Here is a 508,640-nt window from a genome sequence, read left to right as displayed (position 1 = left end):
TAGATAGATTTCCGTGAAAAATATATTTGTAGAAAAAATCATTTTAGTAGCCAGTTAGTAAACTATTTTTTCTGAAAATAGGCGAGTTTTTAATAACTTAAATTACTTGTTACTTCTGCCTAACATGTTATGTCGGAAAGTTCAAATGCATTTTGAGACCATTTATGATAAGGATAAGAGTTTACTGACAGTTACTTTTTTCGCTCTGCCTATTTTATCATTTTGTTATCAATGCAAGTGTTATGTACGTAAAGTGCTATATCAATATTGCCAAAGTTGTTATTTCAGGACCTGCCACCTGAAGGTTTTCTTGAGGAAACGCCTAATACGTTAAGTCAAATATTTTTTTTCCATGTTCAAAACTTTTTTTCAAGCTAGTTACATAACATAATCAAATTGCACAGCATATTTAAAACAAAAAACTATCTCGGTTTTTCACTTGACAAAAATGCAGCTAGCGTCTTTCAGAGTCATCATAGTAAACAATAATAAATCTTTCAAGACGTAATCTGTATGAAGCAGTGTGTCATACTAAACGTCGACAAACGATGAATGGTCTCCTGACCTGAATATTTTTACAAAAATTGGGCCAAATATACCAACTCATTACTCAGTGAGTAATTTATTAATTTTAGTTCGATTTCTTAATGATGATGAAATTATTCCGAAGAAGTTTAAGGTTGAGACTCGTTTTTATTGAATTGAATATCGATCTCTGTCTCTCTCTAGTTTTCTTTTCTTTCCAAAATCTTTTTTATTTGTCAAAATTGTGTTGTGTAATTCTATTTGGTCAAATTAAAATCTATGTGTCTATTTGGAAATAAGAAAAATGTGTAAGTAGTTTCTACTAACATAGGATTTAAAGGAATGAAAAAATAACCCAAATAATATTTAATAGCCCCAATGCAAACTTTGTTAAGAAAACCGGATCCCAACCACTCCGAAGCTGAAAATATGAAGAATGCAATAAGAGATGACCCATACCTATCGCCCACGAGAACATCAATATCACTCGACGATTACACTCTTACGAAATAAATATCCAGAGTGCTGTTTCACATTTCCACTAATAAAATATTATGAAAGCAACATCATCTCATGCAATCTTTTTTTTTATATTCGTCATTTTTGACTAGGTATATTCAAATTATTTTTTAAAATTTTATACAATGTACACACTATAGGTACATATATACAAACTTAAACTACTTAGCTTTATACAAAACTAAAAATAAAATACTATATACAAAATATATATAAATATAAAACAACTAATATTTATTTACACAGATATTTACAATACATATTTACAATAAAAATCAAAAACTATCCTAGTAAAACAAACAACTAAAAAGCGTCAAAAAATTCGTCCCCATCGCTGTCAACTGGGAGCGTGCCCAAGAGGCTGGCAGCATTACCTCGTTGGATCGCCATGCTGATTCTTTGTCCGAGGTAATAGCCAGCCTTCTGGTCACGAGAAGCGTCAACCAGCCGCCTTGAGAGATCTTTAAATAGAATATGGGCATATAAAACATAATATAAAGGAGCATCATTTAGCAGCGTAATTTTGTAAATCCTTCAGAATTTATTTTATCTTAACGTGATCTACATCACCAACGAACTAACATCACCAGGAACTTACAGTGGTGTTTTTAAACATATCGTGTATTTTAATTAATAAAATGGGTTTTCCTCAATAACAATCTCAGACTAGTTCATTAAACCACAATAGAAAATCATCCGAATACCAATATCGATTTTCTTTTCATAAACAATACTCCTGTTAGTAGGAATGTTGAAGCTAGGTATATTATTTACATACCATAAAAAATATTTCCTTCATCTTATTGAAATCACTGAATAATCTTTTATAATAATGATGTCAATCTTCTGGTATTTCAGGTAATCTAAATACTTATATTAGTATAATATTTAATTGTCATTTATTCTCTGTAAATATGTAATACCCATTTATTTATAATGTTGGTCGATGTTGGCTGTTTTGCAAAAATGCTCATTCTCTCATCAAGCATTTTCCCACACTGTGATAGTAAAGGGGATGAACCGATGAAATAGATTTAATCTTAACTTTTACAAGGACACGTTGGGTTCCTTCAAGATGACGATAAAGCGACAAAGCTATGGAAAGCTGTGAGCTGTTTAATAAATGGGTATGGGGACACCCTGACTTTACTCATACTGTACGGGAATTCCAAAATGCAAAGCAACAACCACGTGTATAAAAGTGTTTGTAATTCAAAATATTGCCAGTTATTTTTAAACCTTATGCAATGGGCCGTCATTGGTTATATTCATTCAGACTGACTAATTCTGAGAAAATTCCTATACCACGACCCTTTAGAGATTGGACAAACCGATCAATTCTTATAAGTTACCTTGTCTCTTTGAAAATCAGCACAAGGCGCTCAGTGGAAAGCATCTGATAGAGTGCAGCCTAATATTTTAAATGACTCGAGTGTTACTTATTAATTTTCATTCCACATCATTAATCATGTTATTAATAAGATAATCAGTGACAGACAAACATGGGAGTGAGACATTTAATTTGAATAATCATTTCATGTTTGGATTACAGTCATCTTTACTTCGTCGCTTCGTCATTCGCCTTTCTTCGTATTGAATTTCAGCAGCTGAACCCTGAAAATATACTCAGAGATTATTCAAAATATATTCATCCCCGTGAATAAGACTGTATAATCTATAAATTGATAAAGAAAGTCGTGTTAATAACACTACTTATAACTCAAGATTGGCTGAACCGTCGATAAGTTGAGAGGTGATACCTTAGACCCGGGAAAAGGACCCAAGATAGTTTTTGCCACCATCCGGCTACAGGAAGCAGTTATTGCGGGACGCGGGTGAAACCACGGGCGGATGCTATTTATTTATAAGTCTCTATAATTATGTAATAAGTAATGCATAAATAAATAAACTCAGCTCAAAACTACAATAAAGTGGTATTTTTAGTTTAGGATATCCGTCATCAGGACGACGTCTTCAGTTCCTAGGATTGCACTTTATATGAATGCAAATAGGTTTCCGTCACCCTACATAGCATTTGTCAATTAATCTGAATAACCACGGCATATGTTTCCACATAATGAACTCATGTGACCACAGTGCATCATTGCTGACTTCATCATTTTTATTAGTTTGATGACTATTTTATTCCCGTTTTCTGCGGTCTGCGTATAAAGTCTTGGTTTTAAGTTTCTGCATAATTTTCTAAAATTATTCTATAAATAACTCTCCGCAATATGAGCTGTATGTCAATGTAAGTCTTGTCTAAATCGGTCAGACTGTTTTGGAGATAACACATTGGGTGCAGATAGAAACGCATATAAAAAGGAAAAAAATTATTCTTCGGTATCATAATTTTGCATCTGATAAAAATGCTTTATTTTGACAAATCAAATTTATTTTTCATGTAATATTTATGTGATATGATCTCGATATGCATCTGATAAAAAATATTTTTTGACCTACAAATACACACTTTTATTAAGAGCCCCAATACACTGCAGACTAAACTGTCAGCCAATAACTATTTATAATAAAATATAAAATGATCGGGAAAAAAATATTAAGCGCAAATTTTTTTTCAAACATTTTAGTCTATCTTGAGTAAGAAATCCAATAAAACTTTTTTGCAAATTTAATATCGAAAGGAAACGTGATTGTTGTATTGTAATGTGCTCTGGGTACCATTGATCTCCATACTACATAGTACATTACCTGCTCTTTTTTATTTATTTTAAAACTTATTCAATTTTGTATCCATAAATATCATTTTACATAGTAAGGTAAATGTTTCCTGTTAATTTTTAAGTTATGGTAAAATTTTTAATTTTAAAATTTAATTCTGCACATTGGTTTGTGAGCCCGATGACACCATCGACCGACTAAAAGTTTGCAGTATGCCGCTTTTATTGAGTCTAGAATTAGGTCATACTATCAGCAACATAGTAAGCAAGGCCGCTGACTAAGAAATGCATCTGAGCGTAATATTTACGATCCATGACTGGGCTATTTGTTTTTCAATAACAATTGTATGAGTGATGCAACTATACGTTTTCGTTTACGACTTGTTTGAGTGCCGGCGGGTAGGGTTACTGTGAGTTTGCAGGTTTGAGGGACAAGTCTCAGTTCTTTTTACTCGATATTCTTGTCATTGTTTTGAATTGACCTGGTACTTTTAAGGGAAATAAATTTTAAAAAATGTTACAATAAGTATGTCGCAAAAACAACCAAAAAAACTGGATTCATTTCCTAAAATGATGAAAACGCAATGAACAGAAAAGAAATCTACAACTTTGTAGGTCAAATTCCAAAAAATAGGATTAGATTCTGTCAATATTTTTAAGAGAAAGTTACAAAATACATTAGGCATAAAATATGAAAACAAACATTATATGCTTAGTTATTAGAAAGTAAAACCCTTATGAAAAACACATCTAATAAATTACATCGACTATTAAAATTTCACTGAATAAATGTACCGTTTCCTTTCTACGTTAACTTATACACATATTTTGTTTTACACATTCAATCGTCCACAAGTGTTTAATATTTCCGGACAATAGAACACCAATTTCCTTAACGTTTGTAACGCATGGTCACCCTAGCCACGCGACACGATTCGTTACGTCATTATTAAAATAAAACTGTTATGTGTAACGAGCGCTCTTTGATGCCGCCGCTATCGAGGCTGGGGTAGTAGAGTCCTAGTATTAGCGAGAATACTACATCACCATCATCATCATCCTCCGAGCCTTTTCCCAATCATGTTGGGGTCGGCTTCCAGTCTAACCGGATTCCGTTGAGTACCCGTGCTTTACAAGAAGCGACTGCCTATCTGACCTCCTCAACCCAGTTACCCGGGCAACCCGATAACCCTTTGTTAGACTGGTGTCGGACTTACTGGCTTCTGACTACCCGTAACGACTGTCAAGGATGTTCAATTAGCGAGAATACTACGTGGGAACTAAATAAATTTTTTTGGTTATTCTACCGTCTGCGTTAACTTTATTGGTGTGAAAAAGAGTGATACTTTTTATAGAGGTATAGGAACCCTCTCAAATATTTATTTTATCCTAGATTTCAATATTTGTTGCTATTTTTTGTGATTACAAATGTACCACGGTTCATGGGTTACCGCTTGGTGACAGACGGACATAAAAGTCTTCGTAATAGGCCCCGTTTTAATCTTTGAGTACAGAACTTAAAAACCGGTACCTATAAAATTACTGTTGAATAAAAGTTCAGTACCTATAGACATAGTTACACGCCGTCACTGGAGCCCTACTCCGATTGCAACTCATGCATCACCAAGGGCGAGATATCAAGAACATTTTGACATCAATCTCCGGACACCTGACACTCGAAATCATATCGTAAATAAATCATTTATTATTTAAATAAATAGTTTATATCGGGTGTGTCGTTCCAAATCACGTTAATATACTGGTTAATATATGTCGATTAGCACAAAGAAAAAAATAAAATACGTAAAAATAAAAATAAAGATTTCAAACAAAGTAAATAGAATAAAAATATGCGGGAATAGGGTATTTTAGTCTAGATGAGAAAAAAATTAAAAGTGAATTACAATGATTGTTTAGAGGAAAAGCAATCGGGAAATGTTAGTTTCACTTCGTAAGGTACATAAATATATTTTTTATTGCAGTTTAAAGTTTTTAGGTTTTTTTATCTGTCTTTGAACACTACGAAATGTCCCCGCCATGCTAATGACGTCATTACGGTAGTGTCAGTTAAAATTTTCAATACATACCTATCAAAATATGTATTACTGACAGCTGTAGTAGCGTAATGACGTCATGACCAAAAAACAATCATGGCGTCCGTTGTGTGCCGCGTTTTCGCGAAATACGCGCGAAATTTGAAATTATGATAAAACAATTAATTTATATTCGTACATAACGTGAGAAAAAAAAATATTTTTAATTTTTTAGAGATATATCAAGACTAAAGAATTTATTTAAGATATATTTAAAAAATGCATGTAATACCCTATTAGAACACCATATAAGAGTCAGTCATTACAAACAACTGAAATTCTCCCTTGAAAACTGACAGCTGTCTACTGATCAAAACATGAAATACTCCTAACTTTATCTCTTCTTTACACATGATGTTGTAAATTATGAAAACGACAAACAAAAACGGAAAAATGGCTCCTGTGTCTAAACTACTGAATGGATTAGGTTATTTTTTTTTACAATTCGCCATAGAATATCATACAGTATACATATGTGATAGGATTTAATGTGATTAGGTACGACACACCCTGTGTTATTAACTAATGTATTATTTAAATAGGATATAGTTTATAATTATCCAATGTACAGGAAAGTTATTCAAATATTTATGTTATTTGACTTGAAGTTGAATGGATCAATTGTTTTGGTTTGATTGACTATAATATTGACTATATGAATGGAGGCCCAGAAATTAGCCGGAAGTCAATGACCTCATGATTTCTGGTATAAAGGCACAATATTTTAATTATAGGGTATAGTTTAAAGAAGTCACTTATAGTAGTTATAGTATACGTTACTTGATACCTAGCTGCTTATTTATTGCTAGCTTTTCTCCGGGTTTCCGCAAACATGTGGCCTCACACACCCGGATAAAAAGTTGCCTAAATATGTCTTTTCTCAGGCTCTAGACCTATTTATTGGTCCGGTAGTTTTGGCGTGAAAGCCTAACAGATAACAGACAGTTACTTTCGCACAAGAACAGTAATATTACTAAGGATAAAAACTTTGGAAGATAAAAGATCTGCGCTTGAAAAAGCCCACTTTGGCCGCAGTCTAAAGATAGGGTGAAAGAACTTTAAGCCTCTATAATCATACAGTCTTACTTATAAACGTGAATTTTATACTTAAGGGGTGTTTAAGAAAAAATCTTACTTATAAACGTGGCTAAATTACTTAAATCATTTCCTTAGCAATGTCTTAAATGAGCTGTCAAATTAAGTAGCCTCACACCCTTGTTTAACCCGCTAATTAGCAAAATGGCTGAATTCGTACCAGCTGATTTTTCATTTCCGGTTTATTGACAGCTCAACTTTTTAATTTTATATTTTACGGATGCCATTGTTGCCATTACACAACGTTTTAATGACAAATATTTTTTAAGCTACCAACATTCCGGTAGTGTTGAGAAATTAGTATGTTTTTATGTCATTATCTGTTGATTACTTAAGACATGCTTAAGCAACGTTTATAGGTCAAAATAATTTAATCACTACTTAAGGCTTTAAGTAGTAATTAGGTAAAACAATGCTTAGAAGATGATTAGTTGATTTTTATAAGTAAGGCTGATAGTCTTTTGTCGTACAAAAATAGTTCAAATTAATGACTTAAGTTTTTCTTCCATAACATTGGGTTACAAGAAATATAGTAGACAATGGAAAAGTTTTCACCCCTCGGAACTTATAGTCGTTTCAACACCCTCTAATGTTTCAATAGTGTGCTTATAACATTATACAAGACAGATTTATTATATGAACGCAAATTTGCATTTTAAGCACGTGGCAAAGTATCGACCATTAGGTTAAGCAACGTTTGGCGCGGCCAGTCCGTGCTAGGGAGTCCATCTCGTCAAGACGAGTTCCTCCGTTCATTCCTCCGTGGGAAGGTAGGTACATTAAATTGGTGCTAAGTTGATGTTGTGCAATTGCTCACACAACCTGCAGGACCCTAGCGATGTCGCCCAGAAAAACTGAGCGGAAAACCCGTTGGTGTGAAAACGCTGTTAATATCCAGATCCGATAGTATTGATAGTTATGTGCACAGTCCACGAAAGTTTAGAATTCTTCAATCTCAATATGTTTAACGGAATGACAGTAAAAGTGTAGCAAAGCAAAATACTCTTCTGGGGATTGTCCTTTTTATTACAAAAAAATATTTACCTGAACAAGTCGTTCTCTTGACGGGTACGGTTACAAAAAAACCTAGCTCTTAACCTAGTCACATCTTATGACGTAAAGGCCAAATCCAGTAGGTACCTACTCTAGTAACAAAGTTTCACTTTAACGACCAACATAGATTAACGATAATAAAATTAGCTAAACGTGACTCCTGTGCGAAATCAGACCCAGATCCGCATTATGGCTGCATAATAAAATGGATATGTAACTAGGTACTGATAGCTGTTTAACTGCATACAAGAAAAAATGCAGAAAAGCCACTCATAAATACGCTTTTTACCCAACTGCCGAGAGAGGTTATTAGAAAATAAAAAAATATTCTTATAGAAGATGATGGAGTAATAACTTGACATCGGATTATTTGCACTATCAAAATACATTAATTATTTGAAATAACTATTTTCTACCAAGTCGGGAATCGAACCCAGGACTTTGGTTGCTGCAGTCATTTCAGGACTAGAAAAAGTTGGTATTACGGGACTTAGTTTATATATTAAACTAATGAATTCTTTTTCATTAAATCTTAGCATTTTCTTGGTATATTTTATAAATTACATATATGTCTAACAATGTAATAAAATAACCCTCATTATCGGCGGGAGATAAGGCAGATTTCTTACCAACTCCTTAAAAGCTGCTTTTTAATGGAATATCGACCTTATTTCTAAAGCAATAAGATCTTAGCAAAATGGTCGTTAAGTTTGTGAGCAAGGACCTTGCATTTTTCAGCGCTTAGAATATCAGTCAGTGTGTTAAATATATAGTAAATATTAGCATGATGATAAGAATGACGCGACAAAATTGATGACTGTGTCAAGACACTTGAACGAAATACAACATATTATTATAATTTAAGAGAAAAAAACGTATTTTTTTTATATATATTCTTCATTATATAGCTAGCTTACTACAAAAGTAGTAGTAATAATTATTATTTTTATTTATTAAGTACCTTTCAGGGACAAAGAAAGGGTGCTCAAGTTTTACTTAGGCGTTCATTTTGTTCGGGTATTTTTTTTATTTGATTTTATAGAAGGTAAACTATTTGAAGGAACATTTACACTTCCAAATTTTGACTTAAAAATTTCCATTCTTAAACATTACTTTACTCTAAAAGTTATTTAATAAAATATTCGGAACAATTTTATAAGTATCTTACAAATCATACTGCACGGTAGACGAGCGCCATCTAGCTGAGATTAGCGTAAATATTATTATTGCTACTCGCCGGCAGATGGCATTTGTGATTATAATTTTTCTATTCGATAATAGATGGCGCTAAACTAACGTCCTTCATCAATGAGCTTTTAAATTGTTTTATGTTGATATAACTATATAAAAGACTAAAAAAGTTTTGCTAAACGCAAGGTGCATTCAAATTATTCGATACGCGAAGTAAATAGAATCCTAGGTATTCTAGTCTAGGGTATTGTTCAATATACACGTTATAGAAACTAAACACATTTTCAGAATCGAACTCAAAGAAAATAATTAATTGGGAACCAATAAAAAAACACAAAGTAATGGGAAAACTGTTCAAAGCGAAACTTGGGAAAATAAAATTACGTTCAAATGAAGGGCGCTCGGATTTCAAAGAACTTTGACGTAGGTTCTTATAGTGCAGTTTCAGACCTGTATTTTATAGTGCAGTTGTAATGGAATATCATTTACTTACCTTCCTATAGATTCCTCTTATCTATTCAGCTATATGTAGTGTATGCTTTGAACACTAGGTACTTATTTCGTCTTTCTGGCGTGGGAACTCTTACGCACCTGAATGAAAGCATTCGTAGCCTTCCTCTTTGAATTGATTAATAAAGGCAAATAAAGCTTATTTTCCTTGCCACACAAACTCATCATCTAGGCAACTGTTACTTTGAATAATATTTTTATTTTTAATTTAAAACTAGCACCATTCTTACCCGGTCTAATCTTGAGTTCTCGTAAGCCCTAGAACCCCAAACTATCAACTTTAGGTAAAAGAAACATACTAGAACATATATGAACAGACAAGACACAGCCACTATGCTCCCAATAGGACTTAAGGACTCAAATACCAGCTTCGTGCTCCTAAAGTAGGTGTTAGGTAAATGTAGACAGAAACCTTGGTCACTCTTTTATTAACACTACAATAAGGTAAACGCGGGTGAAGTCGTCATGCCCCAATAGTCGTCAATTAATCTTAAAACTTTTATTATTATTTTCTACTGAACTTAAAATGGGCCGGTTTATATATCAACATATTCTTGATAATATATTGCAAAATTGAAATAACAATACGGGGTTTAAACAGTCACGGCTTCTAAGATATGTTATTTGAAACATGTGTGCCCTAACAAAATCGTTTTTTCGTGAAGTTCAGCTGTCAAAAGTGAAACTCACCACGTGGTTTTGTGTTTTGATTTACATAACTCCAGTGGGGTCTGTGGTATGTTTCTTTGTTTAATTAGATAGTTAAGTTTATTTGCTAGCGATGTAATATGCAATTTGGAATACTTTTAACACAGAAGGTATATTTTTTTAATGTGACATCTATTGGTACTTCAAAACTCCCATTTGACCCAAAACCCGTCAATTTTACAATTATTATGACGACTACTGGGACATACTCAAAAGTTGCACCTAAATTATATTTTGTGTTTTACAGTACAAAATGCGAATAAATAGCTAATATCGGGACTTTTACAAAATTGATAACTGTTTAGAATAAACATATTTAAGGTTTAGACTACATTTGTTCATAAAACTGCGTTTCTTTTAAGCTTTTTCTTAGGGGTAAATTTTACTCTGCTGGTTCTAGATGCACGTACACAGTCATGTTATTCGATTCAATTCATATGTTTCTTAATGGTTAAATCCCCTGTTTTCTATAAGTATGCACGTTCTACGAGTATTTTTTCAGGTATATGTTGGCAGCTGTAGGCCTCCGCCATTCGATTAAGATCTACCGCTTTGGGTACAAGTAGGTCTAGCACTAGCCTTAGTTTCTACTAAGCTTGGATTAAAATTTGTGGCAAGCAAAAATTGACTGTTCTTACACTATGCTTTTTGTTCGAAATAACTGCATTTCGTCACGCGTATTGTACCGCGTCTTCCTAACGTGCCTTGATAGCGCCTGTATACAAATTATGTCATTCAACTAGTTTTGACGCAAAAAATATTAAAAGCAGTTTTAAAACTAAGATGACTTAGCTTCCATCGTTGTCACTAATTTGCTTGTCGTATTCGATATTGATGGGTAAAGAGTAATCTTAAGTAAGATTTTTTTATTTAAAATTGTCTGTATTTAGTGATAGCATGATCGTAATTTTAATAGCAGATCATGACTGAAAGAAACTACAAGCAAGAGGGCCTTTTAAAAGTCATAAAAGCTGTAAATCAAAGGGCCACACACACCATCAAATGCAGCAAGAAAATTTAAAACGCCCTTTTGAGACAACTTTAATGAAATGGTGACACAAAACCGACGATTATCCCTGTATATATATACAATGTGTCCCGGGGATAAGTGACCGCCCGAAATTTTTTGAATATTTGTACAAAATTAAGGATTATTTCCTTTATATTTGGGACTTACCGCCTTTGGTTTTTTTTTAATGATTTTTTGTAAATACTGTGACGTGCTGCAGTTTTTTTAAGATATTTCCTAAGTTTTTACATCTTTTTACATTCTTTTTTCTTTATTGACTAGCCGACATCATAGTTTATCAATTAAAATTATCAAACATAACAAAAATGTAATAAAACATTTATTAGAAAAAAAAGAAAATAAAAATTCAAAGAAAATAACGCCTTTTTTTCAGTTTTTTCAAAATAAGTCCAATAAATGCCCCCTTAATATCAGTTTCTTTTAATTTATTAATAAACTACATGATATTTCCTACAATAGCTCACAACAATGTTTGCTGCTATTTCAAACAAATGCAAAAATACAGTCAGTTGAAATTTGAAAAAAAAGAGCAAAGCCTGTTATTAACAGGCCTGACAATAATTTTTTTTTAATGATTTTTTTCAAAAATATAAATGAAATTATCCATAATTTTGTACAAATATTCAAAAAATTTCGGGCGGTCACTTATCCCCGGGACACATTGTACTATAGAAATGAACCCAAGGACAATCCCCGGTTCTGTGCTAAACTATTGCTAACTATGGAGGAAAACTACTTGGGCTATTGCGTTGGGATGTTAGTGAATTAGGATTTAGGAAACTATAGGAACTATGGCACCTGGAAAAAAAGTCGTGGTGGCCTGGTGGGCCAAGAATCAACCTCTCAAGTATGAGGGCGCGGGTTCGATTCCAGGTCAGGCAAGTACCAATGCAACTTTTCTAAGTTTGTATGTACTTTCTTAGTATATCTTGCAATGACACCAATGACTGTGTTTCGGATGGCACGTTAAACTGTAGGTCCCGGTCATTGAACATCCTTGGCAGGCATCCAGTCGTTACGGGTAGTCAAAAGCCAGTAAGTCTCACACCAGTCTAACAATCCAATACCCCTTGTATTGGGTTGCCTGGGTAACTGGGTTGAGGAGGTCAGATAGGCAGTCGCTTCTTGTAAAGTACTGGTACTCAGCTGAATCCAGTTACTCGAGGAAAAAAGTCAGAAAAAAACTCATTCAACGTCGGCCGTCATCTCGCCTTTGTACACTCGTCTGAGCATAAAGATGTTTCAGACGAACAAGACTGGAAGCCGACCCCAACATAGTTGGGGAAAAAAGGCTCGGAGGATGATGATGATGAGGAACTATGGCACCTGCCGATGACAATGTATAAAATATATGTTAAAATGGCAGGTGGAGACTCGCCACCTCACTTACTGGGCCCCCGGGAATCCGGGAATCAGTCGCTAAATTCGCAACAAGAGGGCAACAGGTACATGAGGGGCTGAAGGGTGAGGATACCTCGGCGGACTTTAAACGCAGATCACGCGCTCCCTGTGGGTCCAGCATCACCGGCCCACCCACCACTTACCACGAGGCATCTACCCTCCGAGCAGGGCTGCTAACCCTGCTCTAGCTACTCCACTCTGGTCGGCCAATGAAGGCAAGCCAAGAGGCGGGAGACCTTCACTCCGGCAGGCCGAAGATGGGGGACAGTATACTCTCCCCGGAGCACTCGGATATATAGCCCCGCGGGGTCGCTACTCCCCGTCATCCGCCTCAGATTATTAGATATTATTATTATTGGGTTTGAACGGTTAGTTTAACCTAATCATATTTTATTTTTTGATTGATACCTTTAAGACAGTAGACAGTTTGAACTGTCTATAGAGATTTTTGCAAATGGTACTTAGCATGCGCTAAGCAGTTCAGAAGTTTTGATGAATGACAACTTTACCTACATATCTATGAATGTTAGTATTAATTTGCGGAAAGCTATAAATGAATGTGGCTTTTATTTTTTGTGAACTCTAATTATTTTATTTTACAATTTAAATATTTTAAAAGTAATTATTTTACTCGTGCTACATATGCACATGACTGCATGGTTAATAAGATTAAGAATAATTATAACATAATTTATAGACTGGTTTTGTGATTCCAAGCGTTTGATAGATAGGAATATAAATTAAAATGCAACTATGTATCTGTTTTATTGAATACCTGCTCTTCTAACAGATTATGACCTGCTATTATAAATAGGAATTTGGTTTTTTATCTATCTACCTATCTAATGTTTCAAAAGCACAAGTATGCTTAACAAATTCAAGCACAAAAAAAATGTACATAACTTGAACCTTATGTTCAAGAGCAGAGAGTTTACATTAGCATTAAAAGTTGACGAGTACTGGGAATATTTGACGAGTATCCGTACAAATCAGACGACTATTGGTACAAATCGCCCTTTTTTTACTTTTGCCTTAATAAGTATATAAACCCATCAAAATTATTAAAAAAACATTAGTTATTTAGAATAATGAATAAATACTCTATCACGACATGCAAAAATTTTCATTTTCTATTAAATATTTAACACACAGTAGCGCTTCAAAGTCAGTGATTTCCGAAATCCGACGACTATTGGTACGTTTACCTTACAGACCAAAGGAAATCCCACAAATATTTTTATTCGGGTTCTAGAACAAATATTGGATTGTCTAAGAAATCCACAGAACATACCTCCATATGTAATGAAGTCTTCGTTGGCGTAGGTCTGTTACTTAATTTTGCTTAGCTTTGTAGAATATATAAACAATTTACCTGCTTAAGTAATCTGAACCTACCTATGAGATTTAAAAGGATCTTTTTTTACAAAACACAAGCAGACAACCTATGGAAACGCCCGCGCCAAATAGCTTTAATTCAGCATTATGCCAGAGATTATGAGGCTTTCAAGTAGACTATTTTGATATCCTACAATCACATTCGCTCCCGAATAGACAGTATTGTAATAACAAAGATGGCTCCAAGTTGCTTCGCATTAGGTATGCAGAAAAAGAACTACTTATCACAACTCGCAAACCACTTGATAACCCGCTAATCAGATACAAACCACGTCACCCGCGGTTAGTTATTCCCCTCACTAACCACGTATTCAAAGGCTGCATCGCTGGGCCGCCTACGCGGGTCGTCGAACGACCTCCCGGGCCCCTCCCGGGCCCCTGCCGGCCCCCGCGTGCGGCCTCAAGCGCCTCACGTCCACACGCATTTCGTATGCCTCGCGTCAGGTAACGTCAAGTCATCGAGGTAGGTAGTATATCTGCAGTTTATTCGCATATGAGGAAATTATAAGTCACTAGCTTCCGCACGATTTACACGTCTCCGGAGAAAACTAATTCCTGCACCCGAATGACATAGAGGTGAAGAATTCAGACCTCATGATCACAGTCATATATTATTCTCTTATGAGTTAAAAATATACTAATGCATTGATGTTAGATCTACTTCTTAGAATTGGACTCGCTCATCATCTGAAGGCAAGAGAGCTAAATAAGGTCATTTAATTTCATATATTAAATAAAACAGCACATAGTCAAACACCGCATATAGAGCATTACTAATCCAATATTATTTTAATAAGAATTCCCCTTGACCTATAAAAACTAATAATATTTCTATGTTTACTGAATTCTTAGTACAGGCGTATAGTATGGCACATTCCTTACCTAAATGCATTTAGTTTTCCTCATCACCGTTACAAAAGTACTAGAAGCTGACATCATTTACAAAAATAACTGGACTAATAAATATACAGCAATCATCAAAAAGACAAACATTAAATACAGTAGGTACCTACGCATAAATTCATCAGAATCCGTCCAGTATTTTATATAACTACCAATTGATGACACGATATGGACAAAAAACCAGATGACTTCATAACCTGATGTTATTTAGTCACCTTTTTCGTGAAACCTAATTGCACCATTTATAGGCTATACATATGGTTGTCTGCAACCACGCATGTCTAACGGTACAGGTCATCTGAGTGACATTATGACTGCCTTGTCATATATACCAATGTAACTTTTCTAAGTTTTCTAGATACTTTCTTAGTGTATCTTGAACATGAAAGACTGAGTAAAGGCTCCCATACAACCCATGGTAATTTCAAGTAAATTAGTTGTCACCGTCAGAATCACTGTCACACCTCAACGATCCCTAATCCCCTCTCCTCAAATAGATATGTATAGAGAGTTGCTACCTAATAGCTACCAGCTACCATCAGATGCAACCAATTGTTACCCTCTTGGTAACATGATCACAGAACTCGTCAAAGTATTTCGCGTGAAGCTTATTTATGAAGATGTGTCATCTCACGCCGTTAGTGATCATGACCGTGATGCTGATAATGTACTTGTTTCACTTGAGCCGTAGCATCACTACACAGCTCATTAACTGTGCCGTTAGACTCATTAGCTTTGATTTATTTTATGTTAACTGCAGTTTTATTTCATTGCTCATTGTCAATTATCCGGATTTTATTATGTCCAGCTTTTGTTATGGATACACGAGTAATTTAAGGATGTACAGAATTGAGAATATCTTGTTGTGTTAAAAATCACTGTCTTTTTGTTTTTGGAAATATACATACAATAAACGAGCTCATTAAACATAATAAATTAATTCCAAACATCAAAAGATACCTGACAAGCGTGCTCGTGAATGCTTGACGTTATAATAACTAGGTGTTGCTCACAATTCGACTATTATCGCCTGTGTAGATCACAGAGTAAGGAAAGATGAGCGGAGATGCCATTGTACAGGTAGGTTAGGAAGCTTCTTCTAGGTGAAATTCGTGCGGTGGGCATGAAAAACACCATCTGCTACGAGTAAACTAACGAGGCGTTCGGGGTCTTTGAGACATCTGTCAAAATTTTTTGGCATTACAACAAATGATCGGGTCCAAAAGGCGTGTAAGGTTAAGACGGTAACGTTCCTCGTCCCCCGCACACCTGCATTTCGGCACGCTTTTTTCTTCATAGATTTTCCGTTATGGCACCTCCGCTAGTCATTTAGTTCTCCATGATGTAGTCCCACCATTAGGTCTTATAGAGAAGGGAAAGGGCCTTGGCAAATATTTGTGTGGAACATAATACGCCTGTCATTTGACTAGGTGATCAATATTAGGAATATGCATTGGTCAGGTTATAATAGAAATGTTGAAATGTGTAAATATTGAAAATTGTTGATGTGTGTAAGTTACAATGATATCATTATCGTAGTTTATCAACTAACAACCTATTACATTAGTTTCCTAAGCAAAACGGACTTCCTAATAACACTGGTTTTAGGGTCATCCATCACAGATTTCGGACTTCAAATGACTAAAAACTGACCTTTCATTAAAAAAGTGATCATCAGAATCGCTGCCATTCTTCATCAAACCCCTCGAAATATGACCATACAGAGATTTGCTAATTAATTGCTACTTAAAAAGTACCAACACTAAGACATACCATATAACAAAAAATAAAAAAAAACATAAAAAAATTATCCACCACAAATTACATTAAGCAAATAAAATAAACGAGAAACGAGTTTGCACTAAATCCTTACAAGATAATTTCATAAGCAAATAGCCTTTACACAGCATAGCAAAGCTCATTATTGATGACTAAGTGCGCCGAGAGAGCGGGGCCTTCGACTGCAGTTCTGATGCAACTATGTCCTTATGTACCAGCTACAAATCATTTGAGGAAGGTATTTTGGTTAAAGCGTATAGAAGAAATCATTATAATCTCGGGATGATTGGGATTTTCATAGCTGGACATAGGAAATTCAACGTATTGAAAAATGTTCTTGTTTACCTGGAGTGCCTAATGCTTCAGCTGAAATATAGTATCAGATATTGATTGGATATAAGGAAATAAGTATATTTTTTCGTAATGAATCCATAGTAAAAATGATAATATCTTTAATTTACTTCAAAACTTTATATCTCAGGTAGCTAGAAAATGGTGTAGCTCGGGTGAAGTTGACAGCGAATTTTGATTTATTTCGTTGATTTCACATTTCCTAGCTAGCTTTCCGAATTAGTCCTGAGTTCTTAATTAAAGTTGCTTCTTGACTTACGTGTAAAGCAATTTAGCTGAATCTCTAACTTTCTTAATTGAATATTTTTCGAAATTGATGCCGTTTTACCAAAACCGTTTAACAACTTAATATGATTTCCTATATGATCACACTTAATGCATAGAAAAGTGGTGTTAATTCAGTCACTAAATGGCTCCAGCCAGCCTATGTATATTGTAAAAGTTACATCACAAAATATAAAATCCAATCTACCAAACATAAACGTCACACACTGCGCCAAAATTAATTACAACGCTACAAAAAAAAACAGCAGCTCCGCAATGTTTCAATTTGCCAAACCTCAAACGAACAAGCCCATAAATTTGTTCCATTTTAACACAAGTTTGTGACCAGCATCATACTCGTCATTTCCCACTGGGCGAACAAAAAACGCACCTCGGGTCGGCCATTTAATTTTTTGCTGCATCAAACTGAGTTCTGTCGAAAAAACGCGACGATCATTCTCCCGATACAAATATTGTGTCGTGTTTTGTTATTTTTACCTCTATCTGGTCCGTTTTTGCTTTAGTTTGAATTGGGTTCTATTTTTGTGCGTGAGTTTTGACGTTTTTGCGAATTTTAGGTAGGCTTTTGTTTTTTTTTCTTTCATTTTTGAGAAGATTGCGTTAGGTTACGTGTTTGATACTGGTTTGCCAACCTTTTTTAGGTAGGCACTATTTTTCTGTTTTGATTTTAAAACAAAAATGAAATTTTATGAAAGTCACACCAAATCATAATTTATTATTCTGATGTCTCTAAGTCACTTAAAATTTACATTTATCTTAGGTCCTTTATAGTTTTCGAACAACACTACGCCTAAATGCGCCATATGTTTGAATCGTCTTTCCTGGATCCCTCAATCACATCAAAATAGAGGAAGTATTCAAACACCCTTTTACATAAAAAGGCTGCTACATAACGGAACATGTACAGCCAGAGGCAACATCTGCCACCACCAGGCAATCGCACACAAGGCTGGCAAATAGAATATGTTTTAACTAGACCCACTTTCTGGCCGTACTATTGTTTTGCAGTCAAGTGAGAAAATATTTGGATGCAATGCAGTGTCATTTGAAGAAGATTTTAGTAAGCATGTAAGATATGGATTTAATTTAAGTGTAGTAGAGTTTTAAAACTGAAGAGTTTTTGTTAGATTGAACGCACCAACTTCAGAAATACTGGTCCGATTCGAAACTTCCTATTTGGTAGGCGCGCAACTAGCTTGACGTTTAGAACACCTCATAGGTCCAGTTGAAAACCAGCGTCAGACACTAGCTGTCTGGCATAATGCTGAACTGGACCTATTTGGCGCAACCTTTTGTTACTATGTATGGCTTGTGTCAATAAATATTTTTTCTTTCTTTCTTTGTTTCTTTCTTTCTTTCTAGAAAGAGCTTTTATGGGAAATGAAATTCTATGAAATTACAATTTCGTGTATCAAATGTTTGGTGTTTTAAAAATTATTTTGTGAAAGACTGATTAAAAGGTCGACACATAAATCTATTAGAAACCAAAAGTGTGCCGTGAACTCATAATCATGATTGCTATAAATATAAAACAGCTAATGTCAGATTGGATGACTGACGATCATTAATTTTGATTAAGCTATGAATATTTAAATTGACAATGTTTAGCTTATTAGTGAATGTTAGAGCTAAAATGTTCGAAGGTCGTATGAGTTAAAGGGGTTACTTCATATCTTAAAACAACTGTCAATAGATCAAACTAAAGATAAATGTGTTGTAAGCTAACTACAACGATTTTGTACAAGCAACCAGTCATTGCTATTTATATTTAAGATCTTACACGACGAAGTAGTCGAAAATGCATTTTGTTTGGCTGAGCGCCCTGACTTCAGAAACCACTGGTCCAATCTGAAAATCTTCTCTTGTGTTAGATAGCACATTTATCCAGAAGAGGAAGCAATAGGACGGACTACTTATTTCTAGGTGCATGGGAAGGATGGTTCTCATGAAACACACACGCAGGCCATTATTGAGTTTAGCCTTTACCGAACCGTAACTATAAAAAAGTAAATGCTACCGTTTTACAAAAACAAAAGCGTCATTATCACAAAATTTTACCACTATGTAGTTACCTATTTAGACAAACACAACTCAGCAGTTATAGTCAAATAGCTAGACAGCACGATCCTCAAACTATTAACCCTCATTATGATCTCAGGTCGAGCAAAAACGCTTCGTAATCCGTGACTTTAAAAGGACTAGAAATGGTCCTACAAGCTTCAAAGGTACTTAAATTTAACCCTTAAATTGGCAAATCAATTTATTACAAAAATTTAATTATTTTTTGTTATTTCCTGGTTTATTACGATGACAGATGACTGAAAAAAATCGAAAAAAAAATCTACCTATTACAGTTTTCGCGAAAATCTATGTACTCCGGGGAGTACGTTGCCAACTATAGTGGTTCTTCTGTTCGTACTACGTGGAGTACGTTGCCAAAATATGAATAAAACACATTTCAGTAAAATCTTCACTTTATTAATCATAATTCTTATCAAACTACATAATATGCATTTATTGCGTGTGAGATTAGCGGAAGCAATTTCTTTTGTTACTTTCTCCTACCATAAAACACAAGAGCACATTGCATTTCACGCAAAAAACTTTAGTTCTTCTATCTTTGCAAAACCTACAGCGTGATTGCTTATCTGCTATTTCTGGAAAATGTCCGACAGCATTTTCTGACACTGTCCACCGGCCGTTCAGCTGTAGGTTTCTGAATTATTTTCTCCTTCACCTACCCAAATTCCACCATGTACCGGACCCCTTTCAAGAGCCGACGTCTTGAAAGGGGTCGGGTGCAAAGATATAAGCATATCTGCTAAATCAGGTCGTTTCAGGTTCAAGCATTGCTAAAAAAGAAAAAGATGTTGCTGTATGACATACAATTCACAACACAACTGAAGTCATTTTACATAAAAACCAACAAACAAAGGCTAGTTTGCATTTCTAAGTAATAGGCAATGTACTCCGTGTATACCAAAGTTTATGTTGTGGACTTCACTACGTACTTGGCAACGGTATTCAGGGAGTACATACACAGTTATGAACTTATAAAATTGCGATTACATTATTTACACACAAAATTACGAATGATTGATATTATTTATAATGTTCCTATGCAATTTAAAGCCAAATAACCACAAGTCCTATCCAAAAAAATGTAGAAAAACACAAAAAACTTACCCGTGACCCGGATACACCAGACCGCTTCGAAGACATTTTGAATTTGACAGCTATTTTTCAATGGAACCACATTCAAATATTTTTTCTACCAAAATATACAATAATGACAAGCCAAAAAGAACAAAAAATTGTATTTTTTTAAAGATTGGTACTACATTCGATTTAAAAAAAGTTAATGTCTTTTGTGGAGTACACTGCCAATTTAAGGGTTAATGTAATCTCCATAGATAGGTACCTATGCTAATATCTATAATACAGAGGGAAACATCTGGTTGTATAAGTGTACCCCAAAGGCTCCGAAACTAGAACCTATTCGAAAAAAATATTGCTCTGTTAGGAAGCTATACTATCTCGCATGAAATAGGCAATATTTTGTCCGGCTAAGGAAAGTAGTTTCCATGGGATGCGGGTGAAACCATGGGGTACGGGTAGTATAGTACAGTTTTAGCATAATTTGAAGGCAGGTGGTTATGCAGGTGTATCCTGCATCTTTATGACAGCGTTTATCTTTTGCATATATCTTTATTTTTGGAGTTCTGCCTTTGTGTTAAAAAGATCGGGTGATATGATTGAGGGAGTCGAGTAATTTTGCAATCTTATGGTTGTTGTTAGTTGTCAGTTATTATGGTTCCATAAGCCAGTTGTAAAATCACCGAATTAACCAATATGCGGCAATTAGACGGCTGGTTTTGATTTGGTTGTCGCATTTTATTGCAATAACATGTGAAACTCACTCGTAGTGGGGTTTTAAATACCGTGATCATTAAGATAAGTTTTTGTTTTGTATTTGTAAATAAAAACTTCTAATATAACCAGGCCATAAACTAAAAAAGTAGTTTAAGTTATCGAATGTTAAATGTTTGTGATGTGGCAGTACTTTTTAAAAATAAATAAATAAAGAACGGGATACCAATTTTTTGACACCTCTGTAGATGCAGATATAGATACAGATTGCTGACTGTTTCTTCGTCAACAAGATAAAAAGTGTCAGCAATAGATTTAATGAAGCTTTAACTTTAATGGAGATTTGTGCAACTGACGGTTAGTGTGTTAAAAAGCATTGCTTTGTAAACTCTTTGCTGAATATCATTAACAAGAAAAAACCCAGCACTGCAATCAGAAAATCCTATCAATATAAACTGTTTTACTTCGATAGCCTGGACCTTCAAACAGGCATAAAATGAAAGGTTTAAAATCACAACTGGCTATAAAAATTGAGAAGGGTTTCAGTCCATTATGGAGTTCCCCTCGACTAACCCTGAGGTCAGGCGGAGACGATCCACTCGCCCGTTTTACTGTGCCCATAACATATCTATCTAATATTTTATTGACGATATCGACAGTTAACTAAACGGTATGTATGCTGTTTTGTTATTCTGTGGTCTTTTGCCGTCATTTGTTTCGTGAAGCTTGGCTTCTGTTCTGTGTTTTTTTCCTTTATCTGTTGATGCTTATTCAGATAGGAATACTTATGACTTTACTCTTCATCTCCTCATCTCCCAAGCCTTTTCCCTTTTTATGACTTGACTCTTATGGGGCTCATTTCAAATTCTATCTCCAGTAATTAAATCCACAAATGGATAGATTATTGAAATCCGCAGTTTAATGTCAACGCCAATGTGCAATGAGGACACTTTTTTGCAACAAAAAAGAACATGATTTTTGCAATTGTGTATTTGGAAAATAAAATATTGATAGGAATATATCACATATGAATCCTAAGTTTAAGTAGATACCTATTTGCTACCTACAGCTTCTCTTATGTTAAATTAAATCCATGCTATATAGCATCGGTCCAATAAAGCATGCTACATGCGATACCGTTACGTTGACCGGCGCGCGCGCAGCCGCTGCCGGAGCGTAAACATCTCTTAGAACATTATCTAGTTTTTGCTCACTGCATAGCGGATGTTTTCTTTTTTTTATAATTATTTATGTCTGTCGTAGATTGGATTTTTAAGTAAGATGGATTAACGTTATATTTCAATCCTCTTTTGTCTACAGTCAGTACATATCTCATAGTAGGTGGAGATTTGATGACAAATTAATAAAAAAAGTAAGGAAAGCTGCCTGAGATAAGAATCTGAATCACACTGGTATATCAAATAGAGGATATTTTGGAGTACTTAGCTACACCTTCACTACGAAGGGATAGGTTTGGAATATCAGTCAGTAGTATTTAGAAATCTTACCCATTAGGTACCATTGCTTACGAACCTTTGTAATAAGTACCTGGAAGTGCAAAAAATATAGATCCTCTTCTCGTGGCCTTCCACTATTGAAGGTTAGCCGACTAAGAAATTGGTCTTCAGTGCTGGCATGCAAAAACATATGCATAGTAAATAAATAACAGTAAACAATAATAACAAACAAACAAAAAATCTGACAGCACATTGTTTATTCATGCATCTGTCATTGAACACCCTTGACAGTCGTTACGGGTAGTCAAGAAGCCAGTAAGTCTGACACCAGTCTAACCAAGAGGTATTGGGTTGCCCGGGTAACTGGGTTGAGGAGGTTAGATAGGCAGTCGCTCCTTGTAAAACAATGGTACTCAGCCGCATTCGGTTAGACTGGAAGCCGACCCCAACATAGTTGGAAAAGGCTAGGCTCAAAATAAACAGCTTTGACCATTAAATAGATGAATATGCTAAAAACCTAATTTAATTATGACTATAATGAACTTTGTATTATGCCTCCTGTTGGCTTAATTACTTAGGCACGGTTAAATTAGTTTCGAGTTGAGTGAGGTCGATGTGCTAGAACCTAGTTTCATTATTAGTCATAAAAAATTAACTATATTTTCCATGGTTGATTTTCTGTGGAAAATAGTTGTGCCTACAGTGAAAGAAGAGCAAAAAAATGTCGGAGTGTCTAATTTTCAGATAAATTTGTATGTTTTTTTTTTTAATTTTTAAGGAATAACCCCAAAGAAACTAACGATAGAAAAAGCAAGTACTAAGTTTCATTCACCTTGTTAAGACCCGATATAAGTTAAGTTGTTAAGAAAAACTTTTTAAAAGTTTAATTCGCAAAATGCATATTTGTGGTAAACTGTTTAAGAAAATATTGTTCTTGTCAAGTGTTGATTCGTATGCAATGCAAATTATGTCTACAAAATCAAAAGTTTATGAAAAACTTGATTAAGTATAATTTTTTGCGCTTTCAAAACACATTTTTGATTAAATTACAATTGCATGTTATAGGATCAGTTTTTGAAGGAGACTTCATAAACCATACTCTTTATTTGTTTTAAAATCTTAACTTTTTAAATATTTTTTCTTATTAAAAGCACCCACATACTTCACACAATATTTGGCCCGAACGGTTGGTAGGCGATTTATTTTGGAGAGCATACTGCAGATTTATGGGGCAAAACTGTATAACTAAGTGCATACATTATACGTTCATATATTACCTATAGGGGGCGATAAAATAAGTGGTCAGCTGCCCTAAATGACGAAAACAAAACGCTACTTACGTCAGCTTCTTGTAATAAATGTACCAGCTATGCAGGGATATATTGCGTGTGCCAAGTTAATAGAGACCTTAATTCAAGGTCAGAAAGTTCGACCTTGACCTTGAGATCATTGGCGAGCCGGAGAGGGTAATTTTGCAAGTTAGTAGATTATATATATTTTATAGACTGCGCTATATGTATTATAGAAAACACATTTTGTGCCTCATTTCATAGGGAAGTATGAATGTATCTCTCTGGTTTGAAAAATAGGAGAATTAATTCTCATGATAATAAAAATGGTAGCTCATGATATGAATTTCGAGCAAGTTTGCTAAATACAACATGTTAATATCCAAAATCCAGCTACATATACTTATAATGAATAATGTCACATGTTATGTCACGTTAGTATAACAAGTAAAACCACAGCCGAATTATTTGCTTGCAAAAATTGCGAATTTTCTGGTCGTAATATGGTTTTCCCGAAATTGTTTTAATTATACCTCTCAAACATACTGTAAATGATATAAAAGAGACTACTATCCACTATAATAAAATAACCCTCTAAATGAATATTTCAACACTACCAAGTTCTAACCCATCACAAGCCCATGATAGTGGTCTAAAAATAGCGATAATTAGCCTCTAGGGGGTTAAGGTCGCTCGTATAGAATTAGTGCCGTGTTGAATCCCTTAGATTGTCTGGGGACCATAACTAGGGTTGGACAGGAGAGGGTTAAGATTAGATCAAAAGAAGGTTTTATGAAGGATCGTTTATTTATCAATATAATTATATCCTTCTAGTATCTAAGAGTGCCAGAGTTTAATAACAATATAACTTAACATTTTTCAAACGTATACCTACCTAATATCTTTGAAATTAAGGGTACCGTAAAAAGCTTCCAAAAAGGAGGTTCTCTATTTTTTTGGTTTTTAGGATAGGCCTATTTTCTACTATTTTATAGTTTCATTCTCCTACGTACTGTTCTGTCTCTTTTTAGTCGGTATTTGGCCCTAAATTTGCTATTGACCGACCCGAAATACCGATTTAAATGAAAGGTGTACCATTCACATGGTCTATAGAGAAGATATAGGCATGGTCCTGAGAAAGGATATAGAATATACATACTTTTTGCCCATATGCGGGAAATGGTAGCGACTTATCTCCTATTGTATGAAAGCTAAAAGATCACAGTGCCATAATTGCTGAAATCAATACCAACACAGTTACAAATTAAGAAGCAACAAAACTATCTACTTAGTACAGTAAATCTTACAAACTCACGCGGATCCTAAAGTCTAGAATCTAACACAAGTCCAGTGAAGTGAAACAAGTTCTTGGAGAAAGTTGGAGAGCTTTCTACTGAGCTTTTACCTGCGCTTATTAACTGTAATGCTGTATTTGCTAGCTTTATCAAGTGTTGATGCAGTTTGTATTAACCTGTGTTGGGATTTTTGTTATAAAATGCACTTGAACAGGTTGTCAGATTACCATATTATGAAAATTAATGTGTCTTTTTTCTCCTGCATACTTCCCGATGACCTATTCTTACTCAAAAACAAGAGCAATACAAGAAAACGAGCGTAAACAATTGTAATACAAGTACAATACAGCTTTGAACGCACTTAATTGTATTTATAAAACAGCTACTTAGTGCGTAATACAGTTTCTTTAGTTTCAAACATAAACGCAGCGCAGTTGATAGCAATAATAGCTTGAAAATGCGTGCTATCCTATATCTACTAACATTCACGCAAGGGAGAGAAAATGTCCGTCTGCTCATCTATCATTTAATTCTGACATTTCGTAGCTGAACCTATTTTGAAATAAGTCCAGGTGGAGGAGACCTCTAAGGCTTTCAAAAGACTAATTCTTGTCCACTCTTTTGGGATGGCTGGGAGCTATTTACCATTTCCGACTGAATAAGAATAATCGAGATTTTTATGTGAGTCAAGTAAACGGATCGTCTGATTCTAAGCGATTGTCATCGCCTTTGGACATCTTCAACTCCAGACATGTTGCAAGTGCCTTTTAAAACGAAGTGATTAACACGCTTCCTTAGAGTTCGAAGGACTTAATAATTCAAAATTATAACAGTTCATATATTCTTAAACCCCTTAAATACAAAATTTACGCAGCTCCACAAACAAAATCCCAGTCTCAGGCTAGTGCACAAAGCTGGTTGAGACACATTCCAGCAGTCGTCACCCTTGTGCGCACACCGCTACTTTTACCTCGGCTCGCTTATTAGAATATACCAACTGGTTTGTCGACGGACCTGCGAACTGGGGCCCGATTCTCCTAAGTTAATAAAGTCAAAATCGAATAGAAATCTAATCGCAATATGATCGCAATAGCAGTTTTAACCATATCGGGCATTCTGCTACTAATAAAAGACCAATCGTATTCGATTGACATTTGATTGGTTTGCGATTGGTCTGCTATTTTGGTGATTTTGGTATATACGGTAGTTTGCTCTACAATCATATTGCAATCGAAAATCATTTGCAGACAAAATGATTCATTATTGAATGACAGAAAAGGATAAAAACGTTTATTTCCAAGAAAAAATTGCGGAATGCCACATACGCTTCAATCGTAATCGAGTCGGGATTGGATCTCAGTCGAATCGAGTCGAACGTGAATCGTATGTTGCTTAAGTAAAATTAGAAGAATCGGGCCCTTGGTGACATTAGCTTGTTTATAAGGTACCTACCTACTTGGGTAAGCAGAAATGTAAGTATGATTTGTTTGGGAGTAATGTGTGAGAATGTGAAGTGGAATTTGACGATTGATGATGAATTTAAATAAATGATTTAGAATTGGTTGGCTCTTGCTTGTGGTAATGGCTGGCAAATTGTCAAGTGTGTTAGAGTCTGATGTAAATGTTGTCCTTGCTTAAAGCTTATAGAAGTAATGCTAAATATTCCTACATGATTGGTGTATTAATTGTGAAAAGTTAAGTTATTTCAAGGTACACCTAACTTTAAGGTAGGCTTCCCAATTTCATGCAATCTTTAACCATAGGAATAGACAAACCGTGTTTCGTCTAATTATTGATTCAAAGCACAAACCACATGATTTATGTCATGTTCATATTGTTCATGTAGTATAATATCAACTCAAGGACATCAATTCATTCAAAATCAAATCACTTCAATGAAGCACTCTCATTTGAAAACCACAACAAAATACATCGCTTCATTAGTTCAAAAATAAAATCCATTGACATTGACACCGACAAAAGCTTTAATCGTTCACACTATTATTCCAAATCGATTCCATTGTTGAGCATCAGAACCACGGAGTAAGGAAATAGGAGAGGAGATGCCATAATGCAGGTAGGTCAGACACCTTCTTATAGGTCAAATTCGACCGGAGGACGTGATCAATAAGACCATTACGAGTGAACTAACGAGGCATTTGGGTTCTTTGAGGCATCTGTCATCTGTATTACAAGAAAAGAAGACGTATAAGGACGAAAACATTAACATTCCTCATCCTCCGCTCACCCGCATTTTGGCGCGCTACTTTCTTAGGTTTATAGCACCTCCACTAGTCATTTTATTCTCCACAATCAGAACCGATTAAAAAATGCTAATCTATTCGATACGTGTCACCGAGTCTATTATTCCGTCCTTGTATAAATCAGCTGTTTTGTCTAAGTTATTACGCATTCTTGGCGCGTTAAATTCCAAGCATTAATGTAGTTGGAATAACAATCGGTAGATATAGTTCTCACGAAGGGTTTAATGCACGTAAGTTGCATTTGTTGCCAAACACTTGATCATGATCATCATGATTATAGGAGCCAATATATTGAGGTAGATTTAGGATTTGCTACTTCTGTGATGAAAGAGTCTATAATTTTCTAGCCCTTACCATTCACGTCATCAAACTATGTAGTCATAGCTAGCCAAAGATACATTCCAAAAATTGTGGCTAAGGTTTACTTGGATAGAAATCATCTTTCCGTTTCATGGCTAATTTATCTTGTTAGTTTCTGTTAAGTATAAATATTTTCATATACTGGGAAAAGTGGAATCTCTCAGATAAAATCTCAACTAACCTTCCAAGTGCAAGGTTATGTGCTTACCCCAAGGAACATTTGTTTGAGCCTTATTACAGAAATATAGAGCACAATTCTCACACACGTTGACATATAGTTAAACAAGGAAAAGGCTAGTAACAGCTACTCATGTAATGTATGCAATGTCTAGACATAATAGAGATATAATCACAAGTTACTATAAAGTATAAGTAAGTAGTTTTTCTATATTTAGAAGTAAGGCGATTTATTTATAGGTGAACTGGTGGAAATATTTAAATGGTTATGAGCATGTTATGGGCACACGCATGACCGTGAGTATTATGACCCTTGAAGAAATATGTAGGTACGTTTCAAAGGCATTGCGGTTTTGAAAGAATTTTCGAATTACCTCAAACTTCGGAATTGGTGAAACGACTGATTAACTAACACATTGGAATTCCTGAAATGACTAAAAACTGTACTTATGTACATTGCTATCAAATTATTCACTTGGGAATCGGAGTAAATATACCTTGAGCTAGCTAGGGATTCGTCATCGTGTTTTGTCATCATAGTCGGTTGGCCCATTGTTTCAATTTTTGTTAATTGGACAATTTTTTTGAATCAGGTTTACTTTCATCAATTCTAATAAACTAGATACTCTAAAAATTAATGTATCCTGTCCAATATGTGTCAAGTGGACATATTGGACAGACAGCGTTATTTCAAATTCATGTTTTAAAACCTGTTTTATATTTTTATACAAACTTGCATATTTATCAAATTAAAATTTATTTTATTAATTGCCTTCTGAATATTTATAAGAATGATATATTAAATGTCAATAACTATAAATCATTTATCTCAAAATTAAATTGCCAATAAATTATTATTAGGTATAATGTTGATTTTCTACTCTAATGAGAACATAAAAATACATTACACTTGACAAGTGAACCAGTTCACAGCGGCACGAGATAACTATTCATTAACAAAAAATAATTAAAGAATCCGCAAACAAAGTTTGAGATAAGAAGTTCCTAGTATTACATACTGACCGACAACGTTATAAGATCAAGAGTCACGCCACACAAGATCGCAATAATTGCTGTCCTTTATCTGTCGATAAAAATGTGGCTGGTGACGTCATCGTCGCAGGCGCAACGCAAGATTAACCGGGCGACCAACTAAATATAGAGTGTAAACATGCCTTAAGTGAATCATGTGCGCTCGCTTCAGCTGTAGTAAGTAAACATTTGTGGCATTGAATGTCATGATTGTTCAACTAAAACGCGCCTAGTGTATTTATTGTACTAAAATTTCTATCCAACCCTTGTTTGCGGCGTGCATTCGGAACTTAACCTCCAAAACTTAAGGCATTGTCCGGCACGTAAATAATGCAGGGCCGGTGTGGGTTTGTACGCACCTCGGACGGCGTCGTGTCGGCCCGATCTCGGCAGTAATTCTCGAACCTCGGGGCTGACGACTCGCCTCGCCGCGACCGGTTTCAAGTCACAACTTCTCGATAACTTATCAGCGAATAATTGCATGAAGTCATCGATTAAATTGAGTGCAGCCTAACGTTTGTAACCAGTTTTATTCCTTGTTTGAACAAAATTCTCATTAGAAGTTTGTTAAAGTTCAATGCTAAAGTTTGACAGTGGTGAACTCTACAAGTGTCCGTGAAAAAGTTGTGTGCGATCCGATTGGTCGGTTTGTTTTGTTTTGTTGAGTCGTGTCCGGTAGCAGGATGAATGGAACGCCGGCTAGGAGGCCTAAGAGCGCTTTCTCTGAAATGGTAAGTTTCACTTAAGATTCCCAAAAGTGTTATAGACCTTACTAACCAAATTTTTTTGGTAAAAATATCAGAAATTCCTCTACATTTTTATGTTAGTTAAACATCATTTCGTTAAGTTTTATTTTGTGGACCGTACCAATGAAGGCCGGACTCTTTCCCCGGACAGTCCCTTCCCAGTTCCCCGGCTTCGAAAGGGTTACTTACACTCTATTACACTGATATCTCGCAGTTCTCTTCTCGTCGCGAATTAATTGATCAATAAAATTCATGTACGATACGTGAATGATTTATTGTTTTGTTTACAGTTTGAGTAACTGATGAGTAATGCGTTCTGTTTAACTTTTACATAATTACTATTATGTGTGGTCCAACATATGTTTTAGTTTCAGTAAGTTTATGCTATGTTATCGGTCGGCTATCGGTGATAATCTCTTAGAATATAAACGGCTGTTTATCAATTAGGTCCAATGATAGACTAGGGTATATTAATTATCAATTATTGACAATTAATTTAGTTCGCTGCTGCTTGATTGCTTCGTTAATTTATCAATAACTGAACTGATAATTTAGAATTTATTATTGTATCAACATTTATTTATGTACCTTAAATTCAAACATTGTCATCACTATGTTAACTTAGAAAGCCAGCATAGTAACACAAGATCATGTTCACATGTTTTTTCTTATAACAAATGGTCTACTAGTTTAGTAGATGGCCATGAACCATACGACAGACGTATAAGGGAATGCGCCTTAAAATTCCGAGTATTGTACGAACATAATGGTCTGACTGGCCTAAGACCATTAAGAATAGATTACAAGAACATAGGAAGGAATTAACTGGCTAGGAACCAATTATATTGTTAGCTAGGTAGTACTTTAAAACAAGTTTTAGAAGGAATTACATCTAAGCATTAGATACTTAGAGTAGCTATAAAAAATAGTTATTTAAAGACTGATCACACGTTATATAGAGGTATATAAAATAAATAACAAATATGTTGTTTATTTCAAGATTGTGTAAAAAAACAAACAGGTTGAAAGAACTGGATTTTTGTTTACCACTTTATCTCATAATCATGTGAAATGAACGTGGAGAAAAAATAGCAGCTCTAGACTACAAAAAGACAAAATACCTTTTGACAAACCTAAACTCCTTGCAATATTAAATAAACACCTGGAGGAAGACCAAACAACAGATGGTCTAAACGATGACTTGAATAACAAGAGCACGAATTTTAGAAGGTATGACAAAAGACAGAAAAGAATGCAAGTGGAAAATATATTATGTAGATGATGAAGAAGAATTTTGGCAGAAAGCCGTCATGTTCTACTTTGGAAAATCCAAAGTACAGATGTAAATACCTGCCCTCCTTACTCTCTTACTCTTTTTTCATATAAGAATGTCGTCCATCATGTTAAAAATAATATATTTACACATATCTAGTTATAATACAAAGTGCATTTTGCTTTCTTAAGCATAAGTAGTGGTGGAAGTAAAGAGGCAGTAGCTCATACTGGTATATACTTATATATATAAAACCTTCTAACCTTATGCATATAACCTCAATATACAAGACATGGCTGGTACGAGTAGCTTTCATCTCAGCTTTTCCTCTCTTGAACAACCTTCTTTGGCTTAAAATGTGAAAATATTGCAACATTTGCATTGAGAATCGCACTTTTTTTAAGCCGTCTAGAAATTACATGAAATACAGTCAACCATATGAAACCCGAGTATAGGTATTATTCTCTAAAATAACCCTAATATTTCAGTCAATTCAAAAGTCGTGGTGGCCTAGCGGGTAAAGGACCAACCTCTCAAGTATGAGGGCGCGGGTTCGATCCCAGGTCAGGCAAGTACCAATGCAACTTTTCTAAGTTTGTATGTACTTTCTAAGTATATCTTAGACACCAATGACTGTGTTTCGGATGGCACGTTAAACTGTAGGTCCCGGCTGTCATTGAACATCCTTGGCAGTCGTTACGGGTAGTCAGAAGCCAGTAAGTCTGACACCAGTCTAACCAAGGGGTATCGGGTTGCCCGGGTAACTGGGTTGAGGAGGTCAGATAGGCAGTCGCTCCTTGTAAAGCACTGGTACTCAGCTGAATCCGGTTAGACTGGAAGCCGACCCCAACATAGTTTGGGAAAAGGCTCGGAGGAGGATGATTTCAGTCAATTCAGATAAACGTCCGATTTACGACGTTTCATTCTTACAGCTAGCGTTTCAGAAATGAAAACCTTCAATAGTCTAACTTTATTTGCCACTAATGTTCCTAAAACAACTGATTATCAAAGCTATGTTAAATTGACCCCAATAGGAGTTAAAGGGAATTTGCACTATAAGTATAAATATCACATTTGGCTATTAAAACTCTATCACAATTTCGATTCTTCAAAACAGTCAACTTCATAATATTCTCAATTAGAATTCTACATTTTCATCTCTTGAAGGCCCAACAGTAACATAGGACACATAATAATATTATGATTCAAGATATTACCTTCAAGGGACAAAGGGTTATTATTACAAAGCATTACCTTATAGACATTTACCTTGCGGTGTATTTATAGTTGGGTGAGACGGGAGCGTTGTCATGGTTACCAGTAAATATATTCTGTTGTAATATTGTGCAACTATATTGTTGTTAATAAGTGAGTCAGTGAGATGCAAACTATTTTTTGTATGCTTTTGAATATAACCAAAATTGAAGAGAATCTTTATCTTTTTTAGAACTATATTTAATTGTAAAGATAAAAAAATACACGTGTAATCACTTCTTCGGACGAAAACGTCTAGGAGGACATCATCATCACCATCTAACCTAATTCGTGAGTCATTTGATGATATCCCAGAAAAAGGTCGCGGTGTGGGTGCTGTGGGGGAGAGTTTCTGACTTCTACTGACTTATACCCATTCTTACTCCTTCTAGAGCCTTTCGTATACCAGGACCGCAGCAACTTTTTCGAAAAATCCTTAAAGTAAACGTAAGAATCATAGGCAGGCGAAACATACTGACCTATTCTGTAATTGAATGATAACATAATATCACAATATTTCCCATAAAAAGAATACCACATCGACTAACCCTAACAAAATACCCTTTCTTGTCAATATTATACCTTTCGATAATAAAGCAGTCGCTATTTAGTCTTTCTGTAAGCCACGTTAAGTCCGCATCGGATTTCATAGCCAATGTAAGGGTTATGAGAATATTATCAGGGAATTCCAGGGCTCAGTATCTTATTTTGGAGAATAGGTATCTTTGTATCATGACCTAGTTACCTTTCATCATTTTTATTTTAGGATTTATGTCATCGGAATAGCCGGTGAGACTTGAAGCCAATTACAATTTAGATGGGAAGTGCCCCGGGAGATGATGATGTCTTATGTCATCGGAATAACCCACTGCTGGACAAAGACCTCCCCGAAGTTGGGGAGATTTGCCCATACTCATCGCGTTGGGCATGCGTGTTGGTATGTGCAGTGTGGGATAGTTTTTTGGTTCAGATCGGATGGGAGATGCTGGTGCTGCCGAAGTATTCAAAAAGCCTATTTAACATCCCATTTGGTGCTGTGGTTATACGTCACTATTGGTTTAGAATAGGTGAGGTTGGCAATTGGTTCAGGATGATGTCAATTTGGCCCTTTATACTTGAAGGGATCTGTGAGAAAGTTTCTAAAATCGCACTCAGCGATTCAGCCCGACCCAAGATTGAATACCGTGCTTGCCTACGAGTAGTAGACACGCTATGCGAATACCAGGCCAACGAGGCAGTTTTTTCCCATCTCCTTGAGAGTGTCCTTAATTCCTTATTTGTTTACACTGCAGAACTAAATTGTTGATACTGAGCACTAACGGTTCTGCACATTATTATAATGACTTGTAACCTCTTGGCAGATGGACTGGCCTAAATAGGACGTAATAACCAAAAATGAGCGCATACCTAATAGTTGAATAACATTTAGGAAATATGTTGTGATCCCGTTTAGGTAGCAGTTATAGTATTCATTTGTGTTTTTGTGTCTCTTTACCCCAATTCTTCTGACTGGAATGTTTTCTTAGATTTTTATATTATACAAACACAAGCAAAGCCCACACAGAAAAAAAAACTATTTTTATAAGATGTCAAATGTGTATGACGAAACGCTACCTAATCCAAATCAGCTCTACTCGTAAAATCATAACGTACTATTCCATAATTGAAATCAAATAACAATATGGCGTCAAATTCGAAATTTGAATTGGAAAATGGAATTCGGAGTTGTATTAATAAACGTAGGCGTTCCGATTCACTTGATTATCAAGAATGTATTTTTTACCACAATTATGTGAGTTCCAATCGAGCTGTTAATGAATTAATTGTCGCGGTTTAATTTGTTATTTTTAAACATATCATGTCTTGGTACTAATTAAGCAATTAATTGTGCCATGTGTGAATTACTCGTACGTAGAACGGACCGTGTGGGATGATCCTTGTAAAATGTAGAGCAAAAAGTTCAGTTCGTTTATCAACATGATTTTATTGAAAGTTTCAACGAGCGTAGTGATAATAATGAAATCATAACTTTATCACACGTTTTTCCTAAAAATATTTTTTTTTATGAGACTGTATTTAAAATTGATAAAATAATAGTCTAATCATAATTGGTTAGCACGCTGTATAAATATTCTGCACTCTGCCTTAAAAGGCTAATCGATATCGAATGTTCTAGAAACAAGTTCCTGAGATTACAAAGATGGATGCAAAAACTTAATAGGTTGCTTAACCTATACCTTGGTAGGAAAATAACCAGAGTCTGACTCATGGCTATATTCGGCGAATAACATCCCAATCTATCAATAAGTACTGGCATTTATCCTTATGACTTTGAAAATAAAAGAAGACCTACGAATAAATAGAAGTTTGTAACATTAGGTACAAAGATTTATTTTACACGGGACTTCACGGATTTATACGAACATGTGTAATTAACACTAGGTTTATTTCTTCATTTCATCCAAGTTCTTAAGAAACTATGTTTATAACTTGCCGCTCCGAAGTCCACAAAAGGTAGTCGCGATACTCAAAATGTATGAACAAAACACTATTTTACTTCCATGACCATTCTATGGCTGATTTCTCAGAAGTAAAGTTACTTGAAAAAAGTTCAGCTACACATCTAAACCTTCTGTCACGAACATAATATTATACTCGTTCTAGTATCTTCAAACTTTAAACATCCTTTACAACAAATCTACTTCTAAACCCACTTCCTCCACATCGATCTTGATTTAATTACCACACAACATGCGTAAGAGCATATAAGAGCATAATGCACATTCAATGGCTCCCCTCAGCCGTGACTCCCCTGCATCATGGCAGGTGGGCGGGGCTGATCTTCGATATGCAGTGCTTCTTTATTGCATGGGCTCGTATTATTATTTTCAAGGCTACTTTGGTAGTTTTATGTGTTGCATTGCGTTGATATTGCTTTGTCCAGAACATGATTTGAACCTCTGGTTTCTTGATAAAGCTTTGCTATAAGTATAAAAAAGAAAAAAGAGACTATGACCCTTGAGCTTGTTTCGGCGTTTCTTCTCAGGGATCAGTCAGTTCGGAAATGCCGACCTCAGCGTTCTTAAAATGACGTGTAAACGTGATGTAATGTCCAACTTGCAAAATAAACGATTTCATTTAATTATAAGTTATTTTGGGGGTTTTCTTTTTTAATTTAACATGTACCTAGAAGTTAAACTTTTATAAATTATTTAGAAACTTCTCTTTGACTTCCTATGTCACTTGTGTAGTATGCCATCAGTTTTGGTCTGGCAATGACTAATTTTGATCATGTCTTTAGTCAGATTTCTTTATAGTCAGTGCTATATTTGATCATCCTTGCAATATTATAGGCAATTGTAATAAGTTGTGAAAGAGATTTTAAGTATCTAGAGGCGATTATCGAATGGATACAAACTGCTTTAGACTCAAAGGTAAAACAAGGACTTACGAGAAGCAAACTTGGACGGACGGTCCGATGATTCTACTTACTAAAGGCATGTTTAACAAAATTTCAGTCAAAGACAAAAATACCAAAAAATACCTGTTGAATAACTAATCGATATTGATCAATTTATTCCAAAATAAATGGCCGGCCGACCTTCGTGACTAAACGTCGAAGGTTTAATGACCCCCCTCGTGCTGTTATAAGATTATGTTGTAGACAAGTTTATAACACTACAAGTCTTGTAGTTTTCTTAGTACCTACAACTGTTTTTTGAAGGCTTGGACTTGGAGATGTAACACCGTATTCACTTTTAAGTTGATACCTATTTGTTCAAATGCCAACCTACCCGACTCTATAAAATTTTGCTATTGAAGAAATTTGACAGATTGCTGCAGAATGATGTGCTGTCTGTACTTCTAAACTATTCAATTTCAATTACATGACATACTATATTTTTTACACTGAACTTATTACGTTTACTATTTTACTACGCCAAATATGTACTAGCTATACAAAATCAGACCACTATTATACCTATAGAACTAAAGCATCCTGGAAGTGTCTCAAGCAACTCAGAATGACTCAGCAAAAAAGAATCAAGAACCAACCAGATTATTTAAATATGAAAAAAACAAGAACATTATATAATCATGGGTTCAATAACCCCTGCCTTTGCTAAGTCTAACACTTAAATGTGTAATGGACCAAAAGCAGTATAATTTTTTATACTACTAAGTTTAAATGACCATGTTATACGGTTGGTTTTAGAAGAATGTGCTGGATAAGCTATGTCGCTTCCTGTATCAGATTTCTTTACTACAGCAGTTATCAATGTAAAAAGTGCATAGCGTTTGTAATTTATTCGTTTCCGTATTTGATACGAATTCTTTGATGTAAGTAGGTACTAAGCTTCGTAGGCGCTTTTGACCTGGAGAGATGTTGTACATAGAAAAAGACCATATCTGGACCCGATCCTGCAATATGATCTAAGAATCTCGAACGTCACTTTAAGATATCGGTTGAATGTGTTCAAAGCTGGTGAGTCCAAAAAGAAATTGACATCATCCTAGTGACTAGATCTTTCCAATACAATTCGTCCTTAACTTACACAAGTAACCATAACAAACGCTGGACATAATAAAATCCAGATAATTGACAATGAGCAATGAAATAAAACTGCAGTTAACATAAAATAAATCAAAGCTAATGAGTCTAACGGCACAGTTAATGAGCTGTGTAGTGATGCTACAGCTCAAGTGAAACAAGTACATTATCAGCATCACGGTCATGATCACTAACGGCGTGAGATGACACATCTTCATAAATAAGCTTTAAAGCAGAAATACTTTGACGATTTCTGTGGTGTCAATTTTCTTTTTGCCACTTAGCTTAAAAGCGTACCTAATATGTCAACAATCTTTTCCCGCATTTGGGGAAAGATCCTTGTTGGGGCTATATCACTAGCCAGTCATTCCTCTTTTGCTGAAATTATAAAGGATAAATATCAGTAGGAAGGATATTAACAATCAATTTGTAAACCATATCCGTATTGTAGATTATTTAAATGGCCAATCTCTAGCTGCGTATTGAAGTGATAAAATAACATTTTCATCCCACCATCTCGGAAAGAGTATTTTTACCCTTTGATATCTGAGCGCAAAAGCCGTTTTTATCCTCTAGAGCGGCAAAGTGATTTGAATTTAGAACATCGTGTGCAATACTCCATTTGTGACAATCTTGATAAGACTTTTCAAACAAATACATATTAAACAAATAAAATACTGCTTTAAATAATTATTCAATTAATTCAGTAATTTTTATTATTGTTTTTAAATAGATTTTTGACCTCGTTTAATTTAAAACTGAGTTTTCAAATAAATGAACTTTAATAGGTACTTCTTTTTAATTTGATACTCATATGTGCGCGCCATTTTGTTTTTAAATTTCTTCGATGAGGTGGGATGAAAAGTTACGTGTTGCACTCGAGTGCAAAGATTTTTCACCTTGTGCTCTTTTGATTTGAAATAACTATTGTTATTTGTTATACAAGAGTGCAAAGTTGTTTTTTAACCGCGTGCTCAATTTTTAACGTCGTTTCATTTTTAAAGTGAGTTTTCAAATAAATGAACTTTAATAGGTACATCATTTTAATTTGATACTCGTATGTGCGCGCCATTTTGTTTTTTTTTGCATTTAGTAATTTCCTCGATGAGGTGGGATGAAAAGTTACGTGTTGCACTCGAGTGCAAAGATTTTTCACCTTGTGCTCTTTGATTCCTTTATCGCTCAGGATTCTAATTATTGAAACACTCGCTACGCTCGTGTTTCAATTTTAGAATCCTTCGCTTGCTCGGTCATCAAAATTGAGCCCGCGGTTAAAAAGCAACTTTGCACTCTTGTATAACAAATAACTATTGACATGACAAAAGACGGGAGTTATAAGTTTGACTGCTAGTCTGTTTGTGGCCAGCATCACCTTATACTTAATTAGGTTTTATATGCAGAAAGAAGAACAATAATCTAATTTTAAATATCGAACAAGCCTATCTCATCATAACAATAGAACACTAGGTACTTCTGACATCAGACGATAAGTGGCGACGTCACCAGTCCTCACACGACCTTTCAGACGATTTAAGCGCTTGTACAAATATTGTGAATATATTATTCATGAGTGAGACATGACATGCAAAGGTTATTCAGTACCAGGGATACCTAGAGTAATACAGAGTAGAACATGACCTAACTAATACAACTGCGATAGATACGAAGGTATTTATCACCCTTTAAAAGAGTTTATGAATGGGCTTGGTTATTATAAAAAAATTCACATGAAACTCGTTTAATAATATAGTAAAGATTGAATGATTTCTCTCTACTCTCCTACTGGCAACTATTGCTCGTAGAAACTTTAAGAATATTTATTTTTGTTACTGAGTAGGTATAAACAAATATTTAATAAAATGTGTAATTGCTATTTCCTAAACATTTGCTTTGTCTAATTCGGCAATATGTTTCCTACTTTATTAATATTAATGGCATCATTTTATTAATTAGAACGAGTTTCCTTCCTCCAGTTTTGCATGAGTTGCTCTGAGTAAATTAAATAAATAATGTGAACAGAATTTTTATTACCAAGAAATACAAAACATGCGATATGACTAGAAAAATTTTGCTTATGAGGACAGTAGACAAAAGAGATGAAGAGAAGAGAAGAAAAAAATCAAACGCCGACCCCAGATACAACTGGGATGAGTTCAGGAGGATAGGTACAGCAGTTTAAACATATTCTTAAACAGTATCTATATATCTATATTATTTATCATTATTATGTATTGTTGAAAATAAACAAAAGGCGATAAATAGCCCAAATATTAAAGCAAACGGGATTCCCCAACGGGGTCACGAAATCGGAAAAATTCTATACTTACGTAAGATTTGCTTCTCATATTATACTAAATGTGATAATATTAAACATGCCTACATTATCTTAAAACAACATTTGTCTAAACAAGTCTAGCGGTTCAAAGGCAGATTCTTCTTTATTTGTATTTATAGCGACGATTTTGCGAAAACAACTAATTCTTGTTGTATCGGGTTACGTCATCGGTTTGATGTTTCGTTATTATGTAAGTGTGGACAGAAGATCTACTCCATTTCATCTATAACTAGAGTAAACATGCACTCCTTTGCTTATCTACTTATGCGATAGGACGTCCACTGCCGAATATAGACCTAAAATTATCCATATCAAGCACAATTCCAAAAAGTTTTTTCCTCCTTGGCCCTAAGCAGCAATTTTTTCAAGAGAAATCACCAAATGATCGCTTAAAGTACTCACAGTGCAGCGTGAGGAAGTATAAGACTCTGACTGACTCTTAAAACCCAAAATGTTCCCTCTTAAGCCCTTTATGTACCAGGGCCGCGGGATTTTTCGAAACATCCCGCGGCCCCGGAAAGCTTTGGCCCTGGTGGTCTCACTAATAGTCAAATTGTGGCGTTAGATGTATATGATAATAATGCGGATATGATAAAAACTATTAACAATTCATCCATATACATATAGGTGGAAATGAATGGGCTAGAGCTGGAGAGCTTATAAGTCACCTCTACTTGAAAGTTATCATGACAATGGAGCTTCTGAACTGCACCTACTACATGGTTTTATGTTTAATTTAATACGGGGACGTTCGGTGGTCGCGTAGGAGCCAAGGTTGCGGCTTGTGGTGGGACCGGATGGTGCAACCATGCAGTTTTGAGCTACAATCATGTGAGAAATGGGAGGAGTCATAGGAGAGAGGTATGGAAGGATAGGTGCTTATGGGATGTATGGAGGGTGTGAGTGTTGAATGGCATTTTAATGCTAGCTTGGTACAATGTGTGGGTTTAACCTCGTTTATGAGTTAAGCTAAAAGCACTAGCTGCTTAGAATTTTATCGAAAATTTTGGGGTACGCTTCCACGCTAACTTTATGATGCTGAATACCAGCGTGTTACCAGCAAGTAGGAAACCCTCTTGTAAGCCTTTCTAGCTTCTGACCATCCGTAACGACTGAAAAAGCGGTACAAAAAATGAATGCACTCTTCATTTCTCTAACTTTAACCACGGATAAGTTCATAGGTTTTCAGAGCAGAGCTTAAACTTGGAGTTCAGCTACTGAAAACTGACTAAAGGACTCATTCTTCTCATAAGCCAAAGGCTTCAAACAAACTTCGAACTACTACAGAACGTACAAATATATACACTGCTTCATTTAATTTTATTCGGCATGAGCTACTTGGAGAGAAAATGTGTCTGAACAAGAAATAGTGCACAACACCGCATCGCTGGGTAACTTGAACGGCTTACTGACTCACTACATGTGATATTTATACCTCATAATGTCAAACCGTAAGGTCACACGCAAATACATTCGTTGAAGGCAATGGAGAATTCTTCACCTACTTTTAGAATATCAGCTATGGTATGGTATGGTTTGATCGGTTTTTGTTTCGTTTGATAAGCACGCTGAGCAAATTCGTTAGTTCAAATTCGAAATGGTGTTCATTTTCAGCCTAGTTTGGATATGAGTACGCATGTTTAAGCCATAAGTATTTAGTTGTGTTCTTATAAGAAAAAGGTTTCACACGTGCAATAAAAATAATTAAAAGTACTGAACATACACACTTCTGCAGGCTATATATGTATAATTAAGGCCTTATTTTGAAGAGAAAGTGATTCAACATTTTACAATCTCTAATTTTACCTCTGTTGTCCCGCTGTCAAATTAAAAATATGCATAAAAATATTTTTATAAAGATGACGATACACCATCGTAAACACTGGGTAACCTAACCAACCGTTTATGATAATCATGCCAGCAATATATTAATTGCTTTGCCAATAAATCTTCTTTATTGCGGATCGAATATTGGTGTAAAAAACCGCTTGATTGATTTGGACGTGTTGGCGCATGACAAGTTCGAAAAATGTTCAAACAAATGACGACTATGCAGAACTGCTGACCACAAGAACTTGGTAAGTATCACAACGCACTTTTCCATATACTATTGTTTTTTGAAAGTTACAATACCAATAAAATTGACATCATATTTAATTTATTTAATTCAATTATAATATTGAGATCACTCCCATAATTAGCTGAGACTGGAACTTGTTTACTCAAATCTTATGTGTTTAAATGACATGAACAAAATATGCCGCCATTTTTTGACAAACAATGCTGTGCTTTGATGTAGCTTTCTGTCATTCCATTTAACAATGTCTAATTGAAGGTGCTATTTTGTTTCACCAAACAGAGTTCAGTATTTCCCGGATTTTCGAATAGGAATTTCTCCCTAATACTGGAAATCAAAACCCGATAGAATCAATGCTCGAATCTGTTTGCCAATACGAGGAATATTCTGGTAGTAATGAATGAATCCTGTGTATTCCATGTAAATTCATAGATGCACTGTATTGTTTCCTAGAAATGTTGGAACACAAAAAGCGTGCATAGATTAGTTGTATGGCGTATCTAGGTATAACTTGATTGTGTCAGAGCTACAATATATCATGAAAATCGCAATTGAATTGACTGCGTACGTTCGAGTCCATACCTCATACAGAGTTAGAAATACTACCACATTTGGTACATAAAAGTAGTAGATGATTTCAAGTGAAGGCCATTTATTTTCATAGTTTTTCATACTAACTGTAGACAAGTTTGTTCACAGTCTTGTTGAGATAATTTATAATGGAAGAATACCTACACCAGCAGCCAGAAATCAAGATTGGTACCAATTCGATGACAATCGGCTCCTATTTGTAACATAGATCTCATACAAACACTTATTGGTAACAAAATATGAACTTGGCTGGCTACCCCTACCTAACTCTAAAAACTATCGTCACATCCAAAGCAAACAGAGTGAAAACCAACCCAGTAATTATAATTAATAATTGATAACTAGCAAAGGAAACCAGTCTCTATGAACAGCACGGCAGCTTTCTATACCAGGGGATTACTTTCACCATAGACTCATGGGTAATGCAAACTTCTATTATTAGGTGCCTGATGGCAGTGAACTTGAAATGGCATGATCGATTTTTAGTCCATGGTCAATCTTTTTTTGGTAGAAAATTCTTCATAAATGAAAATTATAAAAAATATGAGATGTGAATGATGTAGTTAATTGAACACACTGATCTAAACTTTTTTAGTTATTAAATCGTATTATTGTGAATAATCAATTATTTCTGTTTTTGAATGTGAGAATGACATTGTGTCTTTTTTCACGACATTTAAGCAGGTTATGGAGCTACTTTCATCGTACTTTTATTGTTTTTTTTGAAAGACATGTTCACTATTTTTTTATATCAAGACGTATGATTATATTATTTATTTATTTTTAATATAAAATTCCCCGCTCTATTTCACACAAACAAAACTTTTTAAAGGCTAGCAGCGTCAATTTGAATTACGCAACGTGCAGTAGCGGTTTAACACCATAATTTAAAAATTAATTTAATAACATCATCACAAAAATAATGTTCCGGTGAATGTACACAAGATGATCCTTGTAAATCCACTAGCGTATAACGAAGAATCTGATAAAACGCATCCGCCATGTTTTTCAACGATTTCCACCGCTTAAAAAAGGTGGAATCTTTTAAAAGTGGTTCAATCTGGTTATGTGTACAGTTGGCGGAATTACAGTTTCACGCAAAATATTCGCTTTAACGTTCTTTTTTATTTAAAAAGTCATGGAATGTTGATGTGGATTTTTAACATTTATAATTTTGGTGGATTCGAAGTTCTATATTGACCTAAGTGCTTTTCAGTCCAAGTTGAAGTTTCAATCCCGAAAATGATGCCTATATGTAAATACTAGCTTTCCGCCCGCGGCTTCGCCCGCGTGGAATTCGGTTCACCCCTCCCGCTGTGGGTTAGCAGCGGTGAGGGAGTGTCAGACTCTTACTGACTAAAATCGTCGTGTTCCGTCCTAGGCCTTTTATATACCAGGGCCGCGGTACCTCTTTCGAACAACCCGCAGCCGCGGCTGGCCCTGGCGCTACTGGGCCCCACTGATTTCAAAACACGTTAAGACTAATTCGCGGCGAACCTTAACACCATCAACCTTATCGCCATCTATCGAGCTATCGGGAAGCTCGCGATTGAACAATGAGCTACAGGTTAAAGCGCGAGATATCATTGCACTTCTTACGTATCTTAAAAAAAAACAACGTCACCACGTTTTAAAAAGCTATCATTCCACTTCTTACGTATTTTAAAAACACATCGTTACCACGTTTTAAAAACACCCAGCGCCATCTATCGCATACCTCAAGAACTAAATAACTTAACTAATACTTATACCAATTAGTAATTCGTTGAATTATAGTTATTTCAGGATAAGTAGATGTAAAAAAAACAGTTAAGACGATAAAACAAATTGTACGTCATCCCTCGGGAATTCCTCATTTTCGAGGATTCATTATCGTATCATTTAGCTTCTAAATTTATATGTTCATATTCGTTTGCAATATATAAGTAGATGTAAAAAAAACAGTTTAGACGATTAAACAAATTGTACATCATCCCTCGGGAATTCCTCATTTTCGGGGATTCATTATCGTATCATTTAGCTTCTAAATTTACATGTTTATATTCGTTTGCAATATATTACCTTGTTTTAAACGACACACAGCGCCATCTACAATCCATCCATCAAGCAAACAATATTTTTGTTTTCCCTCGGGAATATCTATTTTTTTCGGGATAAAAAGTACCCTATTATTTAATCCGGACTTTTAACTTTACGTCTGCAAAATTTCAAAGCAATCGGTTCAGTAGTTACGGCGTGAAAGCGGAACAAACAAACAAACAAACAAACAAACAAACAAACTCACTTTCCGATTTATAATATTAGTAAGGATGTAAAAAAAAAAACAGTTTAGACGATTAAACAAATTGTACATCATCCCTCGGGAATTCCTCATTTTCGGGGATTCATTATCGTATCATTTAGCTTCTAAATTTACATGTTTATATTCGTTTGCAATATATTACCTTGTTTTAAACGACACACAGCGCCATCTACAATCCATCCATCAAGCAAACAATATTTTTGTTTTCCCTCGGGAATATCTATTTTTTTCGGGATAAAAAGTACCCTATTATTTAATCCGGACTTTTAACTTTACGTCTGCAAAATTTCAAAGCAATCGGTTCAGTAGTTACGGCGTGAAAGCGGAACAAACAAACAAACAAACAAACAAACAAACAAACTCACTTTCCGATTTATAATATTAGTAAGGATTGCTAAACCAAAATCCAAAAGACCCTATTTAATAATGCCAATACTTATCCAATCCTTCCTCTACTAAAAGCCAAAAAAATACTTCTAGAAAATAGTTACTTCACATGTTTTGGCTAAACCCTGCACTGCAGTTTTGGTCCACCGCACCGCGGCGCGCGTATCGCTCGCGGTGTCAATCCGGTTCCGTCAAAGTGGTCCGGTTTCAAATCGGCCGGATCACCGGACGGCTTTCCAATGGATGCAGTGACTAGTGATGCGAAATAGTTGGGATGTGCCTACTGTATTTATTTGCTAGGGTTTTGTTTGAGTTAGTTTAGTTATACATAGAAATAAATGTGTTTTAACCCTTGTCTTCCTGTCTATCAAGACGCGATGTTTTTGGGTAAGACCTTTACTGTAAGGTGAAGATTTTACTCATAACTAATATTATTGTAAATGCGAAAGTAAATTAGTTTATTACACCTTATCTGGCTGAAGCGGAGTCGTAATTTGGCATAAAGATAGATGGCACGAGAAACCATGAGGCAGGTGGCGGATAACCAGATTTCAAGTGTGGAGATGGGGAAAACCAAATCTTTATGCGTCAAGTTGTCCTCGAAATGTACACCAAGTCGTTGGTAATAACAAAATTCTAAACCTAACCTACTATAACAGAATACAATATCTCATCAGGGCTAAATCTGCCTCCATTTAAATCTACTCAAGACATATTTGCAAAGGATTAGTTTTCCAGTAATACCATTGATAGCCCATATAGGCACCATAGCCCTTTCAATTAGGACTCCTATAGATATGGCCCAAACATGGTTGTCCAGACTATGAATATTGCTTGTACCGTAAAAGGTGACCGAGGTTTCAAATGGATATCAATTTCTATAGATTGCAACAGTTTGTCATTGATTTGCTTACTAGATCTAGATCTTTTAATGTTCTTATACTAAATAAAGGTGCTATTTACTTCAGGGCTTCTTCTATATAAGAAGTAGGTCAGTGAAATAAATAGTTCTAGGTATGGCAATACTTAGGAACATTACTAAAAAATGCTTTTTTATATGCACGGTAATTATTGCCTGTGTAGGTAGCTATTGGAATGTAATTTATTTACTGCATATAATTTGTTTATAAAAACATCTGACAAGCTATGTTTGTACACTCGCCGGACACAAAAAGTAGCACCTAAAAAGAACGAAGCACGAAAATATTTTTCAAAAATAGAACATTAAATCAAAACAGCTTTATCACACTGTAAGCACCAAACCACTTCAAAAAGTTCGTCTATCAGCAAATTAAACAAAACAACATCTCAAGCATGACTTAATCCTTATTTGTCGTGAGAATTACATCGGCCACGGCTATCTGCGTACGGAACGCATCAATCAACAATCACACATACACAACCGATGTATCTTGAACCGCGGCCATATTGAGAACTACATTACAAAGTGCATTAGTCAAAGAAGATTGGATCGCCGTTGACAAGCAGCGACGGTATGACGTGTCAAGTTAAACTGGTCAATGATTTGTTTACTAATTTGCTACGCTGCTCAATGGTGTGCAGTTTAAGCTCTTTCAGATGGATGTGTTATCGCCGCTGCGATGTGCTAAGAATTATTTGATTGAAGTGTAGCTTTTGGTGAATAGAAAAACTGGTAACTTAAATTTTAAGCTGATTGTTTTCGGATTGCGTCCTTATTGTCAAGAATTCCACTTATCAACAAGATAAGTAGAAAAGGTGACTACTATAAAACTCGATACGAAAGCGCAGCATAACTATAAATATCTCCAGCTTCTTTATCAATTCGTAGGTTCTTCAACGTTACTGATCTTACACATTTTCTTTTCCGTCCTGCTATCTAAGTACACCTCTTACTGCACATCTATGCCATCCTGCTGTCTTGATACTAGCAAAACTACTTTTACTGCACACAGCAGTAGCCCTTTGATTAGATAAACAGCCACCGATCGTCCACTACCGTCCGCGCGAATATTACCACGCAATCTGAGAGCACCTTTATTTTATCTGTAAATAAATGGGAATGAGTTTCAATACTGTGACGTTCCGACTGTATGCTTGTGTGCTACTGAGCTAGATCATAAGTGTTGACTGAGGTAGATTGTCGGTTCTGATAAGGCATCTCTAGTCTTTGAAACCGATCATTGTACATTTTATACGGCACATGCTATGACATAACTTTTGTAGTAGATAGGTTAGATAATTAAATCAGGCAAGATAAATAAAAAAATAGATCTTCAAGTTTCTTTTTTGTGAACTTCATTTACTTTGTTCAAAGTTGTTCATCATACAAATGCCATCTAATTATTTAAAAAATACTGGTAAAGCGAATGTTTTACTTGATCGTCATAGCAATAAAATTATAAGCACTATTCTCAGTACATTAACACTTTTGTGCACCATTTAACACAAAATCCCTCATAATTTTATACAAGAATTGTGCAACATTAATGCATTATTACCGGACATACGGCGGTCGGTCGAAAAACAAAAATAATTTAGATCGAGGCTATTTTATGTATGGTCGTTGTGGTCTGTGGTCAGTTGAAGGCCCATCTGTGGTACATCGGCGCAGTTTGCAACCACCAAGCAGATAATATATTTAAGTGCTCCATTTATTTTCCACAAGCTGTTGCAAAATTGCATTTTGAACTAGTAAGGAGAAAGAAAAAATGTGCTCTTTTTTTGGCAATCAAGTGTATAATATATGTCATAATTAGCGCTAGGTAAAAAAACATATTACTTTAGGGCTAAATAGATTCTTAATATTAAATAATTTTTGAGCCAACATCAAAATACTTAACATTTTCCAAAAGTAACCCCTTTATTTTTAAGAAGAAGATACGATTTTAACACCTTCTAGGGATAATTTCTTCCCTTACCCGAATAAAGCTGACACACATTTGGCTTAAATCTGATGCAATGATACCAAGTTTGTCAACAGGTAACCTAGCAACACTATCGAATGTCACGTCACTATCCCACTATGTCACGTCTATGCAATTGACGTGTGGACAGAGATAATCTATATCGATGAGGGCACCTCACTAATGTACTGGATTAGGCACTTCGAGTGCACTTTGGTAGACTTATCTCTGTTTATTTCAGTAGGCTGATAAAAATAATATACCGACGGAATAATATACTTGCAAAATATCTTACTCGCTGTTCCCTGTGGTTCTACCTGCCTCCTGAGGGTACTATTTCCCACATCAATATAAAAAGTCAATCTCTATCTGAGTAGCAAAATTTATCTTCCAATTTGTCAAATAGTTATACCATTCTGAAGACGGCCTTTTGACCCGTCAAAAGACGCATGCGTAGTAGCTTTGTTCGTACCCAACTTCAGAGCAGCAATGGTATTTAACGAGCACTGTAATTGAATAATTCCTCATGAAAAACATGCATCATGAAACCCAATTAAAAATAGGTAATCAAATAATACAAACTTTTATCACTCGTTTTGGGAGTAAAGTTAGTGTTTCCATACCCAATTTAGTACCTAGTTTCAGAACAACTTTTCTGACCTTGTCGGGTGAAAAAGTTAGGCACATGCAAAAAATTTTTTTGTGCTCAGCCGGAGAAGTTTGACAGGCAGTGTAAAGGGTGAGTGCCACCCATAAAGTAAATAACCATTAGAGAGCGCACTCGCCAATTTCTTCTAAGAACACGACTCACCACTGCGGGCGGGGGGACGCCGCATAATCCGCGGCTACTATTGGTCAGTTCAAGGTCGCTACTAAAGGATCGTACTGATCGTAGCCTTATAGTACGCGCAAAATCACTAACTTTTGGCGAGCGTCGGGGCACTGTATGCGCAGTCAAGTGGTTTTATAGTCTTTGGTGCCACCAAACAAGGTAACTCATTTTGGTAATTTAGGCTCCTGTGTACTGAAACTAAATTAATAAATTTTAGTGCTCTGCCATTTTACCATAACATAACGCTGATGAGTTTCTTTGCTTGAACGGACTCTCTCAGGAACTCCTAGTCAGATTTGAAAACAAAGTTCTATGTTAGATAGGCCATTTATCAAAGAAGGCTGTAGGATACACCTTATACAGGTCCGATTTTAAACATTCTCTCAGTGTTGTATAGCCCGTTTATCAAAGAAGGCTATAGGCAACTATTTATTTACACAAAAATGGCATTACCTATACGTATAAAAATATCTACAAGGACATATAAATCCACATTTACCAACTCCTCCTGACCCAATTAAGCCATCTACCGTACTACAAAAGTTGTCTAAGAAGTTCCCACTAGTTCTGCTGAAACTATGCTTAGGCTAGATTTCGCACTGTGAATAGGTGACCTGATTACAGGTATTGTGGACAGGTGTCTATGTTTTAATACGTCAGCATTTTCTGGCACTTCTAGAAGCGGAGTGGTCTAAAATGATATTGCATGTCCTACTAAAGTTTAAAACTATTAACTGTAGATATGTGATGCCACAATTGAATTAAATATGTTCTTTCAAAAGTAATCAGTAAAAGAATCCATCATAAATTGATTTGCCTATTGTAGCAAAAAAGTTGAATAGATTATATAGATAGGTTCACAAATTATTATCCATTGTTTTAACTTAAACCACGTATAATTTTGGTAGCACAGTACCTAAATACATGTAGTAAATATATTTAAATTAACTTTGAAAAAATATTTAATTAATACACATTAATTAGTGTTAAGTGATACTCGACAAGGCTACGGGTTTATGATACGGATGAAATTAGCAGAAATTCGCTTAAAATTTTTGAGGCGTAAAGTGTATGCTTCCTATGTTTTTTTCCGGTAGGTAATTAGTGAAATTAAGTTATTTTTTTATAGATTCTGAAGTTACAATACCTATAGTTTTCAGTTGGTGGGAAGGACGTTGAATAATTTCCCATGCTATGAAAGAGATAGGAGGGTTTCATTCATTCAATTTATTACTAAAATAGGCAAAGGAAAAGTCTGAAACAACTGTTCGTATTAACTATTAACCATAACTTGAATTAATATATTGATGACTTAACACCTAAGCAATTTAGTATTTAAGCTATTGTTTCCTCATAATTAATAATGTTGGGACACTCGGTCGTCAGTTATGATTCTTTCACAGTTAAAATATAAACATCTGAATTGAGATCGTCCTTTTGTGAGGTCAATCAAAAATTTCTGAATCGATTAAAAAGCACAAAAAAATGTCCTTCTAAACATACACTGTGGATTTAGATCTTAAAGACAAACAAAATAAGACCGTTCATCAGTTACACCATTTTAGACTATAAGAAAACCCCAGCAAGGTTTGGAAAAAGCTAGGCAAATGATATAAATGTCATAGTAAACATCTTCGGTAAAAACTCATCACCGCATTTTATAACGTTCAAGGATATGATGTACGTCCCCACAAGTGTCGCTTATGGCTAACCATGGCGGTATGATGGTCGTAAATTTTATATAACCCATCGGATGTGCAAGGCTTATTGTTATGAATGCAGTTGATAGTTTAATGTTCGAGAGGATAATGGAAACATCTTCATCGTTGTGTTGAAATAGATGTTATTTTCAAGGTTATTAGTAAGTCGGACTCATTTTAGCAGAGAGAAGTAAGTCGCATTTACAGGCTGAAGAGAACTGTCATATGCATGACAGTTCTCTTCAGCCTGTAAATGCAATTTTTCATACAGCCATGCGGCTGTAACAACAACGTGGTCTGGAGAGATGAAAAATTGCATTGTCATTTACAAAAGACATTGCACCCGCAGCCAAAGTCAAATAGGCCTATGGAAGCTCTTTCGAAACGTCAAACTAGTTGCAGCGGAAAGGGGTCATTTGTTGATTTTCTACAAAAAAGTGCAAAGGAGGCAAAAGCATCCTCAAATACAATACATGTCCTTTAAAAAGGTCATAAAAAGACTTCAGGCGGTAAACTGGTTTATGATTAACAGCTGATTGTAACGCTCTGTTTAACGCGGATTCTCCTTGAGGCTGACGTAATTTCGTAAAAACATATTAAAGATGATATTCATCTACTTTGTCGGTTTTTTGATAACATCAACAATCAAGTGCGTGGAATACTACTTGTCGGGAGTTTTGGATGTGGATGACATAGGAGGTCCTTTTGAGAACAAAAGGGTTAGTAATAATACTTCATCTTCATCTCGATACAACTGATTTTTTTTTAGATTTCAATTACATTTACTTGGTACTCAGCTGCATCCGGTTAGATTGGAAGCAGACCTCAACATAGCTAGAAAAAAGGCTCGGAAGATGAAGATGCATTACATTTACTTGATACAGTTAAGCACCTAGTCTAGAGTCTTCCCAGACATATTTTTTTTTTGACCGATCGAAGTCAATATCGACCATTTTAAAATGGGTACTAATATGAATGTATGTATGTACCTACCTGATAAAATATACCTAGCTACACAATTCACTTTACCCTCCTGTGCAAAGAAGCGTGATATAATGTCAAGTCTTCACATCTTGTTTTCTCGAAAATCGGTGGTGACCCATCCTAAATGTGATGTTAATTGAACCGTGCGTATTCATGGCGTCAACCCAGAGACGGTCGTTCCCACACCTAGGTATATAAGTATGTAGAAACTTATTTTTGGACGACCAGCGTCAGTTGTTCAGGTCAGGTTCATATTAAAAATTTACTTGCGTTACACTTACTACTACTTACTTCAAAATAGATAAGTACTACAAAATAGATGCTATGTTCAAAATAGATACTACCTACAAATAAAACTAGAGCAAAGATGAACTCTGTAAAGGGCAAAACCAAATAAAACCTTAGAACTCGTCTGAGCTGAAATTACGTAGCATATTTTGAATGCTGTAGTAGGGTGCATCATTTCAGCTTAGAAAGGCTATATACATATGAACATTAATAAAAAAGTAATGTAAATTTTTCTCGATCTCGATTCTAAAGATGTCATGTTATTCGATATCTCGTAGTCTCGATTTATAGTTCGCAATCGATGCGTGAAGACTCGCTGCACATACCATTGTTAATTAATTAATAATTGCTCATTCGAATTGAGCAGAACAATACTCTATGGTTTTATTAAGTCTATTGTTAATTTAATAAGCGTAATTACATGGATATGTATATAATATAATATACATATCCATTTTAGATTCATATTGATGAAGTTTTGTCTCAGCCACAGATTTTTGCAGTGTTCCTAAAGACTGGCACGAAGGGCTCAAGAAGAAAAATGGTGGGTTTTAGTCAGTAAAAGTCTGACACTCCCACACGCTGCACCCAGCGCTTAAACGGGTCATACGATGATTTGCGACCAAACATTTTTTGAATTATTTCTCAAAACTCTTTATCATTATAAAAACAACTTAACAACAATATTATGATAATACCTCCATCAAACCTTAGTGTTACCCTCTGGGACTACCCTAAGCTTATCGATCATGACCTAATCGTATCGTCCGTAAAACGATAATATCGATACCTATCATAATATCCGATACCGTTTACCGTGGCTTAGGTGAGCTCGTTGTTAATTAAGTTTATGTTCTTTACTTGATGCTGCAAATTGTTGGGAGCTTAGCTTCGCGTTAACATGTCCATGCATAAAGAAAAGTCCAAAGTCCAAAAATTGTTGAACTACAATATTTTGTTTTCAATTTTAGGATATATAGAAACACCGCATCTGCTTACCTATACTTCTTTCATGCTGTGGACTATATCCATTTGATTTAACATAGACCTACGTTAGCTTGAGTTTCGATTGGCACCTAGTTTACCTACAGCTATTCTTACCTACTTATCCCAAATAACTTCAAAATAGTTACCTATGTTTCATTAAACCATGGCCCATAAAAGCATATCATCAATATTTGGATATGCTTAGCTTCGAGATACCTAATACAAAATAAACACCCATAACCAAATACAGTCGCCTTCAAAACTCATTCCGATCATCAGCTAAGCCAAACAACTTTGCACACGATCACATTTTCGATTCCCATTTAAAATTCTCTGGTCATAAAGGAAATTTGGCGAGAAGCAAATGTAGCTGAGTGTACATGAGTGTCTGTATGACGATATGCAATATTTCCGGAGCAACGTCCAATGTGCTGAAGGACGAAGATTGGAAAGGTCCGCAAATGGAATTGCTAGGGTAATAGCAAATGTCCTTACCCGGCTGCTGTAAAACATGTTGATGCTTATAAGCATCCATAGATATTTGTGTTTCAACTAAGAGTTAGAGAAAAACATATTGCATAGTGTTATGTTAATATTGTCTCCCACGGTTTCGGTTTGCGGGGGAACTTCTGCCCCGCATAAAATATAGCCTATATTACTCGCGAATAGAAAAATTAAAATTCACAGTTAGAAAGCTGCATTCTAAAAGTGATTTTTTTAAATCGGTGCGGTACTTTTGGAACCTTTAAGGTACAAAAAAAATATTCATTTTCATTATACTATTGAAGAGTATAGATTAATCTGTCAACTTTAGGTGACTGAATTAAAAATATACATGAGTAACCTTGTATCACCAAAGAATATCTGTGACATAAACCTAATGACTCAATGTTTGTTATAAAAAAGATATCGATATAGCTCTTCAATAAGTAGGCTCGTTGAGCATCTGGTTAAATAAATGCGGTAACAATTGTGTGTTGGCGTAATTCTGTGTGCCACAGGAGTTTAAAAAACAAGCATTCAGCCAAAAATACTACTTCATGTATATAAAATACACCATGATGTTAATATCCTAGAAGAGATCGCTCTTGGCGATAAGACCGCCCATCATGTCATCTATGTAGTTCTACTTTAATTAGTTCGAAGATCAATTTTTTTTTTAATGTACTCAATATTGTGCCAAACTGAGCAAGAAGCGAAAACTGTAATCGTCCTTAAAAACGTAAACAACGTTAACCTTTCTAATTACCGTAGTTCTTTTTTATTAACTTTTCCGACATTTTTGATAACTAGCCACTTAACTAAACGGCTACTTATCCAAAATGCCTGCGACATTATGATGACTTCATATCCCCAAATCATACAAAAAGCTTTACGTATGTAGGTGTAAGTACATAATGTTACATTATATGTTTTACTGCTCTGAAGGCCAATGACACGCAAATATTGAATCGTAATGAATTACCCATATTGGATGAAAAAGGTCGTATGTGTTATATGGACGCAAGTGCAGTAATGACGTTATTATTACATAAATTCATTCTTGATGTTGATTTCAAAAATCTCTGAATCTTTTGTGGGACTCTGCAGTTAAATCTAGGACCTTGCGCTAAGCAAATAGAATCCTTTGTCAACTATACATGAGCTATGTACAGATTTTCATCAAATTATTAACTTGTGGTTCCAAATTGTTTCTAAATGGGATCCATTTTGAAATTGTCAAACTGGTAGCTGACTTTTCTTGCTTTTCAGCCTGCAAAAACCTATTTGAAATGAAAACTTTTGACTCTGAATCAATCACCATTTTCATCTATCCTACAGCAGATGCAGCAATGCAGTAACACTTAAAGTGATTCAATAAAATGACGATATTTCCTAAACTCCATCGATGTTGGTGTTAAGTGCTATAAGTTAGGATAAGCTACGTACGCAGAGCTGGCACATTGCCATAACGAGGGCTGGGGTTTTAAAAACAATTTATGCTATCGAAAGCCTTTTCTGTCTTCGTATAAAAATGTTTGTGCTTTTAGAGCTGGATATCTGGTCACAGTAGATTTATTTCTTTCATCTTATTACATTTTCAAATATCTCAAATTCTCCAACCGCAATCTTCCTATAGAGCAAGTGATCCTTCTCGAATACATCTATAGAGTACATACCAATATAATTTGGTAAGAGGTTTTAATGCATAAGATTTACAATAAGAAACAGGCTATAGAACTTGGGGGCAAACATACATTTTTATTTTACATACGGTTTAATACTATAGTCATATATGCTTTCTATGATTAAAAAATCTAAGATCATTTTTTCCTTGACGAAGTGCACTTGCCAATAAATTGCAAATGGAAGCAACATCAAAGGGACGGTCTAAAATATTAGAGATTTTACTTTGATACAGATTTTAAAAGTCGAGCCTTTTAGAGCGAAATTTGATATATTTGAAACTTATCTAAAGACAAGTTTGGAAGCCTATCCAATGACTTGCGAATATCTTAATGCAATGTATAGAAAAATACTTGAAGTTTAATTACGTAATTCGAAGCCATATATGAAGTGGCAATAGCCTATTGTATTGTTATAGGCTGGGCACTAACCCTGACTCCAGAATGCTACTAAGAAATTAAACATAGAAAATGGACTAGGTAGATTATTATTCTAAGACTACTACGCTTCCTCGTGTAAAAGTATGTTAATAAAAATCACAGAGAACAAAATAATTAGCAGAGATGTCATAACGCAAAATCTCCTAAGAAAGTACCGCGTCAAAATGCGGGTGTTTGGGGGATTAGGGATATTAGTAGCTGTGCCCTTTTCTTATTGAGAACCCGCCGATTTTTGTAGGACCAAATCACCAATCAATCAATAAAGCAATATATTTGACAGCCAAAATCGTAATACTTCTAGTAACTGCCTATCTAACCTCCTCAATCCAGTTACCCGGACAACCCAATACACATAGGTAAGACTGGTTGTCAGACTTACTGGCTTCTGACTACCCGTAACGACTGCCAAGGAAGTTCAATAACAGCCTAACACGTACTGCATACTGCATATGACAACATTATTCTTTGGTGACTATACTTATTCTATTTACCTGTTCTGGAACACAATTTAACTGGTTACATAACTGGTTTCTATTCAAAACTGCATACAAGTCTAAATTAGCCGTAGGTGTTTAAAATGAATATGACATTCAGAGATAAAGTTTAATAGGCGTCTTAGGTGCGCGAGCGCATACCAGACAATTTTCTAATGAACGGCCAATTGGCTGAGCAGGAAACTCGTTACCTCAACTATACAAATAATGTTCTCCTTAATGTTTGGTGATAAAATGTCGTATGTGTGGGCTGACACTTATTTGGCGAATTTGGACTTACGACCTTTGTAGCAGAATAACTTTTGGTTGCATACCTAGTGACGGCCTACTTAGAAATACGGCTTGTGCCTGATACACCTATAAATCTGTAACACCTATTACTTTGATGTATAAGACTTATTTACTTTAAAGCTTGTCAATATCCGTTCATTCGTTTTGAGTATCAGAAGTACAAACAAGTCTCACTATGTACATGAAGTGTGTGTGTTTTTATTTTAAATTGGAATGGCGCAGTATCTATAAGGGAGTGTCAAAGTTTTTCTAACTAAAACCTACCTTTGTACATTCTGTAGGCTTTTGTGTAGCAGGCCGTGGTAACTCCTTATAACCAACCTGCAGCCATGGTAGGTATATGATTAAGGCTACCTATTCTTTTGTACTTCAGTATGAGGTACACAAGTCTTCCCGTAACCACATGTGTCACCCACTAATTGGCGATTCATTAATCAATTTATAACACTGTGCAGAATACAAAGAATTCCATTATTATCCACTTGTCCGCCCACGCGGGTTTCATTGTGTGAAAACCAAACAGCTAATGATGTAACACCAAGTTCGCGTTACTTAGGAACGGAATTATTCGCAGAAATTAACATATGATATGAAAAATCTACTTTTAAATGTAGTACATAGTAAAGTTTGCCTTTAAAAGATTTTGTCTCTTTTATTGGTATTACTAGCTTACTACTTTATTTTGTTCACTATTGCATATTATACAGTTCTTTTCGAGTAGCTTGGTTTGTCAGAAGTTTTACAAAAAGTTAGGATAAACAAAACACTACTACGCTTATACTTGGCGTCAAACGCCTCACTGAAGAATAAAAGTTATAAACGGGAACGCTAATAAAGGTATAACAGTCAAGTTTTTTTTTCTTTGGGAAGTTTGGACAACAATCATTAATAACATTGCAAATAAAAAGTTAACAACACCTTCCAAAAATGTTGAACACAATTTTCCTTAGAACTGATGACTCTTTTGCATGAGTAATCGCTCACAAACATTTGTTATTTTTATTTGTATTTAAAATGAAGTATTTATTGATTTAGAAGTTTCCTCACAATTTGACCTTATATTACCTTCTGTCATATAAAAGTCCCATCATCATCATCATCATCATCTCAGCTATAGGACGTCCACTGCCACTTTTTCAGGACTTTTTCAGCCAAACATAGGCTGAAAAAGTCCCATGTACGTACATAATCAGGTCAATGGTGGACTACAGAAACTCCTAAATACGGGTATGTTTTCCAACGACATCCATTTTCGTTCCACAATTGACAAGGTCGAAAACAAAATAGCTTTCCGATTCCATCAAGGAACTCCAAAGAGGTATGTGTACGTCACTACTGAACATCGTACGTGATCGGAATCGCATGGACATCACTACAAAAATTAATAAGTTAAATCACAACGCATACTTGTCTGTGGTCGATTTATTATTGGCGCGTAATTCGTTCTGCATGGGCGTTTATTTGATTTCGTATATGGAATTATTTATGAATTGATTTGAATGTGGAATGGTTTAATCGTTTTTTGTTTTTTTATAGTTCGCTGTAATGTTAATCAATGGGAATTACCTTTTCATTAAATTAAGCTGAGCATTAACAAAAGCCACACTTTTCGACTTTCATCAGGAAAAAAATTAGGTACTTTTGTCGGTTAAAAAAGTAGTTTAAAACTAGGTTTCCACTATGTTTTTTGGAAAATAATATCAAACAACACAAACATTATTTAGAGCTGGGCCATCTGCCGTGTCCAAAAACCAGTAACCGAGTCAGGCTTATGGAATTACCCGCTTGAACAATTCCCAACATCGGCTTTCCGCAGCTTGAAATTTCTGACTTGTGACAAATTCTGATGCAGTATAAATATTTCCAGTCATTGAGTTGGTGTGACCCTTTGCCAACGTTTGGTCTGTCTCCATTTAAACATGGTATTCTAACTTAGTCCAGCAGTTTTTCTGTAAGACCGGTAGGCATATTTTCGGGGGAACATTTACCAGAAGAACAAATATTTGCTTTTTCTTTGGACTGCAGATAGCAGTTCCGGGTTTGTATGCCAATACTGGTTCGGACTCGCCCTTATATCTAGGGAATTACATAATGCAGCTCGTACTCAGCCATATTAACTACTCAACGATTAGCGCCTTTAGGCGCACAAAAAACAAACGAACTGTTCAGCTTTATAATTATAGTAGTATAAAATTCGCAAACACCTCATAATAGTATTCTCAACAAGGAAAACCAATGAACAATTAACTCATACACAACGAAACTGAGAACATAACACAACAATTATGACTGATTCACACAAGCCGAAATAATGATGATGCGCCCAAACACGGTGTCATGTAGGTGTAGTAATTATACTAATTGAAGCGCGACGATGATCGGTCATGCGTTGGAAGATGCTTGCCAGACTGTTCGGCGTTTGTAGCAAATTTGTACTGAGAAGTACCTACTCGCAAAACTTAATGGCATGTCGACTGTACATCTTCCTCACTTTCGCCACCCTTTAATACCTAAAAATGGTTTCTGCACAGTGATTCGCAAAATGTTCTGTGAGGTCAAAAACTACGGTACCTAGTACTCTCAAACACGGTGTCATGTAGTGGGTGTAGTAATTGTACTAATTGAACCGCGACGATGCTCGCTCATGCGTTTGAAGATGCTTGCCAGACTGTACGGCGTTTGTAGAGTTCTAAGATATAGTTCCTGCAAAATTTAATGACGGTCCGCAACTAACTACCGAGCATAACAAAGCGCAGGTAGGTACTGCAGCCACTGATACTCAAGTACCTAAAATGGTTTCCGAAGAATTTCGTGAATACATACATAAAGTTTGGCGAGAACTTTACTAAGAATGATGTGTATGATGAGTTATTAAATTAATAAATACGGTTAAAGTATATTATAAGCACTGGTAGTGCCGAAATAATGATGATGCGCCCAAACACGGTGTCATGTAGTGGGAGTAGTAATTATACTAATTGAACCGCGACGATGCTCGCTCATGCGTTTGAAGATTCCTGCCAGACTGTTTGGCGTTTCTCGTGTATTTCTTTGGAATACCTCTATAGGTCTCGCAAAATCAAATGGCTTGTCAACCGTACACCTATCGCACTATGGTCACCTTCTGATTCCTAAAGACTGATGGTTTCTGCACACAAAAACTATGGTAGTACTCCATGACACCATGTCTGAACATGGTGTCATGTAGTAATTGTGCTAATTGAACCGCAACGATGCTCGCTCATGCGTTTGAAGATTCCTGCCAGACTGTTCGGCGTTTGCATATGATTTGATCTGTAATACAAGAAAGTAGTATTTATTAATTAGTTGTCAAATAAGAAGTAAAATAGCCGTTATAAAGATGCACCTGCTTTGTGGTTGTTTATTTACTTGGTTGTCGTTTTATTATTACCTAATTTACTTACTTGGTTGTCGTTTAAAAGATTTCTGCTATCCGTCATAAGGTATGCACCAGTTATAACGGAACTAAAATTAGAGAAATAAAACTTTAAAATAACACTAAAGTTCACTTAACCACCTCTGTTGCCAAGAAGTACACCCACCCACAAGCTAAGCAAAGCAAGATTTACACAACATACCTACTTATGACGTCATTCTGCGGAATCTAAGACAAAAAAAGACATAAAACTTAAAATAAGAAAGAGTAAGTAATAAAGACAAACCAAGCACTTAGATACAATACTAATGAACACTGGCTGGTTGCCGAGAAAGTTTAAAAAAAGAACAGAAAAATGAAGCATTTTATTTATTGTCTAGATGCGGTGAGCATGCGTTGCAAGGCCTTTTTGGTTAGAAACTTTTGCAAGATCGCACTACCGCTCAAGTAACGAAAGTTTTCTCTCTAAAGCTGTGTTTAAATTAAACTAACAAAGAACTACAGGAAAATAGTAACTAATGTAAACTAATACCAAGCATTATTGCATTGTTCTGCCATAAAAAAAAATGTGAAGTGAAGCTTTGGATCGTTTGCTTCAAAAGGTAACACATATACCATATTATTACATATATAAAGCGAATATTTCAATGTCAAGCTGTAAAACTTAATTGACGAATTGATATTTTAGCTGACGATTACTTGTACCTGTACCTAACAATATCAGTGGCAACCAAAAATTATATACTTACTCACTGAAACTGTTATAATGGACATGCTCCAATCCAATACTTTCCTAGAAATTACACAAATGATATCCAATGCTTCTTTTGTTTTTCATTCAATAATATGCTATAGAAACAAAACACATTCATTCATTCGAGCGTCATTTGTTATTTCGCGAAATCAAACACTCAGATTATGTTATTCAGAATCGCCACCTACCTACCAGGCTAAGTTCAATATTCTTGTAAGACATTCAAGTCTCAGGTCACTCATTCATATGTATTTATGTATACACTCGCTGGCTATGGATCCGGGTTAGTTTGAATAATCATGAAGATTACCGATTGAACTTTTTTTCTGATTAAAATATAAATACAATTTTTGAGATACATGATTAGGTTTTCGCAACATAATATGTTAGTGTATTTCGGCAATCAATTTGAATACTCCATAGTATAATATAGCAAATGAACGAAAACTCAAAAAATATGTAAAATAACCAGAACCTAAGCCTAAATAGCCTATCGAACCAACACCCAGGACTTTGAATTGAACCCAGAACACAACATTGACTCACACTAGTCAAAAAGTTTTCCATCCATATTTTTCAACTGACCCAATTTTATTAGCCCCAAGTGTACAAAACATATCACGGAACATTCGAATAAACCGGAGACCGGAGACTAATAGTGAATGTTTGCCAACGTCATAGGAGACGGATGCATGAGATTCGTCAGCTGAGAGGCACGTCCTGTTAGGCACAAAACGTGCGCCAGATGACGTCGATTCTAATTTGTAAATCTGTGACCTTTATTCAATTTAGATAACTGGTGTTGGTTCCCGGCTAAATATTTTGGAAATACAGTGATTAAACAATCATGATAGGATTTTCCAGTTTTTTTTTATGTCAAATGTAAGTATGGGGTGGGTGCTGCGGGATTGTTCGAAAGAAGCCCTGGTACATAAAAGGCCTATGACGGAACACGACGGTTTTTAGTCAGTAAGAGTCTGACACTCCCTCACCGCTGCTAACCCACAGCGAGAGAGGTCATTTGATGATTTTTGACGTCGTTAAAAAAAAAGATGGGAATTTAACATGATCTCTCGATCGATCGGCTTGGTCTGCTAATGGTTTTAATGTCATTGTTAAGTAAATCATACAAAATATGAAAAACATCCTCGTGCAGCAGTCAGCATTCTAGATTCGATCAATCTATTAAGTATTTCGTTAAGCTAGACTTTACTTTAAATATCTTTTGAAAAATTGTGCGAATAGATTCACGTAAATAAACCACCTTTACAGAGAGAATTCATTTTTTTCATTATCGAAAATTGGACATATGTATTTTAATACAATACATTTTGGCAAACGTCTAGTTTGTCTTTCCTACATCCTCCAACATTGTTTGTACTGCAGGAAATACCTACTTCAAAAAAAATAAATTTTGATAAGTAGACGGTTTTGCAAGAAGTTGGCTACATTCCAAACTAAACGTGGGTACTTCAGTAACTTAGTTTATGTCGTTTTCTACTGCAATCCGTCTTTGGAATTTTAATCTCGGCCATTAGTGGTTAAATGAAACTAATTTTAATCAGAATAGTTGAATAAATAATTACAGATACTTTAAAGTTACCTTCAGATTTTAACCGACTTCCCAAAAAGGAGGAGGTTCTCAATTCGGACGGTTGTTTTTTTTTATCTTCTCGGATAAATACAAATAGCCTTACAGGAGATTTCAATAACCTTTGGATCTATGTATTTGTTTAATAGAGCGATAAGAATGTTATAAAACTTTTAGGGGGCTCATGTTAAAACCTATCTTTATCCTAAGTACTTGAAATACGTAGTTAGATGCTTCTATAATGATATCATATACAATTTTCCATGATGAGTAAAATTGCCAAAACACCTACCTAACCTAAAGTCGTTAACTGTTCTTAGATAAGTAAATACATAAACAGTAAAACACCAACAATTTTAACCAATTAACAATAAACCCAGAGTCATCAATTAACTCTCAACAAAGTCACAAGCCAACACTTCTATACACAGAGTTATTCACCCCATTCAAACATTACTCCTAATTATTTACCGTCTAAACTATAGGTACTAACTAATTAACGATAACTCTGTCAACAGTCTTTAGCGGTGAGATCATTGTTCAAATACTTATGAAGTAGCTACGCACCTACGTCTGATTACGTGTTAGCATGGAGAACAAAATGACTAGCGGAGACGACATAACGCAAAATCTCCTAAGAAAGTAGCGCGCCAAAATGAGGATGTTAGAGAGACGAGGAACGTTACACGCCTTCTATGGAACTCGCCCTTTATTTCCAAAATAAAATCACCATCAATCGAGACCAATTTTTGACAGATGGGGTTTTTGATTTGACAAGGTATCCGAATGTCTCGTTAGTTCTAGTTACTGAGCATCACGCCTACTGTACGTTATTTGACCTACAAGAAGGCAACTGATCTACGTTCCTTGCAGCATCTCTGCTATCTTTCCTTCCTCCATGGTGTTGATATACACTCACACATAGATAGGTACCTACAAGTGAAGCTGTGTGCGTGAACTTGTCAATGTTATGATTTGTTGGGAAGTTCTAGGTTACTCACACATTAATAGATTGTTTGAGTATGCAAGAGGCAATTTTTAAATACATACCTAGTCATATAAATCAGGTTTGAGGTTTCAATGTCTCCTTTTTATTCAGCCGAATGAGACTGATCATCATCAAGCAATAACGAGTATTTACATAGTAACCTAATATTATTGGTTAAATAAAACTGCAAAGTAAAATAACGTTGCTTAAAACTAACTTAGTTATATTAGTGTAGTAGCTACAATATGACTAAGCTAAAATTCATCATGGGTATCATGGGTAGGATAACATTGACATACTATGGCAAAGCAGTCAAGTGAATCAAATCGGAGGAAGCTTATAAACCAATACAATAAAACAATTACAAAGCTCTTATCACCCACTTTAAACAAACAAACACAGAAATATATCAAGTAAACAGTCTAGACAGTTCCCGGTTTCAGGACAGTAAACAAGTGATTAGCAGGTCAGTGATGCAGCGATGAGATCACCCTGTGTGTGTAATGGGCATTCACTTTTGGTACCTACGTTTGTTGCACCAGTGTATGGAGTTACACTGGTTTTGTCGCGGTGAATGGTGCAAGTTATATACTTTAAACGTTTTAACTAGCTGCTTCGTTGGTCTAGTTGTCGCATAGCGCGACAGTACGATTTCCGGGTCCTCCGAAATATTCAGGGCCAATCGGTCGGTGAAGAACAAGCATACATCCAGACGGAGATGTACCTACTCTCTATACCCTTACAGTCTAATGGGACAGAAATTCAAGTCGAATGGAGAGAGATCACACATGGGGCTCACTAAACCGACTACTATTCTTACGTAGCTGAAAAACGCGCTGTTATAAAAATACTAGAATTTGTAGAACTTTTAAAATCGTAGATATCATTAAGTTACGTAGAGTTATGATTTACACAGAAAAAATATAGCTTTCCCATTTTTTATGTCTTCCACTCTTCATTCTTACAAAAAACTATCTCCTGTCCCTTACACCACGCGCCATGAATCAGTCGCTTATACTCCGCGCCAATTCATTACCAGCTCTACTTGTTTGCAAATTAGTCTTTGTGTTAACAATAGGTCGCATGACATTATGGACGATGGTACTTGGTAGGACTGAATGACCTCAATATTATAAGATATACATACTATGCTTTATGTTTGCTATGAGATAAATACCAGGATACCTATGAATCCATGTTTTGTGTGGTAATTACAACTAATGTCAACAAAATGTTTTCCCCACATATTTTAGTGCAGGTACATAAGTAGGTAGTAACCATATAGTTTGTTGAATTTATTAAATTCTACATATTTAAAAAAAAATATCTTGTTTTTTTTTAAATAGCTTTATAGCTACCTACGTTTATACATATTCCCTGCCTTTTCCCTACTTTCCGATTTAATATTTTTTGGACTTCATTCGGCCGTCTGGAAGATATTAGGTACATGAATACATACAAAAAATGAGCGATCAAAACTTCTTGGTAGTCGGGTAAAGGGACATTTTTTGAACGTTAAAAAATATACAAAGTCAGTTTCCTAAACCCCCACCTTTCACCACTTCCTATGTGTTATTGCTGGGAAAAAGAAGTGGCGCAAGAAACTCCCCAGCAAAATAAAATGGTTGGGAATGAAATACTATCCAATAAATGCAATAGAAATTGTATTCAAACATGGCCGCCTATCAACATAATATTGTTATCAATAATAACTGGTCAGACGCATAATTTATAATAATACAAAGTATACGTATCGCTTTATTAATACATTGCTTATCAAATTGGGTCGCTTACAAAGAAATATTGCGATAATTTTGCAAACAGTAAATTACATAATAAGTAGATTATCTTTCAGGTCTACTATGATTATTTTTGACCCACATTTTTTTTGTGAACTGTGTTATAAAGTCGTGGTGGCCTAGTGGGTAAAGGACCAATCTCTCAAGTATGAGGGCGCGGGTTCGATCCCAGGTCAGGCAAGTACCAATGCAACTTTTCTAAGTTTGTATGTACTTTCTAAGTATATCTTAGACACCATTGGCTGTGTTTCGAATGGCACGTTAAACTGTAGGTCCCGGCTGTCATTGAACATCCTTGGCAGTCGTTACGGGTAGTCAGAAGCCAGTAAGTCTGACACCAGTCTAACCAATCGGTATCGGGTTGCCCGGGTAACTGGGTTGAGGAGGTCAGATAGGCAGTCGCTTCTTGTAAAGCACTGGTACTCAGCTGAATCCGGTTAGACTGGAAGCCGACCCCAACATGATTGGGAAAAAGGCTCGGGGGATGATGTGTTATAATATTCTAAGTGTATGCTTTAATGAAAGTAACACGTTTTATTATAAACAATCAGTACCCCAAAATCGTTAACGCAAGGGGCGTTAAAATAACATTAATTAATTAACAATTTAATAATGTAAACCGCAGCGTTTAAACACACAATACCGATCCCTGTATTTTCAATTTACACGGCGAAGTCTTAAAAATACAAACTGTATTTGAGTTCGAAATTCAAACTGCAACCAATGAAATCTCAAAGGCCCTGAAAATACACAGCCTTCAGTTATGTAATATAAACTCTTTTTCTTCTAAAAATAGGTAAAGGCTTTCAAAGTGGTGGAAGAATTTATTCTTGAAAAAAGCCTTGAGTGAAAGTTGCATAATTTTATTTCCACCTCCTTGCTTTTTATGGAGTTTTTGTATTACGGTTTCTCTCGAGTTTTAACTAACCCAATTGAAACCTAACTACTGGTTTCTATGCAAACATTTTGATAATGTTCGATAACAATGCTTGCTCACATGCATTAATTTTGAAAAAAATCATGCTGCGCCGAGTCCAAATAAAATTGGCATAAAGGCAGGAGGATGAATGGACGGACTGCCATTGTTGTCATCGAAAATTAAAAGCACATATTTAAAATAGATAATAAACAAACCGATAACTAAATGAAATCATATAATAAAGCCCTTGAGTACGGATATAAAGCCCAGTTCACAAACAGCATTTTCTCGGTATCAAAATAACGACGTATTCCCGCGGTTTTTCAGCAGAAAACGGCGTGAATTCGTTCCATGAAACTTAATTAGAAATTTCAGTGAATGGCTGTTACTAAAAATTGTGTTGCTTTGAATTGTTTACTTAAAAATTGTAGCTTAGATTATATCATGCGTATACAATAAACCTATTAGCTACTTCCTGTAGGTATTTTCTTCGTACAGAAGGATATTCATAATATGTCATCACAGCTGATGCTTATAAGTACATACTTTCATATTGTATTGGCATAGACAATACTTGGTATTCAAGTAGCATGCGGGTTAAAGTTCCTACTTCAAAATAATTTTAGGCACGTATGGTAATACTTTATTTAGGTCTAATGATGAAGATAGAGTTCATATTAATTCCTGTTATATCCAAAGAGTGACAATAATATAATACATCAAGTAAAATATTACGAAGCCCATATGTATAAAAACTATAAACCTGCTAAATTTCATCAAAATTCGTTCAGCCGTTTTCGCTTAAAAGTAACAAACATCCATGCATTAATTCTTTCGAACTAATACGCGGTATATAAGTAAAAAATATGAACCTAAAGTACATTAACTTCAGCCGCTATTTCCATTCTATTTTCGTATGACTACAAATACCCTTTTACACTACTTTTTCAGTTGTTTTACATAATTCACGCTGCACTGGAACCAAATTACGAATTTCCACTTATGCTATCGTATTCATGGAATTGTGGATTGCTTTCCTTCATGTAGGGAAAGAAAGAAAGAAAGAAAGTTGTTGTATTAACGAGTAATAGGGTAAACAGAGGCGAAACGAATTGTTTGTGAAGAAGTTACTGAAAGATTGGTATTCTGGTATGAGTAGCGAAGATTGTGAGTAGTTAAGTTAATGTTTTAGCAGACATTAATAAGGCAAATAAAAATACTGGGACCGTCCTTACTAAAATTATAATTGCGAATGTAGCTATGCCTGTCTCTCGTGCTTTCACACCAAAACTATTGAACTGATTTAATGTCTTCTTGCGGGAAGTGGTCCTCCCGGGACGTGGGTGAAACTGCGGGTGAACTAATACATATATCAGTCTATGGCTAACATTCTAACATTAGTTTTAACCAAAGCAAATGTGAGTACTTTGTTAACTGCGTAAGTTTTTAAAGTAAGTTGTCTTAGAATAACTTAAGTGCTCAGTACTGAAGGTGTATGACCGATCCTTCTAAGAATACTGACTTCGCTTAACGACGCGATTTCGCGCCGATATTTTAAGGTTACCAGTTTATTTTCAGTTTGGATATAAATGTATAAAGATTCCATGAATTCCATCTTCGCACTATATTAAAACTTTGGCTAATAAAACTTTTGCTACATCACGCACTCGGATAAAACGTATGCTAGGTTTCATCATTTGAAAGATTAACATTCTGATAGAACAATAATTGGTAATTTCAATATTTTTAATCCAGGTTTAGGTACTCCCGACGTTGTCCGCTATTAACAGAAAATGAAATGAAATAATAGGCACTTAAGTTTCTCTACTTATCAAATTGACACATACTTATTGATATTTGATACTTTTTAATATTTGAGTCACCATTAAACCCCGTCCACCAAAATGCACGCAGATACAAGGAAATGCAAGCAAATATTTTCATCAGATAACAACGTTAATTTATAGAAAAACTTGGTCATAACTGATATACTTAAATATTTAAGTTCAGAACTTCGACACACATTACTTGGCTAGATGCCAAAATTGGCTTGCTCTGCAAATTGGGCTGCATGAATTTTATTTGTGAACCTGGAGTTTTTGTATATTTATTACTTTTTATTTATTTATAAGTAAAATAAATAAGCCATATTATTTTAAGGCACAAATTCCGATACAAAAAGTTATATTCCTTATAAGTACTTTATATTTTTTCACTTTTATGACACTCTTTGATGTCCACTTTCGCCGACTGCTGACCAAAAAAGATGATTCAAGTTTCATTTCTATACCTTTACGCTTCTACCAAGAACAGTGTTTCATTTCTATCAAGCTTTGAAAATTACAAATATTTCACACTTCGCAATAAGACAATATGAAATCACCTTTCATGAAATGACAGAGGTACACTCATGACCAAAGCTCTATCAGAAAACATTTAACACAACACATATTCCAACTACACAATGCAATAGAACACAGGTACATTCAAGTACAAAAGTGTAAAGCACGCGGAAGGCCATTGTTGTCACATTCCTCTCAACACAGGTTTACTATGTACTGTGAACACACTCGCTCGCACCTTATACGGTAACTGGACGCGATTGTACTTATTACGGAGAAAGGACGTATGCTTCGGTTTTTGTACTTAAGTGTACTTGAACTGCTTGGGAATTTAAACAGTGAACTTATGTTAGAAGTACCATTTTAGAAGTAACTTCGTTGCTTTATTTAATTTTTCCTAAATTTAATTAAAATGTGTAATGTATGTGTAATTTTCGACGAATTGTAATATACTTACAATATTACACATTATAATTCTTGGTGCAATAAAATTACCATTGCACATTTGATAAGTTTTATCAGAATATTAACTCATTTATTTATTTATTGTTTCAGGTAAATATCAAATTGATGATGACGATCTACACACAGTGTTCGAAGATTATTGCATATCACGCATTGGATTAAGCAGTAAGACAGTATTGTGCTAACTTAGCCTACCTAGATATATACCATTATTAATTTGCACGAATATAATAAAGATTAAACGTTCTTTTGTGCGATTTCTAGCTTTCAGTACGATGTTTTCCATCATCATTCATGTATTTACTTAATCACTTTCTTTTACTCAATTTCTGTGAAATCCATTTGATTAACGATAGTATGGAACCCTGTAGATACGAAATATAACCAAAAGTATTAAGCCTGAACTTCAAGTGAAACAAAGAGCTGAACCCTAAAGTTTATTTCTACCTTTTTTGTCACGACTGATAATCACTGGTTCCAGTTACCTACTAATTAGTCCCAACAGACTTTGTATTGGCCAACAAAGGCATTAGGAGTTAAGGTCGGTCTTGTAGGTAGATTATACATCTAGCAAAAATCACCGGAGACCGAAATTTATGAAGTTTGTATTTCAAAAACTGTCGTATCTATTGATGATTTCTCACATAGCTTATTTATCATTTTGTTAATTCCGTATTCCTAAAGATCTGGAGAAACGTGTGAACTTTTCACTTCAACCAGTAAAAGAAAATGTCAACAAAGCTATCTAAAGTTAAGTAGAACTTAACATCTAATTATCCATAAAAATGCTTAAACTATTCTTGCCCGTTAACTACCAGCATTTTCAAACTACTCTTCAAAATACCTAAACTGCATTTTACACAAAAGCTCTTCAAAATTACCTGAGTTTTGCAGTAGCCAAAATATCCAAGCAAATATGCTAAACTTGTATCGTTAAAGATCAGCACAAATTGTACTAAAGATAACTGGGTAATTGTTAATTTTACTGTTATTGTTCATATCTGACAGGGCCGGATTAGGGAGATACCATTAACGATATGAACAAATCTTGATACACCTGGATATGCAATAGGCTTTATAAATATAGTAAGCTGTATGTAATTTAATCGCTCGAATGCCAGTAATTAAAAGAAAGTGGCGCTCTGGTTTAATGCACATAACTCATATCATTTAATTTAAAGTCTGTTAAGTATTGTGAAGAAAAATACTTATTATCTTATTGAACTTATGCCCCATGAGAAATTAACTTATTGGATAACGCAGATTTGTGTAGATATTTATTGAAAAATATACAACAACACGGGTTAGTCTAAGTCCATAATACTTGCACCCTAAACATCCACTTTTATTGCACATTGCCCCTACCCAAATCCGTGCCTGTTTAAACTAAACAAGCAGACATATGAACATTATCAAAATGTTGACTCAACTGTGATGCTCCGAGAACACTTTATGCAAATTTATTGATACCCTACACAAACAGCTAAACATTTGTGTAGAGAGTATTATTATTTTATTCATTCATAATAATCAATATTAATCTATAATAGGGAAATATTAAAACTAGGTATCAAAATATTCATCCGCATCGCTGTCAGCTGGGATCGTGCCCAAAAGGCTGGCTGCATTGCCACGCTGGATGGCAATGCATATCCTTTGACCGAAGTATAGGCCAGCCCTTTGGTCACGAGTGGACTCCACTAATCGCATACTAATTTCTCGAAATAGTCTGTGGGCACTTGGGCCCCATGGTCCCAGGGTTTCAACCCCAAACGGCTCAAAAATGCAATTGCCGGTGAGGTTTACATATTTGTGCCGCTTGAGGTTTTCCGCGGCCGCAGCAGCTGCACCGACACAGCTCGCCGTACTGGGAAGGTGGGAAGGTGCAAGGGTGTCGACGCAGGTTGCGTCCCACACCAAAGACCTACCCATCTTCCAAGGCATTATAGACATCCCGTCTGGTCTCTTGCCATCGTCGCGTGCCAAGCCTCTGGGTTCTAAAATGGCTGGCACTCCGGCGGTGACAAGAGCACGACGGATAATGTCATTTATGCTGGCGTGTCGTGCCATGCGACCAGCACTTTTGCTACAGGAAAGACCATGGTGCCCAGAGAGTATTGTTTATTATTGTGCAGTAGTGTTATGGAAATTCTGTTTGATATCGTGACATTTCTTGAAGTAGAAGATTTTAGAGTGCACTTGGTATGAAAACAAGTGCGATATTAAGAAATATTCTTTTAATCAGTTTTTAGGGTTGACTTTCAGTCTATTTATTTCTATTTTATTCCAGTCTACACTAGTTCTAGAATAAAATCTGGCGCCCAACATGGGACAAGTTTGACTTGAGTCTCTGATTACCTTTTCAAAATGACGCACATTCTATGACAATAGATAAAATCTAACTGAGACTTTACTTAACATTTTTAATCATCCATACAAACCTCAACCTCACATGTTAATCTTCAATAGCCCACTTCTCAATATATCCCACACAAAAGCAAAAATACAACATAATGAAATTTTAAATGTCAGCTGGTCGCACGGCCAATAGACAGCGAAACGTGTTGCGATCAAAGGAGCCGCCGACAGGTGTAAACGGATCATTAACTGCGGTCCAGTCGATAGACGGGGTTGGGGACAAATCTTGTTTTGGTAGAAGAGGAAGTGACAATGAATATTTGGGAGTACATATTCCCTTACTTATACAGTCTGCCTTATGTCTGAAGTATAGGTGAAATCGTTTAGAAACATGGATAGGCTCATTTCCGGTAAACTAAACTATTAAACACGCAGAAATGGTCTCATATGGATAAAGATGACATTAACTGATATGGAAAATGGCCCTTAGGGCCTTATGCTCATAATAATTGTTAATCAGCCCGGAGTCTACAAAATGTTACTGATACTCCCCAGCTTCGGAAAGCACTCTTTCGGGCCTGTGCTTGATTTCTCTTCGTGTCGAATTGCCGTCCCATCGGACAATGGGAGGGGAGTGCATCTGTGTTTGCCTGTGCACTACCTATATTATGCCTTGTGTAGCTGGCTGATCTCCTAAAAGAACAGTCACTGGGTAACAGTTGACCTGGCTGCCATTAAGCGACTGCTGAAAATACATAAACCTTCCTATAACCAGCCCATCAAAACCTAAGACGTAACTGACCACTCCTCACATCTACATGTACATACCTACCTAAACTGACCGTCACCAGTTCGTGCCATGAATAACTTAGCCGACCCTCAATCCGGTCGGTCGTCTCGTACGTCACGTTTCGGTAATCAGTCACACTGTGACAGATGGACGGGAATAGAATGCTAGGCCTTGGGATGCAGTTGTAGTGTGCTTTTGGAAATGCAGATATTGGGGGAACATCTGGTACTTGCCTAAATCTAGCTTGATAAATGTAGTATGCTGAAATGGTTGGAATTGAAGGAACATCTAGTACTAGCTTAGAGCACTCTATAGCCTTAGATTATGTTATGGAAATAATCTTGGGATTTTCAGCCACATTAAGTCATCATTATTAAGAGAAAATAGTGAAACCTAAAAAAGACATTATTTCAGTGTCTTCGGAAGTGCTCACAAATACCTTTCTTTTAAATTATGAAACAAGAAAAATATATTTAAATGTGCTTTTTTATTTAAGTCACAAATTAAGTTTTATAAAGTTCTGCATTAAACTGTTAGTGTTGGCATTTCTATCATTCCTGTTATTTTTAATATCAAATTCCATAGACCATAAGACATCTTACACCAAACAATTAAAAACATTTAAAACAAAACTGATAACAATAGCCTTGATAGCTTCTACATTAAAAAACAAGCGAACTTCGAAATTAATATCAAAAATTGAACCAAGTTCCCCTTTCAAAAGTTTTGGTTAAACAAAAACATAATAATCGGCAAAATAATGCAAAACTTTACAAAAGTTTTAATGATGTTACAAGATATTCACTGCAATTAGTGTATAAAGGGCTCAACTGTATTAACAATTTGTTCAAAACTTGCAACCTTGGACCTTCGGCTCAGACTAGCGAAGTTTCTTTGATAACTTTGTTTTTAAGTAACTTTTAATAGTGCTGTACAATCTTTTTGGTGGGCGTTTTTAAGGTCAGCAACTTAGCACGATGTTTTAGATACTTTTCTTTGAGGAAAATATCAGCCAACCTATCTTTGATCTTTAACCGATAAAAAATAGGGCTAAATTATCAGTTTCGATATTGAACACATAACGTTGACAAATTATTTATTTCACTTTCAAACAAGATAATCTATGCAGAAGAGCCTATTTATCGAGGAAAGCTATTTTATACCTTGATGCGTGAAGTTCTCCCGGGACGTGGGAGAAACCGCTGGCAGAAGCTTCTCTAATAAGTAACCTACAGCAAAGAAACAAAAGATAAATGGTCTAACCATTCAAATCACTGCTTCTAAAACTACTAAATCATCAATCTAAAATAAAGCTCAGTTCAGTCGACGTACACAACACAATACTGAGAACTACTCTCAATAAATTCTAAACAACATTTAAATGTTTATGCAAATCGTACATCGCGCCCGTCTGTCCGAGCCATTAGAAGCCAATGGACTGATCGTACGTAATATCTTGCAATGCATTAGAAATTGTCGTGCAATGTGTGTCGTAGCATGAATTTAATTATTTGTATGATGTTTTGTTGTGTCTGGTCTAGACTGTTGTTTATTTGTGTATTTACTTCAGTTATATCAGAGTCCACGTCATTTTAATAAGTCTTCTTCTTCTTCAGAAGACTTCAGAATAAACTTTATTATTTTAACGTTTGTGACCAGTCCATATGCGTAACTTTTCCATTTAAGGATGTCTGTACCCTAAAATACTAGGAAACTATCGAAGAAGCAAACGCGATATCAGGTTTTTTATAGTACCATTATACAGTGGCGGCGTAGCATCGGGTGGCACCCGGGGCGTACTACCTATTGAGCACCCCTCGTCCCTCCCAAAAACGACAAAATATAATCACGGGCTAAAATTGTAAATTAAAGTACTTACTTAAAAATCGTGTAGAAATCATTCATGGTGCTTTTTGCTAGGTTTAACATAAAGAAACCGGAGACAGATCACTGCAAACTTATAAAGCCCTAGCGAAGCGATCCCGTGTCATTTGAGTTTTGAGACTTAAAATATCTCAAACATGTTTCTAAAAAACCAGTGTCCAGTGAAAAAGCCGCGAGCGTAGCGAGCGCGAAATTTTTGAATTTTAGAACAGTAAAGTCCCTTAAAGAGTTTAAAAGAAAGAGGCGTAAAGTGGAAAAGTCGCGAGCGAAGCGAGCGCGAAATTTTTGAGTTTTACGACAGTAAAGTCCCTTAAAGAGTTTAAAATAAACAGGCGTAAAGCGGAAAAGCCGCGAGCGTAGCGAGCGCGAAATTTTTGATTTTTGGGACTCAATAATACCTAAAGCAATTTGAAAAACCACCGTAATGTGAAAGGCGCGAGCGGAGCGAGCGCGAAATTTTTTGAGTTTTGGTACACAAAAGTCCTCCACTTCCTAAACAACTTAGAAATCGTCAGCGTAGAGCGTCAGTTGTTTTTGCTACTTCGGTGCTTTAACTTTTTGTTAGATTGAGGACTCAAGAAGTAAACGCAGAAGAAGTTTTTTTCTAAGTTTGAGGAATTAATTTAAGTAAGCAGGAAACAGAACAAAAATAAACAAGAAAGAGAGGGGTGACAGCCGGACTGTGTCACCCGTCTCAGTGTTGCCTCGACGTCTCGCGCATGCACTGTTGTGGTTTTGTTTGAATATCGTGCATTTAGTGAACCTAGGCTTTGCAGATTAGAATGGCACCCTCAGTGACTTGTCAATTTTGCCCGCGCCATCCTGGTCGTGCAGATATGTGTCGACCGAGATGGCACCCCCTTAGATGTGGCACCCGGGGCGGACCGCCCCCTCCGCCCCCCCTTTACGCCGCTACTGCCATTATATCGCCTAAACAATGGATGGATTGTGTAAAAGTCGTCATGGCTAGAAAGAATGTTAGGTACTTGTGAGATTGCAGACAGAAGAGTCGACCCCAAATAAAAAGATGGGATAAGGGCAGGAGGATGATGATGATATATCTCCTTTACCTTTTTACCAAATTGTAATAGGTAATCAAAGTAGGCAGATTATAAAAACAACAATTTTTAAAGCATTATATCAAAAATCAATTGTCATACCATTCGTGCAATCACGAGACAAGATCTACATCATCTTGTTTACCAGCAAGCATTAGTTACGCGACTTAGCGACGGTGCGTCCACGATTCGCCACGCACGCCGCCGTGGCCTGCATACAAAACTAAATGCTCAGACAATGACTGACTTGACAATCCTTATCAGAAGGTAGACATGACTTACATAAGATACACGTCTTAATCTATGTATAAACAAATGCGAAAGTTAGTTTGATACGCTTTCACGCTAAGCAGATTCAAACCGATCGGGATGAAATTTTGGTATGAAACCGAGTTGTATCCTGTCGACAGAATACAATTTTTTTTCATCCATATCAAAGTCAGAGTCAATGTTTTCTTTCAAATAAGCCTTAGCAGGCTCCTATAAAACGTCACACTAGCTGCACGGTTCCTAAAGTACCTAGGTCTAAAATCTATCGAAAAGTTGGTCATGTAGAAAGTATTTCCCCAAAGCCAGAAAACGTTGGAAAACTGCTAGGATGATTAAATGTGACGGAATACCGACAAAACTGAGGAATGGACTTACACGAATTATTTATGAGTGTTAGACGGAGACTTGAGAAAAAGACGGACGTAAGTTTCTTCTGTTTATTTAGAGTGAAGTTAATCCTTATAAAACAAGTGCAAAATAAATTTTAGCTCATCGAATAATCAATCAATATTAAACTACATAAATCGTGATAAAATGTCCTCCTCACAAAAGGTTAATCGAACAGGTTATTAGAACTAAATATAATGCTTTAAAATAAACCAACAAAACTAACGATCTATTGCCAACATTACCAGTCTGAAAAGGTCATATGTGCACACGAAGTCGGTAAGAAATGTCTCTTCAGTCAGAGAACATTTTGAAAGTGCATGACATTAAAGTTGCGTTTGATATGTTACCTAACTAACTTAAGTTAGGAAGACTTTAGCGAAGGACATTTTCTATAACAGAAAGGACATAGGCTATTATTTGTTTGATTTCTATGTATGTATATACCTAGTCTTTCGTTGTGAAATAATATCATGGAATAGTGAGCATAGAGTTTCTTACCGTTTCTTTTCCACGACTCCAAGTTTGAAATAATTTGAATTTTAAGTTTTCATAAGCACCTTAAAAGGACTATTTAAAATAAAAACTTTTAACATTGACTTTGAACCTTTCTTCACCGTTAAAATGCAACAGACAGGCCAACAAGAAACCATGTGATCCTATATTGGTTTACTACTAACCATTCTCTATTATAACTCGCTTTAATGGTTTCGAATTCACATCCCCCTACTAACGTGACCCTTTAGGTCATCACGATACTAACATTTAGATAACAATCGCTCCATAGGAAATAGTGATAGTTTAGTAGAACGACCCGAAATGGAAAGCGACTGGAATACAATAGGAATCGAATAGCTAACATACAGGTATCGAGTAATTGATATCGATTATGGATAATTAGAGTTCCGAATTCAATATATTTACTTACCTACTTACATGCTTTTATGAGAAAATCAACTGTAGCTCTAAAAACATTGTGAAATACAGGAGGTACATCTTGATTTGGCTTTGGCCTATTTAAAGAGAAAAATTTTCTTAGACCACGACTAGGCCAGTCTAATGCTTAAAAGGGTCCATAGTTCAAAGAAAGGGTTCAGAAATCAAAGAACAAACTAAGTTAGTTCCGCTCTTAGTAAATTATACCGTTTAATCAATTTAAAAACTTCGCTCACAATCCACATATACCTAAAAGAATAGAGATGAAAAAAAATATATGCTCTATGTATTTTTTATAATGCCTACATATTTACCCTCTTATAACATATTGCCCTAAAAACCCTACAGTTGTTATTACCAAAGACATTAGATTTGATTATTACTGACATGGAAATCAAACCTACACACGCCGCCCAGTGAGTCACTAAAAACATCACACTCGTATGATAGACACTCAAGTATCTGTCAGGCTAGACGTTTTAGCCAGAAATGCAATACATGCAAACAATTATCAGTAGGAAGTTTCGTCATTCCCAGTCAATGACTACTTTACAAGTATCTGGGCATTTAAAGTAGGCAGCTACTACATTCACTTGTTTCTGGGAAATGGGACGTAGAAGAATTGATGACGAATTTAGTACTCATTAGAATATTCATGCATTCACGGAAATTACAAGAAAACTAAAAAAAAACAGCTGGGACCTAAATTTTCTGACGCAACATCCTCCTAATATTATAAATGCGCAAGTTTTGTAAGAATTGTGTACCTCACGTTAAAACTGAACGGATTTTGAGGAAGCTTGGCAGTAATATGGCATATTTCAAATTAAGATGTTGGCTACTTTTATCCATGTGCGGGAAATCGTTCTCTCTAGGCGAGGGTGAAACCGCTTCCAATAAATAAAATGAGACTCCTACAATACTGATTAAAGAACTAAAAGTGCCGTAATTAAAATTACCTAACTTTTGATTCAGGGTAAGTTATAGGTAACCGATATTAAAATTTGAAAACATTGCACAATATTTTCGTACAGAACATAACATATGAAAATATGCAATTTTTGGGTAAAATTCACATAGCAACACTAGTACATAAATAATATAAACATAAAATAATGTCTGTTGGTCACGGCGACACGCCAGGCTAGCGTGACAGAAACTCTTAGTTAATTATAGAGGTGCGGTTAATTCTTTTAGTTATAGCTTTTTAACTCGCTTTCTATGTCTGTGGGGCGTCAACTAACTACTTTGGTTACAGTATGCTAATCTTGACTGAAGGATACCTTGACCTAGACCCTGGTATATCTCTGATCTTTCCATCCACACCTACACAGTTTATTTAAAAACTTATAAAATTACCTTTTAATACTAAATTCTAAACTAAATATAAAACACGTATAAAATATCTATTAATTCTCAATCCTTCTCCGTGTGAGAGGAGGCCTGTGCCCAGCAGTGGGACGATAAATAGGCTGTAACTAACATTATAAAGAAAAGTTTGTTTCTTTACTTAAACGCGCCAATCACCGAAACTACGGATAAGATTTGAACCTTTTTCAGTGTTTGATAGCCACTTTATAAATGAAGGCTTCAGGTAAGTCTTATCCCGTTGCATGAAGCAGTTCCATGGGATGATAAATTTACCTATTTGCACTACAACAACCTTAGTTATAATTATCCCATGGAAACTATTTTCTTTTCAAAACAATAAAACTAGAGCGTCCTTTCGTAACAGTATGAAAAAAAAAACGAAGACTATTGAAGTTAAAAAATACTATTCATTTATACCATCTCGGCAATATAAAAATAAACTCGTATCAAAAGAATTTATAATTATATTAATTGAATTATTAAGACGCCATATATAATAATAATGAGTCATATTCCAGTGGTCTTCATAAGCAGCTTCACATTTCTTCAGCAAACTGAAAACACATGTTTCCTTTATTAGGACACAGTTTTGTAAACAAATGTTCACTGAATCACCGCGCGTCTGATTCGTGGTGTGTGGTCTAAAGTGTAAGCGGGTAGCGAATTTTTTTATTTATTTATTTACATGCACAACCTTACATCTACACTTACAGATTTTATTATCAATTATTCTGAATTTAGTGTTGTAATTTATTGACTTAAATTAAAACGAATATAAGTGAATTAACAATTTTATATTAAGAGATATCTTATTGGGTTAAATGACCTTTGAATATTAGGATAAAAATAACTTCGTCTAACTAGCTGTCTCCGGGTTTCCCCTGTGTCCCATGGAAAGTTTTGCGTACCCGAATAAAATATAGCTTGTTACTAACTGTAGCCACAGTACTTTACAATATTTATCTCAATAATGTAATTGTATTCTCATCGATAATTTTAATTTCATCCCGATTATACTCAGCGCGTTCGATTTTCGCGTTCGAATGGTCCCTCACCGCTCCCTCCTACCTCTTGCACCAATCACACTTCCCCCTATATGGTTCACAAGGTCAATCGAGTTGCGTAATCGAATATTTCGAGTTGTGATTCGATGTTTATAACGATGACAGCATCGTTTACGTGACACGACCGATGCCTTATAAGGAATAATATCGTAAAAGTGATTTACGTGATCTCTCCTACGCTGTTTGAGATGAGAGACTTTAGTCGGGATGTGAGAAAACTGTGCTCTTTTAACTTTAAGGTTGATAGGAGTAAGTTGTACAGAGTTACCTGGTTCAGTGGCGATTACATTTAGTTAAAATGCTGGGATATGACAAACCATGTTTCACGCAAACAAATATTTTTATTCTATGTTAAAATCTGTGCTTTATTTCTAAGGAAAACTTTCCTACAAGGAAATACATATATTATGACAGCTCTCGAATTAACATGAAAATGACTTACATAGTCGTTGAGTATAATTATTATCAAAAGAGAAAAAATACAGTCAACACTTATTTATCGTCTTTCCTTTCAAGTACATAAAAAGAGACAAAAAACAAAACCGAGACATATAGTTCAGTATTATATATTTACTTACAATTTAAAAATAGGATACATTTTCTAAAGGCTACGAAATTATTAAACCGATTTGAAAATCCTTTCACTGTTGTAAACTGTACGGAAAGGAGTAGTACTAGTAAAACCGATGGAAAAAATAATAATTTATTTATCTTTATTTATAGTAAAATATAATTTATCTTTTACGGTGAAGTACAAAGCTTTACTTCTAAACTAAATTAGTCAAAAGTAATTTATGCAAGTCACTAACGACTAATGTTCCAAACGACAGACCATTTATTTTAACGAATTCATATTTCAACTAATTGTTACCTTGATGATTTATTTACACTGAGTTTACTAAATAAATATACAGTTCCTTCTGTTCCTTTATTAAAAGTACGAAGTCACTGTTAAGGTAATCTGCGGTATTATTTACTTTTTAAATACTAACTTAATCTCTTATTCTTAACAATACTTTTAACAACCTATACTCCATTCAAAATAACATTAGAAATTTAAGTAAACCTTTTTTACTGTTTGTTCAACCGATTTTGACTTCTATTGCGTTAGTAGTATGATTAATGGCGGCTGCAGTAAATACTTGGTATTGTAACCACTATTTTGCTTTCAATTCCGTTCTTTTGTCTACGGAATAGAAGTCAAAATCGGTTGAACAAACAGTAAAAAAGGTTTACTTAAATTTCTAATGTTATTTTGAATGGAGTATAGTGACTTTTATGAACTACGTCTATAATGATAGTTAGGTCAGGGAATAGGAAATTATTAGGTAAGTAGGACTTTCAACAACATAATATTCCCTCTTTGGTTAAATTCAGGATACTATGTTAAAAGAATGTCTAAATAGTGAGGAGGAGCAGTCATCATCATCATCATCAGCCTATAGCAGTCCACTGCTGGACATAGGCCTCTGAGCAGTATTTAAATTTAATCTGTGATCATTTGACACTTCGGCCACCAAAAAAAAAACAATTTAGGTAATTAATCAATTAATTTACATTTTAATCAGTATTTTTATCACATCCATCTAATCAGGGCTGCATTAGATTAGGTCAAGATTGCATACAATTACTTATGTATTAACACATTCTGTTTAATCACTGTAATCACGGCGTGCATACATAATGATGCATTGATTGATGAATCAGCTAATTAAAGGATGTCTTGCATACTGAAGTGGTAGGCTCTTCCTTTCACTGATAAAACCGAAGACTAAGATAGAAAAAGACTTGAGACTGAGTTGTGAAACGACAAGATGTTGGAAGCTATGAAATGATCCATTTCGCTGCGGCTGCTGTAGAAAAGAATGTCAGACTATCAGTACTTAACTAAGATCTATATATGTTCCCTCTGCCTTCCGGGACCGCAGCCTGATACATGTACCTATTTGGAAATTCTCCTTCCTAGAATATTATCTCAATTTACGGCCATCATATATCTAGGTTTGTCTTCATACCTTTCAGCAATTCGAACCAAAGCTGCTGTGCTAACTCTTATTTTATCTACATAATAGTTGCCTAGCAACCTGACAATAAAATACTATTTTCAATGTATAAAAAATCTAAATTCAAAGCCAACCATACCAACCGCCACCTAGCGGAAGCAATTATGACTAAGAAAACAAATGAACTCGTTAAAAATCTCATTACAGTTTTTGCTACAGTTTTAAATTGAAAGAAGACCTTGTAAGCAACCACGTGTGCAATTGAAAGTTCACTTTCTTTATATCTAGAAGTTCTGAACTTTAATAGGAGCAACTTAGGACATAGCTTTTGTCAAACATTTGTAAAATTACCAGTCAGAAATGAGTAGCTTTGCATGCATAAAAAGGAGAAATGAAAAAAATAATAAAGCGTCTAAGCGTCGATCTCTAACAAAATTAAGTAGTCTTGCTTACTAAAATATAAAAATAATGTTGAAAGTACTTTACAAATCAACAAACAACGCTCAATAAACAAAAACCAATAAACAAAATTAAAACCCAAAATAAGTAACAATGATTTCTCAAAATTCAGTAAAACAAAGTTCACGGTAAACTTTAAGGAAAGAGCTAATAGTTTCCTTGCACAAATCAAACGAAATAGGTCGCAGGATGCATATTACACACTTGTGATTTATTATTTCAATAAGCTTACTACTGATGTTCAATTTTCCACGAGGCTTCTATCCACAGATTTCTATTCACCTTTTCTTCTTACAATTATTTTGATGTAAGCAAGATGATATGAACTGAAAAGCCTATTTAAATAATAACATACATAGTTTACAGTTTATTAAAGGTAGGTGATATAAAAATGGAAGTAAATATTATTTTATTAATTTACCAATGATTTTAAAATTGTTCATACAGTTTAACTTTCGCAATGGGAAGCCATTTGTTGAAAAAAATAGATAACCTTAATGACATCACTTATTTATGATGAGTTTTGTGTCGTGTCGTTCGATACTACCGCCATCTATTGCTTGTCAAACGAATTACCATAAAACTATTCCTGAAAGCGTAACTTATAAAAAAATTGAGTCAATTTATTTACGTGTCATTTGAGCATAATTTCAAATCGTTACACACTTTAAATTGTAATATTTAGGCAGAATGTTTTAAATATGCAAAATGTATGAACACAACTGTCATGTAGTCCGCAGCATCACAAATACAATATGTAGTCCAATACGTGCCTTGAATACGTAATAAAATCGATAAGCTGCAGTATCAAACATTTAAACGTCCACTCAAATATTTCCGCAACCAAAATAAGCGCCTATGTCCTTGTTCTCTTATTATCATGTTTACTAGGAAACTTAGAGGACAATAATATCATAATGCAGTTTTAGTATAATAATAAGGTAAATATGTTCTTTACTGTTCTAGTATAATTAAGATTAATTAAAACAACTTGTAATATACGTTCACAATAGTTACGCTACTCGATAATAGATGGCGTTAGCTCCGAGCGCGCTGTGTAGTTGAAACTTTTTAGTCATCTCTGAAACGAAGTTAGTTGCTTAGAACGTTTGCAAGATGGCGCTACAAGTACAATAACAAGTTGTTGTAAACATACAGTTTTAAACATTCCGAGACTACAATATGGTATTACTATAATTAAAAATAATAGGATGTAGTCAATTACCTTTCCATTACCATTCTCTATCTAACAATAACATTACCGTAACTCACAACAATCTCTTGTTTACAGCTGCGATAAATCTATTTATAAACCACACATCATGTCACTGACCCCGCAAATAAAAGCGCTAATAAGGGTAGAAATTTAACAGGCAATACTACCCAAGGGTGTTGCAATTTGTCGAGTCATTTACTGTGGACACATTTAGATCTGTTTGCATGGCTGTAAAGAGTCCACGCCCTTACCAACCACCCACTCGCTGCACCAGTTTACAAAGACCTCGCTCACCCCCCTAACTGTTCAATTAAACACCGACCACGGAATGTTCCCTTACAACCTGATGGGTCTTAGTAAACTGGTCTAGAAGAACATTGTCCACCCATTGGCAGGTGAGCACGATCACGTCACCTTCGCAATGGAATCGTAATCGTAAAACCTGACTAGTTTTCCGCGGACTCTGTAACGGGGAACTACCCTCATTTACTCCCTTCAGACCATTTAACTAAAAGGCTTGTTCGAAATACAAAATGATTTGATGTCGTAGAGACGGAAATGAACTGGAAGTCTCCAAAAATATTGGAGATCATAAAAAGATTTTTTGCTTCAAACTTGTGCAGGAGGAATAAGAAAATGAACAATATGAGAAGGAGAAGGGAATCAGTTGCTTCTGTTTACAGAAAAACTACTAAATTCCTAACAGCGAATACTGCTAATTTCCTTAAGAAGAAGCCTAACAATAAGAAATCCCAAATACTTATGGAAGCTGTAGAAGACTGCGAGGAACACGAGGAACAGAATGTAAACAAAGTGGAAGACACAAAAACAGATGATGACGACATCGGCGAACGAGACCTTGACTATTATCTAGGAGTTAGAAAGAGAGAGAGCTACTGGAGAGACCCGGCTGGCAAAGAGCAGATAAGGAAAGACTATCTAGTCTACCACTGCGGTATCACTGAAGAGGATTACGATAAAAATTATAAGAAAACGATAGCTTCCAAAGTGTCTTACGTCATACAACCAAGATTGAAACAAGTGCCTTTTAAGATTCATAGAAAGAGAAGAAGAAACGGTGATTCGAGAGACGACTCGTGGAGAGAGAAGTCTGGGATATTCAAACTATTTGCGTACAGGCGTGATAGCGAATATTCTACGTCTGATAGTTACAGCGAATGCGATTCTAATGAAGATAAACCTTCAGAGAGGCTGCGGTCCACTAACGAGGACGATATGGAAGATATGATTGGATATCTTAACGAACTTGATGCTTCGGGTGATAAACTTGCGGAGGTTGGTTTGATTGTGACATTTGAAGACTTTCTTAGAAATATTTTATCTACAAAGAACGATGAATTCAGAATATATCAATTCTAAAGAAATGATTGTTTCATAAAAAAATATGAATTGAACTACATAATACTTGATATCATTTGCCGGTTCGCGTGAAGGCTTACTAACTTCTTTTGAATAATTTATATTATTCGTTACAACTTTTGTTTTCATTTCATTTTCCTTTACTATTGTTATAAAATTTTTCTTTTCTTTCCAGGGCGTTCGGATAAAAGAAGTTTCCGAAGGGAGGCCCTGTGACAACTGTCCGGAATTGTGCCCCGGTTTCATCCCACACGCTTGGAGGTAAGTTTTTATCATAGAACACGGAAGCTATACCTTCATCATCAGACCTTGGATCATGGCCGACCCCGAAGAGTTTATAGCCTATACCTTGTGCATACAAATAGAGAAAATGTTTTCTCGTCTGTCGAGCATATCTGCATCATTTGCATATAGAGCTATCGGCGTCTTCCGTCGACATATTTGTGTCGAAGCCTCGGTTTCTTTGTTTCTCATGTTTGGTGTCACGTAGACTGTTTTCTGGCTTCGTATTTGGTTCACAATGATTTCATTTCGTGTGTTCACCTAATTTAGATGCTCCTTTATTCACGCCTTTGTCAAAAGTGTCGAAGAATTTGGCACTGGATGCACTTTATTGTTCTTCACGTTAAGGTACAAGTAATTTAGAATCTCTTTATGTGGCAGTCGGTTTTATCAGGCGAATAATCTCGTTTAATTTTCTGCTATAAATAGGGACTTATCAATAACTATGTGTATGTTAAAACTGAGAGTGCGCTTGCAAATATGATTACATCCAATAATAACAAACAGATAAGTAACGTCCAATAATGCCTAGCCATTACGTTATCTAATGACTGTGACCGGGTCACAGATACGTTATCAACAATCGTTCACGCCACGCCAACAAACGTGATCGAAATCAACTAACGAGCGGTTAATCAGCCTTGCGGTGAGGCCAGCGCGTGCGCAGCGCATCAAGAAAAATGTCCACTCTTGCTCCCGCGGTCATACCGAACAGTCGTGTCGCGCTCCCAACTCAAACAAACCCAACAATGTGTCTCTCGTTGAAACAATTGGAGTGGGCGGATGTGTACCGACGCATCACGGGAACAGATAAAGAGCCGGTCAAAGAGAAAAAGATACAGAAATTCCCTTCGAGGGAACGAAATTTTGCTGTGAAGAGGAAGTTTAACAATAACATGAGGTCTCATGTTAACTGCGAAAGTTGCGCCCGAGTCGCCGAGAAAGAAAACAGGTGATGTGCTGAAGTGGGTGTGAATGTGATGATTCAGTGGATCTACGGATCGATATTGTGAAAACAATGTGTAATCGAACTATAATGACGATCACTCAATAAGTTACATGTGATATTAATATTATAAAGGCTATAAATAAGTCGGTGCGAAGTGCGAAGAACCGGCTTTGTTAGTTGTCTCCGGCGTACTAAAGTTGGTGCTAAATCCTTTTTGCTCAACGTCATTCCAAACCTTTTTGTTGACTTGCTCAAAATGTATTTCTAAAATAACTCTCTGTGTAGAAGTTCGCGAAGTTTTATTGTTAATGAATATAATAGCAGGATGTTAGCAAGGTACTGAAGGAACTGAAATATAAACAATGTGAATAGTATTGTATTTAAAGTTACAAGGCTCTGTTCTAAGGAAGAGTTTTGGGAACAAAAGAAACTGCAACAAAAGCCAGCTAAAATAATATTGTTCTACGTTTATATTATTTTTCGGAAACAATGTATTAATGAGACTTGGTTCCTCATTAACTGTATTTAACTAAGCATCTATTTATTTGAATACTTCGCTAATGTTACATGATAAATCGTATGTCTCGTTAGTTTCCATACAATGTGTGTTATCATCAGTAATGCTGGTGTGACGATCCCGGATGTTACAATTACATGCAATTTTAAGTCTTATCAATGTCCTATATGGTTCATAATTGCATGCACCTTACTCTTTAAACCGGTTCCTATGTTTTGATATTCGCAAAAGAAATAAACAAATCCATATTTTAAAATATTGTTATCTAGCAGTGTAGGAGTATTCTTAATATATTATTTTGCGTTATGTAACCGTAAGGAATTGCATCCTAAGTGGTTTCTATTGAGATGAAGGCTGAATTAATATTGTCTATAAATAAACGAGTTCATGAGTTCATTTCATTGTTTTATTTCTTATCTTATCTTCGTATTGTACGCAAACATGGCTGTTACGTAAATTAGTTTATATATTTATTACATAATAGTTTGTTGAACTAAGTATAGACAGGCCAAAGGTGTTGTAATATTATCGTCTATAACTTGGCCCCTTTGAAAATGATTGGTAGATTTTTTGCCTTGAAAGAAATATAGTTTTTTTCAATGTTTTTTTTTCATCAAGTTTTTGTTGAATAGACGTTTTTATTGCTTCAAAGAGTAGTGTCGTAATTCTTCAATAAATTCCAATTTATTTCGTATCAAATTGAATGTGTGCTATATTGTGTTCAAATGGAGTCTGGCATTCTTCGTGTAAGAGGATGCGGGTTCATAGCTTGGCGAGCTAAGTCTTCTTAGCAAGTGGTAGGTATACTGGGTATACCAGTCCACGTTTTGAAATGCCTAACCCCGGAATAATGTTCATAGGTTCTACAATATTATTTTTAAATGTTTCACGTTACTTGTGCGAGGTCTTGGTTTATACGCATAAGAACCTGCAGTGATAAAAAGTCCTGTGTCATTCTAGGAATTTGTATTGCCTAATTTTATCCAGACATGTTAAATAATATCATTGACGTGGGTTATCAAGCAGAACAATAATAATATCAAACAAAGACACAAGATCCCGTTGTCTATACTAAATGCATATGAATTCAATTCCAATATTTTCCAAACAAAAAATGCATAAGTACCAATCTATCAGTGGGCATTGAACGTCATCAAATACATACCTATGACCCACAATATAATGCTTACAGTAGACGCATGTATTATTTGACCTCTCTGTATTGACGATACAAGTCATGGTATTCTTCAAATCTTTCCTTATACTTACTTACGTGCAGTATCGGAAATGGAATTTATCCTTATCCAATAACTTGAAAGAAAATGTTGTCTGTTCGTGTATTACTACGCTTATTGATAAACTATTCTTAAATCTATACTAGTATTTAAAAAAACTGAAGAGTTTGCTTGAACGTCCTACTCTCAGGAACTACTGGACATATTTGAAAAAAGTGTTCTCAGTTAGACAGCCCATTTGTAGAGAAAGGCTAAGAGAAACTACGAGAAGCTACGAGAAACCTATTAAGCTAAGACCATAACATAGCATAATAGTATGGCTTCTAGGCAACCATACTGAGGATTAAAAGAAGATGGTACGCAGTGGATGGATGCGGGTTACCCAAGACTAGGATGGTTGGCGCTCATTGAGGGAGGCCTACATTCAGCAGTGTATGACAATTGACTGACGATGATAATGACAAGCAAAGTCACGGTACTCATGGATTGTATAATGCCCTTGGAACAATTTACATCAATGTTAGGCATATACCTAGTCATGATTCTGAGTATAGCATTCTAATAAATGCTGGTTGGAAATTCTATAGAAAATTGAATGGTAGGCATATAGACGTAACTGTGGTAGGCATGTTAACATTACCTACTGATTGTGGTGTTCCTAACAATACAATTGTGAATTACTTCATGACCACATTTCCTTTAAATGGTAGACTGTTTCGACTGAACTTTGAAACGGCTTTCCCGAATTTCATGAGGAACTCTCTGATAGAGAAGATGGAAAATTAAGGAATGTACATATGTAATAGAATGTTAGCAATGGAAGAATGTAAGAAAAATAAGGGGAGCGGAATTTTGTACACGGCTACACTTATATCCAACACCTTATATCCTGGTGCAGGAAGAAAATGCCACAGAACACGATCGAAACCGCGGAATACTAGTTTAAATTAAAACAGGCCAAACAGATAACAATTAGAGTTACGCATACAGCAACGACAGGATCCAGTCAAATTATCATTGTCCAATGTCCCATGCAGATAATGTTTATGTACAATACAGATACATATAAATTGTGCATTTATATGTAGCTATGAAAAGAACCAATAAGGACCCTTATCTAAGGTCATTGTCCAATATACAATGTGCTCGTTGTAATGTACTGTCATTAGTTGATTCTTTTAAACGTATCAAAGTCATGTGATTAATGATTTTTGTTGGAATTTGGAAATAAGTATCTGCACGAAAATATCCACGAAAGACAAAGCTAGAAATTTCGAAATTGGGCCGATTTTACTTACTTACAACCAGAGAAATAAACGGCATAGGTACTTAAATACGTTCACAAACAAATATACATAGCTTGTTATACTTAATCATTATAAAACCCATATTTTATCAGGGTTGTAAATTGGTCACGAGCATGACCAAGCCTAGGTCTTAAGATACAATATTATTTATTATCTTAGTTTATTTTATTTTCTCATATCAGGTTACTAAGACCTTGGGTCAATATTGAACTGATTATTAATGTATTTCACGTATTTATTTTGGGTTTTGTCTCTTTCATGATACAATATTTTATGAAGCTACTTTTCTGGGAAATGTAAGAAAATGGCCTACCGACAAAAATGTTTGCAGATGTTGTCATTTAAGTACCAATCGCCGAGAACGACATGATCTATAAGGACAATAGACTAGGTAAAATCAATATAAAAACTGTGTTGACGAGACCAGATAGGAAAGACTGTTACTCAGCTGCATCTGATCCCTATCAGACACAGATGAAAGCCGACCCCAACATAGTAAGGAAAAGTCTAGACAGAAGATGTTGACAAAAGGATAAACTCAATTATTTTTATTGCCTATACACTTTTAATTTCAATCATTACTCATATTATGACATCCTTTATACATTTTACACTACCATTGTTCCACATAAGGATTTGGGAAGACCGAAAGTCTACTACGATTTTCCTGTTCCGATATTTCCTTCCGGATTGCCAAATATGTTTGAGGATATTTGACAGGGGGTAATACCTCTACAATGAAGTCTGGATATTACGTATGTAATAATTTTGGATATAGTGAATATGTACTGTTGTGATACGGCTGGATTTTGAGATGTATTAGGAAACGTCGCGTCGTTGCAAAAAAATATATACTAGCTTGTATGAGACGAAATATCATATTTCTTGGTCGATGCTATTACCCCTTAATATGATAGAATTTTGCTCAGATAAAGGTGAAGGAAAATAATTTAAGGAGATCTGGATTATAAAGTCTGAAATCAGCAAAAGGCTTGACTAATTATAGTAAAGCCGACGTCAAAAAGGCGTACGTGGCATATCATTCGCACCCAAAAACAAGGCAACATGTAAATTACAGTCTAATTGTTTCCTTTGTGACGAAACACGGCAGCTGTCACAATATTGTCAAAATGACATCACGGCGGTGTCTGGTCACTGACGTCCCATGCGCCTGAGTAGACTCGCGGTGACCGAATAGGCTTAACCGATGACGTATTGTCTATTGCTTGCGGTCCAACTTGACTGTTTAAATATGCATGCAGTTACCATTACCAGTCACCACTCTAATATGGTGGGCATGAAACCAGAGATATTCATATAATACAGCACTAGCCTTTTCCCTGTTCACCCGCTTCCCGTGGGAACTACTACCCGTACCGGGATAAAACATAGCCTATGTCGGCTACTCGGGAAGAGAGTAGCTTTACAACTGTGAAATAATTTTTCAAATCGGTTCAAAAGTTTCAGAGCCACAAACAAACAAAACAATGCCTCTTTATTACACTGGTATAGATACATGCAATTATTAGCACCAGACATTACTAAACTAATATGGTATGTATGAGACCAGACATGTTCACATATTACAACATACAGTACAGTTGCTTGCATGCATTCGTCTGAAAAGGTAAACTTATTTCTACACTTAAGTGCAAAAATATGGCTACATTATTTTGTTAAAGGTTAAATTTTAGGAAAGATATTTTATAGGTGATGTAATTCCGCAAGACAAAAAATTAAAGTCTGGATGTCGGATGTAATTCTCATGCATATGTATGTACATGCTGCAAAGGCCAAACTTAGCCGCCTCATTTTAAGGAATTCATTTCATTTGATAAATTATACTGAAAATACTAAATCCTGCCTTTCAATGTAAACAGCTTATAAAACTAGATTTACAAGTCAATATGACTCAGTGTCGACATCAATCTATGGATAAAATAAAAAGTGACAGCACTTCAAAATAAAACAAAAGCTAGTCAATTAAATTGCATAATTAATTATATCTTGACATATTACATGTCACTGGAACAATGTGCATAAAAACTTCTGTCTCATAAATTAATAAAAACAAAACAAAGACACACAAGCAGCTGAATTAACTGACAACCTACTTTATTAATATTATTGTTTGTTCATTCGTGTAGTGTCATGTTTCATAGGAATAGGTAATTGTAGTGTTCTATGCTACTTGGAAATTTATTTCATAATATTGATCTTTATACTTAACATACATACATATGTTGTACATACACAGTAACTCTTGGCACAGTTCGTAAATAACTTAAAATAAAAAAAGATCTGTCAATGAGTTTATGATATTACTAAGAGACTAAAGTTCGTTTTAGGCAAACATGTGGCTTCTGTTTGCTGTCATAATAGCACATCAGTAGCATTACTGTTGTCAATTAATACTATAGAAGTTTAACGATGTCTAACCACATTATTATTTTTGAAAATGTGTTGACCAAAATTAACTAAGATTATCTTAGTGTCACTGTTTTTTTCACATCCATATGACGTCAAGTTACATTGGAACCATGATAGTATCGCCTTACATGTAATTTAAAGTTTCATTCGCATCACGACCACACTCCATGACCAGTCATAAAAAGAATCTGGTGACATGATTCAGAAAAATGGAGCAGTAGGTAGGTGTTTTTAAGAACTTAGGTAGTAAAGTAATTAATTAAAATATTTTAAAAACAAAACGTTCATTCAAGTCAGGGTAATAAATCAGCACTTATCGAATAACAAAAACAATAGCGCCCAAAACACCTACCCTTCACCACTTCCTATGTGTTATTGCTGCGAAGAAGAAGTGGCACGACAAACTCCCCAGCAACACATATCTGTCTGTTAGCTTTGAAGTATTTTCGATATTAATTTTATCTATGTTATAATTTATACTAATAAGTGCCTTCATTGCTAATAAACCATAGACAACTAAAGCATACATCAATTAATAAATTCCAGAAAATTGTGTAGTCATTTGTTTTAGTAGAAGGAATGTATAATTTCTAATAAGTTGTGCCATGTCATGCGCAAACCAAGTTTGAATGATGCCTTGACCCAGTTCTTCTTGAAGCAATACCTAGTTGCCACTTAAAAGGTGCTAACAGTGTTGTAAGTCTAAGTGGCCTAAGTGTCAATGAACTTGAATTGTAATGACCCTACCATTGCAATGGAGAAAGTATTGTAAGGAATATAATTAGTATTGCAAATATACCTAATTAACGTAATAACTATTAAGTAATCTGTGCTAACACCAAGTAAGTAATAAAAATTATGAAGTTTCTACATTTATTATGACATCTCATAATTATAAAAAAAACTTGTTACGGAATCATTAATATGTCGGAATAAATATAAGGGCCAAACAGTGAGTGCCAAAGTTACCTTTTCAATTCCGTATATCTATACCTATTAAACGGGTTATAAAGTCGATCTTAGTACCTAGTAAGAAGTCTTCTGTTTAATTTCAGGTATACATACACAGGTTTCAACTTAAACAAGTGTAGGTAATGTTTTTCAACATTGCCTGACGAAATGTCGGCGAAGCGCCTGTTCTCACGTAGTTACATAAAGAATGGTGAGAGAGTCGTCACGTCATAGATACTTAGTTGGTTTGGTAACGAAATAGAAGTGCTAAGCATTTATATTATGTGTGAATGCTACCCAAGAATTAATTTTGAGCAATTTGAAAATGATATCTCCAAAAATGAAAAATTTTAAAACTGACCACTTTTCATTGTCCTCGAGTGTAATGACAATTTTTTGCTGTCTCAAACTCTCATTTGGCTAGTTTCACCAGATTTACTGATAAAGTCTTTGATAGGATATCAGGAACTAATCTGACAGATAAACTATAACTTTTGGTTTCACAGCAATATCTGGCAGAAATTAAAAACAGCCTTTATCTGGCAGATAGCATTACCTGTCGAATAACTAACTGAGTCTATTAATAACCAGTGAAACCGGTTCTTAATCTATCAATTTATCTGCAACTCGCGTAGTATTGCAAGGAATGCAACTTTGAAGTAAAAACTAAACAAGTTTGTATGCAGAATAAGGTAATGTGTGTTACCTCATCATAGGAGCGGCCTAACAGTACTTAAGTTATTTTAGTCACTGGTAATTAACACGACAATAAGTAATAAGGAAGCATTTTTGCAATTTTTTGTATAAATTATTGCCTTTCGTTTTTTTGAGCATTATGAAAAGGCTTTTTATTCAGAGACATTTAATATTGAGCCAAATTGCGAATACTTGTTGGTACCACTCAAAATGTTTTGCGAAGTAGATACCTACGTACGAATACGAATATATACTAAGTACTAGGTATCAATTGAACGTATATAATTTATTTATAACCGTGACATTTTTGGAAGAGACTTCTTATATTAATGGTAATCTGCCGCAATTTACGTCAATTTCTGCCAGATTTGTGTAGCTAGTGATGACACATGGGAAGATAAAAAACCAAAAACGTTAATTAGAGGCTGTATGAGAAAACGTCTTTGGCATGCCATTTTACCGCAAAATAAAGTATTCTAACACGAGTTCATATTTATACTAATTTGCATGTTCAACGCCACGAAATTTTACACAACATGATGTAAAACCTAGTGACATGAATTGATGGAAATAGTTCAAATCATGTAATAGCAAAACGAAAAGTTTGAAATAATATAGGCACACCTAGTCCTCTTTTTAAGTGTCTGGCGCTTCGAAATGCGAAGTGCATTTCTGATATTTTCTAAGAAAATAAGCATGGTAAGTAATCGTTAGAGGAAATAATTCCAACATAAAGTGTCATAATTCAATAAATGTTAATTGATATTATTTATTGTGTTTTCCTCACAACGTGGAAAATTTTGTTTACTATAAACATAAACAATAGTTCGTTCCTGTAATTTTAGTAGCAATAGTGGTTCATCAGATAAACAAAATAACTTAAACAACTTTGTATCATATGGAATAACTACAAAATCAAAAAAACTACATCATTATATAAGAACCATATTAAATTACCGTGTACTTAGTCTACTTAGGTTTACAGCCATTTTACTGTAAAATCGAAACATGCAAACATACCTGCGTATTTATAACATTAGTTAAGACTATTGAATGACAGGACAGGATAAAGACACGATACTTAAGATCATACAAGGACAAAGTACTTACATACGTTAGTGTTGACTTAAGTATATTTTTTGCCTTTAGGTACTTAAATTGTAAACAACTTTAACATCTTTTTTACCTTGGTACATGAAATTACAGGTAGAATACAGCTCAATGCATAAGCAGGTAATTTTGTATAATATGAGAAAAAGGTTGTCTTTTCCTAAATATGTATGTACCTCCTAAATACACTATGAAATAACGAATATACCTATGACGCACTATGTACCTAGTACATAGGCACCTACTTAAAAAAAACCTCAAACAACTACTACTTACTAATGCGACGATATAAATATACATATAATAACCTAGTTACCTAAGTTGCTCAACATTTTCAGTATTTATACCTACTTCAGAAAGAATAAAAGTACCGTCGAACTTGGTTTAAAAGCACTCACAATCAATATCATCTAATTAATACATATAAACAGGCGTCAATACATTATCATTGCTGTTCGTACGATTTAATACGCCCTAAATTTAAACGTAATTAACAGCTTGATTTAATTACAGAGGTAATTAATACGTAATCACAGCTGCGGGTAATATTGTGGAACCAAAATAGATATTGATTTTTGTTTCGAGCTTTTGCAGCGAATATTCTACACTGAGCATAACTCAATTATTTTTTTCGTAGTGAAAATTCGAGGAAAATTGCTTCATTTCCTTTGCAACTGGGATTTATATAGGAAACCTAACATATTAGTAGATTAGTAATTTTACCTAAATAAACAATCCTTAATAGAATAAATATAATACAATTATATTATGAATACTACAGAAAATATGATAAAACTGACTAATTTTGACACAGGTACTTTAGCTTCTCTTTTAATTAAATGCTCTATTTCGTTATTCGGGTTCAACTTAATAATATGACAATTAATCTTCTTTAGTGCCTTTGGTTACCCAATTTACCTGAGAAACAGGTGTGCCCGATACAATTCCGATATCGTAAATAAATTACGAAGTGTAGATCGATATCGCTTGGAAAATGCGCTACGATTGAGATAAACTTATGATATTTTGTCACATCACAATGATATATAAAAGAAAACTAATGAATCATTTTTTGTAGAATCATTGAACATTATTTTATCCTTGAAATATTACAACCGCAGTTGCAGTATTGTCAAAGCGCAATAAAATTTTATTTTTATTTTAGTAGGTACCCGAGTATGCGGAGTTATTTTCTCATGAATCACAACAAGACAATGCAAGTTCAAAGACCAACGCATTGTTTTTAGTTCTAATTTTCGTTGTACATTACTCATCATTTTCTTTAAATAAAAGGAAAATGCAACGAAAAATGTACTCGTGTTCAGAGCCATCTATTGTCGAGTAGCTGAAGTAATACACGTGATAGCGACATCTAGTGACGTATTGTTGTTTCATGATTTCGTGTAGTTTACCGGGAGATTTGGATAGATGGCGCTGTATCAGAAATGTTTTTGGTTTTATTGTAGCTTTTTATTGCTGAAAAGAAAGTTGCAAAAATACAGCTAAATTAAAAAATACCCACTGAATTAAAATTATTAAAAGAAAAAGGAATAAATAACAGTAAATTAGGTATTACTCTTACGGCCGTTATTTTCTGGGAAAAAATGTATCTGCTAAGATTAGGTACCTACAAACTGCGAAAAGAGCCGTATTGTGCTAAAATGTATACCTACCTAGGTAGGTGTACTAAGTGCAAACAGATAAAATAGGTATTTATTTTTCAAGCAAACAGCAACTGTTGCCGTCGCGATAACGCCTCAGATAAGATAGATACCTAATGTCCTAATTTCCTCACCTAATTCTATTATTATAAACCGATCGATTTTATATTAGTCAAAAGGGACCTACCCACCTACCTGGGTTGGTAATAAAAACACAATTATTACTTAACTTGACACTTTTAATTATCAATAGGTGTAACTTACTTAGGGATCTATAAATACCTGCTTCATTAGGTACCTAAGGTACCTATGTAGGTACCTATGACCATGATATAACATGGTATAGGTAGGTACCTACAGCATATTCATAGAACATTTGAAAAGATGAATTGAATGCTATTGAACTAGGTACCTATTGCTATAAATATGAGATCTCAAGTCATCGATTGATCGATAATCATAACAAATGACAGGCCAAGACAAAGAATGTTAAACTAAAACAATCCATTGTTCAGATTCAGTCGACATCGCTAGCTATCAGACGTTGATATCAACATAGTGGGTATGACATCACCACTCCTGTCTGCCTTCAACCAGTAGATTATAACAATTTATTTGATCGTCACTGCTGCAAAAAAAGATTATTACCAACGTAATAAGACACGCGATATATTAAATAACAGAAACAATGAGGGGTCAAGCTTGGTTGGACATTCACACGTTCCGTAGAGCCTAATCCCTTGAACTTGAGCAAGCGGAACGGAGGTAAACAAACGTCGGGCAACCCGTTGACGCGCATTTGTCATTTGGAACGCACGCGACTCGCTAGCGCCAGTGTCGTACGCGCGCGCTCCGCGATTTAATACGAACGCGACGTAAAATTCGCAACTTCGAAAAAAGTAAACAACGCCAAACAATTCGGTTTTCGAAATTCAAACGGTTCAGTGTATTCAGCCAGTGAGAAATAGATAATTCAAGTGTGTGTTTTGGTAATTTATTGAGTGATTGTGATTTTTTGTTGTCAATTTGAAGTCATTGTTGTGGTTCATGAAGGAAATGACGGCAGAATGACCGATAAGAGGCTGATACAGCGAGTTTGCATGCTGTTTCAATAAGCAGTAGAGATTTCGTTGGTTTGTTTCATAATTATTATTTTATGGCTACGTAAATTACCGGCTGCAAACAAAACATTCGATGTGTCAAATTCGAAAAAGTTTTAACTATGTATTTTAAATAGGAGTTCTAACCTCTTTTGATTGAAGAGTAATGAAGAGTGCTTGTTTATGGTGGCAATGCAAGCTGCAAATTCCGGAAGCTTACGTTAATATTACCTACCTCAAGAAAACATGGGTAACCGTTATTGTTATCGTTCCTAGGCAACCAATTGTTTGAGTTCGGTTCTCACGTAGGTATTTATAAATCTTATTAGATTATCTACCTAACCGGATCACTACTACTTTGGGTAGGTAAATAGGTACCTATGTAAAGAAATAGTGACATAACAAACACAGGTAATTAATACTTAAACGTTACTGTCGTGACGATGAATCGATCAGGTGTATAAGTAGGTAGGTACCTATCTACCTACGTATATGTACTTATGTGCCGATTTCCTATCCAATCGTAAAACTATAGAGATAGGTAAATACCTAAGTAAGTAGGTACCTATTTGAGTAATTCGAGAGAATTTCCTACAGAGTAATGAATGTGAATTTCTAGTCGTAATTTCACTCAATGGTCGCTTATTCTATAACATTTTTGCATTATGATCTTATCACCTACGTTATAGGCTCCCTTATCGCTATTGTTCTGAAGACTCATAAAGACCACTTCCTAGTTTACCTAGTAAACTGGGAACTCAAGGAGGTACTCACACACAGTCACCTGACCGCATAGTCATGGTGACAGTTCTTTTAATTCCACTGATAATTTTGTAGGTATTAAGAAAATTCTGACTAAAATGTTTTGTAAACACGGATGACATCGATTTTAGTATGGTTACCTTCTCAGTAGGTAACTAATACAGTTTCACCGAGTCCTGTGAAGTCTTCCGGAATTCGACTAAAAAAGTCTTTCCTAATAAATGAGCTACCTACCTCACACTGAAAGAACTTTTCAAATCAAACCAATGTTCCTGAGATAGCGCGTCAAACTCAAACTTGAAACTCGCGCACTTACCTAACTACCTACTTGTATAGGTACCGGTAGTAATGACATTTAACACTTTACTGACTAGATTTTGTAGTGCCAATTTGAATTACGTATGCAACTACCTACCTACTTTTTATTTAAATAGGTTCCCATGTCTACGCTACACACATAGGTAGATGCATGTAGGAACCACTTTTAAACCAATTGTTATTTTAATGACTGTTTTTCACAGCAAAGCTTAGTAAATTAGGATCTATTAGGTATAATTAAACTATTAACAGGTTCGCGTCTTAAAAAATAGGTATGTTCTCGACACTCGACACCTTCCGAATACAAAATGGTCTCGATTCATTAAATACCTCCATAGAATACAGAGCTAATGCCACCATTTTCATAGGTTCGATCATTTTATCCATAAATGTTGCACTTGATTAGACCACATCACTTAATACAGGTAGATATCTATTACCTACATAAATTGTACATATCTATGTAGATCGGTGATTTGCTATGCATACGTTGATTTATCGATCCACTACAACTACATAGAACAGGTCTCTTTCTGCATAAAAGATGACATGATATGATGTGTTTATGCATACTGTCCCTTTATTTGGTGAGCTATAAAGAATAAGTAGGTGCTTAGATATGATAATAGTACAGTACACTATGCCATACAGTACAGTATATTATACTATACCTACCTACCGTCTACCTGCACAGCAAGAGGTACTACTAGGCTGTGTACAAACCTCTATAACGCAAATGTATAAGGAGACGAGACCCTAGTTTAAATGGGAAAAGTAACCTCTTGGTCCTATTGTGGTTACTTGTACCTTCAGCAGCTTCAGCAGTTGTAACTTATTAGGTAACCAGGGCCTACGGTACTGTTAAGGGTATCTGTCACTGACTAAAATCCATCTATCTATTCTATGTTCCATTTGGAGCCTCTCTCTTTCGACCAATCCCTACGCTCCGAGTATTCCAACCATGATAGTTGGTTATTTCGGATAATTTAATGCATGCACGGAATACAAAAAAATCAAGTTCTTACCTGATTTTTCTTTGGAAACCTGAGTCACGAGCGCGCTTGACATTCAGCTATCCGTTTAAATATTCAGTGGCTATTCACGTTATTAGCACGAATAATAATTAGCTGTGTTCCAGCTACTTAGGCAGGCATTATACATAATTTAACTAGCATTTAGTATTTATTAGAATGCGAGCACATTTTGTGCTGTCGGAATTAATAGGCGTAGCTCTGATTGAATCCGGAATCCCTGGGTTGGACAGTGTTTTATTTAGGACGTTTTCTAGTAATAAGAACCTCCAAAGTAGGTAAGCATAAGGTCGAAATTAATATTCTTTCAAATTAAGCCGCGTTTGCATAAAAAGTCTAATCATTTTTACAATGGCTAATCCAGATGTGGATATTTCTTCTGCCGCATGCGTCCACAATGTTTGTAAACTGTCAAACGTTTGTCAAATACCATTTTCGCATTTTCGTGTGTTTGAAAAACATACATGCACGCTGTCAAACATATTTGACAATCTTGACGTCAAGTTTTATTCTGCCATTCAGTTTGTTTGACAATTGAACATGATTGGAGGGAAAAAATACAGTATTTTGTTCGTAGACTGTTGTTCTCTATTACAAAGTAAGTAGGTCCATTTACATGGCTTTTTGGACGGGTCTTTTTTGAAATGTTACCTACAGAAACACTTATAACTACCTGAAGAAGTAAGTATCCAATTTATCTCGAAAGAGACCTGAATTTAATCGGAATCAAATGCAGAAAAGTAAACTCAATAACTAAATAAAGTCACAGACACCACGATATTATAAAAACCGGCCAAGTGCGAGTCGGACTCGTGCACGAAGGGTTCCGTAAATTACAGTTAAATCAACCTATCTCAAAAACTATAAGAGATACTTTGATCAAACCAAAAATCGTTGAAAGAGTTAATTAGCATGCATCACCTCTATTTTTTTTAGAATTTTATACCCCGCAGTTATAAAAATAGAGGGGGGGGGACATACTTTTTACGACTTTGAGAGCTGATATCTCAAAAACCGTTCACTTTAAGAAAAATGTTTTTTAGAAAACTTTATATCATTTTAAAAGACCTTTCCATTGATACCCCACACGGGTATGTACATCGAAAAAAAAAATGTCATCCCTCAGTTACATGTATGGGGGGCCCCACCCCCAATTCTTTTTTTTATTATTTAGTGTCATATTTTTGTAGCGGTTCATACAACACATATTCCCATCAAATTTCATCACTGTAGTACTTATAGTTTCCGAGTAAATCGGCTGTGACAGACGGACAGACGGACATGACGAAACTATAAGGGTTCCGTTTTTGCCATTTTGGCTACGGAACCCTAATTAAACCTCATTTCATCAACTTCACAAATATCGCGTAAATGATCTCCCATTCGTCGAATAAACATGAACTAAAATATACTGCTAATAACTTGCCGTGTACAGCAATACAATTACTTATTTAACATTAAATTAGCACTGTTGGATACTTGGCACTGAATCTAGACTAATACTTCAGTCCTAATCTGTTAAAATAAGAGCTATATCTATCGCAATTTCTAGGACAACAATGTTTTTTTTTTACCGTTCATCCCTAAGGGTTGATTAAGGGGTGATTTATATTGTATCATATACGTATATTTATAAATCAACCCTAATTCGCTTTATGATTCTCCGAGCCACTATTACATTTTTAATGTTGTCTGATTTGTAGACTGAGATACTCAAAGAACTGTCGAGTTCCTTTCCCTCGAAAATTCGGTTATTTTTCTAAATCATTGCATCAGGTAGCTCAGCTCTTCAGGAAGATCAAAAATATCCAATTATAGTGGACCTGTCTACTTACGGTAAAAAATATGGCCATATGGTGCACCTGTACTGCAATAAATTTCAAACCATATTAATTACCAGCAAATCTTAATTACTAAATTAGTCTCATTTCGTTTAATAACGTTTCTATAACGCCGGTGCGTACGCGCAAGACTTGAGTCATGCTTTCACGATTCTGAGTCAACCGCTTGTTTTGGTGAAAAAAGAAGTAAAGCCGTATTATGACTGGTTAGGGATTATTGGAATTCTTATGTTACGAATAATGATGCTGGACTGGAATATTGTAACAAGGACTCGGAAATCGTTTATTTGTAAATGTGTAATTATTATTAACTGTTGCTGTGAGTTGGGTGGCATTCTATCGATATTAAAGAAAAGCAAACTTTCTTCATATAAAAGTAGTTAGTAAAACATTAAGTACAAACCTCCAAATCTACATGTTACTGTCTCTCTTTTCGTTCTGATGGGTAGGACAAATTCTCTACTGTGGCTAAACGGAGGATGACATCAAACCTCCTTTGACAGTTCATCTTTTTTCTGGATACAATATTGTGTGACTGCATTCCATTTTTGAATAAGTATTAACGTGTTAAATGAAATAATACAATCCTTTGACGTAGCACGACGTATTACAGTAACATACAAACACTTCAGTATTCCGTGATTTTCCTTAAACGTGACCACGAACAAAGTCCTTTAACACTATACTCCTTTCATTGAAAAGTAAACACGTTAGTTCTTAAGCTAATTGAATACAAAACAAATGTTTCTGCGAACTAATTCATTTGTAAAACAAATATGGCGATTGTAAAATTGTAACAATGGCGGCTTGTGATCAGCTGATCGTGTGCAATGCGATTATGACGAGCGGTTTATGCATTAGAGGTTGGATAAGTGCAGTGGGGAGTCAAATAGCTATTTTTAGATCAGTTTTCTGCTATGTATGCTATGTATTTTCTGTAGTCATCGCAATTTTTTTCTTTTTTATTAAAATAGTCGTTATCTTCATTACATAGTATTTTTTCAATTCGCATATGGCCTTTTTCGTACCAATTAATTAGACCTACATATTTATTTATTTTTAGATGACCTATTACTTTACTATTTTTAAGTAGGTACATAAATACTAAGTGAATATTTTGATCTCCTGACCGAGTCACTTCTGAAGATCAAATTTAATATTATTTTCAGTTTTTATCTGATAAAAACATTCTTTAATCTCACGGTATGGTACGGTACGGTACATCAGATACTGTATATTAATAATACTGGAAGCAAAGAAAATTGGTAAAATGAATGAAATGCTATTTCACGAATGCGCAGAAGTCGTCGAATCCTTGGCGGTTCTAACACTGGTAAAACGGTGCTTTGTAAATAGTAAATGAAACTGGCTACAAAACTGTACTATGTGTATAGTATAATTATAAAATCGTCAAATGAGACGCTGTTATTTTGTTACCAAAACAACAATCGATTGTTTTAAAAAATAACGTCTGAGATGACGAGCTCAAATATCGTATGCCGGATGAATCCATCATGAATGTGTTTACTGAACGAACGTCAAAAGAAAATATTTTTATTCCGACCTAGTAGAATATGTAGAATACAGAAACATTACCTATAACTTACATGTTATCTTCAAACTGTTTTCGGTTCGAAAAGAGAATTAAAAAAAAAATACAAGTATAAAATGAAACTCAAACACTGTAGTCGTTCAGAAGAACTACCATACACTTCATCTAGGTACCTAACATAAGTAATACTATTTACTGTTAGCTACCTATATTATTAACATTTTTAATATTTATAAACGTTGCACTTACGGGAAATTCACACTATTGTTAAATAATTTCAAACAGAAAAATTATCTTCCATTGGCTACCGAGGAAGTTTCCAAAGCCATCAAGTGTAGGAATTTGTGGTTTGTATTAGATTTCAGAACAATGCACTTTCTCTTGTATATTGACAGGACAATAGTTGTTTGTTACTACATGAAACGTTTGCCCAAACAATAGGGTTGTTTCCTAGTATTCAGTCAATTAAAAATAGGTATATCCACCGAAAGTTCACAACACTAGAAACACGATAAGCTATATTATATTAATAATAACTGACCACATAATTTTTAAATAATTTATGAAATTTAAATTTATCGTCTATTACGTCACGCCCTTGAAAACGGTGAATCGAGTCCGATGTCGTCACTTTACATTGACAATGACAAGTATTTGACAGTGACAGTCTATGACAGGTATAACCTGAGAATTGATGTGTTGTATTCTTCAGTTTTTATTTGTGTTTGAGCGAAAGAAAGTTAGAAAAGAATCATGGAGAAAGGATTTATGAAAGCTGATAGTTTTATTGTCGCTCAATTCTTTGCTAATAACCAAGATGACACAAATATAACCTCTATAACAAACACAAACTTTACGTTCCTTTGCACAGTTTCATTTTACCGCGTACACAACTCAAAACATTACAGGTATTTTCTTTTCTGCCCAATGTTTAAAAATAATTTAAATGTTAAAAATATTTGTTTTTGTATCTGTATTATAAGAATACATTATTACAATTTTAAAATCAATGAGTTCTTTCAATTAGTTTATTCTCTTTAGATGTGCAAAGTGTAAAGGAACACATAGTATACTCTGACGTCACAGTCACGTGATCGAGCGTTTTCTGGGCAATGTTTTAAGAAAAATAGAAAAAAATCGAATACATAAAAAGTAAAGAGATTTAAGACGCAAAATTATAGGAGGAGTGATCTTTAAATTATTTAGAAGCTATTTAAATAGATTTTCGAAAATTGGAAACAACCCTATTTACATAACCTGCTTCTAGGCTGTACTCACAACAATAAGAGAGAAGCGGAATTGATAAACTGGCTATTATGTTAGGTACTTGTATGATCAGCAATATTTTCGGAGCGGAAATGTCAGACTAAAAAAAAATTAAAACGTCACCCAAAAAACACTGAAAAACAAAAAAAAAACTATTCTTAGGTGCATCGGCCTAGAAATGTCATCGGTCAGTGTCTAATGGATGTACCTGAGCTTATACGCCACCGAAATCGATCCAAGCGTCTTCGGGTAATCGGTGAACATACATAAAAAAAATAATGAAAAAATCCCGACGAATTGAGAACCTCCTCCTTTTTTGGGAAGTCGGTTAAAAATATATGAAAATATGACCATGTTGTATGTAATCCTATACCTATATTTTTTACGTTTCCTTCTAGATATTCTTCCTATCTTAGTTTTACGATTGATCACGTCTTACTACAGCAGTTAATTCATTCAATCACTCACGCTGACCAGTAAACAAGCCTTCTGCTACACGTAATATATCAGTTTGCAGAATGCATGCATTCACTTTTACATACTCAGTAAAAAATAAAAAACACTAGGATAAATGAATTATTATATACAGTATACAGCTATCGGTCTAAACCTCTAATTGAGCACAGTGTATCTCGGAAAACAGAGAATAAGGTAAAACACGAGCATATAACCAGGAAACAACTTTGTTGATTCATTATTTTTATCACTCCTGTACAGGGAATACTAGTAACAATAGGTACCTACTAATAAAACTACGGCTTATGGCAGTTCAAGATCGTGTGATATTTTATAAGGCTTCTGGAAGTCACAAACACTAAGACCTGTTACCTAGTTAACTCGTTATTTCTGTACGTACAGCATAAAAACTCTTTGGTAAAAAAGAAAAAAATCATCGATAAAAAATTCGAATATCGAATATTCTGTATTGAAAATAAACGGTGCGTTGTTTACACAACAACTCAATCGAACGATCTGTTTTAGATCTTCAGCAGAGATTGACGCCTCCAATTACATGGTATCCACAATGTCTATCATCGTCAGACATTGTTATGCCGGAAAATTGGATTCTGTTTGATGAGTAAATGTTTCTTCACATATTGGCGTGCCTACACTTCGGATGATGTGACGTAACTGGAATCCGTAAATTGTAGTTGACGTTGTTCCGCAGATTGAGGTCTCGGTCCTTGATGATAGCTGTGAAAGAAATTAAAAATTATAGGTACTATTAGTAGGTGGTATTGGTATATTCAATTAGGCATAATAAAGCTCTTCCGAAACATCAAGCTAGTTGTTCATTTGCATTAGCAGTAAATTTGTAAGTTCAGTAAAAAAAAAGTTGAGCATAGATTACATAGAGGATTTCATAAATCACATATCACATAAAGTTTAATTAATTAATTTAATAAATAAAAGCTTTCATTATTCATATGAATTAATTAATTCTAATGAAATATCACGACTGTCATCACACGGGATGACTCAAGGCTGGCCACTCCCTTACGACATAAAAAATGTATTATTATTTTTACGCGCCTTTTTATTTACCCGACGCCATTAATGTAACTGTCATTTTATGTTGACGATAATTCAAATTATGGAATGTTTGATGACTTCTTTACTGCAAAAAGATTCTATACCTACCATCTTTCTATCTATGTTTTAGGTAGTTAGATAGAAGTAGACACTTATCATTAGGGTTGCCACCTTTTTTTTTGGCAGATAAAGTGCATTGGTAATAATAGGTAAGAAAAAAAAAGTACACAGTATCAAAATAAAGTACAATTTATATTTATTTATTATTTTGTTTAAAAACATATTTTTATTGCTTTTTGCGGTTTTTATCAAATTAGTATCAAGAAATTATTTAAAAAGAGTATTTTCGCGTACTTTATTGTTTTCATAAAGTATAAAGTACAATTACTTGAAATAAAGTACAATACTTTATAATAAAGTACGGGTGGCAACCCTACTTATCATAGATGCACGTCGACAAGGTACGAATGCCTTGTGACCTAGTGTGATGACGGCTGAGAATTATAATGCAGAAAACAGCTCATTACATTAGTTCTGTTCACAATAAACAATGCGTTTGTTAAACTGTCAATTACTGACAAAACACCATCGCATCGCAAAATATCAATAACTCCGCCATTAGCAATGCTGCCAAGGAAAACTTGGCATTCTATATTCAAAAACATATTGTTTTATCTGTGAACATTTTTAAAAATGCTGGCACTGTGGTCTTTTTAACTTAAAATGGTATCTTAAATTTCACAATCTTGTTCCAATTTCAAAGATTTTTTTTAATGCAAAGGTCGCTAATAGCTGCCCACATTAGATTTGGTAGTAAGCTCGTAAGCTGTCACAGATAACCTATATCTCGGGCACTCAGGCGCCGGTTTATCGCTGGTTTTTACGCGCAGCCTTGAACATACCTTCTGATACAAAACAGTAATGAGGAAGAGTGAAGAGTACGAACCACGGAGTAAGGAAAAATGAGTGGAGATGCAGGTAGGCCAGACGCCTTCACTTACATAGGTCAAATGCGTACGTTGGGCATGACCGAACTATTAGTTACGAGTGAACTAACTAGGAGTTCTGATTCTTTGAAACAAACGGCGGCGGGTCCAAAGAAAGCGTATAATAAGGGCGGAGACAGTAAGATTCCTCGTCCACTGAACATCCGCATTTTGGCGCGTTACATTCATAGAAGATTTTCCTTTATGGTATCTCCGCTAATGTTTTGTTCTCCATGGTACCAACATATTTCCCAATAATAATCATGCCAGCCGCCATCTCTTCGGCCCAAAACAAATATCGGTCCAATTCAATAAAACGCTTTAGAGAAATGTGACCTATTTAATCGTTCTAGGCTTTTTTCAAAGAATCACAGCTGGAATGCAATGGCTGTTTATTATTTTGTGCAAATTGTGGATTGTAGCGAAAAATAACATATGGAAGCCATTAAGCGCATGCTGTGAAATCAAATCGAACTTTTAAGTTTTAACTCGGATTGTGTATTGTTCTTTGAAATAAATGTATTCTTAGCGAATCGAACGTTGTATAAAACCTTTTTTGAGCGTCTGTTGGATGCCATTGTCTATGTTTCTTAAAAAAAGTTAGGTTATAAATTAAGTTTTGACAGAAGGTCATTCCTACTATTAATGAAATGGACAACGCGGAAGATAATGACAATGAAATATAAGTACCTCTTTGAAACTGTATATTTGTGAGAATATTTATTTGAAACATCAAAGTGCAATATATCGAGGACAACAATAATTTTGTTTTCCCGCCTTCACGGAACATCCGACAGAAAATGGGTTGACAACTACTCTATGCTCACCCACAGATAAAAAAATTCGTTTGAAAAATTAAAGTAATCAATTACCTACGCCTAGGAACTTATAAAAATCAGCTGACACAATAATATTGTTGTGCTTCTTTCATATTTTAAACGATTATTATATTTTACATCTTTGATCACGACATGAATTGTTATTTCAATTTTTATCGTCTCATTAAACATAGCGATCTAACGAGAGCAGTCACGGAACGACCAGCATATTCCTCATTAGAGACAGATTTTTTCTAGAAAAATCTCTGTGATTATCTCTCAAACAAGTAGCTGCACAGTGTGCAACGTGTAATGTAGAGCGGTTGAACACGAAACGCGTATGCCGCTAATTATAAAACAATAGAAAATCAATTGTGTCTCGCGTATTTCAGCGCTCCGGAGCCAGGGTACGAAAGTTTAAGTTTGCCGATGACATAAAAGTCAACATAAAAACAAGCGTACTTCGAAAATTGAACGTGAAAATACGTAGTGAACTGTAGTTTTATGGAAACTGAGTCTTATGTTGTGTGAAGTTGGGCGTAATTCATTCATGATTAACTTAATGGCCGCTAACAAGCACGAACGCTAAAACATCGTAAATATGGACACGTAGTGATTACAGATAATGGGTGTGAGTCGTTAAGTGATTTCGTCTAATTACTACACGGTGATAAGCGTAAGTTAAGTAGAATTAAATACGCGTTATTCTGTATTTTACATTGATTCCGTGAAACCTTAGAATGGTGAAGAATCATTTTGATTTAGCAAAGCTGGAATGATGAGTTTATTAACCGCAAAATTGTCTATGTGCCTACATATGTTTTTATTTATTAACGTAGGTTGTGAATGTTTCAACACTTACCAAATCATAATCATAATTCAAACTCACAGATACAACACGCAAAACGACAGTGAATATTTACGGCTAGTTACCGCGTTTTTTGACAGATAGGCCCATTTTTTATGAGTTTTAGTTGAGTTAAAATAAGATTTAATAATAAACTTGCTTTAAAAATTAAATGGTTTTCAATTTATTCATTGAATGAAACTCTGTAGGTACTAGGCAGATTCGAGTTTACACAAAAAAAAAAGGTTTTAAAAAATGTTGGATTTATTTCGACGTGTACGCACGAGAGGCGTGGTAAGAGTGCACCTAATCAAATTTCTAATACAAAAGTATTCAGGAGATACCAAAATACAGCAGCCAAAAATAGATTCTAATCTGAAAGTAATAAAGTTAAAAATTCGTAACATATTTACGTCATCTGTCACCGAGTGTTTTGTTTACAAATTCCTTGAATAGCGAATAATTACCAGAGTCGTTGCACTTAACCTTGGTCGGTGTAAATCAAAGTTGTCAAAATTACAATGAGGTCATGAGGTGAAGAATGACAGACAAAACGTCGCATTTCTTTATCAGTAACTGACACTGAAATGTAATAAACTGTTTATTATTATTTTAATTATTGGGTTTTTCGAAGTTTTTTTTTGGTGGCATTGAATTTGTATGTTAATTAATTTTTAATATTTTTAAGTTTTAATATTTAATAAATTATATCTTTCGATAATTTTCAGAATGAACCTAAACTATGCCACAAAATAATAGCAAGATACGCTTACTCCCGTAAGCTTCAAGTTCAAGAATAGGTAACTTACGTTGTATTGGACTTAGTTTCTCAAAAAAACTGGAGGTTAAACCACTAAATCCAATTAACAAGAACTTAATCAAATAAAAACCAGTACATGAAGTTTATTTAATTTTTTTCCGAGGATATGATTAAGCGATGATGAATATTATGTGTAACATTTTTGTCTAGTCGTAAAATATTTTGCACACTGTGCAATGACCGGGCTTGAGACATTTTTATTGGTTTGTTCAACGACAAATGATCTTGACATTGAATTTATTTCTCTCGTTGCATAGTTTTATGTCAAATTAATTTGACATTTCTGGCTTTCTTAGTTATGAAAAATGTTTATGACATCTGTTGCTATATGTAATAGCGTCAATGACCTTTTATTACTTGCTAAATATTTAAATACTTTCGAATACATAAGTACGAAGATAAAAAGAGATGTCACATTTTTGGTACACATACCTACATACATACAAATACCTATCGTTCAAATAATAAAATGAGGTGGTATTATGGCTATGCTAGTTTTATATCCCTTAATAAAATAGTTTTTAACGATTTTACTTAGTTTTAAATAAAATCTATGTTACGACCTACTCCGTCACTGAAACCTTACGTTGCAGACCTGATTTAAATACATAATATGTCTTAACCTACATGCTTAGACACTACTGTTCTAAATGCGAAAATAACTTTCTCTGTTTTTAAATGGTTCAAGTCAAGGACGGCTATTTAGATTACATTTTGTATCAGGTTTTTGAAGAAATGGTAATGTTTCTAGTCATCATTCTCCATAGAATGACCACTATGCAGACGATGTCTAACAAGACTTCATTCTTACGAAGGTTCTCTTAAAATGACCTGGTCATACCAAAATTTCTTGAAGCCGATATTGATGTTAAGAAATTGTATAAGTACCACGGATTATTATAAAGTTAGTACCGTAATAGACAGTCCTATTAAACGATTCTAAGATCTAAACAGTTACGAGCATTAGTCCACCATAATCACAGCTAGATTGAGTGATTATAGAAACAAGTGAGGATTTTCTCACGCGACCCATGAGTTCCAATAGATTGCTGCAGGTGCGTCTACGGCGAATGACAACATGTCATATGTGTACATAATGATGGGAGGATGCCACCGTAGGAAATATAAATAAACGCTTAGCGTCAATATTCTATAGAAGGTGCTTGTGAAACAATATTTTCTTGAGAATGGATGGAAATTTGACATAATTGGTGTGGGGATTATTTATTTCAAAACTCAATATCTAATCGCAATCGACGGACGTATTGGTTATTGAAATCCCCCAATAGCCTTCGTGGAGCGGTTTTGGAGGTCCAGTTTTCGTTACGGGGTAGTCAGTCGTTCTTTGGAAGGCCCGGGTAACTGAGCTGAGGAGGTCTTACAGGCAGTCGCTCCATGTAAAGCACTGGTTCTCATCTGAATCCGGTCAGACTGAAAGCCGGCCCAGAATTAGTTGGGAAAAGACAATAGAAGGAGATAGATGATGATGAAAACTATATAAAGGAAGTGTAATTCAGATCAAAACACCAGTTTAATGAGAAAAATGCTTGTGCACAACACATTTGCTTTCAAGTCAGTTTTACCCGACTGTCTCACGGTGCATTGCGACGTGATTGACTGACAAAGAGCCTGAGCAGTAAGAATTATAAGTTATTTACTCATTATTCTGTGAACCCATGGAGACATGAATACTGAATACCTTCTTTTAGCGTTGTGGGTCGTTGCACTCAGCAGACGTATTTTAAAAACTTATGTGAACGTGAATAAAACAGTTGAAAAAAGAGGCGTCTTAATCAAAGAAAATTTAGCAATTTGCATTTTCCTAGTTCATGTGCCATGCCAAATAATTTAAAATTACCATAACTACTTATGATTGTTCTAAACTGAACGGTTGGCGCGAAACTCACTTTTTATCTATACAGCATTTGTACGGAACCCTCGGTGCGCGAGTCCGACTCGCACTTGGCCGGTTTATTAATGAAAAAGAGATAAACTTTTTAATAAAGAAATAACTGAGTAAACATTTAAGTGGCAATGAAAATTCTTTTGAAAAAATATACAGGATGCGTACATGTACGATAACTGTTGATGTATCTATTCATTCCTCAGTATAAAAACTTAAATATCTCAAATACTAGACCGTTCCGCTATTACCCATCTCGTTTTAAATAAAATGTCACATAAAAAGTATGATTTTGCTCCCACGAACTCGTATTTTTCGCACATAATTAAATGTTATGACAGAGACAAAATCAGAGCGCTGTCAAGAAGTTTAATATCAACGATATTTTACTGCGTATAAATTGGACGTTATTTTTAAAAGTGCTTTTAGACACATTGACACATTTTGAACCTGTGCCCGTTATATATTGGCTATTAATAAGCAATAACGTGGTGTAGGTATAGTTAAGAGTCCTTCCCGTGGATTTAAATTATGATAGGGAATGATGTTAAAAAAAACGTAAAATTCACTTCATCTACGAAAATGTTAATATTTTTTTTCTGACTGAGAACTAAATGAAGCCCACAGTGCAGTGATATCTTAAACTTATGACGATCGTTTTTAAATAATCTCGATATAAATAAAGGCAAAATTATTACAATGCCTATAAAAAATTACGATGTCTAAATAACAATAATGCAAGGAAACCCGTAAGAGTCAGAACGTGACTATAAATAGTTCGAATGACACTCGCAAAGTGTTAAGTATATAATTGGATTACGTCATCAATGCTAAAACGTGAGCATTTTTCACTTGACCATCGTTTGACAGCCGCTGTCACGTAACGGTATAATAGTAGAAAGAGGATTTATGTGTATGTGTCAAATCAACTGTGCTCTGGTATTTAGTCTATTCAGTTTATTCTGATGTAGAGTTTACATTTATTAAACAAGAAATTAAATAAAAGGTGAGGTTATCTTCATCATACAATATTTTATTACAGCTAATTTAGATAAAATTCTTCACATGAAATTCTAGGTATGACTATAATTTCGAGCTCAAAATAAACGACTTTATTTATATTCTCTCAGTATAAAGATAACAACACCGTCCACATAATTAATTAAGTCGTCTAAAAATATTACGGCTATACGTTTTCTTGACACAAATTAATATTAATTTTTGTGGCCAGATGTCAGGCAGTTTGTCCTCAGTGCTATTTCTCTCCGTCATCTAACCCTACGATTATTCAGTGTCGCGTTGAAATTGAATTTTCACCAGAAACATAAAAATAATTTAAACCTTCCGAAGTTAGGTATGTATGTAGACAGATATTATCGGCATATAAATGTATTCACAAGCATGCGTTGTTTTTTTTATATTTTCAACATGCAATCTTGGACGAACGACAGATAATATCGAAACGTTTAAAACCTCGTTAAGGCCATTAAAATTTAAACGTAGGACATAAATTAAAGAAAATATGGACTAAACAGTACCGCGCCGAAGCTTATTCGATATTTAAACTTAATTGAAATGTAATCATACCATAGACAGCTAAACGGCTTTCCTAATACCGCCATTTTGTACCATTAAGTTTTATATTTAGCGTAAATGTCTGTATTTGGATATTTTATTTTCGTAGTGAATAAAGCCGCGGTCAAGGATTGCATAATGGCATTAACGTTGGAGAAATAGAACGCGGCGTTTGCGCACACTTGTGAATGATTCATTCAATTACGTTCACGTGAACGCAGCGAGTGCAGATATTAATGGTTTCGAGAGTTGCAGTTTCACAAAATGCACTTGACCTGAGAAAATGGTTGTCTATTTCTTCTTGTTATTATTCTTACTTCTTAAAACAATATCTTAACATTCTTAACTATGACAAGAAGAACGATGAACCACAATCAAGATAGTTCTGCAGTTTCTACGATGTGCTGGTCCTATGTTGCCAATGACAACTGCAGTTGACAAAAACATTTTTAGAGTAATTTATTATTTCAAAACAAGTCACGTTCGTAACTAAGCTTAACAAAACATAAAACGTTTCGTAATGCCTAATTAACCGCCTTATACGGACCTCGTTAATCCTCTACAAGTAAGCGCATACGACTGTCAGCCGATTACAAATCAAAAAAGAAAAAAAAACGAACTTATTTATTCTCTGACATGTCAGCAAATGACTGTTGATTATTTTGAGCTTTAATTTTTTGTTCCCAGTCTACTTTGAGACCTTATTAATTTAGCTCATAATGTATTCTTGTTAGCTTGCAATATTTTACGTGGGAACTGTTATAAGGTTCTGTTTTTACGCTTATTAAATTGTTTAGCAATTCATGTCGACTAAATACAAGTGCAATGCTAAATTAAAATGCATGAGACTGGACAAAAAATCGTTCAAACGTGATTAATAGAGTATTTTGCTTAGCAACTGACTTTGTTTGACAGTTACTCTGTCAGTTTTGACAGATAAGCTGCAAAGGTGCTACGTGCATGCAGCCTTTTGAAAGTGACTTATCTCTCAATTGTTTCTTAACTATAACAACGTTCAATGTACTGCCCTAGCAATAACAACAAGAGAACGTTTCTAATTACCGCTTAATCAAACTGCGTAAGTTTATACACATTGTTCGAGAGTGCGGAGACAATGGTCATAAACGGTGAATTGTTTAAATTAGAACTTCCTACGGCAGAGGTCGCGGGCAGCGTTGGCGACCGCTTCCTTTATTTGTTTTAATAATTATTGAGTAACAAGACAATGTAGGACACATGTGACCGATAGCCATTCAAATGGACATGCATTTGCTTAGTTCTCATTGTCAATACGAAGGTTCGTTTCGCACGTGGGAACCGTAACTAATTGTTATTGAAAATAAATCAGCAAGTCGGTCTTTGTCGTATGTAGTGTCTACGTATTGTAAAATACAACAAAAAATTACGCCTTTAAAATTCATTACAGGGAACGGAAAAATATTTTCCTAGTACAGATTTTGTTCGGCCATTCAGGTTAATGGCCCACTGTGCCTCAGCTTATACCTACTCTTTGACATGTGTCATAAAACAATGCTAATTTATGCAGACTTCATTTGTTAAGTACAACCTATGGTTTCAGGTCATTTAACTTCTGTCAATTTTGATACAAAGAAGAGTTCACGAAGCCTGTTATCCTTACCTGTTTCATAATGTACTATGGTATGGTAATATAAAATCAGATGTCTGTTTAATTTGAACCGCGAATAAAATCCATCCGTCAAAGATTAGCACAGAAATGCAATGCATGCATCACTAGCTTATCTTTTCGCACAAATTGTTTTACATAATGAAATATGTTAACATGCTAAATTAATATGTTGTTACGAAGTACAGATGAACGCCCGATCTATCTAAAACCTTGATAAATCAAGGGTTATTTTGTAAACATGTTAGGAACAAAACAGAATAAGTGGTATCCTTTTACATTTAGTTAGAGTTCCATACTAACAAAGTTTTGTACTTTTTCTGAATACTCCGTGCAGTATTTCCTATCCATTTTTGACTCTGACTTAGGATTTTCAACCCATATTGGCTTGAGGCACGAACTCGATAACTGCAGGCACCTAATTAGCATGTCAGCCATATTCAGTAATAGTCAATTTATAGTTGTTTTTCAACTGGCGATGCCCACGGGAAGTTCTCATAAGGCAGAAACGGGAATGACGTACAAGTACGTCGTTACTAGAGGTGAGCTCATATATTCGTCTTTACCCCGTAATATATCGTACGTAATAGTATCTCCCACGTATATCTTTCTTGAAATACATAAATTACGTACATAAGTATGTGTAAACTTCCGCCTTTGTATTGTTTCTGTACGTCTCAGTTCTCAGATTAACGGGTCTCAATGTCAATGTCCTTTTTTGCGAACTAATAAATAAAAATATATGTATTTTGTCACATGTACCTATTCTACGTCACTCTGTTTTGACAGGTTGAAACTGATACTTTCTTTGCCTGTGTAGGCGTTCAAGCAAAAGGTTAAGTGATTGAATATGAAAATGGAATTAGAATTGGTTCTCATTTGTTAGATGAAATAAATCTCTTTTGTTTGTGGATCTTTGCAATACCAAAAGTTTGAAAGGAATTTTCTAGTTTTATTACACCTATTGTTTGTAAGAAATGCATTTTAGTATCAGGCTTGAGTTTTTATAATGCGTCTTACCTATTTTTGTTCTTTGAGCCGAAACTGTTCACCGTTATAAAATCCCACGATAAGTAATCGAGATGTTTCGTACATTCTGTTCGAAGTAGACTCATTCCTTGCACAATAAAAGTTAAGCAGCGTGCCTGGCTAAGTCCTATAAAACAGTTTTATGCGATAAACATAGCGGATCGCATTATTCGGGATTGAACAATCGATCTAATTATAGGAATGACAATACTAACTGATTAAAACGATGAATTTCCTTAATATTTCTGATATGAGTATTAAATAAATGTCATGGATTGACGATATTCACAAAAACGTCATCATTGTCACTAAAGTTACATATTAGCCTGGACTAGTCCATCGTATTTATTAAACCATCTCTATCTTCGTCAAAAGAATATTTGAAACTAAACCAACGAAATCTCAACCAAAACTGCTGTCATTCTTCATACCTAACTATCAACCAACAGCCGATGTGTGATGACACCTGTCAAAACTGTGATACCAAAAGCAAACCAAAGACAATAGATTAATAGTTTAAATGCCTCCTACGGAGACCGCGGTAGACGGCATGTTGTGCCTGTCCCGTCATGAGAACTGCCCCTGGAGTGAGGCCCTCAAGTCTGCGGAAGTCAACTGGACAGGCCTCCAGTATACCTGCTTGAAGATCCTGCATCTGTACTGCAAGGTCTTCGAGAAGGAAGATGTGCTGGATATGGTTATTAGGTGAGTTTGATTTTTGTAGCGTGTACTGGCTGTTGATTTAAAAAAATCGCGTTTGACAGTTGTCAAATGTTATGTAGATTTATGGGGTACTAACAAGATTTTATAACTATGAATTAAAAGGGTTTCTATAGTGTTGTTTCCGTTTGAATTTAAATAAAAAAATCCTTTGAAAAGATTCCAAACGAAATATTACTTTTATTTCCGCCAGTTGTAGCAGTCTTTCGGGAATCGTTTTTTCAACTTCTCACGAACGACACATAAATCTTGAAGTTCTACAATAAATCTTAGAACGGAAACATGGAACCATTTGATACAACATTGTATACTAAATCTTGACTCATCAGCAATAACCGTCAATGTAAACAAAATCGCTGTAATATCAACAGCACTTTCTCACTTTAATATTTCATTAGAACGATAATTTTATCGTGTAATAGAGTCATCAAATTGGGCGGTGCGCCCACGCATGCTGTCAGGATACGTTCTTATAATCTCTAGTTCCTGTGCAATGGCGGAACAATCTAGAGATTGTACATTTTAAAATAATGCATCATACAATACGTAGGTATAAATACAGCAATAGCATTTTTGGGAATACTTTATCTTTCTATGTGTTTTTTAAACTTTGAGCAATTTGAAAACACTTGGTATATAATAATTAAATCTTGCAACGTTAAAATGCCACTTAGGTACTGCTAGCTGCATCTTCTAAAGGGCTTTTTGCTTTAAGCATACTATCTTTCAAAACGATAATCAAAATACACCCAAAAAAAACAAACGTTTCTTCCATCAACCACACACATTTGTACGAATTTAGCCACCAAACCCACAACTCTAAGAATTAGCCATTAGCCATCCCAATTTGTGGCCCTTAGTCACAGGCGTACTAAAAGTGATGGATGGCGTATTCCTAGCCAAAACAACGTCAGATATTACTCTTAAGATTTACTGCTTGTAGGAGTCAGATAATGGTATGGTCATGTTGATGGAACTAGTGTGGTGTCCTGAGTAATATTAGTGGCATATTACCAAGTGCTGCAGACCAAGATCGAAAAAGGAATGAAGGGGCGATGTTTAGAGTTGATAATACCTGTTCGTATTCGACCGTACCTATATTAGTTCGTATAGGCGTTCGTTCGTAGCGTTATTTAATTACAGACGGCGTCAAATATCTTTGCAATTTTCAGAATTACGCTTTTGAATCCTTGGGCATTTTTTTGGTGCAGGTGTTGTCGAAAGGTTTGCTTGTTCGAAGTTGGCTATTATTGACTTCACAAATAACCAACTTCAGAATTGCAATCATATGTGGCGCGAACAGTATGAGATTAAAAATATGAATGTAAAGATTTTGATACAAGTACCTATATCTGACTAGATCGCTATCTTCGTATTGCATGCGGTATCAAATTAGCATAAGACTTGCATTGCATCAGGGAGGTTACATTAGGGAATCAATCAAAGCAACATTAAATTAGTCGACAGACCTTTAAATGTCTTGTTTATGTACCTCTAATACAAATCCAAAGTTTGCTTAACGATTAATTAATTTATGTCATGAACTGGTGTTTGATTTATTCAATCAATATAGGAACAATACTACAATATGTAGCTGCCTAAAAATAAGTAGATACTACGGTAGATTAAATGATTTTAATCATGATTTATCCTTTTATCCGTAGTTACAGAGAAGGAAAACTATACAATTTTGATTAAATATTTTAATACTGCATAAAATATGATTTTTATGTAATCATCACCCAAAAATCACATGTTATTCGCGTCTTTCCTTATTCTGTTACCGACGAAAACACATAGGTACACGTAGGTACTCGTAGGAAATGGTGAAGGGCGTGCGTTTTGGGGGCTGTGTGTTGCTTATTTTCAGCCTACAATAAACTTATCTGTTCTTTACTTTTTGACTTTGTCCTCATCTGATTGTTAACTCCTTTCCCTATTGTTGTTGTTTTCCTTTAACGTGATTTTTACTTTGTCGTTAAATTGCCACGAAGCGAAGGTTTAATAAAATTCATTGTCCTTCTTCACGACTAAGTACTTAAATGTCTTGGTATATTTAGAAATGACCAAATCCTTTTAGAATAAATATCCGAATGTTTATAGCTTCCATTCAGGAGAATTAGATTTAATTTTATTGGTACTTGTAATATCAGCATTCCGAAACAGATTTAATAGGAGTATAAATCTTTCAGTACTGAAAAAGTAATGGCATTGGATGTTTTATCTAAATGTACCGTGTAAATATTCGTGTCACTTCTAAACGTCCGTTTTCGTGCTATTTCTTTCAGTTAGCCTTATTTCTTAATAATAGTCCAATTTTTAAATATAAATCTGAAAAAGATGCTAGACCCCAAGAAAAGCGCGTACAAAGACCACTTGAGGGTTAGCTCGTAACTGGTTTTCCATTGAATATCGCAATAATAAATTGAATTGTATTCAAACGAAAACCAAATGACGAACCGCGCATAAAAACTGCAGGGATTTGCCATATTGAAATATTTTTCTGACAAAACAATTGAATCTGATCATTACAATATATGTAAAGCTATTGGCAGATTCAAAATCATCCCAGATTACAAGGATAACTGTATACCAGCGAATCAGTCAAAACTTTCCTGTTATGAAACACAATTAGATCAGCAACGCAAATAATTTCAATCAGAAACGTTAAATTGTTCTAATACAATAAACGATCAGACATGTTTATCAAATCGTAAACCCGTTTAATGTTTAATTACCCGATTTTTATGCGTTTCGCTAATTTTATCGCTTAGAGCATTAACCAACCGGATTAGAAATGAGCACAAATCAATGCTAAAGTCTGCCAATTGACGCCTAGGAAGCAACAAGTAACCCACACATGCAATTTTAATGACAAATCTTTATATGTGCACTCGACAAAATTGACAAAGATAAGCATATTGCTGATGCACAGATGTAACATAATATGATCTAAAGGTTTGTTCGTGCAGTTTGCTGTCAATCAGTTCAAATCCTTTAGAAACGGAAAACAGTCAACTGCACAAAGTATACTGTGGCACAGTACAAGTTTGGACGGTGGCGTTCTGGTCGTCGTCTCTCTTCTTTGGCAGAAGGGAAGGAATTGCTGAGTTTTGGCGTCTCCGGTTAGTTATATTATCTAAGTTTTATAGGTATCAAACGGGGTTGTAAAACGGTTTTTGCGGGTGTTAAACTGCGTTGAGCCGGGATGACTCGGTCGTAATGTATTATGGCTTGGCTAATGAGGGCCATGGCATTACGAGTCTATGAATTTCGGGTAAAACAGGTGGAACTTGTGGGTTGATCCCTTTTATAATGTTTGGTAAAGGTTGTTATGAAAAATCTTCATAATTACGCTGGTTTATATCAGCAACATCGAATAGTACGCGTTTGCTACAAAACACTGCTTTTCACGGATGCATGAAAACAATATGATGTTACTTTCCTACTCTTTGATATAGCTCATTTTTTTTTTGTTTTTATTTAAGCGTACAGAATGCTAAGTGCATTCGATAATAAATCAGCACTAAACACATTTAAAATGGATTTGAATCTCTGATTTCAAACAAATGAGAATCATCAATTTCTATTTCATTCTAAATCAAATCCAAAAAACAAGCTACAATTCCTTTTGTAAACCACGAAAAAGGTTATCCGTTCTGTAGGTTATATTGCTTTACTATCTGATAATCAGGTGGCACAGATTTACAACTATTAGCCGTCGAGGGCATAAACCAATCAGGCTTAGATTTACATCAATACTAGTCCAAGTAAGCAGCCAACCTTCAAGCCTGGCCTTTGACCTAGAAGGAGTGACTTATTGCTATCTGGCAACCCTTAGAAATGGCTTGCCTCGTGACATTTAATTTACCCCGCCTTTATTACCTTATCGGTTTTTTCTAGGCCTAATTTGATTAAGGTTTTGTTTTTCTAGTAGTTGATAATACGACAGACAAACACAAGGGACTGGGTTCAATAGACAATCAGTAATTTTTGCCTGTTGCAATTTATGCTCGGTCAGCAAAAATGGTCATATAGTTTACGTCATTATGCGTGAATGCAGAAGAACCATCTGTAAGTCATTCAAAATTTCGTAGTTCGGAATTCAAACGAATCGGAAGAAAAAACATTAAATTGAAACACCTTGAGCTCATTACAGATTCATCTCAAATATTTATATTATTGCATTACTTTACGTCAAGAGCGGTCATCTTCAACTGACGCTGAACAGCTTATGCGTGCTAGTGTGCCTCAATGTAATTCTTTGTTTAGTTTTGAGCACGTTACTCCAATGGATGTAATTAATGTTTTTAAAACTCTTAAATTAAAAAATACGGGTGATTTTTGGGACATTTCCATCAAACTATTAGGTAATATAATTGACGTCATTGCTCCTTACCTTGCTATCATATTCAACAAGTGCATTGACACTGGTGTTTTTCCTGACCTCATGAAACACAGTAAAGTCATACCTCTATTTAAATCAGGCAATAAGTCAGACATTAGTAATTTTAGACCTATTTCTATCTTGCCTGCCTTTAGTAAAATTTTCGAAAAGTTAATACTCAAGCAGTTACTACGATATTTCAATTTAAATAGCCTCCTTCATACAGAACAATATGGCTTTACCAAAGGTCGTTCTACCACAGATGCTGGTGTTGCACTTCTAAAACATATTTATAACGCATGGGAAAATTCTCAAAATGCTATTGGAGTCTTTTGCGACCTTTCCAAAGCTTTTGATTGCGTCCATCATGATACACTTTTACGCAAATTACGGTTTTACGGAGTCCAAAACGGAGCTCTCAGCATAATAGAATCGTATTTACAACATAGATTGCAATGTGTAGATGTAAATGGTTCTAAATCATCAGGCCTTCCAGTTCAGCTAGGCGTGCCACAAGGCTCTATATTAGGTCCATTCTTATTCTTAGTATACATCAATGATCTGCCTTACCACCTCAATAATATCTGCGACGTTGTATTATTTGCAGATGATACGTCTCTCATTTTCAAAGTTGACAGAAATAGAGAGCAATTTGAAGAGGTAAACAGTGCACTCTCATTAGTTACGCACTGGTTTACCACAAACAATTTAGTACTTAATGCTAAAAAAACAAAATGCATTAAGTTCACTTTGCCTAATGTAAAAAACCTAGGTCCTAATGTTATCCTAAACAACGAGGTTCTTCAAACCGTTGCATCTACCGTGTTTCTGGGTATAACAGTAGATACAAAACTTCAATGGGGTTCACATATTTCTAGCCTCGCGGGAAGGCTTAGTTCTGCCGCCTACGCCGTTAGGAAAGTCAGACAGTTCACGGACGTCGACACAGCTCGATTGGTGTATTTCAGTAATTTTCACAGCGTTATGTCCTACGGTATTCTGTTGTGGGGCAAAGCCGCTGATATAGAGAATATATTTATTCTACAAAAACGTGCTATACGTGCGATATACCAATTAGGTACCAGAACTTCCCTCAGAGAGCTGTTTAAAGAAATTGGTATTCTTACTGTGGCATCACAATTCATCTTTGCCAATATACTGTATATTAGACAGAACTTACATTTATATACCAAAAAAAGTGAAGTCCATAGCATTAATACAAGAAATAAGCATAAACTGTGTGTACCCTTTCACCGGCTTCATAAAGTGCATGGTTCATTTCTGGGTCTAGGTATTCGTTTCTATAATAAACTTCCTCTGTCTTTATTAGAACAGCCGTTTAATAAATTCAAAGAACAAATTAAGGCTATTCTTATTCAAAAGGCATATTATACAATTAACGATTATTTGAATGACAAAAATAGTTGGTCGCCATGTTGAACGCAAGACAGCTATATTATAATTGTCTTTTTTTTGTGAATGACATCCTAATTTTACAATTTTATATTTTTATTATTGACATTACTTGGTTTTACATTATTGACAGGATACATTTACTGTATTTATTATATTTTATTTTAATCATCTATTTATATTATTTTTTTTCCTTTGGATTATAGTAAACTAGCTTTCCGCCCGCGGCTTCGCCCGCGTGGAATTCGGTTCACCCTTCCCGCTGTGGGTTAGCAGCGGTGAGGGAGTGTCAGACTCTTACTGACTAAAATCGTCGTGTTCCGTCCTAGGCCTTTTATATACCAGGGCCGCGGTACCTCTTTCGAACAACCTGCAGCTGCGGCTGGCCCTGGCGCTACTGGGCCCCACTGATTTCAAAACACCTGAGACTAATTCGCGGCGAACCTTAACACCGCAATACAGAAAAGCACAACGCCATCTATCGAGCTATCGGGAAGCTCGCGATTGAACAATGAGCTACAGGTTAAAGCGCGAGATATCATTGCACTTCTTACGTATCTTAAAAAAAACAACGTCACCACGTTTTAAAAAGCTATCATTCCACTTCTTACGTATTTTAAAAACACATCGTTAACACGTTTTAAAAACACCCAGCGCCATCTATCGCATACCTCAAGAACTAAATAACTTAACTAATACTTATACCAATTAGTAATTCGTTGAATTATAGTTATTTCAGGATAAGTAGATGTAAAAAAAACAGTTAAGACGATAAAACAAATTGTACGTCATCCCTCGGGAATTCCTCATTTTCGGGGATTCATTATCGTATCATTTAGCTTCTAAATTTATATGTTCATATTCGTTTGCAATATATAAGTAGATGTAAAAAAAAACAGTTTAGACGATTAAACAAATTGTACATCATCCCTCGGGAATTCCTCATTTTCGGGGATTCATTATCGTATCATTTAGCTTCTAAATTTACATGTTTATATTCGTTGCAATATATTACCTTGTTTTAAACGACACACAGCGCCATCTACAATCCATCCATCAAGCAAACAATATTTTTGTTTTCCCTCGGGAATATCTATTTTTTTCGGGATAAAAAGTACCCTATTATTTAATCCGGACTTCTAACTTTACGTCTGCAAAATTTCAAAGCAATCGGTTCAGTAGTTACGGCGTGAAAGCGGAACAAACAAACAAACAAACAAACAAACAAACAAACAAACTCACTTTCCGATTTATAATATTAGTAAGGATAAGGACCACTACTTAGCGATAATTGATCCTGATATTGAGTTGTGTAGCAGTGAGTACGTCATGCTCCCTTAGACGGCACTGCTTGCGGTAGCGTCGGCGGTCGGGTTGCCTCCCTCCCTCAAAGATGTGCGAGGGGGGCGATGGCTGATCCTCGCGTTATGCTCGTGAACGGGTGCTGCTTGTGGTGCCAGGTCGTCTTACTGACTATACTATAAGTAGTATTATATAATTTTGTAAACTCTTTTCTTATACTTCTTTTTTTCTTGCTGAGCGGTCCAATTTACTAGATTCATTACTTACCTATGTATGTTGTACATGACATAAGGTTGCAATAGAATATCACATGAAGGTGGGCACTCCCTCATAAACTATTATAAATATTGGAGGCTATACAATTTTTTTTTTCACATCATATTTATTCATTGCTTGAGTTAGACAAGTTACGTAGGGTGAGTGCTAGCTAGCATGTGGTGGATTTTATAAATCATTTTTAAATGTAATTTTATTTTATGACAATATTGCGTATTGCATACTGCAATATACTCAATGTACTTTGTTGAAAGGTTCTTTTAACCTACAGACAGACATGTGTTGCTGGGGAGTTTGTTGCGCCACTTCTTCTTCCCAGCAAAAACACATAGGAAGTGGTGAAGGGTGGGCGTTTTGGGGACTGTCTTATGTAATTTTTTTCTGACGTTCGAAAAGTGCTGTTTTGCAGCCAAGTTTGAATAAATAAGTTTTGATTTTGATTTTGATTTTGGACGATACCATAAGCAAAATGTTACAAGCTGCGAAAATCATTTTTCACACTGCATGTTTATTTCATTAGTCAAATGGGGTTGCAAGGAGGTCACAGAAAGGTCTACAGTTGTCTATGGCTCAGGGTTGCCACGTAATAATGATGGAATGGCTTGAAATAGAACGGAAATGTCACTTGGTATAAATATAATGGCCCAGGTACACAAGGGGGCATGTAAACGCATTTTAATGGCTTGATGGATTGGCAAATAGATAAATGGATATCTTGAAATAAAAGGATACATAGGAAAAGCAGTTGTGACTTACATAAAACTTAATATCACGTTCAAACTCAGTAAGTTAACATAATAAGCAAAATCAGATATCCAAATACCTAACGTTCTTCTGCAACTGGTGGATTTTTTCCTTAGTAGCGTTCTGACAATTAATATTTTTGTTTTACCTAGTGTTTACAATCAAGCAAAATATATTTTTCTATTCTACGAGCTTAGTAAGTTCAAAGGCTGTTAGGTCGCCCGGGTAATTGGGATGACGAGATCCGATAGGCAGTCGCTCCATGTAAAACCCTGGTACTCCGCTGCATCTCGTTAAACTGGAAGCCGACCCCAACATAGTTAGGAAAAAGGCTAGGCAGATGATACTTATTCCAAAGTAGACCTGTCGTTGTTTATCGAAGTAGTCTAAAAATAAAAAATGGAGGGACCATCGAAAATGTAAGGATTTAGTTATTTTATGATCGCATATAAAAGAAGCAGCCATTAAATCAGAAATGTGATGCAATTAAAATAAACATTCTTGCAGATATTTTTATTACGATGTTAAGATCTTCGGGATCGTAAAAATAATGTATTAAAGTAAACTGATTGAAGTATTCGGAATCTCAGTCTATAATTTTGAATTTTTTTCTTTTAATACTTATTTTATACATTTAGTCCAGTTTATGAAGAAGATTTTAATTCTCATGTCGAATCCTTTATCTTACAACATCCCGGAGCTAAAAAATTGCGATATGGGGTATCTCCCTAGCTTTTATCCTGCCGTGAACGTTTTTTGACTATGACGACAATTGGGTACTTTCGTATGGGACTTTTGATTCTCTTTTTGGTCTCTAAAATGTCCACTGTTCCACAGCCAGCCTTTTAAAAACCCTTTACCCCAAAGAGGTTGTACTTACTGAAACTAAAAGCTGTTTTCTAAGAAATGTTGAAAGTTAAACAACGCCTGTAGTTTGCATCGCTAAGTAAATGGTTATGGGCTCGGCGTTCCATTAGATAGTGGTAAGGTTGAGCTCAAGGACGCTTCTGGTTCTAGATGCGGCTAAAAGGTTTTCTTACAATGTTTATTCTAGCTGCGCTTGAGTTGACACGGTGAGCTTTCGATGTCGAAGATTAGCGTAAGTTCTGTAGAAAAATGAATTGTGGAAGTTGATAAAAATTCTGGTTACTATAAAGTTCTAAACCAATGCCAGTTAAAGCTCTTGGCAATGAAGAAAATGTTCTTGTAAGAAACAATAAACAGCTACAGGTGCCAATTTTAGGGATTATCAGAAATATAGAGGAATGTTCTAACCGTAAATTAGATATAGTGAAATACATCACAACACATACTATAAATATTAAATGAAATAAGTAAGACTCCTAAATTAGGATATTAACATACAGACATGTTTTGACGCTCAAGGCTAATAGCCTCCCAGGCGCCACTATTTTGGTCCTTACATTATATTCAGACCTTTTTATTCGCACAAATCATATTAATAGCTATAAAAAAAGTTTTTCTCCCTCGAGCACATTATTTCTACATTTGGATATTGGTGCTGCACCACAAACATCTATGCCATACTTATAGGATGAAAGGATTTGGTCTAAATATCATCATTTTAGGCACAGGCCTCCTCTCACACGAAGAAGGATTGAGCGTTAATCACCACGCTTGCTCAATTCGGGTAGGTGATTTCAAACTTATAGTTCAGGTTTCCTCGAGATGTTTTCCTTCACCTTCACCATCAGTCAAATTTTATAGACCCGTAAAATATATCCCGTCTTTTATATTTATATACGGATATATTTTCAAATAATAGTGTAGTAAAAGCCAAAGCACGTGAAATTGTTGGCATAAGTAATACCTTTTGTTATTATTTTGGCACGTAAAACTAAATTAGAAAATATAGTTTTATAATCAATTGGCAGTAAGATCAAAAGTGAACTGTAACTCAAATATGTTTATTGCAATTTTACTACATTTTACATCACGGTAGGTCATTCCCATAGCTTTTATCGTACAGTCAACTTCAGGTCAGTGGTAACAGTTTTATAGGAAAATCGTACTTATTACTATTGAGTTAAGGTGCATGGCAGTTACCACTGATGTGCGGTCTCCTGTACCATAGTGAGTTACATAAAGGCGTTAATGTATGTGTGGTAGATTTATTGGGAAGTTCCTAGTATTACATTGTTTATTACCTTGCATATAAATCTCACGTGCAAAACTGTACATCATATAAAAAAGTGAGGAATGGTCGGTATAAAATATTTAGAAAGGCATTAAAGAAATCACATGATGGATTTGAAATCTGACTGAACCTGCTCAAGCAAAACTCACATAAAGAAAATTGGAAAAACTCAATGTTAAATGAGCATTTTCCGACGAAGTTATTCTACTATGTTTGTTTGAGTGACGAACAGAATAGACAGTTCATTCAAATTCAGTTTTGACACGAAGAATAGATTGTCAGTTTGTTGTCTTAAAGATAGATATTGACTGACTGAAATGATAATAAACTCTTGTTATGTTTACATAAAGCATAGAATCTGAATAGATAACTAAAGCTAATGATGTTTCGACAGTATTCGAAGTATTTCGAAGACGATTTAAAACATTGGCCCTTCGAGTGCAGAATTTCAAATTGTTTTTTGCCAATTTTACATAATTATGTTTAGGCACTCTTACGACGACAATAACCACTGCCAAATATATTATCAGCGGATGAAGACCAGACTCCTTTAATATGCCTTTAATTATTCAAACAAAATCACGGAAATACGCACAACCAAAGATATAAAATTACAAACAAGATACGCCACATCATTATATCATTATATTTTACATATCTATCATCAAACGTAGCCTCGGTCCTTTGATCTCTGGCTATTTTTGCTCAGTTTCAATGAACTTGGTCAAAGTTACCGTTTTGGCTATCAATATTGTGGATCTTGGACGATAATTGAGCTGAATGCCATCGTTAGCCTTTGCCTGTTTGCCAAGATCATCAAACTTTGATTTTGTTTGTGGTATAATGTTGAGACTTTATATCCGGATTTAAATTAAGAATTTTAGCAAGAATTTATTAGCAATTACTTCGATTATGAATTAGCAGTATTTTTTTTGCAATAACTGTTTTTTTATTTATTTCTCTTTCGAAACCTTGTCACAAATGTGTCTTATTACAATGATTTCAGAGATGTTAGGAATAATTTCAACGATATATCAATTACAATATCGTGTCTGTGTAAGCCTGTAGATGACACAAAATGCAATTTTTGAAGTCCGTTGCCCTTTATACAGTTAAAAATACAATTAAAAAAGTAAAAATAAATAAAAAACACAACATATATTATGGCTGCAACCTTATCGTACTATCAGTAGCCTGACTAGGTAAACTTACAAACTGCAGCACATTTGGCGCTGATGTCACCGTGTCACCCTAAGCCACTTCTAGATAACAAGGTCTGTGTACTTTACTAACAGTTCTGTGAACTTGGACAAAATGTAAGCAATTTTATCAAAACTTGTTCTTGACATAGTTAATTTTTGATTTAAAAAATATATTTTTGTGCTCGTGGCCCAGAACTGCATAAGATGTACTGAGATTTTTAATCTGCAATTCAACTTAGGTACATTGGCGGATTAATGCCTCAAGGTATTCTATACCATTCAACCATCGGGTTAAAATGTGATGAAAAATACTTATGTACAGAAAAGTAAATTAAACGATACTAATAGATATCTGTTCCATTCAAAGATTTTTCATACACATTTTTCTTGTCAAAACAATGTCTTGATGGGATCAAAACAATGTCTGCCAAATCGGAAGTGCTTCAAAGATGATGAAAATATGACATAATGTTTTCTCATTGATCTTTATTTTTGTAGTGCTCAAATATTCCTGACTGTGTAAAAAAAACTTCAAGAACAATTAACTCAGTATCTTTGTATTAAATTATTTTCCAAACAAAAATAATAATGGCGTCTCATCATTCGAAATTCAAAAGAACAATATGCTAACAACATTCAAACAAATGACGACACATCTAAACAAAACGCAAAGCAAAGGTATTTTCATCATACATCCTTGTTGTCTTATTATGAGTAAAGTTTTATTTTCATTACCAGACTACACAACGCCCACGCTGCTACGAATTTTGTTTTATTGCAACACTGGCCGGAACCTTTGACAGGTGTTTTTCGCGCCAACCAGTTTGAACATGGAATGTAATCAGCTGTTTAGTCCGTCTTTGAGGTTATTAAAAGCGTGGACTATTTTTATCTATGGTATTTTGATAGAGATCCGGAATTTGCGTTGCTATGTTACACCTGCTAATCTATGAAACGTGGTGTTAGTATCATTTGCAATGGCAAAGTTTTAAATTATACGCTAAATGTTATAATGTTTTATTCTCGCAATTTTTTATTGTAGAAAAAAATATCGTTTGATTTCGCAGACCAGTTCTTAGTACTCTAGCATTAAATGCTTCCTAAGATAATTATACAGAGAATAGTATTTTACGACTAATAAATTATTTGTAACTACAACTAGCGATGACTCGCGACCTCGTTTTATTTATTGTTAGATAATATACTTATAGGTAGATTGTAATAAGTTTAGTTATTTTAAATTATTTATCTAAAAATATTTTTTTATGTCGACGTTTTTATACATAAAAAATTTGTACCTATATTTTTTCCTTAAATCTCCGTAGTTAGACGTTAGACTAAAGACGAGACTAACACAAACGTCATGAAATCTATAAAACTTCGAGATATCTATTTAAAGGCCTGATGTGGTTAACCAGAGCACTTTATAGCCTGAAATCACTGACGTGTATTATTGTATTCTCATGTGACGATTGCACACGAACAGATTGTTCTAGAATGTATCTTTATTCATGTCACTCTTACTGTTACTGTTACAGCCTTTTTATCGCCCCACTGCTGGGCACAGGCCTCCTCTCACACGGAGAAGGATGTTACTCTTAACTGTTAACTATAATTAAAATTGTCAGGTCACTTGTATGCTAAGATGGTCAGGATAATGACATTAGACACATACGGCCACTCAGTCACGTTTAGAGATTTGAAACAATCAGCGATCGTATATTTTTGATATTTTAACACGGTTGAGGAAATTCATCGTTTGAACCCATTGTTAAATAGGTAATAAGGAAAATACAGTAACTATTATTAAATCGAATGATATAATAATATGTTGTTGTAACAAGTTCATACCTTACATTTTTTTTAAAGGACCATAAATATATAGACTGCCACAGATTAAGGTGACGTTTGGTCTATAGATTTACAGAAGTGTCATGCCATTGACCCCAGGCATTTTCAGAAAATGGTGGAAAGAGTACCAAATATAATATTTAATACTATTGAAGGCTAGGTATACGGAAGCTTAATATTTCTGTAACCATTGACCATGATCTCACGAAGGGCTACACGTATGGAAGATACAAAAACAAACAAACCATTTTGGTTTTATTTCTACGAAGAATGTTTGCGTAAATATTGGAACATTTTCCGAGGAAGTTTTGTAAACTAGTGATGAGTAGGGAACTACAAATAATCATGGTAATTTGCCTTTAAAGTCTTTACAGGCACTTTGCACATGTTTGCTAAACTATTCCTCTTTTACATTATATGGTTGTACTTAAAACTATAGATCCTAATAATGCAGTTTTAAATGCAAGAACTTTCGCTAAAGTTGGCGCGATTCATAGTCTTAGCCGGCTAGGCTCGGTAACAGAAAAATAGATTTGCTTGCACCCACCAATATTAGATAGATGTAGGGCTGCCATTTCGAATTTCGCCAAACCCGGACAAATATTTAAAAAAAACCGGACATTTGGCGTAAATAGCATTTTTTCCCCGGACGAGTCCGATTTTTTTTGTTTAACAAAACAAGACCTAATTTTTAATATTACCATATTACTTAAATTCAATGAAGTCCTTCCTTACATGAAAAGTCAGGGCCGTCTCTAGCTCATGTAGTACCTAGTATTGAAAGATTGTGACTTAATGTATTTCGAAGGTCATAACTAAGAGGCTTATTCTTGATAGGTTAGACAAAAAAATGTTGAAAATACAATCAACTGTAAAGTGAAGTCGCCGCGAGCGCGAAAAGGACATTGTCCAATTTTGGCCTAAGAACCGATGTGAATATAAATTATATTATAATTTTTATTTATTTTTATATTGTTTGAAACATATTTTAGTATTTCACGGACACTTCAAATAAATAAATTCCAAATAAAAAGTTGGGTCACAATTATTGATGCCTTATAAAATGTTTCCGTCAGCCAGTGCTGCCAGTTTCGGAAGTTTTCACGATTTCGGTAAATACGGATCGAATTGAGAACCTTCTTTCCGAAGTCGATTATTAAAATTAGTTGGTAACACTTTATTCATTTATATACCTAAACTGACTAGCTAGAAAAAAACTAGTATTCTATATGTTTTAAGCGAAATCGCGAATTTCTAGCTTGGCACTCGAGTAGGATTATAGTTTTCGTAATTGGCAACACTGGTGTACTTCAGTCAATTTGCTAGAAGTCAGTTTGATTGCTTTGCGACTATCGTTTCTTTTGTGATTTTCTGTGCGTTTCATGGTTTTATTCTAACAACTTTGGCTTGATTACGGACTCCGATTAGATTGCGTACTTGGTAGACTCGGCTGTATGTAAAGGACTGGATTTTCCTGGCATTTTCGGATATTGCTCTGTCTGTGATCGAATTTAGTTGTATTATAATTACAACAATGGATGCAGAATATAGTATATTGTATAAATTGTGGATCTGCTGGAGGTTCTTTGGTATTAGAAAACGAAGATATACTTCGTTGCATACAACAATGGACTGTTCCCCGTATGGTAAGTGGTCTACGAAAGTGTTTTTCTAATTTTGATAAGAATGTTACTACCTACTTATGTTTTCATAAGCACACAATTTCTCGGTTTTCAAATCAATTGCCACAATTGCAAGTTACTAATGTTTTATTGTATTTATTTATTACAGGTTGAAGCTCATGACCTTATATGTACGACGTGTTGGTCTGAAGCAGTCGAGCATAATAAGATGCAATGCACTGTTGGACGCAGCATTACTGTTGCAATTGTATCGTTGGGCGTAGAACAGTGGGCTGTTGTGCCCACATAATGACTATTATCTGGTATTTAAGCTGGGCGAGATACCAAAATTCAATTGAACCCCCTGCTCAGTTCTTAGATAAGATATTATTGAGAAATATTGATGATTAAAAACCTTTAATTGAATATAAATATTGTTTTTATTGCACATCCTCGAAAACCTCTTTCATTGTTATTGGTAAACCTTACTTTAACTGTTAAATTATTTTGTGTGGTAATGACATTTTCAGTATGGTCTGGTCTGTGCCTTCTTGGTAATAGACCGCGGGTTCGATTCCCGCCTTATGGCATGTAGATAGCTAGGTAACTGTCTAATATAAAAGTAGTAACAATCATTTAAATAAATAATTCTCTATCGTAATAATATCGATATTTTATGAATTGTGGTGAATGGAACTCTTCCATTTTGGATACTTATGCGTTTTATCACAAATCCAAAGTGGATTCACTATATATTAAGAAACGTAACGTTGAAAGCAAAAGCGTGTAGGTAGTTGTTTTTCAATGTAAAATGTGGCAATGTAAAACCTTGGTGTAAACCTTCCTCTTGACCTACCTACTCTATCTATTAAAAAAAATCGCACCCAAATCCATTCCGTAGTTTTAAAGATCTAAAGCATTCATAGGGACAGACAGAAAATGCAACTTTATAAAATGATAGTTATCTTAAACTTTTCCTAGTATCTAGTAGAGTAGTCTTTTCCTAGATCTAGAAGAGAACATATAGAGCTGTACATAGTATTGTTGATATTTTGTATAGCGTAGTTTGATAATACTACTCTGATATTTCACGCAAGCTTGGTTATTTTTTATTTATAACCTCAAAATATTAACTTTTTTCGTAATTATTTTAGTTTCCTGAAGTGTCCGTTCGTGAAAACTTATTTCACAGGATTCCATATAATTTTAAGAGTTTATAGAAGTCACTTTCCATTCGAACGGTTCTTAGGCAGAACATGTATGGAGCCGGAACAATGTCCTTTTTGAGTTTTGGGTCACTAAAGCACCTAAACTTGTATAATAAAAAAATCCGCAAAGTGAAGAAGCCGCAAGCGAAGCGAGCGCAAAATTTTTTGAATATTGGGATATTAAAGTAAAAAAACGTAAAAAAAAATGTGTAATGAAAAGAAGCCGCGAGCGAAGCGAGCGCGAAAATTTTGGAGTTTTGGGACACTTCGACTTCTGCATTATTAGGCGCCCGGGTAATTCGCATACCCAGGCACCATAGGTTAAGATGGCCCTATGAAAAATGTCCGGGTTTTCCCCGGACACTTCTTGAAACCCCGCCCGGACGGCCCCCGGACGGCCTCCAAACGAGGACAAATCCGGGGAAACCCGGACGGATGGCAGCCCTAGATAGATGTCTATGCTTGCACAAAATTGATTTATTTGATTTGTGTGATCGTTGTATTACTAGCACCATCTTCGCTAAAACACAAAAAGAACATCAATATGCTAATTTATTACTTTCCAAATCCTTACAAAATCTTCGCAGCAAGCCGATATTCTCAAATCCCAAAACTAATCCTAGATTTTCGGGAATGTCAATTATTCCCCCGTATTTACATTATTCCAGTACAAATATCTCTTACTATTAAGAAACAAGACATAGATGGGAAGCAGCGACTGGAAGCGAGCCAAGTATTATAGCAAACATTTGTATAAACTGCGCTAATATATAAAAATAAACGGCGTCTGTTTGTTGTTCCTTCATGTTGAACATCAGGTGAAATGCTTATTATTTATGGATCCAAGAAGTTTTGCCAAGGGCGCCAGACTGATTGAAAGTGCAAAAAATAAATAGATTAGTTTACATCGCTAAATCATAGAGTGTAAGCGGTAAAGTGAGGAATTTATTGGTTTATGCTTCCGTGAATTTGCAGCGAAATTCGTTGAAAGAGAAGTTTCCTTTATGATTTTTTGTGTGTTTCTTATTGGATAGATAGATACATCGTTCCGTTCTCTCAATGAAATCTTATCGCACAGCTGTCATAGTGTAAAAATAATAGATCAATAATTTAATTAGACAATTTCGCCGTAATGGTCCTCTTTAGAAGCGCCTGTAACGACATATTTCGGTGCCCTGGTTTTGCACGCTTATGAGTGTCACGGCGGGCGCCAATCTGGACCTGGCGCCCCAGATTTTTCTCTCTACCAATATCAGCTTCAATAATAAAGCTACAAAAAATACATGACATCTTAACCAAATTTATGTTGCCATCGCCACCAATTATTAATATAAAAGGAACAATAATTTAAAAATAAAGACAGCACCACACATCTTGACTTCCGTCGTGAAAAATAAACAATATGGCCATGTGGTTTAAAATTATTAACGGCGGGAAAAATCCAGTTCCGCCATTGAATGGGATTATTTTTAGCGGGAATATATTTATTTTTATGTAGGTGAGCGTTTGGTGAATTTTATTGCGTTTTTCTTTTTATTGAAACACCACGGGCATAGAGTAAATAGTTTGTGCGAAGAGGTTTTAAGACAGTCTGTCTGGCCAGTTGTAAACACCTACTACTATTTTTGTGGCATCTTTGAACTAAAGCAGAATGTTTTAAATGTGTAATTAAATAAGAAAGAAATATACCGCATCAAGATCATTATCTTATGCTTTTACCAGAAACTCTACCTTTACCTAGTATGTACTGGGCTAAAGCACAATTAAACTTGCACAATTCTTTTCAACTTCCATCCAGTCTTCACAGTAATTATAACAATATCGAATGGACATTAAAAAGCCACAGTCTAGCAATACGTAATGCCTAACGCGTCCAATATAAACACATAAATCAGTTCCTAATTTATAATTCTCATTTATGTCTTCAGCGGTTGTGGCCAACTTGCTAAGTAAACATAGGATTCAATTTAGTAAGAAGGTTAACTTCTACGCGATTTAAATAATTGTGAAAATTCAAGAAATCCTCCATTCTTGATATTATTCAAGCGTATCATTCAGGCGCTAATAATAGGAAGAATATTTTCGTTTGAAGCAATTTTAACCATTGAAAACCTTATCACTCGAAAATATTTTTTAATTTTGTCATCCGGATGCAGCAACAGCATAATGTAACAGCAGTCTGTATAGGGCCTAAAAAGTTAAAACACACATTATACATATTAAAAAAAACTTCCATTTTTGCAATTTTCTGTGATATTTCTTGCATCCTATCCTTCTTTGTCACATTTAGAGCAAATTATGGACCAGGCAGCCAAGTTATTTGTTTAAAATGTCATTAATCAACCTTCTGTATTAATTTACACCGTTTACTCAATCGTAAATCAACAAGATATTCAAAGCTAAGCTAACATGTGAATTGTTTAAATGATACATCAGACTCCGTAGTTGTTAGATCAAACTACGACTGAATGAATGCACGACTTGTGTGGGTATAGACAAATTATGTACTGAGGTTTGGGTTTAAGGAGTTTTACAATTGGTATAAAAAAATTAAAGTTTGATACTGTAATATGGAAAAATACGCAGTACTGTGGCCGTTATATAAGACAATAGACATTGTTTCATTCATATTTTGTAATGAAAAAAAAAGCAAAATAACTGAAATCTAATGCATTTTCTGTAAAATGAAACTCATAAAATTCTTAAATGTCTTAGTTATGTATTGTCACGAACTCAATTAGTATAGCGTACTATGATGTAAGTTAAAATTTAAAAATACCACTATGGACGTGCCTCTGAAACTTTCGGAAAATAGTTCTGAAAACAAAACTAAAAGAAGAAATGAATACGCCCATAAAAAAACAAATGTCTTCAATATTCTAAATTCAAATCAAGCAAAGAGTCAATCGCGCGCCAAAGCCCGCATCACCTAAACTGAGAACACAAAACACAGTGCCCTTGCAGTCACTAATGCGCATGACCTAATTACTAGCAATAAAACTAGCCGAAATATATTTTATGACAACGTTAGACTTACAACGGACCGTATATAATTGCTGCAACTGGCGGTCATGCACGCAATAGTTGAATGAATTCTTAGGATTTGTATGCATCCAACCTCTTTCGTAATGGTTTTCAAAATCGAATTGATTTTTGAAATTCGAACTTGTGGTATAAGATCTTTTGATGGCCAGCTTTCATATAATAACATGGATGGATCACCATCAAGTCTAGATGAACGGTGAATGTGGTTCCAAAATATATCAGGAAATCATAAAATCAAAGAAGCATGACTTAGTGCAACAAGGTTGTAAATAATAATGATGAGTTCTGGTGACTTAGGTGTAATAAATAAAAAAAAAAAAACTATTTTATTCACACAATTAATTGTACACAGATAACACAAGATACAAATTACAACTATTAGTGTTACGTATTATCGATGAGCTCTGGCACCCCATGTAAGATTTAACTTGTGTTTAGGGTGCCAGCGATCTCCGTTACAGTTTGAACATGTGACAGTAGTTGTAAGACGTACAAAATAACAATAATTAAAGATTTCATGTCAGCTGATGCACCAATGGTGTGGCCCATTTACTTGTACTTATAGATGTGTGTGCGTGTGTGAGAGTATGTGTGTGTGTGTGTGAGTGCGTGCGTGTGTGTGTGTGTGTGTGTGTGTGTGTATGTGAAGTGTATCAGTGTGTGTGTATGAGTGGGGTAAGTGTGTATTTTTGTATGTATACTACATAAAAACTCGTGGTTATGTACATTTAAAACAAAGCAGATTATAGACTTATTACTATTATTAGGTATATTAAGCGTTGGATATTTTAATTAAGTCTTCAGTATCATTATATGATAATGTCCGGAGCCACTTCGTAACCCAGGATTTGCATCTGTATGAACACATAGGGACAATACAGCAGATTTTATTTATTTTATTATATAAATGGTTTGAGAGTATAGCAAAATGACGCTGAGCTAGGGCCGTTTTACATCCTCGAGTAGAGCATACTTGGAAATGTCTGCGCTTTTTAGAGGGTAGATTTGGATCGTATACCACAGAAGGATGTTTGCGCAGTATAGTGCCCAGAATAAAGAGTTGTCTCACAGTCAGAACCTGACATTCAGAGTAGAGAGCCGCCGTGGGAAATCTAAAAGGTTTCGAGGTCATAACCTTGAGAACAGCTCTCTGTGCTCGTTCCAAGGGTAGAAGTGTTGTCTTGGGTGCCCCGCCCCAAACTGTGATGCAATAGCTTATTATGCTTTGACACAAGGCATAATAAACAGTTTTGATCGTTACACTGTCGGCAGAGTGTCTAAGGTTTTTAAATATAAATATACACTTGCGAACTCGGGATATTAAATTAGTCAGGTGGGGTTTCCAGCTCAAAGAACTGTCAACATATACTCCGAGATACTTGACAGACTCACATCTTTTGAGTTGAGGACAGTCACATCGTGAGGAGGATTGTACGAGTGGGCAAGAATGCGCTCTAAGAACCATCGTATCTTGTGGGGGACAATTATTGGATTTTAAGGAGAAAGGTAAGTATACCGTTTTTTTTAAATTCAAAGTTAGTATATTATTTGACAGCCACTTCATCACTGAGTTTAGAGCAAGTTCCGCATATTTGAGAGTTTCAGGCCAATCACTACCATAGATTAATAGAGCTGTGTCATCGGCGTAAGTGAAAATAGAACAGTTCTCAAGTGTCATTTTGCATAGGCTGTTAACGTATACAAGAAATAGTGTGGGACCCAAAATTGAGCCTTGAGGAACGCCAAAACTCAATGTTATGGTGTCACTCATAACGTTATTTATTTTCACGCATTGGGTTCGATCACACAGATAGTCTTGGAAGATTTTTAAGGAAATTCCGCGAATGCCAATAGCTTCAAGTTTAGATAAGAGATGAGGAACAGACACAGTGTCAAATGCCTTGGAAAGGTCCAGGAATATAGCCAAGCATTTCATTTTACTATCTAATTTAGATACTACCTGATCTACCAAGTCAGCTACAGCATTTTCAGTGGACCTACCACGTCTAAAACCGTACTGGTTGCTACTTAGGAGTTTGTGTGACTCTAGATAGTCAACCAAACGATTATTCAGGATCTTTTCTAATATTTTAGACAGAGTAGGCAAAATCGAGATCGGCCTATAATTATCAACACTGTGTCTGACCCCACTCTTAAAAATGGGATGAACAACAGCCCTCTTAAAAACTCTGGGAAAACAGCCTGTGGCAATAGAGAGATTGCAGATATGCGTAATTACGGGGACAATGGCAGGCATACAGGATTTTAAAATTCTCGCAGAAATGCCGTCCCAACCCACCGCAGCATCAGTTCGTAACCCAGTGATGAGATTTGAGACCTCCATATCATCTGTGGGCAGAATTACAAGCGAGTTTGATGGTAATGCAAGAGGAGAAGATTCCGAGGTACGCGTGGTGAAAGAAAATTTTTCGGCCAAGTTCTTCCCAACATTGGCGAAATACTCGTTGACAACGTTGACCGAGGACTTTTCGTCTGTAGCTACTTTTAGAAGTTCGCTGGGGGATTTTGCATTTAGACTGGTGCCAATAACATTTTTAACAACTTTCCAAGTTGCTTTAGGGTTGTTCTTTGCCATTAGGAACTCATTCTTCTCATACGCGTGTTTTAAATTTTTGAGGAGCTTATTGCAAAAATTGCGGTATCGCTTATATGTTACCATGAGTATGAAATTTTCAGGGTCTGTCTTTAACTTTCCAGCCATGTTATCTCTATTTCGGATACATCGAAGCAGTCCAATTGTGATCCACGGTTTTAGAATTCGTCGTTTCGAAGACACGTAAACAGGTTTGGAGTGATTTGCAATGACAGAGCTAATGGCGGATACTAGGGACTCAGCAGCATTGTTTGGGTCTTGAATACAGAAAAAGTCACTAAAGTTCATGGATAAAATGTCAGTTATTGCAGCTGTGTAATCAACAGATATGCGATTTAATTTGGCGGCTGGAGGTGACATAGTAGTTTGAATGCAAATAAACGTCGGCCTATGATCGGTAACATAGGTATCAAGCACAAGAGTCGTACACTTCCGGTTTGATCTTAACATCACGTGATCAATACAAGAATTAATACGGGTTGGATAATGATGTGTAGGAAGAAGGCCATGTGAAGAAATAAGGTTCAGATACTGATGTGCTTGTTGGGAGATGGCATTTGGGATGATATCAATATTGATGTCACCCACGATCAGAAGATTCTTTTGTTCTGACATGGAAGTAAGGATAGCATCTAGGCCATCGATAAAATTGTCTAAATTTTGGGTGGAGGGGGAACGATATAATCCTAAAATTAGGGTATTATGAGAGTTTATGTTGCAGGTGAGACAGCTAGCACCAGATATTGAAGGTTCGGTGACGATATGGGGTAATTCTGATTTTATATATAATATTACGCCATCGTTTTGGTTAGCAAGTTTGCTCGAGTGGTATGAGACGTACCCTTCCAGAGGGGGAACTGTTGAGAGCCTCAGCCAGCACTCCGATAGAATCAAAATATCACAAGATATTTTTATTCTTGCTAGGAGCACAAGGAAACTATTAAAGTTACAATTCACGCTTCGTATATTTAGGTGTATTATGTTTAGGGACTTGTTAGTGTCATTAACAAAAAGACTACATGACTCTGGTTCACAAAGGTGTGAGTCGCTCATGCCAAACGAATCAATATCATTTAAAGTGTCAGAATCGAATACTAATGCTGGATGTTAAGTGTATAACGGTTTCTACTATATGTGTGCGGAATATTATTATGTGTATTTTAGTTTTATCGATAAGTAGCAATACTGCTTTGCAAGTTTCAGGAAAATGTAAAAAATATAAGGTCGTCATTAAGATGTACATAAATGCTTTGTAAGTGTTAAATATAATGTACAGGTTTAAAATTGTAAATATGTAAGTGTTATGAGTTAAGTGTGTGTAGTAACTTTTCAGTAGCTTAAAGTGTTGTTGACACATTCTAAAAATGTGCATAGTATTATATGTAAGATGTGTACAAGGTGCATGACACGATGCGATTAAACCTAGTGATATTATTATAAGGTAGGAAGTAATGGTCATAAAATAGTAAGAAAATGGATTATAAAAGGGTAGTAGTACTCGTGTTTTATATAAGTAAAAAAGTAAGATTCTAATATAATCTACAGGCATGCTAAAATAATATAAATGAGACGTTTTGCGATTATTTTTCAACGGTAAGTAATTTCTTAAGGCAGGCAGTTGACCTGATAATAACAGAGTCCATTCCTTCTGATTTACGAAGAAAAATTTTTCCGTTCTGGGACCAACAAAATTTATATTTGTTTGTTTTAGCAAAAGATCGCGCCTCGAAGAATAGTTGCCGCTGGGAGCGAGGTAAATGGTCGGCAATATAAACTGGTTTGACTTGACCGGGAACACCAATGTGACCCGTGTTTAGTTTTTCTGTTGATGGCAGGCCCTTGTTGAATGCACGGCAGGCTTCCAGTACTTGAATCTTTGAGGGGACAGTAAGGAACTCTGCAACTATTGGTCTGCTTGAGCCTTTTTTTCCTGGCAGCCGATATACGTCACGAAGTTGAGGTGTATTTTCCGACGGTTGTATGGTCTCAAAGGTTTTTAGTACAATCGATGTTAAGTCACCAGCTGTTTCCTTCTCAACTTCCGGGACATTTCTTATCTCGATACAAGCAGATCGCGAGCTCGACTGTAAATCTTCAATTTTTTTTTCAAGGTTCACAATATAATTGCGTTGTTCATTATTTTCGGTTTCTAATTTCTGCAGGGATTTTTTGATGCAATCATAATCCTGACTTAAGAATTCAACCGTTTTTAAGGTTTCAGCATTTGTTTTTTGTATCTCCACATTTTGGAGTTTAATTTCCGTCAACTCCGAGGTTAGTTTTTTAAGTAAGGACTCCTGGTCAGTTTTCCAAACGGTAAACAACTTCATTATTTTATCCTCAAAAGTCTTTACTTCACATTCCGGCGAATAGTCGGTTCGTTGTCGTTTAGGCCGCGAGGTAATATTCGCGGTGTCCGGCTCATTCGGTCTGCTGAAAAGGTCTGGGGTTGAGAAGATAGGTGGATTATTATCCGTTTCTTGAGGAGTAGCAGGCGGGGAACGTTGAACCCTCGGCATCGTATTTTTTTATATACAATGTCAAGTACCAGCACTACAAATACCTTTGGGGTGGCGCCACTAGTCACGAGTGATTGCAATGCAAGGCAACCACACTGCGTTTGTCGCTGGAACGCTTTAGCGCTGTTATGTTGGCAACTGTCACCGCCTGCGCACTCGCAGGACTTTCGCCGTTGTGTAGTTCGCGCAACCGTGAAGATTCCGTGCACCCAGGAGAACCGGCACTATGATATGGCACTTTTATAACAAAATCGTATAGTATTTATATTCACTGTTACACTTCCTAGGCGTCTGTAAACACTTCTTAGGTAATAGTACTACACCAGTTTTACATTTAGTAATAAATTGCGTCTATATTCAATCTATAACTATTTTTTAGTACAAGTTGATGTTAGGACACTACTGTGCAATCTTAGGTCGCGTTCCGTGATGACAAATAGTTAAAGTCATAAGTGATAATTCTTATTTAATAGGCCTTCTATCTCGGGGAAGGTCGAATACAAGTTGCATTGCTCATTTGCACAAATGTTTAGCCAAATCTTACAATCAATACAAATAAATTATTGAAAAAATAACGGAAGTATATAATGTGTTAATTTTACGTTAAGGCGAGGAATTGGTCAACAATAATTCCATAACCGGCACGCGCATCTAAGGCGCCAAAAGGGGTCGGAGCGTCTGAGCGGGGCGAGGATAACAATACGCGCGCTAGCTTATAACTAAAAGTCGTAAGCGACAAAATGGTTTTGTAATTTTATTATTTAGAAATGATAATTTGATAAAAATTCCTTCTACAATTTTAAAGAGTATGTATATACTCAACTACTAAAAAAATTAAGAGGCTTAAATCGGTCCCGTATGCCCATAATATGTGAATCTCTTTTTAAAAAGAGGTATGTTTGATATATTTTTCTCTGTTATAAAAGTTACCTAATCATGTTTCTAAAACAAACAAAATAAGGTTTATATCGTGAACTTTCAGATAACCAAGTTGTATTTTGATCCGTTTTGTATTTACTGAGAAAAATTGAAATCCTTGGGGCCAAAAATTCCAATTCGTCCTCTTAACATTCATTTCTGGATTAATTTAATAAAAGCATCAATCATGATGACATGACAGGCGTTTGAATTTGACAGCTCCATAATACCTCCACAGATAATGACAAGTTCTATTTACACCACAGAGCCTAAACAAAGAGGTTTGCAAGACAAGGTCGTACGACACACTTGTTTGACGAAAACAATTAAAGTGGCTCTGTTTTAGATACATTTTACGTGGTTAACGAAGTAGAGATAATGTGCAGGGACATTATTTTAACGTGTATGATTTTCATGGTGGTGAACTTATAGTTTATAGCTACTTATCCTTTAACTGTTGTCTCGTATTTATGGGATCATTATGTTGTACCGAAGTGCTTCTTAAAAGGGTTACTGGAAACAATAAACTTTTGGAAAGGATTTAGCAGAATAATAGAACATTTTTAAGGATGAGCCACGGCTATTAAATGATCATTATCGATCCATGATCTGCATAAGTCGGCCGGGTCAAAATGTAAATAAATTCTCTTGGTATGTTTCATTTGAAATAAACTAACTTGCATGGAGCTAGAAACGTTGTCTTTAAAAGCTATGTAGACATTGTCACAAAACGAATCTTATAATTTGTATCTAAGTGCAAAGAAGGGCATCAAAATTTAGCTTTTATAAGGAATCATACAGCATCATATAGCTAAGAAGGTCCAAAAAATCGATACCCTTCCTTTACAAATCAAAAAATCTACATAATGCAATACCTAATAATCAAGTACACAAAGCTAACAAGACGTCAACGAACCCTGCGCACACGCAACTATGTCCGCGCATACCAATTAAACGCATTGCTATTACCATGGGAATCTTGGCTCACTCATAACTTAGAAACGAGGGGGATAAAGGACCTATTTATAGGACACTTGCCACCAGTATTTAAAGTTCTAGAAATAGTAGAAGGATATAAAATGATAAGATTGCAGGATTGGAAGATTCTGGTTTATAGTGGATTCCTGGATACAGGTTTTATAAGCCCGTAATTACACATTTCTAATCTGCAGTACTCTATGTATATCAGAGTGAAGAGTGCAAAATTACTGATAATATGTGTTTGAGGCCAAAGATACCCACCCACTGCTTCTTCTTCCCGCCCTGTTCCTGATTTTATTTGATTCATTTTGCAAAAATATTTCATATGACATCATCTGCCTAGCCTTTTCCCAATTATGTTGGGGTCGGCTAGCAGTCTAACCGGACCCAACTAAGTTCCAGTGTTGTACATGGAGTGACTGCTTATCTGACCAGATCCAGTTACCCGGGAAACCCGATATTTTATATGACAATTCCTAAAAAATATATTTCAGAAATCAACGGTGTTCCCATTAACATTCCATCATTCATAAATTTCACGATCACGATATGATTGCTTGTTAACCACTAATCTGCTGATAAATCCTTCTTATCATTGATTAGATTCTTACATAGAATTCCTATTACTAATAGTCAGCACAAATAAATTCCTCGAAGTAGTGGCATACTCATAAATATTTGGAAATAGTAATCTAATTATCTACTCTATCTATTACTTTAGGGCATAGACCTCTTTCCTTACAAAGAACGATTGGGCGTCAATCCCCATGCTTGCTGAAGGTGGATTGGTGATTTAAGACCTTAAAGTCCAGGTTTCGTCAGTTATTAGAATAGTAATAAGGTTTACCATTTTTTCTAAACCTAGCAAATATTATGTATGTGTCTCCTATATATGTGTCGGTACATAATTCAATAGTCACAACAAAGTTCTGACCTAAATCGAAGAACCATTTCCATAAACTCCCCATCTTATAGTTATGACGTAAGCAATGTCATCTCCCTTCTGTCCCCTATAATCATTAATTGTTCTAATAATATCTTCAGCTAGAACAGCTGTTAACACACATTTCCGAACGTCTGGACCATATCTAAATCGGATAGTTTCGCCATCAATCTGAGGCTAAAATAAACTATACGGTCATGGTGAAGGTTCTTACAGTTTCCGCGTTCTGATGAAAATGTTTGAAACCTTTGATATGTTGACATTTTGATTTGTGGGCATTATTTTTATTGAGCTACTGGTTCTGTTTAGCACGATTATTCTATGTTTGATCTTCCATGTGATTAACACAGAACATCGCTTAATTTGACGGTTCTATAAGCTACGTTGCCTAGGTAGCCGATAAACAGGCTTATAAAATGTAATTAGCGAAAGGAGTGTCTTTTCTATGCCTTTTCCAAAGGAAATATTCTATATTGAATTTCTTATTTACAGGCATCCTTCAAGTTCACATTGTAGGACATTTTGAATTCAAGTTTAATTATTGTAATCATTCCTTTGTGTACTTATTTACCTACCTCCTCACACATTAGGTACATCTGTTGTAAAATCTGCGCCCACTCTTCTTCAACCTTCCATACCATATACTATAACCCATACACGGGGTTCATGGTCAAGGTCACCGATAAGAAGACCATGATAGGACCATGGCCCATCGTATAGATAACTCTGCACTTTAGTGGACGTAAAATTCAAGGTGAGGTTAGGTTGGCCAGTTTTATGAGAAACGGGTGCTGCCATCTGGTGGATAAAAACGCAATTTGATTAAAGTGTTTTTAAATTGCTTCTTATGGTATATTTTTTTAGACTTTTCACGGTAGTGATCGAGAAATACAGCATTTATCGTGTCAAGGATAGGACAATTTCCCAAATTTTCCTTTTAAGCCTGAATCAATACTAAATTATACTCTTTGAAAAAACTACGAATTCTTCTCAAATATTAATTTTAATATATCCTAACTTACCTTACTGTGGTCACTGACTCATCCCTAATCCGTATTCCGAATGACGCGACTGCGCAAACGCACGGATCACACAAACACTTGAATTTATCAAATTCCGTGTAATAATGAGTAATTCAGTTTACACAGACATTTGTCAGACATTCACTGAAATCCTGAAACCTGGTTTATTCTGACGTTCTGACCTAAATGTCAGTTTTGTTTATGTTTATTCATTCATTGTTAGTTATACTTTTATGATGTTTGAAATGTTTAAGAAGTTTATAGTCTTTCAAACTGCATTGGGTTTTAATATTACAAAAAAATAGGTTAGTAGTTAATGATGTTTTTTGATGAATGAACAGTGGAATTAGAAATGTTACAGACCAAAATTCTCAAATATTTTCATTTTTTTAACCGACTTCCCAAAAAGGAGGAGGTTCTCATGAATAATCCATAAGTAAGTAGGTACTAAGAAATAAAATGTCTTGCCTTAACCCCTTAACAGACTTAATTCGAATACAAAATAAGGGATTTTGCTCGAATGCCATTATATGTCGATTGTTAACATATATTTGCTTACGTTTCATTGAACAAGTAAATTTTTTCAGTAACAGAATCCTTAATTTAGAAGACTCGTAAAATAAACATATAATCTTCTCCATTGTTACATATTCACAATACAAGAGTCACCCTATATTTCTAAGGACCTCGACACGACAATCTCCGTCCTTACTCATCCCACTTATCCTATTAAATCAGTCTCGTATCCAGTCAATCATATCACGGGCATCAGGATCACTGAGAGTACACTACAGACTGCAGACTGCAGACTTTCAGTCGGCCGATAGTTTGTTTGGGCTCATAAACCAGTATGAAGATGAATGGTTGGTTGCGCGCACATTCTAAAGATTAGCCGTCTTACCACAAAAACTTTTAAACGTCAGTTTATGCCTTGTCTAAAAAAATGACAAATTATGACGTTGACATATGGTTCATTTTGCAGCCAAAATTTTATTAGACAAGTGTAAAACAGGGTTTAAAGTTTTTGTAGTAAGGCCCAATGTATTTAGCCGGTATTAGACCGACTAAAAACTAAGATTGTATGTACTTTCTAAGTATATCTTAGACACCAATGACTGTGTTTCGGATGGCACGTCAAACTGTAGGTCCCGGCTGTCATTGAACATCCTTGGCAGTCGTTACGGGTAGTCAGAAGCCAAGGTATTGGGTTGCCCGGGTAACTGGGTTGTGGAGGTCAGATAGGCAGTCGTTCCTTCTTAAGCACTGGTACTCAGCTGAATCTGTTTAAACTGGAAGCCGACCCCAACATAGTTGGCAAAAGGCTCGGAGGGTGAGACCGACTAAAAACTTCGATTGCAAACAAAAAAACTTTTTACTTATCAAAAATTGCCAACCATCGAGTCAACTGTCTTTCGACTGTTTAGTCTGCACTCTGCAGTGTGCTCAGCAGGGTACTCTTAGCATATCAATAATGGCTGCACATTGTGCTCCGTTCAAACCTCTTTAGTTTTCAATGGATTTATGCATTTATGTACATTATTTTGTATGCAATTTCGTTTGGACATGGAGAACAAAATGAGCGGAGATGTTATATCGCAGTCTCTTAGGACCAATCTTTGACAGACTGGGTTTCCTTACTACTTTTCCTTACGTTACGTCCTTAAGATTTTTCCCTCGTCTTTATATTTATTGGTTAGGTACCTTTCTTATGGCATATCCGCTACCTTTCTTTCCTCGGTGCGTTTAGCGTTTGTTCTCGAATTGTTTGGGATTGCTGTTTTCTTTTTGAATATCTTGATGTTTGATCTGATTTTGACAATAACCGGGGTTATTGTGGATTGGTCCTTATTTTTTCTTATTGCCTTTGTATGGCCGGACTAACTTCTTACAGGTGCTTGCAAGAAACGTTAAGCTAGTTTCAGCCCTTACCTCGGGACTACTAGGCGCAGCCAGATAAAAAGTAGCCTATAAGGCTTCCTCAATGAATCTAACACAAATAATTTTTCAAATCGGATCAGTTGATCCTGAGACTAGCGACTTCAAGCAAACATACAAACCCTTCAGCTTTATAATATGAAAAGGATAGGTGATTTGTAATTTAAAAAATCTGGGTTCAAATTCTAATTTCTGACTCCTCCCACAACTAGATGTGAGAGGCCAGCATAATGAAGGTTGTTTTAAATAATTTTAACACCTTATGTTAGCTCAAAACTTGATCGCAGTTACACGCTGATCTCATGATTACGTAAGCTGTAGTTACTTCAAGACATTAGAATTAATTCGTGGCTAAGCACCTGTTTTTGCTTGAAAATCGTGGTTATTTATAAGTGTGAAACGAGGTAATTGTTTTAAACAACCTAACTTGGATGTGATATGGCTAGGTAATTTTTGACGATGACTTGGGGAAATCCAGAATATATTTTGGATAGGTTTTATTAACACTGAAACGACGTATTTACCTACTTAGTGCTGGGTGTTTATGTTGCTGTTGATGAAGAATCAATTCGGACTAATAAGAGATCATATAAACAAGATTTAGGATTACAAGCATATCTTATGAAATAAAAAAAAACCTGTTTTACATACTTTTTGGTTGATCAGCCGTCCTCTTTAAGAATTAAGATTCCTTCTTCCTTCCTTACAGCCAAGTTATTTGGTGTCAGGGCCTAAACGCCTTGTTGACACTTCTCGTGACCCAAGGGCTGGCTTTTATTTCGCACAGAGGTTGAGCATTGCCATCCAACGTGGCAATGCTGCCAGCCTTCTGGGTACATTACCCGGTGACAGCGATGAGGAGCAATTTTTTGATGCAATGTATTAGTTTTAAGTTGTACATATAAGTTTATTTTTAATTTTTAAAATTAATGTAAATATTATGTAAATATTATAAAATAAATATATAAATACTTGCCCCAAAAAAAAAAAAAAGTGTCAGGGCAATATGATTTCCGCTTCCATTTCTCTCTGTCAGCCATCATTTTCATCATTCCGCTTTCATTCGTGTCAAAGGGGACATCAATCCATTTTTAAGATTTCTTCGAACAATAAATTCATTTGTATATTCTCAGTTACTTACATATAAAGTTCGCAGATGTAGAAGGACTAGTTCGACGGTAGATGTTATCAGTTGCCTTATAAGGCAAAGCTAGATATCAATGCTTTTGCATCCATATATAATGGTTGCCTGATGAATACATGCATGTACTTATTGGTACTTATATGGATGTAGTGTAGATAGGTGTAGTAGTAGTGTGAGTCATAGTTTAATGTAAATAGGTAGGGTTAGAATAGAATAGGTAAATAATAATGGGCACATAGGCCCAAGCTTTTGAAATTATTTACTCAACAATTAAAATGTGGCCGTTTTGTTCAGGTTAAGATTTAGATTTTAGGTACTGAGCGGGCAACCCCAGTTCCTTGAAGCATTTAATTAGATAGTTGTTTTTCTTTTTAGGGTCATCGAAAGGACCCCATTTTTTCTGGGATACTACCTAAATGCATATACCTTTAAATACAAAACTTAACTATTTTATGTCTCTGCAAACCTTTTGTGGCGTTTTTAGTATTGAAGAGATCAAAACATATTATAATCCAGAAAATATTACCTAGATATACCCCAATCAATTAGGACCAAGAAAACCCACATTGGCTTACATGCCCCACATTTTACAAGGCAGCTTGTTAAATTTTACTGCGTCCCCATTGGTCGACATCTCCCACTCGTGCGATAGTCTTATTAGGGATAAGCGATGCTCCTTTGTCACGGCATGTGACTGGGTTATTTTTAGTTAGTACTTGTTTACGTGTGCAAATGAGTTATAGGGAAGTTTTATCCTTATTGTGGGATGTATCCTTTGGTTGTGATATTGTAGGGGAATATGTCCCTATTTTTTTGTGGTGGGTAGTTTTTTTTTTCTGGATGTGTCCCGTGTCCCCAGGGTCTTGTACAAAATAAAGGTTTTAAACTAATATGTTTGTAAATCTTATCTTGCTCTTCAAAACAAATACACGGGGAAACTTTTTCTGGGATGTTTTTCTGGGAACAAAACGGTCTACCATTGTGTCCAATTGTCCATAATGTGTCTATGTTGTTATATTAAAATTCCGGTACAGAGTTTTCGATAAACTTGGTAAGGATCTATATTCATATCATTTCTGATATGAAGTTCTTTCCCAGCAGTACCTCTACCTACAATGCACATACCTTGTAATGTATACCTTTTTTTTAACGACGTCAAAAATCATCAAATAACCCCTCCCGCTGTGGGTTAGCAGCGGTGAGGGAGTGTCAGACTCTTACTGACTAAAAACCGTCGTGTTCCGTCGTAGGCCTTTTATGTACCAGGGCCGCGGTATCTCTTTCGAACAACCCGCAGCCCCGGCAGGCCTTGGCCCTACTGGGCCTCGCTGGGTTGTAATGTATACCTCAGACAAAACTAACGCACCTTTCTTTTGTTTCCAGAAAAACTTGCAAGTCATGTGGCTGCGACCGGCTGAAGCACTCGGTGTACCACGAGGAGTTGGGGTCCGTGCGCGACCGCCTCGGCCTCCGGGAGTCCAAGATCAACCACCACGCGTACGACAGCCCGCCGGGACTTACTGCTAAGCAGGTAATTACTAGCTTAGAGAGATGCCTTAGAGCATAGAAATATTAATTGTGAAAAGGTCTGCAACGAGGCAACGCAACGAATGGTGATCACTCAGGCATTTTCGATCACATCGTTATTGACAAAAACTCGCTTAGTTATACATTCGACCAATGCCTACTCCACAAGTTAGTTCAAATTAAAAATGGGACTTCAGTACCAGTTTCGCGTATAGCTAAGCTCGAGATGCCATTGCTGTGAACCAATTCCTATCAACTAGAAAGCTTTTTTCGTTTCAAATACACGACCAATTTGTACTCTAAGTAAGACGACTCTTTCCGTTGATTGGTCTTCTCGGATCGCGAAACTTGAGACTGAAAGTCCTTTAAAGGACAGCGGAGAAATTCGTTTGTGTCAATTGCTGTTATGGGAGAAATTGACTTTCTTGAATAGAGGCTCATTACGAGTGGTCATATATCCATTTTGTTTGTTAGTTATAAAAGGTCCCGTAGCCTACAATAGACGTCAGACAGGTTATTTTTACTTTTAATAACATCCCGTTTATGTACACAGATATAATTAGATCCCTAAACAAAAGTTGTCTGTCCTGTCATGTTTACGGGTATCTAAATATTTTATCTTTCATCTTTCATATCGCCATAGTCACTATGTCGATGCCACTGAAAATATTCGAATTGAAACCATAAAACAATATTCATGTGGGCGTAACTTTAATTGTTCATTTAGTAAGTTATTCAGTTGCATGCTGGATATAAATTAATAAAGATATATTTTCCCGTTTCAGACTGAACTGTACTGGTCGTCGTTAGCAGAACGCGCTCCGACCGGCCTAGGTGGCGCCACTGGCGCGGCTGCCTGGAGGGCATGGCGAACTAGAGCATTAGCTTCCCAGCTACCGAAGCAAGATCTATCTCTAGCCCATTGCCGACATATCGACGAAAACCACCGCAAACAATATGAAGACTTCGTCGCGGCTAGGAACGAAATTGCACTTGACATTGGTAACGAAATTATTAATTGAGTAGAGCGCCATCTAGTGGCGAGTAGCTGAATGTATGTATATTTGCTTTATGTAGGAACATTTGTTTCAGGCGTCGCTAGTCAATATCACGGTGCATCAGTTGATTGTGCTGGATGTAATAAACCTATTCGAAGCGGAAGTATCACCGTACAGGCGCCACGGATAGGAGAGGAAGTAAGTACCCTTATAAACAGTCAGTCCACTTAGTGCGGCTACTCTACAATAGATGTCGCTACTAGTAGCAAGTTACAATTTCTGATTAATATTTTGTTTTAGGCTTATTTCCATCCAACATGCTTCTCATGCGCGGAATGTGACGAGCTGCTGGTGGAACTGGCGTACTGCGCGTTAGATGGACGACTGTACTGCGTCCGACACTATGCAGAACGGTTGAAGCCTAGGTGTCATGCCTGTGATGAGGTAAGTTTATTCTTAAGCTCATGAGTATTGTATTTTTTACTTATTCATAAGATGCAGTTTTTGTGAGACCATATGCTCTTCTACTATTTGTTTATAGGAGGTATATTAACATTATGAAACTACGACAAATTCAAGTGCTCTTGGCGTTTGTTTCTGTTGAACGATTCTTGATTCAGTGGCGCCACCTGTAAAAAATCAAGTATTATTAATTATACGTTGTTATAAGTTTTTTTTTTGTTTTACTTAAGACTGAAGACTGTATTGTAGTCGGTACAGTAATATAAATGGATAATTAGTTAAAAACTTGCATTAAATGTGATGATGTAAATCACCTTAGTAATTAGAGGGCGACAATATTTCAAAGGTTACATAAATAAATGCCAATTCATATAATAAATTGCCGTGTTTGTGGTTTGTTACAAATCAATTTGGTGTCGTTCCAAATACACCATTAGTAGCGGTGTTGCTAATACATGTGGACTTTTGCGCGTCTGGCTATTCGGCTTTTCTGTCAGATACAGAAATTGGGTTTAGACAGATTCTTTACTTACAAATTGAATAATTTTTAACAGTAAGGTAAGTGATGTAAAACTCCACAGTTCCTGAAAAAAAATAAATTTTTTTAAGGAAATTACATAGAATTATTATGGACAAACCATTGTATTCATCAATCATTTTTGACATATCTACAACATCACAAAAATAGGTTCCCTATGAGGCCCAAAAAATATATTTAAAAAAATTACTAATGGTAACTGGAAATACTTCAGTTAAGGGTAATCTTATTCTCCCACAACCATTGTATACAAACACCATCAACATCTATAATTCCTCCCCTAACATTTAAAACCTACTCCGAAAATAAATCGCTAACAATCTTAGCGTTCCAAATATTAATATAACGACCGGTATAAATACTTAGTAGCAGTAACGATTAGTCTCGACGTATTCCAAAGAGACAACAAAACACATCACGCAGACTATTCCTGTCCCTCGATGTGCGATCTGACGGCCTGACATTTGCAACTATTATATAATGGTCCTTTAGATTGCATGGAGTCTGACTCTTAGTTGCTATAGGTTATCTGGCCACTGAGGGATTGTTCTGAAAGAATTATGAGTGAAGGAACAAGGGTTTTAGTGAGAAAAAGTGCTGGTCAGAACAGCTTTCTCCAGATAAACATTTGTGGGAACACAGAACTTTTCAGGCGTTGAAAAAACAATTCGTTTACCAAGTTCCTTTTATTACCTACTCTTTAATAAATGATGCTATTGAATTTCAGTATAATTGGTTCAGTCGTTTCAGTGTGAAAGCGTTACAAACAGACGTTAAAACACACTTGATAGAGGGCGGTATTAGTAGAGTTGACGAAGTCTAAGATTTACTCAAAACACTAAACGATTTTACAATTATATGCCATGCACCGACAACAGTTATGATAAATAAACAAAACAATAACGTTTTGTCGCTTCAATTAGTTTACTAGCTTGAACTATAAACATGATGCGTTCTGTCTCGCTTAGCTTTTCATGGGACGAATTTTATTTATTTTGCAAGGCCTTTCTCTGAGTTGGGAGTGCATCAGATGACTGGTGCAGCGGGAGTGATTGACAACCCATTCTTTCAGCAGCAACCATTGCGAACATTCCCACTGTCCCGGCAGATCTTTTGCCAGACTTGAACTGAATGAATAAATTTCACACAAAAGTTCATATCATGTTAGCTACTTCACTCATATCATGTTACAAAACCTACAGGTACTACAGGTTTTGTTCCTGTTTATTTTGTAATGTTTGAAAGGTGGTCCATTCTGAAGGCACCCATTGAGCCTCTTCAAACTTGGTATATTATAATGTGCTTCCAATTCCTATTGCAACCATCAAACAGGATCAAACCAACGATCCTTCTTGCGAATCAATAAATTCGAAATTCGACAGATATCTTAATGTTTCCTCTTGAAATATGATTGGTTGAGCCATAGTTTAAATTTAGCCGGCTACATTATAATGCATAACTGTGCTACTCAGTGCGTTTCGCATTAATGACAATATTATTGATGTGGCCAACTGTTCACATTCATTCAACAAAGCACGTATCGTGCCACGAAATTATTGTCGGCCCTTCAACAAGAGAGTAGTGAAGAACTAAGAGTGAAAAAAATGTGTCGATAATTTCTTGTAGCAGGCAATAATCTGTTGTTTACTCTCGAAATTGTCTAATTGTGACATAGTGTAAGTTCCTACACAGTTCTGCAAGTCTACAGGTACGTAATATAATCCAAGATGTTCGTCATAACCCTCACATATTTTGCCTCCAACATATGGCCGAGGTAATGCGTCATACGTAACTGCCTAAATCACGAGATAATGATTAAACATCCTTAACAGTGAAAGCTGCAGATTTTTCACGAAGCACGCGCTCTCGGCCCAAACATTATCGATACTGTTTACACCTTCTTTAGCCCAGCCTAATTTGCAACGCAAAGCTTTTCAATCGGTCAATAAACCAGCCGAATGAAATATGTTTGGTATGTGGTTACAGAACAAAAATAAACTGTTAACTAGTTACTGTTGAACATTGGTTCACACCTTACCACTTTAGTCAGATCCTACACACGGTACGGGTTTGCACGCATTTTTTTCAACTCCGACCTTTTTAGTTGTTGAAAAAAGTTCAGTTTGGTCTCTAGTCTGTGATACAGTTTTTAAATTTAAATTCAGTTCTTTATTTGAAAAGGTGAGGCTTTATTTTGTTTTGTTTTACCATAGAGTATTAATACATCGCTCCTAAAATACTAATTCACTGGCTCCATCAAAACTAAATTATAGTTATGAGTTATATAAAGTTTCCAATGTATCGTAATGGAGGCATCTGAAGTGGTGGCCTATATTCTGGAATGAACAAATTATTACGAATGTTAATACTCTAGTTACATTTGTATCTCATAGTGGAAATTACTAAATTACCCCTGTGCTCTAATAACACAGAAAAACAATTCTGTTTTATTTCAAAGTGAAGTTAGTGCGAATAATTCCGCATTCTGAACAAGAAGGGCTTTTGATGTTTCGCTGTCAGTAGTACTCTATTTTTGACATTATCCCTACAAGTTATTGACGATGGCGTATCGTTGGGGCAGGTGATGTTCCTGTCTATCGATCTTCGAAATACCGATCGATCTCTTTGAAGTGCCTGTCGTCCAAGCTTGTTTATAGTCACAAGCTGATGTAATAAATATAATCGACGCGCACACACGACAAGGACCATCTTACCGGACTGTTCGCCAACTGTGAACTCAATACTCTTTCGACAGCTACCGAGGACGTGTCGCCTCCAGCGAATATTATAATACCTTCGTCTCCAGTGTGATTAAAAAAATATTTAATTTAAATTTAAAAAGTCTTTATGCGACGGTCAAGTGTGATATCTTTGACCGAATACGAAATTCGAATTTGCGCGCGTTTTTTTGCCCGCGTTTTTTTTGGTGTGTTCGGATACGAGCTGATTAAGAAGACTGTTTCTGTGAGTGGTTGAAAAAGAAAGCATGGTCTTTTAATTGTGATTAACTAACCTTTGTTATGTTTTGGGGAAACAAGGGACAGTGGTGTGCTATTATAGTATTTTAAATATTAAGTAATCCTACAGCCTTTTACTCCGCAGAATTATTTTAGTTCACAGTGTGCATTGTTTCATTATGTGAATTAAAAATTCTTCATAGTGAATTTTTCATTAAAATGCAAGAAGTGAACAATACCATCTGTAATTATTTAGAAAAACTACATCTCAGCCATACACTAGCAAAAGCTTTTAACGGTTCAGCTATTCGACAACAGATGGCGCTAGTGAAGCTTGGTTGATTTAAAATTTTAATTATTCGTAGAAAAAAATCTTTAATTTTTTTTCAAATTAAACAGTTTTATTTTATCCAAAATTTATTGCATCCAATAAATACATATTTTTCATTCAAAATTAAATTTTATGTTGTCTGTAAATAAATTCGGATGCATCATCGAACCTTTTATGGTTATAACTTAAGGATGACATTTAAGCTTAAACCAACAAGCTTTAAGCTTGGTCACCTTCTAAAAATATTACGTAACCATCTCCAGTACAGTAGCCGCATACTTATAATAAAGTATTTCAGCAATTACATAGTACCTATATATTGTTCAGTAAATTGGTGATCATTAGAAAGATCATGTCTTTTTAGGTCTTTCTGTCTTTTTTCATCCTACCTATTATCCTTATTCGGAACTATTTGGGGTCGTCAAAGCATTTTCAGTTCAGTTTTCATATTAATATTATTTTTTTTACATTCTAGCCTTTTTTACATAATCATCCTTTTGCCACTATCCTAATTTTATTCATAGCCTCTCAAGTAACATTCTTTCCAGTCATTAGGACTTTCATACATTCCATCCATCGTATTTTTGGATTCCTTTCAATCCTGAGTGACACATTCCAAGATAATTCAAAAGCACCTTTACACATCAGTAAAGTGTCAATTTATAAAATACAGCTTTAAAAAAATTTGGCAACTTTTCGAACGCCCTACAAGATTATCGACGCAACACTGTTTTTCATACAAATCGGTAATTAGCCATTTTGAATGAAAACCATCTTATAAATGTACCATTCTTCATATTCACTCATCTTTAAAACCAAGAGACAAGGCTCAAAATTGAATAACTTTTTGTTTGACAGCTGTGGTAAGAAGTTTGTAATATTAAGCTTAGAGTGACAGCTTAATTTTGTTCAAGAGATTAGCTTGAATGTAAGAAGTAGGGATTTTGTTTCTGTCCAAATATTATAATTTATCTTCGTTTTAAGATGTCATGAAATAATCAGCGCTGTCTTTCGTTAAGTCCTACCTACACGTATTTACAAAATAACATATAGATACTTTGACCTCTAGTGCAAAGATTTCTCATTGAGTTTCTTAAAGACAAATTAATTATTATAGAAGGTCTGATATGACTTGTTTTTATCTTCTTCTAGTATTTATTAGCGCCATTTCTAGTCAGTAGTCTAATGTCACCATAAAGTTCATTAAAGTCAATAATTAAGACCGGTACCACAAAACATATTTACAAACCATCTGAAGTATTGAAGCACGTTTTGAGCGCGTGCCCTTCATACTAATAAGAAGCTAATTAAAAATAACTTACTTCCAAAATTAAACAAATAATTTGATCATAATCTGCATTTGTCATTGTTCTGCTCAGCTTTCCAAATTCAAAACGCTCTCACCTGTCCTGAGACAACATACAACCTTCTTTTATCTTAAAAAAAAAACATTGTGCACAAACTCTATGTACTAAAACTCTTTGATGGTGTCATCGACCCACGTGGTTGTGGTGCCAAAACCCTGTTTACCGGACATTGGTCACCTTCCGTCAAAACATAAATTCTATTTAATAATGTTTCATATTGTTCGCGTACTCTATGTAAATCGTTTGTAAATGATTATTCTGATTTAAGATTTAGCAATTTTCTTTTCTATTTTCAGTACCCATTCAAATGATCGGAGCAGATTCCTAGACGGTTATCTTTTACTAGAACTATTTGACCAATTGTGTTGATCTCCCTCGTAATACGGAATGCACCTATTGCCATAAACTAGGTAAAGGTGAACAGGTAACTTCTAAAATTTTCCATAATGTTAAACAGAACATATTCTAGGCAGATCTTACTGAAACTGAATTTAATGACAGCTGTTGTCTTCACCTGCAAACATGCATAAATGCTCGACGTTCGAAGTTCTGTAAAAAGTTTAAATAATTTCTTCTATTACTTTTGTTTTATTTAATGTTTCTTTCTGCATTGTGTATTAAATATTTTTTTAAATAGTCAATTGTTTTGTAGAAGGAATTGCCATGAATCTATGATTCCAAAGAGTTTTTAATCCATTGTAAACTACATCCATTAAAAATAAATCTAAATATGTAATTACCTTCAATGAACAATAAAAAATCACACGTGCGAACTATCAATCAAATGGATGATTCTATTAAATGTTGAATTCATAAATAACGTGTTATATTGTTGAATACTTGTGTTTGTGCGCGTGTTGCCAACACGTAAAAACTCTGAACGATTTTATGCGTTACACTGTAAGACAATGCTTAAGATCTTTGAGAGAAAACAGAAAAATAAATCTCAAAAATAGGAACAGTCAGTTTTGCCAAATTCTAAATATCGACATCGATTAAAACCCTATAATTGATCCTATAATTTAGTCCTAAGTATAAGTTTTGACAAAATGTTGATCTATGCTTAGAGATAACCATTAGTTATAATACCGAATTGTTTGAGTAGAAACGGAAAGCGCCAAGGTTACTTTTCCCGCAAATTCCCGGTTTACATAACATTATGTTTTCTACGCCTACTTAAATAAAACACATACAAACCTTCAGAATAATGTTCGGGGAACGCCCCTCGGTTGCCAATAAGCTCATTCAAGTTTCAGTGGGCGTCTTACATGAATGAAAAATACTAAGCCTATGTCTCTTATTTTTATTTCAAACATTCGCAAATTATGAGGCTTTTCACCTTTCGTTACGTAAAATTTATTTTTTCTTCGCAATTCTCACCAAGGAGACTGATATTTGGGACAATAATTTACTTCGCTAACAAACGTTTAAAATGCCCTCTTATTTTACCAAAAAAATAGCTTGTATATTTAGAAATAGACACTGCTATTTAGGGTAAGAATTAACCTCACCACCAATCTTCAAAACACCCCCTAATTTCACTTACAAAATGGCGGCCACACGTCAAAATTTTCCCGCTAAAAATTTTCCTTCCCTGGTTCCCTCTCGCCTAGCTCGTCTCTTGCGCACGGCCCGCGCATGACGTCACACCGGTGTCGGGTTTCGGCGCGCGCGCACCCAGAGCCGTACTGGGCTGTTACTTTCACTGCGACCTTGCCTTTGACACCGATGGTTGTAGTTATTTAGGTAAACAGGGATTTGGGCTGGGAACTGTGTTATTGCTCTTTAAAGAGTGGTGGTCTAGTTTGGGTAGTGTAGTTGGCGGGGTTTTTTGTATGATGCGTGGTAAAAGTTCGTTAGTTAACGGAAGCAATAGATTTACCTGTGGATGGTTGTATTTTTGAACCTAAGTGAATAGTAACAAAATAATATTCTTGAAACTTGCCATTTAGCTTTTTTGGATGAAAACAGATATAAAAGAGAGATTTGAAATAGGTATATCTCATATATCTGTTATGTATGACTGTATGAAATTGCGACTGCAAAAACTATCAAGAACTTTGTCTATTCTTTTCACAAAGCTCCAGCCACTGTTTTCGTAGACAGTTATAATACAAGGAAAACAAGTATTTTACGCAATGTTTACGTTTCTTAGAATACATTTACCGACTGCGTAGTGGGCAGTAATGTGTTTGGCGACTGCAGGTGTTAGGAGATCTGATGACATTTGACTCGTTAAAAATAAATGCAGATATTTCTAATACTTTTTTTTCTAAATTATTATGATAAATCTAATGCTGGATAGGACTTTCTTATGAGATGCCAGTTCTAACCACCTTAAGTTCCCTTTTTCCTAGATTTTTACTAGTTTAGCTCTAAAATGCCATCTCACAAAGGAAAAAATAGATGTTAGAAAAAATCCTGTTGTGGATAAGGTGATGAGTATGAATGTGAATGGACAGAGTGGAAGGACGACCAAAAAAACGGATGGATTGTGTGAAAGTCGACATAGCTAGGAAGAATATTACCTGTGAAATGACGGCAGACAGAAGAGTATGGCAAAAAAAAAAACATGCTGCGCCGACCTCATATAAAAAATAGGGATAGGGGCAGGAGGATGATGTTAGGAAAAACAACAGAATTTTCTTCTAGCCTTTTTATTTATTTTCCAACCAAGTTCGAAATATTTTTCTTTCTTTTTTTTCTTTAGCACTTCACATTCCTGTCAAAGTCTTGACGTTAATAGGTCATCGGTTTAAGTTTAGCTGCAAAAAGACAGCATCATTTACAACGAGTGGGTAACCGTTCTATATCTGTCATCGGGAATATAATTGGCAGTTCTAATATTTTATTAGTGAAACTAGCTATGCTGAGGGGCTTTACTCGCCTTTGAATGCCCGTGTAGGTACCTATAGTTCCTGGTCCCTTTACTTAGGAAGTTTTAAACTTTACAAATTCTTTTTTATCTTTTAATAAGGTAGCCGTTAGTCAACCATTCTGAGACGTATTGTATTAGTGAACCAGAAATTCGGATCTCAAGCATGTCAAAAATATCACAAAGAATAAGACGACTTCTAAAGTTTTACCGAACTTTCCACATAAATAAATTATAGGTACCTAAGCACTCTTATAGCTTCATAAACTACGTATATTTTTTTATTGAATTTGCGATATAAATTAGATTTAAATTCTACACACGTAATAACGAGCTTAAGATGTTGCAAAAAGAAAATCTTCTTGGATAATCATCCAAGAAAAATCTTGCACGAAATCGCCTTCATGAATCAAACCACCCACAGCCTTATGTAACTTATCAAACAAAGCGCTGAAATAAACTCCCGCGCATCGATCGATGTTCCCTAAGCCCCGCCCACAGTGTTCACACGGTACCTCTGACGTCACAATGACGTTACATCTCCGTAATTAGACGGTGTACCTAAATGAGTGTCTTACGTACCTATAGGAATAATGGCTTTGGAATGGTAAACTTTGGTAGTCAGTTTAGGAGTTTGGTAGTCAGATTTTAGTTCAGTTGTTGGGTGTATTTTTAGCCCTGAATTTTGGGTTAGAAGTTTTCATTATCATAGGAAAAATATGTATGTACCTACACACGACAACGACATTTATGAGTACTGTGCTTACCTTTTTTGCTATTGTAAATGTGGGATTTGTAAATACTTATATCTGATTTGTTACTAGAATATCAAGTTTAATTTTTATATACCACATAATACATATAATTAATATCTAAGTTCTAGAAGAGAAGTGGTTTAGTAGTTTTTCTGTTCGTATCAAAAGACTCATTATTATTTGATCTTGATTTCATCCAGCCGTTTTCTGAAAATTATGACATTTTAATTGAAAAAATACGAGCGAAATAAATGTACGTAGTAAATCAAATATCAAATAAAATCTTATAGAACTCAGCGTCACTAATCTTCAGTCCTGAAAATAAAGAAAACATTTTTCATGTTAGTATGATTAGAATAAAATAACAAAAAAATAAAATACTTATATTTGATCACACACATAAAAAAGTATAGAAGTGTATGTAATAGAATAAATCGGAATTGATTAGGTACTATTTAACAATAATGAAATTTAAAAAATACATAGTAAGAATTAGAATGAAGTCTCTGTATCGTTGTCTCATATTTTCTTCGCACATTCGGATTGTAAAATGTTAACAGGAAAAATCGCGGGAAAATTTGAGTCTACGCAGTTTTAATAATTACTTACAATAAAATAATTCTGGCATTCTGACAAGAAGACGTAAAACGTCTCTTTAAAAGAAAACATTCGGTTTTTGAAGTGTTCGAAGTTTGAAGATTTAAAAACATTAGTTACGTGTGCAACCGTTACTTTTTGTTATTTCACAAAGGTCGATGACACAGGGCTGGGAATATTTTCTTGGCGTTTAGGGATAATTTAACGACTAATTGTTTTGGCAACGAAGCTAGATACAATAGATAATATATTATGTCAATAAACTAAGGTTAGTAAAACAATATGTAGAATATCAGAGAATCCACAAATCTGGTTGGCTGACGACGAATTCTGCCATTGAATTGTAAAAAGTTTTGATCGGGGGGTCGCATTAACGCACCCCAATCATGGCCGCTTTTTCAGTCTATTGTTTCACAGGGAAATGGATAGGAACTTACATCGTATGTACCAAAATATTTATAGAACTGAAAAGCTATAAATACAGTTGAGTATTTAAATTAATAGTTGATTGAAAACATCTGTTTTTAACAGATGTTTTTCAGCCGTTCTGCAAATAGTGTTACATAATTGCTAGACCTAACGTTAAAACTTAAAAGTAAACCTTTTCAGAGTACTTTGTTTCATTTCATCAAATTCTATTAACTAGAAATTCGGCTAAGTATTATATTTGAACAACACTGTATAATATATCCCTACTATTTAGGTACTTATTATTTTATAATTATTATAGAATAAAAGCAAGCATTGTAGAAATTATTATAATAGAACTATCTAAAAACTAGACACCTTGAACCAACTGACCGTGACCTTTTTAAGAGACTTTTACGTAAATATGAATTCTTCAATTGAAAACACTTGATACACACTTACAGGAAAACTTCCCCAAAAACCACACACTATTTCGGAATTCCCATTATTTCAAAGTCAAGACTCGAACCCACGCACTCTTCGATAACACAGCTGTACTCTCTACGCACGATCCGACGTAAGCTTTGTAATATTAAATAAAACAAGTTGCATAACTTGTTATTACAAACTTGTATAAAAATAGCCGCTTTATATACAACGGTTATTCTCGCGGATTTTTTCAGAGCAGCGTTTCGCAAGTTTCCGCGAAAAATATCAGGCAATGAAGATCACATATCGGCTTTGTATGAAAGTTTTCACTATATGTATAATAATAATATACTTATCATAATTTAAATCTTTACTTACATTATAAACCTGCTGAAAATTTTGTTGATTGTACACGAGAAGTTGTTGTTGACAAGAACTGCTGAACCGATCTTAAAATCAGTGCTAGCCCATTTGTGGAGGAAAATTACAGTCTTTTTTTGTGTAAAATAGTTCCACTGGCGGAAGCTGGTCAAAAACGTACCTAATTCATGAAGTCCATAAAGTCATCATTTTATGTCTCATATTTTTTTCTTTCTCAAGTACATAGTTTATTATACTACTAAGTAAAGGTACACAACAAACATATTTACAATAAAATAAAATTTGCCTAAATAAATTAAAGGCAATTCCTAATTCATAAAGAATATCTTTGAAAGTTAGTGAAGTGACGTGAAAATTGAATTAAAATTACCTATTAGCTACTACTACTAGCGCCTTTGACGGTCGGTCAAGATTTGGCAACAATAGTTATACATTAGTCACAGCCTAAAGTGGGATGATTAATAAGACTTAACGTTCTTGTTGACCCACATTACGGTAGTAAATATTCCCTTAATATATCAGTATATGTTAAAGATACAAAGATTGCAACAATGTTATCTATGACCCCGTGTCTCACATAACCATAATTATTAGACCAGAGAAATTGACCGTTCCGAAAAAAAAAAATCCGAAACAACATCATTGGTTACTCACCTCTTAAACCCTGTTATAATATATCATCAAATACATCTTATCTCTTATGCGCAATACTCAAGTTAATTCCGTGATTGATTGATTGACATCGCAGGAAATGCAACTAAACTTATTGGTCTTCACGAAGCAACAAATTAATTCGAGTTTACAGTTCCCATAACTCACACAGCTACAATCAAACACGTACAAATCAATCATTGGCTAAAACATTTTTATAGTCTCGTAAAGCCGCGACCTTCGACCGAATGATCGAACGAGACATAAAGCTAATGTCTGGCCACAACGCCAAATGAATTCTAAAACGGGACACAAAAGTTTGGCAAACTATTACACTTTAATTTCAGTTGTTCAAATCTTGTCTCGGTGTAATAGCGCTGCACCGTCCCGCTCCCCGGAGACCCTTTTCAAAAGTAGCCCTTTTCCATTCCTTTTGACATAGGCGTGTTTGTTCGAGGACATTGAAATGGGACTCCTGCTGTCTGTCGTTATCTCGTACGCCGGCGCGCACGAAGCTATCGAGTGCGTGAAACACTTGCTCAGTGGCGTCATACCCAACTCCAATCCGGACTTCCAAGAACTCGCCGAGTACTACTCCAGCCAACTCAGGAAAGCGGCCAGCCCAGCCTCCGCAGGCGAATGGAGCAAAGAATGCGGTCAGGGATACCTATTATTAACCGAGGATAAAAATGGAAAACTAAAATCGGCCGCCGTGAAGTACTACGGTGACAACACAAACTCAACCGCCATACTGTTCTCCACCAAAATATCCAGCTTCGGCCAGGAGTCCCTCGAGGAGAGCCAAGCGAGCGACGACAACCGGAGCGACAGGTACAATACGACGAAAACGAAAACCATTCTTACGAACTCTTCAGGCTCGATCAATATTCGACAAAGGAGCAGATCACCTACGCCTCGTGAAACTATTTCAGATTCAAATCACAACAACTTTACTTCAAATACTGTCGCGCCTGAACACAAGGAGGACGAGGGGGCTGACGAGAAACTGACATGGCATTACAGACCACTGAGTCCCCCCCGCACCCCGCAACCACTGCCCGAAATACATTTCCAATCATTCGACGAAGACAAAAGAGGCGAATACAGCGAAGACTTCCTCAGGTTAATATTCATTGATATCAGCGGGCACATCTCTCATGTAGACTCTCATGTTTTCAGTTCGCTAGTGACCTAGCTGCATCCCATCATCGTGAGTGATCACTGCTCATCGGACACCACATATGCACGAGTAGAAAGCTAATTCATGGTACCATTCACTCCACCTGTACTATACCTACTCATATGTTATGAATTTGTTTAAGATCTCTTGATGGGATTAAGTTCCGACCAATACAACGACACGACCCGAGTGGCAGGCGACGGAGTTTCAAAAAGCGCCACTCATCGTCGTCGAATTCTTCCAAAGATTCGCGAGCTTCACGCGAGGAGGAACTTAGGATGTTCACGTCTCTCGAGGAAGCTGAGTTCGCGCGTATGAACAAAGACGACAAACTTGGAGGAAGCACGCCTAATCTATCAGCGCGTTCTTATTCCAGAAGTCGGTCGAGGGAAAACTCGAGGGAGAGAAGGAGTGAGCAATGGAGCGTGGAAGCGTCAGTGGACAGCGTGGCTTCCGATGACAATGTGACGCAAAAGCCGCTGTTGAAAGACGTTCCCAAACTCAACTCCTTCGAGGAAGAAACGAATGAGACTAAAGAGGTAATTGAAGAGGAGGAAGAAGAAGTAGATTTCTGGGGCACCGGGGACTAGCTTGGACCCTAACGCAGCACGCACTGCTGATGTGAGCCTCTGTACGCATGACTGAACATTAAATTATGATGCCCCGGTTTGTGTTTTGTTTTCTTTGACAACCCTTAGTTAATAACCTAAAGTGAGATCTCCTTTGTGACAGGATTTGAGAGATAGGCTCTAATTGTTTGGCTTATTTAGAAACTGAAATTGTGGAACACAGTGTTTCGAAAGAAACATGTAATTTTTTGAGACTGTATGGGATTGGCTTTGTCATTCTATTGTTAATGAAAAGACCGATAAAAGTCATTACACGAACACAAATTATAAATTTTTTATATACAATATTAAAATCAAATAAATAATGAATAACCACGAACACGAAAATGTCCTTTTGATTACACAATTAAATTCATATAACGCTCACGTAATACTGTTATTTACTATGTAATTTGTACTGTAAATACGTACTCCATTAGTGTACTGTACACTTTATTGGCTATGTTAATGTTAAACATTATATTGGCAACGAAAAGCGTAATGACGATCCTCAGTTTAAAATCGAATAGGTTTTTTAAATAAGACTGAAAACCACAGAAGAAGATAAATGATTCTGTAATTGATTTTAAAGATGACAAGAATCGAAATATTCTTGCGAACAATCCATAAATGGAACTGTCACAAAAAACAGCTGAAGGCCCAGACAATTAAATATTAAACTATAAAATCAACAATTATCAAAAGCAGGTTTACAAAAACTCAACACCCAATCATAATTATAAAGCCAAATTACCAATTAATATGAAAATTATGAACAGTTAATCAAAATTGTTGCACAATAGTCCGAAAATACTCGGCCAACCTCGACCTACTTGTGTCTCATTAAATTCAGGGCGTATAGTTCCTACGACCTTTGATTTAATGCCATCTATCGGAGGGGATTATGACTGCTACTAATAGTGTTGCTAGATTGGATTTTCAAAATAACATGGATAAAAAAAAATTGGGACAGTCCTGGGTAAAATATTTATATACTTAAAAAATATCGCGAGTCTCACACGCGCGGTCGTTTAGCCCCATGGTAAGCTATTTATTAGCTTGTGTTATGGGTGCTAACACAACTGATGAACTACATATACTTAACATATATTGACAACATCAACCATAACCAGAGGAGATCTCTAAGAGGTAAATTCCCGCCAAATAGAACGGCTGCTGTAATTTTCTGACACCCTTGAAATAATGTTCACATGAATTGGAATTAGCTGTAAGTTTGGAGATTTAGGGAATGATAAATGGAGGGATTAAATGTGGCAATGGTTTAAATAAATGGGCTTAAACTTTACCTTGGTTAGTTAGGAATACGGTGGCCTTTTCTAACTAAAGAAATAACAGTTACCTGCGTTTAGAGAGCACACACACGAGAAATCTAAAATTACTTACAGCTTCTTAATCCTAAAGGAGGCAAGTACTTAAAGTTTACTTTAGATCTAAATAATTTTGACTTATTTCCAAAGGTACTATGTAGGTACATACAAATATGGAAAATATCATACAGTTTACCTCACAAACAAAAAAGTTTAAGTAGCCATAAGCTCACACTTTTACAAAACATCAGAGCACACTGCCACTGCGGACATTTCTATAGAAAATTAGTCACTACATACCCTATTCATTACGCATTTTGGCCAATGATGATGATTATGTCCTCCTAGCCGATTATCGGCTACGGCGGCTGTACTCATGTAAGGAGATTAGCCAACTACGCAGGACATATTATAGTGCACGAGCATTTGCGCAGACACAGGTGCACTCACTATTCCTTCACTCTCATAACCCGATGGGACGGCAATCCGACACGACCGGTATGAGATCAGGCGCAGGACCGACATTTACGTGCTCTCCGATGCACGGGTGTATCAATCACCAGCTTCCAGGCTCCGGGCTGCTTTTTTTTTGTGAAAGTCTTCTAAAACCCACAAAGCGATTTCGGCCCGACTCGGGAATCGAACCCGAGACCTCGTGCTCAGCAGCCGCACTTGCGACAGCTAGACCAACGAGGCAGTCTGGCCAATAAAACAGTGCTGACAGTACATCTCTTCACAAATAACTACAAACAAGTGCCTTAATGAGTGCCAAAATTATCCAAAATCGTAAGCTTGGTAAATATGTGGGTGTCACTGAAAACCACAGACGTGTAAGCTCTTTAATCAACTCCTATTCATATTTGTGTAAATAACTGGCTGTGACGCTCGGTTTCACGCACATCTTTAGGAATTAGGAAATTGGTTTGACTATGGTAGTTAAGTCTTTGGGTTCATGTCAATTTGAATAGTATTGTAAACAAATCAATGGACTGTATTTTTTTTTAGTTTGTATTATATCTGTTATTTACAAACATATATGTAGTTAGAAGGTGCCTACAATGTCACTCGCATCGCAGTTCATACATACAGGACATAGCGCTATAATGAAAGCGTAAAGGAGCGCTTATCATCATCTATTTAGCCTTTTCCCTACTGTATTGAAGTTGTCCGACTCCTTCCAGTCTGAATGTCAATGTTTTACAAGGAGGGACTATCTGACCCTCTCAAAAAGCATATGATATACTTTACTGGAGCCACCAAAATGCTGCAGGCATTTTACAAATCTAACTGGTGATTCGTCCATACAGATTCACGTTCAAACAAGCGAACTAATCAGCTTGATAGGTATATATATAGGTGTAGCTGTACGTATGCACTTGAAAGCAAAATATATTTTAATAATCTTCATAATGGAAACTGATGAAGCATTATATTATCAAGTGCTTTCTTCTGTTTGTATGTCAATAATTGTAGGTCAGTATTGTAGCACATGTATTCATAAATGAAAACCATCTGAATTAGTGTGTAGAAGATAATTTTAGTATTCATTTGTCTTGATTTATGAGTTTTTGGAACTAATTTTGAGAGGAAGATTTGATACTTGAAATTTAAATACCAGTAATGCAGTGTGAAGTCCTAATTTTCTAAGAGATGGGTAGAAAACCTGCAATCTTAGTTAAAAATACGCTGTAGTATAACTTAACTTTAGTAATAAAATATGAAGTCTTAATTATAAAGTATATCTTACGATCCAGCATTTCTTGATGAAAAACAGCTGTTTCGAATTAGCTAGCTGCAGACTTTCCACAAATAATATTATTAACAAACCACAACGCTACAAGTCTTATATTCCTGAAACCACAACTTCCTTCTTACTTACTATTATTGCTTTACCACAAGATTCAAACTCACTCACACATACTCAAAATACACACATACTTAAGTACCTATACTCTTTTACGACGGGATGTATTACCCAAATTTAACTCTTTTCTCTTTGAAAAAACCTAATTTATGAGCACCCGATGTTCTTTTGTCTTTTATTTAAAACTTCATCTATAGTTTTAATAGGTTTTTCTTTGATATCGTTCGTCTTGTTTTTGTTTTGTATTTTGAATGTCACGTCTCTTCGAAGTGACTGTATGATCTATTTAATTTTTTTCTGGGAATTTGGTGATTTATAAGTAAAGTAGGAGTATAATTATTTGACTAATTATGAAGAGCGTTATTACTTTGAATTCGGTATTCAGAACAGTGCAGTGATAAATGAGAACCTCCTTCTTTTTTGAAAGTCGGTTAAAATATCTGTAACTTACATTTAACGGTTAACCAGAGCAAACAATTTAATATAAACAAACAAAAATAACCAGTGGTATTAGTAAATGTTTTGTGTTCAACAATAACAGCGGTTCTCCAAAAATACCTAGTTCTGGCTTTTGTTTCGGTTTAAGTAAATGTATTTTTATGATAACTTAACAAATCTTCTTTATTCATTGAGGATTAAAAGCATAAACTTTTACAGAATACTCTTAATACAAGCCTCCTTTTAAAACATCGATGCCGTGTAGGGAAAATTTCAATGCTTTATCGCTAAACCCAACTGTATATCTTCAGTCGCCCTATGCCACTTAGAGCTGCAGAAACCCTTTCAAACAATTCTGAAGCGAAAGAGATACCGCGGCCCTGGTACATAAAAGGCCTATGACGGAATACGACGGTTTTTAGTCAGTAAGAGTCTGACACTCCCTCACCGCTGCTAACCCACAGCGGCAGGGCTCATTTGTTGATTTTTGACGTCGTTAAAAAAACCCCTCTGTCAAAGGCTAGTCTACAAGAGACACACTCTCTTCCGTATTTATAATGAAAAATATACCAAGCCAAACCTATTATGTTATACAGGTAATATCTACATGTATGTATATTTAACTACCTTTACTACCCACAACAGTCGTACTACCAAAACATTTATTTTTAAACCACTCTCCCTAGCGTAGGCAGGCACATTATTTTAAGACGTCCCTAATTGTCAGTACTGTCCACCCCCTTTTGCAGCACCGTACATTATAACGTCACTTGTTCGTACAACATTTCTGAACGAAGCCAAAACATTATGCCATTTTTCATGCTGACCAATAAATCTGTACTTATATTATAAAGCTGAATAGTTTGTTTGTTTGTCTGTTTGCTTGCTTGAACGCGCAAATCTCAGGAATTACTGGTCCGATTTGAAAGAATGCTTCAGTGTTAGATAGCCTATTTATCGAGGAAGGCTACAGGCTACTTTTTATCCAGGTTCGTGCAGAAGTTCTTATGAGATGCGGGTGAAACCGCTAACAGGAGCTAGTCTTCATAGTCAGATGAAATTATCTAGGTATAACCTTTCTATTTTGCTTCGCGATTCGTTGTGCTAAAATTAGACAGTTACCGTTGCCAACCCGTACAGAAAAAGTTACATTAATTCTTAGAAGTTCAAACTAAGGAGGTATTCGTATTTTTAATATCAAAGCTGGGTTTATTTTTAGCTGTCGTTCGGGAGTCTTTCAATGTCGTTGATTTAACCAATCCTACCTTTTTCATAATCCTTCGCACCAGAAAATCTCTGTGGCATAAAAGTATCAACTTTTAAAAGAGGCGTGCAAAGAATGAATGAATGCTTTGAAAATCATGCGCAATCGCATTTTTTAATCAGCACACGACACTAATTCTGCAAGATTGCGTACTCTTTATTCTATTTAAAAAATCAGGAAACTCACTTACGTGCGTCTGTGATATTGATATGCAACAAGACAACTGAGTAGACATTTGTGGAGATTACTTGTTTATGAAGAAGAAAGTGATTGTTTTCAAAATATATACCTTGCCGTAAAATTACCCTGGCGGATTTTCTGCCCGCTCTCACTTAAAATATTGCCTTTATAGGTGCATAGCTTCCCAACACGGGAAGAAGTTCTCAAATCGGTTCAGCAATTCATCCATTCGGGTTAAACCCAAACAGAAATAAATGCCTTTCATAATAATTAATGTAGGATACTAAGTTACAAGCCGCTGATAAGCTAAAGGTCCAAATAATTATAAAATATCACCTAAACAGCCATTCATAACTAACAATAATGAAATAATCTTCGACCCCACGACGTGCCAAATGGCACTGGCAAGAACCACATTCGATCAGATCAGAATTAATTAAATGATAACACTATTGTGAACGTTTTGATTAATTATTGATTTATGAATGTGGAATAAATCTTTTTAGATTTACAAGTATTTATTGCTGTAAACAAGTCGCGGTGGCTCAGTGGGTAAAGAACCAATGGATCAAGTATGAGTGTTGGTTCGATTCCAAGTCAGGCAAGTACCTACCAATGCAACTTTTATAAGTTTGTAGTACTGTCTGAGTACCTATATCTTGCACACCAATAACTGTGTTTCGGAGGGCACGATAAACTGTAGGTCCAAGATGTAATTTGAACATCTCTAGCAGTCGTTAGGGGAAGTCAGAAGTCACTAAGTCTTACCTACGGGTATCGGGTTGCCCGGGTAACTGTGTAGAGGAGATCAGATAGGCAGTTGCTCCTTGTAAAACACTGGTACTCAGCTACATCCGGTTAGACTGGAAGCCGACCCTAACATAGTTGGGAAAAGGCTAGGCAGATGATGAAGATTTAGAAGTATTTATTGCGGTAAACAAGTTCGGACAAGCGGATGTTTGTGAAGGAATCGCTGGATTGTGTGACGATGGTACTAAGTGGGTGGGAAATGAAAGATGCATTTAGCTTTTACGTTGGCGATGACACAACTTTAAGCCCATTCCTGATACGATGACTATTTTTATAACATTCTTTTCATATATTGTCATTTTCTTTATTAAAATCGCCTGATTTAACCGGTACTTTCGGCAAAAAAGCCTAAAATATTTCACAGTTTCGACGTCTTAAAAATGTGACAGAGATAATTTACGTTCACGTGGGATTTCCAATTCATCTTTGAAGAAAAATAAATGTTGTTTTTGCCTCGAATAGATTTGGTTTTTGATTATTATTGGCCTGAGCGAAATTAACAGAGCAGACTGTGGTTTCGAAATTGGTTGGTGCGAATCTTTAATAGCTATCGTAAAATTTCGTGGTATGCAATGATAATTACGTTTCTGGTCTAGATAGATTCTAGTTTTATGTCTCCTACTCCATTTTCTCCAAAACATGGTTCAAAGAGCAGACAAAGAAGTAATTTAACACCATCATCATGCTTTATAATTTCTTCCGCAAAACAAATTCGAAAATGGAACTCAATTACCAGCAAAAAGGATCAAATTCCCATCAATCTTAAACGTCATCAAACCATTTCAATAGAACCAATTCAAAGGGCGATACCCCAGGTGTAAAATATCGGAAACGTAACCAAAAGCATTATAAAAATAGCCCAATGAATGAAGTAGCTTTGACCAAGACCTTGCTTCGAAGGTTCAGTGAAGACATCGACCGTATGACTAGACGAATGAAGGTAACTCACGCGGAAGCTAGCTAGCGAAAACTATGCGAGAATGTATGTATAGAGGATACTGAATCATTCATAATTTCTGCTGCAAGTAAAATGTAAACATTTTGCTCTGGATTTTATTTAACACTGGCGGTTACCCGTGGGTTTACTCTTATTGTAGAAATTCATGTTATATCATCAAATGGCATTATCCCTCTGTGGGTGCAGCGTAAGGGAATATCATTTTACTGACTAAAACCCACACATGTTCTTTCTGGAGCCCTATATGTACTAGGGCCGCGGTAACTCTATCGAATAATCCCACAACAAAGATTTTTTCCTAGGGACCTTTTTCGTCCTTATTTGAGTTTCAAATATACTTCAACATTATTCGTGTAAGGAGATGCAGACTTTGCGTCATAAAAACGTAATAGACAGTCCAAGTTATTTTAGTATTCAAAACGTTTATATGGGACTGAATCACTCATAATTTTAGTTGCAGTTGTTCGGTAAACATCCACGCGTTTTGCATATCTATGAGAAAGCTTTGCATGACAATACATCTCAAATATACATATGCTATGTTCTCAAAATATACTGGTAAAGTAACGAATACGGGTATTGCAAATATATTCATGAATATAAAAAAATATTTAGACTATCTCAATGGCTTTCATATAAATAACTATTTTACATGCGATTTATATGGGGAAAGTAAATCTAAAAATAATACACAGCAATGCAAACCTGGAACTATTCCCTATTATTTTAAAAAAATAACCAAAACAATCCGTAACAATAAGTCCGACAGCCAGGAACCAACTCTTATAAATAGTAGTTGTCCTAACGATGTTGATGTTACGTCCACACAACAAACATCCAATCAGTTTTTTCGTCTATAAACACGTTACAGTTCTTCACCAGAATATAAATGGGCTGATATCGAAATCTGGGCTACTAACATTAGCTCTTGAGAATGAAAAAAGTCTTATAGATGTGTTGTGTATCACTGAACACAATATGATATTAACTGATAAGAATACTCTAAACATCTCTGGCTACAAGCTAGGGTCTTGTTTCTACCGGAAAAATCGTCGCGGTGGTTCTTGTATTTTAGTAAAAAAATCACTTCCATGTACGCCAATTGAAGAAATTAGCAAATATTCTATAGAAAATATCATAGAATGCTCCGGCGTCGAAGTAACTGAACATAAAATTTATATAATATGCATCTATAGGCCACCTAGATCCAATTTAGAAGACTTAAATAAGTTCTTCACAAACTTTAGTACCCTTTTAAATAGATTTTGTTACAGTAAAAAACGAATTATAATATGCGGCGATTTTAATATAAATACACTCAATGCTACTTCTGACGCGATTGAATTTAAACAGATCCTTCACAGTTATAACCTAAAACTTAGTATAAATGAACCAACGCGCCTATCAAGTCGAACATGCATTGACAACATCATGTTTAATGTTAGAGGATGTACAGCAAAAGTAATCGAATTCGCATTGTCGGACCACACCGCTCAATTGCTTAAATGCCCAGTCAAACCCACTTTTATTCTTAAATCATGGCACATACAAAAACGAGATTATTCTTCAGATAACATTAAGAAATTTAAAGAATGTTTGGAATCACTTAAATTTAACGATGTTTATAGCCATACGAATCCGAATCTAGCGTTTAATGAATTTCACGAACTATTCACTCTTTTTTATAATCTTTGTTTTCCAATAGTAAACATTAAAATAACTAACAGACAACGGCCTCAATGGGTCACCAAAGGTCTTAAAATATGCTGTAAGCGCAAACGACAGCTGTTATGGCAGTATAGAAAAAAACCAACGGAGGAAAATAAAAATAAATTCTTAGCCTTATCTGCGCGATTAAATCGGATCATTAGGTTAACTCAAAAGTCTCGAAATGATTACTATATTAATAATGCTACTAATAAATCACAAGCCACTTGGAAGATAATAAACGCCAATAAATCAAATGTACCAACTAATCAAATACAACAAATTGTTGTAAACGATAATGTGATAAGTGATCCCAAACAGGTTGCGGACCATTTCAATAATTTTTTCATTGATCAAACTAACAATGTCTCACACGATCGAACCAAATGTGATATTCCGTACGAAAAAAACTCTGTGTTTGTTAGCCCAACTGTCCCAGAAGATATTTATAAAATTATTATGAGTTTAAAAAATACTAACAGTACTGGGTATGATGATATATCAACAAAAATTATAAAACATGTTGCCATTAAACTGTCCTATATTCTTAGTTACATAATCAACTTAAGTATCACGACCGGTATTTTCCCAGAAAAACTTAAACTGACACTAATAAAACCTTTGTTTAAGAAAAATGATAGGAATGACATGAGCTGCTATCGCCCGATAGCTCTTGTGCCTATCATCTCAAAAATTTTTGAAAAGGTTATCTATGATAGAATTAATAATTATTTCGAGAGCAAAAATTTATTTTGTAATGAGCAGATTGGTTTTCGTAAGAAGAAAACGATCGACATGGCAATATACAATTTTCTCAATACTGTATTAACAAACATGGACACATCTAAACAAGCATGTGCACTATTCATGGATCTCACAAAAGCGTTTGACTATGTCGACCATGAGATACTGCTAGAAAAATTATACGCTTATGGTGTGAGAGGAAACATGTATGACCTGATTAAATCTTATTTAAGTAATCGAAGTCAAATAACTCAGATAAGTAGAATATGCCCGATTGCTAAACGAGTAATAAGTCACTCTTCATCATGTAGAACAGTTAGATCAGGCGTTCCACAGGGAAGCGTGCTAGGTCCCCTTTTGTTTATCATATACGTCAATGACCTGCCCAAAGCTACTAAACATAATACGGTTCTGTTTGCTGATGATAGCACAATACTTTTTACAGGAAGTAACAAATCTGATATGGAAACCGAAATAAACTCTACTCTGAAGAATGTTATAAACTGGCTGACATCAAATAATCTACACATTAATCTAAGCAAAACTAATTTAATGACATTCAGAAGTAGACTGAATAAAATATCAGGTATGAACATAATTTACCAAAACCACAAGGTTCAAGAGGTTGATGTCGCAAAATTTTTAGGCTTAAACATTGATAATACATTAAATTATAAACAGCATCTTGAATCACTCTGCACCAAACTGAACACTTATTCATATGCATTGTTTATGCTTAGACGAACAGCCAGCATGTCAACCCTTCTTACTGCTTATCATGGCTATGTTGCATCTCTTTTAAGGTATTGTGTTATTTTTTGGGGTAATTCTACCGATAACGAAAATGTATTCAGAGCTCAGAAAAAGTGTGTGCGAGCCATAGCGAAAATAGCGCAGACGGACAGCTGCAAACCATTTTTTATAAAATATAGAATCCTTACACTACCCTGTATATACATACTTGAAGTTGTAATGTTTGTTAAGAAAAATATGCACTATTTTAGTAAATTAAAAAGTAAAAGGCATAATTGTCATATAAGTCTACCACAAAACAAAACAGCGCTACTCAATAAAAGTATCTTTTGCATGGCACCTCGGATCTATAACCATTTGCCAAGATCTGTTCTCGAAACCTCACAGATCAACATGTTTAAGAGGAAAGTTAAAACATTGTTATTGTCAAAGGCGTATTATAGCGTAAGAGAATTTTTAGAAGATAAATTATTATAGAATTAGATTAATAATTAGAACTATATGATTTCCCTTATTCCTGTTTTTTGTTTTGTTTAATAGTTTAATTTTGCAAGCCTTATATTGGTAGGATATGGTCAACGCTCTTTTTTTGTAAAATAAAATAAGATCTACATGTATGTACCCATATTCGCAAAATAAATAAATTTGAATTTGAATTTGAATTTGAATGAATCATGAACGAAAGAAAAGTTTGGAACCTCTGAGATTTTACTAGATTTCCGACTAACATTCTTCTGAGTAAGCGCACACTGCAAATTTTTAGTTGACCGATAGTTTTTTGAGATCATAAATCAGTATGAAGAAGACTAGAAGTATTTACATTACAAAGATCAGGTATTTAGCCGGTATCAAAACGACTGAAAACTTTGTGAATCAAGACTGTCTTATTGATTAAAAAAATTGCCAGCTATCGGGTCAACTGTCCGCCAACTGTTTTGTTTTCAGTGTGTGGGTCTCTCTCAGTCGTAAATATTCCTAGAATTTTCCTCATGATCAAGTAGTTAACAAATGACGAATACCCCATTTGTTTTTCTATCGTGTGTGATGCAGAAATAAATTTAGTGGCTGTAAAAACAAAATTGATTGTTATTTTTATTTAGGCTTCTACATAATATTTTCTTTTATTTTAACAGCTGTGTTCATTACATTTACAATTACTATGATAAATCAAATAGGTCATTATTATCATTTCGTATTAATCCATTAAAGACTTATCTGTAATTAGGATTGTTTTTTGGATCAAACTTTGTCTAAGTGCAAAATCCAAGACATAAAATATTAATCTCGCTCTTTTAACTACATGCATTTTGCAAGTAATGTAAGTATGTTTTAATCCATCAAAAATAATAGAATTTCGTAATAAATATTAGATAAATTCATTCATAGAGACTTTTTCCTAGCTATTTTTATTTATTTGTAAAGATATTTACGATAAATTTAAAATAACTCAAGTAATTAACAAAAATCCTGTTAATTATTGTAGTACCTACGACTAGCAACTGGGTAGTTAAAACATACCTACGACTATTTAACTCGGAATATTAATAGTTCAAACGCGATCCGTCAATACGGCCGTCAAAACAAGCTTTTAGTTAAGAAAACTACTAAAAAATATAAAATAAACGCTGTCGTTAAGATGTAGCAATTTCTTGGTTTGTTGTTTTAACTAATGGTGTATTGCTATTGTTACAATAGTTGCCAATGTATTATAATCCCCATGTCAAAATGGCGTATCGTCATGGTAATAGTAATGAATGGTGGTACTTTACGCCCTTTTTTATTCTCGATTATATGTAGGATTTTTTAAAGAAACCTTTTTTGGTAATTTACAATATTTAAATGCTTAAAAGGAAGACTGAATTATTTTCGTATTTATACATAATTAAATGTTTCGTCCGGTTTCATACGTGTCCTGAGAAGAATTAAATATAATTAAATTATTCATAATAATATTACAGTTACAGCCTTTTTATCGTCCCACTGCTGGGCACAGGCCTCCTCTCACACAGAGAAGGATTGAGCAATGTAGTAATAATTATATTAATTTATTTATAACTAAACGGTTCTCGTTTTTTTATTTCCCGTGACAAAAAAGTTCAATAAACTATCTTACTCATATCACTATTATATGTTCGGCCGTTCAGAGAATGCGTTCCTGACACCTATCAGTTAGTCAGGACTAGTGATGGGCACAACATAACACTGAGTTCGTTACCGTTCCCCCAAAATAAACCGCCGCATTATTTTAAGATTATTTTCGTTTTAAATTGGCGGAATCATTTAAAATTTATATTTTAGTTATTTAAGTGGAAACCAAAAAAAGGTAATATTCATATAATAAAATCGTTTTATTTATTCTTTGTTACAAAGTTACAATCTGTATTTCTATGCAATAAAGTAAGTACATTGAATTGAATGTGCGTACAGAATATTAATCAGACTCCGATTCGCTTGAGGAGGTGGTGTCTTCATCATCATCTTCGCCTACGTGTATAATTATATTAGGTATTATCAATAACAGAATCAATCCTGATATCTCGGTCAAAATCTTCCAAAATCAGGTTTACGAAACGACAACAAACGACTATTTAGCGTCACAAAATGACGGCCCATGATGCCATTTGGGGTTACCATTTTCAACCTAAATATAAAAATGCTACTTTCTTTCGCGCGTTCAGTTTGATCATAGTTTTATTTTTATATTTCATAAAAGTTATCTTATAGTTATATATCCATTATTTTCAAATTCTTAAAAAGAAAAACAAAACGTATTATTTTATATTATAAGTATAACTGTATAAGAACCATCAACCAGAACAGATTACGATACTTGCCTGTTATTTTTAGCACAGCACTACAAATATAAAGCGCTGACATAACCTTGTAATAGCGCAGTATAGATTTAGAAAAATATTGTTTACCAAGTTATTTGACACTCAATATGCACAAAATTACAACATTCATTGATTATTATTGATATAATAATGTTGTTTTAATGCTCATCAATTGTTAAAACGATAAACAACCAGCAAAAATATTTTTATCGTACTGCAACGCCATTACAAAGTTACGTCGTCAGTTCAATCGCGATGTGTCAGAAACGCATTCTCTGAGCGGCCGAACTATAGTATAAGTTAGTGTGAAAGTAGAGTTGTCAGTCAACAAAAGTACATTTATAGGTACGTCATTAAAAACATCAATGGCTATCAAATATGCAAGAGTATTGACGCTTAACTATACTACACACATATAGACGGCTTAGTTAAGTTAGGTATCTTGTAGGTCGTCTTCATGTAGGGCGCCTTTTCAGCCCAAGTCAACCGTTTGGGCGGAAAAGTAAAAAATCAAGTAACTTTTGCTTCGTATTAATTTTTGTGCTTCTCATATAGGATTGGTAAGTTGTTTCAACATTCTATTGCAAAATTTTCATTTTCATGTTTCGGTCCTTTCTGAATGAAACCCAAATGAATGGACCTTAGATACGTGCCAGCTAATCATTTAATTAACTGATCGTTATCACGTAATTTATCATTTATACACTTTGTACTCCGCACGCGTTGTTTATTCGGTCCTATCAAAACAACGTGTCAGAAGTTAACGATGAGCATCAATAAAATTAATCTGTGTCAAACGCATCAATTATAACGCCAACCAGTTTGCGTTGCATAAACATCAAAGCTTAATTATGCATTTATAGGTCGGAATGAGCGTAAAACTGTAATTATTCCCGCATTGCCTATTTGTAATGTCGGCTTCTAATAGCTTTGTAAGCTCCCTCTCGTATTGATATTTCGCGCTCACCGGCATATCGCTTACAAGCAGGGAAGGATAGCAGCGGATCTTGGATAGGAAAAAGCGCGGTTTCAAGTCGCCATAGTTCGGAAACGCCGCCCGCGCACCTGCCCTCTCCGTCACTCTTCCAAATTTAAATCCCAAACTCCCCCCACCGTCCCGAGCGCTAAACATTCTGGAATAATTCCTGCGATTCGGCCACCGTTGCTCGCCATTCGAATTCGGGTCGCGACCGCGTCCGGTGATATCGTATCTTCTTAACGAACAACCCCGACTAGTGCCATGGCCGACGTAGACGTACAAGTCCAGTATACCACCACGGAGCGCAAAACCAGGAAGGTCAAGAAGACCTCCAAGCGCAGGGAGTCTAAGGATGGCGAAGTCACCGTCACGGAAGTGGAACAGACCAACACGACCACCAACGCCGACGATGGGTATGTGTAGTGGTGGCCAGACCCTGAGCCGTGCCAGTGACGCAGTGTGCAAGTGCAGCCAAGTGTCGGTTACCGATCGCGTTCCTCCGTCAGTGACATGCACAGCGTGTGCATTGTTTATATGCACTCAGTTAGGCGCGAAATGGCCACCCTCACATACCCGACCTAATTTAAGGTATCTATCGGATGTTTTGGAATGATGTGTTACAGAATCCTGATTTACTAACCATTGTTATGAATAAAAATTATCACATAAACCTTAGTTAAGTTTTCCTAATTACATAAGCCTGTGAACATAACTGTAGAAGAGATCAAACTGCGTGAAAGCAAGCAAAGTTACGAACCCCAAAAGGGAGAAAAAAAAATGATCATGTTTGAATCCTCGGATTGCCATAAAGTTTTAAAAATAAAAAAGTACAGTCGTCATGAAAGCTTTAACAATTCACCAAAGCCATGACAGTAAAAGGTCCCAAAAGCTATCAGTACTAACAATGGCTTGTTTGTCCCCAGCTTATTTTCAGTGGCGAATACACCAAGGCGATGAACAAGGACTGGCACAGCGGTCACTTCTGCTGCTGGCAGTGCGACGAATCGCTGACCGGTCAGCGCTACGTCCTCCGCGATGAGCACCCTTACTGCATCAAGTGCTACGAGAGCGTCTTCGCCAACGGCTGCGAGGAATGCAACAAGACCATCGGTATCGACTCTAAGGTCAGCACCACTAAGTTCATTTTCGGTTGGCGCTTTGTCTGTCACTTCAGTCATTATGCAATGTTGTGCAAAGATATGGAACTTATTTGAATGTTTCTGTATAAGTTTTAGGTCGATGTCTTTGATTAATTTCACTTTCACTTATTCAGAATTTCTTATTTGTATTTTCTTGTCGTCTCCTTTCATATTGAATTAGATCGCATAAAATTTTACTTGAGTTAGTTAGGTTGTAAAACATTAAACATAGGTATTGTTTGGGTTTAGGATACGTCTTCGAATCCAAAATAGTTTTTAACTGCCATAAAAGTCAGAGATGTTATTTAGAGTCAATAAATAATAGCTCCGGGAGAGATATAATCTTACAGATACACTGAACAACAATTGGCAGAATACTCGGATTGTGACAGCTTGATTAAGAGCTCTTTGTAAACAACCCAACTGTCTATAATCGCTGCTAAATAAGACTTCATTTTACTGCCATCTCAAATCCACGCCCAAATTGCGTATGTATAATGTTTCATTGAAAATATCATTGACACAGAATTCCTGAGTGGTCGTATGTGTGGTATGAATAGGATTAGAATCCACGGCATTCGTCAGCTTTGTTTCGCCGATCAAATTTAGTAATGTCACTCCAGCCGGCCCAGATTCTTCGGGCGCACCTCTGCACACGGCCCGAGGCAGACCGCTGCCAAGCCAACATAACGTTAACGTTACGCCAAACATTATACATTTATCTCGACGAACACCCAATGACTTCTCCCGTCCACACGCAGCTGCAAACGCTACCTCTGTTTGTACTAACCAATTGTTCAAACACACCGATGATAAATTACATGTTCCATTTAATGAAATACTACCCCAAAATTGTCTGAAGAACCCTCGAATTGAAGCCAATCATATGAAATGGCATTGTCTAATCGCGCCAATTTGATTTCATTTTAATAGAAGAAAATCGAACTAAACGAAGCATTGTCTATAAACAATGGCTATCTATTAGAGAAATGACAGGTTGGATAGTGTCAAGTATTAGATGATGTGGTTCATAAATTACAAGTCCATGATGATGTTTATTGCGGCAGTCAAGAACACATTAGCGGGTTGTTTACTTGTGCCGCGTACATCGGCCAGACTGTTAGCATTACATCCAACTGTTTGCCGCTGCAGACGAGACTTTAACAAATCGACGATCGCTTACAGAAAACAAATCTCGTGTTTAGCACAAACTAAACTATTTCTGGGTCGGCTACAGATATGTTTTCGTTTAGACTCAACCTTGAAAACGCCTGGGTGGATCCGTCAGACGATTCTTTTAAGATTTACGCGATCCAAGAAGCTCTAAGAGTTTCGTAATCGGCCAAAATAAACATTCATATTTTATTGACATTACGACATTCAGTTTTAAATGTACGTTCTGTCGGTCCTCGTACCGACGCCAGGAATAGAATCCAGAATGAGGGGAGATTTATTTTGAAACTTGAACTAAACACGTCAAATGCAACGTGAGAGAATGTATTTGAGTTTTTAATTTAACGCGAATGCTTGCGATGACCTGAAATATGGAAATACTTGTAGTGCACGCCCTGAGGTTTTGGGTTAAGCTCGTTATTTGGTCAGTGAACTTGATATGAATGTAACAAATAGGATTTGCAGTCGAGTGTTTATATGAAATCGAAAATGTATGTTTATGAATCATGAACCGAAATAGGTTTGTTACGACTGTTGGTATTTCCAGCAATTGATATGTAGGTTGTTATGCAATTTAGGAGCAAATCTTAGGAATGACATCTGAAGTTAATGTCGTCCATATAAGTAAGAACTCTATAACAATTGATTGGTCTCGGTAAAGTACCAACAAGTTGAAGGTAATAATTACCACCCACGGTTAGTAGTCAACATCTGTCGTAGATACAAGTAGTTTTTTGCGTCTTACGACTGGTTTTTCCTTCCAATTGAAGAGGATCTGATGTGAAGACCCCTGATTAATGTTGTCCACGTCAGATTTAAACGAATTAATTATCGGTATCGTGATCCAAACCAAGATATTTTTTCTAAATCACGCCTTTATTTAAATAAGATTTTGTCATGTCTATTCGTAGCGTTTTTTTAATATTAATGTGTGCTCGTCTCCGGCTTCATTTTTGTTTTGGGCGAAGTCATTTATTTAAAATTGAATAACAATGTTTTTGTTAACATTCGAGTCGCGTTGTTACAATAACAATAGATTAACATCAAAGGGCCTATTTATAACGCTTAATTAGTTTCTGTCAACTTTTGGTTCTGACATCTTAGGAAGTTAATCTAAGTGTTTATAACTAGTGACACTGTCATTTGTTATTTTATCCTTAGCTACCTCATCACCAGAAACTTTACTCGTACCTAATTTATAGTTCCATGAGCTTTAACTTAAAACCCAAAGAACATTTTCTAATACTTTCTTCTTTATCTCTTCCTTCTTATCATCCTCTTTACTAACTTGATCTTCGTTCTTCCTCAGGACCTGTCTTACAAAGACAAGCACTGGCACGAGGCCTGCTTCCTGTGCGCCAAGTGCCGCGTCTCTCTGGTAGACAAGCAGTTCGGCTCCAAGCTCGACAAGATCTACTGCGGCAACTGCTACGATGCCCAGTTCGCTAGCCGCTGTGATGGCTGCGGTGAAGTGTTCCGTGCTGGTGAGTACCATCTTTGTATTAAAAAGGACCAGAATTTTTGGTCCTTTGTTCCTTCTAGAGCCCTCTGTGAGCCAGGGCTGTGGTAACTCTATCGAATAGTCCCGCAGCACCAGCTGGCTTCGGCTCTAAGGGCCCCGTTGGTTTTGCTGATGTCAATTTTGAAGGTTGACCAATGTTTGGATCGTTTTCGAAAAGTAGCTTGCAAAAGTTAGGACCAACTGTTTTATAAATAAAATTAATAGCTGTAAGTACTTGATTGTCAAGTATTAAATGTTCTGAATTATCAAAGATTTCATTTCAACACAGTGGTGTCAAAACGTATAAACCTTGATTAAACGCAATGATATCTATGGGAATGACTTCGTTTCAAATTATGCAGTCTTTTTATACGGGAGCTATAATAACATAATTTACTTGATCTACGTAGATTGAACGGCTTAATATGGAGTATCGTATAACGTGTTCACATATCCTTTACATTTTATAGTTGATTGTACATTAGTCACATGCCGAGCGACACTTATTTTTGATACACATTCATGTTCAGTGTGGCCAGCTTTGCGTTAACAATTCCCTTCTTTACTGACTTGTGTTGCCAGGAATGGAAAAGTTTTGACATTTCCCACATAGTTTCCCTTCAAAGAAGCTAGAAAGTTGGCAAGAGGAACCAACGTTAAAGTTTAAAACTCACATTTAAACCGTGAAATTGCAGTATGTAAGTAGAGCTATTGAAAAAAGTTTCTAGCTTTTCTTTTTCACACAAAAAAATATTCCAAATAAAGTCATTAGGCTTATTACGCCGAAACGCACTAAAAATTTCAGTAAGTACTAAAATATTTTCAAAGAACAAAACCAATAATCCAACAACATTAGACAAACTTCCCAACAATGTATAAAGCATAAAGTCCTCGTTCCTCTCCTTAAAAGGCTTGTCATTACCCTCCCTCGATAAGGCAACGTAAGGTAAGGTACAAGAAAAAACGGCCACTGTCATTGCCATCCAACCGTCACCTCGGAACGCTTCCATAATCATAAGTGGAAATGAAATTTTCGAAATCCAATATGGCGGCGCCTTCGCGCTATTTTTAAGACGGATTTTTGGGAACTGAAACATCTGGTGCTGACCTTTATTGAAGTTACCTTGTTGACGTAAATGGTAGAACGATATTGTGATTGTACTGAAAATTTATCCTTTTTAGGGCTTGCTGTGTATAACAATGCTTTTTCGTCAATTTGAAGCAAAATTCATATAAAATCAGCCTCTTGTTAAGATAACGACTAGAAACAAAGACATTGCTGATATATTAAATACAAGTACATAAGAAGTACTAAAAAGCCAATAAGTACCTATTCCGTAGTTTTCTAAGAAATCCTTAGACAACAATTTACAAATACACACACATAAGTTCACCCTAATCACGATGTAACAGACAAAAACAGTTGTAAATTGAAAGGCTACGACCAATTACTATGGGAATCAAATTACATGTAATGATACCTTACTAGACGGCATAAGGATTCCTACAATTAGGGTAATTGCGGCCAAAATTAGTGTTGTTCAATTTATATAGGAATCATGACATAGGTATGTAGTGTGTGGATGAAAATGGAGGAAAGTACCACAATTTTAAGTAACACTAATCATACTTTTTAACACTCTTATATTATACTCTTATATTATACACTCTTTATGTATGTAAGAAAATCTTGGAATCTTAATTTGACCCACTTCCCAGTCTTCGATTAGGATGAAATTTTGCACACGCTCTGAGTTCTGATGACAATACATGACTGGCTAAGAAACGTCATTACAAATCCAATTAATTAAAAAAAATGCGTACTAATAATGTTTTTTAGTTTTTTAAGCTGTAAATTTTTCGTTAATTAGACACTGGCCGGGTACCCGATCGTTGTACTTGACACTCATTTGTTTGTCCGATCCAATTAAGTACCAGTAGGCAGACTAAAAGCAGTATGCGGAGGCACTGAAAGATGATCCAAATATTTGTCATGAGATGAGTTATTTTAAATAACAGTTAAATAACAGTAAATCTCAATATTCCAAGAAAATCACAGCAATTTGTATGAGACCCAAATTCTTGGTAATAAACGCGGGATAATTACTGTAATAGCTATTAATTTGCCATTCCGATAGTTGAACTCATAGTTAAAAATAAATATTGATTCATGATGAAACTCACTTCTATTCAAATATAATTTATTTTTGTTTAATGTTATCTTTTCATCATGTCATAATTTTACAGGAACATTTAATGACTTAAGCCAATATGTAATTTTTATTTTTGGCAGAAATAAGAGCAATCAAGGTTTATCTATAAAGCAAACATACATACATACATACACACATTACACACATTAAACAGTCGTTACGGGTAGTCAGAAGGCAGTAAGTCTGACAACCAGTCTTACTTAGGGGTATTAGGTTGCCCGGGTACCTGGGTTATCAGATGGCAGTCGCTACTTGCAAAACACGGGAACTTAACTGCATCCAGTTAGATTGGAAGCCGTTGGGGTCGGCATAGTTGGGAAAAGGCTAAGCGGATGACATACATACATACACATAACTACCACCCATACTGTTCTCTCTCTACACTTAATGAACCCACATTTACAATAACACCTCACTTTCATCAAACCTTATTACAGCTGACCCAATGACCACAAATATTCTAAGAACCGCAAATGATTAATATAATTTATAACATCCTCCATCTAACGGGATGATAATACTGTACAAGTGTTGTACACAAAATTAATGTACAATGACACCCACACATGCACAAATATAACGATGACGGTTCTAACAAAAATATCCTATAGTCATAGGTTATTATAGAGTTTTTTAGTTGAGCTTTCAACAACGGTAATTGTATTATAGTGCTACTGGATAACTTATGAGTAATTGGTGAAATTATGCCTACATAAAAATAAATAAAAGATTCCGACGAATTGTAAACCTTTTCCTTTCTGGGAAGTCGGTTAAAAAATTAACGCGTATTTCTCTCGCGCTTTTTAGAACGAACTCGTTAGAGTCGTAACTGTCTTTTCAAATGTTTTTCATTTCAGCGTTGGTATGCCAGAAATGCTAAAAATATAAATCTTAAGCACAACATCCTAGCTTCTATTTTGGGCAACTATGCATAATTTGCTAAACAAAATCTAGATAACACAGAATAAGTTTATTTCTATATAAAAATTCCCAGCTCACAATATGACATCATCTATTTTGGTTTCATACTAAGCTAGCTAAAAACACTTGATATTCTATAACTAATTAACAGTCTTAACAGTTCAGTGTTCAAAGCATAAACATATAAAATTACTGTTCACGTTGTAGTCAAACCACAAATCATGTATGGCTTCAGATTCCGTAGCTATGCAATCAGAAGAATCAAATTACTACTAACTGACTACCAAATAATTGCTGTTGAACCCTGGGCTTTAGGGTTCAAGTGACCATACCCTGGACTGGACATATATGTCACTTAATTGGTTCATAGAGCGACCTGCGTCGCGGTATCAAACCTTTTTTACACCGAATGAAACCTCATTAAACAATTGCAGAGCTTAATTTAAAAACAGAAATTGAAAACACAGTATCCAAATCTTTCAAGGATTCAGAACCGTTAAATAACGGGGCTTGGAAAGTTAGTAACTGTTTTTTGATATAACAGTACACATTTTTCGGTTTAATTCTTAATTAATCCTGGCTGTAATGGACACGCCGGCTTAGTTCTCAAAGATAAGCCAATCAAAGGCCGCAATGACGTCATCATATTCGGTCATTTGGGCGAGTCCATCAATAAGGAGTTACGATATGTTTTTAATAAGATTCAATCATCAATAAATTTGAATCAACACCATAAACTTTTATATTCACATCAGCATGCTACTTTTATATCTATATTATTCAAGATTATCTAAGAAATCTAAACAAATGTGTAATAAATTATTCATATAACACGAACATCTTTCAGACCAATTTATTGGTATAAACAGATAAATAAGAGTATCGAAAGACCCGTTAATAGATTCAAAATATTGCGAATTAAGAACAGACAGCCCACATGGCTCATCTTGTTAGTTCAGAAAAAACTACGATTGTCTAAACCACGCCTTTGGTTTAACACAATAATCTATTTATCGGCGTGACACTAAGTAAAGGCTGACTCAGACGCGTGGGTGAAAAACACGCGATTTCTTAATGACATTAATGGCGATGTAACATCAATAATACGGACATCTTTGCGTATTACTATGGGAAACTGACCGGCCTTGCGAAGCTGTGGAACCCTTATATGAAACTTTTAACGTGAATCACCGAAATCAGGTGTTGAAGCTTAAACTTGGATGTAAAAAGGTCGCCTGGGATACGGTAATGACATTTCGTTGACAGTCCATTACATGCAGATTATATGATGACACACACACACAGAGACAAGAATATTTTCCATATATAGATACTACACGGCACATGACTACACGTACCATAAACACGTGTTTTTATTTTTATTCCAATACAATGTAAAAATCTGCTACCTATTTCGTTACCCGACTGCCAAGAATATTATTTCGTCTAATTATTTCTAAAGAGACAGCAATATAATGTCAAGTACGAAAGAGCATTTACCTATGCTTATAGCAGAAATAAGAATGTATACCTAAGTATAACAAAGTATACATATACATCATGCCTTTATGTAAAAAATCTTAGTAGTTTTTGTTGAGTTAACTCGTATTACATCATCGACTTAAAATAATGGACATAATTTACATAATGACAATTTCGAAACAAATTACACAAAGGACGTGGACAGTTATCATAATCAGATAATTACTACATACATAATCAGAAACACATTACATTATATTATATTTGTATTAAAATAAAAACACATTTTTTTACACAAGACCATATTTTATACACAGTAAGAATATACACATGTATCTTAACAGCAAGAAACTGAAATATTTTCTTTAGTTGTTTAAACTATTGGCCCAAAAATCGGCCCTAACTAAGAAGAGTTAATTTTTGAAAAATACTGCTTACGTCATTCCTAAATCTAGTCTTGACATCACTCGTATGCAGTTAGTTCATAAAATGCTCCACAAAGTATCATGCACGTAGGTCATAATACAAACTGAAAAAAAAAATCTCAGTCTTTGAATCCGGTAATGGGTGTCATCCTAATAAAAACGTTTTGTATGATTTAATATGAGTCGTAAATGTTCGTCCACAGATTACATCAGCCACTTGAAAGATATATGGCGTCAAATTATTATTAATTGAGAAGATTTGATTTATTTTATGACATTGTATGACGTGTTAAGGTTGTTGCATGACATTCGTCGGGTTAATTAATATGTTTAGACCTTAATAAGTTTGATTAGTCATTGAATAGTTTTGTACTAAATAATTTATGATTTGATGAATAGCTCATTAAGTTATGTAATGAACGTATAATGAGTTGAGGATGGAATCACTGTCAAACATCTTTTTATGGAAATAAAAAAAAGAAATACCTACTCAAATAACCATAGAGTTAATATTACTCATCATCCTCCGAGCCTTTTTCCCAATCATAGAGTTAATATTACTAGTTTAGAAATATCTTTTCGCATCTGTATGGTTCCTGGCTGGACCTACCTTAATGGATTATAATATCTAGCTAGATTTTACTGACCATATAAGGGAACTAAATAAGATGCACAAATTGATCGTAGGCAGCAATGCCACGTTACTAGGTCTCAGGAACAATAAAATCTTACTCAAATTAACATTGAAGATCTCAAGAACATCAACAACATTAAAATGTCTGAACAGTGATGTAAAGCATATGGTGTGCTTTTTGGAATCGGTATGGTTAAGCCACTTCTAAGTAATCCGATAGCTATGTTCCAAACTTCAAAGATGAAGATGTAGTGTAATTTTTTGTGTATCAGTTACGTTTTCTAATTGAACATGGCTTTCTAATTAGTCATTTTTAAAGTTGGTATGACATTTTGATATGTCAACTTTCTTTTTCTAGACATGCATTCTATCCAGCCAGTAGGAACGTACAATAGAGTTTGCAAGCAACCATCCTTCTTTTGACATAAAATACTTTTTTTCTTTTTAAAAGAGTTTAAAATCAAAATGATGCTACCGATTCGTTTTGTTTTATATTTACCAATTACTATAAGCCAGCTGACTATGTTTCATTTAAAACTAAAACATCTGTCCTCGTAACTAATTTCTTAATGAAGAATGCTCATTACTGAGTTTACGGATAGCCGCGTGGAAAACGTGACACCAGTTAAAGTTAGCACGTGCATTAGCGTTATCAGTTACATGTACCATTCATAAAGAACCTTTGTTTTTAATGCAACACTTGTTATGCATAACTGACTGCCAATGCCAAGTTATTGAAGTTAACTGACTGCTTGTAATTCCTACAAAGATACTAGAGGCTTTATAAGGTGTCTGTCGCTTAAGCTTTGATCAGAAAAAAAGTCACTAGTTTATGGGCCCCAAAAGTCAAAGAAAAAAACAAAATATTGACAACGGTAACTTCATACAAAGCCAACAAACAATATAAGCACTTCCTCATAACACCAAAGAGATACATCTCTGAAGGGAATCCAAATAATTTCTTATCGCGTTCAACCAATTAAGTTAATCGCCAGCCTACATCGTACCTCGAACGCGGTCCGACGGTGGAGTCCGTCATAATACCGCTCAGTACCGCACCGCGAGCCGCGAAGCCTACACACGCGTATCCGAACGACGCAAACGTCAAACTTGGCGCGCTTTTCACAAAAAAAAAAACATTAAAAAAGTAATTTGACATATACCTAAAAATGTCAGCGGACGTGTTGAGTGAAGATTTAAAATCTCGTCTACATTTAACAACAAAAACAGTAGGACAAGAAAGGATACGAAGGGCGCGGGAAAATAATGAAGATGTCGCGATTCTGTCTATGTTCCTCCCGAATGCGACCGCTGAGAGGGAAAACAAGAAGTTTTGTTGTGCTTTAAGAGATCAGTGCCTCCTTGGAGATGCGAGAAAAACAGTTGCAGGTGTTTATTTTTTTATTTATGTATTCCTTTTTTGAAATTTATTTGTGGCTTTACCGTTTTCGATATTTAAATAAACTTGTTTATTAATAGGTTGTGTATTAACGGTGGAACGTTATCTATATTAATAAATAAAGAAGAAATATTTTTTTGGTTTGTAAAGGTTCAGGCACTACTGAACTGATTAAAAAAAATCTCTGCTGGAAAGCTAGCCTAGTAACGTAGGCTATATTTTATCCTGATACATGATACCTGATGAAAACCGCGGGAAAACATCTAATCAAATATAAAACGATTTTAAAGTGAAAATGTTTGCTCCGATTATTCCAGAAGGAAAATAGAAATGTCCATGTAGTACCTAATTACGAGAGCCACACTTTCTATCGGACTGGTTTTGCTCAATTAAAACAGGTTTAGGTGCCATAGCGGTCTAGACTGACGGCCTACTACTAAGCCTAACAACACTATGTATAACACTAATATTTTTACATTCATCTTTTACTATAGTCAACACATCATCAACATTGTAAATAACTCAGAAATCAGAAAAAAACTTCACAAAAAATAATACCATACACCAACATACATACATAAAGGTGAAACTGAAAACCTCCTTTTATTCATTCTTTGAAAAAAAAAAATCTAAATCCTGGCATTCAATTTTTTTTTCAGTATGAAGCCATTTGCGTATTCTTAAAACTTAAAACTATAAACGCAAATGATGCTCTAAAAAGTCGTGACATGAATTTTTAAACTTAGAAAGATCCTATCAGGGCATTAACATTGTCGTAAAGTTTTATAAAAGTAGACAATTTAAATAAACAGTTGAAAAAGGTTGAATAAAAATAGTTTGCTAAAATTACGTACATTTAAATAAACTGGCCTGTTCTAGATAAACTAACAACATTTTTGATTACACTAAATGTTTTTGTCTAGACAATCTAACATAGGTACAATTCGGAACAGTAATAACTGCTATTATTGCGGAACTTTATTCTTTTTATGGCGAAATATTTCCATATGTGTCACGTATTTTTGTCCAACAAATACGTTGATTTCTATAGACTTTTGATGAAACTTGGCAGTGCCTAATATAACTTTATACATCTGAATAGCATATTATATGCGACTTTTTATCTGTAAATAGTTCCTACAGGAAGCGGGTAAAACCGCTGACGGAAGCTAGTCTATAAGACGCAAAAAGAAAAAGTAAAATAAAAAATCCATTAAGTACGACAGTTATTAAAAAGCTCAAGCAAAAAGTCTATTCTTCAATTTATTTCACATTTATTCGCAAAAATTAATTCGAGACACCATAACCGTTACTTCGTTAATTAATTGAATGACTGAAAGAACAATGAACGACTCTTTATCTTTTCATTCAATTAATCTTCCGTTAATGGAGGTCAGGTCTTAATTCATTTTAACGATTCATGATGTTTTGTTAAGTAAATGCTTTAGGAAATATTTAATTTGTACAACAGATATGTGTACTTAAGTACCTAATTAGTGAGTACATAATATGTGGTATGTATAATGACGTCATTTTAATTGGTAGGAAGTTTTACTTATTGGCTATGAGCTAATTGAATGTAATTTCTGGCGGGAAATTTGGAAAAGGAACATTCATTTTTTCACCGGATTCTGATAACATCATAATGACTTTGGATTCTAATTAAGCATATTTACAATAGATCAACATTTTACACTTTTTTACACGTAAAAATCACATTCCCAAGAAATCTTAAAACATTTTTCTCAAGTGCAATGCATGTTTGCAATGTTAATTCACGTCCAGATATTCAGCCTTCACCCTAATTTGTAATTCAGTGGTGGTTACGTCCTTTTAGCTTTAGACACCGCATGACGCTCACATTTACGGCAAAACAAATATTATGCTAATTTGTGCTATGTCTGTTAACCTGTTTTATGTCAACTATACTATGTAAACTTACTTTGGTTTTTGTGTAAACATTAAATAATATTTAGGTGTCATTTATCAATATTCTGTTATTACTTAGTTAACACATTACTGGTAGAGTTGCTGAGTTGACGTTACGTCAAATTACACAAGAACTTTTTCTTCTTTTGTATATAATACCTAATACTAAACCAAATCCCGATTATATGAAATCACAATAAAAACGCTTGGTCACAAAAAATGAAACCAAAAAGTTTTTAAAACAGCTACTTGAAAAATCGGTACAGGAAACATCAGAAGATATATCTTATTTCAAAAGTTAACTTTTAATGTACTTACAGATATTTTTTACGACTTATTCCGAGTTATAAATCTAATTTAGACTTCAAAGTATCGTGAGGAAATCAGAGTTTATTTACAGACGTTCGATTGGTCGGAAATCGACCTAATTCTTTTAGAGTAACAATTTATCTGTTGGTAATAAAAATATAGACGTAAATAGAGAGACAATAAAGGTACGATTACATTTCTTCTTTGAAGGTAACATCAATTCGACATTTATTTATAACAAGCAAACAAATCTACAAACGTAAACGACTCGGAAAAAATACAAATTATCTGCATTTACATGAAAAACAACTGAACTTAGTCGAGTTAAACCAGTCGGAAACTTAAACGCCCTCGTATAATTCCGTAATATCCGCCTGAGCTAAACGTTATTATGAATCCGAATAACAGCCGTATTCTAGAACGATTCTCAAGCAACATCGAGATATTAGTACAACCAATCGAATTTTCGAATCCTCACATATCATCGATTCAAAAAAAGATCGAATCGAGATTTGTTTTTAATCGTTACTGAATACGGCTGTAAAACGCACACATTGCACTATGCGAAACGAAACGTAAATACGTAACTTTACCATTGAACTTTACCGCCATCGTGTTTTTTTTTATGTGACGCAGTTTTACGTTCGCTTTTCAAAAGGTAGGAAAACGGAAATGCGAGTTTTTTTTTTGCTTTACGCACACGTAAGGGTGCTTCAGACTTTTTTCGACTTTTTTACGTTGTAATTTCAATTAGTAGTAAACCATGACTGTACTAATGAATGTAGACCTCGGTATTTCACTAGACGTCTATAAAAAAATACAGATTCGTAACTACAAAAAATAAGTTATTACTTACGGTACGGTTCATACGATTTGTTTGATGATAAAGTGTAACAAATCGTTTGTAATTTAAATACATATGTATGAAACTATACATAGGTGTGTCTGTTATTTCTTTTACACTAAACTTGTAGGACTTACGTCATTAGTTATTGATTACTCCACCCACTTGTGTAATTAAAATTATTATATTAAATCTAACCATGAGACGCGATAAATATACATTAAAAACTATAATTCAGAATTATAATATTTAAAATGGACAATATTTTTAACTATAACAAGATCAAGGTAGTCCACAGATATCATAAATTCTATTTTATTGACGGCCAGTGCGTGGGACTTTGATTGTCAAGTTCGAATTTGGATGACCCAAACATACTCCATTTTAGGAATTAAAGCGATTCGATTTACAAACTTAATATTTTTTTAGAAATATTAAATTGCCAATATAGTGTTTTTTCCTTTAGAGGTTGATTTAAATCCTTATAAAAGGCCGTCAAAAATAAACTTCTAGCTATTTTTCTGTGGTCTCACCCGCGTTTCGTAAGAACTACTGCCAGTGCTAGGTTAAAATATATAGCCTGTGCTAATCTTTCTAATAGCGAAAAAGTTTAAAGTTTAATAAGTAGGTTGAGTAGTTTCGGTGGCTTTTGGTTACAAACAAACAAAACATGTTTCTTCTTTATTATATTAAGTAAAATATGCAGTTTCTCGTTTATTATTTTCAGCTTTCTACATAATAAACTGTATTGTTTATTGCTAAAGCCATTTACGGCAATAACAATATGTGACCCAAATGCCTAGCACTCGTACTCGTAATAATTTGTCCGAACCATAATATCCATATTAAACGAATGTATATTTATTTTATTGTCCCGAAATGTGTGAGAAATACGTTCTTATGGCTATAGGTCAAGGGTCTTGGATTTTATTGCATTTTAACAATAATTTATTGAATTAAATGCTATTGAAATGAGACTTAACGAGAAATAATTATATAGCAATAAAACTTAATAAGCAATTATTAAGTCTGACAAATACTATGTTGAAACCGCAACAAAATAAGTTCAGCCATCAATCTATCTAAAGCAATCACGCACAAACATACATACATACATCCTCTTTTTGAAGTCGCTTATATATTCCCAACACTATCCTTTAGGTAACATCACACACTTAGTTAATTCAAACAACCAGTTACCCTATTCCATAAACCAGTTTCTCTGTTCCATACGACTGTTTATTTAGGCTGGCAACACCTGTACTACCCTCGTTGCTTCGTATCTAATTACAAAACCACATTACAATTACACGTACGGTAGACCGCACATCAGTGGTAACTGTCGTGCACCTTAACTCAATAGTAATAAGTACTATTTTCCTATAAAACTGTTACCACTGATCTGAAGTTGACTGTACCTCACACACACATGCATATAAACCACACACATTTACATAGATACACGTTCAGAAAAACAATTGGAAGTTAGGATTATATTGAATTGTACTAAAGGATATGGGATATATCTTCCTTTTTATATGAAATGAGAAAAGCCTAAGGCAATTCGTATCTGCCTGTTTTGTTCCGGTGATAATTTCGTTATCGTCTATCCCTACCGTACATTCTAATAAATATATAGATACATAAGTAAGTAATACTGAAACATATATTGGAAAACGCTTTTCTTTTGAAACTTTGTCATATTTTGTGTAGAAAACTTTCTTAGCTTATTTGGAGTTTCCGAAGTAAAGAACTTATTTTTATTTTAAACTTTATACTTATAGGTTTTCCAGGATTCTTTCAATTGTGATAGGTAGAATCAATTATTAAAAACTCAAAACAATCCTTAAACTCACATCACCTACTTTCATTCAACCTTAAGTCACAGTTCAAGGTACATTTCTCGACGCCAATTAAACATGACAAATGACGTCACCACGCGCCAAAAACACAAAAATGCACCTTACATTAACGGCTTAAGGTCGCAAATGACTTGACAGTGATGCATTACCTCTTTATATGGAGGTAGGAACAGATGGCAGATCACCATGACCTTCGGGCCCCTTATCTCGTTGGTTTTAACCTCATAAGTCATGTAATAGACAGTCAATGGAAGACAAGACTTCTATTTATAATGGACACGTGTTAGACATTCTGCCTAGGTTGTTGTTGAACTAAATTTAAATTAATTGTAAAGGAAATCACTAGAACTTGTCTATTTTATGCTAGACGCATTGACAGTAGTCTGTCTGCATTTCAAATAAAAATTACTGACGAAAATAGAGCAAGATATTTTAATATATCAAAGACTTTTTGTTTAGTTACAGGTTTCTGAACGTAGGTATTATATTGCCCCTTTTCCATGAAACTATTGAACAATATATCTGTCACCTGTCAATCGTAAATTCATAAATCGAACACAGTTTCAAACAGTTCCTACAATATGACAAACCTTCATGCAATATATCACAGTGTTTCCATAGAGTTACTCATATGCGGAAATAAGAGAGCGTGTACGTAAAACATTGTACCCTTCAGTTTTATAGTTTCTCGTGGATAAAGGGCCAACCTTGTTTACAACCAATCGAACGATTTTACGATGACAAAGTTCAAGGATAGGAAAAGGCGGGGACATTTTGGATTGACTGACAGTGACACATTTTCAAATTGAAAATCGAATTGGCTTGATTGAAAAAAGCGTGCAGACTGCGTGCAACTGTAAACTTTTTTGAATTGGGAGAGGTCTGATTGCGATTTCGAAATTCAATTTAATGACGACCATTTTGTTTCACTAATATTTTCAGAAATAAAATCTACATTCAGTTCATTAAAACTGGGTATAGCTGCCATATAACGAAGCAATGACGAATGTATGCATACAGTAGCTACAAAATACATTTTCGCAGTGAATTCCAATGAAAAACAATGGCACAAAATCCTCTTATCAGATTTACCTCACGTGCAACACATGTGCACGCTACACACGCTCGGACACGTGCATAATCAATTTAGGGAACAAAATGGCGTCAGTCGCCATTTTCATTTTTACCTTTGCAAAAAGTATTTGTTCCAATTCGCATGCTAGGAATTTCATTTTCAGTTTTATTACGACAATAAAATGAGAAATGGATATTATTTGAATTTTACTAGTACCGAATTACCAATTGTATTATAATTTTGAATATTGGAATTTTCTTGAACAAAAGGTTCCGACGAACATTTGTTTTCTTTATAGAAATTGGAAATGGAACGCTATTGAATTACGGACGTTCACGAAAGTAATAGAAATGTTTCAGATTGAGCACGATTTTAACAAACAAAAATAGTTATCAATTCTATGTTTAAAATATATTCAAATAAAGAACGATTTAAAGCCGGTTACATGATACAGCATTATTTTTAAAGAGGTCCTATATATCTAACACATCATAGTGGCTCATAGACAAACTATGTAGTAAAATAACATTCACATTGACGGAAACTTACAAAGGAGTTCGTCTTTACATCTATTGAGATTTCCGTACACAATGGTGTGTAAATTTTCATTAGGTTCGTCACATTACTATGGCAAAACAAATCAGAGGACGGTGTAAAAATAATGGATTTCGCTACATAAATAAACTATTTTATTATAATGGCATAAGGTTGAAAATTGCATGACAATTTCCGTAGTGTGGAGATTACGTCATGGCTAATGTGGAATTGAGATTTGTTATAGAAAAAATATCACGTGTTTTTGAAGGAAACGTGTTTTAAAAAGTACATGTTCCTAAAGTATCTCAGAGAGATTCATCATAAGTACCTAAATATACGACAAATCGAAAGACTCATAGGTAAAGTCAAATTGAATACAACGTAGTTTCGACAAGCAGAATTTATTGTTCAAGCATTTTTCAACAGTTCAGAACAACATTAAGAACGAAGTTACCTTTTTATTTCAATTTTCAACGAGCGATAAAAGCTCTGCAAAAATATTCACGAACAAAATTTAAAGCCGAGTGCTCACTCGCGAAACATCCTACGAATTTCCTAGGCGACTTTCCTCCTAATAAAAACATTTGTGGCGAAAAATGGCGGTATAAAATAATAGTGTTTTTACTACGTGCTATATTAAGAGTTCTCGTTAATATTTGCCCAAGCCTACACTGACCGGCTGACATCACCGCGGCCTTCAGACTTCATATTTGATCTTAACCGCTTGCTAATAACGTGGACAAACTGCTCCAACAATGCATCATAACGTAATCATTCAGTACTGTAAATTTATGCATACGGTATTACATTATTGGCTAAGTAAATATTATGAAGAACTTGTATTACAGGTCGCTAGTTTTTTTCGTTGACCACACATGCGTTTAATTACTGGACATTTAGGGCCTTACTACAAAAACTTTAAACCCTGTTTTACACTTGTCTAATAAAATTTTGGCTGCAAAATGAACCATATGTCAACGTCATAATTTGACATTTTTTTAGACAAGGCATAAACTGACGTTTAAAAGTTTTTGTGGTAAGACGGTTAGTAGTTTTACATCACTTACTTTTAACATAGTATAAGCCGTTCGCGATCAAATATTTTAACCGAGTTCAAAAAAAGGAGGTTCTCAGTTTGACCTATCCTTATGTATGTATGTGTGATTATCTTGCATTTTTAACTTTATTTTCTTAAAGTTAGGTTTACTTAACCGACAATTCCTTAGCAGCAACTATCAGATATCCGCTCGGACAGATTAAAATATCATTAATATTAAGCGTATCCTCATCCCACGCTCAGAAAACGGAGCAAACAACTTTCTCAGTGTCACTAAGAGCCAGCCACTAACGAGTTTCATTAATTACCGATGCACTGCCGCTCCCACGGGCGATATTTTAATATTGCAACTGTAAATAAACTTAAGGCTAAAGCTAAGCTAATTTGCATAGGACATTGTTCCACATTTTAATTCCTAGCTTTTATGTTTATAGTGTATAAAACCAACGTTATTTCTTACATTAAAACTCGTACGATTAGGAGTCTGTCTCAGTTTCACATCTGATTTAAAAAATACTAGGTATGATAAATTTTTGCTACATACAGAATTTCTTTAGAAGAAATTGTAGAATTTTGTGTTTAACATTTTTGGAAAAAAAAAATCACTAACATCCAAAATCTATAACTGTTTCCTACTACAATTATAATAATCACGCCTACATGCCTACGCTCGTGTACCCTACGCTTAACAGTAACAATTTGCAAATGAAATAGCCTAGTTATTATTGTCCGAAGCCATAGCTCCAGTGGGCGTAAGGGCCCTTTCACCACGAACAATGGAAAAGTGGAACGGTTTAACTGTAGTCTGTTCACAGCTTTATTATTTATAGGTGTGTTGATGCCTTTATCCAGTGATGCCAGATGGGGGGGATTCCCCCCAAATTTGGGGGTATTTTCTTCCCACGGGGGTTTTTTTGGGGGGAAGAATCCTTTGGGGGGATCAGTGGGGGGATTTGAAATTGGCTTGGAGGGTTTTGGAGGATTTTTCGAAAAAGTTTTATGACTGAACGACCATATTACTCACTACTTAATTTGAACGCACCATAGAACCACACACAAAAACATACACACATCATCATCATCATCAGCCTATCGCAGTCCACTGCTGGACATAGGCCTCTCCAAGTGCACTACATACATTTAACATACACACACTACCACAATAATGCTGCGTGCGGAGAACGACGATGAACGATGATACTATATTTATTTTACAGAAAAGAGCTGTTCGACCCATTTATAATCTGGGTCCAAAAGTTTCTCTTAGAGAGAAATTCAAAGAAATAAATATTCTGACTGTTGCCTCTCAACACATTTTTGAAAATTTAATGTACGTTCGTAAAAACATATCTAACTTTGTTCAAATGTCTGATGTTCATAGCATAAAATTATTAGGAATAAACATAATCTTGATGTACATGCTACTCGCCTCTACAGAGTAAGCAACTCGTTCATGGGTCAACGTATACGCTTTTACAATAAACTTCCCAAAACTTTTCAATTAAATGTTTTTCTAATTACTGGGGGTTTTTTCTCAAAACACTAACATTTTCGGGGGATTTTGGGTGAGATTTGGGGAGAATGCTAAATCATCATCTGGCAACACTGCCTTTATCTATGGTGCTATGAAGTGCTTATTATATTAATAGATAGCTAGAGTTATGGGTGTTTATGACCACTTTTATTATGGGTTATGAAAAATGTGCACTGGGCTACATATCGGTCGTGCAAGAGCCACAGAAAAATCGTATTTTGACCATAAAGACTTAACATTTACGAATTTTTTTTGCCATATTTATTAATTATTGTTTTTGGAAAATCGGGGTCCGATTATAAAGTAAATTCTTCAGAAAGAACACAAAATAAAATCCAGTCATTCAAAAGCCACAAAAATCACGTGAAACAGCATACTTACTGCAAGTATTCCCCAAATCGATATGAAATACGATAACAAAGTTCACAGACCCCAGCTGCAGATGTAACCCAAGACTAGTCACGAACCACAATGCTATAGTTTCCTATACTTTGACACGCGATACTTTGGCTGCCAACATGTTTTTGTCTTAGACTGTCTGTGCGAATTTAAAATCGGTAGCTTGTTTTTTGTTCGATTTCATTTTAAAGACAATATAAAATGTCTGCAAAAAGATTCGAGTGGACCTCTTTGGTGTTTGAAAAAGGAACTGAAAATTCCCTCCATTTTATTTCGAATTCAGAATCAAATCTTTCTTGACGAAACAAAAGCTAGTCATAGAGAGCGTTGCCCTTAATTTTAAATTAAATATCGAACAATCAGTTGTACAAAACCAAAAACTTTTCGCTTTTCAAACAAACTCGCGTTCAAACTTTTGCATAGACAACAAATACAACACTGATGGAAAACTTTCCCTATTATACCGTGTCCATAATGATTAACGGCCGATCCCAATATAATATCTGTTGTTCTATCTATCTATCTGTTGCTTCCTAGAGATAGCAATTTTACAATACTTGTATGGAACTAATGTCAAACTGCTATCTGTGGTAACCAAATGAAGACATAGATAGATTATTGGAAAGGAAGACCAAGTTGCGTTTCGTTCGCTGATTGCTTTAGATATCGTGGAACTTGGAAACTTGGACAGTTTAAACGCATTCAACATTTATTGCTAATGGCTACCATTTATACTGGCGGTGATTAATTTATCTAACTTGTGTGTTTGGGAAACTAGTGAAATGTGGTAATGTAGAAGTTTGGTAGAAAATGCTTTTTGAAATTGGAACATTGGATATGAACGTACTTTTGATGATTGAGGACAAAGTTGCGTCTTTCTAATTATGTACTAGAAATTAATCTCTACTTAGAAATATTTTTTATTACTTACTGCAGGTTGCAGTTGATAAAACAATTTAGTCACTTACAGTGAATTGCACCATAAAATTATATCGATAACCGAGCGATTTTCAAGTGTCAAATCGCCGATTTTACCAGTGGGCGTCAGTTTCACGGCTGGTTATGGTTTGTTCTCCAATTTTTTTGTAAAATTCCCATGATAGCTTTCGCTCAATCAGAAAAATCACGAAACTCAGCAATAAATCAAATACCTAATCACAAATTGTAGGGTGTAAAGCCGTTGTATGATAACGGTGCATGTTGCGTGCATCAGTCAAATCTCATTGTTACAATGTCACATGCAAACTCAAGGACGAATCGTTTGATTACAAACATGCGATCTTTACACTTTTACTGCATCGTAAAACCATAGATTAGGTATCGATATAGTGTAGTCATAAAAAAATGGTACGGCCAACAGTTATTAAGAACGAGAAAGTATATCTATAATATCTGTTGTATTGTGTACCTACCAATTTATAAAAAAATATTTATTTGTTGTGTTCAATGTTTTTATACGGAAAACGGATACAGCAATAAAATGTAACTTGTTCGCAATTTAATATTCACTTAATTGAATTGAAGTAACTGTATGCCAATAAAGTTTATTTAAAAGTTCTAAAACTAATGTCAATCCTTCTCTGTATGGGAGTCCCTGTACCCAGCAATGAGACCAAAAAAGGATGAAAATTAAAAATTAGACGCAAATATTATTTAAAAAATAGAAATAAAAGACTTAGAAAAAATTCAAGATAGCTTCGGCGCACGCTAAAATTCTAGCTCAATACACAAATTAACTGATTGAGGGATCCTATAAAATTTTAGTACAAAAATAAAATAGGATTCGAAATAACTAAAGTAATAAGTAAACTGAAAGAGAACACACAAAATATTTTTATGAAAACAAGAAAAAATATTTTGCCCTTGACCCCGCTGTGACCTGGTATTTATTTACATACCTACTTACGCTTAAGGCTATTAATATAGTAAAACATAGTAATTATAGTGTTTAATAATCAGTCTTCCCATATAAAGATATTTAATTAAAATATGATGATTAATCGCCATTGGTACCTTACTATAATATTTGCTGTTGTTTTTGTAGCGTGTCTAAATATACCTAAAAATTTATTTGTCATTCATTCTTAAACAAAAACTCGAAACAACTTCGCCCCCAAAATAAAATAAAAAAATGCTGTCAACTTTTCGAACTGCACTTTCAAAAATTTCCCGCCATAAAACGCGAACATGACGATGTTGACATTTGAAAGTGTCACTTCCTTGTCACGCCAACCTTGCCCCGTTTCGCAAGGACAGTCCTACCGCCATAGCATCGTGTGGTTCCCCTACAGCATTGTGATCGCATGATAATGTCCCCCGTGAATATATTAGAACATCGGAATAGATCGATCGGCTGATACAATGGTGAATTTGCATGATCTTGTCAACAAATGCACTAAATGTAGGAAGTCAGGGTTATTGTTTGCTATACGGTATACAATGGATAGAATGTGTTAAAGATGCTGATGTTTTCTGTAACTTAGCAGCTTCAATATCTTCGAAAAGCCAACTAAATTAAATAAAACAACAAGAAACTGAAACAAAAAATGATCGCTCCTTTTAAAACTACCGAAAAGAGCCGCTTCCACGACCTGGCCTTGTAACTATTCAACTTTTTATTTTTTATTTGCTATTCGAAAACATTGGTCAACCTTCTCGTATCTCAATATCCTACACCATTTACAAAACATCATCTACCAGAGAATTTTCAAATCTAATCTCTCCCCTTGTTTCCCAGGAACCAAGAAGATGGAGTACAAGACAAGGCAGTGGCACGAGAAGTGCTTCTGCTGCGTGGTCTGCAAGAACCCCATCGGCACCAGGAGCTTCATTCCCAGGGAGCAGGAGATCTACTGCGCTGGCTGCTACGAAGACAAGTTCGCTACTCGCTGCGTTAAGTGCAACAAGGTGAGAAAAGGAAACTTGTTAACTACGGATTCTATATGCTATCTGTCTGTTGGTTTGGTTACTAGAGATGGGATTTTGATATTGGCTCCATACGACTGATGTTACATTCCTATCCGCCGTTAGAGATTTCTTGGATGGAAATGGAGGGTTAACTAGTGGGAGGATGTCGGGTCATGTAAAATTTGACGAAAATTGGTAAACAATTTTTCAGCGCTTTTGCCTATTAGGGTCGCAGATTCATCTTCATTTGGTTTTGATGGGCAATATTTTGAGATGGGAGTCTTTTATCCGAATGATGACCTTATTTCATGCTCTTTATTTTGATTCTATCAGCCTTCTTTTCGTCGCCCATTTAGTTGATTCTCTAGTTTCTATTGAACCACTAACGCTCTTTCCGAACTCATGCAGTCTATTAATTGCTTCCTCATATTCCGAATTATTGGTCCACTTCGTTCATTAGTCTAATCCAGCCTCATTAAAAAATGGGGGCACTAGGTTAACAAGCCGACTGTTATGCAGGTACCGTAAATAAATCTTATACAATTTGTACCCACATCTCACCCACGAGATCGTTCTCTGAGTAGTTTATCATCGCTACAGATGTTGTTTATTGCAATTTTATAGCTTTAGAACGCAGTCACCTGTTTTAAGGTCAGATGAAAGATAATAGGAAGTAAATAGAGGTTATTAATGGAAAGGTTGAACGATAAATGAAGAAGTTGACATGACAAGTCACCTACTTCATGCGACTTCATTGATATGCTTAGTTTGTTGCATATCCGTATTTTATTGAATGAATTGCATCACTTAAATGTATGAATTAAAGAATCATCTATCACATAGTGATACGGTAAAATTAATATTTCACGAAGATTAAATTGTTAGTGATGCTACAGGAGGCTTAAATCTACTTCTAAAGAGTTTTTTCGTTTACAATAAGATACGAGTAATGCATCAAAATATTAATGGGTTCCTTAGCAAGTCAGATATATTATGTGTAAATCTACAAGAACTAGATAAATGTTCAAAAAATGTGGATGTAATTTGCTTAACAGAGCACAACATGAACAAATTAGACTATGTGCATGTAACTTTACCAAACTTTAATTTAGGTGCATGCATACTTTGCCAGAGAAAAAAGAAATGGTGGATCCTGTATACTTATAAAGAAGATTCATAAATATAAAGTATTACAAGATATATGCAATCTAAGTGTTTGTAATGAAACCGAGTGTTCAGCTGTAGAACTGACTGAACATAATTTAATTATAATTTGTATATATAGAACACCAAAGTATACCCAAGAAAAAATTGGTATCTTTTTTAACACTCTTAATGCAATAATGTATTTAGTACAAAAATGGAAATCTAAAAAAATTATCTTATGTGGTGATTTTAATATTGACTTGTTGAAGAGAAACCCTATTTCTTTAAGATTTGAACATTTAATTGATAGCTTTAATATGAAAATAGGTTTACGTGAAATAACTCGCCCAAGCAGTAAAACATGTATAGATAATATATTTAATAATGTAAGAGGTAGTAAATGCGAAGTAATTGATCTTGGTATGTCAGACCACACTGCTCAGATATTGACGTGTCCCGTCAAAAAAACTTGTACACTCAGATATTGGTATACAACAAGACGAGATTATAGTGAGGAAAACGTATCAAAATTTAAGGAATGTTTACAAAGCCTTAAGTTTCAGGAGGTATTTGATTCAAATGATCCAGAATTTGCCTTTGACAAGTTTTTTGAATATTTTAAGCTATTCTATGATCTTTGCTTTCCTGTCATAAAAATAAAAAATACATGTGTTAAGACAACAAGGTGGTTGTCCAAAGGAATAGGTAAATGTTGTAAAAATAAGAGAAATCTACTATGGGATTATCGAGCCAATCCTTCAGAAAGTAAAAAGCAAATTCTTAAAAATTACAGTGCACGCCTAAAAAAGATTATAAAACTTACTCAAAAGTGCCAGAATAATTATTATATATTAAACGCAGACAATAAATCAAAGGCTACGTGGAGAATAATAAATGCAAATAAAGCCAATTTTCCAAAAGAATATATTACACAAATTAAAGTAAATGAACAAATAATAACTGATCCCAGTAACATTGCTAACGAATTTAATAACTTCTTTATCAACGCGGTAAATGTTGATGATAACAATAAAATAAAATCTTTTTCTGAAACAACACAAAATGATAAAATTGACAGTAGTAGCAGACACAATACATCACACTCTTTATTCATGACCCCTGCGATTCCACACGATATATTTTTGCTTATTAAATCTCTAAAAAATACCCAAAGTTCTGGTTATGACAACATTACAACCTCAGCAATAAAATCGGTAGCGCACATCATTAGTCCAATTCTTTGTCATATCATAAACTTGTGCGTTGACTTTGACTTCTACCTAGTGGGTACAGACCTACTAAGTTCTTTAGGCTGCGAAGTTAGAACTCTTCATCGATTCTCCAATCGGACCTTTGCAATTACTCTTATAGAGTCCGTTGGAGTTTGTAGAGATCCCCTACGTACCTTAACTACCTATATTTCAAAATCTTCCCTCTACTTCCAGATCATCACGCAAGGCGGCGTGACCTACAAGAACGAGCCGTGGCACCGCGAGTGCTTCACGTGCACCAACTGCAACACCTCGCTGGCTGGCCAGCGGTTCACTTCCCGCGACGAGAAGCCCTACTGCGCTGACTGCTTCGGAGAGCTCTTCGCCAAGCGCTGCACGTCTTGCACCAAGCCTATTACTGGTCAGTTTTTGTTCAACAAATAAATTGGAACTTTTTGAGGAATTGAAAAAAATATCGTAGGCCATAACGGGTACATTTTGGTGTGAGGGAAGTGACGGAATAAATAGGTTGGAATCCGATTTTTTGGGGGCCATTCGGACAATTCGCCGAGGTTTCTTTGGTTCACCAAACTCACTTGTATCAACAGTGGATATTGTGTTGATTACAATGCCGCAAGTAGATGAATGATGTTCCCAAACAGTTAGTCACAGGGCAATGTACCGTATTCTACATTGTCTTCTTCATATGGTCATGTTATCAAAGCCGAAATAAAAGCAATCAAATTGTCATAATATTGAATTGATTTATGTTGAACAAAGAAGTGATGAATAACAAATATGTTTTGTTTGATTGCAGGTATCGGCGGCACCCGCTTCATCTCGTTCGAGGACCGCCACTGGCACAACGATTGCTTCATCTGCGCGCAGTGCAAGACCTCCCTGGTCGGCAAGGGCTTCATCACCGACGGCCCCGACATAATCTGCCCCGAGTGCGCCAAGCAAAAGCTCATGTAAATACGAACTCACGCACAGCTCCCTAACGCTTCCCCTCCTGGCAACACCGTAACACTATCGATAAGCTTACCATCGAGTGAATCCGCCAATCGATTTAGGAATCGATTCTCGTTACATCAAATGTGACTAATGTATTTTTGTGTGCTTATAGCGAAAAAACCATTCTACCGGTAGTCGCTAACGCCAGAGACTGGGTCGCGTCTAAAAAGCAGGATACTTCCAGCGATGTGCTTTTCGACCTCATTGACAACATAAACTTTCACAAGGTCAATGTCAAACCTTAGACGTTACTTAGACAACTTGTTGACGATATTTTTATACAAAAATTAATAACGAAAATCACAAAAAAATGTGAATGCACAAATTGTGTTATCAAGTATTTAATTTCGCTTTTTGAAATCTTTTATTTATATATATTGACTGTTTAGTTCTGACTAATTCAACCCTGTATCTATCGTTATGTAGGTATGTATTACGTGCTAATTGCCATATTATTTCGCTTTGGCTGTTGTATTAGTCTTTAGATTTATAATTGTCAATTTACCTAGTGCGATTCACACGATGCCTTAATAACATATCTAAGTCAATTTCGAGGGTATATTATTTCTTGTTGTAAAGCCACCTTATTTATAAATTTTGTGATCTAAGTCTTGCCTTTCTTTGTAAACGCTAAAGGACAATTTACTGTGTTCAAGGTTTATAACTAAAGAGGTCCTACAACGCTAGTCTGGTGTCGCCAGATATATAATTTCTTTTTATTAATAGACACCCTACTGGGTGGTAATAAGTGCTTGTCATGTAACATAGTATATAAGAAATTTATTGAAAGAGTAATGTACGTGTTATATTTTAAGTATTTATTTATACGGGAGTACGCACTTATTATCTGTGGGGACGCCGATGGTGTTGCCGTCACATTAAAAAAGAATGAGATTTTAGATGTAGTGTTGCCATTTACGCCATCGGTAGGTCGCTACCTAACACTATTGTTAAGTGACATCTAGTTTTACTAATAAAAAATAATAATATAAAAATATTTTTGTTCTCGAATAAGAATCAGTCGTAATTGAATGTTATCGATATTTTTACATGATGGTAAATATTTAGCGTTTAGTGGTTAAGTGAGTAACAGCTGTGTTTACATCGCGTCAGCGCCGACCATGCAATGATTGGGGAACACTTTATAAACGTTACTTGTTAAGGATTAAATTATTCAAATGTTGAATTATTAATTTATAATAATGTGTACACTTAAAAACGACCGCTTAGCTGTGTGATCTGATCTAATTAAATATTTCTATCTATCTATAGAATGTAAACTATGAAACTGAAATAAACGATTTAAAAGTACTTTTATTGTTGTTTATTTGTGTTGTCCTGTCATTTTACCCGATTATCTATTACTATCCCGATATATGGCGTCAACGCCAGATGTTAAACCAGAGAAACAGGACTTAAAGTCTACGCATAGGATAGTATTCCAAAAACATTGTTTGAAGGACTCGGAAGAGTTCGTTGGACAGTAATATTTATTAACATATCTACATATTTAATGGTTTGCTGGAAAATAAACGCAAATGGTGGTTAAATGCAGTAATGTGCAGTATTTATTCTGCTGCCTACGCCGTCAGAAAAGTAAGACAAGACACTGACGTAGACACAGCTCGACTAGTCTATTTTAGTTACTTTCATAGCGTTATGTCCTATGGTATGTACCCATTCACAGGCTTCACAAGGTGCATGGAACATTTAAGGGGCGTATACGATTTTATAATAAACTTACTCAGTCGTTATTAGATTAGAATTGCCATTTGATAAATTTCAAGTGCAAGTCAAATCATCCACATGTATGACTTTTGATTTGAACAGAGTAGTCCTAGTTCACCGTTTTCATTGTTTATGTTGAAAATGTGTTTTTTTTATATATATAAAAACACGTTTTGTTTCACATGTCGGTGGGTACGATATAACAAAATATATAATAAAACGATACCTATTTTCACTGAATGGAGGCATTATGTTCTCTCTTTTTTTTAACACATTTTTTGTAGCTGCTTGTGTACTAAGTATGGGTAAGGTACTAGCCAACATGATTACATGTTCACTTGCTTTTTTTATACTTTATGTATACCTATATTTTTGGGTGATATTTTTAATTTTTTGTATACGGTTCTTCAAACCATACAGACAGAATTGTGTTGCTGGGGAGTTTGTTCCACCACTTCTTTTTCCCAGCAAAAACCAATGGCAAAAACAAATAGGAAGTGGTGGGCGGGCGTTTTGGGGGCTGTCTTTTGTAGATTTGACGTTCAAAAAGTGCTGATCTTCAGCCTACTTTGAATAAATGACTTTTGATTTTATTATTGATGCGTGGACTTAGTCCGTAAGAAAAAACGTAGATGGCGCTAACACTAAAATGAACCAAAAAGCAAGTTGGTCTCAACTTTTTATTTACAAAAGAGACAATTCAGTGATAATGACTAAATACATTTAATTATCAACTAGTAACTTCTGGCAATATCACAAACGTATAGCATTTAACTAATAAATAGATCAATTTCACTTAATACTAAAAATCTAGAGATTTGGGTTAATATAAAGCTGTAATCTTTGATAGCTATTTGAACGACATCGAATAATAAATGTATACATATATTTTGCAAAAATATATATTATTTGTTATATGAATGTATAAAATTCTAATCGTGTTTGATTATCAAGCGTTTTCTTTCATGTTGCATTAATTATTGTAATTATCTCTAGAATATTTTCTCTGTCCTTTATATAATTTCATTCTATTGAATACATTCAATATTGCATAAATTACAATCTTGTAATCGCTACATATAGAGAATTCAAAACATAATTTATCGTCATAAAAATATTGTCATTACACAAAAATACATTAAAAATTGAGATTAATTTTCATGAAATATTGCTCAAAATTATATCCAAAATCATTCAATAAATAATGCTATTAACACAAAATACTTCACAAAAAATGCTAAAATAATAATAATAAGCTAACTAAACGTTAAGTACAAACTAAGATCCGTATTATAGATCGATTCAAGCATTGATAAATTTTATTAACTGCGAAATCTGTTATTGCATTTTATATGGACCGTGTTCCTGCCTGTTATGCCTCTAGACTGCACAAGACAAGAATAGTCTAATAATTATATGTATACTGCATTTCTACACTGGGGGGATTCCATTTGCAATAGTCTCTTATACAACATGACTGCCATTTGCCACTGTTACAGTATTTTCTTGATTTTGTCTAAGACAAAATGTACTATACAAAGTTCATGACCAACGATAATCCATGCATTAAGGCAGTTTCTTCTTCATGGAACACCCCATTTACCAATGCTTGAGTACAACCTTATAATACGGACCTAAAACTCAAACTCATCCTCGTATCAGTCTGTCCCGAAGTACTTCTGTCCGAAGTGGTTGGGGGCCACAGGGTGCAGCTCGGAGGTCAACATCTTCATTTTAGGAACATAGTCTACTACTGCCTGGGCAGCTGCTGGGGTGCAGAATAGGTTGGACAGGATTATTCTTTCTTCTTTTACACCATGTTGGGTTAGGACGTTGACTGCCTGGAAAATTAAATAAGATGTCAATGTAATCAAGCCGTATTTCAGAAAAAAGAGAAGAACTTTACTTTTATTAACACAAAATATTTTTTTTATGGAATTAAGGCTTATGCACATTAGAACCGAGAGGATTTTGATTATCACTACCAGAAAGTGCACACTGGCATCTACTAACTAAAGCTTATTAACTTTAGCTAGATAGGATCAGGGCAGAAGCTCAGTGTAGAATAAAATTACATAGTAAATCTGGACTTGCCCAACAGATTATAAATGATTAAGATGTATGACAGCCAACAATCACAACAAGAAAAATGGCAAAACGTCAACCAATCTCTATCAGTTTGCTACAACAATTCATTAAATAATTAGTTAGAATTACCTGCTTCACGGTATTGCCAGTGGACATTATAGGGTACATCAGCAGCACCTGTCTCCGGGCGATATCTTCAGGGAACTTGGCGTACACCACGTGAGCTTCGTGCGTGTCCGTGTCGCTCTCCACCAGGATCTTACCGATGCGGATGGAGCGGCAGCAGTCTCGGAGGCCCTGAAGTTAGCAGAAAATTATTATTAGGTATTTTTTTTATTGCCTCTTTGGTACACATAACGTTCCGAAGCTACGGAACTGATTTGTAAAATTCTTCTATTCCCGAGTAACATCGGCTAAATTAAGTCCAAGTACGGGAAGAAGATCCCTGGGACGTGGGTGAAACCGTAGTGTATAATTAAACAGTAATTAAGGAACACTTTTTATTATACACTAGCAATGCAGGCTGTCTTACAATAGGAAATACCTCTTTCCTCATTATTTATTCTATTCTATTCTATTCTATTTTTGGTTATGGCAAATTGTCGATGTCGATATCAACGATTCTGCCACTGACGAGTGAAATGATAAGCACGTCGTGATGCCAAACAAACAACTTTGAGAAAGAATAATAATTTAACTGATTGTAGATCTTGTTGGGTTAGTAGGACGGCACTGAAACAAAAATATACATATATAAATAACAAATATAAAAGGTTAGAACATTGAAATATTATAAAATATATATATAAAAAAGGGGGGGGGGAAACATTAAAATACCACATTTATCAAAACGGTGACCAAAAGTAGGCCACGGTCTATAATTTAATATTATTGCGAAGGATAGCAATCATGAGGACTTGGAGAAGTTCTGGGGAGGAATATGTTAAGAGGGAAGGGAAGTTAATTGGTACAGGAATCTTTAATTTTGGGAGACGGCTATATAAGTCAAAGGATGAGGAGTTGATGGGGCAGCTGAAGAATATGTGCTCCAGGCTACCTTCATCCAATCCGCACTCACAAAGAGATGAGTCCTGTACATGGATTTTTCGCAGGAAAACAGGAGTACAGCAGTGGCCTATACGTATTCTGCATAGGACAGATATGACAAACTTGGGGAACTTTTTGTAATGGAAAAACCAAGGTTTAGGTTGTATGAGGGGTTGGATAGCATAATAGGAAGTACCCTTTTTCCTACTGGACAAATTCCAACATTCCTGCCATGAAGTCTCAAGGTGCGCTTTTGGAAGGTTTAGCAGATCATACCCTTGAAGGGAGAAGTGGGCAGGATCGGCTGAGGCTGACGTGCAAGCATCTTTGGCCATTGCATCTACACATTCATTCCCCTTGATACCGCAATGACTGGGTATCCATACAAGGTGAACTACCTTTTGCTGATGTGCACAAGATAATAGGGACTTTTTAATATTTAGGATTATAGGACTGTGGAGTTTACTTTTGAAGGGATTTTGGGATAGGGCTTGAAGACAGCTTAATGAATCTGTAAAGATAACACTTAAACTGATTTCATGGGACTCTATGAAAAGGCAAGCTTCCAATAATGCCACACACTCGCCTGTAAATACGGACGACTCCTTTGGACATTTAAATTTTAAAATAATTTTTGAGTTCTGATAATAAACAGCACCAGTGTTGCTGCTTGACGATAATTTGGAAGCGTCGGTGAAAAATCTTTGGAACCCATTCCATCGCTCTCCCACCACCGCATTAAAGGTCGAATTCGCCGACGGGGATTTCTTGAAAATACCAATATCATAGTATATTTTTGGAATAAAGCAAAGGACTTCATAAGAAAAGTTGAAAATAGGTAATCTAGGATACTGGGCAATAGGGCAATTTAAATTTAATACAAAACGGAATGCTTTTAAAATGAGAGGAATTTCTTTATGCTCCCAGTATTTTGAGGTTTTACATAAAGCATCTAAATCTACAAGTTTAGGGATTAGGGGGTAAGAGGTTTTAGGAACCACCCTTAATAGGAAGCGGGACGCTAGATATTGCCTCCTCAAGGCCAAAGGAGGTTCGGCACATTCAACCTGTAACGCGTTAATAGGAGAGGACTTCATGCAACCTGAGATGATCCGAAGGCATTGAGACTGAATCCTTTCTAATCCCGCCAAGGCACCCCTGTTGCAAGGAATCAAAACAAATGAACCATAGTCTAATATACTACGGACCAAGGCGTTATAAACAAGTTTCATGGTGTAAGGATGAGCCCCCCACCATACACCAGAAAGAACTTTAAGAATTGGAAGCACCCTTTCGCACCTTTTAACCAAATAGCAAAAGTGATCGACACCAGTTAATTTTGCATCCAGATAGACCCCTAAAAATTTTGCCTTTTTAACAACAGGGATCCCTTGACCCTGGATTTTAATAGATACCTGAGGGATTGAGCGTTTCCGCGAGAAGATGACTACCGAACTTTTAGGAGCAGACAGAGAGAGGCCGTGGTCAAGAAGCCATTGGTGCAGAGAGTCCAAAGAAAGGCAGAGGGATTTAGCAGCATCGACAATCGAGGCTTTGGTTACGTATAGTGCCAGATCGTCGGCATATTGTAGAATACGGCAGTCGTTGTTTAGGCAGGAACCAATGTCGAATGTGTATAGATTATAGAGCAACGGGCTAAGGACAGAGCCTTGGGGAAGGCCCCTCCATGTGGTTCTTTCCTCAAATACCTCACCCTGCACTCTCAGCACCAAGGATCGAGACGTAAGTAGTCCACATATGCATTGAATCATCCTTACCGGGAGACTCAGCTGTTGCAATTTCTGCCTGAGTATGGGAAGGAGGACGCTATCATATGCGGAAGAAACATCTAGGGAGGCGGCTACAGCAGCTTCATTTTTAGAAAAGGCTGTACGAACATCAGTAACAAATGTTGCCACACTGTCCATTGTGCCAAGACCCTTTCTGAACCCAAATTGGTGGCTCGGTAGCAAACCCTTAGATTCGACCAACCACTCAAGCCTATTTTTAATGAGGTGTTCCAAAAGTTTAGCCAGAACGGAGGATAGAGCAATTGGTCTAAGGCCATTCGGATCATCAGCATTTTTGCCGGGTTTCAAAAGAGGGATAATGATCTGAAGTTTCCATTGGTCAGGAACCCAACCAAAATAATAACAATAATTAAAAATATTGAGTAAGTAATTTTTAGCATTTATGCTGGCATGGGTTATAAATGAATATGGAATGCCATCAATGCCCGGGGCAGAATCTCGAACGTGACGCAACACCGCATTCAATTCTTCCATTGTAAATGGATCGTCCAAAGGGTCACCCGCGGTACCCACAGGCGAGTGATCTAATTCTGAAAGTAAAGGAACATAGGCTGGAGCAATTTTATCGAAGAATAATTCAGCAGTATTTCTGGTTATAGGGGACGAGACAGATGGAGAGCACCCACGTCTGAAGCGGTTTATACTCTTCCATACTGCTGACACTGGGGTTGAGGGAGAAAGAGAGGTGCAAAACTTTACCCAACCACGACGTTTCTTCTTACGAAGAAGCCGTTGGGATTGGGCATACACTCGTTTGTACTGTAGAAGGTTGTCGATGTTCATCGCTTCATTGAACTTTTCTTCAGCTACCTTTCTTTCACGTATTGCTGATGTGCAATCTTGGTCCCACCACGGGGGTGATGGGATTTTGTTCTTAGCGCAATTGCGCAGAGGAAAGGTGGAATCAGCACTAAGGAAATGGCCGAAACAAAGCCGTCATAACAACTCTTAGCATGGCAGTGATCAGGAATTTGCGGGAAAGAAGAAGTTAAATTTGAAGTTCACTGATTTTCTCCTCCAATAGTGAAGCAAACCTTGACCAGTCCGGTTTCGATAAGTTGTACTTCAGAAGTGGGGGAAGTTTTCTCTAAATAAGTTTTGTTTAATAATGTTACAACAATAGGATAGTGATCGCTGCCATGCGTCAGAGGGGTGCATTGCCAATGAAACGATGCCGCCAACTCTACAGAACAGAAAGTAAGATCTACACAACTCTTCTGCTGTCCGGGAAGGGGTCTGCGGGTAGGACAACCATCATTTAAGATGCAAAGGTTAAGGTCATCGAGGATTTCTACTAAACCTTCCCCAAACGCATCACAACGGTTGGAGCCCCATCTAAAATGGTGACAATTAAAATCTCCCATAACTAACATAGGCCCATCTATATTGTTAAAAACGTTTCTAAGGGAGCCTAAAAAGTTTCGGTGTGGGTGGGAGATATAAATGGAAAGTACAGTAATGCCTTCGAATTTTGCTGCAACTACATTAATGTCACCATCCAGAGCAGGAAGAGACAGGGTCGAGAATGGGACTCTATTATTAAGGAAAAGAGCCGACCCTCCATATCCATCAGACCTATCACATCTCAAAATATTAAAATGTGGCATGCGAAAGCTAAGACTTGGTGTAAGCCAAGTCTCAGCAATAGAACAAGCCAAGGGCTTGTATTTATTAAGTAGAAATATGAGGTCGTGCTTCTTATGAAACACGCTCCTCACATTCCATTGTAAGAACACCTGATGAGGTGCCATTTTTAACATTTAGTAACAGATTAACAAGTTGATGGGCGACGTTGGACGGTATTTGGGAATTATTAGTCATTATAGATGACAGAACTTTAATTAAGATTTCTATTAAAGAGGATGTATTGTTAGAATCAGCATAAGGGTTATTAAGAGCGCAGCCATCTGGCTGTGAAAGTGAGGGAGAGTTAACAATACGCTGATGAGCAGCTTTGTCATAAGAAGGTGAGAAGGGAGCATGGGTCTTTGGCTTTAAAAATACTGTTTTGCGATATGACTGAGGTTGATTTGCTGTTGATTTAACAGCATTCGCATAATTGCGGGAAGCAGGTGGAACTGTTTTGCTGACCTCAGCATAGGATAAGGACTTCTCAGCCATAATAGTTTTTATGGCTTTCTGCCTGCCATGCTCCGGGCATGACTTGCTGTTAGCAAAGTGATTACCAGAGCATAACACACAGAACGCCTCATCTTCTGAAATGTTGCAACCATCACCGGGGTGATCGTGGCCACATTTACAACAACGTGGTTTTGAGCGACATACAGACTCCACATGACCAAACCTGCAGCACTTGCGGCACTGGATGGTGGGGTAAACATATTGAACAACTGGTAGGGAGGTGTAGCAGCAATAAACTCTATTAGGTAAAACCTGGCCATCAAATGTTACAACATGCAGATGAATGATAACACAGGTCTCTGTCGGTTTAAATTCTGCGATGCCATCATTGAAGAATTTACGGCTGATGCGACGGACTTTAAGGATTTGTCCACATCCTGAGGGCACTGTAAGGTAAGTTTTAGCTTCCTCTTCACTTAAGTCGCTGGGGACGCCACTAACAACACCCATACGTGTAACATTAAAAGTGGGGATTGATGCCACATAGCTGTTTTTAGAAAGGATGGCATTAATTATAAATGAGTTTGCATCCTGGGGGGATGAGAACTCAACAGAAACTCTATTGCGGCCGACTTTCTTAACACCGTCCCGAACAATATTAGCTATGTTGTTCTTGAGCAAAAACATGCCAAAGGTCACCGGGTGCAGTGTAGTACCAGTATTAGGCTGAGGCTCCAAACACGATACATGTACAATAAAGGGAGCTTTATCTGTTGCGGAGTATCTGCTGCGACCTACTTGGTTTCTCTGCTGTTTTGGTGGTATGCGACTATTTTCGGCATCTGCAGAGCGTTTCCTAGCGATCTGATTGGTAGGGTTCTGAGATTCGGGAAGGGATGGAGATTGGGACTCCGCGATGCTGCAAGCAACATCGGCGAAGTGGGAAAGTGGAAAGTTAGGGGATAAAGGAGCGTACGAGGAGATGTCAGGAGGATCTGGGTCCGGAGGTTTATTTCGGTCCATATTTACTAATAAAACTTACTTAGCTAGACGAAAAAACGTACACACACAATAACGCACACAAGGACAACACACAGTAACAAAAACAAGTCACAAAAAGTCACCAATTCACTGAAAATAAACAAAAACTCTAGACACACGTGCTAACCAAAAACACTCTGTGGCGAGAATCCTCTCATTATTTATTACTTGCACATATTTCTTATTGTACAAAAAGATGTCTAAAGTACCCTCATCATTGATTATACACAAAAGTGAGTTTAATTTTTAACATGATCATAAATTAAGATAATTTTTTATCAGCAATCACTATTATTAAAATGCATTAAGCACTCAACATGATAAGCCAGTTAGGTTAACTTCATAATTATGCTTTTATGTCAGTTGTAATGTAACTGACTGTCTGATGTGTATATCAGATAAAAAATAAACAAACATGTTGGAAAATTATGTATCATGAAAGATACTGACAAAATAACTAAGAAGGAAGCTTCTATTTACCTGCTCCATAGCCTCTCCGGACCTAACAATGGATACGCCGCAGTTGCCCGCTCCATACTTGAGTCCCTTATACAACGCACCAGTGGGAGTGACCACTTCGCAGTCGGTAAACGGCAGCTTGTTCAAGCTCTCCTCTATCACGAGGCGGATTAAACGGTCAGCATAGAACTTGAAGTCACTCCGGGATGTATTTCTGAAAACGTTTTCAGCTATTGGTTACCAGTAATTTGAGGAATAATAAAAATTATATCTAATCTCACAATTTCAATAAAATTGTCACACTTTGTAATACGTTTTGGTACATAGTCGAATTTGAGCTTAGTATTCCTCAAACATTTGCTTACCTGGCTGCAAGTTAATTAAGCATATATTCTAAAAACATAATTTCCTACTATGTCAGCAATTAATGTCTTTGCAAAACAACTTTATCACTCACAATGGGTTTAATTACATTGTTTTGACGTTTGCTTATTACCTGTTATAAGTAAATAGGTGGTATGACAATACCTGAATGTTTAGGAACAGTTATACTAAACGTGAGTAATTAAAACAATTACGACCACTAATTTAAAGCAATATGTACGATGCTATTAATATTTGTTGAGTCAAGCAAGCGTGATGCGGTGATACGATCCTTACTGATATAAAACCATAACTTTGTATTAAAATAAGGTTTATTTGTGATTCCGCCATTTTAAATTTACAATTATTTTTTAAAAAACAAGAAAAATCCTGCTTAGAAGCAAAGGTAAAAGCCACAAGGCCTGGTAACCTCACTCACTTGTCTCGTAGAATAGTCTGGAGCTCCTTTATATTGTCATTCAAAGGCAGTAGCGTAATGTTGTCACCGAATTGCTCCTTCACATCAGCAGCATCCCATTGCCTAATCTCGTTATCAATCAAATCCATATTAGATTAAATTTTATAAACAAAGCGTGAATTTATTGACGTGAACAGAATGGTTCATTGATACTTTGACATTTGTGAAAAGTCAATGAAGTCAGCTGCTGCCTTACGTTCGGAAACTTCATTCGAAAAGTTTTTATTCTTATCTACAACCTAAAAAATAATTATAATTTACGAAATATGATTTTGATAATATCTACATTAGTTGTGCACTCTTGTTTAGTGTATACTATATTTTTAGAAACCACATATCTCTGAAAAAAAAAACCGTAAACGACAATTTCTTTGAAGAGTACTTTTTTGTGATAGTATTCGAAGCTACCTACTTTACATCTCACTCAGATATTTGTAAAATCGTTGTCCTATAGTTTTTTGAGATTTATTATAATACCCAATAACGTTTAGCTAACAGGAAAGGTATTCCAAGGTATTAGATACTGAGACAGCTGCGCTAGCTGAGTAGCTTGGCATAGGATCAACCATTGGGGTCCTAAATCTATGGGATCCAGATTCTGGCAAGGTATTTATACCTACCACGTTTTACGCAGCATCATTATAGTACCTAAGATTGTGGCAGTTTTTGTCAGGTATCATCTGATGTGGGAGGTTCAGAGATTTTCTTGTTGCCTCGGATCATTTGTGTTGCAAACAAGAAGTTTGATGGAAGGGTGGTTTCAGTGTTCAAATAAAAAATCAAGGGCTCCAAAACAAAAAATAAACAAACATAATGATTACGCATAACTCTTTATTTGCCCAGAAAATACAAATGAATGATTGCAAGAATATTTCCACTTTAGATTACAATGCTCTGTCGCTATATTATAATCTTTAGATCTGCATGTTGTAACCACAAAACTTCCTTCACAAAAATATATTTATTAAAATATTTTATTGAATATGGAACTGTAACCGCTAATTAGTTCTACTGAGAACATTTACAACAACAGTTTTCTTTTTAAATGCGAAAATATATTACAAAATAAATAATAAATGCGTAAGTGATTACATGTTTATTTACTATTATTACCCTGAATCATTTCTCAGAAATGAAAGTCAGGTGGACAAGGTTACATCATAATCATTTTTGTTGTACACGAAGAAATAAGAGTTTTATGAAATACAATAACGTTCTGAATCAATTCAGTATACAAAAGTGCTTCAAGAACAAATAATAGTATAAAATATAATGCATTAATTGCAACTTTAACCCCTTGACCACGCAGGTTAACCCGTTGACGGTGCTAGAAAATTAAAGAAACTTGATTGATTAATTGTAATAAAAAATGTTGTGATGAGAAGTCGAGTTGAACACAAACTCGTCTGTCAAAGGGTTACATCAAGCGACAGTAGCTTTTCGTTTAGTCGGCACCATATAATTATTAATCTCCTTCATTGAATTTCCATTAGACATGATTAGGCAAAGAAAAATAAATAAAAAGATGATATAAAATAATAAAAAAAAAACAAATTCTTCGCAATGTACTTTCTTCTAGGTGGCGAAAATAAAGGCTACATAGGTAAACTGCATTGTTTTTGTTTGCACTAAGTACCTAATCCCCGATCCCGAATTATACCTAAGTCATTCCCCACCTTAGTCGATTGTTAATACTACAAGTAGTTCTAAAACTCACCATTCGTTAATGACAAAGCAATGAACTGGACAAAATAACAGCCTATTTCAAATAGCCTATATTAAAAATTGTGACTTCTATAAACGGTACTAGACGAAATTGACCTTCGCTAAAAACTATTCTAATTTGCACACTGACTCTTGTAAGGCCCAGTTTTAGGAGCTACCGCGACGGAACTATTTGATACTGAGCCTCATTTTTAAACGCTCCCGAAGTCCAAGATATTGGGACTTCGACGTTAAAACTAAGCGAATAAAAATGTTGCTGGACAATTTCCCATGCTCTCCCTTAAATTAGTTTCAGCTTATTTTTATTAATTATTGTGAGTTGATTTATCTACTAACTACATTTTCAAGGAGCATGGGAGCAAGTCGTACCAAACGTAACCCGCGCGATAGAGTAAACGCGAGCTTATACCAAAAAGGTCAATTGGCGGACAGTTACAGGGCATAATCTATACTAATTTAGTAACAGTGAAGTTAGAATACCGCTATTTAGCGTTCCATCGTTTATCCAAAGCTTTCGTGTACTTTTATTAACGGATAAATCGAGTCTAATGGTTAATATTCATCGCCGACGGGAAGTCGACATTAGATACACGTGAACGCGATTGGACATTGAATAGACGCCTTATATAATAATTTGTATGGGTCCAATGTGAGCGTCGCGGACTAATTCTAATTAAGTCTATATATTCACAACGACCGCGTTTACGTTACATAAATGCCGTCGGTTGTTAAGCTTTCACGCGGTAACGTTAACGCACAAGTTAACGTAAGTGCGTGGAAGTGTCCATTTGAACTTTGTTTCGCCCGTATATCCGCGGCGCGTTACGTTACAAACACTCGTTGTTTCTTAAACAAAGTCTACAAGTTTAAAAAAGAACGTTTGCCCATACTAAAATTAATTTCTTAATTTCTAAACGCGCCGAAACTGTAAATTTAAAGGAAACTTTCATTAATATTGCTTATTCCACTATCAGGAATTACATAATTACACTTTGTGCACTTGTTTGACAAGCATATCAAAGTATTACACCTACGCACCGCACTCGGTTTACATGAAGCGCAAAACATCGTTTAACATTTACAAAGTGTATAGGTAAAACTATCCCTTTAAAAATAAATTATTTAAAAAAATCACTAAGTTTTTTTCATTAAGTAATAAATACGACACAATAACAACAAAGTAGAGCTTTTATACAGGTCTTGGTGAAACAATAATTTAGGAGAGTGTACATAATTCCATAAATTTACAAAACAATTTGTACGGATTTCTTAAATAATATAATTCGCACACATTTCTATACCAGGAATGTATCTTCTATGTTTTGAACAATTTAAAAAATCTTATAAATTATTCAGGGTCCCTGAAAATCAATACTCAACTCCTAAATTAATTAAAATCCGAAGATTTAAAACTATGTCAAACTTAAATTCTTAATAACTTAATATGAGACCCTGTGGTAGAGTAATTTGTCAAAAATAATATGTACTACTATTTGCATTATACATCAACAAATAATGGCTCATTTGCTTCACATCATCTAATAACTAGTATTTACTAAACAAGTATTTTGCAATAAAACATAGTCACGAACTAACTGCATCGAAATTATTTCAGTGTTTCCACGTACCTTACAAAAAAAAAAACTATTTAAAAATTAGATGAATAAAAAAAGTGATGTACTCAAAAAAAGGCATTACAAAAATCTGAAAACATTGATCGATTGATAACTTACAGAAAATAAAAAATACAACAAAAACATGGCAAGATTGTGTCAATTCGACACTATTTACAACATTTGACACTTCGATTCGATTGTAAATGGACTGTACACGAAGCACTCGATAATCGAGTGTTACTGTATAAATTATTCGACTTTTTTCAATTCGATGCAGCCTTTACTCGAATAGCACACGTCCTAAATCATCGGTACACAGAGCCTATATAAAAGCATGGTATTTGACACCAGGAGATCGCCGCCATTTTCAATTGACCACTGACGAATTGACGACTGTTGGAATTAAAACTGATAAACGTTAAGTTAACATTTGTACTAGAATTTCCTTAAAAATGCCAATTATGTTAGGTTACATATTTTGATTACAATGAGTATTTACATCTACTTTGTACATAGCCAGCTAAAGGCTTATCGCTTATCTATATGGGGTTTGTCCGGTGGACAAATTCTCACGCATTAAAATAGTTTTTTTTAACAAGCACGTTATAGCTTAGAAGTTAATGTTTAAAAAACTGTTTTATTTGAAAGTCTTTTTGGCAAAAGGTTTTCAAATAAAACTTGAGTAAATCTTACATAATGTGTACTTAAGTTTGGTTTAATTCGGACAGTCGCCAGTAGTCGCCAGGGCTAGTGGAGCCTGACATCGGCCGCGAGCTAACAGTCGATCTAGCGTGGAATGTAACACGAGGCGACGTCTCTAGCGTCGGCTGACCGCGATTGGACACCACCGCCGATATATATAACAAACTTTATACTGCTATTCAGGGAACAATACAAAAATGTGAGGACAAAACTATTGCAACATCAGGAGTAAAACACTGGTTGTATATTGTCAAGGATCGCGCCTACCACTACGTTAGCGAGGTAGACATAGAACCGGCAATCGAGCCCAATCGTGACCAAATAAATAACAGCCATAACCTGTACAATATAACTAGTACATATCACGTGTGTCGTCGACTAGTGAGCGACAACGCCGTTCCTTTGCCGCGGGTAACCGTTGATCACCTTCTTGGTGACGGGGACGTCTCTGACGTCGGGGATGGGTTCGGTTTTGGCCTTCTTGCCGGTTTTGGGGGAGAGGTAGGCTTTGTAGAAGAACTGTGCGAAGAGGACGAAGTAGGAGAAGTACATGGCCATGGAGAGCTTGATGTTGATCTGGCTGATGTGGCAGCTGGTGGGGGCGGACGTGGCCATGTAGTTGTGCGCCCAGATGTTGATGGCGCAGCCGACGATCATCTGCGTGAGCTGCAGCACCGTGATGGTCATCGCGAGCATCTTGGGCGGGTACTTGCCCATGCTCACTAACGCGTAGTACGAGTACATTACACTGGAAACAGAGAAATAATACAGTTAGATTATGATTTTCTCAAGGTCTATTTGGAGTACTTTCAGAGGTTATTATTTTTCAGACTAAATCAGACACATCTTTAAGTGATAACAATTTGACTTTAATTCAATAGATATATTTATTTGGCTGTATCCTTAAACGTAAATAATACCAGTGCAACCTGTAGTTTCCTGCTCTACTGCTTTGTTTGACTTTTCCCGTAGCGTACTCAAAAATATTTGCATCAAAACTTGAAATAAAAAATGTATAGATAAAACATTTTTTTCCTCACCAAGCAATCTTTTTAACATACTTAACTTAATAACTGCTTCGAGTTATTAATCGCTAATGCTTGGCATAAAATAATTATGTTCAGATAAGGATTTTCCTGATATTATCCACGTTTTAATGTGTCTAATAAATACACTCAGCGGCACGGAATCTGGCCCAAACACATTTGAGCCTTATAACCATTATATATATGAAAAATCTGAAGTTTTATTTTAAAATTGTTTAATTTACTCATTTTCCAAAAGAAAATGACTAACAAACAACAGAATTGTGAGGATTTTCATTAAGTTTCATTGAGTTAGAAAACAGAGTCCTTACCGCAATAATCACCATAAACTTTTTCAATTCAACATTTTTAACAAAACAGAAAGTTATCGAATTTTAATAATGGGTGTTTCTTCCTCTTGATCTGATGACTGCCTGCATACGATCTGGCATGCTCTGGAGGATGTTTTTTATCTCCACATGAGAGATCTCCTTTCAGGCAGCTACCAGCGCGGTTTTCAGTTTACTAAGAGTCCGTGGTGGGTTACGACTTGCTTGGACCTGGCTTTTAAGCATGTTCCAGACATGTTCTACAGGATTCATGGCTGGGTTTCTTGCAGGCCAGTCCAATTTTTGAATACCGACCTCAAACAAGTAATCGGTTACTCAAAGAGCTGCGTGAGGTCAAGCATTGTCCTGCATTATACGAAATTCTTCACTTCCTATGAATCCCTGACAGGGTAAAACATGATTTTGAAGGTTCTCTTCAATATACCGCACTATTGTCAGACGATTTTCGACAACCAATAATTCAGTACGGGCTTCTGAACTTATGCCTCGCCAAACCAAGATGGACCCACCATGAAAACCGACTGTTTGCTTGGTAGTGGTGGGAAGAAACCATTCTCCGCGCTTTCTCCATTCACATTCACGGCCGTCTGGAGCTCTTAAGACGACTTTGCATTCATCGGTCCATAAAATTTTACTCCATTGGTCATGCGTCTAATTTGCATGTTCTCTTGCAAACCTAAGTCTGGCTATGCGATAGTGCGGGAGAAGTTCCGGGCCTCGAGTTGGTCTTCGAGCACGCAGATCTCGTTCCTCCATCCTTCTTCTTAATGTGCGCTTACTGACATCGACTTCTCTTGCTGTTTACAAAGGCTAGCGTATCTCTAACGCAGTGAGAAACCGATTTTTCATTATTTCACGTACGATAAATCGGTCGTCGTGCGCCGACGAACACCTTATACCCCCACTTTCTGGTCTTCTTGTGTAAAGGCCAGTCTGGTCGTACATTTTCTATGCATATCTTTAACTTGTAGACGGTGCACTTAAAGTTTCAACCATCTTCCGCTGCTTCTACCCTTGACGTCTTAGCAACACTACTTGAGCAACTTAAGCTGCAGTAAGGGTAATTTTCAGATCAAATTGTGATAAAAAGAGAAACAAAAAACGACCATAATCATAAATTTTTTTTGGAACGTGCTTAGTACTTCGGCAATTTTTATCCGAATTTAAACTTAACTTCCTGATTTGTGTTCCAACAACGGAATCTGTTTCTAGTGTTACAAAAATTAAACAGACACACATTTTTCTGTATTTTAATTAACAATTATGAAAGGACTGACAATATGTCATATGAAATTAGAATTTACAACAGCTATCTGGGCTGATATCTACTTGTATTTGTTTGGGCCAAATTCCGTGCCGCTGAGTGTATATTTATTATCTCGTTTAGCAAATAGTCATGTCCATTATATTTTCTTACACAATACAGTTTAATAGTTTTCTGAGTAGTAATTTAATTGTTAAACGCGCTAACAATTATTCTGTCACTCAACATACTGGTTTAATTAACATAAATTGCTTTAATTATTTCATTGTTTCGTTTATTTAACGATTTAGTATATTCTTATAATATGAGCACTTTATATCGCTAATGTTCTTAGAACTCGTGTTTATTTAAGCTATATTATATTTTGCACAAAAGGATAAAACATCAGTATGAAATAAAATCCTTGTTATTTTATGACATCGAGTAATATCGTAAAAGTAATCGCTTCACAGAAAATATTGTTCCAAGAATATTCGATTCATTGAATTCTTATCCGTTAAAATTGTCGAAAGAGATTGAGAATATTGAAGAAAACTTGGTTTTAGAGAAAAATGTACTCACTATGAAGGAGAAAGTATTTCTGTTTTCCTACCCTACATAACACCTATTAGTATTATAACTAACAAAGTGTGTCTGTATATCCAGATCTCTTTTGTAACAGAAAATCTAAACCGCAGAACCCATGACTGTTAGCTTAACTTTTGGAGACCCTAAACTAGTTTTCCCATTAACAATATCCTCATTCCCCATACGACTATAAACCTCAGTCTACAGTGTACACAGGTAAACAAGTAGCTAAACGATGATGATACCCGTTAGTAATACTTGAGAACGACATGACAGCCCGGGCTATGAATAGAGCAATTTGCTGAGATCAAATACCGCGGTACGACGAAACGCGCCTACTGGACCGTGCAAAGGAAACACTGCTTGTTAACGTGTGGAAATATCAAATGTAAAATGTGTTTTTTATAAGTATTATACCTATCTATTCTAATACATACATATAATGAAGAGAAATACTGTTTTGTTTACTTGTACCCTAAAAACTCGGGGACTATTGAACCGATTTGAATTATTTATTTTACTGTTGAGAGGGTAATGCACTACATATACCCGAGTAACTTAGGCATTTTTTGATTTGGTTACGGGAAGAATTTACCCCGGGACACGGGTGAAACCGCAGGAAAAAAGCAGTGCTCAATATAACGCTTATTTATTCTATGGAAGTCCGGCTTGCATGCCATTTAAAATATATCCTACTTACACGTTGACGTAATTATATAAAAACATACTATTTCCTTCTGATAGCAGCATTTTAATCCGTGCCACGCCTTTTATTTACAATTTCTTATCGTCTGCCGATATGCTTCGTTTAATCCAGGTGTTATTCTATAAAATTCGACCATCAATCATTTGCGATTCATTAACCACCCAAAACTAATACTTTTGTATTACCCCTTAGAAGGGATAAGATGAAAAGAGCGCCAAAAGGCCTAGTCATGTTGTTTTAATATTTATAATAATTTCGAACAAAATAAATAAATATTTATTTTGTTTGAAATTATTAGAATTGAAGAGTTTTGTTTGGAATATTTGAAGAAGCTGTTGTCATAATTTTTACCTAAATGGTAAACAAATAACTACACCCAGAACACTACTTTTCTTTTTAACGACGCGACGTCAAAAATCATCAAATGACCCCTCCCGCTGTGGGTTAGCAGCGGTGAGGGAGTGTCAGACTCTTACTTTGGCCCTGTTGGGCCCCACTGACCTAGAACACTACTGAATACCACTTAGATTAAGAATCTTCCCTTATTTGAATTCATTTAAAGCAGCACATAAGTAACTTATAAAGTACTCTTTTAACCGACTTTTTACTTGTCAACTTCACAAAGAAAGACAAATTCGGGTCGTCCTATGAGTCTAGCCCAAGATATCAAGGTCTGGTACCCATTAAAGCAATGAGTGGACTTCCTCTAAGAATAATTGGTTCAATTCAGAAGTTATCGACACTAAAGAAACCCAACGGGACATCCATATCTCTTCGTTAAATGCCGATGCCGTGGGTGGATCTTGAATAGCAAATGGCGACTGACTACATACTAGAAGTTTTAAGATTTTTTTGTTGGAATGGTATTGTATATATTTTTTTATGTACGTAGTGTAAGATTTAAATGTAACACAATATTCAAGTACTTTTATGTTATTTTCCAAAATTTGGTATTTGTATTTCAACTGATACACCTTCTATCGTTTTTACTTGTTATTTTTCTTTGTCAGTCCGGTTTGTTTTGCTTGGTTGGTCTGCTAGTATTATTATTTCAAAAATACGCAAACGTGTATTTTTGTATAAATTGTCTTTGCAACAGCAGCTCAAATCGTACATTCAAATATTGTTAACGCAAAGTTTATCAACGAAGAAGGTTTCTAGCCATAAATTAATGTAGGCTGTATGTACAATTTCATCTATGGTCGTATCTACGATCTACACAACTACTCTATACAATGAGCTACACGTTGGTCACGCCCCCGCGTTCATTACTCAATTGGGTAAACAAAACATCCATCAATAAAGGTAATTATTTAACTAGTATAGATTGACAGTTTGATGGAGCCATTAAAATTGATTGGCAATCAATACAGGAACCATATGTATGTATTTTGAAAGGACCGTACGTTTCCTTAGTCGACATTTCACATTCGATGTTTGTTAATATTTCTAGAGGATAATTTTTGGTCTACTCTTCAAGTTTCCATAAGGCTTGACTCATTTTTATGTTTGTAACAGCCGAGACTAAACAGAATAATTTTAATTTCATGGATGTATCGATCCGTTCTGCTCTTACTTACCGACCAAATACTCTAATATATGTACTTAAAAAAATAAATGGCGAAGTGTACTCACCTATGAACACAATAGTTCATGACGACGAACCAGCGCGCGGACGACGTGTACTCCGTGAAAGAGTACCAGGTGTACAGCAGGACGGTGATGTGATGATACCAGTGGAGGAAGATGAGCGGCTTCTTGCGGAGCACTATGAACACCGTGTCGCCGAGCTCAGGCAGCTTCGATAACACGAACATCCACGTCCAGAAGCCTGACACTTTGTCTTGTTCGATGAAACTGGAAATTGGAGAAAAAATACCATTAGTACATACCAATTTTCAAATTGGCAAAGGTCAAATAGAAGAACCGGCGAGATAAATCCAAAATGTTTAACAATAAAATATAACATAAAAGATAACAATGAAACCAAAGTTATCCGTGAAAAGATCTGGCCTTAAAATAGACAGAGAATAGAACTGTGGGTGGTCTAGGCATTTAGACTGGCTGATAAAAAAGGAACAACGGACGAGCCGAGCTAAAATGCCATCTCATTCGTAACGCCTACCGAACATGCTGAATAAAAACTAGAACTGAATTTCAAATTAGAATCTGTAGAAGAAAAGAAAACGAATAATCTGCTACAAACAAATGAACTAGGTATCAGAGAGATTGAAAAAATTACGACAGGCCGAAACATGGAAGGACTAATAGCAATTTGATTGTGTTACCAAGAATTAGACCACGAAAAACGATGACTAATTCAAACAAATCAGTATTGTGTCGATAACTAGTGAACAACTGTATGATTGATGAACACGAGTCCATTACGATCATTATAAGGAGTAATGTGGCGTATAAAGAGCGAATATTTTTACATGGCTGATAGCAAAACATCGCGTGCGCATGAAATAGAATTGGACACGCGAGCAATGGGAATGGAGCCGTCTTGTCTGTTAGGTAGGACGCTAATTTGTGTCAGTTATGTGAGAATGTGCTAGAATTAGCGATGATTGTAACAGTTATCTTAGTAGGAGCACTCGTATTTCAAATAAAGGTCTTTTTACTGTTCAGTTGTGGTCTTCTCACGCATATTTCGGCGGGAAGGAAATGAACGCTTACTTTGTTGAGATGATAAACAAATACTGTTGTATTGAAAATTCGAAATAAACAGAGAGCGTTTAATAAGAACTGACGAAAACAAGCTGAAGATCTTTTCTATTCTCAAAAGTACGGGCGACCTTTTCCTATGACTCAAGTTTGTTATTCCATGTGATACAATTTTGAGTATTTTGTTTTCGCAGACAAAAGTACGCCAAGGTCAGACCCTTGTCTGCGCAAGGCTTCATACGTAAGCACGGTCAGATTGGCTCCCGGTTCACGCATACAAGATTTAAAAGGGCAATGTAGACGGAGAGAATTACCATGATATAGGTCTTGTTTTCCCAAAAGGTTTATTTAGGTCACAGTACACACACGATCATTTTGAATTCTATGTAAGTATACCTAGGAACCTAATTTAAATCCAAACTCCCCGTAATACTCCTACCAAATTCCTAAAGTGATCTAGAAAATAATGTTCCAATAACGTAAACACAGACAGTCAAACTTATGTCATATAGACAATGTCCCTTTATTAATTGAGGCAATAGATAGGACGTATATTTAATGAATATGACATCATGATAGAAAGGGGTTCGGACGGACATGTCAGACTAATTACCGTCCCTCTGTGACTCAGCTTTGAGGTAAATTAATTACGTTAATTGTTTTGTGATACATTTGTTTAATACTGAGTGTTAGTCTTAGAAGTGATAGAAACGTTAAAACAAAAGACTTTCGATTGGGATAGGTCAGTCCGTAAGTAATAATAGTAGGCTTGTCTAATCGCGTATCTCTGATAGATTACATTGACCTATTAACGTGAAAATACCCTTTTTGTGTCCTAAAGAATCGAGACTAAGCTCAGGCTGATCAGCATTTAGCCATTTCTATTTTTCTCGATAGTTCTTCATCTCCCTATCTACATACTTTCACATTTTCCACACTGACTCATCTATATGGTACATAGCTTTCCTGTACGTTAGCTTAGCATACTACTAACCTTGAATAAAATTATAGATGCATCTGTTTTACTATTATTAGAAAACAGGATGTATTTAATGACTAAATCGTAAAGTTATCTGCGGCTCGCCGCAGATTACCTACGCCTGGTAAGATCATCGAATTTATTTATAATGTCAGTACCCAAATCGTAATTTATTTGCATTTTATAAAAAAAAAAACAAACATTCAAGCTCTCAGTTTAGATGTAGAAGCAGACGAAATACTCTTGACAGTCAGAACCTCTCTTTTCTAAACATTTGATAAGCTTAGCTAAGATAGGCTTTAATTAGCAAACAATTAACCTTTTCTAAAAACAATGAGGTCCCTATCAATGAAATGAATATACTGTACCCATGCAGACAATAATATTTCTATTGTATCTTACTTATTCATAATTATTGTTAGGCTTTCATTAAATTCCATATACATGTTACATAACAGACTGTTATTCAAAGGTAGTTAATTAGTGAGTACATTGTTACACAATTATACAATTACATAATGTCTAGGTTGCATTACTTTGTAAATAACTTCTTCTTTAAGATAAATGACTTCACTGGTATATTCAGGACATTTTACGTCCATTATTCTATGCGAACAAGACCCAGGTCTGCCCAATTTTTCGGCGCAAACGAATTCAAGGCTCCTTTACAAGGCTTTGTTCGAGAACCCAAATAAGTTTTTGTCGGGATAAAAAACCTCGTCGAATGAAAATTGGATCTACAGCCGTTTAGGTTTTTGACTAACCTTGTTGCCTGGCTTTCTTTGGTCAGCGGGTGAGATAAAAATGCTGTTTGTAGAAATCAGGATATTACGAGATACAGCTATGTTTATACTTAACACATAATACATACCATAACAGTCAAATTACGATTTTAGAACACGTCTATCCCATAAAAACTGAACATAACCATCAATAACAGACATCGCCAACGAAAGAAGACCACTAGGTTAATCAAACTAGTATTCAACGCGTAATCATGGCATTCGGCGCGAGCGCATAATTTTCCAACTGACGCAACGCTCACACACCACTTTCTATTTCCATTGAGCTATGGAGTCTGATGTAATTTTTACGTTGAAAAATGTTGGTTACGCCGTTTTCTGGCACAGTTCTACAAAACAGGTTGAAAGGGAAGGTCTGAGCTAGCGTGTGCTTATGTAATCGAGTCGAGATAATTGGATAGGTAGCAGATTCGATTTTAGACGAAATTCTTGGAAACGTACCCTTCGGGAACAGAGAACTGAAAAGACGCTTATGGTATAACACCCACGTCTTATAAGATTACAAAGCCTTTTAGGTACAACCCGATTGGATTAGATATACAATTTCTTTTGATCCCAGGGTCTAAGGAACTCTTAATGATACATGCGTAGATTTTTCGCGAGTAGGGTCCGTCGATAATCCGACAAACACACTCAATATGAGATGAATGAATGCGCACAATTTGAACTTAGCAAAAAATATGCGAAAACGTAACCATCCCAAGACAAGAAGTTCCCATTTATCTAATAGCGTGTAATTAAGAAAATCAGGCGCCATCAGAAGGCAAAGAAAAGCGAAAAGATAAAGGACATATCGTTTTACATTATAATCGAGGTACACCTATCTAAAATGAACATCTGGCAATAAAAGGCGAAAAAATGTCTGTTCCATTGAGAAATTAAGATCTGAGAAGGGTGTGTGTCCCCAGACGTAGATTGGTTGAAGATAAGTGCGAAACAGACTGACTCAGTGTATTATCAAGTCGAGAGAGCGCTTTTAGGCTTGCGTAAAATTTTCACTGTATCGGACTCTAGAGGTTTGTATTAAATTGTATGATTTTTTAAATATTTATTTCTGAGCTGTGCTAATATTGCTATGGTTAAGTTTAAAATTAAATAAAACCAACGATAAGTCCCAAAAGGCAAAATTGGTGAATCAATTGATTTTGACGTCAAAATTTGATGCCGAAAAAGCTAAAATTTTATCATATTAATAAAAGTCTGAACTTTGATATTTACATTATAATACGTCAAGAGGAAAGCAAGGCACTGAACTAACGTAATTGACTTCCTAGAAAAACATCACTTAATAACAAATGTCAATATAAAACCTTATATTTGCCTGAGAAACACGTGTTTCATCTCACGTTTCCTAGACTGCCAATACTAGAGATTACTTCGATATTACAACTCTGTAAATGGCTCCCAAAATATTGGTACTGAATGGTGTCAACTTACAGGTGTTCTTTTACTACAAGTCCTTATATCAATATTAGCTTTATTTCTTTGTCTCTACTTAACTATATCCTGTCAGATTTTTCCCGGGAGATATATAGGCGGAGAAATATATATTTACTCGTATTTCATTCACCAAAATGGCATTAAAAACTTCCCCTTACTTAAAACTACGAAAAGCATTCGACAATAAAACTTATTGAACAAACGGCCAATCCATCAGAGTGAACAGCTGAAATACGTTGGAATCCATCAATCAATTGGCGACGACAACCAAATTGAACCAATTCCTGTTTGTACTCGTATTCGGAAGATTCTGGTTTTGCCTGAACAAAACTAATGAAACTTGCCTTTTATAATATTTGTTGGCAACGTATTTGTGTCTATTTAGCAGAAAAGCTTTGTTTTGAAGACTGTCTTTTCTCAGTTAAAATGTTCAGTAAGTATAACCAATTTGGCTTAAAAAGTAATAAAGAAGATTAAATTCGTTATAAACAACTTAAATAAATTAGAATTTTTTGAGATGACTTTAATCTCCTAAAATAAAATAACTTGAGGCATAACAATTTAAAACCAAAATATATTGGACCTTGCGACCACATTACTTATAGCTACTACGCCTGCGTCAGATTTCATTCTTACTTAGACCAAACTAGGACGCTTAAAATTCAATGCGTGTAGCGAAACCATTGCGGGAATGAAATTTTCTTTACTGCGCGTGTGGGCAATTTTGGATTAGAAGGACCACAAGGGCATCAGAGAATTACAAAAATCCATACACCCAACAAAAATTAAAGCAATTCTAACCCCAGTGTGGTTTGAAAATCGTTCAGTACTTTTCCATTAGTTTGCCGAAGATCAAAATTCAGTTCAGATCTCATCTTAATCTCAAAAGTCGCTAATGGTTTTACCTTCTTAATTGAGAAATCCATCCGAATGTCAACAAAGTTGATACCAATTACTGTCCAAGATTAATATTGATGAAAGGAAGTTTACTGAAGTGATATTTGATATTCATAGGAAGTTATTTTGAAAACACAAAGTTGAGTGCAAATTGTAATTAAAGTTTACTAAATTAGACCCTTATATATTTAACGAAAAAATTACCCTTAATAAAAGATATGAAATTCCATAAAATTGTTGTGTATTATTGAGTGAGCACTAATAAATTTCTCGTTATAGCATGTCGCCCTTGGAGCTTACGTGAGGATGTGCTATTTACAGTACTATTAAGCAAATATGACGAAATTAAAACCGTCGATAATGGCCTGCCGCCCTTGCTTACGACCCGGGCACAGCCGGGGTTCGACATTGACCGTGACACTACCTATCGGTCTGCAAACGGGCTAAATCGATATTTGGATAGGGTTGTCAAATATAGTGTTAAACGGCCACTTTGAGAATCAATAATTGATTTGCGATGTTGAATGAAGGTTATGAACGTACTAAGTTATTTGACCCTTTCTGTGGTCATCGGACATTCCAAATTAGTTACCCAAAATATCGTGGTAAAATCCCAATAAGGCGGACATCCAGCGGATCCGATTACACTCTCGTGATCCTAAATGGCTATAAATAAATAAACGATGATATTGATGATACTACATGTGCCAATCAGTTTATAAATTGCGTACACGAGATAGGAATTATGATGTAGAGCGCTCACGTTTGCCGTAATGCGTAAACTCGCGTCAATGCCAGATGCGTTAGTCGGCGTGTAGCAACAAACAACATGGTCTAGAAATTGTGAACAACTATGACTTCTGATAATACTACAAAGTAGACTAATGCCAGTCTCCAAAATAAAAATCGAAAAATCTAAATATTTCATCTTCCATCAAATAATTCACTGTTCCTGTCGGCAGTTGCAAAGTATGATGCTAAATCATATCGCCTACGTAAATTAGAAACAAACATACAAGTTTATTTTAGAACTTCCAAGATTAGCTGTTTTATAAATAAGTATTACAAAGTCTAGGTATTTGTTGCCAGCCACAATTTCTGCTCTTACACATACTGTAACTATGTATTTCTGCAAAAGTAGGTACTATAAACTTTTGGCTAGCTGACAGCCCTATCATCGGTCTACACTAAAAAAGGGGAGTTACTGTAAAACTCAACGACATATGGCATAGAGCTCTTTTTTATGCCTGTAATAAAAGTTCTTTACGCAGCAAACTCCTAAACTTTTTGGCGTTTGAACTTTATTAGATCTCAACGTTTTTTGTCACGGAATAAAATAACCCTCCGATAGTATGAAAAATGTAGCAAGTATTTTAGTATTTTACGTACATATTTAGAATCGAATATAAACAAAGGACCTTATAAATATAAACTATTAAGGTCATACCAGTAAGGTTTGTTTACAAAAATAATCATTTGAATAATATGTAGGTGAACAAACGGTGACGAAAAGGTATTTTTGAAACGAAACAAAATAAAAAAGTGTGAGAACTTTAGACAATGAACATGAACTTTTCAAGTAAAGTCAAGGTTTTGTCAGTCAGACAATTTAGTAGAAAATATTATAATTTCAGTATTCAAGTTAAATGGATTGGATTTTTCAACTGATGAATTATTTTCTCTTAACAGACTAAAGACTGAAGAAGTCTATAAGGAGTGGTTTACGTCAACAATACAAACAAACAGGACATTAATAACATGCTTTGAATAATTTCATACATGTATTAATGCACTTTTTATTAATGATTGGCTATTTTTCAGGATGTTCAAAGAACAATAAAACATTTGCACATTTTCTTTGACTACATGAAAACTTTGTAAATATAATAAATTACATTGTCTGGTCCTAATATATTGTTACATTGATGACTTGCTAGCGGGTATGTAAGAAAACATTTTTGAAGAAAATTCAACAGAACATTTTTTTGATAATTAAACTCCTTTTGACTGTTTGAATGGATAAATCCCTTCTTCTACCTATTTGGGATCTTGTATGAAAAGTTCTGGGAAAGTATCATAGCTTCCGAATTCCAAATAAAAATTGCTTGTTATCTCAGAGTTAGGATCGAAGATCCTTTTGAGTGAAAAGTAATTCGGGATTGGATAGACACAAATCCACTGAGCTTAACTTTTAATTAAGTTAATACGGAGGATTTCATAAAAGAATAAGCATAAACCCAATTGTAATATAAAAAAAAATCTTGGATGATTCAAGAATCTTGACAATTAACAAAAGCGTTTGAAAAATTTAGTTTGTTGCAATACTTATTTTGACTAACATTGCATATGTTACAGCATCTTGTACATAATATACAACGAATATATCCGCTTCAAACAGGATGAAAAAGAAACACGTGACTACATCTCTAGAAGTGAACAAATATTAGCTCATCACTACACTAAACTAAAAGTCTAACTAACTTTATTTACACACACTCTTATCTGTAAATACAGTACGTATGTCTGTGTAACACGAGTTGTAAGACATTTCCATTCCATCATTGCGTATGTATAAAGTTTCCTTCCAATGACGTAGATTGGATTAAGATTTCTAGAAGTCCTTTTTGGTTAAAAGTCGTCGCTTGTTTTAGAGTCTCGAGTCGCCAAATAAGGTCAGATTTTAATGGCGTTTCGCCAAATATGCCATAGATTAATTCAGTTACCAGACTCATTCCATGTAGGAATAAAACCTAAAATCGATTAGTGTGGGAAATTTAAATCATTTATAATGCGACTTTATAAAGTATCCTTGAAACTTTTTTATAACGTAGCTACAAAGTCAAAGTCATTTTATCGACTAAACAAAGGGATGGTTTTCATTGAGCATTATGTAGATTTATCTACCTCTATACAAAAGTGACAAACCGGCAGTACCGTGGGTGGTTTCTAATATAAAACCAATGGAACCACATTAACATCTTTACGACTACCAGTAGAATGTGAAGTCGTCATTACTTTATTATGTAAACACACCTGTTGAATCACCATTGGACGACAAATGTCTATTCGCAATACCTAACTACTTAAGACTTTTACAAACCATGATTAATGAATTCATTTGCCGATGTCGAGCTCTTAACAGAGCGGAATTTATTTAAAAAAGTCCCTTTTATATATTTTTCTTATTCAAAAAGTTTCTCAAAAAACTATATAGATACGACCCATATAAGTTCTACACATAATGGGAACCAAGTCCCAATTCAACCAAACTTTTTCCGATAACAATATCGTATATGGATTTACGACTATTACTAGAGCATTAGATAGAAAAGGCCCGCCGCCTATTTGCCGATAGACCATGAACACCCAATAACAATTTGTTACTATTTACAATATACGAAGTTGGATATAAAAATGAAATGTTATGGTATGTAATAGACTCGGGCAGTGTTATCAAGGCGAGCTTTTAATAATAAACCGTGGATAGTATTTTTTGTTTTTTCACTTTGACAGTGCCACTGAAAGAGACTAGTCTCTGACCACATTCCATGTTTCCACATTCGCTGATCACCGCGGCCTTGGTACACATAGGGCTCCAGAAGAAACTTAGATGGATTTTTTGATGGATTTAATTCATTTTATGATATACAAGTAAAATCGATGTAATTGAATTGCTATGGAATATTCCATGAAGCAAGTAACTACACCATTACGAAAGGTGTGACGTAAGTTTCACTACCAAAGAGCAACGTCCCTTCAAGTTTAAATGCCACGGTAGAACCCCAGTTTTACAAAGCTCATTTCACGCTCAGGTTACCTTGAAACTTATTTTATTACCAGATCCTGGCTTTCTTGTACCTAGTTACCGTATGATATACGACATACTATCTTTCTTATGCTCCCTGAGAGTATACGAGCAATAATCATTGCGAAGTACTACAAAGACTGTCTGGTTACCTATTTTTTAAGCCTATTGTAACTAAAATAATGCGACGGTAATTGCTTAAGCCAAAGCACAAACAACAACACAAGCAATTAACAATTTCTTCATTGAGAACTGGCTTACAAATATCAAATAATCAAGCAACAACTTTCAAGGCCGTCTACGAGACAGCTGAACTTTTGCTCCCATTAAACTTTCATTTACGAGTTCAAACACGAAACGAGGAAGCCTTCAGTTTCAATCACTTAATATTAAGAGAGATTTCGTCTGAAGAAGTTTGGTCCTCGTTGGTATCTGGCACAGATCTTAAAACGTCAAAAGTGAATGCAATAACAATGCCTAACCTAGATAGAATGTAGAAAGCACTCGTTTCCCAGCAGTCACAATAGGTCGATGTCGTTATTTTAATGATAGCTTGCACATTTTAATCATATCGTGACTTGTATGCGTTGAGATAGTACAGATATGATGCTGGTATTAAATTGAACGATGCATGTACATTATTAATAAGAGAACGTGTGTACTTTCAGTTATTCATGCAGTCTGGAGTTTAAAGCAGCGTGGCAACTAAAAGATCTTTGGACTTTGATCCTTCAGTTAATAAGATAAAATGAAATAAGCAGTTTAGTAGTAAAACCAGAAATCGATAAACCTCAACAGTATTTATAATATACATGATTATAATGCATTTAAACCACATACCTTTAACTGGTTGTTACTAAAATAAAATAAAACCGCAATATTGAAATAATGTGTGGTAAAATCCCTACATTACTTTACCTGCACACCTATTAAGTTGCGGAGGTAAAATCCACTATTACTTAGATTCCCTACACATATGATACATCTAAATATTGATTGGAAAACAATAGTTATAGTTATAAGTATTGATTACATGAAAAAGTCCACAAATAACAGACAAACAAACGACATAGTTTTCTCCCCCATTCGTATGGAAAACGTGGGATTGTAAAAAATATTCCCTAGCTTAGCGCCGATGTTTATTTGTTCACAAAGCCTTTTATTTCAGTTCGGTTGGCCGTGAAATTGTTCGTATTCATAGCCATTCTCTGAACGACTCCGAATATAAACATATTTCCGCTGTTAAATCAACCGGATTTTGCTAGCCGTAACATTTTTACATCGTTTTGCACTATTGCCCTATTTAGTCTAAAGAATATGAAAATATTTCTGATAAGTATAAAATCACCAACCGTGGTGAAGCATGGTGATTAACGCTCAATCCTGCTCTGTGTGAAAAGAGACCTGTGACCAGTAGTGGGACGATAATGATGAAGAAGTATAACATTAATTAACAGAGTACTTTTCCTAGCTTTTTATGTTCTTTATTTGGGTTTTACCCTTTCACCCCTGAGTCTGGTAAACATTGTAATGAATGACGTAAGCCGATTGCGTGAAAGTGCGAGCGACCCGCTCAAACTTCCACTTATGCTAATTGAACAGAGATCGTTATGATAGATAATAAATATTTCTCAAGAACATTAAATAAAACTAACAAGCACTGTTAAAAATTTCAAGATTATTTTTTTAGATGCAAACCAATTTTTAACACACTTGAAATATTTATTACGAGTCATCGAAAGCTCTGGATATTTATGAGGGGACGTCTAAAAAACTAAGTTTACAGTTCAGCGCGTTTCGATACGCCTGATATAATTTTGAAATCTATCTAAATTCAAGTAAGCACCTTTCACAAATAAATAAAATGTTCCAAGCTTTTCAGCTGCTATAGGTAATTGATGGCGTACTTATTTCAGATTTATAGGGTCTTACATGTAATAGCGCCGATTTCTTATGTTCCAGAGCTTGAGCCCTTTTTCTGAGTATAATATTTCTATAGTCGTTGTGAGAACGTTATGGGTTACAAATGGTTATAGTAGGGCCATTACTTCTCAGTGCATGCTGCTGCAATCTTCGACTGACGTCAATTGATGCGTATTGACGTCAGCAAGACCTCAGACCGGTCTTCGCAACGGCCTGGAGTGTCAATGGGAATATTTCCACAGACCCTTGATTGCAAAAACCTGAACCTTTTAACAATGGACGCTATTTTTCCGCACTAGAATATAAATTGGCTATAGATTCTACAGATTGAAAGAGGAGCCTTTTAATAAATCAATATCTACACTTTTTCAGTGTTAAATGATAAATAAACTGAGGTTTAGCACGAAAAGAAGTACTGAATAATGGACTGTTTATTAGTTACTGCTATAGCAGAGGTTCACGTAATGCAGGCCTATAAATTTATATGGCCACTGAGACGCGGTTCAATTAATTTATGTTATTTTATAAATAATCTTAACTTTTACATTCAAGTTTACGCTACCTATTAATTTGAGCGATAAAACAATTTTACCATTCGCTATGATATCGAATTTGAATTATAAACATCCATATTTATCAGAAAAAAGACTTACTTAACTTAATTATCAAGGTATTATACGGGTATTTAAACAATGCGTCAATCTCATAGACAAGCCAAATTGGCTATGGCATATGGCGTTAGTTCCGTGTTTGTGTTAAAAATAAACAGATTTTTTGGACAAAAATTAACGTAGCTAAAAACTTAAATTGATGAAATTATCATAGGGCTGGGTAATTTAACACGTCGAGTGCAAAACAAATAGTTTTTTGTGAATTTACCTACGAAGGTTTTGGTCCTACATGGTCACGAGTTTAAATTATGATGTTTTCGCTATTATGATAATTATATGGTTTCATGTTTATTTCCCTTAGTCAAGTAGTAGTAGATCACCAGACTAAATTTTGAAGTTCGTCATAGTACTTCCCATTATGCGCTAAAGAATGAGAGAGGAATGTCATAAAACAGCCCTAGTTGCAAAGACAATCATATAAACAACCTTCAAACCAGTTAAATAATTCCGAATATTCATACAACTTCGTGGATTTCCGCGGAATCTAGTCGTCCCTTTACGAGTATTCGGTCAAGCGCAATAAACTCGTCGGTACTGAACACACTGTCTCTCCACTATCAAGGACCAATTCCGAGGCAAACCAGTACGAGTTAGGGCAAAACTACATTTTAGATTGTCAACTGGTATAATTTAGCCTGTCTTGTCCTATCGGTTTTTCTTATTTATTTCCAAATACCTCAGCATTTTTATCATAATTTATATCTCTATCGTATGCCAGGATTCCTTTCAATGTCTTGCTGTGGAGACAGTTACGCTATTTCATCCCAACAAAGTCATAACGATACGAGAGAGGGGACCGTCTAAAGAGATTTTAATTCTGATAAATAATTGCAAAGAATATGGCATTGGACTTCGGGTCACTATTTTACTACATATAATGCATAATTTAATAAAACTAGTAATAAAATGCCTGAATTATGCATTCAAATGGCACGCATTACTTATTAATTTATACGTTTTTAATACCGTGCACGTGGAGATACGTAGATAGGCAATGAATCGAGTAAAGTAAGCATATGAAACTAGTTCCACAACTGTCCAGTGTTAAAATTATAGCTTGTAAATGATTATAATCCGAATTCTGACGTAAAAGACAAGATTCCAGATTTATATTCTTTAATTGATGTGATTATCATCGAGATATAAAATAATTGGCATACATGTTATAAATACATGAATGGCAAATCCCAATCAGATTGCAAGTAACAATTGAAACATAAGTTTCTAGTAATTATAAAGTGCATAGAAAGTTCTCGAATAAAGCAGGGTCCTGAATATTGGTTGTGGAGATTAGCCGTGACCATGTAGCGGACTAAGCGGACAGAATGTTTCAATTTATTGATATGATTAATGTTCCAGACAATATTTTGTTTTATACACACTCAAGTAATAAATCTATACAGGTCTACGGTTCTTTCTAGAAAATGACATGTTTCATAAAAATAACAATACAAATGGCTAAGTAATTACAGATCTACCAAGACCTAGAGCATAGGACAAGGATCAAATGATTACATAAAAACAAGATATCAACAATTAGACCAGTATTCTAGAACGATGCGAGCCAAGATTACACTTGATCGTAGTACCTACCACTGCTGAAATGAGGTTTTATTCATCATTGCTAATATTAGTAATATGAAAGTAACTCGGGACTGCAATCGCACGGTTTCACACCAAAGCTCTACAGCCTGCTAAGCCCAGAGCATGAGAAAAGACGTAAAGCTACTTTCTATCGAGGTGCCTGAAGCATGGAGGCAATGCAAGTGGAAGCACGGGGAACGATTAAAAAAATATATTTTGAATCTTAACAGAACAGTAATAATATGCCAGATGAATGATGATAAAAAAAGATAATATTTGTGCTGCAAATGTGTTCCTCGAATTGTCTAGCCTAAAGGAAAGTTAGTATTGACTTTTGACAGAAGTACTTAGCAAGGCGCTTAAGTTACGTAAATTTCCATTATTCAATGATAAACGTTTCACTATTTCCATAGAAGTGACATCAACATTAGTTGGTACATTATCGGATCTTAATTCTTTAAATATCAAACAGGTTTAACGTCACGGGGTTTTTACTTCTCAAAGAATAACAGATTTGTATTTATAATTAATTAATTAGCTTTGGTGTGAAACACTTGATCATAGTACCTACCACAGCTGAAATGAGGTTTTATTCATCCTTACTAATATTAGTAATACGAAAGTAACTCGGGACTGCAATCGCGAATGCAGTCCCGAATATTAGTAAGGATGAATAAAACCTCACTTCAGCAATGGTAGGTACTACGATCAAGTGTTTCACACCAAAGCTCTACAGCCTACTAAGCCCGGACTATGAGAAAAGACGTAAAGCTACTTTCTATCGAGGTGCCTGAAGCATGGATGCAATGCAAGTGGAAGCACGGGGAACGATTAAAGAATATATTTTAAATCTTGATTTTGGTTTTGCAACAGAACAGTAATACTGTAATAATATGCCAGATGAATGATGATAAAAGATAATATTTGTGCTGCAAATGTGTTCCTCGAATTGTCTAGCTAGCCTAAAGGAAAGTTAGTATTGACTTTTGACAGAAGTACTTAGCAAGGCGCTAAGTTACGTAAAGGACATTGTTCCGGCTCCATACATGTTCTGCCTAAGAACCGTTCGAATGGAAAGTGACTTCTATAAACTCTTAAAATTATATGGAATCCTATGAAATAAGTTTTCACGAACGGACACTTCAGGAAACTAAAATAATTACGAAAAAAGTTAATATTTTGAGGTTATAAATAAAAAATAACCATGCTTGCGTGACATATCAGAGTAGTACCTATTATCAAACTACACTATACAAAATATCAACAATACTATGTACAGCTCTATATGTTCTCTTCTAGATCTAGGAAAAGAGATAGTACCTAGTCAAGTTTAAGATAATTCTTTGACAATGATCATTTTATAAAGTTGCATTTTCTGTCTGTCCTTACGAATGCTTTAGATCTTTAAAACTACGCAATGGATTTGGGTGCGATTTTTTTAATAGATAGAGTAGGCCAAGAGGAAGGTTTTACATTGCCACCGTGCGAAGACGGGGCGTGTGACTAGTTTTCATAAATGCTTAGATTTTTTTATGAAAAACAACTACCTAAACGCTTTTGCTTTCAACGTTACGTTTCTTAATATATAGTGAATCCACTTTGGATTTGTGATAAAACGCATAAGTATCCAAAATGGAAGAGTTCCATTCACCACAATTCATAAAATATCGATATTATTACGATAGAGAATTATTTATTTAAATGATTGTTACTACTTTTATATTAGACAGTTACCTAGCTATCTACATGCCATAAGGCGGGAATCGAACCCGCAGTCTATTACCAAGAAGGCACAGACCATACTAAAAATGTCATTACCACACAAAATAATTTAACAGTTAAAGTAAGGTTTACCAATAACAATGAAAGAGGTTTTCGAGGATGTGCAATAAAAACAATATTTATATTCAATTAAAGGTTTTTAATCATCAATATTTCTCAATAATATATTATCTAAGAACTGAGCAGGGGGTTCAATTGAATTTTGGTATCTCGCCCAGCTTAAATACCAGATAATAGTCATTATGTGGGCACAACAGCCCACTGTTCTACGCCCAACGATACAATTGCAACAGTAATGCCTGATGGTAGGAGCTTCTTACAAAGTACACAATTGCGTCCCACAGTGCATTGCATCTTATTATGCTCGACTGCTTCAGACCAACACGTCGTACATATAAGGTCATGAGCTTCAACCTGTAATAAATAAATACAATAAAACATTAGTAAATGTCAAGTAACTTGCAATTGTGGCAATTGATTTGAAAACCGAGAAATTGTGTGCTTATGAAAACATAAGTAGGTAGTAACATTCTTATCAAAATTAGAAAAACACTTTCGTAGACCACTTACCATACGGGGAACAGTCCATTGTTGTATGCAACGAAGTATATCTTCGTTTTCTAATACCAAAGAACCTCCAGCAGATCCACAATTTATACAATATACTATATTCTGCATCCATTGTTGTAATTATAATACAACTAAATTCGATCACAGACAGAGCAATATCCGAAAATGCCAGGAAAATCCAGTCCTTTACACACAGCCGAGTTTACCAAGTACGCAATCTAATCGGAGTCCGTAATCAAGCCAAAGTTGTTAGAATAAAACCATGAAACGCATAGAAAATCACAAAAGAAACGATAGTCGCAAAGCAATTCGATCCGTATTTACCGAAATCGCGAAAACTTCCGAAACTGGCAGCACTGGCTGACGGAAACATTTTAAAAGGCATCAATAATTGTGACCCAACTTTTTATTTGGAATTTATTTATTTGAAGTGTCCGTGGAATACTAAAATATGTTTCAAACAATATAAAAATAAATGAAAATTATAGTATAATTTATATTCACATCGGTTCTTAGGCCAAAATTGAACAATGTCCTTTCCATTATCTAATGGTGAACGTTTCACTATTTCCATACAAGTGTCATCAACATTAGTTGGTACATTATCGGATCTTAATTCTTTAAATATCAAACAGGTTTAACGTCACGGGGTTTTTACTTCTCAAAGAATAACAGATTTGTATTTATAATTAGCGGCCAATTTAATATTTTTATCGCTTTATTCATCTGAGAAGGTCAGATGAATAAAGCACGACTAAATTGGGATATAAACAAGAAGTGTGGAAAACACCAAAAACGAATGGTATTTACAAAACACCTTTTCAAGTCCTTACTTTTAGACATAATTACATCAATGTGCTAAAATACTAAACACATCATGTACAAACACAGTTGTTATATCGCAGTTACAACTGAAGTATCCAGCACATCTATTAGGTGTTAATTGACAATCAATAAATCAGCTGCTTTCTCTAACGAAACAAAAGGAATGTTCAACTATCTAATTGAAAGATCACATAGGGTTTCAGATCGTTCAATTGTACGGGATTCCCATCAATTAGAATTCGTTCGCGAGTTTAATTTCGCTAACAGTGTGGTGCAAACGATTATGGACATAATACTGCAGATTTTAAAGAAGTAATTGCACTGCAATGCAATCTAAGAGGCAAGCAAGACATTTCAAATGTTATTGGTGCAAATAAAAACACGAACATGGCTATTGATAGGAAGAAACATAGATCTATTTCAAATAATAAGAGTACTTGTTTGAAGCCATTACAGTGCAATTTAGATAGGAATCTATTGGTGTAATTACGTTCGGATATTAATGGAATGTTATTTTTTTCAACTGTAATCACTGTTATTATTTTGTGGCCGGATCTGTATACCCACATTAAGATAGAGTATAAAAACTATGCGGTTACACGGTACGTAGTGGATGATCGAGTTACGAATAGATATGAAGGTGGTAAATGAGAAGTGAATGATTTAATAGAAGCTGACAAGGAAGAATGGAATGACAGAGGAGAAAAAGTCATAACAAAGGGGACTCACAAAAACATGGGATTGATTTAGATAAGGACGTAACTAATTCAAAAGTAGGACCCATTTACATAATAACAACGATTTATCTAGCCAAAGAAAAACAAGTAAAACTTGTCACTTAGGACATAAAGTAGCAAGTCTACCGAAGAAAGCAGGTCATGTTTGTGTAATGTAGCAATGATATCGACCGTGATTACGCATCAAATCACCGGGTTCGTCCACTGTAGGCCGAAATCTCCCGTCTTGGTAAGATCAACATCTGTGGAGCAAACATCTACTTGTTTAGACGTTTGTTTGTTGTTATGTAACCTAACTAGCCGGCCCGAATCTTAGGGTACTACTTCATGAACTTCATAAATTATATTAGTCTTATAATCTTATCTAGGTGGTGCCCCGAGTAGTGTGTAAGCTTTATGTATACCAAAGTCTGTTCAAATTAATTTGGAGACCTTAATAAACCAACCCAGCTATATCACTACTAAGGAAGACATTACGTTAATTGTCACATATGAATTTGAATTGAATAATAAATAGAGCCGTACTCAAGCCCTTATCGATAGATTCACAAAATAGCAAAGATAATAAGACAACATGTAGAAGATAAGAATTGAAATAGACCTTTATATTCAGCACTCGACCGAGACGTTCCTGAGTTGAGAGCTCATTGTAATTATGTGAATAGTAACATTATCAATTAAGAAGCCACTGTGTATGTAAATGATAATTGATATAACAACAATACAAACTTGTTTAATCTCTGTCAGGGTTATCATTTACATTTCATCGAATAAAGATACCTCAGACGATAGGCAGACAGTCTGTAGACTTAATATCATCTGTTATAAAACCTATCGATTGCAATTTGCTGTCTAAAAATTTCATTTCGTCAAGGTCGACCTAGGGATAGATAGAATGAACATTGGAGGCCTGTGTTCTTGGAAGAGCGCCAAAAGCCTGGAACGCTGAAGATGCACAAAACCGGGCGAAGTTAAGAAAATTGTTAGATAACAAAATCTGGCTACAGACCCGGACGGAGCTTGGAAAAGACTTTATATAACAATAGAATTTGATTCTCTGTTCGCTTTCTGCAAAGCGCGCTCAAGTACCCTCGAGTCGGGAGACACCTTTGAGTTTAGCATGTCCGCACAGATACAACTAGACATAATAAAAGCTGTGAACATTTTCTCAGGCCTCAATTCCGCTGATGCAGACTATTGGGTACTTAATTCGATCTTGAGAAAAGCTAAGCCGCTAGCAAATTCGATACTTGGAAACATGGCTGTACATCAAAGGTAACTTAATCGGGTTATAACGTCCGAAGGAGATGTTATTACCTATATATAAATACTGGGAGTAATAACATAGTTGGTAACAAACTACATAGATCAATATTAACACAGAAATATTCTGTCCAAGACTTGTTACATATTATTACTATTCAATCATGAATTTCATAATTTTCTTTATAACCATTGCGATATTGTTTAGCGTACATTGTAAGAATATAACAGAATTGACTTTTTATGGTCACAATAACCTGATACCGCATATAATGCACTATTGTTCCATAGTTTTATTGCATTAGCGTGCTTACTATATTCTTTGTTTGTATTATCAGCCATACTGTGTAGTTGGATAACGGGTGAGATTTTATGCAACTTGTAATAAATATTTTCCCTATTAGCACTTTTCGTTTGAGGTATTATGGATTTGCACGAGTTCATTTTGATCCGATTAATCTATGAAGTGGATAAGCCTTTATCGTGAAATAGCTGCACTCACATTTATTATTATGCTGATGTAAGTGCACTATAAATAATAATAAATTACATTATCATAATATTTACATCAATTGCACTTTCTTATCATTATATTATTAAACAGCTGTTAGTCGCATGATTATATTAAATCCGATCAATAGAAGGCAAAAATAACAAATCCTTTGAGGAAATATTTACCATATAATAAATAAGGGAACTAAGAGGGCTATCACAAGTTTTCGCGAATTTAAACGTTTTATACGAGTTTTGATGCTTTGGATATAGTCACAATAAAAAAACAAAAATAAGATTCAGAAAGTTTGATCATTTATCTTGAAAGTGTATTAAATAAATATTTTAATTTGTCCACGTACATCAGTAAAATCTTTGTCTCTGCAAAGGATGTTTCATAAAATGTTGCTTTTGGGTATCTTTTGATGCTTCGGTACTCCGAGGATATAGCAATTTAACCATTTATAAAAATGTTCAAGATACAACTATATCTTGTACTTGGAAGTGCTTAAATCAATTTATTACAATTCATACAGTATTACACCAAAAATAATTCTATAAAACTGAGAGTTACTGACAATTTTCCGTACGAAACTATATTTTTTATCTATGAAAGTATAATCCAAATTCAAATAAAAAACATTTAATAATTAAGGTGGTATTGTTATAAAGCTTGAAAAAAAAAATTGGTCTATTTAAAAGTAAAACAATATTTTAAAATAATTTTTGTTTGCAATGCAAAAATCAATATAAATCTTGTGACGCGCGGTGTTCAACTTTAGTCAGCGCCAGGCGCTTACCGAGGAGGGACGTATCGCTCGCTGTTGCGCCGCGTAAACTCGCCGGAGTTCGAAAATATAGCGCAACCTACGCATCTAACACGTTTTGATACTAGTGAGTTTTATTTTATTTATTAGTTATAATGATCTGATTGAAATGTAATATACATAAGTATTAGGCCATGATATTCTAATTCGAAAATGTTATAGATTGGGTTATCTTTTTTTGATGTTGGTTATAAAGAAATATGTACGTAAATGTCATCGTCGTTAGTTTCGCTGTTGCATAATAATGTAATTGGACTTCTTTGATTCTTGCAGGATAATGAAAGCATATTTAATTCAGACTATCAGACTCAATTGAATACCAGTACAAATAATATGGTAAGTATTTTTTGTCACCCGCAAAAGGTATACGTGACATATTTGTTTTAATAAACTATCTACATTCCTAGTTTTCATTGTTGCAGGAAAATGAAGATACAATACATGGAAGACGAATTATAGATTTTAGTTTTTTTATAAATCAATTACTTATAATTGATAAACATGGTGAAAAGTTTGGTTGTCGATTAAATAATTTAATAATTGTAAACGATTACTTGTTTATTGTAACTCAATCGAGCTATTCTAGGTTATAAAATTCATCGGTACAAATAATATTTCATAAACTATAAAAACAATAAATTATTTCGGAAAAAAGTGGCAAAGTCTCAAGTTTGTTTGTGCCGCGTGGCGGTCCGCAGGTGTTCGTTGCGTATTTCACTAGACGCACACATGCGCAAGTGCTGCCGGCTATCGTCTAATTTACCTACAACTGAGCAATTCGATTTTGTAATAGCGCTCTTAATCTTCTACTCATGGAGTGAGGTCAAAGGACTCAAAGGCATATTGTAGTTCTTATACATTTTGAAGAATACATATTAAATTCTTGAAATTATGTGTATAAAGATCGTGCTTGTGTATTAGTTAACTGAAAACTGTAAGTTTTCAGTTAAAGGATGCATAATATTACTGAGTGCGTTAACCGAGTCTTGACTTCCAATAATATTAATTAATTGACATGTCATGTCAGTATAGGTCAGCAAGAAATTAATTACTTACATTGCGTTTAATACTTTGTTATGGATAAATATGCCAGTCATTTGTTTATTTATATACTAACTTTACGTATGCAAGACGAGTAGTCATTAAAACTTTATCTTACGTTTTAATTAATGTTGCGAGCAATTTATAGTTAGTTAAAGGATTAATTTTTGACTCGGTAATAAACAGAAGTTACCTATATGAAAGTCAGAAAACTTGTAACATCGAATTTAATTATCTTTCTATAATACCCGAATAGGTACATATTTGAAGGCTTCATCCTCTGAAAGTCTACAGCAAGCAGGTTTTCGACAGTGCTCTATCAATAAATTTCAGCAACTTATACAACATTTTCGCAAATTGTCAACCATTAATTTGTAACCCTAATTTTAATTACCACATTCCTGACACAATTACAATAGCCTATTGACGAAACCACGTGAACTTTCGCTTCGGACATCGTCAGAATAATATTAGACATGCGTATGTACGCGATTAGAATATATATACGTGAGAATCTTACCGTCAGACTGTCGAACGAACGTGACGGTTTTCGCCGACCTAGCGTGGCGATAGTCGATAGCGAAGATAAGGCGTTTACGTACTACAAGTTATGTAAATAATATCACATCGATTGACTATTATGTTCTTTCGTGAGATAAAGTATGATTTTTATCAGGAAATTATCAACGTTGATAAATGCATAGTCCTAGTAAATGATGATTTAAGGAATTGTACACAGCATCCTTCGTAAACGACCCTACTTACTACGCAATAAAATAAGTTAGCGTAGCACATTCGTAGCCGCGTAGGCCGTAGCCTAAGTTTTAACGGTCCAAGTTTGTTAAACCCTTTTTGACTTTTTAGTTACGGTTAGGCAAGTCACCGTTAAACTTCATGCATTACCAACTTATGCAGCTCGGATATTTTTCTAGCATAACTTATGAAACATTTTCACAAGTAACAACTTTGATATGGACCATTTATTTTGTTTTGTAAACAAATCTCTTCAAAAAATGCTAAATAAAAAGCGATTGAACGTCATATTCATATTTTTTACGACTAGACCTCAAATCAGTGAGCATAAAATATATTCTCGTAAACGTATCCGCATGTCAAAAAAGGGGCCCTATTCATATGAGCAAAAAGGTACGTTACTTCATTCGTTTAGGATTATATAAGAAGAAGTACTACCTCATTTTATGTAAGTGTAACCTGGAAAACCAATAAAACATTATAGTTCTAATATATTTACGAAAATATTCTTTACCACAGGATTTCCTGTGATAGTTTTGTCTGTAGGTTTGCAATATCGATCGCAAATGGTTATCATACATTCCGATCCTATAAGGAAGCTCATTTAACTATTAGTTTGCAAAAACATCGGTTGAGCAGGAATTAAACGATACATTGTCACAATTTTGATTAAGTATAACAACTGCGAGGGAGACCAAGGAAACGCTGGAGGGAAGACTTGGACAGCTTTTTCTAGCTTCTGGCGTATATAAATTAATAACAAAACCTACATAATTATTTAGAGCAAATTTTTGCGTTTTTATCTTTTGCTACAGAAACTACATATGGTAGTTTCTGTTTGGAGTTATTCCACCAATACCTATTATTACTCCACTGGAACTTTAATGATCTCTAAAAATCGAGCCTTTCGATTCGATACCTCCTATTACTAAATGGACTAATAAAACATTTTTAACCTAAATCTATAGCAAAGCAAAAGTATGTTTGACGGCCGCCAAAGAGGCTAAACATCAATTTTAGCCATTATTTCTGCCTATTCGCTCTTGTTTGGCCCAAATAGTCGGCTAGACAGACGGGCGGTCTAGACAATTCACCTTATACGTAATGTTGTTTAGATGACGCAAAATTTATGAGTTGCCTTTTTCTATTTTGGCGGCTTTATTGCCTAGCCAAATAAACAACTGCCGGTTTCTTTTGTCGACCTTATATTGCCAGATATAGTTATTAATCAATGTTGCCTTTTACCAAGGATATCCTTAAACCCTTAAAGAAATGAGAACAAACAAAAATTGAATTCTTGTGATTTTTGCCTTGTTTTTACAGGACTTTATTGTTGACTTTATACAGGAAAAGTATATTGATTGACTTTATTAAGTTAAATAACAATGCACCGCATAATATCCATTAAATTAAATGAATTTAATACTGTTTACTTATTGTCGTGCATACCGAATTAATGATAACGAATTGTCACTCGATTACATTTCCAAAATCAATGAATAAACATGAGACGGTAAATCCTTTATGCATATGCAGTTTTAAAATAAGGTTTTATTTTTGTTTTTAACATATTGACGTCAAGTAAGTAAGTAATCGCTATTCGTCTGAATCAACAGGACTATTGGAGACAGACTTCCTTGTTCAAGAATTCGATTAGATACGAAAACCTCATGTTTCATGCACAACATGTTATAACATACATTATCAACATTTATATCATTGCTATCTCTCAGGGTTCTGATAATCACGTCTATGTTTGAATTGTTGCATATATTGTTAACTCAAAAACTATGGAAATGAATAATTTTAATTAAATTGTGATTTCCATAAATAATTTCTTTTGGGGAATGTTATGCACTTAAATGTTTTGCTACTTCACCGACTGACGTAAAACAGCTATTAACAAACAAGTCACTATATTCGTATCATAAAAGGCAATAAAACCAATGACTTTTTATCTAGAAGTGACCGAAGTTAGTACCTACATGAGCGGCAGAAAGATCTAATAAAAGAGAACTGATACAATACTATTATGCTAACCTAGCTAGCCTAACCTATACCTATCTAATAAAATCTAGGATACCTAATAAAATAAAAAAACCTACCACATAATCAGGTCAGCATTTTCCATGACATGACCAAACAAACGAAAAAAATCTACAATTTAGACGCGACGATGAATATCTTGGCTGTGCTACAATTTCTTGACCTAGTCATATTTATCAAGGAAACAAAAAAAAACTCACCTTGGCACACAAATAGAGTGATAGATCCCGTAGTTCCGTAACACATGAATGAACTCCGGGAGCGTCCGACACGCGCCCATGATACTGAATGCTGCTAGCGAACAGTTCCATATCATTAGGGTCCGCCGTAACTCGAATCTGAGGACAAAGGGAAACAGAAATTAGTAAAAATGCAATACACAATCATTATGATGAAAACCTACAGCTCACTCTAAAAGAAGTTTATAATCATTTGGAGAATGAAGGATGTGGTAAAAGACTCACTTTAGATAAGTAATTTCGTATATGGTTTTGATAATTCAAAAATCATTAGTATCGTAAGTAAGGCATTCTCAACTATCAGCGGTAGAAGTGGTCCTAAAAACTTGTCTTTAGAAATTCATTAAATTCCTGTTCATGACAACTTAACAAGAGCGAATCTACTAAGTCAAGCATTGGACCCTGAACTTATGGCAATATTGGCAATGTAAACACATAATTACATTTTGTTTAAACTGATGAAATACCAGAAATAAGAAACGTACTAGAACTCAAACACCATCTCAATAAAGGCACTTAAGACAGGTCAAGTCAAACGTGAAGTGGCAGTTTATGGCACAATATTAATTGCTACCTAACTACGTCTAATTAGGTTTAAAGTATAGTGTACTGGGTGTAATTACTTGATACTAAAGTGTCTAAACTACTGGTAGTTTGACCGCTATTGTTAGGATTATTATCTTAAGAAAAGCCTGAGAAGTGGTTCAGTATCTTCCTTTCTTGAGAATGTTGGAGAGAAAGTGATTTTGAGGACAATGTGAATCTTGGCATCCAACCTTGCCATTAAATCTACTACTAAAGTTATAAAGTCCCGTCTCTTGGCATCAGTAGAACCAACATTACTATCACAATTCCTTTCTAACAAACATAAATCCGATTGGAGTCTATCTGTCACACTTTCACGGGTAAATCGCTGAAGGATTTTATCTAAATTGGGTTAGGATATGTATTGGAAGGACTCTTGTTTTCTATGGATTTTCTTTTATAAAACAATGTGTATCACGCAACATCTTGACGATGGGACTTAAAATCTGTAACCTGTACGTTGATGACATCCTCAGTGGCCATAGAGTGACCGAGCGGACAAATGTCAAACAATAATTAAAGGGTTTTATTTGCATCAAGTAATATAGCTGGGATTAATATCGTAAACCTATTTAAGTCAGGCCGATAAACCCCCAGCTTTATAAAGCATTAGACACAGGTGGACTGAAGCTACAATAAATGTGTCGTTGATAAGAGCCGATAATATGGCTGTGCGTGGAAAGGGTTCGCGGAATTACCGTTTAATACTTTTATATAACAAAGGTATATAATGTAATATAATATGAAAAGAGGAAAACCAAATTAATACTGTTAATAGGGATTGACCCCAGAAAAGATAATTAAAAGTAATTATGTTCACATGGAAACCAATAATGTTTTCATATAATTAGTCTCGTTATTTTCCATGTTTTTTTTTTATGTCTAAAAGATAACCTACAAAGAATTCATCAATTTTTGTTTATATCAAATTCAAATAATACATGCGAACAGAATAACAGGAACAGCTGTAATTAACAAAAGTATTCTTATAAAGGATACCATTCACTGTAAAAGAGAGGACATAATTGCGAAAATTCAGTCTTTTGTGGTCTTTTGCGGCGATTGTCGTCAAACTACAAAGGAGCCTCGGATACACTGTCGACGTAATAATAATACGACGATAGCTTTGTGAGACCAACAATGAATGAGGCTAATTTAATTTCACGGGACCAATAGACTTGAAGAGCTCACAATTACAAAATACTTAGTTGATTATTATTGTTCTTAATTTTGGCCAAAAAAAAACGAACAGAATGCCCATCCTAAGGGATATTCTGCACTTTGAAGTAGCCTTAAAATATTCTGTAACTTTTCAAAGGTCTATGTTAAGAACAGTGACAAACCTTGGCATAATGGTATACCGAATAGTAGTTCAGGTACCTCTTAAAAACAATTGAATGATTTGAATGTTAACAGTAAATTGTATTCGAATATTCCAGCGTAATTTAATCACATTAATTTGTGACAGACATGTTAATTTATTTCAAAAGTAATTGTACGCAAATTACAAAGCCGACTGAGGCATTTTCCTCCAAATTTTGGAATATGTAAACAACTTATTTAAATTAAACAATTTTGTATATAAATAAGTACGCCGCATTTTACGAAACTTTAATGTGCGTAGTGTCTTATTATAAAACCCGGCGCAAAAATAGGGGTGTAGTTTTTCAACATCTTAATAGGTGACTTAGGTGCTAAAGCGGTAAGCTGACACGAAAAATATTACGCCTGGTAATATTTAAAACTTTGTTAGCTTTTTGCTATGGGGGCTTTACAAATATGATCGATCATAACAGGGCACTTTCCCCATTCGATAAGTGGTATATCAATTTTAATTTTCAGTAAACACGCCGCTGCATACAACTGTTTCCATTCGCTAAGGTCGTTAGTAGATTATTTATTTTTAATTGAACTAGTGTTGTTCTTGCTTATTACGAATGTATCGATTGCATTCGGCTGTAGAGTCAATCAATATTAATGGTTGATTAATAAAATGTTTCGTTATGTAATACTGCACTAATAATGATAAGATCAAAATTGAAATCTGTTATTTAATCGATTGGTAATTTATAGAATAGGTACAATTGCTTCACTCGTTTCAGATGTGTTTTAATTGAAGGATTAATCATTTCTTTTTAATACATATTGATGAATAAAATAAAATCATAGGAAGCAGTTTCTTCGTTCACTTTTTTATATTTCTACTAGGTACATAATTTACTTTTAATAGGTACTGAACTCTCCAGACGGCATCTGTGACTGCATAACAACTCCCTAATGAGACATCACATTTGTGAAAAGCGTCACACGAAAAATAAACTCTGTCTAGAATAACTTCCAAAAACTAGCCATATTTTCTACAAAAAAAAATGAATATTAGAAACCCGTTTTCTATATTAAAAAGTTTTTCTTCAGATTTGAAGAATTCCTTCACTATTTGGAAGCTAAATAGGGAGATATGGTCCTATTTTATACAGTAGCAGTGACTCCGTTGGAAAAGCTGTTAATAATATTGAAGTCAGTATTTTTAAGCTAACTATGCACAAAAAGTTGTTCCACTCTTCGCAGAGCATAATCGACATTATAAAAAGCACATTTGCAGAGAAAAAGTTATAATGACGTCGGCTTGACGTGATTGTCGAATATAAAACTAAAAAGATTTAATAAATAGGTTAATAAAGAACTTTTTGCAATGTGAACAGTGTCAATGACTGGCAACGATTGAAGTAAGATAAAAAAAAATCTTATGAATGCCGATAATGTACTTCTAATTTTGGAGCAACCTGTCCTATAAATATAAGACTGATCGTTATCACACTTATTAATAACAAACATCTAAGGCTTTGTTGTTCTTTTGATTTTGTTTTTCTGACTCTTGGTCATACACACAATATACAGGTGTGCATACAAATGCACTCTCAAAGTCCAATACAAAATCTGAAACGCGGAAACATATTCACTATATTAATGTATTAGAATTTGCATTTGCATTCGTTTATTTGTGCAATTTATAAAACTAAACAGCTTAGTTACTACCGGTTTCTTCAAAATAGAAATGGAATGCAGACATTACATATTCCTGAGACTTGTACATACTTATAAATTGTAAATTTTCATTCATTCTTTCTTAAAAATATTTGTCTTGTAATGTGAAAATCAAATATTCATTCCGATTGTGAATGCAATTTAGAAAGGTAGATTCTAATACTATTACTAGACAAACGCTTCTATAGATAAACAGACACTATTTCGATAACAAAATAGAACAGCCCAATAAATCACAATAATTCCAATCAGAGCAATTAAAACTGACATTAAGCTTCTAATGAATCATTTAAAATCAATGTATTTGACACTTAGCCCGATACCTTGTACTATCAAGTACGGATAATTGATTAAAATTAATTATACAAGGTGATAAGTGACGATTGCTTGAACTGTCCGGTAAATCAGCCGACGGAATTAATTAGGGGTCATATTATTAGATAAGGTTGGTAAAGCAATAGTCATCATCGGGCTTTTCCTAGTTAGAAGTAAGTTGGGGCTGCTTCTCGATTTTATCCGGGGCAAACAACAGCAACTGTGTTTGAAATCGCTTTAGCTTTGTACACCAGAATACCTTGTATTTAGTCTTGTGCGGCTTCTACTGATCCAAAAGAATTGACTTTGGAAATATATTTTTGGGAGCCTCTAGCAATCTCTACGGTAAACAGACACATTTCAACCAATCCTCAGTATTGACCAAAATCAACTGTGAATTAATTATACGTTTGTTTACAAAAGCGAAAGTAATGGAACAATCCATTACGGAATGCGGAAATTAATTGACTACATAGTTTTGTTTTTATTTCATTGCCAAACAAAAATATTATGTTGTGAATTACGTACAAATTGGTAATGAAACATTATTCTAGAACAAATTGAAGCTACGCAGTATGTTAGAATTTCCCGGACTCGTTATAGGTGCGAAAATAATAAAGAAAAGGCTACAGAGCCTTAAATCATCCTAAACACTAATATTATGAAGGCAAAAGTTGTGTGTACTTTGAATCCGCCTGAAAGATTTTGATGAAACTTGGCAGTATCTTGAACTTCTTTAGAATCAGGGTGTGAAAAGAATTTCCCTCAGAAATCATGTGAAACTGCTGGCGCAAGCTAGTTATTTTTATGATATCGATTGTTCGGAAGATGAAAACTGTATTCCACGTAGCCAGTTTCTGGACCATCTCTTATAATTATTTACTTTTTAGATAATATGATAAACAAGCCCCGAAGATATGTAGGTCATAACATATACAAAGTTCTATTGATTAATGTACTTCTCTCTTTCATGTTTGGCATGACTTCAAGTTAGCTCTCGCTAGAATTCACGCAGGTTTATAAATAGTGTTAAAGGCGTATTGTAGTATCAGTATGTTAACATATTATTACTAAAGTACTAGTTATTAACCTTAGCTTTGTAGATGCTCTTATCAGATTTCAGAGTGACCTCTTGTCATGTGTTTGAGTTAAATGCACCTCATGACAGTTAATTGCGTAGATTTCTTTCATGGAATGTTTTTTAAATGGAAACAATTATATTTGGATTACGTATTTTGTAATTACGTAACTTGTAGGTGACACACGCATTTTATAGAATTATAAGTTAACACTGCAAATGATTAAGAGGACTAAACATATTTTTCGCAAAAATGGCACACAATAGGGTTACAGTACGAGAAAAAGTGGTCTTGCAGCTTGTAATATAAATCAAATGACTAATTGCGATGATAATAGATCAGATAGATAGTCATTAATCTGACCAGGTAAGTGAGTACGACGTAGATTCTACGTCATTAAGCGACCTTGTAGCAAATAAACTATAATTATTATGTACACAATACATTATGTATATTTGCGTGTACACACATTTAGTAAATTGCCATAATAAAACATGTAACATTTATTATGTACGTTCGTTCAACGTAACATGCGGAAAATTGCTGAAAACCTATTATTGTGTCCATGATCTTTACCTTAAGTACCAACCCTGAAGCGGTCGTGAACTTTTGACAGCTATGAATATTGTGATTTACTAGTACATACCGGCAGCGTAAAAAAGTTATAAATAACTCATGTGTACTTTTATATTGAATGAAAAACGTCACTTGGCTGTAGAAGGCATATACATTGTTGCATTTTGTAGTAGGTAAATGCATCTTTTCTAAAGCTTGCTTTCGCTGTCCACGAGCGTACCGAAGTACCTCTATGTCATCCAGAGCCTGTGTGTGTTTAGGTTCACAATATTGATTTTTTTTTTCCTTATTTAAAAAAAAGGTTGAATCCATCAAGATTATTCCCATTTGAACAAAATAATAAAACTCACAATTCATAACCGTTATAAAAACATGGGTCATTAGGTCAGTCAAGCGAGCTATTATACTTGAACTTGCTACATCTGTAATCAGTTGACCTGTCAATAGCTTCAGATAATAACCGTTTTCTGCCGATAACTGTTGAGAGGTGACACATCGCCACAATACGACAGGTGACAGGCAGCGAGATGAATTGATGATAGGTAATAATATGCAAATCTTTAGACCCACGAACAAAATAGAAGTGGAAAATCGTTCTATGAATTGAATGAAACGTTTTTTTCCTAAATAGTTTGTATTGCTGTGAAAAAGGGGTCAAACGACAGTTTTTTTTTTAATATTTTAAATCGTTTTTGAATGGTATACTTACGAAATAGTGCCTTTCGTATATGAGGCCAAAAAGTTCGCCCACGCTAATGATCTTGCCATACAAAAAATGGCGCAACCGAAAATTACCCAAAAAAGTGCTAAAGGTAATAAACCAGGGGCGTCGAAACAAAAAACTGGATGCCAAAAATTGCATTTAATTATGAGGTTCAAGATGGGTTATTCACCTTCGACATATTGTAATGAATCTTTATTTCGTAAAATCTCAAGGATACGATTTTAACGATGCCAATAACAGGTGTACCCTACTTCCTGATCTCCTTGTAACAAGGTTTTCTAGAAGGAAAACGTAATTGCCAAGTTAATAGTACATAATCGGTTTAAGGAAAATTCTAGTTAAATGTATAATATTATTTATTTAAGACGGCTGTTATTTGTATTTCTTAGATTTTGTAATGCAAGTCACGCACTCTTAAAGCATGTTGATATTTTAAAGTATGTGAATAATGTGTGGAACAGATTTTTATAGGCGTGTTATCACATTAAAATAACATCAAAAAATATTATCCCAGACTGACGCTTCCACGCTCTTCATGTCCGCACTATTTATGTATTTTATCAGCTCTTAGCAACAATAATTTTAGCTGATTTCACGTGCCGAACATTACCGTATAATTCACAACTCTCTCTGATCTCTGTGGTCAAAGTCCACCGTCCAATAGGCCAAAAGAGAACGCAGACTGAGAAGGTACGTTATACTGAAACGGGTTCAAAGTACAGTAGTGATTCAGTTAGTCAGTTTAATATTGTATGTAACCGTTACATCACACACGTGAAAAGCCGACCTCGGTTATCACAAAGATAGGCATTATCAACGTATGATGCCAAGTGGTGCGATTCTGATAAAATGGCAGACTGCCATTACATACGGCCCGTTGCGATGCAATAAATGTTTTAATCTAGTATTAATATGAGTTTTACATATTTATTGCTGAATAAGCCGATGTCCGGTTTTCGGTTTGATAGCGAAAGTCCCCGAGTTACAACAGATATATTGTATTTTTCGATTTGTCGGTAATTTTGTTCTTATTTTATTTTCTGATAGAGTATTTGAAAAATCATTGGTTTATTTATTTTTTGCAACATAAGCGTCATCGGCATATTTTATCTTGACTCAGTTTGACTTCAATCGAAATATAGTTTGAGTCATCCTGTTATTTTGTATTTAATTCTCCAATCACGTTTGAAGCACCTCATTCAAACGTCATTATTAATTAATTGTAAATACGTCATTACTGAAATAAAATTAACGACACATTTACAGCCTAAATACCGAAAAGAAATGCAATGTCGCCTGTTTACTATCTCGGGGAGATATCTAATCATTTTACTGATATGTTAACGAGAACTTCAGGAAAACGTGGAAGACAATATACATTTTTGCAATAAAAACATATTCCATTAACTTTACAGCGAAATATAGAGAAACGTAATATCTCCAGAAATTAGCCATATACAAGCATTAAGCAGGTATAACTTTAAACTTAATGAGTATGAGAATCATAACACCTCACTATCATTAAAGTAATACGACATAACACCTACTTACAAGCTTTGTAATGTGCTAATGATAAATTCAATTTTTAGCATCGCTTTTTGCCCCGACGACACGTAGGGGGAAAAACATATTAACAAGTACATAAAACATTATTCGTAGATAAACAACACCAAGTTCAGAATTTGCAATGAAACATTCGCAAAGCTATCTTATTTTCGCACAATAAGGTTTAAAAAAAACTAGACTACTTAAAACTTAGCTTTCACTTTCCTGCATCTGTCATTAACGTGATGCAATATGAAGTTTATCACTGCAACTATAAAGTTCATATTTGTTTACAAACGTGTATCGTATGATATGGCGTGTCATAATACGTCATCGGATTTAAGGCATTATGTAAACAATCAATATAATGGACGAAACACATTTTTTTGAATACAGGTTTTCAGTCACTGCGTAGGAAAGCTGTAACTTTCAATTCCAGGTCGAAGATTTAGAAGCCGCTCCAAATTATAGTGGTTGAGGAATACCAGGTATCCGAAGGCCACGTCAGAGTGGAGAAGAAAAATAAGGAAAGCTGACCCCAACATCATTTGGGAAACATAGCTGGAATGAGAAGCTGTTAGAAAATAACTGACTTAAAAGGACATGAAAGATGAGCCAAAAGACTTAGTAAGACTCGTTGAATATTAGATAAGGTTACATCTCAATTGCATCTCGTCCATTTCACAGATCTTCAGAAGAAAGATTTTAATGCAGCAAAAACAGTGCAATCAACCAGTTGGAGATTGCAGTTACTTTTCATATGATTTATGCCCTTGAGTTTGTTTCGGCGTTTCTTCTCAGGGATCAGTCAGTTAGGAAATGCCGACCTCAGCGTTCTTAAAATGACGTGTAAAAGTGATGTAATGTCCAACTTGCAAAATAAACGATTTCATTTCATTTCATTTCAGTGAATGTTTATGACCTGCAAACTATGTCAACATGTTTTGGTACAAAAATAACTTATTATTTTTGCCTTTATGTTATTGTGTAAACTTAGATAAGTGATACATATATACGACTGGACTTTGATACCGTGATTTCCGAAAGGCGGTCCATGACTTTCGCAGGCCTGTACCTATATATGTTGTGTTACACAAATGATTAACACGAATTGTGTAAACTTGGATAATACATTCGATTGGACTTTAACATCGTGATTTTCGACATTGCGAGAAAAGACGGTACCTGACTTTCGCAGGCCAAAGTCTCGTCATGTTGTGCTACACAAATTATTAAGTCTTATTGTGTAAACTTAGATTATATATTCGACTGGACTTTGACACCGTCATTTTCGACATTGCGAGAAAAGACGGTCCCTTACTTTTGCGGTCCAAAGTCTCTTTGTGCTAGACAAATTATTCTTAATGTTATTGTGCAAACTTAGATAATATGTAGCTGTATTGGACCGGACTTTGACAACGTGATTTTCGCCACAGCATGAAAAGACGGTCCGTAACTTTTGCGGACCAAACTCCATTTTTTAAGCAGCAGTATCGAACTTTGGATTTTATTATGCAATAAAAAGTTAATGTATATTATTAGCCCAAATACATATTGACAAATACATATATTACCTACATAGTATACAACGTTTACAATTTTGTCTATGATGCAGTCATGTAGTTGCTACTTACCCAACGAATTGGCTTTGTTACAACAATTTATTTCCGATGACAAACGATTCAGTCGTCATATTTATAATTTATAGGCAAATTAACATATAACTACTCGCCTCAATGTTTCATGAAGCTTTAAGAGAAATCAGTTAATGATTTCATCACTTGCATGTAAAAGGATTCCGAAACTAAGCCCATTATTATAGTACCACAACCATCTAGGAGTCGAACCCAAAAGCTGATGCTTAACCAAAGAAAAGTACGATGTCTTGTGGCCTAAGAAGTCTTCTTCACACATTGAGAACCATGGTCAAAATAATATCGTTAAGTTTAATACATGAATGTTCTATAATAAAAATAAACAAATGAATGTGCGAATCTCAAGTGTACTTGTTTTATTAACGGTATTTATAATAACGGCACACATTTATTATGCTTATATTTAGAGAAACCGGATTGTTATTAGAGTTATTACAGTTCAACTAGCAACAAAAATAATGTTCACTAATATTTATTATTGTTTTTATGGTGTCTAGTTGTCGACGTCATAAGTTTAGCACTTGGCAACTAGAAAAGTTATTTAAAAGTCGAAATGGATATTTAATTTTAAACCTGTATTTTACACATTATATTTTAAAATAAACTAAATCTATATCTAGATCTTTAAAACTTGTGTTCGATGATATTTTCTCTATTATTTTTTTATGGCACCCAATAAAATTGCTGCCTTAAGAACCATAAGAATCCGTGTCCCATTCAGCGTATAAATCACTGTCTTGAACCCAAGGAAACCGTTCATCCCATAATACATCATCTATATTTTCAAAGGAAGACATGTACTCCCAAAACTTTGCGCAAAACTGTCGCCATAGCGTACCTTAATTCAGCCGGTGCAATTTTAAAAACTTCTCGAAAAGTTCCAAGGCTCATCGCACTTTCGGCAAGCAATTTCAATAAATTGACAATGGAGTAAAAAGTGAGCATTTCACTCATAATTGTTACCTTCACAAATTACAGAGAGAACTCGCCTTGATTGAACCACTTTTTCCTTGAGGTTGTTGACCGATAATTAACCGTTGAAAAACTACAGCTACACGTAGTATTATAAGTTTTCGTTCAAGGTTCAAGGTTTCAGTTTATGGGGAGATTTTTCTATGCAACACCAAGGAAAATAAATGTAGCAGGTGCCTTATTAAATCTGTCTTTAAAGCTATTTGCCTTTTTACTAATAAAAGAACTGGTTTTAAAATGAATTTTATTACCGAAATACTAATGATAGACAATTAACACGTGAGAATATCACGTTTTATTTTCTTGTTTCACAGTAGGTATAGAAAATTACTGCTAACTATATTGTTTTATATGATTTACCTAAATGTGTAAACGTGAGGCTGTATCTCACGTGCATTGATAAGTTATCTCTTCAAGTTTTGAGGTTACAATTTGGTACGTTTCCGCTAAATGACACCTACTTTCAAATATTCTGATTTGTCTACCTACTAGTTACTACTAGGTATTATATTCGCCGCCTACAAATAATTTACATTAATTAATTACCATTACTATTGACTGTCGTAAACAAATATCAGCTACAAGAATAATATCACGCGAATAAAATTGAAAATGGTAAACCTCGAAATATTAACAAGCGGGTAGAAAATCAATACAAACGCCACTAAACAAATAACACTTCTAAACAGCTAACAGTCAGCATTATTCGCATTTTCTCGCGAACAATAAACTTTTGGATACTGTTCAACAATCCTCCATTTAAAATGAATTTCGCAGAAGCGGGTAGCCAGAAAACGGTTGCGGTTTCCCACCCCTCGGCCTTGATACCGTTTATCTCGATGTTCAAAACATCTGGAGTTTATTTCGATACAATAAACTTCTTTGTAGGTAAAATACGTTTGTATTTCAGATTTCAGAAGAAATTGGACCCGAAATCGGATTTGCAATAAATCCGGTCCTCAGATATGATCAATTTCATAAATAAGAAAGGCTTGTGTTTAAACACCACCCAAAAAAGTACCTATTTTACTACCAAAAAAATTCTAAACGGTTACCAAAATGGATAAATGGTCACCAAATAACGTTTCCAAAAATATTATTAAATAAAACCATTTTTTCGTATTATTGACTACTAAAAAAATATATGGACGCCTTTAAAATACACTTTAGACCTAATATTATATATTGTCACTACTTAGATGTTACCAATTATGTAATACCATGACTCCTAATTTGGTCATTTTTGTTAGGCTAAAAAAGCTAACGATCGCTAGAATATTTCCCAAATACCAATTAATATACTGGGGTTCCCAAACGTACGTCGCTTATTTACTGTTGTATGAATTTGAGTGTAACTCAGTACGTTTAAAATGTAAGTACGCAACATGCAGCAAGCATGGCTTCTGTCACGGCTCCGGCGCTGCGGGGCTCCGGCGGTCCCATGCGAGCTTATCGTCGCAGATGGTTTTCACGCTCACCACCGCAGCTTCGGCTTGCTGGCCGGCGGAGCCGGCCAGCCTCAGCCGCGGCGGCGAGCGCTGAAACTACCTGCGCCTCAGCTCGCAGGCCGCCTCGCCCCTCCGCGCCTACGCGGTTTTGAATTGCACTCTAGGGGTAGGGCAGACAAGACTACGTGGAGTCGGTTTTGCAGCGATTCGTTTTCGTCACTAACTTTGATTTTTGGTAGTAATATTAATCTTTTAGTTGGATAGAATTTGGTGACCATTAATCCATTTTGGGAACCAAAAATAATATTTGTGCGAGATTTGCGATTTTTCTGATGTTATTTTATTTTTTTTTAATCATAAAATTATATACTTTAGTGCCCTTTTAATAAAGTCAATTTATTTTTTTTGGAGTTGTTTATTTTATTTGGTGCCTCAGCTTAGAGTCTTAAAAATATTTTTGGTGACCGCCTAAATTATACCCAATAAGAAATCTGACAGGAGTGTCTTATGTATTCTAAGATTTGCTTATCAAAGATAATCCTTAGTGTTCAAGTAATCTGAGACAGTCAAACGAGATAAAAAAAATAATAAAAATATAAAAAGCAAAGAATAATAAAAATGCCTACATTAGGGTGTCCCAAGACATAAGGGGGATTTTTTTTTTCTCGAATTCAAATACGCATACCCTCTAATTTTTTTCGGCTTGACCTCATTATCTCCTATAATAAATATTATCTCGATCAGAGAGTGGTAACCCGTGCCGACTTAATGCCAAAGTGTTCACATGAAAATTTGTACTGACTTACTATGGAGAAAGGACAATGCTCAAAAAAAACCCAAGCCCGGCGCAAACGAAAAGTAACTCAAATTATAGGTAATAATAAGTAATGAAATACTGCATAGGAGGCATCATCGAAATCAATGGCTAAATGTATGAAATTGCTATTTGATTTTTTAAAGGGGTAACATGAGCAGCTGGGGCTTATAGTTTAATTAAAGTGCTATCTGAAACAACAAACAAGTAATATGGCAAGTAATAAGCTTCTCCAAAAAGATAAATCAATACCGAAGTACAGGCTGCAGCGACCACGTCATCGCGTCATGAGCGTTTTACATTACTTAGGGTGGGCTAGACATGAGGAACAGTTCGCGCATCCCGCAACATTTTTGGATCTCGTCGTGTTAGAAATAAAGAATCGATGACTTTTAAGCGTTATTATTAAAATGAAAAGTACATTCATATCCTGTTTTAGTTCTATCATCCTATTATCTTGTAAAAGTAGGTAGAATAGTGGAGAAGTTGCTATAAACATGTCATTATGTACACTCTTAAACCACAACTGTATCTGTTTGCTGTTCCTTTTACTAATACATTATGTTACCTCTAAAATCTTGAGTAGCAATGTACCGCAGATGTTAAAATTCGAATAGCAATTTCACACATATAGCCACTGATTTCGATAATGCCCCCTATGTAATATTTAATTACATATGTTTACCTATATTTTGAGTTACATTTCTTTTGCGCCGGGCCTGGGTTTTTTTCTCATACTTCATGAGCATTGTCCTTTAGATCTTAATTATTTTTACTAAAAATAAACCTCGAATGCATCCAAATAATGTTTTATCTTCTCATATACATTGAAAAATAATATCATTGTTAAAATTTTCATTTTAAAGTAGTTTTTTTTTACAGTCAGGATAAATTTTCCGATGTTCTAGGACGGTACCTAACAATAATTGTTTTTGTTCCTCATCTACTGTGATTAATCAATAAAAGTCTTGCATGAACTTCACCGATCTTTCGGCCACATCGTTCACTAACTCTCAGTGCTGAAAATTTGGTTTCTTGATACGAAGCATTATTTGACTAGAAGGTAGGACACATTCATGTAGAAAACTGTCATTAATTTTAAGGCGATCGATCAAAGAACTCGCTTTTTACTGAAATGTAGTTAAAGGTGATTTTGTCATACAACGTACAGCAAAGATCTTCTTTTGAAAAAAAAAAAATAACCAAAGACAAAATAACCCCTGAAAAACGATACATCCAATCGTTTTTCAAGAGTTATTTCCTCTTCGCTCCTCTGAGGCGCGTGCTTTCTGTAACTCGCGCTAACTATTAGGCAGGCTGCTCTCCTGGCTGTCATTTAACATCTTGGACAGTCGTTTCGGGTAGTCAGAAGCCAATAAGTCTGACACTAGTCTTATCAAAGGGGTATTGGGTAGCTGGGTAACTGGGTTGAGAAGTCAGATAGGCAATCGCTCCTTGTAAAACTTTAGTACTCAGCTGAATCCGGCAAGACTGGAAGCCGACCCCAACATAGTTGGGAAAAGGCTCGGGACATGATGATTTATTCTTATTAATCAAAATCAAACAAATTACATATCTAAGTTGCTGAAAAAGTCGTGATGGCGTTGCTTAAAAACGTCTTTGTGTCTTTTGTCCCTCCAAACTTGATACAAGGTGACGAGTTTCGTCACACAATTAGGCAAAGATTGGAATACGCGCCTTTTCCGAGTAGATAATGCATTCGCGAATAGTAAGATTTACGTTTTCATTCACAAATAAATTAATTTCCCGAATATCACTACATAGGTAGTATACAACAAAGTCGCTTTTTCTGTCCCCGTGTCCCGTTGTAAGCTTACCTAATTCTTCAAAACTACGCAACCGATTTTCATGCGGTTTTCTCTAATAGATAGAGTGATTAAAGAGTAAGGTTTACATGTATAATAACAAACATTAAATAGTGGAGAAATACTGTTATTCCGTGCGAAGCCGGAGCGGGTCGCTAGTTGTACAATGAAACTGCCAGTACTTGTCCATTAGACGGAAGTTTTGAGCCCGTCATTTGATGCTTTAGGTCCCCTAATTAAAAATATACCCTTTTTATAACTGCGTAAGTCTAGTGACATGTTGGCTGTTTGAAAAAAATTATTCGATCTATAAATAACAAGAAATCACAAGCACATCGCGTTAGTCTTAGAGAGCAAGTATGACATACATTCAAATGTAAGTCGGCACGGGTTACCGTGGTCCTACCATCATAAAATTTTATTTATAATAGTTTTGGACCAAAAGGAAAAAAATAGGAGGGTATGCGTTAAAAAAAAATGATTTTGATTTTTTTGGGACACTCTAGCCTACATGAACCAGTTCCATATTCAAATTAAAACAACCAATGAACGTGACCGTCTAGTTTGCCTTTTCATTTAATTTTAAAATCAACAGCAACTGGAAATTAAGTTATTCATATTCTGTAGAACTAGTGGGTACATATTAAACATAAATCTAATATTTACTGTACTCATTAGCGTGTTTGCACGCGTCCCTGAATGAAAAACAAATATGGGTCAAGCAGAATAATACATGATTTGTATATGATTTGATTCCTGTCTCTCTCGAAATCGTTGGACGAAGCAGGACAGCCCACAGCTTTAATATAGCAAATTAATGTGGGCACCTAATCGTCGATAAGTCGTTAGCTAATGAATGTCAATATCGATGACTATATTGGCCCTGGAATGGGGTGAATGACCTGATTAACTCTAATCCGGGCAAGTTCTAATCCGATTAATATCAAGTGTTTGTTGTGGAGGGTCCACGGGTCACTGCATAACCTCTGTATTCGAGTAAAACTGGCTTCACTTTTGGTCTGCGTAGAAAATAATTGGGATTCAGATCATAAAACTTGATGTTCGTAATTATTAAGCCAAAAACAAAAATAATAATTAGACAGGCCACGATAAAATTCAAGTTCTAGAAATTACAGATAAAATTTTGGTAACTAGTATTATGAAAATCGCTAGTAAAATAAACCCCATTTAAGCACATAAATGAAAATCGCAGACCCATTTATAACACTCAACTACTAAGGTCAAAGACCACTGACGTCAAATCGACAAATTGCTAAACAAATTGAATGTAATTCCAGCGTGAAAATAATTCCAATTAAATTCCAGTTGTAATTGTACCCATTAACTGTTCAGACATATTTTAAGAACATTTTAATACGCACTTATGAATTTTAGAACCAAATTGTTTAAGATCAATTTTTGCTTGTGACGCAAAAGAATTATGATACATTTTTTGCCTATTACAGTTCTGGGCAGTTTTCAAAAAACTGCTACCCAGTTAACGACATGAATAAAACATTTTGTGATAGTTAAAAACCTATTTACTTGGCGTTTACTTCCATATTTTATTTGGAAGTAGAGATTTCAATATTTCAGAAGTGGTTTGTTGATTTCACTATCGGAATTCCGAGGTAATTAAGTGCTGTATTTGGTCGAACCAATTAGATCCCGGTATAAGTTCTTTCATACTTTTGCCTTATCTTGATTTTTAATTAATACGTTGACACAAGTATCAATTAAAATATTCGGAATGATTTAGCCAAATCTCTAAAACTTACTAATTTCACTACTTCAATTTTTGGAGCGTGAACTGACTGTAACGCGTTACTAATTGCCCCTTAATTAAAATAAATTATTATTTAACAAACCAATTTGTTTCTGAGCAATCTTAGAAGACGGTTAACATTCTTCAAGTCTAGGCGAGAATTCAGGCGTGTAAAAATAACTTCTTGAAATATCTAAAATCGATATCTGCCTACACAAAGTCCGCCGAAACTCGGTGAATACAAAATTAAATACACACGAACAATGAATGGCATGGCCAAACTCGTCTTGAATGCACACGAATGAACTTCTGGGAACTGACGTCATAGTTAATGAAAAATGTTGCATTCTACTTGCTTCAAACCATTACTATTTATCTTGATGATTAATGCTCCTCCATTCTGGCCATTACGTAATATGACTACTGAAAAAAATATTTCTATGACAGTTTCAAGGTTCATACAATCTTTCACCATTATGAAATTATGGTATCCACTCGGGGGTGATAAATGCCAAAAAAGTTAAAACATTACAAATAATGATGTCATTGAGAAAAGAAACTCGTTTTCGAGAGGCTTAGCTCACAATTGAGGTCCACTCGACACCACCACACTTCAGCGTAAGAATCTGTTAGCATTGTTTGTTCCACAAGTGCATTGTAAACGTACTCTCGTTAAAATGTTCAAGTATTATCTAAATAGGAATATTGTGCGGCGTCGGAGCAATAAAAACATTGTTTACGTTGGTCGAATTGCTTGCCTACTCAACCATAGTGGCGACTCCCAATATGATGTCAATGTCAGCTCATAAAGAAAACATAAGAGGTCCGATTTCTCGTAAATCAACTTTGGTATTACTCTAGTTATCTTTCGATCCATCTTCATTGCTTACAACATATATTTTTCCAGCCTTTCAGTACTTGGTACATTTGGGAGAACGAACCGACTTCGAAGTTTCATTTATGAGAATTATTACTGGTTCCAAACTGATTTATGAAAATAAATCTTGGTTCAAATCCAATTACCCTGAGTACTCCAATAAGGTTAAATTAAAGTTCAATAGGTCTCGCTTTCATCAGATTACGTCACAAATGTACCATTTAAGTGGAGTATCTCGTAGTTAGCGTAATGCAACATTGAACGCACCGAGTTATGCGTTCTAAGCCTACGGATTACACTGAAAATAGACGACATACACCTTGACCCACATGTTACTGTTTTATAGTATTATTACAAGCAATCTATGACTTGAAAAATAAACTGTTACAACTGTCACCGTCAATATTGCTTGTGAAATTGGCAAGCGGCAACATTGAACCGTCTAGGAAAATATAGGACAATACTTTCTTAAATGCAAAGTTATTCAATATTCTTGCGAGCATCATATGAGGCTCGGACCACATGCAACGTCATACATAACAGTGTAAGTGAGACCAGTATTCACTGTGTTAAACTTTCACTTAATTGCTGACGAACGAAAGCGATACTTCGAAAAAGTTGCTCCCAAAAATAAAACCGTAGTTGTGTAAAATCATGAAAATGGGCAATATGAATGAGTGGAAAATGCAATGTGGCTGTGAAAACGGTTTTATTCATGAAAGCGTGCCAAACTGAGTTACGTAACGTTGCAGATCAGATGCGGAGTTTCATTCATGAGATACACCCCGGTGCCACCCCACCCGCCAGGCATCCGAGCGTCCCGGTCACCCACGCCCCACCATAATACAGTTTGTAAACATATAAGAAATTAGATAACCAAATATACTTATTACGAAAACGAATTTATGTTTACGTAATCACAAACACACGCTCCTAATCTAGACTGTATGAAAGTCAATTTCAAAGAGAACGCGTCGCTTATTTAAGATTTTAATCAAAATCTCTTTGAAAATGCAGCTGCACAACTAAATTGAGTTGATATTTTTAGTTGGCGTTATAAAAGTGCAAGTATTTAATGTCGTATACATAACACGGACGGTCCTGTACATTTCCACAGCTAAATATGGATTTCCCCTATAATTACGAGGCTTGGCAGACCGGTTGATGGTCGACCATTATGAAGATACATGTAAATCTTCATTACCTGTATCCATTAGTCCCACACGAGTGTTAGCGGGTTAGCTAGTGAGCTTCATTCTAGCTAAGCACAAAATCGCGAAGAATTTGGACATGGAACGAGTATAATAAATAATAGATACTCGTTCTTTTACATAACATTTATTGTCTTTGGACATCGGTCATAGTGAAAGTTAAAATATACACAGTTCGATTCGGACATGTATTGTACGTCAATCGATTCTTGGAATTACTATGCAATTTCTGATTATGACGTAAATCTATATTAGCTTTAACTAGGTATATTTGTTGCAAACAATAACGAGCACTTTGTTATGAATATTTATTGATTTTTTTGAAGGCATTTTCATTGTTTACATGCACAATTATTTCGTCATTTGTAGTTTTACGTGTGATTGCTCAGTGTTTTATTACCATTCAATACCCAACAATTTTTTACAAAATTTTGTCAATATTTTAAATGACGATATCTGTTATTTTTTTAAACTCACAGATAGATTTATTTACACCAAATACATACGATTACAAAACTCGTATCGGACATAACATGCAGGCCCGCCGCTAGCTGTTTGTTCGCCCGCGTGCGAAACCGATTATGCCGCCCTACGACTACATATTATACTGGGTTTTGTCAAAAAATATATAAGGGGGGGGGGGGTCCAGGGGGTCCGGACCCACCCGCCCATTCATATCCATTTTACTTGTCCAACAGAAAAAAATATGTAGGTACATGCACCGCTCTGATTGCAGAAAATGCACTTCCTTTTGGATACATAAATATTGCAATAGGTACATAACATATATTACACATAACTTTTTATTTACTTGAAATGCTCAAGTCTTAGAGTAACCTAAGAAGTCCTGGGTTAGCCCATAAGCAGACTAAGCAATTGCTTAGGGCATCAATGCAGTGCAATCATTACCCAAGTGGCCCCTATGTATTGAAAGATTGTGATTAATGGGTAGGTACCAACATAATGTATATCAAAGTGATTAGAACAGATTATAGGTAACTTAAACTAACGAACTTAAATTATCTACAGCAATGTTTAATTTCAGTAAAATATTTTATTAATGGTTTTTTGTGGGTTTCCCGTTGAAAAAATCAACGCATGAGACATATTTCATTTGTAAGGAAGCGCGAGCGAAGCGAGCGCGAAATTTATTTAGTCTATGGACACAAAACAAATAAAAACCACTGTAAATTAACAAAGCAAAGTCAAAAAGTAAGATATGCACAGAAATGAAGTGCAAATGTACATGAAGTCGCGAGCGAAGCGAGCGCGATTTTTTTCTTAGAGTTTTCATGAAGTAAACATACCATAAAAAGCCAAAGTGAACAAAAAGCTATAACGGACGTGCGCGAAAAATGATTTTTCGGAATTGAAGGCCTCAACAATTAAACAAAGATAAATTGCGATCAGTGCAATGAAGTGCAAATGTACATGAAGTCGCGAGCGAAGCGAGCGCGATTTTTTTCTTAGAGTTTTCATGAAGTAAACATACCATAAAAAGCCAAAGTGAACAAAAAGCTATAACGGACGTGCGAGAAAAATGATTTTTCGGAATTGAAGGCCTCAACAATTAAACAAAGATAAATTGCGATCAGTGCAGTTGGTGAATGCAAAAACACGTGAATGTGTCTTCTGATTGCGCGAACGAAGCGAGCGCGAAATTTTTTGTAATATTTTAGAACTCAAAACAAAAATTAGTTAAAATTTTGCCCAAACGTACATAACTCTTTGAGTTTTGGATCACTAAAAGTCCTAAACATATATAGTAAAAAGCGACTGTGAAGTGAAGAAGCCGCGAGCGAAGGGAGCGCGAATTTTTTTGAGTATTGGGACATTAAAAGTAGCTATATTGATAAAAAATTGAAGCGTAAAGTAAGGAAACCGCGAGCGAAGCGAGCGCGAAAATTTTTGAGTTTTGGGACATAAAAGTAGTGTTTCTTCGATAATTTCTCAAATTTAACGCCGAATTAAACACAAATTCGCCTTGGGCGCCCCTGAGCCCGCGGCGCCCGGGTTATTCGCACACGCTGCACCATAGGTTAAGATGGCCCTGATGCTATCCATTCATTTGGATACAGTTCTTGTAAGATGCAATCTTTGATGAAATTTAAAACAGAAATAGGAGTAACATACTGATCAAGGATAGGTTGGGGGCGCCTGCGGCGCCCCTTATATCCGGCGCCCTGGGCCGTCGCCCAACCGCGCCCAACCCAAAACCGCTACTGACTGCGATATCTGAAATGGAGGCGCGAGCGCAGCTAGCGCGAATTTTTTTGGGGATGCAAAGGATGAACCCATCAAAATTGATAGGGGACGACAAAAGCGAGGGCGGTTTTTCTGAAATTTTATTGCTAATCTACTCATCTATTTTTAGTAAAAATATTTTTATTACGTAATTATGGTTTAATTTTGCCGCCCCCTAAATAGTGTCGCCCAGGGCATTTGCCCCCCCTGCTCTTTCCCCCCACGCTACGCCAATTGTTGATCTCAAATCGTTTGTAATTATTTTTAATTTTGAAAATGATCAACAGATGTAACTAAAACCGGCAGTGTAAGTAATATTCTTAGCGCTATTGCTGTGTTTGGAAATATTGAAATCAAATAATTGGTAAAAAGATATTGTTTTTTTTTAATATAACGTGATAAGTCGCTCGATTTGCCGCCCCCTAGGATGTGCCGCCCGCGTGCGGTGCACGCGCTGCACGCCCGCTTACGGCGGGCCTGATAACATGTAACAAACATGACATAAGAAGCAACATTTTATCTTCCTGACTTTACAAGTCAGCGGTTCAACGGGTCAGTAATTTTATTAAACAAATGATAATTTTCAGCACATGATCCACGTGTGGTAATTGACACTTAACTTTTTATGGATAAGATATAAAGGTTAACCTATTCATCAGAAATTATATCGATAAAACATTTATCTGGCCAGGTATTTGCATTTTAATTTCAACTTACAAACCAAGAAGATGACGATTATTTTGTGAAAGATCAAATACTAGCTATTCTTGAATTGCAAATTGCACAGCGAAAATTTTAAGGAACCGTTGTTTACATCTAAAAACTAAAAAGAAATTACCGTTATGTTTGCATAACTGTACTGCCTGAGTCTATTCAAATGACAACGTTGAGATTGACGATGATTTAAGGCTAGGTACCTTCATACTGACAGACTTTATAAGGTGTAATGTAACATGTTACACGGCAAGCATTCTTGTGGTCAGCGTGCAATGTACCGCTCGATACTAACTGGCTGCATGAATGCTCGCAATGTAGCATGTTACATTATGTATCGTAGGCGTTCGTAACGTTGGTCAGTACACGGCTTTAGATTCAAAGACTAAACACACAAGACATTAGTATACAAAATGGCACGTAGTTGAATATTAATTTTGGCAGTATTTAAGTACTTTAGCATAAATACCTACTTAACAATATATGTGATTTGGTTAAAAATGTAAATCGTAGATTTTTGGATTGAATTAGGTGGATTATTATAGAGATTTAAGTAGCCAATTCGTTTGGTATCTTTGTTACCTAAAGTTTACAAAGTGCATAAGTATGACGTCAGAATAAGCCGAACTCGGTGTTCTGAAATGTCAAATTATTAACTTCTTAGAATGAGAATATACCTAAAACCTACTTCTGAGTATTTTTTCCGATTGATCTGCCTTTCGTGGAATTCTGGTATTCTTATATATGAAATGAACTAATATTGAACGGGGCAGGGGAAGAACTACATATACCTATAAAAGTTCCAATATCTTTCGACGTAGATATCATTCAAGTAGTAATTCTATTTCCTAGATTGCAATAGTATGTTGACATCAGCGCATTTTGCAATTGTGTATCAAACCATTGTTTATTTAATTAGTCAAATGAACCTCCATTTTTTACTTCATTGTTTCTGATTTTTCATGACTAAGAGGCAATTTAAATAAGAATTATGGATGCATGCTTTAATTCACAATGAATGGGCTAGATATTGAAATAGTAGCTGACTTTATAGTCAAGCAGATTCATTATTTTTTGAGCAAAAAGAAGTCCATTTTGATTACGCATTCAGATCAATATTTTTGTCACTGAGGATCAACCTACGTTTTACGTTACTACGTTTTCGGTTCAGGATACTTCAGATAAATTTTGTATTCCATTTAAAGTATCAACTGAGGTATATTTTGTATTAAGGAAATTGTAGGACATCTTTTAACAGACCAAATGATATGATATGGTGTCCCAATATTCATATTATCATAGAGTAGTACTGATACTATTGAGCTTTAGATAAACGTGAGTGAATCATAGCTTACAATTTGGTAAACAAAGGTCATAGATTATTTTTAACATCAGAATAGAAAAATGATTCATAGATTATTAGATATCAATGAAATAATATTTTAGTTGAAGAATTCTATAAAGCAAGGTCTTCTTAAAAAACATTGAATAGAAACTATAAACAGCAAAAAAGTTTGTATTTAAAAACTTTTTGTTGTTATTTCAAAATAGCTTTGATAATGAAATATTTTTTACTAGTTTACCCATAGATGATCTCGGTTGTTGTTTTTAGTAATAACCATTAAAAATATTAACAAAAACTTATTTTTAAAGCAAATTGAGACAAAATACACTTATAGTTTTTGTTTCTTTAATCGTTTTTCTATTGTAATACTAATTAACATACATAATTAATGAGAAATAAGTTTTACCGTTGTTGTTAAGAAAGTAGTAATGTAAAGATTTTAATACTAAGCCAACTTTGAGATTTATCATGAAATAAAACAGGAATTTTATAAAACACTGATTTTACTTAGAATTATAATCAATTGTTATGTTAATAAACTAAACATTGAAATATTGGCATGGTTACCATACAGCCATGACTTACAATTTGAGTAAATTGATAATTTTATATGAATGTACAAGTGTCCATGTAACATGTTCAACAATAATCATGCAACTGGTTTTTCTAATGCGTTTATTGTAATAAATAAATAAGATGATAAATAGGCTATAATTCAATTTTTGAATGTATTTCATAACAGACAACATTATGTTTTGTGCGCTATGGAGATTCTACTAGTAACATGTTTAAAACCACTCCTAGTTATGTGAAGCATAAGGATAATTTGTTACACCTACATGTATCCACATTGTTTTAAATTTAATTGAAAACAGCAGAACAAACTACAGATGTTTTTAAAATTGGCTTCATTTTAGAAAGTTCTATTACTCACTCTGAGCTACATGAACACTAATAAGCTATTTATAACCATTCACAACATTTTTAATTATAAAAATGACTAATTCCAGATAAGGAAATGAGAAATGTTATCAGAATTAACAAGCTGTGTACCTACATTACAAGCCCACATGTGTTCTTGTAACAGATTACATTATTTCCTGTATTACGTCAATTAATTGACGCCAGTGGGCTACTGGAACACTGAACTTGGGATCAAAGGAAGCATGAGGTACGTACCTGGGTCGGTTCTGCATGTAGTATTGACCGCCGAAAATGAACGCCATATACACTCCAACGTAGTAAAACGCCACAGTCCAATTTTCGGTCATCCATTTCCGATAGTCGGTATGAATAAATTCATTTTCAAATTCGAAAATGTACGAGTAATTCGGCGTTATATCGTACGCGTATGCCATCACCGGGGACTCCATTTCTTTTCTAACAGCTCAGTCTGAACACCGGTCACGAGACGAGGGCGCGCACAGTCCTTAAACTTCTATAATGTTGCACTGATCATCACACGAGACTTTTAACCTAAAATTGAATAACAGGATACCGCTGTATCGTTATATCACAGATGACTAAAAATGTCAATATTCCGAAGGGGCGGCAAGGCGTGCTACCTTTCAGACACTAATTTCGATAATGATCACGGAATGTCCTCGGTTTTACTATTTATTCGCAGTGACGAGGCGTCGGCTCGAGCCCGAACTTCTTTGACTCGTCACAGCGGCAAGAGGAAAAGATGAATGAACTCGTTTCACGCCACGCCGTTTGTCGCTGTCGCCTTCATTTTCTATTTGACAGACGAAACCCACCCGCCCGCTCTGCAGTGTTGTCAGATACTAGAAATTAAAATGATAGAATTTTTTTCATAGAAGCTTAAATCTAATAGGAAAAATAAGTCAGTATCGAATCGAATTATACAGCATGCGTTTGTTTAGCTTTGTCAAATTATAAAATATAAATGAATATTTTGTAAATTGATTATTTTTGATAATAGCTGCCGCTAGCGGTTCCATCCAAAGTGGCATATCTATTATATATGCCAGCAGTTTCATTAGCATCCCATGGGACCCTCTGTATAAATCCCGATAAAAATGCTTTATTACAAAAAGATGGGGTTGTTTTTGGTAAATTATTAGCCTAACGTAGCGTATTACTTTATTTTAGCTATTTTTAACTACTATCTACAGTGTGCAAGCGAATCGGTCAAAGTGGGACAAAAGAAAAGACAAAAAAAAACATCCAAACATGTTTATTTCGTACGTTTCAGAAACTACATAATACAAATATTCTGCACTATTGGCAACACTGGTTTATGATGCGTTCACAGTGTAGTAGCATTTGATTTTAATTTTTACTTACAGATTGTAAGGATTACATTTTTATTTGGGATTACATAATAAAATGACAGGGTGTTAATAAATGCTATTGCCTTGTCTATATAACAGAAAGTTTGATCGGAAATATGATGTTATATTTTTGTTAAGAAATTGTAAAGACTGGCAATACCGTTTATCCCGCGTGTTCACCCGTACCCGCAGCTTACCGGCTTACGAGCCCGCGTGCTTTCAAATTCTTGACAATGTGTGGATTATTTCAAGTAGTTTTAATTTACACTTTTAAATGTGAAAGCTACGATAACACATTGAGTCATGTAACTCACTTACTAATAAATTATGACTAGTAGCACAAAATACATAGGTACAGAAGTCAATCTCATGTATGTACTTTACTTTTCATGCCTAAACTCGGCGGTCGCGCTAGGGTTGTCAACTTTTTTATGCGCATAAAACTAACGTGGTAGTGGTACTCGTATCTAATTATTTGATGTATTGTTGAGAATAAAACAGGAAAAATGAAATATAAACCAATAATAATCAAAAAATTAATGTGGCATACAAGAGGTTAATAAACACTTTCAACGGAAATTCGTTTGAACGAGATACCGAACTTTTTCAGAAACCGCAATTTATAATTTTGTTATTCATACATATATACTTACCCTACTCTTTACTTGTGAAAAAAATATTTTTGTATGTAATGGGCTGGTACAGTCCCTGTTCTAAGCTTGCTTCTGCCTACAGAAACCTTGATGTGCGAGTTTTATTTCGTCTACCTTACAACATACTCTCGCCATGATCACAAAAATTATCAACTCCTACTAGTAATAATCTTTGAGGGTAGGTAGGCACGTTCGCCTGGGTCGACACTAGCAAAACTTATTTCGGCATTGGGCCAGAGGCCTCCCCGGGGGGCTTACCTACCCACCTAACTGTACCTACCTACTGCGTTTATTAATCGAACCATCGAAATATGAGAAAATAAGTAGGTACATAGGTACTAAAGGTAATACGGCAGGCTAAAAAAACGACAATTCACTGTTTATTTTTGTATAAAAACAACCGTCCACTGAACAATTATAATACGACTTTTTGTTGCTCCATTATTACTTTTTCTTTTGTTATTAAAATTAAAAATATTACAGTCAAATTACAGACGCGTGCACATTTATCTACCTTGTGTGTGACGCGCGTATCTCAAGAAAACGGCAGCCGCGCTCGCACTGTTTTGAGTTGTTTTGAGACAGCGCGTCTGTGAACACGCACACATAGACACCTATGTCTGCGTGACTCGAACGCGCTTTGTATGTAGATTGACTTCTGTACCTATGTATTTTGTGCTAGTAGGTTCAATGCTACCTCAAAAGACATCACAATAACATGTATGTACTTATTGGTGGTAGGTACCTTATACAAACAAGGTTGGTACATTTGCTTGGATAGTTACATTTATTCAACAGCGGAAGTTCTCCTATTTTCAGCAAACAATAGAATATTTTTTTTTGTGTTGACCGTTATTTGAAAGGTTAAATAATTCTGGTTCTGGCCCCTCCACATTTTTCAGGGAGCGGCCTGCCTCGTATTGTACATAACGAATTTCTGAATTTAGTCTAGTAAATTAAAATTATAATATGTGTTACATAATTTGTACCTGTAATTAAAATAGGTAGGGATTTTGTCCCTATTTTAAGCCAGCATAATAAATAGCTTTTTCTGATTTATGAGAAAACGCATTTTATTTTATGTCCATTTTTTACCATCGTGGTAAGTAAATCTAATGTGTGTATCCACGACTTTGATCCATGCTTAGCCTTATTACTTAGCTATTCTAAAGAAATTAATGAGAATATAATCAAAACACAATGGTACTTATGTACCTACATAAAGCATACAGCCATGAAATAATTTACCACTGAATAATTCAAGAAGAGCTACATTGTGAATATTTAAACAATTGAAAAACATTACTAACTACCAACTTGCCAAACACGAACATGTTGGTAAATCTTCTGAAAAGTTCTCGAAAGATCGGCAACTTAGTGTTATAGGCATTATTCTGATCTAAATTCACATCAGTTGCATTAAAGAAAGTGTACATATAAAAGGCGGGATCTTTCCCGACGTTCAGAACTCTGTGGAACATTCCAGAATGGACGTGAATGCGATGGCCATTGGTCAGCTTGAAGGACTGTCCTATTTGCTTTGTGGTCACCTCTGGCTCGAACACCACTTGACCTTCTAGGACGGTTAGCGTGACATTTTGAAGCTCCAGTGGAATGTACTTTTCTTGGTCGTAACCTGTAAATGTGCAGTAGGTATAGTAGGTAAATAAGTAGGTACTTAGCTACTTATTTTTAAACATTTATTTAGACAGTCATTTGTTAGGTACTTAGGTGCATACTGATTCAGGTACCTATACCTACATAGGATTACATGTTGACTGGCGACAAAAATAGACTGGACGAAGAGAGGTCAGTATATTTTTAAAACATTACGTAGACAGGTACCTACCTAAGTACCTAAAAATAAATATGCAGTTTATTTATAAACTGTTTTTGACCATATGGGACTGAACCACCGGTAATTTAGAATCTCTAATCACATCACCATCTATTTTTAACCCCAACTCTTAATGCGTTTTAAAACTAATAAGTAGGTATTTAGGCAACTTCAATTCTCACCAACCTGGAAAATCAGCAAAGAATATAACATCGCTATGTTCACTCCAAGAATGGACTTCGCTTCTTATTTCATCCATATCCTTTCTCCAATGAACTGCTTCATCTAACAAGGGCATTAGATAAGGAACTTCAGAAAATGGGGACCAATATGCTTTAAGCAAATCAGTTTTCGAATCAAACATTCTTTGGACGAATCTGCCGTTCATTGAGCACCAGATATCTACGTAGATAGAGATATTGCTGGACAAAGCCTTCGATGGACTATGCAATTTGGTTTTTTTCATTATTTCTAGATTGTTCTTGAGACAGTGAGCGTATTGAATGAGCATGTCGCCGTGTTTGGACCATCTGTCGTTGAGGGTGTAAAGTTCGGGGTCGATGTAGATTTCCTCTTGTCTTTCGTTGTCCACGATTTTGACGACGACGGAGCTGATGTCCCACGTGTGGACCATCATGTCCCAGGAGTAGCCGTAGAGCCCATTGGTCCAGTTATTGTAGCCCTAGAAGAGTACCTATTGAGTTTTATTTTGTCTTTCATATTTGAGAGTAGGTATACTGTGTGTATCTTAGAAAGAATGTTACTTGCGAGATGATAGATAGAAGAGTATAAAAGAAGAAAACATGCTGCGCCGACCCCAAATAAAATTGGGATAAGGGCAGGAGGATGATGATGATGATGATAATGTCTGTGTATCTAGAATGTTGCAGATGGCGTTTCCTAAATAGATCTGATACTGCGTTTTATTTTTTAAAAAAACTTAATTATGTATGACCATTGACTAAATTCCCCCGGGTAGTCCAAAACGAGGTTTCGTAATGCTAGTGCAGTCATTGAAGCGAAAAATACGGTCTAACCTCCGAATTTTTTTAATGTGAACCGATTTGCATGAAATTTTGGAATTAGGTTCATCTTACCCTTAACTTCAAAAGTGAATATGATTTGAACTCCGCCACCCCCCCTGGGGGTGGTTGACACCCCTTTTTTGGGGTGAATATTTTTTTTGCAAAATAACCTCGGATATCGATAGAAGACCTAATTTTAAGCTAAAGTTGTCTTTAAAGTTTTAAAAAAAATCCAATACTTTTCAAGTTATTGGCAATTGAAAATTCGCAATTTTTTCACGTTTTTCATCGGTTTTTTGCAAATATCTCCAAAAATATAGGTTTTATCGAAAATTATAAAGAACAAAATTGTAGCAGGTAAAACAACGAACAATTTGTTTTTTTTTATAAAAGGTCCTAAGTGCAATATTAAGCTAGATATTAAAGATCAAAGCCGTTTTTTATTTTGTCTGAAATTTAATCGTTGTGGTCAATGCCATGTAGCGGCGAGTAGATGCATTTTATACATTCTAATACAAATGGGTTTTGTAGTGCTTGAAATAAGCTTTAAGATGAGCACTATTAAAAGTCTTTTGCACGTAAAATAAGTGAGCTGTATTGCAAATAAGGGGAGCATCTTGTATTTTTTCTTTTAAATTAATCGTATTCCGCCTAGGATTAACTTTATTATGAAGAGTTTGATAGATAGTATCAGTTTGGCTGCTTCAGGACAGATATTTTTAAAAAAAGTCACGATTAACGAAAAGAACAAAATTTCAAATTAAAGAAAAACCCACTTGTTTTTCATAATATCTCAAAAATTACGACAGATACGTATAAAAGTGTACTGATAAAAAAATTAGGTATTTTTCTGACAAACAATTTGGTTTGTTTGTTTTTTCTGTCGAACAAAAATTGACGGAGATATGATTGTTTAAAGAGCGCGTGGCAGCGCAATCACAGCCTCTCTTAAGCCCTTTAACCCATCACCGTTTTAGAAAAAAGTTCTTTACTATATATTGCAATGATGGATGTTGTAGCTCTCTTAATTACTTTTACAGTGGTTTTTTATAAATTGTGATAGCATGAAAATTGAAGGAGTTACGGTCCAAAACTTGTCATATTTTTTCTACTTAGTAACTGAAAACTTCAGTGTCAATATTTGGAGCAATGTGAAAGTAGGCAGTATAATAAAGAGTCACAACTATTGTAATGTGTATATATGTCACCGGAAAATAATAAAACTGGTAAATTGATCAACTTACTAAAATAATAGATGGCATAAACTACGTCGATTAAATTTCAGACAAAATAAAAAACGGCTTTGATCTTTAATATCTAGCTTAATATTGCACTTAGGACCTTTTATAAAAAAACAAATTGTTCGTTGTTTTACCTGCTACAATTTTGTTCTTTATAATTTTCGATAAAACCTATATTTTGGAGATATTTGCAAAAACCGATGAAAACGTGAAAAATTGCGAATTTTCAATTGCCAATAACTTGAAAAGTATTGGATTTTTTTTTAAACTTTAAAGACAACTTTAGCTTAAAATTAGGTCTTCTATCGATATCCGAGGTTATCTTGCAAAAAAAATATTCACCCCAAAGAAGGGGTGTCAACCACCCCCAGGGGGGGTGGCGGAGTTCAAATCATATTCACCTTTGAAGTTAAGGGTAAGATGAACCTAATTCCAAAATTTCATGCAAATCGGTTCACAGTAAAAAAAATCGTAGCAATAATGCTTCAATGACTGCACTATGCACGCTAGTGGCGATTCTAGGTCAAATATTCTCAAAAGCTTTTTAGAAATTTCAGCGCTAAACGCCCACGCTTACCGCCCACGGATTTAATACTACTTGCAGCTGAAATGACCCTTTTCATGTTCCCTTTTTTAGTTTTATGTAAGTTCGACTTCAAAGCAACGAGGAGGGAATTCATAGAATTTAATATTTATATTTCATAGTATTTCATGTAGGGTACAAAATCAAAGCGTGTTAAAAAGTGTTCGATGTAATGAGTAGGAAAGTACAAAAGAGTGCGTATTACATAATGTGTAATTCACTATGCTGTAACCGGCCATATCCAGCTAAACTTAGTCGTATCCTCTAATTCGTATGTTAGAAATTGTTACCTTAAAATTATTGTATGCCATTATGGCGGGTCATAGCTGTGTACAATTTTAAAAACCATGTAACAACTCACTGTTTACCTATGTGCCACAATAGTGGCACAGTATTTGTATTTGTAATCTGAAGAACTTGGTAGCCTTAGTAAGCCTTCAATAAATATAAAAGTTGTCTCAAAAAGAACAGGTTTGTAATTTATGTTCGGATTAGACCATTACCTCAATGCAAGATTATGTTTTAATACTGGCACTAAAAAATCCATTACCTATTGACAATTAACTACGACCTGACAATGAGTTAAAGTTGGTAACAACTGTCCAATAATTGCTTATTTATAAATAAACTATTGCCAACTTAGCAATAAAATTAGGAATGTAAATAATTTTAGAAATCTATTCAATGATTGTTATTCTACTTACCTTTGTTATAAAGTGTGAATACGGCAGAAACGCTTGAATGAAAACGTATAAGAAAATTAGGTATATTGTTACTTTATTTTTATTGTTATTATTTTCAATACTACTACTTTCAGGTCTTTCATTTGTAGGTTTTTGTTCATCTATTTTAGTCATTTTGTCTTCATTTTGATCAAATACGTTGTCGATATTTGCTTTTTCATTACAATCATTAACTTTGTCATCAGGTTCAGTATTTGTTTCTGCACTTTTGATGATTTGTTTGCTTTTAGACGAATCTTCTTTTTCATCAACATTCATAGTTTTATCTTCTTCCTTGTCATTATCAGAATTGTTGATATTGCAGTCACAATCGGAGTTCTTTCTGTATTGTTGAATTTTGTTGCAAACACTACGTTTGACTTTAGTATAATAGTCGAAAGCGTATGATGCGATTGTTTTCGGCCAATCAAATGGATAGAATAAAGGCATTGTAGCCAGGCAGACCCATGGGAACATTCCTGAAAAATAATTAAGAAGATAGAATCGATCGACTTCAAACTTTAGGGACAAAAATGTCTGACAAAATAGAGACCCATTGAAGCTTAAGGCTATATCATCATCTACAATATATCATCTATGAATGAGGTAAAGCAGCACAATAAAACTCTTCATAAAACAATCCATATTCACCAATTTTACACTAAGCAACCAACCTATCCGAAACAGGCGACTGTTCATCAGATGGAACAGGGCACAGAACACCATGGCCACGTGCCTGGTGATAGACCACATCATCCACAGAGCCACCGTCAGGTCGAAGACGAACACGAACCAGTGCACCACCAGGTAATCTGTCTGCTGGACCGTTAGGAAGTATCTGCGAATCATTTGTTTTTTTTGTAGTTTTCGTACGATGTAGGCCTAAGTAAGGATTGGTTTAATGAATTGCAAATTCTGGTGGTGATGAATTGTATGTATTTGATTACTGATGAATTGCTAAACACGCACCAATTGTGTGATAACTATTTGGTGTTAATTGAGGTAGGTAGAGTATCTTTGAGTACCTAGCAACCATGTTGGTGCTGTCACCTACCATCTCTTGTTTACTAAGGTGACTAACTGATTTCACATCACACACATCGATTTATTTCAAAGTTTACTTTGAAATAAATTACGATGGAGACTACATTAATCAAAGTAATTAAGCGAAGAAAATGGGCAAACACAATATAATAGGAGCAATCTTCATGCAATAGCAAAAAGATGTAGAAAACAATAATAAAAAGTTTTAAACTTACTTAAAAGGGTCAAACACCCAATGTTCGCTAAGATTCTGGACGGAATACCCAGTAAGCCATTCAGCAGTTCCCTTCTTCATTCCAGCCATGAAGTACAGTATAAAGAATTGGTATTTCAGTACAAAATAATTCCAGTATGGAACTGTAGGTTTCCGCTTGCTTGGGTCAAGGTATGCGTCCAATGACCTGAGGGAGCAAAAGTATATTCATTTAAAAGTTAAATTCAAGTAAAAATAGGAAGTTCATTGACACTAGTCTAGCCTAAATTAGGTATTTTTAATTCTACTGTCACTAAGACGAAACTTCTTCTTAATCGGACACTCTTGGCAGAGTGGTCGTGATCATGGATTGTCTCTGGTGGCTGCCCTTGCGATTTCTCTCCACTTTTCCCTGCTGGTGGCGTTCCGTGCGCACTCCACAATTGAGCTTGATGTTACAGATTTTATGAGGTCTGTCCATCTGGTTGGCGATCGTCCACGAGGACGCTGTCCTTCTATTCTCCCTTGCACAACTAATCGTTCCATTGAGTCTTCATTGCGGATGATATGGCCAAACATTTTAAGTGTTCTTAGTTGCACAATCGAAGAAAGTCTTTGTTTGATGTGAAGCTCTTTTAATATGGATACATTAGTGCGGTGTTCAGTCCAGCTTATTCTCAGTGGCCGCCTCCAGCACCACATCTCCAACGCATCTATTCTGCTGCGATCTTTTTGACGAATAGTCCACGTTTCAGCTCCATATAGAAAGATAGGAAAGACTAAGCACCGCATCAGTCGGACCTTGGTATTTTTGGTTATGCGCCTGTCTCTCCAGATCTTCTTGAGCTTTTCCACAGCTGAACGCGTCACAGCACATCGCCTTCGTATCTCTTCCTCACAACTTCCGGTGTTGTTGATGGTAGAGCCTAAGTATATGTAGCTCTGGACAACTGCACAGTTACCAATGTTGTGGATCTCTGGTCTATTATTGGTCTTGCGATCCACAATCATCATTTTGGTTTTCTCGCGGTTTATAGCCAAGCCATACTCAAGACTGGTACACTCTAGAAGTTGGAGAAGGTTTTCTATATCAGGTAGTGAGGAAGCGAGAAGGGTAGTGTCGTCAGCGTACCTGAGATTTGAAATCATGCGACCCCCCAAAGATATCCCTTTATCCCACTGATCTAGCACCTTGCGCATGATATATTCTGTGTATATATTGAACAACAACGGGGAGAGAATGCATCCCTGCCGAACACCCGCCTGCGTCTTGAAATTGGCTGAGTCAACCCCATCTACCTGGACTGCTGCTGTGCCGTCTTCGTACAATCGTCTGATGAGATACACTAGATGTTGCGGTACACCCATTTCTAGGAGTATATTCCAGAGTTTACTCCACTTGACTGTATCAAATGCTTTGCGAAAGTCGACAAAGCAAAGAAACAGGGTTTATTAAATTCTCTACTCTTTTCAATTATCTGTCTCAAGATGAGAATTTGCTCGCGTGTACCTCTTCCTTTCACGAAACCAGCTTGTTCTTGAGCAATTTCTCTGTTCAGGAATGCCTGCAGCCTTGTGTTCAGGATATGTAGCAGTATCTTACTTCCGTGTGATATTAGGGAGATCAAGCGGTAGTTGTTACACTTTTTCGTCGATCCTTTCTTGTGGAGTGGTATGAAGACTGACTTTGACCAATCTCTTGGCCATTCTCCAGTGTCCCAAATTTTTGTGCAGATGATATGCATGATATCTACACCGATATCGCCCATGTCCTTGATTATTTCAATGGGTATTTCATCGACGCCGACTGCCTTACCGCGCTTCAGATGTTTAATGGCGGCAGCTACCTCTTCTCTTAATATGCAGGGTTCCCGTTGTGATGGATAACTGATTGTAGCGTCTGTTGCATTGGGACTGTCGGTGAAAAGGGACTTACAGTAGTCCTCCCATACTTTCACAATCAGTTTGATGTCGGTAACAGATTCACCAGCACTATTCTCCACCGCCCAAGTTTTGGCTTTAAATTGACGCGTGATGACTTTTATTTTCATGTGCAAGTCCTTGGTTTCAAACTTTTGCGAGTGTCTTTCCAGCTCAGTGCATATGTTTTTAAGTTCTGAGTTTCTGTCTCTGCGACATGCAGTTTGAATCTCGGAACCCAAGTCATTTAGTTCTTTTATGCTGGCACCGTTGGCTTTTGCATCACGTCGTCGGTTGACCAATCTCCACGTATCTTCGGACATCCAATGTTGTCGCTTATCACAAACTGGTTTCGGTTGGGACTTTGCACAGAATTTTTAATGTAGTCTTTGGCAGACTGCCACAGAGAATCTGGTGTTTTGTTCTCCTTATCGGTCATCCACATGTGCTGTCCATCTTGGAGTGTTTTAGCAAAAGCCTCCTTGTCCAGTATTTGCAAACGCTGTTTTGTTCTTCTAGCTACTGTGTTTTGCAACTTCATCTTCAGGGTAGACACTAACAGCTGATGGTCTGAGAGACAGTCTGCTCCCGGTAATGTGTGCGCATTAGATATTGAGCTTCGCCATCTTGATCGGATCATGATGTAATCGATCTGATTACGGTAGTTGCCGTCTGGACTAGTCCACGTATACAGTCGTCTAAAGTGATGTTTGAAGACTGTGTTCATAATAGTCAGGTTATTATCAGCCGCGAACTGTATCAGGCGTTCGCCTCTTTCGTTCCGCACTCCTAACCCGTACTCTCCAACTATATTACGTAGGTTAATATCCGCCTTAGTACTGCCCACCTTCGCATTGAAGTCACCAAGCACTATCAGTAGTTCCCTATTTGGTACTTTAGCGATGCAAGTTTCCAGCTGCGCATAAAATCCTCAACAGTACCGTCACTGGCGGCGGAAGTAGGTGCATAAACCTGGACAATGTTAATCGGAGTCGGTGATGCGCTCAGCTTTATCGACATTATCCTTTCACTTATGGGATCATAGCCTAAAACAGAACCGTTCCACACTTTCGGTATCGCTATAGCTACTCCAGCGAAGCTGCTATTCTCATTACCGGAGAAATAAATGGTGTGTTTCTCGGTGTCAAAGTGCCCGCTGTTCTTCCAGTGAGTTTCGCTTAATCCGGTAATAGTGGAGTTGCACCGCTCTAGTTCCGCTTCAAGAATTCGCAGTTTGCCTGCAGCTTGGAGGCCTCGGACATTCCAGGTACCGACGCGGAACTTGTTGCGCAGTTTTATTTTTGGCCTTCCAGTATCATTGTTTCCAGGGGGTGCCTGGTTGCCTGCACCAGCCTGGCCGGTAGCCGATTTCACACCATGCTTCCCGGACAATTCATGGCGCCGGTCGCTACGCGGATCACTAGGCAACACAATCTCGTTTCCTGACATTTCCATGATTCTCTTGGGATTTTTAATACAGTGGTTTCCCGTTGCCTTCTGTATCGGTTCTTTTAGGGGTTATTTGACCCCAAGGCCCCCGTAGCCTCACCCGGTATCCAGGTGTGTGGTTATCCCGCCACTGCTCGGTCGCCATTGCCTCGTCTGTTGTCTAGCAGGGAGCACCACGGCTGCCTGTCGGCCACCGCCGCCTACGGCGCGTGCAGGTGAGGTTGACTTTTGGGTCGGTGTTTGATCTTAGTAACCGTTCTCCCCTTACCCCCTTACCCCCTGAAGACGAAACTGTTTAGCATTAGATTTGGTCACAAGTCTAGGAGTCGATAACTCCGTAGGTACCTATATTTTGTGAGGTCAGTCTAAAAATTACGTACGTACATTACGTTCGTTACTGGCTCATAGTAAACTTTTGCTAGCCTTCATGAGGAACTACGATTCTAAGAAAGAGGACTACGTAAAATGATGATTTCATTTGATCTCTCTTTCCTGCTATGTATCCTTCATGATTTCCTTATTATTCTTCTCCTCTTCGCTCTACTTACAACGTCACTTTCAGTTACTCCTTCATACCCTTCAAAACTACATACCTTAATCTAGTTTTGGGACGGGCCATAGATCTTCGAAATTCCTTTGGTAAATCACTTATATTCGTTACCGATACCGCTCACGGGAAGAATAAGTCATAATTTAAATACCAGTTCTCAAATACAAGAACAAGACCTTAACTTAAGGTTTTACTCTTACCAATAACACTCAGCCTCCGTACAGCTGAGTAGCAAAGCAACCAGTCCGAACAGGTAGCTGTGGTTGTTCCAGAAGGACTTCTCTATGAGGAGCAGGTACCAGTAGCAGATCGTGAACATCGGCGCGGTAATGCGGAACTTGTAGCCAAGCATTATGCATAGCGCTCCTAGAAAACGAGAGTTTATTGTGACTGTTTTGATTGCTGAAGAAATAACTTCCTAACAGTCTTAATTTATCCTCGTATTTGCCGAATTTATTATTTTGTTCGGTAGCGGTTCTTAAGGTCTATAACTACCTTTCTTGGGGTTTTATTAAAGAGTCCTTTTTCCAAATATTCAACTGACTCAATTGTATTTAGGTTATTTAAACTTTGATGAGTTTTTATCTCTACCTAGATACTTAAAGCATATTCAAGGGCTTGGGAAAAAATCTAGGGGACTATTTTAGTCCATGAGGTTTTAATCAAGACCTCTTACCATCTTTCTTGTATCATCATCAACTGCTACCTACTTACCGATCCACAAGGCCGCATATACCAGTGCCATATAAGGCATGCCGACAGCCGTCAGCCCCGGGAACAGCGGGAAGTGACAGGTGTTGGGGTCTCCCCAGCGCTTGTCCATTGTAGCACCCCCTCGCTCGTCAGGGATATCGAACAGCATTGCTAGACCTGTGATAGGTGGTATAAGGTAAGGATTATGGTGGTAGCGATTGAACTTCTGTTAGGTTCAGGTATTTTACTTACCTATGGTATACAATTTGGATCCCTTACCTGCGTAATTTGGGTTGTTTGACACGTTTGTTTTTTTTGGTACGATTTGAAGAGTCATAGAAAGATATACGTATCGAAAGACAATAAAATGACAAATCAGTAATCACATAGGAAGCCGGTGCGGTTGATTACTCAAACCGGACAATTAGGCATATATTATTTGCAGAAAATACAAGACTCGGTAACTTACCAAATAGAATCCTCGTGACAGCCAAACTGGAGGAATCCTTGGGAGTATACATGTAATCCACCAGTTTATCCATACTCGCTTCCTTAATTTTAAATCCAAACTGTTCATAGAACTTCTCATCTACTTTTTGATACAGGGCTTGCATCTTTTCTTTTGCTTTCATATTTCTGTAATTTTTATAAGATATTTATTTAGGTATCCAGCTACCTAGGTGTATTGGTTCTCCCAATGATAATGTCTCAACGAAACAAAAGTGGAGGACACAACATCGACGATAGTGAAGTTCTCTAAGTAGTAAGTACCCATAGTGCTTTTAGAGGATAGAGATCCCATGAAAACCTAAATAGGTATGGTTATGACTCTTAAGGCTATGTGCCTTGGCACAACATGATGTAGCTACAAGATAATCCTGTGATTCCTAACTATGAATGAATTATATAAAAACATACAAGGAAACTAGCGGTGACTTATGAATTGCGTCATCATAAGTATATTGACGATAATATTGATCCCATATTTTTGTGATAAAAACGCGCTTTACGCACCTACACTATATCAATATTTAATTTTGCACCTAATAATGCTAACTCTTGAATTGATTTAGACATCAATGGAAGAGTTTTAGTTTTCCTTATTTAATATTCTCGTGGAAATTTACAGAAAGCTATGGAAATCTACCTATCACAGTATGCAATTAAACATGTAGATAAATTACTTATAATTACTTAATTACGGCACCATTCCTTCGGAAGTCACCGACAAGACAATTTTTTGCTTTAATATTTCAATAGGTATCATATTTACATCATCATAAGAGGATTTATTTGAAGTGCGAGTGAAACCATGGGCGGAAGCTAGTGTTTAATAAGCACATAAGTTTACAACTTACCAATTTGTCAATAATAATTACCACAGAGAAAAGCTTTCTCACCGAAATCACAAAACCGACTGAAAGCAGTTTCATAGGATTCTAAGGTGCCTACAATATTCAGAATATTCTGCACACATATTCCAGTTATTAAATATGAATTATGTCACATTAATTATGGGCAGAAATTAGTCAAACGGTGTGTGAACGTGTGTTCAATGTTGCCTTCGATTATGTTAATTGTTAGGAAATTTTAATATAGGTAAACACTTTCTCAGTATAGAGAGAATAGTTAATACTCTCTCTCTAGGTAAATACTCTGCTGGGAAATTGCTTTGCTTTTTCTTGACGACGATCCTTGCCTTCTTTTGAAAGATCATCATCATGTATTGAATTAATTCATCTGATTTAAAACTTCCTCTCAATTCTCCAGTCGAAGTTGCTGAACGTAGCTTGACTCCTTTCAAATCAGTGATAACCAGTACAATGGTAAAAGTAACTTTTCCTACAGTACCTACTTTTATCAAGGCGTCGTTACTGATCTAAAAGGTATAAAGTATTAGTTTTGGTTTACAGAAAAAAAACAGCATTTATCCTAAGTTGTTGCTCTCATTTCAAATAGCTGTGAGTTAACATTGATATTGCAGTCCAAAATACAATCCCCATACTATGTTATTGTTTTCTGCTCAGAGTATGTCAGGAAGGAAAGTTTTTCTAAATCGTCTCCTGGGTTTTTGTAGATATTGTTTCCTAATCTCGCGAACCTAAGTTTAATAATCTGCACCAGTGAACCTAAATTAAAAATTTGTAGGGCATTTGAGGTGAAACTAAGAAAGACAGTTAAAAACAACACATATTTGCTGAAATATTTATTTCTCCATTACAATATTCGTTACATGTTTCGGTTCCTAATAGACATTTATTATTGTCAATCATAATTCATATCATATCTTCCACAATTTCAACAAACTAATATCTAAAGGACTAATTTCGTCAACATTTGTCTAAATATTATACACATTAAATATTTTTTACTATCAAAAGGGCGTACAAGTGAAATTTCGAGTGTTTTTGGGCGAAGTTCAGTAATTGACGCGAGACCGTAAGCGTTGTTTAGAAACTAATTGATTCAGGCATTATAATTAATCATCTACTTATAAGTCATCATTCGAGAAAATTCTAAGTACTCACAAATATATTAAGTGTTAGATTGACGTCAATGTTACGTCTCAAAATGTTTTAATCCATTAACAAGCGGAACAGGATTTAAGCAACACAGTTTGACATACCTAGTACAAATTATTTAATTTCAGATTTGAAATAGTTTATTCAAAAAAATACCTACTGCATCCAATTAAAATATGCATAATCAAGTTAATGATGACATTTATAACTTGGGCTACGACAAAAATACGTAAGTAGGTGAGTAAAAAAAGTAAAATAAGAAAGGCAAAATTAAAATAAAATATTTATTCAAAATAAAATCAAATTAACAAAGGAACATTAAATTAAATACTAAATATATTTTTAAATAATTTTGTGAAACTTAAAAAAAAACGACTTGATGAGAATTTTAGATGTTACACTATTTTACAGTAAATTGGTTAAACAATGAAACAATTACAGCTTATTGCTAACTACACGTTTTTACAATGTGTGTTATAATTAATTATACAAGAATAGTCTCTTCAGATGGACAGAATTGTGATATTTAGGTACCGATACTTTCAATATTTTGTAATTATAAGCATAAACAGAAAGCTGAAAAGATTCTACGTAACTTTATAAACTTGGAAAATAATTTTCTAGTAAGCTAGGAAAATAACTACACTCTGAAGAGACAATAAACTTATTCGATTACGTAGGAACTTCTACACATACCAAGAACATCTCGTTTATAATTTCGTTTATTTTAAATTAATCTCATCACTGTAAGTTACATCACAGTTCAAACTAAATTATATTATTACAATAACACATTTATTTTTAGTCCCAATTGCACCATTGCTCACAAAAAATTGATTAACCACTAAATATGTTTAGTGACGTACATTTTTTAACATACTTAGTGTTACCTAATTTAGCGATCAATGGTGTAACTAGCCCTAAATATACAATAACACATTAAAACATTTACGTAAATACCATACATATTAACTGCTCAAAAGTTAGGTGTATTATTTGTTAGAAGCTTTATTATTTATTAACTTTTCGATAAATGCTGTTGATTTTTAACTAGTGCTGATCTTTTGAAAAAGTAGATTTTTTGTAGATAGAGCAGAAAGATTAATAGTTCCTTTTGCTTAGACCGTTTAGTAACACTTATAAGCTTCGTACAACAATAATAATATACATTTCACATAGAATACTGACTACACGCCGTACACTCTAAAACAATAACATTAAAAACATATATAATTTAACCAACAATGTATCCAGTTTATATGACACGAGAGATCACTATCCGTTCACAATCATTGATATTATAACGTAATTTTATAAACACATCACTTTTTTACAATGAAACGATGAATGTAATACAATAGTGTACCCAATTTAGGGTAAATATAATTACTATTAAAATAAATTTACATTACAATCAAATATTTAGCGGTAAATTAGTTTACTGAGCAAAGGCTGTAATGGACATTAACTCAACACAAAAGTAAAATAATGATTATATAACTTTTCAAACACAAGAAAAAAAACTACTTGTGATTCTTCTTTTTTTGCGAAGAAGAGCAGGCAATATTTAATTTACCGTTGACGTCATAGATTTTTTTATTCATCGTCTCATTGTAAATAATAGATTTGATGCGAATCTATGCGTAACCAAAACAATATTTGGCATGAGATATGTATAATTAATGAAAATTCTCTCTAAAACGTAATAACGACCAAAAAGTCTAAAAAACGGAATGTGATTACACATAAAACGATTATATCAAACAGTATAATAATATGGTATCTTAAAATAAAATTAAGATCTTAAAATAGTATTCGACAATCTACAAAATGTACGTCAGAATTACGTAAGTCTTCCCGAGTACCATTGTTTTGTGTTCTCGGCTTTTTTTGCTTAGAAATAGGCTACCTAGTGTTTATTTTTAAATAAGTGTTTAATTTCAATTTATTTTTGAGAAAATGTTTTACTTCATCCTTGTCAAAATCTATAACGTTGTTCGTAAATAAGGTGCGCTCAAAATATTAAAATGCTCGTAGTTTCCATTATTTGGAATACATTTTATTATTTTTTGCGACTAATCGGCTCTAGAGCTACAAAAAAATCTATCCGGTAGCCTATTCATAATGATTTTAGATAAACAAAATTTAAATTACAATGCAGCTTCAAATATTATTGTCGCTCCGTTCAAATTGATTAACTAAATAAATAATTTAAATATAAAAACGTCATATTCAACGACTATACATTGATGGAACTTGATGATGATAACATTGATTAAAATTCAACTTTACGCAGTTGTTAATAAGATCTAGTTTTGGTTAACGTTGGTATATCGAAGCGGGTCTATGCCCTAATGTTCTAACAACGCAAATTTATGTTTGATATAAGATATTATTTTGACGACTGCATGGACAAAACCTTGAAATGATGTTTTTTTGAATGAAATTAAATACTGTTCTTAACATTTTATAATCTCAATTTAAACATACAGTCGTCATTGGGACGCGAATATAAAGTGATATTATATTACATCTCCGTCACAAAGTTGTGCTGATATAAAACCGCTATACACAATGAGCCTTCTATCGCCCATTGTGTAAAGGACAGGACCTAATATGTATAGTAGCGTCAATACATGATCGCCACGTCAAATCCTGAATGCTGAGTACGAGGTTACAAGATATCGATATGTAAATTAGAACAATACCAAATTAGCACTAGCCTTTGAAGAAAATAAAATAATAATTTTCAATTACTTATTCCATGCCTTATGATGTGTCCTTAACGCGAAAATAACACAGTCGATTTTTTTGAATCTTTGTATCGCTTTTACGTTGATACACCCACGTAGGACACACCCTTACACTTTGAACGATCTGAACTTATCTCTTTAGCAATGATTTTTCGAAAACTCAGACATGAAACCCGTGTCAGAATACCATATTTCTACATAACTTAGTGATGTGCCAACCTACATATCGATACGACTTATGACTCATACTCGGCGAGTTAAATTGTTCAATGGTCGTAGATAACTCCGCCGGGTCCCGGGAGTGTAGACTTGCCGGAGAGGTATGTGTCGACTGCTCGAGCCGCCTGTCTGCCTTCTGATATCGCCCACACTACGAGAGATTGGCCGCGGCGACAATCTGTGGAAGATTAGTGAATTAAATATGTAGTAGTTATCTATACTTCAATAGTCACATAGAAACATTCAATAGAAACATTTTGTTTCTTGTACCTTAAAGCCTCCGAAACAACTGAACCGATTTAGATTTTTTTTCATTATTGGGAACATCATCACACACACAAACATGTTACTAATTGAACAATATTGTATTTAGTAAGAGGATTTTCTACTTTTATTATCCGGTGATATAAAGTGCTAGATTAGTACGTACCTCCAGCAGCGAAGACATTGCTGACGGGTGTCTTGTAAATGTTAGATTTCTCGGTCTCCACGTTGCTACGCGCATCCAAGGGGAGATCTGCAAAAACAATAATACATTAATATGAATGTAGATATGCAGTACCTACAAAAACGCATAGTTTTAAAAAGATATATAGAAATTGGTTAAAATGGAGTCTGCTCGAAGCGCCGAGTCACACAAAGACATTGAGCAGCGGCATATATATGGCCCACCCATTGTCGTGATATTTTAACTTATATTCAACCAACCCAGCTGATTGGCGACATATCTCTCGGGGCCCAGGAAGCCCATAGCCAGCAGCACGAGGTCGGCCTTGTACACCTTGTTGGTGCCGGGCAGCTCCTTCATCTCCCATCTCCCGCCGGCTCCGCGAGTCCATTCCACTTCTACTGCTGATACGCCGCATACGTTGCCTTCGCCTGGGGACGATAAAGAAATAGTTAGATGTGGCTATGGTTGGTCAAAATTTTATATGAGTAGAATCTGTACTAAAATTATAATGTTCTATTAATAATTTGTTTGCTTGAACGTGGTAATCTCAAGATCTACTGGACCAACAACAATTTTGAAGTGTGAAATACCCCATTTAACAGGGTATGCATAGGATTTTTATCCGGATGCGTCAAGTAGTTGCTATGCAGGTTAAACCGCTTTTGTTACGAATTGAGTTTTCGAAATGTCATTAAATAACTGTGAATTACTGGGTAAAGGATATCAGTGTAAAAACATTGCAACAAATACGTGAATACGACTATTCAAACATGCAAGCTTACCGTCATCCAAGAACTCTTTGGTGAGTGTGGAGAACTTCCTGGGGTCACTACCGAACTTGACTTTCACTTCCTCGTGACCATAGTCCACCCTGAACACTCTAGGCCACTGCGGCCAGGGGTTGTCCTGTCCGCGTGTCTTCTTGGGTTCGGGGAGGATCTCGAACGTCGTGATGCTCTTGGCGCCCTGACGCAGCGATGTCGCTATGCAGTCACAACTGAAACGGATAATTTTGTTTTTATACTGCACTTTGTATATTGCAAAAGTACCAAGGCGATAAGTCTTCACTTCCAAGTATGACAATGCAAGATCAGACAAGTACAGTCAACTCTAAAAGTCGATAAATACAGAAATTGCTGCACAATGTAAACCCCAGAATTCATTTCGCATTCTAAAAGTTTATAAGTAGATAAAATTCAGTTGGCGAAGGAAGCGTAGCAAAATTAATTCTGGTCATAACGAGAACATTGGACTTTACGTTGTGCAGCAGTTATTGGTTTTTGGGGTTCACGGTACCAATGTATTTTTTCTAAGTTATATTTACATTCTAAGCATATACTGTAGTGAGACAATAAAAGGCTGATGACGATTTTCCTACATACCCGGTATCACCACCCCCAATAACCAGCACATCCTTATCCTTAGCGTTAAGCTCAGGGTTGTTCTGCTGATGATGCTGGGTGGATCCCATCTGCTTCTTCTGCCAGGTCTCCAGGAACTCCATGGCGTAGTGGATGCCGTTCAGCTGCCGACCCTTCAGGGGCAAGTCCCGAGGCCAGGTGGCGCCCATGCACAGGACTAGGGCGTTGTATCTGGTGAATTAGAGAGATATTTGTTAGAAGGTGTAAATAATAGGTTACAATCTTGCTAGCAGAATAAAATTCTCATTTTTGGTGAAATGACACCAGGTCAGGCCAGGTCTTGGCACCAAAATGAGATTTCCACTATGTTTGGAGCTACATTTTGACTATTAATAAAGCCATTTGGCTGCTGTCGACTTTTACAGTATCTTATCAATAATCTCAGATAAAAGTTATAACAGAAATAAAAAATGAATAGTGGTACATTTCTATAACTGTAAACTTGTACATTACTCAGTGTTTAGACGTGAATGTGACGTGAGATAAAGAGGTGAAAAACGTACAATTTAAAGTTGCTCACCACATCATTTTGTTACGTCAGAGTTTGACAAACGCAAATAGCATGCACGTTAACGTGTTATTACAGCCAATTCTAAAGGATATTTTTCCTTTTCAATACGTATATCTATATTTCTTGCAAAAGCTATACTCACTCATTAGCCAGATCACTGGCGGAGATATCGCGTCCGACATCGACGTTGCACTTGAAGGCGATGCCCTCGACAGTCATGAGCTTGATGCGGCGGGCGACCACTTCCTTGCTGAGCTTCATGGTGGGGATGCCGTACTGCAGCAGGCCGCCGGGACGGTCGTTGCGCTCGAATACTGTTACTGTGTAGCCAGCCTGAGGGAAAAAAATATGTAAGTTAATTATTGTATTATGTAAACCACGTTTTATGTACATAGGTGATATTTAATTAACTAGGATCTTTGTTATGTTTCTAAAACATAACAAAGCGAATCTGTTCAGTAGTTTTCGAACCTTAGGGCACAAAGAAACCAAAAAATTAATGAATATGGTAAAAGTTGACTTCAACATGACAAAAATCTACCTTATTCAATTGATGAGCGCAGGCTAGACCAGCGGGGCCGGATCCGACAACTGCCACCGTTTTTCCATTTCTGTATGTAGGAATCTGAAAAGAAATAATTAAAGTAAGATTCAATAACTTTACTATGACATATTTGAGGATGTCCCATTTTTACAAGCTTTTATTTACTTTTACCGATGATTCTGTGGATTTGATTAAATCTTGTAACTCTAGTTTTAAGGTTGATTAAATCTCAAACGATGTCTATGTTTTATGACTGTCATTTATATTAACTGTCGCATATAACATTTATCTCCCCACTCAGAGACACTAAGTCACTCCTTAGTGACGGAATGTCATACAAATCCTTCACTAAGGAATGGCTTAAGTAACCATTAAATGTCTCTGAGTGGGGAGGTTATAACGTATTTATTCCTAAAAATACATCCATATATGTATTACTTACATCAGGCGTTATCCATCCGCTTTCAAAGGCGTGGTCAATGATAGCACACTCAATGTTCTTGATAGTGACGGGTGGTTCTGAGATGCCTAATACACAGGCACCTTCGCACGGCGCTGGACATACACGACCCGTGAATTCTGTGGATGAAGTTTTGTGGTTTTAAAAGTTTTGTTGCTTGCAATGGAAAATATAGATAGTAAATGTGTCTCCAGGGGATGTTAGTGGTTTATATAAAAAAGATAAGAAAGAGCACCATTTATGTTCAACTTCTTGGGATGGTGGAGATAACATAGTATGGGTTAAGAACTTGTGCGAGAAGAAGAATATATCACACTTTTTTTTGGTTTTTGAAGTGTGGATTTATTAGAAAACTATTAGTAATTCGTATATAAGAAAGTAATCCACTAACATTAAAAACTAAAAAGTTGTATGTATGAGTATTAGTTCCTTTTTCACTCATAAAAAGAATAAAATATAAGTTACTTTTGATCCATATGTGGGAAGTAGTTTTCTGATGAAACCACGGGAGACAGTTTGTAACTATTATTCTTGAAGATTTTAGTTACCTGGGAAATTATTAGTCTGCAACAGTTGCTGCAGCGCCTCCTTCCAGTCCCCGCGGTACACCAGATCGTTCCACTTGGGCACGATGTTGCCGAGCGGACAGCCGTGCCCGCTCTGACAGAACGGCACGCCGCACTCCATGCAGCGAGCCGCCTGGAGGGAATGATAGTTTAGTGGTGGTGAAAAGGTTAAAGGTTCAGAGAAAAGGCCTGAATTTTATTGAAAAATCCACAGACTTAATGATTTAATGGTTTGAATTTTTTTCCTCAAATATATGTAGGTATTTACTAAAATAAATTAAAGTTCGAATTAAACTGCCGCCGAATTGCAGAGTCTATGCATTACGTCTATGAAATACAATAAACTGTGTTACGTTGGATAATATTCAGCGGCTGATAATCCATTTGGTTTTAATACCGCATTAATGCCACACTGCGGAAGATCGTCAATGTATGTAGTTTTAGATCTCACACATTGCAGATGCACTTACAGCTACTTATCCTCAAAAATATATTTTTAAGGAAACTAACTAAGCTTCAAAGAGATCTTTATAATGTGACTGGTCTAAAAATTCTGAGATGTGAGGTGGAATGAAATCCTATTTTTATTAATTATATTTATGAATCGTACCTGTACTCGTACGCCGCGTCGCACGTGTCCGCTGTTGTAGATCTCCTCCCAGTCGCGGAGACGCTTCTCTGCAGGACGGTACATCGTCGTCTCGCGGGGGTACTTTATGAAGCCTCTGAAATGGTGTATGGTTTGTTTTAGTGATAAATTGATAAGGAAACATAGTTGGGAACCAACATTACATCATACTTCCGATCTAGGCATCACTTTTCTAACTATGAATGTTTAATAATTATCTTGCAATTTTAATTTATTTGTTACAGTAAATTCATTTTTTGGCAGCAGTTTTTAAATCAGTGGATAGTCATATGTAGTCATTATATTTAAATGAATGAAAAAGTGTTATAAAATTCAAGAAGTGACATGTATGTAAGACATTATTATATAGGTACTAATTCATATAAAGTTGCATCATTTAGTTAAAAATAACTTTATCGCTCAACTTTTGCACCCAATTTTAGTACTCTTAAATTCACTTACCTAGTCTTATCCAAAATTTTCTCCAAATTCTTAGTCTCGAGTTCAACATCTTTGACAGTTTCTTCAATATCCAGCACGCCATTCTCCGCCTTCCCGTTAGTTTCCACCTTGCGCTGTGTAGGTTGCTTCACCGCCATGGACTTGAGAGCGCGTTGGTATTCGTAGGGGAATACCTTTATGAACTTCTTGGCAGGCTCCGGCCAAGTTTTTAGGAATTCTTCTGCGATTAGTGAGCTGGAAAGAAAAATATATATTAGTTGTAATAGTGCGTCGTTAGTTAAATTGTTCAAAGTCGATTAAGCGTTGCAGCATTAGATTCCTAAACATTACTTTTAAAACCGGGATCAATAGTACATTGTGTTTTTTTTACTTCATTTTTATTTCAACCAAGGTATTGATGAAGAAGAAAAATTATAAGACGAACAAATAATTTTGTAATTAAATCTACTTTTAGATTTACTACTTATTCCATAACATTTATGGAAATGATAGGCTATCCGTTTGTAGAATTGTAGAAGTTCTTTAGGATCAAATAAAAGCTCCGAAAATGAATTTGCTAGGGTTCAAAATTAACTAAGACAAGAGTATTAAGTGTAAACTCACCCAGTATACTCGTGGAACTCTTGCAGCAACTGCTGCACATAGTCCAGGTCATCCTGCAGCTCTAGAGGCAGCAGTTCCACCATCTCGTGGTTGCACTTGCCGGAGAACGAGCCGTCGATGTCGTACACGTATGCGATGCCGCCTGAAAGGTGTAGGTATGAAACATTTTACTACTGAAATGGGAAATGTAATAAATACATTTTCTCTATGTTTGATATACAAGATGCCACTAGTTTTTATTTAGTTATTGAATATGATGCCACTAGTTTTTGTATAGTTATTGAATATGACTTTGAAGACAGAGGCCGTCAGACGGATTTAAGAAAATTCGCACCAGGGTTTGTTAGGTAATTAACCTGCAACCCACGTTACGGCACAAATATCTACTCATATCTACTTATATATGTAAATATTATGTTGTTTATGGTGTGTGTGTATGTCGTGTATGTGCTGTTATAAGCATATTTTCTTTTTAGTTGTGGAAATTATTTTTACTGGCTTGAAGGAATCATGTGAAGTGGAGTCTATCTAGACATCTTATTGTGCAAGTTTTACATAAGCAGCAGAATATAAAATATGCCAACTCACCGCTCATCCCTGCAGCGAAGTTCCGTCCCGTAAGTCCCAGGATAAGCGCAGTACCGGCCGTCATGTACTCGCAGCCGTGGTCGCCCACGCCCTCCACTACGGCCACGCAGCCGCTGTTGCGGACGCAGAACCGCTCCGATGCTATGCCTCTGTGGAACAACAATTTATTAGTGCCTGTTGGAAAGACGAAAAAAAACAAGGTACGTGGTACTTGTATTTGGTGAGAAGTATAATTTGCAATGTCACGTAAGTTTCTTACATAATATATGTGACCACAATTACATGCAATTAAAGTTCGGAAATGTTCGAAAAGTTCGGACATGTAATTAAAGGATATATTCGGAAAGACAGTGTTGACAACTCATTCATTAACACACTCATGTCCCATGGGCACTAGACAACTTATATACTTTTCTGTTTGGTAAGTAATACAAACTCGTACAGTTACCGGCACGGATATTGAGCTCTCGGCGGAAGAGTGGGGATCGCTTTGCACACCCTTACGTATAAGGCAATAAGGCAGTAAATCGCTTCTGCGCAGGTGAAGGTCAGGGGTCCGTGCCGATAACTGTAGATGTTATATTGGTGGAAATACTTTGTAAGAGTTCAATCCCTGTACTCTCAACCATCCATTCTCTTTCACTATTTCTACTTCTTTTTTGTGTAATTTCATGAAAATGAATTCGTAAATAAAATGCATAAGTACCTGAAATAAGCGCGTCCAGAAGTAGCTCCATACAGACACACATTGCCCACAATAACGTTGAGATGTGACTCGAACGGCGACGCCTTTGGCGGGTAGATGATCACTTTGCCGCCTGACAAGCCCTTACCTGGCAAATAAATAATGAAGTTTGGCTGATTATTTATAGAGAAAAGGTAGTTTGGATAATTTTTTCAGTATTTTTATACTCTATTTGAGTAGTAGTCATTTAACTAAGTGCAAACAATCTTCGAAAATCAATCTCAGTGGCGTGCACTTGGAGAGGCCTATGTCCAGCAGGGGACTGCGATAGGCTGATGATGATGATGATGATGAAACAATCTTCATAAAGTACTGAAAGTACCTAATGATTCAATTGGTAAATAATTCTTCTTTACTGCCATAGTCGTTTTAAACCAAGTTTTTAAATACCAATTCAGGATTGTTCATGGTTAAGTGTCTATTGCAAAGGAATATAAATTGATACCTAACCATTTTACTGTGTATACCAATATTTATTGTGTTCAAATGAGGATCTCTCTGTGCAGTACTTCCAAGTTCATTCCTAAACTATCTTTCGTCAAAACGCCATAACTCTGCGATATACTTTTTACGTAAAAAATACGTGCAATTAGTTAGTAAATACTTACCAACATAATCATTAGCATCTCCCTCGAGCGTGACAGTGATGCCCTTAGACAGGAAGGCGCAGAAGCTCTGTCCGGCCGACCCGGTCAGTGAAATGTTCACAGTCTTGCCGTCTGGGAGACCGTCGTCGCCGTATTTCCTGTAAAGCATAAGTTTTACATATTAGAGTTATCTTTGTAAGAATTTTATTATAATGGATGGAAAATAGTTACATCAGATGCAAAAGAGGGAAGTTATAAGTTTAACTGCTATGTGTGTGGTTTAACAGTAGGGTTTTAACGGATGGTCTAATTTAGATGAAAACTGGTTGAATTATAGATTCTATGATAAAAATTGTGTATATTTAGGAATTAAACACCTTTCGAACTATATTTTTAGAATTTTCACAATTAGTGAACTATAGTATTACGATTGCGAAGTGCTTAGCGACGAAACGAACGACAGATGGATTGTGTGAAGGGCGACATGGCTAAAAAGAAAAAATACTACTTGTAAGACGACGGCAGATAGAACAGAATGAAAGAAGAAAACATGCTGCGCCGACTACAAATAAAATTGTAATAAGTTCAGAGGACGATAATGGATATTGCTGTATGCTTACATGGCGATATGATAAGACAGCGTGGAGGTGAAGGCGCGGTCCTCGTTGGTGATCCTCATGCTGATGTCCACGTGCTGCGCCGAGCCGTCCCACAGCGCCGAGCACTGAGATATCAGCTGGTTGTCCAGACGCTTCTCTAGTTGGAAGTCCTGTAAGTAAGAAGATTAGAATTATGAAGTTCGTTAAGATGTAGATTTAGTTAATAATCTGAGAACAAAAAATTTAGGAACACTTAAAAAAATTGATCCGAATTCTCACAGATATCCTTGCTGACGCTAACACGCAATATGAAATACAAATACGTATTTCATACGTTTTACTTCCTCGAACCGATATTGGATCGGCACCCGATATCGATATTGGATCGGATAATGTGAACACCCTGAGTATAGTCTTGGTATTTTTGAATTGTTCGTTCGATTTTTTTCATTAAAGCACTTTAAAAATAACAACATTTACCTGTGACTTGGAGCCTCCAATAATATTGACCCCCGGTCGCATGTGTAACGCGTTCTTCAGTATGAGGCTGAGGTTCAGCATCCTGGCTTTGGGGTTGTCGTTGTTCTCGCGCACCTTCAGCAGGTCGGTGCGACCGATCAAGTCTTGGAAACGACGGACTCCGACCTCCGCCATGTGTTGGCGGACCTGCGGAACATGGATAAAAGTATTAAAGAAAATTTCATCCTAAAGCCACTTGAACCACAAGCTTAAAAGTCCAGTGGGATTGCAACCTAAATACTGGAATGTTATACTTGAGCAAGTCAGATAGGAAATTGCTCTTTGAAAAGCTTTTCATTTTACATAACATACATTTTACTAAGAAAGTAAATACGAGTACTTAAATCTCGCAACAAGCTTTTAAAACGTATAAATTGTGTCAAATATGTGAAATGTCGTTATTTTACAGTAAAGTTAAGTAAAAGTTATTTTTTTTGTTTTTAGCGCATTTAAATAAAAGTTAAAGATTTTTTTACCTCAATTTTTTGGTATAATTTTTGAAATCTTTGTAAGTTAGAAGAATAAAAAAATCCTGAGTAATGTACTAGTTATTTATAAAGAATTGTATTTCATTTTCAGCTTTTGTACGAATAATGTTACTCAGAAACTACTACGAACACTGTTAGGTTACAAATGGAGATGGAAATAGTATTAAGTTATAGACGAATATAAAGTTAACCTACCTCTTCAGCCAACATAAACAGATAGTTGATGACATGTTCAGGCTTGCCGGCGAACTTCTTGCGCAGCACGGGGTCCTGTGTCGCGATGCCGACCGGACATGTGTTCAAGTGACATTTCCTCATCATTGTGCAGCCTGCGGGATGATAAACAAGGATATTATGTTTCTGGGGTAAACGTAAAAATGGATGGTTCATTTGGGAAATGGTGATAGACACAAAACTGTGGATATATTATTTTGTATATAGATGACTGATTCTTGCATGTTCACTCTTCATCATTTAAGCTGTAGGAAGTCAATGCTGAACATAGGCCTCATTCATAAATTTTGAATAGGGCCGGTGTACGCGGGAATAATTTAATTTGATGTGTATCCATATAAATACATTGCGGGAAAATTATATAAGATCTCAAATCCTTTTCAATAGGTTTTATTTAGATTTATTATAAAATGTGGCTTAAGTATTCATGATTGTGATTTAGGTAGATACTCACCCAGTGCAATAAGTGGTGCAGTACTGAATCCGAACTCGTCAGCACCGAGGAGCGCGGCCACCATCACGTCGAAACCTGTCCTGATCTGACCGTCCGCTTGTACTACCACTCTGAATGAAATAGAATTTTATTGAATATATGATTTAATTTTTAATAGGACAATGGCCAGATTTGTATGCTACAATACTTGGGCCAGTCTGCCCATTGTCCTTTGTTTATTCCTAAAGTTAAAAACAATATTTTTGGAAAGACCGGTACTCCTATCAGATTTTTAAAAATAAAATTTCTGTCGTCTTTACGCTGCTCGTATTAGAAAAAAATACCTATATACACTTTTTGCACTATTCGGTTTTTGTAAGTAAAGGCACGAAATCTAATTGTTAAAATATTAATAAGACGAGCAGAAAGTGAGTCGAAAGTTGTCGGGAGCTACACTCATAGGGCAGCTAGATCTGTTAAAATCCTTCATCTGTAGCATCTGTTACCTGGATCGCAGATCATTAAGCACCAGCACTTGATGTGTCTCAGCGACTCCCAGTTCCCAGGGTAAGCCAGCACTCTTGATGCCCGTCCACGAACTAGCGCCTGTACCACCGTCGTGACCGGAGATCACTATGTGTTCCGCTTTGCCCTGGGAAAAATTATACAGTTAGTATATCTTACAAATACATGTCTAACAGGATAGTCACATATTCACAAAAGTTGATAGAACTGTTAACTTGAAATAAAAACCTTTGATGCTGAGGTGAGATAACATTGGAACTTATAATAAAAACTGGAATTGTATTAATTTCATTAATTATATACCAGCGACTACGTTTGCCATATAGAACGGGATCTACATCCCACATGGAAAAAATAAAATTGATCTTATCTCCGTTTTCAGGGTACTATCCTCCTCCAAGCAGAATGCAATCTAATCAGTTCAGCCGTTTCAACAAAAACAAAACAAACACAGACAAGTAAGGATTACATAAATTGGCTTATTATCCAGGTGCGGGAAGTACATTATACTGAAATTGAAACACATACCTTAGCCACACCCGAAGCGACAACACCAACCCCCACTTCAGACACCAGCTTCACAGATATCCTGGCTCTTGGATTAGCAGCCTTCAGGTCATAGATGAGTTCAGCCAAGTCCTCGATGGAGTAGATGTCGTGGTGAGGGGGGGGAGAGATCAGACCCACGCCGGGGACTGAGCAACGGGTCTTTGCTATGTCTTCTGTTACTTTGTAGCCTGGAAGGTAATAATGTGTTAGCTAGGAGTATGTTACGATTTAGTTAAGGTAAATTGTAGAAGAATGCGTTGCTTCGCAATGCCTATTTTTTTCCCAATGCAGTAATGTAATATGCGACATTTTGCGACATTTGCATTTAGCTGAATTCGTTTCTATGAGAATTTGGGCATTACTTCTCGTAGTTTAGTTCAAAAAAGAATAGTTATTGATAGCGAAAGATGTTTATTTTGTATCCGATAGTACGGTCACAGTCGTCATAGGAGGCACGGCGACAACGGGCAATCGGTTTACTGACGCGAGCGATGCTCCAAGTGCGTATGAATCGTTATATAGTATCCATATTTTGCTGGTTTTAGGGCGGAAAAAAAATACTGATGATGGCTTTAAGGTAACCCAATTCTGGGTTAAGCTCGCCATTGTACATAAACTGTCTTTATTCTTTTTATATATATTGTTAAGTGCGCAAAGAATAAGAATGCAGATATTATGTTCTGTTAATGATTCTGGACCACCAGATTTTTGTTTTGCACTGCTTAAAATTCATTCGTGTATAGCAATATAACAGTGTGTTACCGGGCAGCTCGCCGCCCTCGCCGGGCTTGGCGCCCTGCGCCATCTTGATCTGCAGGTCGTCCGCATGCGCCAGGTACGACGCCGTCACGCCGAACCGGCCCGACGCCACCTGCTTGATGGCCGACCGCTTGTTGAACTCGGGGTCCTGGGGGAATATTATAGTTACTTGTTTATTTGGGTCTATCATATTATTGAGTACCCTGTCGGCAGTTGAGAATTAACTCAAAAATAATGCTTCCACATTTACTTTTTTGGATGGATTTTAAGGAAACATTAAGAATGTAATATCATTTCCCAGAACGTGGGTAAAACTGCAGTGAACCTAAGACAAAAAATAAAACATATTGCCCATAGCTGTTTAAACTTGTGAAATTAACTGCAACAAATATGTTACTAAGTACCTGGTTGAGATATCTATCAGCATTTTCACCACCCTCTCCGGTGTTGGACTTCCCACCGATGCGGTTCATGGCGATAGCCAGCGATGTGTGCGCTTCTAACGAGATCGAACCGAATGACATGGCGCCTGGAAATAAATGCTCAGCAATTAATAACATGTTGTACCTTATTAAGCAACCAGACACTTATGAAATGTCAGTAAAATAATCTACACTGGTTATGATCCTTATTATAAATACGAGTTTCTCCTACAAGCCAACACGCCAAGGGAAAACTGACCTTTTTTTTTTGTGTCAACATGTATGTAACTTCGTTTTTAAAAAAAAACTAATTTATGGCAACTTTTTTTTATTTTTAAATAGTGTATAGATTGAAATTAACGAAAATTAAGTTGGAACGCCAAAAATATAGCTAGAATAATAAATATCCGAATACATAATGGAAAAAGCTATGTGATCACTTCCAGAACGTGACTCTATTGAGTATGATATTAACAAAAAACTACACAAAATATTATTAATATTTTTATTACTAATTAAAGAAAACAATCTTGTCGAAAGGAAAAAACACAAAACACGACAATTCTTTGAACGTTTTATAACAAAAATCAAACTTCAATTTCAATTATGTGACTTTTGATGCACATCGGATATTAATTTTTAAAATATTAAGCTATAATAAAAATATATTTTTGCAGTGATCCCTAGTTATGAATCAAAATTAAATTCCTGTCCATCGAGCGAAAACAGAACAAAACAGTATTTTATTAAGAATTTTAAATATTTTTTTGTTTAAAATAGAAAACAGGGACAGTCACGCAACTGAACGTCTGAAAAGTATAAAGCTTCATCTACATGGGCGCTATTATTATAATTATGTTATATTCCAGATCAACATTATACATAATAATCAAGAAATACTATATAATACCTTATCTTTTCAATAATGGAACAAATAATAACAAAAAAATATTGTACCTCGTTTACATAAAGATTGTAAACATGAATAAAATAAAATTGATCCCCACAGAAAACTATTATTCTGAATTTCTGAAACAATATCACTGTTTCCATGTAAACTTAACTTTATAGGATCAGTCATGTTGTTACTTTGAGCTCAGCCCGTATGTGACCATAGATTTGGTCACAAAACGGAAGTCACATTTTCATACTTGCCGATTAAAAAAAAAATATAAATAATTATTTGTGGTTCTTTTCCATTTGATGTCATTTTAAACAGTAACTTAAAGAAATGGCGGTTTCTAGAAATAAACAGCAATCCTAATATTTGGTTACCCTGTAGTAAAATTCAAACACATATCTGAACATAAATTCCGTTTCTGTACGGAGCCAGCAACAAAACGTCTACGTTCCTCAAAGTCCTTTTGACTTTAATAGTAAAGTAAAACGCAGTAGTATGTCTAAATAGTGCCTGTTTCAAAGTATTAGGACCCAAAAATTGTGGCTTAAAGTACTATAAAATGCGGTCACAATACTGAATGTTCAGGGTGGATCAAAATTTCATCATCGTAATTTTATACGTTTTTTTATGTAAATAAGCCAGAATATTACAAATGAATTGATGAATATTATTAAATTATGACATTTAGAAACGGCTTATTATTTTCCGGGTGACTAATAACTGAAAAGTCGACAAATGTTGGCAACAAATAAAATAACTTGCCAGCGATTAAATATTTTCGCGACTATTATAATATGTAAGGTTCAAAATTAAGGGTGTTATAAAAACTAAAAACTAGCAGCTGCGTTTGGGTAGCAAATAAACTATACCAGTCAATTGAAATATTAGGTGAGGAGCTATTTATAATGACTTGGCGACTAATAATGTTAGTTGGGTGGCAAAGATAATATGTTACCAACTATTTCGTGCCGACTAAAAACCCAGTTTCAGGCTTCGCTTTGTGGATAGCTCTAAATATTAAAAGGAGTACAATAAAAAGGAATAAGAGTTAATTATTAATATTGTGTATCATAATTTCATGAAAACGGCGGAAGGTGCGGTGGTATTATCTCACTTGGCGCACTATGAAGATGGTAGAATTTAATTTGGATTCATTTTATTTAGCATATTGCCATTTATAACCTTCAATTAAAAAAACATTGTATTAAAAATTGAAGTTAGTGACGAAAACGAATCGCTGCAAAACCGACTCCACGTAGTCTTGTCTGCCCTACCCCTAGAGTGCAATTCAAAACCGAGTAGGCGCGGAGGGGCGAGGCGGCCTGCGAGCTGAGGCGCAGGTAGTTTTAACGCTCGCCGCCGCGGCCGAGGCTGTCCGCCGGCCAGCAAGCCGAAGCTGCGGTGGTGAGCGTGAAAACCATCTGCGACGATAAGCTCGCATGGGACCGCCGGAGCCCCGCAGCGCCGGAGCCGTGACAGAAGTCATGCTTGCTGCATGTTGCATGCTTACTTCCATGCCTATAATTTTGAAAATAACAGCCGCAAAATATTTTTTCTTCATGCCATTTTAGACTTTATTTAAAGCTATTAAAAAGTCGCACAATATATTTATAATATGAGCTAGTTTATATTTATTCTTCATCCAAACAATTTTAAATAGAACCTGGTTTGTATTGTTTATGAATGCCCATATTCTATTTTATTGTCATCATTAAGTTTTCGCTTAGATATTAATTCAGTTGCCAAAAGAAAAACTTGATGCTAGTTTAAATTAAAACGGACCTCATAACTGATATATTAATATGCTACCTTTGACTTATTATGATACTCCTTATTAGCTGCCAACCCCTTATAAATGGTACCCACTCTATTATTTTTTAAAACCTATATTCGTTTTACTTAGTCGCCGCGTTAAATACATGCCTTTAGAAACTAAACCCCTTAAAAAAAGTATATCGTCCGTAAAAAAATCGCTAAATATTCTTGATCCAATCATACAAATTCAGCTGGGGACAAGCAAAAAAGCCTACTCCTGTTTATTTAAATGCTGTTAAAACAAAATAATGAATAATTAGAACAGAAACCAATATAATAAATTAAAATTAAATGTATTTTTAACCGACTTCCCAAAAAGGAGGAGGTTCTCAATTCGGCCGGTATGTTTTTTTTTTTCTATGTACATATGTACGAGTACATCGATTACTCCGAGGTTTATAGACCGATTTACGTGATTCTTTTTTTGTTCGACGTGGAATAGCTGCCAGTTGGTCCCATGGTCATCAGGTCAGGATCTGATGATGGAAACCCTGAGAAATTGAGGGCAACCTTCGAAAGTTGTAGTCATACATAGGGTAAAAACTTGACACTCAGGTGTATGCTTGAAAGCACTATTGAAGAGTGAAGGTTTGGGGCTGACCTTATGATGGAGACCAGAGAGGGTCGAGGGAACTCGACAACTAAATATGTAAACTACCTCGTGTTTGGGCTTATATTATTTGTATTGACGAGACCTTTGCAGCAGTGAAGGTTTGGAGCTGACCTGATGATGGAGACCAGAGAAGGTCGAGGGAACTCGACAACTGAATATGGAAAATACCTCGTATTTGGGCTTATATTCTTTGTATTGATGAGAACTTTCCACTTATTTGGATAGTGACAACTATGCGGATCACTGAAAAGCTGTAAATAAAAAACTTTTTTACAAAAAAATTAAACCGACTTCCAAAAACACTAAAAAGCAAAAAAAAAAATAATTTTTGGTGCATCGGCCTAGAAGGCGGTGGCAAAATTAACTTAGTACCATCCGTTAGACACCGACTTCTAGGCCGATGCACCAAAAATTAGTTTTTTTTTGCTTTATAGTGTTTTTGGAAGTCGGTTTAATATTTTTGTAAAAAAGTTTTTTTCTTTGGTCCAGTATCTTTAAAAACTCAAATAGTTAATGGGTTTAAGAATGAAATTAGGTCAAATCCGGGGGACAAGCAAAAAACGCACTTTACACAAAAAAAAAAGCTCAACTGAATTGAAAAGGTCAGAGAGATAGTCGCTAAAGTGCTGAAATGCATCCATTTAGAATGAAAGCGGATTCCGATTTAGGAAAAGGCTAGGCACATGACATGTATGGTTTTCATACATTATTAGATAATTTTGTTATTTTATATTTTATGTTCATACCTGTAGCGAATCGCTTGACGATCTCAACAGCGGGTTCCACTTCGCTCAATGGGATAGGTTCATCCAACTTCACGAGCTCGAGCTGTCCGCGCAGAGTACACGCACGGATAGATTCTAATGCGCTCTCCCTGTTGATAAAGAAGATTATTTAATACATATTGTTTCTCGTGGTTGAAAGTAAGGTAATATGATATTCCGATAGATAAGCTATATTACAGCCAAGTTTCATCAAAGTCATTCCAGTAATTTTGACGTGAAATAGGAACAAACATCCATACATACAAAGTTTCACATTAATCGAAGTATGTAGTAGGATTTATATGGGAAGATCACATATATTTTTGCTCAGCTTATTTTTCCTCAGGTTTAACGCAAGTGAACTCTAAGCTTAAGGGTTTAAGATTGAAAATCACCTGTATTTATCATAAGCTGACGAGCTCTTGTTACTGGCAGCTTCCTGCAGATTAGCGATAGACATCGGATCGTTGATGTGCTTCTCTCCACCCGCTCGCCAATGGTAGTTACCGGGGTTCCTATAAATATTAAGATATAACGTAAAAAAATAAGATAAAAAGTAATAAAAACAATTTAAACTTTTCACTTAAACCTTTATACTGGCGGATTTTCCACGCGTAACAAAACCAAGCGTCTATGCACGACTGTCATTCAGACTGGCAAAAATCAGTTTTCACGGTTTATAATGTTCATACAATCCCAGCGTTATTTCTCTCTCTCTGAATAACCGAGCGGAGAATCCGCAAGTGTGAAAATGCTATATACTATACTATCGATTAATGTAACAATATGTACTGACCTCAAAACAAGAGCGTCTTTGACTTCACCATAAGTCAATGCGTGCCTGTCAAAGATTTCCTTCGATAGGATCTCAAAGTTCACGCCACCTGAAATAAATCAAATATATTATTTAATGTTATTGTTTTTTTTTATTTGTCCCTAAATACACCAAAAATACTAAACTGATAAGACAAACTCTTTCTTTCCTGGAACACAATGTGAAATGTGACCTTTTCCCTGGGTGAGCCCAGGGAAAAGGTGGTGAAAGGTCACATTTTGGTAGGATACAGAGCCCAGAAACCGCGGGAAGCCCGGGAGTGTACAACTAAATCTCATCACTCTTAGCTTCTTAGATATAGTTGAACCTAAAATCTTCACTCACCAATCCTAGAATGTGTGCCTCTAAAGCACTTATCAATGACTTCTTCACACAAGCCCACTGCTTCAAATATCTGTGCACTCTTATATGACTGTAGGGTACTGATCCCCATTTTCGCCATGACCTTAGCCAGGCCTGTCTCTATGGCCCCTTGGTAGGCCTTGTAGATGTCCTCGTCGGTGAGGTTGGGGTCCAAAATGTGGTCGTTGCGAAGGGAGAAGGCCAGCTCGAAGGCCAGGTAGGGACAGATTGCGTCGGCGCCGTATCCTATAGAAAAAAAAATTATATGGTTTCTTATAAGATGATCAACTGTAGAATCGATATTCGATAGACATGTCAGTTCCGAGAAGGGTAGCTGATAAATACGTCTGTTGAAATTAGGCTAATTAAATCAGTACTTTTTCACGTCAATGTGGACAACGCCTTTCACCACTTCTTTGTTTTATGTGTAGAACCCGTCCTTCAGTAGCTTTATCATGTGATATGATGGTGGAACAATATATTAAAGCAAATGGTGCAGGCACATATGAAAATACACAGTACGTAGTTTCTTACCTAACAGAACGCACATGTGATGCACTTCCCTAGCCTCAGCAGTTTCGAGGATAATCCCAACCTTCATGCGTTGACGAGTCTCAATCAAATGATGGTGGACAGCACCTGCAAATATTAATAATAGTGTGTTAGGGTATATTTCGGATACGAGTGGATGTCGCACAATTTCCTAACGCGAGAGTTCTTTTAGTATTTACGGTAAACATTTATATAACATAAGTTAATCCCCCGCTATACGGCCCAGTGCTGGCTCCATGCCTGATGGTCCTTCCAGGTACTCGAATGTGCAGTCAATGACTGTATTTCTTACCTAAAGCTAGTAGAGTGCTAACAGGCACCCTGCACCGTCCAGCCTGTCGGTCAGACAGTACGATGAGCTGGTACCCGCTGGCAGCCGCCGCATGAGCTTCCCCCGCTATACGGCCCAGTGCCGGCTCCATGCCTGAAGGTCCTTCTAGGTAGTCGAATGTGCAGTGGATCACTTATATCTTACCTAAAGCTAGTAGAGTGCTAACAGGCACCCGACACCGTCCAGCCTGTCGGTCAGACAGCACGATGAGCTGGTACCCGCTAGCAGCCGCCGCATGAGCTTCACCAGCTATACGGCCCAGTGCCGGCTTCATGCCTGCAGGTCCTTCTAGGTAGTCGAATGTGCAGTCAATGACTTATATCTTACCTAAAGCTAGTAGAGTGCTAACAGGAACTCTAAACCGTCCAGCTTGTCGGTCAGACAGCACGATGAGCTGGTAACCGCTGGCGGCGGCAGCATGAGCTTCCCCGGCTATACGGCCCAGTGCTGGCTCCATGCCTGACGGCCCTTCCAGGTAGTCGAATGTGCAGTCGATGACTTTTGTCTGCGGAGAGAATATTGGTGGTGATATAAAAACAATAGGTTAATTAAAACAATAGGTACACCCATGTTTTTAAATAAAGTATCTTGTATCTTGTATTATGAGCCTTATTAAGTCCCAGTCCCAGATTCATTTATACAAAGATGGTCAGTGGTGATTTCAAGATACACAAAATGTGCTAGCACATCAGGCTTCTCTGTAAATCTCAAGAAATCGAGTTAAAAAATTATTCATGATTGATTGATAGATTGTTGCGATATATTCGAAGCGGGGCCGATCGGGCACAGTCAGTGGCGGATTAAGAGTATCCGAGGCCCTAAGCACAGAGCCTGTGTAGACCCTCTATTGTTTAAATGGAAATGGAACGAATGGAATGGAAGGTAAAAGAAATTGACCGAGCGAAGCGAGCGCGATGCCTATGTAGTTAGAAATGCGCGAGCGAAGCGAGCGCGAATTTTTTTTCGGACTCGTACGGAGGTAAAATGTATCCCAAACGTACTTAACTTTTTGTTTGTTGACAAATGCAAAAACGAAAGCACATAGTTTCTGAATACGCGAGCGAAGCGAGCGCGAAATTTTAATTATTTTTAAGACTCAGAACCAAAATTACGTACAATGTAGCCCAAACGTACTTAACTTTTTATTTGTTGATAAACGTAAAAACGAGGACATATAGTTTCTGAATACGCGAGCGAAGCGAGCGGGAAATTTTGATTATTTTTTAAGACTCAGAACCAAAATTACGTACAATGTAGCCCAAACGTACTTAACTTTTTATTTGTTGACAAATGTAAAAACGAGGACATATAGCTTCTGAATATACGCGAGCGAAGCGAGCGGGAAATTTTGATTATTTTTTAAGACTCAGAACCAAAATTACGTCAAATGTAGCCCAAACGTAATTAACATTTTGTTTGTTGACAAATCTAAAAGCGAGGGCATACAGTTTCTGAATACGCGAGCGGAGCGAGCGAGAAATCTTGATTACTTTTTAACAGAACCAAAATTACGTAAAAGGGCTACATTTCAAACCATTTATTTAATTTCATTTTTTTTCTGTTGGACAAGTAAGATGGATATATACGTAAGATCGATAACAACGTCGCGAAGCAGAGCTTCGCGGACCACTTGGAGTGCCTCCAGGGACCACCAGTGGTCCGCGGACCACCACTGATCTAAAGCATCCAAAATTTTCGGATGTGATTGTTATATTGCACTCGTAGTTACAGCGTGAGCTTCCCAACGAGTGTCCGATAGCGACTTCAGAACGCTATCGTTGCCTATTAATTCTTTTAAAACTGCCCAACGATGAGTAGAAGCCGAAAAAAAATTGTATAATAACAACTGCACAATTGAAAAAAAATTCACTGCGATCGTACAACAATCAACAGCACTGCGACCAATCAAGTTTAGAGGCGGGGGTGTATGAAGGGTCACTCCCGAACTGCTTGCGCCTTGTGATTTCGGACATATTGTGGATGAATCTCGATAAAATGTAGGTATAAAATGAAACGCCAACAGAGGATGGAGGCCCCTGGAAAACAGGGGCCCCAAGCACGTGCTTGTTGTGCTTATGCGTTAATCCGCCACTGGGCACAGTAGTGACATTACTGTGTTCTCTCTTTACATAGAGACATCCTCACCTTCCAGCCTCTGTGAGTGGTATGCTTCAGGGCGTAGAGGTCGGGCAGCGACAGTATCGGCTGCGGCAGGAACAGGCGGTGCACGAACTCCGCGCTCGGCTGCAGGATGTTCGGAGCGGGGCCGATCGGGCATAGTAATGACATTACTATCTTTTCTCTGTGGGGGTAATTACAATATTTCAGTAAATGTAATGGCTCAAATGCTGCTTCTTTCCACTAGCTGTTATATGTCTGAATGTGGCACCAAAGCTCTCAAACGGCTGAAAGATTCATCAAAATCAAAATAATTATCATTTAAAATCATCAGCAGTTTTGTCAAGTGCAAAATGACAAATGTAACGCTATATTACCTGAATGGATCAATAGGTGGGTTGGTGACTTGAGCGAACAGCTGCTTGAAGTACTCGTAAGGCATCGGCTGGAACTGCGACAGGCAGGCCAGGGGGGCATCGTTACCCATGCTGCCAAGAGCTTCTTTTCTGTAATACAATATATAATTAATGAACAAGGGTTTTCATTTCTAGGGCTAATATCCTTAACCCTTAAATTAATAATGTAGGATTCAGGCTATATCTATGACTACATTGATGTAGGTGGGAAAATCGATGTAGGTAATGTCTGAAATTAGACTTAACTTACTCAAAATCAATATTTGTCTTGGAGACTGTTAAAAGGTCTCATCTTATGAAATCAAGAAGCTCCAATTAGACAACTAGTGATTTGATGAGAAAAATATTTCAGTGTTAGATAGCTTATTTATCGAGGTGTCTGGTGTCTTATTTATCGAGGTAGACCACAGTCCATACTTATCCCGGTACGAAAAGTATTTTCCTTTCGATGCGAGTTAATCCTCTGTTGGAACATAGTGTTATTTAAACGCGCATGGAGGATACTTTACTGTGTCGATAAAAATATATTATGTCATATCCAAACTTACTTATTCTGAATCATAGGCAGCAACAGCATATATATAGACTCGGTCGTATAACCAAACAATCCGAGCCTCTTGTCAGCTAACCCCGTGATGACTCCGCCGTTCTCGTGGCCGTCCGTGCCGTTGCCGTTGGAAACTACGGCACTGCTGCCGTTCTCGGCCGTCACGGATTTGTGGATGTCTTCCATTGTTATCTGTGGGTTGAAATGTGGTGTTAAGTATTGGGAATAGAGGAGGTTAAAGTGTCTATGGTAGGCTATGAAAAGAATGTGAGATCAAAAATAACTTTTGTAATTTGTTAGTTTTGCAAGTTTTGCTTGAAACAATTTCGCAAATAATCTTGAACTTGTTTTGAATTTTTAAAAGCTCTTGTTGATATTCAGAGACGCCAAATTGGTAACAATTGTTGTGCAACATGTACAAAAATAACACTTTAGCAATGTTGGCAGTTCAGTATTACCCTTTTTTTGTTATATTAAATTTTTACATATACTTTTAGCAACAAGGCTCATTGTCTCATTTTATCGTCGGCATTATTCTTTAACCAGAGCATTTCTGCTTACATTCTTTTCATAGTCTACTATAATAAAATTCGACAACAACAACAACAAAAAAATCCTACGAAGCTGTAAAGAAAACCTGCTGTATGTAAAACAATAAAAGCTTAACACGCCTGTATTGGTCCGCCCAGTCGTGATCATTAACGCTACAGTAAAACGATGTTAGAGTAAGCGAATCCTGAAAACATGCATCTATTTTTAGTAAACCGGGTAAAAAGTGATTAACGTGTTCGCGCGATTCCTGGTAATAATCCTAGGAAACGAGTGTCAATTCGGCATTTTTCCTTTTTAAGCGACTTCCCAAAAAGGGTAGGTTTTCAATTCAGATGTTTATATTTTTCAATTAATTGTCATAACTGTAACTCAATCTACGGCTGCGATACTATGATTGGGCTAATACAAAAATGGCAACTGAATAAATTAACTCTCCTTACGCTTTCATATACGTTACAAAGCGTGACAAAGCGTGTAAGTATAGTGTAAGTATAACCTACATAAAAACGGTTATGATTAGTGATAACTGATAAGCATCCCGTACTGTCCCGTACGAAATCAATTCAATTCGGCAACAATTTGGAACTTTGGAACAAATTCAAAATGTATAAACAACAGCAATTTGAAAACCTGGCCATGCGTGTAACCAAACTCACCATCTGATTGTATGTAAAAATGTTATCCCCACGTACGGTAATGCATAGAAAAGAGAAACAAATGTTAGGAATGTAGATGTATGTATATTTAATGCATACCTGAAATAATGTTTCTTTTTTGTTTTTCATATAAAAATATCGTTGAATAATAGACTGAAAAACTGCGCTTTAGTTTACTTCTCCTATGGCTATACTTGTGCCATAGAAAAATTATTTGAAAAATCTGCTGTTGACTGGCATGAAGATAATTGGTACTCAGTTGACCCAGGTACATAATTATGTAGGCCCTTGGTTTTTAAACTTATCAATCAATCTAATACTCAGCGATTACTATGAAGTACAACGGCTTAGAACCCATATAGAGCTATGAATAAATAGAGTGGATGATTTAGATAAGATCATTATGTTTGCTGGTCTTTCTCACCTTATCCTGAAGCCATTCAGAGTGAGGTCGGCTTCGTGCGATCTCCATTTTGAGTTCAGCGTCCTGAACCAGTTTCTTTTCCTCAGTGTCAACCAGCAACATACGACCGGGCTTCAAACGACTCTGGAACATAAAATTTTAAATTACTATTGTTTTTTGTATAAGGATAAGCACTTTATTTTAAGCCAGAAGAAGACTTCAATAAATATACTTTTTCTAAATCACAGAATTATTGAACTTCTTTTTATTTGATTAATACTAATAGCAATCATCCTTATGATGTGATCTATGGTGTTCGTTGTAAATTCATACTTAATATAGCGGAATATGTATATTTAAAATCTAGATTAAATATTACTAAAGATTTTTACGGTTATTTTAAGGTAGCTAGTTCAACTTACAGAAAACTTTCATAAATATGCTTAGGAAAGTTCTAAAGATGAGTGAGACTATTGCAAATACATATTTTGGAAATGAAAAATTTCACATCTTCCTTACCTTCAGTATGACCTTGTCAGGGTCCACATCGTAGACACCGACTTCAGAAGCCATGACGAGGATATTCTCACTCGTCACGTAGAACCGAGATGGACGCAGACCGTTCCTGTCCAGAATGGCACCTGGAAACAGATATTTTATAGGGAAGCTACTTTCGAATAATGATGTTTATGATCTGGTTTAATAGTATCTTTAATCGTATTAAGAATAAACTGGGCTTGGAACAGCCATCCATTTATACCTTTGCTAACTAAGTTGGTTATTTCTAAACCTCTGCATAAAATATTTAACTTACATATGAGCAGTTTACAATAAGATCGTTGAAAACCCCAATACTTTGCTACCAAATACAGAAATCTGTATGTTATTTAAATTTACAAAATTCTGTGTCTAAATACGAAAATAGACCAAACAAAAAAAATCTAACCGTTTCTGAAAACTTACCAATGTACCGTCCATCAGTAAACGACACCAAAGCCGGTCCGTCCCAGGGTTCCATACAAGACGAAGCCCACTGATAATAATCCCTCTTTTCTTTAGGCATAGTGACGTCATTCTGCCAGGCTTCGGGCACCATCGTCATCACAGCCTCGGGAAGGGACCGCTGGCCAACGTGGAGAAGGAATTCTAGCACGCAGTCAGCTGAACCGGAGTCTGAGAGGTTCGGTTCTACGACTGGGTATAGTTTCTTGAGGTCTGGAGATAATAAATTACTTTGTTACATACTATAAGTAGGTATATAGATTAAAGTGTCCCAATTAAATCTAGTTTCTTTGGTGCATATAGGGATAATACAAGCCGACCCCAACATAGTCTGAAAAATCAAGGAGGTGATGATATGGTAAGAGGCGGCTTTCCCCGTAAGTGTAGCCGTTTCTGAAACTACCAAAAAAAACTTATGTTTTTATACACACACATATTTATGGGTATATCTGTATCCATTTATAATTTTATCTCATGATTCCAGGCTTTCAGAAGCGTTGTCTGGAAGATAGTATCTGTTACGTTATTAAGGTCTTACCTTCTCCAAAGAGTTCGCTCTTCATGACGCCCTCGCGCGCCTTCATGAGGTTGACATTACCTCGCAACGTATTGATCTCGCCATTGTGAGCGAGGACTCTGTAACACAAACAATGGATCTATAAAATAAACCGCTTATAGCTGTCATAATGTATGTTGTCCATACTATAAACGCTCTGTATTAAATTGCTGGGAAATAAGCAATTTTGTGGTATGCAATTTTATTTTGCCAGAGAGCATTAGATTTATAGTGGTTCTTCTAGCTTTCGAGTTTAAATAATAATACGATATTTTTGTTAACATTATTATATGTATTTCATGTAGAGTTAAAAGTTAGGAAGAAAGTTAATAACTTTCTTTCAGTTGCGAAAATACTTCTGGTTGAGACTGGTGACCATTTCGGCTGAAAAAATTTAACTTGAAGTGTCTATTCATGTCGGTTCATATATGTATGTACACACCTCAGAGGATGAGCTCTTTCCCAACTGGGGAAAGTATTGGTGGAGAATCTGGTGTGCACCAACGCAAGGTACGTGGTGAACGCAGGGTTTGTCAAGTCCTTGAAGTACTCCTGTACAAAGAACATAATACTTAAGTACATTATAGGTAGCAATTTAATTAATAGGTTATTTGCAAACCCTAAAGCTTCCTTGCATTTAGAGAGACCCTATGTATTTTTGAACATATTTTTTCTAGTCTCTTCTCATCTAGGTTATTTTCTTTTTACCCCAGTTCGAAGCTCAATCGTTCTCTGTGTGAGAGGAGGCCTGTGCCTAACACTGGTAGCAAAAAGGCTGATGACGATCAGAGGTAAAGTCCACTCACCCATAGCTGCTGCGAAGTGAGAAGTCCCTTGTAGACAACGGTCTTGAGCGCAAGACTGCAGATGTAGAACCTGGCTCCTGGCACCACCAGCTCATGGGACGCTCGCTTGCGCAGTACGAATATCTGAAAACACGCACACACACTCCAGATCCTGAAAATACAGCACATGGTGGGATGCCTGTATGGAAAAGATGGTAAGGATTTTGACACGGAAAGGTCCTAATTAGAGGTGTCACGATATCGTGATGCGATATTTATCTACGGTATTATTCTGTTTTTAAAGTCTTTTTTATTTGATCCGCTCTAATGGCACTCAAAAACTGGATAGAGTCTCCTAGAAGAATAAGCAAAGTACTTCGTAAGTACGCTCATTTAAACTATTGATTCTAACCTACTTTAGTAAACTTTAATTGTGTTCAGTTGTTGTACCAACTTTTGAATACAAGCATCCCACAGGGATTATGTAAGGGTATATAAAATTTACGTTTGGCACGAAGTGGTCGCGTCCGGCCGGCCAGTGTGCACGCAACGATCTGAAAAAACACCTATAAGAGTTCCTTACGTCCTAAGTTCGCGCTAACTACCACTTTACAAGAGAATGAAATCGCAATTTTATATTGCAAGTTCATACTCCCCATACCCTGTTTCGTTCCGGTGTTATCTCCGTCTCGTTCTTACCTGTCTGGCTAGAAGTTCGTCGTCAGAATCTCCGGTAACAAACACTTGACGCATAAATGGCTCCGAATTACGAGCCACCTGACCTGAAAGCGAGCCAAAACAGCCCATTACTAACTTCACCAAGGGGATCTGTCAACTTTATACTAAAAGATTTATATCCTACTTAAAGCTAACTTTATAGAACACTTCAATGGCATAAATCGAATGGTATCTCGAAATGTCATAAATGCATAATGCAATAGGTTTTGTATGTAATTCCGATTGAACAGATGGCAACATTTATGACTAACTGCATGGAGGGACACATGACAACATTACCATTTAAGCGTTATTTAATGACAATGACTCGATAGGTTTAAACTTAATCAAATGTTTAACTCAAGATTCAACAAAAAAGAATAACTATGCAAGAAACTTTTTCACGTAAATCATAATAAGCTAAGAAATATGTTTCTCTAATGAATCTTAAGTTAAAAATAACAAAAAAAATTCTTAAAACTATATATCGACACCTCCTACGTATATTATCGTAACTAACAAAATGACGATTTTGATTTTTTTACATAAAACGACTTTTTTTATTTCCATTTATTTATTTTTAAACATATATTTTACATTTATGTTATATTTATTTAAACAAAGTAGTCGTGGTGGCCTAGTGGGCAAAGAACCAACCTCTCGAGTATGAGGGCGCGGGTTCGATTCCAGGTCAGGCAAGTACCAATGCAACTTTTCTAAGTTTGTATGTACTTTCTAAGTATATCTTAGACACAAATGACTGTGTTTCGGATGGCACGTTAAACTGTAGGTCCCGGCTGTCATTGAACATCCTTGGCAGTCGTTACGGGTAGTCAGAAGCCAGTAAGTCTGACACCAGTCTAACCAAGGGGTATCGGGTTGCCCGGGTAACTGGGTTGAGGAGGTCAGATAGGCAGTCGCTTCTTGTAAAGCACTAGTACTCAGCTGAATCCGGTTAGACTGGAAGCCGACCCCAACATAGTTTGGGAAAAAGGCTCGGAGGATAGTTATATTTATTTAAACATATATTTAAAAATGTAAAATATATGTTTAAAAATAAATATATATATATGTGTTTAAAAAATATATATGTATATGTTAAAAAATAAATAAATGGAAATAAAAATAAGTCGTTTTATGTAAAAAAAGCAAAATCGTCATTTTGTTAGTTACGATAATATACGTAGGAGGTGTCGATATCTTTAAAAATCTTGTACTGCCCGAGCATCTGGCACTACGTATAATTAATTTTCTAAAAAAATTCTATTAAATCAACAACTTGATTATCTTCGATGCTTGCGACAGTACTTAGCGTAATTATTTGCAATAATTTTCCAAGCGTATCCACGTATTTGCAATGCAAATCAAAACGACTGTATTTCATGCAAAATCATAACCCTTACTCGATAAAGATACTACAAGCGAAAAAGTGGATACCCTGTGGAAAATGTTATAAGAACCGACTATGCGTAATAAAATCACTCGAAACATTAAAAAAGTACCGAAACAATGCTGTAACACAAATTGCCTGTGCCTTATGGAGCAATAAAAATGTATTGACACTAGAAATTTGTACTACGGTATTGCTTCGAGTGACTCAACAACGCATAGCACCGAATCTGATGTCAAATCGAACAAACCGTTTGGTCAAGCATCGTATGACCGCGTTCAGCCGCGTTTAAACGACCCGACATTACTACGAGTACGACCTGCAATGATAGTCGCAAAAAAAAATCGCAACGCCGTAACTAGCCTTAAGGCGCGTACGCACGTACGAACACGAACATAGCGAACACAAACACCAGACCCGAACATTTGGTTCGTACGTATGGACGGCATATTAGAACACGAACGCAAACATAGTTCGAGTCGAGTTCGCGAACAACAGTCGTGAACTCTATCTTAGTAGCCATGACGGCGCCGTTGGAAGTGGTCGATTGTGAAGTTATTAAAGCGCTTCGAACACTGTCCATACAGAACACACTACAAGGATCGCCGCGAACATGTTTGACGAACAGAGTGTTCGATGTTCGATAGTGGTACGCACGTGCGAACCAAGTTGTTGCATATCATGTAACGCAACAAATTTGTTCGTACGTGCGTACGCGGCTTTATATCGAGCGACGAACATCGGTGGTATGTCGATTGTGATCGACAGAACAATATAAATGATAATGTGCTTTCAGCTTACGATGGTTTGCTACTGAGAACATTTTTATTATTTTCCAATATCGACAAGTGCTGTTTTGTAAGTCTGTATTTTAAGAATGTGACATAAAATAAACAATGAAGTCAGAATTATCTTCCATCTTTATATTAACTGTATGCTAGTTATTAATAAAATCAATAAGCTGGCTGCCTCGGCCAGGCAACCAGTTGTAAATTAAAACAGTGATTTAGTTCAACTAGCCGACCATTCCTATTGGCTATGATTATTTAGACGCCATCTTGGTTTTCAAATGTATGTCCTTTTGCTACTGCGTAATAGTTTCAAACAGGCTACTTAAAAAGGCTCTTAGTTTTGTCTATTTACTGTTCCCTGATATCAAATCCAAAGAAAAAAAAATTGCTTAGTAATTATTTAATGTATCAGTTACCAAATGTTCTAGATTTTTTTCTAATATGCTAAGAGTAATGTTATGTTGAAAAGAGTAGATTAATCTAATATGGATAACTAAGCCTTTCTACATTATTCAAATTAAACTCTTTGCGGCTAGACTCGGTTCTAATTTAATTAAAACTTTTGCATGAGAAAATTCTCTCTGCGCTTACATTGGTTAAATGTTGACTTAATTAAGTTAGAGGTTTTATAATTCTTGTTGCAATTTTACCTCTAGAGGTATTTCTAGCTTCACTATGTAGAATAAACTTATTTTGTTCATCTAAATATTCAAATGATCATGCAGATCTCGTCACAAAAATTGATGGAGACATGACCCCTTCCCAAATTACATGCATGATTCGTCCCTTCTGATATATGAAATATGACGGTTAAAACATAGAACATACATAATGTAACTATTGACATGAACTGATTTTAAAAGGTCCTGACACAAATGAATGTTCCTACACGTACTATTGAATATATGGTGTGTTATGTCTTACCGATGGTGGAATTATTGGTGGGAACCGTGCGCCAGCATAGCACAGTCAGACCGAGGCTCTCGGCCAATTCTCCGAACTTCTTCTCAATGTCCTGGTGGTGAAGCTTGTCGAGGAAGAAGATGCCGGTGGCATAGCGACCGAAAGGAGGCAAGTCGATCTGATGAGTATCTCTGTGGAAGAGAGAAAAAAGGAAATTATTGCGTGTGGTGTTAATGACAATTAAGATCGCAAAGGTTACATATAGTACGAATCTTCTAGATTCAAGTGTTTCAACTTTTTCTCTTTCGACTTCAATATTACAGCAACCTTTGAATAGTTTATACTCCTTCAACTGTTTGTTTAGGGTCATAAAAAACTTTTTCTTTAGGTACTAAACTACTTCTATGTAATCTATTTTGATGGTAATTATTATGTAATTTGTGTGCAATACTGTTTTTGACGTCAATAATAATGAGAATATATTTTTTCCATAACATCCGATAACTTATGGCTTGGTCAACATAAACATATTACGCGTGTGTGTGTGAACAAAGTTGACTTTATCGTAAAACCATAACATTGCGTCAAAATGTGTCCTTAACACTATCGTGTGACTACTAAATACCGATAACAATACACATAAAACATAAACTAATGAATTACTGGGAACACAGAATAAATTAGAGCTAAAACATCCCACGCAAAAGTACAAGCTTGGGATGTTATGTCTCGAAGATTGTTTTAAACTTTCTCATAGAAATTCTAAGTAGTTTTGAATTCCTCTTACATTGCAATTAAAACAATACTCCTTAACTAGTCCTTGAGACTGCTACACACTTTAAACAACAGACAGTACTTGATCTAGTCAAAACAAAGACCTGAGTACGCTTTCCAGAACATTCACGTTATCCTTTGCTAGAAAAAGCAACGTCTGTTGTTTTTCACATACCTATTGAGCTCTGATTTTAATGGCTACTGTCTCATTCGTCACTTCCCATCATTACATCATAAGCTACCCAAAGCTTGGCTGCCATGTGCTCAGTTATCACGTAAAGGTCACAGGGACGGCTGCGCGCGCAACTACGTCACGTTCGTCGCAATATTGACCAACAAGCCGGCAGCCGGGCGATACCGGTATCTATGATAAAATATTGCAAATCTAGGTATCTGCGTCATGTGGGCACTAATTGTTTGTCGAAGGTTTTTGGGCGTGTCATATCATATCAATACTGCAGGTATTTGCAAATTCATGGTGTTGATGTGAGCAACCGCAATTCTAAGATTGAATAAGAGCTTTCCGATGATACCTTCTGGGATTTTAACAAACCTAAATATGCTAAAAAGCTAAAAGTACTGAGGACTTGTAACATCTAATTGGCTTCCTTTTGCGCAGTAAATTTTCGGATGGCGATACCATATTATTATATGTACACAAAACCATCAATGTTTTAGTTCAGCGCTAAATACTTTTAACACACAAAAAAAACAAAACCGGCCAAGTGCGAGTCGGACTCGTGCACGAAGGGTTCCGTAAATTACAGTTAAATCAACCTATCTCAAAAACTATAAGAGATACTTTGATCAAACCAAAAATCGTTGAAAGAGTTAATTAGCATGCATCACCTCTATTTTTTTTAGAATTTTATACCCCGTAGTTATAAAAATAGAGGGGGGGGACATACTTTTTACGACTTTGAGAGCTGATATCTCAAAAACCGTTCACTTTAAGAAAAATGTTTTTTAGAAAACTTTATATCATTTTAAAAGACCTTTCCATTGATACCCCACACGGGTATGTACATCGAAAAAAAAAATTTCATCCCTCAGTTACATGTATGGGGGGCCCCACCCCCAATTCTTTTTTTTACTATTTAGTGTCATATTTTTGTAGCGGTTCATACAACACATATTCCCATCAAATTTCATCACTGTAGTACTTATAGTTTCCGAGTAAATCGGCTGTGACAGACGGACAGACGGACAGACGGACAGACGGACATGACGAAACTATAAGGGTTCCGTTTTTGCCATTTTGGCTACGGAACCCTAAAAATGGAATAACTAAAGAATAACTAATCTCGAAACTGAAGTTCCATTAATCCAAGTATGAAGGATGACAAGTAAAAAGTGTTTTTAATTTAAGTATTATCGAAGCGAAGACTCTTTCACAGCCCATTCAAATGAAATCTTGGATCATTGAATGTAATTGATATTGATGGCTTACTGAAGAGCCAAATACAAGAATAGCTTGCCGTACGATGATTTATGTGTTTTTAAATAAAGTGTGGTTTAATTTTAGGGTATATTGAACATGAATAAGAACGACTGAATGAAAGACAAGAATAAAATCAAATATGTAAAGTTCAAACTAAGGCATTTAAAGTCGTAACTCAAAGAAATAAATTGCAGTACCTAGCATTTGATTGGATTGGACAAGGACAGTTGTTCGTTCATTCATTTTATGAAACAATGTCTTGTTATAAGATACTATAAATTATGTTAACTCGGTATCTTGGTAGTCTGTTAACTCAATGCCTAGTAGTATTGAACCAACTTCTTTCTTGAAGAGTCGACGGGTAAAAACTGCAGCAACTGTTTTTTCAGAATCGATTACTCATTTAAAACTTATTACAGGCATTTCTCAGCTTAATTAGAAGCACGAAAGGCTGACAAATTCACTTACATAATAACCTCACCAGTGCGATACAAACAAACATCCAATTCGCAATCACGAAACTCATTTCCAAAGTAGCGGAAAGTCCCCAAAAGCCCGACATTTCTTAAAATAAGCTTGTCACTTGGAGCCGTGAGTAAAACCACAACACCTACTGGATACAGGTAAATGGTGACATAAAATAAGTCCAGTCGATGTCAGTGCTTCATAAAATACCAACAAAACGACAAATACGACTGAATCAGAATGTTGGAATACTGCTTTGGCAGATAAACTGGATGACATGGTCTTAAGGGCCGTGTGAATGAAATAATTGATGTAAACGCAGCTGTTTAAGATTCTTAAGGAACTGGTTACAGCAACCATGATTGCTAGGGGGTCATTTCAATACAATTTAATATAGTCTCAACAGATCACTGTAGCAATGATCGAAAAATGAACAATATAATAACAATGTTCTTGTCATTATTACTAGCTAATCCAGAATAATATCGTTTCCCATAACATGAGAGGGTGGATCGATAAAGACTACTTTAATTTCAGTACTTCGTATCAGTTCCAAACGTTTATGAACAGCCAAAATTTTCCAAAACACTGGAATTTTCGGGAGAGTTATGCGTAGTTCGCGACCCATTTCAATGGCCGAATACTGAAGAGTCAGTATTTACGGCTCGCCAGGAATTCTGAGCGGGCTCCGAGTTCATTGAATTCTTTTTGGGAGCTCTTGTCTGCGTATGGTGACAGGAAGCCTACTGAATCATCGATATGTGACAAGAATTTTCGACTTTTAAAAACAATGCTTTTAAGACTCCACATAGTTTATTGATCAGTTTCCTTAATAGATCAACAAGAGTTACCCTGACGGCAGTTCAAGTAAACATCTCAGTAATAAACGAAGTCTATCGATCTGTTTACATTTTACTCATGAAGATTTTATTCAACTACCTAATCAAGTATTGCACAATGATATTCCTTGTCTACGATGAACGTAGCGAGTTTGTTTACAAAACATTATAGCTATTACGCTTTGTATAGCATTCCTCATTCCTTATAGGTATGTTCTATTACATTGGCAATAGACGAATCTTACGTAGAAAGACTACTTTCTTTTAGAACATTTTCCTTGATAGCTTTTAGCACTTAAGAGCTCTAAGGACGCCAGTCCGCTCGAAAGCTTATCTTAATGGGCGTCTCTAATTGCAGAGCCAGATGTAGACGACATTTCTTGGTTTTATACACGAAGACTATGAAAGGACTTATTTGGCCTATAAAGGAGATCTGTCTTAAGAGACTACTCTTGCGGATTCCGTTACCTACGAGCTGAGTACGTCAATGTCAATTATTCAGAGTGATGGAACAACAATGTTTCCATTTCCGCACCTAAGCTACACAATTACGCCTTACAACTGTATCTACATCAATTAGTACTTAGTTAAGTTTGTAAAACAAATAACTACGATAATATTGACAATAAAACGTCAGTGTAAATGTCACAACACCGTGTGCAGCTAGATAAGCAAGATGCTTACGTTTCGGTGGCCGCCAACATCCGTTTGATAATGCTCGCATGAATGAGGATAGACGGACTCGCGTTTACTTGATAGGGGCAGAACAATGCTTTTACGGTTCCATAAGAGTTAATGAAAATGGGGCACGGAATGTTAATAGTAAAGAGTATGCGGAATAAAGGGAAGATAGATGTGTGTGGCTCAATTATTCCATATGGCATATATATATTCAACTAACAGTTCCTGAAACGGCCATTATTATAACAATCGTTCAACACCACAAGATATATCAAAATCAGAGCGGTACAAGGGAACCGACAGCAGTTCTGTCGTGAACAAATTGCATCACCTTACCACAAACAACATTAATCCCGCATCATGATGTACGGAATCCCAGCACGTGACCGCGCACATGGCGTGATCTATGTCCGCCATAGGAGACGCCGCAGGAACGCTTGGCTTGCTGCCAAGATGGCGGCCAAATCGGGATATTTACAATAGCACTTAGTGTCGCCGCGGACGCTGAACTTAGCTTGCACTGATTGTGTGATTAATCGCCAAAATTTGCCACTTACATCAATACGATGTGAAGTAAATACCTAATCATAGTACATATTTACTTCATACCTAATGAACTATACGCTCATGTTTTACTTTACATCTATAAGAATAAATATATTGGGTCATCATCATATATTGTTCGAAGCCAAATAGACATAAATCATCATAAATGTAACGTAAAACGATCATCTCGTAAATTTATGAGAAGAAAATGCGTAATATTAATAAAAGTCAATCAAAATCATGTAAAATTAGTAGTACGATTCTACTCTACTAAAGACTCGGGAAAAACAACAATTGTAGAAGATGTTCTATTTGAACAACTGCACGAAGGACAAAAATAATATCTACCTACGTCAGCTTAGTAAGTGGATTTGGGTTAACATTGTTTTGAATGAAGAAAAACAAATTATCCAAAATTACAAGAACATAGAAAAAAAATAAGTAAAGGAGATACAAAAAAGTAATTAGTAACTAAAGACAAACTAAAGTCATCCAATGTGGCATGACTTTAAATCCTTGGAATGAAAAACCTTTACAAAGTCAGCAAAGGTTGGAAGACGGTCTTAATCGTTGCATCGAGAGCAAACCTATCACGATCCTCATTCAAAACCGCAGCTTCACCTGTTTATGCGCAGATAAGGACCAGTGTCACTTTCAGTGACGTAACTGAAGTTCATGTGAGTCAATGAAATCGATACAGCATCGTGTACAGGTTATCGCAGCTCGGTTAACGTTGAATGACCGACAACTGACCCAGATTGGACCCGTTCCATAATCAATATCAGAAAATATTTTATAATTTGTACAAGTAAAAGTGAACTGCATTGAAAATTATTTTTTGGTAAAAATGGCAAGGACGATGAAAAAGAAAGGAAAATCACTGCAAAAATTACAGAACAATCAAATACAAACATGAAGGTCAAAGGACATCTAATTTACGTAAAGACATTTCTACTTTAGCTGTATCTACTATGAACTAGCAAAGACATCATCATGAGATGCTCGCCACTCGTAAAACGAACTCAAGCGGAAAATTAACAAGCAAGCGCTAATTTCAGCGAAGCAACATCTTGATTGTGGAGTATTTCATTAAATGTCACGGGAGATAAAATAGGATCATGTTCTAGGTTCGTAAAGGTCAAAGTTGAATTAAAATGTGCCAAGATTGCATGTGGAAAATTTTACGGTGGGATATTAAAATTGTCGGGGTTGCGCTCCGTTCATATCTGAATGAGTAATTCATTGTACTGGATCTTCAAGAAAACGATTGTAGGAGGAGTAGTAGTAGGAGTATTGTTTTATATTGTAGGAACCATGTGATGATAGACATGTCTACCTACATATTCGAATACTGTCAGCGAATTATATTAAGAACTCAAACGGATATTTACAGACAGCTTCGGTTATTTTTAGACTTAAATAGAGATCAAAGAAGGATCCGGGAAAGGTCGCAAAATTTAAACAATATGGTGTAGACTATGTAGAACATTGAATCTATCAGTAAAGACAATGAAATAAAATACGAACGGACGTTGAAATCCCGTTGAAAACGTGACTTCGCGTATGCAGTTAGCAGAGACAATTCTAAATTGAAAATGAGTTCTATTAATAGATAAACCTGACGTGTCCGCAGATCTGAAACCTACGTTAAACTGTAAATGTTTTACAGAATCTGTTAATACATAGAATGTCGATACTGATAAACTTACAATAAATATCGATGCCAATATTAAAAATGGAATGTTGTGAGAGCTTTATCGATTTTCCTATTAATAGCCTATAATTATGAGAGTGTGGGAAATACACAATACACCAATGGAATTTGTTTTTCAAGATATTCTGCACCCACTTTTATGTTTAAGAAATTCTTCAGATGCTTCTGAACTGTCTCTTGGATCAAGTTTATTATGGAAAAAATATCTAATAACAACGGATATTCTTCCTACATATTCTTTTTGATTCTGAGAACTTTGAAATTTCTTTACAACCGTGCCGACGAGCGAGCAGCAATATTCCGTTGAATCTTTTTGTATTAAGAGCACAGAGGAATTTAATAAGACTCGAACATCGTAGTTCATAAGACTTCGCTAGTTCTGCAATTTATGTGTTCCGAGATCAAAGTCCCAACCCGTATAATTTGCACAACAAACCGTCAGCAATCTAGTATCAATTTGTGCGGGCGTTGTTATTCTAACCTCTCCAAGCGTCGTGTCATCGTCTTTTATGAACAAACAATCGTGGCTTTTGCCAACAACTTGCCTGTTATTCATTAAGATGACATTTAATACACCTGCCGTAATATCATCGAAATTAGTAGCAAATCTTAATGATAATAACTTCCCTAAGTATTTAAAAATGCTTGCTGGCAGTCATCCAAATACATAAGAATATTATTTACATGATTGTATAAAGTATAAAGTAATGAACCGATTAAATAAATATAAGACTAAACGTTACACCATTAGACGTCACATTTATTTACACATTTTCTGTTATAGCATCTGTTTTTCTAACCTAGTCTACATGAAAATCGTTTCGCAAATTGTACCTCTAAGTCAAACGTTTGTAAATGAGAGCTCTTCATCAATTTCATTCAAGAATTTAGTGACATTGTTCCATCAGAATTCTTGAATGAAGATACAAGCTTTACTTTACAAATACTTGTAACGATTGCCAAATTGTCTCCTATTACTCAAGAGTCTTCTACTACTGTTTCAAATGCTTTAACATCGTTTATTGTATTATCAACTTTACCTTTGTCCAGATTTTTATTACTATCGTCGTTGATCAGATCATAATTAAAATCTTTATCAACAATTGCATAATTATTTATTCAATTATCATAAAAAGCAGTGATTGTCTTATTTGTTTGTGCAATTAAAGTTTTACCTACAAGATTTATAATTAATCAATTTGTTTATCTAGTATTGCGTCTGCACCTTATCCGTCTGTCTGTGTTTCGAGTGCAAAGATGTTATCAATTCACACTTACAAAAATATTGCGTAGTGTCTTGTTTTTCGGCTGCAAATTAAATGACAAGGTCTAAAAATAAATTCAAGATTGTGGAAGAGATGTTCCTACCATGGCATCGTTTGTCCTTGTTTTAATCCAAATAATTCTTAAAAGAAATGTGCAACACTTAGACTTTGAACTTTCAATTGGTTGGAACACATTGCAATTTCTGGAATCTATCCAAGTCCAAGAATGCTAGATACTACTGGAATTTCTTACAACAATAGGTATAGATTTAATGGTCTATATTTTTTGTGAAAATACGTTTATTGATTTAGTGATGGACATAACAACGGAAAATCGATTTCATATTGTTTTGAATAGCAATCAGTCATATCATCCCTGATCGAGTGATCACATCGATAGCCTTATCTTATCCCAAGTGGTTTACATTTACATTTATTTCCCCACAACTACCTGTAATACCATCATAATGCAATATAATATTGATAATCTCGATAATCCTGCAATCGTGATTCTAATCTTTTAATTATGCCGGCTTTGTTTCATAGTTACAAATGTATAACTAAACGTTGATAACTCCGGGAGACCCGTACGGAGTTAGTTCTATATATAGATGACATTAAGACTGCACCTATCGATGATTTAAAATTAATCAAAAGCAAAAGTGCTATGAACTGCTATCTAAAGCAAGAACTAGTACAACAGTAGCCAACTATAAAACTATCGCAGCTAATCGGTAAAATGGCCAGACAGATAAAGATACTAAAATAATGAAAATAAAAAACAAAGATAACGGAATCCCCCACGCGACTAGCACGTGGTAGCTGCGTGCAAACGTAGTGATGTTTATCTAAAACAATAAATTGTTTTATCGATACTCTCCAACTGTTACTCAGCGGTTGTAAAACGTGGGAAAATTTATAGAGTACTGAGCCGAAAGATATGTAACGGCTATTAGTGTACTGAAATGACTTATTTTCTTTAAAAATCCGATTAGAAGCTGTGGCAAATTCATTAAATCTAAAATGAGTAATTTTGATAACCCATTGTAGTTAGGATAATACGTGCAATACTTTAAAGTAAAAGAGACGAATTTTATTGATTTGATACACAAAGAGAATCGAGTAAATTGAAACTCACTTAAGTAAAGGAAAGAAGCCTTACATAGACGAAACTCAAGAAACCAATCAAATAAGTGCGAAGTAAGAAGAAGAAAACTCACATTACCTCTTACCTTCAGCACCAAAAAAGGCGGACTCAGGATATTTTATTAAAATGTTAAAGTTCATGTTACGTTTAAACGGGTCATTGACATAAAGCCTCTAATGCCTAGGTTTACATTTGTATTTAATGTTGGTCGAATTATAGGCGATAATCAGGTAGGTAACCTTAATCACGAAGGCAACGCGTGAGCACCGTCGCGCCACCCGTGCGGTGGTAATCCTTTATCAAGGCTTAGGTAACATAATCTTTATACCTCTGAGTTCCATGATGAGCATGTTAATAAATAAATAAAACAAGTCCCAAGAAAGGTCGTAAACTTCGATGTAATTACTTTGCCACCACCTAATTTTGATTATCGCTAAGACACTAGCGGAACACTAAGTCTTACTATGCCCAAAGCTGATCAAGATGAATTTTAAGGAGCTCGAGCATTTACAACGTACTGATTATCAAATTTAGAAGTAGGCCCTAAAGCCTGTTATAAGATTTTAATATCACGCCTATCACAAACAATGTTAATTAACTGAAGCGTTTCAATTGCACTCGAACTAATTGATGGGGCTCCTATCGATCTAATTAGAGAATGTTGTTACGCTCGTCAATCATATCTGAAGCCTGAGCCATTATGGATGCATCAATAATTTCCTGTGTGAACCGAACATCGCGACGGTGCGCTGCGGAATAAGGACTATTAACTCCAGACAATGACGCATTAAGCATACTACGTTGGATTTATGATTTGAAGGGCAGAGAAAATAGCCAGACAGGACATTATCTTGTGTGACTTATAAATGTATTCGTTGAAAGGACTAAAGGACAGAATCTTGACAAAAATTAATAATTTTATAAAATAAATTAATTAGTTAAAGAAATGGAAGACGTTTTAGTAGATGAATCTATTTTAACTTGTTCATGGTAGAAACTAAGACCAGATTATGATTTTAATTAACTTTAACAATCTTAAATTAACAGTATTTCGATTGGAGGTTCTATTGGTCTATGCCTAGAAGAATGGAAGGACTAGAATTTTACCAGTTTGTTCAAGTGAGTGAAACAGATTTGTTAAGTTTGAAAAATTGAAGAATTCTAGAATAAAAATACTAAATGTCATATAACCGGTAAGTGCAATTACATTGGATTAAACCATAAACATAGAAACGTAGTAATCAAATATATATCTACAAAGGTAACAATAAAGTTTACGAGGCCAAGAGATTACAGTTGCATACTCTCACATTCCTGAGGTGTAAAACTATAAAGATAATAAAATGGATCATTCACTGAAAGTCACTGTTTATTCACGTGAATCGTGATCAAAGGTTGGTAAGTTAAAGTATTGATTAAACATTAAAAATAAAACACGGCGTGAAAAAGTTATTGCCAACCTTGACAATTTAATCGCAAATAATGAAGAAGTGTTCCGTGATAATAATACATTAGAAAGAAATAAGCGGACCGACGTCATCCAAAACCGTTGTCACGATATCAACAAGCACGCAGAGTCAAAAGACAAACAAATTATCATACGCTTACATTGCATCATTTGATTACTTCAGTCTCGCGTTTTTTTCCAGGTATGCCTCAAGGAACTTGCCTTATTACATCTGTAGTATATCAACTGTTACTCCTAACAATATTGTCTCATAATATGCATGTCTGTAAACATTTTTATCTTCAGAACGCAGTATTGTCGTTGGGAGGTATCTATTGTTGACATGTGATACCCTGTGTGAACTCTGGAAAAGCATATTGAACAATGAGCGTTCGGCAAACAACCTCACATCTGATCTATCGCTTTGTTATGTAATGCCATTCTTAGAATTATATTACCATCGTCATTAACGACTGTGTCTATTTATAAATTAAGACCGTCGATATGCAATTTTATTAATAAAGTGGAATGATCTTCACTGTCGTCATTTACATCAGTATAGATTTACAAGTTATTTCTTACACTACAAAACACCTAGTCTATTATAATATCGTGCCATGCATTACTTGTAACAACGTCTGTCGTCGACAACATTAAATATTTATGTACGACAATAACCAGTTTCCTTCAGTTATTTTTTATGTTCAGATTGCAAGTAGCCGCATTACCTATATTGTTCAGTTTACATGAGTACTGCTACTATATCTTGATATTGTATAATGCATAAAATTGCAGATTGGGATTATGATTTTGTAAAGTTTTAAAGACAGCTGATCAAAGTAATCTCACGAAGAAACCTTTTCGAAGTTGTCAGTCCAACAACGATTACAATCTTTGAGAAGGTGGCTTATAGCTCAGTGATACTGTTACGTATGGAAGTGACATGGCAGCAGTGTGAAATTCTCCATTATGAATATACAATACAAACAAGTACGACCTTGTAGTAACTACGCAGCACATTGCATGTGGTCACACATGAACTGTTCTAATGAGCACTAATTCTTCGACTACATCTTAACGTGCTGCTCACGTTACTTTCAAATGCAAATTGAAAACAAATATAGAAATAAACAAGTACTTGATACATTGACAAGCATTTGCCTGCATAGACTTCACACAATAACTACCTTTGATAGAGACATATCTTTATGTAGAACTCCATACAGCTAGGAATTCTGCAGAAATGTGAATAAGATAGATATAAAAATTCCTCGATCTGATATCTCGATATCAGTAGCAGGAAAGGATGACGAAAACAATTTCTTTCCGTCACCCTTTTTTGCAATGCTCGATTTATGAAATTTCTGAGAAATCGAATAACGTAAAGCGAAGAGTAGTACAAAATTGAATTTGTCATATAACTTAAATGTACTAACTGTGACGAAGTGGAATTTGAACCTGTATGTAGATTTATACAATTTATAACAAGGAGGACTTATCGACTTATATAGGTACTAAATACTAGGCTATTACGGAGTGATAGCCTATAGTCTGTTTTTTAATCTCGTAGACTAAATTGACACTTGCAAAATGTCAAACTTTCTAATAATTTTGCTAGCTCTGTGGTGCAGTGTTGTACTTACGATACCGGTTCGTTGAATCGTAACTTTTTACAATAAGTCATCCTGAAATAATGGGCTTATCCTTGATGATTACGCATGGCTTTGCGTGGTCAGATATCCCTGGCAGTTTGTAGCACGTCGTACAGCCATGTGTACGTACGTGAATTTTAAATATAAAACTTTGAATGAATATTAAATTCGTCTATTATAGATAAAAAGTTACGATTCAACGAACCGGTATCGTAAGTACAACACTGCACCACAGAGCTAGCAAAATTATTAGAAAGTTTGACATTTTGCAAGTGTCAATTTAGTCTACGAGATTAAAAAACAGACTATAGTATTGAAAATACTAAATACTAGGCTATCACTCCGTAATAGCCTAGTATTTAGTATTTTCAAACCTAGTATTTACGTCACAGCCAGATCATGTAGGTCTAAAAAAGCAAACTCAACAAATATTTAATGTCTACTCGTAGGTGGTAACTAACGATCCTATAATGCTAGAAGGGACCTTCAAAAGTGCTAATCGATGCTGTTACATGAGCAGTTGACATTACAGTTCACTTAGGACATAGAGTGAATAGAATAAACTCGTCTGCTTCTTATACCAGATCGATTTGGTTCAAGCTAAACAGATTCAGGATGGCATTACGTAATTTTCAGTCTCGTGTGCTAACGTACCTAGTACAGATTTACTAGCGTGTAAATAGTCTAAATAGCTTTTAAAGCCAGAGCTAATGTGTAACGAGCATTCAGGAATTTGGTTTCTGAAAATTTATATTCGTTCTCCATTAGCTACAGTTTATTTCTAATTCAAATTTTAATGAGCTTGAAATAACTGTTAGTTTGCTAAAAGTTCAGACTATTGTTCACCAAAAGTACACGTGGAATGCTAGGACATAACTATCTTTAGTACTCTTTAGGACCATCAAGAAGAGCACAGAAAAGTCGAAGCTTTCTTAAGGTAATCGAGTAGAAAATGAAGTTCAATGGGGGAAGTAGATAGAGAAATATGTACGTATATCACTCCATTCACACCACTCCAAGATAAGATGTGGCGCCGCCCGTGCCGTGTGAAGATCTTTATTTCTATAACACTTATCCATGTTTGCGCACAAGCAGATAATTTTAACAATAATATCCAGTTACATCTAGTTGTGGAATCATTTAGGGATAATGCTATCTCAAGTAAATATTTTGATATCATGCGTTTAGTGAATGATGAGGACATTTCATTTGGCTGTCAATTTCGTGGTGATAGTATTAAAGAGCGTGACTTTTATATGAACATTATTCTCGAAATAAAACTTTATTGGGTAAAAGATAGAACAATTATGATAAATACATAGGTATAACGACCCACTTTTGATTTTGTAACATTGCAAAATTGCACTCTATGCGATAACCAATTTTTATGTCCAAAGTACACCTATTAATCGAATTTACGAGGCGGAAAATGTACTTTTGATAAGATATCACCTTCAATAGATGATCAAGGGAAAACTCGTAAAATCAAGAAGGTCTTGTCAAAAAAGATGCAATTTAACATGGTCAGAAGCAACAAACCTTTGACAGTCATTCATTATTTCTAACAGAAGCTTACAAAATTATTATCGGAAATGGATTTTAGATAAGTGACACGGTGCTCATTAATACACGACGATCTTGCAAAGAACCCTTTCAATTCAAAAGCTATTTGCAGAACGCGAAGAAATGAAAAATGAATTCCATTTTATGCACAAGAATTCTCCCGCAGCTAGACTTCCTTTTCCAACTATCATCCGAGCTCCATTAAACAGACACTGTGTCGGTAGCACGGAAACACGGAGACAACTGCGTCATAACTTGGAACAAGCGTCCTTGAATCTGCAGTTCTATTGAGGAGCTGAATAGCTTCGTTGGACACTTGAAGACCCGTAATTTAAGGGCGTGTTATTTGTATTACCAGCTTCTTTTTCTATAGCCAAGGTCGAGTTATCAGGGGTAATGTAATAGCGTGTTTATGTAACTGCGAAACAACTTTATTATGTATCCGGAGCTATAATATAGTTCAGGTCTGCGGTTTCAAGCCTTTGTTTTGGAATACATTTGTAACCATGCGAAATGGTGATGTAGGTGTTGCATGCAGACTTTGGATCCATCAAGCCGTTTCCAACTTCCCACGCCCTATCACTATCGTGTGAGAAATTACATATTATTTAGAAAACAAGGAAATACGTGTAAACATCATTAAGCTCTCTTCTTAGATAACGTCCAAGGTCTTGCTGCAAGGCTGTCCTATATTAGAACACAAGTAATGATATCGAATAGTGAGGCGACATGATTCGAGTATATTTATTCAAGAATGCGATAAATTCTATTTTGCATATCAGTAGTGAATGTAAGTTTAATGTCAAGATTGCTAATGGACCAATAAACGGCCTTAGCTTACATAACAACGTATTCTTCCTGTTAAATTGCATCTGAGATTCTAATTAATTCCATGATGCACCGTAATATATTCCATGAAGACAACAGCTAAGATATTGACTTATGCTTACGTGAAGTGTTTACTTTTTGATTAATGTATTATATTAGTAGCTGTGTAAACATTATCTAGTTGATACAGATAACAGAGCATGCATCGGAAGCTACGTACTTGATATGTAGTTCTTCATAGCAGCTGATATAATATTTGGAACCGAAATTGCAACGAGGAAATATTCCGCTGAACAAAGTCCTTGAATAAAATACCTTCCCGTAATTGACGATTAACTTATATTGGTACAGAAAGACTTTTTAACAAATAGTTGTTCTAGGCACGAAGGAATTCCTTCAGCAATACCAGCTCAAAGACGGCGCACAAAAACAGCAAACCAAATCTCCCACAGAGCGTTATCGATAAGCTGTTCCCAGCACTATTGCATAGATAAATCAAACAACTGCGCAGCGATTCTGCCACAGATCGTGGCGGCCATTATCTATTTGTTAGCGAATAGGTGACTGGGTCAGACAAATTGACTGTTGATATTGCGGGCACTACATCGGGAGGGGTCTATTAGACCTGCTATGACTATTATGTAATTGACGTCTTTGAACTGGCACGAGGGGCATGGCAAACAGGTTGCAAAAAGGATTTCGGACTGTTTTAACTTCCAAAGTTTTAATGCTCCCACGAGCTTGTAAATGAATAGTATAAAGAACGATAGCTTCCAGAGTTCCGTTGTCTCTTCAGAGTCGTGATTTTCCATAGTTACGAATTCCATCTTTGTCAGTAACTTGGTTGTGAATATTTCAGCAACCGAGGGGCCTCTATTAGGTAGGATGTCCATGCGAGTAATGAAGTTTGTACACCGCAAAGGGGTGTTCCCACATGAAACGGTGTTCATAATCACATTATTGAGAGTCCAAACATTGGTTAACTATGTGTTCTAGTTGTTTCTGGAACATATTTTCTGATATGATGTGTCGTTTCAGTCTTTGGATGAGGTAAAGAAGGGTATATTAAAGTAAAGTAAAAAAAAAATAATATATTTCTTTGGATTTCACTAATAATTTTTAACGTTTTGACAACCATGCAAATAACATTAGACTCACAAGCCTTGCGTTGCTTCCGACGGGAGCCTAAGCGAGGCTTCACATCTCGACACGTCTTGACACAATGGCTAGTTAATTAGACTTCAGAGGGCGCGAAATTATTCCACATAAGTTGGTTACCCAAGTAAGGTTTTCAAGATTTATTCCTTGTTATCAATGGGTCTTTGTACCTGAAGCAGGCAAGCTATTGAATCATCATTCCCCTGGTCGATAACCCGTACACTTGTTCCATGTATTTATCTTTTCAATAACGTAGTTCCCCTTTTTATCGATGTTTTTTCAACGATAAAGGAATTCCTATTACAGCGCAGTTTCCTATCTGTGAACTCTTCTAGTTCTTTTGAATTATTTAACATGCTCTTCAAAATCTTTTGTGTACCTAACGGTATTTAAATAATGTAGTCTGAATTCAGTGAATATAAGTTGCTGGTAGTTTTAATACTCTTGAAAAGTTATAAAAACTATATAAGTACAGTTTTACACAATGTTTTCTTTGTATTTATGTATTGCCGTGGCCTTTAACGTTTGAAACATTGAACTTGACTGTGTACTACTTTAACTGGTTCTACTCATGTTATACAATGTTACGGTAACATGAATTGACTTATGGTAAATATACTTACTTATTTACTACAAAATATTGACGAACTAAGTTTTCAGATATACAGGATGTATTAATCAAGATTTGAAAAAAGTTCTCAGATATATCGAAATATGCCTATAGATAAGGTTGATTCTAAATGACACATTTTTTATATTAATACTGGAGACTATCCCTCAGAATGGGCATAGTATACTTCGCTAGTACAACCGAGAAATATTAGTTCCAAAATAAAAAAGTCTACTCCAAATAATTGAATTTACATCTTGTCTCTTTCCCATTCCTATCGGTGTTTCTATTGGACCATTCTCTCAATACAATTCCCAGCTGGAAAACGGTTGCTCCAGTTTGTCATGTCGTATCGATTTCCCGTCAGCCAGTCTGGCGGAATGCCAAGTGCAAGCCTGTGAGCATGATTGTTCTAACACTGGCACAAAGCCAAATGCCACACTTTTTAATCGATAACTAAGTCAAACTTTTTAATCGTTTGTCAAGGATTTCTGATTTGTGTAAATTAATCTTTTCAGTACTGTATTTTTCTTTTTGTGTTGATCAACCAATTTCTGTATTGTAAACAAGCAGTTCTTTTGTACACAATAGGCTAGTTTCCTAAAAAATAATAATTAGTCCGTCTTGTAGATTGTCCAAAATTAAGCGATACGTATTTTTTCTTTTTTAAATTGGATCAGAACTTGTTAAGATATAGCGTGTTAAAGTTGAGTGTGACGTCACAAGTTGCTACAATTTTCAGGACACTGTGACGTAAAAGGCCCCCACTCCTAATTTTTGATCTTTGTCATTTTATGTTTAATTAAAAAAAGAAAAAATACGTATCCAATATTTTTTGATTATCTAAAAAGCGGACTAAATATTATTTCATTATTTCGACCCTGGACACTACCCTATTGTTTTCTATTTGATGTTAACAGCGTGTACATAAATTTTAAAATAAATAAATAGGGGATAATTAAAAAGCATAACCAGCGTCTAATTTCCTTTGATCATGATCATGCACACATAATATTTATGGTTTAGAGCAGCGGTTCCCGAATTCTTTTGGCTTCGGAACCCTTTTCGTTTCACCATTTTTCGGCGGAACCTTAGCTTAAGTAAGAAGTAAACTAAAGACGTAAATACACTTAGGTACGGCTCATGGCGCGTTAGCGCACCAAATGGTTATATGGTTAGAGACATATTCAGTATACTCCGGCGTAGCATGGCTATCTGCCACACGGGCCAGAAAACAATTCAGCCGCCCTAGCGTTTGTGTATTATGTGAATAGTTTTCAGTTTGAAGACTGACAAAGTAAGCGCAACAAGAAATAGATTGAGTTTGTACAGGTGCGAGGCGAGCGAGCGCGATTTTCTTTAACTAAAAGAAGAAGTTCCAAGCACCCGCTAGCATTGAAAGACAGCCAGTGGTAGCCGGTATCGCGAGCGAAGCGAGCGCGATTTTTTTTTAGTTTAAGTACCCACACAAAATAAACAAAACCACTGTAAATTTATAAGGTCTCAAAAAGTACAATATCAACACAAAAAATGAATAAGCAGCTAGCGAAGAAAGCGCTATTGCTTTTTCTGAACCAGAGGAATAAAAAATAAACATCAAAGGAAACCTCGACGGAAGAGCGCGAAATTTTTTCGGTGTTGGATACTTGAGCAATTGAACGAACACAAAAGCATCACACGTAACATGGAGTCGCGAGCGAAGCGAGCGCGAAATTTTCGGATTCGCGGAGGTGCAAAAATTTGAAATAATGTCACACTTTGATTCATGGTAAAAATAGCCACTGGAAATACTCGTATGCCGTGTCAATTCACGTCCTGTCAAATGTATGAAAACGTATAATCCTGGCGATGAAATAAGCCCAAAAAATGCGGTGATTTTTGGCCGACTCGCTACCTACTTTTGCCGATTGCCGAAGATAGTTAATCTTCAATTTGTAAAAAACGGAATTAAATTATCTGCTGCCGTGGCCTTACCCCGCCACTTGTCGCACTTGTTGTATTCAAAACAATTTAATTGAAAAAAATAATAATAATTAAATATTGTCAAAGTGAAACGATTTACCATATGGAAATCTTGAATTTTCCACGGAACCCCTGAGGGCCTGTCACGGAACCTCAGGGTTCCGCGGAACCTCAGGGTTCCCATTTGGGAACCGCTGGTTTAGAGAACTTTACTCTGATTTCAGTAACTATCGGTAATTAAGTTCATTAGTCTCGGTACTAACTAAACTAGTACATTGATGACGCATTGTTTTGACCACGAGTCTGGCTGCCAGCCCGACTGTATTTTGTTTTTATTTGTTTATAATTTACCGTAGCATATAGCTTCTGTATTATCCTACACAGCGTAGTTTAACACCGATATCTGTCGTCTCGGTTATGCAAAACGTTAATAGTGCATTCATATAATAAATTCAGCTAGTTGAGACCTATCAATTGTTTTGTGCAGTTAAGTTCTGATAACTGACAATAGAAATCGAACATACAGTCAATTAGTCCCGAAAGTGAGAACGTAAATTTTCATGACCCAGAAAATTCTTTTGTTTTGTTTCTCGTATATTTCACATGGAAACCTTGTTCAAAATTATAATAAAAGTTCTCCATTAAGTTAGGTACTGACCTGAGCTGAGCGCAGTAGAACTGATGCGGGATAGCGGTTAGAACTCCCGCGCCATCCCCCGTGTCATTGTCGCAGGCGCACGCGCCGCGGTGCTCCATGCGTTTTGCGAGAGTCTCTGCATCTCGGACGATCTGTGTACAGAAACAAGCATTAGAAAAGTTTGAAAATAAGACTATGTTTTACACTTGTGTAGTAACAATGTGTGTAAAACATTTTAGAATAAGATAAATAATGTCGAGTAGGATCCACCATCTTCAAAATCTGAGGCAATTGAAGTACATTTTAGAACTTTTAAAAAGCAGTTACAATTTAAATACCTAAGTAACAGGAGAAAAGTAAGAAACATCCATCAGAAATTATGGACAAAAAGCCTGATTCCATGCATCTATAGATAGATTTATGTCGCAATTCATATATTGGGCAGTATGAATTATTTATTCAAAGGCAAGATTTGGCAATATTTCTTCTAAGGCAATACTTAAGATCGAGTGAAGTTGGTTAGCAACACGCTAGTAATAACGTGTCTAGGTGAATGTTACGCGTACTACGTCATAGAAAATTATCAACTTCCAAATATAATTCACTCGTGAAATACACAAGAGGTTTATCATCAGAGTTTATCTAAATATGTAGGTAGTAGCATAGCATGGAGTTATGGCTTGAATTTATCAGTGTCAAACAAGTCAAGGTTCAAACTTATTTGTTTACCATTACGTGATTTTTAATTAATGTTCAGATCATGTGTAAAGACGTCATTGTATTTGGAAAGACCTATACTATACTATAATATTTGATTCAGATGTCTGAATTAGCAGATATGGAGAGGAACATATCACTGGTAATCTTCCATTCAACTGTTAAGACAAACAAGATAAATTGCATATAAATTCGCCATAGAGATAATAAACGTAAAAAGTCGTGGTGGCCTAGTGGGCAAAGAACCAACCTCTCGAGTATGAGGGCGGGGGTTCGATTCCAGGTCAGGCAAGTACCAATGCAACTTTTCTAAGTTTGTATGTACTTTCTAAGTATATCTTAGACACCAATGACTGTGTTTCGGATGGCACGTTAAACTGTAGGTCCCGGCTGTCATTGAACATCCCTGGCAGTCGTTACGGGTAGTCAGAAGCCAGTAAGTCTGACGCCAGTCTAACCAAGGGGTATTGGGTTGCCCGGGTAACTGGGTTGAGGAGGTCAGGCAGGGCAGTCGCTCCTTGTAAAGCACTGGTACTCAGCTACATCCGGTTAGACTGGAAGCCGACCCCAACATAGTTGGGAAAAAGGCACGGAGGATGAGAGATAATAAACGTGTTACCTAGTACCAAAATAGTGTAGACTGTAGACGATTAATTAGCTTTTTGAACACCGACTATGGAAGAGCTATGTTAACAGATTTGACATCAGAAAGTCATTCTCAACATTGGAAAAAGGCTAGGCAGGTGATGATCACATCTAGAGGTGGCAATATTAAAAATCATCAACTAATACAAAAGTTTGCATAGCTTAGTGTCTTTACCAATCAGCCTAGCCTCAGCATTGTAGGATGCAATTGCATAGTTCCAAATGGCTTATTGTTTAATTCGGGACTGGAACTGGGGCTGCCAAGAATATACCATCGAGACGAAGCGCAGTCTCACTTTGGATGATCTCCAAAACAATATGATGTTAAAAATGTCAGTTTTAGCCATAAAATGCTTGCGGATTTGCTATGGTTAATGGATGAAAGCCAAATGCAGTTAAAAGAAGAAATATTTACATGTACAACGAATAAGATTTCGTCATTTTGGTACGAAAGAAGTAAACTTTAGACTCAAATGCATTTGCAAATAGCCTGACATAATATTTGCGAACGGAATTTTCTTTTTAGTCGCATACTTAAATGAATTGTTATTGCTATCCCTTTTGAAAAGGTAGGCTAAGCAATCAGTCGGGGGCTTTAACATTGATCCTTCAATCTATACAGAAGATAGAACTGGACAGGAAAGTGCAGTGCTCTCGTCAAAATTCATCAACGTTACTAGGCAACGGGAGATTGGGGTGCTACCCTATTATAAGCCCAGCAGCTTGATTGATTGAATCGAGGTGATGGTACGTTAAGTAAACGTTGGAAATTGTTAGAAACGTGGCTGGCAGTGTTATTAGCGGTATTATAAGTTGAACTACAACCTCTGTCATTGTACCTAAAATAAACCGAAAACAGGCAATCTTTTGTGGAAGAATGGCTCGTTACGCGAAATATTTCTGAAGTGGAAACATTTAAGGGGTTTCAGGGGTTATGTAATACAGGTACTTACTTTATGGGTACGTTTTCCGTCGATAGCAACAACAAAACCAACACCGCAGGCTTCGTGCTCGTTCTGAGGGTCGTACAAGCCTTGCTTGGGCGGCCCTTCCCACTCCATACCTGGGTCAAAAAAGGTCATTCAAAAATTTAGAAGATACGGCTGACAAAGAGGTCTTAAAAATATGACATTTTAAATGGGGAAGATACAGTTATGTATTCAAGGAATCTTCCAGATTTCGTAGCTCCGAGTTCCGGAATCACGGATTTTCAGTAGTATTTTTTGAAATGTTTATTTGATGTCTTGGAAAAGTACGAGAGCTACTTTTTAATACACCTACAGGAAAATGTAAAAAATAACTACAAATTTTATTTTCCTTTTAGGTATGCAGACTGAGTCAGTTTCAATGCATAAACTCATTCATAGAATGAGGCATGGCGTGATACAACTTGCTATGGTCACGTACGAAGTTTTACAAGGTTTAAATAAAAGCCATTTCGCCTTGTCCTACAAATTGCAGGTTCACTGACATTTGTACTATAAACAATATCGTTTGCACACTAACGTGGTGGAGTTTAACTAGCGTGTTTACGATCGTCGACTTTTTATGCCATAAAACTAGATTAGAGCATTTTATAAGAAAATTCTTGATTTTTTACAGCATTTTTTGTTTTATTTCCTGAAAACCGGGTTCAACAAATGAACGAACCTAGAATGTGGATGCAAAGGTACTTTAATCCAACCCTACACTTTTTTATCAAATATCGAAGACCTTGCTCCACCCATAGCTATGCAAAATCAACAGATAAGTGATACACTGAAGTAGGTATCACTTTGTCAATTGATTCGCGTTGAAGAGTCCATCCAATTTGGGCAAGCAATTCACAAACAAAACAGTCACTTTAGCACTTAAATCATAACACATAGATGACAGTGACAGATTGAGCTTACTGCTAGAATTACAAGCCATTTCATAATGGAAAACTTTGCACTTTTCATTGATAACTACATAATATAATAATAATATGATATTAATATCGGGACTGCATAACTGATAGCATAATGCAGCGCTGAGCTTCCCACGCCATTGATACTCGTATATGAAGAAATGACACCTAATTACGTATTGTCAGATGTTTATTGCTTGTGACTCAATTAGCTACATGGGTCAATTGATCAAGGTTAAGCTACTGTTGCAGTTGGTATGTGGATCCTTAGATTTTTATTGATATCCTATAGATGCAAAGGAATTGATCCACTTAGTACCTAGTGTGATTGTCATTTTTTTTTAAATTTTTCTAGGCAATAAAATTACTGAAAATCTGGGAGCCAATATTGTTTAAATAAGAATATGAAGTTACTCACTGTCCAGGTGTGAAACATGTAAATTAATGTAGTTGGTATTCATATAGCTTACTAACGATCTAGGTGCTAGGTACATAAATGTAATGACTACCAAAAAAGTGGAAATTTCCTATAATTTTGCATATTATAAGGAAAACTGTAAATTAATTAATTGAAAAGTCTTGTGCAAGTAATATTATATAAGTAGGTATTAAACAATTTATTACAAGTTCTCATTTTCCAGCAAATAGTAAAACGATAACGTTACAGGCTTGCTTCTGGGCATGAAAATGAGCTGATTCTGAAGTGATGCAAGTATTATAACGATATGGTGATACCAAAATTATTATATGATGTAGGGACACTTACGTACACACCTATGTAAATGCATGTGCATGGCTGTGTGCGTAGGGCGTCGTATCATATTGCTATTCCCTCCTTAAATTAGAATATAAGCCAGTCTTCGTATAACGGTGTGCCGGGCCATTTAAGGTTTTAGAAAGATCTACGAAAGTATTTAAAATTCAGTTACCCGAACGCGAAGCATATATTTCAATAGATCGATTGAAACCTGCTTTCGTAATTAATGAAAATGAAAGTTCAGTAAGTAATAATGTACCTATCATACCTAGTGACGATTCCCGGTTGTCACATAATACGCCACAGGTGTTGTTAGATAAGCATAAAGTAACACGATCAGGAAGGGTAATCAGAACACCCGTGCGATTTGCGTTATAGGTAGTTGTAGTTCTCATGGGAATAAATTAGTTCGTGACTCTTTTAGCGCAGTAAGCATTTTTAGCTATGTCTGTTATTGAATATTCATTATCTTTCCTATGTTTATTTTATTTTAGGACTGTCATAATAAAGTTATATACCCTTGTAAAACTTATGTTTTTATGTACACGTTTATATTCACGCATGCTTTACATATATACGCATTCTTTTACATAAATAAGTAAGCGATGTCGCTGGCATGTTAGTGTATGCAGGTCACGTTTGTATAAAAATGCAATTCGATAATTTGACTGTATGAGGTTTGAACAATTTGCTAGGTAAGATGATATTGTTATTGTTCAATTTTAAATAATTGCAACAACTTATACTTACCTAATGATTTTATGAAAATGTGTGATAATTAATTTTAGCGTTGTGAAACTAATTATTGCGGATTAACAAAATAATTTAGTTTTTATTATTTGTATGTTATATGTAAGAGAATATTAGCTACGTTAGCATGTATTAATATTAAGTAATCAATTGTTAAACTTTAAGAGCCACTATATTTGATTCATTTTGCCTCAGACTCTCTGTAAGAAAAGTTCTTATCAGTTAAATTATGGGTAGTTACAGCTCTAAGGAAAATGTAGCCGTAGCTCAGGCCCAAGTCAACACGGGCGAGCTGACAAATAAATTAAATAATATGGGGCTGTTACTGATTGTTTTGGCAACGATAGTGGTGGGCGCAATCATCTTCGGGATGCGTCAACATTGCCATCATAGAGTAAAACTTGGCTCCGACGGGAAGTCGTCCTAGCCAACGTAAACCCGCCCGTGGTTCGTGTCCAGACCGTGCCGCAGCAGCCGGCCACGGCCGCTGCTGCTCCTCCTAGCGCTGGTATCACCACGGCGTATATTTAGTGTTTAGTGTATAGTGTAGTGTATGTGTGTAGTTTTAATTAATAGCATATTATGATTGTACTTTTGTAATTTCTTGTAGTTTCTGTTTAAGTTTTATTTTTATTTAGAGGGGGAATGATGTAGGGACACTTACGTACACACCTATGTAAATGCATGTGCATGGCTGTGTGCGTAGGGCGTCGTATCATATTGCTATTCCCTCCTTAAATTAGAATATAAGCCAGTCTTCGTATAACGGTGTGCCGGGCCGGAACTTTTGTAAAACCTAACTTTTGTATAATCATTTTGTGTGTCTTGCTTGGAACAATATAATTTACCAGTGGAGTTCTGAACTTTTATTTATCTCTGATATTCAGATAGACTCAACCCAAAATAAAGCTATTTATGAGCAAAATTAAGTTAAAAGGTTTACTTTGTTTTTGGTTAGAAACAATCAGAAATACATATAATCTTATGCTAATTAATCTACCTTCTTACCCTATCTATCAAAAGTTCATTCATGTCTCCATTAATTAGATCCAAGTTCCCTTTTATCTCCGTTAAATAGATCCAAGGGCAAAATTACACAAGAAAACTATAAATTAATTAATCTTATCCATTTTGATGAGCAAACGCAATCCAGACAATCTGTCTATGAATTTTATATTGCTCCGCTAACAAAGCTAATCCTTTGGTAAAGATGAGATTTCTGTATAATTACTTAATTAAGGTTTTAATGATGTTTGACGAATCTGTCTGCCTTTTATCTTAATTACTTGGATTGGCTCGTAAAGAGTATTTAGTTCGAGATTTCGGGTTGAGGTCAAATGTTTGGTGTTAAGATTATTCTTAATTCATCATCCTCCATCCTCCGAGCCTTTTTCCCAAACTACGTTGGGGTCGGCTTCCAGTCTAACCGATTATTCTTAATTCATGTGCATAATAAGATGGTGAATATAGAGGCAAATTTTATTGGAGAAAATTATTACAGTAAAAGATTCTTTCACAGGCAGAAGTTCTCCCGGGATGCAAGTGAAACTGCAGAAATCATAAGTATTGTTATTATATTGGACTTGTTTCTTATGTAAGAGGTGCAGCACAAGAGGTCACCGATTGTCTAGGGTGCCACCTCACCTCTGAAATGATGATCACATCTACTCCATCAATACAGTGTGATGACAAAGAAGTTCATATAGGTTTTTTTTTTTGCTTGTAATTTTTACTAGTGTATGGAATGATTATGGTAGGTAATGTACTGACAATGTTCTTGTGAATACATCTTCATTATTACATAGTATGTAATTAACATTACTTAATGACTGACACTATCATTAAACCAGGAAAAAACACTGGTAAAGGGCAAAGGGTTACTATGACATTTGTTATTTATTATTACAATACAATAACATAAATAATTATCTCACTGATTAACCAAAGAGAAACAAAATCTTATTTTAGAAGTCAAAACTTTGACGAGAATTAAATATCGGAATTTCCATCTGAAACTTAGGATGAAGATTTGAATATTTAAATTAGGAATTCGAACCAGCTGACAGATCAATGACCGCCCAAATCTCAGGTCATTGAAGGCGCTTCGACCGGTTTCCGATAAAGAAATAATTCTATTTTTTTAAATGGAATACGGGATAGCTAGATAACGGCAATATTTGGTCTTAAGATGTGTTTTTATTTTACTTTTAGTAAAATCAGTTGTTTTTTATTTATTGTCAGTTTTACAGTCCACAGTGCACATACGAAGTAACGTTTGCACCGGCAATTATTTTTAGAACAGTAGACGCTGCGAATAAATAAGAACGTCAAATACGGACTCCACGATTTGCAAACGATTAACAGGAAAATAGAATCATGTAATACAAACAAAAATGCGCATGGTGTGAGAAAAATATTGTGAGGCGCAATTTTATGGAATATAAAATTGCATCATTTTCAGCCGATGACACAGATTTTACACCACGTATTCATTACACGTGGAGCACCAGTTACTTGAGAAAGACGTGCCAGACATAACCCGTGAAAATATATAAAGAAAGCAGCAAAAAAAGTCCTTACCTCAAAGTACTTTCGGGAAATTTAACAAACTGTTCTCACCTACTTCACAACTTTACAGTTCTCACTTTCACACACAAATGTTATCAAATAACAACAAATGTGTTGGATTGAGAACTTGATCAAAGGACACTAGAGATACCGGTAACCACGCAGTGACCGCTCTACAGACGACTACGACAACCGGCAGAACGCGAATGACTGAATGAGTGAGCATGTGAGAGCTATTGAAGCTTGAACGTGAACTATTTCTAGAGCTTTGTCCGGATTGGCTAGTGCCGGAGATTGACTGAATGGAACAAAACATAGGAGTGTTTTGATTGGTCAAAGGATAATAGCAGTGTTACCATGAATGACTTTTCCAATCCGTACAATTTCAGATTTTTTTTTCTGTATAATTCGTTTTGTACGGATTTTATAATGATGATGATGATACACAAGACTTTGTAAGATTTAGTATATTGTTAATTTTGATTTCATATTACGCCAAATCGTTTGCATTATTCCAATTAGAAAATTAAATGTGGGGAACATTAGAAATCGATTTCAAGTCGGATCAAAAGCAACAATAATAAGATACTTAATTATAATGTTTTGACTGTTTTTTCTTGTATATAGATACAAATGAATTGATGATTATAAAATGTATGATTATCTCCTGAATTTACCTGAATGTACTAAAAGTCTCTAGTAAGTGGTAACACCTATGTGGGTTCGATCGATTTTTAGGGTTCCGTAGCCAAAATGGCAAAAACGGAACCCTTATAGTTTCGTCATGTCCGTCTGTCCGTCTGTCCGTCTGTCACAGCCGATTTACTCGGAAACTATAAGTACTACAGTGATGAAATTTGATGGGAATATGTGTTGTATGAACCGCTACAAAAATATGACACTAAATAGTAAAAAAAAGAATTGGGGGTGGGGCCCCCCATACATGTAACTGAGGGATGAAATTTTTTTTTTCGATGTACATACCCGTGTGGGGTATCAATGGAAAGGTCTTTTAAAATGATATAAAGTTTTCTAAAAAACATTTTTCTTAAAGTGAACGGTTTTTGAGATATCAGCTCTCAAAGTCGTAAAAGTATGTCCCCCTATTTTTATAACTACGGGGTATAAAATTCTAAAAAAATAGAGGTGATGCATGCTAATTAACTCTTTCAACGATTTTTGGTTTGATCAAAGTATCTCTTATAGTTTTTGAGATAGGTTGATTTAACTGTAATTTACGGAACCCTTCGTGCACGAGTCCGACTCGCACTTGGCCGGTTTTTGAAGATGAATCTAAATGAATGATGATGATGACTTTAGAATAGCCGACAAAATATCAATACATTTTTAGTATAGAATTCAGAAGCTGAAGAATTGTAAAAAATCTTATGGGCGAATTTGAATTTCGCCTCAGTTGGTGGAACAGATTCGTTATATACTTTTGTTAGCATTTGATAAATTATAAGGTGGGTATATATGTATATGTCTAACTAAATAACTAGTAGATAAAGACTGGTGCCTACCTACTATTCCTGCCTTACTGAAATAAGTGCTTACCTATTTTACCCCTACCCTATTATTATACTAAGTATTTTTGTGTGTCCTCAAACTCACCTAACTAACCTAACCGTAAGAATTGAACTCATCATTTTCACACATTGCCATCGAATAAAATACGATATGAGATACAATCTAAATATAAAAAATAATAAGTACCTACAAAAAAAACACCAACATCTACCACTTCAAACACATACTAGTGGTCCGTCCATTCAACTTAAAGGTTACCATAAAGCGAGATAGATGTCGCTGATGATGCGTGCAAACGAGTTTAAACGCATTTTATTTTTCACTGGGTATTCTCCTACTTTCCACTGCTTGAAGCTGTAAGAATAAGAATATCTTCAAGAACTCAAATAAATATTATCTACCCTCAGTGTCCATAGTGCGTTTCAATCTCCTTATAAACATACATACCTACATACTATCAATTTTTATATGTTTCGTTGAGTGGTACCAGTGGTACTAACAGATTTGGTTTCCACCTAGTTTACCTACCTTTTGATACATAAAGTAATGGTATAGTCGAATCACACTATCATACATATTACTTACATAAAATCACACTCTGGTAATCTGGGTACAACTAAATGCAATCCATCTATCTTTCTGTCTGCCCACCATTGTGAAAACTTCAATCCCCAAACCGCGAATCAGCAGGCCTGACGTCAATCAGTTCATAGACTTCATTCACCATTCGGTCAGTCAACCGATCACCCGCGAAAGTTGTGCACGTTCGTAATTCAACGTTCAAAATTATTTACGAAATAAATTCTGTCTTTGCAAACATTGCATAGGATATTGAATTTAGTCGGAAAGTCTATTTTGTGCTACTTAGTAAATTTATTGCGTTAGTCATCTTATTTGATGCAGAATTTTTGTATTAAATTGCTGAATTTGTGCAAGTAGTGTTTGTTGTGCAAATAATTACTTTCGCGCTTTCGAAATTCGAATTGCGTAGTCGTTAGTATTCCCGGGTCGGTGCAGTTCATTGGGAAAATGAGTCTGAGTCGTTTGTGTCGCGTTGTGAAGTACGATTTAGTGAAAGTTCAGTCATCTAGTGCGTTGGTTTCGAAACTTTGGGGACCTTGTACTGTGAGGGAAGTGAGCACATGTAATACGCAGCGAGCAAGTGTTGCCCAACACAACTCGAAGCCGGACTGGAATCGAGCAGTGAGTGAGGCGGAGAAGATTGTCGGATATCCGACCTCCTTCCTGAGTCTGCGATGGGTCCTGAGCGATGAAATTGCGAACGTAGCTTTACATCTGCGCAAATTGGTCGGGAGCAACCATCCTTTGCTGAAGACAGCTAAGTATGTGGCAGGTTTGATTAGTACGCTGGTAGTGACGTAAATACGTATGTAATTCGTAGGTGCGAATCATCTATATTCGTCGTGCCGTCAGTCGATGCCGATGTTAAGGGCTTCGATTATCACACCACTTAATTTCAGAATTTAAATGTTCCAATTTGTTATAAATATAACAGCTCGATTAGCTGATTGTGCCCAAATATAAACACTTAGGTATATACATAGAATGAGAATTGCCACTTATGACGTATAGTCCTTACCGCGTTGAATTGTGTTCAGGAGTTCCTCAGGGGTCTGTACTCGGTCCATCCCTAAAGAAACACTGTCTATTGTTGATTTATTCCCGTAAACAGCTGCACAAAAATATCATTAGAGGTGACAGCTTAAGGTCTTTATTAGCTACAGAAACAGAAACAGTCGATATCCCATCGATACCCTTTGTGTCTGTGATAATACTTCATTACATAAATTCTTCCTTAGTCCTCAAGAGTATTTCGTAATTACTTAATCACGACATAACATGAAAACGACTTGACCGATTTGGCTGAAAATTAGAGGGGAGGTAACTTAGACCCGGGAGAAGGTTAGGTTAGTTTTTGTCACCATCCGGCTACGGGACACGGGTGAAACCGCGGGCGAAAGCTAGAACTCATATAATGTAGCATGAAATCAGCTCAAAGTGAGAGCCAAGTGAACTTTAATATGTAGTATTTTTAGACCCACAACCTGCCCTTGGTTTGGAATGGACTTTATTTCCCCGTTATACAGTTTTCGGTTATAAGTTGTAATACTTACCTATAAATCGAATAATTTCACCTTCGTATTATTTTGTAGGTACTGAACAAATTTTAGCGGACCTTTAGATACTGGTTTTAGAAAAAAACCTTGAGAATTGAAGTAAACGTACCATTACCGTTTATCGTGCAACAAAATCGTCTAGACTCGGATCTTGATGCAGTCAAGTGCATTTATGCCTCCTAAGGACTTTTCAAGGATGTCATAATGATATTTGGTTGCCACGATAACCTTCTGTAGCTACAATTTCCGGACAAACTGTGCAATAATAACAATTTTTGATTTTGTTGAAAAACAAGACTTTCTGAATGTCAACAAAGTACTCAAACCATTTACCAAAACACTGTTGTCCTCCAAAAGCTCATTTAGATATTATAGCAATACTAGTTGCTCCCATTGTTTTCAGCCGTATCGCATCCTGCTTCACACACCCTTATACATACTTCGTCATCTTCATCATCATCTCAGCCATAGGACGACCACTGCTGAACATAGGCCTCCCCCTTAGATCTCCACAGATACCTGTTGGAGGCGACCTGCATCCAGCGTCTTCCGGCGACCTTTATAAGGTCGTCGTATAAGGTCCACCTGTCGATACATACTTACTACAAACAAAGTATTCCATATCCATCCCCATGTTTTTATCCTCACAGCCTTTTCCCTCTGAGAGTACTTACAGGAGTAATAGATAAGGATTTACATACATAATTCATATCCTAAGTATGTAGGTTTACAGAACTACTTTAAGCCATATCGTAACATCGCGTGCAGAGGTTCCTACCGATTCGCGTTCAATGCATTCCTTATTGCAACATTGCACATCATCGCTCATTTAATCACTTGTGTTCATCATTAGTATTCTTCAAACATTTAACCAACATCACGAAAAGGCAGTAATTTTACGTCATACTTCCTGTAGGGTCATCGTCATCAGAGAATAACATCGTGTCCTTATTAAAATGATTTTATCAAGCTTTTGGTGTTACTGTTTCAAAAATTTTACTTTTAAGTAGTAGGTGAACATTAATAATGAGGTTGTTTTTGAACAGATATTCTTATTAGCTTGGTATAGGTCAAGATTTTAAAATAACACTTGCATCAATTGATAAATGACTACGCCCGCCAGCTATCGGTGGAGCGAGAGGTAATATTAGTACTTTACTGACTAAAACCTGTCCATCGATGTACCTTCCACTACTTATATGATAGGTCTGAGTCTGAGGACCTCAGACTGAGGTAACTCTTTCCGACAATCCTCAGCCCTTATTATCAAACATGTTCTGTCTTCTACTCTTTATATTCTAGGGCCATGGTAACTGTATCAAACCATCGCCTCCGCCGCTCTTGATATCCAATTATCCCGAATCTCATGTTATTTAGCAGTCCAGAAAGAAAGAAATAAATATAGAAACTCTTTTTGTTCAGGAACTTAATCTACAATGGCAAGAACAACATGCAAGCGTGGGGGCTCATCGTGCTTCTGGTTTCAAAAGCAGCCGGCCACAGCCCCGAGATCCCAGACATGGAGCAGGACAAAGCCGCTGGTGTCTTGCATAGGTAAGTTCTGGAAGAAAATGTGAGGAAAAAATAGAGAGATGCTCTTCACAAGTCCTTTAAGTAAGAGCTATGATAATGGTTACCTACTGGGGTGGCGAATTTGGGCATAGGAAGTCATAATTGGACTACCTTGAATGACGTGGATGCAGCACATGTGTTCAAAAGTTCAATCATTATTGACCAATGCCACGCAAGGTATACAATGCTCGTAACACAGAGTTATACAAAAATCAGATTTATTCATCAAACCACAAGTTTCATAACAAGAATTTTCGTCATCATCGTCATAATTTTCGAAATCATCCTTCAATCCGAGAACACGGAACATTTTCAATAAACTCGCATTATCTGCCTCTCAATTCGGTCATAAACATAATTTTATGCGTCCTCAATGTTTTATAAGGTGGACATAAACCGTGGAATTTGTTGCATAGTGCACCAGTATATTATTTAAAGGGCATCGTCCAGTCGAAGGTCTGAGAGTCTGTAGCTTCCTTATTTATCGAAACCAGCTGTAAAACTTCCTGTGAATGTAAAAAGTGATTAATTGGTAACTTATTAATTCTGCCAAGTGACATCCTACCTGATAATGTTACTGTATAGTAGGTACGGAGGTGGATTTATGAGCAAAAACATGTTCATAACAAGTAACCTTATATTGGTTTGTACTTTCAATTATGATTCGAAACAACGCACTTAGCAACTTTCAATAAAGACATAAAACTTGTAAGAAAGGCGTTATCGACATGTCCAAGGAAATACTTTCAAAATAAACGATCTTGCTTTCGAATTATCGCTTGTCTTAAGTAACAGGAGCAAATAGGAGGATGATGAAAATATAAGAGTAAATAAAAAAAAATGAAATCAGCAATACGATTTCAAATCACATTGTTGTATTATGGAAATGTTCCTGATAATGCCTTTAGCATCTAAAGGAATACCAAGAAATATAATTGAAGATTCACACTGATTCATTCACAAGCGTTTTATTTTACTAAATCACCTAAATCAATTCTCCGTTAAGCAACCAACACCGTCATTCTCAACATCAATCTAATCTTCTTCTTTCTTCTCCGACAGTCAACGAGCTCTTGCAGAAGTAACAGAGATGATCCGCACCTCTCACTTGGTGCACAAAGGGCTGGTCAACATGAACTCCAGACAGCCTATAGCGGCCGAACCTGATGACATGATGTTCGGCAACAAGATAGCCCTGCTCAGCGGAGATTACCTGTTAGCTAACTCTTGTTCTGAGCTGGCGAATTTGAGGTGAGTGAGAATTTTTCTTTTGTATCAACTTTGGGTGTGATAATAATAGTAGTCGGTTTACAATGTCTTAGCTTCGCCGGGAACCTTCAAATGGTCCCAAGAGTGTAATAGATTCAATACGTATCGTCTACATTTACAGCTAGGTATGTTGTGGATACGTCGGTAGATTTTTGAATTAGCCTTGTAAAATAAATTATTTTTTTAAATGATGTATGAAGTACAAATGAGCGATCTTTAGAAACTCTAGAAAATACAGAAAGAAGGAAACAGTGACAAAGTAGAAATTGCTAACACATCTAACAAACAAACCTTTATCGAAGAAAACTTCAACGAAAATCAATGAAAGCATTGGTGTCAAATTATAGGAAATTATTATTCAACATGAAACATAATGCAAATGAGCCCGCCATGTAGGTGAGAGGTCGCATTAATCTTGTATTTCAATACATAAGACGAGGTGGGGGATCCAGTCGTGTTGAAAATGTATGATAATTAAGCGAAGACAAGACAGCTAGATAATATGTAGTCAAAAGAGGTTCATTCACAGTATAGATCCGAAGACAGCTATCTATACCGACACCGAAATATAAACAATCGATTTGGTTGGTTTATTACATAACCCATTCAATACATATTAGTCTAGACTCTAGACACGTAAATCAATAGGAACTGATGCAGGATTTATCACTTACTTTGTTTAATTTGTTTTATTTGCTGTTTATTTTTGTCTGACTTTTGAGAATGATTGAGATAAGACAGAAGAGCCAACAACCAGGTATTTGTATTTTAAAGCTCGCTTTGTTTACTACAGCTTTTTCGTATTTCCTTAATTTCTCTAGAAGAATTTCTTTATCAAATTAATGATGCTCGTGACCTTTTGAAATCCCTTTGGTCATGAGGCCATGTCAGTGACGAATGACAGTTGGAACAACACGCATGCATTCAACACGACGAGAGAAAACTAAGAAAGCGCGCCTCTAAAGGTTAAATTGTAATTGGTAATTCTTTTGTATCGTTTGACAGTGATGACTCTCAATCATGAGGAATGGTTAGAAAATGTGGTTTCTGCATTCAACAAAATAGTTTGTGGGTTGTTGTTCATCGCATAGAGATATACGTGAATATGTTGGTATAAATTGAACACATACTCGTAGTTACATGAGTAGGGCACTAAAGTTCCTCAAACATTTTCTGATGAATACGATATTCTACATTACCACGATGTAGCAGTTACGGAATCGCATATGCAGTGACACGAAGGGTCTTGCTATAAGCACACCAGTCTACCTTTAATTCACATTCACACTTGAATCTGACTCAAATTAACTATATTATAATGATCTCCGATTTATCTCTCTTGTCCCACTTCTACCCCACGTAACATGACTATAAACTTGACCACAACACCAGCTGTAGGTGCTGTTGAGAACGATGCTCAATCCGGTATCGCCATAACGTAATACTTTACGCTCCGACATTACGCAACCTGCCGTTCATTAGTATCTTTGCTTGTAACAGTGAAAGTGTCTGTCTGTATGTTTTTGTTGGTATTTTGTGTTATATGCATTGAATGGGATGATTGCAGCCATCGTATTTTGTTTTTTATTTAGTGACAAGGTGAAACTTGCTACTCCTCAGATTAGAAGTCAAAGTTGGTATAATCTAAAAAGTCTCATGCTGTTGAGTACGATCACGATGCTCGATCGTCGACGTAAAGTTATAGACGTTATGGCGTATAAATATCTCTATAAATAGAGATGGTTATCTAAAGTGATGCCACAGACACACACCTTTTTCAAATGAGACGTGGTCAAACATTTTTGGAGCTGAATACGTATTCTGAGATGTTCGCTGGCTGGTACTTAATAAAACTACAGCATTTAAACATGGATATGAAAATATTTTACACGGAGCATGCACCACAACGGAAACAGCCATCACATAGGAAAATTATATTTGGTTCTAACAACCGATTCGTTAGTTTCGCATGAGTAAACTAAAGCTACTCGTAGATCAGTGTTGTCCCAGATATCACGGCCCTGACTTTACAAGTTGTGAGGTCGCGAGTTTTGAACTCGGCTCGCCATTTTACTACCTCTATAGGTACTATATACATACTTATGTATAATGTTGGTTTCCACACGTTTGCTCTAAATTGTGATGGGTAATGTGAGAAAAGTTTAACCGTGTGCTGCTTCTACGAATGTTGACTTTCTTGCTGATTCACCTGGTTCATCGTTTTTCTGATTTTCCACCACAATTCGTACCAATCGGCTAGTTTGTAAACTACTCGTTAATAGATTAAATCTAAAACTGACTTATGTCGTGATCTTCGGTCAAACATATTAAGATTAAAATGACGTTCAGAATTATAATACTTTTGCACAAAACGTTCTTAGGTCTGACTGTTACTTAATTTTTCACTTTTGTTAATGTTATCCTATTCATAGTTCGTAACGCGTGTGACAACATAACTTACAATAGAATTATTAGCACGCTCTAGATATTAGGATTTTATTTTTCATACATTCTCTTGAGGTCTAGCAGTACGCATTTATTTATAAGTGTGTACAAACAAACAAAAATTTGTGATTTCCTATGTATTTTCGGGATCCTCTATAACAAGTTTTTCAACTATAACGATTAGTCTGCAAACGAGATGCTCCTCCCTTATACATACTAATCAATAATTGTGCAATCATCGTCCTTTACCATAAAATGAGGTGGCAATCTGTCATATGACCATAGGCCATAGTGACCTATTGACCCAGCTACGCAACATAGTTGGCAGAACATGACGAACTCATTGTAAATTAACACGCGATAACTCTTCTATAGAGCTAATGGCGATAATTTTACATTTCGTAATTTATAATGATGTGTGGCTAAATTGCGTTTTAATGATGTTAATTGTTTTAGTGAAGATTTATCTTGTCACGCGTTAGAACGAAAATTACTGTCTTGGTGACAGTGTGTCTATTTTACAAGCTAATTTAGAAGTAGCTAGCACTTAAGCTTAATTCCTTAAGTTTTCACTTCATCAATTACTAAACCATACTCTTCAAAACAAGCCACGTTTTGCAATATTGTCTATACTTTATTATTGTTATTCCCGATTTCAATCAAATCCCGATAAAATTCGCACAAAATTAGGTGCCAAACCAACGCTAGCTTTACTAAACTAAACCTTCTGTCTTCGAATTTTTCAGGAACCAAGAGCTGGTAGAACTGATGTCTTCAGCAGTACGAGACCTGGCTGAAGCGGAGTTCCTCGGTGAACGTGATGAGCAGAACAACCCATTGCCGTCGAGACCACTGCCTAAGGAGCAGATACAGGAAGCTTCAGGTAATTTGACTTTGTTGAGCCACTTGAACATTTTCCATATCTGTTTATTGTTCATAAGTTTGTAAAAGGACTCTAGGATTAAAAGAAAGTATGAATGCGTAGGAAGTAAACGTGAGGTGTGAAGGATTTTGAGGTACCAAATCGGAGGTAGGTACCGATTTCAATAACTATTGTATCCTTTTACCAATACGTCCGCCCGCAGGCAACAATAACAACAACTGGTCACAAGTAGCCATTTTCTTATTCTCTTCATTAGGCTCAGTAGAAACGGTCACTAAAACACCAACAGCTCAGTACATTTAGTTAAAACTGGTTCTATTTGCACGGATGTGGGTTAAGTAATTAACACCACTTAAAGTTTACTTAAGCGAAAACAAATTAAGGCGTAGCTAAAATTATTATTTGCATGCTAGCTATACATATTCATCACCTTACAGGTTGAGGTTGCTGATTTATTAGTATTAGCAATTCGACGAAAACGTTTAGTTTCATCTATGAGTTGAAGACACCTTGTACCTTCTTGATTTAAAATACTCGGTTTTGATTCTTATTTATTTAAGAACTAGCTGGTGCCCGCGACTTCGTCTGCGCAGGTTTAGTATTTCGAACAATATGTTTACAAATTGTAGCCTATGTGTTATTCTGATGTATAAGCTATATTATTGTAAAGTTTCATTAAAATCCATTCAGTAGTTTTTGCGTGAAAGAGTAACAAACATCCATACATACAAACTTTCGCGTTTATAATATTAAGTAGGATAGATTTACGTAGCATCATAATGCTGTCTTTCTGTCTTTTTGGTGTATCTTCGTAATCTACCTTTCATAAGCATTCGACAACCCAAACCATTCTTCAACTTAAATAAAACAAAGCATAAAACAGAAACCAACACCCACAAATAAATCGGGTCCACAATACATTGGAAATCATCGCATTCCGATCTAAAAGTGGTACATTATTGTGGTACATTCAGGGTACATTAGTATTCTTGTCGCGCCTGTCGCAAGGAACTATGCTGCGCCCTCCATTCGGACGTGACACTGGCGGACAATGGGGACAGATGTTACTGGTTCGACCAATTGCTATTTGTTTTGCGACTTTCGGTTTTCTTGGTTTGTTCCGTGTTGACGTCAGTTTATAGGTTGACGTGATAAAGCTAGGAAATTCCTTGATTTTGTTAGTCGTTTAATTGAAGAAGAATAAAATTACTAAAGTTCAATGAATCGATTCCGCAATGAACCTTTCTGAGTATTGAATGACACTGTTCCGGTTATATAGAAAGAGGTAGTTTTAAACTTCGGTGAACTTTCATTTTATTTACGTAAATAGTAAATAATACCGTACGTACATATTATGTAAGCACTGTCCTCCGAGTATAATTATTATCTGCCTTTAAATACTATTACTACAGTTCTTAAATCATTAGTTCTCAGTTCCCGTAACGTATTACATGATTACTGTCTTACCAAACTCTAATTCCACCACCATTTCCAAACCTTCCAGAATGGGACATAATAACAGACCCTCTCCCAATGGGCGGAGTGATCGGTTGCGCTGGCCGCGAGTGGTCAGCTCGTCACGTGTTGGCGGCAGGCGCTCTGCTGGGTAAGAGCTGCTCTGCTGCTCTGAAGCTGGCTGGACATAACCAGGAGTTGCAGACGCAGGTACAGTCACATTGAAGTTTGAAGCATAGGATTGAACCTAGGTCTTATTTTAGAAGATTAAATATACTGTGTGTTAGGTATGACTGTTTGGATGGAGGGAGAATGTGAGAGGAATACCGAAGAGGAGATGTATGGATTCAAGTTTGAGGGACAACATGAATAAAAGAGAGTAAATGTTGGTGCTGGCCTGCTTGACAGCATCATGAGCTTCATAGTCTTCATGTTCTTCATGTTTGGCTTTTGGCATATTATTTTCTTTAACATTTTGGCACAAAATAGTGTTGCAGTGATATTTATTCTTCACCTTAACTGGTGCCTGTACTGTCGCCAAAAATTAACCATACCAATTTTCGAAATGTTGTCCTTATTCTTAACTGCAACTTCATCCCCAGGGCTACCTCTTCGGCTGTCACCTAGCACTCGCATGGCAGGCATTCCTGGACCTTGAAGCGTTCACAGGCCCCGAGCCCGCCAGCTTCTCGCTGGTGGGGGCACCGCTGGCTTTCACGCTGCAGGCGCGGCCTGAGCTGTACGAGTACATTGAAGCTGGCAGGAAGAGCGTGCATGATGTTGATTATCATGCTGTAAGTTTGCCTTATTCTTGAAGTTTTACTAGGGATTTTGTTTAATAACTAGCTTCTTTTTTAGCTGCTACCCGAAGGAACTACTTCCCGAATGTGGATAAAATATCTAACAATTCTGACAAGCCATATTACTGCCCAGTTTCATCAATATCCATCCAGTAGTTTTTCTGTAAAAGAGGCACAAACGCCCTAAACTTCTCGCGTTTATGAGAAGGATTAGGCTGTAATAAATTGCTTATCATTGTTTCCCTGCCAAACGTTGTCCATCTATCTTGACGCCCAAAAAAATGTTGTTATTTACTCCATTCAGACCGGTTATTTTATGATTTTCTAAGTCAATAAAGCTTTGTCGTTTATATGGTGAATTTTAAGGCATGTTTATATTTTTCCAGCTTTACGAAGCAGTGTTATCAGGGCCGGGCATCGAGGAGACGCTGCGCCTGCAGCGCTCGCACACGTCCCGCGCGGTGCGCGTGCTGGACAGCTTCCCCGCCTGCGACGCCCGCACCGCGCTCGCCAACATCATCGTCGCCATGCATCATGATCATCTATAGTGTCAGCCATACACATAGTGCTATCCACAGCTATACAAGCAGTAATAGCACGGCATAGAGAAGGAATTCTTCACTTTTGTAGATATTTACCTCTCTAAGCTAACATTCCGTTTCTAATATATTGTGATCTGATGATTTTTACCGCATGCGGTGTCCATCCTCTCCTGGCTAGCATCATTATCACTATGGAAAATAAATGTAGTGTCTTCTTTATTTTTGTAGATATTTTTTGTAAGGACTGTCTCTCTGAGAGCTCACATTCCGTTTCGAGAAGATCGCTACAAGTTCAATATTTTCCCTAAGCTATATACTACTCTCTATCATCATCGTCGTTAAGCATCATGCCCACTTCTAGTATGAATCATGCCTTTATTTACATTTATTTTGTGTTCCTTAATTTTTGTACACATTCCGTTGTCACAAGAAAAACAATGTGTAAATTCCCATTAACTTCAACATTAAAATAAATAGCGCGTTAACTTAAGTACATTCCTCGAAATGTTAGTGTAGTGATCCGTTTCACAAGAAAATGAATCGATAACCTTCAAGCAAGTCGCCAACCTAGATATTTTTTATAAAAATCTACGAATATACCATTGCCTGTATAATTCCCATTTAGTTTTTTATATAAAAAAGAAGGAAATGATCATAATGCTTATTCTTTTTTATATAAGATTCTTGAATTGTGTATACTGTTATAATTTAATTATAATTGAATTTTACAAAAGATAGAGTTACCATTTGACAACTCAAGGTATAAAAGACAAATTATGAAATTAGTTTTTAAGAGAAACATGTGACAAGTACTTAATGCTCCAAGTAAATATATTTAGGAAATAGTAAAGTTAGTCTGTTTATATTATTATACATATGTAGGTATATAATAGGAGTAGTTGCTTTAATTGTATTATATTTTTGAACACTCCAAAATATACAGTTTTACATTTGTTAGTACGAATCTAGACTAAAGATATAATTTTAATAAAAAAATATTTTGTATTAAAGTATTAACAAAATTGTCTGTAATTACCAGGGTACTTATGTAATATTTTGATACAAATAAAAAATATACAATTTATTAAACCAATTTCAGTTTTTATTAAGTGAAGTAACCTAGTCCCGAGTTGCTGTGAGCTATTTAATTATTTAATTTAATTTACTAGTCAATGCCTGTTTTCAATAGGTACTTTTTTATTATTATTATTCTTAGCCCGTACTGTCCCACTGCTGGGCAAAGGCCTCCCCATTTTGTCTCCACACCTCTCGATCTTTTGAGACCTCCCACCAATCAGGGTTGTAGGCATCCAGGTCGTCTCACCATGTCTTTCGGGGCCTACCCCGCCTGCGATGACCATCCTGTGGCAACCACTGGGTGACGATGTTGGCCCATCTGTCAGGATGCATTCGGCTGACGTGCTCAGCCCAGTTCCATTTTAATTGAGCTGCTTTTCAGCAATTGCAATAGGTACTACATAATTATGTATATATTTTTTTTTAATAATTAATAAAATGAGCAAGTTATTTTTCCCGCATTTTAAAACATTATTTTGCTTATTTAACAAAGGTAAGGTAAAGAAAATAATAAATACTTTGACTTTGTAACTGAGGGACGACTGAAGTGTAATATACCGCAGCTGTCTTTGCATGTTGGGACTATCTGTCTTCCACAATTCTTGAACACTAGAGCCTTTGGTAACTGGTGGTCAGATTTTTCGTGAAGACTACCCCACCCGTAAATAGGTACCTACATTCGTAATCACATAGTTTTTGCCTTATCTGAATTCCTTGAAAGTAAATAGTTTTCCAAAAACAAGACTTACCTAGTTTTGAATATTGGTGCTAAGTGATTACTTATACATAAGTAGTTTTATTTTTTACTGACAGTATTGAAGCCAAAACTCACATTTTAATTGTACGTAGTGTACCAGGTGTGTAAAGTGATTGTAGTGTTATGATCAGAAATAGGATTTCAAACAAATAAAACAAGAGAAAGTTTTTTAAATTAATTGTATTAATAAATAATGGTAGTTCTATTTACATGACACATTCGATTACTCTTTGTTTTGGCAGAAGACAATAAAAATATTGTTACACAATAAGTTCGCCTAACTCAAACGTGGCGAGCATTGAACCCGCGACCTAACACTCTTATAAACGACATTGGTAATAAACCCATACCCACATCATAAGAATAACATAAAAAAACATTTTTGGTTACAATCTGACAATACTGGTCGTTTTGGTTTTGAAAAGTATTCAAGTTTCGCAATAATGCTTCAGAACTTCAGACGCGTCAATCACACTGAAGAAAGACATACATTCAAGCACTCTCGCAGTTAATGTATATCACAGGCTTCTAATGTGACCTAAATGATACAATTTCATACAAATGAGGTTGTCCAACAATTTACAATTTAAACTTTTTGGTGTCAAAACTTTGCCACTGCAATTATGATTCTATAAAGTTTTACAAATATCCCAACTGTACTGTTACGTGTATACCATTTAAAAATACTGTGATTGCTTCTGATATGTCTTTTCACACAATGCATTGAGAATTGAAGAGTTACAACGATTGGCAACTGTTTAATGGCAAGAATAACAGGGCATGTTACCAATGCAATACACAAATAATATCCGAATACAATTTAGGCATATTTCGGTATGTAAAACGTCAAGCGTTACCATAAGACCGTCGACAATATCGCACCATTCGTTAATTTTAATATTTTCACTCCTACGTTACAATGTACATAGACCCCGATGTCTATTATTGCTTAGTTTTATAAGTTTTGTTATATCCAAAACTTGTACCTATAAATAATTTTCACGTTCGTCCCAATAAATTTACCATTCAATAAATACGTACACGTAAAAAATATAAACTATATCAATAGTTTAATCTTTAAAACAAACTTTCCTTACTCTAATTATATATTAATAACTATTCATCAGTATGGTTTCATTCATTTTCAATAATATGCCTACTTTATAATCTTTCCAAGCGCCTGAAAATTGATTTTTTAACCTTGCAATATTCTATCTTATATAAACGTATGTAATTTATTATTCATCTTTTATTGTATGGTATCTAATTTTATAAAATTTTATCGTCACTAAGTAAGAAGAATGTTCGTATAATGCAATCGCAAATCTTAAACAATAACGTCACAATTTATAATAATATAGTCGAAAAATCAGATTCATCATATAATATCAATTAATATTTATAGCCAAACATACAGGCACTCGATTTGACAAATAAAGAAGGCGATCTTGAAACATGCATAAAACAACCTGTAATAATTTAATGATCGAGCCGTAAAGCAAATATATTAAATATTAATGTCTACAGTAACACTAAAATTATTACAAAGAAAATGATACGATAATGGTTCACGTAATACAATATAAATAAGTTAAATATTCTAAAAAGTTAAAAATACACACGTCTTAACCTAATAGAAAAGCACTCGTATCTTTGTGGTAAAATACTAAGGCGCGATCGCCCTCATTTCATATTTAAATCCATTAAAATATAAGCCAAAACAAATGTTCAGAATGACAGGAATGGTAATTAACATTACAAATTAAATAAAACAACTAATTGACAGACAAAGGTACAAAAATATGAATAAACACGACCGCCGAATGTATCCGCCACCAGCCGGCGCCATGACGCCGGCCGCGGCCCTTCGACCGCTCTCAATGTAGTGTTTTGTACTTTTGTTCTGATAAACTTTACATAATGTAGGGTTAGTAGTTTATGAGATCATTGTGTCGCACAAAACTTTCGATTATGCGCTTAATTAGAAAAAAACATCGACAAAATATGCAGACAAAACCTACATTAACGTCACTATTTTATACAGCAATAGTCTGTTAAAATTAAACTAACCGCTCTGTGGTCGGGTCAACGATCGTTAACTTAAAACATACGACAAGAATATACAAAAAAATCTACACGATTACGGTCATTTTGACAAAATACACAATCGATACTAACGTAACGTAAGACTAGCTGAAATGCGATAAACACTATTTAAAATTAAAACTTAAAGTTACATCTTTGATTAAAACTCACTCGGTATACGTTTTAAAAAATATTTCAGTTACAAACGGTACTCAATTCCAATTTTTAAATGCATAAAGGAATCGCTGGATTTTCAACCGCGCAGCGCAGCGGACCAGTGCCGCGCCACACACAATACTTATCATAATCGAGGAACTACAAAATATATTGGAAAGCACGACGGCTCTAATCGACGATTAGAAGACTTCTAAAATCGAAAGGCAACATAGAGCTTACATAGCTAGGGAAGGGACGTCGGAGCGTCTCGTGTTGGTGTTCGCGCGGGACGGCGCGAGCTTGCGTCAGGTGCTCGACTCCTGGTAGGGGCCCGTCACCGTGCACGGGTGCATCGGGAACAGCGTCGTCCACGACATCGTGGTCTGCGTGTCGGCCCGCAGCCGCACCTCCCCGCGCCGCCGCGCCGCCGCCGCCGCCTCCACCAGCACCGACAGCGGCGGCAGCCCCGCTGATGCCTTCTCGGCGCGTTCCGGCGTTGGCGTACCAGCGGGCGACACGGCTGCTGAGGCCGGGGTTGGCGTACCCGGCGTTGGAGGATTCAGCCCCAGTTTCTTTAACCTCATCTTTTCCTCCCATTCTTCAAGACCATGTTTGGGACGATTTAAATTCCTGTGTTGGTAGAAAACAAGAGATATTCTTGTGGGATTCACTCTGTTCGGACTTTTGACTGCAGTTGTAGAGTGCATTTCATGCTTCGCACATTCAAACAGAACGCTTCCATGCCCCAGTGCTATAGCGACGCCACCCATCTGACCGTCTTTGAAACAATCTAAATTTTCTGTGAATTCAGTTACTTCGCCAATAGGTTCAGCTTTTGGCGGTTCTGGTGGGTATGGAATGGAAAATGGTGGCGGGTATATGCACCAGTTTGGTGATGATTGGCACCAATTTGGACTTGGATTTTGATAGAAGTTAGGAGCAAAGTTTGGATTATATTGGTACCCATAGGAGTTGTAGCAATGTGGGTTCCTGAGAAGCTCTTCCCTTTTGTATTTCTCAGCATTGTAATACGCCAAGCTGTTGTAATCGTTGTACGTATTCTCATATGGGCTGTAATGTCCGTACGGATTCGGTGGGAAGGAATAGGCGTTCGCAACCTGCGGGTAGTTGCCATAACTTTGTATCTGTGCCTGATTGCCATAAGTGTTCTGATTGACGGGGTGGAAGTTGTTGCCAGCAAACTCGGGAACTTGTTTATTAGCGGCCGCCTGCATGTTCTGTTCCTCATGGTTAATCGTGAAGTTGTTTTGGGAAGTAGATGTTTGTGGCGCAGTATTGTTCAATCTACTGTCATATGGACTCCTGTGCTCGTAGCCTTGGCTTAAATGAGGCCTGTCTGAAGGCGGATATGGTTTTAGAAAAGTTGAATTCTCAATAGCTTCGGGTGGATTAGTATGTTGTGACCTAGATGGAGGTCTTGCTTTTGGTACTCTAAATAATGAGTTCTCGTTTTCAGGTGTTGCCTGATCTTTGGGTTTTGGGTCCCAATTCTTAGAATCCGGTGACTTCCACACGCTTTTACGAGCATCCGAATTCATTAATTCATTGTTCGGTGACTTGAGTTCTGGGATCTGCGAAGGCGCTGGAGAAGCTGGCGTGCTCTGAGAGTTTTGTGATATCTCAGTTAACCGCGGTGAAGTGGGCATGTCAAATTCAGGAATTTTGTTTGTGATGTCAGCTATTAGATTTTGTTTCTCAGGCTCTGGGGTCACTTTTGGCAACATTGGATCTGAATTAGTTTCGCTCCTGCTCGAATCTGGGCTGTAATTATTAGGAGCAACGTTCAAATGTGCAGTAGTAGAATCAGGATCCTCCTTAACAACATTGTTGAACAATTCCGTGTTAGCGAAGTCCGGCCATTGGTTCTGAGGGGCCATTTGGTTGGGGAACTGTTGCTCCCTTTCTGTAATCCAGCGGCGAAACTTGGTAGTTGATTTGGGTTCGGATTAGGATTTTGATTCTGGTGATTCTGAATTGGATTGCCTTCAACTATCGGCGATACATGATTTGGATTGTAAATAGCATTTTGATGGTGTAAATTATAACTTTGATCGTATGGATTGTATGGCGAGTCTAATACAGTGCTGGATATCTGATTGCTTTGTAGCTGAGCATCTGTAAAGTTATCTATCATCGTCGCCATGTCTAACAGCGCAGGGTTGCCTAAATTGGGATTGATAAGTCCTGGGTTCTGGTGTTGCATATTAGGGTTGACGAATGCGGAGTTGTAGTGTGAGTTATTAGTGAACGCTGAAGGGTTCGATTGGTTGAGTGCTGGTGTGATGGCCCTGGGTGACGCGCTACTCTGACTTCGAGGACTGGCATTATTCCTTGCATCAGCCGGCTGAGGAGTCCTAGGCGCCGGAGACTGTTGAGATTTCTTCTGATTATTGCCAGGGCTCTGTGAGTTATTGCTGTTAGTTGATGTGTTTGATTCTGAATTCTCGTCGTCTTTTCTCTTCTTGCCGTGACGGCGACATGGTTGCAGCGGGACCGATCGTACTCGCACTTCCATAGGGTACCTGGAAATAAGTCATCAATTTATTAGTTACTGCTCTATTTAAAAAAGCCAAATCTGTGGTATCGGAAATGGATATAAATAAGTCATTGAACAGTAAGAAAACTTGTACATCACCACTCACTTATCGAGTATCTCAAGGGCTCCGCTCTTCACTTTCTCATCCTGTCCGTCTTTGGAGCCGAACTCATCAGTGGTATCCAGGACATAGAGGGGTAGTACATGCAGTTGTTCATCAGGCGGTCTGGTGAGGGAACGATGTTTCGCGAGCGTGACGACGGCGGTGCAGCCATTGTTCATATTGTGGAGATCACGATGGGCGTGAGCGCAGAAGTCGATGCATGCTGTTACGCCTGGAATAAGACGAAGATTTTGTCAGACAAGGACCTTTAAAATATTATAAGGTATGATGAAATTGGTGTTATGGGTTGGGGTTCTTCAACAAACATTGTGGACGTAACAGAGAGTTAAAGAAACGTTATGGATGTTACAGAGAAGATACCTCATACATGTTGTTAGAGCACCACTTGTTAGAGCACCCTATGTAAGTAGATAGATCTACATACCTGAAAACGGTCGTCCCGGCTTAAACCCAAGCCTGCAGTCAGATGCCTCCTTCTCGAACTGAATCTGGTTCTCAAAGGCCTTCGGTGCGAGGTTCATGTACAAAGGGCTGAGTAACGTCGCCAACACATGGATGCGTTCTTCTATCTCGCTTTCCTCAGTCTTCACAGACAGACGGAATTTGCGAACGGTTTTTGAACGGGCGTATTTGCATCCATTGTAGTACATCGACCAGGAACAACCGAAGCTGTATGAGGCACCGCAGGTCTCTGGTCCAGGCCTGCAAGAGAATAAGGATTCTTTAGATGTTGTTGATGAAAAATTTGCTTGGCATGGTGAGCTATCGAGTGTATTTTAGTTCACATTTAATCTACAATCATATAACAAATATGAAAAATCTTACTGAATAATTGCAAACAAAGTTAATCAATTACTAAAGATTTTCAAATTGCAAGATTCTTGTCTTATAACTTCAGCAGATTTTCAGCTTTTCACGTTTGCCATATAAAAAGTTAAGTATATGTGACGAAAATACTTACCTTGACAAGCACAGGTTCTATTCTCGTTAGTGGCACATCGGCGGGTAGTTGGAAGACCATATCTATTGAGCTTGTGTGACAGAAGTGTGTAGTCCAGATCAGCTTCAGATTGCGGAATGCCTTCCCAGGCAACCAGACAAACGACGATCCAGGAGGTGGCACATTTGTGACCGTTACGGAATTTCACTACTACTAATACTTTTTCTGTGTAATTTGCACGTCTTATCACCTGTAACAATACGATTAAGGTTTGAGTAAAATATTCATTTCTAAAGAATAAGATGAATCAGCTATGTTCGCTATATTTACACTGTTAAATATTTGCTTGGGTTAAAGTGTTGATTAGTAAGAATGAGTTTTGGGATCCATACACTCACCCACTTAGCCATCGGGCAGCCCTGTGCCGATTTCCCTTTTCCAGTATAACAGATCTTCTCTATCCTCAACTCTTTGCCAGATAAACCAGTTCGAGCTTCTAGATCCTTCCTTAGTTCTGCTAAAGTTGATGCAGCCCCTGAACAAGAAAGCAAAAGAATTATTGAAGTTTCCTAGCTGAAGACAGTAGGTACGTTGACTGAATTTCACTTACCTAAATGAGTGTAATAACTGCCCGGTTCCGGAGGATTTTTATCAGCCGGAAAACAATTGCAATCAGGAACTTCGGTTCTAGAATTGTTTCTTAACCTTTCTAGATTTTCAAGGTATTCTTTGGAATAATTGAACTGGTTCTCTTTAGGTTTTGCTAAATCAGGAACTGGAGTGCCGGGTTTTGATGGAGCTTTAGGATCACCTTTCTCTGCATCTGGATCATCCTCTAATATTTCATCTTTAGTCTGAAGTCCAGGGCAAGCGCCGTCTCTTAGATGTTCAGGTGGCGGTTTCTTAGTAGATCCTTGGCGACAACAAGAGTACCCAACCTCGTTTCTAATAGAAGCTGGCCCACCGTCTCCCGGGTAAAGATATGGCTCATTCCTTGGAGGCTGGTTGTAAGGCAGGTTTTTGTATATTTTATGCCCCGGTGGAGAATGTTCAGACTTTATCTGTTCTATATAATACGGTGGTTTCGGATCAACTGGAGTCGTTCTATCAGCAGGCTTTTCTGGCTCCTTATTCTTTGGATCAGTGAAGTTACGATGGTATCTTTGGAAGCCCATATTTTCCTGCATTCGTGGTATTTGTGCGAAAGTTTCAGCCGGTTCTGGTCGCTTTGCAGGTTCCGAATAAGGGAAGTTTTGGAAATTCTGATATGGCTGAGGCTTTTGCCCAAAATTTTCCTGTTTGATAGTCGATATCGGAGGCAGAACGGTATTTTGTTGCGGCCTTGCTGCGCCGTTCGGAAACTCTCTGTACGTATTATTGATAGGCATTTCATTTGGTTTTAGATATGTAGCCTGATTCATAAGCCTCTGTGGCTCTGCTTTTAATAATCTATCATCCTTATGATATTGATAGGTATCAGGCATCTCCAATTTAGGAATTAAAGGTGCCGAAGGATGCCTAAATTTGGCGTCATATGCTTCCCTACTTTCATAAGCTCTTCTTTGTGCGTTTGTGTCCCTAGGTGGGTTACAGTTTTGTTGATTCATCTCCGATACTGGTCCAATGAGCATTTTTGATTGAAAATCCTTACTATCTTGTTGAGTATAACTTAAACTACTATCATTACTATAAACTTCTGCATACTTTTGCGCTTCATAGGGTACGTTTGAGTATGTACCGTATTGTCCTCTCATGTCTGCGTAAGACGGCAACTTTGTGGAGCTTTAGTTACGTTCTTGGTCGAAGCGTGTTTATCAAAGTTCTTGGGACCTCTGTCCCCCTCCCATACTTGGTGGCCACCACCTCCGAACTCACCCGCGCCATAGGCTTGGGTGTTTTGTGAATAATTACCAGCGACAGAATACGCCTGTTCGCCTAAGCGGTAATTATCTCGGAGATGGTGGCTATACGATAAAAAATGACCGGTAGTGTTTCTATCGTCATTGACAGTGACGCCTCCGGTCTTCCTATCGTCAATTACCCGAGGCGGCCCTTCTCCTGGGTCACCTTTGTCCGGCGGTGTGTTAGTGCCGTCCCGGGTGTGGTTCTGTTTGTTTAATATCATCGTTTTCAGTCTCGAGTTCAAATTCACCCTGTCTGATTGCGAGAACATCTGCTGTTCATCCTCCTGCTGCCTCTGCTGATTCTGCATCTGTTGATTCTGCATTTGTTGGTTTTGCAATTGATTCTGCAGCTGCTGATTTTGCAATTGCTGTTGTTGGTTTTGCATTTGCTGGTTCTGTATCTGTTGCTGTTGGTTTTGTATTTGCTGCTGTTGGTTTTGCAACTGTTGGTTCTGTATTCTTTGGTTGTGCTGCCACTGGTGTTGTTGCCATTCGTTCTGGTTCTGTGGCTGCCCGTTCTCTCTGTACTGCCCGCTATTATAGCCGCCCGAATACCCGCTACAATCGAGTGAAGCTCGCGGACCGTTGCTCCCCTGCAGGTATCCAGGCTCGGCGTTTCCCGAATGCTGTCCATTAGGCGTATTTTGTTCTTGTCTCTCGCCCTCGTTGCTGGTATCTCCCGACCCATTTTCAGGGTTGGAATATTCTTCTTGATGTTCTTGAGAGTATTCTGTGCGATCGTAAGATTGTTGACTGACAGTGTAGCCAGCTGCTGTTGTTGGAACGGAATTTTGGTAGGATGCGGCTGAGGCTGGTCGTGAATCATTGCCGGAGGTTGCCCCGGTGTTGCTGCCTGAGCGTACTGTTGTTGGTAATCTGTTGCGTAGTGAGGCGCTCTGGGCGATGGCACGTGTGTAGGCGCCGCGGTTGGAGGGCGGCCGCTGGGCAGGCACAGACTGGATGCCAGCCTGGTAGTACGTGTTATTGCTGGCGTCGAAGGCGGTGGCGACGTTCTGGACGGTGTACGTGGTGTTGGCTTGGTAGTGCGGAGATGTAGCGTACGCTGTGTGGTTGCCCTGGTAGTCCAGCGTCGTCTGCCCAGTCTGTGTGGGAAGTTGCTGGATGAACTGGTTCTGCCAACCTGTAAAATAAATATGCTATTTTGGGACACCACTCATTTACAAAAATACCTAGTATTAGTTAATGAGAATGAGAAAATCGTTAGTCGACGAGAAGACGGCATCTATAGATGACTTCATAGTTGTTGAGACTTCTGTATATGGGATTTTCCAAAAATCGCCTTCAACATTCTGATTGAATATACTACTCATATGAAACATTATAAATCTGCAGTGATATTACCTTGAGACGGATCTGTCTGCCACGCCGTCGGGAAGCGGTTCGGATCTCCCGCGTAGAATGGCATTGGTGCCTGCAACACAAAACACTGTTTTAAATTATTATTCAAAACCATTACAATTCTACATTTTTGTTACACAACCTTTTTCAGTAAAATCTTTACGTATTTATTTATATACTTGATAAGTTTGTTGATTTATCCTGCTGCTGTCACTTTGAATCTATATATTTCAATGATCATTCGAGAACAATCTTGGGCAGTCCTTGGTCGTAGGATAATTTTCAGTCAGCCAGATATAACAATATTTTCCTACGTTTAACATCCATAAACAATTTAAATAAGTTAAACTTAACCACCGCTGTCCTTACCGCATTTTTACAATAGTCATACCGTTTTAGATAATTAGCGCACAAGTCATTTAATATTGTGTTATGTGTGTCGAGGCTACAAGCATTGTTTACTACATTATGTATCGTGTGAACTGCCCTAACGTAATCACACGATGACCGAGGCCGTCAAACTGTTTGTGTTAGCGTCATACTGAGTTATATGACCAACCGTTGGATGTAATGACGAATATATTTAGGCACTTTACTCTTTTGTTAGAGGACTTTGTAATTCTAACACATGTTTGAAGTAATTTAATGAAATCTTATAGTAATTTTCTTGAAGTTAAAGTTAGTCTTTGTTTCAAATGAAAATAGACACAGCCTGAAAAGCTATTACAGTACTTTTTTCTAATAACGCTTTCTTACAGAAGGAAATTATTAAATTACAAAACTTAAGCATGTTAAGCGTCGACAGGACCAAGTAAATATGTTACGCAACAAATTATAATGTAATGCTTCTTCGGAACTCGTTGAAGTTTCTAAGATTTTAATTTCAGCACGAAGGGGGATGCCTTTTACGAAGTTGAGTAATATTTTATTAACATGCCGACGTACGTACGTCGTTCGTAATTAAAACTTTGTTATGTCGTCGTAATGAGATTCTATAACGAGGTTATTCTTGTTTACGAGCATTACTGGGCGCGCTGTTTAGGCACTTTCTGACTGATTACTTATTCTATGGTACCTGTCAACCTGTGATGTGTAGTGTGATAGGTTTCACGTTGCTAACATTTTATAAACTATACTCCTAAATCATGAATACGGAAGCAAATATCACATGACACAAAAAAATTGGGCTTTGCCGTAGACAAATGTTTTTTTTTAATTCTGAAACATTACAAGGGAAATAGTTTGAGCATTTGACATTAAAATGCTACAGCGCCAACGGTTTAAAAAGCTTGTTATTTCTTCGCGGGAAATTTCTTTCATTAGGTACCTACCACAGAATCTTAATACAAGATCAGACATTCGAAATTCGACTACAGATATTCACTTATAATATACAAGAGCTTCAAAATTATCGGGTATTTCCCGATATTCGTTGCAAACAATGAAGGAGTCAAGTTTTCAGGTTAAAATCACGAGCGCGAAGCGCGAGTGATTTTTCCTGGAAAACTTGACGACTTTATTTGTTTGCAGGAACCTTGAGGGAAATGCCAGAGAATTTTGAAGCTCGTGGTATCGGGGATTATTTTTCCGTCCCAAATGTCGGCCACAACCTGTCAGTTTGACATAGCAACGACCAGAGAAAATATTCAAAAAATTATCAGTATAATACCATGTAGGTTGTACCACGTGACGTCGAATGGTGCAATTCTATTGGTCGATATTTGGGTCGGAAAAATAATCGAAATAAAGACACAATAACCAAATAGACGCGACAACAGCTAGGTGAACCTCTATTTATTACCCAATTACAATGTTACCGTAAATTACAGCGCTATACGTAATTACATTGTGAACATAAATGAACACAATTATACGCCATCTCTCCCCATACGATGGAGAATTTATGACTAAGGAGATAAAAGATAATTATTAAAAAATATGGGAAGGGAATATTTTTTTGTTCAGATTTAATATTGCGAAAAATTAAAGCATCATTTTCGTATTCAAGATTTATTAACACGTTGTATAAAGGTCAGTCTATATATCCGAAAGTTATAAGTTTATATTCCCAATAAAAGGCAAATAAATACTCCACAAATAATATATTATCGGACAATAAAGGACAATTTATCGTGTTTGTTGTTATTAATGAATTATATCGCCGAACAATGCGCTCTCTGATAACTATGGCGATTATTGCCAATTTCTACCATGAATGGACATTCCGTACATTGTCACACTCAAATTGAATTTATTTGTAACAACTGTCTGTGTTTCTAATAGAAATTGTTGTTAGCGGAGCTTCCTAAACTTAATATTATTTCCTTTTATAATATACGATTTTTATCGTCAGTTTTTTAAAGAAAAATATACATAAAAATGGTAGGAAATGTATAAAAAGGAAGAAAAATAAAAGCAAGGTCTAAAAAAGAACACTTATTTGAATTTAAAATGTTTGTTTTAAAATGAAAAAAGTTTTTATTCATTACGCAAAGTCGACAGTCTTACGGCCATATAACTGGCCGGTTTTAAAATAAAATAGAAAAGCGTACGAACGAATATCATAAATTGGGCGCCTACTGCACTGAAATTGCCAAAGTTAGCCGCGGCGCAAATTAAAAATTTCCCACTTTGACATCTTGTTATAGAAGTAGTAGTTATTTGAACTAGACGTAGTGCTCTCAATGTACCCGTTGTTAGAGTTTTCAACTTCAAATAACCAAGTATTGGAAATATTAATGACGTAGTACACAACTATGTAGGTTATTACAAAGTCTGATTTACGACCTTTTCAATATTTACTCCTGTTAATATTGCAAAAGAATTCAAGGAGAATTTAAACATCTTTCTAATTTATCATACGGAAAAATTCTCATCACGAAATAAAACCTTGTTTGAACCGACCATTTTTTACCCTTCCATTTCAAAAAAGCAATAGCCCAAACAAACTCAATTATAATTATATCAAAACAGTCACAAAGACATTTTTGTCAACTGCAAACGAAAAGGAACAAACAAATTGAATAACTTTGTTTGAGCGCATTTACCTACGAAAATTTAACAATTCAATTTACTTAGTTTCGGGGAATTATTTCTCTTTTTGTATTGTATTTTTTGTCTTTCGAGATTAGGTCTTTAATCCTTTTTATACGACTTAGTTTTATAATTATGTTAAGTAGATAGGTATTAAGGCTTATTTCAAAATATAACACTTTCGAAATTGCTCCCTTTCTACCAAGAAATGTAAAAATTGCTAGAAAATAAACAGTCCATAAACAATCTTATAGTATTAGTTAGTTAATTACATACAATTTACGTGTCCAAATGTTGCGGAAGAGATAGCTGTACCAGTCACTAAACCTAATTGTTGTAAACCTGGCCTTCACTGGCTACAAACCAAATTAAAAAACAACAATCAGCCAAATTAAAAAAAGGTTTAATTAAAAAGTTTTGTTTGATGAAACACGAAAAAAACAATGTGTTTCTGGACTCTTTTGTTTTTTTTTGTTATTTGGATACTTTGAATTTCGATTGACAATTACGAAAATTAGAAACTACGAGATGGCTTTCATATGCATAACTACAGGATGTTTTAAAAACTCTATAGAAATTATAAGAATTTGCTAGGTATGCTAAAACCACTGACGCATAAAAGCTATTTACTTACTAAAACAAGTACAAATCATCACCGGTGTTCCAACCATCGTTAAAAATATACCTGTCATACGTTTATTAAAACAATTACTATGTCCGGCCCCATAATTACTTATAAAGCAATCATGCAGCTTGTTAAAACCGAACATTAAATGACAACGATTATGGTAATGGCTCGTTATGATACACTTATGCAAATCCCTCACTTTACTGTTATAAAACCATAATCATGTGTTATTCCTCGTGAACGCTTGTAATAACGCTCCGTTCCACGACACAATTTCGCAGCGGCTTTTATTTCACAAATGTTAATTTCGTGGATAAAGGCGAGCGAATGTGTCATTATTTTAAGGTCGACATGTCAACTGGCCAGTAAATATTACGATTAACTTAATTATAAGTGGAATACTACTGTTTTAATACGGTATTAATTTTAACTTTTGGACTGAATAACTTAATGATGGCGACCATTCACAATAATTGCAGTTGTATTCAAACAAAATGTGAAAACAGATAAATTTTTACGACGCTGTTCGAGCTGTTAAAATATGTTTTACGAGCTCAGCAAGGTTGTAATGCAAATAAAAATGTCGATAAGTACATAGTAAAGTTAGTTACTTCGTTAAGATTAATTGAAGAGCCATAATACTAAAGGAACTTTCATAGCTTACTACCTCTACGTAGCTACCAGTATATCAAATTGCATAATTTCGTTATACAGGAATGGTAACCACTAACGTGCATCCTAGGTCTTAATTTGTGCAGAACCTAATCAAGTCCAAGATGAAGATTGACTCGAAGCTAAATTGGATCTATCATTTCCTTTTAGCAAAATGAACGGGAACTGCATTGTACGTATCTGCATAACGTCGTTTAGAACGATGAAGGTTCTATATTACTTGAGTTTATTATTGGATTAACAGACTCTAATTCGTATCGCTTAGATTCTACAAGAAGTACTGACATATGCAAGGAAACTGCTTTTTTGCGTAAGATGTCTTTTTTTAGTATTAAGGCATCTAATATACCAAGACTATCCATAGGCTCGTTAGTTCGGCAAACGAAGATAACTAAGAAGATAACGAAGAGAACTAAGGGCCGACTACCTACGACTACGACGAAACCTGGGAGAGTATGACGGGCCAACCGAGGTTCTACATATGAGAACCGATACCCATCTCCGATTATTCGGAAGAAAATTACTAAGTAGATCCTTACCATGGGCTGGCTAGGGTGTTCCTGCTTCATAGCGGGCGTGGTTGCCGGGGCTGGGCTCGGCGCTGCCGGTGCTTGGGGCGCTGGGCTCGGAGACGCTGCGGCGGCCACGCCTGGCACCCGCCGCCTGCCACTCCCGCTGTACCTCCGAGGGGCTTGCGACCGCGGTAGCTCTGTGGAGAACGATGGAGATTAGATGATGGAAAAGCAAAGGGTAATGTTGATAGAGGAGTAGTCCATGTTAAAGGCCACCAGACAGATTTGATAAAACTCAGACACTAGGGAGGGTTTGTTAGGTGACTAAACTTGCAGCTCACTTGATAAGAAGGTAGAGGAGTTAGAGATCATTATAATGACAGCAAAATTGCTGAAAAGGTTATCTTATTTTAGGTATATGATCGCAATAATCCTTTATTCCTGCATTGCATATTGGTAATAATACCATAATTTAAGATATTTAGACAGTTGCAAATAAGATGGCGAAAGAAGTACAAGGAAGGAGAAAGCAGATTTCTTCGTAATAAATAGGTAAAAGACTGTTAAGTAGAGTCAGCCGTATTAATTTTCTAAGAAAATGAGAATGAGTGACAATGAAAAGAAGGAGGAAAAGACAAAATGAATTGACTCGGTGACCAATGATTAAAAAGATACATTCAATCGAGTTTCAAGAAAGAAAAACAGTTTTAAAATGAAAGATCTAATCGAAGATCCAATGTTTAAAAGTAAAATAACTTTGTTCCGTTTTTCAGCTCTGTGGCTCGAACCGCAATAAGCTGGCAACTAAAAGGTACTTATATGGAATTGAACGAAATTGGATCCTATATTTTCAGACATTCCGTCTAGGAAAAGTTAGGATTGTAATCCCTAGATGTTGTATAGTTTGTTTTGTTGTTTTGAACGTTATTTGATTGAAATCAGTAACAATGTTCGTAGATCAATTAATTCTAGAATTAAAAAAATATACTACAAATATTAAATGCAAAGCTCAAATTATACTAGACAAGTAAAACAATAATGATTATTAAAATAACAATCATGTAGGTTTCCGAACAAGCACTTTCACACAAAACTAGAACCATAACCAATATTATTCCTTATAAAGGTTTCTTCAATAAGCTGGCCGGTAATAACCGACGAACATTAACGGTAATGCAGCCTATATATCTCAACAGCGTCTTCCTTTTTCAAATCGAGCGCCACGATTGGCCGATTCAAACCGGCAACGACCGAACTCTAGCCGATTGCGCTTCGTAATTTTAAGATTGGAAATAGAAAATTCAAAATTACACGTCAGACGTTGTTATTAGTTATTACATGGTGTAATGAGGCCTATTTACAGTGATTCGATGTGTTTGTAATATAAATAGCGGTTTACCGGTTGGATTGCGTTGTTAATTCGTACCCTGCAATGTTGCTTGGCTATACTTAGCTGGCTATTGAGTAAAACTGTTTTTCTTTACCGAGAATTACATGAACATTATACATAACGAGATTAACATCCAAAGATACTTCATCTTAAAAGAGAAGAATCTAATGGTCTTTCTAATCCAATAGAGCAACAAAAACACATGAGCAATTTCTTAACAAAAAAATATCAATTTAGAGCTAACGAAACGTGAAACGGTGTTACAAATAGGAATGCATGATTGAAGTGATGTGAAGATGTATGGTTCCGTGGTCAGAGCGGCGTGCGATGGTCGCACGGTAGACTGCACCCTGGTTATAGTATATCGGTTACTAGTATATTGCTTATTAAGTATAACCCAGTTTTACAATCGACCAATTGTGAAATTGGTTACATAGAAGTTTTAATTGTAATTTTGGAGAAATAAAGCTTTAGAATGTTTAGTATGAAATATTTCCTAAACACATTAAATATCATATTACCAAATCATGTTACCATATTGCGTTGTTATAATTCCACGTCAGAGGCCGTCAGGCGGATTTGAGAAAACTCTGACACTAGGGCTTGTTAGGTGCTTAAACCTAAGCTCACTTGATTAGAAGAAGATATTACCAAACCTATCTTTTTATTAAAAAGTGAAACGAAATCTTTACTTTTTAATTTAAAATAATCATGACAGCGTAGAAAAAGGGTACCTATAACAAACGAGTATTGTGATCAATCAAACGGAGGCTACATCGTCGTAATGGATTAGCCGCTTTTTGAGATTTAAAAGATTAATTACTTTTTGCATTCCAAGTTCCAACGTTAGATATAAAGACTACAAATGTACATTAAATTAGGTACTTACATTTTAAAATATTTTTCAGTGAGGAATTTCATAGAACATTTAGGTAATCTCGCTCATGACATAGGGTTTTAATAGTTCTCCAGTTTATTTATAGAGTTTACTTTCTACATTGATATATAGCATCGTTTTAAGTGCCAGCTATAAAAAAAAAACTGTATTTGTACTAAGTAGGTTCCTCTTTCAAAAACTTTTATTTACAAAACTTTTTATTCTTCCCTTCGTTGCACTATTTGAATGCATTTCAATCTTCGTTAACATTAGAAGCAGCTGTGTTCAAAATGATTTCTTTTGAATTATAAAAATATGAAATATAATATTTCTGATGCTTAAAAATTGAATGTTATTGAATTCTATTATTATGAGTTTTTATGCAATTGTTGAGGAGCCGTTTAATGGGATTATTGATAGTTCTATTGAACTTGGTATCAGGTAGACTCGAAGGCCAATGCGGATAAGCTGGATTTTTTTATTTATTCTCATACGGCTGGGAATTAGCAATACCCAAGGATAAAATCTTGTTACTAAAATTAGGATGAACGTAAAAAAATTTGAAATGAAAATGAATTGTACTCATTTGATTCCTTCATGCTATCTAAATATTCAAGAGCCATGAACAGTCAGGAAAAGTTTAATTTTGCTGAAATACTTTTAGTAATGATTTCAAAACTTTTCCGCGATTTTCACATGGAAGTATCGAGAGGGCTTTCAGTTATTTTTGACTGTGAATATTTGAGACGTATACACACCGTCACTTCCCAACAATAAGTCAAAATTCAGGCACAATGACAAAGCAAGCCGTACATTAGTCGTAAACAAAGGACTTTGTCCGGGCCACAAGTTGCCCGGCCCGGGAACATCGCTTTTGTTCAACTTTGTGTAACTGGCTTTAGGCTTTATTTAATTGTCTTTGGGATCTAACACGGACTGGGATCATAATCCGCTGGTAAAGTCCTAATGTCGACGGCCACTTAACTGCTATTTATCGTCCACAATTGTTTAACTTATGAACATTTATATCTCATTATTATTTATATTCATATTCATATTATTTATTTGCATTCCACAATGTATAAAATAGGTGTAACAATATGGCTTAGAGCTAGGTACAATTGTGGACCCTGTAGGCACAGCAAAATAAAATTAAAATTAAACTTACAACTAACATAATAATTAATAAATCTATAGAGAGAAAAAATATATAAAAATCCAACAATTGAGCTTATTATTAAACATAAAAAAAATTGTGTAGGAACAAGCATAAGACTAGTCAACTAAACTATAAAACTATAGGCTATAAACAATTAGATAACACGTATTCACTAAAAATACTAAAACAAAATATTGCAAGATCGGAAAGTGTGATGTGTTATGTACTGTGTTGTGTGTAGACAATATTGTTATCGTTCATGTATTCGTTTATTGAGTAGTAGGCTTTGTTAGTAAGGATGTTTTTGAGTGCGCGTATGAATTTATTTTGGCTTGTTTCATTTTTTAAAGATTCTGGTAATTTATTGTATATTTTGATAGACATTACATAAGGGCTATTGGTGTGAAGTGTCATGTGTGAAGAGGGAAGCATTAACATGTTTTTGTGTCTGACTGGACGATTGTTGTGTTTATTTCCGCGGGTTATGAAAAAGTTTATATTATTTCTTACAAATTTACATATTTCCAGGATATAAATAGATGGTAGTGTTAATATTCGATACTTAATATAAATAGGTTTACAACTGTCGGTTTGCTCTATATTTTCTATTATTCGGATTAATTTCTTTGGAGGATGAATATTTAGTTAAAAGTATGAATTTAATTTCAAAGTTTACTACAAGCTACAAATAGTGTGTTTACTTCAAGAAATAAACATCTTTAAACTATATTTGGATTGGGACACGGCCTTCATTCGAACTAGAGCTTCAAGCGGAACAAATATTTGTATGGCCTAGAAGTTCCGAATCTAGCATTTTATGAATGCTGTACTGTTCTGCTGTAGGAAAAATTCTTGGTAAAAAATAAGTTTTTTTTTTTATTATAGGTAATATAACATACAAAGGTGCTTCAGTATCGCGTGTTTATCAGTGCATGTGTTCTTCAAGGTCAGTTCTTTGATCTTTTTGGCAGAATATCAAAATCCGTAACACATTTCTTGTGACTAGTCATTAATATCGCACAGTATTTACATTTTCTACAATTCATTGTTTGTTTCCCCGCAATGATTTACGTCGGTTGTAATTCTTACGTTAGTATTTTACGTTGTTTTATTCAAAATAAATATGGCGACGGTTATGGCTGAATAAATTTTATTTACGACTCGTCCATCACGAGATTTCTGTGATAAATATTAAGAATTGCATAATATTGAATTTATTTATTGCAGCTGAAAGGAGAATGGAGAGTCAATATTAATTTTGATGCCGATATTACAATATTTATTAATAGCTGTCATTGATGTACCCTTTTGAAAGGAAATCATTGACCCTTCGTCTCATTTGTGACGTTTTGTCTCCAAAATGGTAGGCTACAGAAATATACTTTTTATCCCTTAAACTCAGCAGTATACCGTACCTATGTAGTACCTATACTATGTAACTACATATGTATGAACTATGGAAGATTAAAATTACATTCTCATAATATAATTGCATTACGGAACTAGACAGAATATCTTTCCTTATTTGCACAGTTCAAAATAACCATGGTTCTTTCCATAGGGAAGCGATTAACGTTATTTGATAGTAGTTATCAAAATAGGTTGTTTGCCGTGATCGATCAAACGTATTTCGGGTTGGCGTAACCGCGACCTACTTAGATAGTCTTATCGCTACGTTCACATAATTAATGGTGCTATGATACCTTGCCTTCAAAAATATGGCGCAGTTTTCTTGGATGGAGTTTTGATGGTGTGAATTGCAGGAAAAGTATGCATTATGGTGTATAAATTACGGGGCATAGGTGTGATATATAATTATATATGTACCTACAACGTGTACTATTTAATGTTTTAATAATACTGAAGTCTGTGAAGGTTTATTTTATAATGTATCGAACATTTTATAACTAAAGCTTGAATACGGAAAACTATTTTCTGTTTAGGTTATAAGCCCTGTAATCCATACTTCCAGTAATGACAATCCTGCGAAGACTTCTTTAGGTGCCATTTCAAATTCTTAAAACCATCCTTCATTAATATTTCTTCAGCCACATAGTCAGCTCATTATGAACAAAACAAAAACTGATAGACACAAACCCCATAGCCGTTTATTAAGTACATCCGTATCGTGCACAATCCCCCATTAATTCACCATGGAAGTAAATGAATCACCTACAACGACATTACAAGTATTCTCTAGATACTAATCGTTTTACATACATAATATAATATTTTGTACATTTTGTAGTTAGTAAATTATATTTGCATCCCCCTTATAAATCGTGCTTCGTGCGAAAGATTTATGTTTTCACTCCACGGTAATATATTGTTAGATTGCTATTAATTTATCTTGTTGTGTGTTATAACTTTGTAGATTCTAATCGGGGAAATGAGACAAAATTATTTTAGTAGTGACTAATATTCAAATGTTAAACTGGCTTTTGAAATCTTCCTGCTCAGTGACTTTCATGACATGGGTGCTATTAAAACGAAAGAGTGGTTGAAAACTTGCAGTTTCTACAAATGAGACATTAGTCGCTTATTCCCAAATAAACGTAAATAGTGAAGACATCAACAATCTTGTAAGACAGTTATCATCTATCACAAGTCTCATAAACCATCGCTCAAAATATTTGCTATTTAAACTATTTCGCTTGCCAAGCGCATTTGTATCTTTATTTATTTTAGCAACATTTTACTAGTTTCCTAAAGTCGTTGATGGAGAGTTGCGAATTCAGCTATTCAATTATTTTAGTAACAAAATGCGTCTACATATTTGATAAATGTGTGATGGCCATGATCATGCTCTTCACACTCTTTCCTTCCTATAAGAAGGACTACAACCAATATTTGGTTAGTTATTTTTGTTACAAGTTTTACTACGAACTCACCACGTGTTGAACGTAAATCTACTATGGATAACATTAAATATTCAAACTTTACTACTACTACTATACTACCAATGTCACCCATTAAAGCCCTAACAGATGGTTCTATTATTTCAACTCCCGAATTAGAAAGATAGGTCACACTACAGGGGTTAATCACTAAATGGGTGGAGGAGAAAGTAAAGATGATAAAAATATTTTGGTGCAAGAAACTAAATATGTATTTAGTAAGGCTATGTTTGAGCTATGATGTGTATTTAAAAACTAATTATAGGTACACATTGTGTTAGACCAAGAAACACTGTGTAATGAGAATTAGGATGATGAAGATTGTAAATCAGGAAAAACTGAAGGTACTATGATAATCAGAAAACTTCAGAAAGAAGACAAGATGGTTTGTAACGAAAGATTTGATTCATTAAATAATAATACTGGGCACAAAGTCCAAAGCAATGCAACGAACGCAAAACCTTAAAAATCGGAAAAAGAAATATCAAAAAGAATCAAAGACAACATTATTTTAAAAGGTAAAATGAAGACGTTATTCCGTATTGTCATACGTCACATTCAGTCCCAGGTCAGGCGAACACATGTAGGTGTAGTAGACATGGATTACACAAGTGGCAGTCATTGTGGGACACGTGAACCACCACGTTGGCCGGCGGCTATTCTTGAACGCGCCGGGTGTGAGCGCAAGTAGTGTAAGGTATGGGAGGAGCGGAATGAACTTGGATTGATATTATGAAAGAACTACTTTGAAAAATAATACAGGGAGAGAATGTGTGATTGTATGCGATTTTGAAGAAGACATTGACATTAGATACGTAGAAGACGTTAATGATGCTAGACTGTCGTTTGTTTTGGATGTCTATGGAAATAAGAATGAAGATACTGTCGAAGTTCTTGGTTTCTTTTCTGAGGAACGGGGTCTAATAGAGTATTTGTAGTTAATGAGATTGAGGAAGAAGGTTAAAGCTTTAGTAGAAAAGTATTTAAAATAAATAAAATCTGATGAACTAGACGTCAAGAACATGAGAAAATAATATTTTCAACCAGCAGTTAAGTTGGCAAGAAATAAAATCGCTATTTCCTACTGCCTGCGCTGCACCTAGCCTAATAAGTATATTTCAGTGTTGTAGTTCGTGAATGGCATATGTTTTCTCAGCATATTGCACAAGTTATTAATTTATTTCCTTCATTATTGCAAGGCACATGTTAATTCCTTGTTGTTTCATTTGTACAGGAGTTAATATTCGTAATTGAGTTGTTGCAATTTTGTAAAAATTATGCATAAGAAGAACTGAATTGTAATTTTAATTTCCATTTGCAACTTCCAGTTACAGTAATGAAATCATGATGCAATCTTTATCGAGGTTGACAATCAAGACAATTCAAAAAAAGAATCTATCGATAACTTTGAAAATGGGTATAAGAGCAGGGCTACGAATTTGGCTAACATTGGTAAACCTACGGCCATAAGAGTAGAGCAAGCCTTAAAATCAATTGTAGCAGATACACAGACTTTATAGTTATTGCTCCAATATCCACGAATAACAGGTCCATTTTCTATCGTCGTTTCAACGAAACCGCGTATTCGTGGTCGCAGGATGGTCGTTCCACGCGGTGGATCGACGAACCACAGGCGACCGAACGACCAACAATGGCGCCGCAGTTTGCCGTAAACTGTGTTCAAGGTTTTGCGCATTTGCTCAGCAGCGGTTTGGCGGGCGGACGCCTAAATGCGCGGCTTACCGCTGCCCCAAACGATTTTACCTTCAATAAAGCGCGAAATAAATAGTAACAGGTTGGTTTTCCTCGGCGGGTTTCAACGCCTTTTGCTTACCTAAATCTGGAAGGTCGCCATCATTATCGACTGTGTTATTTTCAGCAACTATTTCGGGATTGACATTGTCCGTACTTAATTAATTACTGAATAAAATCAATCAACTAATTCAGGGCCTGTCACTAATTATAGATTTTTCCGCTAATTAATATTCCGTGACCTTTTCATTTAATTTAGGCTGTGTACGTTGTTATTTTGTTAAGAACTAATTGAATTCTAAACAAACTATGTGCACGTGCCTAATATGCTATTTTAAACTGCCATAAGGATACAGGAAAAAATCAAGGTTATCAAGTCAGAAAAGTTTTTTAGACATGTCTGGACAAGTTAAGATATTTTTTTCTGGCAAGTTTTAGCCTGTGCGTATTTTGAATATAGTTACTAAAACTATAGACACATTTGATTACCACATCGTTACACAATTCAATAAATCGGATAACAACTTAGAAATCATGACAAATGACAGTCGCAAACCACGACAGAGATATTGTTGAAGACTATTTAACAAGAAGTGGCACATTTGTCTCAAGACAAAAAGAAGAAGAAATAAAATTACCAAAGACACTTCCATTCCATAGAACGCAGTAACTCCGTGATCAGTTTAACTGAACACGAAGGTTACTAGCATTGTACTTCGATTGATCCTTAACCTTCCTACATTGGGTCTATTGTGGCGGGAATTGATTGCTTCCGGTGTTGCCCGATGTCTTTTTATTGTGTACGCAACTAAGCTATTTGCTGGACGACAAGTGGCTCAGCCGTACAAGTCTGGAATGTTCCAGAGATTCTAGAAAGAATTGAGGTATCGTTAAGTCTTTAAATAAAACTTGATGAATCGATCAACGAATTGGAAGAGTATGAAGACAAAGATAAGAATATAAGTGAACATAATATATAAGTAAATAAAGACGCTACATTAAATACGTCGATAGAAAAATAAACATCCAACAAAACAAGAAGATTTATACGTTTCCTTATTAGGAAGCACTCGTTAGTGGAGACCCAAAAACGAATGAAGATAAAGAAGGGAGACCAAAACAAAACAATGTCGATGCAATCATATTGAAAATAACAACGGAATATCTGAAAGTATAAACAGGTAAAACGGTCTCGAAATAATGCGATTTGACCAAGGTAACCGGCGTCCCAAGGTTACACCACATAACACTGATGTGACTAATTGAATCCTCCTTGAGGATGCAATAGAGATGACACCGTTCCATTAAGTAGATTAAGGACCAATTTGTCCAACACTCCAAGTGGACAAGTATGAAAAAGTCATTTGTCAAGAGACCGAAAAGTTTTGACTTCAAGTTTTTTCTGAAGATAATTTTGACTCATGACTACGAAGTCACTAAAGAGAGACCCTTTTTTGAAACAGGAAATATTTCGAAATGGCTGCAAAAAGCTTTAAAAAGGTCATATCAAAGAGGTCCATCAAAATTCAAATTCGAAATCCAATCAAATTACAGATTCACAAATCTGGCCCATCAATTTGATGTTCCAATATTGTCTAAAACGGGCTCGAATACCCAATATTATTACGGCATCACGATGTTTGGATATCATGAGCGGATGTTATGAAAATAACCAGGCAAATTATTAGCAATTGTTGCCATGATCATTTGTTATTTAATAAACATCACAGCTATTGTTATCACACAATAACATAACAATAGAATGTGGTAGAAAGTACTGTTATACAATACCATTTTGTCTAGCTGCTATAACATAATCAATTTCATTTATTTTAGGTCTACATATCTTAGATGTGACGTTTTCTGTCTTTGTAGGTTCATTTTTGTTACTATTTAAATCAACTATTTTGCGATTATGTACTTTCTGTTCCATCTTTACAGATTTTAGGTCAACGAAGATTATTTAGGCAAGCACTGCAACAAAACTTTTGCAAAACGTTTTAAAATGCAACGGATTCGGGAGTTTCTCAAGTTTGACTGAACTTTATACTTTCTTATATTTCCATTAAATTCCAAATACTTTTAAGCTATATCACTGTCAAAAACAGTTCAGAGAACTTTCGAAAGGGAAAACCGAGGCTAAAAATACAGCACAAAGAATACTTCATTTTAGTCACATTTCCAGGAAAGTTCCTAGTCAAAGAATAAATGTCATTAGCATTCATAGACTCTGCAATCATAACAAAATTAGCAATAGTTATGTATGAGGGAAATTAATTATGAAAATATACGAGAAACGTAACAGCCTATTATATCTGTTTAGTCGTCATAATCTTATTCAAGAGTACTCCATAGCCTATGTTTTGACTTACGGCACAGATCCTTGAGACATTTTGAGATAGGTATGCAAAACATCATTTTTATTAAGACTATAAATCGTCGTAAGGTTTCTTTTGTAATATATTTACCTATTTGTAAACAGGAGTGTATGACCATTTACATATCAAAGACAGCAAGCAGGATACTTGATGAAGTTACAAAGAAGGTAAAATCAAAAATACCATATCACATTAGGTCATCAGAGAACAAATTTCCTTTGCCTTACCCTCCCGCCCATTTTCCTTGCAAGCTATAACTCAACAATAGATAACATTTAGACACACTGTGTGGTGTACTTACAAATCAGTCACAGGCTGGCTGGTAAATCTAACAGTGCTGAGATAAACAGGACATTTGCATTGGACCCCACACCAATCAACATTTGGCATTGTGAGACATTGCATTTATTTAATAAATATTACGATTTAATATCAATAGTGTGGCATTTTAGGTAGAACATGAAAACAAATTTGAATGGTGCAATTCGGAATTTTAAGTTAAATCTTGTTGGCTAACAAGCAGGGCTTGTGCAAATCTTGTTCTGGCTACTAGTTGAAAATACTTTGAAAGCATCTGTGAGTTTATTTGAAAACGTCAAATATATCATGTATCAATATGATACACAAAAATCAAAGAAGGTAAAAACCAATCGACTCCATGTTTATATAACAAAGAAAACAAAGAACTGAAGCACTTTAGAATACTTTCTATTATCTCATTTATAAGATGAAAATTAAATTCTCCCTTATTAAACACTCGCTATAGAACAATGTAGGTAAATTTTAATAAATAAATAAGTGGGAGGAGGGGAGGGTGGCATCGAAATCCTCCCGAGGTCGTTGACCCATCGACTGCCCCCTCCGTGCAACCCTCACGACGTATGAACCTTCGCGGATGTGATGTGTCTTAGTACCTATGTATTTTAAAATATTCTCCATACATAGGCAGCAGTTTCACAGAATATCTTGATTGAAATGAGGGTGAGAGAATTACATGAGAATAAAAGACGAAGAGAAACTTAATCTGAAATTGAATGAAAAACCAGTTGACACTGAGACCGTATTGGCGATAAATATGAGTTGGAAGAAAGTAAATATTGAAGCTAACGCATAAGACATGCATATACCCTAAAACAGCTGTTAGACGAAAGATACCTTTAAAGACAGGACATTAATTAGTACCTACTTTCAAGCATCAACTAATGAGCTAATTGTTACTAAAAAGAAAAACAGGAAACATTAAACGTCATATACACAAAAAGTACTGACGATTTACAAAAGGTAACGAACTACAAATTAGTAAAGAAAAAGATAAGCAAATGTTATATTGAAAAAGAAAACAAAAAGAAAAGATAAACGTGCAAAAAAGAAATTGCAACTAAAAAGAAACGAGACAAAGGTGCGAGAAACAATGCGTAAGACAAGGATAAAAATATATTTACCTTGATGTCTTTTATTTGAAAACTTGTAAGACCTGTAAACAACAAACACGGTACATTAGTGTTGTTAAACATTACATTACATTGTGTAAGATCATTGAACATCTTTGGCAGTCGTTACGGGTAGTCAGAAGCCGCTGTTAAAGTCTGTCAACCAGTCTTAAAACTGGGTTGCCCTGGACAAGGTTGAGAAGGTCAGATATAGTCGCTTCCTTTTAAAACACTGGTACTCAGCTGCATCCCGTTAGACTGGAAGTCGATCCCAACATAGTTGGGAAAAAGGCTCGAAGATGATGATGTTACCAAACGTAACTTTAGATTTTCAATTCCATCATTCAAATACCAAAACTCTTTATAAATCCAGTAAAAACTTTTCACATAGGTGTACTTCCAAATACATGGCCACTATAAAGTTAAAAACGAATGCTCTAAATTCAAATTCGAAATTCGTTATCCAACTGTCAGAAACGAAACTCCAAAGTCAGCCATATTGAATAACAAAGTTCACAGAAAGCTCGCTATCATAGTTAATTTGTAGTTAAGTTTAAATAAACAAAGTCCTGATTGATAAACTTTGACCATGCGGGCCGGGTTATCGACCGGACATGTCTGTAAACCCGGGTAACTGATAAAACCGGATGAACGTTGTCTAGGTAGCGCGAGGAGTATTTGTTGCGATTGTTATTACAAGTGTAGCTTATCATTTTACGTGAAAGCTTATCGCTTATTTTGAATGTAAAGACTCACATATATTTAAGTATTAATGTTAATCTATGCTAATATAATAAAGAGGAAACAATTTTGGTCTGTTTGTTTGTTTGTACCCTAAAGCCTCAGAAAGTATTGTACCGATTTGAAAAATACTTTCAATGTTGGAAAGCTACACTCTTCTCGAATAGGCTTAGATGTAGGCTATATTTTATCACAAAACTCAATATTTTTCATTCTATTTCGTGTAGTCTAATCGTGAAGTAATTTTGTAAAAATAAAATCTCCTTTGATTATTTATGTAAACTGAAGTCCATGACGTCATTGACGAGGAATTAAGGCAAAGTTTAAGTGATTCATACAATGATGAATAGAGAAAGGCATTCTTTGCAATTTACTCATCGAACACAATAGGGATCGATAAGTTTTAGCGAATATTACACGACGATATATTGTAGCTGCTCAAAAATTACAAACGCTTGAGTCATTCTCATTACATTTTATCTTTAGACTTTATAACTATTTTAAATTAACTCTTATATACTACTTAAACGCACAATTGAATATTGTAAAATATACTTACATATAGTTCATATTCTCAAAAGCTACGAGCATTTTACACTGAATAATAATTTTCATAACATCTACCTGAACAGGCTTGACTGAAAAGTTCTATAGCTCTCTCGCCTTTTGTGTCTATTTATATCAGAAGGTCTTCCAACTCAAGGTAGGCATAATAATTTGAAGGTTTTACCTCAGGCGCGCCTAAAATGTCGTAATTTTCGCCATTTTTATTTTTACTGTCACTGGTTGAAAACCGCTTGAAATGTTCTTCTTTCGAGATTCAAATGGTTTATGTTTCATTTTATTTAACCTATTCCATTTCCAAAAGCAGAGGTTTAACAACCAACCAGCTTCTAAAAAGTATTTATGTATATCTAAAAAAGTTTTGTAATTTAAAACAAAAATTGAAATTAGAATCGTTGAGAAACTTTGTTGTACTGAAAACGGTAAGTTTGATATATTCTCCTCAAGTATCGTTAATTATAAGGTCGATATCCGGAGGCGGTCCGGTTATCGACCGGTTGGCGAAGTGACCCGGCTGAGACGGATTTCAACCGGGCATAGTCGTTTGTTGTTGCCATAGGTCCGGGACGTTTATTTATCTTTACTTGAAAATTATAGAAATCTACAAGGATTATAGTCTTTCATCTAGATTTGCATCTTTTATAGTCTTAACTGAAAATATAACTTTAGTCATTGGGCATGTTAAAACGGGTCTTGAAGAAAAGCACTCCAATACCACAATAATCTTAATCAGAAAATGTCAAACGCAACTTACGAGAAAAGCAACCAAAATGATTGCTCCAAGCGATTTTTCTTTCCTATCCTCTAAGCTTAGAGTTTTATATCCCCAACATTTTCATCAGGTGAAGCATCATAAAATCCCTTGTCACAAGTACATGCATATACACATAACTCATCTTTTGTTGCACCGTCGGATAAACAATACCACTCGATTTATTATTACTGCCCACAGTTGTCAGAATTGGAATAAAGAAAATAATGTTTCGAACAAATTGTTCTTTCGTTTTGTACCACGGAAAATTCTGTTTGGACTGAGTCCGTATTTTATTTAGTTACTTACTAGAAATTATGTTTTGTAAAAGATGGCAGCAAAATTTCCTATTTTTAGATCCCAGTTGTGTATTAAATATAACACTCTTGCTTTGCAAACTTTAATAGAGAATTTGCCCTATTTTTTACGAAAAGCTAACAGAAAAATGAGTCACAATAGCACGTCTATGTCAGGAGCGGTCATCGATAAGGTAACGAGAGCCAAACAGACGGTTATCCGGGTCTCGAACGTCCGGCTATTTGTCACCATGTCGCAAGTGAACTCCGGGACAATACAAGATAAAACCACTGATATCTTCCTTGTATATAAAGCATTTTACAGGCAAACTAAGGTCATCTATATAGAAAAATATGACATTCAGTGGTCCTCTATAATTCATTAATTTAAAACAATAGCGGACGTTGCGTCCTCATTATAAAACAATTGGAACTGAATCGCCACAATGACAGCGAATGGGTGTCATTCAGAACTCTTGAAATATTCCTAAACTACATGTGATAGATCACTGTGACGTGCATTAGTCTGGTCGCAGACGGGTAGCGGAGAATGTGTAGCGGCGGCGTGCGACGGCTCACGCATAGTTTCGCACATCCGAGCTCCACGGCCGGGTAAGTCGACGGGTAAAGTTCAAGGGCCGTCTGCCGCACGTCTACGCGTATTCCCGAGCGACCGGATATATTTCACCCGCACTTGGCACCCGGCTTACCAGTTCTTTGCACGAACACCCGAGGTGTAAACACGCCAGAGAAAGTTCACACGTTCGTGGTTTAACGACGGTTTTATTGCCACTAGACTGCAGCTAGACTATTGCTAGTTTAATTTTATATTTTACTTCGCGGAATTGGCCATTCAAAACGTTGTACTTTACAATTTCTCGGCGCGTTATGGTTGCGCGTTATTGCGAACGTTGGCGCTTATACGTACTACGTTTCCGTCGGCAACGATAAGCCTATCTTATCTTGGAAGTTCGTGCGGAAATATTTTCAAGTTATTTTTCCTTCTGGCGAAAATAGAACAGTAAATAAATCTGTATTGAAATAAACGGGCAAAAGAGGTAAACGTCCGTATTGTCGGCGCGTGACGGCTCCAAGTTCAAGGCGGGATCCGCAGGAGTGCGGGATATCTTACGCTTGTCACCCGATCCGATCCCGGGGCCCTCGCTCGGGAAATATGAGGAGGGCGCCCCGGAGCCGGACCGTGAATGAAGTCATTTGGCTCTGTTTGTAAACAACGTTTAGGATTGCTCTTTGATTGTTTGTACTGATAAACTTTGAGAGACGGCTGTAGAAAATTCTAACTTTCTCTTGGAAAGGTTAATTGCATTTTAAATGTCGGTTAAGTGGCCTAGTGGCATTACGATTATCATTTAAGGTGTTATTAATCTTGCAGTGTAGCATCTTATATCGACTCACACAGATAGCTCCAGTTTTGGCCAAGGTCTTCTTAAATCCCAGCCATAAACTGCAGAATAGCAGTGTTCGTAGTACAAGCTAGTGAGTTCTCTCGGCACGTGGCGCATGAATGGAATAATATGGAAGTGACGTCGCATGCGTGACTGGACGCCACGCGGTCTCAACCACTTACTTGCGATTACGTTCATATAAAAACAACTTGTTACTATCGATTGCTTTTTGTTGTTGTTGTTTATACGAGTCAGCTGGTTGCTCAACCAGTTCTGAGTCACTTGGTTAATTGGTTGAAGTGAACCTGCTACTGTATTTTCAATTTTCACACCTTATTGACTCTCTTTAAAGAATAATGTACAGTCTATTTATGTCTTTAGTTCCTGTTTGTTCGAGAAATTATCTATCAGATAAATATAGCTATCTAATCGTTTATTACAGTGCAAGTTTATAAATAGCATTATATTTTTCTTTGTAAGGACCTTTACCCGCTTTCCACGTGTCTAATACCAAGAGCTAGGCTAATCAAATTCTAAAGCCGAGTATAAAAATACTTTTTGCTACTAGAGAATGTAAAGAGCAAAGTAAACAAAAAAATGAAGCGTTGAGGAAAAATTAAAAAGCCATTACGGTAGCCCGGGCCGCTTTGACACAACTTATGACGGTTTTCACAAAAAAATATCACCTCATTTCTTTGTACGTAGAAAGTTCATGGTGAAAGTACTGGGTTCCGCCGGTACATAGGAACTGTACCTACGCGTACTTAACCCTTATGTGCCGTACCACGGTTTACTGCCATTCAAACGATCGTAAAATCTATAAAAGGTGAACTTCGCAGTCGTTTTATGATCACAGTATGATATATTGAGACAAGAAGTAATAAGACGTATTTTATAGAATTTACGACTAAATTCTACGAAAAATTGAAAAATATTTCCCAGGCCTACTTAAGTTTGGGATGAAAAGACCTTTTGTTACAAATTAAGCTCGAGCGAAACATCTTTGTCAAAGTTTTAAATACTGCCACCTTTAGTGAAGTTCTCGACATTATACCGGCTTCATAATCTTTTGTGTTGGAAGTGCTCGAGTTTTTAAGAAAACACTTCTTGTTTATAAAATTAAATCTCGCTCGCGTTGCTAGCTGATCTCGCAAGATTCACATCTAAAGATAGAACCTTATTAAGTTCAATTAAGATGTTAATTCAGTGAATGAAATACACTAGCATCACGTCTAGCATCTCAGTTAATATTTCAAAAGCAAAATAAACACAGTAAAGGTGGCAGGAGCCGCGAGACCGGCTAATTGCAGTTGATATGACTCGTAAAGTCAATTATGGCGCTCGTGAAAATGTCCAGAATTAAAATTTACGTTTTCGGTTAAAAGCCCTATGTACACATTTAACTGTTCTTTGTATTTTTTATGATATCCAATGCTTAATGTCAAATAGGTGAGACCACACGCAGGTAGAAGTACAAAAATAAACAGCCTAAAGACGGAACGGGTTTCGTCATCGTTTTTTTTCAGAAAGTTAAGCACGAGCTGCATCTCGAGACGAATCGCTATCGACAGAATCGATACTTAAATCTCGATATTATAGCACCAACTTCAGATAAAATATGTCCAAAGTTTTAATGGATATAAATTAAATTACAATTCCCAACAAAAACCACGGGAGTAGCATTTTGTTTTAATTTATTATCCTTAATGCAACACGGAAAAGGTTCTGCGTGGACAAAAGTGAAAATTTATAGCTTTCAACGTGCAGAGAATTTTCCAATTATCCAGACTCCTGGCGTCGGGCTGCCGACATTATTGATTTTCACTTTTTATGCGACCGCTTGTCCGCAGACAGCTTTTATGGTTTGTTTTAAAAATACACCGGCTTATTAAAATAATGCTTCGTTCGTTAAATACAGGCGCGATCACTCATTCTGATAGCCGTTAAACAAAAAACTCTCTACAAAGTAGACACAACGTTTTTTGTACTTTTAAACAATTTATTTATGGGTCCAATTTTCATTACTGATTCTTTTCTACCTGAACGAATGCATGAATATTAAAACATTTACTCAAGAAGTCACGGTTCGGAAATGTATTAACAAATATTAAACGTGTAGTGCAACATTTTGTTAATTAAAACGTGCCGGCCACGTATCGCGCCGTCAATGAATGTTAATTCCATTTAGCGCTGTGAATGGGGAAATAATATAGTGCGGTTTGAGCGTAGTCCGAACCGATTTGTATTTCCTAGTAGCGAGTAGAGGTTATCTGTTGGCGGCCAGATGCGGGCCACGTGTTTTATTTACAACAGTATCAAACATCGAGCCGGCATAACGCACGATCGGCACGAGCTCTCAATGAATCGAGGCCAGCCACCGAGACTGACCTAAATTTTTATTCGCCACGCATAACTACAAGCGTGTCGTCACATGGCAACATTGGTCACTAGCACCAGCACTGCATACCCCACGCGAGACTTGCTTCAAATTTAGAACGCTATCGGCAGCCATGTTTTTTTTTAACCAAGGAGGTCAGAGGTCATAACTGAGGAACTTGGTAATAATATTCTATTAAAAAAGAGCGAATCAGAAAGCGGGGCATTAGATAAGCCATATCTAGAGTACACACACACAATCTAAATCGACTATGTTGTGTAAACTTTACATCACGATAAGAGATAAGGGAGAACTATGAATCAGGCGACGAATATTACTTATTGACGAGACCTAAATATTTTTAGTTGAGAGGAAATTTTTATCTTATCGATTTGGGACTTTAAAGAGCTTAAAGCAGTACTTATTTTGTTATTGTTTTCGCTGATTCATCTTCTAGTTATTGTGGAAAAGTTCTATTTTAGAACGGAAATGCCTTAAGCGTGGATTCGGTCCATTTTCATATGATGGAGTGCGTACGTGACGAATAACAGAAGTGTACGGAAATGTGTTCAAATTGTTGAGATAACGATGAATATTAAGTGCCTATTTAAATTTATTTTTGTAATAAGTATTGTTTGAGGAAAAAATGATTGTTTTTTCCTGAAATCTAAATTATTCAGATGGGTGTCGGGCTCTTTGTCGTTCATTTGAGATTTAGATTTTCTATTGAACTAAGTATGACTAAAAGCTTTCAGGCAATAGAGTTATTTCCTATTAACACTGGAGCAAGCATATCGCCTGATATCATTTATCATTTCATTTTTATCTTGTATCTAGCACAAAATGCAGTGTCATCGCAGCGTCGTAAAAAGAACTGCAGTGTTACAAACTAGAATTAGCCAGTTAGGTTTTAAGTTTAATTCAAACTCATATTATCCAAAGATTTTGCTCGGGAATTCGTCTGCATCTCGAGAGGTGGTACTTCATCCTACACTCAGAAAAAAACCTAGCCTATCTCCGTTTACCAGAATCTGAAAGGTCTGAAATTTTATCTCAATCGCTTCAGTCTTTTAGCGTGAAAGCGTAACAAACAAATAAACACTCTTTCTTAAAGGATTCTTTAAAACATGAGGAAGCTATATAAGTCTCCTAAAAACAATTTACAGTTCAGATGTACATTATTTGACGAATTTATTACGAACATAAATTGTGACGACCTTGCTCAAGATTTAAATGTACCGTTTTATTACCAGTAAATCAAATACACGTTATATCAAGATACATTTCGGTGTAAATTAAAAATACTTATTTTTTACTTTATATTTTAAAGAGAGCCGTAAATACCATTTTACTGTACTTCTTCAGAAATGTGTTATTATTTATTATTTTGAAGCGTATTGTTTTATGAATTTTTATTTTTATTTCACGCTCTTGGAAAATGCTTTTCCGTAATTTTAAAATGTATCTTTTGTGGGTAAAGGTGTTTTTAGATTGCTAACAATAAACATCAAAATAAAATTCTTGACCATAAAATTATGTGTGTTTTCTATACTTTTTCTTTGGAAAATATAGGAAGGTAAGAATCTGTATCTTCCTTACGTTATCTTACCTATAAAATTACATACTTAAATAATACTTAAATACGGAAGAAAATTTCAGGGATAGTTTTATAATACTAAAAACCGGAACTAAGGATAAGGCTGAAATAAATTGTTTGAAGGATCTATTCCATAGTATACATTTTTATTCGATCATGAAACCTTTATGATAAATAAAGAGAGCGGAGGAAAAATTTAGTGATGCCTCAACAACAAAATTAAATCGGTAATCAAGTAAAAGAAGTATAAAAACTCTACCCAAAAAAGCGTTATCTGTAACAAACATGTCGAACAGCATTAATTAAATTAGTTATTTACCGCTGTTACGGCAATTAGAATTAATTGCTTAAATAACCATATCTTATTAAGATTAATTAAAATTTAACAAAGGTACATGCTGTGAGTCAGGAACCTGACAATTAATTGTGAATACAGTCCGACGTTGTATGGGAAGCCGCGATATTCCGAGTTACTAGTGAAGTGTATGTGGAGTGATCAGACGTCCGTCATGGTATGGTCGGCTCCAGCCGTCAGCACAGCACGACCACATCGCTCCACATTCATCGCAGCGTCTTGCTCGCGTGCCACCGGGAGTATTGACCTTTTAACTAAAGCGATTTAGCGCAATCGAACCGGTTCCATTTTCCCATCATAGATTTTTACCATCACTAATAAACTAACCATAAAACAATACAGCAAAAGTTGAACCCACCTCGGAACTTCTGAGCGAAGCTTGACCGACAAAATCCAAGGCCTCGTCACAAAATAAAAAAAAAAACACAACACACGCGACGTTGACGTGCAATCCAAAATCAAATTTGCGCGGGAAACCGAGTTATAGTGATGTGCATCGGGCGATCGGCGATCGATAGGTGCAGCGGGAATCGATATGTTGGGTAAAGCGCGTTGTGGGCCGGCGTCGTCGCACGTGACTGCTGGCCGTGTGACGGGACGAGCGGCGGCAAGCGCGCCCCGCGCCGCCCGCTCCCCCCGCGCCCCTACATACCTATACCAGACGTTTGATAAACAAATTACAAATTTTAGATATACGTCGAGATGAGCTGAGCTTTAATAGCTTGTTTTACAAGTCTTTTATAAAAACGTGTAGAAGAGGCGCTTATGAAATTCTTTCACTTCGTTATTAAACTTGTAATGAAGTTTTGTAAGAAAGTAAAAGTTTTGCTGTAGTATTTTATGGCTGAATAGGTATTATGTGGTTGTAAATAGTTTGAATTGAACGTTTTACTTATCATTGGAGCGCGTATTATGTTTGCTTATGAGTCATGATACCTATTTGGTACTTCTTCTAAGCACCTACTCTACATACGGAAATTTTCTTTTCCTCAACCTATAACCTACTTTTCGATATTTCCATCCTTGTCTGTCACACTAGCAGTAACTGGCAACTGCCGATGGTAGACTATTTACCTTCTTACTATATCTTAACTATGTAAGATAAGAACTTGCAAGTTTTAAGCTGGGATCCTCTAGAAATTCACTGAATACTAAAATTATCTCGATTGTAACGGTCGACTGCGTTTTAAATTCATACTCGATAAAATTGTTCGAATATGAATATGAAGTACGTTACTATCGACAAGCATGTTTGCGTATTTGAATTAGCTTTTCAATAGCACTCATTAATGCACTCAGAATAGAAGTTTTTGTGCTTTTGCAATAAAAAAATACTAGATTTTCAGTTAATATAAAATTATAAAACCTTTTCAGAGACTTTAAAAAACTGATTTAATCATAATCATAAATCCTAAATCATTATTATGTGCAAAATCTCGAAAACATCCCTAAAAATCATAAAATGTTACCGAATTTTCCGAAAACGTCGCGTCACGTTTTCCTGTCGTTATAATACGGCGGATCTATATACGTATAATATCATATATACTTATGTACGTATAAAGTGATTAATGAACGTACATAGTCATATACCAACGTATATTGTCGTTTCTCGGAGCGGCCTCGATTTTATTTTGATCGGATCGGCATACTATATTGAATATTGGTAGGTCAAGGAGAAATGTTAATGCGAAATTTTGATATATCTAACGCTTTAACAATGAGGAATAAAATATTCAAACTTAAACAGTAACGGAACTGTATTTCAACTAAGCGTTGACTACAAAACAACTTTGATTTACACTCGAAATAAACGCTAAATTGAATCAGCTCGACAATTCTTAATAACAAATTGTTACAACATTAACTAAAATTAGAGTCAAATTTATTGTGTACCAGAATTATATTTTACATTTATACGACAAATTTGTTTTCATTAGCGTCACACTTAATGAGCAATTAGATCGCTACGAGTTCCGGCGTAGCGGCGGCGTAGCACATCGTAGAACCGTTTCACTCGAGTTTCGCCGCGGTGCTTATGCAAAAGAGGCCAATATTTCATCGCTCCTCCGTCTATTGCAGCCAGCATTATCATAACAATCGCTTACACTATGTACAAGTGTTCCTCATATAATAATCATGTCCATATATTTACTACGACTGCTACGTCGTAGCAATTCTATTAGATTAATTTCTTACGACCGCTTGTGTCAACATCTAGTTCAAACGGTCAACGATGTAATAAAATTAATCGATTCTATATCGATTGCTTGTCTCATATAGATAGTATCGGTACAATGGAAGCGAGATAGAGCGATACGGACACCATTACTGACAGTGCACGCTCGGAAACTTATTTTTTTTTAAGTTTCTTTAAACGGCGTTCGGTAACTGCCAGTAAGGTTTGATTTTATTTTAAGGTTGTATAGCAGAGGATCACGAAAGAGCTTATTGTTAAATCAGCATTGTATTAATGTGGAGAAGTTTGGACAGACATAGACGTCGTCTATATCTATGTGGTGGACAGAATTATTCAGCTGAATATGCAATTAAACGAGGGCAGTTGTGCAACGGAGCGAGCGAGACGGCGCCCGCCACTCGATATTATATTGAACAAGTTTATAACTACGTGTATTAGACGAACGAGTTCCTACAACGTTTTCTCATTTCCCGGGACGAAACTTTTCTAATATTATAGTTTCATTCATATTGTCGGTAGTTTCGCGGAGTTTTCTTTCGTGGAAAATGAAAGACCATTTCCATAACTATTATTTCGCTTTTATAGCTTTGTTAGTTTCTTTCGCTTCAAATAGATTTGTTAAAGTTTTCTACTTTATCGTTCGGAAATAATATTTGTTCTTCGGTGTTGGGTTATTACTTATAGGCTGAAGGAATATTGATCGGCTGCCTGATTATAATATTCTTGATGAATATATTTAGATAAATCGTTTTATTTTGGTGGACTGAATGTATTTTTTGTTCACATTGACCTGTTTATATTAGAGCGAAATGCATAATGCATTTCTGTATTCATGATTCATAATGTATTAGTCAAAATTCAAGGGTCTGACACAAGTTAAGAGTTGGTCAAATAAAATATTGAGGTAAGAGACGAAACCTGATTAAAATAAAAAGGTATAGGTATGATATAAATCAATATACCCGAAACTACCGGTTTGCGAGCAAAAAGGTTCGCAATGCTGGAATTGGCAGACGCTGATGAAATTTTGTCTCTTCCATTTTTAAATATCGATCCTTATCTCGACGAATTTCTGCCATATTATTACAGCATTGCATTGAAGGGATAAAACTCAGCATAAAACCATCGTTTTTAAGTTTAGCACTCACTTTTTTCTAACAGCTTATTTTTAAAAAATATTTTGCCTAATAAGTCGAATCGTTTACCTTTTAATAAGCATTCAATTCTCAATCAAAAACTCATATTCTGTCGTATACCTACCACAAAATAGTTCAGCATGACCAAAATAGTACCTACTATAGAATAAACTAGTTTAATTGATACAGTTTACATTGTATTTTTCCTCTTTACAATATTTATAATAGTAACTATTATGGTAGGATTAATTGGTAGTAATTTCAAGCTGTGATTGGCAACATTACTGGGCCCTACTCCGCCATTATTTCAATTATGACTATTACATAAATTGCCGGTATCGACTGCCTAGTTTACTGAAGCCATTATTTTATTTAAAACCGTAGTTTTGTAGCTTTATTTACTTACTTTGTTTTACTTTTAATAAATAGCTTAGTGTTTAAATCTTGTACCTAAGACATTTTAAAATCTTTCTTGATATTTTCAGTTCCACATCGTGTTATCAATCAAATGGTACCTAAATCATGAATTATGTAATAGTATTGGTTTTGGTAATGCAATTAGTACTTTTCTTATAAGTATTAACCTTCATAATAGAACCTTCGTTGTCAAATGAGAATCTCACATTAATGTTGCCAACAGCAAAAAAGTTAGCGCCCATCTTCATGCTTCAAAACCATAACCTCAATTCAATTTCTTCAACAACCCATAGATAGGTACCCATTACATGGAAATCATTTATGAAGACCAAACAAGCGTCGTAAGAAAATAACATCGAGTGAACCACCAACGAAGATGGAATTGAATGTAAATGTTGATTTTTAATTATATGGAGCTCTGCAATTTATGCACAGACGTGTCTCAGTTTTCTGTGTAAACACACGAACAAGCTCAATTTGTGTTCGAAAATGTGCAGCTAACGAACCAGATACGAAGGTACAATTTATGTTTTTGTGGAAAATCAGTTGTTGTTTTCTTCTTAGTGATTTTTGGTGGGGAGGAAATGTGCGCTTGTGAAAATATGGGGTAGAAAAGGGAAGACTAATTAGAAAAGATATAGGTATGCAAGAAACCAAACTTCATTAAAAATAAACGTCTCCTGAGTGAATGCACCTCATTTAAAAACAAAAACTCGCCCACCTAGATTTCTATTTAAACAAAAACTAACTAGACCAACAAGTACCTCAGTAATAACGACACCGGCGGCCAAAGTTTCATTAGAAAAAGTTCTTTTGTCGTCGACTTAAACTTAGTTCACAATGGTCGTAATTAAAAGTTGGCGGGAATGCGCTGGTGACAGCGGCAATCCGCCATAATCCCGCCGCCAGAGGGCGCGCAAAAAGGGCGCCAAACTCGCACAGATAAACAAGTTCCCGCGTTTTGTTGCATTCACTTTGATGTGGTCTAATGCAGTGGTTTGTTTTAATGGAGTTTGTTGAATGCTGATATGTTGGCATTGTCTTTTGGTGAGCTTCTCGCTGGCTCACTTTTAAGGCTTCGCGTTCTTTTTGTTTAACGTAAACAACGGCTGTTTATACAGGCTGCTGCATTTAACTTTTAAATCTTATTCGATTCAAATACTACGTTTCCTTTGCACCACAAGCAAATTCTAATTACAACATAAACTGAACAGGAATACATAAATTCCGATACACATATTTAAACCAAATATCACTTTACAAATTAATGACCATACGATACGGAAATTAAGCGGCGTACAGGCGAGCGAGTGGGGTAGTTCGCCCTCCCCCAGACGGAGTGGGGGGTTAGAATAGCAATCTAGGGAGCCTGAATAGTCTGGGCGGTTGAATGAAATATCTAGCGTTGCGGACTGGCCATCAGGCCTACGAAAATGCATTAGGCTGGTAGATGAGCCTTGCGTTTAGCGCAGGACTAAACGCACGCAGAAATAGACCGTGCGGTATCTCTTATTGATCGCCGAATACTCGCTGCGTTAGAATTATTGTACGTCCTGACTTCCTTACATCACGTCTCGCCGGGATTTTAGCTCGAGCATGTTTTTTTAGCGTGGTTGGAGTTATTGGCTAGGTCTTTAAAAGTATTTCTTAATAGCTTTTTGCGTTTTTATTTGTAAGTTATTTTTTAATAAATACAGATAGAGTTCTCTTTAATGAACACAGTTTTCTACCGACGTGTATTCAGAGGTTGTTCAAGTTCGTAAAAAGCGACATAAACTTTTATTGAAGAAAGCAATTTAATTGGCACATTTATTGGGCCCAGGATTCATGATAGTAACGTTCTAATTAACGTAATATATCTCGCTATCTAATAAGAATTCAAATTGTTTCTAGTACAAACATTATTCCATTATTAGCGACGGCCAACGTGATATATTATCAAGTTAAAATTAAATTAATTTCATCCCCTCTCCTTCTACATTGAGGCAGGGTTGTCAATGAAGATTTTTTTGCTCAAAATGTACTTACGCGTTTATGTTGGTTCACAATTTTGATATGTAAGTAGCGTTAATATCTGTTTTAGCGGCAAAGGATTCTTCATCATTTATTTTTAAAAGTGTCGATACGTATAATTATTTTCTAATAGCTAATAGATACGTATAAATATTTTCTTATAACATTTTTTCCAACAAGATTTTCAACCGTTTTCTTATTCATTCAGAACCGCAGTAGTTCCAACAGCAAATATAATTTACAAAACCTAGATTATCCATCGATTTAAGGCATAGTTTATCGATTAATTCTTTAGGGAAAATATCATAAAAATCCCACAAAATATTACCTATATTCTTACATCAAAACTTCCGTCCAAATCCAGCCAGCATTGGGCGTTGACAGTTATCCGTAGCAGCCCTACACGAGTCGCTATCTCCCTGATATATAGAGGATGTTTAATTAAAATATCTTTAAGTGATTTACGACACTATCGATAATGTTAGGTTCAAGGCTGATTTATCGGACCCAAGATTTATATACGTCCGTAAGATAGTCATTATGATTCATTTGTTTATTCTCCGTTTGAAGTTGTTTGAGTTACGTCTTTATTACACTGTTCGTGTAGTACGTAAGTAAGTATCTTATAGAAACTAGTGCAAAATAGAGTGTTGAAAAAAAAAATCTAACGTGAAAAAACAACTTTACTATTTAGGATGTAAACACCATTATCAGACTGGCCTATGCATATTATTTATGTTATAAAAGATACTTCTTAGGTACGTTTTTAATACTTAAGAAAAATGTTTAAAAAATAGTAAGTAGTAATCATAAGCAATGTTTTAAAAGTATAGCGAATACCTACCTATTCTGAAGGAAACAAATCCTTGCATTAAAGAATCTAACTTAAAAAACGTTTATCTAAAACATACATAGATCCATATGCTCGTATCTTTCACAGATGTCTGGGAAAAATCTTACAACCGATTCCCATATCAGTCTCAAATTGTAAACAATTTCAAGTAAATGCAACGCGTTTTGATATAACATCTTTTGTTTTGCAGTTTTTGAGATTGTTATGCCACAAACGATCGTGTTGCTCATGTTGGGAGATCTTTGAGCTAGTAAATACTAAATAAACTTTTCCTTTATTTCTGATTTAGATAGGGAATGGAAAGTATTTTTTGTGAGAAGGACATTTAATAAGTAATTCTTTTTTTACACACCCGACGAAAAAAGGGGAGTGTTATAAGTTTCCTCTTAAACGAAAAACAATGATTTAAAAACAAAGATCTTTGAACTTCCTAACTTAAAAAGTTACTCCACAAAATATAACCAAAGTATATTTTTCACATAATACCAGGACTCATCATTTTTATTAGCCGCTACCAACAATGGGTATTTATAAGAGTTTTATCGGGAAAATTCGATTCATTGCAGTACCGCCGTGCCCCGGGATACCAATTTCCCGAGAAAATTAAATTTTCCGTTCACCCGGAAAAAGTTAAGGCCCCGAACGGTGACTTGTACGTTTTTATGTTTCTACGGCCGGTTTTACCCGGTTTACAACTATCGTAATTCAATATAAAATGTGCTATTTTTAGATACATTTGTTTTGAAGGTTTCTTCAGGTATAAATAAAATATTTGCAGCCCATTTTTCTATATTTATTTTATACACGGAAAATGCGTTAGTGGGGTCATTTCAGCTTAGACGATCTGTACCTACATTTGATTATGAAGTGCTCCACCCCTCACTCCAGTTCAAAAAAATATTTGACGATCACATGACGCACTTAAGCAAACGTGAAAGTAATATCATCGCGCAATACAAAGGATTACCAAATACCCAGGACAATTTGATAACATAAATATTGAAAACGGCAGTAAAACGCACGGTCGGATTTTACGTTATATACGAAAATTTAAGCCGGTAATAAAACAGATTTCCGAGCGTACCCGGGTAATCCACGATATATTAAAGTCGTCTGTTAAGCCTCTTACGATACACGAGGCGTTGTTCAAGAGAATAAATACCGTGAAATAATATATCTATGACAATTCTAGGGATGTCCTAAAATTTTGAGAATCCCTCTCATTCTTTCTCATTTTCTCAACCGCAAGAAAGAAAGTTCAAGAACTAGAAAAACGTGAATGTTTTTCTAGTCCTTGAACTTTTTCCTTTTCAATATTATTACATATCAGTAAATACTTAATATGGATCTTAACTAACTTTATAGAAAACGTAAAGATTGTCAGTAATTAAAAAACAAAGATCCCGATAAATTGAGAATCTCCTCCTTTATTCAAAATCGGTTACAAAACGTTGCGAGAAAATTCGCGCACCTTATCAGTACAATCTAAAAATGATGTAAAAAGTCTTCTAAATTAGGCATGTGACCTAATATTTTTTTTATCGACAGAATATTTTTTGCTACTTCTTACCTAAAAATACAATTTAAAACGTTTTGCATATCGTACCTAATGTCCGTCGACCAACATTTTTCATTCGCGGTAAATATTTAAATGAAACATAAGTTTTTTTCACGTAGACCAGAGATAACATGTAAATGCGATGGAACTTTCTGGATATATCGACATGTGACATGAATTATTCACGTACTGTTACATTATGTATATTTTATTATGTAGAACAAAGATCGTTTAAAGTATGTTATTATCTTTTTGTTATTAAGATTAAGTACTTCATTTTGGGAATAATTTATTTGATTGTTATTTTTTATAGGTTCATGGATGTTTCAAATGTTTTGATGTATGTCAAAAAATACGTGCTTTTCATGACTATAATTCTCACTTCATTAACATTCAATCGTCTATGAAATAAACCGAAAAATCCATTTACTGAATACCATAATTTCACGCTAAGCAAAACCCCAATAATTCGCAACAATTTCATAATGACTAAATTATTACCGACGCACTCATCGAATAAAAATTTGACGTGCCGCCAAAATCGATTTGCATTAAAATGTATAAAATGAGTTCCCGGGAACGTGACTGTGAGGTACATCACTAGCGCTACGTCATCGGATATGTCGTCCAATTTATGCCCCCACTTGTTGCTTAGATTCTTTCAACGACAAATCGTACGTTGCGGTTTGTGTCACATATAACACGAACGCAGTGTGAACTTCGATGTTCAATTCTTTTTGCTACATTGCTCCTTCGTAAGGGGCTCTCGTCTTGAACCGAGGCGGGGTTAACCCCGGGATTGCTGTATTTTTGAACAGAAATTGCACGCGGGTTTAAGCTTGGGTTTAGGGATGTTTTTGAACAAGGAAAAGATTTGTCAATGTTATTTTCATGATGTATGTAGCTTTTAGGCTATACGATTATAAAGTAATCTGTTGCTATACTATGTGTGTTTATTACAAAGTTTTAACGAAAATATGAGATTTCTCAACAAAGGGATGATCCCATTTAAGAATATCTGTGTTAATCAATACAGAAACACAGCTCAATGATTCTTCAATATTCAATTTACATTTCAAAGTTGGACTTTTATCTCTCCCCCGTGTAACAAAGCATGAACAAGCCGCAACTCACTGCCGATGGCGGCTCGGTTCATTTGGCGCGTTCTTAAAACCGCGTCAGCCGCAACCCTAATCGCCTCCTGAGGGTTGTCACCCGTGTCTTATTAGCGGTGGGCTCAAAAGTCACATCGATTCACTTGTTGCACACCTCTAGTGCTAACGTTTCACGGTGGCTTGCGCCCCGGGACGTGACAACCCACGGGAATCCCGGAATCCGGGTAAGTGGTTGCGGATTGTACTGCGGCAAGCACTATTTCAATACGCTTGCCGCGAAAAGCTGTTTTATTTGGAGTTTACATAAATGTTTCGTTTCTTTTCGGCCAACGGTAGCGGCTCGACTTTATTTTCATTTGTCATAATGGGATCTTGAGATAAGTCCTAAAGTGTTGGATAATAGCACAAAATTGGATCTTGTTAACAAGTATTTAAGGCAGCATTTTATGGAAAGCTGATGTCTATGTAGTCAAAAAAGGCACATGACTATTGAGCCTTACTTTTAGTACTCGTAAGGTTCATTCTTCAAACAACATTTTCATTTATATGGCCAACCAACCCTCAAATTGTGAAACTAATAAATTACAATTTATTAAATTAACCGAGACAAATTAATGTTTGCCCAAGAAAATATTAATTTAAATCATTAATTACAATTGCCTAACTTACCAAATTAACAGTAATTAGGTCTAGACTTTGGCAAAATATTATTTCGAGCTCCTTCATTTTAATACAATCATAATATAATCAAAGAGAATAACTATTCGCATTAAAATTCAAATTATTTTACGTATTTTGCTTAATTTATGCCTATAAGGGGGGAGAGAAAAGGGGGAATGGAGCCATTATTAAATTAAATTTACGCAGAAACTGGAATTTCCATATTTCTCAAAGACTAGGCATATGTTCGCGAAGCAATTTGAGTGATTTTATTTGCGAACGAGGTTATTCAATTATGTGGTACGATCTGAGATGTGAAGAAAATTAAATAGGGACGATGAAACATGTTTTATTCTTTAAAAATAATAAGGAAATTGAGTCCCATAAGATTTGAAAGGTGAACTAGATATTGTTCAACGCTTAAAATCTCCGTGTGTTATGTTGAAATATAAGCCAAAAATAACATAAGAAAAATATGTGTTATTTGGAAAATGATAATATAATTAGAAGCTGAAAAAATATGGACAAGTGCCAGAGTTCTGTCAATATGCCATACACACTCAGTGTTGAAAGCTGTCTATCCTTCGATGGCGGATCACTTTATGAAGAGATCACTATTTATTTTATACTGAAACTGAAATTAACCTTTCTTAAATAAATAATGATTCGTTGGGAATTTCTATTACTTACGCACTATAAGCTGTCGAGTTATCTATACCAAAACAATAAAGAGGAAACATTGTATTGTTTGTTTGTTTGTACCTTGCTACGAAACTACAGTATCGAATTGAAAAATTCTCTCACTGTTGGAAACCTACACTCTTCTTGAGTAACATAGGCTATATTTTATCCCGGTACAGGCAGCCATTTTCACGGAACGCGGGTGAAACCGCAGGAAAACGGCTAGTTTTTTTATGAAACAGAAGACTTTTAAAAAAAGAATGAAATACCAACATCACCAAATGAATCATAAAAAAAACGTTCGAATAACATTCAAAATTTGTCCAACCTAACGGAAGCAGATTGCGGAGCAAAATACCTTTTCTTGAAAACGGCGCAATAAAAATGTAATAGCGTGTTCTATCGGATTTTTCCAATTCAGAGGCACTTTAAAAGATATCCAACGATAGCCTTTGACCGGGACACCATCCTAAAAGGCTAACAGCTTATATTGAAATAAACTTTTAACATTTCTAACGCGTGTTTAATCAAACAATTTTAGTGCAAGTTAATTTGAATTCCCCGTATTAGTTTGCGAAGATAGATAAGTTTGAAGACTGCAGACGAAAGCATCAGCATATTGGCTCGTTAGTAAGACAGACTGGAATGCACTATACATACAGCCTGTAGTCTATGCTACTACAGCTTTTGTGATCGTTTCGTACGTGTATCCGGGCGTGTGTGAGTGCAGACACGAGTTACAATAGACTATAGACCATTGTTGGCGGGACTAGTTTTTTTAGCTCCCGTAAGTTGCCAGCCTTGACTTAATTGACGCCGAAAAATTGGTAGACGTGAAAACGATACCTTTGAGTTCAAATGCGTTTGAAAAGAGAATCACTCTGTGAAGGCAAATATGGCAACTGTCTGATCATTTTGATATACATACGCATATAGAAGATTTGAGGACTTAACCAACTCAAATGTTTATCCAAGAGAAAACAAGTCTCGATATAAAACTATGACATAGTTAATAAAACATTTCCACGTTCTCCGTTCCACTTTTCATTTAACGTCATTTTTATAAACTGTTTCAGTTATTTCTATTTACGTAGAACTCTTGACGCAACCGGGTTGACGTTACGTATTTACGAAATCAATTGTAAAGGTACTGCTATATCCCGAGGGCTGTAATCAAAAGGAGCAATTTCGCAACAACTGCGCCCCAAATAAAATATTTAACGACTCTTTACAACATTGAAACAGTATGAAAAGTTATGAAATTCTGAAATATCAGCCGGATATTACGCGCGTACATTAAATATAGAGTAAGTACGCACACGTTTCACGCCCGGGTAACAATGAGATAACATTTATTTAACAAGACTTTTAAATCCTCTTTTATACGTAAATTATTCAGAATAATTTCGGAAATAATCACAGCGTTAATTATTCCATAAATTGCATTTTGAAAACGGCTGTCCATATTCATATTTTCATTCAAAATAAAATTCTTTATGCAAACGTAACTTTAACATAAAATTACGCATTCCGCAAAGCAATAGAATACCGAATATTGCATAAACGAGGTAATAGAATGCATTAATGAAAGTTTCAGGCAATAGTTTCGAGTAACTATCCAATAGGAGCGGGCGGTCCCACCCCTAGGCACCTCCCCGTCTTGCCGACACAATTCCTATAAAAAAATATTTCCCTTCTATTTCTGAACGAACTCATAAAATACAAGAATTCTATTTTCAAAAATGTAACCTCACTTTGGCATTTTGGCGCGCAAACTGTTATTGTATTAAGAAAAAACAATAATAAAGTCTTGGCGTATTGATCGCCTTATGGCGCATGCGCTCAGTTAGGAAATTTGCAATTACAAAGTGCTCTGTGCAAATTTCGCCCGAGTTTATAATTCGAAGGCGGACTCTAGCGTCGATATTCGTGCTCGCGGACTCAACCACGGAAAAAGAAGGAGATAGTTCGAATAAATTCAAGTTGAGTTTGGAATTTTTAAATTAGGAACCTTGTTTTTTTAAGAATATTCATTTACCAATTCACAAATTCAAATGTCAATTCGGACTTTTTGTTGAATTGAAAATGTGTTACGTAATTTTCTTACCGTTGCACGGGAAATGTAGCTAGTATTAACGGATCATTTAGCTTTTATTGTTTGAATTTTGTTTCCAGACGTTTCATGTTTACAGCGATGGTCACGGGCGGGTCAGACACGGCGCTAAACTTTCCCTAACTATAACTTTTATTAGACACTAGAAATATCGGAAAATGAGGTAATAAAACTTTATCATAATATTTTTCTATTTTTAAACCTTTATAGCTGTGAGATTGCGAAGGTTTCGTTGCTTTTGCAGACTTGAATTTGGAACAGTTTTCTTTGACGTTGACTTTTGCTAGCGTATAGTCAGCTGATATTATTCCCATGGATATTCATTTGTTTTTAAATAAAAGTTCAATTTAAGAAAACTTATTTAAAATCTTTGATTTTTGTTTCTTATACATTCATCATCCTCCTCCTTTGCAATTGTATTTAAGGTCGGCCACAATTTTATTTTGACACACAATTTGGTTTCTCATACGTAATCTTCTACATTATTTGAAAATTCTTTCTCGTCAATAATTTGAGAAAAATAATAGTTACAAGACTCTTTTAATTTGCTTAAAACAACAATATTAATAATTTATTTTTCTCAATGCATTACCAAAATCCCTTACCATTTTTACCCATTCACATCTCATGATCTAGGAAACTTTAATGCCAAATATACAATAGACAAATCTTTTCCTACATCCTTACCTATACCTAGGTAACGTAAAGGCCAACTAATAGCAATACACGACGATACCGCTGTCCTTCCGTCAGTCTGGCTTGGCAATCAGGCGTGAATTATTTGTCCTATGGCCGACAGATTACGGGATGCGATAGGCTTTTAATGGTTTTTGCTAATTCATAGGGGTTTATAGCCGTTTGAGTGACTATGAATGAAGGATATGGATTTTTTAAAATGGGCTTTTTGTCACTGGTAACAGTTTTGATGGTTGTTTTTAGAAGAAATACAGTGTTGCCCATCATTTTGAAAAAAAGATTTCAAAAATATGTCTCAATCTGGCAAACATGAAGTTGATAAAGTGATTTTCTTGTATCATAAGAACATCTGTTTATAATACTTTGAGGATTTCTTATCCTTTTATAGCAAAGGGAAATGAACGGAAGTATTGACACGTTGCAGATTCAGCTTTTCCATAACATAAAATGTGTCATTAAAATAACAAAATCACAATACCAACAAATCAAAGCTAAATAACAGCCTCTCAAATTGAATCTTCGTCAATAATTTGAGCGCAGAAACACAACTATTCGTACGTATACATTGGGCGAACTATGGGCCGTACTGTATAACAACCTTCTACATAGCTAAGTCTAGCCTTTAGGAAGTGCAGCGCAAGTGCAGGGGGGGCTAGGGGCAGTCTCGTTGCCATGGCAACGCCAAGATGGCGGCCGCGAAATTAGTCCGTCTGCAGCCTTTATGTGCCCGTCTTCATTATGTAGGATTTCAATTTATTTCCGAAATGAACGGTAGGATTAGATTTTGTTAGTAGTAGTTTGGTATGTGTGTTTGAATGGTGATTGATTATTGAAGGGGTATTAGTAAAGGCTTATGTAGACAGGTTATCATTTGGTCGTTATATTTTTTCATGAGTATCTTTAATTACCTACCTATAGAAACCGTATTTTTCAGAGCTTACTTTCTGACTACTGATACAATTGCGTCTCCCAATATTGGAGCTACCATGTGATAGAAAATGTCATCGTAATTGGTTTCCCGTAACACATAAACCGAAAGCATAAATATAATCATTATGAATCATGGTATTTTCTTTCAATAAATTTAACAATACTAATAAACCTTTTCCCATCAATTAAAATCCAAAACTTCTCACATAATTACACTCAATTGAAAAAAAAGACAAACATTTTGCTAGAAGTTTTGCTTCCCTTTGAAAAAGTTCGGTCTTGCTGCAGACAATCTTTTTGTCCGCGACTAGCAAGCTTTTGTGTCAAATACTGTATAGTAAAAGCCGGGATATACAACGATAACTTAAATTGATAGTGGTATTGGGAATTGGGATTTAGTTGTTTTTTTATGCAATATCTTAAATGGTTTTAGAAGAAATTATTAGAAAGGACTATTTAATAACATTATAGAATTGCTTTATTTATTGCATACCTAGCTTCTGCCAATGGCTGCGCCTGCTTTCTGAAGGAACTACTACTTTATTGACAAGATTTACTTAAAACTCTTGAGCGGTTTGTACGTGAAGAAATACCAAACACACTAAGTAACTTATAATGTTGGTGTGATGTACATATATTGCAATTACTATGACCCGTAAGTACCAGTATTAACTATAATTTACATTAATAATTTGTAAAATGCGGGAATCGAACCAGCAACACGCATTGCGGCATACCTTCAAGAAACAAAAATTAAGGGAAAATTAAAATAGATTTCTTTGAAATACCAACCACTAGCTGCTCCCGCGATTTCACTCACGTCCCGGGACAACCAATTTCCGCAACCGAGTAAAAAGTAGCCTAAGGTCTTTCTCATACGTTTCTCTTGGCGTTACACTACCTCACAACTTTCAGTAATTTCAGCATGAAAGCTGGACAAACAGACTTTACTTTCGCATTACAATATTAGTAAGGAAACTTCCTTATACTCACAATCAATCACTATGCGACTAAACAATATATTATATACCATCTAATATAATCGACGTACAATATACATAATGACTCAATTACACCCCACCGCCCAACTGACCACTGACCACCCTCTAAAGCTTGCATTGTTTAGACGTACTAATAGATGCGGTAGGAATTGACGTAACTGACGTTAGGGCGGGGGTGACGTTTGACGTTTGATTAATGACGGTTCCGTATTACAGTGATTATTTTTCCGACCCAAATATCGACCAATAGAATTGCACCATTCGACGTCACGTGGTACAACCTACATGGTATTATACTGATAATTTTTTTTGAATATTTTCTCTGGTCGTTGCTATGTCAAACTGACAGGTTGTGGCCGACATTTGGGACGGAAAATATAATCCATATTACACGAGCTTCAATTCTCTGGCATTTCCCTCAAGGTTCCCTGCAAACAAATAAAGTCGTCAAGTTTTCCAGGAAAAATCACTCGCGCTTCGCGCTCGTGATTTTTTAACCTGAAAAGCTTGACTCCTTCATTTGTTTGCAACGAACCTATCGGGAAATACCCGATAATTTTGAAGCTCTTGTGGTATTATAAGTGATAATCGACTTTTATGTTGTTGTGTAGACTAGGCTTTTTATGCGGTTCCACTCATGTAGACTTGACAATCAAAAGCGTTTTGAAAATGTGGACAACTTCCGTTTATACTTGTTGTGGTTAAATAAATACTAGATTCTGTATAATATTTTGTAGTAAATAATGTTTGCTAACTAATCGAAAAACAATACTAAAAGTTCTTGTCATTGAAATATTAAAATAACTATAAAAATGTCATCCTTTCTCATACATTTCATATTTTATAAGCACTCTATTGTCAATTTAATTCCATTATACCCAAAAAAAACCTAATAAAATAGAGCGGAATAACTTAAAATTCCTTTTAAACTAGAGTCAAAGAGCGGGGGATCTTAAAATAAAGATATTGGATTTTCCAAGTTCTTTGTAAGTTGAAGTACATTAGCTAATAAAATGTCGTGCTGTTTGCTTTAAGGAGCACTTTGTATGGAAACTAGTGATGGCATACTGAGATGTAGGAATCTTATGTGTTCATTGCTTTGACACTAAGATCTAGATCTAAGAAACTCATGTGTTACATTTTTAGCTTTAAACAGTGACGGCTTATTTAATAAAAAAATATATTTTGGATTAACTTAATCATCAGCTCAGAGTTAGTATGTCTTTTGCTGTACATAGGTCTATCTTTTGACTCCGTTCAACTATTTCTTTCTTAAGAATAATATACTATGCTCTTTCAGTCTATCTTCACGCATATTAAAATTGACATCGAGTCAGACGTTTTACCGTGCGATTATAACGGACAGACAGATCTTTTTTTATTTGTATAACGGTGTATGAGGTGTATGATAACCTAAGAAATTATTATAATAACTTAAGCATCCGTGACATTACTTCGCATTGGTTTTGTTCAAAGAGTACTACATATTCATAAGTACTTTCACATCTTGGAAATATTCCAATAGATTGAAAACAACCGACAAGCTAGATGTCTCGATCACCAATTTTATTTGGCACGCGGTTACGCCAATCTGCTACGACGGATATTCGTAGCAACGCGTAGCGAGTCTACGAAAAAATATTCGATTCGTAGCACTTTCAAATAGAGATTCTTATATAAGTCTTGTCAATCAATCCATATTTTTCTTTATTTTCAGGTATGGATCCTGTTTCATCGAACTTTATCTTGGAGTAATCAGTCGAGTTTAAAAAGTCCAAAATTCTTAATTGATAATGTCAGGAATCCCGAATAGAACATTTGATTAGTAAGCTTTCCATATAAAATTTGATTATTAAATCTTAGATCATTTCCTACATCACAGTGTTTTATACTTGAATCAATAGAAAACGTAGCAATATCCTTGTATATGCCATGACGCAACATTCATATAACCAATAAGTGACATACAGTAAGCACAATAACCTTTACAACCTTCGACATAAAGCCTATAAATAAATAACTAGCACAGCACGAAATGTCACAATCACAAACCAGTAAATAGGTGAACGACACCAAAGGACCTTGTTGAATAATCTTTCAATTAATTTACAATTCGCCCACTCGATACACTGAATGAAACAGGTGGTGTTCGCTGGTATGCGGAAAAATATCCTACCGAAACCCGTCACTATTATACGAACATAACTCTTAGTACAACATACATTGCCGTCTTTGTTTGGGTACGAAAGCATGAGGTTTGAACGAAACGCGCAATGTATATGATTCATTGAAAACTGGTCGCTCTCAGCCCGTGTTAATCTCCGTGAATGGGGTTTGTTTACGAATGCTGAGTGGCCATGAACCCGGGTTACACTTTATTCCTCTATATTCGGATATTTCGTTTCGAAAGCGAGAGTGGCCTGGTTTTTGTTCGCGTTTGATTTATTGTCGTTATGTAACAGCGGTCACGCTGTCATTGGCGAGTTCAGGGCGACCAATGATCGGATTTTGGTTTGGACCGAAATTTGAGGGTCGTTGGTATCTATGTCGGGGTTGAAGGTTGCTATCGATAGACTGTTTGTCGACATTTTCGTTGGGTTTCTCAGGATTGCGATGATAGCCTGAATATCGATATATGTAGTTTGAAGTTGCTCTGACTACACTATTCAATGCATTTAACTATGTAGTTATCGATTACGATAGTATTTTGTTAAGACGGGGAAGCTTCTAAAAAAGCTCTATGCGACATGAAATTCATGTTTTAATGAAATAGTTTGAAGATATTAAGTTTCAAGACAATAAATAGAAGGTAATTTTTATAAAGGTACTATATGACTATTTTATCGTTAGATTTTTTGAAATTGATGCATGAGTATTTACCGCGTATTTACAGGATAAAAATAAGACGGATATTCAGTACGAAATCATTCTCAAATAAGAAACACATGTTAATGATGATTGTTAATCATTAGTCACCAAAGGGTACACATAACATGAAGGAAATGAAAAAATAAAAAAACAAACAAACAAAAGAAAAGTTTAGAAAAAAATATTAAGGTACTCACGGGTGTGGTACTCGAGCGCCCTCTGCCGCGTCCTCTCCGAGACTCGCTCTTCACTGTCTGCAAGGTGCCGTCCGGAGCCAAAATAAGCTATAACAACACAGACACACCACGGACTTAACATAAAGCAAAAATAAAGTAAGTAAAACAAAGGAGAAACGTTAACACAAAATAAGGGAAAAATGAATAGACAAACATGCAATGGAGGTAAGGTTAGATGGCGACAGATTAGTGTTTTAGTATGAAATAATACGTTATTTACGTACATTGATTATTTACTGAATGCATAATATTAAAACTTATTCTTTTTCGCATTTATATTGCTCAATTTATAAAACTGAAATATCGTAAACGTTATTGCAAGAAATCCAGTAAGCGCCATCTGTGTTTGCATTTACGAACGAATGCGAACATAGAGCGCCGCGTTGATTGTGTTAGTAGTAGTTTCACTACTCGCCGCTAGATGGCGCCCTATGAGGCTATCCTGGAAATGTTTAGGTTGTGCGAAATGTTTAAAAAATATTTTTTTATTGTTTTTGCAATTTATATAAGTGAATTTGGTTTGCCTTGATTAAATATGGTAATAATACCTAATAATATGGTAATTATATTTTTGCGTAGTTTTCATATGTGAAGTAGAAATGTACTACAAAAAATAAATTAAACTGTTTATTAAAAATACTGCAATAATTAAGAATTAAGTATTTATTTTTGTCTTTCCTTTTTGAGCGTTAGACGAAGAAGTTGAGTGCTTGACGAAGCTTTTTACGTCAAGTTCTTAGTCAGATTTCTATTTAATGACCATCTAAAATATCGGAAAAATCTGCTTCACTACAAAAAAATATTGATGAAACGTTCAACTGTCACTCACAGACAGCTGTCATTGTCAAACCTACCGAGCTTTTTCATTATCTAGCCACACTAATTAAATAGGTTACTTCAACTGAGGCCACGAATAAATAAATAGTTTCTGTTACTGAGCACATGGCACGACTCACACCTGGCGTTTTAGTTCGTTACTCCTGTTTTTATGTTAGACGCAAACGACATTTGTTCCATCGCCGTCTCTCTCTATTGCCCTTCTCTTACTAACGCTGTCTATTCTTATTCAAATCGCGGGATTTGTAATTATCCTTGTGAACAGGTCCGGGACTCATTTTTCGTTCGCTAGAGAGATTTTAATAAGATGAATAAACATTAGGAAGGTCTTTATAGTAAACGGCTGCATTTTGGTCTTTTGGGAAGCTTTGGGTTGAAAGATGCAGGAAAGATGTTGTGACCGTTATTTTTGCTATTAGTTCTTGTTATTCTTGGGTTGTATTTTGTGTTAAGCTATTTACAATTTTTAGGGTTTACATAATGACTAATGATTGCATATAAAATGTAGTTTGCAATGAGATGACAAGTTTTGAAAATTTTAATTTTGTTGTATTTTTTTTTAATCATAAAAATCTACACCATGATTATTACTAGAAGTAATTCTAATTATTATATATTCCATCCTGATAACACAAATACGAGGAACTTCCTTCAATTTATGACTCGCAACATTGTGACATACTTTTTAAAATGCTAGGGGAATATCAAAACATGACTACCGTTATTTAAATATTAATTATCAGGTAGCATCATCGTCAAATATTACACTAACAAACGGGTTTTATAAATTAGAATTAGTACACCTTCAAACATCTGTCAGTTATTAATAACGCTTCTAATTAATACTTTCATATTTGATAACACCTTTAAAATGAAAGCTCATTGATTATTGCGTGTGATTGGTGCCTTTTAATAAAAATATTTAATTGGTTTCGCACCTTTTTCAGTTTTATTGATGTGATTATAAGAACATCAAAACGTACTATCAAAATAATGTCGTAAACCTATCATCAGAAATCTCCTACGAGGTCTACCCGACAAGTTACAAATCCCAAAGGACCAAAAACACGGCTCGCTACTCACGAACTTGGTCTCCTCACCTCGCGTGTATTCGTAAACAAATTACTTACTCTCGGGAGATCATACAGTAGTACTCGTAATTCGGCTCGTATTCTCGTATCGTGGGTGCGTGAGGCGTGGGTTTGTTGAGGCAGGTCGTGTCCGTCACGCGAACCACTTGATTACCTCATTGACGACTGTTGAGACATGTTCCAGATATTTGCGACGTTGTTTTGATGATATGGTTGTTTGGACGCCTTTGCGGTCAAAAGTTTGGTCCTTTTGGAAAGTGGCAATGAAATGGCAGGACGCAATTGGAGTTTTGTATTTGTAAATATAGAATATGGCATTCACTTGTCTTTGATTTGATTTTCATAATGTTTGAGCCGAATTCCGTTATAAGATACGAGGTTACGATAAAACAGCACGACGAGGTTACAAAAATATTGTTATTTAATCCTAAAACCTAGAAATTAAGGTTTGAATTGCAATATTGCATGATTATTATCCATACATTTTTTAAAAGGTATTGTAAAAAAAATATCCATTGTTTAAGTAAATAGATGTCTATTACGACGAGTTATTATAGTCTACAGTTGCAGACGACTTTAATAGTCCAACTTGAAATGTTAGGTTCTACTTAACCGATCATTCTATCGCCTATAATTCATTTAAGTGGGACACTTGCTATAAACGTAAAAGTAACATGTTTCCTAATTATATTTAATGTTAAATATAATTCATCAAGACAACCGACCATTGAATTGTACCGCCATGATGGATTGAAATGGCAGTTATTTAAAATCGGTTAAAAAGGCAGGTGCATCGCATCGCCGAAGATAATAAAGGCAGAAGATAATCTCGAACGTTAATCTGTACAGTAAAAATAACGAGGTTAATTGGAATATGTTTTGTTTCGTTTTGGTATGTCCGTTTTTGCGGACCGTTAGTAAATTACAATGGGCCCGTGTTTAGTGCCGCTATTCGACGACAGATGGCATGCAAACTAATTTGCGGAACTGCGCTCCCTTGAGTTTTGGTCGGACAATATTTAGTAAGAATTTATTGGCGTATTTTGCTAAAAGTGAAATGTAGTGTACTGTAATTTGAAGCAAAATTTAGACGTACAACGTGATCATTATAGGAAAGTACAAAATGTTTTGGAGCTGCCTCGTCTCGCTCGAAAATGCGAGGTAATATGCACGTCAACGACATACTATAGGCTAAGTGAATCTCAAATTGGCGATATTCGCCCCAAAGTGCCGATTCGACGTGTCTGTTGCGATTCAGCGGTTTTATTTGAATGGGAATGCGATTCGCGCGACAATATCGAGTGCGTACCTTTTATACTTTGCTAGCAAATAGTTTTAGAATACAGATAGATTTTTGTATTGTATTTTCAAGATTTTGTATTGGAAAAAGATTATTAGATGGTTTTATGAGTTGTGGCAGGCTTAATGGCAATTTAATCTGTTTCGCATCCAGATAATAAACCTACAGCAAAAATAAATTTGACTTGCAATTTTCCTAGTTGGCTGAGCGGATTCTATTTTCATTTCAAACTTATTCAAGTTAAATTACGAACACAAATCACAAAGTTTATTAGCATTAAACTCTAAAACTATTATCTTGAGACTGCCAAGTTAGCTTTTACTTTCAGCGTATTCTTTCGACAATGTTCTCGAGCACAATAGAAGAAGTTTATTTAGCAAACAATTACATTGTATAAGAAAGTTCACCTATAAATTATATCATGAATCTCGGGATGTCTACAGACTAATTTAACACCCGAGTAAGTTTAATCAAGTTGAATATGAAAACTAGAAGTAGTCTGAAAATGTATCGGCCTGACTAAGGAGATAATTTATTAACACGGACTGTAGGAGACGGGACCTCTATGCTGTACCGAGACTTTGCAACGGTTGATGATGATGACGATGCTTCTTTTAATGCTAGTAGCGTTAACAAATATTAATTAGTGTTTAGGATAAGAAACTAAATAATGATAAAATTGCAAATTCCAAAAACCTGTACTACGATGTAAAAAACAATATCAGCCAACTTAACACATGAATACGCCTCCATCGAGTAGCAATTTCCAATCTCGACAGTAATTCATACGCACCCAATCAATCAGTAGGTAAACGGGGCCTAACAGGTTTTAGTCATATATACCTGGGGTCGCCGGTAGCTGGTCGCATGGTCGCCGGGGGCGTTAGGGTCGCAAATTGGTCAGAAACACCCTCCCCAGTGTTTAACCAGATATCTGCACATCAATGCGCGTTACCCACTAAATGTATTAAGAGATTACCCTTCGGCCGAGAGTTCGTGTACCTATTTCGGTTCAAAAGTTTTCAAAACACTAATGACCTGATTTTTGAAGATTTTCTTTGTTCAGTTTCTGGTCTATTTAATATGTAAAGCCTAGAGACGGCTTGGTACTCATTGTGTGCAGAAATGGGTCAGAGGTCTAAAATTTCGTATGGTTGTAATCAAACATTTAGTTTTAATAGATCGGATAGTCAATTTGATTTGTTGATCGAATCATTTGGGAGGGTCTTCGTAAAGCTATGTTTCGTTTGAGTTATCAGAATCGTATGTAGAGTACGATTAGTATGAAAAATATTTTGAAATTGAATTTGAGAAAGAGACTTCAAAATAAATCAATATCGTCTAGTATAAGATATCCCAAGTAATTAACTTTAAAAAAATAGCTAAGCAGTTCTTTAACTTATCACCTAATATGACAGGCTTTGACAAGATACACGAGGTATCCTTAAGTAACAGGAGAACAGAAACCATGTATAACGATGGTGTTAGCGTGCATGGCAAGTCGACAAAGCCAGCAGTGGTCGGACAATTCAATCAGACAATCAAATTGACTCCAATGGCGCGACACCCGTAAGCAGTTTTATATCGAAACAAGAGCGACAGACATGTGAAATAGGATTTTATGGGTGTGTTTGCAAAGATTTGGATGTGTGGTCTGTATTATGCCCTAAGATGATTTTATTGATAGGATGATTAAAATTTACCAAAATAAAATGTGTGGTTCCGTTTCGGAGCAAAGGTTCGTTAAAAATTAAAGAGCATTAAGGACTAAAACCACGAAACCATTATCCTAAACACCAATAAACCGACCCAAAACCCGAAAGTTAAACACAACGGCAAACCCAGACTCGAAAATCGATCGGATGCAACCAAATCACTTAAATATTTAAGCATGTGTCGTCTTGTCGCGTCGTTCAGTGTGCACGCCTCCTAAAGCTCTACAGAGACCGCGATTGGCTATTGTTTAATGCCGCCGAGGACACGGCCGGGTTTTTTTATCCTGTCGACGACGGAAGCTCAATTCAGTGCAATCACGGCGCACTGACGCGGGACGCGATGTAGTTGCGCGTGTGCGACGGTGGCGCTCGCGGCGGCGAGTAGCGGAACTATATTTTATGAACTTTAGTAATTTTTGATGTGAAATGTTTTGGTAAAGTTGAGATGTATGCGAGAAAATAGGAAATAAAGTAGTTTTATTATATAACATTATTTATGGTATTTTATTCGATAAAGTTTTAGTTTTATGACGCAGTTATTGGTACTTCAGCAATGGATAACGCATGTTAGACAAATGACGAAAATTCCCGTCCTACATATCGGGCAAGTGAATCTGTGCATAGCGTGGAGTTTAATTTAACAAATTGAACCGCCATCCGGCGACCAAGTGGCGGATATGTCATGATGCCGCTCTCATGACGCACGTCAGCGGCAACGTGTCCAAACACAAAATATACTTTTACCCAAAGAGGATTTTATTGGCTGTAGTCTAAACTCTTTTCTATAACTCATTTATGTCTGGCCAAAAATAAACGTACCTAGTTCTGTTTTGAAACATGATTAGAAAATATGGTATTCTAATTTTGAAAATAAGAAGCACTATAAGCATTATAATTTGAAGTTCAAAATACAACGTATTTATTTTAATTTCTGCCTAATAAAGGTTTAATATTTTTATTTTTGGTTTACATTCGAAAACTCATTTTTCGAACACTAACAGATTTATAAACAAAGAACGCGGCAACATCCGAATGATTTAAATTTGGAATTGGTGTAAAGCTCGCATTGATTGGCGGGTGAGTCAGTATGATGCATTGTCCCATGCTTATGGCTGACTCATGGTTCACAAAGTCATTCTTTCGGCTCACGGCTCGAACAATAAAATTATCGGTATTATGCTAATTTGTGAAAACAATATCTAAAAGGTCGAGGTAATGTAGGTCTACCTACCTACTATATCTTCTAAACCATTCAGTACTTTTGAATTATAATTCTAGCCGTTTTACTGATACTGCACCGAGATAAAATATAGCCTATCTTACTTGGGAAGCTTAGTAGCTTATTTATAACAGTGAAATAATTTTTCAAATCGGTTTAGTAGTTTCGGAGCCTTTAGGGTAAAAATAAACAAAGGAAAAATGTTTCCTTTATCATTTTATTAGTAGAAGTAAAACGCTTAGAAACTACATACGCTCATACTCAAATACTTAAATACAAAACCCAAACAAAAATAAACACCAATCACAATTCTCGTTCGATTTTCAAAAGCAACAATAAACACACAATATATTTAAAGCCAGTCCTATCGTAAAATAAAGAGGTCGTATAAGGAAAACCCTTGGACCCTCGTCCGGGTGTAAACGGTCACAAAGTACCGGGTATACCCGTGACCGAGGTCAGACCTTGGGACCTTGAACTTCATGGAAACAGATATGGTTTGTTTACAAACATACCATTTAAGTATTGAAAGAAAAAAGGATTTTTATTGATAGGGATTTTTTTTCTTAAACATTTTTTTTCGTAAGGCATGTTCCTTTTAAGGGTTCCGTACCCAAAGGGTAAAACGGGACTCTATTGTTTTCACTCCTCTGTCCGTCCGTCCGTCCGTCTGTCAACAGGCTGTATCTCATGAACCGTGATAGTTCTCTAACTGAAAAGTTGAAATTTTCACAGATGATGTATTTCTGTTGCCGCTATAACAACAAATATTGAAAACTGGGATAAAATTAATATTTTGGGGGGCTCCCATACAACAACGTGATTTTAAATAATGGTACGGAACCCTTCGTGCGCGAGTCCGACTCGCACTTGGCTGGTTTTTCAAATGTGTCTTCATCAGCATATCATTGCTGAGCGAGTATTTTTAATATTACATACGTCAAAGATCAAAATATTTCCGTTACTTTTTCCTGTCCTTTTCCTTTCCTTGTTCTATGAATCAGTTTACAATTTTCAAATTGTCGCCGTGATCAAACTCATGTGCGCCTGTTGGTTCCAGTTATGATTGAATCTAAAACCTGAGAGAGGTTCGCATCCGGCAGTTTGTCAATAGACGAAGTAGGTCGAAGTGAAATCGTGACAGGATTTATTATAATTTTATTAAATAATAAATTGTGACACGTTATTTATGATACGTAATATAATAAAGAGGATTTTTTTGTTTCTTTGTACCCTGAAGGCTCCAAAAATACTAAACCGATTTGAAAAATTCTTTCACCGATAGAAAGCTATACTCTTCATGAGTAACATAGGTTATATTTTATCCCGAAAAGCACCAGTTCCTACGGGCGAGGGTAAAACTGAGGAAAAGCGGCTAGTCTAATTCAATTTTAATTTCAGTTTATGAAATGCCTACAATTATTTTATGCTGGTCGCAATTTCCAGGTATACAGTAAACTTTATAATGTTAAGAAACTTGTTGGAAAATAAACAAACTGTTACGAAGGACTTTTGATGTTTTGACTTTTAGGTACGGTTTTTCAAGGTCATTGCAAAGGTAAGCTAGCTACTTTGACCTTTGTGTAACCAGTAGGTACTTTTTTCTTCAAAGTTTTTTTCTGTAGGTATGTTCAGAAACTCTTTTCCGGGTTCGTTTTGACGCTTAAAACGTGAGTTTATAAGTTAAACAAAGCTTTTTCATTTTAGCAGGAAATGTCGAAATCTTGTTCTTTATTAATTACGAAACAAGTACCTATGAGAAACCAAATAAAATCTTATTCGGATATTATTTTCGAGGAAAAAAGTATTTGTTTTGATTTATGAAGACCCAAAAATAATTTAATGGTTAGCAAAGTTTTGGACTTAACTCATTAAATTATGTATTACTAAATACTTATGGCTTAGTTGAATGTGGAATGCATAAGCGGTCAAGAATATTATAGGTTTGCAGTTGACAGCTGTCAATTTTCTAAGGAAAAATGCATTTTCGTACTGACTGACAGAATTGTCAAATGCGCCAATAAATCGGTCAGACCATAGTGTCTTTTATGAATTGACCAAGTAAAATCATAAGATTTTAAGTAACGCATAATTTAAATGAATCCGGAGCTTGTCGCTAGTTAAACACCAGCCAACAGAATGTTAAAATTTAATAATAGGTAAACTTCGACAGTGAACTGTAGTATTGTTGTGTAACTAACAATACCAGTTAGCTAACTTTCTGATTAGTGACGTAAATTAACTGTTATCCCTTAACTTTGTTAGTTAATTGGTTAACTTTTTGTTTATATTTTTAATTTTCCGTTTATTTGGTGTAATGTAACTTATTGTTTTAAATTCGTATTAAGTGTTGTTGGATTGCACTACATGTTTATTTTCAACAAAGGAAAAAAAATATCTCTCATTTATCTATTAAACCCGTCGATTTTGCATTACATGTCAAAAATCTGTCAAAAAATGAAACTGACATGATTTCAGTGTCAAATACAAAATTTCATCATCTCTTACCCGTGAGTACAAAAATGACATCTATGTCATATTGTATACATATTTTGCAACATACCTGTACTATTGCTTATCACAGTATACATTGCATACACATGTATGTAGATACATATGTATGTTCATATAAATGTTCAGAACAATGTACCCACACATTGTGGTTACAAGGGAATGCGCTGTATATAGATACCTACTGTTATGGTACTTATGTATTACATATTACATGGAGGGAGTAAGTTGCTCTTTAGAGGGGTCAGCAGGTACCTAGACGAAATTTTGAAGATGTATGGTATTTTAGTTTCACCAAATAAATGTTATAATGAATTTATTTTTATTACATTTTGAATATCTAGACTAAGAGTGAGTTATGATGATGTTTAGTCAGATTTTTATATTTGAATAATAAGGCTAGAAACGAGCATATGATGACCCGTTTAAAGTGACAAATTATCAATTTAAGACCATATTTAACTACAGACAGATACCAGACCGAATTAAATTCAAAATCAAAATAACCACTAAACCAAAAAACTTGCCATCAAAATTATCACCCGCTGAATAAAATAGCCGTAACTCAAAAGGGCTCTGCACTGCACTGCATAAGCGCTCAATGTCGCGAAAATGCGCCATAACCCTAAACCTTTATGATATACCGCGGGATATATCATGACATATCTCAAATGCAAGCGGAATGTACCACAACCCTCCCTTGATTAAAAATGCCGAATATTTACATAAGTTGCGATAAAACCGCTCGCTGTCTCTATTAAAAGCGAAGTGTGAATAGTTAAAAGCACTCTGTTTGAGATGAAAACTGAAGTGAAAGTGTAGTAAACTGTATACAGATGCTACAAGGATTTTCGATGATTTTTAGCAATATTTTTGATATATCAAAATTATGTACTCTTATCAATATTGTTGATATATCAAAACTGTTTCATTAATAAAAAGCAAACAATGAGAACTAATCATTAAAGTCATATCTCATCATTTAAAACAGTAATTTCATCTACTTCTCAACATTTAGTACAAAACACCCTATATTTCCCAAACAAAACACAAGTACATTAACCAACTCAAAAGAATTACTCCTGACATAAAAAATAGAGTAGCACGCTTCAAATTTCTATTTTCTCGCGCGAATAAAATCCTAGCATCCAAGTGATTTCCCGCGCCTTAGATTGACACCAGGGGGCGTGGGTGAGCCGACTGTGCCGACAATTTGTGCTCTCACCCTATCTTTGGAAGATATGTTTCGATGTTGCGTCAATTTTTCTTTGGATCTTTGATTTAGATTTTGTGTAGTAATTTGAAATGACGTGTAGTTTTAAAAGGAAGTTATGCATTTCGCGAATTGCTAGTTTTTTGGGATGAATTTCATAATATTTCATGATTAATATTGAAATACACAATATTTCCAACACAATTGGATATTATTAGTATTAGCACCCACCAATTGATAGCTCTTAATTGTTCTTATTTTCAAAATGATAAAACGCTATAGTATAAAAAATCTGATTCTGAATTCTCCAACAGCACACTCAACGAGTCACAGTTCAACAGCGCCCAACATTTGCATGCCCCAACAGTGTTGAACCTGACCTCGAGAGCGCGGATTACATTACGACGCACCCCAAGCCGTCTGTAATCCCTAATCCGATACATATAGGGAAATTGCAACTTCTGAACGTATTGTAAAGATTTATGATTCATTATTCAGTAAAGAAATGAAGCTGTGTTTGATTGTTGAATTGGTAAATAAGGAAATTGGGCGTACAGATATTGAAATGTTGGTAAAAGCTAACCTATATATGGATGGAGGAAGAACTTTACAGCAGGCACTCAACCGTGCGGAAACAGTGTAAGACAATAGTTAAAGGCAACCGTAAAAGATTTACTAATTAAATATAATGAAGACAAGTCTATAGAATATAACTTCAACACTACAGCAGAAACCATACATACAGATCTCGAAATCGAAAACGAAAAAGCAATCCCATCACATGTAAGAAAAATATCGAAAGTGAAGTCATGGCAGCTAAAACAAAGAATAACGGAGATGAAAAGAAAATATCAAAAGACAAACAATGTCGCATGCATCATGGTTTAGTCATCTTGATCGTGACCTCGGGGATCCCTTCAGACCCCGACTTTCGTAGACGATTGCACAGACGGCCAAGCACCCCAATGCGCATGAAAAATTTAAATTTTTAACTCTGTTGACAGACGGAGATTATGCGATTTGTTTGAAGCTGTATTGGGAATATTGGTTTTTGATAGGCATGTTATTGTGTATCCTGTATGATTAGGTGGGTTGTCTTTGATGTTTTAGAGTCACATACGTATGTATTTGAGTGTTTTTTGTTACTGCAATTTGAGACTAAGCTGATGGTCTCTTGTTTTAATTGTTCTATTATAAATGGAGTGTGTATCCCCTTCGTTTAGTGTTGATTTCAGTTCTCTTAACATTCTCATATTACAAAATAGGTGTAATTTCCTACCTCATATTCGCAAATTAAGAGGTAACATGACGATCACGTGTTTTGGTTCATATGTCTTGAACCTGACCTCTTATGCCCGGGGATGAAAGAGGGTCCGAAATATAATCTATGTACCTACGGAGTATTGAGAGGGCACCGTGATCTGAATGTTTATTACACTCCTTATGGTTTGTTTGTACCTAGTTTTTTTATTAGGTTTGGCTTTGTATCTTAATTTAGGAGAGGTGGACTATGTTGACTGCGACATTATTGTTTTATGAGTACAATACCATTAAGCAATTTTACTGTTTGTAACAGTAAAATTATTATCTTGGAAACAAAAAATGCTCTGTGCTTATAAACATTGGGCATTACAACAGACGATCCACATTGACATGACAGGCCTTTACCCTTAAAGGCTCAAACCTCAAACAAACCCAATTTCCAGTAGCACAAAACTGTCTGCAATCCTCCAATTGCAATAACCAGTAAAATAATCATCAGCCTCAGACCCAAGACCTCTCAAAAATATGTCCCTGTTTACTCCCAATCGAGGACCATCAATGCCTTCCTCACGAGACTCATAAAACGTACCCCTAAAAATAAATGGTCATTATTCTGGTACACTTGTTGCCCTGAATTGTGTCGTCAACGTCCCATCCCGGGGTAGGGTTGTCAGAGGTCCGGGATTGTGTCGTGTGAGTCTGTGGGTCGAAGAGGATTGAGGGTTAAGGATTTGGGTAAGCTGTGGTGTAGGGATGTGCTTCGAATGTGATTATTGGAATGTGTAACAATCATGGTCAGGTTAAGGTTATTTATTATGTCATTGTCACTCTGTTCTTGTCACTCTTAGTAAACCTAACTACTGGACATCTCGCGGTTTTGGCTAATTGATAGAATAACTCCTAGGAAAGCTTTAAGTTGATATTTTTGTTCGCAGCCGGAAAGCAGAGGCGTCGTGTAATAACTAATATATGTATGTCATTGAGTACCGAGAATTATACCGATGATGTTACATTTGGCATAACGTGCAAAAAAACTGAGTACTTATGCATTACCAACTCTTTCATTTGCCATAAAAATATTGCAAAATAATGCTCTTTTCAAAATTCCCCAGTAAGAAATACGCAAGCTGCCTGAACTCGGAAGTTTTAAAATATGTATCTTATGGGTCGGGGTAACCCTACAGTATGAATATGGCGATATCAGTGACCGGTCCGGGCCGTCTGGCGCGCGTCTGCCCGAGGGTATATCGAGATTAATGCCTCCTGTGGTTACACGCCCAAGGTCACGTTTACGTACGTTTGTTTTTGTCGTGTCTGATCCTTTTTTGGACTCCCTGAACGTTTTGGCACCGTTTTTGAGGGTTAGGGGAGCGTTGCGGTCCTGTTTGCGAATGCGAAGGAGGAATGGTTAATCAGGTTAGCTTGACATTGATCTATGATTATCAAAGGACAATGGGCGATTCCGGTCCAAATGTCCACCACGAACGAGACCTATATTGCTAGATAGCCCGTTAAATATAGAACATTTTTTGTTATGAAAGTAAAAAAATATATAATGCCAAAAAAAAGTTATAGCAAAATCAAATAAAACGTTTATAGATTTTTTCAATTTCATGTTTTCAATTACTTTTCGTGATGTTCGATTTTCGTACTTTCTGTAACTTCTGACAAAACAGAATTGTTCATTATTAGAGAGAAGACACCACCAGTTACATCGAACTTTCTTAGATCCAGGCACCGCTGAGTATATTCAAGCACTTCTGGCACCTCAATTGGTTATGATTCGTACATCCATCGGGCAAAAAAATATGGGCTTTTTATCTGCAAATCTGTCTTACTCATCTTAGACTTACTCATTTTTAGATAAAGTGCAGAAATGGAAGTGGAATAAAATAAAAAATAATAACGATAACATACAAAAACTACCGAAAATTAAGAATACAGTTTTGGCTATAACTTTTTTTTGGCATTGTTTTTTTTTTTACTTTCTTAGTAAAAGTTACTCTAAATTAAGTGGACTATTCAATTATATAGGTCTCGTTCGTGGTGGACATTTGGACCAAACTTCATACATTCTTGCCCAATCTCCTTTAATAGGAGTTTGTATGGAACTGCAATCGTACCTCAACTAGGTAGAATAAAAAACAAATGACGATTAGTATCTGCTTCATTTGCTTTCAAGAGTAAGCAGAAATAATATCAAGTACCGTAGTTAGTTGTGTGTATAAAACCAGCATCGGTACACAATATTTCTCTCATAAAAGAAAATAAAGAAAAATATAAAGCATACGGTCGGAAGTATTTAATAGAGGCGGTGTTTCGTAGCTAGCGGCGCTACGCGGCTACGTCGTAGTCGTCTACAAGGCTACGAAATGTGAGTCTATGATAGCTGTAATTGTATTTTCTTATGAGGTTATATGGGATTTTTATGCTCAGATCTGTTGTAAGGAATAAAATAAAATTATCCTCAAGAAGGAAATTGCTAGAAAAACGGACACACGGAGAAAAATAATCGAGAAGATAAAAGGAATTGCTGAAGACGTTGTGTAATCGAGATCAAGAACAGAAAATTAAAATCGAGCAGTAGTTTTCCAAAGTATTATCTAAGATTCTAAGTGATCCTAAAATACCCTGTCACTCAAAACTTTTCAGACTGTCAGCTCAATTCCAAACTAATTAGATACGCTTCCTTATTACGTCAGCATTTTCTCAAGTACTAGTTTTTTATTTAAGACACAAAAAGTTCGATAATAACCTTTTATTTCTTCCAAAATATGTATCGTACAGAGTTTATCTCTCGACAGTAAAACTGAGCCTTAATTTTATGTATTTCCAATCGATTTTATTTTTTATGTCAATGGTTTTATAGTATGATATATGCTTTCATAAAATTTATAGCCATATAAACTTGTAGGTCTATAACAGTAAAAGTATCATTAGTTATGTTTCCCTGTAACGCCGAGGAATTACAGTCCTGAATCATGTTGGTAACAAAATTTTATTTTGAAAGTTTTTTACTGTGTAAGTAATATTGTGGGACATAAAAATAATATTTTTCCTATAAAACAAAGCTATTTACAGCTTTGCAAAACTAGAATCTAACCAAGGAGAATATTAATCTAGGTTGCATAGCTTGTACGTCAATAAAAAAGAACAATTAAAAAAGCAAACTGTCATCACTACAAATCGAACTGTCATTCGATATTCGAAGTCTATCAGAAACAAATGAAGTTCGAAATTTGAAATCGCCAAATAGATCGCGGAAGGTTGGCGGGGTGCGACGCAGAGAGGGACACTTTCACCCTCGCACCAAGGTCACACGGACATTGCATCGGGACACATGACGTGCGTCTGTGTGGGTGCATGTATTCAGAATTCGGCTGTGTTTACATTAACGTTAGTTGTAATGGTGGAATTACTTTGTTGTGTGTGTGCGTGTCTTTATAGCGTCTGTGGCCAGTAAAAGCTTTCAGACTTTATCTTTACAAGTTGTCGGCCTGTTATTTATTATGCATTTTTGAATTAATTTGTCTAGAAACGTAGTTCTTTTAGTTACTTTCTTTAGTGTTTGTAGCCTATATAAATAGTCCATGATAGCAATTTTATAAAACTTGATTTATAAGGCTGTTAAAAATGTAACCCCTTAAAAATCTCTTTGTAAATTATTATTTTTTTAATAAAGTCTGTTTTGAGAACATAAATACGCGAAGTTACAAAGTAAAATTAATCACAAAATACGTGTTAAAATTTTCAAGAGAATGCCTTTCAATTTTCAACACGAAAAAGCTAATTCCAAAATTTTTCAATTAGGTACTAAAAATAAATCTCGGACTTTGTAAAAAAAAAAACAGATAGAATTTAGCTATTGTAACGGAGGTCGTGAACAGTAGACCGAAAAACACTCGATTATAGACTAGACGCGTTCGCAATTTGTCGACTCTGCGTAATTTGGGCGGGAAATTGATTTTTATGCCATTAAAGGCGGGCGAGGGGTGAGGTCGCGGCGGGAAGGGAAGTACGAAAGTTATCGGATTTTCGCGCCTCGAGCCGTAAGCTGCCGCACAATCGTCGGCATGAAGGTTAACAGCTTTATTCAATGTTGCCAGTATTATAAATACAATAACTACGTCGTAAGGTTTGAGTGTACTTGTGTAAAGTTTGCTTGTAAGTCCTGGCTGGAGTGCGGACATTGGCAGACTCTGAGCTCTCTGATTAGATTGAGAGTACAACGCAATTGCTTTTGTTTTTGTTTCTAATGGTACATTAGATGTTATGTGCTCTAACTGTATGTTCTTTATAGTGTACAGTTTAAATGAAAATGTGGAAATTAAATACAAGTCGTCTTTGTTTGGATTTTTGGTCCCAAGGTTCCTATTCTCAGAGAAGTCATCTTAACAATTACATATGAGTTCAGATTTTGCTTAATTTTATCTACTTACTTATTTGTGTGTTTACTATGAAGTTGTATGTTACCAAGCAGTAGTCCGAATTCTTTTCCTCGAACTTTCAAAATTAAACTATTACATATACATACATACATTCTTATAACATTTTCACTCAATACGTACAGGTACTGATAAAGTTAATAATTTCAACTCTTTCCTCAAGGATTTAAAACAAATCGACGTTAAAATGAATACCTAAAGAATTAGCATAAAATGCGCCGAAGAATATTCTCAGTCTAGGAATGTTAAATAACTAGGTTATTTCTTAGGAATAACTTGGCAGAATGGAATATCATTGCGAATATTCAGAGTTAATTAAAAGGTCAAGAGTCTTGGAGTGAAAACTTTTGGTCTTTCTCGAATTTCTTTAGGTGTTCTAAATATGATTTAGCTTAGGTTTTTCTTTTTTACACTTTAAATATTAACCGTCTTACCACAAAACTTTTACACGTCAGTTTATACCTTGTCTAAAAAAATGTCAAATTATGACGTTGACATATGGTTCATTTTGCAGCCAAAATTTTATTAGACAAGTGTAAAACAGGGTTTAAAGTTTTTGTAGTAAGGCCCAGAACGTTTTATTCCAAGAACCTACCTAAATCATTAATTTCATTATAGACTGCGAAGTTGTAACATCGTTTGCTATATCAATGATAAGAGAAATTGTCTGACTCTCTTTATATCTATAGCAAGCATACGTTGACTGCTTCTTTCTCTAAATAATACCGTATTATTAAGTCAGTTAAAAACTGTAGTTACTAACAATAATATACCATGTTTCTAATTCGTAATATTCAGCATAAAAAAATTAGAACATCAATCTAAAATTACTTAATCTTCGAAAGCCGACTTCTAGTCTCTTACTACATAAATACTTATTTAATTCAACCTACACTGTCTAACCCTACCCTACTGGAGTTACGATCTCCACAGTACGGTACAAGCAGATTGCGGTAATAGCCTGTGACGTCATCTCCCCCTTGTAGCGCCATGGAACTTTTGACCATGGGTTGTACAGATATGGTCAATTTGTATTGATTTTTAAAGTGGGATTGTGGTAAATAGGGAGATGTAGGAAGGGATTTTGTGTTAGTGTGAAAAATTTAACGCGTAATAGTGTCTGTACTGAAAGTTTGTTAGATAAAAAAGAAAATTATAAGAAGCTATTTTAACTCAAAGTGAGTCCATAAAATCCACTCCCAAGAAAAGTTTCACAATAAATCTCGAAAAAGCTCTCTATTCTTTTAATAACTTTAATTGTTCAGAAGCACGACTCAAAGTCAGCGTCTACGAAAGTCGATCGAACACGGAAACGTTCTAGCGTAGGTATACTGCAACGTTCATACAAATTCGTCTGACGCACACACTCACGCCGCCACCGTATAATATTCATCAAAACAAACGCACACAGCCGTACCGCGTCTGCCGAATTAAACCCACACAGACGTAAGTTACGAGGAGTGAACTATCCTGTGAGTGTGTTCGTTGTGTGTGTGAATGAGAGAGAGAGTGTGACGAAATTTCACTTTCCGTTTTGGCAACGTCGCGCGACGCGCCTCCCCGTTCGTCGACATTTGAACAGGGGTGGGTGCACGGCTAGTTCGTTCCGAAAGCCGACATTTTCATTTTTAATATTGGCATCGCGGTCGTAATTGAGAACGAAGCATTCCAATTTTAAAAGAAAACTGTTATCGAGATCGGAACTCTTTCTTATATTTCGGGAACAGCAGACATCGATTTATAACCTTTGTTTGAAAGTCCGTTCCGAATAGAATAATAATTACGTCTATTCAAAGACATTACGGTTGAACGGACAATCTAAAAGTTTGTGCTTTAAATTCGCATAGACAATAAAGGGGGGTTGGATTGGACAAAAGCTTGAGAGACGTAGAAAGAAAAAAACGCAAAGTGAGTTGTATTCGTTGTAGTAAAGTAACGGTACTGTGTGTGGGGCATTTCAAATACTTCAAAAGCTCAGACGATTCTCGGAAGTGTCATCCTCTAATGTGTGAGTGAGATGGCACGATGTTCCTGTTTCTGTCTCACGACTATCGACTCACAAAGGGACGCGAGTTGAATATTTTTCGTGCATTTCAATTTTTTTTTTGTAATTCTGTCAGCGTATTGTTTAAATTGAAACTTTAATATTAAATTCATGATGATTAATTTATTATTATTTAATAAACTACTGGGGATAAAAGAGGTGTATAATACAATTTATTAGGATTGAAATGCAGCTTTAATTGAAGTTACATATACTGATTGTATTGATCATACATTTGGGATATACTTTATTTTCTTCTTTTTATGTAACTACACCTGAATGATAAATAAAACCTCAGTACCTAAGAAAAAGTTCAATAACACTATTAATGCTAAGCCTCGTTCATGAAAGGAAAAATAACCAATGCCACTAAAAAACATACGAATTTCATGGGTATTCCGAAAAGCAAAAAAAGTAGATAATAATAAATATTTCAACGAACTATCAATTGATTTGTATGTGAATAAATATGTTCCGATTGACTATTGAGAGCCAAAAATATATTGTTGTGTTGAATCTATTACGATAATGTCAAGGACTTTGTTGTTTGTGCTAGATGTTCAAGTTCCTCGCGATTTGCAAAAAGGAATTAATTTCAAAAAGAAGTAGGTATATGGCTGGAAAGGATGTTACTGGTCAGACGACGTCGGGTGAAGATTGGGCATCTATGGGAGTATGGAAGAAGACAAGTGTCCATTTCAAATAAAAATCGGCCTTAGAGTTGAAGGATGGTGGAGATAATGAGAGAAGAGAGTTTTCTATGTTTCTATTTGGATGACCAACATAAATTCTATCTCTACAATTTATAATTGTTACTCCTAGGTGAGGAATAAGAATAAGCTCTTAGACGCATTCGTCTATATTCTATGTAGATGTAAAAGTGTATAAAAATATGTCCTAACCTATCTATCACTATCACACTTAGGGTGACGTGTTCGTTTTCATAAGTAATGATAAAACACACTTTGAATAAGCGTTTAAGGTGGATTTGCTTTAGATGTTAGAGTGCTATTCGATCTGGTTCTGGTTTCAGGTCAAGTTTACTGAAGGCCCCTTCAAAGTTCAGTTGGCGCCCTAACTGGGACTCGGGAGACGTTTACTATCCCGATATGAACGCTTACAAAAATGACTATTGTAATTTATTTAAATTGGTTCTTATTTTGAAATTAGATTCCATAAAAAAAAAAACATGTGAACACTATGACATAATCCACCGATGCGATGGAAGAATTCTAATTTGCCATCGTTTTTTGCCATAAATCTCAATGTTTTTCACGAAAACGTTCCTTTGTTAACCAAAGCGTTAGATACTTTACTCTGAAAGTCTGAAGCGTTAGCATGAATTAACATAAACACGAAGAGTTTTTTCAAAACATTATCTAGAAGATTTAGAGCGCCGATTACATTATTTCCTTTATAATTTGTAGTGGTTTTAATCGAAAAAAATGGGTGCCTCTAACAGGGTTTGGATCGATTTTTTTAAAAGTTAATTGCGTTTAAAATTTTTGGGCTATAAAAGGTTTTAAGTTTTGAGTTAACGCTCGTCTCGCAAATCGATTGGCTAAGGCTGCGCCGCAGGCTGCGCAGGAGTCGAATTACGGGCGGATGCGGCCGCGGAAGTGGCATGGCCGCCGGACGCGCGCCATCTTGCATTTGCTCTTTGCGCACCTCACGCGGATGTGTTTTTGTTTTTCTTTTGTCTTTTGAGTGCACGAGCCAGGTTTTTGTCGATAGTTGTAATGGGCAATCGTTTTACTTCGCTATGGTTCTTTAGTTCCCATCAATTAAGTAGATTTTTTGATACCTACGCTTTCTTTTTCACATTTTGTTACTATTTTTTGTTGGTCTTAAAGTGTATTTAAAATTAAAGCTTACATTTTAGTTCAACCATGATGCCATTTGATGTAAGAATAACACAAAAAATTGAGAACAAATAAAATCCTGTCAGATGTAGTGAGAAAATTTTCTTTAGCGACAATAAATTCTCATCTGATCTCTGTCCTTATTCTTTGCATCTGTATCTTACATTCAAGTGATTATGAACTCTACTGTTATAGGTATAAAGTCGGTTGTTTAATAACAGTTCATTGTTGACATATGACAGTTTTTATACAACCAAATCACATTGTTGCTGGGATCCGCGCAAAAAAATACAAAGGCAGGTAAGAGCTTTTGTTGCTCGCTGCGCTTGCGCAAGCTTCGTAACAAAGCTTGCGATTCCGATGCGCGGATACACAATAGCTGATAAATTATTTGCTAATTTAGTGTGCGAAGATTGCACCTGGTGATTGTAAGAACGAAAGTTTTATCTTTGTGTTGATTTTTTAAAATACGTTAGTATTTTTAAACACGGATTTTCTGGTTAAACTGTTAATGACTGGTCTGGGAAGAATTGACATGGTTTAATTTAAAGATTTAAAAAGACTATGTATGGGGAAAAGTGCAAAGATTTGATACATTATCTTATATATATTGAGGTCTATAAAAACAATTAAATATGGAAAATAACGGTTAATGCCTGTTTTCACCAACAATCTCTTAATCTAAGTGCCACTTAGAATAAGGACTCTCCCAATTTTGACATAAATAACTAAGGTATAAGGGATACCTAAACTTTGGTGAAAACGAAATTCTTATTAAGTGTTCCGTAAATGCTCTTAGGGGATCCCTTAATTTAGGTATTTGTTGGTGAAAATGGGCATAAGTATCTTGTCAATAAACAACTAGTCACGATCAAAAGCGTGGTCTACATAAATATTAGATGCTAACTTTTGAAAAAGTATAATTAAAGAACAAGAAAGAAGTAATCATTCGTATTTACTAAGTTTTATGAAGTCTGTACAGAATTGACTAGACTTGTTCGGGACGTGACTTGCTTGCGCATGACAGAATTAAAATTAGTCGCCATATTTTAAGGACAATACTAATTAATGAAGTATTTACGTATTTCGAGAGGTTTTTGAGATAAATGCTGTTTTAACTTTGAGACTGAATTGTTTTAGTTTTGTTGTTCTATTTTTAGTACTCTGGGCGATTTATTAAATGAACAAAATAACTTGTATTTTTTTAGTAGGAATCACAATAATTGGTTTAGTTTGACATATGTATTTACTTCGCGATTGATATTAAACTGAGTCTAAAGGTCTTTAAAAGTAATTCTACCACTGGAAAATGTCATCTACCATGTTACTGGCAAAACATCATTTAAACGTAAACCTTTGACATCAACGGCAAAAGCATCCATAGTGTAGATTAACATCGAATTTAGAATCACAAAAAGGGAACTAATTATACGTTGGAAAAAAAAACGAGAAAATCGTTGGCTCGGTGGCGTAATTAAAGAAACGGCAACAGAGCATTTCGCGTAGAAACGGGACCGAGAAAAATGCAACGTCGCATTTTCACCCTCGAACGTTTTCCCGCTCGCCCTCACCCCGCGCCCGCGGTGACTCATTCAACCTTTCGAGTTTCGGAACGTGTGTACTGGCCGAAGTTTTCTTACTTCCTAGTTTATGGTCAGACTGTTTGAATTTGGAACTGTTTTGTTTTTTTCGGTTGGTGATGATTTTGGCTTATATTTCGAAAACCATATGCTAACGTAATTTCAGATGGTAAAATATTTATGTGTCTGTAAATTAATCTCTAGGTTAACCCGATCCTGTTTTCTTTACAATCGAAAAAGACAGCGTTTGATTAAAAACCGCATTTGTCTTCGTCGCCTTACTTAGATATTTGAAAACTTCGATAAAAGCTATCGAATGTATGTAATAAAGTTTTAGCAATTAACGTATATTTGAGTTGACAATATAATTAACAAATACTACATAAACTACGTCTTTTACCTCATAGTTGGTCGCCAATCTGCATGTCTGATGTTTCTGAAATAGACTGATCACCACTTACCTGAAACAATTTCAAAATAAACATTGAAATAAGTCTTCAAAATTGTCTAACTATAATGATACATCTTTATCTTAAAACTGGGCTACAAAAATCTTCCTTAATTACAGTTTTTTCACTGAACGATAGATATTGTAAAATGAGAACCCAAATCATAGCTTACGGTTATATTTCTAATCACAGATGTGGACACAGCCAGAATAGTTTATTTTAGCTACTTTCATAGTTCAATGACGTATGGGATCCTCCTTTGGGGAAACTGTGCGGATGTTGAAACTATATTTATTTTACAGAAAAGAGCTGTTCGAGCCATTTATAATCTGGGTCCAAAAGTTTCTCTCAGAGAGAAATTCAAAGAAATAAATATTCTGACTGTTGCCTCTCAATACATTTTTGAAAATTTAATGTACGTTCATAAAACATATCAGACTTTGTTCAAATGTCTGATGTTCATAGCATAAATACTAGGAATAAACATAATCTTGCTGTACATGCTACTCGCCTCCACAGAGTAAGCAACTCCTTCATGGGTCAATGTATACGCTTTTACAATAAACTTCCCAAAGCGGTTCGTGATTTGCCTATCAAGAAATTTAAAAATCATATAAAATCCAAACTTTTGAAAAAAGGATATTACAAAATATCTGATTATTTAAATGATAAAAAAGCTTGGGAATGAGCTGCTCGCTTAGTGAGTGATATCTTTCAAATGCCTGTGTATTGTTACTTTTGACATTTAAATATATATTATCATCAGATAACATTTTATTAATGACATTGTTTATTGACATTTTTATATTATAATTGTATTTTTTTTAAATTATTTTTTTTTTTAATTATTATTATTGTGAATGTGAGTATCGTGTATGCGAGCAACATTATATATTCTTATAACATAAATACTGTCTGGCGGGTTTGAGTATTTTTGAATGGCCTACGCAAATGTTCTGCAGATCTGGTATCGTCGTGTGACAGGTCGTTGAGCTCCCTAAGATATGGTTTGAGCTACACGACGACTGATGCATGCGTGCCGTCTGTTGGGACTGGTCAGCTCCAGCCTGATGTGGCTCTTTCCTCAAAAGGCCATTCCAGACCGCGTACATGGTGACACTCACACATGATATTACTTGATTTATAACATGTTTGGACTTTAAAAGAGACTATGACCCTTGAGTTTGTTTCGGCGTTTCTTCTCAGGGATCAGTCAGTTAGGAAATGCCGACCTCAGCATTCTTAAAATGACGTGTAAAAGTGATGTAATGTCCAACTTGCAAATAAACGATTTCATTTCATTTCATTTCATTTCATTTCATTTCATTTCATTTCATTTTAATAAGCTGATTTCCAAAAGACTTTCTAAGCTTTTCTGTTAGTATGTTCAAATTTAATAAGCTGCACCAGACGACAAAGAATATGAATATTGCATATCTTGCAACTATAACTTTAGAAGATATTGAAGTATATATGTATGAGAACAATGTACCTAAGTCATAGAATCTTCATTGAAAAGAAAAGAAGAGAAACCTCAAAAAAATATCACATAGGTACTACACCTAAGCTTTTGTCAAAAACACGACGTTTTCGTACACGTTATCATGATTAATCGCTTATAATGGAACAATGCTATAAATCCATCGTCGGTATGCTGTGCAGCTGACAACAAGCCTAGCTGGCATATGGTTCAATGGAAGCACATACATCTGTCAAAATACCACACTCAACTATCAACTTTAGTACGTTAAAAATAAGGGTGTTTCTCGTGTGTATGTTTCCGGGATAGTGTAGAAGTGTTGAACTTCCTGATAGTTACCTGCGCGCGCAGCTGCTTGCCTAGCGCAAGTGATAAAGGTTACGTTGAAAGACACGAATAGGTCAGTCAATAAAAAGTTTTGTTAGACAGCGGTCTCCTTAAAATGCCTGCATTTTCTTGTTAGCCGTTTCTCTCAATTTCACATGCATCCCAAGTGCATCCCTACTCGATATCGGCTATCAAACGTGGTGTCAAATTGGACTTGCTATTGAAATTGGCGCGCACAACTAAACAAATTCTTCATCTTCAAATATTAATACTGATTTATCATCGTTTCTGACTTGACTTAACCTAGAACATGTTAAAAGGACGTTTTCCGATTTATTTTTGGACTTAAAAATAAAATTAATTGTCATGGCTTGGACTGTAAAATATTGTTCTGATGTTTAACATCTGGTCAATGAAGACACGCTTACTTAAATTTTTGCTAAAGGTTGAATTTGGCACGTGCTCGAGTTCAGAACACAGATGGTGCATTTTATATGGGGTATTTATCAATGTAATGAAATAGGGGATGATTAAGTTGGTCTTTAAAAATTGGCAATACTGCAGGATTATCTATAATATATCTGATGGATATCCGATATGCTTGTTTGAGTTGTAGTGCATTTACAAATCTGTACAGAGCTACTCTAAATATAACTCAGTTTTTCCAGAGATAGACATATTGTTCTATTAGGGCATCTCTTAAAAGTATTTCCATTACAGTTAAGGATCTATCTTATTTTCCTATAGATAATATTGTAAACACAAGTGAGTAGTTAGTCTAACTAGTACCTAAGTTCACCAATACAAGTAAACAAGTTAGGAACTGCGTCACAGCATTACCCCTTAAATTGATGACTCAATTTCTGCGCAAAATGACCAAAAGGGAATTCCACTCCACGACGCAGAAATTATGAATGAAACGTAAATTCACCTGAGGACACACCTCTATACATGTGGACTATTTCACATTCGCGTTCCATTGCCCGTTTTGAAACACACCCCTATTGATATTTCGAACGAAACCGGCAATGGTTTGGCTGCTAAGTGAGAATAACATGAAGGAGCTTTAAGGAGTTTCTATGATAGTAATGAAAGGTAATTAAGTCATCAGCTTAACGAGGATGTGTTAAGTACTGTGTTGACTTGATATTTGAATTTGACCTTTGGCGTCTAGGAATATTGTTACACTTTTAAGGGGTCAAGCGGAAAGAGTATAAAGGAGTAATTCTATACTGGAAAAAATGATTTATATGACCAATCTGTGCAATTATTGAACCTAAAGAAAATAAAGGGAAGATAATCTTAAATCAGAAAACGTATCCCATAGAAGCATTTTTCTTCCTCAGATTTATACTGCCCATTATTCATGTGTTCAGTAGTTTTTTTGGCCAAATCTTCTTCCATATCCGTTGCTATCACCTAGGTACTTCAAGTCAAAATTTTTCAATACACAATTTAATATTCTGATCCCAATTTTAATTCCCACAAAGTAAAAGCATAAAATAACATTAACAATACACAATAAGATCAACTAAGTTTTCGGCCCGAACCATTTCTATGGCTCTACCTGGTATCGTAAAAAAAAGGGGTCAACGAACTCCACACAACAGCTGCTCTTATTCAAAATGGCCGCGGTTTATGTCAAAAATTAATAAATGCAAGCCTGTTTTCGTATGATGGATTGAGTAGAACGATTTACTTGGGCCTCCGTTTTATATGCACTCAATGTCTTGTCGTTAAATTATGAAATATTGTATTTTTTTGCGATCATAATTTGAATAGCGTTTTTTTGATGAGGTAAAGGAAGTTTGAAGATGAAGTATAAGGAATTGAGTTTAGAATGACGTTGAAAATGTAGCAATGCCTTTACATTAAAATGAAAGTACTTAACCAGCTCCATATTATCGTCAAGTTAGAAAATATGTTAATTTGTCATTATTGCTACTTCGTAGACACCTAATGCCAACCTAACGCATAGAAAAATGTCACCTGCCTGCCTGCATGTGTTAGCAGACTACTCTTTAGAAAATAACAAGCTTTTATGAGATCGGAATGTATGCGTTTTTCTACATATTTTACCATGGCAACATTTCATTAGAAACGCCAAGAAGGTTCTAGAATACTTCTCAATTAAAAATATGAAGCCGAAAAAAAAATACGGATTCCATTTTCAAAATAAACTTTCATTACTCATATTTCGATACGGCCATTCAATAATTTATAACGAAAAAAGCACCATAGACAATAGACGACAGATGCGTGTCAAATGTCTCTGGTCTGTTCACTGTTATTACTCGTTGTGCTTCTGATGTGAAAATGGGCAGGTACAAAAGGCCATATGCTTTTATAAAAGGTTATGGTATATACATATTTATCACTACCATTTAGAGGAATAATACTTGGACGTAGAACTAAACTTCTTAAAAAGTTTAACTTCGCTTAAAAAAATGATAAGTACCTCACTTAGATTTTTTGCGTGATGTTTTCCAAAAGCTAAATAGATTTTAACGAACTATACGAAAATTCCCTTTTAAAATACACATACTCCTTGTTGAAATCATCGTCTCAGCTTCATAACGCTTCCTACATTTTTCAAAAACAATTTTAGATTTGCAAAAACAATACAAAACTAATTCCTCGAACCGTTACAAACCTTCAACACTATAATTTCACTAACCATGTCCTCCAAGCATTATTAATTTTATTTATTACTTAAAAACATGGTTGATTGATCAAATCATATACCTATTAATAATGTAGTGGACGGACAATTATTTACGCTCTTTATATTTAAATAGGATTATTATAACTGTCATTATGTAAAACGTCACGGTTTGACAGTTGGGAAAACAATGCCTTAGGGATGTTCGGACACCTTTTTAATAAGTGCACAGGGGAAAAATATGCTACTTACTTACTTCTTGTGATTATCTAGCAAAATTGTACTCTACATTGAAAAATAATTAAGGACATTTGAAGAGAGAAGAAGAGTTTGCTTTACTATAAAATGATTTTCAGAAATAAATCATTAGTAGAACGTAGACATGTAGATAGGTTTTTTTGTAGCCTCGTTTAATAGTACAGATGTAATCACTTCACCACAAAACGTATTCAAATGACATTTACCCACATCAGCAGATGTACGCGCAAACTACATATTACAAGCACTGCTTATTTTTTACATACATAAATAATTAAGTACAGAAGCGACGAAGACAAGGTATAAATCATCGGTACAGACGTTTTCAATGAAACGATAAGTAACTCATGTTTCGTACAGCATGTTGCCGCCAAGTGTTTCCCAAGCCTTCCTGATGAAAAAATAAAAAGGATATAAATCAAATAAAGGTGCGTTCGTGTTGCGTTACAATGTTTGAGAGCGGCGCGGCGGAAGCGAACGCGACGTTCGAAAACCGGAGCTAAATCATAAATTATACTTTACAGTTCCCGCCGGGATCGAGTTACGCGTTGTCACGTAATTACGATTACGAGACGTTTCGATTCTGATCGATATTCAATGACTCGATTTAATTGATCGAAGCAAAAATTCTCAAGTATACTTGTTACTTTTTGTCAAAAAAGACGATTACTGCACGCACTTCCATGCAATTAACTTAGTCCATACTTAACCCCACATTAACAAAATCCAGTAGCCTAATGACGCAATTACTTATTGAACGATGCAAATTTGCCCCTTTTACACAAAAAAACGCGACCAAACCAATGATAATTACAATAATTATCGTCATTCATCAACGCGTATCTGGGAGGCCATCTTTAAAAGCGGACTATTTACCTCAATTACACATACGCCCTATCTCTCTTACCCTAGTGATGCATAAAAAACTGCAATTTGCCTATCAGTGCTTGGGTCACACAATAAACTTGGCTTAGACCCTCGCCAGGGTAAGAAGAGCTGCCCCGCGTCCCTGCCTCCTCAGACACGCAAGTCAGAAAGGGGGTGAAGTTTGAGTAGCGAGAGGTCAGCGGGCGCTGGTCGGATCTGAAAGGGCATGGAAGGCTTGAAGCTGCGAGGTCGTTAGCCTGGCGTTGATTGTTCGATGAGTGGTGCAATGACTCACTTGTGTATGTAAATATACGGGAAAAATATGTAGGGAACATGAAGAGCTCATGATGGAGCTTATTAAATTTATGGAGGCTGTGCTGAAGGAATCGGTGTATAGCCTGGCGTTAGATTGAACAAAACGCATTTGAAAATGAACAAGAAGGTATCAAACAACCTAAAAAGTCCATGTGACCAGTCGCATATCGCTCCCTTCAAAATTTCCAAACGTAAAATTAATAATTGTTTAGTCAAAACCTATGTCTCATTATTTTTGCAATAGACATCTATTTATTTGAATTACTTTGATTTCAAATAAAATCCTAGCATAATTACTGCAAGTATTATTTACCCCGTCCTACTTTTTAATCGAGATAAATAAATAAATCATCATTTCATAATAAAAACGCCACTACAGCCCCTTACAAAGTTCCGCAACTTGAACAAGAAAAATACTTCACTATTTTTCTTCCTGGCAATATTACTCAAGAGGATTATTGTTTCTTGGAAATTATGAAGCTTGTTATTTCAACCGCTTTCCTCAGTTTCCAATCAAGTACAAGCTATAGATTGTACTTGAAGTTGTAGTTAAGCTTGATTTTAATAAATAGGGTGGAATTATTTGCATACAATTATGTACCTAGGTAAGTAGTGCAGCTACGTAGTGTATACCTACCTAGTGCTTTTTTAAAGCACTGTTACTGTTTTATATTTATAAAGGCCTCATAATAGTCGTCACCATTAAATTGAGCCAAAAGATGGCCTTGCTTGTGATTTCATTACATAGAAATTCATAATAAGGTGCGTTACTTATGGCATTGCATTCGACTTAGTATATAATTTAATTCGTACCTAAAGTAATAAGTCTATCAGAAAACTAACTAGCAACACCAGAAACTTCAGTAACATCAAACCTCTTTATTCCAAGAAAAAGTTTCCACCGAACATATAAACCTCTTTCGAGTCAGTTCCACGTAGTGATATCTGTATTCCATTGCAATTACCTTACAATAGTTCTTTTCCCGATAGCTAAGTAGGGAGTGCGTTCACTAGGTTACGCGCACTCCCCCCACCCCAGGGGAGGGCAACCCTTCTATGTGGCATATACCAGCTAGGCTATGTATAAACATTTATGTAGAACGCGGTAAAGTCAAATGTTTCTCTAGTGATGGCTTGACGTAGGAAATTATAACGTTGGCAATACTTCGGGACATAATTTTTCATGACAGCTTATTGTAGACTCAAGTAATAAGACTTTACAGGAACCTACTTACATAATGACATCGATAAAAAAGCAATCATCTTTTAGAATTTAGATATTATCAAAAAAAACTTGATGGGCCTACACAATGTCCCACTTTGGCAACACTTCAAATTCGCTCTATCCGACACAAAAGGCCGATCAGAGTAGTCAGTAATCCATCAGGACATTCAATTGTTAGGAATATCGGCCATTGTGATAGTAGACTCCTAAATAAAACAGGCGTTTTTAAACATAGATCTATCAAGTCTTTTTAAAACTGGAATGCTCTATGTACAGAGAACACATAATTTAATTAGACAGAGGAATTCAAAAATAGAAACCAAATAAAAAGTATATCAAGGAGGTTTCATTCGACTATGGAACGATGTTTTAAAATTGAAATAAGGTTGGTTGTTTTCACATTACATGCAACATGGTCACCCGTTAGAGTGCAGATTTGTAGGTTACGCGTGCAGGTGGCTTGCCCCACAGCGGGGCGGAGCGCCACTTATCATATAAACCTATGTGCCACACACACGCACAAATGAAAATCTCGACCGCCGTTCCTTGGTGGAAATTACGTAAAGTGCGTAACTGTGTTGTGCCTAGAAAAGTAAATAATGTTCTGTTTTTTAGACTTTGCTCTATGACTATGTGAGGTTAGTATGTTTACTTACGGATAACTAGATAGAGGTCAACATTTCTGGAAGGAAGCCTGCGTATTATAATAATGTAGCTAATAAAAAATAGGTAAACATTACAAATTCATACTTATGATTTTCAGTTTTCAGCATATAAAAGTAATCTGCCAGTTGTTAACAACTTCTCAGTTTTTCCTTGTTGTTTGGTTCATTTTTAGTTACATTAAGATTATAAGATCACAGAAGAGTAAAGCAATATTTTAAAGGCAGCTAAATAAAAATCAAAGATACAAAATTCTGTAACAATTACACATTGCATTTCATGTTTTCAATTTAACAGTAAATTAACCTTATTTTTACTCAAATTTCGAACGCTTCCAACCTCTTTCACTCTTATGATAGAGTTTAGAAGCATTTATTAAAAACAAATTCAAACTCAGAACATAATAATTCAAAGTCAGAACGCAACGTTACGTATTCGAGCGCGTGCAGAATTAGATCTCTAGAAGGGTGGGCGGGGAGGTTTCACGCTGCACGGCACGACGCGTGCCAGGGGGAAGTCTCTAATGAACTGTATGAACTAGTCTGTCTATGCGTACTTAAAACTATATAGGTTAGCACGTAGGTATTTGAAGTAAGCGCTGCGTGAGATGGAACGTAAGAGATGTGCCTAAAATGGGCGCGTATTGAGACGTGTCATGTTTCGTCGATTAAAACAGTGTTGAAAAAATTTACAGCATCATAAGGTCATATTTTAAGGTCATTTATACGCAGAAATATCTGTTTTTTTTTAATAGTAGAAAGTATGATGTTAAAAGCAAGGGCTTTAAAAGAAAATAAAGATGACATACTTTTGCAACCCTCTAGGAATAGTTTTTCATTTCGCAACAAAATTCTTAGAAAAAAAAAACTTTTTATTCTACATAAAATTCTCCGACCTCATTACCAGACGAAGGAAAACATTTGCCATCTTACGTTATACATACATACATACATATGTGTTTTTTAAATATGTGTTAAAAGCTCTTCAAGTCACCGCGCGGGATGTGTTAAAGCGCCGTGTATGCGTGAGCACGCGCAAATTAACCGCCACATTGCTTCTGAACGCACCCTTACTTGCGTTAGCATACGTCATTATAGCCAGTGCGAAAGTTGTGTTTTGAAAAAAGAATGTAAAAAAAATGAGGTCTGTTTCAATTTTTTGTATTTGGAATTTGTTGTAATCCTTTTTTGAAATTCGTAAGAAGTCTATGATTTGATTGCGTTTTGTTTTTTTTTTGGCAAATAAAATAAGAAATAATGCGTCTGAAAGCTATAAACGGTTATAAACTTTTAGTTAAGTACGAAATGTTCAAAGTCACTTTGAAAATCAGTTATTTTTCCAAGTAAAACAACAATTTCTAACTATCAAAATGTGAGTTATGATACCATTTACAAAATTAGAAATTAATGCCGTCCAGATAGCTATCTCTTTGCAAGAATTTATTAACTATAAAATGCATAAATTCAACATAAAAATATTCTGAAAGAGAAAGGTAATAAAAATCTACAATGGCAATAATTTCACTTTCATTCCAGATAATATAGTGCTGAGTGCGCCCATGAAATAACGAAATATCAATAAATAACTGGATTGTCGGCCATAACTACAGAAACCCGATTTAATAATAATAAAACTGCATCGAGTTTTAGTTTCGTGTTGGATGCGTGGTAAGGGTGCATCGACGCACCCCTCACGCACACACGCACAGCGAACACTTACGATAGGAAACTGGGCCGCGATTGGTCGGTACAGCTGTGCATGTGTGCGTACCTGTTTGGTTGTAGAAAAGAGGTCGTATGGATGTAGTTATTTATACCGTGTTCTAGGCTGTTTGAATAAGTTGCGTGCATTGGGGTAGTCTTTGCTAGGAAAAAGTATTGATTTGTTGCACAGTAGCTGGGTTTAATGCGGACTTTGCAAGTAGATGATGATTTTTGAAAAATATACGCGGGGCTGTGGTGTTGGCAATTTTATAAGACATTACGCACACATATTTTAGGGTTATGTGATGTCACTTTTGCATTATAGAATGAATTATAGAGAACCAATATACGCAATAGTTTGAAAAAAAAATATATAGAGATATTTATTTAATAGGCAAAATTACGCGATACTTTAAAAAAATGATGGAATGAACCAAACCACTAGGTTATAAAGATGCACCAAAAAAAGGCGGCAAAACTCTTCGGCCGATGTTATTTTAATAGATTATAATGCAGATGGTGAAACCGGTTTATAGCAAGTCTACGGTCCTTTGTAAATATTTCATTGAGCACAGCTTTAATATGTAAAGTTTTTATTATCAACCGACAATGAAGGTTTTATTCTTCGACTCTAGTTTATGGCCGCCATTTTGGATTTATTTTATTTCGTGTGAAAGGGTTTTGTAATTAACTGTGTTACGGTAAAAAAATGTATTTGGAGAGATGGTAGTAAACTTATGTCCTAATGGGATTAGACAGGATAATTTTGAAAATATTTTTATACTTACTTTATTTAAAAATATAAATGCTTATTTTTAGAAAAAAAAAATGGTTTCAAGCAAACAAAACAAAACTAATGCACGGTGTACAAAACAACGGCGAAACGTGGAAAAAACTAAATTGTAAATATTTCGCTTTGACGTTTGTCGAGTGTTAGAATACTAACATGGAATGCCTCGTTATTTCTGTTCTAGCCATAACGATGACAAAGGACTCATTTATATTAGCATTTGTGGGTTTTTTAACAATATATTTTTATTTGTAGGTTTATTTTTTATACATTTGCTCTATAAATGTGTCTATACAACAAAATGTAAGCTACTTATTGGCACTCTTTGCTATTTTTTTTTAAATAAACAAAATCATCACTTCAGTCATATTCCAATTTCAAACTAAGCCTCATTGTCATACTTGAATCTAAACACTCTTCTAGAACACGGTCTCCTTTTTGATTTTTCCTAACTTTGCCTTCATTTTGGCGGTTAAATATAGGAACGAATTTCCGCGAGTTCATACCTCAATACAGTTATATTTATAAAGATAACTTGACATAAACACGTGTCTGAACCGCATCCTGTTTGTTTTTGTGAACAACGTAATTTTGCCGTTAACACAAAATCAACTAATGCACAGTGATTCACTCTAAGGCCATAAATCGAAAAATGTCATTGGCTTATCCCCATTAGATCTACTTACTAAGTGATTAACAAGTAAAGAAGCTTTCGAAAACTCTAAATACCAGTGCCATAAGGTCAAATTATTATTCACTTTTGTGCATCGGAAGTTAGCGCATCTCGAGTCTAATTATCGCAACGTGTGAGGCATCAAAACTTAACACTTTGTTTTTGAGTGTCACTATTCCAAATCAAGTGTTTACGTATGGTGATAGTATGGAGGTCCAAGACCAAGGTATGTACTTCTATTATCAACTACTTTTTTATTTTTTTTAATACGTTTAATATTTTATTTTATTTTTTTATTGAAGGTAGCGTTTTTGTAGATTTGTTTGGTAAACTTTGATTTCATTTGGACCTATAACTTTTTGCTGCTCAGTGCTGCACTTGAGGCAAATATTTTTCGAATAAAGAGGATGTTCTTATAAAACCATATAAGTTTCATCTGCATCTTTCTGCCCCTTCTTGGGTTAAAGGAGTGTCAAAGTATGCATGTCCATAGTAAAGAAAAAACTTTATATTTTAAGTTCAGCTTTCATGTTGTTTTGAGGTAAAGTTTTCAAATGTTCTGTTTCGAGGACGACTATTTTTGACATCTGGCACTCTAAAGAGGGTAGTCCAAATGAAAAATGCAACATGTCCTGAATACTTTGACAGAAACATCGTGCCTTTCGGATGACATCGAAAATATCAAACTAGAGACTTTAACTAATAAAATTATGAATGTATGTAAACGAATTTCTCATTATTGGGCAATATCAAATCGTAGGAGATCTAAGTTTATAGATAAATATTCAGATTGGCTGAATGCAGTTGAAAATATTGATGTAGAGCGAATTGAGTTACATGTATCTCAGAATGCTGACAAAGTTGAACCATCAACTTCTTCATTCCGATCCCTTCCTAACAGATTTACGAAAGTTACCTGTCAAAAACAAAACATGTACTATCAAAATTTGTACTAGATTTGTTATCTGTTTGTAGTAAATACTTTTGAGCTTGAATGTATTCTGGTATATTTTGTGTTTTGTGTGTATTTGCAAAAAAAGGTTGTTCATGTATTTTTGTTGTTTTATTTTATTTCTTTATGGTTGTTTTTAATATAAATAACCATTATTTATATAGCTTTTCATTAAAAGTCGCAGTATGACATGTTCTAGGTTTATCGTCTAAAACAAAATTACTGCGAGACATTTTTACACCTAAATAGTAATGATATTTTTTTTAAAATAAATGTGGTTATGTTATAATTTTAATAATTTACACTTATCTTAACATATTTCAACGTGTAAAATAAATTAATTAAAAGTATTTGTGAGTTTCGTATTTATGGCCGCCTTTGTATGGAGCGTGAATCACTGTGTAATGCTTGCTAAGCAATTTTGAACTTTAACACATTAGAATACAGTACAAAAGGACAGGATGAATATCGAGTAAAATATTTTCTAATATAAGTGCTACAATAGTTTTGTCTTTCATTAATGTTATGCGTAGTTAGTTTCAGTTAAAACTTCAAAAATCTTACTCAATATTGCGTTATTTCACTTCAAACACGACAGAAAATGCGCGAACAAAACGAACACGTTTATGAAAAAAAAAGAATTCAAAAAAAAACAATTACGCAAGACGGACTCCTGTTACACGTAATAGTTCAGAGCATGCAAGATGCATCATTAACAAGTCGATTCCTGCCCGTTACATCAGCTGATAGCACAAAAAGCTCGGCCTAACATCTGCCGGCCTCCGCCGTGAATCACCGGCCCTTGGCGCGTGCCGGCTCGGAAAAAAAAAACAGAAAAAAAAAATCAAAAGTGTAAACTCCCGCCGACCGTTATAATCGCCTCGCCTTTGGGTGGACCGTGTTCGACCGAGTTTAAAAATCGAACATTATATTTTTTTTATGAATTTTTGATTTCGTACCTAAATACTTTTATTCCGTATTAAGTGTTCGAACTTAATTTTTATACATCTTAAAGTAATCGTTTAGAAAGTGTATGAGTTTTATTTTTATTTCTTGAGCAGTTAGAAATGTATCAATTCATAAATTAAATATAAAAGCTCAATGTTTCGGATAGTTGTAACAGCGTTAAGAATCCATAAATATTCATTGTTTGTCAACCAATATTAGTTTTATATGAAAACTAAATTACTACAGGACGAAGTTTTGTCGTAAATCCTAAGCTTAATAAACTCAAGTTTTTCGATATTCTTATGATAAAACAGAAATTGCTTTTGTAGCAATAAATTTTCTTTAATTTCAAGATGGCGGCGGGGACGTATTCCCGCCCTATTAAATCTCAGGAAGAAAAAAATGTTAGAGAAATAGGTGATATTCGAAAATGGCCATTTAAATGTACGATAAAATGTCAGTGATTTATCTTGAAGTTACTGGTTAATGTTTATTGTATGTTTGTTTGTGAATTGAGAGGAAAACACTGTTACTCGATTAGTGAGACTATTTTGTCATTGATATTGTTGTTTGTGCTGCTACAATTATACTGTGGACTGGCAGGATTATATTTACATTCAATACAATAATAACCATATCTGAATTGATTGGGCACACAATAAATGACAGAAAAAAATCAACCCAAAAGAAAATCTCATCACACTAAAATATTTAAGTTTCACTTCACATTTAAAGTTACTGAAAACTCATCCCTATATTAAAAAGAATATTTCCAAAAAAAAAGTGACTCAGACACTTTAGGTACCTTTTTAAGTTATTTTATTACTCCAATACGAATACAATTATCTTCATAAATAAAAGAAATGCTATAAAAATAAAACAGCTCTCAACGACGACTATTTATCTTACCTAATTCGTTTGTCTAGGTACGACAAAACAAAAGTCTAGTCAGATATTATTTTTATCATAAGTCACGCGTATTTGGCATAAATGCTTTTGTCGAAGAAAATACTGGAAAAACTATTGTAATTAAATTCTAGATCACATTATGATATGATGAAAGACAAACAAAAATATTGCTAATAGACTGACTAGCAATCAAAAACTTGACCAATACTGATGTAAAAGTCTCTCAGCTTGTTTTTCAGTTCCCAGATTAATAGCCATAAAAAAGTTGATTATTAATGACGTAAATGTCCCTTAGCCTGTTTTTCAATTCCCAGTTCCCAGATTTCTAAAAGTAACTTTTGATCTTTAGAAATACAAAAGAGATCTTTCCACCTAGATAAAAACATCGTCACCAATATTTGTGAGAAACCATTTTGCCTTGGTTCTTAATCCTGTCCAAAACAGCATTTACGAAATTAAAAATGCATTCACTCAAATGCAGTGCATCCCCCTTCCCCAAACGTGTCATAAGAGGCGTCCGTGGCGATTGTATCAGGTGTGATCACCAATCACCCGGATAACCGGGCCGATTATAACAATATCTCGTTGCACCCTTCCGAATCATATCTGTTGCTTTGGGGTGGTCAGTTGTTTGAGTGCGTTTGACAGCAATGAGGATTTGTTCATTTAAGTCTTTTGGTCTTTTGTCTATTGATGTAATTAACATTTTTAGATTTAGAACGTTGTAAATATGAGTTGAACCTACTTCTTTTTTTCCGGAAAAGGTGAACGAAATAGCATTGCATGTATGGTGATTGTCAAGCATATCAGATTGATGTTCAGAGTAAAATTAAAAAAAAAAAAAACATTAGCTCTTCTATAACATTGGTAGTGCATTACCAATGAAGAAGAACAGTGCAGTTTGTAGTTAGGTTTGCAAGTGGACGAAGATTCGGAAACAATAACTATTAGGTGCAATGTTAACTTTCACTTGCACCAAAACTTGCACCAAAACCTAAAACTAATAAAAATAAAACTACCTACTAGGTACAATTCAATCCGATAACAAATCCGTAACAAGGCGCAACACCTTTTACCGTACAATAGGTACAATCAGATAAAAGTAAAGGCGGGTCTGCGCAGGCGTCGACGCTCGCGATTGGAGCTCGCCTCCCGCGCATCTGCCGCGCACGTTGACGCGTGCGCTTGCGAGCCCAGATAATGTGCGCGACATATGAACTAAACACTATATAAATAATACGGATACCTTTAAACTTTTTCGGAAAAAAAAGAAAAGCGACCGGTGACCAAATAGGTTGAACAGCTGAATTGATTTTTTTGAAGTAACTGTTACCTCCTTTGTGGTAGATTTCGATATTAAAATAGATATGACATCAAAGTAGAGGTTTTTGCACCCCTATGCATAAACCGAAGATACACAATTATGGTTTGGGGTATAGAGTCTTAGTAAATATCAAAATTAAATAAATAGTTCCACGAATTTCGTATAGCAAAATGTTTTAATTACATAGTGAGAGCAAAATGCCAATAGATCAATCTTTTTTTGTGTGCCTTTAATTACCTTTACAGGTGCATTTTTAAACTTTTTTACCCATTAACCTACAGTAGCTTAATTGTGGCATTTTTATAATTGACTACACTATAATTTTGGGTCATATTTTTATAACTTTTGGTAAACTGCCTTGCATGAAAAAATCTACATCAGTAATATTGAAAAACTACATCATGACACGAGGAAATAAATTATGTAGGTACAGTATTTTAGGACCATATGCCTTAGATAATCTGCCTAAGTCCTCCGATTCAAAAGGCAACCCATTTTGAGACACACAGATATCATTAAGTCCGCCACAGGCCCTTTTAAAACAATAGACTTTGTCCCAAATTTTTATCAAACGTATTATTAAGTGGCTCCAAGAAGGCATTTCTCTTAACCTAGTACTTATTCAAAGTAGGTTTTGAACAAACGTAATTCCTGGACTTCGAACAAAGGTGGGACCACCCGTACCCCCCAAAAGCTTTACGGTGCTTGTTTTAAAACTAATTTGCTAAAGTTACTTCGCAGCCGGTAACTTATAATCGTAAATTAAGTCAAGTACGTTCTCTCTTCGCACTTTCTTTGGGTAAAAAACTTTTTTTCGGTTACCTTTGTTCGGGAAAAGTATTCGAGCGATTTTAGTACGTACCTACTTTTGTTAGTATAGCTTTTTAATAAGAAGATAAGACTGTAATTATGTTTACTTCTTTATTTTTTTGGGTTATACTTATTTTTGAAGATTTCGTATTAAAAGCAATAGGATATTGTTAATAATGTAAAGTAACAATGGGTGAAAATAAAAATCCTACTTATGTAAAGTCTTAATTTTATCACAAATTCCAAAAGCCTAATTATTTCATTTCTTTCATTCATAAGTATGTTCAGAGATAAGTAGGTGCTCATAACATGATGTTTCAGATATACTCAAGATGTATTTAAAAAGTTCAGTTCATAACATTTTTCAATCTGTCTGCGTCGTCCTGGCGATGATCTAATCGGGACAAAATCGTACATCATGCCATTTTAGATTTATTATTTAGCTGATGAAACTTTAGGAAATACATACTGATAGGTTTTCTTATTTATAGCTGTTTAACTTATACACATACCTCTACATATATGCCGTCATTCGTCCTTATATAGATTTTATAATTGGTTTTTATTCCTTTTATTAAAGAAAATAATGAACTGAATAGGCAAGTATGCATTACCTAGGTTAAAATGACAATTTATTAACATTCCAACAATCAGGTACGGAAAACAAAAACAAACGTGGCCCGAAATAAACACGAAAAAAGAAAATATCTTTTCTCTTTTATGGTTTTGATTTTCATTTATTTTCGTTTTGAAATGACTTCAAAAGAAACTTGAATAATTTTACGCGACCTAATTAATGAGACTACTCCCTGCTCTACAGTACTCCGTAGTACAAAGTATGCGAATGCCTTTTCACGGCCTATTAATTCAGCTATTAAATATTTTTATTGGTATTTTATGATAACCTGTGTTTTATTTTGAATTGTTTTTCTTTTGATTACGATAAATAGGCGCATGATGTAGATCATCATTATCTATGACAGAATATAAAGTATACGATTTATCTTATACATATTGAAGGCATTTTACAACCATTTAATAGGACTTGAACATTGAGATATTACTTACATACAATATCCAGAATCACCTGTAGCTAATTTTTACATACATCCGATTAATTAAAATTCACCTATTTGTCTCCAATGTCGTGTTATTCACGTGTCGTATCTCATACAAAAGTGTCGGCCATCTTGTCAAGAATTCCCGCGTCACAAGATGTCGACCAACACACGCGCGTATAAATTAATGCAAATGACACGACAAGGCGACAACGAGGTATTTGCGTCATTCCTAAATCGATTCAACACATTTTTTTTATGAAATTTATCAGAATCGATACATACATTCGTGAATGTATAAAAGATCGTATTGAAATCGAAAAGCAACGTGAATCGGAAGGAATATTTGTGGGAGACATTAACTTTAATTTTGGCAGCCATGGTCATTTTATAAGTCAGTAATGGAGTGTCATATAAATTATTTAACTGTTTTAATTTGATGTCGGTAATTGCGTTATAAAGTTAACTGTCACCGTATATGCTTTATGTTACCATTGTGTGAAATTTATATTTATGTATTGTTAAGTACATTATTTTATTGGAGTAATGAGGCATGTCGCCCATTTTCGGATTCAATATACATAGAATTACAATAACATTACTGTATGAAATATTGTCAGGCTGCTTTGCAAAATATCTTTATTTTGGCAAAGTCCATACTTGAAGCTATACATAGAATTTCCAATAAATACGTGAAAATTAAGGTGTCATAATAAAGAGTAAGTTGATGCTTTCTAAAGGGATATAAGAATATTGTGGTTATTAATTAAGCTGATCTCAGCATACTCAGTTGAGAAAAAGCTCTCTAGAATCTAGAAGATGATCCTACGTTGAATCTCTAAAATTTCACACCTGGTATACCTACCTACATCAGTATAAGAAAACACCAATACCTGTGTTCTTTTAAGTCTCACACTAAATTGATCTTCTACTTTGACTGTACCTAAGTGACTGTTAGAAAGATTTTCAGTTTCTTCTCAAACTGGTGCGATCATTTTTCATTCTTGAAAAATTACCTATTTCTCTGTTCTTTCCTATATTTACTCTGTTAAAATTAAGCTATGTACTCACCTTCTTTTCGGTCAACTTCTCGCACCGTCTCTGCTTGCATATCTGATGCGACTTGTCGTTGCGGCACGGCGCGCAGTCGCCACAGTTGTCCTTACGTTGGCAACCGATGCATTCACCGCATCTTTTCCGTTTCTTCTTCGTCTGCGATCGGAAATACTGATTTATTATTGTAATTTGTTTCAGAAACGTTAATCTATGTGTTTAAAAAGTCTAGTTAATAAGTTCATGAGCAAGGGAAGTCGGTAAATGTAAAGTTAGTGTGTCTTTTATGACACTACGCACGCTTCGACTTCGCCATTTTACTCAATTTTAAGTATATTAATGATAACTTGTTACATTCCACTTAGCATTCAATTTATTCTTAAAAGCCTTTTTTACGTAACCATAACACGAAAATTATCATTTTTACATTAATTCGATAATTAAATAACACAGTTTTGAAAGTTTAATTCGAGAAATTGGCTTTAGAGTGTTCATTAAGTCATATTTTACTGTTACACGAGTGTCGTATCTGATCGTATTCCCGTTGGTTGCGTGTGCGATTCATTCACGATCCCGTGCCAAACGTTGGCCATACTGCAACAAACATTTGGCCAACTGTTTACTCCACTAAGTTATAACCGTTTTGTTCGCGACAGAAAGAGAGGTGTTTGGCAAATGTTTGGCGAATTGCTGCCAATATAAAGGGACGTTGCAATTACTGGCCAGACAACAATTTCGGAGTATTCCGCGCTCATTATTATGACTCGTCTCGGTGCCCCGGCGCATTCAGTCGGAGCGATCTCATGTACTCTTATTACGACTTTTGTATTTATCCAGTTCTGGTAGTCATTAACCAATCCCATATTATTCGAAGTTTTTTCTTTGTATTTTTTTTAAGGCTCAATTTGTATTTTTTCACACATAAATTACAGGTAATCTAATTGACCGTACCTATAAGCAATTTAAATACCTTCAATGTTGCAAAAGTAAAGTAATACGGTCCAATAAAAGTTCGTAACAGCTGTGATACGGTAAGTCCGCCATATTTGGTGCAATTTCATTCGTGCAACGTTCGTATTATCTCGGTCGTAATCGGAACCAACCGATTGTGGCACCGACAAACAGCTGACGATTATTTAAATACGGAATTCTATTCAAATTCGTATATCGAACGCTGTGAACTTAGACGATGGATGGATATGCATTCCGGTGAAAATAACGTTTTTTGAAAACAATCGCAAGAATTTTAAGGCCCAGGTTCATCGGCAACATAAAGGACAGTTTTCTTAAAACAACCGTTTTCTATAATTTTCACGTTCAATTTCAAAGTAAAGAGTTGTTGTGAATAACGGACGTTTATTTGTCGGTGCATATAGGCCTCAAAAGGGATGCACCACGACCTTTTTTTTCAGGATAAGTATTTAATAATAAAAATAAATTAATTTAGTTCTAAATTCAAAATAGATAGCCTAATTAATATCAATGTTTATCGCTTGTCAGTTCTAATCCTTCCTTGAACATTTAAAGCAGGCTGTTTGCATAAAGTTTTTATCCAAGCAGGATAATTACAGTATCTAATCGCAAAAAATGACGTATTCCTATTAGCACCTTAGAAATATTCTAATCACCCGGTTATCCTGCAGATGTTAGTTTTTTTTTTTTAATTTTAATTAAGCGGACTGGCATTATAGAGTTACATGCCTTTGCTTTGTAGAACTAACCTTTAGTCTATTGCAACATGCAACAACAGATGTGACACGAAGCTTATTTCTAGGTAAGTAATTAGTTTTTACTTACAAGTATGTATGTATTTTTTATTTAGGAAATATAATTTTAGACGTGCAAAGAGGTTCATAAATATTGAAGCTGATTTTTCCTACTAAGATTTCTGTTTTTATTAATCAAATATTGGTTTTAAAGTCCACTACACCATATAATATTTCTCAAAATCATAATAAAGACTCGTGTACTTTGCTACAATAGTTGGTTAGTTTGTACATAAGTACAGCTCAATATAAGTACAACGCCTAACCTCAATAAAAAGTAAATAAAGAAACCTCATTATTGTCTATTCGTAAGTGCTACATCACTAAAATATAGCCATCTTCCGGTTTTCCTAATGTTTTGTCCACATTTCTAGGAAGCTTCGGATTTTCCCCGTTTGACTCATTCGCATAATGAGTAATAGCTGCGGCTAGACAAAGGAAAATGTAATCTATCATAGGGAAATAAAGATTAAATCCGAATGATCACGTACTTTGGTATTTTTATTTCAGTTCGGTTAATGGCGAAAAAGTTTTTACCATTTCGAATTTAATGTTCCAGAATTCTCAATTTGAATTTAAATATTTCAACGAAAATACTTTTTTTTATTTGACAGGCGAAAGAACTATTAATCGTTTTGTTACTGTTAAAAATGAGTGACGTAGTACAGAGTATGTAATTACGTTGAACTTTATTTATTTATTTGCACAAAATGCAAGTAACGAACGAGCCATTAAGCTAAATGCAATAGTGAATTAACCGTAATACAGCTTTATGATTGACGTTGTTAAAGAAAAATGTAATAAAGTATAATAATTCTATGAAATATGCGATAACAATCGATATTAAGTCAACGGCAGCTGAACTTTTTCGATAAATTAAATCGTCAGATTCTTTAGTCGAGTCATTGCATCGATTAAAATTAGCCGATATTATAAATTGATTGATCCAATAACAATCTTATCGATACCTCGTAATTATTGGTTGGAATTTACATGTTAAATTAATGTTATTATACTGAGACTATCGATTAAAAGGCGTCATGTAGTAAAAATTACATTTTATTTAAGTATGTGGAATTTTTCAATTTGTTTTATATCCAATTAGAGCATATTTTTGCTGCTCATTACCTTATTATTAGATCTACACGATATACCGATAATCAATTGGTAAAGTACCTATCAACAACCGATTTTACGACTACTAACAAAACTTGCCCACTAAACTACGCACCATCGATATCTCACTCAATAAATTCGAGTGCGCAGTTATCCTTTATACAGCACCATCATAATTCACAACAGCACTGAATTATACTGATTACCGATTATCGATCCCTGAAGACGTAATATCGACTAATCGTGGTACATCTCTAACAATTACTGTTGAAGCAGCTGCTACAAAAGGTGTTTGTTATTAGACGAGGAAGCGCTGACATTTACTGCCTAAAGAATGTCGTCAAAGTCTAGAAACCTAGAACCTTTCATACTCGTTAGATAAGTTTTTAGGTCTGCCAACTTGCTTCACTAATAACAAATTTTAATTACAAAAGAATTCTCAAGTACGACTGTAGATCTAGCGTTAGAAATAGTTTTATTTTTAATTGATTAGGCTCAGTCATGCGTGTAGGAATTGTTTAGCATGTTATTGAACTGTTTATTATTTGTATAAAGTTTTTATGTTTCAATTCATATAAATAGGGTGATACTGTTTTAAAATGTCTTGAGGTTTTTTAGAAAAATATGTAATGACTTTACTCACATGTGAAGATTGTTGCAAGCAAATATAACAAAAAAGTTGTACAAGGACTGTTGACAAAATGATTTAGTAAAACGGCACTATAAACTTGGCAGTTCGGGACACAATTAAAACGTTCTAACTCCGTTAATATCGAGGGCTTTTCAAAACTGCCGACTAATTGCATTCGCTGTTAAATTTCAAAGTCATAAAATTTTCTAAGCAGGACACGCATAAATCGCCCGACTTTAATTTGTGTTTTAAACGAGAGAGGAAGTTAATTTATTGGTGGAGCAAGAGAATCGGCTAACTATTAAATTTATAGCCGCGAAGACAAGGAGTTCGGCCATTTCGAAACTCAAGACCGAGAATAAAAACTGCTCGGAGAATAATAAAAGGTGGAATTACGGGGGAAGTTTCTCTTTTTCGGGTTCTCTCGAATATCCACTTTCGACGGCCGTGTAGCTGAATGAAAATTCTGAGAATTCTTATATCTTTCGTGGAATACGCAGTCGGCTTTTCGCGATTCCCTCGCGTCTTGTTTACGCAATTCGCCAATTCGTGGGAAGGGAGATTAGTTGTCGTTCCCGATTTTATTGTGTTGCTTTTCAACTTGCCTACGTTTCGTGTATGTATCATTTTGTTTACATTTGTTCTGTCATATATCAGCGGCTAATGATTGTGCGCTATGGCGTGTGTAGCAGGGAATCGTTCTATTATTGGCGAAGTCGAAACTGTTACTACTCAGATTGATAGTTATGTAAACAAATTTTTATTATCTTCTTTATGTTCGTGGATATTATAGCAAAACACTCGCTTGTTTTTAGTCAGGTAAAAGTTTAGGTATATAACAAAACTGTTAGTAAGAGTTTAAAATGCTCACCTGTTTTTCACTGGTAATGTCGTCCATTTCCATAGGGCCAGTGTTCATCGGGGGTGCTCCGTGCATCGGCGATTTAAACCCTGCCGTTGAAGACACCGCCGCGACCTGCCCACTGCTTTCTGACCCTACTTCCATGTTAGACCCGTCTGACTCTGTGCTGTTTGCCCTCATTTTCCGTCTCTCCTTCTTCCTAAAGTCCGATCTTGTTGGCGACGAACCGGTGCCAAACCCATTCGTCTTTTTCTCATAACCATTGTCAATCAACATTGGATTCTGGAAATTACTGTGATGTAGCCCGTTCGGCGTATACTTCTCCTGTAGCGCTTTCACATCAAAAGGCTCGTTTTTCAACACATGAACAACGGTTGGACTTTGTATGTTCTGTATTAAGCTCCCGTTTTGGTGTAGGAGCGTTCCGTTCTGATGTAGGATACCATTTTGCGTCGGATACGCGTTTATAGTGGCTATGTTTGGTTGGTATAGCTGTATGTGTCGGTCGTCGATGTACGCCTGTCCGGCGGGTGCCAGCTCCCTCGCCTGCAAGGGCGCCGGCACGATCGGGAAGCTTCGTGCGTTCACAGCTGTTAGCGTATGGAATGTTGTGGCGTTGACCGGCGACAGAGTCGTCAGGGTGGTCGATAGGGGCGTCATCTGCGCTAGAGTTGTGAGATGCGCAGGTGACGACGGTGTGGTTAGTTGCGTGAGTTGGGTTAACTGACTAGGACTCGCGCTGGGCGTCGGGCTCGCCGTGACCGGCACCGGGGTCACGCTAGGCAGACCCGTCTCCGGTATCACCGACGTTTCTGGAAAAGTCTGGAACTGGCTCTGGAAGGACGGCAGCTTGTTCGTTATCGGCTGCAGCGTGACGGGCTGGTAGTCCAGCGCCGCGGAGAAGCCAGCCCGCAGGAAGGAGTCTTTGGAGTGCACCGTGATGGGCATTGATTCCCAGGGTCGGTACTGCGGCTGGCTGGCGATGACGGAGACCGTGTCTCCGGTCCTCTCGTAGTACTCCCAGGCGGGGTCGAGCAGCCGCGTGTCGGCTGTGAGGATCCGCTGCTCGTTCTCCATGTCGCCGAAGGTGGAGAACGGCGGAAGAGCGCTGTCTGCGCTGGCGTCGCTGTGGAGCGCCTCGCTCATGACGCCTTGCCTCGACGCTGCCTCATCGCGTCGGGGACCATAAACCCTTACAAAAATAAGCTCTAAGTCTATTGTAGTACTGAACACTCGGAACTGCACTGGAACTTACAATTTGTACTCTTGACGTGGCTCCGCTAATTTGTTAACGTTCGGTATTCTAAGTAGCACTTAATGTTACGGTTATACGGCACACTGGTTTACACTAAAACTAATCACAATATCTTCGTTATCCAACTAAGGAATAAATATAAAAGTCCTTAACAAGAGGCAGTTGAACTTACACGAACTCTTAAAGTCTAAGGGTTTATAAAAATCTTTGGCTGACTTTTTTACAAAATGCTCGAGGATTCGGTTCGTATTATAATTGTTAACGATCGATAAAATATTTTGTGCACTCGTTTAACGATTTCTATTATTTTGGAACGTTTAAATACTGGTCGTTGGTTGATTAACTTCGCTCGTTCAAGGCTTTTTTATTGTAAATACCGATCACTTCAGACTTAAATTAATTTGTACTGTTTGGGAGTTAGCGTATACTATTTACGATTTAGATTTATCGTTAAAAGGTTAAAAAAATAGTGCTTATATTTAGATTTTCGAAACGAAAGATATGACTGGAGGCTTTGGTTTGAGGATTTCGTGGCTTTTGGTTGAACGTGTATCAGCTTCGGCGCATGAGGCGTCGTCTGGGCCGGTTATCCGTACGGCCGGCACCAATCTGCGGACAAGAATACACCATTAGAATAAACTATAGCAGGAAAATGGAAAAATAAACTTGTGGAGCGTTAGTTACACGGGGAAGATGTAAATTGTGGAGAAGGAAGAATGGAGGTAAGGAAATTCGCAAGTTATGGCCAGAGCTCGACATGTTTACTGCGATGGCGGGCCGCGCATGCGCGCTTTTGTTTTGAATTGAGCGCGAATCGATGCAATGGCGCGAATAACCCATACTTGCGAACTTTTAATGGAAATTCGGAACAATCAGCTGTTGTTATTTACCGTTCTGTTTGATTGGTTTCAGATATTATATTATAATATACGATATATTATAATATATCAGATATATATTATAATATACGATTGAAATGAACAAAAAACTTAAACTTAGCGTTGGACCTGACAAACTTCGAAAGCTCAACTTGCTCAAGAACTGTTTAACCCAATTGTCAATGTAGCAAAAAAACAACCATATTTTGAATTATACGCAAAAAATAAAACAATCGAATGAATCCCAGAAACTGTATCAAGCATTTCGACATTCCAATTGCAATCCTTCAACAGCAAAAAGTTTCACCAAAAAGTTCAAAGCTTAAAAAAGATCTCCCTTTTCAGTTCATCTTCATATACTCAGTTCAGAAAATCATCAGCCTAGATAAACAACCTAACCTTATCCAACTAACATTAGCAAATCGTTTCTGAACGTTAATGTGCGTTGATAAAACCGTCGGTGCGCGATAATCACGTTGTCATATGCCGGTAACATTTCGCAGCCGTGACGTCACGAAGCCGCCCCCTCTCACCCTGGTAACCTGACCCCGATCGCGTGCAGGCCCGTGCAAGAAAATGTGCGAAGAAAAACATTAGTTTTAGTAATTTTTCTTTATTTTTTTTTGTGTTTGGTAACACTTTGGTGGGATGTGGCAACATTGCTTTAAGGATCGGAAAGTCCATTAATTTTCTGCTTTAATCTAAAGACAAAAAAAATACAAGACCAACAAAATACCAGTTTTCATCTGACGTAAAATATTTCAATGATTATGAAAATTAAATTCTTCGGCATTCATTTTGAGTAGTTTTTCAAAAGCTTACATAAGCTTTTCAAGCATAAAGAAATCACAATGACTATTTGTGTCTATTTACAAGTTCAGAAAGTTTATATTTTTCTATTTACATACGTACTTATTAAATGTTTTTGGCGCGAATCCTGCCCAAACAACCAAATGTCTATGATACAAAAAAAAAACGCGCGTGCTTTTTGTTACACGACCAATTTTAGGATGCACATCACCGAATACGATCTCGAAACTTTAAAATACCATCTTATTTAGTAGCATTATCACATAGGAGTAAACAATATCTATTATTAGAAGGGTACGGCAATAGTACCTAATGTTACGCTCTATTTCTGTCACACTATTTTAAGGGCGACTATTTTTGAAAAGTTTCAATTTAAAATGTCTATTTTCATTGATCGAGATTCAATGTGACGTTTTTAGAAAATGTATTTTATTTTTAAAATTGTCTATTGAAATAGATTTCTGGTTTTGGTTTTGATTGACATAATTATTTTTCGTGCATTTCTTGTAAGTATGTAAGTATTTTGCTGCCAATTTTTAATACGGTTTTTACATAAAAAAATAATGGGGAAATAAAATTAACAGAAACTGGATTTCATTAGCTTTTTTTTTGTGAATTTTCAACATTACTTGAAAATATGTATTGCCAAAATACTTTGTTTGTAACCTTATTAATATAGTATATTGCTTTAATTAAACCATTTATAAGCTGAACTAATGGGTGAATACGTATTTCATAGAACAGGAATTTTATTCAGGCAAAGAGACGAGCATTAGCACTTCATTTGCAGTATTGATGACGTCAAAGCTTCGTTATTATTAAACCAGACATTATTTTTATCGACTAACCTTATTTGTGGAGACTTGTCAAATTGTTATATCATAATCTATTTCAAAAATTGAATATTTACTTTACTTTAGTTGTAAAAATATGTTGATATATTTTACATCGATGATTTCACAGTTCTCAAGAATTGAATTTCGAGGCTTTTGTAAAAGAAAGTGAGAGACAGAATTTAAATTAAATTCTTTAAAAAAAGTCGATGAAACCCTATCTTCAATGGCCGACGCCACTAATTCCTTATTGATCAAATTCTCTCATTATAAAACTTTGGCGAATCTGAGCCATAAGTAAGGCTTCCAAAGGATACGCATCAAAAGAAATGTCTTTTGTTTCCATCACAAAGAGGGAGTAAATTGCAACTTGCTTGTTTCGACTTTTTCGCTTTCCCTCAAGTACCTCGCAGTATTTTCCTGAGGGACTTACAAGATTTTTCTGTTCCGTTACCCTATCTACATGAAATTAATGTAGCTTTGTGGCTTCTCCGCATAATGTTCTACTTTGGACCAACTTAACAGTTAATGATGGATGGCTGTTTTGATGGATCTCCTTGAGTGCTATGGGTTTCAGTGGGGGGTCGGCATGCTATGAGTTGTAAATGTCACTTCTTATATGTTAACTGATTAGATCCTAATGATAAGCTACGCTTTATCTTAGACAAGAACTCTCAAACGCTTGCTGTGACATCATGCCTCACTATTTGTATATCGAATACATTCAAGTCGTCTTTTGTTACGATTCTACGTTCAAAAACGTCGCGTTCGAAATCATTCCGCATTAGTAATCACAGGGCAAAACTCTTTGTAGGAGCGCACAAAGAGCGTTCCTCGAAAAAAAATTAAAAAGCTCACTTCAGAACGCAAGCCGTTCGCATGTGTGCTGTATGTGTTCGGCGAGTGTGTGTCGCAAGGATTCGTGGGGTGCGAGTGTGTGGGTGTGTGTGGACGTGTGGGTAGAACGCGATAGTATCTGGGTCTGGGTTGTCAAGGGCAACCGTACAACCGCTGCAGCGAAAGCATTGCGCTTTCAGCGTTGGGCTGCAATTATACGGAATATTTTTAGCTTCGGATGTTGTCGCTTTTTTGTAGCGACGCGCAAACTGAACCGAACTGCGTTTGTATGTTCGGAAATCATTCAGTCTTGTTATGAAGAATGTGGGTAGTTTGTTCGTGAGAAGATGCTTGTTTTAGTTAGAGAGACTAGCTTGTGGGCACATGTGGGTGGATTCTTGCTACCTTGAGCTTATGTTAGCTTAGTGAGAGGAAATTGACAGATAAGATGTTATAAATAAAGCTAGTGACTAATATTTTGAAAATATTGCGAAATATTACGACACACATTCAAAAACATTCAAATAACCAAATAAGGTTCCAGTTACCGACAACCATAAATTAAAGAAGTAAGTACAAACGATTTCAACGACTCACAAAGCTCACGATATTAAATAACAGAACATAAAATCCTACTTGAACATTTTTACCTCACCAGCTGTGTACTGTAACATCCGTTTGAACATAATACCTGCACAGGAAGCCGATATCTCAATATAAGTGATCATTCCATAATGATTATCTACTGATAACTTATCGATGGTTGCTTAAAGTAGTTCGTATATTATTATCGATGGATCAGCACCTTCGTTTTGTTAAAAAGTTGTTATAAAACCATTAAAGAGGTGCGAGTTCTTTTTTTAATCTATGGTTGTGCTGTCAAGGTTTATTGCTGTCATTTTGATCATATTTTTTTTCTTAATCATCAGCTTTATTATTGTCTTTAAATATAGTTACTTCTTGATTAATTTGTTTGTCTGGTTGTTCACTATATTCAACCAGTGGTTGTGAATTTGCAGTCCTTTTGCATTGGTTTTCGAAAACCAACTGTTGATGTGTCAATTGAGGGACCCCAATTAATTGGCTCGGTGAGATGGAAAATATAGGTGAGGATCAAACAATAACTGTCTGCGCTTCATTATGGATTGTAATTGTAAATCATTCGTGCAATTGCACCTTTTGATGCGACTGTTACAAACATAGGATTCAACTTGATTTTAATTTTTAGTACTATTCGCATATCATCCACATTCGAATATTAAGTATTTACTACCAGTTCATCATGATTACATCTCGTCCCCAAAAACGACTATCCGCACCCGGATAAAAATTGGTTTACGTAGTTTTTCAGGCTCTAAGATTACCTCTGGACCAAGATTTTAAATTAGTTCAGTATTTTTGATAAACAAAGTTACTTTCGCATTTATAATTTTAGCCAAGTTAATATAACACACAAAATAACAATGTAGAACAGTTGTTTTTTACATTGATAGTTTCTCACACAAATACATCTATAAATCCGTATGTAATGACACGGCAGGCAGGATACGTATACGTACATCAGCCTGATTGCCACGGAGCGATGCGGATTCAATTCCCGCTCTATTATTTTATACGAGCTATTCAACTAGTAGATATTTGTTATTAAGTATTAAACCGTTTATTGTGGCTGTTGTCTGTTTGTTTTCTTCTATGCTTTGTTAGAAAGTACCATTTGCAGTTATCATGAACTAGCTTATGGCAGCGGTTTCACCCGCTTTCTGAAGGTACTACTTCTTGTAACTGGATGAAAAGTGGCCCATATTTTATTTTGATATTATGTATGTCAAGTCACTGTCAAGTTTCATTAAAATCTGTCTATTAGTTACTACGTGCTAAAGGAAAATATCCATACATACAAACTTTTGCACCCATAATATTATATAGTCGGGTTTGAGTTCGTGTCTTACTTTTATGAGTTTATTGGATTGTTAGTAGCTTTAATTTCCAATTGTTCGAAACCAACTTAAAAACTTAAGATTTAAAAAAAATAACGAAAACTCCTCATTTCATTTCATGATTTGAGTCAGTAGGCGATTTTAGGGTTGTTGACATTATATCTGTCTGTTGGCTATCAACAGAAGACAACTAAGCACCTACAAATTGAGACGGAGGTCTTTAGTTTTCCAAAACAACTAGTCTAGACGAAAAAGTAAATTTAAATTTGTTTGCAGACAAACAAACGCTGTCGAATGGACTCAAAATTGAAAATGTCACTACCCTTAGTATTTACTAGCAAGTTGAATCTACAACATTTTCTAATTAAACAAGATGAATATTTAAAGTAAAATAAGGTCCATAAACATGCCAATAGAATATCAGGACTCCATCAAATTCTAAACACATTAGAATGATAAGGCCTCCGCGATATAAAGTTACCGTCCCATCCCATTCAGCCACTCGAATCCCGCTCAATAGACACGCAGATGTTTAGTTTTTTACGACAATCTTTCCCACACTACCACTTTTTCTGATGCCTTAATATTTCAACAAACTTATTGTTGCACTTTCCCCTAAGTCAGCACATTCGAATTCAACCCTTAAGTCAACGGCGTAGGGCGAATTTTGGATTTTATGGAGTACTGTTTAAAGTTGGTCGATACAGTTTTGTAAAGAATTTTTTGTAGCCACGTCTGTCTTTGCTATCGGATGCGACATCGGAAATTGAGCATTTTTTGTACTTACACCTATGAGATGGAATTGTTTGAAGGAAGTCACATGTGTATGACGATGATTGTATGATTTAGTATTGTTTCCTTTGCATCTTGTCGCGTTGCGTTCTTAAAATTTCTATATGAATTCACTTGGAAGTTTACACTCATTGAATACATCCTCAAGATGATAATAGATGCCTTCGCTCCGGGAATATTGATTTTGGTTCAAAGTTTTACAACTTCTATTGTTCTTATTCTCTTATTTTACTCAAGATCAATTGCGTCTCAATTTAACGAAAATTGAAAAGACTAAGTTCAACGCAACGTGCGTGATCGTTATACATACAACTCAATCCAATAGCTTCTTAAACAACTTCTAATAAACAATAACTTGCTCAAACTATAAAAATTCAATATTAACTTCCAATGTAAACGTATCCAAACTTAAAACTGAATTCTCATTGAAAAGCGAGCGTTCACCGTCGCGACTCCCTAACTCAAATAAAATATCCACCACAATTACATTTCTGCGAAACTTTTCAGTACATCGATGTTTAAACTTTTACCTAGACGGCTGAGCACGTACATGTTCGGCAATGTATAGGATGAAAAGCGTAAGCGTCGCGTTTGCTTGGCAGCAATAAGAGGAGGATTATCCCACAGAGAAAGTATGAATCAACTTATGATATTACTTGTGGCAATAATCGGGATATTTGAGACTACAGGCGGATGAAGAGAACTCCGTTTCAACACTTGGACTTAGAAGTGATATTAATATTTTAGATTGTGGTCGTGAGATTATTTTTAGGTTTCATTTCAGGGTATTAGTAGGTTTTGGGAATTGTCTACTTTGTCTACTTTAGAACTACGAGCACAAGCTTTCGTTTTCTTTTAACCATTAGGACGCGCTACAGAGCTTTACATAAGTAAAACAACGTAATAGGTACGAATTCTGAACGAACTGGACTAAAGTCTTAAAATTACAATGGAACACAAAATGCAACACATTCAATATGAAAAAACGAACACAATTTCAGAACATGCTGTAACTTAAATCTAAGCTACAAGTAAAGATGCTGAAAAACAATCAAAAATCCAATTAACATCACCAAAAGTACACACACAAACCAATCCAAAACTAGATTCAGAGGAAACATAACTCGTTTGTTCAACTAAAAAGGAAGCATGTACCATTGCACAATCCGCTGCGTTGCTCTCAGAACAAACTGTTAACTCCAGCGAAATTGGCCAATTTGTTTATTTGTTTTCATTGGCCTCTCTGAACTTGACTCCCTATTATCGCATTCGCGGGAGGAAGACGTATTATTCATTCGATTATTCCGTGGGACCGGAATCTCCTTCGAAGTTGTGTGCTTAAAAGTATTTAATATCCAATTTTCAGATATCCGATCTCGGAGTTGGAGTTGCGAAATATGCTATTGATTTTGAGGCTCTGTTTGTGTATTAAGAAGGGAAATCTTTTAATTGTGTTGCAGTTGAAAGAAAGGAAATAACCAACCCTGATTCCTACATTTCAACGCTACTTAAACGAAGGTTATTGCAGTTACAAAAAGGATGATTAATCAACCCTTATTCCTACGCTACCGACATGGGTTTAATTTAGCTAGTGTAATATTATAAGCGCTAATAAACTAAAACTATTCAATACTAGCAAAAGCAAATACAGAGTCTATGAACAGCATCTTGAGAAAACGTGTCCATAGACTTCGTATTAATTAGAACATCAAACGAAAAAGAACTGCGTAGAAAATTGTGGACGCGGAAAGATTAAGGGACATAGAAATGAATAACGCTTTAATAGATCAAGAATCAGAATTGATTAAGAAACCATTCAGAAGAGGATTATGAGAACCTATAGGTAGCCGGTTTTATGAAGAAAGAGCTTTCGAAGAAAAGTAACAGCTTACTAGCAATCATTAGGAATAAGAAGAGTAACATTCGGTTTGAAAATGAATGATGAACGACTTAAGATTCAAAGAGTGTTATGGAAATATTTGGATTTATGATGATTCTAAAGTAGTGCTTGTAGTGTGCAGCTAATCTAATAAAATGAACTTAAAGTAATCTAAACTATAAGACACTAGAAAAGGGGAACTTACAACGCCTTCGAGAGGTTTTAGACAAGTAATTAGATTAGACATTAGTACAATTCCTGTATTAATCGATCGATGAGAAAAGCAGATAAGTCAATTCAGGAAAGTTAAGAAGATTTGTTCGTTAAACTCTTGGAAGAGTCAATCAACAAACTTGGACTAGAAATCTATTTCAAGTTTTTGATTGGTTTGACCTCTGGGTTTTGGTCATCTGTGATTGGATTCATCAAACGCATATTAATTAACATGACCCTGTTACACAAAACAATGCAATAAGATTAAAACAATCTACGTGAATGACCCTTGGAGCTTGTGCTTTGAACTTGCAAACTGCAATAAAGTAGATAAAAATCGTTCCCGCTCCAATTTCGCTCGTTGCAATTAAGATCTAAATTATGTGACATCATGCACATCAGACAATGACAGCCGATGCGTCACCACGACGTGTCTCCGGATGCTATCACCGTTTCCCGGAGTTTTGCAACTCTCACACACTTTGTTAAGAACCACCGTCTGTTGTAAACTACCGACAAGATCACGTCCAATTGGCTTCAGATAAGCGTGAGACAGTGCAGCCTTGATGTGTTCCGACAAGTCTTACAGATACAGTTTACCAATTGTCTGCTACAACAACAAACGCCAAGCAGGAAAACAGGGATCGATTCGCGAAAGCACACAACGAAAGCTCTGGCGGAAGCACGCGAACGCGCACCGGACCTCGCTTCACGCTCTGCTGCCGTCGCTGCACGAGTACCTCTAACTAAACATCCACAAAAACCAAAAGCTTCTATTCCACTACTTGGAAACACTTGCACATTTAGCCACAAAACTTTTGTGTAAGACGCGAACTCTGTACCTTCTCTCGCTCGATCCATCCGCGCCTCCTTTTTTTCTTCGTCTCGCTGCCTCGGAAACAAAACGGTCCGAAGGACGCAAGCGAAAAATAAACAAAAAGGGAATCGGAGTTCGCGATCGCGTCAGTTGTGCGCGTGTCGCGTCGCGCGGGGGCGATCTGCGTGCATGTATACGCGGCGACGGTCGGCGGCGGACTGGCGCGCGCGGCGCGACGCAGCTGCCGGGCGGCCAATGGCGCGCGGTCACGTGACGCGCCCCGCGCCCGCACACGCTCGCGAGCTTGTTTACAAATAATAATAATACGCCGCCCGGTGGCGCCGCCTCTGCCGCGGCCGGCTACGCGCGCTACGGGCTACGCACAGCTGTCGTTGCATTTGGCGGGATTCGATTCGGAGTTCGCTCAAAGCTTCGATCTGTTTACTTGGAGCTTTTGCGTTGGCGTGCTATCGATCGGTACAAGTTTGCTGCCGCTTTGTAGATGCGTTTCAACCAACTTACAACAATTCCTGTTTGGTAAACGAAAAATATTTTTGATGTCATTTTTGTGAATATGTCGCGCGAAGGCGAGAGTAAAGCGGAAATTGAAGGTTAAAATTTGGGAAAAGGGTTAATAAAATTATTACGCAATTTGGTTAAGAGGGTGCGACATTCGTCCCCATTTCGCGACAGGTTGATGTTTCCGATTGTTTTGGCAGGCCGTAAGGTGCAAGGAGGGCTGAACCCCAGTGCAGTACGTACGGTGTTCAGCACTACAGTCCCCTCTGTCTAAATCTGGGCTGAGGAGCCCCGTGGTCTCGTGCTAAGGGATGCACTTGACAAACTCTTTTTAATTGATACCCTTATCTTTTTCGTGTTGCGGAATGTGGTTTGCCCACAATATTTTGGTAATTAGTGTTGTACTCGAAGTGGGTGGGGAGGGTGTTGTCAACAGTCGTTATAGCATAAAGTGTTGCAACAGTATTTCTTTATTTATGCTCCCAACACAGTAAATTATTTTAGACAAAATAGGTTTCTTGATCTGAATAAAAAGAACGCCTATTTATATAAGCAGAGCCCATACAGACTACGTACTATTGGTCACATATTCCTCGACTTGAAGTTTGTAAGCTGTCTGCAAGTCTGGAACTACTTCATAGTAAGGGGTGACCTGAATGTGTGTGCATATATTTATACTTTTACCAATACTCGACACAATCACATTATAATACTGCCTCATATTAAGTTCATCTAAATATCTCCAATGTAAATTACACTCTCATGTGACAAAGCACATTATATTGAACCTCTTAAAATTAAAGAGTAGCTTAATTTTGATTTCAACATGATTTAACATACCAATATTACCTATAACTTCTTTTAGATGATAGATACACATACAGTCAATATTAAATGCTGTCATTGACTAAAATTCAATTAATCTGCCTATCTATGACACGTAAATATATGATAGAAAGACTGGACTCTTCGATTACTTTAACTTATGATACGAAATAAAATTCAAGCGCGTTGGGTGACCTATAATTACTTTGCTATCCAAGTGAAACTTAATAATTTCTTTCGATATCTCTACCTAAGCTCTTTTGAAATACAGAGCTAACTGCGCAGTTATGCAAATGTTTTTTTTTTATTTTATTTTTATTTATTTATTTATTTATTTATGTTGCGCAAAAGAGTGGGTTTTGTACTATAACTGAAACCACGAAAGACTACTTTCTAGTTTTATAAATAATACACCTTTCTACATAAACATAAAATCAGGAACAACTTATAGGAACAAGTTGCCTTCTCATCCGCGTATATAAAGTGTGCCTCTAAATAACAAAGTTTGTACGAGTGAGAATTTAAGACAGTTTTTAATGCTTTAAGTTTCAGACGCTACGTTATATTCAGAACTTGTGTTTCACTAAAAATATTATGAGCAGACTTTAGTTTTCAGACCAGTGTGTTATAAATCATTTTTGTAGTGTATTCAGAAGGTAATAAGTATGAAGTCTTTGATTTAGAGAAAAATAATAAGTATTTGGCTTGAAATGGATATTAATAATTATAAAAAGTTGTAAAAATAAATAAGTTATTGAATAGATTGATTGTTATTTACTTATTTATGTCTAAAATCGTTTGGTAGCTATTATATTCCTAAAAAGACTTTTTTTAAATAGGTGCATTTTTTATTAAAAACACCTCTCATGCCATCTAAATAATGCTAGTATATTTTTAAAATAATATGTAGTTGATCAATATTTTCTATGACAACATTTTATATTTCTGAATTTATATTTTCATTACTTATGAAGACTATTTTTACCCCATTCAATGTAACTAAGTAATTATAATACTAACACATTCAGAATATTCCTTTCAACCAAAATTCTACATCATAAATGTCGCATCAAATAATATTATTCCCATTTGTAGAACCGAAATAATTTCTTTTCCGAGAAGTGGTCGAATTCGCGAACTGTATGACTAGCACAGCGGCCCGTACCTAAGTGACTCATCAGAATTTCACCCCCCACCCCTGTATTACTCAGTTTCTGTAAAAACGTCATTATTTTTCTCTAACATACGTGATAATCATAATTTGAACATCTGGCGAACGTAGAGATCCTTTTTTTGGGCTTGACTTAACTGTGGCCACGTTTATAGTTATAATTGAAAAAAAAAGTAATTATTTTTTGCCCATGGTTTCTTAGTCAGACGATATACAAATTCATTTTAATAATATGCTCTTGCAAAATATGGTAAATATTAATTCGATGTTATAACTTAGGTAAATACCCCAAAACCTAAACCAGAACAGTTCTAAGTAAAACCGCGATCAAAAATTCAAAAGTAGTTGCAACGCGTGCAAACGTTTCTTGCATCGTGCCGCGCCAATTCCATTGCTACAAAAGTGCGTAATATCGATTACCGGATCCCTTGCCCTCCCCGTCTCGCTCGCACGACGCACACTCCACTTCCGAAAACAATAAAAGCTTAAACGTGAACGCAGCGTTCCTGACGCAACTTTGCGCGGGAACCATAGCTGCCATTTTGTTGTTTTCGCGTTTGACATAAGACCTTCTTTCCCGCCGAGTGGAGCCCCCGTCACGGTTGCCATGACAACGGATCTGTCACACGCATAGAACATAAAACGCAGGCATTGATTTTTTCCCCGCTTCCTCTTTTACTTTTACGCGTGTCGAGCGACTTTTTGCTTGAATTTTTATATTTTTTTCGAAAGCGACATCGCGTCAGTTTTAGCGCTCGCTAAGTGCTTTTAGATTTATAGTGGTGAGCGCTTGATATTGGGATAATTTTTGAGTTATACACTTTTGGAATATTGAATAGCGTAGGTACGTTATTTTAGTTCTAAGAACGTCTTAGCTGTTATTTGTCATGTTATTGTTTATTCTCGGAGTTAACTACGAGAAACATTGCTTCGATATTTTTTCTATAACTTTAATTTTCACACACATACTGGCATTTTAGGATATCGGTAGTACTTATAAAATTAATAAGGTGTGAATAAAATTAGTCCCGTTTTAAACACGACGTTACATATTTTTAACTTGATAATTGGCGATTTGTAGTATTTCCTCTATTTTAATTTCAATATCTAATATAGTGACAATAATAGGCACATATTATGAGAATAAACACCTGAACAAACCACGGTAATTACGAGAAAAAAAAACAGAAAAAATAAAGATTTTTCCTCAAAGTTTTCTCTAATCACGTTAAGAGACACTTCAAAGGATTTCCTTTCCTTGATAAACAGTACATCGAGTTACGCTTAAGGGAAAATTTGTTAAGGTAGGCTCAGTAACCCCGGGGGTGGCCAAGGGTTGGATTTTCCATCCCTCCAGATGTGGCGATTTCACCCCTCGATGTCTCGTTAACTTAATAGAAGGAAAAATATGTTAGCCCATCCGGAGTACCGCGAAAAATGTGTCTTAATCAGTAGACGAAGAAAATATGGGAAAAGGTTACGTTTTCTTATTCATATTTGATGATTTCTTTTTTGTGGGCTCACTTGTGTTGGTTAGGGGTCTTCTTGATCTCGGAAGGCTCGATAATGTTGCAAACTGAATTGGTAGGTGTGGGATATAACCGAATAAGGGTTAGACTATTTGACCTAACCCCTTAAGTTTAACATTTTTAACGTGGACTTGTTTTGAATATGTCGGTCCCAGGAGCTTTTAAAGAAATAAGTAGGTACAAACAATTTATTTTGTTTCAAGTCAATCAGATCTCAAACTTACCATATACTTCATGAAGAGCTGAGTTTGCAAGTTAACTGTCAAAGAAATGATTCCCGTTGAAGCAGACGAAGTCCTTGAGTGGAGATTACGGTTCGGCCATAGCGAGCGTCGCCCCCGGAGTGACGACCTTATAAACAGCTGCACGGGACATTTTGTAGATAAAAATTGAGAGAAAATGTTAAACAGTGGGATATGACTGATATTTTTGGTGGGAAATTATCAATTGACCTCTCTCGCTGTGGGTGCAGTGGGTGGGAGTGTCAGACTTTTACTGATGAGAACCAACAACTGTTCCTTCTGGAGTCTTTTATGACCAGCACCGCGGTTACTCATTCGAACAATCCCGCAACCCCGGCTTTGGCCCCAATCTCATACCTACATCTATTCTGTTCTTTGCTTCATATTTAAATTTTAACCAAATGGAAAGTAAACTGTCTAAAATCTAGCTGTTGTGTAAAGGTACAATTGTCTCGCTGAAACGACACAGGCCTCTTCTCACACCAAGAAGGAATGAGCAATAATCACCACGCTTGCCTACTCAAGACACAAGCGATTTCAGACTTCAATGTCCAGATTTCCCCAGTATGTTTTCCTTCAATTTTAATTAGTTATTAATGTCTGACAAAATTAGAAAGTTACTTTAAGACTTGCAATACCTGAAATTGTACCAGTAAATAACTCGAGTTGCACCCTTTCGCATAGAAAGACATGTGCCTCAGCATGCGAATCGATCTGTCCATCCGATTCCCAATGCCCCCACGTTCACGTCGCCTTCAAACCTGTTGCATTGTCGAGTTGCGAGTATTTTGGCGGTCCTATGCGATGCGATGCATGTTTTCCCTCCGTAGGAAGAATTAGGGGATCAAAGACTAGGGAACTTGTATATGTATTAGAATTGTTATCATAATTATCAGGGTTAATTTCTTTTGAGTATAATTAGTTTTTTTCTCGGTAGTTTTAAGTTAATTTAAAAGACTATAGATTGAAGAAAATTTTGCCTATTTCCGAAATTTCCTTAGCCTGGTTAAAAGAATGTACCCTGCATTTTAGTAAAATTTTCAGCATATGGGTCAAAGAAATAGCCCAAGGGAGGTATATGAGTCCTACTTTGACTTTGTATGACTGAGTTTTCAGTTATGACGTTGTGTATTTAGTTTACATAAAAAGTAAAATATTTAACCAGGATTATATATTAAACCAGGATTGATACTTTAAGGAAGAAAAAAAAGCGGAGTCATTTATATTCATATAATATAATTATTAAAAACTAAAATAAAAATTAAATGTACAAAAGAGAGGAATATTTATTCTTGTATCCGCGACATCGTAACATACTGACAAACATACAAACAAAATCAGTGAGATTCACTAGCCCTCCTTTTCACCGTACTCGGCAAACGTAGTTGACTTTTTCTTCCTTACTGCCTTAAAATGGACGTGCGATGAATTGTAAGCTTACGTACTCCTATTCCCGTATGTAACCAACATTTATGTACTTATTATGGGTATGAAAAGTTTTTAAATTCTTACTTTGTAGCCATACACTGACGTTTCATAGGTATTTATTTAGTTCAAATATTTTTTTACAAATATAGTTTTACTCTTAAGAATAATTGCTCAGATGGTATCTGAGAGATCATAATCCTAATACTAATATTGTTACTGTGTCTAAGACTGTATAAGATATTGAAAATATGCATTAACAGAACTAGTTCATTCATTCCAACGATAGTTTAATATCTCGTCTTGTCTGTAGCTACTTACACAATAATATGGGCAAAATGGTGACAATGTGAATTATTTAAGTTAAATATCTAACAAGATTTCATATTGGAATATCTACTATTTACAAACCATCCACTATAAACTTTAATTAATACTTTGTTACACATAATTAATTATAATACTCTGCCTTTAGGATAAAAGCGATTATAAAATGCTTCATTCATAATATTTATTAATATTATATATCTATGTCATGATTAAACATTATAGGGCAGTGAAATTATCTTACACATTCGCAAAATAATACATTAACGATAGTAGTGCCATCTAGTATCAGATAGTCGAACTTTCAACAAAGTGTGAAAGTTCTAGTTTAAATAAGATCACAAGTGATGAATTTTAAATAAATTCAATTGGCATTTGCCGTAAATGTGCATTGGCAACAGCTAGGTATCCAGAAAACATCGGTGTATAGATTTTGACCGTTAGATTGGAGAGCTACCAAACGTTTTTGAATGTATTTTTGTTCACATTTTGAAGTATATCCAGGTGGCACCGAGCATAATCCACTGCATTGTGTTGACCTGTAACGAAACATTAAGGATATAAAATAATTACCTATGTAGATATAGATAAATAATTGGATTGAATTTTTAAAACAAGTTTTAAAACTTTAAATAATGTTGCTACTCGACAAAAGATGGCGCTGTTACAAAGTTTCTCAAGCGCTATGATAGATGGCGCTAAACACAAACTTACAATAAGAAACAAAAAACATACGTGCAAATCTCGGCTCGTACTAATTGAGACATCATATCAGGCATGTTGACCACGTATTTCCAGTTGCCCTTGTTGTTCAAAGCCGCTCTTGGAGTGATGAACTCTGTTCGCACGGAACACAGAGTTTGTTGGTTCGGAGCCTGGCGACGATGGCGTTCCGCTGAATCTTCGCTGTGAAACATCGAATTATATAACAAGAAATGTGTTGTACAGGACAAATAGGCACGGTACATTTGCAATCGGTCCTTACGAACTAGGAAATGAAAGTTGTGAGGTGTTAAAGATTCTGTTAGCTCTTGTACTATAAGGTACCTACTTCCCTATTGTTATTCAAGAGGGAGCCACTTGGAAACAAGACTGATGGTTATTGCAACAGCTTAGATTACTAAGAAAATATAAATAACTCACTACATTGTCACTGAAAATCGCAAGGCATTTTTTCGTTAAATTCGTCTATTCCATATGAACAAACCTCGCTAAAAAGATAGCTTCTTCTTATTCTTCTATCGGACAAAAATGTATCCGGACTTAGGTGAAACGGAATACGAGTAGGTACACTTAATATAACAAAATATAGTTTCTCTTGACTGAACCAAAATGCCGTATATTTGTCTTTTTGTTGGACAGATAATAATTGAACCTACTTTAATATTATAGGACATGTGCCTTGCACCATTACTATGTTTTTGTGTTCTCTCTGTTATATGTTCTATTTTTCTCCTTACAAAAAGGGTAATAAACAAAACTATCATCCTCACTTGGCAAGTCCTAGCGCAATCCTCAGAGCCTCAGCCCCCGTCAGCTTGCGTTTCTCAGCTGCCTTCACGAGCTCAGCGTTGCGCTTGCGCCGCTTAGCACTAACGGTGAGCGTCGGGAATGTGACAGAGCGCTGCACTGTCACGCTGTCGGAACGAGATGGTGACACGTATCTGTAAGGGGATTAGATTGAATTTATATACGCAACTGAATCTCACCAGAAGGTAGATAACTTTCATCTACATAGCAAAACAAATGAACTCAATAACTTTTCTTCAAATTATTCTGATAAATCAGCACTTTTTGAACGTCATAAACAAAAGACAGCCCCCAAATCGCCCACCCTTCGCCACTGGCTATGTGTTTTTGCTGGGAAGAATAAGCAGCTCAACAAACTCCCCAGCAACACGTACATAGGTAAAAATATGTAATAACAATTATTTACATAGATTAGAGAGTTCTCAACAATTTGTCCAGGGCTCAAAACCGGCACTTTGATGGAAACACATAATCAGTCAATTATAATATTCACAAGCCTTGTAATGAAATGCAAGAAATTTCTCCAACAAACATGAATCATGACGCAAAAAGTATGTAAATTCTTCTATAATGTATGTGTTGCTATTATTCTTTCTACTGATATGACACTTGTGATTCCCACAATACTTTTTATCTTTTGTTAGGAATTCTAAATTTATCGTAAATCATTTTTAATGAGACGTTGAAACAATCTGTGTTAAGAAATTAACGAGTTCCTATAGATTTCTATCTTCGAGTGAAAATAGTTGATGTTTCGGGAAGTTAGCGCATCTTTTCATAGGTTGTTAACTTGTCAGTAAAGAAATAAGACGATCACTATTTTGTTGGTAGATTCTACGTAAGTATTAAATGTCCTAGTTATTTTTTTTGAGAATTAAATTGATTCCACTTCGAGAGTCATAAAACTAGGAAGTTTTTGAGGGTGCTGTACTGTATAAATATTGGCGTGAAAGTATAAATCTAACTGGCCTACTTTCAATGATGATTTTGGCATCTAGAAATAGTATGTAATTATATTATATTACATTTTATTACTTACTTCCACCACTCATTAGGGTTATACTGCGACACACCAGAAGAAGGTCGAAACCATTCGTTGTTCTCACCATTCGGGTAGAAATTCGTACCGTCAAAAAACTTATGATCAAAAGGGCTTGGTCTTAGACCTTTGTTATAGTCCACGAAGTTTCTGATGGGATTCCAGTAGCCGTTTGAGGAGTAACCACGGAGACCGAAATTGGAGAAATTGGAATATACGTTGTTGTAGGGAGACGGGTCGCTCGCTGTCGGTGGTTGTAAAGGCGTCTTTTGGGCGAATATGTCTGAAAATAAATTCAAAATTATTTATTTAAAATTCAAAATTATTTAGTCATCAAAAATAATTACAATAAAGTTTGGCAATGACCCTCAAACTAAGCTACAGCCTGTGTCTTGAGGGTCCGAGTAGAAATGATGATTTTGATTAGTTAACATATGTCTTCTTTCTTTCTTGTTTTCTTTCAAGTATAGCTTTAAAGACGAATGATAAGATGTGTAGAGAGAGGTGATTACAATGATGTAAGAGGATGATCTCTCATCTTGCAATACTGATTTGAATGAGGAAATACTAAATGCTGGAATAAGTTTACTTTTAAATAATTGATGAGGCCTATCAACACCATTTAAAATAGCAATGGTTTACACATTACAGTAAAACATGTGAACGGTCCTCCTTCAATAAATATTCGATTGCGTGGACGCAGGTATACTTAATGTCCATAGATAGTTGTCGAATCGATTTGTAAGATTTATTTGCAAGAGTTTCTTCTCACCATAGTGCGTTTGTAGTTTCTGCCTCTACACGACCAGAGAATTTTGGTCACTCGCAAATTACAAAATATATAAAACCTTCACGGTGTTTTGTATGACTGTTTAGCTTAGTATTTTATAAACAGTATTTTTGGAGTTTTCCTAGTGAGTTTTACAAAGTTCAGAAAACTTGTTTTTTTGTTTTACGAATTACTGGATTCTATTTATTGCTACCAAAGTGTAGTCTAAGGTAACCTACTTTTAGAAAGTAAAAGCTTGACCTATGCGAAGTTTCTGGTAATGGGCCATTAGAGCTTATCTTTGAACTAAATGGCTCAATTCCAAATATCGGAAAGGTTATTGAATTAGAGTAGTGTAATAGTAAATGGCCACTATTTAGAATGTATTTGGTTTGCGTGAATAGATTGGCAAGAAACTAAAGCGTAATCTCATTAACTGCCATAAACACGATATTTGCGTTTCTCCTAAACTAATTCCTGATACTTATGTACTAACTGCTGCCCGTGACCTCGACCGCGTGGGCTTTGAGGTACCAAAAAATGCAAAACTTGCTTTATAAAGGTCCGGCTTTAACAATACAGAAAACCGAATTTAGACGTCATTTCATGGATCCAGAAGTATCGAGGATACTGAAAAATATATTTTCTCTGCCTTCCTAAACTGTGATGTTCCAACAAAAATTGTAAATTTAAAAAAACCCCCGACCCAAAAAAAAAGTACGCAATAGTTATGACGAAAGGTTAAAAACGCTAAACCCTATAAAAAGCAAAAAATAACTTTTAACACTACGTAAACTAAATTTTGTCGTGTCGGGGGACCGCTCTAATTCATTACTTTAGATACATGTTTCACGAATGTTGTAATTAGGTAGGTATCATTTGATTTATGTAAGTATTTATGAAGGTAAAAAGCGGTCCCCCGACACGTCAAAATTTAGTTTACGTAGTGTTAAAAGTTATTTTTTGCTTTTTATAGGGTTTAGCGTTTTTAACCTTTCGTCATAACTATTGCGTACTTTTTTTTTGGGTCGGGGGTTTTTTTAAATTTACAATTTAATTTTATTTCATGCTTTTTAAAGGAGCTCCTTAATTTTTCCTTCTTTCATTTAATTTATTTTATCTTAAGAAGGGGTCGCTATATGCGATCTCGGCCAAAGGAAGCTGTTTAACAATCCTCATGACAAACTTGCTCTGGGAGAATTGCACAGATTGAGAATCAATAAAGATTAACCTTTGGACATTCTAGATTTTCAGCAAAAATATAAATCGGTTTATCCGTTTCATTCCGGCATTCCAGGGTTTCATCCGCCACATCCCATTTCCAGTATCAGGTTCTCGTCAATCAGAAACTTGAAGAGAACTCGTCAAGACAAAGTCAACGAGCCCAAACTCGATGGGTTTACTAAAAGGCAGTTCAGGGTTACGTCTCCTACCTTCGTGCCCTAACAGCAGACCAGCTCAGTGGTTCCAAAAGACATTAGTGTTTCAAATTTCACATCCCACATATACTTGCAAGTAAATTGAGCGTGTAACATTCCTATCACATCTAGCAAACGAGCTGATGACCTTGAAGACCTGAACCGATTTCCACCAAACATAGCTAAGAACACTCCCGACTGACATACCTTTTAAACAAAAAAAACCGCATTACAATCGGATCATCCGTTTGGGAGCTACGATGCCACATACACACACACACACACACACACACACACACACACACACACACACAGACACGTCAAACTTATAACACCCCGTCGTTTTTGCGTCGGGGGTTAAAAAATAAAAATATCGCACTCACCATGATTATACCTAGTAGGATACTTTGGATTACTCTTGTGGTAATGAGGGTCATTGACCAATGATATCTGGTCGACGTGCGGCAGTGAGTTGGGTCCGTAGTCATATGGGTAGTCATTCTTCTTCAGAGAGAACTCGTCTCGCGTCTCGTCTGAGAGGAGGGTTTTGATGTCGTATCTGCCGGCTTCGATCAGTTGGCGGATTATCTTTCTGGAAAATGTTTGAAAACTGTTAAAGTTGGTTAAAGGTAGGAAGTATGGTGAGAGTTGTAATGTAATGGGATGTAAAATTATGAACCGGCAAGGAACTCCTTCACCACTGGCAGAAGGTAGGCTGTAAAATGGATGAATTGAGCTGTCTAAAAGATATTTCAAGAAATTCAGAAATTCACTGTTGATATGCACGTAGAGTACACTTCAAGCTCAAATGAACTCGAGTATCAATTCAAGCTAACGTAGTATTTGAAAGTTTGTGATCAGGCTGAACTACATATTACGGATTTAGCTATGGATAATAACATTACTTTTAAAAGCTCAAAGTTTCAAGTAAATATAAGGCAGTTTTTGACCTGATTAGTTACTGTTGATTTCATGGACAAAAATTTGGAGCTAAACATTCATGAATAGGTGTATCAACTTACTCAGGATAAGGGTCGGGGTGCACGCAGTACGTGAGGCCGGGCTGCGCACACGGCGGCGTGCGGCCCGGGGGCGCAGGCTCCAGCACGCAGTTGTGTCCGTAAGGACAGTTGTAGCCATCACCGCCGTGAAAACATATACAGACTATCTGTGGACAAAAAAGAAGAATAATGTCAGATCTACATTGCATAGCATGAGTATTTTTTATGATCAGAAGAATTAGATGAAAGTCCAGCCTTGACTGTGAGATTCCAAAGAGTTACTGGTTCACAATGGACTTCAGAGAAAATGGATAGGTTAATCAGATTATGTAAAAGACGTAGACTTTAAACTGCTGTATCATCTTGTCATCATCATTACTATGTCAATTGCAGATGTCATTACCTACTTTGTCTGTGTCGGGAGACACGCCCAGTGGGAGGGGCTTATCATCATCTGATGGTTGCTGGACAGAGTAATGATAATGATATTTTTAGACCTAATTTTTTTTTTTGTTTGCCTATATAAAAGACAAAAATACGCTGACTGACAATATTTTAAGTCGCATCGTGAGAATTAAACGTAAATGGGTACCTAAATTACATTGTGGTACAACTCTTATTTGAAAAGTTGAGAATACCTCGCCTTTGTACCCTTCAACTGTAGATCACTTCAGCCTATAAATAGAGTACTTATTTTCCTATAAACAATATTCAGTTAAAATGTAATCGAGTCCAAGGCCTTCGCATTTCTGGCATCCGTTAATCGCTTTAAAATAGAGTATAAATAAAGCTGTTGAAAACAATAATTAATACCAACCGCTTTATGCATTAAAAATACTGTATAGGTATCTTAATCAAAAATAATATTCTTAATTGATGACGCTTGATTTAAAAGTTGATAAAAACTTAGAACAGAATTGGAGTCCTTTGAAATCAAATTTAATATTTTATATTCAGCATATATCGATATTAACTTCGAAAGAACTACCTAGTTGTTTACCTACAAAGTTTATTTTTAGCATGTTTTGGCACTAACTTTCACTAAGTTATATCAAGTATACTGGAAAAACCCTACACCACAAGATATGTAGATTGTCTATTTCTCTTACATTAGAGCTCACATGTATTCCGAAAGAGCTTCAACTAAATGTTTCCGTATTTACTTAGATATTTATTGATAGTACGTTTTAAGTGCCAATAACATTTGAATTTTCCTTTAAATATTTTATTTGTTCGAGACACATGTGATTGAAATCTTATAAGATTTAAAATAATATCTCCGGAATCTTGTAAGATTCTATAGACATGTCTTCTAATAACGACTGGTCCTTTCTACGATGACTAACGGTCAAATATAGTATAAGCAGCCTTTAAATTATTTCTGAGTGCAAAACATAGCTTTACAAAAAGTAATACAATGCTTAAAATTTATGATCTAATTTGGAAGTAAAGTTAATAAAGTCTTTATGGGTGCCTTTCTTTTTAACTTTAAAAAAACATTCATCAAAAACCAGTGCTCCAATTAAAATGAATAACTTGCATAATGATTCAGAGTTCTCACAAATAATGATGTAAGTTGCGCCTGCGTCGTGGGACCGCCCACTTTTTGGCATAAATGTCAATGTCGCGGTTAGACACTGGGATTAGACTGCCATACTATATCAAGCTGGTCTACAATTTTCGGATAGGCACACTTTTTTATACCAATTTTTCCTCATTCCACAGGAACCCCAACATTACAACCCTTTATTATTGTTAAAGTATAGTTTCTTTTCTCCTTCTTCTCTTCCGCACATATTCTAATCCTAATTCTCAATAGTTAGGATTAGAATATTTAACTTAAAGAGACACTTGTTTGACGACACCACTTTCCGGCTTGCTGTTTGCTTGCGTTTGGGTGCTCCGTGCTGCTCTCCTCACCGCTGCCACTGTGGTGAAGCTGTCAGCAGCCTTGGACACCACGGCTTGTCGTGCAGCAAGCAGCAAGCAGCAAGCAGCCGCAGCGCGGGACGATTTGCACGGCATGCGAATATCAATGACATAATCCGTCGAGCTCTTGTTGCCGTAAGCGTTCCAGCCATATTAGAACCCAGTGGTCTGGCACGCGACGATGGCAAGAGACCAGACGGTATGTCGTTGTTCCCGTGGAAGATGGGTAGGTCTTTAGTATGGGACGCGACCTGTGTCGATACTCTTGCACCATCCCACCTTCCTAGCTCGGCGCGATGTGCTGGTTCCGCTGCTGCGGCTGCAGAGAACCTCAAACGGCGCAAATATAGCACCCTGGTTGGTAACTATACCTTTGAGCCGTTTGGGGTTGAAACCCTCGGGCCGTGGGGTCCAAGTGCTCATCTGCTTTTTAAAGATCTGGCAAAGCGACTTGCTGACACTTCAAGTGACCCAAAGGCTGGTTTTTATTTTGGTCAAAAATTAAGCATTGCCATCCAACGTGGCAATGCTGCCAGCCTCTTGGGTACACTCCCGGTGGGCAGCGATGAGGAGTTTTTTGATGCCATTTTTTAGTTGTATATATGTATAAATAAGGATTTTTTTACGTCATGTAAATATGTATCACATGTATAAAATATAAATGACTTTAAACTGAAAAAAAAAAAAAACTTAAAGAGACAACTTAACTAACGGGAAACTTTTATAAGACAAAAAAATCGTCACCACAAATTATATTACTTACCTACATGTACAACATCAATCAAAAACCGCCACCAACAAACCACATCAACAAAATCAACCTAAAAACAACACAGGTCCGTAACCAACAACAAACACGCCGCTTCACTAATCTGCGCGCACTCATCGCGCATGCTCGTCGCGTAAACGAAAGCGATGCGTTAATCTGGTTCTTGAATAAACCATCGACTTCTCACGCGTGGAAAGCTAAGACTTGACTACTGATGTTCGATTGTTTTTTTTAAGTTGAGGAAGACTTCAAATTGTATGTGAGGGTTTTCCTATTTGTTTTATTCAGTTTGGAGTATTTATACATGCTTTGATGTTAGTAGTGGATGTTTTAGGTGAGGAGTTCCTCAAGGAACAGTTCTTGGTCCTCTATTGTTTATAGTCTTTGGGTTATGAACCGTATTATTATATAATAAATATTACTATATTTACATATCTTTGAGTTATATTTCGACGGTAGTAGAACCTTCATTTTATTTTTCTAGTTTGAAAGTAGTGCTGATAATTACAATAACATCAAGTTACATACAAAAGTTGGAGGAAGGTTTATGTGAAATATTATTCACAAAAGATTCCTTTAAGCCATAACTTTTCTCATAGGTAAGAACGCTTTTACATATTCAATAGAAGTGTTGCTTTTGCAACAGAATTGCAATTCAGAGATTCAAATTGATACGGGATTTGTCATCAGATGAATGTAAACGTCGTGCGAAATTCGTGAATACAAAATGAGTAGCGGCACCTTTTATCTTTCTGAGTCGGCGTTTAATAGTTATGTTGGATGGTGCATTAGGATACTATGTAGGTCCGTGATGCATCATTAAATAGTTTACTTCTATTTAAAATAAGAGATCTTGAGTTAAATTTCAAATGTAGGAGTAGGCAGCAGTAATAAAAACATGACAAAAAAGTTAGTTACGATTTGATAATATTGTGCTACTGCAGACACTCATAGTACTTATTTTTCAAACTGTATAAATCGACCACCTTTGTATTAATTTGGACATCATTAAAACTTTCTGAGGATAAAAAAGGAGAGTGTATGAGACTTTTACTGACTAAAACCCACCTACGTTCCTTCCTACGTCCCTTCGTGTTCTTTATGGGACCACACGGTAATTCTTTCAAACAATACCATAGGTATAGCTCGGGATATTGAGCGTCTCTGTCGTGTACACTTTTATTGACCTATTAAAATAAATATTAGAAAAGTAGATCATTGTCTCAGCCTTTCCATCAATCAGTCGTGAAGGTCTCATTAACCTTCGTTTGCTGATGTGTCAAATTACTCACTATTGTCATACAATTGTCACTTCTTCTGATTGTGACAGTTCTTATTGAGTATTGTACATTGTTTGATAACCTCGCGTTTTGGTGACTAATGGCGTATTGTTGCAACAGGATTGGTTTCATAGCTTTTACTGAAGTGGTTAGTTTAGGGCTTTTGATCAATTAACAGCTTAAACTTATTTTAAAGGGTTTCTTGCCTGTTTATAGATATATGGGAACATGCGCTTTGCAATAGTTCCAACCTTTCTATTGACTAACAGCGGCTCTTGGACCAAATCATTTACACTTAATATTTTGGTAGGTTACAGATTTAATATTTTCTCAAAAGTTATAATTTTCACTCTATTGAAAGAGCCTTAGTTAGGCATGCCCATTTTTGATAGACGTCGTATACTTGACTTTTCAAAAATAGGCAATATTTTCTCTTGTTCTCATACTCTACGTATTCGTTTTCTTTCCACATATGAGCCTAAGGAACCTCTAATATCTTATAAAATACGAAGGAACACAAAAGTAGTTCATAATTAACGAGTTAATTATCTCGTACTGCGTTAAACTGTCGTAATACTCGGAGTAACGTAACAAACAAAGCGATCTAAAATCTTCCGATTTTTTACAAATATTATCATAGCTGTTGCATTGTTCGCGAGACTTCCTCTTACCCGGCCGACTTCCACAGTACGCACTGAGAGTATTAATTCGATTTAGGGATCCTTTGGAATTTTGATAAAAGCCGTTACATAAATATAATTATAATTTAAAAAATCTGTTGAAACTATGAGCGATTGGTATTTTCGATTGCAAAGCCAGGCCTTTTCCAAGATATCTTTTTAGAATCGTAAACGAAAAATGAATAAAATTACCTCATGATATCGATTTGAACTTTATGAAAATTTCTATAAATTTTTACATCTAACTAGCATATTGAATTGTAGAGAAACATAAATTATTAAACTGTCAGGAAGCTCCAAGCTATTGATGCTAAAGACTTTAAAAATATCTGAATAAGACTTTTCAAAAATTCGATGACTTTTCCATAATTCCAATTGCAATAGATTGTTTGCATGGATTGTAAATAACTCATACAAAACATTTAACAATCTACGGAACACCTTCATCTCTCATACACAGTGGGGTTCAACCATATACGACTGCGTTACATAATGTGCATTGAATAACAAATTGCAAACTTGTAATTACATGTAACCTGTAATTTTATGTAAACGTGTTAGAGAATTGCTCTGAAACTATTTGAGATTCAATTTGTTCACGGTTCTGTGGTTAAGAAAGTACAAAAATTATCGTATTAATGGCAATAATATTCTTAATAAAAATAACCATCATTAAAGCATGGTTATGCAAATGTATTTTTTTGGGTTAAATACAAAATTAAAGGAAAATGGATTTTGTTATTTTTATCTCTTTCTGTAACAATTTTTAAGTATTGATCCTTATCCAAAAGAATTGTCATATAAAATTAGACAGATTTATTTTAATTTTTTTGTTCGACATCAATACACACTGGTCCAAATGCAGTATACACATTGGGAGTGGAGTTTAATTTCTTAAACTCTTTATCTCTCTCTCTGCAACAAAACACATAAGAAGTTACGAAGAGAGGCGTATCATTTACCATTTATGAAGCGCTAAAAGATAGCCTTACCTACACCAACACCCCCAACTTACACTATTCTGAAAGGCAGTAAACTGCAAACCACAGTATGGCATTGTCTTTCTTACAAACTAGTTCAAGGGTGAGGTCTTAGCATCCGCCTTTACATAACTGATATACAAACTATATAACTATGTATACGTATAATCTGAACTGCTTTTATTCGGTATTGGTGTCGAATAAGCGCGGAATTTCATGAGATTGCACGATTTATGAAATATTTGTCCACTGAGCCGCGGATTGAATGAATCCGGGTTGTAGTACAGTTGGTAGATAGGATTTAGCTTGTTGCAATTTAGGGATTTGCCTATGACATAATTAATTATTATAAACCAATAATTGTGAAACATACTACTTATTTATTCTTTATTGCACTCTTAAAAAACATATACAGAATTAAGACAGTTTATGTAGGTACAACGGCGAGCTTAACCCAGAATTGGGTTCACATTTTATATTACTGGATTGAGAAAAATAATTTAATTTAAACAAATCTTAACAAAAAAACACAGGGGCCATACACCTAGTTTTCTTTTGTTTTGAAATAACAACGAACCTAGTGCTCCAATTTTAAAACAATCAAGTTTTAAAAACACGAAACACTTTTAGAAAGTGTAGAACAAGTCGCAAATAACAAAAAAACTGCAATAAACACAAATCCGAGTGAAATCCGACGGATAACATCTTCAGCGAGCTTGAATACTAAGTTACGTCCTTGGTAGGTGGAAACATACGGGGAGGTGTTGTGAGCGTGTACGCAATGGTATTGGTGATAGGTTGGAGTCTTATCAAAGGTATTACAGGTAAAGGTAACAATCATAGGTATTCATTTTCATATACTATGTTATTATTCCATATGTAGCTTCTTGAAATTAACTATTTTATAATTGCTTTTTTTTTTCATTTTCACTGACGAATCTTAAATACACAGTAATCAAAGGGTAATTAAAGCCCAAAGCGCAAATTATGTATTTCCCCACAATGTACATAAGCCAATAATGTAATTGTTGTCTGATCCTTCGAGAACTGGAGTAACTGAGCACAGTGAGCACAACAAGAATCAATGATAAAACAATATTTAGAAAAATCGCAAACGTGTGTATCGTCGTGTAACCTACCTAATTCCTTGTCACGTATGTTTCCAACTAATGCGTTTAGTACGAGCACGTTTGAAATCGCTTTCTAACATTCGTCACTTTTCCGGAAAACTGATACTTGTGACATTTCATAAATATGTCAACAATGAGTCAGTTTTAGGAGATACTATCTCGTAACCGGCTGGACTGTAAACAGTAATAGTTAAAGGTTATGTCGACTTGTCTGTTTATGTGCGTTTTGTTTCGCAAACTTAGCTTGTTTTGTACAATATTTACGTATAACGTGACTGCGGTACAGCAAAGACATTGAGGGTTTTAAAGAGGTCAAAAAGTTTGGTTCAGTTGATGTGTGAAAAAAAATAAAGAAGAAACTAAAAAAATTGGACTAAAAAAACGTCTAGTAAAAAAAAACGCAAAGTCTATGAATCTATGGTCTAAAAAAAAATCTATAAATCAAGGATTTATCAAAATAACTATTCTCAAAAGAAAGGAAATTACCTACTTTAAATATACTCGTAATATCAACTTTACAATATGAATGAGGAAAACTCAGATTAGTAGACCAAATCATCAAAATTATGATAATTACTGTGATTTCATTCAAGGTCGCATAAAACTTATACCTAAATAAACTGTGAACCAGTTTAATGCAAAACGATATATGTTGCTAAGCGTTTGTTGCTAACTGAAAGCATAAAAATGTGGGTTTTGGTAAATTATTAGTTGTTTTATTATAATATCAGAAGAAATTTATGGCTATGAAATCAAGTGGGTATATAATAGATCGATAAAGGTATGTGTGATTATTTAAATCTTTAAAAAGATCGCCGCTTTCGTACTGATTACATACCTATTATAATATTTTAAAGAGGAAACATTTTTGTATACTAAAGGCTCTGAAACTAAAGGACCAATCAGTGTTGGAACAACACTATTGCCGAATAACATAGGCTATATTTTATCCGGGTACGGAAAGAGTACCTAAATAAACTAGTTTTGTATAATTGTCGAAAGCTATTTATATTATTTAATATTATTTCTATTTTATCGAGTCTAAAGTCCTTTCAGTTTAACATTGTAACACTATTAGTCACGACCAAATTCCTAAGCTGTCGTGAAAACATTAAATAACTATTGAAATAATGACCAATTGTTGCAAGTTTTCTAAATATAGGATAATATTATGTTAATTACTTAATGGATTTGAAGCATAAACACGGATAGTTTATTACGACAAGCGTCGAATTATAAGTTAATGTTTGTTTAATTTATTACGATACTAAGTCATAACTTAGTTTGTAGGTACTATCGAGAACAGAAATTGTTGCGAAAACTTTAATATTTATTAATTTTTGACAAGCGTTTTTAATTAACGTTAACTTTATATATTTTATGTCACTTATTTGTTATTTCTATATTCTTAATTCTTTTATATACAAAAACTGAAACATGCTATAAATACATAACATAAATATTATTACAAATAAACCTAATACTAAAATTCTGCCCTTAGAATGAATTATGCTAACAACTAATCTATTACAAAATAATTAAATAAATTAAAATTTAAAAACATGTTATTTTCCGACACTGAAGAAGTTACGCGGACATATTTGAAACCACACAAAAAAATGCAATTTCAAAAATGTCCTCTTACACAGGAACAAATCATTGAGCAACGAACACTTGTGTGCTCGCATACCCAGCCTCGCTCCACTTGCATACAATTAGAACGACAATAGACACTGTTTGTACAGCCTACGGACAGTCGCGAACACAACCTACTCACGCTTAACACGAAGTTCTTAACCGATTTCAACAAAGTGAAATTGTGATGCGACACAGATTACTAAATATCCTTTTTGAAATGACTGTATTGTTATTTTTTCGTAAATGTTTGTTCTAGTGTCAAAAGGTTTTTCCAAGGAATGTAATGTATGTGAAAAGCGGAAATTGATACTATAGGTTTTTGCATTTCATTTTAAAATATGATTTCCCTTATCAGAAAAAAAAAATAAGTTGGAACTTTATATTTTTACTTAATAGCTTGACTTTTCGAAATTATTTATATCCTGTATTGGGTCAATTTAATCTAAGAAAAAGAATCGATTTCGTTTTTTTTATTGAACCATTAATTTATAAATTAAAGAAAATAAATAACCATTTCTCATTGACACATGGACTTCATGTTTGTGCTTTGCTCCATAAACTGTGTTAAGGCTAGCTGAAGTTAGAAAAGGCTCTATACAGGTCAGGCATTGATCAATATGATTTATTATACAGGAAACACCTACTACGCAAAACCAATAGACATTCCCTAGTCATTCTCAAGTCTATAGGAAATAGTAATTAAAAACAATTGTGGTTTTATCATAGATATCCATGCAATAAACGCATTCTATGTGCAAATGAATATTAAATTCTAAGATAAAATGAAGGCAATGTGATTAATTAGTTGTCTCATAATTATTTATAACATAACACTGATACTGATTCATATTTAATAAATTAACTAGATACCAATGTCAATCAATGCGTATAAGTGATCTGATTAAATGAATGAAATTAACCATAATAGTAATATTTTGACAAAACATATTATTTTGAGTTAACGATAAATATACAAAGAATAAAGATAGTTTATGTACCTACAGCGGCGAGCTTAACCCAGAATTAAAGCCATAGAGAGATTCGATAGATACTTAATAAGGTGACCGATTTTATGTACCTACAACTTGTCTATGAAAACTAACTGTGGAACCAATCAACCAACTAAGAATGAGAGCTTACCCATATTGTTAGATAATCTAATACACAGTACCAATGTGTTTTTAGTATTCATTATAATTCTAAGAAATGTCGAACCATAACGCGAATAATTGCTTTGACTTTGATTTTATAATCACTGTCATACGGTTTCGCTTCTGGTTCCGTAGTACCGGTAAAGATCGTGGCACACATATCAACTGGGAAATGGTATCGGCCTACTGTTAGGAAACGAGGTGATAACGTGACGATTGGTGTACGTTGCAGTAAGGAGTTTGATACACCCGGAGCTGCGAGATGTTTCGAAAAAGTTACCGCGACCCTGGTACACAAAGGGCTCCAGAAGGAAGAAAGGTGGCTTTTAGTCTGTAAAAGTCTGACAATCCTGGTACAATGGCAGCGGGATCTGAGTATTATAATTATGATCTTACGATTTTCAGCCTCAAAAAAAGGGAATACAAATTATACTGAACAGTTCGCCTCGATACAGGAACGATTCCTTTCCGAGTTGATATATGTGTTACAACCCTAAATCGGTTGTTAAAAAAATCGATTGATAGATTGATTGATTGATAACGTTGTCACAATGACTTGTTATTGTAAGTAGCTTGTTGTTTGTTAAATATCTTGTTCGATACTGTTTGTTGCATGTGTAATGAGTTGTAAGAACTTTTTATTGTCCTTTGATTGAGATTTTATCGCAGTTCCTAGAAGTAATCAAGTATTTGAATTGAAAGTTAGTATATTTATTTGTCCTGGATAAAAAAAGAATTTGTAATCAGTCTATTTTTTCCGGTTATTTTCTTATAAAATGTTATTATATTGAAGCCTATCGGATATACTGTTTTTAATTATCATGAAATCAAAGTATGCATCCTACCGACATTTAAATCCTTTCATTCTATAAAATCGACTCAAAGAACGCGAAATACAAAGGTTTTGTTGACACTTTGTGTAAAGGTCATTCACCCAGAGTTTATAGCAATTCTCACTAATTGCGTAAAAGGGAACAAACCTTACAAACGCGTTAGTCGAGAGAAACGTTAAAATTGTCTATGGTAGGTTATGATTTATGCTAGCTTCTTAGTTTAGGACTCGTGAATGACGGTTACATAAAGTGGGTAAGCTTACCTGTCTCATAAATTAATTTAAACTTAAGTACCTACATCAAATTAACATGGAATATTGGTCATAATTACGTATTACTGAAATAGACATGAATTACTGTAATGCCATACGTATTATGTAAATACTAAAAGGATACCTAATAGTTATCTTATCAAGCATTTTATTTAATACTGGCCGTTTTCCCGTGGTTTCACTCGCACCTTAGTGGAACCGGGATAAAATATAGCCTGTGTTACTCGGGAAGAGTGCAACTTTCCAACAGCAAAATCATTTTTTAAATCGGAACCGTAGTTTTTGAGTTTATCCATTACAAACAAACTATATATATTTTTTTTTATAGATCACGTAAAACTTCGCTCTAAATTGCACCCCGTTTAGTAAGTGTTTAAATATTTAATTCCTACAAAATTAATCACCAGCATATCAATAAGAAAAATATTTATTTTTAGATTTCAAAGCCTACTAATAAAGCATTATCAGATTGTCTGTCCGTCTACTAGTTACAAGCAATCAAGCGCTGACCACTAGGAAATCCGTTTACAACCGACCGTAAATTAACTTGTACACTCGATCGCAAAAGTGATTTAGAGATAAATTATTACGTTATTAGATATGTATCAAATATGTATGTCAGATAGATTTTTTTTTCGGCTTGACATAGCAAATTAATACATTTATGAATTATTTACTGAACTTAAAAAAAAACTGGTACAATCTTTGGTCTGCTTGTAAAGGCTCTTAAACACTCCGCGGGTGAAACAGACTATATTTTTTCGGGAACGGATAGAATTTCCCGGACGCGCATGCATTCGCTAGGAATAGCTAGTATGCAATAATTAGCTAAATATTTTAATTTTGCCAATAGTATTGATTCTTGATTACTAAACTCAAGACACGCTTAGATTCAACTCCTATGTTCACACCTACATTTATTGGTCGATCGATACCTACGTATCGGGTGATTTTTATGGAACTTTCTCTAAATGATTGATATCTTCACTAATTGACAGTTTGTTGTTTTGCATCATAAAAGAATTGATTGCTAACTCTCGATTTTTAATTAAAAATACCAATTATATAGGTATACTTACTATATGAATATTTTTATCATATAAAAATATATGTTCAGTAAAAAGTTAAAAAAATGCTGAGCTGTAGTTTTTAATAAGCACGAGTATATTATTTTAATAGTAAAAAACATTCATCTTTTTAGAATAAAACTAACATAAAAGTTCATGTACCGCATATAAAATTATAAATGCTAAAGTTAGCTGCTCCCGGATTTTCAAGTTGCATGACCTAAGTATAATAACATACACAATAAATGAGTTAAAGACTTCAAAACGATACCAATTTTAAAATTATTTCATTAAATTATACGTATCACTGTATTTAGAACTTACAATTCAGCCTTAGGCTAAAATAAATAATCGTGACCAACAATAAAACGAATCAGATATTAAAACAACACAAAAAAAATAATAAGTCCCATAATCTGTCACCATTCTTTTTTGCATTACAAACTTTTTGCTAATTACGAAACAAAGAGTAGGAAGCTGTTTTTTTTTCTAACGACTTCTGTTCGTGACTGTACGTTATAAAATGTCGTGATTGTCCAATGGGGACAATATGCAGATAAATAGAGTTATTGATTTATAATTAAATTGTAACAATAATATGCCACGCCCTTTCGTGAGGTAGCCATGAAAATAATCGTATTATTAGTTAAAGTCGCATAATAAAATGACAAATGGTTCTGCAAGGCTATTTATATTGGCACGCGGGATTGTTAAGCTTGTAATTTTTTTATATAGGATATAGAGCATAGAGCATGTCTATGGTTAAAGCCTAATCCAGGAAGTAATTTACAGGTTTGGTTCATGTTGATTAACGAACAAAAAAATCTAATTATAATAAGCAAGGGAGTTGGAACACTGGTCGATTATTTTGAAAATAAATAATTACACTCTAGGTGTGATTAGACCAATTGACGAACGCATTTATTGAAATAACTTAGTTACTTTTCGGGAAAAAATGTATCCCACCAAAAACATTAAATGTAAAAAAAGCCAATTCTCTACGCAATTCCTCCACCGTAAAAAGTTTTGAGATCGCATAGAAGCCAAGTCCTGTTCAACTTTATTTGTAATAATAAATCAATATTTTGTGACCATATCAATAGTTTCGTTCACTTTACAATAATATTGACTTGGCCATGAGCACAAGTTAATAGTCGCTCCCTGAAATAATGTGTGTGTGTCATATGTATGTATATTTAATACATAATAACAATATACCACACTACGTAACAATAAAACAAATAGTAACATTTTGTACATAAATAAATAACAAAGTTATCAATGCAGTCAAAATTCATACACAATGTTCTTGAAAAACCGCAAATATAAATTTGTTTCCTATTTTTTTATTAAGTTTTAAGGTTTTTATAATTTTCCCTTTATATGTAGCCAATAACCTATCTTGGTGCCAAATTTGAAGGTTCTAAGTTTGCTAGAAGTACCTTAGACTTTTGATGATCGGTCAGTGAGTGAGTCAGTGACAAAATGGTGTAACTTTGATCGCTCATAACTCGTAAACTATTTATTCAAATTTTTTGTAATTTTGGGACTGAGCTTGTTCTAATACTTACTCTTGGTCATCGAAAACCTAAACTCCTAGCTTTGTTCACATGGAAGATACAGGGGGCTGAAATAGCCGCGAAACGCTTCGAGAAAAGATGGTACGGCCGTGCCCGCTTTGCTCGAGTCTTGGCTGGGGCACTGCCGTGCCCTCAGATTTATAAATAAAATATAAACTTTACGACTGTTCGCAATAACATTTAGACGCATTTGTACTCATACTGTATGTACACACCGATACTCGTAGAAATTGTATTCAGAATCGTCATTGATTTTAACTTTACGTACCTGCATCTATTTTCCTCAACATACGCAACTTTCTTAGTACCTATTTACTGTCAAAAGATTTAGCAATATTCGTGGTTTATCGCATTTTCTATACAAAAGGATTAGCCATCAATAGCTGTCAGTAAAATTCTAGTAAGATATGCGTTTTCCTTATTATTGCGCTATACATATGTACATAAGTTTGTTTCGTAAAATGGGTAAATCTTCGTTTAAAAGTGTATAAGTACCGTGATTAAAATAAGCAATCACAGTTTTTTTTTTAAACTAAATTAAGCCATAAACATCTTATCACAATCTTAATTTCGTAATTATGTCAGCTTGTACGAACGTTACCACTTTTTATAAACTACTTAACATATGCAGAAGATCAGGGCTCTTACCAGCTCCACAGTTTGTATTTATTGTAATGCAGCTTCTTTATATACTAAAAATTTTTGTATAATGTAATATGTATGTTAGGCTTTAAGGTATATATCTATGGGCCAATGGAAATGTAATATATTTGATTTGATTTTGATTTAATAAATATCATAGAAAGGTTTATTAGTTCCAATTCCACCTTAGTAGAGTTAGACAGGCAGTCACTTCTTGTAAAATGTTTTCCCACATACTTAGGAACACCATAGGAGAACTGGGTAGATATTCCAGAAAATGCGAAGTCTATATAATATATCGGATTCATAATAGTTATCATATTGAGAAACATGATAATAACCATTTGATTAGGCGTTAACAGCTGTCCACAGACCAATAGACAAGTTTTCTTACACTATTATACAATGATGTCATTTTTCATAGTTTATGTTATTTCATTTTATAGAACCGGCCTTCTGGTAGGTATTTAGATACAAGTTGGGAATGGACACCTGTTCACGGATTGATTACATTTTGACTTGAATACCTACAGATTTTTGATAATTATGCTATTTGTGTCTCGTGTCGCATAAGGTCAAAAGTTTATGCTGTAAAAAGATTATATTAGGAATATGAATTTCAATTATTAAATTAACTACCTAAGCTAACGTGTATAAGAAAGTATACTCAATTTGGTTAATTCCATCAAAATCATTTGATAGCATTAACCTAGCAGTATGTTCTATCAGGTTCAAATAAGTAGGTACGTACCTACATAAAGAGTGCGAATGGAACTACATAGGTAAAAGAGCTACTAAACTTGATCAACTAAAGATTATAATTTTAAATACGGTTTCAGAATACGGTAGATACGGGCAAAATATCGGAGTTAGACCTGTCCTAGTTTTAGAACAGTTTGCAACTTTTTTGTAGTTAAGGCAGCTACGTATACAAAGTTAAAATTCTTATGACTTGACATAATAATATATAGCATTAATATGCAAGTCTTAAGATTTTTTAATATTATCAGTTATTTTTAACTTACTAAAAAGTAAGATCTCTCACCCAATCAATAACCCGATACATAGTTTCGGCCGTGACCTTGTGACACGCGGCACTTTCTTCGCGTGTAACCCCAGTGTGTTATGTGTTGAACATCAGGCTCTTATGTAACTTGAGGTAATGTTTGCTGATTATATTTATTTGTATGAATATTCGTCTAGACGATGTATAAGCAGGTAGGTTAGTGGATGGATGTGAATAGCTGAATATGGTGTGGATTTTGATGTTCATGCAGAAATAGTTCTTGTATGTAAGGAATAAGGTAAAGTTAAAAGATTTCTTGAAATGGCAAGATTCTACCAAAACGGTTCTCTAACTAAAGATCTAATCCACAAAGGTCAAAAAATCCAGAGGGCCTAAGAAATTGTCATCGTAATCTTCAGTAAAAATGCCTACGATCTTTCGATATAGGTATAAGTAATTTATAAGCTTATGATTCAAAATCATCTTTTATCATCACAAGTCATCATATATTGATGAAAATACTAGATTCCTAAAAACCTAAGTGCAGTTTTACCTATTTCAATGTAGAAACCACAAAACCACATATTGCTATAGTATTGCATTCTTGTGAGCAATTTTAAGTAGGCTACTTGACACTTTAACGTGAGCCACTGGTCTGAAGATGCTTTAAGTGTCAAATAAAATAGTGCATTACCAAATATGTGTGTGTAATTGTAAGACTCGTAAATTCTAGTTATGTTAGATATACTAACTATGTTAGATTTGTACGAAGTTATGAAAAATATAGTGTAGATATTAATGATATTCTGGTAGAAATATTCTACTATTTGGATATAAAATCCCAAAACTAAAGTCTGATCGTCTTCATACAGTTAAAAAAAGCTGTGCACATAATGCATAAGCCATTGTCAATGGCGCCTAATATAATGATCAACCTTTCTTCATACATAAATAACTATACGAACAATGCTTTTAGGGTTGCCACACAACACAAACAATTTTCCTCATTTCTCAAAAATAAAATATCTTTTAAGGTTTCGTTAACAACAACATACATACATTACATATGTAAAAAAATTAGGTAAGATTGACTTTTTCACAGATAAAATTTCGACACTTAAAATACAGGGTAAAAATGCGTTAATTCGATAGAAATGACAAATCACATTATGTATGACGTGATAGGCGCCACTAAAAATTGATAGACATTTCAGTCTCCAGTCAAAGTCTATCTTAATAAATGTCCGTCATTAAACAAAATCTATGTTTATCTCGCCTTCACTAAGCACCCCATTAATTATCTATTTTAAATAATGACAGACTCACGTCTGGTAACCCTAATACATATAGGTAACGGGTCCGGCGCCGAATCACATTATATATTAACAAATTAATCAAACAGTCTACAAAATAAAATGTGGCTAGATATTGCATTTCTAGACATAACTTAATCTTTGGTAGAATTCTGCATTATTATGTATGTTTGTGCAATTCTGAATGACCATATAAGGTTGGTGTCTGAAGCTAGAATTTTGTAATGATCATTAATTTTTGGTCGTGACAAAAGACGATTATAAAGTTACTAAATACTTTACGATAGAGGTACTACATACATACTAACTTTTCTAATAATAAGGTTCATGCCCACGTCAATGTTTATCTAACAACTAATTAACATTCACTTAACAAGCACATACAAAATTAATTTTATTTTAAAATTCACAGCAGCGTAAATGAATTGTGCAAATTTGCAATGAATGTACGAAAATGTTGAGAACGATTTGTCGTAAATGTACGAATATTTAGTTTGGTATGCCGATACTTACAGTACAGTCTTCTATCTTACAACAATGTTTGTAATATTTAAACAGTGTTTTAGATTTTTGATCACCATTTTGTGTAACTCGGGACTAAGCTGGAGCAGTGCCGTATCTCTCTATTAATTTACTCAAAGTTATAGAATACTCCTCCAAGTTTATTTTTATTGACCCCTGACCAAAAACTTTACCAAACTTTTCTCTAACTACAAATAAATAAGTTGTTGAATGTTTTTTTGGTTGCATAAACTTAATCCTTATAAATTGTCGTTTAAAGAAGACTTAGTTACCTTGAAATATTAAAATGAAAGTAATGTATGGTTACTTAACTAGCTATTGAGTATTTAGTATGTTTTTTTTCGTATAAAAAACTTGTCAATTCCATCAGTTAGCAGTCAAGTGAAATAAATGCATTGGTCGAGTACTTACCTATTTAAATTATTCCTGTGCAACAATATTTATTTATCCACATAATTTCGTAGGAAATAATGTTCCGACACGCCTACAAGTTTGCCTAGCACCTAGCACTAGAACCCGGATTTAAATAGATTCAAAACGGTCATAACTTTTGCTAATTGTACTGCCAAAAACAAGGTTAGTTCTTGTAACTGTAACGACTTTTTAGTTTTAACTCCTCAATCACGGAAATAATGACCTTCGATTTATAAGCGAATTTTGGGAAACCCCATAGACCTACGTATTCTCCATGAGTTTAATTAAAATAATCACCATGACTAATACCAAGCGAACGAGAATTCAAATGAAATGATTTTCTTATGTAGATTTTCTCCAAACTAGTTTTAAAGCCAAGTTTACTTATTCTAATGTGTATCGCATAATGTCACATCATTGACATAGCTACATAATTTTAGCAATGAATTGTAAATTAAATGTCATAATCATGTACGAGTTTTAAAACTTAATTATTTTCTTAACATATTTATTATTTTCTTCTTTTTATTACTCTCTACTAAAAGCTCGTGGTTCAGTAATAGACGCACGGGTAGATCTATCATAAGGCTAAGCAAAGCTTGGCGCGGTGGGTTCGTGGATGAGTAACCATCTTGTCATAACAGAAAGTCTGACAACCACTCTTTTTAAGAGGCAGCAGGTCGCCCAGGTAACTGTGTCGAGGAGGTCAGATAGGCAGCCAATTCATGTGGAAAACTCAGATGCATGCAGTTAGATTGGAAGCTGACCCCAATATATTTAGGAAAAGGCTAGGCAGATGATGACCTAGGTAATTTCTAACAAGATTCACAAACCCAATTGTGCCAAACATAGCAAGGCGGATTAGCAGCATATTGACACCTATTAAAACTAGTTTTTTTACGACAATAGTCCGATGGAATGCCTCTTAACTGACCTATCCGTCTATGCCACCTAAATCGAGTTCATTGACCTTTACACTACATCGTTCAAAGACAATCAGAATGCAATTTTACCAAAAAGGATGTTCGTTTAAAGTCCAATGTTATCAATAAATTATTGGTGTATAATACATTGCTGGTTGAAAATTGGTCTCAGATTATGTTTTTTTTGTTTTACAAGTAATGGTCAGTAAAGTGGTGGGATTTCCGCGTCGTCGTGGGTGGGGTTTGCGCAAGCGCAGAACGGCGCCTCACGCTCAGTCCGTTTAGAATCGAATGCGATATTATGTGACCAAAGAAAGGATCGTCGATATGATAATGTTATGTATATTGCATAGTGATGCAGTTTTTTGAGAGTTGCATTGAGCGAAGTTGCGTTGTTTTTTTCTTTATTTATTTCAAAGAAGATGAAACTAGGTTACCTAGACAAAACGGATTCAATGTTTTTTTTTCAAAAAAATGTATGTAATTAAATATTGCCATGAATGATTTATCCTTACTAATATTATAACTGAGAAAGTAACTCTACCTGCCTCTCTGTCGCGTTTTCACGCCACAACTACTGAACCAATGTAAATGACATATGGAATACATAATAGTAACTAAAGCCTAAGAGAGGACATAGGCTACTTTTATCCGGATGTGTATCCCTCTCGAATGCGGCCACCCACATCCACATTAGCTGTTTTAACCCCTAGATTTACTATAAAACACACCATTCTACCGTGCAAACGTCCCAAAAAAAGCGTGCAACCTCAATTTTAACCCTGCAGGCGTCACAACACGTATGTGTCAACCACAGTGTGTCAAGTGCGCGTGACGCAACCACACGCAATGTTAGTGAAAGAACACGCGTCTAGTGTTTACTGACGTGTGTCTGTGTGTCTGTGTCTGTAAGTTATACGGTTAGTATTAGGTTGTTACAGCCTTTTTAAAGTCCCACTGCTGGGCACAGGCCTCCTCTCACACGGAGAAGGATTGAGCATTAATCACTACGCTTGCTTGCTTATGTTAGGTACGCTAGTAAATATATTTGGGGACTTTTCTGTTCTGGGTAGATGTAGCATGCCTTTGTTTTTTTGAATAAGGTAACTTTCTTTGTAGGTACTAAGGTAAATGTTTGCCGCTTTTTGCGCGTCATGCAATGACGCAATATTAGTAAAAGAACACGCGTCTAGTGTTTACTGACGTGGCCTGTGTGTCTGTAAGTTATAAGGTTAGTATTTGGTATGGAGGATAGGTAAAATATATTTGAGTATTTTCTTGCTATGGCTGCATGTAAAATGCTTTTGTTTTTGAAAGAGGTATATGTTTACTGCGTTTTAGCGAAGACGTATTGCCCAGTTGCAGATTCAAACCTCCAAGTGATCGGTTATTTGCGTATTTTTTGCTATCGGTGGTTGTAGAATGCTTTTGTTTTTTGAATAAGTGTAGATATTTACTGCGTTTTTGCTTACACGCATAGCCAAGTTCAAGATTCAAAATTCAAAGTGATCGGTACAGAGTTTTGCTTTAAAAATGTTAAGAGGTTTGGTTCTGATTTAATAGTTTGAGGTATTTAGTGATTTTTATATAAATAAATATATTTTAATAGGTAAATATTTAGATGTGAAACAGCAATAGATGTTGATTGATAAAACCAGAAATAAATAAAACTAACTGAATTTAGGGTTTTACTTTGTAACGATACAGCCATCACAAAAAAACTACTACGTAGTACATCCACGGGGGGTAACCTACCAAAGTTTCCCATAGACAATACTATTGTCTATAAATAGAGGCGGCCACAGTCAATAGAAATTGGTCACAGATCATTTGTCAGAGGTTAGCAATAGACCCCTGCTGGGTATCAAGGATATTACTATTAGAATAGTAAGTAAATAGGTGTACTACCTCACTGTAGTTATGGTTAATTTTGTGGGCCAAATAGTTAACATTAAAAAATATACCTGTTTTGAAGAATTATGTATATTCTATTACTTTTGAGGTTCAGTATATTTAGAAACTAAAACTTACCAAAAGAAAAGTCTTCAGTTGATAACAAAGTCGTTTCATTTTGACTTCCTTTTGATCTGAAAAAACAAAATAATAGTGTGATTAAGCATAATATTTATCTATCCAAAAATCTAATGCTATTTTCCAAACCTTTGTTACTGAATTGAAAGAAAGAAAGGACATAAGGAAAAAGATAATGAAATAAAGACGGAAAGAAATAAATGCAGATGGAGACATATTTTGTAGATTTTGCTGAGAGACAACTTGGCACGAATATCCAGGTTAACTTGTCTGATACTCTAACCTCGGACCTTCTATGACTCTTACTTAAAACTGCTGAGCCATTCGAAAATAAAACTTAACGATAAGGATAATCCCATAAAGTCATGGTTGTATTACCAAACACACATCCTTGTAAGGGCGTTCAGTTAGGTAATAATATCCCATGGTCTATGGTGAACACGTAAATATACGTAATGTCGTGTCGTACTCAAGGTTTTGGAGATAGGAAACATCGAATATAGTGTGGTGATGTGAAGTCAAATTGGATTATTTTTTCTTGTGTTTTTGCTGCCTAATCTTTACAAGTAGTGTACATAAAATTTAAGATGTCTCAACTGATTTTATACTGCTAATTATAAAATAATAAAAAATCAATTGGATCTAGCGTATATCTGCGCTCCAGCATATAACGAGTTAAAAGAGTTGTAGGACTATCTATTTTGATATCTACTGCTAAGTTGTAGCACCACTTCCCAATTAAATATGTAGTAAGTCAACGAATATTGGTGTTCTCTTACTCATTTTGGTTGATGGAGATACGCTAAGATTACGGGTTCCACAACTATACTATTTGATTTTCACAAGCTAACTGTAGGTTCTATGTCTTTCCTACCAATGTCATAAAGCCAAAGGGTTTATTTTTTCGGTCGAAGTCACTAATCTCAAGAAATGAATAAAAGTAAGTAAGTAGTGAATTTAGTGCTCGAGAAATTCGAGTGAAACTGCGAGGACCAGTTAGTTTAAAAAAAAAAGACAAAAAAGTCACGTAACGTCAGTAACATATTAGGAAATACCATCGACCTCTCATATAAACTGCTAAAATAGAAGAAATAACAATTATATTTGTCTGAGATCGACCCGATTTCAAGCATTGTTTGTGCGATAACATCTGAGTCGTGACCGAGCGAAAATTCGGCGTTTGTAAATATACCTAATTTGGTTTATTTTAGTTGCATAAAAGTGTGATTCATCATGCATTGAGGTTTTGAAGATTCTCCTATGTGAAAAGAATCTTTTTGAAATAGCGTAGCTTATGAAATTGTTAGGATTTTGCATTGATTTTTGGTGAAAATTCACTGGATATGTAACAGACTATACCCTTGATGGAAATTGGAAGAAAACGTGAATTAAATCTATATGTATAAATAAAAATGAATTGTTATTCGTTAGTCTGATTAAAACTCGAGAACGGCTGGGCCGATTGAGCTGATTTTGGTTTGGTTGGTTTTGTGGTTTGGTTGGATGTTTGTAGAGGTCCAGGGAAGGTTCGAACGATACGAAATTCGCGGGATCAGCTAGTTATAAAATAAAAATCGAAGTCTCCTAGTGCCTCGTGATGAATAACTGGAAACATATGATATAATTGTTGCTATTTGTAAAAGCAAACAAAAACAAAACAAAACAACAAATTGCTTGCTATTTAAATAAAGAATAAATAAAATATCCAAAATTGATTTTAAAGAAAGATTTATTCCACATTTTCCTTGAGGCAGGACAATATAAAGCTGCGTCACAATGGGTACTTTCCGTACAATAGCTCATTTCTCACAGCGATCGGGTAACACGTTATATGTAGAGGTAGTTGCCTCACAGCATGCGAGTATGCTGTGATCTTATGCTAATTATATTTGATGCTTTATTAAAAGACTTACTGCAGTTTTACAATGATGAACTTTGTACTCAAAAATGATTCCCAAAATCTTTACTTATACGATTATTGTAAATGCAAAAGTAATGTTGGTCTATCGGATTACATGCTAAAAATGCAGAACCGATCTTAATAAACTTCGGTAGGTACACAGATAGTCTAAAATCTGAGAAATTAATTTGACTGAATCTGACTATTTGGGTGCTCAAAGTGGTTCAAAATCCAAAGTGGCCAGCGTGACTATCCACCCTTCTGATTCTATATTTATTTTTCTCTTCATTAATACGACCTATGTCAATTTAACAAGGTTATATCTAGTATCCAATAGGTGCTACTATGACACTGATTTTCTGTACTTTACGACCATATGCAGGGTCAAACCAACCCTGAACATGTTGGGAAAAAAGTTTACGACAGTTTTATAGCATGAATTTAATAATAGGCTCTTAAATCTCTTTGTCACTGGAGTTTCCCAAAACAATACGACCACAGCTTTGGTTAAATAAAAAAAAGCTAATACTTAGTCAAAAATGATAGGCGATCCTAATCGTTAGCGCACGAAGCCTTGAATAATTTGATTTATTTGGTCAGTGCAGCTTTATATGTGCATAAATATTTGTTAACTATCTGTGGTATCATTCGCTTATAAAAGAAACTACATGCATTAGATTGCCGATTAAAATTCGTCTGGGTAGGTTGATGTTTTGTGGAATAAATATTATTATTTTCTTTTGATATCGAATAAAAAAGAGTAAGCGACACAAGCAAGGCGAAGGTGCTTTTAGTGAGTTTTCTGGGGCTATCTTTTGTTTTTGAAAACGTCTTTGAATTTGATAGAAGAAATTTATAGTGGTATCGATACACATTTTCGATTTTATTTCTTTTTTAAGAACCGGGCATTAGCAAGATAGATCTTTCGGCCTAGGGATACTCATAAGTAAGCGTCTTTAACCCTCACAAATAAAACTAAAACTATTTACCTATAAATAAAATGTGCAAAAGAAACATTTCTTTACCAATTCCTCGAAGGGGTTGCGAAACTGCCGTATTACGAAGGTTAGTCTACCGAGGGTTCAAGAGGTCGCGGGTTCAAATACCAGCCGTTTAACTATTGTACAAACACTTTGTCTAACTAACCTTGACATGTTAACTTGCAGTATAGAAGGAATTCAGGATAAGTAATTTTTGTTACTAAGCTAGGTGGCATTGAATCCGGGTCGGTTGCAGTAATATGTGTGACTCAAGTTGCAAATTATTTAATGCTAAATATTTTGAGCTATTTTAAATTTTACCTTAACCACTTCACTGTCCACGATGTAGACACAATAGTTAAAAATCGGTGTGTAACACATATGACTCATAGGACAGGGAAGTTATTAAGATATCTACTTATTAAATGTATTATGAATTTTACACAATCTATTTTTTAAAACAAAGATCGTTTGATACACTATCCCAGATTTATTTTGACTTGAAACTTGATAGTTTCATAGTTAGTGATGTCTGTCATCTACATATAGCTATCGCTACATATTCGTATCTGTCTGCCTGTTCGCGATACAACTGCAATTCACAAAGCACAGATTTTCTTGCAGTTTTTACCAATACATAGAGTAATTCACCAATACATAGGAAAAGCCTAAACCCGGTGTACTTATATCTGAATACACGTACACCGGGCGTAGTCGGGTTGGACGGCTAGTCTTAATCTTATTGTCTTGTATTGTAAGTATGATACTGCATATTACACCGATCATTTAAGGTGCAACAGACGGGAACGCGCTAATATAATGTTTGTAAGCGATGAGTTAGCATCTTGTTATCTTGATTACATACATATGTAGATTCTCCTCAAACAATCGTATTATTGTGGCTAATTTGCAACTTAGAGTATGTTGTTATATGTTTTCTTCTTTCAGCTTCTGCAAGCGGTTGCACTCGGGTCCGGGGTCCGGGTCGAAATATTTGCCCGTACCGGGATAAAATATGTTACTCAGGAAGATTGTAGCTTTCCATTAGTGAAAAGGTATATCAAATGGGCGATAGTTTCCGAGCCTTTTGGGTACAAACTAACGAAAACATTATTCCTCTTTATACCATATAGTATATTAAAATAATATGTGTATAAATAATAATTAAATAAGAATAAAAAGAGATATTTTTGAAGAAAATAAAAGCCATTCAAGTTTGAGGTATTTTATCTTTACGAGATTTAAAGTCGTGATGTATCGATCCAATTAAAGCAATATTACGAATATCGCCATTCCACAGACATTCACAACCAGTTGCAAGTCTACCGACATATTAGGCAGCCTGTATTTAAGGCTGTATTCATACGGAGCAAAGAAAGTAAATGCTGTGAGTTCTTAGTAAAAATGAACACAGTTGCAGATAGGATGTGAAATGCCTTAATATTGGAGCGAAATTTATTTTTTATGTGGATATTATTGGATTTTACGTTGTTTGATGTAGTCTTGAAAATTTAAGTATGTATTTTTCTTTCATGAGGAAAATAGTATCTGGCAGTTCGATCCCCTAATGTTGATGAATGAATAAAGAAAGATTTTTGATGCATGAAGTTGTGTCGGGACGCGGTAAAACTATTTCGCACACAGGATAAAAAGTGTCTAATAGCCTTCCTCGATAAATATTCAACACTAAAAGATAACAAATTAGTTCGAAAGATCTTGAGATTAATTCGTTCAAGGAAACAAAGTTTCCAGCTTTATCATATATATAAGTATAACTGATGTTTGGAAATAACACACAGCATTTACTTCATTGAATATCACAGTTACTTAATACAGGAATCATCATCTCCCGAGCCTTTCCCAACTATATTGGGGTCGACTTCCAGTCTAACCAGATGCAGCTGAGCATCAGTGCTTATCAATATTACTTAATACCGGAATACACATAATTTCATTTATATTTTTCCTTCTTTCCCAACAGCCCATTACAAATCAATACCTAATACCGACTAATGGAGTATTTCGTACACTATAAGACTACTTCTAGTATACTGTTTGACTATTTCGCGTGCTATAAGGAAATGCCACGGGTTCGCTCGGGTCGCCACGATGTAGTATGTAGTGCGAGATCGTGGCTCGTTACCTCCTTACTGTCGTCGGTTAACAGATAAACATACGAGTTTGTGTCGGTTCGTGATACCGATTTGTGGTAGATGGCGTTTTGATCTTATCTATTGCGATTGGGTTGTAGATTTTGGTAAATGGCTTCGGAAGTTGTGAGGTGAAGAATTTAGTGTTTGGTTTGCAATGCCATCGTTATTATAATACGAAAGATGTGTGTGGTGGTAAACGATAAAAAAATACTGCCCAGTGGATTTTAATGAAAGATGAAATCAATGAATAATGTAATAATAGGCGACATTTTACACATGTGCTTGAAGCAGTTCTTCTGGGACGTGGTTGAAACCGCGGCTAGAAGCTAGCATAAAAGGTCAAATAGATTGTAGCTCCATATAATATGTAAAAACTGGTACTCTGCTCGGTTGCAAATGATTAAGACTGGAAGCCGACTCTTACATATACCTATGGAAAAAAAGATGATAACGAATTGATCCGAGTTTGAAATAGCACCCCATGCTATATACATGTATGCATCTACGTGGTATTTCTAGTATTGAACTATTTCTGCAAAATAATATCTACATTTAAGAAATTGTTCAAATTGATTCCAACAACATAATTTTTCTATGAAGTACGCATATTTCATTTACGTCCCCGTATCTCTTTACCGGTAAATCCCATGAATAAATTCATGCGTACCAATTATTTCTCTGCTTTATATATAAACACTTTATATAAGCTATTTATCACAAAAACACTATCATAATTGGCGCTGTTAAGCCGTAATTAAGCGAATAAAAATAATTTTATTTTTCTCGAATATTACTTAAACGCGTTGATGTCTTTTATATGAATATGTAAAACCGTACATTCAATTTAGTTTTTTTTGGGTTTCATCCTTTTGTTGATTATTATTGCAATGTGTTTTTGATGAATAATCTGATAATAACATTATTTGTGTTATTTAATGGGTATGCGATAATAACTCTATCCTAAAAACATTAATCAATGATCCAAGAAAGTGATGTCACTCTAAAATTATTTAATTTTTTTTACGAACTGCTTTCAAGTATTTTTAAAATTGTGTCAGTTGTTTTGCTATTAAGACGTTCTACTATATATATCTTCTTTTCGCTTTCATGAGGACAATACCTATCTTTGTTATGTAGGAATTCACCAAAAATATTACTTAAAAATAAAAATACTCAAGTAATATGAGTATTATAATGTATAAGATTTGAATGTATAATTATTCGGACGCGGATGCAGGCTGACGCTCAGATAATAATCGTGGGAATAAACAATAAAAACAGATAATTTCATGAAATGCTTCGCTAATGTTGCAATTTAACTTTTATAGAGTTTATGTTGCTAAAGAGATTTTGGCTAATTAGGTGTTTTGCACAGTTATATTCAAGGTTGGGTAATCTCTTTGAAGTATAAGGAAAAATACGAAATGACAGAACAAACTAATGAAATTTGCGCTAATTTGAGATAATATGTATATAAGTTGCTATACAAAGCTGTGCTAAAAATATATCTGTTTTGAAATTTTAGCTTTGCATGAAAGTTATTTTTGTTTCAGAAGCCCTTAATTTTTAATTACTCTCAGGAATGTAATTAAATCACATAATAAAAATTGTGGTCTATGCACAATTCTTTAGTTTTTGTGTTTTTTTTTTAATTACGATTACTTTTTACAGTTATTACATATTTTCATATCCTATCTGATAGGATTCGGATAGGCTGAAGACAGCCTATCCAGATTTCTTAATCAAAATAGAAACAAAAACTCCGGAACTTAGTTTGTCACAGTAGTTTATAAGCTTATGTTTCTGCCTATAATAGGCTTGAATGAATAATTTTTATCTTGTGGGCGGAGAATTTGATCGTCGCCATGATGATTAATGAAACACGTCTCGTGAATGAATGAGTGAATGAACGAATAGAAATAAGATAAATTGGTGACAGTTGTTGCAAAATATAGTCACTTTTTAATGGTGTTTAAAGACTTGTTTTTGTTTTTTGTTCCTATAGGTGACCTGGATAGCTTATTTTGATGATTTAATTTTATATTCTATGAGATGATATAGTGATATTCTAATTTTGTTATTAACTTAAGTTTTCAAACTGTTTGTTCTTTAATGTTTTCTTTACTCAGGCTCTAATTAGCTTAACGATGCATATTATATAACGAGGTGATAATACCATTGTTAAAAGTTAAGATAGTAAAGTCAACACCATTAATAAATTACAGTTTCAATAAAACTTTAACCCTGATGCTTTTTAATAAATTAAATAATGAAAGCAATCCAAACATTACTTTCAGTCAAAATATCAAGGCTTTTAATCAAAATACAAACACACTTCTAAACAAAACTAAAACAGTCAAAAATTTCTAAAACCGAAAAAAAACACCTACCTATAAATTTTCAAACAAAATACCACCTAAACACAATTTTTTTTTAAATATCTAAATACTAGAACACCACTTGGAAATCACAGACACAAATAGGTACGTAAATATTTTCGCACGATCTTATATTTTGCGTTCATGACGCTTGTTTTGAAACGCGTGCGTCGCCCGTCGCGTCGCGTGGCGGACTGAGAGCCGGCCGGTGCATTTGCTAATAGACATCGCATAATCAAGTGAGAGGAAGTATATAGAGGTGATAGAGGGACAATTTTGTGAGACAAAGGCCATGGTAGTCGTGATATATGAGAGCATGGTGATTATGTTTATGTTTATAGAGCTGTTTGAGGTGGAAATGTAGGGTGGTTGTCACAAATGTGGGTTTGGAAAATTATTCCTGACAATTTTGTAATAATTTTCTTACAAAATATTAACACATCAAGTTTTAAAGTACCTAACATAAGTGCAACAATTTATAAAAATGTTAACTGTCAAAAAGCGACGGTTTTTTCTAGCTACTTGGAAGACAGATAAGTTCGTGTGAAAAATTTTAAGAATTATGAAATATTATTATATTATTAGTTTATTTTACTTATCCGGAAATATCAGATCGTTCAACAATAATATGGTCACGTTTCCCTTCCCGTTGTTTCCAATTTACATCCAGAGAAAAAAAAAACACTATCACACCAAAATAATACCTGTCACACTAGCCTCAACAACTTCGCTAAATATTACACCTGATATAACCAAAGCAACCTACTTACAAGGCAAAGAAAGCAATACTTCTGTGACATATTGTCCTCCACTATGTCTATCTCTATCATATGATCACATATGTCATATGAAAGAGCGAGACAGACGTATAGTCAGGAGGAAAGTGAACAAGTTTTGGTGATCGCTCAATAAATCGACTTGTGATCGGATTTTGTTTGATTAAAGTGACCGCGAATTTTAATTGTGCTTAATTAATTTTGATCTTTATAACTGTAGTTAATAAGGTTCAAAATGAATTAAGAATAAATAGCTTGTGATATGGCCTTTTAGTTTTGTTGTACGAGAAGAATTTATTGGTTTAATAAAGAATGGTGCGAAGATCAAAATTGCGAGAAAGTAAATCTACTGCAAATGTTGAGTGTTGGGATTATGACCTTTTAGAAGAAGTTACTAGGTACACACAATGCCAATGGATATTTCTACTGCTAGACTCGCTGCATAAACGACCTAGCTGTGATGTGACACCCGATGCGCCGTCCGCACAAACGCAGGAGTAACTACCTAGCTGTTTTCCTGTGGTTTGACCCGCGCACCGAGGGAACTTATGTATTATCGTGCCCGGACAAAATATAGCCCATGTTACTTGAGGATAATGTAGCTTTTCAACAGTAAAAGATTTTTTCAAATTGGTTCAGTAGTTTCGGTACTTTTGTCAAACAAATAAAAAATTATTCGTCCTTACCTAGTAGGTATGTCGCCTTCCTCACCAAAATATTATTTTCGAAGGTTCTTACACATACTGTCCAGAAAATGGCTTCCCTAAGTTATGAGAAAACGGAAAAACTTCGTCACAGAAGATAAAATATGGTAGGTACATTAAAGGCGTCTATTTTGATAATTTACTCGTTTGTAATGTTTTGTTATTAACTACAATTTACTAAAACTATTTGTTGTATATGTTTTCTTTACTCACGCTCTAATTAGCTTAATGATGCATATTGGGTAACGAGGTGATATCTAATATCATTGTTAAACGTGATAATAAACTCAGCACTATTATTAAAGTACAGTTTAAAAGAAATTACCCTAATGCTTTCAAAATGATGCTTAACTTGAACAAAATGATAAGTTTGCCTCGTGGGAAAGCAAGGCACCAAGAAAGAAAATCATTACAAAAAAAAAAACAATAATTATTACTTACTCAACTGTCAACGACCAAACAATAAAGACTACAATGATTATATTTTGCCCTACTGCCAAGAAAAGTAATTTTTAATGCGTTATATCTGCTCTAACCTTTAGCTTGACGCTTCTGCTTGCAGCCTAAACGGTATCTTGCTTGCTGGTTCTTTATCCAATATATCTAGAAGTAGTACATATGGTAGATATGTACACTTAGAACTTCTGAAATCAAATGTAACCAAGAACAGGAAAATTCTGTAACAGACATGTAACATTTGCCACACGGAAATTCGCGGAAAACAATGAAAATCCTATTTGGAGTCACGTAAAACTATTTATTTTAGTGTTTAGCTACATTGCGATATATTTGCAACTCGTTATTTAGTTTAGTTACGTAATGTGTGAAATCTAGAAACTGTCCTTTAGGAAGTAGACAATCCAAACTCCTAGGTATTGGTATTTGGGCTGCAGCGTTGTTCGGCTCTCGCTGAAAATCGCTCTGAGGCTTTTGTCCCGTATAGGGCCTCGGCATTATGCTAAGGGAGGGCCGTTTCACGTGGGGTGTGTTAATGTAATTCTTCCTTTTTTCCTAACTTTTTTTATTTATTTTTTGTAAGGCACTGTGTCCTCACGTATTTCATTTCATTTGTTAGAAAAAGTTACTGCGGCCCTGGTATATAAAGGACTACAGAAGGAACAAAGATGGGTTTTACTCAGTAAAAGTTTGGTACTTCCTTATCATATAGGTAAACCCACAGTGGGAAAGGTCATCTAATTTTAAATTTCGCATATCAAAAGAAGAGAGGCATACGTTTAACTATTAGGCCACAATGACATGATTATGTATATTATGAAAGGCAATTTCTACAAAAATCTTCATTAATAAGCTCGTTATATTCGCTAGTACATGCACAGACCACAAACGAAACAAAATCCTATCTAACAACAGGATTTAAAAATAGAATAAGTACCTTCCTAATGTCACTTATTCTCGTCCAATGGATTAAGTAAGCAAGCCAGTGAAAGCGCGTGAGTCACAGGATTTATCCAACGACTACTAACAAATCAGTATTCAAGTCATTCCTCTCTGTTCCATTTACCGTTCGTAAAGCTGATTTCTTTTTATCTTCTAATAAAAGTTTACTGTAAAAGGTATTAAGTGATTTCGCTTTTATTCGGATCGCAGACTGTTTATGCGGTTAGAATTATAAATGCCATCTTTGTAATACTCTTGTTTGGGCGCGTTTCCATTGGACTTGTGGTGTTTGTGAATAGTAAATAGATAAGTCGTGCTTGAAGTGCTTCATTCAACGAAGATGTGACTTAAGAACCTGATATTTCTTTCGCATTTATTTATTTAAATGATCCTAAAAAATACTCTTATCGCTTTCCCTTAAAAAAATAGCACAAAACTTGACTGCTTCTAGCCCCAGATAGGCTTTATCATAGGTGAATAATAATTTGTGTCGGGGAACTTGAAAAAAATCGGCCGGCGATAATTATCGGACGTGTAGCACCTTACAACTGTCTCAAGACTTATCGTACGATGTTTTGGACACGCGCCTCACACAATACAAAACGAGATTACATTACGCAACGCCCGTGGGAACCGCGAACATGTTCCTTCTCTACTGCATGCAAAAACTAAACGCCCGGAACAGGCTTCCGTATCGTTATGTTGTAAGGCTCTCTAAGCCTTATTAGGTAACTGATCCGTATCTAGCATTGGTTTAAGTATGGTCTAAATAGAGGAACATCAATGTTTAGGAGTGCGATTATTTGTGTGTGCATTGAGTTCTCCAGGGGAGGATTTGACGTTCATTAAATTCAGGTACGTCATACGTATATGAGGGAGAACATAGGGGGATTACATAAGGAAGTATATGGTGAGAGTATATAGAGGTAGGTACGGGTCGTACATAAGGGGAGTTGGGAGTTCATAGTAGATAAGGGAGTCAGGTGTTGTACATTCGGGAGTGCATAATGACGAATAATATCCAATGACAGCAAAATCTATGGCCTTCTTAGTTTGATGTAACAAGTTTTGGTTGCAAGCAAAACTTCCCGTCGGTCGTTGCCGTAGGGTGTTCTTAACTAGGATTTCATAAAATTAAATGTAGACCCCAAAATATCTCAGTTCTAATGACCTATCAGATCTGACTATTCACTATATCATACAGGATGCGGTTAAAAAACAATGCTAAAATACCCTTGACAGGCCTTCAGGGGAAATCGGGGAGGTTACATCGAATTGTAGCGAT

General features: G+C 35.5%; 8 protein-coding genes across 15 annotated transcripts; 2 read left to right on the top strand and 6 right to left on the bottom strand.

Moving 5' to 3' along the window:
- The first annotated feature begins 29,670 nt into the window (after positions 1 to 29,670).
- Lmpt (Limpet) lies at positions 29,671 to 203,391 on the top strand. 7 transcript variants are annotated; one of them, XM_021332292.3, is made up of 11 exons: positions 29,671 to 29,994; positions 83,454 to 83,539; positions 146,830 to 146,977; positions 147,759 to 147,975; positions 148,051 to 148,169; positions 148,272 to 148,415; positions 176,293 to 176,493; positions 178,991 to 179,165; positions 198,540 to 198,709; positions 201,301 to 201,487; positions 201,884 to 203,391. In XM_021332292.3, exons 1-11 carry the CDS (start codon positions 29,947 to 29,949, stop codon positions 202,039 to 202,041), a joined length of 1,653 nt encoding a protein of 550 aa, XP_021187967.1. In that variant the 5' UTR covers positions 29,671 to 29,946; the 3' UTR covers positions 202,042 to 203,391. The 7 variants fall into 7 exon arrangements, with proteins under 7 accessions (XP_021187967.1, XP_063890325.1, XP_063890326.1 ...); XM_064034255.1 differs by lacking the exons at positions 29,671 to 29,994; positions 83,454 to 83,539 and adding exons at positions 95,237 to 95,393; positions 113,892 to 114,147; XM_064034256.1 differs by lacking the exons at positions 29,671 to 29,994; positions 83,454 to 83,539 and adding exons at positions 95,238 to 95,405; positions 113,892 to 114,147 and having other exon boundaries at positions 148,066 to 148,169.
- Positions 203,392 to 204,474: 1,083 nt separating this feature from the next.
- LOC110374559 (uracil phosphoribosyltransferase homolog) lies at positions 204,475 to 213,349 on the bottom strand. Its single transcript, XM_064034393.1, has 4 exons — positions 213,139 to 213,349; positions 212,358 to 212,550; positions 206,026 to 206,193; positions 204,475 to 205,649 (listed from the first exon to the last, which is right to left on the bottom strand). The coding sequence occupies exons 1-4, from the start codon at positions 213,264 to 213,266 to the stop codon at positions 205,467 to 205,469; spliced, it is 672 nt and encodes a 223-aa protein (XP_063890463.1). The 5' UTR covers positions 213,267 to 213,349; the 3' UTR covers positions 204,475 to 205,466.
- Positions 213,350 to 213,988: 639 nt separating this feature from the next.
- Baldspot (baldspot) lies at positions 213,989 to 270,970 on the bottom strand. The gene is made up of 4 exons (XM_021332310.3): positions 270,396 to 270,970; positions 246,438 to 246,575; positions 222,768 to 222,989; positions 213,989 to 217,968 (listed from the first exon to the last, which is right to left on the bottom strand). The coding sequence occupies exons 1-4, from the start codon at positions 270,587 to 270,589 to the stop codon at positions 217,599 to 217,601; spliced, it is 924 nt and encodes a 307-aa protein (XP_021187985.1). The 5' UTR covers positions 270,590 to 270,970; the 3' UTR covers positions 213,989 to 217,598.
- A 464-nt stretch (positions 270,971 to 271,434) lies between these two features.
- LOC110374548 (vitamin K-dependent gamma-carboxylase) lies at positions 271,435 to 284,054 on the bottom strand. The gene is made up of 8 exons (XM_064034507.1): positions 283,893 to 284,054; positions 283,445 to 283,600; positions 282,931 to 283,096; positions 278,834 to 279,019; positions 278,249 to 278,412; positions 277,557 to 278,053; positions 274,190 to 274,685; positions 271,435 to 273,802 (listed from the first exon to the last, which is right to left on the bottom strand). Exons 1-8 carry the CDS (start codon positions 284,035 to 284,037, stop codon positions 273,426 to 273,428), a joined length of 2,187 nt encoding a protein of 728 aa, XP_063890577.1. The 5' UTR covers positions 284,038 to 284,054; the 3' UTR covers positions 271,435 to 273,425.
- Positions 284,055 to 286,215: 2,161 nt separating this feature from the next.
- Positions 286,216 to 344,301, bottom strand: LOC110374537 (uncharacterized). Its single transcript, XM_064034250.1, has 43 exons — positions 344,067 to 344,301; positions 339,045 to 339,154; positions 336,751 to 336,881; positions 318,022 to 318,191; positions 314,899 to 314,981; positions 314,221 to 314,343; positions 313,857 to 313,966; positions 313,397 to 313,494; positions 312,820 to 313,071; positions 312,376 to 312,497; positions 311,878 to 312,000; positions 310,247 to 310,437; positions 309,660 to 309,788; positions 309,310 to 309,466; positions 307,492 to 307,669; positions 306,816 to 306,920; positions 306,264 to 306,527; positions 305,901 to 305,988; positions 305,500 to 305,619; positions 305,087 to 305,214; positions 300,994 to 301,118; positions 300,593 to 300,737; positions 299,810 to 300,018; positions 299,263 to 299,408; positions 298,778 to 298,887; positions 298,285 to 298,418; positions 297,563 to 297,748; positions 297,104 to 297,252; positions 296,505 to 296,641; positions 295,858 to 295,984; positions 295,152 to 295,300; positions 294,564 to 294,705; positions 293,961 to 294,194; positions 293,481 to 293,595; positions 292,853 to 293,003; positions 292,287 to 292,423; positions 291,842 to 291,925; positions 291,443 to 291,633; positions 290,751 to 290,960; positions 290,151 to 290,365; positions 289,626 to 289,796; positions 289,348 to 289,434; positions 286,216 to 289,095 (listed from the first exon to the last, which is right to left on the bottom strand). The coding sequence occupies exons 2-43, from the start codon at positions 339,150 to 339,152 to the stop codon at positions 288,965 to 288,967; spliced, it is 6,165 nt and encodes a 2,054-aa protein (XP_063890320.1). The 5' UTR covers positions 339,153 to 339,154; positions 344,067 to 344,301; the 3' UTR covers positions 286,216 to 288,964.
- Positions 344,302 to 346,303: 2,002 nt separating this feature from the next.
- On the top strand, positions 346,304 to 357,781 carry LOC110374562 (all trans-polyprenyl-diphosphate synthase PDSS2). The gene is made up of 7 exons (XM_021332314.3): positions 346,304 to 346,927; positions 349,145 to 349,276; positions 350,357 to 350,545; positions 353,755 to 353,891; positions 355,396 to 355,556; positions 355,949 to 356,140; positions 356,533 to 357,781. Exons 1-7 carry the CDS (start codon positions 346,614 to 346,616, stop codon positions 356,692 to 356,694), a joined length of 1,287 nt encoding a protein of 428 aa, XP_021187989.3. The 5' UTR covers positions 346,304 to 346,613; the 3' UTR covers positions 356,695 to 357,781.
- Positions 357,782 to 360,681: 2,900 nt separating this feature from the next.
- Positions 360,682 to 455,012, bottom strand: Tet (Ten-Eleven Translocation (TET) family protein). The gene is given in 13 exon segments (XM_064034249.1): positions 360,682 to 362,577; positions 362,580 to 363,306; positions 363,427 to 363,655; positions 363,869 to 364,146; positions 364,402 to 364,634; positions 364,783 to 364,919; positions 364,995 to 366,135; positions 366,138 to 367,429; positions 367,651 to 367,720; positions 372,520 to 372,689; positions 410,901 to 410,987; positions 450,504 to 450,644; positions 454,870 to 455,012. Coding segments are annotated over 12 exon segments (5,913 nt in total). The 5' UTR covers positions 450,544 to 450,644; positions 454,870 to 455,012; the 3' UTR covers positions 360,682 to 361,068.
- Positions 455,013 to 470,775: 15,763 nt separating this feature from the next.
- On the bottom strand, positions 470,776 to 504,674 carry LOC110374564 (protein spaetzle 5). 2 transcript variants are annotated; one of them, XM_021332316.3, is made up of 8 exons: positions 504,490 to 504,673; positions 497,067 to 497,122; positions 476,928 to 477,073; positions 476,289 to 476,497; positions 473,719 to 474,001; positions 472,643 to 472,813; positions 471,885 to 472,055; positions 470,776 to 471,688 (listed from the first exon to the last, which is right to left on the bottom strand). In XM_021332316.3, the coding sequence occupies exons 2-8, from the start codon at positions 497,103 to 497,105 to the stop codon at positions 471,514 to 471,516; spliced, it is 1,194 nt and encodes a 397-aa protein (XP_021187991.3). In that variant the 5' UTR covers positions 497,106 to 497,122; positions 504,490 to 504,673; the 3' UTR covers positions 470,776 to 471,513. The 2 variants fall into 2 exon arrangements, with proteins under 2 accessions (XP_021187991.3, XP_021187992.3); XM_021332317.3 differs by having other exon boundaries at positions 471,547 to 471,688; positions 471,885 to 472,050; positions 504,490 to 504,674.
- Between the last annotated feature and the right edge of the window lie 3,966 nt (positions 504,675 to 508,640).

The sequence above is a fragment of the Helicoverpa armigera genome, chromosome 4 (assembly GCF_030705265.1).
Source record: "Helicoverpa armigera isolate CAAS_96S chromosome 4, ASM3070526v1, whole genome shotgun sequence".
NCBI classification, from domain to species: domain Eukaryota; kingdom Metazoa; phylum Arthropoda; class Insecta; order Lepidoptera; family Noctuidae; genus Helicoverpa; species Helicoverpa armigera.
The sequence above is the reverse complement of the archived record's forward strand: the minus strand, read 5'-3'. Positions and strand labels throughout refer to the sequence as shown.

What these genes read in the sequence shown, in the direction of transcription:
- Lmpt (XM_021332288.3), top strand. Translation starts at nt 160,189, where the DNA reads ATGGGACTCCTGCTGTCTGTCGTTATCTCGTACGCCGGCGCGCACGAA. An exon ending in AAACGAATGAGACTAAAGAG is followed by an intron (nt 161,442 to 176,292) that starts GTAATTGAAGAG and finishes GTTTGTCCCCAG; the next exon opens with CTTATTTTCAGTGGCGAATA. An exon ending in CGGTGAAGTGTTCCGTGCTG is followed by an intron (nt 179,166 to 198,539) that starts GTGAGTACCATC and finishes CTTGTTTCCCAG; the next exon opens with GAACCAAGAAGATGGAGTAC.
- LOC110374559 (XM_064034393.1), bottom strand. Translation starts at nt 213,266, where the DNA reads ATGGATTTGATTGATAACGAGATTAGGCAATGGGATGCTGCTGATGTG. An exon ending in CCGGAGAGGCTATGGAGCAG is followed by an intron (nt 206,194 to 212,357) that starts GTAAATAGAAGC and finishes TGCTAACTTCAG; the next exon opens with GGCCTCCGAGACTGCTGCCG. An exon ending in CTGGCAATACCGTGAAGCAG is followed by an intron (nt 205,650 to 206,025) that starts GTAATTCTAACT and finishes TTAATTTTCCAG; the next exon opens with GCAGTCAACGTCCTAACCCA.
- Baldspot (XM_021332310.3), bottom strand. Translation starts at nt 270,589, where the DNA reads ATGGAGTCCCCGGTGATGGCATACGCGTACGATATAACGCCGAATTAC. An exon ending in TACATGCAGAACCGACCCAG is followed by an intron (nt 246,576 to 270,395) that starts GTACGTACCTCA and finishes CTTTGTCCTCAG; the next exon opens with ATTCGAGTTACGGCGGACCC. An exon ending in ATGAACTATTGTGTTCATAG is followed by an intron (nt 217,969 to 222,767) that starts GTGAGTACACTT and finishes CTCTGTTTCCAG; the next exon opens with TGTAATGTACTCGTACTACG.
- LOC110374548 (XM_064034507.1), bottom strand. Translation starts at nt 284,037, where the DNA reads ATGCAAGCCCTGTATCAAAAAGTAGATGAGAAGTTCTATGAACAGTTT. An exon ending in TGGGTGTTTGACCCTTTTAA is followed by an intron (nt 278,413 to 278,833) that starts GTAAGTTTAAAA and finishes AATGATTCGCAG; the next exon opens with ATACTTCCTAACGGTCCAGC. An exon ending in CAGTCGCCTGTTTCGGATAG is followed by an intron (nt 278,054 to 278,248) that starts GTTGGTTGCTTA and finishes ATTATTTTTCAG; the next exon opens with GAATGTTCCCATGGGTCTGC.
- LOC110374537 (XM_064034250.1), bottom strand. Translation starts at nt 339,152, where the DNA reads ATGGAGTGGGAAGGGCCGCCCAAGCAAGGCTTGTACGACCCTCAGAAC. An exon ending in TCACATGTGCGTTCTGTTAG is followed by an intron (nt 306,528 to 306,815) that starts GTAAGAAACTAC and finishes TTTTTTCTATAG; the next exon opens with GATACGGCGCCGACGCAATC. An exon ending in ATTGGGGGTGGTGATACCGG is followed by an intron (nt 290,366 to 290,750) that starts GTATGTAGGAAA and finishes TATCCGTTTCAG; the next exon opens with TTGTGACTGCATAGCGACAT.
- LOC110374562 (XM_021332314.3), top strand. Translation starts at nt 346,614, where the DNA reads ATGAGTCTGAGTCGTTTGTGTCGCGTTGTGAAGTACGATTTAGTGAAA. An exon ending in TCTGAGCTGGCGAATTTGAG is followed by an intron (nt 350,546 to 353,754) that starts GTGAGTGAGAAT and finishes CGAATTTTTCAG; the next exon opens with GAACCAAGAGCTGGTAGAAC. An exon ending in ACCAGGAGTTGCAGACGCAG is followed by an intron (nt 355,557 to 355,948) that starts GTACAGTCACAT and finishes CTTCATCCCCAG; the next exon opens with GGCTACCTCTTCGGCTGTCA.
- LOC110374564 (XM_021332316.3), bottom strand. Translation starts at nt 497,105, where the DNA reads ATGAAACGACTTTGTTATCAACTGAAGACTTTTCTTTTG. An exon ending in TCCTACTAGGTATAATCATG is followed by an intron (nt 474,002 to 476,288) that starts GTGAGTGCGATA and finishes ATTTATTTTCAG; the next exon opens with ACATATTCGCCCAAAAGACG. An exon ending in AACCCTAATGAGTGGTGGAA is followed by an intron (nt 472,814 to 473,718) that starts GTAAGTAATAAA and finishes ATCCCCTTACAG; the next exon opens with ATACGTGTCACCATCTCGTT.